This window comes from Heterocephalus glaber, unplaced genomic scaffold (assembly GCF_053883595.1).
Source record: "Heterocephalus glaber isolate CG9 unplaced genomic scaffold, H.glaber_assembly_v1.0 deba00000942, whole genome shotgun sequence".
Taxonomy (NCBI): Eukaryota; Metazoa; Chordata; class Mammalia; order Rodentia; family Bathyergidae; genus Heterocephalus; species Heterocephalus glaber.
In genome coordinates this window covers 930,257-1,451,739 of record NW_028258174.1, presented here as the reverse complement: position 1 = coordinate 1,451,739, position 521,483 = coordinate 930,257, and the positions used below count along the sequence as shown (strand labels likewise).

At 39.3% G+C, this 521,483-nt stretch overlaps 3 protein-coding genes, 1 long non-coding RNA gene, 2 other non-coding genes and 4 pseudogenes across 19 annotated transcripts; 6 read left to right on the top strand and 4 right to left on the bottom strand.

Moving 5' to 3' along the window:
* The first annotated feature begins 15,967 nt into the window (after positions 1-15,967).
* Positions 15,968-152,459, top strand: LOC101705318 (uncharacterized). Of its 2 annotated transcripts, XR_015450328.1 has the most exons (8): positions 15,968-17,041; positions 17,435-17,512; positions 41,052-41,210; positions 69,608-69,806; positions 71,527-71,645; positions 147,730-147,866; positions 149,240-149,309; positions 149,428-152,459. It is a non-coding gene; the product is annotated as an uncharacterized LOC101705318 (long non-coding RNA). The 2 variants fall into 2 exon arrangements; XR_015450329.1 differs by lacking the exons at positions 147,730-147,866; positions 149,240-149,309; positions 149,428-152,459 and adding an exon at positions 121,794-123,163 and having other exon boundaries at positions 15,972-17,041.
* LOC101699023 (RAD52 motif-containing protein 1 pseudogene) lies at positions 115,498-119,304 on the bottom strand (annotated as a pseudogene).
* Positions 152,460-169,425: 16,966 nt separating the features above from the next.
* Qrsl1 (glutaminyl-tRNA amidotransferase subunit QRSL1) lies at positions 169,426-205,104 on the bottom strand. 6 transcript variants are annotated; one of them, XM_021236884.2, is made up of 12 exons: positions 204,926-205,050; positions 201,319-201,431; positions 193,281-193,440; positions 192,880-192,978; positions 191,604-191,700; positions 187,190-187,366; positions 184,146-184,321; positions 183,951-184,063; positions 182,056-182,248; positions 181,409-181,526; positions 175,496-175,701; positions 169,426-169,690 (listed from the first exon to the last, which is right to left on the bottom strand). In XM_021236884.2, exons 4-12 carry the CDS (start codon positions 192,887-192,889, stop codon positions 169,470-169,472), a joined length of 1,311 nt encoding a protein of 436 aa, XP_021092543.1. In that variant the 5' UTR covers positions 192,890-192,978; positions 193,281-193,440; positions 201,319-201,431; positions 204,926-205,050; the 3' UTR covers positions 169,426-169,469. The 6 variants fall into 6 exon arrangements, 4 of the variants coding, with proteins under 4 accessions (XP_021092543.1, XP_004855496.1, XP_087064819.1 ...); XR_015450327.1 differs by lacking the exon at positions 201,319-201,431 and having other exon boundaries at positions 181,453-181,526; positions 204,926-205,104; XM_004855439.4 differs by lacking the exon at positions 201,319-201,431 and having other exon boundaries at positions 204,926-205,104.
* On the top strand, positions 197,465-197,571 carry LOC147828690 (U6 spliceosomal RNA). The gene has a single exon (XR_015450346.1). It is a non-coding gene; the product is annotated as a U6 spliceosomal RNA (small nuclear RNA).
* Positions 205,105-205,129: 25 nt separating the features above from the next.
* On the top strand, positions 205,130-245,630 carry Rtn4ip1 (reticulon 4 interacting protein 1). 4 transcript variants are annotated; one of them, XR_205694.4, is made up of 10 exons: positions 205,148-205,854; positions 211,003-211,154; positions 212,183-212,251; positions 213,302-213,426; positions 224,523-224,571; positions 228,889-229,025; positions 232,163-232,346; positions 236,307-236,399; positions 243,279-243,481; positions 245,503-245,630. XR_205694.4 is itself a non-coding variant. In XM_087208697.1 (9 exons), exons 2-9 carry the CDS (start codon positions 211,029-211,031, stop codon positions 245,608-245,610), a joined length of 891 nt encoding a protein of 296 aa, XP_087064823.1. In that variant the 5' UTR covers positions 205,130-205,242; positions 211,003-211,028; the 3' UTR covers positions 245,611-245,630. The 4 variants fall into 4 exon arrangements, 3 of the variants coding, with proteins under 3 accessions (XP_087064823.1, XP_087064822.1, XP_004855494.1); XM_087208697.1 differs by lacking the exon at positions 243,279-243,481 and having other exon boundaries at positions 205,130-205,242; XM_087208696.1 differs by lacking the exon at positions 243,279-243,481 and having other exon boundaries at positions 205,148-205,282.
* A 4,001-nt stretch (positions 245,631-249,631) lies between these two features.
* Positions 249,632-494,385, bottom strand: Crybg1 (crystallin beta-gamma domain containing 1). 4 transcript variants are annotated; one of them, XM_021236886.2, is made up of 22 exons: positions 494,000-494,385; positions 371,012-371,135; positions 302,344-303,914; positions 294,742-297,046; positions 289,917-289,964; positions 289,713-289,831; positions 287,622-287,787; positions 285,795-285,934; positions 276,474-276,600; positions 273,519-273,554; positions 272,556-272,713; positions 271,745-271,871; positions 271,506-271,651; positions 265,441-265,567; positions 265,216-265,248; positions 264,018-264,130; positions 262,782-262,911; positions 259,740-259,879; positions 257,399-257,522; positions 256,814-256,972; positions 254,673-254,835; positions 249,632-251,135 (listed from the first exon to the last, which is right to left on the bottom strand). In XM_021236886.2, exons 1-22 carry the CDS (start codon positions 494,299-494,301, stop codon positions 251,047-251,049), a joined length of 6,447 nt encoding a protein of 2,148 aa, XP_021092545.2. In that variant the 5' UTR covers positions 494,302-494,385; the 3' UTR covers positions 249,632-251,046. The 4 variants fall into 4 exon arrangements, with proteins under 4 accessions (XP_021092545.2, XP_004855497.2, XP_021092546.2 ...); XM_004855440.4 differs by lacking the exon at positions 494,000-494,385 and adding an exon at positions 493,886-493,904; XM_021236887.2 differs by lacking the exons at positions 371,012-371,135; positions 494,000-494,385 and adding an exon at positions 319,504-319,716.
* LOC147828689 (polyadenylate-binding protein 1 pseudogene) lies at positions 330,286-332,313 on the top strand (annotated as a pseudogene).
* On the bottom strand, positions 402,283-427,502 carry LOC147828688 (translation machinery-associated protein 16 pseudogene; annotated as a pseudogene). Its single transcript, XR_015450325.1, has one exon. The product of XR_015450325.1 is annotated as a translation machinery-associated protein 16 pseudogene (transcript).
* LOC101699378 (uncharacterized) lies at positions 445,927-446,582 on the top strand (annotated as a pseudogene).
* LOC147828687 (small nucleolar RNA U13) lies at positions 471,886-471,985 on the top strand. The gene has a single exon (XR_015450343.1). It is a non-coding gene; the product is annotated as a small nucleolar RNA U13 (small nucleolar RNA).
* Positions 494,386-521,483: the final 27,098 nt, after the last annotated feature.

Genomic DNA, 521,483 nt, shown 5'->3' with positions numbered 1-521,483 from the left:
CACCAAAAGTTTCTATTTTCCATGATGTGCCATCTCTTTTACATTTTTGCAGGTACTCATGCAAAACAGTCACAAAAGAGCAGGACTAATTATTATTACTGGCTAGCAAAAAGAAGGAGGGAGGGTTGGCTGATGGGGAGTGAAATAGGAATGTGGTCAGTTTCATTAGTGTTTTTGTGTTATAATGATTTTTGTGTTCTCTGTGCAGCATCATAACTGAAACATGGGTAGTGAGTGCTCATGTAACAAAGGGAAAGTACCCAGCCAAGAATTTAGACAAGGAAGAGCAGAAAGTTCTCACCATGTGTGGTAACTCTGATGGACTGATGGCAGCTGTCCGTAGTACTGTGTAGAGAAGGGTCCAGAGACTCTTACTAGGCAAGAGTACTAATAATAACTGATTAATAATACCTGATGGGATGTGAGAAAGGTAAATGGCTCTCTATGTACTATATTGCTGCCACAGTATACACAGATATGCAATTTAACAAAATGACGAATTTCTCTCTAAAAATAAGCAATGTTGGGAGGGATATACAATTTTTTTAAATTTTCATTACTCAGAAGGTACTTGTAATTGGAGACAAGATAAAAGGAAGTCACAGTTGGTTATCCTGGTGGCATATTATCCTGGTGGCCACTGCTTGTCTACTTGGCCCACCAGATGGTTAAAAAGAAGCTTAGTGGTTATTGGGAACATATGTAATATTCTTGTTCTGATGACTTTTGCTTCTCCCTGCTACACTGCATTGTGGCAAGGTAGACATGGAACAAGTGAGATAAGGAAATGTGATACCTCTTGTTATAGCTTTGGCTCTGGAGTTAGACATGTTTTGTTTCTTGGTACCAGGGATCGAACTCAGGCTTTGTGCCTTGTGCCTTGTGCAAGGCAGACAGCGGCGCCACTGAGCTAAATCCCCAGCCCTGGAGTCAGTCAGATATGCGGTTAATTACAGCACCAGTATTTAGTATTTATTGTGCTATTGAGACAATTACTCAATCTGTTCAGATTGAGTAAGGTGGGAAAAACAATGGTAGCTGCTGTATTGCATTGTTTGAGGATTCTCTGTGTGTAGCAAATCCCCCTTCCTGAAATTGGGGTAGCAAATGTCTCTCAGGAAAGGAGTGTGAAGCCTGGTTATGGGAAATGCATTCACAGTGTCAGGAGCTTCCATATCACATAGCCCTGGGGTGACCTAGATGTCAGTGGAGCCAGGGGATTCATGGATGGAAAAGAAGCTGGAGAGCCAGTGGGGTCAATGCTCAGGGTTCACAGTTCTGTCCTTCCTCCTCTCCAGGAATACAGTTGTTACTCAAGCAATGCCCCCCTCTCCATTAATTACCGTCATTATCTGCATGCTTAACCTTTGCTGAACTCTCTCTCTCTCGCTCTTTTTTTTGGTACTGGGGATGGAACTCCGGACATTTTGCTTGTGAGCCTGGCGGCAGAACCACTGAGCTAAATTCCCGGCCCTGCTGAATTCTCTTAAATGCTTCTGAGATGAAGTTGTATTAATTCAAATCTATTCAATCTTTCAGTTTCAGCCTTCTCTGTTTCACCTGAGCTAAGGGTATACTTAATTCTCCAGCCTGGCAAGAAGTCTGAGCCACTTAAAAGAAAGGAGGAGGAGGAGGAGAAGAAGAAGAGGAAGAGGAAGAGAGAGAAGAGAGGAAGGGTAACAGGAAAGTAGGGGGTGGGGGAGAAGAAGAAGCCTAGGTTTTTTTATAGTCTGAGAGTCAATGGGATGTTTGTTTTGTCATCTCATTTTGAGATTTTTTTATGTTGACATCACAGACTTTTCAGGCATCAAAAATGATTCAGAAGCAAAGGAGAGTAAAGACTGAAGGAGTCACAACTTAAAACATCAATAATGACTTTTGCAGTCAGAAGGGTGGTAAGATAAATAATGTCAACATTGATTAATCTCGTCACATAAATTGTAGACGACTATTGCCCTTTGTGAAATCAGGTTCACCTGTAATTCTCTCTTAACCGTAGGGAGCCTTGATTATGGGGCAGAGTGGAAGCCACTAGGAGGTGGAGAGTGCCTTGGGTGCATCAAGGTGATGGCGTCAGGTTTAGCGACCTTCTGGACTGTTGAAGAGGGATAGACCTGGCACTGACCAGTCTGGGCTCTGCCACTTTCTAGCTCTATGACCTTGGGCCATACTATTCGAAGATTTAGCTTCCTCACCTGAAGCACAGAGATAGCAATGGAGCTGTTATTATTAGTCAAGCCACGCTAAGCTATGCTGCTCTGCCTCTACCCAGTAATGCATAAGTAGTTATAATTAACCCTCAGCACTTTATGGTTTACTATCTCTGTTTCAGGAAATAAGGGAATTGCCCTGGGTCACATGGGAAGCAGAATAGCCAGGACTCAAACACAGCTTCGTCTACTCAAAATCCCTTTCATGATTTAGTACATCCCACTGTTCTTTCAGGTGGGAGCTATAGATACCATGAAAAGTTGCTGCTCAACCGGACTGAAAGCAAAGCAATTATCTTGGACAGTCTGGTGTAGCCTCTTTGGAAAAGTAAGCAAAAGGAAAATTACCTATGTGGCATATACAACTAACCCAAATTTTAAGAAAATATCCATTACCATTTGTTTATTTATTTTTATTTTTTTTTTGGTACTGGGGATCAAACTCGGGACCTTGCTCTTGCGAAACAGGTGGCGGCACCACTGAGCTAAATCCCTAGCCCTCCATTACCATTTTTAATTGGAAAAATAAATCTTTTCTTCTTTTAAATTTTTTTTTTTTTTGGTACCGGGGATCGAACTTGGGTCCTTGCACTTGCAGGGCAGGTGCCGGAACCACTGAGCTAAATCCCCAGCCCTTTTCTTCTTTTAAATTGTGTAGGCTTCCTTGGCATAGTCTATATTCATATGGGGTTGACCTTGTATGGATAAAGGCTGAGAATACTGAGAAGGAAGGCGCACTTGTCATGAAGCAGAAGCCCGGCTTTCTTCCTCTGCAACCTACATTACTGCCTAAACATCTCACTGTGGTCCAGGAACCATGGTTAGTTCTGCCCACTGAGTAGAAGAGAACACCTAGCTGGCTACAATACTTTTCAGCTCTCCCCTTTTTTTTTTTTTTTTTTTTTTTTTGCTTAACTTGCTCTAAAGAGTGCTTTTTAAACTTCAACGGGCAATGCAGAGCTTCCAGGGGTATTGTTCAGATGCAGATTCTTATTCAGTAGTACTGGGCTGGGGTCAGAGAATCTGTAATTCTCTACGGCCCCTAGGAGGTAGAACTGCAGCTGGCCCTCAGACCACACCTTGATACAAAGTAATGCTTATCAACCTTTCCTTTTGGGGGAAGATGGAGCATCTGGAAGCTATACATTTCTAAAAGAGATTTTTTTTTTTTTTTTGGCACCAGGGATCAAACTCGGGTCCTTGCGCTTGCGCAGCAGGCGGCGAAACCACTGAGCTAAATCCCCAACCCCTCTAAGAGAGATTTTAAAAATAATAAAACAATAAACTCTGCCTGCCATGCATAAATAATTTGCTAAACTGACCCATTCTTTAAAAATTCTCTTAACCCCAGTATCCAGATAATGTGTTTAGAGTCAGCTGACATGCCAGAATTTTTTACTGGACTCCCTCACCCTATATTTTGTTTCCGTATGTGCTTATGTAGGTCTCTCAGAGAGTAATGTCTCTAATCTGGTCTCCAAATTAACTATCCCCTGCCAGTAGATGAAAAATGGAAAATGAGCCTGGTGGGACGCTACAAGATAAAGGGCTGGTGTTCTGTTTACACCTCCTCATCAGGAGCTCTGGTCTTGGCAGCTGGCTGCAGATGTGAAGTTTAATTCATGGAACCCTAGTTTCCTGACCAGGGGCTGAGCGTCTCTCCTTTTTAACACTGGTGACATGTTCCATCTAGCATCTGCCAGTCCAGGACCTACTTACAGCCTTCTTTCTGGTTGTTTCTGCAAGTCAATGGGCTTTGGCTGCCAGCAGGCAATAAGGAACTTTACCTTTAGTGTTTCTTATGTTTTCACTTCCTTCCCAGCAGATCTAAGCCACTACTGGCCTGTTTCTGTCAGTCAGACACTGGCATCCCTTCAGGGGGAAGCAGTGGAAGTTCAGTTGCTTTGATGATAATTTCTTTTACATGCATCACCCCCCCTCTCACCCCAGCTGTGAACAGTTGAAAAGGCAACCAGAAGTTAGGAGACCCTCAGAGAGAAATCTGCAATATGGCTTTATTGACAGTACCCAGGTATGGCTTTCTTACTGAGTCTCAAAGCCACCATCAAGCGCCTTCCTGCTGGCATTCTGATGTACTCATCGGTGCAGACTTGGGAAGCTTTGTGGGTCTCAGCGGTGCACCCTGCGGGGATGGAGAAGGAAGACTATGAGAGGAACTTGCCATTTGGTCTGTATGCCCCTGGCACAAAGCTGGGAACCATGGCAACCACTTGACTATGGAGAGAGGTTTCCCAAGGGCTTTCCTGTAGGTCAGCAGCATCCCTGACAGACCGCTGCTGGGGGCAAGGTATTGAAAAGAGTTGTCCATCAATTACCAAGATCTGTCACTTTCTTCTTCAGAGTACTTTATCTGTGCAGCCTCTCCCCTACCTCTGCCTTGCCTGCTCCTACCTCGCCTCAGCCTTCCTCCCTGCACACCCTGTCCCCGTGTCATGAGGCCTGTGCTCCTTTAGCATGTGCTTGTTAGAAAAATCTACTTCAAGTATTGATCTCCTTGGGCCATTCCTCCAGTTAGGAACCCACAAGAGCTCGACATCGCTTTCGAGATCAAGCATGAATAACTTTTGCCAATTCAGTGCCCTCTGCAATCTGGTAAACCCAATTTGTCATCCTTATTTCCCACCACTTCGCAATGGCAGCTCAGAACAGCCTGTTTTCCTGCTCTCCTCTCCTCCAGGGCTGGTCCTCAGGTGTCAGGGGTGTTCCCTCTGCCCAATTTTGTTTTTCAAATACTCTCAAAGCAGCTGGTCCTTCCGAGTGCCCTGCACAGTTGTCATTAACATATCAACTATATAATTTTGTTTGTTTTAATCCTCAATCGACTCAAGCCTAGGTGAGCAGGGGCACTATATTAATGTGCTAAATCTGCCATACCAAAATACCATGGGCTGGAGGGCTTAAACAACAGAAATTAATTCTCTTGGATTTCTTAAGGCTAGAAATTTCTTTTCTCTGTGCATGTACATTCCTGGTGTGTGTCCAAATCTCCTCTTATAGGGACATCAGTTAGATAGGACTGGGGCCCACACTAACAGCCTCATTTTACCTTAATCCCCTCTTGAAAGGGCCTCTTCCCATACACAGCCACATGCTGAAGTATAGACGTTAGAGCTTCAGCATATGAATTTTGAGGAACCCAGTGCTGTCCATCCCAGACACTATACTTTTCTCTTACTAGTGAACCTGCAGTTCCGAGCCCCATGTCTGGCTCATGGAAGTAGGACTCAGCAGGGCCTTGCTCTGGAATGACTGTGGAGAAAGTCCCTTTTCCTGAGCTGTCCTGCCCCCCTAACCACCAGTCACTTAAGGGCTGGGCCTAGTTCCAGCTTAGAGGCCTTCCCAAGCCCTGGCCCACTTTCTTCTCTGAACTCCTCCAGTGCACTCATGTACAGCCTCACATCGCCAGTTCTTTCCCAGGTTTACCTAGGATAGACTAATGGGGCTCTGCCTCCCAAGATCAGGCAAAAAGAGGCTGCCCTAAAATAGCCCCTCCCCCAAAGAAATTGTGGGGTTTTTTTCCTTTAGGATCAATCTGGACCTGGAATGGATTAAAATATCCATGGATTGAAATATACATTAAGGAGGTCCTTGAGAGAGCTATAGTCAGGTCCAGGAAAAGGCCCCTCAAAGTACAGCCCTCCAAAGTAGAGCTGAAATAGAAAAGGCTGTGAGTTTGAGTACTCTAACTCATAAACCGTGTTTCCTTTGTCCTGAAAATAGTACTCAAGATGGGAAACTTCGACTTCTCAGCCTTTCCCTTATAATAAATTTAAAACATTTTACTCCCTCAGAGCATTTCAAACTCATGTGGAGATTTTGTTTTGTTGCGGACCTTCTCTTTCCTGGCTGGGGAGAATGTCTTCTGAGATTTAGAGTTAAGACTGGTAATGGATTGTACACATTCCCGGGCAACTTAATTATTGACCCAGCTTGTAAATCATTCATAGCTTTCCAGTGGTATCCATATACTTTGCTGGCAGCAAATGATATCCCAGGCTATTTGCAAAATGGAGGTCGGGGTCAGAGAGAGTGTGAAAAATTAAGAATAACACCACTTCCTTTTCTCCTTGAACTTTTATTGCCCCTTTAAATAAAGCCAAGGCTTTCTTCCTTTGCCACCTGCTCCAAGTGAGCACCTCTGTTAACTGCCAAGAGAGCTTTAGTTTCGCCTGACATTCTTCAAGCCATGCCATCTCAGGATACGAGGTGACTTTGATTTCGTCCAGGAGTGAAGTACCTGGGACCAACCATTTTTGCTGTAGTTTCTCTGGGTTAGAGCCAGAGCTGAAGGAATGTAACATCTTAACATTTTAAGTAACTCTTCTAATCACATCCCTGAGGGGCCAGATAAGAAGCAAGGCTTTCAACTGGCCTGCCAGTGAGGCGTTTAGGCGGGTTTGTGGTTAACCAAGGCCACACACCCAGTAAGTAGGAGGTGGGGTTTAATGGCAGTAGCTTGGGTGGGAGCTATTCCTCCGTGGTGTTTGGTATCAGCTGGGCCTGCCTACTTCTAAATGAGAGGAGAGGCCTGGTCAGGTCTCACTGACTATGGGGTTCAGGTTCAATGCCTGTGAAAACAGACACCAAAATAATCAAAGGGCTGCATTCCTGTCTCTAAATGGCAGCTAATCCCCACTCCTTTGAAGGAGCAGAAACCACAGGTGACAGTCAAGCCTAAACGAATCAACTGTCTGGTTTGTTTGTCCCTAAGTCCTGTAGATTTTGGAGCCCAAAAGAAAGTTAAAGATGTCTCAGTCCATTTTACAAGTGAGGAAATGGAGGCTTGAATATACTTTTGGATTGTTTCCAGTGATCACTACGTGACCTAGAAACAGTCTATACCATGAGTTTCTTTGTTTTTTTTTCAAATAGCTTAAGAAGACTTCTTTACTTGAGTTGAAATGAATACAAGCTGGAAATAAGATCTGTTATATTATTTTTATTTAATATAAAGAAGAAATTAATAGCAAGAGACTTTAAAAAGTAAACAACTGAGTATTTAAAATACCAAATGCTAATGTTGTAGTTTACCAAAGCTAGGGCAAATCTTTCTCAACTTGTTCAGTCAACACAGTCTAGTTCCAAATCAGTTCCAGTTGAGCATGTCTGGAAGCACATTTTCTCCCCTAGGGAAAACTACTGGAATAGCTGGGGCGCTCCTTTGTGGTTTAGAGCTGCCTGTCTTTCCTTTGGGTTTGTCACATTGGCCTAGGGTAGGAGGGATCCAGGAGAAGAGATCTGCAGGGAAGCTTTTTTTGGCAGTGCCAGGGATCGAACTTAGGACCTTGCACTTGTGAGGCAGGCGCCGTGCCACTGAGCTAAATTCGTGGCCCTGCAGGGATGTTTTTAATAAGCTTGTGTTTTACAAGACCATGCTACAAAATGTGGCATTGTGGCTACCTGTCCCTGAGGTTTCAGAGGCTGAGATTTCAAAATCAAACTTCATAGGTGGGCAGGCTCAAAGCCTTACATCCCCTAACCACACCTGTCTCACCAGGCTCACTTTTCACCTTTGGGCCCCTGTTAGAGTCAAGGACATCCTTTTTCCAAATTCTACTTCTGCTTGTTACCACTTCTGTCCACTTTTCAATATATGTGATAATTTCATTTAATATTCATGAAACCCTACCAGCTAGGTTTTACCATCTCCAGTTTTCAGGTGGGAAACCAAAGCTCTGAGCAGGTTGGTGACTCTTTCATGCTCATTTAATTAGTAATATCACTGGGCTGTTTTCATTCTATGGTGCCTTTTATTCTTGTATGTGTGTGTGTGTGTTCTGTGTGTTCTGTATATTGTGTGTGTGATACTGGGGATTGAACCCAGAGCCTTTACTCTGAGCTACATAGAGCTATATTCCCCAGCTTTTTAAATTTTTTATTTCCCAAGCTGGGCTTGAATTTATGATCCTCCTGCCTCAGCTTCCCAGAGTATTAGGATTGTAGGTAAGCACCACCACAGCTTCTGTGATGCCTCTTTTGGAAAGCACACTCTCCTATTTAAAAAAAAAAAAAAACTCTTGATCATAGTGTAGAACTCTGCTTAGAATAGCAGGTGACCAGAGAATGTTGCTTGTGTCAAGAGAATCCACACTGTATGATTTTAGAGTCTTTCACCTATAAACCCCCTCCTGATGCAACATTGTTATTGCTATTCTCCTTTTTGTTACTTTCCTGCTAGGATACAAGCCTTTCTGGCTCCAGGATGAAGTCTCTGACTGAAGGCTGCAGGGCTGTGTTCAGGTGTGTGCTGCGCAGAGCTGTGGTGAATTATTGTAGGAATAGATAAGTGGAAGAGTAGTGGGGTCTTCCCAGAGATGGTGCGTCTTGCCCTGGCTTTACCAGTTTACCGAGGACTGTGTGAGCTTTACATGAGGGAGGCCTTTACAGAAATAGGTTGCGAGAGCTGTCTGAATGCAGGTGAGAAATGCCATTTCAGGCTGTTCAGCTTCTGCTGTTCTCTCTTTCCATACCTTTTTGGCTTCTAGCAATCTGAGGGAGCTTCTACCCCCAGTTGCTTACCAAGCCTCCCTCCTGCAGCTGTTTCAGTGCTTCTGTGGAGCTGAATAGAAGATCCCAGCACCCCTTACTCCCCAGGGTCCCCCCCCACCAGACCTTACTTGGACTGGAAACTAAAAATCCACCCCAGAGTGGATAGTTAAGAACAAGATTTTACTTGATATTTTTGTGTAAACAACAAAAAGGATTATTAACCTGACTTCAAAAATACTGGAATACTGGCATGGTCCTTCCAGATGGCATAGTTCTGTTTTTTGTTGTTGTTGTTGTTGTTTTTCAGGCCAGGGTCTCGCTAATGTAGTTCAGGCTTCAAACTCACTATGTAGCCCAGGCTAGCCTTGAACTCACAGCTATCCTCCTGCTTCAGCCTCCCAAATGCTGGGATTACAGGCCTGCACCACCACACCTGCCTAGTTCTGGGGGTTATACAGGATGAATTATATGCTTTCTCATGAGATTAGGGTACAGCCTTTACGTGAAGGAGGAAATTCTTTTATGTGACCCTCTTGCAATTTATCTAATGTTAAGTCTATTATTCACTTATTTCACAGTGTAAAAATTAAAAAATATAATTGTATAGATGTCTCGTTTATTGTTTATTATTTTGTTATTTGTGTTTGTTACCTTTATGCAAGTTTTATTTCACCTCATCTTAATTTTAAAAGCATGTACTGTTTAATATCTTACGTTTACTCTCTTAGAGTAAAGAAATAATACATCAACCAACAAAAGATGATTGAAAGATGGGGTTTTTATGCCCATGTGGTCCTGAATTCACCTGCACCTCTGAATTGGGGTCAGTGTCAATTAAGTTCCCTAACCTGGCAGAGATAGTGCTCAGTGGAACACAGCGTGACCGTGACCTGGGGGAGGAATGCCTGCAGCCCATCTCCTCTTCCTAGATTACCAAATGAAATGCTCTGCTCCTCTTCCTTCCTCCTTTCCCCTCCTCAAAGGGAGTGTTTTATTTCTTCTTTGATCACTGGGAGAAGGGTTGAACCAATGTTCATAATCGAGGGATAGGAAGAAGAGAGAGGAAAAAAGGGATGAAAACACAAGTGTGGGGCTCAGCTTAGGGAAAGGCTTGGGAGGATTGTGGACAGAGATGCCGTAGAGCGATGTAGCAGATAGAAATGAAATGAGTAAAGAAGGAAGGAGAATTTATAAATGTTCCTGTGGCCATATATTTGTTTTCTGTTCTTTATGTCCAAGACCTCAAAAAATTATTTGGGCCTTTGAAATTCCATATATATATATATATATATATATATATATATATATATATATATATATATAAAACCTCAACCTGAGACCAAACTATGTAGATTCTGGCTTCACCTGAAAAATAGTCCTGTGTCCTCTCCATTTTGGCTGCTTTCTGCTCCATTCCCAGGTACAGTATTATGGTTACATAGCATCAGGATTTGCCTGTGCTAAGGTAGATCACAGCACTGTGACTGTGTCTACAATGAGTCCAGACCTAATTCACCTCATTTATTTAATCAATCTGATGAATCTGAGAGGAACTGTCCATTACCAGGAATAAGATACATTCCAGTTGGAGTTTGTTTAAATAGTGAGGACACAAGGAACTTACTCCAAGTATACAGACTAGAATGATACCTGTTGGGTAAGCTTCAAATGTTTTAGGTGGCTTCTGTCCTCATCCTAAGAACACTTTTGTCTTGTAAAAATGTCAGAAGTTGTTTTTTTTTTAAGAGGGAACAGTGATTTTTCTCAGGTCCTTTCAAATTGTATTTTTTATTAGAAAAATCTCCAAAGTCGTAAGCTGTCAGAAAGATGTGGTATTGTACTTATTTATAACAGAAATATCTTCAATAATTTTTCCCCTGTGTGTTTACTAGAGAAGTACTTTATATAACTTATCAACTTCAAAAATGCATTCTTAGACAAGGTTCACCAACTTAGTCTGTCGAGAGCACTCAGAGAGTCCAGGAGATGTGTTTGATTCCCTGAACTGTCAAAGTGAAGTTCTACTTCTCTTGTCCTTGTGGGAATGGTGTACTCTTAATTTGGGGGCAACATGACTAGCATTTTATGTTCACTCAGTTGTTCCTCTCATTCACTGTTCCAATGTCTGTCACCCCAGCCAGAAGTTTGGGAAAGACAAGTTTTAAATAATTAAGAAACGAGAGCCTTATTTGTGGTGGCCATAGCTTCCCTAGTTCTTTTTAGAGAGAAAATAAAAATGTGTCTGTATTTCCTAATGTTTCCTCTATACTATTTTAATCATTTAACTCACTTGTGTCCATCTCGGCCTTTGTGGTCCAGTTCTCTGGCTTTTTCTTTTATCAGAAGCATTTTCCACCTGCTACCTTTCCAAGTGTCTTAGTCTATTTTGTGTTGCTGTTACAGAATGAATACCTGGGACTGGGAAATTTATAAAGAAGAGAGATTTATTTCTTGTAGGTTTTTTTTTTGAGGCAAGGTCTTGCTATGTGGGCTTGAACTCACTGTATAGCACAGGCAAGCTGGGAACTCATGATCCTCTTGGCTCAGGCTCCTGAGTGCGAGGATTTTAGTTGTAGTTTTATTGTTCTGAAGATTGATAGCCTGCATCTGATAAGGGCCTTATTTCAGTATCATCCCATGGTGGAGGGCAGAAGGGGAAGAGAGCATAGGAGGGCCAAACACTGTTTTACAATAACTAACCCACTCTCTCGACAGCATTAACCTATCTGTGAGGGCTCTAACTCTTTATTAGCCCTGTGCCCCAGCACTGATACATTGGGGATGAAATTTCCAACACACTACCTTTGGAGGATACTTCCAAAACATAGCACCAGCTCATCTCCTGGATCTTGAAATACAGCTGGCATTATGCTGAATTTTTATCAGACACCTGAAGGTTATGTAATCCAGGAAAATTCTGATTACCTTGGATTGGGTGCAAGGTACATGTTTTCTTCAAAAGTCTTTAGAGGCTAATTTTGTTTTTCTGTGTGTAACTTATCTCCAGGTTGTTGGTTGCAGAGTGCAGTGTCTGGATATCAACTGGTCTCCTTCTCACTTGGAAACATCATCCCGGAAGTCCAAGGTAGAAACTGGGGCTACAAGCTCCATCTAGGATCAGGAAAGCTTTTAGGGCCTGAAGGACCAAGCTAAGCCAGGTTACACAGGAGGACTGAGGTCCATATGAAAACTAGGAGGTGTAAGGCAGGGATTCAAGTCTGGGCTCAGAATCTAGAGTTTGGAATTGGGGATATAAAGTGAAAGAATATTAGGATCAAGGTTCAGGTAGGAGGAAATAAAATGCTTTAGCAATTTTCTCAAACCATTCCTAGAGTATATTTGAATCTAGTTGGGCACAGTGTTGGGGCAGATATTTCTGAGAGGTAAAGAATCCTTAATTAGTTGAATAAGTAAATGATCAAGAGGGCCGGGGATTTAGCTCAGTGGTTCCAGCGCCTGCTTTACAAGTGCAAGGTCCCAAGTTCGATCCCCAGCACCAAAACAAAACAAAAAAAAGTAAACAATCAAGCATTTGTAAAGATGTTTCCTATTTGAAGAACAGGTAGGACATTTGAGGTCAGAGTTGAAGGGCCTAACATCACCAAGGATTTGTTTTTCAGAGCAGAAAAAATATATTTCCATACATTTCACAGGGCATTTTTATTTCTTGCTAACCTTCTACCACTTTGATCAATATACAGTTAAAATCTGATCTTCTGTTCAGTCAACAAGTCCCAAGTTCAGTTGGTTATAGCTTCTCTGAGAGGAAATCAATACATAATTCTGAATTAGGCAGGGTTTAGTCAAGGATGTGGACCCAGTATAAGAATACAGATTAAGGGATATAAACCACCTAGCTTTGCACATATGGGAGCTGAGGAGAGGTGATCTGTGGGTATCCTTGCCCCTGCAGTGTCAGATGTTGAGCCTGAAGTCTTTATGGGTCAGCCACATTGGCAATTGAGAAGGGAACCGGGTGTGGATCAGAACAGGGACAAACAAGACATTGTGTAGCCTACAAGGACACCTGGAACACATGAAGACTAACTAGGAACTGTCTGTCTCTCTTTCAACTCCAACTGCAATTTTGCTGTGACCTGCAGAAGCTGGCGTCCTCTTTCACAAGGTGCACTTGGATCTGGCCCAGGATTGAGAGAAATTGTTGGAGAAGTTATAGCAAGAGCTATAGGAGCTGTGGGTCTGAGTTCTATGCCATATGGACAGGCTGAGCCAGTAGGCACAGTTTCTGCCGGCTTGCCACTACCTTCAGGGTGTAGGGCTACTGCTTCGTTCCTGACTTCCAAATGTTATGTAAAAATATCTCTGTGGCCAGCCTAACCTAGAACCATGCAGGGAAGGGAATTCTTGTAAACAGCTACTGTTTAGCTCAGTTGTCATGGTACAAAGCCACCACAAGCTATCCCTTGTCAATTTGGTATTCATATACACTTCTTTTAACCATATTTAACATCCAAATAAAAACAAACAATAGCAGCATTATGCTTTTGTCTAACATGATGCAACTCTTCCTGTACTACTCAAAACATGCTACCTCCTGCAAAAAGTTGAGTCTCTTTATCTACCAAAGGGGAATTTTAGTTCCTCTTCTAGATAAGTCGCATTCTTCTTTGCAATTTTTAACTTCATTTTCTTCAACAAATGTACGAATATTCACACCAAGTTAATTACCATTAACTACATATGTACATTAATTACATATGCTAGATGGGAGGGGAATGAGAGAGGGTAACTTTTTTTAGACATCAAACTTTTTTTTTTTCCAGTATCAGGGATCAAACTCAGGACCTTGTGCTTGCCAGGCAAGTGCAGCACCACTGGGCTACATCCCTGGCCCAGACATCAAACTTTTTGACCACAGCTGGGCTCACTAAAATTTTTTTCGATGCACTAAACTGGTGGCTTACTCCTGGAACTTAAGTTGGCTGTTTCATCTTTCTTTGATACTATCAAATGTGTCCTGAGAGGACTGGGGATCCCAAGCTAAGCCTAAACTGTGATTCTGCAGTGTAGCCTGGTCACTACTGATGGTGAGTGTGGTGAGCCCCTCAGGCATCTACTTACCTAGAGCAAATGAAAACCATGAGGAAGAGCTTCCACGGGACAGAGGTGGAGAGATCAAGAGGAAGGACAGTACCTTAAGTCAGTTTTCAGGTGCTATAACAGAGTACCTGAGACTGGGTAACTTATGAAGAGCAGAAAGTTATTGGCTTAAGGCTCTAGAGGCTGGGAAGTTGAACATTGAGGAGCCACATCTGGTGAGGGCCTTTGTCCTGTGTGTCATAACATGATAGGATTACATGGGGAGAGGGTATGTGAGCGACAGCAAGAGAGGACCAATTTATACAAATCCACTCTCAAGGTAACTACTTCTATGATGACAGACCATTCATTGGGGCAGAGCTCTCATGACCTAATCACCTCTTACTAGACCTCTCCTCCCAACACTGTTGCACTGGGGATTAGGTTTTCAATATGTGAGTTTTGGGAGACATTCAAACAGTAGCATGCAGCACCTGTCCAGCCCAGGTCCAGATCTTAGACATAACCTCCAAAGACAAGGGAACAGCAGTCAGAGGGGGAGGGAACATAACATTTGGGCAGACATACATAATACTGCTTTGGGACCAATGTGACAAAATGTGACACTGAGCTGGAGAATGGACAGTTTCTTATGAAACATCCTGTTTTACTTGTCTGCATGGGGGTTGGAAGGATAGTAACAGAACTTAACCTCCAGGATTTCTAGTGACGATTCAGTCAACTTAAATCACTTAGTGTGGGGTCAGAGGTTTATGCCTGTTTGTCAGTGTTACTTCTCTGACTTCAGAGCTTCTGGGGACATTCAGCCTTGTTTCTCCTCCTGTCAGTGAGTCCCTTCTGCCTACCTCCTCCTGGTCAGAGGGAGGTGAAAACTGTCCCTCAACACCTCCTGAGGCACATTCAGAATACTTTGCTATGGCATGGGTAGCTATTTATTTATTTGTTTGTTTATTTGTTTATTTATTTATTTATTTATTTTACTATAGATAGCTGTAGAGAATTCAAATGCCCTGAAACCAGCCAGGCCCATCCTTACTAGCACAAGCAGGTACAGTGGAAGCCACCACTACTGTGGTCTATGGGTCAAGTATTTAGATTGTCATGGAGATCAGATCACAGGTGGCCACATGGCTCTCAAGATTAGAACAAGGATGGATGAGGGTGGCCCTAATGTGTAGTGCATCTGCATAGTTTCCTTTAGGAAAGACTGAGCATGAGTGGGAGGAAATAGGATATTGAAGAAAGAAGAATAATGAATTTTTAGCAGTGAGATTTAAAATGCCTGTAACTACTGATGTGTTGAGAATGAGATGTGGTGCAGATGAGTAAATACAAAGAGATGTTGGGCCAGGGATTTAGCTCAGTGGTTTCGGCGCCTGCTGTGCAAGCGCAAGGACCCGAGTTCAATCCCCGGTACCAAAACAAAAAAAAACAAAACAAAGAGATGTTGATGGAGAGAGAACGGTGTGTTATGCTCAGGCAGTTTCTGCCCTTTCCCTGCACCATGGAGACTATTCCGCAAACACAGGTTATCTGTGTCCAGCAAGGGGTTTACAGTGTTCCCGGCTGACCGCATCCTGGAGTTGAAGGACAGGGCTCTCTGTGGTTGAGGAGGACTTAGAGCTTGTTTTATCTCTAATTATTGGCCATCTTTTCCCTGGAGTAATGGGGAACCAAGTACAAGGCTCCCATGTGGAAATGGAGCTGCCCTATTAGGCAGGAGACTCTGAGAGGAGAGGGACAAGACCTCCTTTTTGTTGTAGTTGGAGAATTTGGGAGTCCCAGTGTTGCTAGTAGCCTATAGAAAGGAAATTACTGCAGAGAGAATAAAGCCTCCACAAGAGACCGGATATGACATCATTATGCCCTACCTATGTCGTTCAGGGAAGGGAAGAAGGATAAGAAAAGAATGAAGAGGGAAAGGAATTGACTACCTGCTCTAGGCCAGACACCTTGCTGGGCTTTAAGAAAATGTATAAAACACTGAATAGTACTTGCCATATAGAAGTCCTTGGGTTAGCATGACTATTAACGTTCTTATTGACATTATAGCTTAATTCTCATAACATAATGTAGGCAGTTTTAAATTTCTATTTTATGGATGACAAAATTGAGGTTCAGCAAAAAGAAGTACTTGGTTTAGGTGAGATCAAAATGTAATGCAGTGGGGCCTGGCAAGGCTACCCTGGTCCTGGTAAAGGGTCAGTGTGGGATGGAGAGATGGGGTGAGCGTCGGGTAGGGGAAGCAGGTGATGGGCACTGGGGAGAACAACAGCCACTCTGAGGGAGATGAGCAGCTGAGGGTTGTGCCTGGGATGGGCCAGTAGACAAGGCCCCTGGGCATCTCTGAGCATATGGGTACCCTTAGAGGGTGAGGGTGGGGCTTGCCTCCCAGCAGTTCTGCCAGAGCAGCCATTAGAGCATGAGGGATGAGTATATTGGATATAAGAAATGGAACAGGATTGTCAAAAGCAAGGTCAGAAATTTGATAGAAGGAGAGGTCAGAGCTAGGTTCTGGAAATGTTTGGGAAGTTGTTTTGTTCCCAGGAGCTAATACTTTCATGGTTGAGTATTTCTGAGCTAGTGGGTGCTCAGACAGTGACTGTATGCATACTTATTTGTCATTGTTGTTGTCAGTATTATGATTGTGTTCTATACCTAGAGGCTGAAGGAATCTAGAACACATGAATCAAAATAAAAATTGATTCGGGCCCGGGATTTGGCTCAGTGGTTCCTCTGCCTGCCTCATAAGAGCAAAGACCCGAGTTCGACCCTCGGTACCAAAAAATAAATAAATAAACAAACAAACAAAAATTGATTAATCTTTCCAGGTCAGAGTTACAAGTGTCAAAATTCTCACCCTTGATCCACCTTAGATCCACCTTAGATCCATCCTTGATCCACAATAGAGGCATGTTATGATCACATGCCTCTATTGAAATTCCTCTTTGCAAGGAAAGTGGTGTGAGTTGTTTTTTCCAGCAGTGGAAATACAAATGATTCACTCTGGAAATGTTGGCTGTTTCACTAACTAATTTGTTTGCTGGTAAATGATTACCCGAGAACTGAGGTAGAGACTCAGAAATCAAACTGCAAAAATTAAGATCCCTGTGCATGCAGGCCATTATGCCAAGTGGTTAGAAATGTGGAGGTGCAAACTTTGTCCAGTAGAATTTATAACCTCTGGGAAAGACAAGAAGAAACAACATGAACACATATAACTCACACAGACGGGATTTGTGCTACTCACACTAACCATGGTATGATCAGAATAGGATCAGAGACACAAGGAAGATTTATTGAAGGGGTTGCTCCAGCAAATATTTTGGAAAAAGGACCCCAGGCAGAGAGAAAGGAGCCAGGTAACCTGCAGGTGTCGAAGGGCAGTAAGCCAACGTTGAACTGCCCTCATTGTCATTTTTCAGGCTGTTCTTATTCTACTGGCTAGTTCAGAGCAGCCATTAGAGCAAGAGGGATGAAGATCTTGGATTTATGAAATGGAACAGAACTGTCTAAAACAAGGTCAGAAATTTGATTGGAGGAGAGGTCAGAGCTAGGTTCTGGAAATGTTTGGGATATTGTTTTATTCTCAGGACCTAATACTTTCATGGTTGAATATTTCATTTGAATGTTTTCTTCACCCATGCCAACAGCAAGGTTCCCAGACAACTGTCTCAGTGGTCTCAGCACTTACTTCTCTGATGGAGGAGCATCATTCTTGAACTGCTATTGTGAGTAATGTGGAATCATGGGAGGATTATAATCATATCTGCATTTTAGAAAGATAACCCTATTAACAGGCTATATGGAAATATATTTAAAACTCTTTTACTATTATGGTTGGGTATTAACTTTGAAGTAGTGGGCAGTTTTTATTCTATATTATTTTCTTAATCTTTTCATCCATCTCTCATCTTGTTCCTTTGAGCAAGGTTAGTCTTTGCTCCTTGCTTCGGAGAAGGGGAAGTCCACAGAGAACAGAGATACATTGACACATTTTCCCTGCTTTTGAGTTTCTAAAGCCTTGTTGCTGAAGGAAGGACTCTGACTTATACTGGAGATTTAGAAGAGAATCCATGATGCTCCACTTGGAGTTGCCTCTCCAGTCTCTGGAAGGAGGTGGGTCTGGGGAAAGTAAGAACTCTGTGGACAATTAGGTGATTCTTCAAAGTGGGATTGTATTTTCAGGTGAGTGCAATGGAACTTGGTGATAGAACCCACTGACTCTTGAGGGTTATGAGACTGGAGTTGGGATAGGACATCTCTTTCTTACTTGTCGGAGCCCCAGGAAGGTGGCAAACCCTTGAAGAAATGGGTTTGGGTTATATCTAGGCAGACGGGACTGTAGATTCAATTTAACAAAGTTCACCATGCCCCATTGTGGATTGAGAGCAACTAAATGGCTCCCGTGCTCCCCAGAGGGGAAGGGAAAAGTGGCTGGTTTTACTGGGCTTAGTGAGGGGAGTGAGGGACAGCTCAGCTGCTGTCCATACGGATGCATATCAAGGCAAGGAGCGAAGAGTCGTTTCACCAGATACCGATCCAATGGGGATAGATGACTGTGAACTAGAAGTGTGCGTTGAGGAATGCATGCATCCTGCCTCCCAAGTTTCCTGCACAAAGAAATAACCCTGAATTGATTGAGAAAAATTTTTACTCCTTTGGTAAGATGAAGGCTGAAGTAGAAATTAAGTGGAGTTACAGAAAAATTGAGGAAAACCGGTGTACATGTATCTGTAGACTTCAGAGTTATGCCTGCTCTTCCCTAGTGCTAAATGATAAAGATTTTCAGGCAGTTGATTTACCTTAGGTTCTAATACAGTGCAGAGGGTTTTGAATAGAGCTCTTGGATTTTTAATGTCACCACCCTTAGTTCTGTTACTGCCTTTTGGGCTTAGTATCACATTCCCTTATCTCCCAAAAGTGCTGAAAAACAATTAAAGTAACCCAAATTTATATGAAGAACATAGAGTTGGAAAGTTGTGGGTCATGGCCAGATCTGTGCATGGAAAGCCCCTGAATGGATGTCCATAGAAAGTTCTTAGGTCTTATAAGAACAGATAAAGGGAAGTTGTTTAATATGTAGAATTGGTACGAGAGAGAGAGAGAGAGAGAGAGAGAGAGAGAGAGAGATTGCTTGAATATTGTGTAATGAGTATCTTTGAGATACTAGACCTAGACCTATGTCTAGGGACATATGCCTGGAACATATGGCTTGCTGAGTAAAAGAATGATTGCTTGATAGAGTGACATAAATTATCTCTTGAGGCTGGCATTCCTCTTTGTTCTGGGTCGTGTGGGCAGCTGCCACAGCCACCACCCTGACTACATCCAGTTTAGGAAAGAGGGTACCCTGGAGGGCATCCGTGAGGCTGTGTTTATGGTCATTTCCTTTTTGATACTCCAGCAGGAGTAATGTGATATGTGTGAACAAATTAACCCTAATCTGCTTTTCTTTTTAGGGTGGTTTAATTAGTGGTGAAAACATACAAGTCAGTTCTAGTCTGTGTCAACAATTTAGGTTGCTGCATGTGCATACAAATGCATTAGAAGTAACTCTTGAGAGCTTGTTTGGAGGTTCTAGCAGGGGAGCACAGCTACTCCCTTGACCGAGGAACTGGTCCTTGAATGAGGAAATGGTACTCCTCTGCCTGTCGGGGGTGGTCGCCCTTGTGGACCAAGCGTGCAGCTTCAGGAGGGACGCACATGGAGCAGTGAGGGAGGACAGGGACACCTGCCTGGCCAGCCAGATCAGCCGAATTAACCCTGGCGATCAATGGGGTGACAGATGTTGCAGCCAGATCGCCCTCACATCCAAGTAACTGTTGATTTAATGGAACCAGAAGAGTTATTGTTTGGCTAGGAATCATCTTAAAGGATTAATTATTACCTAATGTGAATAAGGGATAAGAATTGGCAAGCCCAATAATGATGCCATCAGTATAGGACTGGGGGTCCTAGAGACCACTGATGTGATTGATGTCCCTCCCTTTCCCAAATCTAATTATAGGAACTCAGTCTTTGTTACTGCTGTTGTTGTTGTTGTTTCAGTACCAGGGTTCAAACTCAGGATGTTGAGCTAGGAAGGCAGGAGCAGCGCCACTGAGCTAAATCCCCAGGAACTCAGTCTTTGTGTTTACTCCAGAAAGCCTGCCTCAATATTTGAAGGCTGGGACAAGAGTACAAATAACAGTGCACATATTATATGTCTAAATATTTATAAGTATAAATCCAGCTAAGAAATTAACATAGAATTTGTTCTTTCCTCTTGCCTTGAGAAATATATCATCAGAGGGACCCAGAATAGCAAATTTGAATATAGAATTCTTGGAGCTTTTAGAACTTGGCCTGTTTCCCCTGCAGTGTTCCCCTTCTCTGCACACCACCTCACTATCCCACATGTTAAGGACACCCCAGTCTGCAGTCCCCATTCTGTATGAAAGCTGTCTACTAGTCATACCTTAGGCCTAGGAGTGAGCACAGCCATGGACAGTCCATCCTTAGGTCTCAGGTCCCGGCAAGAGGATTCAAATGGGCTCAGGTCCCTTTGGCAGGGAATTCTCAGTTCCTCAGTACCAAAGAGTGGTGTAGAATGTGGAATCTGGGCTTTGGGTGGACACCTTCTCTAGCCCCTGTGACTCACGACCCTTTGCGGAAAGGGTGCCCAAGAAGGGCTAAAGCAGTGGTGGCAAACACATGGCACACCTGCTGCAGCACGCATGCAGAGCCCTCTCTGTCACCACATGAGTCAAGTTGCCCAGCCAAGGTTTGACAAATTATCAGCATGCAGACAACAGCAAAGATCACATTAACTGAGCAAAAGCACACCAAATGTAAACTTGTACCTTTCAGTAAAAAGATGTTTGTATCACTGAGAGCTCTGTTATTGTGTTTTTCTTCTAAGACAGAAGATGTTAATGTATGAGTTGTTTTTCTAAACTAAAACCTCAGTATTCAGGTTTAATTGCAGTGTTGGCACTGTGTAGTAAATAAGTGGGTTTTGGGTTGCAGTTTGGGAACTTGGTCTCTAAAAGGTTTGTCATCACTGGGCTAGAGAAAGACCCTTTAAGAAACAAGGTCTACAATAACAACCCTTCTGTATTTTATTTGTTGTTGTTGTTGTTGTTGTTATTGTTGTTGTTTTGAGACAAGGTCTCACTTTGTAGCTCAGGCTGGCCTTGAACTCACTGTGTACTCCAGGCTGGCCTTGAACTCTCAGCGATCCTCCTGCCTCAGCCTACTGAGGGCTGGGACTACAAGCATATGCCACCACACCACACACCATGCCACAGCTAGCAACCCTTCTTTCCTAGATGTTTCCACTTGTTTTTGTTTAGGGTTTCAAATGATTACAGGAAGAAGAGAGAAAAAGAAATGTCTTCTGAACCATACAGTTGTCTTAAGATTAATTTTATCTGGTATCTAACAAGGCCCTTGCACTTGATGAAATTTGGTCTGAGTTGAAACTTGCTTTTATTGCAACAGCTCCACTTGGTGGCAAGTTTGTCAGGCTGGGGACAGATAGCCCCTAATTGTGTCCAACCACAGGAGGCTACTGATGCTTCCTGTGGTAAGATCATAATCTACTGATACGGAACAAATCGTAGCCTCAAAGTCCCATTTACATCTTCTCACCTCCATGCTGGGCCTGGCATGTGTTGCATGATGCGTTTGGTACAGCAAAAGCTTGTTGCTCCTTCCAGACTTGAAAATGAAGTTTTAGTGCAGTTGTTATAAATACAACAACTAGTTTGGTGAAGTCACACATGCCCATAATCCTAGCACTTTGGGAGGCTAAGGCAGGAGAATTGCAAGTTTAAGCCCATCCTGGGCAATTTAGTGAGACTCTGTGTCAAAATTTTAAAAATAAAAAGGGAATAGGGATGTAGCTCAGTGTAAAGACCATGGCTTCAATACCCTCTACCATCAAACAAAGAAACAACCAAGTGAACAAACACGAACCTAAGGTTCCTCTCTCAGCCCACCATAAAACCCTTCTCCAAGGACCCTCTTCCCACTGGTCTTTGAGCATCAGGGGCAGTGTGGGTGATAACCTCATCCAGCCCCAGCTGGTGGGCTGAGGAGCTAAGGTGAGGTGTATGTGAGCCCTGATAATGCAGAGGCTTTCAGAAAACTACAGAAAGTCAGAAAAACCAGCAGGTTCTCCACAGAGGGCAAGGAAAGAGAGTCTTCCTTTTCTAGAAGAGACAGCTGATTTCTAGACTCAGTTTTTGCTGATAACTTACCAGTGAGCTTGTACAAATCTCTTTCCTTTCTGGGCCTCAGCTTCCATATTTGTGAAATGGTGAGTTTGAATTAAATGATCTAAAACCCCTTTTAATGCCTAAATTCTTAGCTTACGGGATTCTCATGGGTTAAGTTGTCCTTTAAAAAAGTAACATGTAAAAAAAAGTAACATTCTCCTTTTCCTTTCAAGTACAAGTGAACTTCACTCTCTAGACTTTGACAGACAGCCTGTGTCCCAAGCTCATTTGCCCTGAGACAACAGGGACAAGAGTCCTTCCACCTGTCTCTAGGTGACTGGCCTGGGCTGGGCTGCTCAGCCAGGCAATGCTCCTGTAGGCTTCAGTGCAACGGAGCAATTTCCTTCCCCCCCCCCCACTAGTTTAATTGAGTGTTCACTTTTGTGCCTGCATGTCAGTTGGTCCTCAGTGAGTCACATACAGATGTGCAGCTAGAATTTCAATCTGGAAGTCCTTTCCCCTGGCCTCAGCAGCTCAGATTTGTATGCTTCTCCTCTGTCCCCTCCTTTTTCATGAAAAGTGATGAAGAGGTAAAGAAAACACAGCAAGAGGGAAGTTGCTGGTGTAAGCTTTCCCAGCCTTAGTGTCCTGTAGATGTTCAGTCTGCTCCTTACTCTTAGAGATTGTTCTGGGTCTTGGAAAGCTCACTGTATATAGAGGAAAATACAGCCTGGGCGGCAGGAGACTTAAAGCTGCTCCATCTGTCTGCTGGCTGCTCTGCTTGAAAGGGGTACAATGAGGCTCACAGGTTTGACAAGGAGCTGGAGTCTCTACACTGCTGGAAGAAAGATAAATTTCCTCAGCTTTGTTTACCTATCTCAAACTGGCAGTCTTGTCAACTTGGCAAGTTATGGGAGATGCTGAGGAAGCACTGCCAAGCTGAGCCTGAGCAGGCACACACCTGGCAGCCATGGTGGCCCCTTCTCTTTCAGGGTTCACCTTACCTTCCTCTTTTTCAAGTGTCCATATCAAATTTTCTTCATGACCATCTCTCCCTCCTCCAGACACCTTAGTCAGCTCAGGTCCCACGGTATTTCTCAGCACCACACATCTGTCCCTGGGGCACAGTCCCATACTCCAGGTTCCCCTGTGTGTGTATATTAAGGAGCTACTAGCATGTCTGTGGGGTGAAGACACCTGAGGGCCTTCTTACCTTTCAGTGAAAAGGTAAACAGAGTGTCTTAGTCCATTTGTGCTGTGATAACAAAATACCTGACACTGAGTAATTAAGAAATAATAGAAATTTCTCTCTCACAGTACCTAAGACTAAGAACCCCAAGATCAAGACACTGGCAGGTTTGATGTCTGCTAAGGGCTGCTTTCTGATTCAAGATGGTACCTTGAATACTATGTCACTGCATGGCAAGGGTAGAAGGGTAAAGAAGGCCAAACTCTATGTGAATTCAGCCTCTTTTGTAGGAGTCTTAATCCCTCTCGTGAGGAAGGAGCCCTCATGACTTAGCCACCTCCTAAAGGCTCCACTCCTTTTTTTTTTTGGTACTGAGGATCAAACTTGGGTCCTTGTGCTGCAAAGCAGGTGGCAGAACCACTGAGCTAAATCCCCAGCCCAAGGCTCCACTCCCTGCCCCACGCCCATTAAGTTTATTGGTACATTTTAGGTATACGATACAGTTACATTCATCATTGGGATCTTGTACCATTACATGAATCTCTTGGTTCTTATTTTTTTTCCCCCTTCCCTTGCCCTCCCTTCACCCCCTCCACCCTTCCCTATTTGCAAAGACCTTGTTTCCATTTTTTTCCTCTTCTCATATTTTTTTCTTTCCCTTTTTTCCCTTCCCCTACCCCTCCCAATTCCCCTGCTCTTTTAGACCTTTTCTTCTTGTTACACAATATCAGTTATACATTTTTAAAATTACAATATTAAGATCTAGGAGACATTACCACAGATTTTACAGAATTTAAAAGGATATAGAAAGCATATTACAAAAATCTTTTTTGAAATAAATTTGACAACTTCTAAGAAGTAACTTAGAAGACAAATTAATGAAACTAACTCTGAAGGAAATATAAAATTTGAATAGCACCTATTAAAGAAAGTATATTCCTAGCTTGAAAACCTACCTATATGACAACAGCAGGCATTTTAACTGATAAATTATATCAAACATTTAAAGCAGGAAAAAGAAGGAACACTTCTCCCCTCATTTTAGGAAATCAACATTGTGCTAATACTAAAACTGGATAAAGATAATAGAAGAAAAAAGTATGAACATAGATAGAAATTTGTTTAACAAAACAAACTATCAGAAGTCAGATCTGGCAGGATGTAGAAAGTGGTTTTGTTATAGGGATGGCAGTGTTGTTTCAGCATTGGAAGATCCACCCCCAAAAGTCATCATTTTAACAGAGGAAAGGAAAAAGCCATGTGATCCTGTCACTAGTTGGAGAAAGAGTATTGGACTAAATTCTACAGCTGTTCATGGTAAAAGCTATCAGGAGACTAGAAGTAGAACAGAACCTTCTCAACAGATTAAAGACATGTACTCAATACTTCCCAAGGCTCCATGTCTTAATGTTATTTTACTGGAGTTTAAGTTTCAACATGAATTTGGAGGGACACAAACATTCAAGCCATAGCAACCAGGAATAGGCAAGGAACCTGTTTTTCAGGAAGACAGTTCTAGTTCTGTAGAATTGTTTTGGTTAATCTTGGCAGCCTCCTTTGGATGAAGTTATGAAGAAGGTCAGTTGTACTTCAGTCCTGTCTTTTCTGAAACATCTTTCTTCTTGTTATGGTTTGTGTCTAGATGTCCCCCCAAACCCTCATGCAAATGAAGTGGGGCTTTTTCAGAGGTGGCCGGATCTAGAGTGTGTGACACTGGAATTGATTCATGGTGCAGTGCTAGGCCAGTGGGCACCAGGATTAAGAGTGTGTGTGCTACCACCCTAAATAGTCTGAATAAGATGAAAGGGGCAGAAAGACACTCTTAAATTCCCTTGTTGCTTTGCCACCTTTGGTCTGCCATAAACTCCTGCCCCTCTGGGGCTGGGGATTTAGCTCAGTGGTTTTGCTGCCTGCTGCGCAAGCACAAAGACCCGAGTTGGATCCCCGAGCTGGATCCCCGACCTGGATCCCCAAATTGGATCCCTGAGTTGGATCCCCGAGTTGGATCCCTGAGTTGAATCCCTGGTACCAAACAAACAAGCAAAAAACCCCCACCAAAAAACGGACAAAAACTCCTGCCCCTCTGCCATGTGCCACCCTGCCTTGGAGCCAGCTGATTATGAACTGAAGCCTCAACAAACTGTGAGCTAAATAAACCTTCCCCTTTTAACTTTTAACTTTAATATCCATTTTGTCTCAGCAACGAGAAAAGTAACTAAGACACCACTCCACTCTCCATCCCACACTTCTCACCTATGAAAACCTCTTTCTGTAAAAGTTGCCCCATCTCTGTTTATTCTAAGATATAAGCCAGCATTTTACTCTTTTCAGGGATATTTGTCACTAATTCTGAAGGAGTGAAAGGTTCTGTTGCCTGTTAGGGGATTTGAAACCTATACAAGCTGATGGGAAGGTTTGAGGATAGAGGGCATCTATTTTCACAATAAGATCACACCCAGCATTGAGTTTCTGTGCCAGTTGAGGGCATTTCAAACTTTGCTGGGTGGTCAAAAATTTTTCTAGTCTAAAGACTTTTGAAAACTTTTTTTCAACAGTGTAATTTGGAATGCTGAATTAAGGGAAATGAATCATAGGTTATTCTAAAATACTACTTAAAATTTATAAAAGGAGGAAATGATTCCATACTCTACCATGACAATTTAACTTAGCTCTGTTATCTTGTACTAAATGTAGACTATCTTTAATGGGTCATCTTGTACAATATGACTTGCTAGCAGTTGGAACTGGAGAATATTTAGCTGAAGGAGATGAAAAATCCATTATTCCTGCCTATTCAAGGTGTGCCTCATGGGTCAGCAGTACTGGCCTCACTTGGAAGCTATTAGAATTCAGACTCTCGGGTCCCACTTCATACCTGATGAATCAAAATCTGCATCTTACCTAAAGAGTAAGAGACAAACTTGAGTACTTTCCAGAATGACTTGATACATTAAAAAAATCTACAATACCTGGCTTCTATTCCCCAAACCCTTTCAACATGTTTGGAATAGAGTCCAGTGAACTATGTATTTTCAAAAAATTTCCCCATGAATAGCCAAGCTCAGGAACTATCCATCTTGTTCATCTTCTCTGTTCTACTAATAAGGAAAATGAGACCCAGAATGACCTGTCCAAACTATCAGCAGATTAAAACCCAGGTCTCCTACATGCACAGATCATACTATCATATGCAATTGAAAAGACTATATTTGTAGAATTTGTTCCAAGAAAGAGAAAGGATTTTGCTTGACATGAACTGAAGCTCGCCAGTAATAGAATTATAGAACTTTTTAAAAAATTTGGTTTTATTTTACTATTATTATTTTTTTGAGACAGGGTCTTACTATGTAGCCCAGGCTGGCCTCGAACTCATGGTGATCCTCCTGCCTCAGCCTCCTGAGGGCTGGTAGTACAGGAATGTGTCACCATGCCCAGCCAGAATTATGAGATTTGAGATTGGTTTTCAAGAAGCTTACAATGAATGGCAGGGGGGTGGGGGGAGATGGTGACATCCAATACATAAAAGTAAGGAAAGAAACTTCTGACTATGTTAGCAACTCTACATATATGGCTGTGCCAAAATGGTTTCTTCCTCTGTAATCCTTTAGCATTTTGTTTCCGTTCCCAAGTAGATTGCTTCCAGCCTCTACATTATGAGAATTCTTCACGTGTTGAGCTTTGTGCTTGGCCAATTAGCAAGAGACTGCCAACTCTTTTCTTTTTTCTTTTTTTTCTTGTACCGAGGATTGAACTCTGGACCTTGCGCTTACTAGACAGGCAGAAGCACCACTGAGCTAAATCCCCAGCCCTCCAACTCTTTTTTTAATGACCTTCATAGCCAGCTACCCAGTGCTCTACATATAGCAGACATTTATGAGCATGTGAAGATTGACCTACAAGGAGGGCAGTATTGAAGTAGTCATGTTATTAATTACTTTTTGCTTAATCTGTGTGCTGTGGATTGAATATTTGTGTCCTAAAATTCATTCGTTGAAATTCAAATCCCCAATGTAATGTATTTGGCCTTTGAGAGGCAGTTAGTTTTAATTAAGTCATGAAAGTAGAATCCCACAATGGGATCAGTGTCCTCATAAGAAAAAAACCAGAGCTGCCTTCTCCCCCTCCTCCTCCCCCATGTGAGGATATAGCAAGAAAACAGCTACCTGTGAATCAGCAAGAGGGACCTCACCAGATAACAAATCTGCTGGCACTTTCATCTTGGACTTCCCAGCCTCCAGAACCATGAGGAATGTTTTGTTGTTTAAACCACCCATTCTATAGTATTTTATTATAGCAGCCTAAATGTACCAAATCCATGTGTTACATTGAACTAAGAGGTAGAATACTGTTTATAAAACACAGTCCCACCCATAAGATATTTATAATCTAGTACAGAAGATGTATAGAAGATGATACATATATTGTCTCCTAAAAATAGAGTTGCCAAAAAATGTGTACATACTTCAAGAAAAGAAAAATAGAATCATGTTTTTTCAATGGACAGTGTCCTCACATGGGGACCCTAGAAGATGCTGTATATCTCAGAAAACCCACTACACTTCTGGCCCTTAGAGAAGAAACTGAAAATGCAGGTGCAGCAATTTCAATGACCATGGTTACATAAGCAGCAGTTTGTCATACTAATAAATGTCTGGAAGCTCATGGCCACCTCTTTGAGCTCCTCTTGTAATTGTAGAGGCCAATGGTAACTTGTGCTAATGTCGTGGTATCTCAATAAATTTAGTATTAAAATATTTATACAAGTTTTTCTTTTCTTGAAATGTGTATATATTTTTTGGTGGACTCTGTATATTCAAGATGACAAGACATATGTAATAAGGGCCAACTGAATTAATTGAGGTTCCCAACACTATCAGTAGTGTTTCCACTCAGCCTCCACCATCTGACAATCCACCAAAAACCCTATACAGTATTCATTTCCAGAACACCTATAGAGGGCAATGGGACTCCTGCTACTCATGGAGAAGGTAAGTGAGGGTACAGCAGAGCTCTCAAACGTCCATGTGGCTGCAAATCCCCTAGGGATCTTGCTGAAATGCTGATTCGGGAGGTCCTGTGTGGGCACTCATCTAGTATGGACAAGGCCTTGGATTCAAACTTCAGAACCTAAAGAAACAAACATCAAGAACAAAACAAAACAAAACAAAACAAAATCTACTTTAAAATCTAATTTAGAGGGGGTGAAGGGAGGGCTAGGAATGGGGAAAAAATAAGAACCAAGATGCATTATGTAAAGGTACAAGTTCCCAATGAGAAATGTAATTGTGTTATATACCTACAATGTACCAATAGAAGAATTTAATACAAAAATAAAATAAAATAAAATAGAAAACTAAAAAAAAAACTACTTTAGAGATCTTTAGAGGCCAAAGATAAACAAACAAACAAACAAACAAAAAAACACTCAGAAGGTCTGGGTTAGGGCCTGAGAGTCTCCATCATTGTCATCTCTCCACCTCTTCCCCGAGTGATTGCCCCTGCTGCCTGTCCCTAGATGGAGGCTGGAGAAATCAGAGGGAGAAAAATGATCTGGGGTTTAGGGAACAAAGACTTCACAGAAAAGAAGGGGCTAGAAACAGGGCCTTGAAAAAAAAATGGCCATGTTGCTGATGATGTCCCCTGAGGCCAGGCTGCTGGGTGGTGGTGGTGGGGGGGAGGCAGGCGCACTGGACCTGAGAGTGGGTAGGGGTGGGCACTGTGCCCACAGCTACTGGCTTAAGCCTTAAGCCAACAGTGGCAGTAAGCTGGACATGTGGGGTAAAAATAACAGCTCCCTGTTGGGGCTGAGTCTGCCAGACCCTGGTGAAGTTCATTTCTTTTTCTTTTCTTTTTTTTTTTTTTTTTGTACGGGGCATTGAACTCGGGACCTTGCGCTTCCAGAGCAGGTGCTGGAACCACTGAGCTAAATCCCCGGCCCTCATTTCTTTCAACGAATCCAGAAGCTTCCCCTTTGATGAATGCTGTCAAGGCTGGAACATGCCGTGCTAACAAAATATGGTTTTAATTTGGGGCCCACTGCACTCATGGTTAAATACTGTGTGTGTACACAAAGGCAGGCTTTACGGCCAGCCAAGTTAATATGCCTGGGCTGAAAAGGCTAAACCCATGAGGATTCAGTTATATGGATTTTGCAGCTCTGAAAGACAATCTAATCACTATCATCAATTTTAATGCTCCAAGACTTCTTGTGAACATAGAAGTTTTAGAGTTCAGCCATTTGTGCATTTGGATCCAGTGCAGAAGCAGCCACACATTATTTTCCTGATATTTTATATCCACTTTATTGTCATATTTTGTTTGACATTCAGAAAACAGCACACTGTTTTAATCAACGACTCAACACTGCATTAAAACTTGATGGTCCATAGCTTTGTAGCAAAGGGAGGTGGTGGCAGAGAGAGAAGGGGGCAGCAGTTGAGGGAGGAAACAAGAATCAGAATTTAGCAACAGACTGAGGGTTGTTCTGATGAGATTCAGTCCTGGGAACACAGAAACACTCAGTGTTTTCTTCAATCTGCATGTGTCAGTCTTGGAACAGCCCAGGGAAAGAAGGAAACCAGCTAAACAAGTTTCTATCTGGCCATAGTGGACACTGCTGGTAACTGGACCTCCAGGCCATCATGAATAATGAAGAACCCTGCTTCTTCCAGAGTGTGGGTCACAGCAACTGCATGAGGCAATTGCCCAGCAAACCAAAGATTACAGCACCTGCCAGTAAATCTATCGGGCAACAAAGCTGAGAATGAGGTCAGTAGCAGAAGGCAACAAAAAAGGGAAGAGGTTGAGTGGATAGTGGGAAGGAGAATCTCTCTAAATACCCTTAGTGCAGGATAAAGTCATTGACCTTCCAAAAGACAGCTCCTCAAGAAGGTGAGGGGAGTAAGCTAGATCATCGCCTAAAACAATTAAGAGTCAAATAATTTCCTGAAAGGACTAAGAATTTATTTCAGGGCCCAGGGATTTCGCTCAGTGGTTCCACTGCCTGGCTCGCAAGCGCAAGGTCCTGAGTTTGATCCCCAGTACCTGGCCCCCCCCAAAAGAATTTATTCCAAAGGGAATATGGATATGGAAGGGGCTGATAGGAATTTCTTTTTCCAGGAGGTATTTGCATGTTGCACTTTAAATTTTGTTGAAAATGTATTTTGGGGGCTGAGGGTATAGCTCAGTGGTAGAGTGCTTGTTTGGCATGCATAAAGCCTCAGGTTTGATCCCCAGAACCACAAAAAAAAATCAATCAATCAATCATGTATTTTTCTTCTTAGCTATTATATACTCATAGTGACAGAAAAAGCTTAACATCCTGTGAAAAATGACTTTTTTAGTCATTTGTCAGCAAGGGAACTTATAAGAAAATCTTTGTGGGAATCCCTAAACTTTGAATATACATACTTATTTTCTTTTTCTGTAGCAAAGTAAGGCATCTTTATTGTGGAAAAATGTAAGATATTAAAGAGTGCAGATTTTATTTAAAAACCAGGTACAGTTTTCTTACTTCTTAAGGAAAGACTTTCTCTGAGCTACTCAAAACCAGTAAGTTCAAGTTAGGTATTGAGGAGCAACCAGTGAGAACTGAGTAGATGGGGAGAATCCAGCGTATTTTCTAGAAACATAATTCTGTGTTTTCTCTGGTTTTCTGGAGGAGAAGAGAAAATGTCCCCCAACCCCAAATGCTTTTGTTTGTTTGTTTGCTTGTTTTTTGGTACCGGGGATCGAACTCAGGTCTTTTTGCTTACAGGGCAGGCAGCGGAACCACTGAGCTAAATCCCCGGCCCTGCTTTTGTTTGGTTTGGAGGCATGGGGAACAGTGATGAGGTGTTGTACAAGTCAGGTAAACATTTGGGGACATCCATTTTGTGCTGGCTCCTTTGTCCTTGGATGGCTTCCTGATTAATGGAAGGATTGAGGGGAGGGCCTGGCAATTTATCTGGAGAAAGAACTCAGAGGTCTACTAGTATAGAGATTGTGTGCCATTAGAAAGGGGAGGGGAGAGGAGGATTTGTTCCTGCACAGTCATCACAGTGAGGAAATCCTATAGGGACAAGAGGTCTGTGGGCATTTAACCCAAACCAAATTTAGCTTGTGGAACAAGTCTCTAATTGGAAGCCTGGATTCCACATTAAAAGCCCTTCTCCACCTGATACCTTTTAGAGATACCGCTGTATATCTAAATTTCATGGATTTCACTCGTTGCAGGTCCCCTAGAACACTAACCACGAAGTGATGATACAGCACAGTGCATGCTTCCAGCTAAGTTTCCATAGGGCTAAGTGGAAAAAGAGTCAAGCTCCTTGCCTCTCTGATTTGTGAGCATTTAATCTCCAGGCACCTTGGTCCATTCCCTTCCAATACTCATTATAGAGGGCTCCTGTGCTTTCTGCCCCAGTATGTCTTTTCCTTTCTAATAACTACAAACCAACATTTTCATCAGAGGAACTTCTCCCCACTCTCAGTTCTTGAGGGTCAGGTGAAACTGACGCCCTTGGAACATGTGAGTCCGGCCTAGGCCAATTGTTTCATCCCATTTCATGACCTCGTGATTAGTCCAGGCAGAACCCATCGGAGGCAGTAGTAGTTTCCCACATATTTTTGGGAAAGAGGCTCTCACTTGTTTCTCTGCATTAGACACCTGAAAGGTTACAGAGTGAAAGCATCTACCATCCCCTTGAGGCCACAGCAAGCTGGGATTAATTCTAACAATGTAATAAGCAGATCTGAAAGCTGGGAACAAAAATAGCAAATATATCCACTTTGATAACACTCTATGAGCCCTAAATCCAGCTATGTGTGGAGCTACCCCTATTATGGAATTTTAATGTAGACTAGTTAATATATCCTCTTTTTGCTTAAACAAAAATTGTGGCAGGTTTTCTAGTACTTGCAATCAGATGACAGACATATCCAAGAACCTCCTCTCATATTAGAAACTACTTTTAGGGAAAAATCATTCACTGTAAATTATTAACCATCAATAATGTTTCAAAGTATCCCTTCTTCAAGAAAATTTTCAATTTTCAGAATTTGTCCAGCAAACATTGAGCCCCTGCAATATTTTGGTGTAAAGAAATCTAGAGAGTATGCTAGGAAGAAAGGGTAGCCAAGCTTTCCCATTAAATTCAGTATTTTAGTGTATAATTTTGGCCATTCTGATCAGTTCCAACTTCTGATAATGGCAGAGGAAATTGCATCTGACTAATCCTCCTGCCAAACAAAATAATTACAACAAAACCTATTTGAAGGTCCTGGAAAACAACCAACATGGTTTGGTACTGCAGACAAAAACTGGAAAAGAAATGAGCCATGCAAAAAGAGAACAATGTGAGTGAGATACACATGTACCGGCTTTGCCTTGGATAGCACTATCTACTTCCCAGGGTGGATAGAGATGGAGCTGAAGCAAAAATTGGCAGCCCAAATGAGCCTGGGGATCACAGGTTGGAATTTGGTGCTTCCACAGCAGCAGGAAGTTAGGAAGCAGAGAATTCTATAAAGAAGGGAGCTTCAGAGGGGAGCCCCCAAATCTATGTACAAACAACTCTCATTCCTGAACTGTGCAACTTCAGAGTAGGTGCAGGGCACCCAGGGAAAAATAGCCAGCTGGAAAGCTGGAAAGAACTGTTGCCTTGTTTTGGGAAGATGGAACTTAGAGTTCAATTCCCACCGAGTTACAGAGGCCTGAAAAATGCCTAAGCCTTGCCACCGAGGTGACAGGAAGTAAGAATATTTCTCAGGACTGACTACTACGCCCTAGGAATAAAGGCAAAACCTAAACAGACCCATCTTAAAGCCTAAAACCAAGTCTCCATATCTGCAATATTCAATATAATAACCTTAATTAAAATTAAGTAAAATTTTAAGCCAGGCATATGGCATGCAACTATAGTCCCAGTTTCTTGAGAGACTGAGGCTGGAGTATCACTTGAGCCCAGGAGTTTGAGGCCAACCTGGCCAACATAGCAAGACCCCCATCTAAAACAAAAAACAAAACTTTAAACTTAAAATGTAGTTCCTACGTCACACCAGCCACATTTCAAATGCTTACAGCCATGTGTGCTTAATGTCTATTATATTGGACTACTCAAATTATAGAACATTTCTGATATCACGGAAGTTCTATTGAAGTTGCTCCATAGGATCAAGATGTACAGTACTATGCCAGTGACTTGATTGCTTGCTAAAACAAAGGTCAACCTTCTGAGGAAGACAGGAGAAGCTAGTCTCTTTAACTTATCAATCCAAAATCTCAGTGTACAATTTAAAAAATAGTTACTAATTGTGCAAATAAGCATAAAAATGTAACACAACGTGAAAAGAAAAAAATAGAAAACAAACACAGACCCACAGGTGATCCAAATGTTAGAATTAGCAAAGACTTAGTTACTATGATAAATATGTTAAAGAATCTGCAGGAAAATACACATAGAGTAGGTGAAGAGAAAGGAAATTTCAAGAAAGATATAAAATCTTAGGGAACTCAGTGGAAATCCTGGAACTGGAAAATACAATATCTGAAATTGACATGCTCATGATGTTAGGAACTAACAACATGAAAATTATGGAAATTATTAAGCAGACAGAGAAAGATTAAATGTAAAAGAATAAGCCTTCAATAATCTGTAGAACAGCATCAAGCGGTCTACATGTAAATAAACTTCATGGTTGAGCTGCTGACTGAGCCAGCTGTGTGTGGAGTCTACCCCACCTCTGGGATTTCAGTTTTGTGAAGTAAATTTCCCCTTATAGTTAAGTCAATTTAATACAATTGGTATTGCCTCAGAAAGCATTAAAAGTGCCACCCGAAATTAAGTGGGCTTGAAAAAGGAGAATGAAGTAGAAAAATTATTTGAAGAAATATCGGCTAGAAATTTTTCGAATTTGATCAAAATCAAATTTCAGCAAAACTGTGAACAAGGTAATTTCAGCCATTTAGGGTTCTCCAGTCGCGATTCCAGCATCACCCACTCAAGGACTGACAAGGTACAAGATCATACGTAGACTGAGAACTCCTGTTAGTACAAGAGAGCCTGAGATGAGAGTACACATATTTGGAGGCACTGCTGATATTGAGAATATTCCAGAGACCTCTTGGAATTTCACTGACTCCACAAGACAGCTCTAGTGTGTACCTTCCCTACTGAATGACTTTAGTCTCCTTCTGCCACCCTTACACAGGCTCTTCAAACAATTCAAAAGTATTAGATAGATTCGACTCCAGTTTAAATTCGACTTGAAGTAAATGTTACATTTCAATAGATAATAACAATGATTTCTGAGAACTAGAAAGAATGGGAGAAACAATAGAAATAGAAGAAACTTAATTCACAGTATAACCAGGAATCAAGTTGGGTGGAATGAAGAAAAGATCAGCAGGAATGACCCTCAAGAACTCATATTCCTACTGGGCGCTTATTTTCACAGACTGGGCCATTTATGAGTATGTGTGATACTTGTGATGATTTCTGATAACAATTTTATCAAACTGACTTAAATATTAGGAAATTTGTTAATTCACAAAACTGAAATTTCAGAAGTGAGGTAGACTCCAGAGCTGGCTCAGTCAGCAGCTCACTGTATCAAGAAGAAACACGTTCTTTTCTTCTCATTCTATTTTTTTCAACCAGCAAATTACCTTAAGGTTGCTTTCCTTCAAGTTTCAAGACAGCTGCTCAGGCTCAGGGCTCCATGTATGTACTTCCTCATATCTAGCAGGAAAGGAGAAACCAAGAAAACCATTCCCACTTTAATCTGATGTAGCTCATGTGAGTTATGCCTATAAGGAAAAAGATAATTGCCTTAGATGCTAGCAAAATTATTTTAGAACAGGTACAGGTAGGGTACCCTCAAGTCAGGGTATCTTCAAGTCAGGTTCCTAATCTGGGCTTCTGATTAGGGGGGTTTTGATATCACGTATCTTGGTAATTTAGAAAATCTTCTTTAGCAACAGTTAACTATACATTCATTTATTTTGTGTTACTAAACGGCAAATTGACAGGTCCATGGAGTTGCTCTTGAAACTTTGGTTGCCCACGTCATGGGAGCTTAATGAGACATTTTTCTAGCCCCTCGAGAAGGGCTGAGGTCTGGTAGGCCACAATTATGTGTTGAGGCAGTTTGTAAACATTTTCACTGCTAGATGGTATTAAACATAATGCTAATAATAAAATCAGTTCACCCACAGCACCATCCAGAAAATACCAAAGACTCTAAAAGCAACGAAATCCAACATGACAATAACAACACAAAATGGAAGAGAGGACACTGAATTTGATGGATTGAAAATTATGGGAAGAGTTTTGGTTGAAAAATCTCCAGATGGCAAGGACTTCTTCCATGACTACTGTAAGCTAACCTGTTTGCACAGTGAAACCAGTTTCCTGATCCTGGTTTTCACACTCAAGTGGATTTGTATTCTAAGTTGGCCTATCCACCTTCAGCATGATATACTTCTCTAGGAATGAGAAAAACAAAACAGTGCCCAAATAATTGTGATCTGTTCCTCAATGTGAAGTCAAAGTCTGTAGTATAAGAATTAGTAATTACATTACAGTGAAACAAAAGGAAAAAAGGCTTTCTGGGAAGGTGAAAGGAAAAATTGGTGACTTCAGTTTTACTATTTCATATTGAATTTTGTTTTTATTAATGATAACTGCAGAATTTATATATGATCCAAGGTGAAACTAAAAGAACTGAAAGTTTAGCCCTCTGTCATCTCTCTTGTTAATAAGAGGTATCTGTCATACTGCGATGCACCCGGTGACCTTGGAGGCATCCTGTCTGTCTATTAACCCCATTCGTTGTGTAGGATGTCTCAGAGTAGGTGAAAACAGAGGGTGGATATTGAGGTATGATAAAAGAAATAGAGCTAGGTAAAAAGGCACAAGGAAAACCATAATTATAAAAATAAAAACTGCAGGTTCAGGACACAAACCCAGTTTAAACATTTTTTTCTTCCTAAGACACAATAACCCTTTTTACTTGGCAATGGGCCTTTCCATATCACCTGGGATGGCTGTCACCTCCTTTCCCCTGCAGAAAGAGGTGTCTTTTTTCATCTGTAAATTGAATCCTCTCTTTTCATAGATTCATAAGTTCTACAGATTTCAAGTCCCCCATAAATGTACCCAGCTCAAGGCCATAAGTGTGTCTCTCCCTGCCACTCTATTTCTTTGAGTGTGTACTTTAAAAATTCTACAGTAAATCCCATTATGCCTCTATGGACACATCCTGAAAACTATTTTTCTGTGATGGAAGTCAGTGAACCTACAACCTGCCCCATGGGTAGAGTGAGTCAAAGTTCCCTATTTCTGTTTTGGAGGCCTCTGTGGACTCTGTCCAGTGACTATCACAGCAAAGAGGGGGTAGAACAATACAGAGAAAATCACTGAAGGACAGCATTTAAGTCCAAGGTCAAAGGATGTGGTGAGAAGCAGACAAAGGAAACCATCCAGGGATTGCTGGCCCGAAAGAGTCCTTAGTGGTACTGGTGGGGCAGGGTAGGGGTGAGGGGAGTATTCTTTTAAAACCATGATGTTTGGTAAACTAGGAAATATAGAGACAAAAGTAAATATGATGCCAAACTCAGCAAACTGCAACTGGAATGAAATGAGCCCAAGGACAGTCCTGACCATGGAGAAAATCCTGCTTGTTAGGCATTGTTCTCTAGAGCCAGACCAGCACAGAGTCACCACTGGAAATGGGAGGTGGAGTACACAGAGGCCTTTGGAAAGCAGGAATTATGCTTTCTGGACACAGACATCAATTTTTGAAATCATTCTAATAGCAATTCCTTTCATAGGCTGTGACCCAAACATGTTCCCGTTGACACCTCTCCTCTTTGTCCCTGGTCAGTTCTGCTGCCTCTGCTCACATCAGGGGGACTTGGTATTTCGACTCTGACACTCTTCTCTGGTGCTTCTCTTCCTTCCTTGGAGAGCCTCCATTGCCTTGCCTGAGTTGAAACTTCTCCTTACTCAGAGAACTCTGCTTCTCTTGCAGCGCTTAAGTGTTCCTCTACATCCCGCCTACTCACAGCCAGGGAGTAGGAATGGCCACCTCCTCAGTCCCTGATGCAGCCTCCAAATGCTTCTGTAACTGACTGTTCCTCTGAAGTTCAGCTATTGTTTTTCTGTATTGGCCTCCTGGGCACTCCCTTTCATCGCTAAGAGCTCTACCTCTTCACTTGCACTGTACCTCTCTCTCAAACTCGGTGCCTTCCTGGGGGAAAGCACTGCATCCATGGGTGAGCTAGTCAACACTCTGACTCTTCATCACCTTGGCACCCACTTCTCAGTCAGACCTCAGACATTGTCATCTCTCAGATCTCCCACTCTGACCACAACTCCCTGTCACTGCAGCCTGCTTGCCTACCTGTTCTGTTCCTCACCAGACAGAGGCCTTCAGTGTTCTGGCCATTCCACTTTTCCTTATCCATTAACCTGCTCTATCTTTGTTTCCCTTTGAAGCCATTGTGTCAGTCATTATCTTGCCAATGCCCTATTTATTAGCCTATTTTATCCTTTCTTGTTCTTTTCTCTTTTTTTGGTACTGGGGATCGAACTCAGGACCTTGCGCTTTCGAGGCAAGCAGTGGAACCACTGAGCTAAATCCCCGGCCCCTGTCTTTTCTTTAAGTCTCTTTCTAGGCAGGAAAGCTTCCTTGTAGGGAAGTCCCCCAGCCTTGCAGTCTTCCCTGGTCATCACCACCTCTGAGCCTTAAACCATGTCCACCCCAGGGAATCCTCCTGTCCTTCATCCTTCAGTCTCTCAAATGACCATTTCAAATTTTCTCCATTTCTCAACTTTTTGAGGCCTGATCTCATCTCTTGCTCTCAGTAGATGTCTTTTCTTTTACTTCACAGAGGAAATAGAAGCCTTCAGGTGGGAATTACCTTACTTCCTTCCACCTGCACCTATGAGCCACCCTATAGCTGTAGCCCTTCCTTTCCTTTTCCCTCCAGAAGAGATGGAAATGCTATCTGTATTTTTACAAAGTCAACCTGTTCCCTATCCTTTGGTTTCCAGCCTTCTCAGAAAATGTACGTTACCATTTATCCTCTTTTTATGTTTGACTATTTATCTCTCATGGGTTCTTTTCATCAGCATCTAAGCATTCTCTACTCTCTCCCATTTTTTGAGGGGGAGGAGGTGCCGGGGATTGAACTCAGGACCTTGCGCTTGCGAGGCAGGTGGCGGAACCACTGAGCTACATCCCTGGCTCCTCTCTCCCATTCTAAAATATTCCATTCCTGGACCCCACATTTTCTTTCCCATTCTCTTTTCTTCTCCTGTTCATCCTCAAACTGATTGGAAGAGTTGGGCATGGTCATTGTTTTTGCCCTTATTCAACACCTGTTTACTCTTCAGCCTCCTTCAGCTGGCTTCTTCCCCTGCTTCTTTTACTAAAACCATTTCTCTCAAACATGAAGTGACCTCCATGGTGCTAAATCTCATGGGCATACTTTGGCCTTCATATCCTGTGACATCTTGGCAGACTTCAACAAAGTTGACAATCTCTTCCTGTATTTTCTCCCTCCTCCCCCTTTTCTCTCTCCCTTTGTCATCTTTTCTTCTTCTACCTGATCTTTAAGTGGAACTTCTCAGACTCAAACTTTTCTCATTCTGTCTGCTTAAGTCATCTCACCCACTTTCATGGCCTCATTTCTATACTAAGAGCACTCAAATTTATACAACAGCCCAGTCTTTTCTCTAACCTCTGGAGCCATCCAAGTACCTGCTTTACAAGCACACTGTACAGTTGTTTAGAACTTTCTTATGGTGCTAAAGATTTTGCATTTCCCACCTCCAGGTCTACTCTCTACCCAGGAGGTTCACTCACTTATCGTATTCACCAGTGCCCTTGCCTTTGGCTTCCACTTGTGTGTTGCCACTAGAGATCCTTGGCAGGGTTGGAAATTGGAGAATTTATTCCCTTAGCTCCCTCTCTGCGAGGTTGCTGTAGGCCCGGTTACTAAACTGCTGGCCACTGCTTCTCTTTATATGGCCTTCTCCTCATAACCCCACTCTTGAAGTCTAGGGTAGTAGTGCACAGATGTTACTAGCTCCTGGCTATTTTCCCTCTATCTCTTGTGATGTCCCCATACCTCATCTACACCATGTAAATAATTCCCTCTTTAAATTATCCTAGTTGGGTGTATTAGCTGTTCCTTGCTGGTACCCTAGTCAGGCAATCAATTGTTTTTGGGTTGATGGTGTTTTCAGAGTTTAAGGACAACCTTGCGAGGAATAGAGAGGTTTGAAGGATGGAAATGAACACTGTCAATCTGCATGCAGTAGTATCACACTAACTCACATTATCAGTGGTCATAGCATGGGATCCGGAATAAGCAGAAGATAAGTCACTGGCAGATTAAGTGGCTGTGATACCTAGTGGCTCTGTCAAGGGCAGTGATTTTATTTTATTATTATTTTTTAAATTTTCATTACTACATATTTGCAGTACATAATGATTACATTTATCATGAGGGGTTGGTACATATACATAATACATCTTAATTCTTTTTACTTCCCCTTCCCCTATCCTATTCCCCCCCAATCTCTTGTGGAGTCACATGGCTTCTTCAAGCTCTAAAGAGCATAAATAGGCAAAAAGATATATTAAAAACATGCTTGGCATGGTGGCATATGCCTGTAATCCCAGAACTCAGGAGGATGAGGCAGGGAAATCACTGCAAGTTCAAGGTTAATATGGGCTACATAGTTTAAAGCCAGCTTGAACTACATAGTGAGACCATGTCTCAAAAAACAAAAACAAACAAACGCTATATTAAGACCTATGAATACATACTGAAGAACACCTGTGTAGAGTCCAGTATCCATGGCAACCTCGAGGGAGTCTTAACAACCTACAATTCTTACAATTAACAACCAAGACCTGGCCTCACTGCCGGAGTTGCAGAGTTGCAGGGCCAAAGAAAGATTTGACCTTGATGAAATGCACCTGTGGGACAAAGTGGAGGCTGGAAACTAATTCCTCCAAGGCCTCTTTCTGCAAAATAGCTTCATCAGTGACTATACCTGGAGTAGTTACTTTAAGAGCTGATGTCTGTTCTCCTCAGACCCCCTCCCTCTCTTTTCTTTGCCTCCAGCCTCATAACAAGAACTAGATTCCAATATAATCCAGAAAAGAAAATATATAAGACCTGCTCCAGGATAAAATAGCCTATCCACCACAAGACAAGAACTTGACAAGTGGAAGTCAGAGAAGTGCATGTAGGGGGGAAATACAAGAGTAAAAATAAGAGCAATACAGAAGCTACGAAAGGGTACATTAGGCTGAATTAATGGACATGGTACATCAACTAAGACTCAGGATTAGCGCAAACACCAGGGAGTTGTGTTTGTAGTCTGCTAGAATGGTTAATCAGTGATGGCCTGTGGTACTTGGGTTAAAATTCTGTAACTTCTCTGACATATGACGGAACAGTGTGGCTTCTGGATTATCAGCATCAGTGTCACCTTGGAACGTGTTAGAAATGTAAATTCTCAAGCCTCACCCCTTTACTAACTCCAAACCCTAGTGGTGAGGCCCAGGACTCTGTGCTTTTAAAATAAATATAATGTACATTAAAATTTTGGAACCACAGCTGTGAAGCAAACATTAATGTGTTTAAAATCACCTGGGGATCTTGTTAAGATGCAGAGTCTGATTTGGCGGTTCTCATTGGAGTGAGATTCTAATGTGCTCCCAGGTGACACCAAGATACTGCTAGTCTGTGAACTCCCACTTTGGGTAGGAAGGCTATAAGAGAGGAAGGAGCTTGGAGGCTCAGAGGAACAGAAATGCTGGCATGAAGCTATGACTCGTAGCCTGTTTAACATCACCTAACCATCTGCCCTGCAGGACTGGAGCATTTCACCAAGGCAGGAAAAATGCATTGATGAGAGGCGAACTGGGATCCTTGAAGAACTCTGAAATGACTCCTCTGAAGGTGGGAGATGGCAGTGATGCTGCTGCAGAGGAACTGGTTTCCCTAGTTTTAAGAGGAGTAGTAGAGACCAGGTAAATGCATTTTTCTTAATAAGACATGGAAGTGGTGAGAGAATCAGTGTTTTACTGCATGGATCTGTGGCAGTGACTGAACACTCGATTCCTGGAAATGAACTGAATGGGACAGCTTGCTAAGTTACTTCTTTTTATATACAGGGAGAAAAATTTTAGCTATGCCATCATATATCAAACTTGCATCTTCATAATGAGAATACATAGCCTCTTATCCAGTTGCCAGATCCAGAACTCTTTGAGAAGAGGACCTCTAACTTTCCCCAAGGCTGGAGGGAAAAGTGACCATTTATCAGAATGACTGGGTGCTGGGGAATGGGAAATAGTCAGCTTTTTTGAGGATTGTTAGATACTGAGATTATTATAATGATCCCTACAGACCAAAAATGCCATCTGGATCCACTTTCAGAGTAGGAGCTGTAGAGATTGAGAGAGTTGAATGCATCTAACCGGGGGGGTTTGTGAGACCTCAGATCCATGTGGTTGCCTGTCTCAATGTGTAGTTGTACAGTGTGAGGAAACATGCCTAGTAACTTGCAGAATCCCTATGCTGGTTCCCTGAGGACTCTTATGGTACAAGGACCCCAATGGAACCCCCTGCCCACACTCTAAATAGAACACTAAAACAGTATGTTATTCCTATCACTGGTCAACCTCAAAACATAGTTCTCCAGCTTCCCTCTTTCCACCCTCTTAATTTCTTCCTTAAAACTCTTCCCAGGAAACTCTTCTCATGCCTGTGCCATTGGAGATCCATCTCACTTCTACACCTTTCTCTCTGGGACTCCTTCTGTTTTTCTTTAGCCTTAGCTTCCTTGAGACACTGCTCATTATCCCAAACTCTAGAGCAGTGTGTTATCCTTCATTGTTGACATATTGAATCTCTCCTTAAAATAAAATAAAATACATAAATCACCAAAGTAAAACAATATAGGAGAATATAAGAATATAAGCTGAAATTCAAGTTTCCTTTTCCCTCTGTCTTAAGTCAACCAGCATTTTCTCTTTATCCACATGTGCACATCTATTGTTAATCACAAATAGAATATTCCATTCTTATTGCTTTGTGACATGTTTTCCTTGACAGTATATGGTAGGCTCTATGTTACATCTTTTGGGTCTGCCTTGTAATTTTGGGTCTGCCTTGTAATTTTTTTTTTTTTTTTGGTACTGGGGATCAAGTTTGGGTCCTTGTGCTTGCACAGCAGGTGGCAAAACTGCTGAGCTAAATCCCCAGCCCCTGCCTTGTAATTTTTAAAATTATAAACTTTTTATTGTGCGATGGTGGTACATATCACATATAGTTGCAAGAACCAATAAAGAGAGATCCCATGTACCTTTCTTCCAGGTTTCCTCAATGGTTCTATCTTGCAAAATTATAGCACAATATCATAACTAAGATATTGACATTGATAACAATCCATTAATCTTCTGCAGACTCCAGTTTTACTTGTACTCATTTGGGTGTGTGTATCTGTGTGTTTGGTTCCATGGAACTTTTCTCACATGTGGAGGTTCACATATCATCCACCACTGTCAAGATAAAAAGCAGTTCCATCACCATGAGGATCCTTCCTGTTGCCTTTCTATAGCCACACCTGCTTCCTTCTTTCCTTATCCTTGATACCACTCATCTGTCCTCCATTTGTGTATTTTGGTTATTTCAGAAATGTGATATAAAAGGAATTATATAGTTTGTAAACTTTTCTTTTGGCCTTTTCTCTTTTTCTTTTCTTTCTTTCTTTCTTTTGAGATAGAGTCTCACTTTGTAGCATAGCCTGGCCTCAAACTCACACTTGTCCTGCCTCAGCTTCCCAAATGCTGGGAATGCAAGTATGCACTACCATGCCCAGTGGAATTGGCTTTTTCATTCAGCATAACTCTATGGGGATTCATACAAATTGTACCAACTTTTCTTTATTGCTAAGTGGTATTCTGTGATATGCATTACCATAGTTTGTTAAACCACTCAATCATTCAAGAACAACGGGATTGTTTTCAATTTTTGTCTGTTACGAAAAAAATGCTATGAACATTTCTATATAGTTTTTCTGTGAACATAAGTTTTTGGTTTTTTCTGGGATAAATGCCCAAGTATACAATTGCTGGGTTGTATGTTAATTACATGTTTAGGGGGAAATGAGTATCTTAGTTTGTTTTCTGTTTCTAATAACACAGTACAGAACCACATGTGAGGAAAGATTTCTTTGGCTCACAGTGCTGGTCTCAGGTTAAGAGGCTGCATGTGGTATGATCTTGCTGGCAGAGTCCTGAGGTGTGCGTAAGAGACAGGGAGTGTACACACAGTATGTGTTTGTGTGTCTGGTCTCTCTCCTTCTTAGAAAGCCACTAAGATTCAGTCATGAGGGTTCCACCCTGATGACCTAGTCTACCACTAGACACTTCTCAAGGTCCCAGCTCTAAATGTTATCGTTGGGTTAAGTCTCACAACAGAGATTCAATTTCAACAAGAGTTTTCAGAGGGGACAAACTATATTCAAACCATGAGAGTGGACATGCTCATATTCCGCAGATGTAAGTGTAATGAGGTACAATATTTTAGGAGAGCTAATTGGCAGTACTTGGTCAATTTTTAAAATTCATATAAAATTTACCTCAATTTGCTTCTAGAAATCTAACAAAAATATTTGTGTATTTGCTAAGAACTATATGTACTAGAATGTTCATTACAGAATTATTTGTACTAGAAAAAAGTTTAAACAATCAAATGTTCAATTATATAATTCTTTTATTTGTTTTAATTTGAAACTCCTCCTGTAGAATCTTATATTTTTCCAAGATTTTTATATTTCTACTTCTTATTCTGGCCTAATCATTATCTTCTTTGTATAAAATGCACCTGTGAGTGGTCTTTCATGAATTTTGGGACAATTTTATACTGTTATGGTTATTAACCATCTGTTGGTCTGTTGCTTGACCTTTGAACTTAGAATTTCTATATTTCTGGGTAACCAAATCTGTTACATTTTCCTTTAAGACTTCTTGTCCTGTTTCCTTTCTTTCATCCTGGCTTTATTCCTATTTTATTAAAGTTATGCCATATAGGTTAGTTTGTAGGTTGCTTCATATTATTTTTCCTTTTTTTTTTTTTTTTTGGTACCGGGGATCGAACTTGGGTCCTTCCACTTGCGAGGCAGGCGGCAAAATCACTGAGCTAGATCCCCGGCCCCGTGCTTCATATTATTTTTGAAAGAGGTAAAGGATACATAAATCCTAAAAATAAATTAAAATGCTGTGTGAGAATGAGAAATAATTTTTGTTTATTCATAACTGTCATGTTTCCTGACAAATGTAATTCTTGCTGTGTTGCATATATTTTCAAGTGGTGCCAGAAGGAGTAATTATATCATAACTTTAAAGGATTATGAACACCAAAGGGAAAGAAGCTGTTTAAACACGTTGCTAATAATGTGTTTGCACATTTTCAAATTACATGCATGTGGATCAGTGGCATGATTTGTTCTGGCTTTGACTGAGAAGGAAAAAGGAAAGGCGGTCAGGTTATTATTGCCTGAGACATGGTTAGGCAAGAGCGTTGACACTTAGCTTGCATAGGCAGAACGAAGAGCTCACCTCCCAGGGGTTTGTAATTGATCACAGTTGAGTTGCCTAGTTTGGGGCATAAAATGAATAAAGTATTTGGTCCAAAGAGAAGCAAAATATCATTTAGTAAAATTCAAATTTTAAGCTACTTAACATTAACAACAAAAATGAAGTCATTTGGAAGAACCAAAAATGAAACACAGACATTAAAATGGAGATTTAATCCACATGTTGTGGGTTGATGTTTCCTTAGAAGGAATGATCACAAATTTTAGATCCTTAAAAGCAACAACATATTAAAGTAATTTAACTAATTTAGACATGTTTGCCACTTACCACAAAGAAAATAAATTATAGTGGGCTCTAGACTGATGGCTAGGAAGCCAGTTCACGTAAAATGGAAGGATATTGAAAGTGCTCACATTATGTAATCGGTACAGTATGTCACAACCTGTGGTCTGGTTAACCTAGAGAAGCTCTTATTTCAAATGAACGCACATTTAGTGAAATTTGGTATAATTTTTCCTAGTAATACCCTGCTCAATTATGGCAAAGTGGATTCTATCTAATCACAGGGTGCATAACTTGGAGTTTGAGAATGGTTTTTAAGTCTGAGATGCTTTTTATTACATGTATCTGGTCTCCGGTGGAGCAGTAGGGAAGAAAGAGACTAATGTAGTTCCCTTCTTTACTTCCTTTATTTAAGAATCTCCTTAATTTATGTGATCATGGAAGTGACCAAACTTCAGTGCTCATTTAGTCAACCCCCTTAATTTTACAAAGGAGGAAATAGAGGAGCAAAAGTTGTGACTGGCCTGAAGTCATGCAGTGAGTTCACGACAAACCGACCCCCGGATCAGTCTTCTTTCCATTGTACAAAAATGCATGCTACAAAAGTCCAGGCTGGCCCCTTTCAGGGAATTCAAACATTTTAATAACTTTTCCTAGATTTAAAACTTTATTGAGTAATCATTTGCCCCTACTCTTGTTTAATCTCTCACTCATACTTTTTTCTCAATTTTTGCTGGTGACTTGATAATTTGGAACAATGCATAATGTGCTGAAGCTCACGTACAGAAGTTCCACCAAGGAGTATGAAAGGGGTGCCTAAATACGGAATTGAGCATTGAAAAATCCTGAAGCCTCAGATATTTTCTTAGGCCTTTCAGAAATTCAGAGACCATAGGCACTGTGCTAACAGAGCCTAAGGGATAAAGGGTCTGAAAAGGAGTGCAATACTTATTCTGTGCTCTTCTCTTAGTTTCTGAAGTCCCCACCTTTCACCATTTCCACCCGTGACCCCTTCAGATGGGTTTGACTACACATTAAGGGGATCCTGGAGTGACTCCAGAATTTGCTAAAAATGGAAAATTATGAAACTTTGAGCCACATAACTTTTTTTCCCCCAGTTTTGGGACTCAAACGCAGGGCCTTACACCTGCTAAGTAAGTGCTTTACCACTGAGCTCCATCCCTAGCCCTCTGCAATCTCATCTTGCTCAAGTACACTTGAGGATAGGTTAACACATTGGCTAGGCTATATTGTCACATTAAATTCCTTTTCTTGCCCACCCTATAGGTTCTGGATAGTTTTCTTTTTCTTTTTTTTTTTTTGGTACCAGGAATTAAATTCAGGACCTTTTGCTTGCCAGGCACTGTGACACCACTGAACTAAATCCCTGGCCTGGCTAGTTTTCTTTTGTCTCTCCTATTGCTATTAACATGTTGGTGTGAAGTTAATGCTATTGAAAGCAGGGCTATAAGGAACATGTGGCAATTCTTTGGCTACTCTACATCTATTCCTCTTTCCTAATCGGATTTGATTCCTTTTGGGAAATCACCCTCTCCCACGTATGCCGTCTTAGTGGGGCATCATCCCAGGTGCCTGCTTCCCAGGACAGAAGCTCTGGAGGTGAGATCCTGCCTCTTCCAACTGTGAGGGTGGGCATATGGCCTAAGCTTAACCAAAACTAAGAAGCTCTTCTGGATCTTTGGGCCCTGACCAAGTGACACAAGGAACTCAGGAACAGTTATCAGGAAGGCAGGCTGAACATACTGACTTGGCTACTCCTGGGCTTCTAGACCCTCTTGGTTCCTGACTATTTCTAGGCCTGGCCCTGAACAATTCTATCAATTCTGAGTACCAAGATATCATTTATTTACTTATTGACAAAAATTTCACACTATTTTTTCAGTGTTTATTTTTTATTAGTACATGTTTGCAGTACATGATGATTATATTCCTAGTGGGGAGTTGATACATGTACACAGAACATCTTAATTCTTTTTTCAATCTCTTTTCCTATGTTCCTTCCTCTTCCCTCCTTTTCTTGATCCTTTCCCATGTGAAAAAAAGATCTATCTCCCTACTTTCTATTATCTTTTATTTTGCTCTTTATCTATATTTTGGGTTTTTCATATAAGAGAAATCATGTGATATTTAAGCTTGTGTATCTGATTTATGTCACTTAACTTTATGCTTTCAAGGTGCATCCATTTTCCTACAAATGACTCAAGTTTATCCTTTTCTTTATCCATTTCATCTGTTGATGGGCATATAGGTCACTTCCAAGATTTAGGTACTAGGAATTATGCTGCTATAAACATGGGCATACATGTATCACTGTAATATGATGTCTTTAACTCTTCTGGGAAGATACCTAGAAGGGGTATAGCTGGGTCAAATGGAATTTCTAGTTTTAGTTTTTTGAGGAATCTCCATACTGATTTCCATAGTGGTTGTACTAGTTTACATTCCCACCAACAATGTAGAAGCACTCCTTTTTTTCCCTTCCAGCCTTGCTAGAATTTGTTATTATTTGATATCTTGATGATAGTTATTCTTTCTGGAGTAAGATGGAATATCAGTGTTGTTTTAATTTTCATTTCTCTAATGGCCAGTAATGTTGAACTTTTTAAATGTATTTATTGGCTTTGTATTTCTTCTTAGAAATGTCTGTTCATTTCAGTTGCCTTTTATTTTTGGTACTGGGGATTGAATTCGGGACCTTGCACCTGCAAGGCAGGTGGCAGAACCACTGAGCTAAAGCCCTGGCCCTCAGCACCTTTTTTTTTTTTTGTATTAAATTCTTTTATTGGTACATTGTAGGTATACAACACAATTACATTTCTCATTGGGAATTGTACCTTTACATGATGCATCTTGGTTCTTATTTTTTCCCCATTCCTAGCCCTCCCTTCATGCCCTCTACCCTTCCCTATTTACAAAAAATTTATTTCCATTTTTTCCATTTCTCATCACTTTTCCTTTCCCTTCTTTCCTTTCCCCTGCCCCTCCCACTACCCCTACCCCTTTGGACCTTTTCTTCCTATTTTACATTATCGAATATTCATTCTAATCATTGGTACATTTTAGGTATACAATATAATGACATTCATCATTGGAAATTTGCACCTTTACATAGTCTCTCTTGGTTCTTATTTTTCACCCTTGCCCAGCCCTCTCTTCAACCCCTCCAGTCCTCCCTATTTACAAAGATTTTATTCCTATTTTTCCATTTTCTCATATTAATCCCATTCCCTTCTATCCTTTCCCTCAGCCCTCCCACTTCCTTCCCCTTTGCCCCTTTTCTTCCTATTTCACATGACCTATTATACATTTAGTCCTTATTTACACTTTCAGTTTCTCACACCAGAGAAACTATTCGGTATTTATTCATGTGTGTCCTATTTATTTCACTTAAGAGTATTGCCTCAATGTGCATCCACTTAGCTATAAATGTCTCTAATTTCTCATTTTTTATGGCTGAGTAGTACTCCATTTTATTAAAAAACCCACATTTTCTTTATCCAGTCTCCAGTTGATGGGCATTTGGGCTGTTTCCAAGTTTTAGCTATCACAAACTGTGCTGCTATGAACATGGGCGCACATATATCTCTGTGGTATGATGCTTTTACTTCTTTGGGGAAGATCCCCAGCAGTGGAATAGCGGGGTTAAATGGGACTTCCAGTCCTAGTTCTTTGAGGTATCTCCATACTGATTTCCCCAGTGGTTGCACCGGTCTACACTCCCACCATCAGTGGAGCAGGGTTCCTCTTTCCCAACAGCCCCTCCAGCATTGGTTATCGGTTGATTTCATGATAGCAGCCATTCTTTCTGGAGTGAAGTGGAATCTGAGCGTTGTTTTCATTTGCATCTCTCGAATGACCAGTGATGTTGAACATTTTTTCATGTATTTATTTGCTATTTCTACTTCTTTGTCTGAGAAATGTCTGTTCATTTCAGATGCCCATTTTTGGATTGGGTCTTTAAATTTGGGAGGTCTGATCTTTTTAAGTTCTTTATAGATTCGAGATAGTAGACTTTTGTCTGAGGAAGAGCAGGTGAAGATTTTTCCCCACATTGTGGGTTGTCTCTTCACACTGCTGGTGGTTTCTCTTGCTGTGCAGAAGCCTTTTAATAAGAAGAGATCCCACTTGTTGATTGTTTGTGCTAGTTCATGGGCAACTGAGGTTTTGTTCATAAAATCTTTTCCTACACCGATGTCTTCAAGGGTTCTACCTAACCTCTGTTCCAACTGGTTCAGAGTTTCTATTTTAATATTTAGATCTTTAATCCATTTTGATTTTAGTTTAGTTCAGCACCATTTTTTAACGAAGCTATCTTTCCTCCAGGATATGTTTGATCTTTGTTAAAGATCAAGTAGCTGAATTGCCTGAGATTGTTCCTGTATCCTCTATTCTGTTCTATTAGTCCACATGTCTGTTTTTGTGCCAATACCATGCTATTTTTTGTTTTTTTCTTATTGCTGTGGCTTTATAATATAACTTGAAATCTGGAATTGTGATGCCTCCTACTTTGCTCTTGTTACCCAGGATTGCTTTTGCTACTCTGGGTCTCTTCTGGTTCCATATGAACTTTACAATTGTTTTCTATAGTTCTGTGAGGAATCCTGTTGGTATTTTGATTGGGGTTGCATTAAATCTGTATGTCAGTTTTGGAAGTATAGCCATGTTGACAATATTGGTTCTCCCTATCCAACAATAGGGGATATTCTTCTATTTCCAGATGGCCTCTTCAATCTCCTTTTTCAGAGTATTGCAGTTTTTGTTGTAGTGTTCTTTCATTTCCTTGGTTAGGTTAACACTAAATATTTAATTTTTATTTATGCTCTTGTGAATATTTTTTCCCAATTTCTTTTTGGTGAGTTCATTAGTATAGGAGTGCTATTGACTTTTGTATACTGATTTTGTATCCTGCTACATTGCTGAATTTGTTTATTAATTCTAGGTGGTTTTGGGGGGGTTGTTTGTTTTGTTTTGGGTCTTCTAATTAGAGGATCTGCAAATAATGATACTTTGACTTCTGCCTTTCCTATAGATATCCTTTTTATTTCCTACTCTTGCCTGATTGCTCTGGCTAATGTTTTGAGTACTGTCTTGAACAAGAGTAGTGATAGCACATTTTCTTGTCTTGTTCAGATATCCTTTAATACATTCCCACTCAATTATATTAGCTCAGCCTAGTCTCTGTTACTAGTAACTAAGAATCCTAGTATGAGGACCATCTTTTCTGGCTGGACCATCAGACATAGGTATGCCGTGTTATCTTCAAATGTACCCCACCTAGAGTATCCTAGAATTAGCCCTTTCCTCCACTGGTGACATGTTCCCCAGGATTGGCTTTCTTTTGGTTGTTACTGATAACAAAATATTTCTCTTTCTGGCTCCCAGTTATTTATTGTTAAAATAAAACAAAATGTTCATCAGAATTCTACTCCCACAGCTGTCATCTTCTCTTGCCCACAACACCCAGTCCAGGAATCCACTTCTCTTAGGCAAACATATTACAAAATGTCTCCCTACCAGAATAGCTAAAATCGAAAAGCCTGACATTATGCAGTGTTTTCAAGGATATGGAGTGAATGCAACTATTACGCATTTGCTGGTGGGAATATAAAAAGGTGTAATGACTTTGGAAATATGTTTGACAGTTTTTAATAAAGTTAAATATTTCTACTCTATGACCTAATAATCTCACCTCTAGGCATATTATCTAAGAATAATTAATGTGTATGTTAATAAAAACTTGTACAAGTAGCAGCTTAATTAAACTGCTCAGAAACTAAAAACAACCTAAGTGTCTACCAGCAGAAAATTGATAAAGAAATGGTAGTATGCTCATACAATGAAGTCCTGTGTGATAATAGAAAAGACAAGTCACTGATAATATGCAACTTGTATGAATAGCAAAAGAATTTTATTGAGCCAAAGAAGCCAAGACTTCATTTATATGGAGCTCAAGAATGGAGAAACTATTATATGGTAGTAGAAGTCAGAAAAGTGAGGCTGGATGTGGTGGTGCATGGGAGACTAAAAGCTTGAGGCCAGCCTGGACAACACAGGGAGACCCTGTCTCAAATAAGAGGGCCAGAAGTATGGCTCAGTGGCAGAGCACTTGTTGCGCTTGTGTGAGGCCCTGGGTTTAATCCTCTAGCACTGAAAAAAAAAAGAAAGGTCAGAAAAGTAGTTACCTTTGGAGAAATATAGATTAGAAAGACAATGTAGACAGGAAGCTTTCTGAGGTACTGGAAATATATTTGATCTAGGTGGTTATAGGAGTTGCATACATAAAAACTCAGTAAGCTGTATACTTAGGACTATTTAAAAAATTTTTATTAGTACATATTTGCCATACATAATGATCATATTCATCATGGGGAATTTATACCTGTACATAATACGTCTTCATTCTTCTTTTTGTCCTATTTCCTTCCCCTCCCTTTAACCTTTCTTTCCTTCTCCATTTACAAAAGTTTTGTTTCCATTTTTTCCCTTCCATTTTCTCTCTTGTTTCAAATCCCTTTTCCCTTCCTTCCCCTTCTTCTCCCCTCTTCCTTGTATGGGATGTAGGGAGAACATATTCAAACGGGAAAGAGAATTTAAGACTTTTGTCTTAAATGTATGTTACAGTTCAATGAAAAAGATAAAATAAGGGACTGGGGATGTAGCTAAATGGTGGAATGTGCACTTGGCATATATAAAGCCCTGGGTTTGATCACCAAAACTGGAAAAAAAAAAAAGATAAAATAATTTCTTTTTTTTTTTTTAGATAAAATAATTTTTATAATTTAAATGTGTTTCATTAATTCTGCACCCAAAATTGGATTTTTACTCCAGTCTTATCAGGAGCTTTTTAAAATCTTTTGTCTCTTCCCTTTCCATTCTTCGTTTACAGTGAGGCATTAAGAAACCAATGTGTTTTCCCTTCCAGGAGTACTTTTATGTTCAAAGGAAGATCATTAGGAAAAAGTAATGATTAACACAAAGAAATGGCTAGCTCAGTGGGTGGGCTTTCAGCCACCAGTAGAAGAGGTGTTTTGGGTCAAGGGAGGGTCAAGAGAAGCTTTCAGAATATTTCACACTGAGTGGGTGGAATTAAGTAATAAAGGCTTTAGACATTTTTGCTTAATTACCGGTGTGGCCAATGGTCTTCTTCGGTGTTCTGTTCCTGGGATGAAAAAATTAGAGTATTTCCAAAAGAGAAGAGGAAAGATTTGTCTTCTGGGGCCAGTCCTTTTCCCCAAAACTGCTGGCGGAGGAGTTTCCTTAGCAAAACAGCAGCTTTCCTTCTGCATTGCAAAACAGAGAAGAAAGCAAGAAAAGAAAAGGCAAGGACAGTGATGTTGAAATGCGGATGAAGGTAGAAAAGCCCAGGAGAAAGGAAGCATGAAAGGGCTGGGGAGATAGCGCAGAGATAGAGGGCTTACCTAGCATGTGTGAGGACCCAGGTTCAATTCCTGTCACTGGAAGGAAGGAAGGATAGTATGAGGAAGACACAGCAGGGGGAAGGACAGGGAAAAGAACAGACAGAAGACACAGTAGGGGCAAGGACCGGAAGGGGAAGCTAGCAAAGTAAAATGAAAACAGATGGTGGAAGTGGAAGGGACCTAGAAGCTGGAGCCATTGCATACTTGATATCTGCAACCTGTGAGTCTCCTTGTCTTTTGTCTTTGTATTCTGTTGCTATAATACAACACCCAAGACTAGGTAAATTACACATAATAGAAGTGTATTTGGCTAGTGGTTATAGAGGCTAGGAAGTCCAAGAGCATAGTGCCCATGGCAGAAGGAAGAAGGGCTAGAGTGAAGAGCAGGGATGCTCAAGATAACTAACCCGCTTCCATGATGATGGCATTAACTTGTTCATGAGGATGGAGCCCTCATGATCTAATCACATCTTGTTAAGCCCCATCTCTCAACACTGTTGCTTTAGGATTACTTTTTCAACACATGAACACATTCACCACAGCACCTGTCGGGGAGCCACTGGGCAAGAGAAGCTGCCAGGCTCCTTTCAGTCTCCACGCCCTCCACTTCCTCTTCCGTGCCTGCAGCCTCAGAGTAGTTTTCTTAAAGCCTCATTTAATCACATTATCCCCCAGCTTAAAATTGTTTAATAGCTAGAAACCCAGAATAAAAGTAAAGAGCAAAATAAAAGATAGATAGTGGGAAGTAGGGAGACAGAGCTTTCTCAAAGGGGAAGGGGATTAAGAGAAGGAGGGAAGGGAGGAATAGGGGATGAAAAAAAGGAATTGGGATGTGTTATGTGCATGTACTGACTGCACACAAGGAATGTGAGCACTGTAAACTGCAAACATGTACCCCCCAAAAGGACAGGGATCAGGAGAGGGGTGGGGTGGAGGGAAAGCGGATTTAAAAAGGAATTAAGATGTGTTATGTACATGTGCCAGCTTCCCAAGGAATGTAAACATTATGTACTACACATGTACTAATAAACTAAAATAAAATAGAAAATAAGAGTCCTTAATGTGACCTATAAAAGCTTTTCATGACTAGTCTGTGCTTATTCCTCCGGCCTCATCTATTTTGCAAATAATGAGTGACTGTGTTTAGTAAATTTTAGCTTTAATCTTTCTCATTTTAAGAACTCTAGGAGGCTATTGATTGTATTTACACAACTGAACTCCAGGAGGATGCTGTGAGTGAATACCTGTCAACGCAACAGGTGGCCTAGTGGGAGTGCTTCTTTCAACCAGGACTACATGTACCTTCCTTCGCCTGCTGAGTGGAAACAGAGGGTTGGGATGATCTAAGTGAGATTTGAACAAAGAAATTACTGTGATTTTCATCGAGGGCTCTGGTTCTGACATGGAAAGTCCTCCCTTTTAGTCCCCAAATCTTGGCCACACTTCAGTACCATCTCAAATACGACCTTTCTTGCAGCCCACTCTGGAATGGGTTTTTGTTTGTTTGTTTTCTGCTTTGGCAGCATTCTTGCTTTATGGAGACCTTGACGGACCTTGATGTTCCCATGAAGGGTGCTGGTAGTCCAGTCTTCAGAAACCTGCACGAACTTAGGCTTCATTCTTGCAGCAGTGAGTAACTAGAGGATCCAGCCTCCTGCTGCAGCATGGAAGCAGACAGTTCGTGCAGGGGGCAACAGCTGAAATTCAGTGAGAAGTACGGTAGTGTCAGGCGGCCAGTTCCTCTAGAGCAGGAAGAAATTCACTTGGGGATATGGAACTGTGATTCGGGCCCCTGAGGGAAGTTGCAGGCAAGAGGAAGGCAGGTTGTCAGGGATCCAGCCTGGAGCAGGAAAGGGAATTGGATCCTAGTCATGCAGGCCAAGTGTACCCCTGTGGGGGGGCTCTGGGGAGGTGGAGGTTCTGTAGGTCTCAGGGTATGAAAGGCTCAGTAGATGGTGCATCAGTGAACTATCAACAAATTATCGATTCAGCCTGTCCAGCTGCTAAATTGGTCATGCTTATATCACCTACCCAGAGTTGACAACTATGTGAGACCAAACTTTGAGGCTATCAGGGAATGTGAGCCGCAGCTGCTCCCAGGTGGAGGAGCAGGGGCTCTTTTTCCTCTGGAAATCCTGCCATGCCCTCCTCCGGCCCTCACCATATCCATCAACACTCTTCTTTTTCTGTATTCTCCCACTTAAATAACCTCTGCAGCATGTCATCCAAGGCGAGGCGCCCACAGCAAATGAAAATGAAGTCAGATGCGATTGCACATAGCTCCTTGGCACTGCAGGCCTTGATGTATGCTATACCCCCTAGCCCAGCTCTTTCTTGTATTTCTTCTCCATGGTGCAAGGGATTGAATCCAAGGCCTTGAGCATTCTAGGCCAGTGCCCTACCACTAGCTGCATCCCAGCCCTGGTATGTCTTTTATCACTGATCAGGGCTCCCCTTCCTCTATATGTAAAAGATAGAAATAGCTCTTCTCCATTTATATGGGGAAGTAGCCGGGGGCCTATCAAGAAATGGAGAACTATACCTTGTCCCTGTAACTGCCTTCCTTTGCTACCTTAGGGTCTAGCCCCTCAGCAAAAACCTTCCATTCTTTCTTCCTTTCTGCCCAACATCAGTGGAAAAACTTGATCAGGTTGCCATAGAGACCAACCACTGACTTCAGAGAGCCTGTTTATTAAAGATGAAAGTAATCTATGCCTGGCTGATCTGAGCAGCTGTCAGAGAGACTGGCTGTTAGTAGAGGAAGTCACTAATTTCAAGGCATGATCACTCATTTGAAAGAGGGAGGGAGGAAGGAAGAGAGAGAGAGAGAGAGAGAGACCCCCATCTTCAAGGCAGAAGTGAGCAGTGTGGCTAAGGTCTGCCCTAGGCAAGGATTTCTTGTTCAGGTTTTTTGTTTATTTTATGACTAGTATGGTTACTGTACTTCTTTCTCCCTTTATTTCCTACTGAAAATACATAGCCTTTCAGTAGTGTGATAGATTAATTAGGCTTTGTGAGCAGGCCCAGGAAACTCAAAGCCTCTGATGACGTCGTTTCCTTTGGAAAATGTATTCTGGATTCCAAGCCACCTACTTACAAATGAGGTTGTCTGTTTATTCATTCAACAGTCCCTACCAGGTGTGTGAGAGGAAAAGCAGTAGTGTTGAGCAATACAGAGAAGGACTTGATATATTTTGTGTGCACTTAGACAGGTGGGAGAAAAGCAGTCACTTTACTAAGGGAGGTGATCAATTAGCTCAGGGGTTGTGTGATCTTCAGAAAACTGGCCCACTCAATTTTTGCTTTTGTTCTTTTCATTTGTTCAATAGAAAATCAGAGAAATTTTAAATTCTGGGTTTGTTATTCTGATTCAATAAATATTTTCTATAATCAGCTAGTCAAACTAGGCTAATCATCAGTGCGTTGTAAAGGAGGGTACAGTCCCCACACACCAGGGCTTTAACTTGAACAAACCAACCAGGTGGCTGAGTGGTACAGGGAAGGGGCTGATAGTCGCTGGCCCTCAGGTAGAGGAACCAAGTTCCGGCCCCAGCCAAGCCTCATCACAGTCCGGCCAAGGCTCTGTTTCTTCATTCAAAAAAGAAACAAGGAGTGAGTTGATCTTTACCAATTCAAAATATTATTTTGTCTTGGCAGAGACTGTCATTGCAGGTTGCCATAAACATAAGGAGCGCCTAAACTTAAACAGCTGAGCAAGAATTAACTTCGGTCTAGTTCAAAGTTAAGCAGGTTCAACCTGTGCCTCTGGTTCAGATGTCTTTCTCAGACCAGAGAGGGGCTTGTTCCTAGTTTGTGTCTCTGCATCACTGTCTAGGGAGCTCCTCTCCTGCCTTTTTTGAGGCGCCTCATATTTGGGAAGACAGATTGAGAATGCAGCTAAGGAACAGGAAGTGGAGATCCTCAGTGCCTTCAGAATATGCTGCATCCAGAGCCCAGGTGAGCCTGAGGCCCCAGCAAGGAACCTTTGGGGCAGGCATCCTCACAACTGCCAATAGCCATCCTCCTCGGGTGTTTATTGCGCCCCCTCTCCATGCTTAGGGCAAGGAGAACTGCTGGCTCACTTCAGCTTAGTGATTCTTATTCTGAGTTCATCCTGGAACATTTTCCCCATAAGGTCTTAGGCTTGCATGTTCACTGAAAAATTTGAATTCCATTGAGGGAATCCCATGGTAGGTCACAAGAACTTTTTAATATACATTTAAAAAATAATTTTATGCCACTTGTACAAAAAAATGAGGGAAGGGGACTAACATTCATTTAGCAATTACGTTAACTGCTTACTGTGAGCCAGTTGTTTTTCTAAGTATAAACCTGCCTTCAAAAAGAATACATTTTTCTTAAAACACTTTTATTGAGGTATGACTTCTGCACAAGAAAGTTCAACATTTTAAGTGATGTGTTTTGGCAAAAGCATAGGGTAGTACAATCATCACCACAATCAAGATACAGAACATTTCCATCACCCCAGAAGTTTGCTTGGGCCACTTTGCAGTCGGTTTCCTACCCCTGCCCCAGATACTGGCAAAAATGGAGCTGATTTCTGTTGCTGCACTTACACCTTTTCTAAAATGTTGGGTAAGGCACAAACATTTTTATATGGCTGTATAAATGCAGCCAAATAAGTAAGTCTTTGTATTCTCAAGAGAGGTAAGAGCTTTGAAAGGGGACACATGAGCTGGACTGTTGCAGGACAGAAGTTAAGAAAGGGCTTCTCAGCTGAAATCTGGAGGCCCAGCAACAAGCAGTCAGGCAAGTGAGGGGAGTGGGAGTAAGAAGCGCTCCAGGCCATGGGAGGAGTGTGCACAAAGGCTAGAGGGGAAACTGCAAGGCGGGTTCACCTGGGACGTCGAAGCTTTTATCCCTGGAGGATGGAGGAGCGGGTAGGGTTGGCAAGTCAAGAATCTGAAGAGAGAAACTGGTTTGAACAAAGAAGGTCTTATAAGCTTTGTTTGGCCTTTATTCCCCAGGCAGAACCATTGGAGAATCTGATTTGCATTTTGTGAGGATCATTCTTCCTGCACGGAAGAAACAGGGCAATGCAGGAGGTGGATCCCCAGGAGGAGGCTGTACGTGACCAGCTGGGAGGCACCCAGAGCCTTGCCCAGGGTAGCAGTAAGCAGTAGAGGTGAAGTGAGTAAGCATGGGAGAGATTTAGGAGGTAGAAGTACAGAATTTAATAACATATTAGACTATGGAAGATTCTGAGAGACAGGCCTCAAGCATTCCTTCAGTACAAATTAAAACAACTCTGAGATTCCATCTTACTTCAATAAGAATGACTATCTGATATCAAGGACTCAAAAAACAACTGCTGATGAAGTTGTAGGGAAAAAGGAAACTTCTACATTGTTGGTGGGAATGTAAACTAGTACAACCACATGGAAATCAGTATGAAGATTCCTCATAAAACTAAAAATAGAAATTTCACTGGATCCAGCTGTCCCTATTCTAGGCATCTTCCCCAAAGAGTTAAAGTCATCATACTATAATGATACATCCATACCCACGTTTATAGCAGCACAAGTTACAATAGCCAGATCTTGGAAATGGCCCGTATGTTCATCAACAGATTAATAGATAAAGAAAATGAAATATATATATATATATATACACATACACACACACATATAAATATGTGTGTATATATATATACACACACACACACATGGGCTTCTACTCAACCATAAAGATAGGTAAATTTGAGTCATTTGTAGTAAAATAGATGGATCTTGAAACCATAATGCTATGTGAAATAAATCAGACACAGAAAGATAAATGTCACATGGTTTCTCTATTTGAGAAACATAACACATAAAAAGCAAAAGAAAAGACATGGTGGGAAAGGAGGTAAACTTTGTGCAGATAGGAAGGGGATCCGGAGAAGAGAGGAGAGGGGATGGTGAGGGAAGGACAGTATGAATGATCCAAATGATATCTGTATATATACCAGTTATATACTAGTTCCCAAGATAGACAGATATATTCCTCAGTTTCCAGTTTAGAGGATGGGGCAAAGAACGTGGTGGCATCACTGAAGAGAACACTGCCACAGGTGGAGTTGTATTTGGTCACAGTTATAAAACCAGGCCCATAGAACATTTTGTATGTAGAGTCTCTAAAGTGGACTAAATGGTCAAAGGAAAATCTTTTCCTCTCAACTTCCTTTTCACCTTCAAACAAGATGTTAAGAAAGCTGTGTTAGTGTGGGTTTTCCAGAGAAACCGAACCAGTAGGACATACCAATATGTAGAGATATATTAGGGATCAGCTCACCTACTGTGGAGGCTGAGAAGTACACAAGGTAGAGAACCAGGAAAGCCAGTGGATTTAGTCCCAGACTGAGTCTGAAGGGCCTCTAATCTGGACTGATGTCCAGGGACAGGGAAAGCTGGATGCCTTGGATCAAATTCACCCTTCTTCCATCTTTTTTTTTTTTATTTTGGTACTGGGGATCGAACTCAGGTCCTTGTGCTTGCAGGGCAGGCGGCGGAACCACTGAGCTAAATCCCCGGGCCCTCTTCTTCCACCTTTTTATAACATTTCCTCCCTAAAAATATTAGGTAATGCTCACCCACATTGGTAATGGCCATATTCTTTACTCAGTCCATGAATTCAAACCCTAGTATCTTATAGAAACTCACAGACACACTGAAATAATGTTTCACTGGCTATCTGGGCATCCCTTATCCAAGTCACATTGACACATATAGAATCATCTCAAAACATTTCAGTTTTGTTTTGTTGGAGGAAGTCTGGAGAAGCCTAATCCTAGGTAGTGACATTGGTGCAAAGAAAAGCTGGGAAGTGGACACAGCACTGATTTGGTGCAGGGTAAAGCTACGTGCAAAGGCAACTGTGCTGTTGCACTCTTGAGTCCAGGGAAACTAGTCTTATAAGAAACCCACAGACATTCCACATTAAAGAAGATAAATATGGAATTCTATCAGCAACTTCATTTCCTTTCAGAATTAATCTAAAATCTAAAAGTCCATGCCTTCATCATTCCCGCAGATGTTTGGTGAGAGGGGGGTTTTAGTCACCTTTCCATCCCTATTCTAAAATACATGAGATACTCAGCTTATAAGGAGAAAGATTTTAGAGGTTCTAGTCCATGGAAGAGTGGACCTATCACTTTTAGGCCACTGGTGGGGGCATTTGATGGTAGTGGCAGGAAGCAGGTGGAGAAACAAACTGTTCACCTCATGGCCAGGAAGAAAAAGAGAGAAAGAAGAGCCTGGGATACCACAGTCATTTTTGAGGGCCCATTCCTGATGCCTAAGAATCTTCCATAAGGTCTTACCTCCCCAAACAACCCCCACCCTGAGGGCCATGCCTTCAACACCTGGACTGCTGAGGGACATTCAATATCCACACTATTGAAGGGGTCAGTAGATTCACAGGACACAGGCCAGGCTTTTCCTGGTCCCTTTCTCTGCCACAGACAGAAGTGAATCATGGGTCTTCTTTCCCAAAAGCAGGTATCCTTTTCTCTTATCTCAACAAGAATTCAAGTAATTGGAATTTCATCTAGCGTGTGCCATCAGTGTACCGAAGTCTCAGATGAGGCTACTCTTAGTGATTTGTGTTCAAAATGTGCTTCTCCCATACCCCTCCATAAGTAAGAGATGAAAAAGGACTCAACCAGTGATCTAAGAAGTATGAATTAGCTGGGTGTGGTGGTGCACATCTGATGGAAGTATCGTAAGTTCAAGCTCAGTTTGGGCAACTTCGGATTTAATGAGACCCTGTCTCAAAATAAAATAAATATAAAGGGTTGGGGATGTAGCTCATTGTGAAGGCTCTGAAGTCAGTCCCCATTACCAAATACACACACACACACACACACACACACACACACACACACACACACGGAAAGAGTCATCTTGCTTGCCTGAGAACTCTAGGATATTGCATGTTTGACTCTTCTTTTTCTCTACTGTCCTTTAGACTTCTTGTTTATTAGCCCTCTGAAACTATTTTAAAAATATTTTTGCTTTCATTATAACATAAGTTACATTCTTCCTGCATCTGTCGCTGCATTTTCTGAAGGGGTTATGTCAAGGGAAATTCAACACCTCTCTTCTCATCATTTGCCTGTCGGCTTGCTCACTCATCAAAAGACCAGAGCTATTTGATCCTTCAGAAGATTATTTTCTCCTTTAGGCAATGTGTCAAGGGAAGGAGTGCTGGTCCCAGAGTCAGGTGACAGGGTTCAGTTCCCATTTGTACTGTTGAGTTAATAAATGCCCTTGGTCAAGTCACTGAGCCTCTTCTTTGTGCACAAGTCTCTGGGGATGGAATCTGCCAACTGCATCATGTGGATTTGAACCTCATCGACTTCTGGGATAAAAATAGGAGGGACCAGGTGTCCAAGTAGCCTCTTACTGATGAGATGAGGATGACCAAGGGACCTCAAATATGTCCTTGAGCTGCAGATTCTTTCATAGGGTCAGGCCACACCAGTGGCCCTCGTGCACTTGTGCAGTGGCCTGTGTGATACATTCTAGCGCCTGTAGTTTTCCAGCCCAAACAAGGGACTGTATTGACCTTCTACTCCTGGATATTCTGCCTCTCCCTGTCCCCACCTCTCTCTGTTGCCCTTGCCATAAAAGTAACCACTGACTGTTAGTAGTTTGCTCACCTCCTGAAATGTAGGCTTCTTAAGGGAGGGGATCATGTCTGCTTTATACAGCATCATTGCTCAGCATTGAGCACACACTTATGCAAGAAATATTTGCCAAATGGACAAGTGAATGAATTCGACCTAGCTTCAATAGAACACCCTGTTTCAGCATCTTTGTGGTTATCTATTCATGGCTATGATGTGGGATCCGACTGATCCTATTTCCCTATACTCTGCCCTTAATCGTGTTACAGTGAGAACAAGCATCTGTCCAAATGCTGTCATGCACATGTATTTATTAGTGAGAAGATTCAAACGCATTTGTTCAGCTGGTTCTGTGAGAGCAGCAAAATTCTTGTTCTCTGAGCTTTTAGGTGTTCTGTCCATTCGTCACAAAAATGGTTCTCTTTAGACTGACAGAACAACATTCTAGAGGCTAGATATTAATTAGCGTAAGGTAACCAAAATCGTCTGGATTTATGGCTGAAACAGGACAAGCTTAGAATCTTCTGTCATTCTAAAAGGTGGTAACTAAAGGGCTGGCCTAAGTTTTATAACCAGCTTATGTAAAAGCACAGAATGTCTTAGAGTTTTAGCCAATCTACTTGTCTTGAACACTGCTAGGTTCAGCAGTAGAATCTCATTTTTAATATCCTATATGTTAACTAACAGATCACTAATTTTTATCAATGAGAATTCATTTCTAGTGTTCATTTTGCTGATTAGCCACACTTCTGCTATTAATTCTAAAGATAATTAAAGTAGTTGGGGCAACCACCTAAATACTTCATAGTAACTGATGGAAGCGACAGAAGTAGCTCAGACATTTCAAGAGCAATTAAAAGGCCTGTGAGGCCCTGTTCTTTGAATATGAAGAGAAGAGTGCTTTAGCCCTACAGGGCTTTCATCTTCACATGTTCTTACCAGCCCTGAGGGGAGATCTGGCCAATGAGCTGACTAGCTTTCCCAAGGACCTCAGGCTGAGGGCTATAACAGAGTAATCTGCCTTCTCAGTTTTCTCACAACCTCTTTGACTATGTAGGTAATTTCAGGTCCAAGGGGGAAGATATCAGAGGGGCCTATGATTTTTTGGTTTTGCTGATCAAGGCTCCTCATTTTTTCCTTTGTTCTAGTAAAAACTTACCTCAGGGCCAGCTTAAGAGTCATCTTTGATGATCTTCCAAAGTCATTTTCCCTCACCTCTCTATGCTTCCTACTTTCTCGGAATTTTCAGCTATAGACATAGATGCCCTGCCCTCGTGACCCACACTATAATGATCAGGAACACAGTCCTCATTGCAGGTTATGATCTCAAATTATTTGTATAACTATTGATCTACTGATCCTTTGGTTATTTTGGCAAATATGAGTCCCTAGAATTGTATCAGGGTTCTCCTACACACACACACACACACACACATACACACACACACACACACACACACACACAGTGCATTCTGTAAGACTGAGCTTCTATCTTCTATCTTGGATGTCCGCTTAGCTCTCCAGTTCTCAGTTCTCCAGTGGGATTAGTCGTTTTCTCTCAGCTTCAGACAACTTGGAGACCTTGCCTAAGTACTTGATCTTCTCTGAAGGACTGGAGCCTACTACCCCTAGCATGGTGCAACCATTTGCTGAGTCTCAGTGGACCCATCACCCAGAACCATGCCTTCCTGCCTGAAGGGCTGCCATGACATTCTTTGGATACCACACACACCCTAATGCTAACTCCTGTAAATATTGTCCTCTTGGTTACCCCTAGAAGAGTAAGCCTTACCAACAAGAGGTTCCCTTAACTCTAAGCCTACCTGGTTATGGGTTGTTTTTCCCCTCTCATCTGTGCTGTCTTACTTGCTCAGTGAATTTGCCTCATAGCATGGTGCTAATTTTATATGTCTCTTTCCGTGGTAAACAACTCACTCATATTACTTGTTATTCCCACTATCTCTGCCACATTAGCACAAAAGCAGTCACAGACAAGATATAAACAAATAAGTATGTATGTTTTGCAAAAAAGAACTTTATATATGGACACAGAAATTTGAATTTTGCATAATTTCAATGTGTCTCAAATATTATTGTTCTTTTGATTTCTTTTCAGCCACTTGTAAATATAAAAATGATTCTCTCCTTGTGGGCTGTTTCCAGTCAGAGGATGAGAACATGGCTATAGGTTTGGGGTTGCTGCTTCCTGTCCCACCTGAGTGCTGGGGAAACCAGGTGTAGAAGAGATGCCTTAGATCAAAGAGGGGGGCTCCCAGGATGGAAAAGACCTGGGTGTCGCTTCCCAGAGTGAGTCCTGGGTGAGTGTCAGTTCTCTGGAGCTTCATGTCCCCCTTGGCACCAGGGGTCAGAACAACAGTGGCCATGAGGTGTGAACAGAAGGGCCAGGAGCTGGCTGTGTGACAAGCAACTATAGGTGATAAGGACAAGGTCAAAGTTCCTGAGGCCCCAGCAGGGTCAGAGATGGGTGGGTTTGCAGGAGAGATCGGACTAGATGCAACTACCAGATGTCCTAACAGGGCAGGGTCCCCTCAAAGACTGCAGTGTGAGGCCCCCCTCAGAGGAGAAGCAGCCTGCCTCCAGGTTGCTACTGCTGTTGAAGGTAAGGGAGAAAGTTCTTTGTCTACTTGTACTCACCATCCCGGAAGGACTGTAAGTAAACACTGAGTGTCTCCAGGGCCAGAGCTAACATGGAGTGGGTCTTCTTGGCAGCAGAATCTGCTCCTTAAAAGGCTATCTTTTTGAGAAGGGGTCTCACTATGTTTCTCTGGCTGGCCTCAATCTCCTGGGCTCAGTGACCCTCCTGCCTCAGCCTCCCAAATACCTGGGACTATGGGCAAAAATCACATGCCCAGCTCAGGACATTTTTATACACAAAGAAAGACGAATATTTAAAAGCCATAGGTATCACCTCCTGAAGAACAAGGGGTCTTCCCAGACCAGCTGCAGGATGTCTGGCCACCCAAGGGGCTGTACCTTCTGTCTGAGACAGAGTGTCACAAAGCAGTGGCAGGAACCCATCCAGCCCTCAGTATCCTGGATGCTCTGTGTGTGGCATGACATCACCTGGGAGATGGAGGCCACTGAAATGCTCCACATTCTGCAATTCAGCTTCTAGAAGAGTTCTGTGACAGGGCTATGGCCTCAGGGGGCTTATTCCAGAAACCTCTCAAAGTGCTTGTTTACATTTAGAACCACAGCAAGGCTCAGAAATGAGACAGTGGTGCATAACTGTCTGCCATTAACTCACTTTCATGGGAAGCAATGCCTCTGCTTTCTTTATGCCTCAATTTCGTTACCTGCCTTACTGTAGTCATATCATTTTTTAATTTAGTTCCCTGAGCCCCTCCCTAACAGATTTTTTTCCTGATGCTGCTATCCAGTTTGGAGAAACTAAAAGTTGTAGTAGAAATGAAATTTATATAATCACCATAGTTCACTATCTAGGGGGTAAAATAAAATGCAACTACATACTTCCACAAAGCGGAATTTATCAGTCAGGTATGGTAGCACACGCCTGTCATCACTGTGCTCCATAGCAGAGGTGGGGTGGGGGGTGGGGTTGCAAGTTTGAGGTCAGTTTGGGATGCATAGTGAGTTCGAGGCTGGCCTGGACTATGTAGTGAAACCCTGTCTCAAAAAATGAAGAAAAGAGGAGATGGGGAAAGGAAAGAATGGAAAGGAAAAATTATGAGAAGAGAAAAAAAAATGGAAATGAAGTCTATGTAAATAGGGAAGGGTGGAAGGGTGAAGGGCACACAGGTAATGGGGAAAAAATAACCAAGAGACATCATGTACAGGTACAAGCACCCAATGATAAACGTAAACGTATTGTATACCTAAAATGTACCAATAAAAGAATTTAAGCAAAAAAAAAAAAAAGTGAACAAAAGAGACAAATTTTTTAAAATGAACTTATCAATTCACGACAGTGTCCAGACTTTTCTCCTTTTCCTGGGTCATCTTCTCCCTGGAGGCTATTGCATCCCCCATGCAGAGAAGGCAAGACACCACCCAGGCATTGGTGAGGAGTTTTGGCTTACCACTGTTCTCTGCCTCCAACTAGCATCAACTCAGCTGAAACTTGGCATGTTTTGTCCCCATCATCAGGTGCTGGCATCTACCCTTTGGGCCCCAAATCCCACCAGGGCCTCCAGTCACCAGACCTACATGTTTTCATGCTCAGATCCCAGTCTCAGGTCCTTTGGCTCTGCATACCTGCAGCCCTGGCACTTGGGCGTGCTTGGCTGCTTTCTCTCCCCGCTGCAGTCTCAGAGACACTGATATCCTTGGCACTTCATTCAGCCTTTGCTGCAGCCTTGCCAGATGAGGGCTTCTCTTAGAAGCTTGCAGAGCCATGACCTGCTCCCAGGGTAAGGAAGCATGGTTGCCTCAGTGTCTAGTCCCTACTTGACCCCACCTCTTCAGACTAAGGAAAGCCAATAGTAAGGACAAGGTTTTAGCCCTGTCAAATGCTGTGGGAGAGTGTGGCAGAGGCCAGTAATGTGAGTGAGGAAAGAATCCACCAAGATAAAGATAAAGTATAGAAAAGAAAGTAAAATGGGCATAATACCTGCAAATCCCAGAACTCTGGGAGGCCCAAGTAGGAGGATCACAAGTTCAATCCCAGCCTGGGCAACTTAATGACTTCAGTGAGAAATTTTATCTCAAAATTTTAAAAGGGCTGGGAATATAGATGAGATCGGCCACATTCAGGGTGGCATGGCCATAGACAAGGGCTGGGGATATAGGTCAGTGCAATTGCACTGGATTCAATCCCTAGTATCAAAAAAGAAGAAATTTAATGAGTACACTGCGCATGTGGGTAGAGGCAATGCCATTTGTAAAAGGGAAAGCATGGACTAGGAGTCTATAAAGTTGTCTGTAATATGGCAGTGGAGCAGAATACAGAATTCACAAGTGCTCTGTTTACCTATTGCTATAGTTTAGATCTTGAATGTGTCCCAGAGATCCATATGTTAAAGGCCAGCATATAATGGTATTAGGAGGCAGTGGAACCTTTAAGAGGTGGAGCCTAGTGAGAGAAAGTCAGGTCTGTGGGGGTGTGGCCTCAAGAGGGCTATTGGGACCCCACCTCCTTCCTCTCTGTTTCTGGCCACCATGAGGCGAAAAGGCCTTCTCTACTAAGTCTTTGTGCCATGATGTACATATATTGCACCACCACAGGATCGAAGCAATGGGGCCTAGTGACCACGGATACCTCTGCCACTGAGAGCTAAAATAAACTTTTCCTCTTCATAAGTTGATTATATTGTTTTTTATTACAGTAACAAAAAAAACATACTTGTAAACTTTATATCATGTAGAGTCAGCACCTTGGGTTATTTAGTGGATTGGTGGTGGAAAAACAGAGAAAAAAAGATGAAGAAAAATATAGTTGGATCCTACCTAACCCTACATGCAAAGGAGATCTCTACAAAAGTAAAGTCATAAAATTAATGAGATTGGTAAAAAAATTCTTAAGACTTTAAAACTTACAGACCTGATTGTACCAAAATTAAGGGTTTCTGTTAACAAGTGGCACCATCATTGAGTAGATTTATTATTTTTTTTTTGGTACTGGGGATCAAACTCAGGTCCTTGCACTTGCAAGGCAGGTGGCAGAACCACTGAGCTAAATCCCCAGCCCTATTGAGTAGAATTTAAGAGGTGAGCAACAGGTTGGGATGTCCAAAAGTGACAAAGGATTAATAACTAGAATGCATTGTGAACTTTTGATACCCAACAGATAAGGCAGTACACCAAAACAAAAATGAGTAAAATATATGGCAGACAGTTTACCAAACAGGAAACTCAAAAGCCCAGAAAGAATATGAAAGAAACTGCAAATTAGTAATCAAAGAAATGGAAATTAAAGCAATGATGAGAGATTACCTTCCTTGCTAAGGCAGTATAAAGCTGTAACACGGTTATAGCCTGGGAAAGACAAGAAAGTTGAGTAATACTAAGTGCTAGCTGAAGCATAGGGATAAGAGATTCCTCCTGCAGTGAGAGCACAAGTTGGGAAATAATCTAGCACTAGCTAGTCAGCTTAAGCACTGTATATGGATACCTTATGACATAGTAGTTCCACTTGGAGATATAGGTCCCTTAGAAGTTCTCACACAGAAGTTCTCACATGTTAAAGGGATATGCAGGAGCTGGGGTCAAGCCAGGTGCTAGGAGGCCTGAAGTTAATATAATTTGGGGAACCCTGTTGTGGTATTGCGATATAATAAGAAATATACATTTGGCCTCTGCCACTGGTTTCTGGTACAAAGCTCCTAAAACCCTTAGAGTTTCCAAAGTGATCATGACTTTTTTTTAAGTAAATGAGATGAGTAGTAGCTGGGCCCTTCAGGTACACCCAGGAAGAAGGCTGGTCACAGTAAAGACCCAGGCATTGTTAGAGGGCCACCCCCACCAAACCTCCAGGGAGGAGAGAGGGACAGACTGTGAACTGATCGCCAATGACCGGTGGTCAATTATGACTGCATAATAATCTTCCCTAAAACCCCAAAAGATGAGCTTCTGGGTCACGTGGAGGGAGACACGGAAGCTCCTGCCCCATCTCACAGACCTTCTTCTCAGCTACATCTCTTCCACCTGGTGTTCATCTGTGTCCTTTGTACTTTCTTTTGTTATAAATGGTCAATCATAAGTAAAATGTTGTTAATGAGTTCTGTGAGCCATGCTAGCATATTAATCAAACCTGAGGAAGGGGTCATGGAAACCCCAATTTATAGCCAGCTGGTCAATCTGGGCTTGTGATTGGCCAATGAAGTGGAACCAGTCTTGTGGGACTGAGCACTCAACCTGTGGAATTAGAAGTGAATTGAATTAGAGCTGGAATCTCCTGGAGAATTGCTTGGTACCTGGGGAAATCACCACATATCTGGTCAAAGAACCATTTTGTGTTTTGAGAGTATGGTAGGAGAGAAGGAGTTGTTGTCATTGGATCTGTTTAAGAAAAAGAACACAAATTATGAACACAAAATTAGATACAGAGCTTTGGAAGGAGCTTATTCGAGGACCCCCAAAGCTTCAGCTTTTATCAGCCTCTTGGTAAATTTGCCCTGCATGAGGGGAGATCACTGCAATGTTGTATGCAAAGTAGAGAGTTGAAAATGTCTAAGCCAAGTTGGTTATCAATATCTTGGGCTCTTCGGGGTAAATAACAAGAGATATTCTCAGGATTCTCTTTAATAGTAAAACATTCCCCTAAACTTAAAAAAAGAAAAGTGTGGGCTGGAGATACAGCTCAGAGGTAGAGTATATTCATAGCATGTGCAAGGCCCCAGTACCAAAAAAAGAGATAATCTTCCGTGAATGGGAATAAGTTGGTTGAAAAATCCCCTATCACTAAGGATAAAGGATACTGGTACTAACATGTAAACAGATCTGTGGAGATGTAGTTGGGAAGTCCCTATGCCTCTGGTGTGGCGGGAACTTGATAAAAGAGAACATTTTGCAATACTTCCCAGTTAGTTTGCTCTTAGACATGCCTGTTTACTATGGAGAGTGCCTGAGCTAAGGGGCTACATAGGATTTTCTGAGGTGTGCTGGGGCTCGCCCTGCTCTGGGCTGAAGGTCAGGATGTGCCCTTGGGCAGAGTGCCGAGTCCACCTGCTCCAGCCCCTTCTCTGACCTCCAAACTGTTTCTAAAGTGGGCAGTGGAAGATGAAAACACTGGGCTGCCCAAGAAGTAAGGCCCCCAGAGGAAAGGAAGAAGCTAGAGGAATACCAGTCTCTCCTAAGAGGAGCTTGCTTTAGCAATGGCTACTGCAGGGAATCAGAATGTCACCGCTAAATGTGCCACTTTAGCATGAAGGATATTGAGTGCTGGATAATAAAGAAATAGCACACACCAAAAAGCTCTCTGCTCTCCTTCCCCACCATTTAAATCAGGCTTCGACTCTTAATCATAGGCTCTTTGATAAGTCCAGAGACAAAGTGAGAGAAATCTATACAACAAAACTTAATAGAACAGGTGGATACAGTAATGTATACTTGGAATCCCAGCACTACAGGAGGCTAAGGTAGGAGGTTCTCAAGTTCAAACCAGCCTGGTTTTAGTGACACTTAGCAACTTAGTGAGACTCTGTCTCAAAATTTAAAAAAGAAAATTTAAAGGGGCTGTGAGTGTTGTTTGGTGCTAAGGCCTTGGGTTCAGTCACTAGTATAATGGCAAGAAGTAATTGAAACAACTCTTCTCTTCCATTAGTTTTCCCCATTTATTTACTTCCAAGGACACACTCTGCTGCTCTTGGAAGCCTAAAATCCCTTAGTTCTTTGCCTTGTCATTTCCCTACAAATTTATCATTCTTTGTTAAGATGCTATGTAAGCCCCAAGTTCTAGTCATCCTTTGGAATTACTCATGGCTGAATTTCTCCTGTGTGTGTGTACACTGTCCATGTTAATAAACTGTTTTTCTCTTGTTTTGTTTGATCTTTAGCCTATCTTTTTCAGTCTAACTTTCGTGGCCCTGGCTGAAGAACCTAGGATGCAGAGAGAAAAGGTGTTTTTTTCTTCTATACTATCCATACACCAAGAGCAAGGAGCTGACAGTGCAGATACATGAGTAATACAGCTACAGACAGTGACAGCCAAGAGAAATGGCCCCTCATGGGTCAACCTACGTTTCTGTGGCTGTGGTAGGTGTATACCTGGCTTACTTGACATCCAAAATGGATTCATCTTATCGATCTTCACCTATGAAACAAAATTATCTTCAGGAATAATCAATGGAATGGATAAGGAGGTCTAGAAAAGAAACAGTTAATATCCTAAATGTAATCAACATGTAGTGAATGTCTATGTTAAAAACAGATTGGGGCAGGGATTTAGCTCAGTGGTTCTGCTGCCTGCCTTGTAAGCGCAAGGACCCAAGTTCGATCCCCAGTACCACCAAAAAAAAAAAACCCAAAACAAAACAGATTATTACAGTAAAAGACATATTGGTATTCATTTTCCTCAAAATCCTCCCCCTCCGAAAAAATAAAAAATCCTCTCCCTCACTTTAAACACACTCATCCCCTCACTGTTGCCACTTTCTGAAGCAATTCTGGAAGTCCTCTTTTGTGTCTTTTATGAAGTATGTTTTTAAAAAAATACAGTGAATCCTGATGCTGAGCAACAGCCAATGGAAAGGCAGGCTTATAAGAACATTAGTGTGTCCTCAACCATCTTACTCACTGATCCAGTGCTATGTGACTACTGGCTCTTCCCAAAGTCAAAATGGCCATGAAAGGTCAACATTCTGAATCAGTTCATGACCTCAAGACAGTCACAACAGAGCAACTAAAGATATTCACAAAAGAAGACTTCCAGAACAGCTTCAGAAAGTGACAAGAAGAATGAGTAAGTGTGTTCAAACTGAAGGGGAATATGTCGAAGGGGATTAATGGCAATATTACTTTTGTAGTAATATTTTTAAATTAAACTTTCACCCTATTTTGAGAGCATGCCTCATCTATAATCATGCCAGCAGAAAGTAAAAATCAAATAAATATTACAATACAATAAAAGGAAATAGTTTCTTTTTTATAACATTAATGTAGTTTTTGAATAAAGGAAAAACAGGCCGGGGATTTAGCTCAGTGGTGCTGTGCCTGCCTTGCAAACACACAATCCTGGGTTTGTTCGATCCCTGGTACCAAAAAAAATAATAATAAAGGAAAAACAAATATATATATATGTATTTGTTTCAGTATAGAATGACAACAGTTTACAGCAATTAAAAATAATAATTAAGAAGAGTAAATGTCAGGGCCGGGTATTTAGCTCAGTGGTTCTACCGCCTGCCTCAAAAGCGAAAAGTCCTGAGTTCGATCCCTGGAACCAAAAAAAAAAAAAGAGTAAATGTCTATTTAAAATATATTACTTAAAAAGTAGTAAAATAAGGGCTGAGGATTTAGCTCAGTGGTTCAGCCACCTGCCTTGAAAGTGCAAGGTCCTGAGTTCAATCCCCAGTACCAAAAAAAAAAGGTAGTAAAATAATTCGTGTATGAGCTAAAATTTGTACTTACCAACTAAAATAGAGGGGAAATGGGAGTGATTTGATGGGTATGGATTCTCCTTTGGGGGGGATTAGAGTGTTGGAACTAGACAGAGATGATGGTTGTGCAACATTGTAAATGTATTAAATGCCTCTGTATGTCCACTTTAAAATGATAATTTTTTGTTATATAAATTTCACTTTAATTTTTAAAAGGGTAAAACAAAAACTACAGGTCACAGTTCATGCTGTTTCATTGCTATATTTCCGAGTACAAATGGAAATTATAAGTAGTTATATAGAATTAAAATACTTAAAGTAACTCAAGTTCTGTTTCTTAATCTTTATAATCGTAGTATTCTTGTTGTTTGTTTCAGCTCTGTTGTTTAAATACGGACATTTGTAGTACCCAGGATTGAGCACATAACTGCCTTGGTGGAAACTCGGAATGATTCTGACCTCTCTGGTTTTGCCCTATGCGGTGGGGACTATGCAGGTGAGTCTGTGTGTATCCAGGGATGGTACGATGGGAGTTCTCCAAAATTAACTTCCGAGTAGAGAACGATACATACCAACGAAGAAGAAATACAGCTTGTTACTTTAAAGCTTACACATGTATAATTAGTTCAAAAATAACAGAAACTGTTAAGAATGCATATCCCAAAACTATTTTGTGAAGGAAAGATACTTCATTACTACTGCCACTGTGTACAAGTGATCATTCATAGTGGAATTTAAAAGCAGATCACCTTCTATTTGGTTTTATTATTGCTTTTTGTTATGGTTTGGGTCTGGATGTCCCCTCAAAGCCTCATGCGGTCATATATGGCCTCTTCAGAGGTGGCTGAATATAGAGTATGATGCTGGGATTAAGGGTGTGTGATTACTAAATCAGTCCACTGATTGGTTTGGCACCACCCTAATCCTGGTAGTCTAGATATGATAAAAGGGGCAGAAAGACATTGTTAAGGCCCTCTGTTGCTTTTGCTACCTGTGAGAGGCATGAACTGTTTCTCCTCCTCGATGGCCCTCTGCCATGTGCCACTCTGCCTTGGAACCAGCTGATTATAGACTGAAACCTCTGCAGACTGAGCTAAATGAACCCTTTCCCCTTTAAGTATGGGTGTCTGGTTTTTTGTTTCAGCAATGAGAGAAAAGTAGCTAACACAGAATTTGGTACCAGAGAAGTGAGGTTGTTGCTGTGACATTACCTGGCCATGTGGCTCAAGAGCCTTTGGAACTGACTTTTGGGAAGGGGAAGAGTTAGAAAAAATTCAGAGATGCTGGCTGAAAAAGTAGAGCTTGAACATCTTAGGCTGTACTGTATGGGAGACTCTGGTCAGAGCTCAGAAGACCAGAAAGCAGTAAAGACCAGGTGCACTAGTTTTCTGCCGGGAAGAAGGACTGCACTGGCTGTTGGACTCCAGATGATGTGTCTTACACCTTGGCAGAAAGTTTGTTTACATTTTGTTTGTGTCCAGAGACTTTGCCTGAGACTGAGATTAGGGGTAGCAGACTAACTTATCTGGCAGAAGAAATTTTAAGGCAGTCTAATGTTGAGATAGTGGCATGGCTACTATTGGGGGATTTTAGCCTGATTTATGGTGAGCAAAGGGCCCAGCAGAATGATTTAAAATGTTTTGAGTTTGGCTAGAAAGGAAGCTCCAGTAAGGTTGCAGCCTGAAAAGATAGAGCAGAGGAGATCTTGATTGCTGAGAAGGAACAGAGTAGAAATGATGGCCTGAAGGCATTACAAGAAGCAGCAGGACTCCAGCCTTTGCAGCCTCAAAATTGTAATCGAAGACTTTTCTTTGAGAAGAGAGCAATTTGATTCATAGGCACCCTACAGCCAAGAGAGAAGGAAGCCTGAGTATTGCTCCAGCTGGCAGCAGACCTTGGTGTCATCCACATGGTGCTGGTTTTAGGTGCGTGAGGAATGGAAGAGTTGTGAGGTCAGGAAGGCTTCCCCCAGAATTCAGAAGAAGGCCTTGGAGGGCAGGCAGTGTGCCCCTAAGAAGGCAGTGCATGAAGCTGTGAGTGTGAAGCCAAAGGTGCAGTGGGAGACCCCAGAAGTTTGGAGAAGCCAAGAACTTGGATCCTCTGAGGAAAACTGCACTCAGGGAGCAGAGTCAGTCCAAGAGAGAAGCTGTGGGAGCTACAACCACCAGAAGTGCCATAGAGGTGGAGCCACCCAAGCCCTTTAGAGTTCACAACTTGCCACAGATTGCTGAGGATGCTGAAAGTGGAACTGTGGGATTTAATGTTTACCCTACCAGAGTTTGGCCTTATTTTGTTCCCATTCCTTGCTATCCCCCTGTTTGTTACCTTTGGAGTAGAAATGTCTATCTTGTGCCATTGACTGTTAGAAGTGTTTAGCTTTCTTTTCAGTTGTACAGGGGCTTGCAGCTAGGTTTGCCTTCAATCTCAGAAGAGACTGGACTTGGACTTTTCAGTAATGCTGAAATTGTTAGGACTTTGGCAACTCTTAGAGATGGACTAAATGCCTTTTGCATAAAGGAATGTACATGAGTCTCTGGGGAGGTGGGGAAGGAATGTTATGGTTTTCGTCTAGATATCCCCCAAAGCCTCATACGGTCTTAGGTGGCTTCTTCAGAGGTGGCTGAATCTACAGTATGTGATGCTGGGATTAAGGGTGTGTGATTACTAAATCAGTCCACTGATTGGTTTGGCACCACCCTAATCCTGGTAGTCTAGATATGATAAAAGGGGCAGAAAGATGCTATTAAGGCTCCTCTTGTTGCTTTTGCTGCCTTCTGCCATCATGAACTGTTGCCCCTCTGCCATGTTCCCCTCTGCCTTGGAGTCAGCCAATTATGGACTGAAGCCTCTACAAACTATGAGCTAAATAAACCCTTTCCCCTTCAATTTTGGGTGTTGGGTATTTTGGCTCAACAATGAGAAAAAAGTAAGATACTTTTCAATCTTCTCTGGACAATCCACTCCCTTACTGCCTGCACTCATGGCAAACCATGCCCCTGCTTCTCCCTGCTCAATCTTGAAACACTACCAGATATGGACATCTACCTATGGCAGGGAGCACTGAGTGGGTTGGACCACGTTGTCCTTCCAACCTCTCATGACTTGGGCCTTGGTAAGATGTGCCTAGTGAAGCTGTGTTGGAAGAGGTAAAATACAATAGATCCCTCCCCTCACTCTTATCTGTGGTTTTACTTTATGTTTTTTCAGTCACTTGTGGCCAACTGCATCCAAAAATATATGGAAAATTCTAGAGCTGAGCATTTCATCAATTTTAATTGTTCCATTCTGAATTGGATGATGCAATCTCGTGCCATCCCACTCGTCCTGCCTGGGATGTGAATCCTTACCTTGTCCAGTGTATCCACTGGTATATCACTCAGCAGCTATCTTAGTCTTCAGGTCGACTATAACGGTGTTATAATACTTGTGTTCAAGTAACCAATTAACTCTTATTTTACTTAATAATGGTCTCAAAGGGAAAGATTAGTGGTACTGGCTATTAAAATATGCCAAAAAGGAGCCATAAAATACTTCCTTTAAGTAAAAGGGGTAAAAGTTCCTGACTTAATAAGGAAATAAAAAAAAACTTTGTTCTGAGGTTGCTAAGATCTATGGTAATAACAAATCTGCTATTCATGAAATGGCAAAGAAGAAAAAAGAAGTTTGTGTTAGTCTTGTTGTTGTACTTCTTACTGAAAAGTTATGACCATAGATTGTGATGTGTTCTGTTAAAATGAAAAGCAGCTGGGCATGGTGGTGCATACCTGTAATCACACCTCTTCAGGAGGCTGAAGCAAGAGGATCACAAGTTCAAGGCCAGCTTGGACAACTTAGCAAGACCCTGAGGCAAAGGGGTGGGGCTGGAGATATAGCTCAGTTTGAAGGCCCTGGTTCAATCTCTAGTAAAACACACACACACACACACACACACACACACACACACACACACACAATGTTGAATTTGTGATTATAGAAGAAAAAAGCATAGTATACCTATATATCTGTGATTTCTAGCATCACTTGGGATCTTGGAATGTATTTCTTAATGTGAAAGTGGAATACCGTAATAAAACTTCCCACATTTACCCAATCTACAAAGGCTGAGAAAACCATGCCCCATATAGTGTCAACAGTTGGTGAGAGGGCAGGTGGCAGATTTTTAGTGCCCATTCTCTCCTTTTTCTACTGTAGAAATGAAAGTCTATGAAAGCTGCCTACATTGGCCAGTGGTCATCCACACCCTGGAGCTGGCAAGGGTTTAGGATAGATTGTATCCTAGGACACTAATGAGAAAGTCCTGGCCATAATAAGGGGGGGTTCAGGACAGTAGCTCAGTGACGAGGAGGAATGGAGTGCCTGGATAGTGCTCAAGACAGAAGCCCACCCTTGTTGAAGGAGTATCATAATGTATTGAGACTGTGTGTGTGTGCACAAGAGAGAGAGACAGAGACAGAGAGACAGACAGACACAGGGCAGGGGTGAGGGCGGCGGCCACTGCTTTGGCTCCCTTGGTGAGAGACGGAGAGCCTTTTAGAGCTTTCAATAACAAACAGCCTGCTGCAGCATGGGTGCCATAGGTCAGAGACAACTCAAAAAGTTCCAGCTACTATCTGCTAGAGTACCTAAGGCTTCTAGTTAAGAGCTTAACGTGTAGCAAAGAAACAGCTGAGCAAGACTGGACTGAGTTAAGTAGCTTCTGAAGAAGTAGAGGAGTTCTGTGGTATCTGGTGGGTATTGGTTCCAGAACTCCCCTAGGATAGCACAATCCACGATGCTCAAGTCTCTTGTATAACATAATGTGATTTGCATATATGCCAAACCATCTCTAGATTGTTTAGCATTTTTTTCTGAAATTTTTTTATGTGTGATTGATTGAAACCTTGGCTGTACCAACTGTAATTAATTCTGATTTAGGAGTTGAAGTCACTTACTGGTAACATTTTACCTAGTCTTACAATTAGAATTTACCTATCAGATATGGTGGAGGAGAAAACCTGTGAGCCAGTGTTGAGAAGAGGTATTTTGTGGCCCTTTGAGAAACTCTTGACTGTGGCATGGACACATGGTTTAAAACGATAAATAAAGAACTTGGAGGAAGTCAGATGTGGTGACACATCTGGAAACCCAGGTACTCGGGGGACTGAGCCAAGAGGATCACAAGTTTGGGGCCACCCCGGGCAACTTAGTGAAGTGAGATCTGTCTCAAAAAAAGAAAAAAAAATTGTAAAGGGCTAGGGTGTAGCTCAGCGGTGGAATGCTGGCATAATAAGTGTGAGGCCTTGGGTTTAATCCCCAGTAGCTCAAAAATAAAAACTCCACAAGAAAACATGAAGAAGAAATTTGGGGTCAGGTTACAGGTTGTCATGACCCTTAAATGCTTCAGGCAATGGGAGGAAATGGAAATTTTTTATTTATTTTTGTGCAGAGCTGAGGATTAAACCCACAGCCTCTTGCATAGCAGCCAAATGCTCTGTCACTGAGCGACATCTCTGGCCCTAATGATAGAAGATTTTTAAAAACAATGAAGGGACAATTAAATATTTCAGAGATGTAGCTCTGGAGAGAGTGAAAAGGGCTTTTTCCTCTGGCAGCCCCAACCCTGGGGTATGGGATGTGCTGTACCATCAGCCAAGGCTGGCGAAGGAAGTAGCTCCTGTGCTGCCCTCTGGAGACTTGGACTTAGTGGCTCTCTGGCTTGCTCAGAGAGGAAAGGGGCCAGCCAGGCCCGGACAGTGAAAATGCAGTTTAAAAAGTGAGAGGAAAGGGAGGGATGAGACTTATTTCCTACCAGTTGTGTAGTGATAGTTGCAGACTTTGGAGTTGAAAAATGATTTTTATAGCCCTTAAGAAACTCAAACTCACTGAAAGGGGAAAAAAAACTTGGCATAGCTTTAACAAAATTCAAGTTGACTCTACATTTTATTGGAACAATCTAGAATGCATGTACTACTTTCTTCTATATTGCAGGTCATCAACACTTGGCAAAAACATATTTAAAGAGAAACTTTCATCTCCAGGTTCTGTGCCCTATCCTTGCCATAAAAAATTATTAAAATTGCTGGCACAATTCAAACCACCCTTTCCTCAAATATTGCTCTCTTCTCATCAGTCCCTGCTGGGGAGACCATGATGGTGTCCAGCACCCTTTGGATTTTGTTAGAATGCCCCATGATCATGGCTCTCCACAAACTGACTCTTCAACTTAACCTCACATTCCTATGAACTTCAGTCATACATTCTAGCCCAGCTCATAATCTTCCTGCCCATCCTGGACACTAGGCATTGTGGTTGCTTCTGTTTTTGCATTCTGTTAGGTTGTATCCCTCACAGCATAATAAATGCAAACCACCAGAATGCATTTCTATTCTTACATCCTGTTTTGCATTCTTGTTTGTGAAGCTTCTGCTAACTGCCTCCCTCCTTCTCCACTTGCCCGGATATGTCAAGATTTAGATTTGGACCTACCCCTTGGTAGCTGATTATTCTGATGGCCTCCTTCTTGTCAAACAGGACCTCAGTGCTATTTAGAAGTCCAGAGCTTTTGTAGTCAGTATAGCCTGACCCCAACTCAAAGTAAGTTTCAAATGGCCAGCTCAGTCAGGCATTGTGGTCCCTTCTACATGATTAGTTAGGGTAAGCAGTTAGTTGGAGGAGAAGAGGGTCTGCTGAGAAACCCCTGGGAAGATTTCTTTATTCTTTTCTTTTTTGAGACTGAGTCTCAAAATGTAGTCCAGGCTGGCCTTGAACTCACTATGTAGCACTGGTTGGCCTCCGACTTGCAGTGATCCTCCTGCCTCAGCCTCCGGAGTGTCGGGATTACAGGCATGTGCCACCACACCCAGCTAAGGTTTCCTTATTTTCAAGAAGCTGTCTCCTTCCTTATAATGACATCTCGCAAGAAGGTAAGAAACTGGTAGACAGACTGATAGTGGCTAGATGGGAAGAAAGGAAGTACCTAGGTAGAGATTCTAACATATACCCTATTTCTAAACTTATGATTAAACAACACCATACATTTCCTTTTTCTTTAAGATTTGAGTTAGGGTTTTCTGACAATGACAGCTAATGGCTTCCTAAGTGATCCAGGAATTCTTAAGCTGAGGTACACAGACTGTCACAACATCTGGAATAGAATTCAGAGGTCCATGAAAACTGTATATTAACTATACTTTAGTATGTATTTCTCTCGATTACAAATGTAGGGAACCAGCCTTAGCAAATGAATGAAACCCATGGTCTATAGAAACTTATGGATAGGGAGAAAGAATATTTTCATATCATATTTTGGTTATTACTAGGATCTTGAACAGTATTTTCTCTCCCCATGAATGATGCTTCAAGTTTCATTAGTTGCCTAAAATCAGCTTTGTCCTTTAAGCTCTTTGATAGCTATCTGTGTCCATTTCCTTGTACCCAGTGGTACCAGCGCAGCTCTGGTGACTCAGTAAATGATCAATAAATGCTTGTTGACTTGACTTTGCCTCTGAATGTGACCCGCAGGGAAGTGGTATGGTAGGGGATGGTTGTCTTTTGTGATATCAATTGGCAAAGTTCAGAAACATTCTAGTTTTTCTTAATCTGATTCTTAGACTCAAGGACCATGTGAATTTCCCCCAGAGAAAGATGAGCTATATTTTAACAAAAGTTCAGTGTTTAGAATTATTAATATAGAAGCAGAGGGGTAAGGTAGGATTTAAAAATGAGAAATCTCACTTCAGGGGTGTAAGGAAGAAGAGGTCTTCCTGAGAGGTAAAGTCAGCCTTCCTGTTTCATACAGGTGTTGATAGGAATTCAGAGGCATCCAGGCCTAGGCCAGAGTCCAGTTGTACCTATTTCCAAATGCCAGCCTCCATCTAGAAAAGCGAGGGAGCCCTAGAAAAAGAGGCCAAGAAAAAATAAGAGGCTGGAAAGGAGGCTGTCTTTGCCTGTCCTCCATTCATGAACGATAAATGTCCCAGCGAAGGTGATGTATACCACCAACTGATGCATACAGTCCTAACATCTCATCCTCACCACAATCCTGTGAAGAAGGCGTCACCTTCCTGATTCACATATGAGGAAACAGAGGTTGGAGAACAAGTTATGTACCTCTTAAAACTAGTGGTCAGGGTTCTCCAGAGAAACAGGAACAGACTGATCCTCTCTCTACCTCTCCCCTATTAGGGTGCGTATGTGTGAATGTGCACACATTTGTGTGTGGAGAGAGAGACAGGGAGAGGGAGAGAGAGCAGGTGGCGGAGAGACACAGAATTGTTACAAAGCATGGGCTCACTTGGTTATGCGGGCAGAGAAGTCTCACAATATGCTGTCTGCAAGCTACAGCCCCAGAAAAGCTGATGTTGAAATTCAGTTGAGTTCAAAGGCTTGAGAACCAGGGGAGCTGATGATATAAACTCTGTCCAAAGGCAGGGGAAGTTAAGGCAGGAGATATCCCAGCTTCAGAAGTCAGGGAGCATTGCTTCTGTTCTCCTTGGGGAACCTCAATTTTGGGTGCCACCCTGGGATTTCTATTGTTGTTATGTGAATGATAGGATATAAATGACCCTTGTCATAAGGGCTCTTTAAAAAAATTAATTTTTTTTAACTTGAAGAGGGCTATTTTATACATTTTATAGTCTGGCTATTAGTTTGAAATATTGTTGTCAAGTATATTTCTCAATCTGTATTCTTTATCCTATCAATAAATGTTAATGATTAAAAGAAAAAGCAGGAAGGAAACAAATGGAGCAAACAAATCTCTCCTTCCTCTGCCTTTTGTTCAATTGTGACCTTGCATAGATTAGATGATTCCCACGCACACCAGGGACAGCCATCTACTTTCCTGAGTCCACAGATTCAAATGCTAATTTCATCTGGAAACACCTTCACAAATATATTCAGAAATAATGTTTAATCTGGACGTGGTATGGCAGGCAAATTGACACACAACATTAACTATATCACACCTATCAGTGATGGTCCGATCAGTACAATGTTAGAAAGGTTAGTATTGATAAGACGTTATCACCTCATTATACAGTTAAAGTTCAAATTTCCCCCATTGTCCTAATAATGTCCTATACACACATGATTTTTAAAAGTTTTGTTCCTGAGCAAAGTTCCAGTCAAGGATTACATGTGACGTTTAGTTGTCACATCTCCGCAGTTTTCTTTAATCTAAAACAGTTACCTAGCATCAGCATCATCATGATCATTTTGGCCTTTCATAACAATGATTGTTTTTCATAGTAGGGATTGAACCCAGGGCCTTTGCACTGAGCTGTATATCCAGACCTTTAAAATGTTTGTCTGTCTATCTGTCTATCTATCTATCTATCTGTCTGTCTATCTATCTATCTATCATCTATCTGTCTGTCTATCTATCTATCTATCTTCTATCTTTGAGACACAGTTTTGCCAAGTCACTAAGCTGTCCAGCATGGGCTTGAACTTGGGATCCTCTTGCCTCACCCTCCAAGAATGTGCACCACCATGTCTACCTGTCATTGATCTTTTTAAAGAGTTAAGGTCAACTATTTTATGGAACATCCTTCTCCATTTTGGATTGGCCTGATTATTTCTTTAGGATTAGATTCAGGTTAAGCAATTTGAGGCAGGAATATGGTTAATTCACTCTTAATAACAGTGAAGACACTGGTATTTGTCATTTCTGAATCCTTTACAGTGTAACAAGAACCACAGAATCCACATTCTTGGGGGCATCTTTTTTATGAGTAAGTCTCTCAAATATACACCAGTCTCAGAGAATCCTAGGATTTTTGTGCTTCTTGGCCAAATTAGCGAAGCCTCTTACATCTGGACAGGCCCTTGCTTTTGCAAGCTCTTCACGGTCCTGCCTTACCCAGACAGTGTCTGGACCTGAGGTCCAAGGCTGGACTGGAGCTGCCGCCTGGGGATCACTGTGGGTGGAGGCAGCAAGGGACTGACAAATGCCTGTGCTGTTGCCACAACACCCAGGCCAAGGATTTGGCAGATTCTTTGTTTACAACCTCAAGGCTCTCTGGCTCTACCTCCTTTCTGCCTGGTGGCTCCTGGCCTTGGCCCTGGAAAGGCTGACCAGGGATGGAAATGGGGCCAGGTACCTTACAGTACAACACGTGAGCACAAAATAAACAGTGAAGAGCTTTATTGAGAATTGACTGCCTGTTTTTTAGACCAATGCCATGAAATAATACAAGCAGTAAATATAATCTGGTGGTTTATACTTTATTATTTTGCTTTCCAACATTCTGGAGCTTTAGGAAACATTGTAAAAGAGCTATTGTTCCTGTTTGGTGCTTTCATGCTGCTCTTCTGATCCCAAGCATTTGTCCCTTAGAATTGTAGAGCTCAAAATTGCTCCTATCAAAACTGACAGTTTCTTTGTTCATGCTAAAGTATATATAAAGGGCTAATAACATTTTAAAGTGTTATTTCTATGAAGATACCTATATGGTATTTTGCTAGGCTCAACAGCCAATGCAAGAGATGCAGATTAAAATGGCTTGCATCTTCCAGATGGGGAAAATATGTGAGTTTCTGTGTGGATTTGTTCAATAAAGATTTATAGAGGCCCATTAGTACAGTTAGAGACAAAGGAGCTGAGTGAGTCACTGCCTTCTCTACATTCAACTATAAACACCACCTTAATGGTTACCCATGCTTCTATTTTCTTAAAAGAGGTACAAAATAAAATAACAGAAGCCTAAGAGATTGCCATGCCCTGGGCAGCTGAGCATATGAGAGATTCAGTAGGAAGCACCAAAAAGTCAGAGGTGTCTGGGCTTTAAATTCTAAAGGCCTGAGTTATCATGGCCCTTTTTGCCCTTTTCTCTTTCCCATTTTTGCTGCTACCTTCCCAGTGATCTTCAATAAACATAACTACTTACTACTTACTACAGAGTGTATGCTTGACAATTATTTCCTCACTGTACACAAGAACCTGGACTATTTTGGCCCAATCAGCTGTAACACTACCATAGCAAAACCTTAGGGAAATAAGGTATGCATATAAAAGTACACCCAGGAAAGAATGAACATGAATGGGGAAAATGTGGCATGGAATATTAAATCTCTTGCCTGAAATTGCCGAATTTATTTCTGCCAATCAGTCTATGAGCCATTCAGATGTTTATTGATCATTTCAAGATGTAACTTTCACAGTACAAAGAGCAATGGAAATACTGGAGAGATGTAATTTGGTCTGTGATCTGACCTGGCAGTCTAGTTTTAGTAGCAAGAAAAATATGCCTGAAGCAGTCAAACAATTGTGAATGTGAATAGGTTGAATGTTTGTGTTTCCTCCAGAGTCATACGCTGTAGCCCTAACCCCTGGTGTGCAGTATATGGACCTGGAGCCTTTAGGAGGTAATTAAGGTGATGAGGTCATGAGGGCTTGGCCTCATGCTGGAATTAGTGCCCGATAGGAAGACACCAGAGCTGGCCTCTCAAGGAGGTCACATGAGTGCACATTGTGATGGTGGCTGCACAACAAGAGAAGAAGCCTCAGAATGAAACCTTCCTCTGCTAGCACCTCAATCCTGGACTCCTCAGCCTCCAGAACTGTGAGATACAAATTTCTGTTGCTTAAGCCACCTAATTTATGATATTTTGTTATTGTAGCCTAAAATGACTAAAGCACTCAGCATAAAAAACAGGAGCTTGAGTAGAGAAGAAAATGGGCCTTAGTGTGGGCATCCTCACTGTCTTGGCTCACAGCCACACATTGGCTTGTTCTTGGTTTTGGAAGACAGTACATACTTCTTAACTACAAAAGATACAAAGATTAATGTTATAAGCCCCCGTGCTCTTATTATCCTGACTCTAAAAATGTCAGCAATTTTCACTTTTGTTTCCTACGTAAGTTTCATATAGGATGAGGACTGTATCTTAGATACAGCTGAGGTTTCTGGGTTCCACCCTGCACCCCCACTCCAAAGGCTCCCTTTGCTCCCAGTTGTCCTTTTGAGATTCATCAGTGTTGTGTGAAGCAATGTCTGTTCATTTTCAGTGCCCAGTATTTCCTTGAAAGAGCGGACCAACTTTTTTAACCTGTTCTGTGAGTGATGGACATGTGAGTTATTTTCCACTTTTTAACTATGGCAAATAATCCTGCTGAGACATTTTTCTATGCCTTTGGGTTGTCACATAGACGCATTTCTCTCAGACATACATCCTGGAGTGGAACTGGTGTATCACAGTGTGTGTGTATGTTCAGCCATAGTGGAAATTGCCTAACAGTTTTCTGAAGTTGTTCTATCAATTGCTCTACAACTTTGCTAACACTCAGCATTGTGGGTTTCATTTTCACTCTCTGATGACTGAAGCAGTTCAGCCCTGTTCACATATTATCATTCATTTAAAATTTCGTTTTCAAAGTGCCTGTTCAAGTCTTTTGTCCATTTTTATTGCATCAGTCTTTACTTACTGATGTTTATGTTATAGAACTTGAATACAAGATCTTTGTTATAAGTGTCACAAATAATTTCTCTCACTGTGGTTTGTTGTCTTAATGGTGTCTTTTATGAACTGGAATTTAGATTGTTGTCCAATTTGTCAGTCTTTTCTTTTACAGTTAAAACAGACTTTATTTTGGCTCATGGTTTCAGAGGTTTCAGTTCATGGTCAGCCAGGTTCTCTGAGATTTTGTTTCAGTGTAAATGAGAATATGGCACTTCTTATGTCAAAAATCCTTTGGTGGCTTGCCAAATTTCTCAGCATTCAAGTCAAAGACTTTTCCTGCCTACAAGCCTGACATGTCCCAAACCCCAACTCCTCCAGGCCTCTCCCCATTTTCCCTCTTGGCTGTACTCCAACTACACTGGCTGCCTTGGTGTTTTATAAGCATATTCCTACTTCAGGGGCCTTACACTGGCTGTTCCCTCCATGTAGATGTTCCTCACCCATTCCTCAGGTCCTTCTGCTCTCTGCTTAAATCCTCCATTATTAGTGAGATCTTTCCTTATCATTTGACATAAAACAGCACCCCATTGCCCTTCCCCTGCTTTATTTCTCTCTATAAATAATGTAACATATTATGTATGTATGTATGTATGTATGTATGTATGTATGTTCTCTTCCTCCACCAGCATGTAGGTTCCATGAAGTTAGGGGCTTTGTCTCTTAATTCATTATTGTATCTTCCAGATACAGCCTAGAACAGTGATGGTGAACCTTTAGAGCTTTCTGTGATAACAAACAGCCCATGTGCCATGAGTTCACCACCACTAACTAGAACAATGATTCACATGTAGGAGATATTCTATAAGTAATTGTTAGAGGAAAATCTGCTACATCCCAGAAGGGACCTTTGAGGTCATCTAGTATGATCTCAGTTCAGAAAAGAGGTCGGACCATCAAACACATTTAGTGAATGGTAAAGCTGGGATAGGAACTCGGGTCTCTTTTTTCTGATCCATTGTTCTTTCCACTCTACTACTTTCTGTGTAGATGAAAGTTTGCCACTGTCAACTGATAATTAGATAGAATAAAAGGAAATAGTGCTCAAGGTGTTTCTGAAGGTTTTGCCAAGTAAAACTACACTGCCTCTTTAATCTGTTAGTTTATCATCCAAGGCAAATGTCAAGAAAGAGTAGAAATAATTGAACCATTAGTTATTATAACTGATAAAAACAGAAGATTATTGATTAAGTGAGTCATTGTCTTGCCTCAGGGAACAGTGGTATGAATTTTCTGCAAAGGTAAATGATTCTGGTGTAAAAAAACACATACACAAAAACTCTGTGTGTGTACTCTTATAATTCCAGCACCTGGGAGGCTGAGGCAAGAGGATCATGAGTTCAAGGCCAGCCTGGGCTACATAGCAAGCCCCTGTCTTATACACCAAACAGAGAAAGAAACAAACAAAAAGAACTCTATTTGAGTATATATGTACAGACACAGTAAGAGATTAACAATGATAACTAGTAATAGAGCAATTATTGAAAGAAAAATAGTTTGTTCCTTTGATGAACAGGTGAGGGATGGATCTTGCTCTGCTGAACAATCCCTTTCATTTTTTTTGTTTATAATTTTTTATTGTATTAGTCCGTGTTTGCAGTTCATAATTACTACCTTCATTGCGGGGAGTTGGTTCATGTACGTAAGACATCTTATTTCTTGTATACCCCTGCCCCTACTATTTCTCCTCCTTCCCTGCATCTCTTGTCCCCTTTCCTTATGCAAAAGATTTCTCTCTCTGTTTCCTAGTACTTTTAATTTTGTTCTATAATTTATTTATATTTTAGGTTTCCCATATAAGAGAAATCATATTTTATTAAGCTCGTGCGTCTGTTTTATTTCTTTACATGAGTAGTGGCTTCATGAGCTACTTTTAATAATGAGTGTTTAACCTACAAAGCTAAGGCAGGGAATCCCTATGTGAAGCAGCTTTTTTTGGTATCAGAGATCAAACTCGGACCTTGCGCTTGGGAGGCAGGCAGCAGCACTACTGAGCTAAATCCCCGGCCCAGCTTGTCTTTTGTAGAGAGGATGCATATGGATGATAATGCCCCTCCCCAGTTTCTGTCCCATCCCTTCCCCTATCCCATTCCTCACCGTCCTGTTAAGCAAACTTTACTTTGCCACTATAATTTAATTAAGCTAAAATAATATCCTAGGTCCCTAGTTGTTTCTTTTCCCACCTTTTTTCATGTGTCTTCCTTTCTCTGTGCTCTAGTCATATATTTTCTGTAATGGTAGGATGCAAATACCAAAAAGTATTATATCATTTTATTTATATATTTCCATAATTTCTCTGGCAGTATTTTAGATAGTAGTGGTAGAAAGAGATGTCAAAAATTTAAAAACAATCAATTTACTTTTAATTGACAGATTGCCCATATGTATTTATCATATACAGCATGGTTGTCTTGAAATATGTTTATATACAATTGCTAAATTGAGCTAATTAACATATATATTACCTTACTTACATTTTTGTGGTGAGGGCACTAAAAATTTATTCTTAGTAATTTTTAAGAATACAACAACAAAAAAAATACAACACATTGTTGTTCACTATCATCACCATGTTGTAGGAAAATTTCAACTTTGCAGGAAGGATATGTCAGAAAGTTCTCTGCTAGTTTAAAATGATAAATACTGTAATACTATGTATACATGTACTCTAATATTCACTCCAAGGTAATATTCACTCTAAGAGTCATAGACAGCATTTGAAAGAACCTAATTAAGAAACCACAATCTAGAAGTGGTTATGTAAGCATTTTAAATGTTGTTTTAGCAGTTGTAACAGTGAAGCTGAATTGTGAATTTGATTGGCTTGAGAGACATCTTAGGAGATTAGTAAAGCACGCTTCTGGGGGTGTCTATGTGGGTCATGGAGGCATAACTTTGGTTATTATTCCTGGTCTCTAGCTCCTTCCTCTATGGCACTGTTCCGTTCTGCTTCCTGGCTTGTCATGTTTGAGCATCTTTCAGCTTTTCTCTGCCTTGCCCTTCCACCATGCTGTCTTGGAGCCACCTGACTGTAGACTGAACCCTCTTAAACCAAGAGCCCAAACAAACCTTTTTTCCCTAAGTTGTGGGTATCAAGTATTTTGTTCCACAGTGGGAATGCTGACTAACGCAGAAAAACGGTACTGAGAGTGGGGTCATTACTGTAACTTTGCAGTTTGACAAAAAAAAGTTATATTTAAAATTTTAAATATTTATTACAATAAAAAATATGGCTATTAATTTCTCTCAAAATACTCCCCCTTGCTTCAAACACATTTATTCCTTCATTCTTGTCACTTTCTGAAGTAATTTCTGCACTGTCATGCTTGCCTCAATGTCTTGAATTGATTCAAAATGTTTGCCTTTCATGGTCATTTTTATTTTGGGGGAGTTGATGATGCCAGATCCAGTGAGTAAGGTAGATAATGACATACTGTAATGTTTTTTGAGTCTGCCTTTCCACTGGATGGCATGTGGCAGCTGATTCACTATATGTTTTTATCACACCTTGTAAAGACAGGAAAGAGGACTTCTAGAACTTCTTCAAAAAGTGACTAGCACAATGGGATAAGTGTGTTTGAAGCAAGAGGGTGTATTTTGAGGATAATTAATGGCAATGTAATAATTTTTAAAAAATTAAAATTTCACCATATATTTTGATCATACCTTGTAAATGAAGATGTGGGGTCCACCACCCCTGCATTTCTAGTAATCATTCAATCCAGCCACCTCACTTTAAAAATGAAGAAACTGATGTTGAGAAAAATGGCACTGCTTATCCAAAGTTACACAGCTGGTTAGTACCAAAGATTTATTTAGAGCTCAGAATCTCATGAATATGCAATGCCCCAACTGCATATTTTACAAGTAAATGATATCTATGGATAATGGTTAGGCACTTTGGCAGAGAGAATTTTAAATCTTTTTAAAAAGAAAGACGAGGTCCTGAGTGGGATGCTTCTGCCAGGTATCCAGACTCCTGATGTAGAGTAGGACCACCAGGTATGGATGGATCAGAAAGACTGCTTCTTGTGCCCGCCTGCAGTGGGGTGGGTGACAGGGCTGCAGCTCAACAGGCTCAAAAGGGAAGCAAGAGTCCAGATCCAGAACCAGCCACTCTCATCCAAGAGTCACCAACATGCTAGATCAAGCCTGGTGGCCCCGGAACATGAGAATTGCTTTCTGCACGTCCGAAACACCGACACCTGGAGTCAGCTTCCTGAGTGACAGGATCTGTGCTGCTACTTCCTCAGGACCTGGAAGTTCACACCAGGCCACGTCAACCTGGTGGGAGTCTGATGGGTTGTGCTGCTGCCTTCTAAACATGGGGATATGAGTTAATGGCAAAATAGGATAAGATAGAATAAAATATAGTAAGAAGGGGTAAAAGGAAGAACAAGCAGACCTTCTGTTTAGGTAGCACTGAAATTTCCTGAGAATGAGCTTTAGTCCTCTACATAACATGTCTACTTTGAGACTGCATCAAGAAAATATGCTGGAAGAGGCCTATATGGAGAACAAGAACATTTATTTTACTGAGGAAAACAAAACAAAACAAAACCTGTGAGAATTATAGAACTGGGGCTATCAAACTGTTTAAAAATCTGGGGGTTGAGATTATCCTAATTCTGTGAAGGGCTCTTGAGGTTGGATTTTGTTTTCTTGGTTGGGGTTGCTGGTGGCCTGCTGACCGTCACTCTCCTTCCAAGACAAGAGAGAACCAACCCTCTTCCTGAGCCAGAGGAAAGTCTGCCTCATGTTCAGACAGATTGTGGTTTAGTATCAGAAAGTGTCCTCCTCCTCTTCTGACTGCACTGAGGAGACTGAAGAGGACTTCATTGTGCTTGCCTTTTGGCTGTCAGTCTCTTCACTTACTGTTGGCCAAATAATAGGAGAATGAGTTAGATAAATGTAATGTCAGCAATGGAGCCAGTATTTACTCATTAATGGGACTCAAATCCTTTTACAAGAAATAGCCCAATTGTAAATGCTCAGTTTAAAATTGATTAATACTGAAACACTGAGACTCTTAAAAAAAAAAAAAAAAAAAAAAAAAACCTTTGGCATAATGATTAACCCCTGCCTTTGTTCTTACCCTCCAGTTTCCTTGATGCTCCTTGCTATTTTCCCTGCATTTCCTCCCAGACTCCTTCCCTTGCTGTTATCCTTCTCCCCCTGCTGGTCATGTCAGACACCCAGGGTCCAGCCCTGCTTCACAGAAGGTGGTAATGCCACTCCATACTATTCAACCTAGCACCTCTACTGGGCCTGTCCCCACCTTCTCCTGAGAGGCAGCTCTCTGCTCACTTCACTTCCTTAAGCATCAGAGGCATCTCTAGGAGTTGGATGATGTCTTTGAGTTCCTGTGTTTTGTACTCAGGCACGTCTTGATGTGTATCGTGCTCTTCATGACTGACCTGAGCTGGATGTGGAGGGCAGCTGCTGCCCAACTGGAAATCTTCCTGAGTAGGGTTAGTGAAGACAAAGTCATTGTCTTTGTCGTATTTCTGAATTTGTTCATCAGGTTCCTGATTTTCTTGTTCATTTTTCTGATTTTTTTCCTTGTCCTTCTAATTTTCATTGTCCTCTTTTTTGTTTTCTTTGTGATTTTTCTGATTTCCTAGAAATAGCTCAAGCAGCATTTCTGGCCAGTCCACTGTGCAGTCAGTCTGCTGTCTTCTCTCTTCTGTCTTCTGGACTCTTGTCCACCTGCTGGTTGTCTCCAGTGACATTCTGACAAGTTACTGAGTCTTCATTTTCAGTCCTCACCATGATCCTGGCCAGGTTTGGGTCATCCTGAGTTTGAGCTTTCCTGTTGATACATCTTCTTATACTTTCTGTTCCCTGTCACTTTGACAGAAGGGAGGTTATGGGCTAAACAACCCATCATGCATCCTTCATAGCAACAGGTGTAACTTTTGAAGGAGGTTGTAGTCTCTTCAGGAAAGGTGTTGAAACAAAGGAGATCTTCCACAGAAAAGCTCTCCTTGGAACTGAGTTCTGAATAGGACTCCTCTGAGTCTGAGTGGCCACTGCTAGAGACTGAGGATGCCATGAAGTTACACATGTGAACTTTCAGTCTCCATTAGGTCCTGAGGCTTCAGAAGAAAAAATTAAAGAAATGATACTGGGGAGAAGACAGTCATGTACTTAAGCAATAATATGATCAATTTCCTTTTTCTATTCTGAATTATCTCATTCAGATAAAAGTATATCCTGTAAGGTCCTCTCCTAGGAGGAGCAGAAGAGGCAATTCTCTTTCTTTAAAAGCTTGCACTATTGTATAATAATCCTCTCTATCAAATATAACTGGATTCTTCTTATCCTTTGTCTTTTTACAGTTGAAAGAACTTGCACCATAAAAGAAAATGATACTTGCATGAAATTTGAAAAATACAGGAAAGTATAAAGATAAAAAACAGTTATGTCTGTGATCTCACCACCCAGGGAGAAGGATAATCATCACTAAAGCAGTTTGGTGGATTTTTAAATGATCTTTGTATTTACTTTAATATACATATATATGTATGTACATATATTGTACATGTATATACACATATCCATGTATGTGTGGATGTTGCATCAGTAGAAACTGAGATTAAATTTTATGGCACACCATATAATAATCATACATGGGTACCCAGTAATTGTTAGCTATTGGTTGTTAATGACCTTCACTGATCACCTATTAATGACCATTAGGTTAGGTGATTAATGACCATTAGAGTATTAAGACCATTAACAGTCATCTTATTCATGACCATGAGGTGTAAATGTGCAACAAACCCATTTGTCCATAAATGTCTGGCTATCTGTCATTATATTTTTATATGTGGGATCTATGGACATAAATTCACAAATATATTGGAGTCTGGTGATAGTCCATACCAAATTGCTTTTCAGAAAGCTTATATCCACTTACATTGCCATCATTCCACTAGTTAATGACATATTTAGTCCACCTTTTTTCTGTCATGCTGTAGACGTGCAAGAACACATGGACACACACACACACACACACACTCACACATTCCCAATCTGTAGTGGCGTACCCTTATGGCTGCTCATCTGAAATAGAAGCTCTCAACTTCTGAGGCATGATCAGGAGAGTCAAGAAATCCTTTAGATTTTACGTCTCTGTGGCTAAGAGAACACATAAGTCTGTTCTATGACTGTTGATTACAATAGCAATATCAGAACCAAGTTAGAAAAGAAAAGTGGAAAGAGAGGAAAAGGGGACAGAAGACCACAGGATCTATCTTTTGCTGGCAAAAGATTCTATACACACACCATGCAGGCTAAAGGATATTCCTCTTGTTGGCAAAAGTACGAATGCCATGGGGGTTAGTTCTCTCTTTTATTGCATAATCTAAGATGATCTATGTTCTTGGGGAATTTAGAAAATCTTTGAGGAGATACACATAAACAGACCAGTTTAGACAACGTGTAAGTACAGTAGAAGAACTTAAAAATAATTTCATGAGAGGACACAGAAGGGTATCTCATGTAACCAGGCTAGGAATAGGTAGGAGATAAGGAATAGTTGCCCTCTGATCTGAAAATTTATGGAAGAATAGAAGTTAGTGAGGTGACAAAGAAGTAGGGAGGCAGGCATGGTGGCATGTGCCTATAATCTTAGCACTTGGAGGATTGAGGAAGGAGGATTGTAAATTCCAGAGCAGCCTGGACTACATAGGGAGACCCAATCTCAAAACAAAATGAAAGAACACAAAAGACAAGGAGTAGTAGGCATGAGGGAAGAGGGCATAGTTTAAGAAGAATATTCAGGTGGGAAACCTGTTATATGGGGCTATCAAGTGCAGCAAAGTGCATGGGGTCGGTGAGGTCATGGAAGGGCTCTCTGCTCATGCTGCGGAATATGGGTTTTAGCCCCTAACGCAGGAAGGATGGTGGTATTCATTTATGAGGCATTCTTTCAGACAGTTCAAAATATATTGAAATATTTGACATGATTTAACACAACTTCCAATTGCCTGAAGTGCGTGAATATTACTGGCTGGCTTGAATGAGTGTGGAATCCATGGATTTGTAGACTGCAATGGGTGGAAGAAAGGATGTAATGGAGAGAAGGAACAGTGTTATAGGTTTTACCTGGGGACTTTGAGAGTGTAGAAAAGCAGAAAGGGCAAGCAGAGTCAAGGGCTTATTCCTGCACCTATCCTCCAAAGATTTTAGCCCTTTCCTAATGCTTCTTCTGCCCAGGGTCACCTCATAGCACATTCATTGTGGATGACCACACAAGTCAGGCATAAAGCTCAGTTTTGCCACAGAAAGGTCCACCAGCCCTTGGTTGCCCAAATGATTCTCATATCTATGGTTACCAGTGTCTTCCCTCCTCCCAGTGCTTCTGCCCTGTTTATAACCCAGCCTAAAATTACACTTCTAGGAACCCCTTCTATAACTTTCCTCTTAACAACCATGCCATCCATCTTTCAGCGTCCTAGGGGTGCAGGCCGCACTCCAGGTCCAGGCCAAATTAGTGCTATTGCAGAGATGTTTTCTTCTTGTTTACTTCTGGGTCCAACCCTTCTGATTTCTGCCAATAGCAAGGAATTATATTCCCCATCAATCCTTTCTCAGTATCTTCTCATGTGTGTGTCTAGAACCTGTCTCATACCCTCTACCTTCTTCCCTGTATCTTTCCCTGTTATTTCCCTGTAGACAGTAGAAGACACTTCTAAGGAGGAATCTTGAGTAAACAGATGCACTGAAAATTCTATATAAGGGTATTCATTATTGTATTATTTATACCAGTGAACAATCAAAAATGACCAAGTTGTCAATAATGGGAAAAGGCCAAAACAAATATCAAAATGGATGCACCTTGAGATCAAAATGTTAAGGCAAATTAATCAAACACACAAACTTAAAAATCAAATAGTTTCTCTTCTATGAGAAACCCAAAATATAAATAAAGAGCAAAATAAAATTAAAAAAAATAAAAGATAGATAATAGGAAAGAGAGAGAGAGGGAGAGAGAGAGATCTTTTGCAAATAGGAAGGGGACCAAGAGGTAAAAGGAGGGGAAGTGGGAGGGATTATGTACCTGTCCCAATTCCTCACAGAGAATGTAATCATTATGTACTGCAAGCATACTAATAAAAATTGAAAGTAAAGAATGAAAGACAGACTAAGGCGGGCATGATGGTGCAACTTGGGAGCCTGCTGCAGGAGGACTGCAAATTATAGCTGAGCCTGGACAACTTAGACCATATCTCAAAATTTAAAAAAAGAGCTGGGGATGTAGCTCAGTGCAAAGGCTCTGAGTTCAATTCTCAGTACCAAACAAACAAAACAAAAACTAAAAACTATAAAACCTATAGTATCAGCCACTTTTGTCTTTATTGCTCATTTATTCTTATCATTATTCATTCATCCTTATTAATCATGTTTTTTTACCTTCTTGTTTTTATATATTGACTATTCTGTGTCTAAATTTCTGATTAGGTATATTATTTTCATATTTCTGGATCATTTTATTTTAGGTACTAGGAAAGGCATCAAAGAACAGAGATAAAAGGTATCTTAGTAATCAATCCAATCTCTTCACTTTGAAGGAAAGGCCCAGTACTGTTCACCTGTAATCCCAGCCACTTGGGAGGCTGAGGCAGGAGGATTGTGTGTTTTCGAGGCCAAGCTGGGCAAATCTCAAAAGCAAACAAATAAATAAAAATTAAGAAATTTGGCTTTCCAAAGTTGCTCAGCTAGTTTGTAGCAAAGACGGATTTAGAACTCAAATCTTATGACCTCATGGGCCAGGGATTTAGCTCGGTGGTTCCGCCGCCTGCCTCACAAGGGCAAGGTCCTGAATTCAATCCCCAGTACCAAACAAACAAACAAATCTTGTGACCTCAGGCTAGGGATTCTTCCTCCACATTAAACTGTTTCCAATTTTCCAGTCTCCTTCATATTTTAAAATTCTGACTCTTTCTTTCCCTTTTGAGTAAAAATAGATTGCTCTAAGTTTTGTGTGTCAAGGTGGAGTTTTCTACATTCCTACCCCTTACCTTGTCTCTTCTTCTTTCACATTGTGAATTCCTTGGGAGGAATTAAACAGAGATTTTTGGAGAAGAGTACATCTAATGAAATTCAAGAAAGCCAATATAAGCAAGAGAAAAGTTTTTAGATTGTCTTGTAGATGTTGCAATCTGAGGAATCTGAAAGCTACAAAGGTTTTAAGATATGGCACACATTTCTGGGTGGGAAGCCAAGATATCTAGGTAGGGCTTTGAGGACAAGGCAGAGAATAGTAACAGATGAAGGAGTGGAGTCAAGAAAGAGAGACTGGAGAGAGATGGGGGGAGGGTAGGAGAAGGAAGAGAAGAAAGGAGAGGAAAGGAGAGGGGGAGAAACTGGCTACCCACCCAAGGAGGACCTTGTGTGAATTAAGACTTAGCATTGGCCTGTAGGCTCCATGAAGTTTGGGCGATTGGCCAAAGATAAGATTTTTTTTTTTGTAATAGACTCTACATGTATGGTTATGGGCTGAATTAAAGGGTGTTGAATAATAATTACAGAAGACCATTGTTCTGCACTAAGATCCTGAACAGACTAGGCTACATATCAAAATGGAGTCATTCATGCTAAAGTTCTAGTTGCCAAGTTGAACATAAACTGTTTATCTGACCTTTAAAGAAATCAGGATTAGAGACAACAGCCAAATTTCCTGAGTAGGTTAGTTTTAATTCATATAATAATGAATATCCCTCTGCTTTAATCCTTACACAAAAGAAATAACCTGAAATAACCTAATACTAACCAAGCAGTTATTTTCTTATTTTTCTGTCTCCCTGTTCCCACCTTACAAGGAAAGTAACTTTCAAATGACCAATTTACTTTTTGTTTTGGTTCGTTCACTCTTCAGCCCTTTTCTGTTTATAAAACCAACCTTTTCTCTGTAGCCCATTAGAACACTTATTCTGTTCTTTGGAACAAAGCGTTGCTCAACTCCAGAACTGAAAATAAGATTTTTTTAAAAAATTGAAAATTTGGGCATATTAGCAATCTTAGGGCTTAATGTTACTGCCCTGCTATTTGATCCCATCCGATCCTGGCTAATCTGAACAATCCTAAACCAGCTTCTATTATTGGTATGTCAAGCTGTCTCTTCTTAACAAGGGCCCAGGGAAGTGTCCAGGATCCCTAATGGAGGAAGCTTGTGGTGCTCCATTTGATTTGTTCAAGCCATTCTTACCAGCTGATTTCTAGACTGTTTCACCTTATATAAGCCTGATGTAGTATAAACATTGTAGATTTTGGCCTCAGATCCAAATTCTAATCTCATATTATACTTCTCTGTTGAGGACAAGATTTCTTTTCTTACCAAATCAAAGTTTGCTAAAATTACAGTGATAATACTATATAGGACTGTTGTGAGGATGAAGTAATATGACTAATGCACTTGCCACGATTAGCACACAATTGTCAGCAAATTGGTGACTTTCATTTTCTTAGTATCACAAAACTGAGGAGAGAATTAAGGGAGATAAGTGTCTGGAAGAACAAAGGGCAAGAGTTTCTTTATCCTTTGATGGTAAAGAGTTGGGGGAGAGTCTGGTAGGAATGATGAGTTGGATGAGAAAGAGGATAGATGGAGAGAGGAAAAGGATGGGGAAAAAGAAGAATGAGGTAGAAAAGACAACAGGCAACAGAAAGAAGAGCAAGTAGTGGCTGTAAACAGTAATGACGGTGGTTCTACAGCACTCAGTGTAGTTCATGAACTAGCAGTGTATACCTTGCCTATGAGCTTGTTAGAAATGCAGAATCTCAGGCCCATCTCCAGCATTTCTGAATCGTATTTTGCAGTTGATTCCTATATCCACTAAATCTGCAGATTTGGTGATGTTTTTCTGTTAGAGATTGAGTGGATTCAAATCAACAGGAAGACCTCTAGTGCTTTTTATTATCTTTGAATTTATGAGGAAGATTTCCTGAGTGGGCGGGGTCCAGGATGTGTTGCTTCCCTTGACAATCTCTTCTGGACAGAGCTTCTCCAAGTCAGAGTCAGGCTGAGTTCTGGAGGGATTCTTGGAATTTGTTGTCTGGATCCAAAGTCAAAGGTATGGATGAACTAGGAAGTGGAGAGGTTAACATTCTTTTTCTATCAAGGAAACAGGAACAGGGTTGTCCTTTAGACACATCTAATAATTGAGATAGGCACTCGACTCAGAACCCTGCTAGCTACCCCTTCAGTTCCTGGCCCTCCTTTACCTTTAAACAACAAATGCACTTTTGTCTGGGCACTGTATTTCAGTCTTCCATCATGGGGCATTGGAAAGAACAATGGAATAATGCCCTTGGGAAGCCCCTTTGCCTGCCTGCTTCTAGTTCCCTGACTATAAGAAAGGTTCAAAATTAAGATGTTATGTGTCCAGAGTTTCTCAGTGCAGGGGTCTAGAACTGTCACGTCTGGTGACTATTTCTACTGGATTGCTCTAGTAGCCACTTGGGTGATGAATGAAAGATGTTTCTGGGTATAAAGAAATTGTGAGGCCTGGAAGAGCTCTTGCCCATCTATCAAGAACAGTTGCGGTTGCTGCTGTTTCAGCTGCTTCTGCTGCTGCTTCATTACTTCCCTGATTTGCTGCCTTCTGTCTGCCTTGCCATGCTATGAACTGTTTCTCATCTGTGATGCCCCTCTACCATGCCACCCTGCCTTGGAGCTAGCTGACTATGGACTGAAACCTCTATGAACTGTGAGCAAAAATAAACCTTTCCTCCTTTAACTTTGAGTGTCAGGTACTTTGTCTCAGCAGCAAGAAAAGTAACTAAGACAGATTTTGGTCCCAGAAATGTGAGGCTGCTGCTGTGATGCTACCTGGCCATGTGGTTTGGGAGCCTTTGGACTAGCTTGTGGGAAGAGTTTGGAAAGGTTTGGAGATGCCAGCTGAAGAAGCAGTCTTGGAATGCTTTAAACTGTACTTGATGGGAAATTCCAGTCAGAGCTCAGAAGACAAGAATGCTGATAGAATTGCAGCATGTAGTCCAGGTTCAGAAGGCTTCCATTAGGAAAAAGAATTGCATCAGCTGTTGGACTCCAGATCATGTGTGTTATGCTCTGGCCAAAAATTTGTCTGCATTTTGCTCACGTCTAGAGACTTTGCCTGAAACTGAGATTAAGGGCAGCAGACTAATTAATCTGGCAGAAGAAATTTCAAGGCAGACTAATGTTGAGGCAGTGGCATGGCTACTGTTGAGGGCTTTTAGCCAGATTTATGTTGAAAATCAAGAGCAAAGATTCCAGCAGAATGATTTAAAACATTTTGAGTTTGGCCAGGAAGTAAGCTTGAGTAAAGCTGTGGACTGCAAAGATAGAGCAAAGGAGAACTTTGTTGCTGAGAAAGAACAGGAGAATAGAAAAGATGGCCTGAGGACATCACAAGAAATCTACCCTTTGCGACCTTAATATTGCAAAGATGAAAGACTTTGCTTTAGGAAGAGAGATCCAGAGCACCATGTTCCAGAATGGCTGCAGCCTAGAGAATTTGTTCCTCTGGGCTGGGTTCATAGTGCTCAGAGATCAAGGCACTCCACCCCTACAACCAAGAGAGAAGCAAGCCTGTCTTTTGCTCCACCTGACAGCAGGCCCTATTGTGAGGTTTATAAATAACAGAATTAAAAGTAAAACATGCCAAGAATGGTGGCACATGCCTGCAATCCTAGCACTCAGGAGGCTGACATGAAAGGATCACCATGAGTTCAAGGCCATCCTGGGCTACCTAGTGAGTTCAAGGCCAGCCTGAACTGTATAGTGAGACCCTGTCTCAAAAAAAAAAAAAAAAGTGATGCATGACAACACAAAAATCAGGAGGGGAAATGAAACTATACTATTTTAAAGTTCTAATAGTATTTGTGAGGTGGCACAATATCACTTAAAGGTAGATGGGATAAAGATATATATTATAAACTCTGAAACAACCAAATGACAAAACAAAGAGTTACAACTAATAAGATGGCAAGGGAGGTAAAATGGAATCATAAAAAGTGCTCAATCCAAATGAAGACAAGAAGGGGAATAAAAGCCTGGATGGGACAGATAGAAAGCAAATAACAAGATGAGAGATTTAAACCTAACTGTATCACTAATCACCTTATATAAATGGTCTAAATACTTCAGTTAGAAATCAGAAAATGTCATATTAGAGAAACAGCAAGACTTGACTGTGAAGAACCTTTTTAGGGCGTACTGGGGGATTGAACCCAAGGATGTTCTACCAGTGAGCTACATCCTCAACTTGTCCTTTTTTTGTTATTGCTATTTTAAATTTTGAGACAGTGTCTCACCAAGTTGCCCAGGCTGGACTCAATTTACAATCCTCCTCCTCAGCCTCCCTGAGTACTGGGATTACAGATGTGTACCATCACACCCGACATTCAATTGTGAAGATGTTTTTGATGTCCCAACATGGCTAGGCTACAGTCCTCAGTTATTCAGTCAAACACAACCCTAGGTATGACAATGAAGATATTTTCCAAGTGTAACAAAAGTCTCTGAGCAGTTGACTTTCAGGAGTTTTGTCCTGGATAAACCTTAGTAAATTAACTTTAAAGCTCTAAAGCAGAGCTGAGATTCCCCTGAGAGGGAGAAAAGATTCTACCTGTGGACAACTATTTTGGCCCCTATGTTCATAGACTTCCACCCTGCTCACAATCTTTCCTTCTTCAGTTTCACTGCCTGAACACAACAGTTTCAGACTGTCTCTGAATTTTAAACTGCCTGTAGCCCTTCTTCCTAACTGCCTGGCCTGTGGATTAGAGGCTGGCTTAGCTGGCCTTCCTCACACAATCTCAGTTGCACAGGCCAATTCTTTGTAAAATGCCCCCGCCCCATCTCTCTACACATTCCTGGTTCTGCTTTTTGATAATGAATAACCTCAGCACGGTTTTTGTTTGTCTATATCAGTCAGCTGAAGTTACCCTAAAACTCCCCAGTCACCCGGTGTCTCAGCTGGGTATATCCCTTCTATGCTTCTCACCAGCCTCTGAAATTCCTCCACTATGTGCCCTAGAATTTATGGTCGGTTAGCACCAAATTCTCCTGTATTTACAATAGCTTCTCTGTAATCCCTCCCCACCTTTTTTTTGTGGTACTGGGGATTGAAACTAGGCCCTTCACACTGAGCTACATCTCCAGCCCTTTTTTAAGATTTTATTTTGACACAGTCTTAATATGTCACTAAGTTTCCCTAGCTGGGTTTGAATTTTGATCCTCCTGCCTCAGCCTCCCAGAATGCTGGGATTATAGGTGTGTGCAACCTTGCCTGCCTCTTTCATTTTCAGTTTTCACTGAAATAGAGCTCTCATTAAAGGTTCTAACTCTCCACGAAGCCCTCCTAAATTGTTACTATCTGGCTGGTAGGTTCTTCTCTCAACCCAGAAAGAATTACAAGGTATACAGTCAAAGAAGGCTGAGCAAAAGTATTTATTATAGAGGGAAAGCAGAAAGCAGCCTTTATTGTAAAGCAAAAGCAAATAGCTCCCAGGCAAATGAACCTGGGAGGGGGCTCAAGAAGAGTTGCCAAAGGGACCCCCAGCATAGGGCTTTTAGGCTCTCAAAATGATTACACTGCTATAAACAATTTTAAATTGATTTATTTTTTATTAGTACATGTTTGCAATTCATGTAGTTTACAATCATATTGGGAGTGGTTACGTGTACATATTACAGATTGTTTCTTTTTTTAATCCCCTTTCCTTTCCTTCTCCCTTCCCTCTCCCAGACCACTTCCCCTATCCCCTTTTTCATACTTGTTTATCTTATTTGTCTTAGCTCATGTTAGGGCATAGGGTGTTCCTGTACATGGGACATCTCTATTCTTCTTATTTCCCCTCTTCTTCCTCCTCACCCCTCACCCTTGTCCCCTTGACCACTTCACTATCCATCCGTCCCCTTGTCCCTTTCTATCCATTCTGTATCATTTTCTTTGTTTGTACTTTGCCTCACTCAAAAGAGAGATATCATACAGGACTAAAAAAAAAAAAAAAAAAAAAAAAAAACCAGTTGCCTCTCAGTTGCTGTAGTTGTATGAGAGAATTTGAGCCTAGCATGGTCAGGCAATATTTTTTTCCAAGAAAAACTATAAGTTCAGACTTTTATGCTAAATTTTTAGATTTTTCAAGGCTGACAGAATGTATTTTAAAAAATGAAAAACCTGCTTTTCATATAAAACAAATTTGAGGGCTCATGCAGCCCACAGGCTGCTAGCGTATGACCTCTTTCCTAAGTCCTTTAGAGAGGAGAATTGACATCTTCATCAAATAGGAAAGACTCTTGAATCCACCACTTTCTTCAGTGTGACAATTCCTGGTGATATCTCCTCAAGGGAGATGAAAACACTGATTGATGATTTTCCATTCTCCCCCCCCCATTAACTTTATTGGTACATTTTCGGTATAAAATACAGTTACATTCATCATTGGGATCTTGTAGCATTGCATGAGTCTCTTGGTTCTTATTTTTTTCCCCCTTCCCTTGCCCTCCCTTCACCCCCTCCACCCTTCCTTATTTGCAAAGAGCTTGTTTCCATTTTTTTCCTCTTCTCATATTTTTTCCTTTCCGTTTTTTCCCTTCCCCTACCCCTCCCAATTCCCCTGCTCTTTTAGGCCTTTTCTTCCTGTTACACAATATCAATTACACATTTTTTAAATTACAATATTAAAATCTAGGAGACATTACCACAGATTTTACAGAATTTAAAAGGATATAGAAAGCATATTACAAAAATCTTTTTTGAAATAAATTCGACAACTTCTAAGAAGTACTTTGGAAGACAAATTAATGAAACTAACTCTGGAGGAAATATAAAATTTGAATAGCACCTATTAAAGAAAGTATATTCCTAGCTTGAAAACCTACCTATATGACAATAGCAGGCTCATCAACATTTTAACTGATAAATTATATCAAACAATTAAAGCAGAAAAAAGAAGGAACACTTCTCCCCTCATTTTAGGAACTCAACATTGTGCTAATACTAAAACTGGATAAAGATAATAGAAGAAAAAAGTATGAACATAGATAGAAATTTGTTTAACAAAACAAACTCTTAGAAGTCAGATGTGGCAGGATGTAGAAAGTGGTTTTGTTATAGGGATGGCAGTGTTGGTTCAGCATTGGAAGATCCACCCCCAAAAGTCATTATTTTAACAGAGGAAAGGAAAAAGCCATATGATCCTGTCACTAGTTGGAGAAAAAGCATTGGACTAAATTCTACAGCTGTTCATGGTAAAAGCTATCAGGAGACTAGAAGTAGAACAGAACCTTCTCAACAGATTAAAGACATGTACTCCATACTTCCAGTGAGAACGCCTTGCATGAATGGAGAAGATACAATGCTTTCTCCTTAAGGTGGGGAACAAGGGCAGATATGCTTACTCTTTATCTGTCCATTAAACTTTGAAACCTAGTCCCCACCAAAATAGTCTGGCAATAAAATGGCACAACTAGGATAGGATTGGCAAGGTAGAAGCAAAATCTTTCTATGTAGATGAAATGATCATCTACAGAGAAAATACCGAGAAATCTCTAGGAGCCCCTAGAACTTGTACTTGAATTTAGCAGGATTAGAAAACACAAGGTATATATAAAAATTCAGGTCTGTGTATACTTGCTATAAATGAAGAATTGGATATTGAAATTTAAAAGTGATGTAGGAGTACAAAGGACCTAGAAAAGTTAAAAACAAAAACAAAAACAGTGTTGGAAGACGTTTAGTACCTAATTTTAAGACTTCTTCGAAAGCTACAGTAATCAAGGCAGTGTTGGTGTAAGGAAAGACATATAGATCATTGGAATAAAACAGAGAATCTAGAAATAGAACCACACATATATGGTCCACTGAGTTTTGAAAGATTATTTAACATTAGCATTTTATAGAATATAAACTCAATTCAAGAGCCGAGGAAGAGATAGTGTTTTCAGCAAACGGCACTAGAACACCTGGTATCCGTATATAAAAAATTAACCTCAACCCTTTATTTCCATACATGAAAATAACTTGAAGGGATCTATGAACCTAAATATGAAAACCTGAAAGTATAAAACTTTAAGAAGAAATTATAAGGGAAAATATTTATGAATTCAGGGTAGGCAAGAACTACCTAGGATACAAAAAACATGATGTATAAAAGAAAAAAATTGAAAAATTTAGAACTTTAAATGACATCATTAAAATGAAAAGTAGTGCTTAAACAGACCATATTTACAATGCATATAGCCTATGACCAGAATATATAAAGAATTCTTAGAGCTCATTAATAGACAACCCAATTAAAATGTAGACATAAGAAGATGATAAATAGCCAGTATAGCACAAGGAATGGTGTGCAACTCTAGAATCAGAAAAATACTAATCAGTACAATAACAAGATTGAATTATACACTCATTAGGGAGATGAAGTTCAAAGTTTTAAAAGCCTTGTCATGACTTTTTCTTTTTGTTGGATTCTCCCGCTTTGTGTTTAATTTGTCACGCCCAATGGATTCATTCTGCTGGGTTTCCTGGGGTTGTGATCCTCATTGTCTTTTCCTAGGGTATTGTCTAAAATTTTTTGGAGTGCCGGTTTGGTATTCATGAAGTTCCTGAGGTGCTCTTTATCATGAAAGCATCTTATTTCTCCATCAATTTTGAAAGATAGTTTTGCAGGGTACATCAATCTGGGTTGGAGGCTGTTTTCCTTTAGGGCTTGAAATACATCACTCCAAGCTCTTCTTGCCTTGGGGGTTTGCACTGAGAGGTCTGCTGTGGTTCTGATGGGCTTTTCTTTGTATGTGATTTGTTTCTTTTCTCTCACTGCTTGTAGAATTTTGTTCTTCTGTTGGATTTCTGGAATCCTAACTATTATATGCCTATGTGTAGATTTTTTTTGATCAAGGCTATTTGGAGTCCTATATGCCTCACTTATCTGTATGTCAAGTTCTTTTCCCCTCCTTGGGAAGTTTTCTGCCATCACTTCTGTGAACAGTTTTTTTTATGTCATCTGTACTCTCTCCTCTTTCTTCATTGACTCCAATCAGTCTTATGTTACTCTTCTTTGCATTGTCTAGCAGCTGCTGGATTGATTTCTCGTGTTCCCTTACAACTTTAAAGAAATTTTTCTTTTCCTGGTCACTAATTGCAATCTTATCTTCTATATGTGAAATTCTCTCCTCACATTGGTTCATTCTGCTGTGCAGACTTTTGATGGAGCTTTTAATCTCTTGGAAATCTGTTTGTATCTGTTTTATGGATTCCATTTGTTTCCTATGTTGGGATTCCATCATGTTCCTCAGATCCTCTATTTTTTTATCTGTGTCCTCTTTAGATTTATTAATCATGTCTTGCACCATGAGCAAAATCTTTGCTGTTATCTGAGTAATGATTTCTGATTTCATTTTTCCCAGATTCTCTTTTGTTGCCAGTTCAGAGTCCAGGTGGTTGAGTATCAGAGTGTTGTTCTATCTAGTTTCCCTTTGGGGTTGCTGTAGGTGATCTGGAAGTCTGTTTTTGAGGCTTGTTTATGTGTCTTCTCATTTCCACAGAGTGGGGCTGCTTCTGGTGCCCACGCAGCTCGCCTTCTCTGCCCTAGGAGCTCGGGATGGCAGCGGGGGAGCTTCCTTCCAGGTGCTGGGACTGGCTGAGCTTCTCTGCCCTAGGACCCTGGGATGGAGGCCTGATTTTCCATTCTTGATGAACACAATTTAAAATATTACCATCATTCCTTTTCTATTGCAACTCAATATAAAAATACAAAAACGTAAGTTTCTGAGTTCGATCCCCAGTACCAAAAAAACAAAAACAGAAACATTCAGCAAGTCACATACTATGGGGTGAAAAGAGCCTATCATAATTAGTTGATTAATCACTGTCAGTCTCTTGTCGTGTGCTGATACATGAGTAATGTATGTTCAGAGTATTGATTACATCCAAGCTTGGATTCCTTTGCAGTCATCACCTGAAGGACACAGTGACACAGAGGTCCACCTCAAGTTACTGCCTTTTGCAAAGTGATAATGGGGTGCACAGCCAGGTGAAATTCAAGTAAATCTTTCTACAGGCAGTCAGTGGTTATACCTGCACTGCTGTAGCTGTATTGCTTTCAGCCTTAATGGGAATCTTTATTGAAACAGAAACCTAATTCCATTTGGGTTAATAATATGCCCATTCAATCTTCCTTTCCAGAACCAGCCTGATCTTTACGCTTTCTGAGGGAGGACTGGCAGTGATTCTTCTTTGCAGCTGGATATTTTATCAGATAAAGCAGAGTTAGGAAAGACTGAAATTTTTACCCTAAGCCATTTTGATTGCTTTTTTTCACAATGAAAATGCATCCATTCTGTTAGATCTCATTCAGTGGTGCAAAAAATATGGTGTAGGACCACAGAAGTTGTCTCCTCAGTGGACCAGCCTGAAACCAGGGAGCAGAAAAGAGCTGATATTCAGATCTTGAACCAGAGCTATAGATATTCATTCTAGCTCTTGCTTTGTCAATACAGGCTCTTCTGCATGATTAAGGGCTATGAAACTAATTTCTGGAGGCCAAAACTGCTTTTGAGGAAATGACAACCTAGATGAAGTTTTCATCTTTCCCATTACCAAGTATAAAAGTTTTTCTTCTCTTGAGTCAAACAGCTACTAATTCCTGTGGGTGGCTAGGTGAGAGTAAGTGCTTTGGTAGCATCCTAGTCAGCTTTCCTTTACCATAACAAAATACCTGAGACAATCAACTTAAAAGAAAAAAGGTTTCTTCTGGCTCACAGTTTTAGATGTTCTAGTCTATTGTCAGTCTGCCCATGGCTGTTTGGTCTATGGCAAGGCAGCATATCATGGCAGGAAGGAGTGCTTGGCAAAGGAAGCTACTTACCTCATGGTGGCCAAAAAGAAAAGGACAGAGAAAGAAGAGGTGTCAGGGTGCCAGTATCCCATTCAGGGGCATGCCCCATCTGAACTAGCTTCTTCCCAGTGGGCCCACCTCCTAGAGGTTCTACCACCTCACAGTAGCGCCAAGGCTGGAGACCAGGCCTCTAACACATGAACCTTTGGGGAATACTCCCTATGCAAACTCTAGCAGGTGCATTCACAGCAGACAAAGCTGTGAGCTTTTTTCTCCCAGTGGACTGGGCCAGTGACTAGAGCAACAGTGGTGAACCAATGGCACATGTACTGCAGCAGGCCTGCAAAGAGAGCCCTCTCTGTCAGAATGCAAGTCAAGTCACCCTGGCAGCCAAGCATCGGATAACAGTTGTATTTTCTAAACTAAAACCTCAGTGTTTAGGTTTAATTGCAGTATGTTGGCATTCTGTAATAAATAAATAGGTTTAAGGTTGGAGTTTGGGTACTCGGTCTCTAAAAGGCTTGCCATCACTGGACTAGAGAATAATGTCAAAGGTAAAGCATGAAAAGCTACAAATCCTGGAAAGAGCTGGGCTATCAGACCTAAAGTTAATACAGGCCCAAGGAGGAGCTGAATGTGGGAGTAGGGTCACTTCCTTGAAGCTGGGGCTGTGGAGAAGTCTGGGGAACACAGGCTTTCTGCAGGTGATGAGCAGGGGCTTCTATTTCATAATTCAGATTTCTTCACTTTCTGCTGTGAGGCTCCCCCCACTTAGAACACATAAGCACCATACCCTGAGACCCAGTGAGCCCACATGGAAAAATAACAGCCAATTTACCAAGGGCCTATAGTCAGAGAGAGGATAATTAATTAGAAAAACCAAAACACGTCTCAGCAAGATGGAGCAGTGAGAAGAGCGTGGGGGGGGGGGGTGTTAGAGAGTTGACTGAAAAAACTGGCAATACTTCTAATAGAGAGGGAGAAATAAGATTCCAGGAGTCTTAGGAGAGGAGGAGAAGAAGATAAAATGATTCTAAAGTACTTCTCTTATTTGAGTAAGATGAATCAGGAGGAAACAGAAGCATTTCAGATGAGAATGATACAAATTGAATATTCCTTATCTGAAATGTTTGGGACAAGAAGCATATGCTTTGGGATTTTGGAATATTTGTGTATACATAATGAGATATCTTGGGGATGGAACCCAAGTCTAAACACAAACTTTACTTATGTTTCATATATACCTTATACACAAAGCCTGAAAATAATTTGTTACAATATGTTTAGTGTGTTTGCATTTTGTGACCCGTCATATGAGGTCAGGTGTGGAATTTTCCACTATAGTGTCATATTGGCACTGAAAAAGTTTCAGACTTTAGAATATTTCAGATTTTCAGAACAGAACAAAAAAGGAATAATTCATTTAAACCAGCTAAAGTAAAGAAAAGAAAAAAACAATAAAAACAAATTATGGAGAAAAAGTTAGGAGAAATAAAATTAAATATATCAGGCATACAAAAAATGTGAAGATTGAAACTCTCTTTAAAAGACAAACTATTAGGTTGAATTTTAAAAAACTATAAGAACTGGCTGGGGATTTAGCTCAGTGTTTCCACTGCCTGCCTTGCAAGTGCAAGGTCCCGAGTTTGATCCCTGGTACCAAAAAAACAAAACAAAACTATAAGAACTAGACATGTATAACAAAGGAAGTTTGAAAAATCAAGGGATAGACAAATGCAAATAAACATAAAGTAGAAGTAGAAATATTACTATTATACATGGTGGAATATTAGCGGAAAAATGTTACAGAGAGGTTATTGTGTATTGATAATATAAAAGATAATGTTTATTTTTATTTTTTTGCCGGTACCAGGAATTGAACTCAGGATCTTGTGCTTGCAAGGCAGGTGCGGTGTCACTGAGCTAAATCCCCAGCCCCAGTAGTGTTTATTTTTAAAAGTCTGTAGGTACCAAACCCATATCAAAGCCAAATTTTAAGCAAAAATAATCAGAAATGCAATCTAACAAAAAAATAAAATAATGACAGGAGACTTTCATATATTCCCCCCTGATTGACTGAATCTAGTAGATAAAAATGAGAAAGAATTAATTAATATAATCAATAAAATTGGTTTAATAAGTATATGTAGATATAGGGAACATACCTATTTTGTTGTGTAAGTAAAATACTAAAAGCAAGCAAACAACAACAACAAAAGCAATCCTGCACTTGATCATGAAATGTTGGATTTTTAAAAAAATTTTAAATTAATTTTATCAGTACATTCTGGGTACACAATATAATGACATTCATCATTAGAGATTTGTGCCTTTACATGATCTATCTTGGTTCTTATTTTTTCCCCCTTCCCCTGCCCTCCCTTCAACCCCTCCACCCCTCTCTCTTTACAAAGACTTTGTTTCCATTTTTTCATTTTCTAATATTATTTCCATTTCCTTCTTTCCTTTCCCCTACCCCTTATACTTCCCCTTCCCCTTTGCACCTGAAAAAATTTTTTAAAGTGAGATCTAACAGATCACTTTATCATTATTCAATGAAATTAGTTATGAAAAATAAAATGATAAATATCTTAATGACATGGAAATTAAACATTCTACTAGATAGCAGATAGGTCAAAGAGGAAATGTGAAAGAAAATTAGAAGCTATAAAGACACAGTGAAAGCTTACTCAAAGGAAAAGTTATGATATTATATGAATTCATTTTAAGGAAGAAAGATAAGAAGGAACTAAATATTCATCTTAAGATATTAGAGAAAGAGCAATAACTAAAAAGAAAAAGAAATTAACAAAGATAAAAATTTACACAGAAAATAAACTATAAAAGTATATAAAGGATAAATCAAAATCCAGCTTTCCAAAAAGACTAATAAAATGATAAGTGCCAAAAGAGCCTAAGAAAAAAGAGTAAGAGGAGAAAATTACATAAGAATTAGGATGAGAAAGGAGATACAAAACATATAAAAGATTAACAGAATTTTAACAGAATACTGCAAAATCTCAGGGGTCAGTAAAGGTAAAACCTAATAAAAGTGGATGATTTTCTAGCAAAATATAAATTAGTGAAATGATTGGAAGAAATAGATAACTTGAACAGGTCCATTACTGCAGAAGAGATCGCAAATGCAAATCCGACTCATCAAAAGAAGAATCAACACTGGATGACTTCATAGTCATGTTTTATCTAAACATTAGCTCAGTTAATTCCTGTTACTTCAGCTACTCCAGGTTATGGAAAAAGATGAAAAGTCAACCATTTTGTGAGCCAGCAAAAGTATAATATAAAAACCTGATTAAAATATTACAAGAATAGAGAACTACAAAATAATCTTACTTATGGATAGATGCAAATTTCTAAATATAATGCCACCAATTTTGTCCAAGGATAAAAAGAACAAGAGAGCCCAGGCTGGCCATGTAGCCTGGTGGTAGAGTGCATGCTTAGCATGTGTGAGGTCCTGGGTTCAATCTCTGACACCCCTATGCCCTCCAAAAACCAAGAGAAGAAGCAACATTTTTGTAGTTTGAAACAGATTTGCAAGTGCTAACCAACTTGGTGTATCACAGAGAGGTGAAACCCAGGTCAGAAGTAAGTTCAGCACCACAAAAGTTCAATCCTGGAGGAAATCAAGTGCCTCTGATACAGAGAATGAATTAAAACCCTACATAAGGAGAAGTTTGGCTTTCAGGCTGTCGGCCTTGCCTTACAAAGGCTGAGGGGCCCTCTACTTCCGGTAGGAGACTCTCGAGCGGGGTTAAACTGGAGGCTGTCAGGATTCAAGGCCACCAGGTCCGCTGAGGCTAGGATGCTACACTGAAAATGGAGATTAGAAGGAATATTAGTTAGAGAAGGGTGGGAGCTCTGGGCCCTGGTTAACTTCCGTACTTTACCTCTCAGCATTATTAGCAGCCATGTTTATCCCTCCCGGGAAGGAAATTAAAGGATTCTTCTTTGGGGGCCTGGCCAGCCCAGAAGAGCTAAAAATTACTAACAGAGCCCTGAGTAAAACATAGCACGGTTTAGGGAGGGCCATCATCAACATGTGCTAAGCTCCTACTGAGCTACTGGTGCATCACTCTTTTTTTTTTTTTTTTTTTTATCACTCTTAAATATGAGCAGACAACCACGAATTGCCAGGCATGTGAGGAAATCTAACATGAAAGGCAGAGACAAGAAAGAAAGGAAGAAAGGAAGGAAGAAAGAAAGAAAGAAAGAAAGAAAGAAAGAAAGAAAGAAAGAAAGAAAGGAAGGAAGGAAGGAAGGAAGGAAGGAAAAGAAATTTGGGGAAAAGATGAAAATGTACATGCAGTAAAAAACTTTTTTAACAGGTCTTCAATACCTCACGAAAGAAAAGAGAAGATACTGTATTTAAGAAACAAAAGAAGAAGCTGAGGCAAAAGTCTCTCTTGAGCCTAGGAGTTGGGGGCTATTGCTTGCTGTGCTGGCTGGGTGTCCACACTATGTGGTGGTAGTGCAATTGTGCCTGTGAAGTGCTACTGCTCTCTAGCCTGGGCAACACAGCAAGACCTCTCTCTTAAAAAAAAAAAAAAAAAAAAAGCCAGGAGCCTGGGATGTAGCTCAGTGATTCCACCGCCTGCCTCACAAGTGCAAGTTCTATCCCTGGTACCAAAAAAAAGAAAAAAAAGAAAAAGAAACAAAGAACATTTAAGAGAGATCTTCAAAAACAGGTAGTGTGGTGCATGCCTGTAACCCCAGCTACTCAGGAGGCTGAAGCAGGAGGATGGCAAATTCAAGGCCAGCCTGGGCATTTTAGTGAAACCCCTCTCTCAAAATAAAAATAAAAAGGGTGGGGTTATAGCAGTGTGCTACAGTCACAGAGTTCAATCATTAGCAGTGGGGAGAGAGATATCTGGGATATTAAAAATAGCATAGCAGAACTGATTATTCAAGAAATGCAAATGAAAACAACGCTGAGATTCCATCTCACTCCACAAAGAATGGCTGTTATCAAGAAATCAACCAATAACAAATGCTGGTAAGGGTGTGGGTAAAAAGGAACCCTTCTCCACTATTGGTGGGAAGGTACATTGGTACAACCACTGTGAAAACAGTATGGAGATTCTTCAAAAAACTAAATCTAGAGGTTTCCATTTGGCCCAGCTGTGCCCTTCCTAGGAATCCTCCTGAAAGAATTAAAATCATCACAGTGATATATACATAACCATATTTATAGCAGCACAATTTATAATAGCTAAATCTTTGAAACAGTCCATATACCCATCAGCAGATGAATGGCTAAAGAAAATGTGATATTTATATACAATGGAATACTACTCTGCCATAAAGAAGGATAAATGAGTCATTTTTAGGTAAATGGATATACCTTGAGACCATAATGTTAAGTGAAATAAATCAGACAAACAATTTTAAATATTGCATTGTCTCTCTTGTGTGAGAAACCCAAAGAGTAAATGAGGAGCAAAACAGAGGACAGATATAGGGAAGTAGGAAGAACATGTTCAAATGGGAAGGGGAACAATGGAGGGTGGAAGAGGAAGGAAAGGAAGGGGAAAGGGATTTAAAAGAGAGAGAATGGAAGAGAAAAATGGAAACCAAGTTTTTGTAAATGGGGAGGGGAAGAGGGTTGAAGGGAGGGAAGGGAAATGGGGGAAAAAAGAAGAATGAAAACATGTTATGTACAGGTTCAAATTCCCTATGATGAATGTGATCATTACATATGGTAAATATATAATAATAAAAAACATTTAAAATAGGATAGCAGAAAAGAATAATCCCATAGAAGAGTTCAAATAAGTGTTAACAAATTTAACAAATAAAAGCTCAGGCTCCCAGTTTAATGTGACTCTCAAATAAGCAATGTAATTTTAGTATATGTCCGTGCAATACTTTGTATGAAAGTAAAATTTTTCAGAGTATGGTGGATTTTATCTGGGAATCCTAGTTGGAAGATGAAGTTGATGGTAAAGTCCATAAGAAGAGAGAGGGAGGGAGGGAGGGAGGGAGAGAGAGAGTATATTCAAGGATCAGTTGAGGAAGTCCAATATTTGAAAGATAAAGAGTTGCAGAAAGAGAGAAGAGAGGGAATAAATTACCAAAGAATTTTCCCAGAACAGAGCAAGGGAATGTTTCCACAGCCAAGCTCAAAGGATAAAAATCCCTGACACCAAAATACAGCATTGTGAAATTGCAAAGCACTGATGACAAAACAGGGAAAGATCAAGCCACACACAGGATCAGGAATGAGAATGGTAAAATCTCTCTGTAGAAAACAATACGACAATGCTTTCTGTGTTCTCAGAGATAGTTGTTTTCAGTCTGGAATTCCAGTTGTTTCCAGTGTGTGTTTAGCCTGGGTCTTGAGTCACCACTCAAACTCAAGTGATCCTGTCTCAGCCTCTTGATAGCTGTTGCCAGCACGCCCAAGACAAGAGGGAAATTTAATCATAACTTATTTCATGGCTTAGTTGAGAATATTATTTATATAGTTATAGTAACGTACACTGGATATTAACCAAACAAAATTATGACATAAGTACCTGGCACGGGGAAGAGTGTGTGAGGATGTATGAGTATGTTTGGGAGTGTGTATGTGTGTGGGGGGGGATTTGTGTAGGCTAAATAAACTAAATCCCATAATCCAAAAGTCTCTCTAGGATACTGAAAGTGGAAATATCAAGAAATAGTTGTAAGCTGGCTCGCTGGGCAGACACCTGGAGTCCTAGCTACTTGGGAGGCTTAGATGAGAGAATCACTTGAGCTCATGAGTTCAAGGGCTAGGGGCAATGTATTGAGAAACCATTTCTGGAAAACAAAACAACAAAACAAAAAGAAATAGCTGTATAAATGTGCCATTTAGAAACATAAAAGCAAATAGGTAGGGATAAAGCAGGGGCTACTATTTTCAATTACAATTGCATATTTTAAAAAATATTTGACTTTTAAAACCTATTTACCTTAACAGAAATAAAAATTTTAAAACAACAAATTTAATTTTACATAGAATTTAGCAATGTTTTCAAAGACTAGCAAATTTGACCATGTAGAATTTATTCTAGGACTTCCAGAATGAGCCAATATCAGGAAATCTGTCAGTGTAATCTGTGGTGTCAACAAACTAAATTTTGAAAAACAATCATATCAGTATTGAGAATATCTTATGTAATTTTTTCTTTTCTACGTAACCATTTTTTAATAGTACATATTTGCAGCACATGATTATATCATTGAAAGGGGTTGGTACATGTACATAACACATCTTTTTTTCACCTCCTTCCACTCCCCTTTCTCCCCCTCTCTCTTATCCATAATTCTATCACTTAATTCAAACCAATTTTTCTACAATCTCTTGTAGTCTTTCCCCACTATTGTAATTTTGACATGCTTATAATTATAATTGAATAATTTTACTCAATATTTCTAAAGATTTTATGTACATCTTGTAATATATTAATTTTACAAATATTTACTAGATACGCTAGGCACAGTGCCAAGTATTGAGGATAAAAGGATGAAAAAAACCAGGTCTCTCCTGGGCACAGTGTCACAAACATGTAATCCCAACTACTTGGGAGGCCAAGGGAGGAGCATTTCAAGTTTGAGCCCAGTCTGGACAACTTAGCTAGACCCTGTCTCAAAATAAAGTGGGCTGAATATAGCTTAATGCTCCTGATTTTCTGCATTGAACAAATTTTCCAAAAGATACAGCTTTTTCAATTTATTTTTTAAATCAAATGGTACGATGCAGGTTGAAAAGAGGGATTCCTTATACTGTTTTTTAAACTGAACTCTTTTCCTTCAAATTAGCTCTCCTTTGTCTGCTCTGTCCACCTGTCATTCTCTGTCCAGGACAGAAATGGTGGACTTGTGTTGGACTTTTCGCTCCTCTGTGTACCCCATCACCAGTTCCTTGCTCAGTTGCTCAATCGTGTATTCTTCCTCTGGAGCGCTCCCAGAATTTTCTCTCCACTCTCATCACACCCCTCTGCCCAGCCCCTTCTTACATTATTCCCAGATTTTGCTAGAGCTTCCAGGTGGTCTCCCTGAATTCAGCTTTCCCCTCTAGATTACTCTGTATATAGTTTCTAACATAATCCTCCTGTTTTAGTCACTTCGCTCACTTGCTTGAAAACTTTCACTGGCTCTCAATATTTAATTGTGTAACTGTAAGCCCTTGAAGCTGAAATTCAAGGTTAATAACTGAAGATAGTACTCTGGTTGCTTCCTCACCTGGTTCTTTGGAGGCAGACTGGCCTATTAAATCCTGATCATCCCCGCCCCCGTGCCTTTGCCTAGACTGTGTTTCCTCTGCTTGACAATCGCAGATTCTCTCTGTGTACCAGGTTAAGTTTGCTCTGACCCATGCAGCTTTCCCTAACTTCACACTTTGTGGTTCCAGATTCTGAAGAATGAGAGTACCTGTGGCCTGCATCCTCTTCTAGCCCTGAATTATACACCGGTTCCCTTTTAATGCCTTTCTCTTCCTCCTCACCTATCATTTTCATGTTCTGGAGAAAATGTTATCCTTCTGTGGCTCCCAGTGTACTTAGCCCTCATGGGTAGGGCACAAACTGGATGCAAGGGACAAAAATGAGTTCTGCACATAATTCAGGAAATAATAATAATAATAATAATAATAGCAGCAGCTGACACTCATATGAGCTAACACTCACAGGTTAGGTGCTGATATATGCGTCACAGGTATTCACTCTTCTGCATCGCACAACCCTAGGAAATGGTGACTATCATAATCCTCTTTTTACAGATGAGGAAACAGTCACAGAGCTAAACTACTTGCCCAAAGTTACAAAGTGAATAAGTGAAAAACTGTGTTCAAACTCAGTCAGTCTGGTTCCAGAATCTAGTCATCATTTTGTTTTGTTTCATTTTCGGGAGGATAAGGGTACTAGGGATGGAACCAGTGGCTCTGCACACACTAGGCAAGCACTCTACCACTGAGCTATACCCCCAGGCCCAGAATCTACTCCTAACCACTTGCCATTCAGTATTATCATGAATGAAATAAAATGTAAAAAGGGCGGAGCACAATGAGAGAGCAGAAGTTGAGCAAAGATGGGATGGAGCAAAATAAAAACGGGTAACAAGAAAGAGAAAGGACAATCACAAATAAAAGACTGGAAAAGGAACACATTAGTATAAAGGAGAATGGGATAGGAAAAGTGAACAAGATAAAGGTTAAAAGAGAAAGTCAGTGAATGTGAGCTGGGCAGATGAGGATGACCCGGAAGACCTGGAGGAAAAGGCAGAATACAGAGCGCAGGCAGAAAAAAGTGACCATTACAAGATGGCCAGCATGTTGTTCGGATGTTGGGTCCTACGTCAGGCACACAGCAGAGCCTCTGCACCAGTCTGAGACCAGCACAGGACCACAGAGCTCACGTATAGCGTCTGTGGTAGCATTCTATTCCTTTTAAACAGGTAATGCTTTTCCTGGGGTTTAACTTCCGGAGTACTGAGTTGCGGTTCCATTCCATTTCCAAATGGCAAACTGTGACTAGAGTGAGAATGGGATAAAGACTGTACCTGCTGTGGCTGTGCATGTGTCCCTGCAGGGAGCTTCGGAGGAGCTGCAGCTTCTGCAGGGCTACAGAATGTTCGTTCTGCCTCTAGTAGGTTCAAGACTTACTGTCAGCTCCACATGCAAAGCCAAACTGGAACACTGGGTGATGTTGGATGCTGAGCCGGACCTGATCTGGCACTGGAAGAGTCATCATGAACTGAGCTACAGCCTCTGTGGGCTTTCTGGATGCTGAATTGGAGTCTCCTGCATAGTTTGAGAAAGTTTAACCTCTTCCTGGACGGGAGATTTGACTTCATCAGAAGGCTTTGCAGGCTCCTCAGTAGCCTGGAGAAAGAGTCAGTCTCCACAGGATGACACTGAGGCTGAGCTAGGGGAGAAAGTTCCACCTCCTTGGGATTCTGTGGAGGCTGCCCTGGGGAATGCTGCTGACTTGGAACAGGTTGAGCCTCCTTCATTGCCTCTGCAGTTATCATAATCCCCATACTCACAAGTTTAAAATGTGACGTTTGGCAAATGTGAGTGATGAGTTCACTCCTGCTCAGGGATGGAACATTCACTCCTGATGCCCTGGTGGCTGACTTACATCCTCTCTAGTAGAACTTTCGTGCTGAGCTGGGGCCGAAGATTCAGCTTTCTCAGGGGACTGTGAAAGCCAACATGGGGCTTCTTGTTGAGGTCTAGAGGACTAGATTTGGGGATTCTCTGGATTTTGAGTTTGAGCCTCCTCCAGCTGGAATTGAGATGACTCAGTGTGTTCAGGGGCTCTGGGACCTCATCTCAGTTCTCCTGATATTCCAGATGTAGGTCGTCATGGTCAGCTGTAGCTATATGAGGATCTGTTACCGTCCTGCAAGGTTTGTTTCTGAAGCTTAGGTTTTGCCAATTGATATGGAGTTCCAGCAACCACTTTAGCAAGTTGCCAGTGCTGTGCTACATCTTTCTTCAGTTTCAGGGGTGATATCAACTGTGATACTTTTGAAGTCTGATTTATTAGAGGTAGAACAAGTATTTCAAGTAATTGGTGGTTTGCAGCAAGATCCAGAGCAGAAGCCTCCATCTTCCTTTTGAGTTGAGGAGGCAGAGCTAGAGTTTAATTCTATGTCCATCTAGAATTGAAACCTTCTCTGGGACCCTCTCTTGCCTAGGAAGCGTATCATATCAAACCTGGTGTGCAGCTGTGATCTAATCTGGTTCCTGCAGCAGCTGTCCAGTCAACTCCTGAGGCAGAAGCAACACCTTGGTGGGCACAGAGGACCCCAAGTAATCAAAGCCTCTGGCTCTGCCAGAGGAGTAGGAGCATAGAGCAATTCTAGTGGAGATTAGATGTGTGGGAAGAGATGATGCATTTGACCCCAGGGGCTCAGAGTTCAGCTGGACTGAGTATCAGGCCCACTCTGGAAGTGGGGCTGCTGAGACTAGTAGTCACCACTCTGGCCACATGAGGAGCCCTGGAGCCCAGAAGTTCACCAAAGTGGGATAAAGGCTGGGTCACAGAAACCTGGGCCAGTAGAATGCCAGCACTATTCCTGCCGGAATTTTTCTGATGGCCATTGTGGCAAGTGCCATGGGAACCTTATACATCCTGTCCCACCGCACCCTTTCTGACATCATTGTATAAGAAACCTTAATTGTGGTCTGGCCGAGATGGCCTTAGTGTGACCTCAGTGAGCCTTTTCCCACAGTGAACAGACCTAATTCCCTTGCCTCGGCAGAGGTGACAGCAGCCTGCAACAAGGCTGTGTCCCCCTACCAAGGCAGGATGTAGGACTCAGATTTAGGTGGTCCTGGGCCTCCAGCAGCCCCTTGGGTGGGGCATGACAGAGCCTCCCATGGAAGTCACAGTGCTGGTCCTCGGGGTACTCAGAAGTGCTAGCTCAGTCTAGCGGCCTGAGCTTTTCTTGCTCCAAGTTAATTTCTCAGAGATATTCTTCCTCCCCTTGGCTGTACAGCTTCTAAGAAAAGCAGCTGACTTGAATCAAATCCAGAAGGTCTTCATCCTGGCATCTGTGTCACCTTACTAGGTCTGTACTCCAAGGCTATTTTCTCACTTTCCAAAACCACAAGTGACAGTTTCTGGAGTACACCTGACAAAGCCATCTGAAGAAGAACAGCTTCTGGGCCATCTTCCTTTTCATGAGGAATGACAGCGGTCCTTCCTCCAGCTCATCCACAATCTCTTCTGCAGTCCCAGCTCCAGGACTACTGCACTCATTGGACTGCAACACTACCTCTAAAGCACAAAAGGGCTCCAGGCTTTGCTTCTTAAGGGGTGGGGCGAGATCTTCATTTTCCCTTCATTCAAGGACAGAAAGCTCCTGATGCTTGATGATCCTTTTTGACCATCCATTAAAACCAAAGTCAATAATTTGCCAGTGGTTGGCATCGTAAGCTGTTTAGGGCAAGGGCCTGATATCGAGCTGCCTTCTGTCTCTGGTCCCAAGACAAACTTTCACCGGAGATTTCTGGAAAAGGAGCCTCCCATCACATGCCTTTTGGGCTTCCGGGGGATCTTTGGCTGAATAAAATTTGCTAAGGGCATAGAAACCAGGACAGGTCTAGCAGTGTTTGGGAGAACCAAGACTGAATACAGACATCCAAATTTAGAGACCTTGAAGGATATGAGGCCTGGGCCAGGGGTCCAGAACTTTAGTTCTATACCAACAAGGCTCTGTCACTGGTGGTGGGAACCACCAAAGACACTAGCTTCTTGTATAATTTTTAATAGAACTTCCTAACAAAAGTTCTCAGGAAATTAGAATTAGAAGAAAACTTATAAAATATATGAACTACCAAAAAATAAAAACAAATATTATTCTTACTGGCCAAAGGAAAATGGTAAGAGATTATTCTTAAGATATCTACTCCTGAGCCAGGAATTTAGCTCAGTGGCACTGCACCTGCCTCGAAAGTGCAAGATCCTGAGTTCAACCTCGGTACCAAAAAGAAAAGAAAAAAAAAAAAGATATCTGCTCCTGCATCATGAGGAGACATTTTTCTCGGAGGTTCTGAAATTTAGGTTAGATCTTTCCTGTAATTCCAAAAATTGAAGGGCCACATATACTAGAAGCACTTATTTTAGAGTCCCCAGGAATCTAAACTTCAAACAAAAGTCCCAGGTAATTCTGTTTTGGATTAACTTTGAGAATAGTTGCTTAAATCAATGGAAGTTTCCAGAGGATTTGAACTGAGGAGAAACAAATCAGATTTCCAGTGACCTCCTCCTTCCTTTTATACAAGAGCACACCCTTCCCTCCATCATTCCAATGTAAGACCAATAGTTATTTTTATAACTCCTATGGAAAACCTGGGTCACCTGGCCTCTCCGTGCCAGGAAAGTTACTGGAAGTGGCCCTGTTTCCTGGAGCAGTACACATTATCTGATTCACAGGAAAGAGCAAGATAACATCTTCCTGGGGCAGGGAAAGGAATAAATTCTGGGTCTTGTCTGAACATCTGAACCTGCTCTATCTTGGCTTTCAAAGGTTTTTTTTTTCTTTTTAAATTCTATAATAACAAAACTTAAAATAGCTCTCAGGGGTAGTTGGTGCCAGTTTTGCTAATGCTGGACAAGGGTAGAGGAAGTCATGTGCGTGGGTCTCAGAGCCTAGCAGGAACTGTTTTAATTTGAACTTTGGTAACATCAGTGTAGGGAGGCAGATGGGCTGTCTTCAGAGATCCTGAGCAGGCACAGCCATAGAAAGCCACAGGGCATCTCAGGAAACTTAAAATAACAACAATAATAAACTGTCCTTCTCACAACATGGGTTTACAGACAACAAAGGCAGACACTGATGACCTAGTGAACCCTTTCCCAGCCTTGGGAAACTGAGAACAGAAACAGTAAGCAGTGGTTCTCAAAGCTTAGCACATATCAAAATCACCTAGAGGGCTTGTTAAAACAACAGTGCTGAGCCCCATACCAAAGTTTCCAATTCTGTTGACTTTGTGTAGCTTGATAATTTGCCTTTCTAACAAGTTCCCTGGAATTGCTGCTGCTCTGGGGACCGTACTTAGAGGACTACTGCACTATGGCAGGCAAATGAAGTCCTCTCATCATCTTCTTCCATGGGCAATGGCTTTATGACCTTCCTGAGGGGGAAAGAATCCCAGTGGGATGGGTGCCAGAGTCATACTTAGAGGTCTTCACAGCCATAATAAATTACTCCTTCTGGGCCAAGGGACACACTTGGGCCTAGTTGGCCCAATAACTATGCACCTGTTTCTATCACTCAAACCACAAACATCTAATGGGTGGCTATCATAATTATGGCCACCTGTTACAATCTGAATACAGTTCCCCCCAAAATTCATGCAATAATTTTATCCTCAAAGCTATATGTTAATGATGTTAAGGGAGTGGGAACTCAACCTGACTTTGGTATTTAGAGGTGAAAGGGCTTTGGGAAATATAGGATTAAATAAGATCACTAGGATGGAGCCCTCATGATCCAATCCTGCGGCTTTGTAAGAAGAGGGAGAGAACCCATACGCATAGTCACCATTCCTTGTCTCTTGCCATGTGATGTTGTAAGCCCCCTTGGGACTTTGCCAGCAAGAAGATCATCACCAGATGAGATCCCTAGATCTTGCACATCTAGGGCCATAAGCTAAAGTGGACTTTATAAACAACCTCCCTCCAGTATTTTATTATAGTAACAAAATCTGACTAATACACTACATCTATTAAGTGTTATCTGTGTGCCAGGCACTTCGTGCATATTTTTTCTTTATGGGAGACATATTTCCACCCAAGAGCTTTGGCATGTACTGCTCTCTTAGCCTACAAAGAGAGAAAGAAATGTCATTCTCATCTTAGGTTCATGGGTGTGGCCCATATAATGAAAGACAGATTAACAAGAGGACAGTATAAACATTTATTTAATATAAGTTTATAAGATATGGGAGGCTTCATTAGGAAATGAAGACCTGAAGAATGGGTAGTGTCTATGATGACGAGGTAGATAGTCATAGTGAACTATAATTGGCCAATGTGGGTGTGATCAAATGGGAACAGGCTGATGGTGACTTAGCAAGGCCTCTTTGTTATCTTTTTGTCTTCAGAGATAAGGATGTTCTTTTCCTCTAGGTACGGGGAGGAAACCTCCTGAATGAGGGTCTCACAACTTCTTCAGGGGAAGATAAAAAAATTCCTTCCCAGATTATAGGACCTGCTTCAGAAAATGGTGGGAAGAGCAAGTCACCTTCCTGCTTTTTTGCTGTTTCCCCAAATGCCACGGCGCTGTGCCTCAGCACCTGACATGCTTTTCCTACACAGCTCTCTTGTATTCTAAGAATTTTGCACAAACACCAACTTGTCAGAGAAGCCTCTGCTGGTCACCCCCATCTTGGCTCTCACCCCATGCCTGCCCTAATACTTTCTAGCACATCTTCACTGCTTTATTTTCTCTCTTGTGCATTGGTCACTCATAGCCTATATATGTTGCTTGTGTTATTTATTATCTGTCTCCCTCACTGTCATGTAAGCACAGGGCAAGGATTGTGCCATTGTTATGGTACAGTCAGGTATATAGAGCCCTAGATATTTCCTGCACATAGAGTGAATACTTACATGAAAAATGAACAAACGAAACCTTGAGAGAGCCACGCCTTATTTTGCATGGATGTGCAGAATTTGGTGTAATAATTAGAGCCCATCAGTTAAAAAGCAGTACACTGGGTATTATTTCATCAGTTGGAGCTATTTGAATGTATGGGAAGAAAATAAGTAGAAGTTAAAGGGAAGATGGGAATTGGGGGTTGCAGGGAGCAGGCTGGGCTAAGAAGCCTGGGTAATGGAATCACTTACTGGGGCTGAGGGAGTTCTCAAGTCTCCTGTGAGTGAGCAGGCGTGTCCTCTTGGCTCTTACTGGGGGACAATAGAGCTGCTGAAGTTAGCAAGAATGGAAAACCCTCCCCAGCCCAGGTGCTGGTTAGCAGGATTCATTTCTGAAATGACGAAGAAGAGATAGTTCTAAAAAGCAGCTTTCAAATAGCCAAAGCAGCTGACTTTGAAGGGACTAGAACTGGTTAGCCCAGTAGGGAGGTGATGTCAAAGATGCAGGGTCAAAGAGAGGAGGTTGTGTAGGAGCCAGTTGCCAACCAGCAACCAGACAGATCCTGAGGCAAAAAGGAAGACTCTTTTTAGACCTATGATTTAGTGGCGTAAACAAGCTTACTTTGGTTGGCAGCAGTGCTTGTCAGAGTCCTTGCCACGTGGAAAAATTAAACATTTTTTTCTCTTGGCACCTGTTTCTAACGGACAGACTGGAGTGTTGATTGTTTTACAACAATATATAAAAGCAGTTCATTAACAGACTCTAGGGAGTGGCTACATGCCCTGGCTGGTGTGGTTTATTTTTTATTTGAACAAGAAGAAAAGAAAGTGCTCAAATGGTAGAGTTCAGGGCACTGTGCACACACAGGCAGGTGCTCGGTCACACTTCATGGTACAGCACCCACGTGAGGAAAGAGGAAAAGGAATATAAAATAATTTAAAAACCAAAAATCAGACTTTACCCCCAGTGATCAACTGACCAGCTACTGGATTCAATTCAACAAAAATTGTAGAAATTGGCTTAGAATAGGAAATGTTTCTCTCTGAATAAAAGCTGGAGGGAGAGTCTAATGTTTGGGCCTTCCATATTGAAAGTCCTCCTGTTGTGGAGCAGGTAATTTGGTAAACCTTCCTTCCATCAGGAAGATCAGGGAGGACCTATTGTGTGCTGCTGAGGAAAAACTATACGTCAGGAGTGGTCACCATGCTAAGATGCAGAGAGCTAATGGGAAGAGGTAGCTAAGGGCTGGGCCAAACGGAGTGGGACTCTTAATAGAAACTGCTTTATTAAGGGCTTCATGGTCCAATGTGTTTGGGGCCTTTTGGGCTGAACAAAATTAAACTGTTCTCTTGACTATGTTCTTTCACAGGCTGAAGTGCACTGGGAGTCTACAAGAGAGAAATACAGAATAGAGTGTTTCTCAAATATTTGACTATAAAAGCCTTTCTTCAGAGCACCCACATGAGGGAAAACAAAACAAAATAAGACTGCTCCAAACTGTACACATTCTGGGGAAGAGGGCTGTAATCTAAGAATGATTGTTCATAAACAGATTCAGGTAGACTGCTAGGCAAAGGTTTGGTCACAACTAGATGAGTGAGCTCTTGAAATGGGAATTAAATTTAGAGGCCCTTCCAGATAGCCTTTCCTTATATACCTCACACCACCAGACCTGCTGTCAAATTCTAGTGTTTTGTTTGTTGGTGCTTGTTTTTAAAGTGCTATTTGTAACCTATCAAATTGATTTTATTAACCTCTACAGAGTTGCAGTGTGCAGTTTGAACAATACTAAACTTACTGTCTAACTAATCACATTATTATTCTTATACCCCTTTCCCAAAGAGTCCTGTGTTTTTACTTTATGAGGTAAAAGAAGAGCAAAGAGAGGCTGGATAGGGTTTTGGACTGTGTTTTTCTTTTAGGGAAAAGAGTAAATACCTAGTATTGTACCCTCTTCTTGATCCTGACTAGACCCTTGGCTTTAGAAGAGAAGAGGGGTCTTGTTTACATGCTGCTTTCACATTTTAGATGTGATTTCTTCATCTAATCTTATTCTTACGTAAACAAGTCCCTATGTTAGTTCTGACTGGGCTCATGGATAAGTTCCCAGAAAAATGGGATCAATATATCTTTGGTCTACAGCCCATGCCACAGCTGAAGGGGGACAAAATATCCTTCTTTTTTCCATCCTAGGTTATGGCAGAGACCCCTATGACAAAAGACAGATTAACAAGAGAAAAGCATATACACGTATGTAATAAAGTTTTATGTGATACAGGAGCCATCAGAAATGAAGACCCAAAGAGAGAAGGAACCTGTATATTTTTATGTTGGATTTTATGAAGAAGTGGATATAGTGGTGGAGAAGCATGATTGGACAAAGAGGCCATGATCTACTGGCGATGAACTGCGAGGGACTTAGCAAGGCCCATGTGTCCAGATTCTCTGTCCCCTTGTCTTTAGAGATAAGGTGCCCCCCTTTCTCTCTTCCTCTCTCTCTCTGTAGTTGCTGAAGAGGGCACCTCTTGAATGAGAGTTTTAGAGGAGAAGGGTAAGAGAAAAGTGAGAGTGACCTTCCTGCTGTTCTCTCAAGTGCCAGGGTGCCATATTCTGGGGGTAGTATTGAGGTAGGAGATTAGGGGAGGAAAAACTGGTCAAACAACTACGAAGAGCTTGGCAGTCCTGAAGACCCAGGGCACATTCACAGAACACAGAATTCAGGTTGACTATACAGTTCCCAACCCTGCAGGTGGGACCAATCAAAAAAGTGCCATTTTCAATTCTTCATTTATACCTGACACAAAACCAAGCAGGCCTTTGATAGGACAGCTTAATTCTGATGTCAGGCCAAGTGAGTTACTGATAGCACAACCTTCCCAAATGCCTTGTTTGCAAGGTGGGAAGCAACCTAGGAATTCATATACAAAAGAGCTCTGTCATTATCCTTGTGGCAACTGTGAGTTCATACACTAGCCAGCTCTCACTCTGCAGAGCATATTTCTTTTCCACCTTTAATAAATGTAAATTCTTACTACCTTTTTATCACATGTCTGTCCAGTTCTTTGTTCAGAACATCAAAAGCCTGGAAAGAATCTCTTTGGGACCCAAAAGCTGGTAACATTTTGTTCTGGCCCCACCAAAGCCAATCCCAGGGCATGTGGGCCAACCTACCGATGCTCTTTCCTCTGTCTCACAATTAGGGTTCTAATGTCAGCTCCTTGACTCTGAACCCAGGCTCAGGACCCCCAGACTCAGGACTCACTGTGGTCTCCTGCTGCATGAAGAAAGATGGGGAAAGTAATGGTAAAATCAAAACAAACAAAAATTTTATTCTCTGGATATCTTTCTACAACATTGGAAAGGACTAAGCCTAAAGGCCCTGGTCATGACATTGGGGTGTGGTTTTCAAGGCCAACCAGAGCCGTCTCTTTACCCACTGGTGGACCAAAGGCAATCCAATGATTCTTTTTTAAACTAGCAATCAAATGCGACATTTTGCAAAGCACTGTGAATTATCAAGCCTTTATTTCAAAGGGTCTAGAAAATATTTGTTTTTTCAGTTTTCCTTTTCCACTGCTTTTCTTCTTTTCTTGATTCCCTTGATTCCCTTCTGAGCATTTTGGCTGCAGAGTTCCTCATTATTGTTCCTTGGAGTAACATATGAAATACAAAATGTAATCTTGTTTGGGAAATTAAAAGGAAATATAAGAGTAGGTGAAGGGGTTTGTGCAGCAGCAGGGGGAAGTGGGGTGGCAGGGTGCTGGAAGGATTGTAGTCTGCTCAGAATGTCAAATGATTCAAAGTCATTTCAAGATGGAGAAAAAATGGATTTTACTGTCCTAAATCAATTTAACTGTTCAAGTGATTATCGCTCCCCTGATGTTTATAAAAACATGAAATGAAAGAAGGCAGACTCATACAAACTCAGAGTTTTCAGGAACTATTAAACCCAGGAAAGTCTGTTTGGGTTTTGCCTGATGTTATGAATCCTAACCTATTAATTTTACTGTCTACATAAAAGGAATAGTAGAATTTTGTTGTCACGGGGCGTCTCTGAATGTCACATATGCATTCCTGACTCTGCCACTGACTCTGGGTGACCACAAGCAAGTACCTCATCTTTCCAAGCCTCAGTTTCCTTCTATTTAAACAGATATCACTTGGAATTGTACTTACCACATAAGGTTATTGTCAGATTTAGTGCAATAATGTATGAAAGCACTTACTAAAAAGTCTGTCATGTATGAATAACTGCTATTTGTTAGGTAACTACATGAATAGGGTTACTGCAAGGATGCCAAGATTCAGTTCTTGGCAGAGAGTTCTATGAAAGCCATGCAAAGGAGGCCAATATGGTAGGCCTCTTCCTCTACCAGATTTGATTTCTGTCTGGAACAATTTGCCTCCCCTCCCCAGAGATATTTGCAATGTTCAGAGACATTTTTGTTTGTCATAGATTCTTCTTGACTTCATCATGATAGAGTATCATCCCAATAAACCCATTGCAAGTTGATAATAGCCTAAGTTTAAAAATGCATTTAATATCTATAACCTACCCAACACCATAGTACACTGCAGAGTACAGATTATTTCCCCTTGTAATTGAGTGAGTGACTGGGAACTGTAGTTTGCTACTGCTGCCCAGCATAACGGGAGGGTATTGTACCACATTTTTAGTATCCTAGGATATGATCCAAATTTCAAATCTGAAGTACGGTTTCTGTTGAATGCACATGGCTTTCATACCATCATAAAGTTCACAAATCCTATATCAAATCATCCTAAGTCAGGGACTGTTTGTAGAGTACATCTAATGGGGAGGGAGAGTGCTACTAGCATCAAGTACAGTGGTGGCCAACCTATGGCACATGCCCCAGTGGGCTGTTTGTATCATTGAAAGCTCTGAAAGGTTTGCCATCACTGATCATGTTGCAGGCCACAGGACAGTCCCCACGACAATTATCTGGCCCAAATGCCAATTGTGCAGATTGGAAAATAAAACAAAACCAATGATGCATAGTCCTTTTAACATCTTAGGTCCAGGGGTAATGCTTTCCTTTACAACTAAACAAGAGAAAAAGTTGTAAATGGAATCTTTTTTGGTACTGGGGATCAATCTCAGGACCTTGCGTTTGCAAGGCAGGCGCGGTGCCACTGAGCTAAATCCCTAGCCCATGTAAATGGAATCTTAAGAGAATAAAAAAGAAGTCTCAATTCTCTATGAGCCAAATTCCATTGAGTTGGGGAAGAAATAGAAAACATAGATACCAGCCTAGCAGTTAACATTAGCGTCAGGACCCTGGTATTTAACCACGTTCTGTTCTAGGCTTTGGTTGTTGAGATGAATGGTTGGAAGCCCAGAGGTCCACAGGAGAATTAGACCAGTGAGAACATGGGCTCATTCTGAAGGCCTTAGTTTTGTGGGGAGAGGAAAATTTGATGGTATTCTGGATTCTGAGATTAATGCACAAATAGGCTGACTCTAAGGGTATGTCTTGACTAACAATTATTTAGGCTCCTTTAAAACTGAGTGTAAATCAGGGTCAATCCTTAAGGAAAGGCTTGTGTTTTTTGTTTGTTTTTGTTGGTGATGGTGGTGATTTTTTTTTTTTTCTTTTGACTAGGAATTGAATCCAAGGCCTCACACATCCTGGGCACAGGCTCTACCCTGAGCTACATCCCTGGTCAACTTTTTTAAAATTTTGAGATAGGGTCTTGCTAAATTGCCCAGGCTAGCCCAAACTTCTTTTTTTTTTTTGTACAGGGGATCAAACTCAGGACCTTGCATTTGCAAGGTAGGCACAGTGCCATTGAGCTAAATCTCCAGCCCTGGCCCAAACTTTTAATCTTCTTGTCTCAATCTCTTGAGTAGCTGGGATTATGGGAGTACACCACCATCCCCATCTCAAAAAGACTTGTATTGATTCAAGCAGATATACTAAATTCTGCTGAGCTCCTCTTAGATTTGCACAAATCAGATCCAACGACTTTTTGGATTCCTGTTTATAAGAGCCCTAAAGAAGGAACTGCATCTTTAGGTCTAGACAATTTTCTGCCTTCAATTGCATAATAAGAAAACAGAGATGTGGGCTGAGAAATGTCATTGACTATCAGAGGGTGACCACCTTCCCTAATCATCCCACAAGAAGCATTTGTATGTCTCTCAATTAATGGATAAGTGACTGTTCTATTTATGAGATGGAGACCTATGCTCTTCAGAGCCATTCCTTGCTTTGTCTACCAAAGTCCTAGCCCAGACCAGGCAGCATTGAGCCTCTAGGATGTTGAGATGGCAGCATCTCCCTCCCTGAAGCCGCTCAGGTATTGGCCTGAATTACCAAAGAGCCAGTCTAAAGTTGTACTGAGGGAGGCCAGGATGGCTTGCCTAACCTGAAAAGCAGAGTAGAAAATCTTTGCAAAATGGAGCATGACCTTTCCTTGTCAAACCTGGGAATTCAGTGTGCCTGCCTCTTGAACTCTAATTAGTATTTACTCTTATTTTTCAACTCCTTTTGAGTTTTTTTCAAATTATAATTTTTTTCAAAATTTCAGATTTAAAAAAATATTCTGTTGGAGCTTAACCAAGTGTGTAACTTCTCCAGTGGCAATTTAAAGTTGAAAACATATCAAAAGGATATAAAAATTAAATAAATCTCTTGGTTTGGGGAGGGGATGGATGATAGCAGTATAAGGGATATATAGTACTGACCTTGCCATTTTATGAGCAGAAGGCAGATATGAGTTCATAAAATAATGTTTCAGAATATCCACAGGAAGTGAGTAAGGTTACATAATTGTCCTATTTAAATGCTATCCCACTGTTAAGAATGTCAAAAAGTTTGATTATGTGGTCACCTTGTTGCAAAAATGGAAGTTCTTCATAAGGTCAATAGAAGAGTGGGTTCAATAAAATACTTAAAGAATGTGCCTCAGGGCACAGAAACTCTTAGTCATCGAAGGAAACATCTGCAAGCAAATGACTTTATGATAAGCATTATATTTCAAGAGCTCTGTAACTGACCATGATATAGTAATGACAATTTTCTTCAAAACACTTAACCAGAGAGGCTCCAATGGAACCCAGAGATTTGTATGGCCAGAAAGAAATATCCTTGACACCTAGGCTGTAAGGAATAACACACAGTGGTAGAAAGAGCCCTGGCCCAGAAACCTAAAGACCTGGCCAGTTTCCTACTCCCCATGTGATCTCAGTTTCCAAAGCCTCTGAGTCTCATCAGGAAAATGAGGATGGATGAGGGCATCTGCTCCGTGTTCCCCACTGGGCTATGAACATTTCAGAGAGCTTCACAAATCGTTGACTAAACAACCAGTATCTTACTGTTCTTGTCAGAAGGTAATGAGAGTTAGAATCAAATTGTATCCTATTAAGGAAATATGTTTATAACCAAATTACTTCCTGAGAACTTCATGTTTCCTGGCATGATCTTTCATTTCTCTCCTAATAGAAAATCAGTCAGGAAACCTGTGTTTTCCTGAGTAGAAAATTGAATAACCAGTAAGTTTATTTTAAAACATTTGATTTTATGGCCATCTCCTTTGGACATCTTAAATGTGATCTTTTTGGAGGGAGTTCTAGACAGATTTTTTTTATTACAAAGGACAGCAACCCATCTAAGTTAGTACAAATAAGAGACAGCTTGTTATAAAAGCAAAAATAAAACAGCAGGTCATTTCACATGTATCTTAATCAAAGCAGAGACATTCTTTGTGCACATCCTACCACAAGTCCTTAAATCATAAACCCCAAGTCTGTCTGACCTTATCAGTCCAGTACTCACAGTTGATATGTCACCAGACAGAGTTCAAGAAGATCCCCAAACTGGAGATATGAAACCTTGACTCACTCCACCCAGATTTCAGGGTGGGGTGGGAACAGGTTTCAGGTTTGCTGACTTCTGTCACAGAGCAAGAATTTTCAAGACACATCAGTAAGTGACATAAAGGGTTTTATTAGGTAGAATTTTAAAAGTACACACTAAAATAAATAGTGTTGGCCCTAAAAATGGAGACAGGAACCTTGTAGCTTCAGCTGGGTATATTTATGACGGATTTGAAGTTATCCCTAAGATGGGTTATCTAGAATGTATATTTTACTGTCTGTCAGTTTTGTTCATTTGCCTATTTGGTGAGCTGTGTTAAAATGCAAACCATTTACAGATGTACTACAGTTTCTGTTTCTCCATTTAACCTCATTGCTTCTTCCTTCTTCTTGCATAGAGTGCAGATACAATACTTGTATACAATACAATACTACCTCAGCTTCCTTTTTAGCACTTAAAGCTAGGAGCACATAAGGAATAGAGTGATAAGCATATTAGGTAGAGTACTTATACAGCACCACCTGAACAAGTTGCTGAATCTCTCTGTGCCTCCATTCCTTTATCTGGAAAATGAGGGTATTATTCCCAATTGTATTAGTCACTTTCTTATCACTGGGACAAAACATCCAATAACCATAATAATTTAAATGAGAAGAGATTTAATTTGGATCATGGTTTCAGTCCGTGGTAAGCTGGCTCCAAGACAAAAATGACATGGTGGAAGGGCATGGCTGAGGAAAGCTGTTAAATCCAGGCAGCCAGGAAGGAGGGAGAGAGAGAGAGAGAGAGAGAGAGAGAGAGAGAGAGAGAGAGAGAGAGAGAGAGAGGCCAAGGTCAAGAATACACACCCTTCCAGGTCACACCCCCAATGAGCCATCTCCAACCAGGCCCCACCTCCTAATAGCACATTGAGACACTGAATTCATCAATTGATGGATTTACTGATGAGTAGACCACCCTATGTCCAATAAACTTCCAAACACATGAAAACTTTTGAGGAACATTTTAGATCTAAACATAACGTTCTGCCCCTGGCTCCCAAAAGGTTCATGTCCATTTCATTATGCAAAATGCATTTACTCCATCTCTGTAAAAGTTGCCAAAGTCTTAACAATCCAGCATTGCTAAAAAGTCCAAGTCCTAAGTCTTCTCTGAGACTAAAGGCAAACTCTTAGCTGTGAGTCCCTGTAAAAATCAAAAAGAAAGTTAAATATTTCCAGTATACAATGGCACAAGGTAAATATTCCCATTTCAAAGGGGCAGAACAGGGGGTAGAAAGAAATCACACCAAAGTAAAACAGAAATCTAAGAGAGCAAACATAGTAGCTTCATGTTTAGCATCTGGGGCAAATTGTGGTGGGATATGAATTCTAAAGGGCTTCGACAGCCCACATGGCCTTTCTGTTGATCAGAATGTGCTCCCTGCCTGTGACTTTCCTCAGCAGATGTTTCATGTTCCTGACTTCCCCAACTTCCTGAGGTCTTCACTTCACTTTTGGCTTCACTTTCACAGCTTCACACACTACTATCTCAGAGGCACACTTCCTGGTTTCAAAGGCTGTTTTCTGAAATGTGGGTGGAAATCATAATTCATGCATTCTACATGCCTATAAAATCAGCACCATGTAAATGATGCCAAGGTCTGCCACCAGTTTGAGCAGTAACTATTCCCCTTGGATCAGAACTGCAGGGGCCTTTGAGTTCCTGGATGACTAAGCACTGTGAAATGAATCCCAGGGAACCAATTGCTTAGGCATCCCTTCTTGAACAATGTGCTCTCTCTCTCTCTCTCTCTCTCTCTCTCGACAGGGTCTCACTATGTAATTCACGCTGGCCTATGTAGCCAAGGCTGGCCTCAAAATCAGTGCTTCTCCTGTCCATGACCCCAACTTTACAGGTACCTCTTTTTTTTTTTTTTTTTTAATGAAACTGCTGAGTTTCTGTATCTACTTTCTCCTACTGATTTTCACTGTAGATCTGGCTAAAAGTAGCCAGGAATACCAAGGCTACAAGCTGAATGTTGGGCTGCTTTGAAATTCCCTCCTCCAGATTAGACCACCACCCTTAAACTCAGTCTCCTTTAGTGTCTCTCAGGACATGAACAAAATGAAGGCATTCAATATGGCTGCTTATATGGGTCTTGCAATATATCCACCCAATTTCTCTCTCCTGTTCCAAAAATAGAAAGTTCAAGCCTTCCTTCTAATGTTACCTCTCTTCTCAAGAGGGTTGGCAAAGTTCCATTGTGTTAGTCAACTTTCTGTCACTGTAACAAATACCAGAAGTAATCAACTTACCAGAAGTAATCATTTATTTTGACTCACAATTTAGAGGTTCCAGTCTATTATCAATTGACTCTATGGCTATTGGGCTTATGGCAAGGCAGCAAGAGTATGTAGTGGAGCACAATTGTTCACCTTATGAACAGGAAGAAAAAGAGAAGAAGAAGAAGGGGCTGGAGCTAGCCCATTAGCCCCTTCAAGGTATGGCTCGAATGACTTGAAGACCTCCAAAAGGACCAAGCTTATAAATGTTCCACCACCTCTCATAGTGCTGCCTAGGACCAAGTATTTAACATATGCACCTTTGGTGAACAACTAATGTCCAAACTATGACACCCAGCAACAGAAGGTATGCCTGCCCACAAGGAAGGCATTCTTACAGTAATTCACTAAAAAAACAGTCCAATTTCACATCTCATTGTCAGAAACTACACTGCCAGAAAAAGAAATGCCAGGGATGCAGGATTAATGATGAGCTGAGTTTATGGCTAAAAGAAGTTCAAGGCCTTTTCCATTCACCAAGGCTGCCTCTTCTTTAGCCTTGTCTCCTGTTTGCCATGTCTCTATCTCCTAAGGGGACTACTTCCTCACTTGGCTCATACCACTTAACTCTTTGGAGATTCAATCCCCTTTCTCCTTTCTTCATTCTAATCTCCAGACTTCTCTGTGTTGCCTTTAGGATGTGAGATATTTGTTTTGAATGCATACCATTTCATTTTAAAGCAGGATTAATCTTAGGGTTCATTAATTAAGACATCACACTTAACCAGAATGTTAGCTAATTCATCCCTAAATCCTCAGTGTCTGGAACAGAGTAGGAGCTCAATTCATAGATGTTGAATGAGGCATGAATATCACCCTAAAGGAATCACACCCTTCTTGGTATTTTATACTTTCTTCCCAGAGTTTGTCCCTTTGGGACTCTTCTCCCATCACAGACTGTATCCAGGGAAAACAAGAGATGAGTTTCTTAGAAATGGCCCTGTTGACAGTTTCACCCCCACTCCACCTCCTCTGCCAGAAATGGTAAGGCTGTAAACAGCTTTTATCAGAACACTGGCACTTTGAAAATATAAAACCAATTAAGGAGCTGTGAAGTAACTCAGGAGAGCATTATCAGAGAGCCAGCAGGGAGAATATACACATATTGGACAAGACCTTTAAGATGTAACCTTTTGGAAGACAGCACTGATTGTAAACAGTCAAGCTCTAAGTATAATCATTTGGTAGTTACTGAACTTCAGACGCATCATTTTGTGCTCTGTAAGATTCTGGAGTGAGGGTACTTATCAAGGGGAAAGTCTAGGTATTTCTTCAGGGAAATATTTTACATGATACATATTCTTTTGCCTTGTGTATTAATCTGCTTGGGTTGCCATAAAATTCCACAGACTGGATGGCTAAAACTGCAGAGATTTTATTTTCTCTCAGTTCTGGAAGCTAGAAGTCTAAAATCAAGGTGTTGGAAGGCTTAGGTTCCTTTGAGGCCCTTAGCTTTCAATGGCCACTCTTTTGCTGCCTCTTCATGTGGTTGTCCTTTTTGTGCACACCTCTGGGTCTCTTCTTGTAAGGACATTAGTTGTATTGGATTAGGGTTCATTACTGACCTTACCTACCCTTTGAAGGCTCTTCAACATCTGCATTTCCATCCAGTCTGTTAATATTTTATTGCTTGTATTTGTTGAAAATCACATCTCTTTTCCCTCTGTATACATTCTTTCTGCCATTTTCTAGGATTGTTGGAACAGGAATGAGCTATAAACCAATGAAAAGATTGCACATGGAACTTCAGGAGGAAATCCATGATTACAGATGCTGTTCCAGGTGTCTTTGGCCCAACCTCACATTTGTCTCTGTCTCTTTTGAAATCATTCAATTCTTTCCTCTTCTTGTCAGAAGACAAGAAGTTAGATTTCATAATCACTTTATGGGGAGCAGGGGGACACTTAATTATGAATAGTTTTTTCAGAAGTCTTATAGATTTACCACTGTGGGAACACCGTGGGAGGCCATATGGTGTATTTTCATCTATGTGTAGAACAAAGAATTGGCTTGCAAGCTCTAGTTTCTCCCCAGTCCAGGGATGTGTAACATCTCTAGCCTTTGTCTTGAGTTCTTGTGTACCATTAAAAGCCAAAGCCATTGAGAAAGGAAATGCTAGAGCTAGTTGTCTTGTAATGCTGCCAGCTTCCTAGATGAGGACTTGCATGCTGCCATGGCCAGTTTTGTGACAAGTCCCTCCAGAATGACCTTCAGTGGAAAGCTTACCCTTTATTGGCCTACAGAAACCAGGCAACGGGCTTTGCTTTTCAAAGGAAGAGATCATGTCAGGACCTCTAGAATTAAAGTCCAGATTATGTTAAAAGGACAGAATTGGGCTAGGGATGTAGTTCAGTGGTAGAGTGCTTGCTTAGCATGCATGACACAGTGGGCACCACACACACATACACACAAAGGCAGTGGGGCAGACAAGGTATAATACTATTTTTGTAAAAGTTTTCCTCCTATATATTATATATACATATATATTTTTCAAAGTGTTTAAGATTATACTGTAGCCTGGAAAAATATACACCATAGAAACAGATTGTCCATGTTTTCTCTGGATGACAGGATTATAGATTTCTTCCTTTAATCCACTTGCATTCTAATTTTTTATCAATAGATTGATATACTAAATAATAATAAAATCTCTTTTTTTATCAAAGATTGGAGCATTTTCAATTTGCCATTTTAGTCTCTCATTTTCTCTCCTAGCACCTGACAGGATAGACATATTACCTTTATTCAGTGAGTTTGTTGCTCATTGCTACAGATCAGAAATTAATAAATGATCTAAGTCTGAGATGAGAGGTCCTGGAAGGGATGACATTGGTGTAACTGTGAGAGACAGTTTCTGTGTTAAGAGGATTATAAGAGCCCTGGATTTCCCTTCCACATCACAGCTAGACTTTGTAAATCTCTTAAAAGAAGGGACTTTCCCCATAGTTTGAAAACTTACTGAGTTTTAACCAACCAATATCCTTTATTTAAAATGCAACTGTTTTTACTTACTTTTTTATGAGAATGGGAAATGGCAACAGTGAGAAATTATATGGTATGTTTTTGCCTTTATTTTTACCTCAAGAACTACTTGCATAATTTAAATTCACAGTTACTTTAGCTATAATAAAGACTCCAATGATTGAGGCTTATATTTCCTTTTCAAGCTACCTAAATATTTTTCTCATCAAATAATAGCAAGTAAAATTATTTACACAACTGAATCAATTATTTAATATTGAACATACAAATGTATTACATTTTACTTATTAAAGTATTTCTCTTGGGTTCTTAAGAACCATGGAGGATTTTTACAGAAGAGGATACATCTGGACATCTGTATGATTTTCAACTAGACTTAACTTTTATATAAGGCACTTTTTTTTTTTGTATGGGGGATCGAACTCGGCTTCTTGCCCTTGCGCAGTCGGCGGCGAAACCACTGAGCTAAATCCCCAGCCCAAGACACGTTTGATTAAATATTAAAACCTGATTAACTAAAACTTTAAAAAAACTTGAAGTTAGAAAAAAATCATAGAAAACAAATTTACAAATGGCTTCTTAAAGCTGGATGTGGTGGCACACACCTGTAATCCCAGCACTCAGGAGGCAGAGGCAGGAGGATTGCCATGAGTTCAAGGCCTGCCAGGGCTACATAGCAAGACCTTAGCTCAAAAAACTAAAACTAAATTTTAAAAATGCTTCTTAATCTTATTTTAACCTATATTTCATACATTTGATTCCACAAAAACTTTTCCAAGCTTAGCTTACAGTGTTCCGCAAAAGTATTTCTTGTTACCATTGATTCTTTGACTTAACTTGATTTTTTTTCTTCATAGGAAATATATTGATTTCCCAAAGTCCATGAAAAATACTAATTATGAAACTCCATGAGGTTTTTTTTGTTTTTTGGTTTTTTTGGTACCTGGGATGGAACTCTGGTCCTTGCACTTGTGGGGCAGGTGGCGGAACCACTGAGGTAAATTCCTGGTCCCGAAACTCCATGTTTTTAAAGCTGTTTTCTTGTCCAGGACAATTTCCTTTTCTTCTGTTATAGTTTAGATGTGGGGTGGCCTCACGTGCTCAGAGGTGGGGCTTTTAGGAGGTGATTGAATCATGGGGATGCTATACTTAACAGATTAGTCCACTGATGAGTTCATGGCTGACTTGCTATTAGGAAGTAGAGACTGGTTGGAAGAGGTAAGCTACTAGGGCCATGATCTGGAAGGATATGTCTACTTTCCTGGCTCCTTCCTTCGCTCTTTACTTCCTGGCTTCCATGATGTGACCAGCTTTTCTCCATCTGACTCTCCCACCATGCCATTTTTGCCTTGGAGCCAGCTGACCGTGCATAGACTGAGACTTCTGAAACTGAGCTAAAATAAACCTTTCCTCCTTTAAATTGTGGGTGTCAGGTATTTATTTCCAGTGACAAGAAAGTGACCAAGACAGAATTTGGTATCAGAGAAGTAGGGTTGTTGTGACTATATCTGCCTATATAGTTTAGAAGCTTTTGTTTGTTTTGTTTTTTTTGGTACCAGCGATCGAACTTGGGCCCTTGCGCTTGCAAGGCAAGCGACGGAACCACTGAGCTAAATCCCCAGCCCTAGTTTAGAAGCTTTTGAAACTGGTTCACAGGAAGAGTTTGGAAATGTTTGGAGATGTTGACTAGAGAAGCCCTAGAATACTGTAAACTAAGCTTGATGAGTGCTGCTAGTTAGAGCTCAGAAGACCAAAATGCTGATAGAAATGCAAATGTTTGTAAAGGCCCAGGCTCAGGAGGTTTCAGTTGGAAACAAGGAATCCGTTGGCAGCTGGACTTAGATCTTGTATGTTACACTCTGGCAGAAAATTTGTCTGCATTTTGCCCAAGTCTTGAGATGTTTCAGGATATTGGGAGTAAGGGAGGTAAAGTAATTAATCTGGGGGGGTGGAATTTCAAGGTGCCAAGTATTCATGCTGTGGCATAGGTTATTCTGGCTACTTTCAGCAAGATTTACAGTGAGAATCAGGGGCAGAAAGCCTATTAGAAAAGTTTGGAATTTTGCTAGAAAGGAAGCACCTCCAAAGGTGGGGCCTTAAAGACTGTGATTGGTGAAAGGATTAACATTAAAATGAAGCCAAGTCCTTTGCATCAGGAAAATAGGAAACATGACTTGAGAGCATCTCAGGAATCAGCAAGGCTCCACCCTTCACTGGCTCAAGGATGTAAAAGAGTAAAGGTAAACTCTTTTGAAAGACTGTTTTGATAAAAGAGTCTCTGGATCCCCTGTTCAAGAAGGACCCACCTAGGAAATTGGTTCCCAGGGATTCAGTTCACAGTGCTAAGCCTTCCAGGCACTTAGAGGCCCTACAGCTATGATCCAAGGGGACTAGCTACTGCTCAAGCTGGTGGCAGACATTCACAACATTGACATGGTGCTGTTTCTACGGGCATGCACAAGGCAACAGTTGTGGGGTCAGGGAGGCTACGACCAGATTTTAGAAGATGGCCTGGGAGGCTGGGCAGTGTGCCTCTGAGAGGGCACTGTGTGAATATGTGAGAGTGAAGTCAAAACTTCAGTGGAGACCCCAGCAAGTTAGAGAAGCCAGGAATGTGGAAAGTCTGAGGAAAGCTGCAGGCAGTGAGTGAATCCAACCCATGAGGGCTGTGAGGCCATGAGGGCTGTAACTGGCAATATCACAGGGACAGGGCCACCCAAGCCCTTGGAGCTTATATCTCATCACAACTTGCCTTGGGTGCTGGAAACAGCTACAGAATTTAATGTTTTCCCTGTTGGGTTTTGGTCTTGCTTTGGTCCAATTTCTTTCTATCCCTATAATTCTCATGTTTGGAATGGGCATGGGAAGGCTTATCCTGGGTCAATGTGTGTTGGAAGTGTTTATGTTTTTTTTTTTTAAGCCCTCACAGCTAAGAGTTTGCCTTCAGTCTCAAAGGAGATTTTGAAATTGGACTTTTTAGTAATGCTAGAACTGTTAAAACTTTGGTAACTCTTAAAGATGGACTAAATGTATTTTGCATAAAGAGATGGACATGAGCCTTTTGGGGGCCAGGGGCAAAATGTTATGGTTTAGGTCTGGGGTGTCCTCCAAAAGCCACATGTGTTCAGAGGTGGGGTTTTTAGAAGGTAATTGGATCATGCGGGTGCTATAATCCAATGATGCTATAATCCATAGCCAAATGTGCTGATGGAAGGTGGGGCCTGTTTGGAAATGCAGTTCACTGAGGCTATGACCTGAAAGGGGTATATCTCCCTCCCTGGCTCCTCCTTTCTCTCTTCTTCCTGGCCAACATGGCCTGAGCAGCTTTCCTCTGCCCAGACGCATCCACCATTCTGTTTCTGTGTCTGCCAGCCATGGTCTGAAACTTGTGAAACTGTGAAGCAAAATAAAGCTTTTTTTCTTTAAGTTGTAGATGCTGGGTATTTTGTCTTAGCCAGAAGGAAAGTGACTATCTTATTGGGGGGTTTGCTGGAGATTGAACCCACAGCTTCACTCATGCTAAGCTCATGCTGTAACACTGAGCTCACCTCCAGCTGAAATACTTTCTAATTAGATTTTATAAAATAGTTTTGATTCCACTTAAATAAGTGAGTTTATTAATGTATCACACATCACAGAACTGTTATTCTTTTAAATGAGATGCCATAACAAAAGACCAAAACCCATTATATGCCCAGTGTAAACTTACTGTTGTCACATGGATCTTGTAGGTAGTGATGCATTCCTCCCCATGGAAGGAATGGAGTCTCTGAGTACAAACTAAAGAATATCCATGCTATGTTCTTAGACTTAGCTACTTAAAAGTTTCTTTATTAATGGCCTATTAGGCTCCTGTCTTAAGGTCAGAATAATATAGTAAGTCCTCTCTAATCCAGCTTTGATTTAAACAAACTCCACTCACCAGAACAACCAAGGATAAATGCCAATAACTCCTAGAAAAGTATAGTGAGTTTAAACAGTAATGGACAGAGGAACAGGGAGGATTGCACAAATCTGCTCAACTCCTATGAGGACTGAAAAGTATTTTCACATTTTGACTCTAGATACAGTGCCTGAAGCTTTTCTTAATGAATTTTTATTTTAAAAATAACTGCTTCTCTTTAGAACAATTGTATAAAATAATTGTATAAAAAAGAAGGTCCATTTCTAACTGGTTCCACATGTGCTGGTTAATACATTCTTCCTAACACTAAACATTTGTCCATGCCAGTATTTGAGACAGGAATTAACATACAACAAATATAAATCCAAATGCCACCATGTGAGTTCTGGTTAAATATGCAAATTAAATAATTATATTTACCATAACTTGCCCTATAAGTAACTCGTAAATGACAGTAGAGGATTTAAAAAGGCATGAAACTACAAGAACAAAGAAAATAGGAGAAAAAATTAAAGTAGCATCAAAAACTGGAGGCTAAAAGTGTTTACATTAAATAATTGAAGACAAAGTTTCTCAACTTTGGTACTATTGATATTTGGAGAAATACAGCTTTTTTTTTTTAATGTGCATGGCTATCTTGTGCATTATAGGATGTTTGGCAGCATCCTTTGCTTGTTGAATTAACTACCCCCTCCCCAGTTGTGACAACCAGAAATGTCTCTGGTTGTTGCCAAATGTTCCTAGGAGTAAAATTGTCTTTGTTTGAGAGGTGCTAATTTAGGAAATCAGAAAAATCTTGAAGCATTCCTAGGGAAAGTTCAGAAGCCAACTTATTCAAGACAAACAACCCATCCCAAACCAGGAGATACCAGGTAGAAAAAAGTATTGGCTGAAAACCTATGTAGGAGACAGGTTGGATACTCTGCCTTCCCTCTGCCAGAGAGTCATTCTGTGAAGAGGCTGAGTCTGGGGATCCCAGGCTTGGAGGCACAGGTTCTATACTGAATGTGTCATGTGAAAATTTAATATATAAGTGGGATCTCAGGCCCTTGCTCAACTCAGATCTGCAAACATTGGCTTTTAGGTGCATGTTTTCCAGGCTGGAGACTCAAAGATACTTTTTTTCTTGTTTTTAAGCAGTGGCAAAGTTTACTTGAAAAAGTAAAAGTGAAGAGTAAGGGAGAAACTGGCTCTGCAGAGCAAGGTTGGGTCAAGTAGAAGAGGGAAAAGCAAGATAAAAGTATACCCTGGAAGAAGCAGTGCAGGCTATCATGAGGAAAGCCATGATACTAAGCTCTCCTTGGAGTCTCTGTCCTTTTATACTGTCCAAATCTTGGGGAAACCCATGAAAATGTCTACATATGTGTCCTGAAAGGTGGTGCTGGGATCCCATGTCTCATACTGATGTCAGATCTAGACCATCCTATTGAAAACCTGCCCAAGTTCTTGTGAGAAATCCATGTACAGGGCTTTGGGAACTGTTCTGCACATGTGTTCCAGTATCTTGTAATTAACAGATCACTCCTACTTCCCCAGCCAGCTTTGCCACATCCTAATTTCCTGTGTCATTTCCCCTGAGAGACACAAATCCCCATAATTCTTTGTAGGGTGCTGAGGGAATAGATGTCTCTGTCTTCTATAGCTTTTTCAAGCTGAAAGGGGCTGCAGACCCTATCTACTGAGGATCATGTACTTTCCAACTATCTTGGGGTGCTGTGGTTTACTGGCTGGGTTGAAGAAAGAAAAACCTGCCAGAAAACAATGAGAAAAGAGTTAATGACCATCAAGCTTCACTATTAGCCCAAGTATGAGGAGCAGGTGAGATTTCCATGCTTCCTGTAGTAGCACTGGAGTCTTGCTTTTTGAAGAGAAATCTCAAATCTTCCAGAGGCTCACAGGAGTAGCTTTCTCCTTTTGGGTGGGTGATCTTGTTCTTCAGATAATTCATATGAGACTGGCTTTATTCTAGAATGACGAATCCAGTCATCTATCCCTGCCACCTTTACTGCAGTGGGTGTGGTAAGGATTACTGAGAAGGGGCTCTTCCATTTTGGATTTAATTGGTCAGAGGGTATCCTCTCTCTCCAAGTTTTCACAAGCACTTGGTCACCAGGATGGACAGTAGGTGGTCCTCCTGGGCCAGGAGCTGGTAGAACTCTGTTCCTATACATTTGGATAGCTTGTTGTACTTGGCCTAGATTAATGAGATATTAAAAGAGCCCTATGGTTTCTGGGTCTACTATCATATCAGAGAATAGAAAGACCCTCCCATATATAACATCTCAAATGGGCTCAAACTTAACCCAGTTTTGAGCATGTTACAAACCCTCATGAGCACTATTGGTGGCAATCAGAGCCAGAACTTAGACATCTCTTGGCAAAGTTTTTCCAGGGCTTGTTTTAAGGCCTGGTTGGCTCTCTCTACCTTTCCAGAAGATCGAGGACCACTTCCCATGTGGAATTTTTATAGCTTGTTACTATATCCCTTGAGGAAGGACCAGAATGGTTCCTCAGGAATTAGGAACAAGGCCAAGGCGTTGAGGAGCTATAGGTCTGTCCTTTTGCTTCCCTATCAGCCCTTTGATTTCCTAAGGAGACTTCAGACATGTCTCTTTGGTGCCCTTTACAGTACATGATTTCAACCTGTATGGGAAGATGAACTGCCTCTAGGAGTTGTAGAATTTAGTGTCTGTGCTTTATAAATGACCAACAAGGCTACTTCAATCAGTGAACCACACCTCCTCATGGTTTTGGCAGGTCCGGCCTGCTTAGATAGTGTTCTGTGAGATCACTTGTTCACAAGAGTGGCTAACTACTGGGCCTGTAGGCATCAAATAAGCAGGGTTAATAGTAGTAAAAGTTTGTATAATAACCTCAGGGATGTCTAAGAGCATGGCCTAATACTTGGTGAGCTGTTCCCCTGTTAACCACAAGTAGCCTTTTGTCTTCAGAATAACTCTAACCTGATGAACAGTCAGGACTTCTAGTCTATATCTCAAAGTTAAGTTTGCAGCTTCTTCTCTTACAATTGCTGCAAAGAATCTCTGATTAGGCATCCCCAACTATGATTATAGACCCAAAGGAGGATTTTCTAGAGAATGAAGTAATTCAATTGTCTTATCCATGATGTCTAAGAATACCCAGAATTCCTCGGAGGAGATGGTGATGTCTGTAGACAGGGGCATTGCAGGTCCCCCTGGGCCTCTTCAGTTGTCAGAGCAGGAAATGAGGGTTCTGGCTGGCCTAGCCCCTCTCTGGCAGTGGAGGCAGTCAAACTTCCAGTGCCACAAGACAAGTGCATTAGCTGTCTCAAATATCAAGCTGGGCCCAAGTGGTGGCTTGGTGACGTCATGTACCCAGTTTGGAGTCGTCTTGCACCTGAAGCATGAGCCTCAGTTGTCTCTGGGGTTTCCCTTAGATGATTTGGGTGAATTTAAAGCATTGCCATTTGTGACAGCTATAGTCTTAGTCTTTCTTTTTTGCCCCTCCTCTGGGTCCTGATTGTTGAACACAGAAATAACCATGTCCAGCATATTCCAAGTATATATTCAGAGGCTAGGAAACAACAGTGGATGGGTCTGCAGACCTAATGGACTCACTGTCACTGGGACCAGAACTCTACTCATTACCAGACCCTCATATATCCCCACCATGACCAACTGTATACAGGTTTTTTAACAAGGAGCTCAGCACAAACTGAAAATGTCTGGCCCCTTGTTTAAAAATCATTAAGAATTTCAGAATGGCAATAGCAGACCAAGAGACCACACTCAGGACCTTCTAAATGTGTCCACAAAGCTGGCCCCACCCCTGATTCTAACAGGGTTCCACAATGGTTCTTCAGGTCTCTGGACCTGAACTCTGCACTCGACAGTCCTCAGAGTGTTTAGATATTCTGTTTTCCCAATGTGGAGTTACCTAAGTAAATGGCTATGGACCCCTTTGGGAGAGAACTAGGAAACCATTGTTCTTCCTGGGCACCCAGGCTTTCTTTTAATTGATGGGGTCTCGGGCCCAAAACTAGCTCAGTTCTGGAAACTGGGCAGGGCAGGCTGACTTTTCATTGGAATGAATGCCCTCTTCCTTTATCCCTGACTTCTGTTCTTTTTTGCACAAATTAAATGGTGCTTCTTTTGGCCAAAGAATTTTTTCCAAAGAATTTCACATTCATTAACCAACTCCATAACTCTGTACAGGTCAGTCCTTTGGCTACCACAGCAGTCCTACTGCACATTACAATAATTGCATCCACCTGGCTTCTGATCACATTAAATACTAGCCTGGCCTCTATTGGGGTGGGGGGAGGGGAAGTGGGGTGGAACTGTTTTACAATCTTCATTGCTATCAATATGCCCAGTTCTGTAAAGACAGAGTTTCCTTCCTGCCCACAGAAGGAAGCTACCATTGAATTCTTAGATTTGGGTGCCCCTCTAACAGGCACAGCCCCTATTCCTTTGGCGAATCACATACACTTTGGACCGTCTCACAGAGCAGAGTCACCTATGTCTCCCATAGTATATCCCTTCTTGTATGCCCACTTCTCTGAGCCTTGCAATCCCTCTTCTGCCATCTACCAAGGTATTTCTGGCATTACACTCTCAGTGTAGCCTGTTGCTTTCCCTGGCTTTTTGAAACCATTCTGACAGCTTGTTTGGACCATCTCCTGGGTGACTTGCCAGAATGTTGATTCCTATATTCTAGGTTTCTTATTGAAATTAATACCTTGCCTACCTTCATCTAATACCCTCAGAAATCCTGTCCCATATTTTCTCCTGGCTTCTGCCAGTATCTACTGACTACGTGTTTTGGTTTACATCTATAATGTCCCTTAAATGTCTTATGTGTTTAGAAGGTGATAGGATCATAGAGGTGCTCTCCTCGTTGATAGATTGATTCATGGATGAGTCATAGCTAGAAGAGGTGTGTCACTGAGGGCATGCATTTAGAGGATATATCTCCCTCCCTGACTCATCCTTTCTACCTCTCCTTTCTGGTGGCCATGAGGTGAGCAGCTGTTCTCCACCATGCCATTACACTGTGTTGTTTCTGCATTGGAGCCAGCTGACAATGGACTGAATTCCCCAAAACTGTGAGCCAAATTAAACCGCTCCCTCTTAAAGTTGTGAGTGTCAAGTATTTTGTACTTGGGAAACTACAGTAATGAGAAAGTGACTAAAACACTAAGTCAGTGATGGTACACTTTTTAGAGCTTTCAGTGATACAAACAGCCAGCCTGCTGTGGCACGTGTGCCATAAGTTTGCCACCACTGTACTAAGTATTGCAATTCCTTTTATGTCTTGCTCCTTTCTTTGCCAGTTGAGTGATTGCCTAGTGGCCAGGATAGGATTTGGGGGCAAATCTGTTGTTTTGTAGCAGGATGGCCTCTGCACTGTCTTCAAGAAAAGGAGAATAGCTCAACATACTATTCCAAACATTAACCAGAGCAATCAGTCAAGAGAAAGAAATAAAAAGGATATGTGTCAGAAAAGAAGTAAAATTATCATTATTTGCAGATCCTCTACATAGAAAACCCCCAAAATTCCATTAGATGACTCCTAGAATTAATAACCAAAATCAGAAATGTAGCAAGGTACAAAATAAACACACAAAAATTAATAGCATTCCTGTACATCAATAATGAACTCACTGAGAAAGAAATGAGGAAAACACTACTATTTACAACAGCATCAAGAAATATTAAATACTTAGGAATTGATCTAACTAAGGAAGTGAAAGAGCTCCACAATGAAAACAACAGTATTCTAAAAAAAGAGATTGAGGGCTGGGGATTTAGCTCAGCGATTCTGCTGCCTGCCCCGCAAGTGCAAGAACCCGAGTTCGATCCCCGGTACCTAAACAAACAAATGAAAATAAATAAATAAATAAAAAAGAGAGATTGAAAATGACATCAGAAAATGGTATGACATCTCCTGTGCTGGGATAGGCAGAACCAATATTGTCGAAATGATCATACTTCCAAAACTGATATACAGATTTAATGTAATCTCAATCAAAATATTCACAGAACTAGAGAAGACAATCCTAAAATTCATATGGAACCAGAAGAGACCCAGAATTGTAAAAGCAATTCTAGGCAACAAGAGCAAAGCAGGAGGCATCATGATCCCAGATTTGAAGTTGTATTACAAAGCTACAGTTACAAAAACAGCATGGTATTGGTACAAAAACAGACATGTGTGTCAGTGGAACAGAACAGAGGATGCAGAAACAACCCCAGGCATGTTCAGTGCTCTGATCTTTGACAAAGGGGCCAAAAATATACATGGGAGGAAAGACACCCTCTTTAATACATGGTGCTGGGAAAACTTGTTATTCACCTGCAGAAAATGTGCTAAACTAAAATCAAAATGGATCAAAGATCTAAATGTTAAAACAGAAACACTTAATCTGCTGGAATATAAAATAGGTAAAATTCTTGAAGACAAAGGTGTAGGCAAGGACTGTCTGAACTGAACTCTAGTCACATAAGAAATAACATCAAAAATCAACAAATGGGATTTTATCAAATTAAAAAGCTTCTGCACAACAAAGAAAAACCAACACTGTGAAGAGACAGCCTACAGAGAGAGAAACATTTTTGCCAGCAATTCTTGGACAGAGGACTAATACGTAGACTATAAAAGAACTCAAAAAAATTATAACCCCCAAGGTAAAAGACCCAGTCAAAAAAATGGTCAAGTAAAATCAATAGACACTTCTCAGAAGTTCAAATGGCCAATAAATATATGAAAAAATGTTTAACATTGGTGGACATCAGAAAAATGCAAATGACATTCTATCTTACACCAGAAATCAAGTAATAAGAAATCAAATCATAACAAATGCTGGCAAGGCTGCAGGGGAAAATAGAACCTTTCTACATTGTTAGCAAGAATGTAAACCAGTACAAGCGCTACGGAGATTCCTCAAAAAACTAAAACCAGAAATTCCATTTGACCCACCTTTTCCACTTCTAAGTATCTTGCTCAAGGATTTAAAGACATCATATTATAGTGATACATGCATACCCATATTTATAGGAGTATAACTCATAAAAGCTATATCCTGGAAGCAGCATATGTCCATCAACACATGAGTAGATAAAGAAAATGTGGTATTTATACACAATGGAGTATTACCCTAGCGTAAAGAAGGATAAACTTTGAGTCATTTGTAGGAAAATGGATGTACTTTGAGACCATAATGTTAAGTGAATTAAATCAGACACACAAGCTTAAATATCACATGGTTTCTCTTATATGAAAAACCCAAAATATAAATAAAGAACAAATTAAAATATAGATAATAGGAAGTAGGGAGATAGATCTTTATCAAATGGAAAGGAGATTAACAGTTGGAGGGAAAGGAAGGGAAGGGAAGGAAAAGGGATGAAAAAAAATTGAGATGTATTATGTACATGTGCCAACTGTCCATAGGAGTGTAATCATTATGAACTGCACACATGTGCTAAAAAAATAAAAACTGAAAAAAAAAGAGGACTATTGGCCCATAGAGTGCTGTAGAGGTGAGGGGTGATGCTGGCTCAGTTTTGCAGGTGTCTCAACATAGATTCCTTATCCTACTATAGGCTCATACTCTTTGTCAACAAGGGCTCTGACCTTGTCATAGCAAACCTGTCTAGTTTGAGGAATTAACCTTTTTTTGGAGGACCTAATTTTTATAGTAAACTGATTTGTTTTTAAAACAGTTAATTTATATTAATGATACAAGGAATCATGATTGAAAATCAAATCTCCTTTTGTGATAATGTATTAAGGTATGCATTTTAAAATTTTTGACCATGGCATTCGAGAGATGCAAATGAAAACAACACTGAAATTCCACTTCACTCCAGAAAGAATGGCTGCTATCATGAAATCAACCAATAACAAATGCTGGCGGGGCTGTGGGGAAAGAGGAACCCTGCTCCACTGCTGGTGGGAGTGTGGACTGGTGCAACCACTGTGGAAAGCAGTATGGAGATACCTCAAAGAACTAGGACTGGAAGTCCCATTTGACCCCACTATTCCACTGCTGGGGATCTTCCCCAAAGAATTAAAAGAATCATACCACAATGATATATGTGCACCCATGTTCATAGCAGCACAGTTTGTAATAGCTAAAACTTGGAAACAGCCCAAATGCCCATCAACTGGAGACTGGATAAAGAAAATGTGGTTTTTTAATAAAATAGAGTACTACTCAGCCATAAAAAATGAGAAATTAGAGACATTTATAGTTAAGTGGATGCACATTGAGACGATACTCTTAAGTGAAGTAAATAGGACACACATGTATAAATACCAAATAGTTTCTCTGGTGTGAGAAACTGAAAGTATAAATAAGGACTAAAACATATAATAAGTAATGTGAAATAGGAAGAAAAGGGGCAAAGGGAAAGGAAGTGGGAGGGGCAGGGGAAAGGAAAGAAGGGAATGGAATTAATATGAGAAAATGGAAAAATAGGACCAAAATCTTTGTAAATAGGGAGGAATGGAGGGGTTGAAGGGAGGGCTGGGCAAGGGTGAAAAATAACCAAGAGAGATTATGTAAAGGTGCAAATTTCCAATGATGAATGTCATTATATTTTATACCTAAAATGTACCAATGATTAGAATGAATAATCGAAGATGCAAAATAAGAAGAAAAGGTCCAAAGGGTAGGGGTAGTGGGCAGGGCAGGGGAAAGGAAAGAAGGGAAAGGAAAAATGCTGAGAAATGGAAAAAATGGAAATAAAGTCTTTGTAACTAGGGAAGGGTGGAGGGGGTGAAGGGAGGGCTAGGAATGGGGAAAAAAAAAAAGAACCAAGATGCATCATGTAAAGGTACAAGTTCCCAAAGAGAAATGTAAATGTGTTGTATACCTAAAATATACCAATAAAAGAATTTAAGAAAAAAACAAAAATTTTTGACCATGGTTTCAGCTATACTTCCTCTTCAACTAGGGCTGTATAACAACTAGAATTTCTCTTCTCTAAGGTAGATCATAGAAACTTCAATCTTCCCCCAACTTACTGTGTTGAAATTAACCATAAAGAAATTTTCTGCCTATCCATGTTCCATAGTAAGTCATAAGAGAGGGCACAGTAAGCTGCTCCATGCCAGGGAGGAAGAAATGCTGCACAGAGAGGCAATGGCTGCATTTCCTCTTGCAGTCTACCAACAATCATGCCTACGCAATGCAGGCTCCAAGACAACTCAAAGACAGAGGTTCCAAAACCTTCCGACAGCCAAATACATGAAGAGTCTTGAAGGGAGGAGCACCTGTCCTTGTCCTATATGTCTCTTTAGCTGCATATTTTGTAATATCTTTTATAATAAATCAGTAAACATAATGAGTATTTCCCTGAGTTCTGTGAGCTGCCCAAGCAAATTAATCAAACCCAAGGAGAGCGTTTGGGAACTCCAACTTACAGCAAGCTGGTCAGAAGCACAAGTGAAAACAACCTGGGGCTTGCAACTGGGATCCGAAGTGTGTAAGGGAGGTGGTGTTGGGGACTCAGCACCCAGCCTGTGGGAATAGGACTGTATCTCTGGGCAGATCTTGTCAGAAGTGACTTGGATTAGTGGGTACTCAGCTAACATCCACTGTGGCAGAATTGCTTGCTTGCTTGGTGTGTGAGGAAAAACTCGCACACTTCTGAGGACAAAAGTCTTCGTATTGATTGTTGAGGTGTGAAAGTGAGGGGAAAAAAGAGACTTTTTCCCCAAATACATCTCATCTCTGTCCCTTATTTTTCTCTTCAGAGGAAAACATGCACAAGCCTGCTCGTGAATACTACCCAAATGGCAACTTACTGCATCTACTCTCCTTCAATCTATATCTGGTCTTTTTTTTTCTTTTTTTTTTTGTACCCGGGATCGAACTCGGGACCTTGCATTTGTGAGGCAGGAGCCAGAACTATTGAGTTAAATCCCGGCCCACCTTCAATCTATATCAAAACAACATACAGCCACAAATTTTCTTCCCCAATGGCTAAATTGTATTAAATGCAACAGAGATGTCATAAACATTTAAGTCATTAAAGGCCACTTAGGTTGTTTCCAGTGTTTTGCTACTACAAGCAATGCTATAGTGTCCACTCCTATACCCTATAATGATATTTAGATCAGCAAGACAGTGAATGTATGGTGGTGGTCACATAAGGTTATATTACCTAGTGATGTCATAGCTGTCTCAACGTAAGTACACTCTACAGTGTTTACAGAACAACATAACTGCCTAATATGCATTTCTCAGAACATACCTCTGTGATTAAATGACACGTGACTGTAATTTTCTCTTATGTTTAAATCTTTGTTACAATGGAATTTAGTTTGGAGTGAATATTAAAGTAGAGATACAAATATATTTTTTCTAGATAGCTACTATAATCTAATGTGATTTACGGAATAAATCATCTTTTACCACTGATTTGAAAGGCTTCCTTTACAAGCAAAAATTTTATGGTTAAGAGTAAACTTCTGAAATCTCTACTGTTTTTTGTTTTTGTTTGTTTGTTTGTTTTTTGAGACAGGGTCTTGTCTTGGCTATATAGTTCAGGCTGGCCTTGAACTCACTATGTAGTCCAGGCTAGTTTCAAATTTGTGATGATTCTCCTGCCTCCGCCTCCTGAGTGCTGAGATTACAGGCATGTACCACCATATCTGGCTCTACTGTTTTATTTGTATTTGGTTATGAAAATATTTTAATTATTATGGTCTTACAATGTGTTTTAATATTTGTGAGGACTATTTCCCCTAACTCTTTTTCAGAATGTTTCTGACTCTTATTTTTACCTATGACATATGGAAAAATAATTTCAGATTACTTCTTTTCCCCTAAATGTCAAATGACTATTGAGAACTTGAAACGTGGTAATGTAACTAATGAATAAAATTTAAAATTTTATTTAATTTTAATATGTTTTAATAGCCAGATGTGGCTAGTGGCTACTGTGTTGAACAGGGTAGTTCTAACAGACTCTTATTTACCTATATAAAAATATTAATGTCTGAACACTAATTTTGTACCTAGCCACCTTACTCAAGTCTTCTATTATTTGTAATTGTTTCTCAGTTGATTCTCTAGAGGTTTCCAGGCATGCAATTATATAAGAAGAAAATGACAGTTTTATCTTTTCCTTTGCAGTTAACAAAACTTCTATTTTTTGTGTCTTTTAGTATTATGGAAACAGTGGTGCATTGGCAACATTAGACTGATGAATTCATTCAACAAACATTAACAGTATTCTATGTGTTATGCTTTGGAAGATGCAAAATAATTGATATTTTCATTGCCTTCAAGAATCCGTAGTGTGGTAAGTAGGGCTATCTCATAGAGAAGTGTAATAATATGGTAACATAAAAACCCATGACTGAGAAATGCACCACTTTAAGTGGTGTGTGTCTGCGTGCTCATGCATGTGTGTGGTGAAAGTTGGAAGAGGAGAGCTAAATTTCAAACAGAAGAGAGTAACTGATCTATATATAAATATTTTAGTATTTTTTGTTTACTCTTTAGATATGGTACAGGCATTGATAAAATATTTATACAACATATTGATCAGACATGTGTTGATATTATATTTGTGTTTGGAAGTAATTTTCATAAAAATGGGACATGATAAAATTAAAAGTAATATATTCAGAATTATTCAACATTCTTAATATTTAAAACATTCTTGAGCTAGACATGGTAGCACACACCTGTAATCCTAGCACTCAGGAGGCTGAGGCTGGAGAATCGCTGTGAGTTCAAGGCCCAGCCCATGCTACAAAGTGAGTTCAAGGCCAGCCTGGGCTATATAGTGAGACCCTGTCTCACAAAACAAAAACAAAAACAAAACAACCACTCTTAATGTTTTAAGTCACCTGCTTATGATGATGGCAGTGCAATTTAGCTGGTAGGCTAATTTCAAAGGTTATTTTATAGTACTATAAATTTTCTTGCCAGTAATAATTTTGTACTGACAATTCATTGTGCCTCAAAACATATCATCTTTCCTAGTGGACGTTCTCTCACACCAGGATTAACCTACATTTCCTTTGAAACATTTAGGTAAGCTATTTCTTCTAGAAGTGCTGAAATTCTAATCATCTGGCAAAACAAAAACACCAGTATACATGGGAACTCTGATACATGATGTTAATCCTTTGTTTTTTTCTGATATATCTGGGTCATGATTGTGAAGGTTTTAGTATCATAAAAGCTCTAGGTCAACAGCTACTTGCCAAATGATCAGTTTGCCAAATTACATATATACCTACTTTTAAAATATTAATTGCTTATAAAATTTATACCAATTTGCTGAAGCCTTGTGTTTGGTATATTTTGGAGATGGGAACAATGTAATTGTCAGGGTTTTGTAGACTTTCACTAAATAGAAGTGTAAAAGGCTATGGAATCGACTGAAAAGGATAAATATCTATCAAATGTATTGAATCAACCTCACATTGTGTGTGTTTGTGTGTGTATGTGTGCACACTGAGGATCAACCCCAGGACCTCCTGTACCTGCTTGGCAAGCACTCTACCACTAAGATCCATCCCCAGCCCTCACATTTCTTGGGCTATGCTCAAGGTCTGGCTGGGATAAAGGTTTTGATTTATGCTGAAAACCATTTGTTTGGTTTTTCCACGTTCTGTAAACAGGTTCTTTTCTTTTCAATTTGTTTTATTTCTGGTGTTGAAGATGGTACCCTGGGCCTAGGCATCCTAGGCAAGTGCTCTGCCACTAAGCTACACCTCCAGCACCTTCTTCTGTAAGTTATAACTTACTCAATATAACCTATTTAATATAACTTATTCAAAAAATGATGACTTATTCCATATAACTAAATATGTATTCCTTTTACTTTTATATACATGTTAATTTCCCAGGCATTCCACTTTTTGGACAATGGAACACTTCAGGAACATGCAACTTCTGAGTGAAGGCACCAATATGCATTCACTTCCAGGCTGTTTCTTCATGCTCTACCTTAAACTCTTCCTTTCCTCCCCTTTCAAGAAAGCAGACCATTTGGCTAACGATGTACTTCATGGTAGAGCATTTGCTTAACATGCCCAAGGCCCTGGGTTCAATCTCCAGAACTGTCAAAAAACAAAACAAACAAACAGCAGACCAGACAGTAAATGGTATATTGGTCAGGACAGGTCATGCTGTGCTTCACAGTTCTTAAATTGTATTTCTTGCTCTTGCTAGAACAGAAGAGCTGTGTGAACCTTAGTCACTTAGGGATTTGGGCTGATGAGCAGCCACCACTTTGAACATTTCTGGAGGAAAAGAAAATTTGGGAGCAGTGATAGCGAAGATTTTAGACCTCTCAATGACAACAAACAGCCTGCTGAAGCTCGTGTGCCAGAGTTTCTCTACCACTGTTCTGTGGCACTGCCCCAGACATTTCACCTACAATTCGTGGGCTGGAACTAGGTTCAAGAGCCCACCTAACCACTGGAGGGTCTGAAAGAGAGAACTGGAAGTATTTGACAAAGAAAACTAATGATTATTATGATTGTTTGAGAATGTGTTGAAAAAGCAGTTTGTGCCAGAGTAGAGGTGACCTAAGCAGAAACAGAAACAATGTGAACAAGGCAGGATCACAGTGCTGGCCACCCTGACTCATCATGCTTCTCCCTACAGCTGTTTCCAATTCCATTCCAGTCTATAAACGTTTCCTAAAGGCATTACAATGGAAGGTGGGGCAAAAACAAAACTATAGGTATCGTTTATCTTTTCTTTTTCTTTTTTGAGGTGGTGGTGGTGGTAGTGGGTTGTTGGTTTTTTGAGACAAGATCTCACTATGTAGTCATGCTGGCCTTGAGCTCTCTGTGTTGCTTAGACTGGGCTTGAACTTGTGATCCTCCTGCCTCAACCTCCTGAGTGCTGGGATTACAGGCATGTGCTACTATTCACATCTCACTTTTCTTTTGAATGTTCACTCAGACTACTTTAGGGTCACCTTGAGAAAAACCAACAAAGTTTCAACAGTGGCCCTAAATCAAACCTAAGTATGTATATATGAGCATTTAGACTATAAAGGTATGTAGAAAGGCACTGAGTTAATTGGTATTTTTTTTAAAAGATCCTCTCATCATATCATTTTCTAACATGTATAAATTTACTAACATATACATAATACAGATACATTTGGCATATTACACCAAAGGCAAAACCAACAAAAGCAAAAATAGGTAAATTGGACTTCATTAAAATAAAAAGCTTTTATGCTTCTAAGAAAACCATCAAGAAAGTAAAAAGACAATCACAGAATGGGAGAAAATAATTACAAATCATATATCTGATAGGGGAATTGTATTTAAAATACATGTACTCACACACAGATGCTCTTTGACTAATGATGGAGTCACATCTGATAAACCCACTGTAAGTTTAATGTATCGAGTCTAACCTGCGTTCAATATACTTAAGCTACTGAACATCATAGCAACACAGTATACTGTATTGGTTGTTTACTCACATGATTGCACTGCTGACTGGGAGCTCTGGTCCACTGTCACTGTCCAGCATGGAGGGAGGGAGGGAAGGAGAGAGAGAGGGAGAGAGACAGACAGACAGAGACTATTGTAGTGCCTATTACTACCTCTAGGCAAGATAAAAATTCAGTATAAGTTCTACTGAATGTATATCACTTTCATACCACCATAATATTGAAAAGCATTAAGTCAGACCATCATCAGTTGGGAACTATCTGTATTTTAAAACCTTTAAAATTTATCAATAAAAATACAACCATACAACCCAATATAAAAATGAGCAAAGGAATCAAATAAATATTTCTCCAAAGAATATATAAATGGCTAGTACACACATAAAAAGTGCTCAACTGCATTAGTTTTTAGAAAAATGAAAATCAAAACCACAATGAGCTACTTCATACCCACTGGGATGGGCATAGTCACAAATACAGAGAAAAAAGTGTTGGTAAGGATGTTAAGAAACTGGAAACCTCATACATTATTGGTAGGAATAAATAACAATGCAATCAGTTTGAAAAATAATTTAGCAGTTCCTTAGAAAAGTTAAATACATGAGGATGGGAATGTAGTTCAGAAGTTAAGTACTTGCCTAGATGCATAAAGCCTGAGCCTAGTAGACCCAAAACAAAAGAGTTACCATATGATCTTGGAATCTCACACTTAAGTGAAAAATGAAAATATGTCCACAGAAACACCTGTACATGAATGTTCATAGTGCCATTATTCTTAATAGTACAAACTTGGGAAAAACTGGATGTGACGGCACATGCCTGTAATCCCAGCACTCTGGGAAACTGAGTCAGGAGGATTGCAAGTTTGAGGGCAGCCTGGGCAGTTTAGTGATTTAGTGTGACTCTATCTCAAAGTAAAAAAATTGAAAAAAAGACTGAGGATGTAGTTCAGTATAAATGCCCTAAGTTCAATCCCCAGTACCTCAAAACAAACAAACAAACTAGGAACAATCTATATGTCCATCAACTTATAATGAATAAACAAAATGTGATATCTCAGCCATAAACAGAAATGAGAAACTGATCCATGTCAACATGGATGGATCTTGAACACATTATGCTAAGTGGAAAAAGGCAGACATAGAAGGTTACACACTGAATGATTCCATTTGTATAAAATGGCCAGAATAGGCAACTCTACAAAGACAGAAAATAAATTAGCAGGTCCCAGGAGAGTGGTGTGAGGAGTGACTTCTAATGAATGTAGTTTCTTCGTGGGATCATGGAAACTTTCTGGAATCTCATGGTGATGGTTGCACAACTGTGTGAAGTCTGACACCAATTTCATGAATAAAACACATATGACAGGCACGGCCCCGGCCCCACCCATGCCTCCCAGCCAGGAATGGTCTAGTGAGGAGCAGAGCCACGCCTGCAGCACCACCCCAGCACCCCACCCCCCTCCCCGCCGCCGCCACCTCTGGCCTCCTGGCCTTGCCTGTACCTGGATCCACACTGCAGAGGCACAGGGGCTCATAAAGGCTATTGTCCTGAGCTCCAGAAGATAGAGCAGAAGTGAGCAACAGAAAGAGGGCCTCTCTCAGGCTCCTTGGTGAAAATTGAAGCCCACTGAAAAAGTGAAGAGAATCTGCAAACAAGGCACACCAGACCACTGTACTTGGTAAGTTGGAGGGATCACCACTTCCCATTGGAACGTGGACTATCTTCAGCGGAAAGGCAGCTGGAACCTGCAGTAGAGCCTTGCAGAGTTCAACGCTGCAGAAGGTCAGAGAGTTCAACTTGGGCCTTACAGCCAGAAATCAGCCTGAATCTCAAGGGTCTGCTACTGGCTTGCTGAGACTAATTGTCTTTGATCTACACACTGCAGTCCACATTGTCTATCGTGACAGCAGAGACATACCCTGAAGGAGGCCCTTCATTTTTATTTTTTTATTTTCAAAATTATTTTTCCCTTATTTTTAATTTTAATTTTTCATTTTTTCTCTACTCTTTTCAATGTTTTTCCTCTTTCTTCTTCTTCTTTTTTTACTTTTCTTTCTCTCTTCCTCTCACTCTTGCTCTCTTGCTCTCCCACATTGTTCTTCATCTCCCTTTTTGTTACAGTTTCTAGCTTTCCTATTGCTGTTAGGTTGTTCTATTCTTGTCTTTGTTCTTTCATTCTGTCTTTTCCTCTTGTCTTCAACCATTCCCTGGAGTTTGAGTGATCTTCCTGTGTCCTCTGGCCTCACTGATAACCTTTCCCTATCCTTCTACCTATCTAATCTCTTGCTCCCCAACTCCTTTTAAGTTCCCATCCAAAGGGTAAAGTTGCTATATTGGAGAGTTTATTCACTATAAAAATATTTTGGGCTGATCTTCAATTTTGATTTAATTCACATGGTTAACAGTAATAGATTAATACCTACCACAAATTGTCATTTTCTAAACTGTGCTTGATAGTATTGTTGTTGCTAAGTGTATCACTTGGGCTAAGCTGTTGTGATTGATCAAATCAGTTATCCTTCCTGATATAATGAAAATGAGATTGCCCCAGAGTCATTAGAGACTCAAAACCTAAAGACCAGCTATATCTGGAAGACACTTCTGAAAAGCAATCATTCCATAAGGGTTCTAAATACAAGCAACAAAGATACTTACAATAAGCATTATCAAAGTATCAACCCAGGAATTTAACCAAGGACAGTACCAACAACAAAAATAGAAATGAGAAGACATCTAAGCAAGGCACAATCCCAGACTTCCAGCTCACCAAAGGCAAATTCTGGGGGAAATGAGGTGGAAAAGTCTGATAATCAACCACCTGGACACCCTGAACTGATAGCATAAGAAGTAACAGAACAGATGAATGAGGCTCTAGAAAAATTCAAAACAGAAATAATTTCCCAGATAACTGTGGAGATGGTGAGCAGAATAAAAGACATGATTAGAGATTCTAGAACAGCAACAGATGAAAAAAAAATAGATGAGTTCAGGACCATGATGGAAGCCATGAATGCTGAGCATAGGAAAGAAATGGAATCCATGAAACAGATTCAAACAGATATCCAGGAGATTAAAAACTCTATTGAAAGTATACTCAGCAGACTGAGCCAATCTAAAGATAGGATATCAGATATAGAAGACAGGATGGCAGTCAGTGACCATGAAAAGAGAGATCTCTTAAAAATAGTAAGGGACCATGAGAAATCAATCCAACAGCTCCTAGAGGATGCAAAGAAGAATAATATGACTGATAGGTGTCCATGAAAAAGCAGGAGAAAGTACAAATGACATAAAAAAATCTGTTCACAGAATTAATGACAGAAAACTTCCCAAAAAGAGCAGAAGAATTTGGCATACAGATAAGTGAGGCATATAGGACTCCAACTAGCCATGATCAAAAAAAATCTACACCTAGACATATAATAATTAAGATTCTGGAAACCCAACAGAAGAACAAAATACTAAAGCAGTTAGAGAAAAGAAACAAATCACATGCAAAGGAAAGCCCATCAGAATCACAGCAGACTTTTCAACACAAACCCTCAAGTCAAGGAGCCTGGTGTGAGGTATTTCAACCCCTAAAAGAAAACAACCTCCAACCTAGACTGATGTATCTTGCAAAATTATCTTTCAAAATTGATGGGGAAAAAAGATACTTCCATGACAAAGAACACCTGAGAAACTTTATGAACACCAAACCAGCACTTCAAACAATTCTACAAAATATCCTAGAAAAAGACAATGAAGGTTGTAACTCCATGAGGCCAAACAGAGTAAATCAATCAGGCCAGGAAAGAAATTAAAGGAAGAGAGGGAAAAATAAAAAAGTGTCAAGAACAGAAAAATAACATGACAATGATTAGTTAATACATATCAGTTATAACCATCAATGTTAAGGCCTCAGTTCACCAATCAAAAGAAACAGACTGGCAGAATGGATTAAGAAGCAAAATGCAACAATATGCTGTATACAAGAAATGCACCTAGTTCAAAAATAAACTCATAGACTGAAAGTAAAAGGATGAAAAACAGTTCTCCATGTGACAGGAACCCAGAAAAAAGCAGGGGTAGATATTTTATTTGCAGACAAAGAAAATTTCAAGCCAAAACTAATTAAGAGAGACAAAGAAGGTCACTACATCCTTGTAAAGGGAACAATCCAAGAGGAAGAGATGACAATCATAAATATTTATGCACTAAATACTAATCCCCCCAACTATGCAAAACAAATATTAAGGGACATGAAAAACCAAATAAGCACTAATACAATTGTAATGGGGGACTTCAATACTCCACCGTCACAAATCAACAGATCATCTAGACAAAAAATCAACCATGAAATAATAGAACTGAACCAAGCTTTTGAACAAATGGACTTAATAGATGTCTACAGAATGTTCCACCCCACAAAATCAGAATATATATTCTTTTTGGCTGCACAGGGGTCATTCTCCAAAATAGACCACATATTAGTGCATAGAACATGTTTAAGTAAATGCAAGGGAATTGAAGTTATCCCCTGTATATTATCAGACCATAGTGTAATTAAACTGGAGATCAATAGCATAAGAAACTGCAAGAACTTCACAAACACATGGAAATTGAATAACACTCTCCTGAACAACCAATGGGTCACAGAGGAAATTAAATAAGAAATTAGACAGTTTTTACTATTAAATGATAATACCAGTACAACATATAGGAATCTATGGAACACAATGAAAGCAGTTCTACTAGGGAAATTCATAGCACTGAATGCCCACACTAGGAAAACAGAGTGAGTTCAAATAAATAACCTAATGCTGAATCTTAAACAGAAGAAACAGAAAGAAAAGAGAAGAAAAGAAGAAACAGAAGAGCAAGACAAACCCAGAGCTCATACAAGGGAGGAAATTATAAAGATCAGAGCAGAAATCAATGTAATGGAGACTAAGAGAACAATACAAAAAAATCAATGAATTGAAGAGTAGGTTTTTCAATAGAATAAATAAAATCAATAAACCCTTAGCCAACCTTGTCAAAAAAAGGAAAGAAAAGGCTCAAATCTATGCAATTAAGAATGAAAAAGGTGAAGTCACAACAGATCCAGCAGAAATCCAGAGGACCATCAATACCTACTTTGAGAAACTGTACTCTAATAAAATGGAAAACACAGAAGATATGGACATATTTCTAGATACGTATGAATTACCAAAGTTGAACAAAGAAGATATAAAAGTTCTAAACACCCCAATTACAATCAGTGAAATTGAAAATATAATTAAAATTTTACCAACAAAGAAAAGTCCAGGTCCTGATGACTTCACTGCTGAATTCTAGAAGACATTTAGAGAACTATTGCCATTACTCTTTAAACTTTTCAATGAAATTGAAAGGGAAGCAATACTTCTAAATTCATTGCTGGAAGCCAGTGTTACTTTGATTCCAAAACCAGGGAAAGACCCAACCAAAAAAGAGAACTACAGGCCAATCTCCCTAATGAACACAGATGCAAAAATCCTCAACAAGATACTGGCAAACAGACTACAGAGGGTGATCAAGAAGATCATAGAACCTGAACAAGTTGGATTTTCCAGGGATCCAAGGATGGTTCAACATATGTAAATCAATAAATGTAATACACTATATTAACAGAGTCAAGGACAAAAACCATATGATCATCTCAATAGATGCAGAAAAAGCATTTGACAAAATTCAACACCCATTCATGATAAAAGCCCTGCAGAAAATTGGAATAGATGGTCTTTATCTTAACTTTATAAAGGCTATCTATGAAAAACCAACAGCCAACATCATACTAAATGGTCAAAAGCTGAAAACCTTCATGCTAAAATCAGGAACAAGACAAGGATGTCCACTATCACCACTACTGTACAATATAGTCTTGGAAACATTAGCCACAACAATTAGACAAGAGAAAGAAATAAAAGGAATAAAGATAGGAAAAGAAGAAGTTAAACTGTCATTATTTGCTGATGATCTGATACTCTACATAGATGACCAAAAAAACTCTGCCAAAAGGCTTCTAGACTTAATTAACAAATTCAGTAGAGTAGCTAGATACAAGGTAAACACTCAAAACTCAATAGACTCATTGAAAGAGAAATTAGGGAAATAATCCCTTTCACCATAGCATCCCCAAAAATGAAATATCTAGGAATCCATCTAACGTAGGAAACAAAAGAATTCTACATTGAGAACTACAACACTCTGAAAAAAGAGATCAAAGAGGATACAAGAAAATGGAAAGACATCCCTTGTTCCTGGGTAGAAAGAACCAATATAGTGAAAATGGCCATACTTCCAAAACTGCTATACAGATTCAATTCAATCTTGATTGAAAACCCAACAGTATATTTCATAGAACTAGAGAAAACAATCCAAAAATTCATCCGGAACCAGAAGAGACCTAGAATAGCAAAAGCAATTCTAGGTAACAGAGACATGGCAGGAGGTATCACAATCCCCAACTTGAAACTATACCACAAAACCACAGTGATAAAAACAACATGGTACTGGCAAAGAAACAGACCTGAGGATCAGTGGAATAGATTAGAAGATGCAGAAATAACTCCAGACATACTTAGCTACCTCATATTTGACAAAGGACCCAACCATCATCCTGGAGGAAAGATAGCCTTTTTAATAAATGGTGTTGGAAAAACTGGATTCCAACTTGCCAAAGATTAAAACTAGACCCCTATCTTTCACCATGCATTAAACTAAAATCCAAGTGGATTGAAGATCTAAATATTAAAACAGAAACTCTAAACTTGCTGGAAGATATGTTAGGTAAAACTCTCAAAGACATTGGCATAGGAAAAGATGATGAACAAATCCTCAGTAGCACAGAAACTAGCACAACGAATCAACAACTGGGATCTCATCTTATTAAAAAGCTTCTGAACTGCAAGAGAAACCACCAACAGAGCTAAAAGACAATCTACAATGTGGGAAAAAAATTTTAGCAGCTGTTCTTCAGACAAAGGTCTACTATCTAGAATATATAAAAAATGAAAAAAATCAGACCCCCCCAAATATAAAGACCCAATTCAAATATGGGGATCTGAAATGAACAGACATTTCTCAGAAAAAGAAGTAAAAACAGCAAATAAAAATATGAAAAAATGTTCATCAGCACTGGTCATTCAAGAGACACAGATGAAAACAATTCTGAGATTCCACTTCACCCCAGAAAGAATGGCTGCTATCAAGAAATCAACCAATAACAAATGCTGGTGGAGTTGTGGGGAGAAAGGAATCCGTCTTCATTTTTGGTAGGAGTGCAGACTGGTGCGAACACTGTGGAAATTAGTATGGAGATACCTCAAACAACTAGGATTGGAAGTCCCATTTGACCCAGCTAGTCCTCTGCTGGAGATCTTCCCAAGAGAAATAAAAGAATCATACCACAATGACATATGCTCACCCATGTTTTAGTGGCACAGCTTGTAATAGCTAAAACTTGGAAACAGCCCAAGTGCCCATCAACTGGAAACTGGATAAAGAAGATGTGGTTTTTTAATAAAATGGAGTACTACTCAGCCATAATGAATGAGAAACTAGAGACATTTACAGCTAAATGGATGCATATTGAGGCCATACTCTTAAGTGAAATAAATAGGACACGTGTAAATACTGAATAGTTTCTCTGGTGTGAAAAATTAAAAGTATAAATAAGGATCAAAATGTACAATTGATATTGTGAAATAGGAAGAAAAGGTCTAAAGGAATAGGGGAAATGGGAGGGGTAGGGGAAAGGAAAGAAGGGAAAGGAAAGAAGGGAAAAAAAATTATGAGAAAAGGAAAAACATGGACATGAAATCTTTGTAAATAGGGAAAGGGGGGGTAAAGGGAGGGCCAGGGAATGGGGAAAAAATAAGAACCAAGATACATCACGTAAAGGTACAAGATCCCAATGATGAATGTAACTATATTGTATACCTAAAATGTACAAATAAATAAACTTAATAAAAAAACACATATGACATACATATGTACATATTGTTAAAGCAAAATAAGAAAGGTGTTGGCATAGGGTTGTTTCTGTACCCAGAGCTGTTAAGTAAACACATAAGAACTTAACCTGGAAACATTGCTTCAATGGACTTGATTTGAGGGGAGAACCTGCCTTACCCAATTATAGGCAGCCAGTCAAATGGTTAAATAATCAGGAGCCACCATCGGACCATACCCAGTAAGGCAAAAGCCTCATCACACCATCCCCAAATAAGGCAGATGCCTAGCTGTAAGCAATCAGGTGATTTCTCTAATTTGCTTCTGTGTTCAGCGTAGAAGTTTGTTGCTCATGCTGCTGAGTAAAGTACTCTGAACTGCTTTTAGTTACAAGCATTGCCTGGCTCATGAATAGTTCTTTTTTCAAACAAACCATTAAATTAATTTTGTCTTAAGTTTTAACAATATATATATATTTTTAAAATATTTTTTAACATTTTAGTACTACATGCTTGCAGTTCATGAAGGTTCCAATCATCTTGAGAGTGGTTACATGTACGTATTACAGTTTGTTTGTTTGTTTGTTTGTTTAATCCCCTTCCCCTCCTCCCCACCTTGGGTTCCCCTATCCCCTTTTTCATGATTATTGATATTATTTGTCTTAGCTCCTGTTCTGGCGTATAGTGTTTACATTAATATAGTGTTTACATTAATCCTGTTCTGGCATATAGTAGCTTCCTGTACATGGGACATCTTTATTCCTCTCATTTCTCCTTCCTTTCTTCCTCACACCTCCCCCTTGTTCCCTGGGACCGCTTCCCTATTGCACAAGATCCATCCCCTTGTCCCTTTCTATTCATCCTTTATCATTTTCTTTGTTTATACTTTGCCTCACTCAAATGAGAGATGCCATATGGTATTTATGCTTATGTGTCTGTTGTATTTCACTAAGTATTATATTTTCCAGGTGCATCCATTTTCCTACAGATGCCTCAAGTCTGTAGTTCTTTATAGCAGAGCAGTATTCCATTATATAGAGATACCATTTTTTTTTAGTCCAATCATCTGTTAATGGGTATACAGGCTACTTCTAGGATTTAGCTATCATCAATTGTGCTGCTATAAACACTGATGTATTGATGTAGTATGATGACTTAAGCTCTTTGGGGAAGATACCTAGCAGGGGGATAGCTGGGTCATATGGAATTTGTAATTTCAGTTCTTTGAGAAATCTCCATACTGATTTCCATAATGGCTATACTAGTATACATTCCCACCAACAATGCAGCAGGGCTCTTTTTCACCACAGCCACACCACCATTTGTTATTGTTTGATTTCCTAATGATTGCCATTTTTTCTGGAGTAAGATGGAATTTTAGCATTTTTAAAATTTGCATTTCTCTAATGCCCAGAGATGTTGAGCATTTTCTCATATATTTGCTGACCATTTGTATTTCTTCCTCTGTGAAGTGTCTGTTCATTTCTCTTGCCCATTTCTTGACTGGGTCTTTAGTTTTAGGTGGTTAATTATTTTGAGTTCTTTGTATATTCTAGATATTAGTCCTCTGTCTGAGGAGTAGCTGGCAGAATTTTTTCCCATTCTGTAAGTTGTCTCCACTCTACTGATTGATTCTTTTGCAGAAGCTTTTTAGTCTGATATAATCTCATTTGTTGATTTTTGCTGCTATTTCTTGTGCAATCGAGTTTCTGTTTAGAAAATCCTTTCGTACACCTATGCCTTCAATTGTTTGCCTATTTTATCTTCCAGACGGTTTAGTGTTTCTGTTTTAATGTTTAGATCTTTGGTCCATTTTTATTTTAACTTAGTATATGGTGAGAGATAAGGGTCCAGTTTCATTCTTCTACAAACAGATAACTAGTTTTCCCAGCACCGCTTGTTGAATAGGCTATCTTTCCTCCGACACATGCTTTTGAACATTTTGTCAAAGATCAAATGGTTGAATATGTTTGGGGAGGATTCTGTATCCTCTATTCTCTTCCACTAATCTTTGTACTTGCTTTTGTTCTAGTACCATGCCATTTTTATCATTATTGCTTTGTAGTATAGCTTGGAGTCTCATATTGCTATGCTGCCTGCTTTGCTCTTTTTTTTAAATTTTATTTTCTTGGTACATTTTAGGTACACAATATAATGACATTCATCATTGGAAATTTGCACCTTTACATAATCTCTCTTGGTTCTTATTTTTCCCCCTTCCCCTGCCCTCCCTTCAACCCTTCCATCCCTCCCTATTTACAAAGACCTTGTTTCGAATTTTTCATTTTCTCCTATTTTCATTTCTCATATTAATTCCATTCCATTCCTGATTTGCTCTTATTGCCCAAAATTACTTTTGCTATTTGAGTCTCTTCTGGTTCCATGTGAATTTTAGGATTTAGCAATATATTTTGCAAATGGGGAGGGGACCAAGAGATGGAAGCTGGGGGAAAAGAAGGGAGGGAAGGGAAGGAAAAAAATTAAGATATGTTAGGTACACGTATCAGCTCCCCATGATGAATGTAATCACTATAACTGCAAACATGTACTAATAAAAACTTTTTTAAAAAAAGGAATTTACTGACAGGGCCTGTGACCTACGGCATTGAATTCCACATATGTTTATATCCAAAAAGGTTCTCATCAACACCACATTCTGTGCCTTAGAATTTTCAACAGACTTCTCTAAACTGGCTCATTTTTCCCGCTTTAGTTTTCAGATTGATTATGAAGTCCACCTAGAGGGTTTTTTTTTAATACTCTTTCCTACCGAAAGTGAAATTTTCTAACCTTATTTCCCTAGTCTTGATACAAAATACATATTTAAAAGGCTTGTGTTACCTCAGTAGCAAGAGAACTAGAACAGAGAATCAACAACTAGGATTTCATCCTATTAAAAAGCTTCTTCACTGCAAGAGAAACCACCAACAGAGCTAAGAGACAGAGGACAATGTGGAAAAAAATTTTTACTAGCTGTTCCTCGGACAAAGGACTACTATCTAGAATATATATGAAGAAGTTAAAAAAATCAGACCATCCAAATTTAAAAACCAAATCCAAAAATGGGCATCTGAAATGAAGAGACATTTCTCAGACAAAGAAGTAAAAGCAGCAAATAAACATATGAAAAAATGCTCAATAACACTGGTCATTCGAGAAATATAGATGAAAACAACACTGAGATTCCACCTCACCCCAGAAAGAATGGCTGCTATCAAGAAATCATCCAATAACAAATGCTGGCGGGGGTGTGGGGAGAAAGGAACCCTTCTCCATTGTTGGTGGGAGTGCAGACTGGGGTAACCACTGTGGCAATCAATGTGGAGATACCTCAAACAACTAGGATTAGAGGTCCCATTTGACCCAGCTATTCCCCTGCTGGGTATCTTCCCCAAAGAATTAAAAGAATCATACCACAGTGATATATGTGCACCCATGTTCATAGCAGCACAATTTGTAATAGGTAAAACTTGGAAACAGCCCAATTGCCCATCAACTGGTTACTAAAGATGTAGGGTTTTTTTTTTTTTTAAATAAAATGGAGTACTACTCAGCCAGAAAGAATGAGAAACTGGAGTCATTTATAGCTAAATGGATGCACATTGAGGCCATACTCTTAAGTGAAATAAATAGGACAGATGTGTAAATAATGAATAGTTTCTCTGGTGTGAGAAATGAAAGTGTAAATAAGAATCAAAATGTATAATAGATAATGTAAAACAGGAAGAAAAGGTCTAAACGGGAGGAGGAAGTGGGAGGAGTAGGGGAAAGGAAAGAAGGGAAAGGAAAAAATGTGAGAAAAGGAAAAAATGGAAACAAAGTCTTTGTAAATAGGGAGGGCAGGGGTATGGGGAAAAAATAAGAACCAAGATATATCATGTAAAGTTACAAATTCCCAATGATGAATGCCATCATATTGTACACCTAAAATGTACCAATCAACTTAATGAAAAAAAAAAGGCTTGTGTTTTAAGTGGGTATTTCAGTAAATCTTCTACTGTTGTACACTGGTGAAACTTAGATTGTACATTGCTTATTAAATTCTTTATATCAAATTGTACGATTCTAGAATTACTGATTATAATTTGATTTTATGGGTGATTTTTTAACCTCTATACCTTTCAGTTTTATTATCTGCAAGATGAAAATTTTGTGGTGATGTAGCATTTGTAGTAACACCTACCACTTAGAGCTATTTTGTTAAATAAAATAATGTATGTTTTTAAAAAAAGTTTTAACAGTATACACAGTAGGACTGAGGATGTAGCTCAGCAGCCCTGTGCCTGCCTGGCAAGTGGAAGGTACTGAGTTCGATCCCTGGAACAGGTCTGGGGGATCGTTATACACACAATGTGGTGAGAAAACAAGAGATTTTTATTTTATTATAGTTTTTTTTTTTCCAGTACTGGGAACTGAACTCAGGCTATTGAGCTTGCCAGGCAGGTATAGCGCCACTGAGCTATATCACTGACCTATTATGGTTTTCTCTCCCCTCTTAAAACACACATTATTTTTGTATTTAGTGAAAGAAAACCCAAACAATTTGAATGAAATTCAGGAGCTGATTTAGCTCAGTGGTTCCGGCACCTGCCTGGCAAGCACAAGGTCCTGAGTTCGATCCCCAGTACCAAAATAAATAAATAAATAAAATAAAATTAAGTGACCCAACGTAGGTTACATTCATATGAAATTCTAGAATAAGCAAAACTAAATTTTTTTTTTTTTTGGAAAATACCAGAAGAGTGCTTTCCCCTGGAGGGTGGAGCAGAGGGGATGTGATAGAAAAGACCAGGAGAAAACGTGCTGAGGTGATTGAAATGGTCTACAGTTGTTAGGGTTTAGGTTACATGGGTAAGTGTGTCTGCCTACTCAGGGAATGTAGGCTTAAGATTTGTATGTCTGGCTTTATGTACATTTTACATAAAAATCATAAACAAATATTGAATTTAGGTTCTTGATAGGCATGTCCTCATATTAGTTAGGGGAAGTGTACTGAGATGGGTTAATGAATGAGTAGAGGCAACAGATACATGATACAGCAAATATAAAATATCAGTGGTAGAATACAAGTGGTGGGTATGTGGGTAGTCACTGACTTATATCTGAATTTTTGAATAAAACATGGGGAAAAAAGGAACTGATATAAAGGCTTTATTTTCTATTCTTTGGCTCCTAAAACTCCATCTTACTTGATTGCTTCTTTTCCCTGTTAGGAATTTCCATTAGTTATAGAATTCATCTTCTGCCCCACAAATTATTCTTGCTTTCCCTTTTTACTAATGGTAATGGAAATAATCTAGGTGTGAATATGTCCAAGGGTAAAAATTATTCTTCTTTTCCTTCTTCTCTATCCTCTAATCCAATTAAGCTCTGAATTCTTTTTCTTTTCATTTTATAGTCTTTTAAAAATATGTATTAGCACTGGTTTAATTCTGCACCAATTATCTGCATCCTAGTGGCCATTTCCATGGAGAAATACAGTAGTTTTCTAAGAAAATAGTTTATATGCAATTTAAAAAGATACAGATTTTCCTACATTCTTGTCAATAGAATGTTTCTGATAAGAGTATGAGAATTAGAATATCTTAGGTTATTGTAAGTCTTCAAACTCTGAATTCCAGCTTCACTTCCTTTTAGTTTGTATGCTAATTACTTAACCAGTTTTGGATGATTTATACGCAAACACTTGTAACACACACACACACACACACACACACACACACACACACACACACACACACACACACACACACACACACACACACACACACAGGTCTACAGACAATTGGTCCTGCTAAGTGATCTATGCCAAAATTGTCAGTTATCATTTTGGAAGATATGTGGCACCAAGTCTATCATATTATTCATTTATCTGCAGGCCTATTTTGCAACTAATTTATCTTGGGAAATCCACCAAGGAGTGAAATTGCTTACAATTAGATGCCCCATGGGTACTTCATTAACTTCTTTTCCCTAATGGATATACTGATGGGCTGTTGATAGCATCTACCTTAAAATTTTCCCTTGTTAAAGTAATTGCACCTGGGATATAGTATTTTGGAGCCTCAATTATCTGTCTGTATGTTGGAATGGAACTGATTTTTATGAGGAAGAATTTGGCTCTGTCAAAAACACTTTCTCTGATGAAATGTGGGGTAGCCATTTTTGCAGAACCTTCATTCTTAAAGGGGCCAGTCAGCCCCACTCTTCATTTGGTTGTCACAGCGCAAGGACCTTTGAAGACCTCTAGGTTTCTGAACAATGTGGTAGCTATGGAAATCACTTTTGAAATATACAATGCATCAGTTCTTCCAGATATTTTAAACCTTACCTTCAGAGAATGCCAGATCATCAGGGAGGTATATAACTGGTCTCTAGAATAAACTTCTACTAAATTATAATTTGGCCATATGCCATTAGTTTACTATAACTTTAATTCATGATTGCATGCATTTATTTATAGCTACAAATTATTGAGTGCCTATTCTGTCAGGCATTGTGTTCTCAATGAATCATTTAAGTCTAATCCTACCCCATGGAGGCCATATTATTCTTATTTTACAGATCAGGATACTGAAGCTTAGACAAATTACACAGCTTGTAAATGGCAGTAATAGGATTCAAACCTGGGTCTGCCTGGTTATTCAGTCTGACAGCCTTACCACACTGGGAAAGCTACTGGGGAATTTCCCACTGTATTGCACACTGCACAGCCTTAAGCATCTGTAAACATATCTGGATGAGCATTTTTGTCTTTTATCTCAGTCCTGGTTTTATCCTTCATCCTCACTTTTATTATCATTTTACCAATTTCCTCAACTGTTTGCTTTTAAACCTTTGTAATAATATATTTTTAATAAATGGTCTAAAATCCTTTTGGATTTAGTTTCACTGAAGTACAAAGAAAGAAAAAAAAACCCTCTGAAACCTTGTAGTAAATACTTTTACTTAATGTTGGCTGGGTCTTTCTTATGCTTTTATTAAATTTTTAGGTTTCTGTTCTAACGTACACACTGTTTAAGCTATGAAATAACTGAAGAAAGCTAAATGCAGTGAATAAATTTTACCTTAGGCTTCCACGTCAGGCTAACACATGTTTAGTCCTAGTAGAGGTAATCACGTGTCCAAAGAAAGGGGAAAGAGGTTTCAAATGAATAAATGTTCATCATAAAGGTAATTTAAAATTGCATTATTTTGCTCCCTTGCTTTAAATGGGAGAGGGTGTGGTAGACATCTTGCTGACATCTACTGATTGGTATCCTGGACGCTTCTTTCACTGTCCTTGGGATCCTCTAACATTCTGAAGTCCTTTTTTAACTTAGAAGGTACATTTCTTTCCTAAAAGAAATCACCACTTTTTGTCATTTTTGGAAGGTCCTCTTCTGAGTTAAGCAGTCTTTTTCTACACGTCTCAAGTTCATTGTCACTGGCAGAGGACCTGTGGTCAAAGAGCCATTCCAAAGGAACATTCTGCCTCCCTGGTTTCAAGTGATTGTCTCGTTAAAGCCAAATGTGGGCCAGCATGCGACAGTGGTTTCCCATTTGCTCCTCTGGCTTTAGGTGGTATCAGGGAGCCAAGTTTTGTGATGGTGAGACTTTTTTTCACCTGCCAGGCTTTTGTTGTTGACTCTAACTTTTCCTCTTTTGTTTGGCTGGGTCTTATGAAAAGACAGCTTACACTTGTAGCTACCTTTGCCTTTCAGAAGCACTGTGTTGCTGACAAGCTCAGGGGTGAATTAGCTGAGGCACAGAAAATATTTGTCACTTAAATTCCAAGACAGTCACTGGCAAAATGAGATCTACTAGGTTTAAGGTAAAAATGGAGGAGAAAGAAATACAAATTAGGTGTCATCTCACACTAGTTCTAGATAGTATTCTGAGAACAGTAAATGCTGTACTTGTTTTCAGTCATTAGTGCTGCCCAAGTTGAGATATGGGGAAAAAGAGTAAATATTTTTTGAAAAATTTTCATTTCAAATCATGCATACATATGGGCCGGGGATTTAGCTCAGTGGTTTCACCACCTGCTGCACAAGCACAAGGACCCAAGTTCGATCCCCGGTACCAAAAAAGAAAAAACATCATGCACACATTAAAAAAGATTGGGGCAAAGATCTATCTTCTTTTTACTTCATATTAGCTCCTTCAACTAGGATGGTTTCCTCTTGTTATATAGTCATGTCTTGGTATCCCAGACTTTGGTTTCGGGACCCTCACAGACACCTATCCCCACAGATGCTAAGTCTCTTACCTATTATGGTGCAGGTTTGCATATAACCTACACATATCTTCCTGTATACTTTAAATCACTTTTAGATTATAATATCTAATATAATACTTATTCATCACTTCATCTGCATGCATTCAGCTTAGTACTCAGCACAAGGCAAAGCTTTCAAGTTTCCCTTTTCGGAACTTTCCAGAATTAATTTTTTTTTTCTTTTCGGAGTACTTTTGGTCTGTGGTTGGTTGTATCTGCAGTTGTGGAAAGCCAACTGTAATGCAATTTTCTATGGACTTCTTTCAGGATTTGGACTCAATATTTCTAAGAGCCTAGCACATTCTTTTTAAAAATAAATTTTATTTTATCCCTTCCCCCCTCAAGCCACCTCCCTATGTACAAAAGCTTTGTTTCCATTTTTCCTTCTATTTTCACTTTTTTTCTTGTCCCTTCCTTCCTTTCTCCCTCCCTCACTTATTTCCCTTCCTATTTGAACACTTTCTTCCCATTTGGCACATTAAACTTTTATGTAATCAGACTGAGTATCTGAGAGTGGGAAGAGGGAGAACTATTGAGGGGCTGGGAGTGTTGCTCTGCAGTAGAGCACTTACCTTGCAAGCCCCTGGGTTCAAGCCTTAGTACCGTAGAAAGCTTTTTAAGGAACAAAACCACAGAATAAACCCGAAGAAAAATAGGAGATAGGTGCAATGGCACATGTCTGTAATCCCAGCTAACTGGGAGGTTGGAGCAGCAGCATTGCAAATTCAAGGCCAGCCTTGGCAACTTAGAGGCCATCTCACAAAATAGGACTGAGGATATAGCTCAGTGATGCACCAATGGCAACTTGCTAATGAACAGCAACAGGCAGGTTAAATCCTCCCACCAAAACTTTCCAGTGGTCCTGCCTCTATTTTTTCATGCTTTTATTTTGCGGTACTGAGAAGTGAACCCTAGGATTCTCTACCATTAAGCTACATCCCCAGCCCTTTTTTAATTTTTTAAATTTTGAGACAGTTTAAGTTGCCCTAGCTGGCCTCAAACTTGTGATTCTCCTGACTCAGCCTCCCAAGGGCTACAATTACAGGTGTGCATCAGCACACCTGACTCATGTACTTCATGTTTAGAAAAGATTTTTCTTACTAGAGTGATTTTTAATATGTAATCATTCCGCCTTCTACATTTACTTATCAATATAATATAAATGCCGAATTAGAATGCCAAGATACTATGAGAATGGTGTTCTAGCAAAGACAATGATGGTCTCGGAGAGTAAATGTAAGGTCTCCATTAGATTTGGTCAAATATTGAATGGATATCTCCATTAGGGTCTCTTTGGGCTCAAGAGGCCCAAATAAAGAACATTTACAGAGAGACAGGAGGGTAAGGAAACCATAGGGAAGAGAATCCGGTAAGGAAGATCTTTTTGGCTTCCTCACCAAATTGTCTGCAAGTTTCTCAGATTGTTACTTGTATATTTTCAACCTTTCTCACTAAAACCATGGTCTACCATCTTTCAAGTTTCCATCTAATACAGTGTGTTAGGTCACAACAAATGCTCCTAAAACATCGAAGAGCTTGTTTGTGGTTGGTTAACAGGAGAATGAACTCACTGTAATACAGTTGTTCTGGCTCCTGTGGGCCCCAAAGTAGTAAGGCAGAAAGGAAAAGTAAAAAGTCCTCAGTCATTTTGGCTCGTTTTAGAGAAAGAGGGCCTGCACTTGGGGTTTCCCCCAGAGAGGGGGACCTCCAGTCCTACATGAATCTGGGCCCTCTTGGGTTGTACTTCCTCTTATGCTCAGCCTCTCTCCCACCTGCTTTGCTCAGCTCTCACAGGACACATGCTATGTAACTGCTTTTGTGCGTTTGTAACGTCCCTTGTGGCAGGCTCCACCTCACGATGAGCTGCCAGCCTGTGCCACACACATTATCTCTGGAGGTACACCTCTTGTTTTTGTTAGTGCTTTAGTTATAAAGATGTGGAAGTTTTGAGAAGTTTATTCCCAAGCTTATATTTACTGTAAATTCTTTTCTTCTTAATGAACATTTTTGTACCTTATTGTTTTTTGGGAACATGTATTTTATAGTATAGTAGAAATCCTGTACTTTGTACTTGGCGGCTGTTTAATAAATGTTGACAGTTTATAATTAATTAACTGTACCACAAGAATCTTAAAAAGTGAATCCAAGGACTATTGACAATGAACCTAATTACAGAATTGAGCAATATAACTTGACACTCAAAAGTACAGAATCTTTAAAAATCATTTTAATTTGCACATGATACATTTATCACTAATGTTTTAGAGAAACAGAAGCTAACTTTTCATTTTCAAAGACTGATGAACAACCATCCATGAGTTCTGGAAGTTGAATAACAGGAAACTGTACTTGTTTTTCAAACCATTTGGCAACTGTGAGAAGCTTCTGGTCACAAAATGCACGTCCGATAAACTGTAGCCCTATTGGCAGCCCCTGGTGTGAGAGGGCGGCAGGCATGCTCACAGCTGGCAATCCTGAGGAAAAGAAAGAAACCCATTAGTTGATTAATTCTCCAGCTTAAGAAGCCCAGCTCTATGCTGCTTTTCAGTGCTAACAGGTAAAGGCAGAATAAGGTTTTCTTGTTTTGTTTTGAGAAAAGGTCTCACTTTGTAGTTCAGGCTGGCCTTCAACTCACTATGAGGGGCTGGGAGTGTTTTGTTTTGAGACGGTCTCACTCTGTAACCCACACTGGCCTCAAACTTTCAGCAATCCTCTTGCCTCCTGCCTCCTGCCTCAGCCTCCTGAGTGCTGGGATTACAGGCAGGCATCATCACACCCTGCTCCAGAATAAGGCTTTAAAAAAAACATACATGGCAGGGGGTAGGTACCACAACCCCAACTTGAAACTATACTACAAAGCTAAACAGCATGGTACTGGCAAAGAAAACAGACCTGAAGACCAGTGGAACAGATTACAAGATGCAGAAACAACCCCAGACACACTCAGCCACCTCATCTTCAACAAAGAAGCCAAACACCCTCACTGGAGGAAAGATAGCCTTTTTAATAAATGGTGCTGGAAAAACTGGGTTTCAACTTGCCAAAGATCAAAACTAGACCTATATTTCTCATCATGCACTAAACTAAAATTGAAATGGATTAAAGATCTAAATATTAAAACAGAAACCCTGAACTAGCTGGAACAGAGGTTAGGTAGAACTTTTTGGTTTTTTTTCGTACCGGCCATTGAACTCGGGTCCTTGTGCTTGCGCAGCAGGTGGCGAAACCACTGAGCTAAATCCCCAGCCCAGGTAGAACTCTTGAAGATATTAGTGTCGGAAAAGATTTTATGAACAAAACCTCAGTTGCCCATGAACTAGCACAAACAATGAACAAGTGGGATTAAACAGCTTCTGCACTGCAAGAGAAACCACCAACAGTGTGAGCAGACAACCCACAATGTGGGAAAAAATTTTCACCTGCAGTCCCTCAGACAAAGGTCTACTATCTAGACTATATTAAGAACTTAAAAAACATCAGACCTCCCAAATTTAAAGACCCAATCCAAAAATGGGCATCGGAAATGAACAGACATTTCTCACACAAAGAAGTAGAAATTGCAAATAAACATATGAAAAAATGTTCAACATCACTGGTCATTCATCATTGAGAGATGCAAATGAAAACAACGCTGAGATTCCACCTCCCCCCAGAAAGAATGGCTGCTATCATGAAATCAATCAATAACAAATGCTGGTGAGGGTGTCGGGAGAAAGGAACCCTTCTCCATTGTTGATGGGAGTGTAGACTGGTTGCAACCACTGTGGAAATCAGTATGGAGATACCTCAAAGAACTAGGACTGGAAGTCCTATTTGGCCCAGCTATTCCCCTGCTGGGTATCTTCCCCAATGAATTAAAAGAATCATACCACAGTGATATATGTGCACCCATGTTCATAGCAGCACAATATGTAATAGCTACAACTTGGAAGTAGCCCAATTGTCCATCAACTGGAGATTGGATAAAGAAAATGTGTTTTTTAAAAAAAATAAAATGGAGTGCTACTCAGCCATAAAAAATGAGAAACGAGACATAGCTAAATGGATGAATATTGAGGCAATACTCTTAAGTGAAATAAATAGGACACGCATGTAAATACCAAATAATTTCTCTAGTGTGAGAAACAAAGTGTAAATAAGGTCTAAAAGGTATAATAGATAATGCGAAATAGGAAGAAACAGGGCAAAGGGGAAAGGGAAGTGGAAGGGGCAGGGGAAAGGAAAGACGGGAATGGAATATGAGAAAATGCAAAAAAAGGAAACAAAGTCTTCGTAAATAGGGAGGGATGGAGGGGTTGAAGGGAGGGCAGAGGAATGGGGAAAAAATAAGAACCAAGAGAGATTATGTAAAGGTACAAATTTCCAATGATGAATGTCATTATATTGTATACCTAAAATGTACCAATAAAAATAAAAAACAACAGAAACATTACACTATACAGTATATATATTTTGGACCATGCTCTGTTGCCTTAACAATGTACCTCAGAAATCACTGTTTCATAGGCGTAAGATCTGAAGCTTTGATACTGCTAAAATAAAACAGGGCAACACTTGAAGCCATATGCATAAGCCAAAACTTTCTGAACAGGACTCCAATAGCACAGAAAATAACAGCAAGAGTCAAAAAATGGGACATCAAATTGAAAAGTTTCTACACAGAAAGGGAAACAACAGAACAAAGAGCCTACAGAATAAGAAAATCTTTGCCAGCTTCTCTTTAAACAGAGGACTAATACCTAGAATATATAAAGAACTCAAAAAACTTAACACCAAAAAATTAAATAGCCCAATCAATAAATGGGCCCATGAATTGAACAGACACTGCCCAAAAGAAGTGCAGACAGCCAATAACTCTATAAAAAATGTTCAACCTCCTTAGCCATTGGGGAAATGCAAATCAAAACCACACTGAGATTACATCTCACCCCAGTCAGAATGGCTATCTTTAAGAATACAAAAAATAGGGCCAGGAATTTACCTCAGTGGTTCCGCCGCCTGCCTTGCAATTGCAAGGTCCCGAGTTTGATCCCCAGTACCAAAAAAAAAAAAAGAGTAAGAATACAAAAAATAAATGCTACTGAGGATTTGGGGGAAAAGGAACTCTATACAGTGTTGGTGGGAATGTAAATGAGTATAGCCACTATGGATATCAGTATGGCGTATCCTCAAAAAACTAAAACTAGATTTGATCCAGCTTTATCATTCACTGGTATATACCTGAAGGAATTAAAGTTAGCATATTATAGGGACACCTGCACACTCATGTTTATTGTGGTACAATTCATAATAGCCAAGATATGAAATCAGCCAAGGTGCCTGGCAAGAGATGAATGGATAAGAAAATGTGGTATATATACACATGGAATAGTATTTAGCCATAACGAAGAACAAAATTTTGTCATCTGAAGGAAAATGGATGGATCTGGTGATCATCATATTAAGTGAAATAAGCCAAGACTGAGAAAGACAAATATATGTTCTTCCTAATACGTGGACTCTAAAAAAGATAACATGAAAGTAAAGGAATGTAAGGGAAATGGATGTTTATGATCAAAATATGTATGTTCAAATGCTTTTATAAAATTGATAAGCACTAATAATAAAAGGAAATCACCTTTCAGTTCATAGAAACCTTCACTCTCTTTTTCATAACTGTGTAGTACTCAATTACAGTTTTACCATAAGTTATTTAACCAGTTTTCTATGGTTAGACATTTAGGTTGTTTTCAATATTTAGCTATTTTATACAATGCCATAGTACACAATAGCTGCACATATATTTTTGCTACTCTTGAAAGTTTCTTAGATCTAAAAGGATTGCTTTCTCAAAGGATAAATGCATATATAATCAGAAATTTTCCAAAGAAGATGTACCATTTTGAAATCCCAACAGCAAAACAAGTGTTTCTTTTCCTATAGTCTTGCCGACAGTGTGCGTCTTGAGCTGCTGAATGTTTGTCAATCCAATAGTTAAGAAACTAGCTTAAGATTGTTTGAATTCTAGTTTTTAAACACATTGGCTGGGGTACTTTTAATTTCAGGTTTGGAACAGAGACAATACAAGATTCCAGGATATCTTGTTATGCCACAAAACAAGAAAGTTTTCAAAAATTAAAATGAGAACAGATCTAAGGGATACAAGCAACTTGAAGGGATTCCTACTGGCTATATTTGGGAAAATCTGAGCATCACAAACAATAATGACAGTAATTGCTTTTAATAGATCCAATTTTTAATCCAAGTACAGTGGTGCATGCCTATAATCCCTGCATTCAGGAGGCTGAGGCTGGGGATTGCTGTGAGTTCAAGGGCAGCCTAAACTACATAGTGAGACCTTGTCTCAAACTAAACAAACAAAATAGATCCAATTTTTTGAAAAATGAAAGCTCTTATTTAGAGAAGGTTACTAGTAACAGAAGGAATGTTGCTGCAGCTGTAGCTGTAGAGGGTATGTTGGAATTAGAGAAGCCCACATTTTATAATGCTCTAAGTAAAGATCATCAATGGATGCTAAAACTGACCTCCAGATTATAAGGGAATGAAATATTCACATGATCTCATAGCATCACTCCACAAGTTACTTAAAAATGATAAAAGGAAAATGTGTTTTTAAAAGAAAAAATTGAAAAAATAAATTGGCAGTTGCTTCTTTAACCAAGTGATTAATTTAACTTCCAGAAGAGGGATTAAATGCTATTAACTGTTTCCTGGCATGAAATGTATGTAGTATATCTGCCAAAAATGTTTAACTCAAGCCAATTATAAGGAAATAATTGGACAAAACCAGACTATGGGTGGGATATCCTACAGAACAACTAGATAGAACTCATCCCAATAAAGCATTAAGAGAAAAAATTTAAAAGGTAGGAAAATTCTCATTAGAAACTAATCAGGACAGAAGAAAGTGGCACAACTTTTTGAACTGCCAAAAATAAGAACTGTTAAACCAGAACTTGATATCTAGCAAAAACAAAACCAAAAACTTAAGAAGAAAAAAAAAACTGTTACAAAGGAAAGCGCAATCGAGACATTTTCAGAGGGTAAGAGAAGAGAATTTGCTGTCAGGTGGCTAACGTGAACAAATAACTAAAGGAAATTCTATATAGAGAAAAGAAAAAGAATGGATGTTGGTACTTCAGGAAGGAGGAATAAACAGAGAAAGAAAAAGTATGAGCAAATACAATAGACTTTTCTTGAATTTTTTATATTATGTTTGATGATTGAAGCAAAATTATACAGCCTGGTGTGACTCTAAAAAACAAAATCACCAGGGATGTGGGCGATTGTTTTAGATTTTTAAAAGATATAAACAAGTAGACTACACGTGGGGAAAATGCAACTTATAAAAGACATTTTTGGAACAGTTGAAAAAATTTGAATATGGTATATAGTCACATTATTTCTGAATATATATTAGTTTTCTTAGGTGTGATAATGGGATTGTTGTTATGTAGCAGCATGTCTTTAGAGATTAATATTAAATTATTTAGGTACAGAGCATCACAGCACCTGACACTTTCAAATGATTCAGCTAAAAACAAGGTGGTGTAGGCCGGGGATTTAGCTCAGTGGTTCTGCCGCCTGCCTTGGAAGCACAAGAACCCGAGTTCGATCCTCAGTACCAAAAAAAACCACAAAAAAAAAACAAGGTAGTGTATGTGTGTGTTTGGGGGGGCGGTGGTAGAAAATGTTAACAAGGACAAATCCAGGTGAAAGTCTATCAATATTCATTATACTGCTTTTTCAATGTTTCTTCTGGGTTAACCTTTTTATTTTTTGTGTTTTTTTTGGTACCAGGGATCGAACTCAGGTTCTCGTGCTTGCGAGGCAGGCAGCGGAACCACTGAGCTAAATCCCCGGCCCTATTTTTTGGTTTTTTGAGATGGGGTCTCACTATATAGTTTAGGCTGGGCTTGAACTCACTACGTAGTCCAGGCTGGCCTCGAACACACAGCAACCCTCCTGCCTCAGCCTCCCGAGTGCTGAGATTACAGGCATGAACCATCATGTTCAGCTAAACATTCTTGAAATAAAATTTGAAAATACTATTAAGTGTACTGGTTCAGAACATAGGTGAGAGGCAAGAGTACATGTATGTACATATACATATACATGCATGCACGCACACACACACGCGCGCGTGCACACACACACACACACACACACTCTCCTTACTATTCCAGAAAGGCTATTGTTTCTAGGGAACCATCTAGCTAGAGCCAGGGTAGCTGCCTAAGAATTTTAAGAAAGCCAGACAAACCTTCAGTGACCCTCACCTGCCATATTTACCGCCTGTGTAAAAATATCACCTTGAGCACTTCGTGTTCTGTTGTCTTCTTTGATAAATTCCAAGTAAGGTACCGCCTCACTTAAGGTGGTGGGAGTTAGCAAGATATCCACTCCAGAGTTAAAAATATTCACAAAGTCATTTGCAATGAGGCGCCTTACTTTCTGGGCTTTGACGAAATAATTTTCATAGTTTCTGTGGGAAAAAATAGAAGATATTTTGAGAACTTTTTCTATTTTGCTTCAAATCAATTCTCTTACGTTAGGTATATTAAAGAACCACTGGTTTCTCAGCTTTTATGACACGCACTACAAGGATTATTTCTTTTGGAGTGCTAGGGATTGAAGCCAGGGCCTTGTGCATACTAGGTAGGGAGTCAATCACTGAGCTATACCCCAGATCTTTTTATTTTGAGACAGGTTCTCAGTTAGTTGCCCAGCCTCCAGAGTAGTTGGGGTTACAAGCGTGTGCCACTATGCCCAGCACCCTTAAGATTCTTAATAACATATAAAGATGAATTGTATTCAACTGGGCTGTCATTCTGAAAGTCTGTATATCTGGCAATTAATCAATCAGAATTCACTCCTAGATACTGTTCTACACATACAATCACAAAATATTGGTACTTCCAGGCACATCACTAAACCAGAACATTAATTTTTGGGTGAGGAAAATCAGATATGTAGCAATTAAATAACTTTCTGAAAGTTATAAAAACAGGCAGAACAGACAAGAACACAGGCCTCTAGAGGCTCATCCAATCTTCTCTTCTTTCATCTACAGTATAATGATAACTAAATTACTATAAGGATTCTGAGGTCTCACAAAATTCTAACACATTGTCTGAATTAGACACTAAGAAATACTCCACTAACAGAAACTGGGAAAAGCATGCAGTGTTTGCAAGTTTGTATCTTATGGACAACACAGTCCAAGAATGGAGATATGAAATTAAAGATAGGATGCTTACTTTACCACAAGGTTAAGAGAAAAGACAGATATAAAAATGATCATAGGTCAGTGATGCAAAAAGGAAGAAAAAATCTTTTCAGACTTTCTGATACTGGTTAAAGAAGGTTGACAAAGAATTATTCTAAACCTCAGTTTCTTCAACTATAAAAATGTATATAATTAGGGGCCGGGGATTTAGCTCAGTGGTTTTGCCACCTGCTGTGCAAGCTCAAGGACCCAAGTTCGATCCCTGGTACCAAAAAAAAAAAAATGTATAGAATCACTCAAGTCCCACTGAGGACTAAATAAAATGAGATAAAACATCTGAAATCTTTTTTACCCTAGGCAGAGTGCTATATGGATATCAGATATCCTCGCTACCACTTGACTACAGAGTCTATACAGACATGGATGCAGGCTTCACATATACTTCACACAAGAAAAATGAGAGGTGACAGTTTATTATATTTGGGTTTGAGGGTTAGTTCAGGCTCTGGGTTTAAACCTCAGCAACACACACACACACACACAAATTGTATTAATAACATTCCCCAGACTTAAATTTTATAAAACTAATGCTATTGAATTTTTCCTACTTTAAATATGGTTTAAAAGTAGAACTTCTGCTTCCACACACAATGAAGCAATAGGGATAAGATTTATCCTGACTTCTTAACCAGAAAACCAGACAAGATATATGAAAGAATCATTTTCAGACATTAAACAAAGGCCTTCAGAAGAGAATTCTGAGAGAGGCAAACGAGCTAATCCTGTTGTCTCTCCAGTTTGATGCCCAGAGGACTTCATGGCTCAGTCCTAAAAGAGAACCTAAACAGAGCTGGGGGGGGGGGGGGCTCAGCAAATTAAAGCAACAAAAGTCTAAAGTGCGGGGAGACAAAAAGCTGGAATTTCTAAAGGTCTGAAAGGAGAGAGCAGCAAACAGAGTTGAAGACAAGTGCAGAGATCCCTCAAGTCTTTGGCTGAGTACTGACTGATCTATGCAAGGATGAAAAGAAAGCCCCAGGGTGGGGAAAGAATCTCCCAAAGAACAAGAGGTCAAACAATTCTTACAGCTCATACAGGGCTGGAAAGTGGAAAGACCTTGTAATAGATGTAGACTCTGGAAGCATCTTTGCAGTACTGCCTTAGACTTAAATTAGCCATAAACCACAGGCGTCTTTAGACTTCTGACAGAGCTTAAAAGAAAGCCCCAAAAGGATCCAATATATTCAAGTAACTTGTCTTAATTACTTTCTCATCACTGGGACACAATACATGATGCCCACAATGTAAAGGACAGCTTTATTTTGGTTCACATTTCAGTCCATGGTCTCCAAAAACGAAACACCATGGTAGAGGCACATGGCAGAGGAAGAAATTTCTTACCTCATGATGGCTAGGAGAGCAGAGAGTGAGGAAGGAGCCAGGAAAGGAGACAGAACCTTCCAGGTCAGGTCCCTGGTGAGCTGCCTCTTCTTACCAGGCCCACCTCCAAAGGGAAGCCAGCTACACTGCCTGCACATCCAGTCACCTTCCAAAAGCCCTGCCTGTGAGCACGGGAGGCTCCTGGGGGACATCTAGATACAGACCATCAACTCTGTGCCCTAGAACAAAGTTCAACATTGTTTACAAACAGATTCAAATGACAGCAATACTGGAACTAGCAGGTAAAAACATAAAAAGGCCACTAAATGTATTCTATATATTCAAGAATAAAGAAGAAAACATAATGAAGAAATGGAGGAGATAAGAAAACTTACTTGGACCATCTAGAGAGCCCAAAAAGCTCAAAGAACCCCTAAGCAGAAGAAATATGCAGAAAAGTACACTAAGGGACATCATAAATTTCTGAAAACCAACAATAGAGAGAAAATGTTAAAATCAGACAAGAATAAATATAAGAAACACAATATACTTCTAGAAACTATGCAGGCCAGAAGACAGTGAAATACAACCTTTAACGTACTGAAAGAAAATACCATTAACCTTCAATTTTATACACAAAGTACCTTTCTTTTTTTTTTTTTTTTGGTGCCGGGGATGGAACTTGGTGAGCTAAATCCCCGGCCCACAAAGTACCTTTCCAAATTAAAGGCAAAAAAAAAAAAAAAAAAAAAATTAGAGGCAAATTTTTTTTACATGGAAACAAAAGCGGAAAGAATTCATTAATATATATTCAAGATATAAGCTATATTAGAGGAGGTTCTTCACCCAGAAAGAAAATAATAATAATGCATGGAAATCTGGAGCTACACAACAAAGAACCAGAAATAGTGTATATGAATGCAAAATATAATGCCCCCCTTTTTTCTTTATTTTAAATCTCTTTAATATGGCCAATAAATACATGAAAACATGTTCAACATCTCATTAGAAGAGACTGGGTGTGTTCAGGGTGGTATGGCTGTAGACCATCTCGTCATTAGAGAAATGAAAATTAAAACAACAATGAGATTCTATCTTGCCCCAGAAGAAATGGCTATCATTAAAAAATCAAATAATAACAAATACTGGTCAGATTGCAGAACGAAAAGGAATCCTTCTACACTGTTGGTGGGAAGGTAAACTAGTACAACCACTATGGAAATTTCTTAAAAAACTAAAACTAGAAATTGCATTTGATGCAGCCATTCCCTTTTAGGTATCTTTCTGAAAAAGTTTAAGACATCATATTACAGTGATACATGCATACCCATGTTTATAGCAGCACAGCTCATAATACTATTCTGCCATAAAGAATGATAAACTTGAATCACTTGTACAAAAAATGGATGCATCTTGAGCCCATAATGCTAAATGAAATAAATCAGACACAAATATTGTATGGGATCTCTTAAATGAGAGACCCAAAGTATAAATAATTTAAAGAGCAAGATAAAAATGGATAATAGAAAGTAGGGAGATACATCTTTATCAAGTGGGAAGGGGACCAAGAGATGGAGGGAGTGGAAGGAAAAGTCAAAGGGATTAAGATGTGTTATGCACATGTACCAGCTGCCCTTGATGAATGTAATTGTTATGTTTTACAAACATGTACTAGTAAAATGTTTAAAAATTCAAGAAAAATATCTTCAGAGAAAAAATATTACTTATAGAAATAATGATAGAAGGTAGGAAAAAAGGTTAAAAGAGAGAAAGAACAGGTGCAACAAATAGACAAATAGCAAGAAATAGACAAATGTGGCTCAGAAATAAATATTTATGCTAATTAAAAATAAACTTGAGATTCCTAATTCAATAGATTTATGTTTACGGAATAAAAGGTAACAGAAGAATGTAAGATTCTAAGCTATCAGAGGAATAAAAATGTTAAGACTTTTTATAGTTCCGAGCACTTTTTTAGGTTAAAAAAAAAAAAAAAAAGGATTCCAATCCCATTTTTCCTATCATTCAAGTTCAACCACCACCATTCCTGCCACAAGACAAAAAACTATAAGAAGCAAACAAGTTGATCCCACTTACAACGGGGTCAGAAAGTAGGGATACCAGCAGTAATTCTATCTTTTCTTAGTCTCCTGCTTGGAAATCATATAAGATGCTTTCAAACTCCTCTCCTTCAATTTCTTTCTATGCTATTACAGTGACTGATATAATCCATCAACTTGTGCCTTAACATATCCAATTTGATTCTAACCAGTAAAATCTGACAAATATAACATCTTTTTATTTATTTTGGTTTTTGAGACAGGGCCTAACTATGTGATTCAAATTGGCCCTGAATTTGTGATCCTCCTGCCTCAGTCTCCCAAATGCTAGGATTATAAGTATGTACTACCATCCCCAGCTAAATGTAGTATCTTTGGCTTAATAAATAAAGTCTTGGCTTAGAAAATTTCTTAGCAATATTTCATCCTTCCTACTCCTAAGTGATTACAAGCATCTATTCAAATGCAGAAGTCTTTTATTATGGAATAACATCAAATCATATCTTTGGAAAAAGTAACCCTAACTGTTGGCCATGAGAGGATTATCAGACAAGTACATATGTTTTCTGGCCTTGAAGCACGGAGAAAAACTTTAGGAAGCGACTCGTCTAAATAACCACTTGCCTTTTTAAAATTAATTAATTATTATTTAGTTAGTTTTGTGGTACTGGAGATTGAACCCTGGGCTTTGCATTGAGCTATATCCCCACATCCCCAGCCCTTTTTAAATTTTGAGATAAAGTCTCAGACACTAAGTTCCCCAGGCTGAGCTTGAACTTGCCATTTTCCTGCCTCAGCCTCTCAAAAGTGCACTGGAATTACAGGCTTGCACCACCATGCCAGGCCACTGTTGGTTTTTTACACTTCCCATTGTCTTCTCAGACTGACTGGTAGGGAAAAGGGATCTTATTCACAAGATCTTGAATAAACTTGAAGACAATTTAAGTATGTAGAAGCATTAGTAATTGGGAATTATTTCCTGCGTATTTTTTTGAGAGGGTCTTGCCTTGCTATGTAGTTTTCCAGGCTGGCCTTGAACTCACTGTATAGCTCAGGTTGGCCTCAAACTCATGGTGATCCTCCTGCCTTGGCTTCCTGAGAAGTGGGATAACAGATGTATGCCACCACATCTGGGTAACTGGAATTCTTTCTTGAAGCAAAATATACATATACATAATGCAAGAAAAAACTAAGTTGATTCAGTAAATTTTTCAAGAAATAATATAACTCCCTTGCTTAAGGCTTCAACAGCAATAAGCCCAGCCACAGAACAGCTAATGAGGCTAAAATTTTTCAGGGCTTCTTACTTGGTTTATACTGATCATTTATACTGATGGTTTATACTGATCATTTTCTTTGAAAATTTTGAATAACTAGGAAGCAAAAGTGTCATAAAGGGGACTTTTCTAATTCAAATCATGAGGATTTTGCAGTAACTATCATGACTGGTAAGACTCGTTGAATGTGCTACTGCTTTGCACTTGAAATTTTGAGAACAGAGAAAAATTTTAGACTAATTGTCTTACTCTTTTAGTAAGAAAAAGTTTCCTGAAAGAATTCTCCCTCTCACCACATCATTGAACCCTTCCCTCCTGGTGGCAGCATACATGGCTTCAGTAGACACGTTAATGTCACATCTATGACCTGAAAACAAAAAAAGATACACATTACTTCAAAAGGAAGTAAAGTTTTGGCTGAAAACAGCCTAGATTTACACTTTTGTGACCAATACTGAAATTTAAGGAACTTGCCCTTACCAGTTTCCTTGTCTATCTGGCTTGTTACTATCTGATCATGGAGGCAAAAGAAAATAACCAAGAAAACTTCATTTACCACCCCCCATCCATCTATCCATCCATCTCTCCACCCATCCAAACATTTAGTGAGCTCTTACCATATCTCAGGCATGACACTGGATGGTAAATACACAGATAAGATATTATCCCTTCAAAATATTTACAGTCCAGAGAAATGAATGGAAAATTTAGAGATTTATGATGAATATCATAATACAAAGCTAAAATGATAAAGGTAAAAGGACTCACTTACTTTTCTCAATCATCAACATTATTTCAGGAAAAACTTTTTATATCACTATAAGAAATGAACCTTTCAAATGTCAGAGATACAATTACGTTAAAAACAAGACAGACAAAAAGCCCGGCCATCTTACCATATTCCAGCCCATCAAATCTTGCCATATTTGATGCCACTTCTGATGTACACAATACATGGTAGCAGACAATTGAGTAAGAGGTGTGAGGCAGGGATACTTCAATCACTTTGGCTCCTGCAGACTCAAACAGGCCAGCAGCTTTGGACCAGAGAGATCGTACTTCACTGGATAATTCAGGTACAAGATATTCCTTATAGGCAAAAGTCAAGGTACAGAAATTGGAACATCTATACAGTAGATAGTTTCACAATTTGTACACAACTTTGGCAGTATACTAGAAAAATGGATACTATTGCTGGTAGGTAGCTAAAAGAGCAAACTGAGAGTGTTTATGGCATGATAAGCACAGTATTAGGTATTATTTATTAGTGGGATATAACAATTTAAACATTAGAGATCTGCTTGGAGACTTTGTATTTTTTAAATGTTCCTTAAATATCAGGTACTTTGCTAGATGCTTTTCAAAGGTTCCCTTACTTAATGCCTTCGCTAACTCCATTATGTAGTTATCCATTATCATCCTTTATTTTATGAATGAATGAACTGTTGAGGCTAGAGAAGATTAGTAACTTTTCTACTGTAATACAGCAAATCAGTACAGGATGCAGGATTCTGAACTAGTTCTGTTTCTAAAGCTTGGGATCTCTCTCAGTGTTTAAAAGAAGGCACAGATAATTACCATAAAGAAAGACTCTGAAGAAAGCAGCATTTCTCTACAGTAGTGGTCTCATCTGGAAGCAATGTTGTCATATGCTTCCTGACCAAGGGAAATGTGGTAATGTTTGAAGGAATTATTGGTTGTAGTCAGTGGTAAGGGGTACTACCAGCATCTGGAGGTGGAGGCCAGGGATGTTGCTGAACTTCTTACAATATGTAGGACAGTCCCTCACAACAAAAAAATCACCGACCGCAAAACATCAATTGTGCCGAGGCTGAGAAACTTCTTATTCTGAAGTGTAAGTTATCTTTCAAAAAGTTTTGCAGAAAAAAAAAGATTTGCAGAAAGTTTTAAGCATTAATATGTTAGGTTTAAATTTTTTAATTTTTAAAAAGCCAACAATTTAACATTATCATGTCTATATATGGATTGTTACTGTAACACATTACAATTACATTAATGTAATACATTAGTAGTAATAGTAATAGCAGAAGCAGCAATGGTAGTGGTAGTGGTAGTAGCAGCAGCAGTAGTAGTAATAGTAAAGGTAACATTTAGTGAGGCCATACACCAGCAAGTGTGATAGGATTAGTATGTCTGAAAGGGGGAGAGTATCATGAGGGGGATTAATGGCAATGTATCTTTTGTTGTAATAAATTTTTTGTTTTTTGGTACCGGGAATCGAACTTGGGACCTTGCGCTTGCGAGGCAGGCGCTAGAACCACTGAGCTAAATCCTCAGCCCACTGTAATAAATTTTTTAAAACTTACACATTCACTGTATGTTTTGATCACACTATGTATTCCTTACATATTGTCTACGCCTGTTTTTATTCACTGAAGTGGCAGAGTCAACGAGACCATATGATCCACAAAGCCTAAAATATGTATTAACTAGCTCTTTACAGAAAAAAGTTTACAGATTCTTGTTTTACACAATAATCTAATGTTCATTATTCTATGATTGCAATACTTTTATTATTCCCAATTTGGAAATAGTGTTTAGAGATTGAATCATGTGCTTAATGACTAATAAAAATTAATTACTAATGTCAGTGGTTCCACCGCCTGCCTTGCAAGCGCAAGGTCCCGAGTTTGATCCCTGGTACCAAAAAAAATTAATTACTAATAAAAATGGCAGTATAGAGATTCAAGCTTAACCAGTCTGCCTCCCAAGTCTGTCTCTGTATTTGATTTTACAGTTTTCCTAAAAAGTTATGAAAGAAAGAAGTCACCTTTGGAATTCCTATACATAGTTTGTTCACATCTGTCAAACTGGGAAGCATAAATGGTTTAACAGGATCTTGCACAGTAGTAGAATCTTTGGGGTCATGTCCAGCCAGTACACCTGTAAGAAGAAATATTTATGTGCCACAGGCCTATTGTTTTACAGTGAAATTGTTTCAGATGATAAGGAGTCAAATAAATACCCAATACAATTGCTGTATCATCCACACATCTGGTTAAGATTCCTGGCACATCCATCGAATTCACCAGGGGAATGAGACCATGACGAGAAACTAAGCCATAGCTGGGTTTAAAACCAACAAGCCCACAGTGGGCAGCAGGATTTCGGGTTGATCCTCCAGTGTCTGATCCTAAAGCCCTGGAATTTAAGTGGAATTCTTCTTAGAAGAATGACATATCTAATTATTTTTGGAATCTAGCCTTTTAAATATCTATATTTTACAGTGTATTTCCCAATTATAAAAAGTATCACATACTCATCTCAGAGAATTCATACACAACAGTATAAAGAAGTAACTAAATATTCTATTATTCCAAAGCAGACACAGTTAACATTTTGGCATATTCAACTTTTTAAAAAATATATTTTTTCACAGTTGAGATCGTTCTGCAATCACAAGTTTCAATTCCTATTTTGCTTATCATGAGCTTTTTATATCACTAAAATTACTGCAAATTTAAGGTATGTATAATATAATATAAATATAAATCTCCATAAATCACCATAATATAAATCTCAGTAAAGTACAATCTCCTATTGATATACATATAAATCATATACCTTTCTTTGATGTTACTTGACATTTATAATAAATCAAATTAATGTTAATTTTACAAACTAAACATACCTCTCCCAGAATTCAGATACAACCCTTTTGTTACCTCAGTTAGAATGATGGGCAAAGGTGTACTATAATTTATATAAACATTTATGTTGTTTCTAGCTGGTAATAATAAGTATATAATAACCTTGTAATGAACACTTCTATTAAACATAAATGTTTGCCTATATATCTGTTTAGACTGACTTCTAAGAAGCAAAGTTAATGGATGAAAGGGTCTGCTTACTATTAAAAGTTCTTGATAGATATGATCAAATTACTTGTCAGGAGAATTATGCCAATTTGTATTCCCAACTGCAATGAATCCAATTGTGCTTTAATGTTTCAGTACCATCATCAAGTACTAGTAGTTTTAAAAATTTTTGTTAACCAAAAAAGTTTTGGTAATGTATATTTTTGAATACTTTTTCATACTTCTTTGTATTTGTATTACCCAACTACAAAGTGACTGTTCATTTCTTTGCCCAAAGAATGTGCTATTCTTATTTAAAAAACAAAAACTAACTTTGAAATAAGCCAGTGACAAAAATATTGTATTTTAGCACCCTTACATGAGGTACCTAGAGTATTCAAATTCATAGAGACAGTAAGTAGAAAAGCTGTTACCAGGGGCTGGGAGGAGGGCGACTAGTGGATTTCAGTTTTGCAAGATGAAAAGAGTTTTTTATGTTTATTTTGTCCCAATTAAAATGAAATGTTAAACAACTCCAGGAAAAAACAATTTTTTTGGTAGCAAAGTAGTATATGTCTACTACAAAAATTAAAGTATCATACTGTGTATGATAAAGCAAAATTTCTCTTATCACAGCTCCTGTAACGTATTTTGATATACTTTCATCTAGACACCCAGATGCTTCTGTGTAATGACTGCTAAGAGTAGTAAAAAAAAGTAAAGTAGTAAAAGTAATTACTACTTTTAATAAAAAGAGGGCCAAGTATACATACTGTTTTGCAACTTGTTTTTCCCTTAACAACTTACCTTAAATAACTTCCCGTGTCACTTACATAGTGCCCTAGCTCATTCATTTAGTGGCCATATAGTACTCCCAAGAACCTTCCTGTTTTAAAAACTATTACAAAAGAAACAAATCAAAAGGGAGGAAAAGCAGAATACTTTACAGTTTGGGATACATGCAATTTGAAGTTACTTTTGGCTTGTGCTTCTGTTGATTGGATTTAAAGTGCAGCTTTGGACTGAGCAACCGCTCCTAACAATAACATGGCATATGTGCTCTACAGAAAATGCAAATTATGTTTCCTTTCTCCCCAAGTTCATTTAAACTACAAAATCAGACTGTTGCTTTCACAATTTTAAAAGATACATTCTCTTATTAGCATTCACTGATGGCTGTGTAAAGGTAAAACCTACATTTCCATAGGAATTATGTGTCAAAATGCCATCTTCTCAAAGCACATTCAGAAAGATGAACACTAAGTGGGATGATGAGAGAAAAAAAGCATCTAGTCCTGCAGTTCTGACTTGTCAGAACTCTCATTAATATTAATGCCATGCTATAAAATTCCAAGGAGATAAAGTGAAATGGTTTTGTTAACAAGATTTCAGGAAAACTAAAAAAACTGAAAGAAACTAAAGCTCCATAACTCTAAAAAATATAAACAATTTATTGGTTCCAATACTTGTGAAAGAGCTTAGTTTTAGTAGATAATTAAGGAGAGATAAAATTAAAGAAATATATTCAATTTGGTCACACTGAGATTGATAAAATACATACAACAGACTACTCTTCCTTAGGTGGTTAAGAAATGCTTTAAAAATGGAACTCAACATATTAACCAATGAATTCTTACCAAATACAAAGTATGACAGATAAACAAAATCACCTCCTGACAAGGCTGAAAAAATTTTACTTAATGATACAGATATTTAGTTGCATAGTTATTGAAAACACTATTTTAAATACTCTATTGATAAATATTAGGAACATTTTTTTCTTTGTAAAGTCAGCTGAAAGATAAACCATTATTAATAGCTCAGCAGCAATGAACTACAGTCACAGGATTATAGTCTAAAAATATTTGTACAGAGAGCAGACATTTGAATAAATTATTTAAAAATGAAATTCAATAAAGTCCATTTATGTTTAATGCTTTATTCTGCAATATCTGTGAAATCATGTTTTCAAAATAACCATCTACTATAGAGTTAAAGTTTAAATGTTATTTCAAATTAAAGTTCACTGTATACAGTATACACATCACATGCTGTACAGGTGAGTATATTTATATTTTGATATATCTTTGAGGACAAAGAGCTTACTAAAAGGAAAAAAATCCCAGCACATGAATTACTCTATTGCTGGATTTGCACATGGTTTGTGACTCTATGTAATAGGATGGGTTATAAAGTACAGATAGCATCTTACGCAAAGCAAGTGAACGCTGACACGGCAGCCGCGCTGCCGCCGGAGCTTCCTCCCGCGATCAGGCAATCTGCAGCCTCGCTCTCGCCCTGGGCCTTCTGCCGCCTCTTTTCTCTGTATTGTTTTGAGTAACTCCAGGGGTTCTTAACTGGCCCAAATACACCATCTGTGCTTCCAGATCTGCGATGAAGGGGTAAAGCAAGATGCCTTAGTAATTTTATGTGAAATTCGAATCTCCTGGGTGTCTGTTATTTGCTTCTGACACTCGGAGCTTTTAATAACCCACTGTAGCTGGAACTGGAAAAGAAGCCTGTTCTGATGTAGCTTTTGGTGAGGTGGTGGTGGGTGAAGTGAAAGCAACTGAGATAGAAAATGGAGAAAAAGATTTTATCCCAGTTGATCATCCAGTTGAACTAAAAATGACTTCCCATAAGTTAAGGTCTTCTAGTCGGAAAGAGGCACAAACATTTAAATATAGTAGTTAAGAACATTTTGATGGAAATCTTCCCTTAATCAGAAGTTTTAAGAAAAGTATTATAAGTGGAATGCTAATAACTTGTTTTTAAATTTTAAAAATGTTATTCTGATAAACTGCAAAAATAAAAATAAATGAAGCACTTTTATATCCTTTGCCCACATGTACCTATTGTTAATATTCCATTCCATTTGCTTTATCATTTGTATGCTCTGTGTCTATACACACATTTTTTTCCTGAACATTAACAGTGATTTATATATATCATGGCCCTTTACCTCTAAATACTTTATTATGTATTTAGTATGAATTTCCAAAGGACATTTTTGCTTACGGTATAGTTATCGATCATAGTAAAATTCACAGTAGTACAATACTGTATGTAGACTGATATTTTGAGACAGGATCTTGCTAGATAGTTTAATCTGGTCTTGAACTCACTATACAGGCCAGGATGGCCTTGAACTCCCAGTGATCCTTCTGCCTCAGCTTCCTGAGTGCTGGGATCACAGGTGTGCACCATCAGGCCAACTGTAATCTGATTTTGTCAGCTGGTTCAATAATGTATTTCATAGCATTTTATCTCAGATCAAGTTTAGAGTCAGGTATTACATTTACTTATCGTTTCTTTAGCCTCTTTTTTCTTTTTCATTATTTTATCTTTATCAGTTAATGGACACTGGGCCATTTCCAGTTTGGAGCAATGATGAATAAAGATACTACATGTTTGTTTGGTTTTTTTTGGTACCAGGGATCGAACTCGGGACCTTGCACTTGCAAGACAGGTGCTGGAGCCAGTGAGCTAAATCCCCGGCCCTACTACAGGTTTTATACTGCAAACCAGTGCTTTTGTGTAAAAATAAATCTTAATCACTTAGGAAAATATCTAGGACTGGGACTATGAGGTTATACGGTAAATATGTTTAGCTTTGTAATAAATCATCAAATTATTTTCCAAAATGGCTATACATTTTGCATTCCCCACCAGCAATGTATATAAGAAATACAATTTTCTCTGCATACTTGTCTGTACCTGATATTACCTATTTTTCCTCTCTTTGGGGGGTGGTACTGGAGATTGAACCCAAGGCTTTTGCACTGAGCTAAATCCCCAGTCTGTTTTAATATTTTTATTTTGAGCCAGGGTCTCTTTAAGTCTTTAAATTCCCCAGGCTGGGCTCAAACTTACCCTCCTGCCCCGAGGGATTACAGAGTGTTGTGATTACAGGCATAACCACCACACCAAGCTGATACTGTCATTTTAATAAGTGTTATGGGTCTCAATGTGGTTTAAATTTGCATTTTACTAATGACTAATACTAAGAAGTTTTTCATGTGTTTGTCATTTCAATAAAATAATTGCTTGAAACTTCTGCCTATTTTGTAAAACACAGGGTTGATTTCTTATTGAGTTAGAAAAGGTTCTTACACATTTTGGATACTAGTTCTTGCAAATGTTTTACAAATACTTTCTCTAAGTCTTTTGCTGCTTTTTATTTTTATTAGTCTATTTCAAAGAACAAAAATTCTTAATTTTTCTTTTCTGTTGAGGTGCTGGGGAATTGAATCCAGAGACTTACACAGGCTAGGAAAGCACCTGACCACTGAAATACATCCCCAGGCCAGAAGTTCTTTCTTAACAAAGTTCAATATCTAAGAATCTTTACCTAACTTAAGGTCACAGCAATCTTCTCCTAAGTTTTTCCCCTATTTTATAATTTTAGGTTTTACTTTCTGTAGCCTCTTTTTAACTTGGAACATTTTCACAGCCTTTGTTTTTATATGACATTTTAATAGAACGTTTCTAAACATTTTGAATTTGTATATGTTTTTTTGTTATTAGGTTCAGGTTATACATTCTCAGCTGGAATATCACACAGGTGATGGTAGGTCCAAGTCCACTTTGCCTTCACTAGTGATTTTCATTTTCATCAGCTGATGAAGGCAATGGCTTAAAAACCTGTTTCCATTTACTTCTATAGATGAGTTCATTAAACATACACTGCTCAGTACCAAGAAATACCACTGTGAACCTGAACCAGCAAATATCACAAGTATTAATTTTTTTTTTTTTTTTTGGTACCAGGCATCGAACTTGGGACTTTGCACTTTCAAGGCAGGTGGCAGAACCACTGAGCTAAATCCCTGGCCCAAATATTACAAGTATTAAAAGGGGGGAAATCTAGAGTGCTTTTGATGAAAAACTAAATAAATGCTTTCTCCCACGATGAAAAACAAGGCAAAGATATTTGTCCCTACCACTTCATTCAACATTGCACGGAAGGTACTACTAACTGGTTCAGTAAGGCAAGACAAAGAAATGTGATAAAATTGTTTCTATTTCCAGACTACAAGATAATCTACATAAAATAGTTCAAGGAATACACAAAGATCAACTAAAACTAATAAATGAGCAGTAACTAGGTCACGGGATATGAGGTCAATAAAGTAAATTACATTCCTATCTACTAGCAATAAAGATTCAAAAATTGAAAAACATACCATTTTCTTTTTTTGGTGGTACTGAGGATTGAACCCAGGGGCTCAAACATACAAGGCCATTCTGTACCTAAACTACACTCCCAGCTCTTTTAAATTTTATTTTGAGACAGAGTCTTGCTAAGTTATCCAGGTTGGCCTCAAAGTTATAATCCTCCTGCCTCAGCCTCCAGAGTAGCTAGGATAATAGGCATGTACCACCATATCTGGCTATACCATTTTCTACAGCATTAAAAAACATTAGACACTTGGGAATACCTTAAACAAATTATACAATTTATATACAGAAAATGACAAAAATTAAATACTTAGAAAAATCACAATATTTCTGAGAAAATTTTCAGTTTCAATTAATGCAGAGACACAAGGTGTTGGGATGAGAGGACATTTATGAAGATGCTGATTATGAAGACACCAATTCTTCCCAAGTTGATTTAAAAAAAAAAAAAAATCCTATAAACTCCTTGGTAGAAGAAGAATTTGGCTCTGAAACTTACACAGAAACAAAAAAGACCCAGAATATCATAAAACAGTTTTGAAAAGGGACAAAGTTGGAAGACTCTCACTACCTAATTTTGAGGCTTAGTCAAGATGATGTGATACAGGAATAAACAAAGATAGAAAAGAGTCCAGAATAGACCGAGGATTTAGTTCAGTGGTTCCGCTGCCTGCCTCGCAAGTGCAAGGTCCCAAGTTTGATCTCCAGTACCAAAAAAAAAAAAAAAAAAGAGTCCAGAAATAGACATTCATGCATGTATTTGATTTTTGACAAAAGGAAGCTAAGGTAATTTAATGAGGAAAGGATTAGCTGTTATTACAAAGACTGCTGGAATGACTGGATATTCATATGCAATAAAATAAAAAACAAAAACCTTTACACCATATATAAAAACTTAAATTCGACGATAGCCGGTACCAAAAAAAAAACAACAAAAACTTAAGTTGAAATGGATTACATGTTCAAATGTAAGAGCTAAAATTATAAACATCTGGGAAGAAAGTTTCTGTGACCTTGAGTTTGGTAAAGATTTCTTAGGACATATAAAGCAGAGAATGAAAAGCCAAAGCCTGGAGGATATATTTGCAAATCACCTATCTGATAATGGGCCTGAATCCAGAATATATGGAAGAACTCTTACAATTCATTAATAAGATAAACAACATGATTTTAAAAACTGGAAAAAGATTTGAATAGATATGAATGGCAAAATAAATATGAAATGATGTTTAGCATCATTGTTCATGAAGGAAATGCAAACTAAAATCAAAATGAGATAAGATTATGTATCTATTAGATAACTGAGGATAATCTCACTGCAAAACTAAGAAACTGGCATTAGAATCCTCAAGAAATCACCTCAATGCTTTCAGATACTTCCACTTAATGAAATTAAAGGCACAGATGGAAGAAATACAAAAAAATAAAATTTTAATTTTACTTACCCCATAGCAAACTCATCTAAATTTGTTTTTCCCATTAGTAGAGCTCCCTGATCCAACAACTTCTGAACTACCGTAGCATTAAAAGGTGGTATATAGCCTAAAAAAAAATTTAGTTGTTTTTATTATAGGAAAGAAAATAGCAAACATGTAAATTATACACAAAAAATAAGATTTTAAAACTATAATTAAACCAATGAGATGTGTTAATTATTCGTAACTTAAACAGTAGATTGTACTTTTTCTAAGTTAATTTTTTCTCTAGCCAACGGTACTTTTCCAAAGACAGTCTATATTTACTACTTTTATAATCTAAAACACTGACTTTTAACAGCACTACAAAATATTGCATGATAGAGATATAACCAGTTCATTTGAAATTTGTAATTCCAAATTATTAATTTGTTCATTTTACTTGACTTTTTTCTTAGGTGATTTTTTTGTTTGTTTGTTTTTTGAGACAGGGTCTCACTTTGTAGTTCAGGCTGGCACTGAACTCACTATGTAGCCCAGGCTGGCCTTGAACTCGAAGCAATCCTCCTACCTCAGTCTTCCAAGTGCTGGGATTACAGGCATGCACTACCATGCCCAGCTTCTTAGGTAATATTATACAGTATTTTTTTATGTATTTCTAATTAGAATAGACCTTTATTCTCAAATAAAATTTCCTGTCTAGTGAAAAGCTTAGTGTATACTCCAAAGCAATTTACAATAGTCCACCCAGCAGAGCAACTTGGGACACAGTCCTCATAGAATATTACTTTCAGTGTGTAATACTCTGAACAGCCTTTTTTTTCCATTTCTTTTTTCTCTCGAGATCCAAATATCGTGATAAACATGCTAGCTGTTGACTTACTAGACTGTAAGAATAAAGCTAAGCATGGCTGTACTGTGTTACAAGAGAGAGTGCTGAGGAAGTAACAAATGATTGCTTTCATCCACAGGGAAGGATGACGACAGCCAGCTCATACTCATTCCCATACTTTCAATGTGCTGGACTTAGGGGTCACTTAAGTGTGTTTGTGGGGACCAGTTATTGAGTCTTCTTAAATAAGAATAATAATTTCTAAAACTTCTGAAAACAGAATTCTTTTATTATGGTGGCCTACTTCCAAACAATAATTCTGCATTCTGAAAGAGCAAACAGTAAAGATGTAACATTCTATTCTTCCTTCAAAGATGTAATCTACCTAAGATTACCTTGGTTCTTCAGTATTTTTAAACTAAAAAGTACCTGTTTTTATAGAGCCATTAATAGCTCCGATCAGTTACATTTTACCTTTTAGCATATTTGATGCGCATGTTGTCTCAATGCCAGATGTGCTAAAGTTGTCTTTTACTGCAACAGGAATTCCATCTAAATCCCCAAGTGACTGACCTGCATTAGGGGACAATGGTTCAAAATATAAAAATACACTAACATGGTACTAGTTTTTATAATAACCACTAATTTTTGGCAATTAAACTTTTTCAGAAATCAAATTTATATTGGAAATTATTATATTTGGACATTATAAAGCATCACATAACTATTAGCCTAAATTTTATTATACTTCATGCCATGTTCTTTAAATAGGGAGTTTTATGTTTAAACCTTCACTTGCCAAATGGACATAGCTACACCCAATTAAATTCCTTCTCTGGAGATACAAGAATTAAGTATAATTGAAAGTAATTTACCTTTCTTATATCGTTCTTCTGCTTCTTCAGCTTGCTTTAAGGCCAGCTCTTCTGATACAGTAATGTAAGCATTTAGAAATTTGGTCTTCTGGATAAGGGAGAGACATTTCCGACAGAGTTCTGTTGGTGTAATTTGGCCTTGTTTCAGTGCCACAGAAACCTACAACATATACCATTTAAAAACCTTTCAATTGAGTGTGCAGAGAGTTCCAATATTACACTGAGGGGGCAACAGTGTGGCTAAACAATTTCAAAGTAAGGGCTGAATTCACCCTCAAGAGACAGTACCAGCCCTACACTTAATGGTAAATGAAAAGCTGTGAGCTGATCAGCTTGAGGATGAGTTGGGGGACACGGCATTCCTCTTCCTAGTGGCTAATTTCCTAAGTTAGGCTTGAACAAATGATAGTCATAGTTTAGGACAATCATCCTGTCCAGGAGTTGAGGTTCAGCCTGGTAAAGAATGGGTTAGGAGAGATTATACGCAAAGAGTAGCTTGGCTGCAATGTAAGAAGTCAAGAGTGAAAAAAGAGAAGTGAACTGCATAAGGTACCATAGGAGCTTATGGCTCTTTAAGACCTTTATAATTATTGTGGAATTCAAGTATGAACCACTATGAAGTCAGAGGAATCCTTATATAGATTCAAAGCAACTAAAAAAAACTTTTCTGAAATTCTGTCTATTGTGCATTAGCAAGGCTAGTAGGGAAAGCATTAAAATAAACTATATGATGGGCTAAGAGTGACAGAGCACATGTTCAGCATGCATGAAGACCTGGATTCAATCCTCAGCACTAAAACACAGAAACACTATATGAAGCTGGATGTGCTGGCATGTACCTGTAATCCCAGCATTGGGGGTAGGGGTGGATGGGAGAGGATTGCAAGTTCTAGCCCAGCCTGAGCAAATTAATGAGACCCTGCCTCAGAACAAAAAATAAAAAAGGGACTGGGGATGTATCTCAATGTGAAGCCCTGAGTTCTGTTCCCAGTACTACAAACAAACAACTACATGAGAAGTGACCAGTGACCAAAACTCGTATATACGGACTGATATGAAGAGTTCAGATGAAGTGATGATTATTTAATATTTCCTATAAGAAGCAATAGGTACTTACTAATCAGATAAAAAGAATGAATAACAAGAAGTCAAAGCTTTGGAGACTATATAAAAAGAGAGTTGGGTTTTCCAAGGAGATTAGAGTTCAAAGACAAAGGGGATAGGGAAAACGAGTAATACCAAGTATTTACCAAACGCCAAGTATTGCTGTTACATATGTTTTATTAATTCATTTAACCCTTAAAACCACACAAATTAGGTATTATAATCTCATTTTAGAGATGAAGAAACTGAAGCTCAGAGACATCGAGACATCAAGTAGTACAGGACAGAGTAACTTCATAATATAATTTCCTCATCATTTCTTTCCTGGGGTAGCAGGTTATTGCTGGGGATCAAACCCATGGTGTCATGCATGCTGGGCAAGTGTTCTACCACTGAGCTACACCCTCAGCCCTTTTAATCATTTTTATCTCTAGCAGAATTTTTAGTTTGTCCTTCAAATTGATGGTATTTTAACATGTTCTACATGCACCAAGCAATAGGCATGAGCATTTAAGGGAGAAATGAGTTACTGAATGAATCACTGAACAGTGGCATTCTTAAGCCTGAGGGTTTTAAACAAAGCAAGAAGGGGGAAGAGGCCATTGGGAGGAGCCCTAACAGTCACTGACAGGAGGAAAAGGACTTCCGCAGGGAGGCTTCAGGAGTGACGGGGATGGGCAGCAGTAGATAGGCTTGGCTTCAGTGAGGTAATTTAGAAATAAGAAGAGATGTTAACTGGTTTGTTTGAAATGTAAACTCCTTAGAAGAAAGAAGCTAAAAAGAAACAGAAGATGGCTCTGTGTTCCAATATTATGAATGAAGAATGGGCAAAAGAAGACAGTGGTAGACTGGGTGCAAGAGTCAAGACAGAGCAGTACCCAGACAGGCCTATCTCACAGCAAAGCTGTAACAACAAGGAAATGTGTCTGCCACCTTCTCCTTGACCCCTCCTGTCTTCTACTGCCTACTGTCTGCAAATACTGACTGCTGGCTAGTCTATGAATAAAAGCTAAGGACTTATGGTGTGATTAGAAGGGCAAGAAATACAATCATTGGGGAACACTCATTTTAAATGGTGATCTACATTAGAATCATTTTCAGGAAATTTATATTGGAGAAAATCAGTAAGGGAATTGGAAAAGAGAAGTGAAAACAAAGATGCTTATTAGCTACAATGAACTGAGTGTAAAGAGTATGAAATGTAAATCATACAGCTCTCCTGGGACAAAACTGCAAGTGTCATATCTGAATACAAAGCAGTCAACTTTTAAAATTTGGGTTAAAAAAAAATTTGCTCTCCTGGCATTTTTTTTCTCTTGTGGAAACTGGGCCTTCCCCAGAGGCCACTGCTTCCTGTTTTCATTAACACTATGTACCACAGGGTCCACTGGTGGAGGGGAGTGCATGCAGTTGTCCTCCTGACTCCTCAATGCCTGTCTCTTCTCTCATCCCTCAGAAACCCCAGCTCAGCTGACCCAAATACCTTGGAGATTATATTACTCTCTCTCCTCTTCCTCCTGTCGTGTGTGTGTGTGTGTGTGTGTGTGTGTGTGTGTGTGTGTGTGTGTGTGTGTGTGTGTGTGTGTGTGTGTGTGTGTGTGTGTGTGTGTGTGTGTGTGTGTGTGTGTGTGTGTTAGTCTGGTACTCCCTTTTCATTAACTAATGATTTAGTACTGAGTTCACTATCATCTTTGTTACTATTTTCTTGTCGTGTTCACTTCAAATGTCAAGTCTTTGTTTACTGATACCTGGCAAGAGCTCAGACTAGGAAATCATTACTCATATCCATAAAGTCTTCTAAATCTCAATTTTAGACATCTCAGATTTTCTGTCCCCTCAACTCATTTACTTTTCTACTCACATAGCCACCAACGAAACGGTAACCTCAGTTCCACAACCGTAAGGAAACAGGTTCTGCCAACAATCACTAAGGTAGAAAGAGGACCTCACACTTCTGAAACCACAGCTCTGGCTAATGCCTTGATTTTAGCCTTGTGAAACTGAACAGAGAACTCAGCTGTTTCATGCCAGGACTAACCCACACAACTGATAAAGTAAGACTGCGTGGTTTTAAGCTGCTAAGTTTATACTAATTTGGTATCAGCAATAGAAAACAAAATAGAACCTTAGAAAAGGTAAGACATTTCCATCAAGAACCACTCTTAGAAAGCAGGGGAAGAGAAAACTGTTAATATGTATAATTTAGTAATTTTGTCCCATAATACAATTAACATTAGCTAACACTTAGTTCTAGTCATTGTCTGAGACACTTTTATTTCATTTAATCATCATATCCACACCAGGAGCTGATATTACTATTCATCTTTCAGATAAAGAATGAAGTTCCTGCTTGTGGTTACACAGCTAGAAAAAGGCAGAGCTAAATTCAATCAAAGCCTGCTCTCATTTTCAAAATCCATGCTCTGTACCACTCAACTATAACACTTCTCTTTATCCAAGGCATTACTGGCATCTACTTCCTTATAACAAAATGTAGAACGTTTTAATGAACTTTACAGGTAATATCAGAAGTTCACTTAGGAAAAGACAGTCTTTCAAACAAGAATTGCCTTGATAATGCTAAAGGTAAGAGAGCTCTTTAGGACTGAGTATCTAGCTGATGGGTACTCATTCTCTCTTTACCCTACTCATGTTGTGTGAAAGTGTGTTAAGATCACTAGCAACCTCCACACTGCTAAACCCACTGTCAATGCCCAGTCCTCATTTACAGTACTTCTCAGTAGCACCAACACAAGTGACTGCTCCCCTCTTGGAACACTTATTTTCAGGTACCATACCATCCTAGGTTTCCTCTTGCCTCACTATTCCTTCAAATCTCTTATTGGCTTTACTTCCTATGGCTGACCTGTAAATATGGGAAAGTTTTAGCTTCTACTCTTACACTTACCTTCCCAGGGGAACTCATCTGGCCATGTAGATTAATAACAGTGACTTCTATACTCTTTAATTTATAATTTTCCTATCTAGCTTCTTCCTTGAGCTCTATACTCTTACATCTACTTGCTTCACTGACATCTTCCTTTAGACATCTAGGAGGCATCTCAAAATTAACAGCTCTACTGCTCACCTGGGCAGCACATATACTAATGTTGCAGTGGTACATAGAAGAGGAGCATGGTCCCTGTGCAAGGATGACTCGCAAATTCATGAAGCATTCCATATCTTTACTCAAAACAATTAGATCACCTAAAATAAAAGACCCAATGAAGAAATGGGCTACAGAAATGAAGAGACACTTCACAGAAGGAGTACAAATAAATGGCTAACATCTCTGGCCATTAGTGAAATGCAATTTAAAACAATGCTAAGATTCCATCTTACTCCAGACAGAATGGCAATCATCAGGAAATAAAAAAATAACAAATGCTGGTGAAGCTCTGGTGAAAAATGAGCCCTCCTGCACTGCTGATAGGAATGTGTTATGGCGTATGTTTAGATGTCCTCCTAAAGCCTCATGTGGTTGTAGGCGGAGCTTTTTCAAAGCTGGCTGGATCTAGAGAATGTGATTGATTCATACTGCAATGCTAGGCCCAAGGGCACTAGGATTAAGGATGTGATGTGACAGCTACCTGCCCTGTGTAGTCTGGATAAGATAAAAGGGACAGAAAGACACTGCTAAGGTCTCTTGCTGCTTTTGCTATCTTCTATTGCTATGAACTGTTGTCCCTCTGCTACCCTGCCTTGGAGCCAGTCGATTACTAACTGAAACCTCTACTAACTATAAGCCAAATCAATCTTTCTCCCTTTAACTTTGGGTGTTGGGTATTTTGTCTCAGCAATGAAAGAAAAGTACTAACACAGAATGTAAACTAGTACAACCATTATGGAAATCAATGCAGATATTTCTAAGAAACTAAAATTAGAAATTCCATATGACCTAGCTATCCCTCTTTCCCAAAGAGCTAAAGATATCATATTACAGCAATACATGCATATAAATGTTTATAGCAGCACAATTCATAATATAAGTCCTAGAAGCAGCCTGTATACCCATCAACAAATGACTGAATAAAGAAAAGGTGGTATCTACACATAATGGAATACTACTCAGCTATAAAGAAAGACAAACTTGAGACATCTGTAGGAAAATGGATATACCTGGAAAACAGAATGCTGAGTGAAATAAACCGGACACACAAGCTCAGATACCATATGGTATGTCTCATTTGAGTAAGGTAAAGTACAAAGACATTAATAAAGGTTGGATAGAATGAGACAAGGGAATGGATCTCTTGCAAATGGGAAGAGGTCTAAGAGACTAAGGGTAAGAGGAGAGGGGGAAGGGAAGGGGAAATAAGTAGAATAAAGTTGTACCATGTACTGGAACCTAGCAACCTCAATAAATATAAACATTATATCCCATAAACATTAGCTAGGATTAATAATATCAACAAGAATGAAAATGGGGAAAGAGGAATTGGGGGGGGGAGGGAGGAAGAAAAGGGAAAAGGATTAAAAAAAGAACTAAGTTGTATTATGTACATGTACCCACTCCCCTAAATGACTGTAAAGTGCATGTATTGTAAACACGTACTAAAAAAAAGTTAACAGCTTTAAAACAGAACTCTTGATTCTTTAACTTTGGTGCTTGGGAAAACTGAGTTTTTGGACCCTGTTGCAAGAAAAACCATCGAAAAGGTCTTAATACCACAGCTCAGAAGAAAGGAACAGAGCTAAGTAATCAAGAAGATGCCTCCTCGTGAAACAGATGTACTGGTCTCCATAAATGAGCTACAAAGTGCTGCACATCATATTAGTGGTATGTGCTTAATTGTAAAGCAGGTAGTTAAGAGTACATGGATGATTTCTGGAACTTTAGAAAGTTAAAGGAAGCAGGTAGGCAGGGTCAGTCACAAAATAAAATTGCTGAAGTAAATGCAGAACAGAAGAAATTCTCACAGAATGCAGAAGAGAGGGCCAAACAAATTAATATATGAAAAGAAGAAAGAGACATGTAGAGAGCCTGTGTAGGAGGTACAATCTATAGGTAATAGGAATACCTGAAACAGAGACAAAGCAAATGAAGCTGAAACAATAATTAAGAAACTCATTTGAAGAAAGCTTTCAAGAGTTGAAGAATGAAGTAGGGCTGCAAATGAACAAGGCTCACAGGGTACCTTTAAAGTTTAATGAAAAGAAACAAACAGCTAGACAAATCCTGATGATTTTTTTAAATTTCAAGGATAAAGAAAAAATTTTGCAGGTATCCAGATGGAAAAAGTAGGTTACCTATAGAGGGGCAAAATTCAGACTGACCTCAGATTTTTCTCTTACAATTCTAAATGCCAGAAGACAATGGAACAATATCTACAGAGTTTTAAGGGAAAATAATTTTGAACCAAGAATTATATACCCTGGCAACTTAATATTTCTAAATAAGGCAACAGGAAGATATTCTCAGATACTAAGGGATTAAGCAAGTAAATTGACAAAGAATCTTCGCTGAAAAATTTGCTTAATGATTTATTGCAGCCAATAGAAAAATTAGAGTAGAGAGACAATTGTATGAAAGATTTGATAGTGATCATTAAAAGAAGCATGAAGTCAAAAATTGTTACATATGGGGTAATAAACCTAAATGCAAAATAGATTTGTAAGCTAGATTTAAAATTTTCAGCTTATGTAGTTTTAAACTGTTAAAGTGCATGCCAAATATTCAATGTACTGGGCAAATAAATAGTTTTATTTCTGCCTTGTTATATTATAAAAATGCATGTTGTTAAGCATGTATGTTAGATAAAAGTGCTTTGTCATTGTGGACAGGCCAAGTACAGTAAGGACATTCTAAATGTTAATCTGGAAAAACTGGAAAATGGTACGCTTTTATTTCCCTTAAAAAAACTAGCATGTTCCTAAAGTTAATATGGAAAATGTAAGGAGGAAATTTCCACAGCACTGGTTGGAGAGGGGTAGATATGTTTAAATACTGAATAGGGAAAACCAGTAATTACTACATCAGATGGTAGTTCATGTAAGTCAATTTGTCATTGAGTTGTTGACAAAACTAGAAGCCACACATTCCAAATCTCTGGGATTGAAAAGAGTGAAAAACCAAGAAAAAGTAGCAAAAGAAAAATACCAAGGAAGAGTTAAAATCTGCATAAAAAATACTGACAGAGATAGAGGTGAATTATAAACTGGTTAAATTCTCAATAAGACTTCAGTTGAGCCCGGGATGTAGCTCAGTGGCACCGTGTGTGCCTGGCAAGTGCAAGATCCCTAGTTTGATCCCCAGTTCTGGGAAAGAGAAAAAAGAAAAAAGACCTCAATTGAGTTAAAAAAAAAAAAAATCAATCTCTGATTTGAGATATTTACATTTTTATAAAACAAAGGTTAAATGGCGGGCCAGGGATTTAGCTCAGTGGTTTCGCCATCTGCTGCACTGGAGCAAGGACCGGAGTTTGATCCCCGGTACCAAAAAAAAAAAAAAAAAAAAAAGGTTAAATGGGTTTTAAAGTAACAGAAACTCTTTAGGTTATGGAAATGGAAAGCAATGTTTTTCTTAGGCAGAAATAAGGCTATTACAAGATATTTCACATTTAAGAGGTTTATGTGGCATTCCTACGTAAGATTTTTGTTCAGTATCTTGATGTGGGGGGTTTTACTGCTATACATTAATATAGATACATACATTTTACAACATTTAAAATTGGTGTGCTTTATATATTTAAATTCATTTAGTAATTCTTCAATTAAAGGAGAATATATGTAGCAAAAAAATGGAACGCTTGAGAACCTCATCCTTCTAAACATGTTCTCCTTATAGTCTTTCCAGTATTAACAAATGTTACCATTTTCCCAGTATCACTGGTCAGAAATCTAAATATTTACCTTGATTCTTCTCTTTCTCTCAAATCCCATATCCAATCCATCACCAAGCCCTAACTTAAAAAGCAATACTGTCTCACATTACCTCTGCTGCTGCCACCCTGTCCACGCTATCTCTTGTGAATGCAGCAGCTGTCTAACAAGTCTTCCGGCTTCCTCACTTTTGCTTCCCTACAGATCTTGTTCCTTAAAAGTCACCTGAAAGAATGTTAACAATTTTAAATTGGAATATGCCCAAAGACTCAAAACTTTTGAGAGGCTTCCTATTACACTTGAGATAAAATCTCCAACCCTGCAGTGGTCTCAGAGGTTCTCCAGGATCTGATACCCGCCTTTCTCTAATCTTCCACTGCCCTCCTCTTTCACTTCTCTCCCCGCATGCTAGGCTTGGTGCAGTCCTTAAACATGTCAAGCTGGCTAGTGCTTCTTGGTCTTTGTTACTGTTCCTTCTGCCTGGAACACTATTCTATAGCCTGCTTAATTTTTCTTCATGGTACTTATGCTACCTGAAATTATACCATTTATCTTTGTTCCTCCTTTAGCTTGTCTAATGCCTGCTTTCCTACCAAAAACAAACCAAAAAATAAGAGCAGGAGCATGTCTTCAGTGCTAATCCTCAGAGCCTACAATACAGAGTTGTTCAATGGATGTTAGCTGCCAAGTGTGGTGATGCACGTCTGTGTTCCCAGCATTCTTGAGGCTGAGGTGGGAGGATTGCTACAAGTTCAAGGCCAGTCTGGGCTACATAGTGAGTTCAAGGCCAGCCTGAACTACATAGCAAGACCCTGTCTCAAAAAAACAAACAAACAAAAAAACAAATCAATGAATGTTAACTGAATGAGTTGTTTATAATTTGGAATCTATTTCTCTATAAAATAATCATTAAAACTTCTTATAAAGCCAACTGAATATATTATTAAACTTTCAAATTAATATCATCCTAGAAACACTGGAATCATGCTACAAGAGAGAAAGGTAAAAATTAGACTCCTATCCCTTCCAGTTGTGGCTCAGCATGTTTCCCCAAAATAAGACCTAACTGGAGATCAAAAACACCAACCCTGATCAGCCTATCCTTGTGTTTTTGCCAGGAGAGCAGCCAACATGCAAGAGAACAGTGAGGTTCCGTATAATCTTCTGCATGACACCAAGGATCACCATGGTAATGATCAGCTATTAATTACAGCTGAAGTTTATTTTCCAGTAAGGTTATTTTCGGGGAAACACAGTGTATCTAGATGTCCCTTTAAAGCCTTAAGTGTTCATTGGTGGGACTTTTGAGAAGTGGCTGGATCATGGGTGTGCAATACTAGATTATGGGTTTGATACTGATTTCCCATAATTCTGGGTGTGGATAATGGGTGTGGGTGGCACCAACCAATAGGCTTGTATCCTGAACAGAATATAAAGGGAAATGGAGATTCCTGCTTGCTGCCTCCTTTCTGCATGCCATGAACTGTTTCTCCGCTGCCATGCCACCCTGCCTTGGAGCCAGCAGACTATCGACTAAAACCTCTACAAATTGAGCTAAAATAAGCTTTTCCCCCTTTAACTTGTGGATGTCCGGTATTTTGTCCTGGTTATGAGAAAGTAACTGAGATACTTCCTGAAAATTTGGCATTTTACCTCCTTTTAATGCTTCTACCTAGTGCTCCTCTGTTGTCCTGAGTTTCTATTTATGGCCCCCCTAAATTGGCTTAGATGTTCAGTTTCCAGCCCCTTTCCCTAATTTCCTTCTCTTCGATTATCTCAACCCTTCACGATTTGTACCTATTTTATTATTTTTGGTAACGGGGATTGAACTCGGAATCTTGCGCTTGTGAGGTAGCTGGTAGAACCACTGAGCTAAATCCCTGGCCCTCTGTACCTATTTTTAAAAGAGTGTGTACTGAATTAATATATAATTTATAATTGGTAGAATTGGGGGCATCAGTACAGTGATGTGGAAAAAATACAGAGTGAACACAAAATACCTGTTGGGCTGAGGATTTAACCACCACAATAATTTTTTGCACATATTAGGCATTAATAAATATTGGTTAAAGGATTGATTAAGTGAAGGCAATCATGCCAAACAAGCTCTCAGTTTTTCCTTGGGTCAGGTCCCCTGAATGGTTCTTTTCTTCCCCAGGAGGCAGAAGTTGTTTTTAACAATGGTTCACTTAACATCAGAAAGGGGTAGCATTAAAAAGAAGGTGCTCAATGGGGGAAAGGCAGAAAAGGGAAATATTTTTTATACATTATAGTTTATTTTAAAGTAAGTTTTGCACTTTTTTTTTTTTCTTTTCTTGGTACCGGGGATCGAACTCTGGTTCTTGCGCTTGCGCAGCAGGCATCGAAACCACTGAGCTAAATCCCCGGCCCTGGGCCTTTTTTAAAGAACAAATTTGATTCATCACTAACAGTACTAAAGCCAGGTGCAATTTAAGATAGTAAAAACAATATATTTTGGAGAAGAAATATTTGTTATCTAAAGCCAGTGGATTTAAAAGGTCTCATAATTTGTAGCTTTCTGAAAGGCAGCAGCTGAGAAATAAAAAAGAGACTTCCCAGGTGGAAATACAAAGGAAGATAGAAGGCAGAACAGGTTCTCAACCCCTACCTAGCACTAGAAAGCACCTGCAGACCCCATTAAACCATGTATCCTTGGCCTTACTGCACAGATCTGTCTGATTAAGTCTTGAGGGTGAAAGAGCTGTAGTTTAAACAAGTGCCTAAGGTGATTCTAATAGGAATGGGCTTGCAGACAGTTATAAAGGTTGAGCAAGCTGCGTGCAAAGCAAAAAGACCCAAATTTAAACCATAATAGCAGGAATAAAGTGAGAACAAATTCTAGCCAAATTTAAGGAATAAACAGAGCCTGGTGCTTTACTGGATATGAAAGATGAAAAAGAATCGCAAGTCCACTAGGATTATATCTGTGGTATAAAGAAGTCTGTAATAAGGACTGGGGATTTAGCTCAGTGGTATCATGCCTGCCTCGCAGGTGCAAAGCCTGGAGTTCGATACCCGGTACCAAAAAAAAAAAAAGTATTCAAATTCAGAAAGATTGGAGGTTTGTTTTGAAGATGAATGTTGAGAAGTAGGATCGTTCTTAAAATGCTAAATTCAACTTTGGCCAGATGGGGTGCTTACAGGACCTTCAAAAGAAATGTCCAGAAGGCACTCACAAATATAGCCTTAGTGTTATATGATGTCCAAGAAATGGAGACAGAGGTAGGGGAATTGTAGGCATCTTGGTGATAGCTGAAGCGTTAAAATTTTTTTTAATTTTTTTTAGAAATGCCAACAAGTATTTGTTTGAATTTTGCGACTAATTCACCGCGTCCATCAGCGAAAACTGCATCAGCTGGGACAAGAGTCTCAGGTGAACCAGGTAAATTCCCCTTCTATGGTAACCTTCAGGATCTCGACCCAAGCCCGAGCAAAACTCTACTACGGAGAAGGCGGATGGATGTGCACTTCAACCTCACAGGTCCGCAGTGCAGAGATCTCCCCTGCTAAGATCCTCACTCCGGAGTGGGTATGGAGATTACAGTCTAGAAACCAAAAGAGTTAGATTCCCATCCCGTCCCAGGAAAGAAGGCGGCTAGGCAGACCAAGGTGCGCGGTTAATCTCGCAAACTTCCGTGCACGGAGTCCGCGAATCCTTCCGCTCTCCCCAATCCCCCTATCAGGCTAGTTCCACTCACTTCTCGAAGGGTCCGGCCCAACATGGCTCTCAGGTTCAGACTGCTACCCCAGGCACCAGGTGGCAAGGAGGAAAAAGGTCAACAGCGACCGCTGGTACTACTGGGCGCAGCCATCTTTGATTGTCACTGGACCCTTCAACACCGAGCCCTTGGATTGGTCGAACTGCAGCCCGAGGACAAGATCTTTACACTCGATTGATTGGTGCCGCAAACCCTCAGTGGAGAAGGAGAACAGGCTAGCAAGGAGACTCCGGACTAGGGTCGCACCGGGAATTCGGAAGCGCTGGATTTTGCGTGGCCTCGGGCTCGGAAGCCAGGTCTATTGTCCTGCTAAGAGCTCCCTGGACAGGGATTGGGGTAGGGAGTGGGGGTTGTATAGCTGCATTTCCCTTTTATATTTTAAAGGGGGAAGTGGGGGTAAGGCAGGGAGGAGATTGGACAAAATACTTACTAAATGTAAATTTTTGATGCGAAGAACGGAATAACAATTCCATAATTTTCAGTTGCTCCATTAGGTTAACTTCACTTTTGAATGCTCAGTTTTGAAATTGGCTAGTGTGCTTAACAGAATTTGATCGCGTTCAGGGGTGAGCATTTGATACATCTAAGTGCATTTTATTGCACTTAGAAGAGCGCTATTCGGTCATTTTTCACAATGGAAGTTTTGAAGACTTGTGTACTTAGAAGAAATGCATGTACTGCGGCTTGTTTCTGGCGAAGCAAAGTTGTACAGAAGCCTTCAGTTAGGAAGATTAGTACTACTTCTCCAAGGCGCACTGTCATGCCTGCTTGGGTGATAGATAGATATGGGAAGAATGAAGTCCTTCGATTCACAAAGAACATGATGCTACCTATCATACATTATCCAAATGAAGTTATTATAAAAGTCCATGCTGCGAGCATAAATCCTATAGATGTTAATATCAGAAGTAAGTTTTCAAGACATTTTTTGTTACCTTTGAAAAATCTTTCATTAGTGCTTAGTTGCTTTTTTTTTAAGGTCAAATGTCTGACTACACTTTGGTTAACACAATGAAATCATTCAGGTTTTTGATAATACCTCTGTAAATGTTATCTGGGGTTTTTTTGTTTTGTTGTTTTTGGTGCCAGGGATCAAACTCGGGACCTTGCGCTTGTGAGGCAGGCGACGGAACCACTGAGCTAAATCCCTGGCCCCTGCAAATGTTATCTAAGAATTTTGAAATTCCAATAGCCATTATATACTTTAATCTTTTACCGAATATTTCTTTCTATGCTTTCGTAAAATGTAAGTTGGGACCTAATAGTTGTGTCTAACAGGTAACTTGGTGTGCTCCTCAGAACTTTGTAGTAATCTGAGGCCCAGCACAGTGGTATATTTTCACATCAGTCTAGAATTTGCATTTTTGCAGTAATTCCCATCCTTTTTGCTCTGTCATCACTAACAACTTTTTTTATTGGTCCAGAATACAAAGCAGCAGGACTCTAGGGTATGGGCACAACACTTTGCTCATTTGTTATTGCATTCTGCCCTTAAAATACTCTTTCTCATTATGCTCCTTTACACATTGGGATAATGTTGATCATCTTAATTCCTGCTGGGGTTACTGACAAAGCTTGGAGAGCAGTTTGTTCCTCAAATATATACTGTACAATAATTGTACTTATTATATTGGTGAAAAGATTGATATTTGAATTTAAGTTTGGAAAGTACTAACAAAGCATTGTCAGTCTTGTTTATGGGAACTCATTTATGTCTTCTTTTAGCATGATAAACCTCAGTGTTAATCACAAAGTAGTTTACCTTAGTGTTTTAAGTAAGCTGCCATATCCAGTTTAATTTAGCCCTTGGTTATTGATTTTCAGGGTTTGTGTGTAGAACTATAGTTACATTGAACAGATTGCCTTGGTAACAATTCTCATATGACTGATGTATGATGAATTTCTTTGTGTGTATCCAACTACAAAATTAAGATTAATGATAAAATCTTGGCCATTTTGTGGAATTTAGAAGATTATGAAAATGTTAAGACTTTGGTTTATTTTCCTTGTTTTCCAGAAGTAGTATTAAGTTACTAGCAATTTTCAAATTTTTTGGTCAAGACTTAAAAATGACTGGATTTTCATATGAGCTGTACCTATCAATATTTGAAATTAGAGTAATGTTAAAGTATGTATAAATTATTTATTTAAATATACAGTAGCATTATAATTTTATATTACGAAAGTATAAAATGACATAAAAAGGACAGTTACAGCCATGAAGGGCTGAAACCGGAAGTAGCTACGAGAGCATGGATCTGCCTTCAGAAAGTTACAGTGAAAAATAACTTCAAAAATAAGCAAAAGAAAAATTTAGTATGACTAGCATTGTTTCACACTTTTGTGTGTCTCTGCAGTCTGGTTTAACAAGACAGCTGGGTTTTCATATATACTTCTATATTCCATCTGTTCTAGTATGTTATTTGAAGTAATTGAAGAAAAGCCAGCCCCACTAAAAGATTGTTGCAAAGGAAAAACTGACTAGACTCCTTGAGAAGACTGGGACATACCACACATGGAGGGAAAGTTCTGGATTAGGGAAATAAAGTCAGATTCATTGGGTCGTTTACTCCAGTTTTGAATGATGCTGTACTTTGTGACTAGACCTGTGCTGTTGAGTATAGTAGCCCCTAGCTAGCCACACGTGGCCATGAGCGGTGAATGTGGCTAGTCCTAACTGAGAGGGCGATCATTGTAAAATACTACATTCCAAAGACTTAGTAAGATAAAAAGAGTAAAGTCTGTTCAGAACTTCATATCAGGACTAGGGGTATGTATGGCTCAGTGGCAGAGTGCTTCCCTACTGTGCATTATTAGGCCCTGGTCTTGATCCCCAGGACTCCAAAAAAGCCAATGAGAATTCTATATTAATTACATGTTAACCTGACAATACTTTGAATCTTGAATAAAATATTCCTAAAAATTAACTTAGCTTATTTCTTTTTACCTTTTCTAGAAAATTATGTGTTGTAGCTTGCATTATATTTCTACTGGACAGTGCCTATCCAGATAATATGATGGAATAACTATTACACATTTCTTTGAGGAAAGAGGTTTGGAAAAAGATTTTGGAGTTGTTTTTCTGTTTTGTTTTTTATTTGTGCCGGGGATCAAACTGGGGACCTTGCTCTTGTGAGGCAGGCATGGCACCACTGAGCTAAATCCCGGATCCCCAGCCCTTGGAGTATTTTTTTTTTTTTTTTTTTTTGAGACCAGGTCTGGCTATGTAGTCCAAGTTGGTCTTCAATTCACTGTGTAGTCCAGGCTGGCCTTGACCTCTTGATGATCTCCTGCCTCAGCCTCCAAGTGCTAAAATTACAGGTGTGCACCACCACGCCCAGCTAGATTTTGGAGTCTTAATGTGTTTGTGGTTAGAATGCTCTATTAAAAATGAATTGAAATGACTTTACTATGATTGTCTCATTAAGTCTGCTTTTGAATTTTTTGTTTTTGCAGTGCTGGGTGGCAGTCCCAGGGCCTTGTGCATCCTGACAGTCACTTTATCCCTGAACTGCATCCCCAGCCCTGTATTTTTGTTTTGGAGTAATAATTGCTTCTATTAGTTGGTCATACTGTTCTGCTTTATTTTTTAGTCTTCCTTTTACATCGAGCTTGCAGGTAATTTCATTTTATAAGATCCACATGTACAGTCTGTGTGGTATGCCTTTATATTTCAGTGGGGCGACTGCATCTGGACTTTTCTTAGCTGCTGTTTAATAATATAATACTATAACATATTTTGCTTCTGTATAGTATTCTTGAGACATCTTAGTGTTTTACGACTTGGCTGGGTAATATTATTTGCAAGTTATCCTCGTGCCCATGAATTCTTTTTGAGAAAGTGTTATTGTTGTTGCAGAATATATGCGAAATGATAATTTGGGGAAATAAAATAAGGAATAGAAGATTGTAAACTTACAGAAGCAGTTATTTCCCTTGACAAGAAAATAAGAGACATGTCTGTTTTGAAGGATGAAAGCTTGCTATTTTTCTGAGGATGGTCACTATTGTTAGACATAAGATAATAAATCATAGAAATGGTTAAAGCAATGAATAATTTTAAAAATAGAAAAATAATACAGCCAACAAACTTGGTTTCTTTGGATGGGATTAAAGTCTTTGAAACCGATGACAGATTTAGGATTTACCAGATCAGCTCAACTCTGAACAAATCAGGCCTCTGGGATGAAACTCTTAAGGGTCCCATTCATTTGTGCTACCAAGCAGGTTCTCAGTTACTAACTGCCAGCTAGCTGTATTCTGGGTTTGGGGTTAAGTTAGTTACCATTGTCTGCCAGGGATATATAGTTGATGCATTAGCATATTAGGGTTACTGAGAAAACTTTAAAAACAACCTTGAGCAGCCAGCCCTTACCTTAGAGAAGACTGAAACCTTTTCGCAGCTAAATTTTGCCATGGCTAAATGTCCACCTCTGTTGCTTGAACCACATAAAAGTTTGTGAGTAATTGTTTATATTTTATCACTGGAAAAGAAATATAAGACAGGAAAAGTGAGCATGCAATTTTTGTATCACATAATGAACTTTTTTTTTCCCCTAGAAAGTACGGTCCTAACTAGCCAGATGGCAGTGTGTGATGTTGGCATAACGACCATCAGCTTAGATTTTCTGGAACTGCTCCCACTTTCAAATACTTTCTCCCATGTGTCTTGATTTTTCATTGGAAAAACATCTTCTGAAAACTGCCCACCTGTGAGTGTCTCTCCCTGTCTCCACCTTCCCTCCTGCAGTATGGATTAGCTCTCATTGCTCCTATCTAAGCCCAACCCCCAATTTGTGTTTTTCCCCCATCCCTTCTCACCTACTTGGGGTAATGCTGCAGCAGTTCTCTCCTGCATTATCAGTTCTTTTCCTTTTTACTGGATTATTACCATTGACATACAAAGTTGCTATTGTTTTTCCCTCTTGGAAAAAAAGCCACTGAAAAATCCTCTTTTCATTTTATTTGCCCCCTCCTATCACTCCATTTTCTTGCTTTCCTTAATAACAGAAATATCTGAAAGAGCTGGCCCTTAGTCTGATTCCTTCCCATTGTCTCTCAAGCACACCACACCACAGCGGCTGCTCCTAGGGTGTTCCTCATCCTCCAGAGCTAGGGTCACATTGCCTCCCAGGAGTGGGCGAGGACTGAGGGAAGACCTCATAGCGATTCTGGGCATCCATTGTGGAATCAAGGGAGGTATATGACCCTGGAGAGGTAGGCAGGCTGCTTCTGGAGAGCCTCATGTGGAAGGACTGGTCTCAGAAACATGTCAGGCAGAAGAGAGAAAAACAGATTCTTTCATGTTTTAGAAAAGTCATTTTATATATTGAATCTGTGTGATAAGCTACTTTGGATTATTGTAGTAGACTAGCCAATTTACTTGAACAAAAACCCACTTATTATAAGAATGTTTTTAGATTTAGCTGATAGTTATGTAAATATTCTTTAAAAAGCTATGTATAATAGAGCAAGTGACCTGATTTACTGTATCAGAATAGATGCATTCCAGTGTATTTTATGCACTCAGGAATCTCTGTACTTACTCTAAAATCATTTTTCTAGAAAGATTTTGTTTTAGGAGGTGGGGACTATTTTTCAATGACCAGTGTCAGGATCAAGTACTTTATACCCACATTTTGTTTATTAACAGGTTTAATGTTTGTCTTCTTCACCAGACTTGGCACCAAATGCCTTTGTTGTTTAAAAAGTTCATAAATGAATAAATTATTAATGATGCCATCTTAAAAGAGCAAAATCTGTGAAATACTGAAAGGTCTGAGGACAGTTTCAAAAGCTGAGTTTCAGAGAGATTTTGAGCAGTGGTGTTGTTGGTATAAATGAGTGTCTGTGACTTTCCAAGTCATTTTCTTTGGAACAACACTCATTTTTTTGTTCTCCTGTGTGATGGTAAAAAATTACTAAGGTAATTATTTTGTAACCTATATTTTAAGATTCTAACATTATACCTGGTTTGTAGTCCTATAATTTTTAAACCATTCTGTTCTTACTTTTAGAATAAGATAAATTGTGTTTTGATGAATTGTATTTTGTAGGTGGTTATGGAGCAACAGCTTTAAATATGAAGCGTGATCCTTTACATGTGAAAACCAAAGGGGCAGAATTTCCTCTGACGCTAGGTCGGGATGTCTCCGGTGTGGTGATGGAGTGTGGGCTTGATGTGAAGTATTTCAAGCCTGGAGATGAGGTGAGCTAATACTTTTGTTTTTAATTCTTTATTCCATTTCTAAATGTACAAATATGGTTCTTTTGGAAGTATATTTTATATTGACCATTTGTCATCTTTTCCATAAATGTACTGACCTTTGGCTGGAACCTTCATGCTCTTGATTCTGTTACCTTTTTTTTCAAATAATTAAAAAATAACTTTGCCAGGTATGGTGGTTCATGCCTATAATCCTAGCTACTTGGAATGCTGATGTAGGAGGATCACAAGTTTAAAAGGCCAGCCTTGGCAACTAAACAAGACACTGTCTCAAAATGAAAACATAGAAAGGGCTGGGGATGTAACTTGCTGCTTCCTGGGTTTAATCCCTAGTACTACAAAAACAAAACCATAAAAAATCCACAAACTTGGACTATATTGACCTTTCAAACTATTTGATTTTTCTTGAAAGAGCCTTTAAATGACAATTTCTACCTTATGGATTAGATTGTTTTAAACTAGCTAAAGTTTGGTGTAATCTTCTGTCATTTGTCACTTTGAACACTTGTGCCAGGAGATTGTAGTGAGCTCATAATTACAGCCATTAATGTTCTGATTGCTTTTCTTACAAAATAACTAATCTCTATGAGATGGGTATAGTCAGGCCCAGTTTACAGATGAGGAAGCCAAGCTATAAAAAAAGGTCCTACAGCGAATAAGTGGTAGAGCCAGGCTTCAAACACCAGAGACTACAGTCTTTTTTTTTTTTTTTTAGGTACCAGGGATCGAACTTGGGACCTTGTGCTTGCGAGGCAGGCGGCAGAATCACTGAGCTAAATGCCCAGCCCCCAGTCTTTAAGTAATGAGTCAATCCAGCGGGCTGTACTGGCATCTGCTTCCATTGTGGTTTGGCTTGATACGTCCTGACTCATACTAAGAAATTTATATCATGTGAAAATGACTCTTTGTTGGTGTATCAGAGAGTGGATTTGTGTTAGGGAACATCTTCATATTTGCTGGGGTCAGAAAATCCCTGTCTGTCAAGAAATTGTGTGTCTGTATGGTTTCAGGTCTGGGCTGCAGTTCCTCCTTGGAAACAAGGCACTTTCTCGGAATTCGTTGTGGTCAGCGGGAATGAGGTAACTCATCATCTCTGCTGAAGGACCATGGGGACATAGAGGCGGACAGATGTCTCTGACATCATTGTTTGTTTTTCAGATGAGGTTCATGTTTTATAGGCAGTTTTTAAAAAGCTAAAATAAAGACTGGGAATTTTTGAAAGATGAAAAAAGGCATTTGGTATCACTTCAACAGCACTGCCCACCAGAGCAGTCGTCTTTGTCTCGTGGAACAGAGATTTGGAATGAGATCTAGAACTCTGCTGTGTGTTTTTTTTTTTGGTTCTTCTACCAAGTGTAAACAGCTTGAAAACAGATTTATCCAGTGGAGAATATGGATTAATCATAAGCAGAGACATGGAAGTGTCAAGCTGTTTTGAACAACTTTAAAGACAACAGTGTAGCTGGTGTGGTAGCGCGTGCCTGTAATCCCAGGACTCGGGAGGCTGAGACAGGAGGATCAATGTGAGGTCCAGGCCAGTCTGGGCTACATTGTGAGTTCAAGGCCAGCCTGAACTACATACACAGCAAGACCTTGTCTCAACCCAAAAAAAGAGGCAGTGTAATTAAGTATACATTTTGAATAGAAAGGGAGAGGTTAACATTGGGGAAATTGGTTAAGAAAGGGAAGCAGGAAAGAGGAAGGGAGGGGTATCACTAAGATTGGAGAAAACCTAGAAAAATTACTTCGTAGAAAAGGAGGGCAAAGGAAGTAGTTGTTCCCCAAAACAAATTAGAATGTGTTTGAGGATTTAAGGTTTAATGGTTTTATTTTTAGATATACTTACAACTAATGAGAATATTGCATGTGGGCTTTTTATTAATGATGAAATAGCTAAATTGAATAATGTATCATGCAAAACATTACTGAGCCTTTGTGAGGTGCTACTTGGAGAGAGCTACTTGGAGAATATTCCTTAGGGATAATCTTGGAATAGGGTGTCTAGTAAACACTGACCCTGGAAGATTTTTATAGATTTATCTCTGAAAATACTAGGATTGCTAAGAAGGTAGATGTGCTTACTTATGCTCATAGGCCTGTTTATTTGTGACTGTTGTCTTCAAATACAGGTCTCTCACAAGCCCAAATCACTCACTCATATTCAAGCTGCTTCTTTGCCATATGTGGCTCTCACAGCCTGGTCTGCCATAAACAAGGTTGGTGGCCTGAATAACAAGAACTGCACAGGAAAACGGTAAGTCTATTAATGGCAGCATCTAACCATCCCTTCTTTCCTTTGGTTAGTTCTTAGCAGTAGATTTATCAGAAGCATTGAAATTAGTATTATATACATGATCGAAGTTCTGCTGACATTTGGAACAAGTTCCAAAGAACTCTATTTGTGTTGATTATACTCTTTTGAACTGAAATGTGTAGATGGGCTTTAGGAGTCCAAACCTTCTAAAATAATGTAAAATTTTGAGTGGGAACATCCCTGAGATGAAGGTCCATAGCTTTTATCATATTCCTAAAAAGGTTACAAGTCATCCCACACACTTTAAGAATGACATCAAGGTGAAGGTGTTTTATTCATACACTTTCCAGGAGCTGCTCTCACATTTGTTTGTTTCCTTTCCTTTCCTTTCCCTCTCTCTCTCTCTCTCTTTCTTTCTTTCTTTCTTTTCTTTTCTTTTCTTTTCTTTTCTTTCTTTTCTTTCTTTCTTTCGAGTTTTTGAGACAGGGTTTCACCATGTAGTTCAGGCTGGCTTTGAACCAACTGTGTAGTCCAAGTTGGCCTCGAACTCGAGTCAATCCTCCTACCTCAGCCTCCCAAGTGCTGGGATTACAGGCGTGTGCCACCACACCCAGCTTTCTTTTGAGTATTTCTATGAAAAGCAAATATGAAGGGGCTGCAAACCGCTATTGAATATTCATGATGCTTTAGGCCCATTCTGATGCTCCGAAGACTTGAATGTATGCTTGTTTAAGTTGGTACCAATGCAGTGCCTATAAATGTCTCAGATGTATAGTCATTCTCTCATCTGCAGGTTCACCTTCATCACTTTCAGGTAACCTGTGGTCCATCCACTATGGTCTGAAAGGGTGAAGGTAGCACAGTAAGATGTTTCAGAGGAACTGAGAATGAGAGGGAGAGCCCCTATGTTGACATAAGTTTTATGACCTGTTGTTATGTGTTCCTAATTAATTATGTTTTTGTTAATTTCTTACTCTGTCTAGTTTACAAATTAAACTATCATAGGTATGGGGAAAAAAACAGAGTGAAAACGGGTCATTGCCATCTGTGGTTTCAGGTGTCTGCTGAGGTTTTACAACATACTCCCTGTGGATAGGGGGACTATTGTATTTGAGGTCCTGTCCAGATTCTCCTGCTTTCTACCTCAATGACTTACTCAATTGATTTTTTTTTCTATGAGTTTGTTTTGAAGATTAATAACATATAAAACTGGTGGCACAGGTTGTGGCACATAGGCATTCAGAAAATGGTGGCTATTAGCAAGGAGATTATAATATTTGCTTTAAAAAGTTGGTACCATAGAAAAAACTGATCTTGTTTTTTTTGTTGAGAAAACTGTACTGAGAACCATTAATGTAAGGGAGGAGAGAGCTGTAGATAAAATTATAATAAATTAAAGCAATATAGTTCTTTTTTATTAAGGAGTTTTGCAGGTAAAATAACGTCTACGTCATTGTATATTCCTATTATGAAATAGTACACTTTACATTTAAAGTACTGAGTGCACTTTACATTTAATGTACTGAGTGATAAAGTGCTAAATTTAATGAAAGTTTAAACTATTCTGAAAGCATTGTGAAGACTGTTCATCTAATGAGGTGCTATCATTTATCATAAAATTCAAAGCAAATCTTTCCTCTAAAGGTCAACCTTGTTTATTTTTAAAGCTTTTCTGGCCTATCTTTTGAAGTTGCCATTTTAGTCAAACTGTTTACATTAAATGTATTTGACCACAGATTTTTCTAACGGTCTATCTTAACAACCTTGCAAAAATCTCACTCCAGATTTTTTAGACCTTTATTGTTGTTGTAGGGTTTGCAATGAAATTGATGCTTTGTTTTGTTCTGTTTCTCCCTTAAAAGCATTAGGCTTTGTATGCCTGCATGACTGTATGCATACTATGGTAAGAGAACTTGCATTCCTTTGTTTTAAGGCCCTCGAGGAATACTTTTAATATATTGTAGAAAGCAATTTAAGACAAAAATCTGACTGGCTGTCCTTGGATGGAGGTATGAACTCCTGGCTTATTGTAGGCTTTGTGGATAATTCTTTGGTATGCTGTTATGGTCTATTTAGACAATACTGGCCTGAACTGGGAAATTGGAGCCCTGTATCCTACTCTCTGCCAGCAGCTAGGCAGGTGATCATATACAATGTGTGGTCTCTTTGGAGTGTCCTCTGAGTCACTGAGTGTAGGACACTATAGATTAGTGATGGCAAACCTGTGGCACATGTGTCGCAGTGGGCTGTTTGTATCATTGAAAATTCTAAAAGGTTTACCATCACTGGTATAGATAGTGAGGAGAACATTGAGAAGTAGATAATTTTATACCTTTTGAGACCATTGTCCTGTATTATACAGAGTTAGATCTGTTTATTGATTTAGCCACATTAGTTAACCTAAAGTAAAATTCATTGTAAAGCAACTTAATAATTTACATTGTGAACTTCTTTTGTATTCTCATATGTGTAGTGACCTGTGGGATGCATATGTTGTGAGTGATAGAGAGACCCTGCTGTCTGTCTCTTCAGGCTGCTGTAACAAAATACCATAAACTGATGGCTTTCTCACAGTTCTGGATGCTGGAAAGTCCAAGATCAAGATAATGGTAGATTCCATGTCTGATGAGGGCAGATTTCTTGTTCCTAGACAGTGTGTTCATGTTTTCCCTCTCATGCTGGAAGGGGCCAGATATTTTTTGGGTTGCTTTTAAGAGCATTGACCCCATTCATGAGGGTTCTACCTGCATGACCTAATCACTACCATACCATTACCTGGGGGTTATGATTTCAACACCTGAATTTTGGGCAGATTCAGACATTTGGATGATAGCACTTAACAGTTGTCACTCCCGGAAATGTCAGTTTACTGAAGTTGCTACTCATGGACTATAATAATGGCCCACTTCTTTGCTTATTAGTGAGAATTACAAGAGAGATGAGCACCTTAAAGAACTATAAAAATCTGTTTTTTGGGGTTTTTTTGCAGTGCTTGGCACATGTTAGGGAAGTGCTCTACCACTGAGCTACATCCCCAGCCCAAAAGTAGTTCTAATGAAGAAATTATATAGCAGCATTTTATTATACTTAAACTCAGAGGTTCGAGTACCCTAAGTGAATTTTTTTTTCATTCTATTCATTGTGATTGGTGGAACCTGTTTTAGCTTCTCTAAGCAGTAATTATTCTTTTTCTGTTACCTACAATATTAGCATAAAGGCATACTTTAGTTTGTACAAAACAGGCCAATATTTGTTATCAAGTATTTACAGTCTGTTTTTTAAACCATTTAAGGAATTAAAAGCAAAAACTGGTAATAATAAGATGAGCATAATGATGTACACCTATAATCTCAGCTACTTGGGAGACTGAGGCAGCAGAATCACAAGTTCAAGGGCAGCCAAGGCAATTTAGTGAGACCTTTTCTCAAAATAAAAATAAAAATAAAAAGAGTTGGAGATGAGTCAGTGGCAGAGTGCCCCTGGGTTCAATCTCCAATACTGCCACAAATTTAAAAAAAAATGAAAAAAATTCACTATCAACATCTTGAAAGATTTTTATAAGATTTTTTTTTTTTTTTTTTTGTGGTACTGGGGATCAAACTCAGGACCTTGCATTTGCAAGGCAGGTGTGGCTCCACTGAGCTAAATCCCCGGCCCTTTATAGGATTTTTTGTAACTAGCAACTTCCTGAAATTAAGACACTGCTTTCTAAGAGTCCAGTGGTGTTTACCCACCTGTTCTTTCTTAGTTATCTAATTATATTTCTGTAACAACTGAGCATTGGTGAACCAAGAGGAATTTAATGCTGATGTCATATAATGTCAATTTTTTCTGTATTTTGGTATCACTAAAAATATCAGATTGACTTATTCCCTTGTTATCAACCTATCTGTAGTTTCGTTGATTTATTTGTAGGTAATTTAGGGCTCTAAAGATGAATAGAAATATTTTTAAAAGTTGTCACAACTGATACTTTGTGAATGTGGTATAATCTGAAGGCTTTATTTAATGGTGGTATCTTCTGTGCCCTTGAATATTTCATGCTCTGCCTGAAATTCATCTCTTGCTGGGAAAATTGTACTTCACTCTGTTTGACAGAAGTATTAGAAAGTGTTAGAAATTGAATCATTCCTCTTCCACAAAATAAATTTCACTTTTAAATTCTGTATGCTGGAAACTCAATACAGTGAATTTAGCAATAATTTTCAGTTTCTTTTTTGAGATTAGTCTCTGACAGTGAAAGTTTGTCATGTAAGTGTAAATTAGGTGTCTGATTAATTCTGTTAATAAACAGGCTCAAACTTAAAAACACCAATCCTCCTCTCAATATGTTTATATTAAAATTAAAATGGCCATTTGGCAATCCTATGAGCTTTCTTCTTTCATATGTCTTCTACTGCCTGTCCTTTACCTCCCCACCCACGTAATTTCTTCCCACTTTGCTCCACCACCCCTGTGGGCTTTGGCTTTTCATCTGTACCTGGCCAAGTCATTTTGGGTAGGGGACAGGTTCAGTTAACAGAAGAGTAGAAACCCCACTCCTGGAAATTTTAGTTTTATAGGTACCCTCATGAAGTCAGAGGTAGGTTGCCAAACCCAGTGATACTTCTAAATTCTTTTTCTGGTGTGATCTCTCTGAAGTATCTGGGACTGTTTTAGGGACACCAAACTCCTTTACTTTTCTTCTTGCCTTTTGACCATTTGTCATTTTAAAAAAGACTTTGTCTTCTAGCCCTTTAAGTTCTAAGTCTAACCTCTGTACTGAGTTCCAATTAGATGTTTCCTTTGTATTTCAAACTCAATTTATAGAAAATGAAACTTAACCAAGTATCACCCCAGCTATCATCCTAATGTCAGTTAATTGTGATTTACCTTGAGCCAAAACTTGTTATTCCTAAACCCAGTTTCCTCCCTTTCTACCGCTCATATCATATAAAACTTAGGATTGTTGTCAACTTTTGAACAATGCCTTTCAAGTTTCTTTTATCAATGAACTAAGATTTCAAGGCATTTCAAGTTTTCTTGTTCAGTGAATAAGTCTCAAATACTATTGGATTTTAATTAACAAGTCTTATTAACTAGTTTGTTGTTAACATGTTCCCTATAGTGGTATATTTGAAGTTTTTACATGTTTTGATTGGAAGAATTTTCCACAGACTAGCTTTTTGCTCTGTACATACGAAACCTTGTTAATTTAACCTTGTTTGTTCTTTGCTACTCACATAATCCAGTACTGGATGTAGTCATACTCAGTCTTAATAAAATATCATGATGGTATTTTAGCTGAGTTGACTTAGTGAGAGATGGGAATATTCTTGGAAGGCATTCTTAGACCAGAACAGCTAGCAATAACTAAACTGTATGAAGAAGTGCCTCAAAAATTACTCACAAATCCACAGCAAATGTACCACAGTCCCCCTTTTCCATGTGGTATATGTTTCTGAGACCCACCCCCCCCATGGATGCCTGAAACAGATAATATCAAGCCTCATACATTCTGTGGTTTTTCCTATCCATACATAACTATGATAACATTTAATTTATAAAATAAGCACAGTAAGCAATTAATAATAACTAATAAAATAGAACAATTATATAATAATCTACTGCAATAGTTAAAACTTATAAATTATTTATTTCTATAATTTTGTTTGTGACATTTTTGGGTCACTATTGACTATAAGTAACTGAAACTGCAAAAAACAAAACCATAGATAGGAGACTACAGTACCTCTAAAACAACTTCCCTTTAGCCAAATCTAGTACCTGACAAGAGGGTGTTTATAGTTTAGCTATGGAATGTCCCCCCAAAGCTTGTGTTTTGAAGGCTTGATCCCCAGTGCTGAAGTATTCCAAGGTGGGACCACTAGAAGTTGATTGAATCATGAGGACTGATGTCATGAATAGGTCAATCCATTGGTGGGTTCATAGTTAATGGGTTCTAGGGTGGCAGTGGAAATCTTAGGAATGAAACCTAGTTAGAGGAAGTAGATGACTGGAAATGTGCCTTTGAAGGGTATATTTTGTCCCCAGCCCCTTTTTCTCTCCTTCCTGGCCACCATGAGGTGAATAGCTTTGTTCCTCCATGTGCTCCCTACTATGACGGTCTGTCTCATCAAAGGCCTAGAAACAACAGAGCCAAGTGATCATGGACTGAAACCTCTCAAACTGTGAGCCAAAAGAAATCTTTTGTCTTTTAAACTGATTTTCTCAAATATTTTGTCACAACAACAGAAAGCTATTACAAAGAAGTGTGTTGGGAGCAAGTATAGGAATGGAAAAAGCAATCTTACCTGATTGTGATGGGCATATCTTTCTTTTGTTGTTATTGTTTTGTTTTGTTTTTGAGATGGGGTCTCACTATGTAGTTCAGACCGGTCTTGAACTTTCTATATAATCCAAGCTGGTCTCAAGCTCTCAGCAATCCTCCTGCCTCAGCTTCCCGAGTGCTGGGATTACAGTTGTCTCCTACCACACCAGACAGACATATCTTACTTTTGTAAATTTTATAAAAATGCGTTCATGCAAATACATTGCTGGAGCTGTGTATAAGTGAGGGGTCCAAAGCTTCAACTTCATTGGCTGCGTGGTAAATCCTTCCTGGTCATTTTATTGTCACCTGTCATAAGCATTCCTTCCCTCTGCTTCTGTGCAAGATTGAAGGAAATAGTGATTTGAGATGGTTCCTACTGCCTATCCATTTGGGAAGAGGCATTCCAGTACCTTTGGTTGAAACTGTGAATACATCTCAGATAAGAGAAGCATTCTTATCCTATGTGTGAAGTTCTTACTCCATTATGGGTTAGCTAAAGTTTTATAAATAGTTACCCTGGGCACCTTGCCAAAACTTACAAATAGTAGTTTTGTTTTCATGGGAACGTGTATGTAAATTTCCAAACATCTACTTTATACATGAACTCTCCTACAAATGGGGAATGTCAGCATGAATTACAGAGGCATAGAAGAGGAGGACACTCAAATCCAGCCTATCATGGTCTTATTTGGTTGATTTGCTTTATAGCTCTATACTACTTAGTCCAGTTAAGTTTCTCACTCACTTTAGGGAATAAACTTAGCATATTTTGCTAAGATACTTTGCTATCTTTTACTCACCTTTTCCTCCGATTTAAAACTAGTACAGTCAGGGCCAGGGATTTAGCTCAGTGGTTCCGGCACCTGCCTCGCAAGCGCAAGGTTCCGAGTTTGATCCCTGGTACCAAAAAAACCCCAAAACAAAACAGTACAGTGGACCCTTGACTTAAAAACTCAATTTGTTGAGGGCTGATTGTAACTCAGGTTGGTCAATGAAGGCTCAAGCTCCTCTACACAGCCTTCAAAGTCTCTCTCCTGTATACAGGCTGATCTCAGTGTCCTTAGAGAGGCATTGGTCCAGGATTTCTCAATCAACCCCACACAGGAAAGGATGTTATAATGTTCCTTCCAGAACCCTTTAAAGGATAAAACTGTATCTCAGATCATCTGGAAGCACAAGAGGCCAGCATTCAGGTTATAATACAAGACTTTGTAAGTTAAAACTAAAATTCTGGTTATAACCCAAGTTGTTCATATGTCAGGCTGGTCATAACTCAAGGGTCCACTGTACGTGAAGAAAGATACATTTTCAGCATCATCCTTATTTCTTAAAGACCATTTGTTTCTGCTATGGAAGATTTAGCTGTGTTTGTTATTTTTCTAGGCCATCAGGAGTTAGTAGATGGTGCTTGCGTCTTTTTTCCCCTCTGTGTGTGGTGGTGGTGGTGGGGATCATGGAGGCCATGTACTTGCATGTTAGAAAGGTGGAGAAATGAAATATAAGCTTAGATTAAATTAGCAGTTTCTTTTCATTGGCTCCCAGAATGCACCTCTCTGATTATTGTTTCATAGATGAGGCATCTGAAGATTAGGGATTCCAGTGGTGAGAGAGCTGAGAATAGCGCCAAAGTCTCTGGATACTCAGCCTTGACATTCAAGGATTTCTGAGACCAAGCAGTAATACAGAAACTTGAAGGATGATTTCTTCCTTCTGGTTCTCTGGTTGTTTTGCAGTTAATTTTTTTTTTTTAATTTGTAAGGCAGTTTATAACCTACCTCATAAGATTATAATACTGAAAACTGTGATTGTAGAGGACTTAAGTACCCAAATGCTAAATAAAAAGTGTCTCAGTCACAGAAGAAAAAAAAGCCAACTTTGCTTTAGTACTTTAATTTTTGTTTAGGGAGACTTCAGAGATTAGACAGAAATGAAGAGCAACTTGGAATTTGGCTTAAGAATGCATAGCAGTATAATAATTATTCATGTTTCCCTGGAATTTTTTACTTTTGCCACTAGAGCAATCCTTACTAACTTCAGAGGAGCTCTCTTTATGGAGTAGGAAGCAAGAGAAGGCATATGATTAAAAATCTTGACAATTTTGAATTATAGTGCTTTTTTTTTTTTTTTTGGTACTGGGGATCGATCTCGGGTCCTTGCACTTGCAAAGCAGGCAGCAAAACCACTAAGCTAAATCCCCGGTCCAATTATAGTGCTTTTTGCAAGTAAAGTGTTTTCTTGACACCTTTTGTATATAAACCAACCAGCAAACAACATGGCATACCTTTCTTCACAGTAACAAATCATGTTTTGCACTTTGTGGGTGCCAGCAGGTGGCAGTATCCAGAACTGAAGCTGCTATTTCAGTACCACTTCCTTTTTTTGCCAACCCCTGGTGTGAAACGTAATTGTGCTTTTTTATTTGAGAAAATGAGGCTGGTTTGGTTAAGAATTATGAAGAGATGAACTGACAATAATGAGGTAGGAGGTGTGTCTGGCAGTTGAGTCCTTAAACAGCCATTGTATTTAGTATCTTTTTAATCCATCCTTTGTAGGGAGAGAACTAGAAATTAACTTAAGATTTTCTTTACTGGAAGAAGCTTTAGTGCAGTCTTTCAAGCTCCCAGGTGGGAGCAATTGTCCTGAGTGTGGGATCTAATGCTAATTGAATAATCTTTAAAGTCAAGGAACATTGATCATGCGTCTGCTACATCTAGGGTAGTATGGCCAGAGCAGGGCATAATGGGGGATCTCTGTCTCTGAGAGTTGGCAGAATACTTTGGGAAGCAGGATGTATGCATGAGTTAACAGTGTGACAGAGGCCAAATGTGTGGCTCTGGATTATGTCTAGGGTATTGTGGAGGAAACCTGGGACTTGGGCTTTCAAGGGAAGGGAGAGCTTAGCAGGTTGGGAAGATATTTTCCTGGAGAATGAGCCAAGGTGCGTGGAGCTTAGGAAGAATAAGGAGCCTGGGGTCTCAGAGCAGGACAGTTCTGCTTAGGAAATAGAGGAAAAGGAGAGAGTTGAGATCATCAGATTATGAAGACCTTGAAGGAGAGTTTAGCTACATTTCAATAAAGTAGGAGAGTAAAATAGTTCACTGGTGAATTAAATTTTAGCTGGGTCACTGAGGCACTTTTAGTGCTTTCTTCCCCACTTAGTATCACAACTATAAAGTCTATGAAGTGAAGAGTTTTGGAAGAGTGGGTCTTCAAAGTTTCTTCTGCTCTTCACAATTGATAACTCTGTAATATTAAAACTATTCTAGAAGGAACATAATTTACAAGGAGACTTTTAATTACATTTGATGGTATTAATTTGAAAGGAAACAGCTAGCTTAGAAATTTTAGTAGTAACTTTTTTTTTTTTTTTTTGGTACTGGGGATTGAACTCCGGCCCTTGCGCTTTTGAGGCAGGCGGCAGAACCACTGAGCTATATCCCCGGCCCAGTAGTAACTTTTAAGATAAAATAAAGGGTAACAACCAGCCTTCTATGATACAGGTAAGAAAGAAAAAAAATGAAAGTAGGGTTAAGTTTGTAGTCCTTAAACATGTTCTGAGATCCAGAGTACCTGCCAGAGCTAGGTAGCAAAATGCTCTACATTTTGTAGCAGCCAAGACGAAAGGGACCCACAGCTAGCATTTATGTAGTTTATATTGACCAATAAATAACAACAGCTACTCCCACCACTTAGTCTTCAGAAAAATGTTCTTCTGTGGGTACTGCTCGGAATTCTCTCCACAGTATCCCCTTAGCTAATGGAGTCTCAAATACCAAACAATTACTTTTTTGTAATGACCCTCAACCTCAATTGGTAGCATAATTACTAAAGTGCAATTCAGTACAAACAACTTTCTGAAATCGTGCAGTCCCGGTAGGCAATTCTCTGAAGTTCTAGCTTAATTCAAGAGTAAAGTGTAATAATATGTAAAATGAGCCAGGTGTGGTGGTGGGCTACTGAAATCCCAGCCTGGGGTACATAGTGAGTTCAGCCAGCCTGGAATACATAGAATATATAGCAAGACCCTAGCTCAAAAAAAAAAAAAAAAGGCATAAAGCAGTAATTCTTGACCATTTTCTTTTGGATCACAAACTTCTCTGAGAAAAGGATATTGGGTCTAGATCCCCCTACTTTCCAGTGCACACATGCATACTCATACCTATACCACATTTTACATGTTATTTTAGGAAATTCGGAATTTTAGAGGAGTCACGATTTCTTTGCCCCTGCCCCCAACTCACCTGTAAGCTAAGCACCGTCATCTTGAGTGGCAGGAGGCTCTAGTGAGTAGATAGCGCCTGCAGCACAGGAGGATTATGTTGATAGAATGCATTCATCTGTCTTAACAGGAAGTCATCTCGAGGATGAGATAATCTCTGTGATGGTTGATGAGCATGGCAGGAATGTGGTCAGGAATGTGATTTTTGTAGAGGATAACTAATACACTAAAAGGGCCCTAAATCTCTCACAAAGAAGCTGTGGTAATTTTAGTCTGGAGAAATTGTAAGACATGTTACAAAGTGTCCTGAGCTACTTAAAAAAGGAGAAATTATTATTGATTATATATTCTTGGTAAAGAGTTAAGAGTTAAAGAGTTCATTGAATGTCTAATTTTAAGTACTTACAGCTTCTTAATGAACTTAAAATCCTGTATAGGTTGATCTTGGGAAGCCAAATGACTGCTTTAGGGATTGTCACTGAGTCAGTTACATGTTGAAAACATTTATTTATCTATTTATATCTACTTCAGATTCTCATTATTCTCATTTCTTTTGCATTGCAGAGTTTTAATCTTGGGCGCTTCTGGCGGGGTTGGTACTTTTGCAATACAGGTAAAAACAAATTTTAACCTTGTAAATAGGAAGATTTTGTTTACATTGTTAAATTCACATTTATAAATTACTTTTCCTTAAAAGCCAAGAGAAAGATAGTTCTCATAAATCCATTGTAATTTCAAATTTCTTTTGCAAGAGGAACATGTTCTAATGTAGAAGGAAGTGTTCACCTTTCCAGTGGTTTAACATGTGAGTGTTTTGTGTAGTAAATGTCAGGGAGCTTTTAGGAAGGAAGACCATGGGCAGTACAAGTAGTTGGAAGTTTGCAGTATAATAGGAAACAATCAGTGCCAGTCAGAATTTCTGCAGGTCTTTTTGTAGACATTGATAAGGTTATTCTAAAGTATACATAGAAATGCAGTAGCCAAAATACTGTTAAGATAACCAATTCTGTCTGCTCAGTGCTATGATGCGTGGTGAGAAGAAAGACTTGGAGATAGAATTAAAGAGCCAGAGATGAGGAACTGGAATGACCAGTGCTTGAGTAAGCAAAGAGCCTGAACAGCCAGAACCATCGATGTTTATTGATGACACCATTATTGTTAGGTTAGGGTAAAGGGGCTGCACGAAGGGTTACACGTGGTTGCTAGGGATACATTGCTGATGCAAACAAGACTTACAAAAGAAGTGACAAAGCATTCTTGTGTTAGGCTAGGAACAGAATTTGATTAAGAGTCACTCTGACTTCAGCTATGTGTTATCTTATATGATTTGGTCAGACTCACTTAAAATAAGCCAATTGCAGGGTTAACTCTTTACAGCCTGCACTGCTTAAAGCCTGCTTGGGGCATGATCAGTGGGGCGGTACTCCACATACTAAATTTGAATATACATTGCCCTGTGACAACCCCATAATTCCACTCTTAGGCATATACCCTATAGATATATGCAGCATGTTTACCAAAAGATATGTACCAAGGGCTAGGTACATATCAGTGGTTCTGCCGCCTGCCTCTCAAGTGCAAGGCCCCGTGTTCAATCCCTGGTACCAAAAAAAAAAAGATATGTATCAGAATTTCAAAACTAGACTATTCTGGTAATATCCCCCACTGGAAACAACAACTATCAACAGTAAAATGAATAAATAAACGGTGATAGATTCCTACCTTGGGATATTATACAGTCATGAAAACAAACCATAATTATAAACAGTGGAGTTGTTGAATTTCACAGTCAGAATGTTGAGTGAATTCAGATACAAAAGAGGACTCTCATACGATTACATTCAGTTACATTCAAGAACAGGGAAACTAATAGTATTTAAGAATGCCTACCAAGTAAAACTTTTTAAAAAGGCAAAACTATAATAAAAATCATGATCGTTAGTATGCCAAGAATGAGGGGTTTTTTATTGGGAGGCCCAGGAGCATGAGTGGTATTCTAGTTCTTAATCTTGAGTGATATTTAGAGAGAGATTTGCATTGTAGTAATTTGTTAAGTCATACACTTATACTCTGTGGAGTTTTATGTCTATTTCACAACACAAATATTTTAATAAAATGAAAAGTGAGTAATTGAAAAGTGTCAAGGTTAAATCCCATAGAAAGCTATTATAGGGAAAATAAGGATAAAGAGTAGAATAACGTATCTGTAGATGGTGAAAGCAATCAGAAAACATGACCTTGAAATGGAAATGTAATCCACTTCAAAACTAAAAAATATTAAAAATGCAAAATATAAAAGTATAAAATAAATCAGGATTGGAATAACAGGAAAAAAGGTAAAAATAAATGAAAAAAATCATTTGGTAATAAAGATTATTCTAGAAAGAATTCAGTGGCAAATAAACACAACATGTAATGCTACCTTAGGAGAAATAGAATAGGGAAATTTTAAATTCCAGAGTAAGGTATAAGCATATTCAGGTGATAGTGTTAAGTATTGAAAACAGGCAAAGATTGGTGAATGGAAAACCAAAGCAAGGGAATAGAACAGATACTGAAAGTACTCCAGTTACTAAATGAAAGAGAATTAGAACATCACTGTTGTGCAACCACCAATAAACGGGTACAGATATTGAGCATTGATAACTGCCAAGATTATAAAATGCGTAACAACCAGATATGACATGTACCTTCTCTAGTTTCACCTGACCACCTTCCTGGCTTTCCTATAGGAATTGAAACACAGTTTGATCCCGTCTCCAGATCTGGCAAGTTGCAGAAAATACAGAAGACAGAGAAACATGCAAAACTATCCTGAGTGTGTAATCAAATTCTAGACTGGGGTGGCGAACCTGTGGCATATGTGCTGCAGCCAGCTGTTTGTTATCGTTGAAAGCTCTAAAAGGTTTGCCATCCTGGTTGGGAACTCTGTAGGTCAAATGACTTAAAATTTTCCACAGATAAATTATAATAAAGCAAAGGGCTAGAAGAGGAGCCTATAATTTCATTTAAAAGAGATCACATTTTAAAAATATGCAAGATTGACTATAGTGCCTAGGGAATGCACATTAGAGTGGAAAACCTTTTTTAAATGCAAGGAGGTGATTACTGTAAAAGTAAAGATGATAATGCCTTGTGAGGGAGGAACTTGTGTTGAATAAGGCACAAGATCTTTGGAATAGCTGCTGGCATTTTGTTTATCTCAGTGGTGTTTGCCTTATAGGTTTTTCTATGTGTGTGTTTTATTTTACAGAAAACCAAACTAAACCCTTTAGTAATGCTCAAAGGTACTGGATACTGTAGTTCCAAGTAAGGAAGGAAAAATTAGAATTTGGAAAAAAACTAATTGAACTGTTTAAATTTGTGACATTCTTCCTGAGCCTTTAAAGAAAAACACATTACATGTAGGTACTTAGCATATAATTTTCTTTTTACTCAACCATTTTTTATATTGATAGTAGAAAAAGAATGGTCACAATGAGCTGTTTGTCTTGGATTATGTTTGAATTTGATTTGGGAATTGTGCAGCATGATATTTTCCTCAAGTATCTGTTTGCAGCCTATAAGCAAAATAAATCCTACATGATGTCTCATAGATGTTTTAATTCTCCTTGGATTTGCAGGATATACAAACCCTTGGCCAATATTGCTTTTTAGAATAAAAAGTGAGAAATTAGGGAAGATTATGAATGGGTTTTAAACCCCATGTTTTTGTGCTTACCAGATGTTTATTTAGCAACTCTGTGTGCCCTGGAGTGGGGGTCACAGTGCGTGAAGCACAGACTCCTTGTAATCTAGTGAACCTTTGCAGTTTACCCACAGGGAGTTCAAGAAATTGAAATGCAGGATTGAGAAAACAGCTGATGTGTTATGACCTATAACTCTCAGTATAAAATTTCTTGGTGAACTTAATTTGCTATTTTCAAAATTAAGCTGAAAATGGTCCCCTTTAATTCTTGAAATTGGTGCCTGAAGGTGTGGCTTAGTGGGAGAGCGCTTGCTTCCCATGTGTGAAACTGGGCTCGGTCCACAGCACCACCTAAATAAATTAATAAAGTAACAGCTTATGTGTTCAGGAGTTTAGAGAACCTTAGTCCTTAACCTGGGCCTTCTCCAGTAATTAGTGCTTTGTAATTTTCATTTAAAAAAAAACATCTCATTAGAAACCCTATTAAATGGATATTATAGAAAAGAATTATAGCACTTTTGGAGCAGGATGCTTTCTGCATTCTTAATCCAGAATCATATTAGAATTTACCTTTCCTTTTAATTTAAATTTAGTTTTTCTTATTTTAAGATTAATTCATCTGCATTTTTAAAATCTGGTAATTGTTTATTTATGTCTTCCTACTTCAAAGGAGAGGACATGGTCCATGTTTTAAAAATAAAATGGCCATTTTTTTCTTGCCCCTCTTAAAGAGTGCCTTTTTTATGTTACCCAGCACTGAATAGCTGATTGCTTTACTACACTGCCCGACTCAATACTGCATTAACAATTTTTGGAGACACAAATGAAGGAGTGTTGCATTTTAATGTTCTGAACACAGTTGAGATAGTCATTTTTTGAGCGTGTGTGATTATGTCTTATTTTCCCACTTACCTTTGTCATCACTACAAGCACTAAATTTGAGGCTATTAACCCAGTGTTTTCTGGGCTCTGAGACACTGAGCTCTTCTGAGTGGATTGATTAAAGCTTCATTCCTAGAGGTACTGGCTGGCTTCCCTATAGAAACTGAGTCTATTTCTCGAGATTTTCTTCAGAATGAAAAAGTTTTATCATTTTTACTAGTCTGACAGATGGCTTCCTATACTTCTTGTTAAGATGAGGTAAAGTTCTCTACAGATTAGTCAGATAGATGTACATGCGGTGCCAATTTTATTTTTAATGCAGTTTTTCTATTTTCCACCCTCCTCTTTTTTTTCTGGCAGATAATGAAAGCGTGGGATGCTCATGTGACAGCAGTTTGCTCTAAAGATGCCAATGAGCTTGTAAGGAAGCTTGGGGCGGATGATGTAATTGATTACAAATCTGGAAGTGTAGAAGAGCAGCTGAAACCCTCAAAACCGTATGTATTAGAACAGTGTCCCATTGGGCAGTGGCCACAAGGACAGTTGCTAATGCAAGTGTGAGGTGGTCTGATGGCCTTAAGTCTTGTTGGGATCTGTATCATTAGAAGCCCTTTAGATCGGCTTCCATTCTAATCCCGGAGGTTAACACGGTGTAGTAACATAGTGTGATCTGCACTGAGGAAGTTACTTTATGTGGCCTTTTGCTAATTTTAAGTTAACATATTTTCATTGCTGGCTTGCAGAAGTCTGAAGGGAAATTGGAACTACATTCCCTTCAGTGGTATCTGTCACCATAGGAAGAATATAAAATAGTGCATGAAGATACCTGATTAGCAATAAGCACACTTTGAGTGTCGGCTCACTAAGTAGACACTGGGAACGGAGCTCTGTGGATGTCCTTGGTGTGTCTGAATTCAGCCTGTGGTTGGGCCCAACAGGGACAGATTAGGATTTCTCTCTCACTCTGTTGTTTTCACTGTTGCTCTTGTTTATTAACCTGATCTTCATTAGCCAAGGCAAAACTGAAGCTGAGAATACAACTGAACAGTATTTGGAAAACTGTTTGACTGCTACTCTTTCAAAGGTTTTTCCTTTTTTGATTAGTTTTCAGAAACCTAGTATTCTTGCTCATATTGAATAATGTATTTTCATAGATTAAATAAAAAGAGGGAATAACTGGGTGTGGTGGCACGTACCTCTAATCCCAGCACTCTGGAGGCTGAGGCAGGAGGATCGCTGTGAGTTTGAGGCCAGCTTGGACTACACAGTGAGACCCTGTCTCAAAAAAAGCCCCTATCTGACCCTGCCTAGCTTTCTCAACTGTCTTGGCTGGCACTGCCGGCTGCAGCAGCAGTGTGGCAGCACTCCCAAGGAAGCACTGTTCCACCCTGCCTGGAGCATCTTCCCTGCTGAGCATGGTTGAAAGCCTGGCTACAGTCGGAAGAGACACATCCCCCCATCACGGGTGTTACATTCTGGTTGGGGGGTTTTGGTGGTCAGGGTTCGTGGGGAAAATTTATACAGGGAAGGAGGACAGTGAATGGTTGAGGAGGAGGTTGTCTTGGCGAATGATTGAAGAGTGCCTCTCCGAGTAAGCAGTGTTGTGAATGAGCCTCTCGAATGGAATTGTTTTCCTTGTTCCCTGCTACACCCCTCTGCTTTTTACTGTACTGTATGGCACATAGTAGGTGCTCAATACTATTTAATTATTGAGGGTATCTAAAAAAAATTAACTGGACAAGAGTAACAGCAAATATAAAGCTCCTGTGTCAGGACATGGCTGGGAACATAACAGGTATCCAGGACCTGGCTTCTGCATAGCAAAGGCCGCCCATTCCCCTCTCTCTTCCTTCAGTATTGTATTTGTCTGAGTTTGTTTGCAGAGAATGGGAGACCCTGACTGGTTTCTGGAAGGTCAGAAGACCCTCAGTCTGGCTGTGCAGCCCAGTGCTACAGTTATCCTGGGCATTGTGGGGGATTTCACTGGCTAACAAATACACTATGGTCCATCACTACTGCCCCTCCTCCTCCTCCTCCTCCTCCTCCTCCTCCCCCTCCTCCTCCTCCTCCTCCTCCTCCTCCTCCCCCTCCCCCTCCCCCTCCCCCTCCCCCTCCTCCTCCTCCTCCTGACAGCTTTTGTTAAAATTGATTTTTATAATTTCTCTTGGAATTTGAATCTACCAACAGTAAATTTGTTTCTTCTTCCAAGTAGCAGCTTTTTCAATGTTTGAACTTTTATGGCAGGAAGGACTTTAAAATCATTCAGTCTGTCCCTGTCATGTTATAGTTGAGAAAATGAGAGGCAGAGGACATAGTAGCTTTTTGCATGCTCAGAGTCCTGCCAGTAATCATTGGTGGAAGAGGTGAGTCTATAACTTGATCTCTAGACTTCTCAGACAGTACCTGTTCCATAATACCAGGCTGCCCTTAAGTTTTAAGTATCCTCATATTTGTTTATTCAAAAATTGGGAAGGAAGTAGAAACTATTCTAATGAGAGGAATAATTGTCTAGTAAGGTCATTCTTCTGCATCTCATGTCCTTTGATTTTTATTTGTCTTTCTTTAGTTTAATCCCTTGGAAGACCCAAGATCTATGAAATTGGCCAAAGCTGGTTTTAGAAGCTTTGATGTTCGACTTCACCAGGATGAATTTGGGAAGGGAAAAAAGATTTACCCAAGAGAGATTCAATTGATTTGCTTAATTTACACAATGCATTCTATAAATAGATTCATTTTTTCCAAAGTATTTAAAAGCTTTAGTGGGTTTTATCTCTTCCAAGTGGAGCATAGTGATTATAGCAGCTTTTAGGTGAGATTTAAGGATTTGAGTATCTGTCATTTCCTGTGGATTCCATATGATGAATTTCTTTGCCATGTTAGAGCAGAACTGAAGACTGGGAGAATGATGTTGATCTCTCTTTATGCATCTTCCTGATACTGTCCGTGAAACCAAAAAGTAGAAAATTCTAGAAGGGGAAGAGGATATTCCTCCCAAGTATTTTTTGTTTGTTTTATTGTTGTTGTTGTTGTTGTTGTTGTTTTTGGTACCAGGGATTGAACTCAGGACCTTGCGCTTGCAAGGCAGGTATGGTGCCACTGAGCTAAATCCCCGGCCCCCTCCCAAGTATTTTTAACTATGGAGGAAATAAAAGTAATCATTCTTTTGAGTAAAAATCATATATGCTTTTTCTTTCCAAGTATTCGTATGCAGTACAGAATACTTTGATTTATATTGAATGGATCACTTTGCAGTTTTCTACAAAGCTCAAGTTGGGGCTCCTCAACCTTGGCAACCTAAGTTTTTCAATATTGATATTTTGGTGAGGATACTCTTTTGGTGTGTAAGTCTGTTCTGTGCATTGGAGGAGCCAAAGTCCCCTCTAATTCAGGACCACTTGGTTAGATCATGTTTAAAGTATTAAAAATATGATTTTTATGGCAAAGAAATCTAGTCACATTGAATTTTCCTTGGAGAGAAGCCATAGAGGATGAGGGTTGTATCCTTTGAGCCCCTGTCCCTCAGCAGGGTGGTGCTGCAAGATGGCTTCTGAGCTGTCACAGAAATAAACCCTGTGGTCACCTGGTGATGGGAGTGAAGGGACTGACAAGGATATTGTGTTGCTTCTTTCTCTAGGTTTGATTTTATCCTTGATAATGTTGGTGGATCCACTGAAACATGGGCTCTAAATTTTCTCAAGAAATGGTCAGGAGGCACCTATGTGACTTTGGTGACTCCTTTCCTCCTGAACATGGATCGCCTGGGCGTAGCAGACGGTATGCTGCAGACGGGATTCACAGTGGGCACAAAGGCATTAAAGGTAGGAAGGAGTGTCTCAGCGGGTAAGAGCAAGCATGTGGCCCCTGCTGCTTAGAAAGTGGTGTGAGCCCTGGCCACTTTGTCTTTCCTCTGGGGCAGCATAGCATATCGTGGCCAGCATGCACTCTGGGAATCACACTGGCTGGGTTCAGATCTGACTGAACTGAGTAGCTGTGTGATCCTACAAGTTACCTAACATCTCTAAGCCCAATGTCTGCACCTGTAAAATGAAGTTAATAATTCACCTACCTTATGCATTGTTGTTAGGATTAAATTAGATAATCAAAGTGAATGTGGCATAATGCTTCATACATAAAAAGCTCTTATTAAATGTTAGCTTCCTAATTAGTTGTTACATCTCTTGATTCTATCTGGTACCTTGTCTGCTTCCTTTCTGCCTATATTTAATGGCCTTCTCTCTGTCACTCCAGTCTTAACACATATAATCTCTCATATGTAAAGGTGGAAATTTCATTCAGACAGCGTACAGCTGCTGTTTTCCTGTGAGGCACAACAGTGATTCCCAGGCAGGAGCTTGCTGATCCTTGGTGGGCTTTGGCCATTTCATTGAATTTCAAAAACCTAAAGAAAAGTGTACTCTTACTTTGAGGCTACCAGGGCAAGTAGAGCCATCATGCTTTACCAGGATTATATCAGCTCATCCTAGCACTGTCTGCCCCCTACAGATTAGAAACCCTAGCTACTGATGAGCCACTGTGCCCAGGCCTCTGTGGAGCTGTCACCTCACTTGAACGAACCTAGTGAGTGGAGCTGAGTGCAGGTCAGCCTCAGTTTCGGCACTGACAGCAGAACTTGCGCATCTGCTGGCCACTGAAGCCACGGCCTGTCATCACCATAGTGGAGACAGAGGATTGTATAATTTCAGGTTATAAATTGTTGGTAATTATAGATCATTGAATTAGTGCTGAAATGGAATATGTGTTAGAAAAAGATAAAGATAAATTCTAGTTTTTTAATTAGATAAAATACTCAGCACTTAAGAAAAGAAGAAAAGCAGTAGGAAATTTCTTAGTGGTAAAAATCACTTAGCCCAACCAACTCTGATTCATGTTTGTGAGATGACAGACTTGATAGATTTTGCTAGCTGCTTTTTCTGTTTTTGTGGTGCTGGGATGGAACTCAGGGCCTTACACTGTAAGGTAAGTGCTCCACCACTGAGCTATACCACAGCTGAAGCTGCTGCTTTATGTTAGAAATTAATTTGGAAGGGCCAGGGATGTAGGTCAGTGACGCCGCACCTGCCTGGCAAGCACAAGGTCAAGTTTGATTCCCCGTACCGAAAAAAACAAATTAATTTGGGACCTTCTGGGGGAAGATGAAATTTAGGACTTTGGTCTCTTGAATTCTGTGCCTTAACTAAATCCTTAGAGTAGCAGTGAAGACCGTGACATAGTTCATATGAAACAGGTATGAGGACAAAAAAAGAAAACAACTAAAGCAATTGCAGATAGCACCCAGTCTATTTCTGCTTTTCTGGAATATTACCTCTTGGTCATGTCCAGGTTCTTTCCCACGGGGACACGGCATATGACTGTCTGGAAAGAGCATCTACAACTTGTTGCAGCCCTTAAATTTGTAAAATGTGCTGATTCTCCTCCTCATAAAACTGTATAAGAACCAGAAACAGGTATGAAGAATAACAGTGAACAAACTTAAGCTCTGCAGCCTGCTGTCCTTTATTTTCCTTTGATTCAGGTAGCAGCTGGAAAGGTGCTTTGTGGTAGAGATAGCTTAGCTGTCCTTTGTCTCTTCTTTCTCTTTTCACAGAACCTTTGACTTTCCAGTGCTTTACAATACACGTTTATGTTTCTTGTAAGATTTCACAGTCTATACTCCAGTGAGACCTCATACAGGTTAAACCTTCAGAGTTGCCCTCGGAGAGTAAAAAGGGCACAGTGCTCTTCCTCCTCTCCTTCCCCCTCCTTGAGAGAGGGTAATAGTAATCTCACGTGGAAACCTTCCAGGCAGTTTCCACGGTCTTTCTGAGGCTGTGCACAGTTAAAGCCTCATTGTTAGGCTTCTGACTCTCCTGCCTGCTTGGCTTTATTCTCTCTCCCGTGACACCCCAGGAAAAAAACAGACCCCTTGTAGCGAATATAAAAATTCTGCTGTTGTAGGTAAAGAGTTTTAGTTTGCAGAATAACATGCTGTAAAAAAAAAAATGCTATAAAGAATTGTACGTGTAGCAGTTGCGACCATTCATGTTCCTTCTTCAGTACAATTCCCAGAATATTTTAATTGTAGTCCCTGTGACCAAACCTTAGGGAGAAGTACTTCAACAGGTCTCCGATGATGTCATTGACCGGGCCCCCTGTAAGCTAGCGGCATTCTCAGTGCTCTTAGTACCCAGTCACAAAAGCATTCAGGCAGCACTATTTTTTTAAAGTTTAGACCAGTGCCTCCCAACCTCTTTCACACCGCGACACACAGGAAATGATAGTCTGAACAGTGCATTGAGGCTGCTTTGGGCGAAGAGCAACTTCTCTTAAGATTTCTGTCAGCGCAGGCTCTGCCATGCTACCCTGAGGGCCAAAGGGAGTGTATCTCATCACCTATGCCACAGTGGCTGTCTACCTCTTGTCCTCGGGCAGTTGTTAATGGTGACTCTCAACTCTCACAATTTTTCTCAGTTGGAAAATAAACTATGTGGCCACTCAATCAGTAAGCTATTCTCAACACACCTTGTTGGGAGGCTTTGCCTTGACAACAAGGTTAACATTTTTTCTTTCTATATTCTGAGACTCTGATTTAGCATCATTCCAGTCTTTCCTCAATAAACTTTACTTCTGGCACTGGCATTGATGTCCATTCTTGTCTAATCCTTCCTCCAAGCCTGCCAGTGAGGTAGTGGTACCGGCACTCTGGGCCAGGACATGGGTGGTAGAATGGCTGAAGTAACAGCCAGCTGGTGCTCGAGTGAAGGCAGTGAGGAGCTTGACTGCACTTAGCAGCTTCATGCTGTGCTGGTAACTTATGCCGTTGTGAGGTGTGGCAAGCCCAGAGCGAGCTCAGTGGGAAGGAAGCCTGAGCTCACCTAGTAACTGGCTCGATGCAGTGAGGCCAGCAGCCTGGGACTGGCTGAGCCCATGTGACTGCTGGGTAGCTTCCATCTGATGCACTGTGGTCTGGCAGGACATTGAGGTGTCACAGAGAACCTCAGCTCACATGCTGTGTTGATAATGGGTCACTTCCCTGCAACATGAAGAATAATATAGTTGCAAGTGAGTATGGTGTTTGAGTCAAGCTCTCCTGGTGTAAAATTTTTACTCATTCTCATCTGGAGAAGTTTTACCATATAGATTTGATGGCTTGGTATTTGCTGTAACTGTAGAGAAAGACCCAGTCATGATGTATAAGGAACTTCATGCCTTGTTTTGCCTTTAAAGCTGCCTATTCCTATCAGAGCCAGAAAAAAAATTTGTGATTGAGTTTCTAAGATCATATTTGGTACCTTTTTGTCTCTTGAAGCCTTTTTTTGTATATTCTTTTATTGGTACATTTTAGGTGTACAATATAATGACATTCATCATTGGAGATATGCACCTTTACATACTCTTGAAGCATTTTTTGAATATGGTAAAGATCCCTTTTCTAGTGTCTTTAGGCTTTTTTCAAACCTTAGTAGGGAGAGCCTAGAGGTCTCAGCCCTAATTCCTCCTTAGGGAAACAGTCCAGTGTGTGAGTCTGTCATTAAAGAGCACTTTGCTGTTGACTTGTTTGTTGGCTAAGCTGAAAGAAGTGGCCTGAGCTGACGTGGCTACATCTGTTTGTTCATTCATTCATTAAACATTACAGAGCATTTGCTGTCAGTCACTGAGCTAAGCTGTCAACATGAAATGGGAAATCATTTTGTCTGTCTTATCCAGAAAATGCCTTTCCTTGAATTTTCATTAAGTCAGATTTTATTATTCATATTTGACGTGTTTTGTTTTCTTTTCAGCATTTCTGGCAAGGAGTCCATTATCGCTGGGCCTTTTTCATGGCCAGTGGCGTACATCTAGATGAAATTGCGGAACTAGTAGATGCAGGAAAGGTAGGTGCATATGAAAACCTTTTATTTGGGAGCCTTTGTATTGCAGAGACATGTTTTGTAGACCTGCCCACCTGGCCTCAGCAGTGGGAACTCTCCAGAAGCAGGCTTTGCTGAGATACACACTGCCTTATGTGACCAAATTTAAGTGTCGTATTTTGGGTTCTGTCACCACCAGGATCAGACACAAACTGCTACATCTGAAGAAGAGCTTACCCGGTGTAGTCCCTACTTCTTGATGTATAGGTGAAGAGGTGGGACCAGAGAGTTACGTAATTTTCTTAAAGACTTTTGGATAGATTGTAGCAGAGCTGGGATCCACACTGGGCTACTAATATTTTGGTAGTAGTCCTGAAAAGCTGGCACCATAAAGGCCATGTCTGCACAGAGTGATACACTTGCAAGTTTTCAGAGTAACAACTATAGGAAATAACTCAGTCTGACGTTTAGTTTGCCCTGGTGGTAGGCTGCTTTCCACATAAGAAGGGAAGCAAACTCTATAGCATCTAAACCCCAACATAGCTGGGTTAGAAGTATTCCCCAAGCCTCTTGATTCCCAGGCTAGCTTGATAAAGTCCAGGACAAAGAGGTGGTGTATCAGGAGGTCAGTGGCTGGGTACGGCTGAGGATCAGTGAGGGTTTGGCTGGAGGCAGCTGGGTGGTGTTCTCTGACTACTGATGTCTGTCCTGCAAGGGAAGTTATGGGAAGGGACTGTTGCTTAGAGCCTCGCCATTCTTTTCTGGATGTCAGAGGGCCTTTGAAGGCTCCTGTGGCCACCAGGTGGCCTCCTCAGCCACCACCTGCTCATTTGGATTTTTATGTGTTCTCAACTACCCTGATCATTCCTCCTCTTGAGGAAGCCATAAGATGAGTTCGTATCCTGGTTTTTGGTACTGGTGATTTGATTGAGAGATCATATGGAATTATAGGATTAAGAATCGTATGTTACACCTTAAAGGGTTGCATAAGATTAGAGATACATTGACCTCCATTTTATGGATGAGAAAACGCTCAGAGAGAAAAAGGGACACATGATCTTGCATCAGGGCGACCAGGACTCACCCACCTGACACCTGGGCCTGTGCTTTTCCTCTGCCACCATGTGGTTAGCTGCCTTTTTCTTGGCTGGGTGATTTGGGGCTCCACATTGTCTTGTCCTTGTTATTTTGCAGTGTGCAGGGAAAGGGGTTCAAGCAGGGCCAGCAGAACCACCTCACAACTGCTCAGACACCTGGAATGAGCCCCAGAAAATGGGCTTTCTTCTCTTGCTACCTGCCCCTTGCTGGCCCATTTCATCTTTTCATTTTGATTTTGGGAAAGACTATTTTAAGAATTACTGACTGCTTTTTGTGCATTTCAGTTTTTTATTATAACTAAGGAACTGTATAATAAGACATGGCCTTCCCACATATTTTGGTTCCAAGTTTTCAAGTTTTTTCTTGGACTCCTAGGTCTTGCTGTGTCCTGGGTAAAGAAAGGCTCAATGTCACTGTGACCATGTCAGTACGTCTTTGTGTAGGGTTCTCCCACATCCAATAGGATGCTTATTTTGTTGGTAGGAAGAAGGAAATAAATCAGGGCTCCATGTGGTTAGACCACCATAATTAGTGGGATCTCTGTCCTCCAGCAGCCTGCCGCATGATTGTGCTTATCCTGATATCTGCTCCAGGCAGTCACATGCTTACCTGTGCTCTTTTGTATTCAAACAGTGTGGCCCTCTCTACCTGGAAATTACTGTTTATCGAACAGAGATGAGAGGTGACTTGTATATATTTACCTCTGGTATTTAGCAGATCACTGATAGAACAGAGGAAGCCCTCAAAGTATCCTTGAAGCAGGGTGAGCAAGGAAATACTCTTCGATTCTCTGCTTTCCTAGCCAGGGTATTGGGACTTGGAAATCATTTCTGACACTGAAGGGCTCTGGAACTGTACGAGTTGGTAGGCAACGCTGGATGCCATGGTAAGACCAACTGTCTCGTCCTGCTCCTGCTTCTCAGTGGATTGTAGAGGCCATTGCCTGTCTCTCTCCCAAAATTGGAAAGAGCCACATGACAGTCACATTACATATTATGCAGTTAGTAGAGATTTGCTCTACTAGATGAAGTCGCTTAGCTTCTTCAAGCTTTGGCTGAGGGCTAAAGGAATCTAATTAACAGGTATCTGATAGAGGAGCTGCAGTTCTTTTTTGATAGTGTAAAGTCACAACAGAACATTTTAATTTAAGTTTTTAGATAAATATATTCCCAAGGTTCAAAATCCAAAAAAGTAGGAAAAGGATTTTGAGCAATTGTCTTTGACTCCCTTCCCTTAGTCACCGAGATTCTGCTTGGAATAGCTGGTGTTACCAGTTTCCTGGGTATTCCAAAGCTGTCTGTCCATCCAGACAGCAGTTTCTTCTGCCTTCCAAACACAAATGGGTAATATATTGTTCTGAGCCTTGCTTTTTTTTCAGACAGGGTCTCACTATAGAGTCCAGGCCTTGAACTCACTATACTCCTGCCTCAGTGTCCCAAGTGTTGAGATTACAGGCACATACCACCACACCCAGCTTCCTCGCTTTCTTTAAAATAGGCTGCGTTGAACTTTGTTTCACTTTAGAATATAAAAACTTTCTTTATTCTTGGTTTTGTTAGCAACTGCATAATATTCCTTTGTACAAATATACCATCATTTATTTATTCATTCTAATCTTTTGTAGATAACTCAGTATTTGTGTTAAGTTCCTAATTGCGAGTATATCCATTTCTATTCATAGAAATGAAGTCACTGAGTCAAAAGATGTCTGTACTTATAGTTTAATAGGTATTAAAATAGCTTTTGAAAATCTAGTTTGTGTATATAGTGTCAGGAAATTCTCTTTTGGCCTACCTTCTAGGTCTCTCTTCTTTTTTTTTCTTTCATCAATTTTCTTGCCCTTTTGCCTGTTTTACTTCATGAGAGACTTGCTTTCAGAGACGTGAAGATCTAGCATTGGTCACTTTTAACTTAAACTGTCCTGGTTGAAAATAGTATCTGGATTAATGAGTGCTATTGGGGGAGTGTTATTTGTCCTTGTATGCTGCCCTGGTAGAAGATGGAGAAATCACAGATGAATATCCATAGGTATGAGTGTTCTCAGTCCATGATCGCACCACCTTCACACTCTCTTAATGAGCATCAGCCCTGCCTTTGCCTTCTTCAGAGTAGCACTTACTAAGTACTTTTGGAATTAGGGTCCACTGCCTTTAATGTGCCCACCATTGTCAAGCCCAAAAGCTGAAATTTCTTATGTGTGGGGACTTCACAATCCACACCTTCTAAAGATCTAGACTTAGGCACTGTTTTCATATAACTGTTGTCATGTGATCTTGCACTTGATGGGATTTTAATTTCATATTTATTCCAGCTGGGCACAATTTCAATCTAGATTTTAAGAACTATACAGTGTTTTCATTATTTCTTAGCCACAGGTTTCCAAACTATAGCCAGTGGGCCAAATCCAATCTAAGGCCTATCTTTGTTCATCCCCTGAGCTAAGTATGGTTTTTACATTTTCAGTGAACATAGACTATGTGTGGTCGCAAAACCTCAAATATTCACTATCTAGCCCTTCACTGAAAGAGTGCCGATCATAGATTGGTGGTTAAGTCTCTTAACCATGGAACCCAGTCGTGCCAAGCCCGCGTTCAGAGACAAGGCAGAGGAGGAGCTGCTGTGCTGGCGATGATTGAGTGGCCTCCCCTGCATGTGTCGCTCCCTCTCTGTGTCGCTCCCTCTCTGTGTCGCTGCACACAGCCAGGGGACTCTGGGTTCTCAGCAGTTAGGAAACCACTGTTCCGCTGCACAGTCTCAAAGGGAAGAATGTGTAATTAGCACCTTTTGTGTAATGGGCTACTATTGAAATTGTGCCTAGTACCTATGGTTCTTTGGCAGTTTTTCTGAAGCACAATAAACATTTCCTGCTTTTATATTATTTAGCAAACTGTTTTTTGGTGGGAAATGAGAGGTCCATAGCAAAAATTATATTCAGGTCATGCTTATGTCATTGATTAGCACAGTTAGAAGCAGAAAAACCTAGTATGTCTCGAGTTTACTGTCTCATCTCCTATCCCCACCCTGCTCTTATGTTATACTTGAAGAGATTAAAAATTTAAATGACATGTTTAAGGTTGCACGGGGAGGTCTCTGGTCACCTAGGACAGTTTCTTACACTACTTTTTGCTGCCTTTAAGATTCAGGCAGTAAAAGTTAAATAATGATCCCTCTACATTGAATTCCTCATTCACTGTTTGTTGCTAGTGTACATAATCAAGCATTACATAGGTGGAGTTTGAACTCTTGATATTTTATTATATTTTCTTGTGTCAAAATGGCAGGGCTGTGCTCTTATGGGAGGCTGGCTATAGGGAGAACTGTTTCTTTTCCTTCTCCAGCTTTTAGAGGCTGCTTGCATTCTGTGACTTGTGGCCATATCACTTTGGCCTCTGCTTCTCTCATCACACCTCCTCTGACTCTGGCCCTCCTGCCTCCCTCTTCTAAGAACACAGGGGTGGTTCCATTGGGCCCACTTGAATAATCCAGGATGACCTCCCCATCTCAGGACACTTCACCTAATGGCACCTACAGTTAGGTGCCTTTTGCCTAAGGTAACATGTTCACAGAGTTTTGGGATTAGAATATGAATATCTTTGGAGGCCGTTATTCTGTCTACCACAATGCATAAAATGTCTCAAAAAGTATATGAAAGGATTTTGAAATATTGTTTGCCCCTAAGGAGGGAAACTGATGATTGGAGATCAAGTATGAGAAGGTTTTTTCTTTTTTACTTCTTTTTTTTTTTTGATATGGGATCTTGCTTGTTGCCCTGGCTGATCTTGGAACTCCTGGGCTCAAGTGACCTTCCCAGCTCAGCCTCCCTAGTAGCTGGAACTACAAGTGTGCACCACACATCTGACTCCCTTTTTTCTTTTTGAGTATGTTTATTTGCACACATATATTCTTTGTACCATTATTAGAGCCTTTTGATAACATTGTTCACAGGTCTCTTCAAAATCCAACACAAGCAGCCAAGCTTCTTGGTTGAACAATAATACAGACTTCTTAAAGTTTTTATTTCTTTATGTTAGTTAGCCAGTATCAGAAGGGTTCCTATGTAACTTACTTGAGTTCAGTTTGAAACATTTACTGAGAGCCTCCTATCACTCTTACTTCACCCTGTAAGGGATGGAGAGATGTATTGTCCATACTGAATTGCCTTGTGAGCAATGCTGTCTTCTGGAACCTTCTGAAGATATGGAAATGTCCTCTGTGGTAGCCACTTAGCTTATGTGACTGGAGCAATTGAAATGTGGCTAGTGCAACTGGAAGACTGAAGCTTTCCTATTATTTGGTCATTTTTGATTAAATTTAAATAGCCGAATGTGTCTAGAAGCTCCCATATTGGACACTGCAGCTTTACTGGGAAATGTAGTGAGTTCTAAGATAGGCAATTTCCCACAGCCCTATTGGATAGCCAGGCCCTAATTTAGCAGTGGACTGCATTCTAAACATTTAAGTTCCGTATTGCACCTGGATTTTGCTCTGTAGAAAGAATGTAATGATTAGAGATCAAATCCCAAGGCTCACCAGAAAAGGGTTAGCTTACCAGATACAGCAAGTGTCTCTTGCATCTCCTAGCCTTTTTCTGATGCTACTTGAAATTGTTTCCCTGAGGAAATGCATACTGAGTTTTTCCGCTCACCACCTAGTGGGGAGGAGTGCTCTTTCTCAGGGGTGGGTACCTAGGGACCCTGGATGCTTTTCAAAACAAGACCTTTACTTCTTGGAGAGCACCCTCATCTGTGTCCATTCCTCTCACCACCTGCCTTTTCAGCTTTGGGTTTCCTGTCTGGGGGCAAAAAGTATCTACAAAATTGCAAACTGGAGCAATTGTCCTCTTGTTATCTCAGGGGACTAGAAGTCTCCTTCCCCTTTGCACCAATGAGTCCTGAAGATGCTGAGCCTGTCCAGGAGATCAGAGCGTCCCGCCTAAGAGGCAGTACTGGGACTTTGGTCCTGGTGCCATCCGTGGGTATGTGGAGCCCTGAGGTTTTGTTGGAGTCATCGTCTGTCAGTCTTCCTCACACACCCTGTGCTCTAAGGTTCTAGGGAAGAACTGGACAAACGGTGACTCCTAGACCACAGCCGTCCCATTTGGCAATCAGGTTGGGCATCCTGGGTCCTGATTTTGGATCTGCGTCTGACAGCTCTGACTTTGCATGTACCACTCAGCCACTTGGCATGCCAGCTTCCTGATCTACCAGAACAGGCCTGCTGAGATAGTGAGATCCCTTTTGGCACTGCTGTTCTATACTTCTTGTGAATATGGGAATTGGGGGAAACCTCTGCCTTCTTCCATGCCTGCTTACAATATGTCCTTTCTCTCCCAGAGTCCTGTGTTCCAGGTGGCGAGAAATGGGGCAGAGAGGGTTTCTGCCTTAGAGCCCAGGGAGCTTGCCCATGCCTGTTGAGCCACAGTGTTGTGAGGCCAGATTTAGGGAGGGTGAGGTTTCCTGGTTCCTGTTACAAAGCCTGAAGGAGCACTCCTGGGTCTCTCGTGGTCCGAGCTGAGTCTCGGGTCTGTAGCGAGAAGTGTGGTGCTGGGCCTGCCCACTATATAACAGCTCCCCTTGCCAGGTGGACTGTAGCAGTGTCATCACATAAATGTCCCCACTTCATTGTGAGTAACCTTTCTTTCCCCTGTGTGGATTTTAGCTCTGATCCCTTTGTCCTTAACAAATAAGCATTCTAGCTCTGATGTGAGGCTGTTACATTATCCAGTTAATCTCCATTTGCTGTCACATATTCAGCCAGTGGCATTTGCCTGCCTATAATTCAAAAGCCTTCTTTTCATTGTCACAGGAATTGCTGAATGACTCATTGTGCTGTGGTCAGCCCTCTCGGGTTATTTGCCACAATAGGCCTGCCCAGCCAGATGAAAGTGCAGTCACTGCTGGGTCATCAGCTCAGCCTGTGTGGCTCCCAGAAGAGCACTGAAGTGAACGCAGTTCGGTGGCTTAGGCGGCTCATTCTGGAGTGGAGCCTGTTCTGTGTACCTGCTCCGGGTTAGTGTCTCACCCTTAGAAGGCAGGCACTCAGTAGGTCTTAGTGGACTGGATGGGTGTGTGTTTGCTGCAAGCTGAGGAGCCACGAACAAGGCAGAAGGCTACAGCGACCCCCACTGCAGTGTACATACACATCTCGGGCAGCTTTTTTAAAAGGCATTGTCCTTTCCCTTCCCCTGCATTGGGAGTCTGATTGGGTTGTTCTAACAGAGGACCCAGGACAATGCATGTTAAGCCTGCATTCAGGTAATTTCTTCTCTAGGTAAATAGCATCCAAAAAAACATCCCAGTGGCTCTACAGAAAGCAGTGGGTTCAGAAGGTTTGCTGTGGGACACACAGGAAGCCACTTTAATGCCTTCCATTCTCTTATTGGAGAAGTAGATAAGACAAGGCACTCAAGTTGGATCTTAGTGGCTGTGGTGTTAAGGAAGGTTCTGAGACTGTGCTCAGTGTGCTAGGGTTTGTCAGCTCCTCCGAGGCCAGTAGGAGTGTTGGCACACATCTGTCACCTCGGCAGACTGGACACCAGGCCTATAGATCAGATCCTCCGCTGGTACAAGGAAGGTGGGCCAAGATGCAGGCTGTGATAAGTCATTGTGACCCTTGGCTGCCCGTCCCTTCCTTGAGAGGTGAAGATGGAAAGCAACATAATGGTGAAAGTTTCTGCACATAGAGGTGAGAGCAGAAACGGTGGCTTTCCCACACTGTTGCCACTTAGTGTGACACTCAGCAGTATATTTAACTCTGTGGCTCAATTTCTTCATTTGTAAAATGGGCATAAGGGTAATCCTACCTCAGAAGGTGGTTATGGGCTTTAAATGAGGTATAAATATAGAAAGACCTTGCTCCAGTCCTTGGCACATAGTGAGGACAGAATGTGGTAGTTTTTACTTTTATCATGAGCTTATTAGTTATAGATAGAAGAGTTTTGAGGTTTTTGCAGAAGGGCACATTCAGAGTCCGAGATGCTCTTCAGGTGGTTGGGCTGTGAAAGTCACACAAGAAGTTTTGGCAGATGCATCTGAATGTGGCAGGTATACAAGTTGGCTTGCACCTTCTGGTGACCCATCCTTGCCAGCAGAGTGGGGAGGCAGCCCACTGAGGTACCCAGTGGACAGTTAGATTTCTGCTGGAAGTTTTATGTAGGGGAGTTCGGTCAGATTTTGGCATGGGGAGAAGGGTGTGGCCTGGGACCTAGTATGAGAGGGAGGTTGCTGGCCACACCAATGGTGTGGTGAAAAGGACCACCGGCATTCAGACATTGATGAGCTGGTTGGAATGGCTTCCCTATAAACTCTAACCAGCTACACCACTGTGTAGCAGAGGTTCCCAGACCAGCCTGGGTCAAATTCTCCTCAAGCCCAGAGAGCTCACATAAGACTCCTGCTCCCACTTACTGGTTTTCACCTAAGTGATATCTGTAAGCTCGTCCTATGTGCCTGGCACTATTGTGGGTGTTCTACAGGAATACAGAAGAGGTGGCCTACACCATGAGTAGTACACTCCGGTTGAATAATCAAAACATTTAACACATTTTTGGGAAATTTCTTTGCTACTTTGTGAACCATCTGTAAGAGGACTACAGGGAAGCCTAACAGCAAGGACTTTGGGGCACTACCTTTGATATTCCCTTACACAACAGGGTGGTCGAGATATGTATTTGGTTATAACAAATGCAGTCTCTGACAAAACTGATGAACCCACCTTGGTGAAGTGTAGGATCTACAGGAGGGCTGAGGTTGGCATGGTAGTGGTCTTTGAATGCCAGCCTTGGGAGCTGTTGGAGGGTTCTGGGTAAGAGTGACGTGACAGTTTAGAGCAGAAGATGGAGAACAATGGAATTGGGCCTCCTCAGAAAGAGATGCAATGGGATAGGAGCAGAGTCATGGCCAGGCATGAGCTCCTGACTTAGGCCCAAGGCAGGCCTCGAAGGAGATCATGAGATTAATTGCAGACATCATCAGCCTTGAAAGATGTAGGATGGGTTTCTTATCAACTAATCTCATCTTGTATTTTACAGATTCAGCCAGTTATTGAACAAACCTTTCCTTTTTCTAAAGTTCCGGAAGCCTTCCTGAAGGTGGAAAGAGGACACGCACGAGGAAAGACTGTAATTAATGTAATTTAAATAAATGCTCTGTGCAGTTAGTAATTGTTGGCTCTCTTATTTGGTGAGTGCTTGTGGTCCAAACAAACTTTTTCATTAGTCAAATCCCTCAAACATTTTTCCAGATTAGAGTATAAATTTCATGATTAAAAAAAAATAAGCACACCTTTTTTAGTCAGTAATTTGTCAGTAATTGATACAAAAATATCAGCACTTGGACTTGTCTCTAGCCAGTGAGAAATGCACATTATTTTCTTTAGGCTGCTCTTTGCCACCAGCTTTGAAGATTGCTATGGTGCCTTCCTGCCAGCTCAACCATGTCTTATCATCTTAATGGATGTGAGATCCTAAAACTTTTGGTATGTGGATGGATACTGGCATAGAGAAGTTATTAAAAGTTAGTTTCTTTTTAAATTCATCACTGAGCACCCTTCTAACTGGTGGCATTGTTTGGATCTGAAATGTTGCCAACAGCTTGTGTGCTGAGGCTTGGTCACAGGCCTGTGACCGTATGGGCAGGGGTAAAGCCCTAAGAGGCAGGACCTGGTGGGAGGAAGTTAGTCATGGGGGCATCCCTTGGTGGGGATCCTGGGGTCCTGGCCCTTGCTTCTCTTTGCTTCCTGGCTGCAGTAAGGTAAGCCTCTTCCTCCATTCACTTCCACCATGATGTGTTGCCAAAAGCAGTGGAGCCACTGACCACAGACTGAAACTTTCAAAACCATGAGCCAAAATAAATTTTTTTCCTTATAACTTGATTATCTCAGGTGCTTCTTATAGTGACAGAAGGCTGGCTAACACAGAAAATTGCTGCCAGAAGTAGGGTCTTAGTTGTGACTGTACTGGCAGTGTCTCAGAAGTCTTCAGAATAGGTTTGCCAGGGGAATTTGGAAGTTGGAAGAAGCAGGATATGGTAAGCCTGGACTGGCTGCAAGTGGAGCTTATAGTGTGATTCTGTTGAGGGCTCAGGTGACCACAGTGCTGATAGAAATGCAGGAAGTAAAGGCTGTGCTAATGAGGCTTGAGATGGAAGAAGAGATTCTATTGGAAATTGAACTAGAGGCTACTTGTATTGCAGTCTGGCAAATAAGAACTTGGTTACATTTTGTCCCTGCCCTGATACTTTTGTGTGGGGCTGAGTTTAAAGGTGATGGATTTATCTGGTGGGAGAAATTTTGGGTTTTGGTGGTTTTGTTTTTTTGGTACCGGGGATTGAACTCAGGACCTTGACCTTTTGAGGCAGGGATGGAACCACTGAGCTAAATCCCTGGGCCATTTTGTTTTGTTTGACGGGGGGTCTCACTATGTAGCCCAGGCTGGCCTTGAACTTGCATTGATTCTCCTGTCTCAGCTTCCTGAGTGCTGGAATTACAGGGGTGTGCCACTGAGCGTGTGTTTTTTTTGTTTTTTTTTTGAAATTGGGTCTCGCTATGCAGTTCAGGCTGGCCTTGAACTCACTATGTAGCCCAGGCTGGCCTGGAACTCACACCAATCTTCCTGCCTCAGCTTCCTGAGTGCTGGGATTACAGGTGTGCGCCACCATGCCCAGCTGGAAGAAATTTCAAAGTAACACACCTTTCAGGCATCAGATCTTGCTATTTTTAGCCAAATTTACAAAGAAAATCAACAAAGACAATGGAAAATTGGGAAAACTTGCATTTTTCCAGAAAAGGAGTGTATGCCACCAAGGTGGGGGCAGTTGCTAATGAGATTGGCACTATTAAGAAGAAGCCAGAAAAAAAAAAAAAGAAAAAGAAGAAGCCAGGTACACTGGTACCTCAGTTCACAAACAGTTCTTTCCACAATTCTGGTCGCATGAATTGGATGAGAACTGAATCAAATTCAGTGGTTAGGTAGGTTCAATGCTGACCTTATGGGGAAATTTGATTCAGTTCCCATCCAATTCATTTCGTGACCAGAAGCATGGAAAGAATCGAGTTTGTGAACGGAGGCACCACTCATTGTACATTGTGCTGGAACAAGAGGAGACCCCACCCATCACAGGCTCAAAGATTGTTTCCTTGAGGTTTGTTTCCCAGTATTCAGTTGTCAGGCACTCAGGCCACTGTGGCAGTGACTCTAGTGGCAGCAGACCTTGGCATTGCCCACAGGATGCTGCCTTTGCATCCATGAAAAATGCAAGCGTCGAGGGGTCATGGAGGCTTCCAAGATTTCTAATGAAAGCCTGGGAGCCCAGGCAGTGTGTGGCAGGGTCAGAGTCCCTGCAAGCATCCTGACAGCATGATGCATGAAACCAGAGTTGCAGTGGAGATGCCAGGAACATGGAATCCCTGAGGGGGGGCTGCAGGTGGCAATCAGCCTAGGAGACTGGCCACATTGGATGCAGTCAGCAAGGCTACAAAAGTGGGGCTACCAAACCCTTCAGTGCTCATATCATTCATGGCACACCACTGGGTGCACTGATGCTGGATGCAGAGGTATTGGATTTAATGTTGATCATGTTGGGTTTGGTCTTGTTTTGCTCCATTCCTTTTTTAACCCCTATTCTTCCTTTTGGAATGGGAATGTTTACCCTATATCTTTATATCTTGTAACTTGATTTTTACAAAGGCTCACAACTAAGGGTTTGCCTTGACTCTCAGATGTCAACTTTTGAGCAATGCTGGAACTGTTAAGGTTTGGGAACTCTTGGAGACAGACTGAATGCATCTTGCATTGTGACACGCACATGAACCTTCAGGGGCTGGGGTGCAGTGCTGTAATCTGGATTGGGAATGTCTCCCAAAGGCCATGTGTTGAAGGCTTGGCCCCCAGCCTGTGCCCCTGTCAGGATATGATGAGACCTTGAGAGACAAGATGCAGTGGGAGAAAGTTAGGCCATCAAGGGCCTGTCCTTGGAGAGGATGTTGAGACCCCAGCTCCCTCCTGCCCTGCCTTGAAGTCAGCTTCTTCCTCCACCTCTTGCTTCCAGCATGATGTGCTGCCTTGCCCAGGGCCAAAAGCAACAGAGCCAACTATGGACCAAAACCTCAAACCGTGAGTCAAAACAAGCCTTTCCTACTTGTAAGTTGAATGTCTTGTTTTTTTGTCACAGTAATGGAAAGCTAACACATTGCCTTTTGTTCTCCCTTTTTTTTTTTGGTACTGGGGATCGAACTCAGATCCTTGTGCTTGTGAGGCAGGCGCTGGAACCACTGAGCTAAATCCCCAGCCCCTATTCTCCCTTTCTAATGTGGTTATCATAGTCCTCAAAGTTCCAAATCTCAGGGCTGGAGAATACACTCAGTGGTAGAGCACTTGCCTAGAATGTGCAATGCCCTGGCTTTGATATGCAGCAACACAGGAAGGAAAGAAAAAGTAGTTCTGAATTGCTGAGGGTCATACTTAAAAATCTGGCCTATGATTCATTTATTTGCTCTCTTTAATAGTTAAAGGTGAGGCTAAAGGCTCTAATTTTTTTTAACTTTTACCTTTTATGTAAGGGTTGGGCCTCTTTCAGTAGTTAAAGCATACTTTTCAGAGAGCTCTTCTGTGTCAATTACCACCATTTCAGTAGAGCCCAGTCCACCATTTTGTGTCTTTATATGCCTGCATTTAGGTGTCTCACCAATAAACCTGTCTGTGTGCACTTTTCAATCTACTCTCCATTAGTTTAAGGTATTTTTTATTTACTCTTATTCCATTATTGCACCTTAGATATTTGCTTCTAGCTTTTGACGTGGACCTATTTTGAGAAATACTCAGTTTACTGTTACTAGACACTCATGTGGAAGGATACTGAATGTGGGCTTTTCTCTAATTTGTTTTGAGTACAAATTTATTTCAAAAGGAAAAGAATGCCTTTTCATCGTAGATACCAGCTGCTCTTAATTTCATCTGGAACAGTCTCAGCTCTTGTCCCTGAGATTCCCATGCTGCATCCAGCAGTCAAATACTCAGAGGGCCCGTAAGCCAGGACTGCACTCACCCTCTCTGCTGTTACACTAGGACCCCTTGAACCTGCCTCGCCCTAAGCCACCAGACCCTGACTCTCTTGGTAGTGTTAGGTGGGTGGTTCTGAATGGATTTGGAGATGCTGTCAATATAGTTAGCCAGAAACAAGTTTATTCCAGAGAAACTCCACACAGGCTATTATAGAATATCTTAACCCACCATATTGTAATGATACAGACAAAAGGCCTAAAATGAGAGCTACACAAACATGTAAGAACAAGACAGGCATGTTGAATGCTGTCATGGATGTACCAATATCTTAGAACTGAAGGTAAACTATTCTCATGGCCACAGTTGCCTACTGTGGATATCAGGGAGGATCACATTTCAGAATTAGAAATGTGCTTCAACACATAAAATGGAAACAAGATTTGTTCTACTTGAGACAAGAGCACCAGTATTTAGTGTTAAGGACAAAGAGAAAGAATGTACTCGAGGAAATATTTACCAGTTTTGTTCAAAACTACAACTTGACAGAGCAACACATTATGGGCCAGTGTACTGCCAACAATTAAACGGTTTCATTGCATTTTTGAATCCCTTAGTGCATTTCAGGCACAGAGCCCTTAGGGTTTCCTCCTTTACTTTCTGGTGATGATTGCTGATCGTCCACTAAGCATCACACACCTCTTTCTGCTACTAGAAGGAAGTGAGCTCAGGGCTGCAGTGCCTTGGATACCTGCCTGTCCTACCAGCAGTAATGGCTGGAAATTAGGCTAGAAGTTCTGAGTTTAGCAAAAAACTGTAGAATATAGCTTCAGTACATGGTGTAGATGAGTAAACTGGGCTGTGATAATACTGTTCCAGTAGCAGCTGTAAGAAAGGCACTGAACATTCACTGTGACATCCTAGAACAGCCCCTATAATAATCCAAATCCTGCTAATAAATGTTAGCAGATACAGTCTGAACTTTCATAAGTTTACTAGTTTTTCAATATTAACTGAAAGAAAATAGTATTGTTGTATGAGTGCTTTATATTTTTGAACATATAAGGCTTTCCCACTTTGCCTTCCAGAATAATTAGTAATTCCAGAAAACATTAAGGCCAAGAACAAGTGTACAGGCCTAATAAAGCATTCCTCTAAAATGGTAAATGGTATCCTACCATACAATGGAGGCGTTTACCGTTCCCTTTAAAGTGTAAAAGATTTGTAGGTCCACAGAATTAGTAAATTTGGTCCTGTTCTCTTCTGTCACTATCTTTGGAAATAATTTAAAATGTACACAGTCTCGAAGTCTTAACACCTTTAAAAACACCTAAAGGCTGCTAATGAGGCAACCTGTTTAAGTAGTTACTGAGGCAATGAAAACAAGAAATGAGGGGAGGACTAATTATTGGTTTATCATTCTCCCAGTCAAGGCAGAATGACTTGGGACTGAGATAGGGAGTCGGCCCACTTTCTACTTGGCTCGTCCATCAGCACTGCCCTCCTGTGCTTCTTAATTAAGTGGCTGATGACTGCAGAGTCCTCCAGAAAGGCTGCTCTTCTGTTCTTTGTTCAGATTTATAGGACCATGGCTTCCCACACTTGTGTTAGCTTCTCTTCATTGACTGTGTTGAGGATGATGTGATTTTGATCATACTGTGAACCCCCTGAAAGAAAGGACAGTAAGAAATGTGCAAACTGCAGGGACAACAGCAGACAAGAGTTTATCCCAACAACTGCAGAGCAAAAGTGAACAGTGTAAAACAATGTGCTCCACGGAAACAGCAGGGAGGGATGCTCCACACGCCTGTGGGTCCATCTCAAAGTCACTCTGAGGCTCCTATTTCTACTCAGTTCTTTTTTTTTTTTTGGTACCGGGGATCAAACTCAGGACCTTGCACTGGTGAGGCAGGTGGCAAAACCACTGAGCTAAATCCCCAGCCCTCAGTTCTTATCAGTCACTCTTAAAATGCCTGAAATTGGAGCAACAGGGAAAAGGAAAAAGAGGCTATACAATGTATTCAGTAGTAAATCACGGATTTGAGATCCTAGCAAGTAGTAATCAGGCAAACCTGGCCGTAGTGGAAGAACAGTAGGAGTAGCTGTCGGAAGCAACAGGTTTTACCTGAGTAATGAAAACTGGCTTCATTAGGTCAAAAGGAGGGAGGGTTAAATGACATTGAGAAGTAAGCACAGGGACAAGAGGCACTCCCACTAGTGAGAATGGAATTGGTATATAGTGATTCTATCATTTAAGAAGCTAAAGAACACTGCACTGTAAAACCAGTATCACGAATCCTTAATTCTTTCACCAGAATATATGTAAGACTTTCCAAGGGTACTTACTAGAAACATCATATTAAAAACAGCCTCATGGCCTCTTTCAATGGAGAAGTCATTAACAAAGGAAAGGTTATCTGATTTTTTTTTTTGCCACTGTATGATAAATATACTTTCAGATAGTTTTTTTTAGCAAACCATCTGCACCAAGGCTCTACTCCCCAGAATACATCCTTAGGCCAACAAGAAATAAATATTCTTCTCTCCTTTAATGCATTAGAAGGTAGCAAAAGTCTGATAATTTATGAACCTAGGTAATTGGAGAAGGAAATACAGTATGGAATACAAGGGTAAGGTGCCTGGGGCCTTCTACATGTATATTTATGAGGGGAAGAGAAGTTTCCACTACCAGCAAATCCTACACTCTCCCCTACTGTAGCACAACGTACTCCACTGAGATTTCAGAAAGTACTAAGGGCACAATGCCTTCTTTTTACATTCTTTAGGATTATAGTATGTTAACAGACTTTTTTTGTATATAGTACATTAGTTCTAATTAGAATCCTAAAGACTAGAAAGGTCTTGAGAAAGAATTTGATTCATTCTTTTGCCTTTGGGAAAAACTTAAGTCATTTCAGACTTTTTTCCCTTTATTTGGTAACCCATGAGTTTGTACTAGACTACTTGATAGTACGGGGCAGCTAAAAAGTACAAGTGACTAAAGCTGAAGCACAAACATTCCTCTCCTGACGTCTACTGGAAGACTGGTAGGAAGACTCTGCGTACTTGGTTGAACAGTGTGAATTTATCCCCCAGTACTGCTTGTCCTACCTTATCTGTCACCTGTGTGTTCTGAGGTCCAACATCTACCTGCCAACAGAGCTGGTTACATTTGAATTCTTGGGAAGTGGGACTGAAGAAATTTTACAGTTTATATAAAAGAAATCACTAGTATTCCCTTTAACAGTTTATAATAGGAAGATAATACTTAGAAGTTATCTTTTCAGTATCTGATTTTACATAGTTTTCTGATTCATTTGCTTATAGTATAATCCTGCCAGACCTTTGATGTTTATTTTTAAAGTGGCCATGAATCAGCTTCCAATGTTGTCCTAACATACACAGTCTGGAATAATACACAAATGTCTACCCAAAAACTCCTTCCTCAAACCCGAGAAGAAAGACACTACATCTAATAATCACAGCAATTTCATTTCTTTTTTGGTTTTTTGAGACTGGGTCTTGTTATGTGATGTGGTTCAGGCTGGCCTTGAACTCATAGTAATCCTCCTGCCTCTCTCTCCTGAGTATTAGGGTGTGTGCCACCACACCTGGCTAATCTTCTGGCAATTTCAGAAAGTAACAAACTGTTTGGTTGTAGCTAATGAAAACTGCCAGGTGCTATGAAGTGCACCAACTGTGTTTGCCTTTCCTGACACACGACACAGGCTGTGTGGCCCTGTTCTCTCATGCCCAGAAGGTGGCATCCTTCTCCCACATTCTGATAAACTCAAATTCAGCGTAACAAGAAATGAAATGGCCACTGCAGCTGCTGTACTAAACTCTGAGTGTTTGTTAATGTACAGGACACCATCCTTGCTCAGGGGCCACAGGACTGATGTAGAGTACAGTTTAGGAAGGAGCTTTGAAGAGTTACAGTGAACACCCAGGTAGGAGTCACACAGCAGAGGCCCTGGTTGGGGAGTACCCCTCTTCACTTTGGCAGCCCAGTGTCTAAGGTGGAGCCTGCCACATGGTACCCAGTGAATACCACTGAAAGAAAAGAAATGTTCTGTCCCAAGATTTCAGTAGCCTTAACCCTGGACAGGGGAAGCTGGTTGCACCTGTACTTGTAAGAAACCCGAAGGTTTGCTCAGCCTTTTGGGGGGACTACACTAATCTTTCTAACTTTTCCTCAGAAATTCCGTTTTCCCAACTTTATCACATTTGTTTTCTCTGGGGATTCTGAAAACTATCTTACAGAGGCTGAGCAGGGCTCATGCCACAAAGTTAATAACAATGAAGGCCTGGGTCACTAGTTCTTACCCAGATTGAACTTTAGGTTGGTCATGTATAAAATGGGTATGTGTCTATCCACATTCTGAGAAAAGTTTGTACCAAACAATGTGATGGAGTTATACTGTATATTGCTATTCATTTTCTGAATGTTGCACTTATTTTCTCATATCCGGGAGTCCTACTTGCATTTTAAATTTTTTGGTTTCCATCCAGCCTATAATTACATTGCTTAATTCTACAATTACATTGCTTAATTTGTGTTCCCTAAATGTAGTATTCTGTGTATGTGTGTAAGTGTGTTAGCCACATGGAGATTACCAGAACTTACAGGTACACTTCTCCCAAATGTAGTTACCTAAAATTCCTGATGAAATGTTCAGGCATCATTTTCCATTAGTGAAGTGTTTTAAAAAACCAGACTACAGCTAGTTCTTTACCCTAATGTCTTAATTTTTAATGACAGCCTTAGCCTACAGCCCTGATTAAAGAACCAAATCAAATTTCTCCATAAGGTTAACGCCAAACCTAACCATTGAATTGATTTAGTTCTTGCTCAATTCAGTTTGTGGCTGGAATCATGGAAAGAATAAAGTGGTACCTCAGGTCACAAACTTAATTAATAGTACATTCAGTTTTCAAAAGTTAAGACAAGATTTTTCCTTAACTAAAGAAAGGCATGTGACAGCTGGTCATGGTGGTGGACACCTGTTATCTTAGCTACTCTGGGGACTAAGTCAGGAGGATCTCAAGTTTGAGGCCAGCCTGGTATCTTAACAAGATCTTGTCACAAAAAGGGCTAGAATGTAGCTCAGTGGTAGAGCACTTCCCATGAGTGAATGAGCCCCCAGGTTCCACCCCTAGCACCACAAAAAAAAGCATATTACAATAAAAGAAATGATCCTTACCTTTGATATCTAAAACTAAGTTTGGCTTCAACTTGCTGTAGATTCTGCCATCTGACTTCATGCACCAGAACTGACTGTCGACATTTTGGTCAAGCGCCAGGCCTAGTTTAGAGCCCGAGGTGACTAGGCTGCCCACGATGGTCAGGCAGCAGTCTTCTGCTATCTGCTTAATGGAAAAAGTAAAGTGTCTTAGAGAAGAATATGTACTTAAGTCTCATAGTAGTTAATGATTTTTAAGTTATCTTAGCTTCTTTTCAGGGCTTCTTTTATTCCATGAGGCATTTCAGCTTTTAGACAGAATCACTAGCACCACACAACTAATATTTTTGCTCTTTATTTCAGATAACATGAGTGATGGAAAGTTCTCAATTCTTGTCCATTATAAGACTTCTGCCCTTTGCAAGAGTCTCTGTATTACTATTAAGCCCAAGGACATGAAAACTGCCCACCATACACTTTTCCCTATCAGAAGTGACCGTGATCTGGGGCTGGGGGTGCAGCTTAACCTCCCCCCACATGGCCTGACCCCCTGGGCTATCACTGCAGTTTGGAGCCTAACAGACCATTTATCACTGTAAAACTTGAAATTGCATTTACTAGCTTCTTTTGTCTTTCCTTCTGATAAATGTCCCAAATTTTTTAAGAAGACATGCTATCCAGCAATGAAAAGAAAATACAAGCTCACTAGAGAGTCCTTTAGTGCAGAGGTTTTTAGAGTGCTTCTCTAAAATGAATCCACCCTTAATATACAGTCTGCCAAAAAAAGTATACATACTTCAGGGAAAGAAACATAGTATGTTTTTTTCAACAGACGGTATTACTATTGTGGGGGACCCTAGAGGATGTCGTATATTGGAAAAAACTCACTACACTGTTGGCCCTTAGAGAAGAAATTGAAAATGCATGTGCAGCAGTCTCAGTGACCAAAGTAACCCAAGCAGCCATTTGCCATTCTAATGACTGGAAGCTAATGGCCACCATTTTGAGGACCTTTTGTAACTACAGAGCCAAAGGTAACATATTAATCTCATTTCAATACATTTAGTATTAAAATATTTATACAAATTTTTCTTTTCCTGAAGTGTGTATACATTTTTTGGCAGACTCTGTATAAACAGTACATGGCAATCATATGCCAATAACACATAATGTTATTTTTTAAAAACTGTATTAAAACTATACTATTCTGCCAGGCATGGTAGTGCCTACTTCGAGCCCTGAACTCAGGAGGTTAAGGCAGGAGGATTACAAGTTTGAGGCTAGCATGGGCAACATTGTAAGTGCAAGTGAGACCTTATTTCAAAAAAGAAAACTATTCTGGGCTGGGGGTGCTTGCCTAGTCTGCTCAAGGCCCTGGGTTTTATGCCCAATACTGCAAAAAATTAAAAAGTGTACTGTTCTCTGAGATGAAACCATTGTGATCATTATAACATTCCATTTTTCCTCACTGGTCTACTGAATTCAAGTTGTCAAATAATATCACAGCAGTGTTGTAAGAAGCAGGCACTGAAGGCACCACTCTCTTGCCTTGCCTTCTCTTCACATTTCAGTATTACATCTGCCTCTCTTGTCATGCTCTTTCTTCCATGCACATCTGAACAGCCCTTTTGTTTACACAGGGGTGAATTCTCCCTCAAGCACACCAGCCCCAGGCCCAAGTGTGGTCTTTCTCATGAGGTTGTTGTAGCCTTCTGCTGATTCATGGCGCACCATGTTTTAAAAATAACAGGCACAAAAAGTGAAGCGCATAAAGTCTAAGAAAAAAGATACCTACAATAGAAGCATGAGCTTCTCTCATAAAATCTAACTACAGTGCACTTTTAAATGTCTGTTCTGGCAGGAGTGATGTGAGAGCGCAGTGGGTCATTTTCTACATACAGCATGAGCCCATAGGGAGTGGACTGTGGGGGGTTCCCTGGGACACCTCACCCTTCATTCTATGCTATTTCTATTACTATATAAAAATCAAGGATACAAATAGTCTATCTTGGTTCAATGCTGCATTCACACACCCTATTTTAAGTTCCTAAGACTGGTTCTGAACAGTGCTCCAGGAATTGTGAAAGAGCATCTATTTAAGGAAAGCTCAGAAGCATGGTAAAGTATTAAGAGACCCCATCTATCTAACCTTAAAAGCTCACCCTGCATTTGATGCATCCTTCTTGATAAATCCAAATCTGGTCATCAGCACCGACATCTTCCATGACCTGTATTCTAAGGAGCTTCAGATCCTCTAAGTTTCCATTGGTTGACATGAACAACCCTGTTGCTTTGTTTCGAAGTCTGAAATAAATTCGCTTCTAGAAGACAAAAGCCCCAGCAATAGTCACATACAAGGTGTGCTATTAGAAGCACTAAACAGCATTGATATTTGGAAGCCTCCAAAGTAAGGTATGGATCAGGAATATGCAATACCCACGAGTCTGCAAGGTTTTAAGATTTTCTCAATTATAAGAGTTTGACAAAATTTTAAAGTGCCTGGGACAGAGAACCTGCCTGTGGACAGCCCAGAGCTTGGGCCACTCAATGTTTGATGTTGGGTTTGACAGCATTTCTAGAACAGCTACTCTTGGTGCCACAGACTAAGCCCAAATATTGTACTGAAGGAAGGGAGCCAATTTCAAACTTTAAGTCAAGATTTAAAAGTTGTATTGCATTTACCAAAAAAAAAAAAAAAAAAAATTATTTCAGAAAAAAATCTATTTACAGCACAAAGAAAAACATACCTGAACAAAAGGTCGTAGAGAACCTATTTGTTTACAGCCAGTGAATTCATACCAGTTAGGTACTTCTGCTGGTGACAGTAGGAACTGCCGGCCTCTGTAATTTCCATATTCATAAGTAATCCATCTGAAAAAAAGTAAGATAACTATAGGAGGTGGTAATTTCCATTTGATAATGACCTTAACAATTACATTTTTAGGGTACTTTTAATTTCTGGACTGAACCTCATGCTTTAAATAATGGGGAGGAAATGGAACTTTCTAGAACACTGAACACAGCCATTTCTTGACAAGTAGCAAAATTACAGCACACAGGTATTTATGCTAAAAAGATCCATTCTTAAGGAGAAATGGTAAGTTTTTTCCTCCAGTAAAGCAATGAAAGAGTCTTTTAGTAGGACTCCCCAGTTCTTCCTGAGAACTGTTCATAAAACCACCTCAGCTTATGGGTCGATATGGATCAGATTTGCAAAGCTCTTATTGTATGACACTTGTATTTGCTGAGAATTAAAAACTAGTAAATTTTGGGGGCTGGGGATTTAGCTCAGTGGTTCCGGTGCCTGCCTCGCAAGCATAAGGTCCCAAGTTCGATCCCTGGTACCCAAAAAATAAAAGCTAGTAAATTTGTGTTTAAAAAAGTAATCTTCAATCCAGAAAAAACACTAAAGCTACTCAGGCTCCTTCCACCCTGCATGACGCTGCACCCCTGAGATGCACACACAGAAGATGCATAAGCCACCCACGGTCCTCCCCCACTGACACTTTACATCAAGAAAGAGCGTCCTCCACTTCTAATCCTGGAACTCTTAAGATGTTATCATTTTAGCCATCTTATCATAAAATTTCACTAAAATCTACTGAAAAGGATAATACACATTATCCTACTAGCTTAATATTTCTTAAATATATTTTAAGTTAACAATGGTCCCCTCCAACATTTGATGCAGTTCAGGAAGACCATACCTATTGTTTTATTTAAAAAAATAAAAATACTTTCATAAAAATACTTTTTACATTGATGGTACTTACTCATTTTTATATCCTATCAAAATTACTGGAAGTTTTCAATCTTTCCAAGTTGACTCTTAATTACTTGCACAGCATCTCTCAGTCACTCCCAGTCAGCTCCAAAATGAAAAGAGCTGGGGTCTCAAAGGGACCAGAAAAACCAGGTCGTCCTCTTTCTTACTTGCCAAAAGAGTGCTCAATAAATTTGCTGTGCTGGGCCAATGTGTACAGACCATTCCACTAGGAAGTCTGAGTGGTATTAACAGCAAAGCCCAACCTTAAGGAGATGAAAGATACTTCCCACATGGCTTTCCCCACTGAGGAAAGTACACTATGAAGGTGTCATCCTTAACCCTCACAGAGAATGAGGCATTACATATCAGTTTGCTTAAGATAACGTAGGACAGAAACACCTGATAGAACTTTACAGTCAGGCACAGAGAGACAAATATTGTATGATCTCACACATGAAATTTAACAAAAGTGAACTCCAAGAAGTAGAGTAACTGAAAGGTGGTTACCAGAGGTGGTAGGGAAGTAAACAGGGTGATGTTGGTTAGTGGCTATAAAGTTAGTCACATAGGAGGACTAAATTCTGTCCTCTTGCATAGTAAGGCCACTACAATGAATAATGTATATTTTAAAATAGCTAAAAGAAAGGATTTTAAATTGAGTTACCACAAAGAAATGATAAATATTTGAAACAATGGATGTTAATTACCCTGAATTGATCATTTCATATTATAAATATGTATCAAAACATTACATTGTACCCCATAAATATGTAATTATTATATGTCAAAACTTTTAAAAAGCTCAATTTTTAAGATTATCTGTTTTGCCTTGTGTGGTGGCAGGCAACTGGACTCCTAACTTTTTTTCTTTCTTTTTGTTTTTTTTGAGACAGGTTCTCACTATGCAGTTCAGGCTGACCTTGAACTCACTATGTACCCAAGGCTGGCCTGGAACTCACAGCGATTCTTCTGCCTCAGGCTCCCCAGGCTCCCAAATGCTGGGACTACAGGCGTGCACCATCACGCCCAACTACTCTCAGCTTTCTACACAGGCTGAGGCAAGAGGATGACTTGAGCCAAGAGTTCAGGGAAGCCTGAGCAACAGAGCAATACCTTGTCTCTTAAAATATTTTAGCCAGGCATGGTGGCATGTGCCTGTAATCCCAGCACTCGGGAGATTGAGCTCAGCAGGAGGAATGCCATGAGTTTGAGGCCAGCCTGGACTACATAGTGAGTTCAAGGTCAACTTGAACTACAAAGTGAGACCCTGTCTCAAAAAACACCCCCAAATTATTGGATTAACAATTTATTGGATCACTTACATGCCACCAATAACCCGAACAGAACGTATTTGTGTGTTGAATCCCAGGGATTGGAGATTAACTATTTCTGCATTAAGTTCAATCTTTTTTCCTTTTAAGTTTTCTCTCTCAAAAAGAATAATTGTTGGCTCGGAAAATTCCTGTATAGGAGCAAAAATAACGCATTATTCATCTGTTAAAAATTTAAAGCTTATGTGAAAATAATCTAGTTACATGGACCAAGCATAAGACCTGCAGATGTGACTTGCTTGTAATTCCCTTTCCCAAGCCTTTACATGCTCTGAAGCTGAAGAGTGGAAGAATGGAGGTGCAGGAAGTTTTTTCATTGCCTATAAAGGCAGGTTAAAGTCCATCATGTTATAAAGAAGGGGGAGGAATATCCCAGGCCAGAGGAATGGCTGTATGTGTGAAATTCAGCACTTTCAATGGAATTAATTTTTGGCTTAGACTTCTTTGGTGGGACAAGGAGGGGCTGGAAAGTCATGGATGTAAGTGGCGAGGTCCAAAGGCTGTGGCAGCCTGGTGTCTTAATGGTACAGTGGCACTGCCTGATCAAGGAGCCTGCAGTCTGCAGGTTTTTTTCTGTTTTAACTGGCAATAAGACAGAATTCTGTATATTCATGTTCCCACAACTTGGAGGAGTCATTGTCAAAGGAGAAAAAATAAACAAAAAACCGGGGTAGATGCTCCATGTTCAAACTGTCAGTCATTTTAAAGAGAACAGCACACAAGTCCACTGATTTTCAGAAAAATGAATTTCTGACCCTAGACTAAGCTCTAAAGATAATACTCCTAAAATCATAAATGAGGGCTGGGGATTTAGCTCAGTGGTTCCGGTGCCTGCCGCGCAAGCGCAAGGACCGGAGTTCGAGCCCCAGTACCAAAAAAAAAAAAAGAAAGAATAAAATCATAAATGATATAGCAAAAATGCATACGGGGGTTACAATTATTTCCCTACTGCCTAAAATATGTGGCAAAGGTGTGGCATTTTATGGCTTCATTTGTGGCTTGTGCCTTGACATGTAGGGAAGACTGTCCATTGGTAAACAGAGCACATTAGTGTGGGGCAGAGTGCATGGTCTAAGAATTTGGTTATATAAGCACACAAGGAGGTAGCAGACAAACTGCAGTAGTAGTACTACTTTGTATGTGTACTGCATTGTCCGCTGAGATGGCATGCCAAAAATGTGTTAAACACTCAAGTTGAGTATCAAAAAACTAAACAATTTTGAAGTATTAAATTACAATTAAAAATGTACAGGGCTGGGGATGTAACTTAGTGATAGACCATTTGCACAGTATGCACAAGGCTCTGGATTCGATCCCCAGCACCACACACACAGTCTCAATGTGGGTAAAATCTCCATTTCTTGATTAAGAATCAAAATTAAAAGGTAATTATCTCTAAGTATCTGAATAATGTGAGTATACATGTCAATTTCTGTTGAGGGGTGGCATTTGGAAATGTCAAATATATATTGTAGATAGCTAAAAGCTATCAAAATGTCTCATTACTTGTAAGCTAATGAATCTTACTACATTATTCCATATTTCACTGCCACTATTTTTTTTTTCTCAGTACTGGGGATTGAACTCAGGACCCTGTGCTCACCCGGCAGGCATGGCACCACTGAGCTACACCCCTGGCCCTTCTGCCACTATTTTCATGTCTCAATAGCATTTTATTATTTAAATAGGCAGGGATAAAATAAAGCCAACTCACTTGTTCCTCCTACCTTTAAGACTAAAATCAACTATGTTAAAAGCTTTTTTTGTTAGGCGTGGTAGTGCACACCTGTAAACCTAGCACTCTGGAGGCTGAGGCAGGAGGACTGCTACAAGTTCAAGGCCAGCCTGAACTAGAGAGCAAGATCATCTCAAAAAAACAAACAAAAAAAGCTTTTTATGAGGATCAGCTACCCAAGACGATTTAAAACTTCTAAAACAACAGACTTAAATATTTAAACATTATCTTCAATTTTATTATATTAAATATTGCTCTGACTGCATTAAAATGAAAGTTTTCTGTCCAAAAGGGGGTGCTATAACCTAGATTGGTACATAGGGGATAACCTGGGAAAAATCATCAGATTACAAATCTCTAAAACACTAACAAAAGACTAAAGAATTACAAAGAATTTCAGCAAATCTGTAACAAAAGATACAGGAAACTGACTTAAAAGTTGGGCAAAGAATATAAATTGCCACTTCACCAGAGAACCCAAATGGCAAGTGTACGAGATACCTATCTCCCTAAAGTGAGGTTACAAATTAGCCCAACAATGAGAGTATATACTTTCTACCCATACCCTCAAACTGATCAAACCTGGCCACAATATGAGAAGCAGGAATCCACCTGATTCTCGAGCAGCAGTCTAAAGTGGGGTCTGGCAGCCCAGAATGGAATCGTATCTGCACATGTGCAGTCCAACCCTCCAGCTCTGGATAGGTGAGACACTCCCACACAGCTCCACAGGGATATGCACATGAGGACTGAGTAAGTGGCAAAGGGTGGTGGAAGACTTGTACAGTTAGAACCAACAAACTACCTGCACATACAGCAAAATGGACACCTCTTCACATTTCTGAATGTTAAATACAGTATGTGTGTAGCATAATGTTTATATAAGTTAGCCTAAATATAGATTTTAAAAACATACATTTTGTAAGAATATTTAAGCTGTATCCCCAAAACACAGGTACCTGTGCAGGGGAGAAGAATGAAAGAAAATACTCTGCACATCAGGCAGGATTAGGAGAAAAAAAGGAAAGGGGCCTTTTGATCTAACCCTTCATGACTATGGGCCATGCCAAACCTAATGACAGGTGCCGAAAGTCTGAGAAGACAGCAAACAGAACAGTTCATATGTTATACACCTAAATAGAGACCAGAAGTTACAAGATGGAAAGCTCTACATCTGTCTTTTTCCCCCCTGCCTCCAACTTTAATCCTTAAGTTCTGGCTGCTGGTTTCCTTGCTCTAAACACCAGCTACGGGAACCTTATATTTCTTTAACACTATATGCACACTGGTATACTTACAACATCTATAAACCGAAGAGATTTGAAAGTCGCTCCAGGCAAGCATCCCATTGCAGAGAGACAAGGATAGTGACCTTCTTCCAACACATATTGGTTACCAGAAAAATTTTCTCCATCATATGCAACCCAGCTACAACAGGAAAAACCACATACACAATATGCAATTTGAGTATTCCTATTCAAGAAGTTTGACTTAAGTGAAATTCTTATTTTGAGGCAGTAAAATAAACACAAGCCTTGTGGCTGTTCATTCTTCTAAAATATCTGGATATATTTACTGCATTTTATCTTGTGACCAATATTCATAAATCATTTAATAAACTTTCCCACCTCTCAACCTGCCTTGTTCCTCTCATGGGTGCCATGATGCTCCCACCAATGTAGCTTCAGGCCCTCAAGTCCTTTGCTTGACAAAGAATCCTTCAGCCCCAACACTAGTCAGTCACCAAGGTCTATTTGTCCCCCACTCCTCTTTATCCTCGTTTCTAATACCTCTGCACTGGACCAGGAGGCAGAATACCAGAGTGACTCAGGCAGTCACTTGGCCTCTCAGGGCCTCAGCATTATTGATAAGACGGTGATTTGCCAGGCTTCCCTAGATGAAGTTTGTGGGTGATGGTCTTTTTTCCCTTAAATTTAATAAGTGCTCACTGAGGTCTAATTGCACGTGAGGTATTTTTCTGTTGTTAGAGATGCAACAGAGAACAAGTACAGTCTTCAAGTTTATACTCTAGTGAACCAAGACAATAAATGAGCAACAAAAAATGTACATGTCTGGCAGTAATAAATGAAGCAGACTGGGGGATAAAAGGGAACTGGGATGGAGTGGAGATACAGGCTAAGGAACTGTGAAACTCTGCTGTTAGTCTGTGCACGTGAACACAAAGCCAGCGCTCCATCACTCTGTAGTACTAGTACAGTTTAGACCGAAAGGAGCTATGTGTTTAAAGACACACTATTATTAGGCTATGTTCCTCATCACCTTTTGGACAGACTGCTCCGAGGGTTTCCTATGTTTCACTGACCCTGGCCTCTCCCCTTTCTAAGGAAGCTTTTGTAAAGCTGTTACTTTTCCCTGTCTTGTGTTTCCATCACAACTCACATATATGCTCAGGGAGTCTCACAGCCTGATCCCATCCCCCCAGCTCACACTGGCTTTGCTCCGTGAACTACTTGCTGATGGATGAATTCTATTTCACCCATGAGTTGGCTCTGCCACTGCACTGTTGTACCTACCTGCTTCCTAAAACTCTGCAAGACTTGGTAGAAAATGAATCATCAATTTGACTTGTTGTCTCTTCAAAACTTTGACTTTGACCTTGAAACTGTGGTTCCGAAAACAAGTGAATCTTTGCAAAAGTAAAAAGAAACATAAAATTATTTTCCTAAACACATCAACACATTCAGCTTTTGCAATGAGAAACCAAACATGACCTGCTAACTCTTGTTACAGTAAACTGTTATGGATTTTGTACATCTTATAATTTTCTACTTCTACACTAGGGAAAATTAGAAACATGTTGACTCCACCATTCATGACTATTTCATTCAGAGACATCAAAAGATGACCCCAAAACAGAAGCAACTTTCCAGAGAACATCCTGTTGTTAACAAGCTGTGAGGCATTTAAAGCTTTATTGTGCCCAAAAGTAATTGTTCATCAGTTCTAACATTAACACTATATTTTGGAAACATATAATATAGTTTCACTCCCTCTCAATGGAAGATACTTGCTGACTTACTAGAATCATGCATATACCAATAAAGGAGGCCACAGTGTTGTTTGTGTCTCTATAATTATGGCTGTCTGAACATTTCCATTAAAAAGCCTAAGTAACAGATGTAATACTGCAGTTGATTTGAGACTCAGCAATGAAAAGGCTTGAGTGAACCATATAAAATATCTAATGCAGACCCAGCAAACATGAAAATTCTTTTGTATTTATCACAATAACTATACGTTCGAAATATAATCTTATTGATATAAATTTATTCAGTGTAATGATAAAATTCAGCTTCACATAAGAAAGAATACTTCATAAGAAATATCTAGATATGGGTCAGTGCTATTAAACATTAAAGTTAATTTAAATCTTATTTCGGCCAGGTGTGGTGGTGCACACCTGTAATCCCAGAACTTGGGAGGGTGAGACAGGAGGATTGCCATGAGTTCAAGGCCAGCCTGAACTATGCAGGAAGACCCTACATCAAAATAACAACCCCCCCAATCTTATTTTAAATATATAATTATATGTGCAAAGTCCTGGGTTTAATCCCTAGTACCAAAAAAACCCAAACAACAAACAACTGTGTTTTCAGGTGTAAAAATGGGTACGACTAGCAAAATGTCTCAAATGTTTAACATTTTTTAATTAGGTTCACCTTTTGAATGATAATCCCTTAATTATAGAAAACAGAGTATTTTAAAAGTTACCTGATTTTGTCTCCTGGGGCCAGCAAAAGCATCCTATAAAATTTTAAAAGAGAAAAAAAAAAATACAGCAGACATGTTAAAAAAGGTTTTTCTTCCAGACTATTAGTAATTACTGCTTAAGTAACCTCAGAATATTTTCTGTACCAATTAATATTACATGAACCAGAAGCACAATTAAATCCAAAATTCAGTTAAGTATTCACATATAAAAGTATAACTCCTTACCAAACATATGGGTTGAACAGAAGAGATCTTACAATTTTTGCCTCCCCAGTCCTCAAAAGTGGTGTAAAAGCCTTTATCAAGAACATACTGTTCTCCTGTGAAGTCAGGATTTTCATAGGCTACCCATCTAAAGAAACAAAAGCACTGGTTACCATTCACATTGTACATATAGACTGTCACTCATCTGGGTAAATATGTATCATACAGAAACTTTCATTTGTTTTACTCATCAGTAATTTTAATATTTGTCTTTCCTTAAGCTTTTGGAAATGGATTTGTGTATATGACAAATCAAAATGGTAGGCAAATCCAGGTGCAGTGGGGCACACCTATAGTCCTAGCTACTTGGGAGGCTAAGGTGGGAGGACCGTGAGAGTCCAGGAGTGTAAGACCAGCTTGGGCAACATAGGGAGACCCCTGTTTCAAAAAAAAAAAGTGCAAAAAGTATCTTTATATGAATATTTTGGTATCTTCATTTATCAAAACCCTATTCCTTGAGGAAGCTCCAATGAAGATATTTCTCTGTATTTTTTTTCCAATTCTATTCCAAAGTAACAAACTGGACTTTCAAGAAGAACCTAGTTCTTTTAATAAGCAAGCAAGAATTCTTTTTATCAACTTTAAAATATATTTGCATAAAGATCTTAACAGGAAGCAGTTTCTGTTATACAACAATGCTGAAAAAAATGTTAAATGTGTATATATATAAATACATATATACATATATATATGTATGTGGCTAGGAGCAGTGGCACAGCCTGTAATCTCAGCTAATTCAGGAGCTGAGGCAGAAGGGTCCTAAGAGTGAGGCCAACGTGGGTAATTTAGTAAGGCCCTGTCTCAAAAATAAGGCTGGGGATATAGCTCAGTACCAATAACAAAACAACAAACAAGTATTTTGTTTCAAATAGTATTTTTAAAATAACACAAGTTTGTAATAAGCAAAAGTGAAGCAACTCACACAACCATTAAAAACCAATCTCTTTGGAATGTTTTCATTTGTCACCTTTTCAGTGATCTATACCAGCAAAGAAAATCAAAGTACTTTATTGACTTTATTTCCTCTCCAAATATAAAGTCTTTGAAGGGAAAAAAAGATTTTTGGTTCTATTATATTCAAGAGATACTCAAGAGCTCCTACTCAGTGAATTCCTTGCTCTAATGACTCCCATAGTTTAAAGGAATAATGTCTGTGTATGTATTGTATTCAGACCTTTCCAAATGCTAACATAAATCACTTACGTAAGGAGGTACTCACATGCATACTTTATAGATGGAGAAATCTAAAGCTACAGGAAAGTTAATTCATTTATCCATTCAGTAAACACAGACTGTCTATTTGCCATGTTCCAGGAACTAGATGGCACTAGGAACACTAAGTTGAAAAAGACAAAATTCCTGCTCTCTAAAGTTTGTAGATGGGTAAGAAGCACCACAAAGGGTTATGTGGTGTTGTGAATGAGAAGTGACTTGTCTGCAGTGACACCGTGGCCACATGATTAAATCTGTGTCCTCTAAGGCTCAACAGGCTCTCTACTTTGTGACCAGCCAGGCCTATGCCCTATAAAGTTTCTTTGCATTTACTGTTCTATTAAATCATACCTCAGTCTGCATACTTCACTATTAAAGCAGATTCACACTTTAAAAATGCTGATTTAATAAAAAATCCAGGTATAGTCATTACTAGGAAATGAACATCCACCCAGGAGAAAAGGAACAGTGCACAAACCTCAACAGTTAAGTAGCCAGTGGCCAACATCTGTACACTCACCCCTGGCCAAGTGAGCAGAGAAACTGCAATGAACACCAGTCTCCTTCAGAAAATATCCACCCTATTTCAGAGCCCTATTAGCAATTTAAAAACTTATTCTTTAGCATCACAAACCAGGGAGTTAGGAGGCCTTGTTCCATCTGTGGCCCTGACATTAACTTTTTTTTTTTTTGGTACCGGGGATGGAACTCTGGACCTTGCGCTTGTGAGGCAGGCGGTGGAACCACTTAGCTAAATCCTGGCCCGTGACATTAACTTTTTAACTGTGAAGAGGTCCCTTAACCATTGTGAACATTTGTATTTTCAATTGTAAGGTGGCCAAGGGAGTTGGCCACAGTTCCAGTGCCGACCTGGTGAGGTTTTAGGGGCACGTGGGCACCTGTGTTGCTGCCTCTGCACACACAGCCTTTGGCCAGTCACACCTTAGGAGGCTAAAGAACGGAGCATGGAGCAGAGTGGGGAGTACTGCTATGTGTGAAGGGACTGCAGAGCAAGACAATCTACTTTACAAAGACCAGGGCTTTAAAACAAAGGGTGAGTTCTATCACAAAAGTTAAGTGTCCTAGGCAGGGCTCTGTGTCTGTTAATAAATTAGAAAACAAAAGGTTGAAGGCTTTTTTTTAAAACCTCAATGTACTGGGGGAAAAAAGCCAGTGAGGATGGAGAGATCGCATACTGCACAGGAAAGGAGGCAGCAACTGGACAAGTCCCAGGGGAAGCTCTGTCCATCCACTTTTATTTTTTCTGATGGTGGGGACTGAACCCAAGGTCTACTCACTGAGCTACATCCCCAGCCTGCGCACCACACTCTTGGCTTTTTTTTTTCTTTTTTAACAGTAGTACTCCTCTATTTTCTGATAAAACTAAAACTACTTGTAGGTAAATACCTAATATAGATAAGCCTATACAGTTCACTGAAGCTGAAGAAAACAATAAAAGAAAGCTACTTGAAGTAGTAATGTTCTCTGTACGATGCAGCCCAAAACGAATCTCCATGAATTGCATATGTGCTGTAAGGGGGGTTCAGGTGACCCAAGCCCCAGATTACAGAGTCTGCTGTACCTGTGGATCTAGTGTCTACTATACTTGGGACTTGTAAGAGAATTCCTCACTGGCCTTGTTCAAATGTATTCTGGACATGTGAATCAATGATTCTCTGTTTAAAGACTGGCAAGAGGAGGAAAGTGAGTCAACTGTAAGCAGTAGCAGGTCCCAGCCTGTGGAATAACTGTTTAGAATTTGAGGGCAGCAGGGCAAACCCACCCTTCTGTGGAAGGCTGAAGGAGAAGAATTTAAAAGAATAGCACTTCTATTTTTTTATCCGAACCCTGAATATATTTCATTCTGCTCTTTATTTTAGAAAAATTACCCCCGTATCCATTATCTGAGCAAGAGCACAGTGCAGACTTAGAAACTGATGCACAGGGCTATGTGAAGGACTTCTTTTAACGTCCCAACAAGAAATGGAATCCGGTTGCTCCACACCTCAGTGGTGTCATGAGCATCCTTCCCGGAGGCTGTCTCCATGTCTGAGCTAATAATGAGTTTACTGCCTGAGGAATCTATTGCCAATGTGATAGACAATGTTGTCCTCGGAGACCTTTTCACAGAACAAGAATTTCAAAAACAGTTTTTTCTGACTGATTTCCATGCTAAGAAATGACTAAACTAAAATACTTACCATTCAATCTAAAGCCACTAATAAAACCATTTTCCTTTGAAACTATTAAAAAACAAATAAGTTAGTCTTCCCCTCTCATCTTGGAACACCTTCATATCTTATAAGCCCTAACTCAAGTTCTTATACCAAGTCTTGTCTGTCTTCAGACTGGAAATTAATTCCTCTGATGTGCCATTCCCAGAGCATTTAATCTCTACCTCTTCTGTAGCAGTAATTCCATTTTATATAAATACTATAACTTCTTTGAGGACATAATGGAATGCTCTGCACATACCAGACCTCAATAAAAATTTGCCAGATAACAAATAACAAGGAAGCAGCTGGCCCTGATAAGTACAGAAGCCCTTCCAGAGCCAAAGAATATAAAGAAAGTGGTCTGTACTTGTATGTCTGAATATGTACCACCTTTCCATTCTCTCCCCTACCAAAACTCAACTGCTACAAACAGAAAAAAACGAAAGCCTTAGCCAGGAAATGCAACCGGAAACAACTAAATACAGAAACATGTAAAAGCAACATTTTATAAAGGAAACTGATTACAAGTAAGCAGAGGCTGGGTAAAAAGGAAAGGAGACTGGCCCAGGGCACAACAATTCTACCTTTGCTAAAAGCATCAATATAGAAGTTCTGAAGGAATTCTACCCAGCACCCTTTGGCCTTCTCTGCTAAGGCAATGACTGGCCTACAACTAAAGGAACCAACATACCTGGTAAGTATCAAAATGCACAATTTCACCACACTGAAATATAGTGACTGTGGTCACTATATTTTTCTACTAAATAATTAGCTATTAAAGCAATCTAAAATAGCACAGAGCCACAGCCCCATTTCAAGGGACTTCTGCCTTTTGTAGACAGCCTGTTATTCTAAAATGACTGGACTCCAAAATAAGAACCAACAGAAGGCTGTTTCTGCTGAGATTAGAGGACCCGAAAGTTGCCGATGTCATTCTGCCAAGATGGCACCACAAGTAATAGCCTATACAAAATCTGAGCATGACTAACAGAAAAGTATATTACATTGTAGAGACATCTCAAATATCCAGGGTTACTTTGGGAGGAACCCCATGAAGTACAAATGGGTTGAGGTTAGACTAATTCAAATAGCTTGTGTTGCTCATGACATCAAAACACCTAACATAAAACACTTTCAACAGAACCAAGGTCAAATTATTTCATATAACCATTTAAGAACACTCTCATTCATAACAAATTAGAACACATGCCAGCCTGCATTATAAAAATAATTATGGGTATGGGTTGTAGCTCAGCGGTACAATATCTAGCCAAGCATGCTTAAGGGCCTGGGTTTGATCTCTAGCACCACAAAGAGAAGGGGAGGGTAAGGGAGGGAAGAGGAGGGAGGAGGGGAGAAAAAAAACCTCCCTGTAACAGGCATCTGCTGTTTCCACCCACCTGGCATCTGTCTTCACTATTTCTGACATCTCAGTCACATCTAAGTGGTCCTGTGGGATGGACGTTACAGATCAGCTCTAGGGATGGGCATATCACGCAGGCACAGCCACCTCCTTGCCTACATTAATGGGTTCAGACATGCACACGATCTGTGACTCAGGAATCAGAATCAAACTTGGGACCTCTGAGGGAAAGAAAAGCCCTTCCTACTGCAAGCAATGAGTTGGGACAACAAAAGCCAGATGTGGCCACAGGTCACCAAATGAAAAGAGCCCGCCTAAAATAGAACCAACATAGAAAAAACCCAGGCAAGAAATAGAGACCAAGTTCTGATGGTAGTGTTGATCCCATCTAACCTGCCATGCCTGCAGCCAAGTCTTTTCTAGGACTTTTCACTCATGTAAGCCAGTGAGTTCCATTTTTATGACTTAAGCCAATGAAGTCTGGCTTACCATCACTTGCCTCCCAGAGACAGAGTTTTAACTGGTCATCTTTTAATAAAAACTTGCTGTGCCATTAATAAAGCATTGAATTGCTAACTCTAGATACCCTGAAACAATTATTTTAACATTAAAGCAACAGTGAAGAAACACTGGAGCAGGTGTAGGACCACAAGAAAAATCTAATGGGACTTTGTTAGGTTAGCATTATTATTTGGGGTTTTTTTTTGGTACCAGGGATCGAACTCAGGACCTTGCACTTGCAAGGCAGGTGCTGGAACCACTAGCTAAATCCTCGGCCCAGCATTATTATTTGATTCCTAGCATAAGAAATTTATGACAAGCGAAGTGGATCTGTAGATTTCTATCATGATGCCCAAAAGCCCACTCCAACAATTTATCATGTGTAAACAAAAAATTATATGAGAAAAAAAATTTTTTTTGAAATAGTGTCTCACTGTGCAGTTCAAGCTGGCCTTGAACTCCCTGTGTAGCCCAGTCTGTCTTTGAACACCCACTGATCCTCCTGCCTCAGCCTCCCAAGTGCTGGGATTACAGGAAGAGAAATATTTTTAAAGCAGTTTTGAAAACAATAAGGTAGTAAATATTGTGTAACTGAATTGTTTACATATTTATTAATATTTGAATTAATATTGAGATAGTTACTGAATGACTACTCTGTGTCACAGACTCTACTAGTTTAGCACAAATCAAGGCAAAACCCATGTTTAAAATCCTGATTAGATTATTTTACTTACACTCCACTCAGTACATTAATAGACTGTGTCTTCATTCCATATCCGGTCTCCTTTAAATCAGCAACAATTCCTAATACATCAATAGTGGAACCTTTGGATCCAAAGTTTTTTTCACTGTACATTATCATGTGAGAATTTGAAAAATCCTATGAGAAAAAAAATTTCAAAATTCAAAGGCTGGCCATTGAATTAGCCAAAACGAAGACCAAGTACTGGCCATTAACTTTTCTTTAACTTACACCTAATATAGGTCGCAAAGACTGAAGTTCTCTATTGTAACCTCCCCAATCTTTCCAGTCCTTGTATTCGCCTTCTTCTAGCAAATACTGATGACCTGTAAATCCAGGCTTCTCGTAAGCAACCCAACTGCAAGAGAAAGAATATGAAGGCACAGTGATTTTCAGACATTTGAATTTTTCCCACATACATGGCAATTTCATGGATAAATGTATATAGTTATAAAGGTAAATATAAATTTATGTTATTATACCACTGGAATTCTCTAAAATTTAGAAGAACCTGTTCCAAAAAACCAACGTAAGACATACACATCAGAATTCTGTAAAGGGGTCTAAGGGTGGGTGGGGGTGGGGGTGTGTGTGTGTGTGTGTGTGTGTGTGTGTGTGTGTGTCAACTGACTCGAACCTCAGCAAATGAAACCGGATAAACTGTCCTCAAAGAGTTAAATCATTATGAATTTTTGGCCATTACAAGTGTGTATGTCTACAGAAAAATGTGTAAGATCTGTAAAATGCAAAAGGCTCAAAATAATTAAAAAGAAACTACCTAGCAGCTCAGTAGCTTGGAGCATAATCCTAATAAGACTGCAGGTTTAGTCAGGCCTCAGGGCCAGTTTATCAGCCTTGCTGTTGGACAAACCCCAGAACAGTCCCTTCAACTGCTTTCTGAACTCTGGGTCACAACAGGCTGAGAACTTGGACATAGCTGTCGAAATTCATCATGCCACAGAATCAGAAACGTTGTCTTTGGCAGAAAAGTAGGACACATTCATTAGTCCTTATCACCTTATCAGTTAACCTGTATACTTACATGCCTCTCAGTACTTTCATAGACCCCACGGACATAACGGGTACAGGACCACCTCCGGTTGCTTCCTCTGCCTTGCCTTCCTCTGTGATAACACTACACAGTTCTGTTTCTAGTTCCACACATTGTCCTTCAAAGAAAGGCTTTTCATAAATAACTATCTACAAGAGAAATGAGATATACCAATAATTTGTAACTATCTCAACAGCTAACTACTAAATAGATCATTCAATATCATTAAGTCCTAAAACTCAAAATTTCCTAATCATATTTCTAAAAATTAAATAACAACTACTGATAAAATAGAAAAAAAATTAGACTTTTTAAATTCTGATGTGGAACAGTTCAGAGCTAAAGTTTAAACAGACACTTTAGGGCCGGGGATTTAGCTCAGTGGTTCCGGAGCCTGCCTCGCAAGTGCAAGGTCCCAAGTTTGATCCCCGGTACCAAAAAGACACTTTATCTGATTTTTGTTCAATGTTGAGAACTGATATTTAGAATTTTGCTTAGGACAAACTAAGGAACCAAAGGATTCTGAAGTTGTTTTAAAAAATTAAAAATTATAACATTAAAGTAGGTGGGATAGATGTAGGAAATAGGAATAGCAGAAAAAACATTTTGGAGTAGGGAGAATTTGCCTTGAAAAACTTTTTCCCTGGCTAACTGGCAAGCAACACCAGGCCCTGCAATTAGTAAATATAACCACAAATTATAAACTTAATGCAACAATGAGACCCTGAGCCATGGATACACATACTGTTAGTGATGCTTAGTGCCATTAGCATCATCTTCCAGCGTAAAAGATGGCATATGTAAATTGGAACAATTTTCTTTGGCTGCAGTTATGTGTGATGGAGGTTTGTATGTGAAATCACACAAGCGTTATCTTTATAAAGATGGAATGGGATTGACATTTTACATACACTCATGTATATGTACTCATGTATATGTGGACATACACTTTACCTTTGGATCTGTGGGGAATTCAACTTTACGGCCACCCTGAAAAGAAAAGTAACACTGTAAGAACAATGGTTTTTCACTGCTATCTTACCATTTTATATACTCCACAGTACATTCCAGCTTAATTTACATGAGATACATGAGATGTACTGAAATTACCAGCCAACAAATGAAGACACAAGGAAGCCAGTTAAAGCAGACTCACCTGGGCAGTCTGGTCTGTAAGCTAACTATGCAGGTGAGGTGCAGTGTGCTTTTTTTTTTTAACTCAAAAAATTTCTCATTAATAAAAAAACCTGTATTTCTTTCTTTTCTTGAAAAAAAATCTAAGACCTGACCTCTCTGGGCCTAAATCCTCACAGGCAGCCCCACCTTCTACAATGATTAATCCTGAACAGGGCACAGGCTAGGGTTGGCTGTCCGTACCACTCCCTTTGGTTCAATGCCAGCCAACCTCACCCATTTTTATTTCCTGCCTGGACCCTGGAGGCATTTGATCTGGCAACACATGGCCTACAAAATTTTTGATGCTCACACATAATGATCTGAAGGATTCTTGAAATTGTAAAATAAACTATTAGATAAAATATAAAACATCCCAAATGACAGATTTGTGGGAGTGGTTACACTTTTATAATAAAAAGATTTTTAAAACTTAAACTTAATAAAAACAAGCCAAAGAAAAGATATTACATGAAAATATTAAACTGGTCAAGAGCTAAAAGCAGCAGTGGGAAAGTTACATAAAGGTGTATTTTTCACCAATATACCTTTAACAGCTTACACAAAACAGTAGCCAAAGATGTTCAAATACAGCAATGAACTGTAATTATGAAGGATTGTGGCTGATTTTATCAGCAAATCTAGGTTTATATAATACCAAGGAAGTGCTCTTTTCAAATCCTAAGGTAATCCTTTTCAGACTATAAGCTTCAGAGCTTATCATGGGTACAGCTGGGTGTGGTGGCATATAACTGTAATCCCACCTCTGGGAGGACAGGCAAGAGAATTCCAAATTCAAATCCAGGCTGGGCAACAGAGTGACTTAGTGAGACCTTATCTCAAAAAGAAAAGAAAAGGTGGGGATGTAGCTCAGTGGGAAGGCCCTGGGTTCAGTATATAGTACTATAAAAAATAAATACAGTAAGTCCCCAACCTATGGACTTAAGAACATTTGAGTTGGAAACTTCCACAGATACAAATAGACCTCACATTACAAACTGGTAGATGCAAACAAATCACAGAAGTAGCTCACGTGTCTGTTGGACATTGTCACAGTTGTGGTACTATGTGCTTACCATACAGTGCGATAGTGTACAGTAATGAGGTATTTGTTTGGTTTTTTATGCTTTACATTGTACATTGTATATTTACATTGTAAGAGTTACTCTGTCAGACTTATGAATGAATCTGACTTATGAACAGTCTCCCGGAATGGAACTTGTTCATAAATCAGAGACTTACTGTATATAAATAAAATCATCATTACAAACTGCCTTCAAAACCTGGGAAATTCTTTCGTATATTCATAAAACAAACAAAACTTTGTTCTTTGAAAGTAGATTTAATTTTAAGGGTAAAACAAGGAGAAAAATCTAATGTCATTTGCAAGTATACTGATAATTAAACCAAATGCATTGGCAAGAGGGGCAAGATTAGGATAGAACATCAACTAACTTTCTAATTTGTCTCAAACTGACTCTGAAGAGAACTGAAAAGTTTCAACCACATGTTTGTAATGGCTCTTACCCTCACAAGTGTGGCAGTGAGCACCCACGACAATGTGGCAGATGCTATGTCCCACTGCGGGACAAACAGATGCAGCCTGGTTCCTCCCAAATCTGCAGTCCAGCAGAAGAGACAAAGACCAAGGGAAAATACAGAGAAGGTAGAGGGAGGCAGTAGCAGGCTCCTTCTAAGGCAAATGCTTGGGAGGACAACAACACTCATTTGGACATCTAGCCCAGGTCACCACCCCCACCTAGAGGCCACCCTGTCACTATAACTGGGCTGGTCTTCGGCATGCCCTACCTCTTTCCCTGCTCTGCACTGTGGCTCATACCTGCTCTGTTTGTTTGTTTTGAGAGAGGGTCTAGCTATGTTGTCTAGACTGGCCTTGAACTCAGATCCTCCTGCCTTAGCCTCCCAAGTGGTGGGATTACAGGTACAGACCAACTACTATACCTGGAAATACCTGCTCATTCTTTAACACTGAATTTGATTTATCACAAAGTTTTCTGGAAGCCAGCACAGGAAGATCTTGAGTTTGAGGCCAGCCTGGGTTACTCAGCAAGTCTGATGCCAGCATGGACTTATACAGCAAGACGCTCTCTCAAAAAACCCAAAACAAACAATGCCTAAAATCATGATGCTTTCCTAATTATGCCCCTTCTCTGTCACATCACCCACAAGCTGGAATTTTATTGATCTTTCTTCCTGCTTTTCCACAGATCTTTAATTCTACACTGGGCTGAAGCTTTGTACACAGGTCTGCAGCTCTGCTAGACTGAAGGTGCCCTGAAGACAAAGGATACAGTCTTATCTACTTTTTTATCTGTAGTGGCTTGAAAGTTATTGTTGCTAGTATTTCTACCTAGTAATCTTTCTTTTAAAAGTCAGTTTTAGAGCCAGGGATTTAGCTCTGTGGCACCACACCTGCCTTGCAAGCACAAGGTCCTGAGTTTGATCCAGTACGGTACCGCAAAAAAAAAAAAAAAAAAAAAAAAAGTTTTATTGCTTCAACATCACATCCTCTGAATTATCAACATCAAACTGATAAAAAAAAAAAAAAATCACTGCCAGCCATATGCCTATAATCCCAGCACTCAGATCCCCATGAGCTCAAGGCTAGCCTGGGTTACATAGTGAGACCCTGTCTGAAAAACAAAAACCAAAAAAGAAAAAGAAAAAGAAAAAACAATCACTGCCTTGGAGAGCACTGTTTGATTTCATTTTTACCATTTTCATAGGCCGCATGGATCCAATGTATGCTGCGTCTGTATCCCAGAAGGATAAGTCAGGGTATTCACCAGGTTCCAGGATGAAAGGGATACCTTGAAATCCAGGCTCCTCGTATATCAGCCATCTAAATAAACACAGAGGAAGTAAAGAAACAGACAACTTGTCACTTATCTCTTTCAGTTTTTGCACCTCTCTGGTACCCAGGACCCACTGGCAAGAGAGGATGTGGCTGACAGGATGTATAGGATGTTGTTGACCCAAGGAGGACAAGCAAGTCATGCTGGGCTCCTCTTCTGACCTTTTTGCTTTTATCCTTTGCTGGCTTTGCTCACTCATTTTAATTCATATTATTAATTTCTTCTAAGTGTAAATATCTCTTATTTCCAATAAACAGAAATAGTTAATCTTTTGCACTGTATTTATTTGGAGAGGCCCCAGTTGGAAAACCTCAAGGATTGTTTGAAAAGATAACACCTCGGGCTGGGGATTTAGCTCAGTGGTTCTGCCTGGAAAGCTCAAGGACCCTAGTTGAGTACCAAAAAAACAAACAAACAAACAAAAAAAGAGATAACACCTCATTTATAAACAGAGATTAAGAATGTTCTACCTAATCATTTTCCATGATGTCAGGAATTATTGTGCCCCCCACCCACCCTTATGAGGAACTGAACTCATGATCTTGTGTTTGCCAGGCAGGCACAGCACCACTGAGTTACATCCCTGGCCCCCGTGTCAGGAATTATTAACAGTGCTCATCTACCTACAGCTGACAAGAAACATGGCCCAGAATTTCATCTAAGCCTCACAGCAATGCTATGAGGAAGCAATACTACTGTCTTCCTTTTACAGATGAGGTTAAATAAATTTCCCCAGGCCACACAGCTGTAAGGACCAAAGGCAGGGCTGACCCAAGATGACTCCAGAACCAGGCTCCTAATCATTTTTTTTATTATGGGGAGCTCACCAAACACAATTTCCTCTTTTCACATTTACTTAGGATCATCACTATGAGCATTATCACTTAATGCACACTGGTGCGGGGTTGGGGGTGGGGTGTTGAAGGTCTACAGAGCTGCTTGTTCCCAGGATGCAGAACTTTTTAATATTTGGTTCTGATTTTAATGGCTTTGCAATATCACAACCAAGCTTGTCAGCTGTCACTTCTGCTTTGGTGCAGGAACCAGCAGCCCCACCCTTCTATACTGTGTCACAACCAGGAAACCATAAAATCAGGCTTGTTAGAAGTGACTCTAAAGACTGCAAGGTCTTACAAATTTCTTCATTCCCTGGAGGGCTCTGGGAAGGTGGAGTCACTGGAGAAGTGACGATTATATAAGAGGTGTTAATGCATACCCTTCATAAACAAATATAGATTTCCTGATCAGTGCACAGTCCAATTCTTTCTCAGTCTGGCTAAAATGTCTAGTCCTGACACTACCATTTCACGTTCCCTAGATACAGTACCATGAGGAGGATGGCTCTTACAGAATTTTTTTTTAAGTGGTACCAGAGATTAAACGCAGGGCCTCTGCACTGAGCTACATGCCTAGCCCTTTTTATAAATTTTGAAACAGTCTCAAGTAGTTAAGTTGCCCAGGGTAGGCTTGAACTTGTAATCTTCCTGCCACAGACTCCCAGAAAGCTAGGATTACACAGGCATACACCATCATGCCTGGCTTCTAAATCAAATCTTTTACCAGTAAAATGGGTTTGATGCTCCCCTCTTTACTTTTCTCTTATTCCCAATTTTGGCCCAAGGCACTTTTATAGGCACTTTTGTTAGACATTGCCCAGGATAAATCAGTAACTTCTTACTGCTCACCACTTACACAGGGATTTACAACCACAATGTGCTCTAGAATTGTACACACACACCAAAGAATGTGGGAGGCTGACACGGTATGCAGGTGGAGGATCAAAGCTAATCTACAGGACAACAGTAACTTGGCAAAAGGAGGTGAGCAGACTTGGGAGGAGGCAGGAATGAAGAGGCTGCTGACAGGCTTCTATTTCTTAATTAGGTGATGGTTCCTCCTGTGTATTCACTCAGCTTATGCATTTAAGATTTGTTGTGTTCCTTTTTGCACAAGTGTTATACTTCAAAATTAATTGACAGAAAGGAGATTTGGATTTTAAATAACATTGTAATGCCCCTAAACCACAAGAAAACAGACTCAGAAGGGAGTACTTTATACTTCTTTATGTGTAAAGCATGACAGCTAAGGATACATTACACAATTTGGGGGCTCAAAACAGTCATCAGCACACTACATGTAGATTTTGTGCCCTAAGTAATGGCAGTTTTGGAATAAATTCTGTTATTAGGTTAAAAAGTGAAAAGCTTCAAAGTCTGACTCCTTCACAAGTAAATGGGCTTAATTTTTCATAAACAGGATGTATGGCTCATGAACAAGAGATTCTGAGATTTTGAAATGATGCTTCCTGAAATAACCTTTTCATTCGGTCTCTCCTTTTATAGTTTGAGTTCTGAAGGGATTTATTCATCTGATACTAAAGTTTCACTTTTCTTGAAGCGTGTAGGTTAGTCACATAACATTTACAGGAGGAAGGCAATGCAGGTAGAGGGCACATTGTTAAATTGAACACATAAACTGATTCATTTGAAAAGACTGTTCTGAGAGTATTTCCTATAGCAAGTGGGTGCTGGGAGTCTGCTGCATAACTTGGACAACCATTTATGAATGTTGGTTGTGCTCTGGTATCTGAAAACTCATACATAAAGCATGACTCATTTTTTCCTAAATTCTGTTCCAAAATGATACAGTATTCATGAGGTTATCAAGAGGGGGAAATTATCTTCAGGCAATGTAATTTCAATGTCTAAAGGTGCTCTTTCTTTTCCTTTGCACTTAGGTGATAAGCTTTTGCCAATATACATTAAAAAGTACCACTGAACTATAAAGTATGACTATAATAAACTATACAAATATAAAACATGAGCTTATTTTCTTAACAAAAAAAGTATACAAATGTATTCATGACAAATGCATATGAATATTGCTGAAGTAATAACAATGGCCATTTATATATACAGTAATACCTTGGCTCACGAATGCTTCTGTTGGCAAACGATTCATTTTGAACACAAAAGTGTTCAGCAAAATTTTCTTCCAGTCTCAAAGTCTACATCAGGTGACAAACATGACCATGGCCATCTTCCCCACACAAGCACAAATGCAGCCATCTTCCCCCAAATTGTAAAACACATTAAGTTTGTAAACCGAGATACCACTGTATTTAAAACATTTGTGTAATTATTCTTCTAGAAACAAACTTTGAATCACATAAGATAAATCAATTTTATCTTGTCCACTTTTTCTTATACAGGAGGCAACTCTCAGGAGGAAAAGCTAAAATTAATATTTCCAGCTGGATCCTAAGACATGGTTATTTGAAACATTAAATATGAATGTGCTAACTCTGAGTTATTCAAAGAAGGGTGGGCTGTGTATATCAAAGGGGAAAAGGAACTCTTACAATGGCAGATGTGGGAGGCACCACTTTTACCAAGGAAGCAAATGTGATGTCATGAAGGGGAAGCTGATTAGTGCTTGGTGGGATGCAACAGAAATACATGGTACTACCCTTGCCCATACCGTTCAGCCCAGATCTAACCATACCTTTAGATCTAGCACTTTCAGAAAATGCAGGTGGCAGAGGAACAAACGAAATGACATCATGAAGAAACAGACAAATCCAGAATGTGGGCCATATTCCAAGACAGCTAGCCTCAAGTTCCTAACAAGTCAGTGGCATAGGAAACAAAGAGATGGGGCTCCTTCAGAGATTAAAGAGACACAGGCAGAACAACCAAATGCATCCATACGAATCTTGACTGGATTCTGATTTTTTAAAAAGATTTATACAAGGTACTCCTGAGACAATTTGGAAAACATGGCTATGCACCACAGATTACATATCACATACACACCGTACTAGTTTTCTTAGGTAAGAGGTGTGATTAAGAAGTACAATGAATGTCTGAATTTTTAAAGAATTGCGACCATAAAAGGTATGCTGCCATTAATCTCCCTTAAAACACTCACCCTCATTTCAAACACAGTTATCCTATAGTTCTTGCCACTTCCTGAAGCAGTCCTGGAAGTCCTCTTTTGTGACAGTCTTTAGTGGATCTGTCATGGCTGCCTCAATGTCCTGAACTGATTCAAAATGTTTACCTTTCATGGTGATTTTTATTTTAGAGAAGAGCCAGGAGTTGCATGGTGCCAGACCCTGTAAACAAGGTGGATGATGACACCATAAAATTTTTTTGAGTCAGGGTCTCAAAAAAGGCAAGCCTTGAACTCATGGCATCCTCCTGCCTCTGCCTCCCGAGTTCTGGAATTACCTCCTGGAATTACCACACCTGGGAATTACCTTCTGGAATTACCATACCTGGGCTACCATAATGTTTTTATGAGCCTGCCTTTCAACTGGATGGCACTTGGCCCCTGCACTCACTGTATTTTTGATCACTCCTCGTAAAGACAGCCATAAAATAGGACTCCCAGGCATTGCTTCAAAAAGTAGCAAGAATGAAGCGAGGTGTGGTAGCACACACCTGTGATCCCAGCACTAAGGAGGCTGAGGCAGGAGGATCACTGTGAGTTTGAAGCCAGCCTGGGCTACATAGCAAGACCTTGTCTCCAAAAAAAAAGATGGTAAGAATGATAGGTGGTGGGCCCATGGGGGTTTGTTTTGTAATCAGGCTCTGTAACTCACATACATGTATTCTTCTGTATACACCAACCATTACACAATAAAAATGATCAATGTTGGCCAGTATGAAAACTGTCCCTTGGTCAAGTGTGGTGGCACACACCTGTAATCCCAGCACTCAGGAGGCTGAGGCAGGAGGATCGTCCTAAGTTGGAGGCCAGCATGGACTACACAGTGAATTCAAAGCCATCCTGAACTACAAAGTGAGACCCTGTCTCAACAAAACAAAACAAAACCTGTCGGTTCATTCACAATATCTGCATTCTGGTATATATATTTATGTACCTTCACCTCTGGAAGATAGGTGCTGAGATTAGCTATCTACTTAAAACAAAGGTTTATAAGCAAATTAAACTTAACAGAATCTGAAAGTTAAGTTCAGTTAGGAATCACTCATTTCCTCAAATAAGATCTGACAGAGAATATGCTTGTGTTGTGTATGTGCAGATGTGCCTAATGTATGGTGAATGGGCCCTGAAGCACACTTCCTAATAATGGAATCTAGAAAAGAGCTCCCATAGCAAAAACTTCTCTTATTCCAGCTCAGGGCACTGGTACACCTACAGCAAAATGAGCTCACATACTTATTATTAGTTAAATATTCTCAAACCACCCAGACTTCCTTTGGAGATCCGTAAAAGTACTAATGGTCCTAAGCTCAACAACCATGTTTAGTGACCACAAACTTTGAACTGACATCTAAGGCAGCTCTCATGATCCTAATGACAACAAAAATGAACAGCCAAAAAAAAGATGTCGATCACTGTGCAAGCCCCTCATGAACTGTAAGCTAAGACAGCCATGTAACTACCACCTAGGAGGCAAACCGACCTCCATACAAAGGTAAGAGATGCTGCCTAATGTGGTTCAATATGTTCCAGCATGGGCAAAAGCTGAGTCATGACACCTTCTAGACACTGAGATTAAAATCTATGGAATACATCTTTCTCATTCTTTCCAAAGCAAAGTGATATTTCTCTACACTAATGCTGTGGGGCAAAAGAAATGTGTAGATTCCTTGAATGTGAAAAACTTCAAGGCACAAAACATGCAAGCATTTTCTTTTGCTTAGATATGTACTTTTCCTCCCAATCTCTAAATATAAAAGTGCCTAGGCTCACACAGCTCTTTTCCCTGAACTACTCTTACTCCCAACTTTGGAATCTCACACTGCCCGATTTCAACATCTCTGTCCTGAGGACCCCATACATTCCATCTTTTTTCCCTTGTACTCTTTATGTGCAACCAGCAACTCAGACTTACAGTATCCAAAACTAACTCTTTCCACTCTCCCTCCTACCCAGCTCCTCCAAGTCTTCATCTCTGTACATGCTGCAGGTCCAAACCCTGGATATTTCTCAGCCACTCACACTCCACCTACAATCTATGAGTAGGGGCTGGGGATTTAGCTCAGTGGTTCTGCTGCCTGCCTCACAAGCACAAGGACCAGAGTTCACTCCCCAGTACCAAAAACAAAACAAAACAAAACAAAACAAAACTATGTCAGGACTACAATCTGTGAGCAAATCCTGTCAGTTCTACCTTCAAAATACATCCAAGTCTATTTCCCACCGCCATTATCACACTGTCCCAGCCACCAACATCTCTTGGTTGCTTGTATGATTGCAACTCTCTTAACTCATTTCTTGCTTCTACTCTTCCTTCTTTGCAGTCTATTTCTACACAGCAGTGAATGATCCTTCTAAAACACAAATTAGATCAAATTTCTTCAATGATTGCCCACACCACTTAAGAGTAAATCCAGTCCCCTGTTGCCAAAGCTTAAAAGCCTTCTCATGATGTGAGGCCTCTCTGCCATGCTGTCCTCCAAGCTCACTTTGCTCCAGCTGTTGTCCAAGCCCAGCCCACAGGGCTTTTTCGAACACTGCTTTCTATGCCTGGGAGACGCTTCCTCCCTGCTTCCCTCTGCTACCCCACTGCAAACTCCCTCATCCCTCCAGGTCTCTGCTTAAATGTCCCCAGAGACCCTAACTAAAATAGCACTCCCTTGTCCTTCTCTGTACTGTATGTTTCTTGTGGCCTTTTCCACCTAATACATTACATATGCACTTGTGTGTCTCTTCCTACTAGACAGGTACTTCCACAAGAGTAGACATCATGTTATGTGTTTGCTGCTTTGTTCCCAGTGCCTAGGAAAGCACACAGTAGATGGTTAATTCATTGCTAGATTTACTGAGAGAGATGTAGTCATCTTAGACACTGTATTCGGTTTACATTTTTTCAGAGTTCCCAGTTCCTTGATGTCTTTAGAGAGGCTATGGAGAGAAAAAATCTTTCCTGATTTCTCCTTCTAAATGTATCACCTTTAGGCATTTCATAGCTTTTCAAGATCTACAAGTACAGGGTACTAATTGATGTGATCAATGTATATACTGTCCTTGGAAAATATGCATCAAAAGGAAATATTTAAGTTAAAATTATTCTTTACACCCCAAGTTCTGCCTTAGTAAATGTTCCTTTAGTAGTTTCTTTTCTTTCCTCTTTGTATGTTGACAAACCATCACTACCATCTTTCATTGCTATTACCTCACTTTAGGAGGGGGTGTGCTATGGTGTATATATCCTTACCAAAATGCATGTGGAAATTCAGTGCCCACTGCAAGGCATTAAGAGGGGGGACCAGATGGGATCCTGATGAGGCAATAAGGTCATGAGGGTTCTACCTTTAGGAATGGAATAATCCACTCATAGAACAACAGTCATCTGGATAGTGGGTCTATCACAGAAGCTAGTTTGGCTCTATCTCTGGTATGTGCCCCTCTTGCCCCTTGATGGCCTGAAGAGGGTCCCCAGCAGCAAGAAGGCCTTTGCTACATGGTGGCCCTGACCTTGTGCCTTCCAGCCTCCCAAACTGTGAGCCAACAAACCTTTATTCTTTGTAAATTATCAGCTGGTGGTATTCAGTTATATCAACAGAAAATGAACTAAGATTGGGGACTGTATGTATAGGGAAGCACATACATAGCTTCTAGGACACTGGTAGGGTTAGGATTAGTATTCTAGTTTTTTATTTGAGTGGTATCTAATCACTTTATTACTTGCTTTAACTATACATTTATCTTCTATGCACCTTTCTCTAGGTGTGTTGTATTTCAAAAATTTTAAGGCAAATAAATAAAAGAATAGTCATAAAGGAGGTATCTAACTCATATTTTACTCCCCCTACAAAACCCTAGATAAATTGTCCTATCATTTACTTGAATACTTGTGATGAGAAACTGCCTGATAAGGCAGCCCACTTCCATTTCAACTATTTTAACCATTAAAAAGTTCTTCCCTGGGCCAAGTCAAAATTCACTGCTCTAATTTCCTATCTTGTTTTGTTTTATTTTATGTTGTGTTTTGAGGCAAGGTCTCACTATGTTGCCTAAACTGGCCTTAAATACCTGGGCTCAAGCAATCCTCCTGCCTCAACCTCCTGAGTAACTGGGACTACAGGTACATGTCAACATGCCCAGCTCAGCACTATAATTTCTATTGGTTTTTTCCTGGAATGTCCTATGAAATATCAGAGAGCAAGCATAATTTCTTTTCAAGATGTAAACCTTTTAGCTCTTTAAGGATGGCTGCTACTGTAAGCCCAAGTCTCAGTAGTCACATTTCCCATTAAATTACCAAAAAGATTTTAGTTCCTGATTTCTTAGGACCAAAAACCAAATTGTGTGATTTCTAATCTACCCAGTTCCTACATTCCATACAACCAAGTCATTTTTCCAACATAAGAAAATAAAAACCAAGATTCTAATCAGTAGACTGCAAAAGATATGACTAAGCACCACCATTCACTGCAGAGACACTGTATCACTTCACAGGACTGATGACAGACTTCTTATCTCAGCACTGAAGACTTCTGAGCATTCGATGAATATGTATTATTTATAAATGATATACACTACCACAGACAAATACACTGTGCATATTAGGAAACATATATAAAAGTAAATCATACAAGAAGGAGATTTTACATAAAATACATAGCATCTCTGGTGGGGTTTTCCCTGCATCTCAGTGGGCATCTTTCACATACCCTGGGCTGTGCACCCCATTCTAGAGACCACCGTCATTCTTACTGCTGGCTGCATTTTTCATCTTAATTTCTCTCTTATCTGAGATAGTCTCATTTCCTTCCAAATGTTGTTGTAGTTTCCTGTGACTTGTGAAACTGATATCTTAGGAACTGTATTGTGTAAAAACGTTAAAGGAAGTACCATGTGTGTTGGCTCCTGTCCCACCTGAAATGAGGGCACATGGTTTCAATTACCATGAAGGCATAATCTGTTACTCAGCCCAATGAGTCAGGTTCCTTTGTAGTAAGGGAAAAACCCTACATTAAAAATGCACTGGCCCCTCCTCCAATAAATCACTATTATTTATAAGAGAGGTGAATCACAGCGACAAGGGTACAAAAGAATCAGAATTTTATGTGCCATAAAAAAATATCTTTTAGTAAAAAACAACAGGACAACAAATCAGAAACAGAATACTGTTAAGTCCTTTCTCTTATACTATCCTCACAGAAATATTTCATTAAAACTCTCTTTAAAATGAAATACTTACATTCCCCAATGCACTTTAATGGAACACGTCTTCTGCATGACACCAAATCCCTGCATTTCCTCAGCATCATCATAGTAGGAATTTAGGAGTCCTAACCCTTCTGGCTCAGTAAATAAGTCAATCTGACTAACTCTGTAATCCTGAAAAAAAAAAAAACATACATAATACATGAATAACAAAAGTTACACCAAGTATTTAAAGTTCATTATTCTTTGTTCTTACAACTGATTTTTTGTTTTTTTCTGGTACCAGGGATCAAACTCAGGACCTTGTGTTTGCTAGGCAGGCAAAAGGCCGCTGAGACACCCAGCCCTACAAATGATTAAAATAAGCCTTCAATGTGCACACTTCACAGGGCACCTGCTATTTTGTCCCTTTCCTATTTGCACTTATAACTTCATATTATGATGATTTGGGGACAGACACACTGCTTCAGTCATACAGTCTTATATTCAAGCAGAGATCCATATCAGAAATGTATTTATTAGCACTTTAGAACATCTTTCTCTCTCCTGCCCTTGATGCTCCTGGATCACAGGAGTGGTGACTCGTGTGCTCTGAAGTAACTATCCGAACACAGAGAAGCTACAGAATGGCTGCCCTGGAGTCTCTTCAACTACTGTCAGGGTATGGCCAGCAAAGGCTAAAAAACTCACAAAGTGAAAGGATGGGCCGGGGATTCAGCTCAGTGGTTCCGTTGCCTGCCTCGCAAATGCAAGGACCCAAGTTCAATCCCCGGTACCAAAAAAAAAAAAAAAAAAACGTGAAGGGAGAAGACACTTCATGATGATGGGATTCAGGTATTTTTTAAACATTGTGTATTCTTAATATTATCTGAGCAATGAATAAAAATATAAGGAGAACATTCCACTAATGAGGACATTTTGAAATAGGGTTCTATTCATATCTCATTTATGGCATACAGTATTATCTACTTAGAATTATTAAAAGATTAATTATTTAGAATACCAATTATCACATCACTCAGAAATGTTGAGCTAGGACACAGTTTTCCTCTGCTAAAAATTGTTATTTATTCTTACTCATTCTAATTTAGAACCTTCCATTTCTCTCTTTTGCACTTCATAATCTTTTTTTTTTCTTTTTTTATAATCTCCATCTTTAATACACAAACTTGGAATTTTAATTTTCCCCTAGGAAGACACCTAATTTTACAAATTTCATGAGCAACAACAAAAGATGTCAATAGCACCTTTCTCACCAGTGAATAAGAAGCCAAGAGATCTTAATCCATAAGGTGGCTTCAAATATTCAAATAATATTTTTTAAATCCACATAGAACCACAGAGTCCAACTATCACCTGAATTATTTCTGGATTATCTTCCCAAAATAGAACATATGTAAATTACTCAAGGTAATCAGAAATCATGCAGCAACCAAAAAAACTAAAGGAAAAAAATCTGTCCATAAAGAACTCATCACAGGGTGGGGAGTGTAACAGCTCACTGGCAGAGCACTTGCCTAGCATGCATGATGTCTTGGGTTCAATTTCTAGTACTAAAAAACAAACAAACAAACAGACAGACAGACACCTCATTGCAATCAGGTTATTGAGTAAAGTACATTTGGAAGATGGGAACAGGGGCCCAGGAGAGAAAGACTTACCTTGAGGATTTATCTTGAAAAAATACCAAACCAATTAGAATGTGTCTTTTCTAATTCATTTAAGGTGTATAAATACTTGTTATAGAACATACATCTCTAAAACATCAAATATTTTCCCACTTTTTTCATAAAACAGAAAAGAAGAATCATTCTCAAAATAAGAATCATAATGAATGAAATCCAGATTTATTATCACCTACCTGGACCACATGTCTCATTGAACCAATCACTACAGGCTTGTCAGATTCTACTTCCTCATTTCTTTCCATATTATCTTCTATACTCCAGAGGCCAGAGAGTTCTAATTCGCCTTCTTCTAAGGGGATGGAGTACCCTTCAAAATTTGGTTTCTCGTATAAAATCCAACTAAGAATAAAACACAGCAAAACCATTAGTCAATCTCAATGAGAGAAGTTTTGATTACTCAAATATTCTGACTAATAAACCTATTAAGTTTAGTAACCAATTCTCTAGTAACTAAAATAGCAAAAATTCTCCCTAAAACAAACTTTACTGGGTATAATTAAGCCTCTGATAATTCAAGAACTGTATTAGAGTCTTAGAGAACTTTTGGGTTATTGCCTTAAGATGCCATAGAGCTACCAATGTTCTATGGACTTGCTAGTAGTAGAAGGTTACAAATGTTAATATGTAAATGGATGTTTAATGTAGTGGGATGTTTTTCCTTATATGCATAAACATTTCACTTAGAGAAATTTTAACTTATTAGAGTTGAATCAATGGATATATCGATACAAAGGACTACATATATGTTAATGGAAAGCATTTTGAAAATATTCTCCCCAACAAAGGCCAAACACTAAGAAAATCCTCATGTTAATATAGGTAATGTTGCTCGTAAGTGCTTATGCTTTCAAGAAAAGAAAAAAGCCAACAAAAGTTGCAAAAGAAAAAAAACACTTCTATTAAAGACAAAATTGTAGGGCCAGGATTTAGCTCAGTGGTTTCACTGCCTGCTGCGCAAGCACAAGGACCGGAGTTCGATCCCCAGTAGCAAAAAAACAAAACAAAACAAAAACAAAATTGTTATGCAAAAATTATAGTACAATTTTCAGTCTCCAAATTTAAGAATGAAAGCATATTTTATTTTACTAAAGATTATGTTAAAAATATATATTAAAGTATTTAAAAACCTAGTATGAAAGATGTTATATAGCCAGGCATGGTGACATACACCTGTAATGCCAGCTCTCAGGAGGCTGAGGCAGGAAGGTCACTGTGAGTTCGGGGCCAACCTGGGCTACATAGTTAGTTCAAGGCCATTCTGCACTACAAAGTGAGACCTTGTCTCAAAAAAAAAAAAAAAAAGAAAGAGGTGTATTTAATCAAATGGAGATGAAAAGAAAACTAATTTTTAGAACTATTAACGTCTAGAGCTCTACCCTCTTCAAAAGAGTTTGTAAATAAGTACCAAAGATAAGTACGTCAGATCAGAGGTTTTTTTAAACTTGCCTTTCTTACTTTCTGTACCTTTCCAAAAGGCAATTAAACTAGTAAACCAATTTTAGAAATTGCAAAAGTATACATATTTTCATCAGTTTCTTTACTTAAAATGATCTTTTGTCAAAACATTGGAAAGTAGGCCAGGGATTTAGCTCAGTGGTTTCAGCACCTGCCTCGAAAGTGCAAGGTCCCGAGTTCGATCCCCAGTAACAAAAAACATTGGAAAGTATACTTTAGGTTAGTTGTTCACTGAATTGTCATTAAAAAAAATCAGTAAAATGTCTTTCCTTACTTATTATTAAAGTCACATTAACATGACTACAGTGCAATTTAAAACTCATCAGCCAAAAGTATGTTATTGGCCCTACTGTCTGATTAATCCAAAGTAGTATTACATGGAAATACATGGGAAAAAGAAGCTTGGTCTACTGCACTTTTCTCGTTTTCCTACTGTGAACATGTATCAATCCTATAAACAGAAACATGATTAAAATCGTATTTCTTGCCAGCGATAGTAACACAGGTTTGGAGTCCCAGCACCTTGGGAGGCTAAGGCAGGAGGATCACAAGTTTGAACACAGCCAGGACAACTCACCAACTTAGTGAGTCCATCTCTCAAAAATAAAAAATGGATTGGAGATCTAGCTCAATGCAAAGGCCCTAATACCACAAATAAAAAATAAAACAAATAGGTATAAATCCCTTTCCACAAACAGTGTTTTCTGCATTTTACACTGATAAGGAGTAATTACAAGTAAAGAAAAAAGAGCAAAAAGGTAATTAAGGAAACACACACTGTAAGTTAGGAACCTAAGCATCATTCTTACCATCCTCTAACAACTTTTATAAGTACCACTGGAGACAGCTTCCAGGAACTGCAATCCTGAAAGTTGCTGAAAACTTCAATATTCTTCTCAGAAACATCGGGTTCAGTGAATATCACCACCTGTGAGAAAATGAAAGTAGCAGCACTCTGTCATACTCCAACAGACCAAGACAAAATCTAGACTAGAAATAGAAAATGATCTTACCTTTCCAGGTCTGGGATTGAGTTTATTTTGCACACTTCCTCTAAGTGTCTGTAATCAAATGGATAAAAACATAACAATTACAACTTTACATAATAGTCCTCTTCTCTATCTATGATCGTCTAAATAAAATCATATTTACCGCACAATTTCTCTTTTTGAAACATGGCCAACCTGCTTTATGCCAAAATTATATTAACGCTGTATTTAAGTTCATACTATTAAGAGTATTTTTCCCTCTCTAGCTGAATTTGCTGTTTCAATTCTCATTTAAAAACTATTTCTACTAATGCTAGAAAATTCAGGGCCCAAAAGTCAGACCTAGGTTTTATGTCAATTCACAGACTAAGAACCAAGAGATTGTAATTCAAATAATCTTAAGTGTAACCTCAAATACATAAAGGAAATTAGGAGGTATTAATCACTTATCTACGAAGAGCTGAGTCAACTTTATGTGCTCATATACACATCCTATCTGGATCTGTAAATATTGTTTTAGATTTTTTAAATTTTTATTAAAAATGTATAACTTTATTATTCACTAAACACACATATATACAAAAATTAAAATTATTCAAAGAAGAGCAATGCAAGGGAATAAACTATAATAATATTCAAATATAATAGAACTCAACCAAAGCAAAACTGAAAAGTACTTAAACATTTTACCATATAAGTTTTTAAAAACCTCAAGCATTAATCAAAGGATGTGATTTGTTTTAGAAAGATTTTCAAAACTAATAATGAACAAATAGTAGTCTGGAAAAAAAATTCTAATTAGCTAGTAGACTCCACATAGGGCAAATTTTTAAAATTTAAATTTCAATAGTCATGTGACACGTGATAGAAATATAATCTGAGAAATATGTTATTAGGCCATCTCATCCATGTGTATCGCAAAGTACCACACAGAGTGCCAACTTGTAAGTGCAAACTGAAAAGGTATACGTTAATCACCTGTGATGGCCTCTTGATATTATCCAAATATGCAGTTAAACCTGAGATACATGAGGCTACCACTGGCATAGCAGCACAGTTTTACAGTAAACTCTTTTATATAAGTAGGATTATGCTCTAAAGGATGAAAAGCACAGCATGTTATGATAAGTACATAAAACAGTAACAGTCATTTATCACTATTGAGTACTGCATACTGTACATAGTTGTATGTGCTTCTTCTGGAAACACTCTTCTCTCCTTTAGTCTCAATGACTCTTCCTTTCCAACCCATTGATGAGCTCCAGCCTAGTCTCTATCTACATCTCTTCCTACAGTTTTAAGCACAATCTTACATATGGATTCTTTCCAGATTCCAGCCTGTAACTCTGATCTCTCCCCTTCCCCTCCTTCCCACCCCTACCCCTTTGAACTTTTTCTTCCTATTTCAAATTATCAATTACTCCTTTTAATCATTTAAATCCTTAATTACACTTTCAGTTTCTCACACTAGAGAAACTATTCTGTATTTACATGTGTGTCCTATTTATTTCACTTAAGAGGATGGCCTCAATATGTATCCATTTATCTATAAATGTCTCTAGTTTCTCGTTCTTTATGGCTGAGTAGTACTCCATTTTATTTTTTGTATTTTTTATTTTTTTGGTACCGGGGATTGAACTCCGGGTCCTTGCGCTTGAGTGGCAGGAGGCAGAACCACTGAGTTAAATCCCCGGCCCAGTATTCCATTTTATTAAAAAAAACCCACATCTTCTTTATCCAGTTTCCAGTTGATGGGCACTTGGCTGCTTCCAAGCTTTAACTATTACAAACTGTGCCGCTATGAACATGGGTGCACGTATATTACTGTGGTATGATTCTTTTAATTCTTTTGGGAATATACCCAGTAGGGGAATAGCTGGGTCAAATGGGACCTCTAACCCTAGTTCTTTGAGGTATCTCCATACTGATTTCCCCAGTGGTTGCACCAGTCTGCACTCCCACCAACAATGGAGAAGGGTTCCTTTCTCTCCACACCCCCACCAGCATTTGTTATTGGATGATTTCTTGATAGCAGCCATTCTTTCTGGGGTGAGGTGGAATCTCAGTGTTGTTTTCATCTATATCTCTCGAATAACCAGTGATGTTGAACATTTTTTCATATATTTATTTGCTGCTTTTACTTGTCTGAGAAATGTCTGTTCATTTCAGATGCTCATTTTTGAATTGGTCTTTGAATTTGGGGGGTCTGATTTTTTTCATTCTTTATATATTCTAGATAGTAGTCCTTTGTCTAAGGTACAGCTGCTAATATTATGTTTTTATAGTAACATCTACCGTCATGTAAACTACTAGTCTAAAAGTGTGCTACATGTCACAATGTATATTGCACATGGTATATTTAGCGTCTCCTTTTTGATGGACAAAATATCTTTTTTTTGGTACCAGGGACTGAACTTGGGTCCTTGCTCTTGTGCAGCAGGCGGCGAAACCACTGAGCTAAATCCCCAGCCCCAAAATACCTTTTTGTATGGCTTCAAAACTAATCATTTTTCAAGACCATCTTGACAAGACCAGTAAAACCAGAAATGCATAAGATAATAAAAATAGTAATTATACACATAAAAATATTACAAAACATGGGCTACTTTCAATGCTGACCAGGATGCCTCTTCTAAGGCCTGCCTTTGATCTCACTTCTCTTGCATCATACCAGAGTGGGATATGCCCCAAGATGAGAGGAAGGCCCCACTGAGCACTATTAGAAATCAAAATGGCATATACTTACTTTATATATATATATATATATATATATATATATATATATATATATATATATATATATACCTACATCTGTATCTAAATGTATATATGAGTACATACACTGAAGGAAAAGACTAAAATTTTTAAGAAATTCAGGTAAAATATTAAAGACAGAACCATCATACAGTCAATAAAGGTAAGGACCTAAAGAAAGATCAATTAAAAAAAATCATAAAAAGGTCTGGAAAAAAAAATGAGGCATTGTTTCTCCTTTTTACTCCAGCTGACTTGATTTTCATAGGGAAACTGTATATTCTGTTGTCAGACTTGTCAGATTAATTAAAAAGTACAAAGCCACAATGAAGGGGAAGTGGACCAGCAGAAACTCTGTGTTTGAGAGAAAGTTAAAAATCGGGGGACGGGGATTTAGCTCAGTGTTTTCGCCACCTGCTGCACAAGAGCAAGGACCTGAGTTCGATCCCTGGTACACAAAAAAACACAAAAAAACGGATGGTTTCAAAGTGCTATAGGTTGGTTCAGCTTTCAATGTATGATCCAGATGCTCTTGGAGGTCCCCAGTATCCTTTCAGAGTGTCCAGAGGTCAAAGCTATTTTCATAACAAGGAGAGCTTATCTGCCCTTTGCAGCTCAGTGTCTCACAAGTACACAGAAGGGCTCCATGAAATGAGATGATGCCACAGTTCTGACGGCCAATGTTTTCTGCTATTTTAAATGCTATCAGTGTTCAGTTCTCACAGCAAATTCTGATGGGCAGAACCTGTACAAACAAAAGCTCTTTGAGGTTCTCAATAATTTTTAAATGTAAATGGGTCCTGAGACCAAAAGAGGAGAAAGGCATTGGTTTACATAATCACATGAAAAAGGGAATCTGCACAGCAGCTAGAAACCACTATACATTTTTTGGGGGGGCGGTTATCAGGGATTGAACTCAGGACTCTGTGCTTTCGAGGCAGGTGCCGGAACCACTGAGCTAAATCCCCAGCCCTCCACTATACATGTTTCAAGAGCTTCCAGAATCCCATTCTATGACAGGATTGCAGTAAAAACCAACACAACACACTGAGACATGCTGTGGGGCTCTATCCAGATGAGGACGGGAACAACGGATTCTCTGCTGGTCATAACCCTATGCTTGCCAGGTAGCTGGCTCGAAAGGTAGGCCACCGGAATTCAAGCTCCACTCGTGGTTTTTTGGGGTTTTTTTGGTACAGGGATTGAACTCAGGTCCTTGCAGTTGCAAGGCAGATGGAGTCCACTCGTGCTTCTAGGCAAAGAAAGCTGAGCTGTAACCCTGATACTCTGCCTTCCTCGTTCATTGTCTTCCCTTAAGTTCAGTATCAGGCTTGGGAGCAAAATGGCACAAATTCACATAAAAAACTGAGTAAGGAAAACAACTTCTTGGCTGGGTGTGTTGCTCAGTGGTACAAAGTACATTTAACATGCACAAAGCCCTGAACTCAATCACCAGTTCCAGAAAACAAACCAACCAAAAAATTAAACAACAGGGAAACCTCTGGCAAATAGAGAAAAGAAGATAGAGAAATCACTGTCTCTAAATACTGTATTTTGTGATCCTCACTGTAATATTAAAGGAAAGCTACAATGTAAATCAAAAGTTTTTATGCCTCAAACTTTTGCAGGAAAAAAAAATTTCACTGATGAAAATTAATTCCTATTAAACAGAAAATTCTTTCTTAGATGCATGGGATAAACATATTGCTAAAAATAATGGGAGAAATCTCATAGTCTGAGAGAAGAAAAAGAAAACGTTTTTCTGCCAGGAGGGACCTTTCCAAATAGAGGAAGCAGTTTCACAATCTTCAAAATTCGAAGTACATAAGAAAAGTGTCTTATCTGTCTCCAAACTCTCATCTATACTTTTCATATAAACTCATATATACTTTAAAATATGTAGCTCATTATCTCTAATGACCACGAATGTCTTGAGAAGTCTTAGCACATTTTTGTTTGATCCCTTGTAAACAGGTCTTCAAATTTGTGAATACAAAATTACTGTACACAACCATTTCTAAAGAATAACATGTGCTCCCATCCTCCTCTCCCCCATCCTTATAAATATCCCAAATGATACTATATTGGTACTTACCATTGTGTCAGATAATGACATTGCAGAAAAAGAAATGCCTGGATCATATCGGCTTGATTTAAAAAGATCTGTGAAATCAGCGTCACTGTTTCCAAGGTTTGGCAAATTTGACTTAAGAACACTTTCAATATGATTAGTCTTTTCCATATCATCACTGTTCTTCAGTTTGGAAAATTTAGTTTCTGGCATGTGCAGGTTGCTTCGTGAATTCAGATCTTCTTTGGTTTCCTCTTTTTGAAGGTACTTTTCCATGTGGCTTGGACTTTTCACACTTGAATGAGAAGTATTTGATGAGTTGAAATTAAAGACCTTTAAGGAGTTATGGGGCAGAAGATTTGGCTGTTCTTTGTTGGAGCCACTGGGCAGGGCACCCTGAGTTGTGGGCTGTCCCACTGAAGTCAGAGATGGGGAACTGTTCTGAGAAGTGCTGAAAGATGTGGTCATAGTTTTGACTGATGTCACAGAAGGAGAAAAGATTTTGTCTTGCGGTAAAGAAGATAATATGCTTGAGAAAAGTGCACTTTTTTCAAGCCTTGACCTTTTAACTCCACCATTGACAATATCCCTGTTCTCTTTGTCATTTATCTCTGGAGTCACCGGAGATTCACTTTTCCCATTAATGTTGCCGTGCAAGGACTTAAAGACGACACTGTTTTCAGCGGATGCACGTTTGGGTCTCAGTTTAGATTTGGGGTCCAGGCTCTGCATCAGATGTAAAGCGGGTAACATTTCTAGCTGGCTTTCCTTCTTTCCCAAACCAACAGTGAACACGTTGGGATCAAACACCTTTTCTAAATTGTCCTCATGAATTGGAGGCATGGCAAAATGAGGGGCAGGAGAGTTTGGCATTCTGACCTTCTTCTTCTTCTGAGGCACACAAACTGCACTGTCCATCTTTTTTATAATTTCAGTAAATTTTTCCATATCAGAAGAAGAATCAAATACACTGTCATCGCTACCAGCAGAGACATTCAAAAGACTAGCAGGGGTATCCTGGCTATTCACAACATTCTGATCTCGTCTTTGAGGAGTTTCTGAATAAACTCTGCTGCTTGGAGAGTTATTGGGGCTGGACTCAGCCACTGGAGGTAATCGGCTGCCCTCACTTTGAGCATGGGTAGGCAAAGCTTTCTCAGATTCAGCTGGTATGAGATATGAGTCAGACTTTGCTATTTCTTCTTCTTTGCAACAAGTGTGCTTGGGTGATGTGCTTGTATTGCCCACTACTTCCTCTTGCTGGGGAGTACAACTTGCAACAGAAACCACCTCAAGTTCATTATTGTGACAACTTGGCAACTGCACTTCTCTAACTTCAGAGCTCTCTGAGATGATGTGGGAGCTCACATCCTGGGGGTTCTCCACAGGAAGTACAAAGGACCTGACTTGGACAAGGACCTTGGATGGATACTCATTTCCCACAGCTTCTGAGCTGCTCTCTGGAGACAAAGGAGGGTTTGCTTCTCCCCCTTCCCCAACTTTGGAGAGTGGCATTTTCTTGCTGTGGTGAGACATAGGCAAAATACATCCATTATGGTTTTCTGACGCTTTTAGATCAGTGCATGGAAAACTGCTTATGGGACCTTGAGCACATACATCTTTGGAAACATCCACAGGAATTGGGGCAGGTAGTGGGAGAGAAGGCTCAGCTGGGGGCTGTGAGTCAGCAAATGTATCTTGTGGCTTTGGAGGTAAATGTTTGCTATCAAGAGCAGAGGGGACATCTTGTGCTGTATCCATCAGATGTTCGAGTGCAAGTCTTTTGCTGTCAGCAGCCTCAGAGTCATCTTCTAAGAGTTTCTGGTGCTGGATAGGAATCAGAGCAGTAGCCACTGGTTCTGAGGGGCAGCCAGCATCTGTTTGCACATTTTCTGTATCATCTTGGTTGGGCTGAGGACCAGAAGCTTGACCCTTTGTGGGCTCTCCTCCCCTTTGTCTGGGTGCTGGGAGAATCTCTTCTTCAGGGAGAGGAACTTTGGTTTCTGCAGACTGTTCTTTCACCAGGCCACCATTCTGGTGACTGTTTGGCACTACTTTCTTTTCGGGTTGCTCCATTTCCTTAGCTTTTTTGGCCAAATTCAACTTTGCCCTCCCAACAAATGTCTTATTAGAGGCAGAAGTGTTCCTTGTGGCTCGAACGTCAGTGAGTCTTGGGCTATTATTTACCCGTTTATTTTCAAATAGGGAGATTTTGGTGGCAGTGTTTCCCTTATGAACTGGCTGGCTAAATGGATTATGCTCGTTTCCCAAACTATTAGGATTCTTAGGGGTTTTAAGATTTAGTTCCACATGCTTGGGTTTGGCAGGTCTGCAAGAAAAAAGCAGGACAGTTATTGACCCAGTTTTAAAAAGTGAACACACAAATGTATAACACTATGAAAAGCCAACATTTTCCTTGTATATGAAACATTTTAAGACACCTAAATACATTGTCAAATATTTTAATAGATTTTTTGTTTGCATATGAGGAATGATTAAGTTTATATAGCTAAGAAACGGAGGCAAAGGGACAAACAAATTTATGGAGCACTAATATATATGTACAGTGCTTGGCCCTACAGGTGGAAGATATTACAGGATCTGAAGAATATTAGAATAAATTTAAATATTTAATTCATTCTCACATTTTAAATAGGTAAATGATTTCCCCAAACATCAATTACATGGTTTTACTTTACTGTAACTTTTAAAAGTTTGTTTATTTATTTATTTATAGTTTTTGAAACAGGGTCTCATACGCCCAGGCTGGCTTCAAACTCATGGTGATCCTCCTGCCTCAGCCTCCCTCAGTGCTAGGATTACAGGTGTATGCCCAGCTCTAAAAAAGTTATCTTAAAAGGCTAGATTACAAAAATTTAATGTATTATTGACCCCTTTAGATATTTTTTTCTCTCCTTTCCACATAAGATTTTCCTGATTATATGTGCATTTACTTTAAGAAGTATTCATTTTTCTTTTTCTTTTTTTAAACAATGAGACAGAGTCTTGCTAAATTTAAATTGCCCAGGCTGGCCTCAAACTTGAGATCCTCCTGCCTCAGCTCGTGGAATAGGTGGGACTACAGGTATGCACCACCATGCCAGGCAGGAAAATATTTTTTAAAATCACTCATAATCCTACTTCTTAGAGAATATTCCCATTAATATTTTAGCCAATGGGGCTGGGGATTTAGCTCAGTGGCACTGCACCTGCCTCACAAGCACAGGGTCCTGAGTTCGATCCCTGGTACAAAAAAAAAAATTTAGCTCATTTCCAGTCTTTTTTTTTTTTTGCGGGGGGGATTGAACTCAGGACCTTGCACTTACAAGGCAGGCAGCGGCACCACTGAGCTAAATCCTCGGCCCTTATTTCCAGTCTTTTTATATGCATAGTTAAATATTTTAATACAAGTGAGATTATCCTATTACTAGGGTTTGGTATCTTGCCTTTAAAAAAAAGCTTACTTAACCTTATATTTTAGGTTACTAAAAAATTCTGTTTGCAAAGTTTTCTTAGTGTTTGAATAAAAGTCCACCATATGTATGTATCACAATTTACTGATAAATTATTCAACTATTGGTTTTATAACCACTTGTTGGGTACAGAGAGGCTCCCCTCTCTGTCACATTTCTTGGGTACAACTGCTCCCCAATAGAAATAATGCCTTTAAATATACACAGTGCTTTCTTTCATAGGAACAAAATCTGCCCTGTTTGGCACTGGCTGGCCCTGGGCCCTGGCTCTCACACTAATTATCTGTGTGAATGCGGTCAAACTACTTTACCTCTCCGGACTCTACCTTCTCTCTATAAAAAGTAGATGGTTTAGTTGTTTTTATTTCCCTTCAACTTACCGTTGAGGGAATTTGGTGGTGGCTTGGAATAGTAGGGACTGCAGGATGAGACTGTCCACCTCCTTTCAACAATTAATCACTCCTACTTATCTGTTTTTATCACTTCTATACAAGCTTTCCTAGAAGGGTTCCAAAACTTTTTTTTAAAAAAAGGGTCTAGTAGTTTATAAAGTGGTAGAGATAAATAATAACCATTACTTAGTCAAGTGCCATCACTTAAATGCTTTATTTGAGGCCAGGGATTTAGCTCAGTGGTTTCGCTGCCTGCTGCGCAAGCACAAGGACCCAAGTTCAATTCATGGTACCAAAAGAAAAAAGATTGCTGGAAGAAATGCTTTATTTGGCTTACCTAATGTACAAATTTGTACATTCTGTTCTAAGGGGAGGAAGTTGAGGCTTGGAGAAAGTAACATTTCTGAGGTCACACAGTGACAGGGCCAAGGTCTGAAGCAGGTGCTGTGGTCTCAGATGCCATATTCCTGCCCACTATACTCTTCTGCTTCCCCATTCAGGGTGAAGAGAGGCTTGCCTAACTGAAGTCCTCTGGTTCTTTCCAGCTTTATCACTTTAGAGGTCAATGAGTTATCACAAGTTCTATTAGATAAGGCAATCAGACTTTAAAGCCACTTGATAGTGATACCACAAAGGTGGAGAAGCATAAAACTCTCACAGTCTCCCACATGGACTCCACTTTTTTAGAAGGCTAGGCCTGGAGCTTCTGGAAGGAGCAAGCAGGATAACTCCAGATAAGATCCTTTATCCTTCTGGGTAAAATGAGAAGCCTGGGCTAGATTTCATTAAGTTCTCCACAAATGAAAATTCAGATTTTCATCTTTTAAATTTTTATTTAAATACTGAGTTTAATATATGCTCATAAATTTTCCCAGCAGCTGTCCCCATTATATCCTTAAAATACCTAGTCTCCCTTACTGTAAAAGCAAAACCCCTTAAATTTAAAAGCAAAACTAACTCATAAGCCCTTCCTTAAAGATTATATTCTAAAACCAGTGAGATAATTAGAAATAGAGAGCTTACAAATGCTGTATCAATTACTGAAGGATGGTCACATACCAGGGAATACACCTTTAAAAATTGTCACCAATCAGCTCAAGGAGCAGTACTCAAGTCTGTTCATCAAACATCAAAGTAAATCTTACACGCAAATGGAAAATGCTATAGGTTAGCCAACAGCTACCTTGCGGATAGGAAACACATCTGCAGATTAAAGATCTGCACCAAGATCAAAACACCTTTTACAATCAAACTTTCTGTGCTATTAAGTGCTCCTACCAAGAGTCACTGCAATTAACCTAGTTGAGATTGATTAAAAGGAAGGCTCCTATAATTTCTGTCATAATGCCTGCATTATACTAATACGAGAGGGCAGAAAAGAATCCGGAATCTAGAAAGCCAAACGTATATAACAGGAAAATTCTATTTTAAATATACCATTTTAAGAATTTCAACATTCAGCACTTAGCAGAGAACATGAAGAAACAATTTTTCTAACAGCATAACGAAATATGTAGCTTCATATTCATTTTTCAGAGAATAAAGAATACAGTGGACCCTTGAGTTACGAACTCACCTCATTCCTAAGGGCTGGTTGTAACTCAAGTTGGTTAATTGCCTTCAAAGTCTCTCTACTGTATAACTGTAGGCCACACTTTTTCCAGGCAGATCTCAGTGTCCTTAGAGAGACACTGGCCCAAGATTTCACAATTAACCCACATAGGAAATGATATTGTAATGTTCCTTCCGGAATTCCTTAAGGGTTAAATCTGTATCTGAGGCTATCTGGAAGCACAAGCGGCCGGCATTCCGGTCATAACTCAAACTTTGGTCATAAGTTAAAACTAAAATTCCGGCCTTAGCCCAAGTTGTTCAAATGTCAGGCTGGTTGTAACTCAAGTGTCCACTATACCAGTAGTTTTTCAAACTCTTCAGTCTCAAATTGTTTTTAAAAATAATCTGTTAACATTTTTATTTGCAATACAACCATAGAAAAAATTAAAGTAAACTAAAAAAAAAAAAAATTAAAGGGTCTAAAAAACCCCATTGGTCAAACAGAAATAGATCAAAAGACTAGAATTAATTTTCATTTCAATTGTTTGCCAATTCACGTGTAAGGCATTGTGCAAAACAAAATTATATAAAATAAATAGTGAAGAAAAATTTTAGCTCAAAAATAATAAGTACCGAGAAAAAGACTTGGTTTAGTTTAGGAAGCAGCCCATGAAGGATTTCATTGTAAGATTGGCTTTTCTGTCCTTTGTTTACCCTGATTTTTAGCAGTAACAGTTCTGGTTTTTCCACTGCTGTCACCCCATTGGAAGACAACCGAAGTGTCCTCAATTAGGTACATAGCAACTCCCTCTAAGCCCACACTTAGGAAGGTTTCAGTGTATGCTCACCGTGGTCTTCTGCAAATAATGGGCATCATTCCCTCAGCTCACTTCTCCAGCGCTATGGTTACAGAATAAATAGCTGACTGTATCCAAGTCAGCTGCTGTAGGTTGGCAGCTGGTAAGACTGCTCACATTATTCATTAAGCACATTTTCCTCAAGTGTTTACCAGACTTCCTACTCCACAGCTTACTTCTCCAAGAAACCAAATAGAATGAAACCCATTCAGCTTGAGAAGGATAATGTGGGGCCAGGGATTTGGCTCAGTGGTTCAGGCACCTGCTCACAAGCGCAAGGTCCCAAGTTTGATTCCCAGTACCCCAAAAAAAGAAGGATAATGTTGCACAAATACCGGCTCTTTTAATAAATGTGCGAATGCAGGAATAACTTGAGCACTTACTCATTTTTCACCTGTGCTAAGTGGAGAGGGGTGAGGCAAGGAGAGCAGAAGCAGAGAAGGAAGTCTTCCGTTTTATAGCCCTATCCTATCCCCCTACAGAAATCACATTTATCAAGGCCCAAAGGCCCAGCTCCTTCAAAAGCCAACAATGATTTTTTTCCTCCCCAGAACTTCTGATTTGTCTGCTGAGTATCACCAAATGCCATGAACATTTCAAGAGCAACATCTGCAGGGCTCTTCCCCTATGCTACCTAGAACAATACCATGCATAGAAGGTACTCAATAAACATTTGTAAAATCAATAAAATTAACAGCACATACAGTGTTTTGTGCCTTTTCACTTAGCCAATAATTTCCCAGTAAGAACACATATCTTTTTTACAATAATTGAAAACTGATTTTCAGCCTGGGAGCAAAAACAGCAGGTTCCCTAACATTATAGAGTGAAGGAAGCGATGAAATATTTGTATTGGGGGCTTTAAAAAGAAAATTAGGACAATCATGCACTGAGTTCCATAAAAGGTTCTATGAATTCTGTTAAACTCACCCCCATCACAACTCCTGGGTCATACCGGATGTATCAGTGTTTTCTTCTAGTGTGTTTTAAGAATGTCTTACCTTAGACCACCTGTGAACATTTTTCTTTGATTAAACTCTATAATTAGCTAACGCCAAACCATTAAGTCTTGTCTGTTATTTATGTAAACATAGAGCCTTAAGGGTTTTCCTACTTTTACATTCATTTACCTAAGATCTTACATGAAAACAAGAACCCACGAGGCTGCCAAATGTGTCATCTTCTTAAACTTTAACTGGGTAATCTGGTCCTTCACTCTCAAGATCAACACAGAAAATTCAGCGCACAGACAATTCCACAAACGCGAAGACCCCGCACCTTTCCTAACGGCACCCTCTACACGTCCCGTGGACATGCAACTCTGGTTGGACCAATTCCACAGCTACTTACAGGGTCACTTTTGTGGTCACCGTCGACCTGCCCACACCGAAATGGTTCCTGGGCTTCAAGCCGTCAGCCTCAGAAGCTCCAGCCGACCTGCCCTGCTCTTTGCTTCGGCCTCCCTCCCCCCGGCCATCGAAGTGGTTGGGGACAGGGCCCCTCTTGTGCTCGGGTTTGATCTCCGGCAGCAGAGAGCTGCTCTTGACCGTAAGCTCACGAGGGATCACCCGGGCCACTTCCTCCCCGTAGATGGTCAAGGCGCCCTTAGTGTTCGGGCCGGGGTCGGGCGCGGGCGCTCTCTTGGGTGGCAACTCCTTGGCGGTAGCCCGGGGAGCGCTGGCTGGAGAGCTGGGCAAGGGCTCCGGGGCGCGGCTCCTGCCCTTCCTCTTGGTGGGGGACGAGGCCGAGGCCGAGGGAGGCTGTTTGCTGCGGTCCGACTCCCCGCGGAGCTGCCCTTTGGGGCCGGGCTTGGATTCTGGGCTAGCCGTGCAGGCAACGCCCCCGTCGAGGGCCGCCCGCGGAAATTTCACTTTCATTTCAGCGGAAACTGAGACGTTTGGCGCCACCTCATCGTCGAACACCGCGTCGTCCGGGGCTGGGCTCTCGGGCAGCGCGGCGTCGGCGCCGAGGGAGTCCGTGGATTTGTGCGACTTCCTTCGTCGACCGGACCTGCGGCCGCTTGACCTCTTCTCCATGTCGGAATCACCGCAATCTTCTGCCCCGGGTATAATTACGACCGGCTCGTCCACCTGCCCCGCCTCGGTCTTGCTCAAGTAGATATCCAAAGTTAACACTTTGGCGGGGTGGGCGCGCTCCGCGGGCCGGGCTGTGCCGCTAGGCTCCTCGGAGACGGCCCTATTCTCTGCGCCCTGGGCTGGAGGGTCGCTCGGCAGAGCGGAAGCGTCTTCCGGGGGCTGGCTGCCTGCGTCCAGGGGAAGCAAAGTACTTCCTTCAGGACCCACTTGGGGGGCTCCGTCGGGGGCCTCGCCTAGTCCTGCCCCGGTGGGCGACCCCGGCGCACCTCGCGCGGTCTCCTGTTCACGGCCAGCGCCGGGCACGGCGTCCTCCCCCGGAATGCGGGCAGGTGTCTCTGCGTTCTCTCGCCTGGAGGAATTCCCAGGTGAGGAATGCAGCTGCTTGGCAGCGGTGGTGGCATCTGGGAAGGTCTCTCCCTTTGCCTGAAGAGGTTCTAATTGGGGTGAATCATGGCACTGCTGCACTACTGCTGCACTGCTGCTCGACGCAGGTGACAGCTCCAGCTCGGCGTCGGCGGGGGTTGCCTGGATACGTCCCTCAACATCCTTGGCCTCAGCCTCCGGGGGCTGCTCCCGGGGGGAACCCGCCTCGCTCAGGTCTGGTTGCTTTAGTTGGCTGCACGGAATTTTGCTCTTCTCACTCTCTCTTTCAGGGAGTTTAGAAGAGTTTCCATTTTGGGGGGAGAGAGATTTGGCGTTTGAGCTGGTGGGACTGGGACTCTCTATCCCATTTCTGATGTTCCTTCTCCTTCCAGCTGTAAACAGAGTGCCAAGTTTCCCCAAAACTGGTTTCCTTCTGTTGTCTTCTGGTGGTTGTGCTCTGGACTGGAAAATAAAAGGGATGGAGAGAGAACATATGAGAATCCGGGTATTTCTCCTTTAGTAGCATATTCCAGTACTACTGCAAGCCAGGATGGTAATAGATCAGTGTTTCTGATTGAAAATGAGAAAGTTGTGTCTTTGTTATATTCTTTCCAACAAAAACTCTGGCTTTAAGATTTTGACACTACATAGCATAGTATTACCTATAATTATACTTAGGTTTTTAAAAGATCCAAATAGCTACACATATAAAACAATTCCTAGTTCTTGCTAGTATCTGCTTTTGACCTCAATAAAGATGCAATTTCAAAACAATCATACGTGACTACAGGGGACAGAATTATTTCCCTGAAACAATCGCCCTTTTATAGAACAGATGGGGAAGAGGAAAAAAACCCAAAAAAACCCAGGAGAAGCCTTCTGGAGAACTCTGGTTTCCACATGTTTGTAAAATTATAGTTAAGAAAACGTGGAGGAATCAGCACCTGGCCGGCCGAGCCACGCGGCGGGAGCCCTCCTCCAATGGGAGAGACGCGTGGGCATTCAAACTCCAGGCCGCCCTGCCCCTTCCGGCTCCCCGAGAAGCTTTGACCGGGGGAGGTGGGGGACGGCCGCCCAAGCTGCACTATCTGGCCTTGGTGAGGTCCGAAGCGAGGAGGTGTGTCCTCGTTGCCCTCGCGGGGTTCCAGGGGGGGCACTAGCCCGGCCCCGGGACCTACAGTTCCGTTGTGCACGCAGGTCCCGGAAGGGGAAAAAAACTGCGCTTCCTAGAGCGCCTAGAGCAAAACGGTCCGCACCAGGTGCTGGCCCCTGAAGCCAGCTCTGAGATCGGATATTGAAAACAAAGACGCTAAGGGGCGCGGCCTGGAGGAGCGGGCGGGGTCTTGGTTTAAACCTGATAAAAACCCGGGTGGACCCCAGACTGTTGGGTGTGGCCTAGTCATTTAAAACAGCGCTTACACTCCAAACCAGGTGCTAGCTAGAGTCCAGTAGAGACTGGAAAGCAAGGTCAGAGACGGAAGCAAAGTATGTTGGTAAGGGCTGTAAAGTCAGGATTCAAACCCAAATCTTCCAATTTGAGTTCGTGCTCCTTCGAAGCCCTCACTGGGGAGCCCCACACCAGCACCCCAGAGCCCCAGTGGGCCCAGAGTAGAAGTAGAAGCCAGGCCTCACAACCAGAGTCAGTGCCCGAGGAAGCCCTCTGTAATCAGATTTGCTCACAAACTGCAGGTGATGCTTCCAGCTTGAGAAGCTGTTGGTGGGAGCTCTGGAACTTGAAACGCTTCTCAGCAGACAGGCTAATGTCTGTGCAGCCACCTGAAACTTTTGCGGCTGAGGCTAGAGCCTTCTAAAAGCTAACCAGATTTTGGTCGAGCCAATTCTTCCTTCAGTGGTTCTATAACCAACAGGAAAGATTTGGTGTGCTTAAGAATACATTAAAATATTCTGACTTCCTAAGGAAACATTTGGTTGGATTCTTTCATGAGTCAAAGGTATTACAGGATTTGTTTTTTGGTTCTTTGGTGACTGTCTAGTCCAGGCTGGCCTTGACTTCTATATGCAACCCAGACTGGCCTGGAACTCAGGATCCTCCTGCCTCATCCTCTTGAGTGCTGAGATTACCTGCATGTGTCCACCACATCTGGCTTGTACACGATTTTTAAAAATAATATGTGCTTACTGTGCCCTCTTTACGACACTAAGAGACTTATGCAGATTTACATTACATCCTCCCAGCAGACCTTAAGGTAGATAACCTCTGTATGCCACTCTGCCAAAGTGACTTGTCCCTGACCAAGTTCCTGAGCCAGTAGAATCTTTCTGACTCTGAACACAGGATTCTGCCTCCATTGTCTCTACAAGCCATGAAACATGACCTGAAGAAGTAGCCAGGGAAAATAGGTTTGAGTGTATTGGCTCAGTTCCAGTCTTTGTCAAACTTAAACAACTATCATTCTGTCCTGCCAATGATGTTGCAATGTTTCCCATGCCCAATCAGCAGTCCTCTCCTTGCTATTAGGCATTTATTTTCCCATCTCACTTTTGGCAATAGTTTTTACAAAACTAGTTACTTGTTCTTCAGCTTAGCTATCAAGTACTTGACTACTTTACTCCCCAGATACTTCTAGACTGTTCTATTGAATCTCCTGGAATTTCAGTTCTGTTTATACACACATGTTCATAGCAACTTCATAATAGCCCAATACTGAAAACAAGTCAAATGTCCTTCTACTGATGAATACATAAATTATGGTACACCTGTATAACAAAATACTACTCAGCAAGGAAAAGAAACAAAATTTTGAAACATGAAGTGACAGGGATGACTACGCCAGACTCAAATGGTTATATACAGTAATGTGGATTTTTATGACATTTGAGACAATGTAGATCTAACAAAATACTGCTAGAGGGGCCGGGGATTTAGCTCAGTGGTTTTGCCACCTGCTGCGCTAGCGCAAGGACCCGAGTTTGATCCCTGGTACCAAAAGAACCCCACAAAATACTGCTAGAAAGTAGATCAGTGGTGCCTGAGGGCAGGGTGTGGAAGAAGGTGAGACTATGACTGAAAAAAGACCTAAAGGAACTCTGAGAGGTAATGGAAATTTCTACATCTTGATTGTGGCAATGGTTACACATGTGTGCCTGTTTTTAAAAATCTCATCAAACTATACACCTAAATGGATACCTAGCCAGATGCAGTGGCACTTGCCTGTACTTCCATCTACTCAGGAGGCTGAGGCAGGAGGATTACTTGAGCCCAAGAGTACAAGGCCAGCCTAGAGAGACCTCATCTCCTTTTAAAATTTTACTTAATTTTAATTTAAAATAAAAAGATCCCATCTCTTTGGGGAAAAAAGATAGCCATCTGGATAAACAAAGGTCATGCAATGAATGACAGCATGACAAGTTTGTAAATTATCTGACAACAGCTGAGAGCCACTGAAGCTCCTGAGCAACAGAGTAAAGACACCACCCAGTGCCTCGGTCTGCACTGGCCCATCAGAACTTTAAGGCCAGTGGATCCCACTGTGCCTTTCGCCATTGTAATCCTTCCTCATTGCACCAGGTAAAAACCTATTTAAAAATGTGTATATTATAATTTGTTATGTGTAAATTGTACCTTCATAAATTAAGCTTTCCCTCTGGAAATAGACAACAGTGTGTGGCACATCTGTCTGGTTTGGGTACACATACTTCATAGTTCTTAATGGAGAGGGTGGCCCTCATATTTCAGTTTCGACTCCTTTACAGGGGAATGCAGTCTTCTCCCAAAAGCCCAGTAGGCCAGGTTCCTGTGGGTCTCCAGGAGCACATATCTGAACAGGATCATCTGAGCAGGACAATGTACCACTGCTCCTCAGTAAAGTCCGAAGTCACATCTTTGTAGAACACCCCTTCCTAAACAGGATGCATGTTTCTTTTTAGCCAGGGATTCTTTTCCACTGTTCATGGAGGAAGTATGACAGATGAGAACAAGAAGCTAAAATGGTCTGAGAGTGCTGGTAAGCATTTTTTTAGTAGGAGTTTTGGGGACTGGAGTCTTAAATCTTAGATGAGAAGTCACAAACCCAACACCTTCTCTCGACCTTGATGATGATCTGTTAGGAAGGGGAGTGTTTTGCAAAGAGGACATCAGGGCCCATCAGACTGTTCTATGATCTCCCAGACCCCAACCTCCTCCACCCCCTACTCTCCTGGACTTGGGAAGGGTCTTGAGGGCTCTTAGGCTGGATGTTCTCAGAGCAACTGTAATCTCAAGACCTCTGTGATTATCTTCTTACCATGTACAGCTTCCGCTCTCCTCACCGAAAGCAGCCTGCATACCTCCCTGCACAGAGCCTTTACTTGACTTCCTCCCACCACCCACTGGGACGGGAGCAGTCTGCAGAACTATTTTAGAGATGGTCTTTGAGTTGTGTGCCAGGGCTGTTTTAGAGTGTTCTCGCTGGCTAACATTAAATGTGACTTGTTAGGGGACATTGCAAGCACCCATGGTGAGATCATACTCCAGCAGTATGTAGAGGCTAAGGCAGAGCTGGCGGCAATGCTGGTCTGTGAATTGCAACCTTTATAGTATGGTAGCATACAGGTGTCATTTAGTAAATATTACCTTGCACTTGTATAATTTCAGAAATCTATGTTATCTCATTTATGGGAGAGCTAAAGGCGAGGACATGCAGGATAAACTGTTAATGTATTGGAGGATGTCCTTTATCTAGACATACAGGCAAAAGAGTATTACGTTTTATTTTTGTTTGTTTTGATTTTGAAGATTACCAATTGGAATCATTGCTTTAAATTTAGAGGTACTTCACCTAAACGCATTTGGAGGTTGAAGAAAAATATACATAGAGCATATTATTTGAAAATATAACAAACTGTTTAAAAGAGTATTTGGGGGAGATTAATAGCAATTTGTGTTTCACTGAAATAATTTTACTTAAAGAAAAAAAGTCTTTCATATGTGTCCTATTTTTTCATTCCCTGGTAGAATGTAAGCCCTCAATAGGAAGAAAACTGCCCTGTCATCAATCTCAACAGTTTGCATGAAGACTTCTAGCTAAAGGCAGACATCAAATATTTGCTGCTACTAAAGAAAAGGAACAGTCCTCTTCCTTTTCAAGGAGTTATCAATGTTCTCAGAGATTACTAGAAGCACAGGTCTACACAAAACAGAATGAAAATTGTTTCTACCCAGGACTCGAATGCAGTCAAGAGTGTTCAGCTTCCTTCTGCCCACGTGAGGAATTCAGCTGTGGGCACATGAACTTCTATTTCTGAAGGTTTACTGCTGGCTCCCAGCCCAGCTCTGACTCCAGTGAGCAGATCCAGATCTTTTTACATGTCCTTGCCTGTGCGTCCTAGAACGTGGTCATCAAACTACAAAAGGAACTTTTTTTTACACACCTGTGATTCCCTAAGAGCTCACTTTGTTGTTTTCTGAAAGATACTATAGATCTCAACCATAGTGGGGAATGAGTCAAGTGGATATTATTATGAACAATGTGATTAGCCATGTTATTTTGACAATACTTTAGTCTCACAACATATGTATATGTACATGTATATGTATATGTTGGTGAGGTATTTCTTTTTTCTTAAGAGATTTTTGGGTTTTTTTAATTGTTGTTTTTCCTGCTGTGCTGGGAATCAAACCCAGGGCTTTGCAGATTAGTGCTCTATCTAGATTAGTGCTCTATCACTGAGCTGTATCTCCCAGACTTTCTGAATAAATTCTTTTTTAAAAATAGCTTTACTGGGCCGGGGATTTAGCTCAGTGGTTCCGGAGCCTGCCTCGCATGCGCAAGGTCCCGAGTTCGATCCCAGGTACCAAAAAAAAAATAGCTTTACTGGGCCAGGGATTTAGCTCAATGGTTCCGCTGCCTGCCTTGCAAATACAAGGTCCTGAGTTCGATCCCTGGTACCGGAAAAAAAAAAGAAGAAGAAGAAGTATGGCTTCAAAAATATAAGAATTTAAGCTATTTCCCCTTCCATGTTTAAAAATAAAAATAGGGATTAGAAAATCTTTTCAATAAAACAAGAACCACATGACAGCTAACTAAAGAATGAAAGATGGGGAGTAGGGAAGGGGGAGAAAGAAGTAGTTCAAAGTTGGATAGAAATCTGATGTAGAATTATGCTGGGAAAAATAAATAAGCAAAAAAGCAGAAATGACTAATGAGAGATTGTTCTTTTTATAACTTCCAAGAAGTTATAAAGACTTTTAGAAATTGCCTTTTCCCATGATAAGTATACAGCTGAATATCATCTCAGTATCTGCAGTGGCAGAGACATGAAGTTAAATTTAAGGTAGGATCCAGATGTGGAACCCTGGTATTACAGACCTGGATTTGGAAGAGGCATTCAAAATGAACTTACTAGGACTAGAGGCGCAGTGAGGTCCTGAGGTCAATCCTCAGCAACAAATAAAACAGAATAACTATCTTCCCTACCGATTTTGTGTTTTCCTTTTTGATATTGCTTGTGCTACTATATATGCCACACATAAATGTTCACATAAATAAACCTTGACTTATTAACCACTGAAACTTTTATTTTAACTTTTTAAATATTTTCTACCACGTTATCCAGTTCCTTCTCTCAGAATATACTAAAAAAGATTTAGCTACTTCTTAACAATTCTAGAAAGGGAATGATGAACTTCTGTTATTCCATTTGAGCTATACTAGCGGTTTCTTCCAAGGCTACTACGAGTGAAGACAGGCTTGTACTAAATGACCAGACTCTAACACTGTTCAAGAGTAAACAGGTTTCTTATGAAAAAGCATATGAAATGGCTACAGTCAGTCATTTTTGATCTATGGTCTAATTTCATATAGTACAACATGTTAGATCTTCAGAGCCTCTCCTGCCATCATCCCTCCTGTCAGTTTTCCAGGGAGAAATGCTTGCTCCTCCCTATGCTATTTCTACCACCTGTCACCCCTTCCAATGCCCACCCCATCTCTGCTATTTTTCCTTTTTTTTAAATGTCTGTCTCTCCTTTCAATGTATGTCAGACACAAAGCTTCGCTTACACCTCAATATGCTCCTTTTTTCTAATGCAGCCAATTTTTTATTTTTTTGGTACAACTTAAATATACATAATCACACTCATCAAAGGGAGTTTGTATAGCTTGATTCTTTTTCTCCTGTTCTCCTTCTCTCTTTTTATCCCCCCTCCCCATTTACAAAAGCTAATGCTGCCACTTTAAACCAAACAACAATCGCAGCTCATGGTATAAAATCAAAGATATATTATTGGGTGAAAGAATAGTAACAGACTATTTTTTTTAACTTTCAGGTTTATTGGTATCCTAAAAAAAGGAATTATTGAATATCATTATTGAAAGCCATTATGTATGACAGTTCAATTTTCATTATTCCAAAGAGTTTCTTTTAAAAAGCAGATTCACCAGGTATGGAAGCACATGCCTAAAATCTTAGCACTTGGGAGGCTGTGAGTTCAAGGCCAGCCTTGTCTGCATAGTGAGGTCAGGGCCAGTCTGATAATGATGATGATGATGATGATGATGATGATAATAGTAATCAGACTCCTAGTTTTGGAAAAGAATTATTAATTTTTTGACAAAATAGAGTGAAACCTAATTGTTTAAAGCTACTTATACTTGACCAAAGAAAGGAAGATAAAATTGTAGAATCTTTTATTCCTTCACTAATAATTATTGAGCATCTACTTTGTGCCAAAAATTTCTCCTTACCTAAAAGAGGCAAATTATGGCTCAAAGAGTCTAAATAATTTTCCTAAGACAAACATCAGGCTTTAGTTAGCTCCGAGCTGGGTGTGATGGCACCTGCCTATAATCCTAGCAACTTGGGAGACTGAGGCAAGAGGACTGAAATTTGGAGGCCAGCCTGGGCAATTTAGTAAGACACTGTATCAAAATTTTTAAAAATTAAAAAAGGGGCCGAGGATTTAGCTCAGTGGTTTCGCTGCCTGCTGTGCAAGCTCAAGGACCTGAGTTCGATCCTGGTACCAAAAAAAAAAATTAAAAAGGGCTGGGGGTATACAGTTCTGTGCTCCCTGGGTTCAACCCCTCCCAAAACAAAAAGCTCAGAAATTTTTCCCATTTGAAATTATAATATATCATCAGAAAAATAAGTAGAACAATAGTAGCTGTGATGAAGCAAACAGCAGGTGAGCCCTTTTGTGACTGAGGAAACATTGTGTGCTGGGTACTCTGCTGGCTCACCCCTCTTACCCATAATCTGTGTGCCTGGCCCTACACCATAATATTTATGCCTTTGGTTTTGGGTAGACTAGGCCAGTAGGGGCCACTAACCAGAGAAGGGCTGAAGTGAAGCCAAGGTAGTATTTCCCCTTCTCCCCACTCTAAGTGGGCTCTGAGTTGAGTGGGCTGGTGTAACCAGGGCTTCCAAATGGCTGACTCTCTAGGTTCCAGTCACTGCTTCCTCCTCTTGTTCCTTCAAGAGGCCTCGAGTGAGAAAGGGTCTCAACACGTGCCAGCTGGTATGTGTTTCACTAGTCTTTGCTTGAGGGTACAGCAAGATTTTGTAGGGCTGAAGTATATGTAACTTTGAGAGCTTTAAGGAAAATAATGCAAAATTCTGGATTATAAATTTAGTCACAGGGCCTTGGAAGAGGCCATAGTGAGTGAAGAACCCTGGAACTTAAGCTTCTTTTTGTCTGTTTTATTTTTATTTATTTATTTATTTATTTAGGTACCAGAGATCGAACTTGAGACCTTGTGCTTGCGAGACATGCGGTGGCACCACTGAGTTAAATCCCTGGCCCTTTGTTTTATTTTAAGACAGGGTCTCACTATGTAAACTCAGGCTGGCCCTGAATTTGCATTGCTTCTGCCTTAGGGATTACAGGTGTGCTCCACCATGCCTGGCTTGATCTTAAGCTTCTTTAACCACTCTTGGTTTCCTTAAAACCTGGCCCACACTTCTTAAAATATTTCTTCATTATTTTCCTCAGTTACTCCGTAATTATGCTCCCTATTTCCTGGTCTGGGATCCCAACCAACACTAACTGAGTGCCTTATAAGTAGCAAGTAACCCAGAATGCCTCTCGACATGTAAATTGAACAGTGTCCCTAACATTTTCTTTTTCTCACAAAGATAACTGTCAAGCTGAATTAATTTGCTTTACATTTGAGATGTATAATCCTAATCTGGTTGTATTTTTTCTTGTGCACAATGTATAACTAAAAGGAGATAAAGGAATTTGAAATTTATAGCAAAAGAATCTCTTATTCTACCTCCTGGATTGGGTGCACATACTGATTAACATCATCATTTGACTAATTAGTTTCTAATTAAAGTTTAGACAAACTGAAAAATGAAAATGTATTCATTGTGAAATTGTCAAATTAGTTCTTTTTTTTTACTAACTCAAAAAAGCATCTTAACTATGAAATTTAAAATGAGTGATTGCACAATAACTCATGTTAATGATCAAGAATAATTTCTTAAAAAAAAAGAATAATTACTTTAAAACACCATTAAACTGCCAGTGAGTCTCAGCATTAAAGTAATAATGGACCAAGGACTAATCCTCAATTGTGAAATCAATATATAGATACATACAGACCCACACCAAACATGAAGTAGGATCAAAATATACGGTGAATATTTAAATTAAAAAACTTTATAGTTTTAGAAGTCTTACTGAGTCTTTACAAGGAGTGAATTAAAAATATATATATACAGTGAAGGCTGCTGCCGAGCGCCATCCAATGGAAAGACAGGCTTGTAAAAATATTACAAAGAACCCTCATCCACCTTATTCACTGGATGTGGCACCAAGTGACTGGTTCCTCTCTAAAGTCAAAGTGGTCTTGAAAGTAAATGTTTGGGGTTAGGGATTTAGCTCAGTGGTGCTGCTGCCTGCCTCACAAGCGAAAAGACCCAAGTTCGAGCCCCAGTACCAAAAAAAAAAGAAAGTAAATGTTTGGAATTGATTCAGGACACGGAAGCAGCCACAACGGTCCAACTAAAGAAACTCATGAATGAGAACTTCCAGAACTGCTTCAGAAAGTTGTGAAAATGATGCATGGGATGTCTGTTTGAAGAAAGAGGAAATATTTTGAAGATTAATGGCTAAGTGTCTTTTACTAAGCTTTGGACACTCACCATATTTTTTGATCACACTAATGATATAAGGGGGCAGAAGAATATAAAGAGGTAGGGGGGACAGACAGCATCCTGCTCTCCCACCAGGCACGGGGGCGGGGCGGGGAGCAGTCAGGTCTGAAGCACTGACTGAAAACAGGCAGAAGACTGTGTAGGGGGCAGCTCTACAGAGGAATGGACAAGCCTTTCCAACACAACACCGCTGACTAGGCTGTCTCTGAGATGGCTAGTGGCCTTGAAACTTTGAGATTGTCAAGGCTAGTGCCCTTGAGACTTCCTAACTTGACAGTGTTTAACCACACTGAAATGTATAGCAGAAAATAGTGATATAGTTTTAGAAAATGGAATAATTTTTATCTTTACAACTAATGTATACTGCCCAGAAATTTTGTTATTCCTACTACAAATTACTGACTTCCTAGAAATTCTTTTCAAATTAATAAGTAGAATGCATGCTTTCATGAAGAAAACTCAGAAATACTACTAAATAGGAATCAAATAATTTATCCTCTCAAAAATTCCACAACTGTCATATAGGATATTGAGAAATTCACATGACATGGCACATGTGAACATGCTTTGCAAAGCACATAATGTCCTGTGTCAGTGACGGCTGGCATTACTCATGGTCTGATACTTTGCTGATGTTTTGCTGCCTGAGTTAGCGTTACAAAGACTAAGTAAATAATAAGATTCTGATCAATTGGTAGATGGAGACTAAAATGATAGCTACGTTTGATGCAGTTTCTAAGAGTTAACATGTCTTCGGAATGTGATACAGCATTTTTAATGAACACACACTTTTAACATGTCAAAGCCAGTATAAAGGAAACAAGTGGAAATCTACTCATTAACTTTTTAAAAAGTAGAGCATGATGTTAGACGACATGCAACTAAGACCTATTTCTAGCCTTACTATCCTCAAATGATTTTCACAAAATCTGGCTTCTGAAATACTTGTCCTCTGGATTGTTTTAAGGATCCAAAGAAAAGTTTGTAAGATACCTTACCCAGTCTCTGGGGAAGAAATGGGGAATGGAAAAGGGAACTGCTATAGTTTGGTCTGGAGTGCTCCTCAAAGGCCCTATGTTAAAGGCTGGGCTCCCAGGGGGCGTGATTGGGAGGTGGTGGAAGCTTTAAGAGGTAGGGCCCAGGGAGAGGGCTGTAGGTCTTTGGGGAAAGGACTGCAGAGGGAATGTGAGACCCAAGTGCCTTCCTCTCCCTTGTGTTCATGTTCCAGCAATGAGGTGATTGGTTTCACCCTGTTACACACTCCCTGCTGTGGTGTGCTGCCTCACTACAGACAGAAAAGCAAACTTCAAAATTATGAGCCAAAGAAACCTGTTCTCTTTACAAGTTGATTATCTCAGCTATTTGTCACTTAGCAGATACAAAGCTGACCAATACAAAAACCATAAAAGAAATACATATTCATATTTGAAAGTCAAAATTATGAATAAGTACAATGAAGAAAATATAATGTTTCTATCCCAAAACACCACTATTGCTATTTTTCTCCCTGACTTTCTTTTGGGTTTTACAAAATGTCATTTTGTACAGACAATTAGGTATATCATTCTTTCACTGTGTTCATATTATTAAATACACTTCTATACTAATATTTTTAAAGATTGTATTTAGTTCTAGCATGTCAACATACCACAATTCCTACAGTTGTTCCTTTATGTATTGCAGGCTCCTAAAAACATATTTATAGCTTATTTCTATACATATATACATACATTTCCATAAGATATGTTCCTAACTAGTAACCAAGGGAGTGAAAGAGAAAACCACAATGAAATACCTTTATATAACCACTATTTCTGAAAAATGATAACTACAAATAGTAGAGAGGCTGTGGAGAAATAACTCTAAAATATGTGATCAGAGTGAAACTTGGTACTACTATTTTGGAAAACAGTTTGGCATTATCTAACAGAATGGAAGAAATGCATATACCATATGAGTAATCCCACTCCTCCTAATATTCCCTAGAGTAGCAATTCTCAAAACCTTGATTTTAGAACCCCATAATATTCTTAAAAATTAAGCTAAAAGCCTTTGTTTATGCAGATTATATCTATCATACCTCTGATATACCTAGGCTAGAAATTAAAACTTAAGAGATTTTAAAAGTTAACAACACTCAGGACACATTCTTTAGCTACCAGAGCAAGACACCACCGCACATCATGTTGTCTCTGGATAGGCCTCCCCTGTATACTCTCAAGAACAGGAGAAGGAAAAAGGGCAAATAACATTTTATCATTATTAGGAAGACAGTTTTGATATTACAAACTCCCTCAAAAAATCTTGGGAATCTGTCTCCAGAACTCATTTTGAAAAGTGCTGCCCTGAAGAAGCTGATGCGCACTATTCTGGGACTTGTATATAGGATGTTCACAGAAGCTCTGCTAATTACAGTGAACCCAGGTCTCCTCACCAGGGGCATAATGACTTAATGCAGGTGCACCATGGAATACAGCAACGGGGACGAGTGACCTCCAACTGTCCACAATCCATGGATGAATTTCATAAACACAATCTTGATTGAAGGAATCCAGATATAAATGAAAAACTAGTACATGTATAATTCCACTTATATGAAATTCAAGAACAAGGTAAATATTTTGAATCAGTTCAGGACATCAAGGCATCCACAACAGCACAACTAAAGATATGAAAGACTTGCAGAACTGCTGCAGAAAGAGGCAAGAACAATGGGGTGTATTCGAAGTGAGGAAGATTAATGGCAATGTGTCTTTAATTGTGATAAATTTTTAATTTAAAAAAGATTCAAGAGCAGAAGCACTAAACCATATTGTCTTAAAATATATTCATAGGTAGTAACGCCATAAGAGAAAGCAGACATGATTATCACAGCAGTTAAAATGGACACTTCTTTGCGGAGTAGATCCCACTTTTATTTAAGTCTGTTATTTTGTTCACCATGGATTTTTTTTTGCCTTAACTTTTATTTTAAAAATGCATTAAAATTATATATCTTGATTACTGTGTTTTTTGGTGTCCCCTTAAACTTTGCTTCTAAGGCATGGTCCTCACTGCCCTCACCCTAGTTCTGGCCTTGGTGGTAAGCAAAGGGAGTGACCAGAGAGACCACAGAAAATTCAGCAGGAAACAGCAATATTCTATTGCTTGGCCCATGTCTAGTTATACTCCTCCTTGCTTTGTAACTAGTCATCATGTTCTACGTTTATATTTTATAACTTTGCTGATACAAGCTACACTTCATAATAACTAGACAACATAAATTTCTTTGGTTTCTAATAGCATTGGGCACATTTTATATACTTATTAACCATTCATTTTTCTTTTGTGATTTATTCAGGTAATTTTTCTTAAGAACCTACCACTTATCAGGTCAAGGTGGAGGGGCAGTGGGTAATTATCATCCTCATTTTACATTTGAGAAAACCAGTGTGGAAAGTGATTAGTCCAAGTTCGCATATTATAGCTTGACTTGAATCCCATTGAGTGGGACTCAAACATACATAAACAACATTTATGCTATTCTCTGCTTCCATTTCCTGTTCTATTCTTTTTGGCTGCAATTCTCTCTCTCTCTCTCTCTCTCTCTGTCTCTCTCTCTCTGCCCCTCCCTCCCTCCCTTCCTCCCCACTCTCCCTCCCTGTCATATGCACAGAGGCATGAGTGTCCATTTAAACCTAAACATGGAAGAAACAGGTACACTGGACACAGAAAGAGCTGAGAGGCCAAGCCAGTACGGAAGGAGGAAGGGCAGAAAGGAGATGAGCAGGTCCAAGGACTGGAATAGACCCTGGGCCATGAGGAGCACCTCCAGCAGAGTCCAAAGAACTGCACTGGAACTACGAAGCTGGGGGAAACTCACACTTGAGCTGACTGGGGCCTATAAAAGTTTCCCTGTGAAGCTCCAGCATGGTGGTGCACACCTGTAATCCCAGCACTCAGGCGGCTGAGGCAGGAGGATCACTTGGATGTGAGGCCAGCCTGGGCTACATAGTAAGACCCTGTCTTTAAAAAAACAAAAAAAGTTTCCCTGCAAGGGTTTTCATTCAAGGGTTTTTTCTACTCCCTCGATCTACTGCCCCTTCCACTCATTTCCTTTCTACCCTCAGGAAGACTGACCTACTTTCCCTTCCAATGGAATTTTGTTTTGATTCTTCACTCCCCCAATTAGACTGTTTTGGAACACATGGGATGGGGTGGAAGTGCCAGAGGGTGGGACTGTGTGTATGTTGGGAGGGGACTGTGAGAAATCTGCTGCTTCTCCAGTTTTGAAAATAAAATATTTCAACACCTCTCAAGGCTCTAGGCAGGCAGCATGAGCTCAGATGGCACCTCTCTCTGACTCAGCTTGTGCGCTTGGGTTGCATTTTGCAAACCCCAATCCTGTATGGGCTTGAGGCAGGCAAGTCTGCCTGCCCAGGCTTTTCTGCACTGCTCCAATCCTGATTTTGCCTAGAGACATAGGCAGCAGGCTCTGCCCATTTCAACATTTCCATTTAAAATTCAACTGTGGTTCTCACTAGCCACTACTCTACTAGTCCCTGCCACGTAAGTACTAATACCAGGTACCTTTCCATGTACCTTTACCTCAGACTGCAGACAAACTCAGAGGAGAAACAACCTTTGGAATGATCAGCCTGGCCACTATACCTCCTCCAGCAGCTCTCCCCAACCTATGCACCCCAAGCTTACCTATCAACATTCTTAGGCTATAGGTAAATCAATCTGCTTAGAACATTTTTAGACATTTACGATTAGGCACTAATAAGATGGTTGATCAAAATATCTGAAATTTCACTTATTAAAATACTTTTCAAAGTTCAAGGTCAGGATGCTTTTAAACCAAGATTTTTCATTTTAATTTGACAAATCATTCCAAAAGCCCCCCACCCCCAGGAAAATACAAGATATGAATTCTGCTAAGATTTCTAGGGAAAGAGTAAGACATCACACCTTAGTGTAAAGGCCATTTGTCAGTGTAGTTATTAAGCCATTGTGGCTGAAATGGCAAATGACGGGTAAAATGTTAAGTATTAATAAGTTTTAATAGAGAAAACTGAGGCAATAATGCCCAACACTTACTCGGGGTTTTATATTTACGCCTCTATGATCAAACCGATGAGGCAAAGTTTAATAGGTTTTATATAAACTTCTTTTTCTTAAAAGCTTACAAGATTGCTTTTTTCCCCCCTCTTAACATATTTTAATCTCTAGCACTTCTTGAACAACAGGGTATAAGAAGCCAAGTTGGTCTCATGAATTTCTTTGTCCTAATAAGTCGTTTGGGGAAAGTATGTGCAACACATAATAACTTGTTATGGGGCAGGCCAATGAGAGCACCACGTAGCCAACACCCACTGCAGAATATATCTGAAAAATAATCTACATTTTAAAAGAATGCATAATAGAGTTCTAAATTCTCCTACCGTGAAGGAAAATTAAAATCAATCCTTCTCAAAACAATGTTTCCCACTAGTTTTTTTCCCCAAGGGGCTGGGTATCAGTTTGCCTCTGACATTTAAAAAGGGAGTAGAGAAAGAAGCTGTTTTTAACTGACAGAAAAAAGGATTAACTAAGTTCTTTGCAGCACACTTGACAACAAGTTCTATGAAATAGAAATTGTTAGAACGGCTAATGGTACCAACTCCAATGCATTTAACAGGAGCAGCTTGCTAATGATCACCTAGTTTAAAGAACCTGGAACTATCAGACACCACAGATCACAATCCCGGGCATTTTCATTTCACCTTCAAGACAAAGTCTCTGAGGGTCCTCAGCCTCCCAACACTATTTCTTCTATGCAAAATTGTTTTTTTAAGATTTAAGAATTTGCCAGATCTAGACAATAAGTACACTGTGAAGTTACTTAATGTTCTTAATAGTAATACTACTATATAAGTTCAAAACAAGGTCTTAGGCCGAGGAAATAACAAAACTTCAGTTCATTTCTTACCATGTTGTTGCTTCCTTTTTGCTTTCTACATATATGCCAAGAGAATATAGGAAGAAAAATACAGCTCTCCCCACATTACTGGTATTGATCTTCTTACTTCTCAAAACAGCCTGGCTTCTATCTCCTACTGCCAGTCCACCTCCTTTAACTCAACAGCTCACCTTCGTAGGAGCTGCTCTCTCCCCAGCCAAGGAGGACAGATACTGATTGTTCATGTGAAATGCACATTTAATAAGGGTGTGTTTGATTCAAGAGTTGAAAGGGTTAAAGAGGTGCGCCCTTTTTGGGTGTGACACTAAACTAAAGTTGCTGAAAAGACAACAGAAGAAGTATTAAGTAGTTTGGGGAAAGGTGCCTAGCATATATATTAAATTATAAGAAAAACTTGATTACAGGTGGATAGACAGTAGGCAGAGTTAAAAGGATATACTAGCTTTGATTTTCTTTCTCTGATGAACAAGGTCAGTTGTCTCTATGCTAAGTTGTTCTGTTTTAATTTCAGCTTTTATTTACATTTGTTTTTTTCTTTAAAAAGGAGTAAATTACATCCCACACACATTCCGTGTAACATTTTAAAATGTAATGTAATAGAAAAAGTAAAAATTATATCTCTCATTATATGTTTCAAATAATTGACAGCTATATTTAACAATAAATCAAATTTAATAATTACACATTATTATAACATTGACTATTTTTCTAGGTTGTATGTCTTAGAAACTTTAAGTATTTGAAACTATTCTTTTGTTGGAGTCTCAACAGTGACACTACTATGGACCTCTTAATCACTTGTCATTATTTTCAGGTGACCTAAATCAGAAAAAAATGTTGTCCTGTTTCATCATGACCACCAGCATGTGAAATATTAATGAAGCATCTATTGGTTCATGTGAGTGGTCAGGCACATCCTGATAATGGTGAGAATGTGTGTGAGATGCTATTCTTGGTTATTATGATAGAAAGCACATAGCATAAAATCTACCACCTTAACCATTTTTAAGTGTATAGTGCCACAGTATTAATTATACTCACTGTTGTGCAAAAATCTCAAGAACTTTTTCATCTTGCAAAACAGAGACTCTCTATACCCATTAAACAATTTCCCATCCTCCTCTGCCCCCAGCACCTGGAAAACCACCACTCTACTTTCTGTCTCTATGAGTTTGACTATTACCTCATAAACATGGAATCATATAGTATTTTTCTTTTTGTGACTGGCTCATTTCACTTGGCACAATGTTCTCAAGATTCATCCATATTGTACCATGTGATATACTTCATTTCTTCAATAAGAATGTATTGGTTTCTAGCTCTGTGTCAGTCCCTGACATCAAGGAACTCACAGTTTGGGATAAGGGGGAAGGAATGGAGACAGATTTATGAAGACAGTACATGGGAATATTGTTATTTATAAGTATGTGGAGGATATCATGATCATATACTAGTAGCTACCTTTAATGGATGGGCCATGTAGAGAAAGTAGTGCTTTGTTGAGATGATGTCATTTGAATTAATACTTAAAACACACTTGAATTAATACTTAAAAGCCCTAGCTCTGGGAACTTTCTTTCTCTCCCTCTCTCTCTCTTTCATATTGTGGCTGATAGATAAAATCCTTATCTGATATTAATGTGATTGATAATTCTGTGGCAACCATTTTTGATACTATCACTATATAGTACTTTACAACACAATCTGAAAATAATTCTTTTCCTGACCCAACGTGGAAAAAAAGACATGAAATAATCAGTATCAAAAAAAAAAAGAAAGAAATAATCAGTATCTTTGACATAGAGCCTACTTTGTACTATGTGAGGGATAGAGAATATAAGGCTTATTTTGACTTCTACAGGCTTATAAACTTGTCTGTAAAACAATTACCAGTGTGCAGGAAGGCATATAATTAAGAGCTAAAGCATGTAGTAGAGACATTTGTAATGCTTTAAGAGTTCAAAGGGGAGGAGATCAGTGAGGGTGTGCCACCACAGAGACCAGAGGACAGACATAGAATGAGCCTTGAAGCACCGAGTTGACAAGGCAGGGGTTGAGGGAAGGGTAACCGAGTGACCAGGGGCTCAAGGGCCTCAGTGGAGTTATGGAGCAAAACAAATGCCAGTGGACTATGTAAGTGGAAGGTTAAATAAGTAAGATTAATCTCATTTGGGGGAAGCCTTACAAGGAAAGTCAAGAAGTCTGGGTGTGATGTCATGAGAAATATGAAATCTTCACAGGTTTCTAAGCAGGAAAGTGACATAATCTGAAGCTGTGTTGGAAGAAGTAAAGCATGGCTACCTCTGGTGAGACCCACTGGATGGGGACCTGGGTCAGAAGTTCAGATATAAAATGCTAAGGGGTTGGAATGACTGCCAGTTGTGGAAATACAAGGAAAGATTGCAGGAAGGAAGACCTGGAAGAGAGAGATGAACCCAAAGGAACTCACAATGTGAAGTCCAGGCCTGGAGAACACCGGAAGCTCCATTCAGGAGCCTGGTGTGGGCCACCTTGAAATTAGGGGAGTTAACATTTCCAAGTGGGAATGTCCACAAACCATGTAGGTTTCACTATCAAAACCATTGATTTTCCAGCATTCAGGAGGCAAAAGCCAGCCTGAACTACAAAGTGAGACCTTTGTCTCAAAAAAAAAAAAAGACTATGCATTTCAACTTAATCTGAACTCTAAATCAGTCACTTACTAGATCACAATTTGATTGGTAAAATATGTGTGATCATCTGAAATGGCATTATTACATCTATTATAGGGTAATAAGTGCTATTTATTCCCTGTAAAAAATGAAAGAAACATTTACTGACTTTAGCTGCCATCAGCGTCTGCTAGTTTTTGATCAGGAGTTGGTCCTGTGTTCGTAGCCAGCCAACCTTTGTAGTGAGAAGTTCACTAATAAGCATAAGTAATAACTACTCTGACACGATCGACTGGTATTTCATCATTTTGTTTATAAAGTGTGTGGGAAAAAAAGGCTACTCTTTGTGATTATCATAATGAATGAAATAAAAATAGCAAGGCTGTACTTTTTTTAAAAAAGCAAACCAATGAAATCCTCTCATAATAGACTTCCTTAAATTAACACCATATGCACCATATGGAGATGAGAGACGGACATGCCAGTCTTTACTTTCCAGTCTTAGTCAAGTTATTGTGCGATTTTATTAGTGCATGTTAAAAAAAATACAAACATAAAACTGATCCTGTTCATCACCAGCAACAGACCTTTTCACAGAATGTGAGGAGAGGAAGGAGAACTCTGCACATTTTCTGCTTCCTGTCCTATCAGCCAAATTCCCCAGGGGTCAGTTCTAGCTTGGGGACCTTCTACACAGGCTCACTCTTTCTGTGATTCTCTATTCCTGCCCTGGACTAAGACTGGGTGTTGGCACATAGAAGTAGAACTAGGTGCAAAAGAAAGCAGAATTCTCAGGGCCTGAATTTCCTGCCACATGTGTTATAATTGTTTCCTGTCTTTCCATATCACATGAGAAAAGAGTCACACAACATATTTCATCTCCAAGTCACAGAATATGCATATGAACAACTAGAGAGCACATGTTCACAGGGCCCCACACAGCTTTCCTGTGTAAAACTTCAATATTTAAGGTTTTAAAATTTCCTCCCCAAATGATCTTTAACTTGCCAGCCTCTGCTTTAATCTACTCAATCTATTACACTGTTTCAACATTTATTCTTTCTTAGTCTTTCTGGTGAAATGTTCCCTTATAACTGAACTATAAGATTTTTTTTTTCTGTCCTTAATCCTTTGGTTTCTGTCCTGGTAATCATTCAGTTTACCAGGCAAGCCTGGTGTAAAGATGGTTCTGTTATAATGGTTGCTCCCTAACAACATACACCTTTATAGAGTTCACCTGCATGTCTGCCAGGTGAATTATGGATTCAGGCATTATATCACCCCAACTTTGGGAATACAGTATACAGGAATAAAAAACAGGGTAGAATTCTGAATGGTAAATGACTACTGTAATGTAGGCTAATTTATTAAACCAAAGACTCCTCTAAGGTGGGCTTTTTGTGCCCTGCTAGAAATATCAGAGTTTCTCCATAGGAGACAAAATCATCTCAGAGTTGTTCTTCTTCTCCTCTTCCTCCTCCTTTCTTCTTCTCCTCTCCCTCCTCTTCAGTTTTTTTTTTTTTTCTTGAGACAGGCTCTTGCTATACTGCTGGTCTCAACCTCATGGGATCAAATGATTCTCTCACCTCAACCTCCCAAATAACTAGAATTCAGGTATATTGCTACCATTCCTGGTGCTCATAATTCTCAATACATTCTAAAATTTATGTACTTTTAAAACAGACATCTCATCTCTATTTCTTCAGCTATTAACAAATTCAACCCTGTTTCTTACAGTGAATAATTTTCTTATTGTTTCCAGATTAAATAAAATGAACTGAAAATGACCCTAAACCACATAAACTACAACCAAACTTAAATGATTTTTTTTTTAAGAGTAGGAAAAATTTTTTGAGGAAAAAGATAGTTTCTGTCTAAGAGAGACAGAAGGGGAACTGGCAAATGGTTTACCCACTCACCCAACTTCTCAAACTTAAATGATTTAAAGTAATTGTTTTCATTTTCAATCTACCAAAAAATATAATTGGGGAAGCATATCTTCTTTCATATATTATTTGAAGACATTTACATTGAAAATAATAATTTGATGTTTTTTCTACTATTTGGAAGCAATACAAGATCTTGTTGCACAATCAACATTTTATCAAGACCGATGACTAGAAAATATCTATCATGGGAAGAATTTTAAGATGACTCCTTGGTGTACTTGCTTTATGTGATCCCTTCTCTGAATGCGGGCAGGACCTGTGAATAAGACGAATATCACTCTCACGATTGGGTTACATTACTCAGTACATGTGAAAGCATTTTTGCAGATGTCATTATTCCCTAATGAGCTGACTTGGAGTTACTCAGAAAAGAGATGCTGCTTGGTAAGCCTGGCCTAATCAGGTGCGCCCTGTGATAGAGTATCTAGAAGTCAGCATATAAAGCATCAGGAGCTTCCTCTTGATGGCCTAAACGAAGCAGGCTATACCAGGTGCCAGGGCACAAATTTTGTCAAGAGAGCCTGGAAGGGGACCCCATGGCTCAAATGGGTTGCTGCCCCAGCTGACACCTTGACCATAGCCTGTGACAGCCTGAAAGAAGATTCAGCCGAGCCATGTCTGCTCTCCTGATCTGTACAAACTAAGATAATAACTTGGTATTGATTTCAGCTGCTACATTATGATAATTTGTCATGCAGGGTAGAAAACTAATTCAATATTTTGTAAGTATTGTCTTGGCCACTTTTCATGCACTAGGCACTATAGTACAGACATTCCTCACTTAACAATCAAGCTCTGTTCCCATGACTAGATGGTTAATAGAATTGATCACTAAATGAGGAACTGTATATAGTATGTACATTACAAAGAAACGGTCAAAGGAAACTCCAGCTTGATGACTTTGCTTTTATTTGCATAACTCTTACATGCAGTACTGTAATGTATAATGGAACATAAAACTATTGTACTGTTCAGTACAATCAGCAAAACTTACAGTGCTGTGTAAACAAGGCATACTGTACAAAAAGAGACACTGAGGCTCTATAAACAAGATGTACAGAGGGCCAGGGATTTAGCTCAGTGGTGCTGTGCCTGCCTTGCAAGTGCAAAGTCCTGAGTTTGATTCCCAGTACCAGAAAAAAAAAAAAAAAAACACCAAGATTTATAAAACTGTACCAAAAAAGAAAAGAAAAAAAGAGAAGAAAAGAAAGGTTGTAAGGCTGAAGGTCTAAGCAGCATGCTATAAGGCCAAACAGCGTACCTCAGTCAAAAGTCCTAAGAGTCATTTAACAAGTAGGTTGTTAAATAACAAATAATCTGTACACATTATATCAGATTTTTTATATAAGGATTAGTTTATGCATTTAATGAACTTTAACCCACCAGGGACCATAACATAGACACATGAGCAATGACAAAAATAGGGCAGCATGTATCTGCAGTAGTCATACCAACTAAGAGTTTCTGGAAGGGGAAGGAGGAGAAGAGTAAGGTCAGACTTTGGGAAGCTGGAGGCACAGGGTAGGATGTGAGTAGTTTTGTTTGGTGGAAGGAAGGGTCAGCATCCCAGGTGAAGGAAGAGCTGTGAGCCACATCGAGATGGACGATTGCACACAATGTCTATTCAGGGAGGTGCCTGAATGGAACACTGGAGACTGAGACACAACGTTCCCAAAGGGCTCGCTCAAGACTAAGTTGGTGGCCAGTGAAGGAACTAAGAGAAGCAAGTACATTTGTGCATTGACAAAGGTAGCTCGTGTTTGAATCTCCTTCTGAGTTGAAGGGCTGGCTGCTTTCTTTCTTCGTATGGAAGAGGATGGAAGAGATCTCTTGCTGCAAAAGAGGACAGTGGCGACTTCTTGCTCTTTCCAGCTTTCCTGATGTTGATACTGCTTCTCCCTGCTTCCTTGAAGCAGGAACTTATGTAGGGAGTCCTTAGTCCATGCAATAAACATTAGTGTTTTTTTTCTCCAGTGATATCTCAGGATACTTATTTACTCAAAGAAGGAAATTTTAATCTTTTCAACAAAATAGTAATTTTGTGCCCATTTTTGTAGGGGGTGAGGTGAGAATGCACAAAGTAACATTACTCATAAATGTACATGGCTCTTCTGCACTTAATATATCCATACCTAAGAAACTGACTATGGTAAAAAGAAAATACTTTCAAAATTTCATGTATTTTAGGGGATAAAGATCTAAAATAAGATGGCCCTTTTTTATGCACTTGTATATTTTAAAATAGGCCCCAAGTAGAAGTAGAGATCTTCAGGGGAAAAAAAAGAAGAATGTAAATTTGAAGAATTGAAGAATAGTCTCTAGAAATTGTGAGAGACTGGAATTAAAAGAGAAAAAGGTCAGAGAGAAATTGCTATTGTATAGCACAACTGAGGTAATCTTATTAACAGCAATAACCAATGAAATTTTCAGTTGTTTATCATGCTGCACCAAGCCCTCAATAAAAGTTCACTGTACATATATAACTGCATTGAGATAGTGGTGCTTTGGGGAAATCAAGAAGCAGACTAGCTTAGGGTGACTTGTGGCACAAGGAAGCTTGGGAGAAGTGAAAGGGAGTGGTCCTCAGACAGGCATCAGAGCCAGAGGTGAGGGATTGAGATAGGACTTTGCCTCACCCATGGAATGGGGGTTTCCATCTTTTTATTTAAATGTTACTCTCATATGGCTGGAAGTCTTACAGGGGGACACCAGATAGGAGATTATATTTATGAGCCATGAATTAATTGTATCCCATGCATTTTGCTAAGCACTTTATACACATAAGTTCATTGAATCTGAAAAGGTAATAACTAGGGCTCAACCCACAGTTGCTGGACTCCAAATCATATGCTCTTAACCACTCTTCTCTATCACCTGCTTCCACTACCTTGCTCTCCATAAACCACTCTGCCTCTCTGTGGTACCTTGTTGTGTCTTTTCTCAAAACTCTGCCTATCTTTCTCTTACCAATCTCTTTGTCATTGTTGTGGTTGTCCTTCTCCTCCTCCTCCTCTCCCCCCTCCTCCAACTCCTCCTCCATGCCCTCGCTTCCACTTTAACTTCTGTCTCTTGGGAGCATCCAGCCATCTTCTAGGGGCTTCTGTCAGTACACTTCCACACCAGTGATACCATGTCACATTCACTTCACAGATCAGTCACTCAGTTTCTCTGAGGCTGGAGGCTTTGTCTGAGGCCATACAGGAAGAGGCAAGGCCAAGTGTTACCTAGGGTCCTTTTCTCCCTGGTGACTCTGATGTTCTGTCTGAAGTTAGACAGTGGCCAGGATGGCTGCCAGTCCCCTAACCCATTGTCCTGCAATTCCTGGGCTGTTGTTTTAGCACTATCTCCTTCCTGCTTCAACCCTTGACCCCCTTGGGTCTGTTGTATATATGGCAGCCAGGACGACCCTTTTAAAATCATAAATCAACTGTTCTCCTTCTCTCCTGCTTAAAATCCCCCAACAGCTCCCATTATGTTCAGAATGAAACTCAAAGTCTTTACAGTGACCCTTAGCCTCTTCATGATCTGGCCTCTACTTAACTCTCTGTCTCCAATCCTCCTCTTTTTTGTCTCCTTCATTCCCTCCAGCCTCTATGGTTTCTTTACCTCTCCTCTGTCATACCAGGGGGCTCTTTCTACTCCTCTTTCATGCCAAGGGCCTTTGTACATGTTGCTTTTTTCTGGGTGCCCTTTCTTGATATCCATATGGTCATTCTTCATCTACATCAAGTCTCCTCAAAGATCTTTTGTGACCATATGTTCTATCTAGAATAGCACTCTCCTGTCCTTAGCCTCCTGCCCAGCCTGTGTTTCTCCTGGGGCCTGTCCTAGCCTACAGTGTAACACGCATCTCTGTCTCCTGCTAGAATGGAAGCCCCCAAGCACAGCCCAGGGATTTTATGCCTTCTCTACTCTAGGTCCTGAAACACCTGATAGAGCTGGCTTATGATGATCATTTCAAATACATAGTAGATATTTTAGAAATATGTACAGAATACATATTTACACAATTGTACCATGTCACTTGTTCAAAAGTACAAGGTTTCAAGTCTGGCCTCTTCAGCATTTAACTGCCTGACTGGGGGGTGAAGGTGCATGGTCAGGTCCTGAAAGAAAGAAGTACAGAAATGGAAAAATCTGATAAGGGTGTAATAAAGGGGCAAATGTGTGTACCAGGCAGAGGAAACGCCTAAGAACAATGTCCCATTCCAAGACTAATGACAGGCCTGAAGGGCAAGGAGGGAGCAGCTGCCAGCACAGGGACGCAGAGAGGGCTATGCTGACAGGACATTAACAGGGGCTGAGGAAAACAGCCAACCTGCATTGCCCAAAGGGAGGAATTCAGGAGAATAATGTCCTGGACTCCTTTCCCTCCCTCTCTCTGATCTCTTGCCAGGGTTCCTTTTTGACTCCAACAGGAAGCCAGACAACCAACTAGAGAGAGCTGGTTGATGTGGTCCACGCAGGACACAGAGTAGGATAGAGAAGCATGAGGTGGGACCTGGGAGTGGCAAGGGGGTTCTAAATGGAGAGTCTCCAAGAGAGAATGCAGAAGAATCTATGGGTAGGAGTCATCTGGGCTTCTGGCTTGTCCTCTGTCACAGAGAGGAGGTGTAAAGGAGATTAGGCAAAGAGAGAGTTGAGACCTAGGTCACTATTAAAACCTGAATATGGTATTACAAACATAGGGGAATTTTTAAGGATCTGCCAAGTGTGTCTTATCTCACCTCTCATGACTTAATCCTATGGCTGGTCAGGTTTTTAATTATTCTCTTTGTAAATTTAGTTTGTCAGAGTGACAGTAAGTTAAACTTCCGCCTCCACCGCAGCAGCCAAGTTTCTTTTAACACAAAACGCTCTTGGTAACTCCAGGCTACAACTTGGTAATTTCTGTGCTAACTTGGTCATGGGTCAGCCTGGCCCTCTGCCCTGTATCACACTGCTTGCCATACTGTGCCTAATCAGAACCACTTGGACTGGAGCTTATAAACATCACATGTCTAAATTCTAGACATTGGTTCTGCAATTATGTCATCCTTGGCATCATGCCATTGAGAAAAAAGACTGCATTTCTAACAAAAAAATATGATCACTCCTATCTTTCGTCAAATGCAAAAATTAACTCTAAGTGGATCTAAGACCTAAATACAAGAGCTAAAACTATAAAACAGGAAAATACAGATTTGGCTTCTTATAGCATGTAAAGCACAATCCACCAGAATAAATAAATTAGATTTCATCAAAATTAACAATGTTTGTGATGCCAAGATTGTTATAAAAAAACTGAAAAGAGGCTAGGTCTGGTGGTGTACATCTGTAATTCCCACACTCAGATGGCTGAGGCAGAAGGATCATCATGTGTGTGAGGCCAGCTTGAACCACTTAGTGAAACCTTGTCTCAAAAAGAAAAAAAAACAAAACTGAAAAGATAACCCATAGATGTGGGGAAAATATTTGAAAATCAGATGTCTGACAAAGGCCAAGTATAGAATGCTTAAAATTCAACAATTAAAATACAAAAACCTATTTTTAAAATGAATAAAGGACTTGAATAGCTATTTCTCCAAAAAGGATACGCAAACAGCTAACAGACATATGAAAAGAGATTTAATATCACTGATTATCAGAGAAATACAATCAAAGCCACAATGACATATCACTTCACACCAACAAGGATGGCTAAAATAAAACATACAGACAATAAATGTTGATGAGGATGTGGAGAAATGGAGTCCTACATTGCTGGTGGGATTGTAAAATGGTGTAGTCACTTTGCAAAACAGGTTGGTAGTTCCTCAAAATGTTAAACATAGAATTACCATATGGCCCAGCGTTATGGACGAATGTGTCACCTCAAAATTCATATGCTGTAGCCTTAACCTTCAATGTGATGGTATTTGGAGGTAGTGTCTTTGGGAGTTAATTAGACTCATATTAGGCCATTAGGTTATATCATATGGCCAAACAGGCGAATCCATAGACATGGAAAAAGGATTAGTGGTTGCCAGAAGGTATGAGGAAGAAGAAACCAGGAGTAATTACAAGGTTTCTCTTGGGCGTGATGAAAATGTTCTGGAATTAGACAGTAGTAATTATTGTATAATATTGTAAATATACTAAAACTCACTGTATTGTACACTTTAAGTGGTGAACTTTAAAGTATATGAATTATCTCTCAATTTTTAAAGTGAATGACGAACCATAATGAGGTAAGATCATTCTAGATTCCTTATTACACCACCCCAATAGAACTAATAAAGTAATTTTAAAACTCTGATTTTGAAAGAAAAAAAAAGTGGTGTCCTAGACCAAAGCCAAGACCAAACCTATTAAATTACACTGGAGTCCTTTTCACTACTATTTTAGTGCCAGCTGTAGAAAGGGTACAGAAGGGGGAGGTGAAATTAAGGTCCAGGAAATGGCTCCCATGAACTTTATCAAAGCTCAAGGTCTCCAATAAATGTCGTGAGAAGAGCATTGAGTCCAGACCTCACATTCTGGAATGGTGTCAGATACAAACTTGTATTTCTAAATGACATTAAAAATACTGTCTCAATTGATAAGGAACAAATAAAATCACACCTTGTATATCATAAACCAATGTTTTAATTATACTTAAATTATAAATTATACAATTATACTGCAGTATATTTTTGTGTTAAAAGCATTAATTTGTTAAAAGTAAAGCTTTAGAATATATTATTGTTTTAATAAATCTATTTTTGGTATTTGTTGTTCTTCTTATTCTAATAGATTCTATTTGCTGGTGCTCTCACTTGGAAAAATAGGAATCATAACTGTACCTACCTCACAGAGTTGTGGTAAGCATTAAACAAGTTATTATTTGTATTCAGTACAGTACTGGGCATACCAAAGGTGATGCTATGTAAGAATCTGTTATTAGTTTCTCCACTGTGGTTAGTTCTCAGAGTGAGGTGTGCTGTGGCCTCAAAACACACATTTATTATTTTAAAAGAATCTAAAAACATCTTTTTACCTCCCCTCAATTTATAAAAAAATTTGCATTTCCTGTCCCAGAGCCTTTTTTTTTTCTTCCCATTTTATAAAATAATCTGGTGATGCAGCTAAGACCAACCTGGCAGACATGCTCCCTGACCTTGACAGAAGATCCACCCTGTTGTATAGCCTTTGAGTAGTTTTCAGTTCTGGTTATTTTTGTCCCTCTGCACACGTTCTCCTCACCAAACTGCTCAACCAAGACCAAGTCCTCACTAGACTGCTCAGGGTGCCAGACCTCATCACTCCAAAATATGCCTTGTGCTATCTTCCCAGTCCCTCCTAGACCACTATTTGGTACTGTAAGACCAGCTCCTTCACAGATTCCATGAGGTGCGTTAACACAGTGTGCTGCAGTCACATCAACACAGACAATGGGTCCATGTCCTATAGCTGCTGCCACCCCTAGCTATTCCTGCTATTTACACTGTTCCACAGCATAAATGTGCTACAGGAGTCCTCAGCAACATCCAACGCACAGCCACAAGTTACCATATGACAGGCTGCTGTTCGTGTGCAAGGTCAGGAGCCTTTGCTTCCATGTTGGCATCTGTCCTCCTCCCCAAGAGTAAGAGCAAATGTTGGGTGCAGGGCTCTTTCCATTTATTCAAGCCATGCACCCTAGTCTTGTGGGCAAAATCACTGGCATGCTGGTGGAGATTGATAATTCAGAACTTCTTTATGTCCTTGAGTCTCCAGAGTCTCTCTGTTCTGAGGCTGATGAAGCTGCTGCTGTACTACAAGCCCGCCAAGCTAGAGAGGCTGCCCAGAGTAGTTAATAGTGCTACTGAGTTCCTACTGCTTAAAATTGATTGAGGACCACAAAAAGAAACTTGTGCCTCATTGAAGAAAAATATCTAAACATAAAAACTTTAAATGCTACAGAAAAAACACTGCAAAATATACAGTAAGTTTAAAAAAAAAAAAGGAAAGGAAACTTTGCATCTTATGAACCGAGTGAATGCCAGGTCTACTAAACAATGCTAATCCTAGCTTATTTGATTTAAAAGAAACCCCCAAAAGCACAAAAATAGTAAACTATAAAAACAAAGTATAAACAAATGTTTATAGACCTTGGGAAAAGAATTTTCAGCAAATTTAAAGCATTTATGTCTTTAATTTTGTAATTCTTTACTGTGGAATAGCTTACAATTTTAATTCTATTTTAAGTAACAGGATTGACCATGGAGCAAGGAAATGGAATTTGGACTATAAAATTCTTGCTTTAACTAAAATTTCTTGAACAGTGAAAGAAATTTGCTATTAATGTTCTATACAACTTCTCTAAATCAATACAGTCCAAAATAATGAGCAGGTGTTATGCAATCAATTTTTTTTTGAGACAGGGTCTTGCTATGTAGTCCAGGCTGACCTTGAACTCACTATGTAGCTCAGGCTGGGCTCGTACTCATAGTGATCCTCCTGCCTCAGCCTCCAGAGTGCTGGAATTACAAACATGCACCACAGTGCCCAGCTTAGACCGAATGTTTTTGTCTCTCTCAAGTCAGTTGAAACTCTGTTCTGAAATGTGATGGTAATAGGATGTGGGGCCTTTGGGATATGATTAGGTCACAAAGGTCCTCATTAATAGGATTAGTGCCCTTGTAAGAGTCACAGGATGTTTACTTCACCTCTCTCCTCTCTGCCAGGTGAAAATATAAGAAGTCAGCAGTCTACAACCTTGAAGAGACCCGCATCAGAACTCACCCAGGCTGATGTTCTGATCTCAGACTTTTAGCCTCCATAACTGTGAGAAATAAATTTCTATTACTTATAAGCTGCCCAGTCTGTGGTATTTCGTCACAGCAGGCTGAACAAAGTTAGAAAGGGTTATAAAAATATCACTGTATACATATGTAACAGAATGTTAAAATGGAATTTTCTCTATGTTTCAGCCATGCCTCCAAAGTGTTAGTGTAGGTACTGAGTTGGGGTCCACCCTGACGAGGTGACCTGGATGTGAGAAATATACAGGTGATAAAAGAAGCACTTCTAAATTGTGAGAAGAGTAAGTCTAAGATCCATAAAGAGCATGGTAAAATCTGTACAACATGTTAGAGCTATTGCTAGGCTGCTTCCTTCTTTCTGAAAATAAGAACAGCATAAACATGCAATCACAAAATGTATGTAAAGCACCTTGGAGATGCATGTTTAATTCTGAAAATAGTTTTAGTAAAGTATATGGTCTTAATATTAAAGCATTCATTCATACATTTTTTAAGCATCAACTATTATCCAGGCAAGGTTTCTCTTGTCACATGTGCATGTTTAGATAGAGGCACATATTGATTAGAATAAGGCCTCCTTAGCAGTGAGCTGGGAAAGACATGACTTTCTTAGGCACACAGGTTTAAAGTAAAGTAATGTAACTTAATTCATTCTGCTTGCTATATCAAAATGTCACAGACTAGGTGCCTTTTTTTTCCCCATTTTTTTTTCTGGTACCAGAGATGGAACCTTTCGCTTGCCAGGCAGGCATGGCACCATTGAGCTACATTTCTGCCCCTGATTGAATGGCTTTTAAATAACAGAAATTTTGATCCTTATTTACAATTTCACTTTCTCACCTTATCAAAAAGCTCTGCAAAGTAAGAGAGACCACCAACAGAGTGAAGAAACAACGCACAATGAGGGAAAAAATTTTTACTAGCTGTTCCTGAGAGAAAGGACTACCATCTAGAATATATAAAGAACTTAAAAATAAAAAAGACCTCCCAAATTTAAAGATCCAATCCAAAAATGGGCACCTGAAATGAACAGACATTTCTCAGACAAAGAAGTAGAAATAGCAAATAAACACATGAAAAAATGTTCAACATCAAGGGTCATTCGAGAGATGCAAATGAAAACAATGCTGAGATTCCACCTCACTCCAGAAAGAATGGCTGCTATCAAGAAATCAATCAATAAATGCTGGCAGGGGTGTGGGGAGAAAGGAACCCTTCTCCATTGCTGGTGGGAGTGCAGACTGGTGCAACCACTGTGGAGATCAGTATGGAGATACCTCAAAAAGCTAGGATTAGAGGTCCCATTTGACCCAGCTATTCTCCTGCTGGGTATCTTCCCAAAAGAATTAAAAGAATCATACCACAGCGATATATGCAGACCCATGTTTATAGCAGCACAGTTTGTAATAGCTAAAGCTTAGAAGCAGCCCAATTTCCCATCAACTGGAGACTGGATAAAGAAGATGTGGCTTTTTATAAAATGGAGTACTACTTACTCAGCCATAAAGAATGAGAAACTAGAGACATTTATAGCTAAATGGATGCACATTGAGGCTATACTCTTAAGTGAAATAAATAGGACACACGTGGGTAAATACTGGGGTCTTTTTCTATAAGCACAATAATCCCATTCATGAGGACTGCATCCTCATATTCCAATAACTTCCCAAAGGCCCCACTTTGTAATACCATCATTGTGGGGTAGATTTTCAACATGAATGGGGGAGGGGACAAACATTTCCTCTGTATCACTACAATCAATATTCAAAGTAGAAGGTATATAGAGTCACATGTGTTCTACAAAAATGGTACATTTGGGTCGAAAATACATTTGACTTTCCATTGATTTGTGCTGTGCCAAATATCACACTGTCCTTAGTTGATGCATGAGAGGCACAACCCAAACCTCAAGGCATTAACCTACATGGCAGTTACTTTCAGCACAAGATTTTATAACTCAGCACACACATCAGTTGCTAGATTGCACCTGTCATCAGTCTCAGTCTAAACCACAATTTAACTGCTTTAGTTGATTAGAAACATAATTGGAATTTAGGTGTAGAAGGAGAGATGAGAGATCTAATCTTAACACAAAAGAAAAACACATACACACTCATTATTTTGTGTTTAATTTTTGTGCACCCTCATTATGGAGGAGCTTTTACACAGTGCAGAACTAACCTAACAAGGAAACAGAGGAAGGATTATCTTATAATCTTCTAAGCCTATTAGGGCAGTGGTGAGGGTAATGTCCCTCCACAGCTGGTCTCATCTAGTGGATAGCTGCATTCCAGCTCAGAGGCACTCTGTACTCTGCCAAGGGGACCAGCAGCTGTGCCCTCCTCCTTTGTATGAGGTCAGGAGCTTCTGCTTGCTGTCCCCTTCCCTACAGGGAAGAAAATGGTGCTCAGGCACATCCCCTCCAAACAAATGTAGCTTCCTGGGAGGTGAAAAGTCCTTTTCAGGGGTTGAGATCCTTCAGACAGGAAGAAAATCTTCATACCACTTCTGAGGAACTGCACAAAAATGGTTCCTTCTCAGCCTAAGGCACAGAGAGAGAGACTCTGGGAGAACTTGGGCAGAAAGTCATTCCCCCACAGGGCAAGACTGAAGGAAGGGTGGAACCACACGAGAACCCATTTGTCCACACACACACACACCTACTGCCACCTTTCATTTTTTTGGCTCTTTGGTCACAGCTCAGCTCACCAGAGATAACTGAGGAAAAAAATGACTTGCTAGGGTTTTTTTTTTTTTTTTTTTTGGTACCAAGGATCGAACTCGGGACCTTGCACTTGCAAGGCAGGTGGAGGAACCACTAAACTAAATCCCCAGCCCCTTGCTAGGGTTTCTTAAAGCTTAAATAAATGAAACTTTCAAGGGGTGATTGAAAAATACAATTAATGTTTACATTTTTTTGAAAAACTTATTACAATAAAAGACACATTGCCAAGAATGATAGGATAAATGTGTCTGAAGCTACAGAGAGTATTTGAATATTTAAGGGGATTTCATGGCAATGTTTCTTTTACTGTAATTTTTAAAAAATTTAAACATTAGCTGTAATTTTCAATCACAACTCATAATTTGAGATAACCTGAGGTAACCCATTATGAGATGAAGATTAACCTCAATTTGTTCCCTGAAATGAAAGAGCTTGGAAAGGACTAGTCTTGGGAAGCCTCAGTTGACCCTGACATTTCCTGGAATTACGCACAACTTTCCCCAGGAAACACCTTTTCCATGAATATTCACTAACTACTGAAAGCACAAAGCAAACAAGATTCACTTCTGCCTCTAACTCTCTCTTCCTGCACTTCACTTTACTGTGGAACATCCCTCCTTAAAAATAAGTATGTACCCCAAACTGACAAAGTATCATCTTTAGTAAAATGCAAATAGGAAGAAACAATCATTAGAACAATGTCATTTTTGTGCCTTTGGAATTACAAGACGACCAATAAAAAAAAAATCACCAAAACAGCTGTTGACAAAGAAATGTTGGCCCCCAACATAATTATGCCTTTAGTTCTCCATGCCAAGGGACCTTTCTAAATAAATATCTTCTTCCTTGCCTTGTCTAGTAACAATAACACTTTACAAAGTGCTTATGGTAGGTGGTATTCTAAGTGTTTTGCAAGTAACAAACACACTTCATTCTCACAATGACCTCAGGCAGATGAGTAAACTGAAGCTCAGAAAGGTTTAGCAGCTAGCTCAAAGTCACACAAATATTGAGTGGCAGGGCTTGGATTTGAACCACAGCAGATATAACTCCAGAATCTATGCTTTCAACCAACTCACTATGCTTTTAGCTTTTTCGAAGGTGATTGTGATTTGGTGTATGAAACTGGCCTCACATGTGCCTTGTTGACTGTTCCTGAAAAATTCATTAAGTCCCCAGCAACCATCTCCTAAAAATTACAAAAAGAATATCATTCAATGCAAAATAGGAAGAAAAGGTCCAAAGGGGTAGGGGTAGTGGGAGGGGCAGGGGAAAGGAAAGAAGGGAAAGGAAATATGCTGAGAAATGGAAAAAATGGAAATAAAGTCTCTGTAACTAGGGAAGGGTGGAGGGGGTGAAGGGAGGGCTAGGAATGGGGAAAAAATAAGAACCAAGATGCATTATGTAAAGGTACAATTCCCAATGAGAAATGTAATTGTGTTGTATACCTACAATGTACCAATAAAAGAATTTAATAAAGTGCAAAAAAAAATTGGTTAAAAGTAGTAAATAGGAACAGTGAACTCTTTCTTTTTAAATCTACCCGAGTTTGCCCCTACCTTAACAACACGAAGGAAATAAGAATGTAAATGGAGGGTTAATACCATATGTTTAAATCTTTTAAATTTATGAAGCCTGGTACTGAGGGAGGCTGAAGCAGGAGGATTGCAAGTTCAAGTCCTGCTTAAACAACTTAGTGAGACCTTGTCTTAAAAAATATAAAAAGCACTGATGAGATAGCTCAGTGCAAAGGCCTTGTGTTCAATCTTTATTACAAAGAAAAAAAAATAAAAACACATTTTTTAGTTTAAAACATCAATTAAAAGCTTTCTTTTTTTAATGTAAAAGCACATAAAAAGAGAAACAGAGGTGCAAACACAGTGGAAATCAGTATGGAGATAACTCAAAGAACTAGGACTAGAGGTCCCATTTGACCCAGCTATTTCCCTGCTGGGTATCTTCCCAAAAGAATTAAAAGAATCATACCACAGCAATATATGTGCACCCATGTTTATAGCAGCACAGTTTGTAATAGCGCAAGCTTAGAAACAGCTCAAGTGCCCATCAACTGGAAACTGGATAAAGAAGATGTGGATTTTTTATAAAATGGAGTACTACCCAGCCATAAAGAACAAGAAACTAGAGACGTTTATAGCTAAATGGATGCGTATTGAGGCCATACTCTTAGGTGAAATAAATAGGACACACATGTGTAAATACCGAACAGTTTCTCTGGTGTGAGAAACTGAAAGTGTAAATAATGATTAAAATGTATAATTGATAATGTGAAATAGGAAGAAAAGGTCCAAAAGGGTAGGGGAAGTGGGAGGGCAAGGGGAAAGGAAAGAAGGGAAAGGAACAATTATGAGAAAAGGAAAAAACGGAAACAAAGTTTTTGTAAATAAGGAAGGGTGGCGGGGGTGAAGGAAGGACAGGAAATGGCAGAAAAATAAGAATCTAGATATATCATGTAAAGGTACAATTACCCAATGATAAATGTAAATGTACTGTATACCTAAAATGTACCAAGAAAAGAATTTAAGGAAAAAAAATCAAATCTATTTGCCCACAGTGAAGTTAGAAAACTGTGGCCCACAGCATGGCCACCTATGTAGGTAAATAAAGTTGTATTCACCACAATCAACCATTACTTATCAAGTGTACTTCCTTAGCACTATAGTGGCAGGGGTCATTAGTTGCAACAGTGTCTGTACGACTATCAAGCCTAAAATCTGCCCCTTTAAAAGTTTGCCAACTTTTCCTAGGAGTCTGAATCAAGGTGCCTCCTCTGCTGTGTAATTATAGTATGTGAAATGATAGCTGATTTTAGTTGTCATATAAAACTAATTAGAAATTCAAATATACATATGTATGTACCTACACGAAGCTTTACATCCCAAAGTGAAAGATCTGTATTATTTCTTAGAGGAGGTATTAGATTTCAGAAATAACTGACTTTAAAAATAAAACAGTGTTGTGACCAGTTATGTGCTAAGTGTTCATTTCTAAATAGAACTCTCCACTTGGCTTAGATTTTTAAAATAAAAATTTATGTTATAAAAAAGAAACACAATATAATACTAAAAATCTGTAAATCACTGTACATTATAATAACACATAGCAAGATGGTTATATTAAAAACATTGGCAAGGGTGTAACAGTCATAATTAACAATATCTGAATATATACTTTTTTAAAAAATGACCACATCTACATTGCAAGATACAGTTTCTTTTGTCTTTTTCAGTCCTACTCCAAGTTAGCTTCTGAGTCTAGTTTGGCAAATGTAATCATTCTTTACTCTAAGTGAGCAATGCTTGTCTTATAAAGATACTATCATATGTCAACTCTTCTTGTGTAGGATTCCTCAGAGAATAAGCTAAAACATGTTTATATCATAGTGTACCTAAGACAAGTCTATTTCATGGTTGGTGAAGAACATGACAACAGACCAGCCTGTGTTTAAACATTACACATCCAGAAAACTATTTTATATTCCACAGAAGTTAAAAGAAAAAAAGAGAGAAAGAAGACTCACTCTTCACCTGATAGTTTATAGTCAGCATTTGGATCAAAGAGGGAATCCAGGAAAAAAATGGCAAAACAAGTGATCAGTAATTAACATTACTGGAATGCAGAATATTGTGAGTGACTTTTTTTTTCTCCTGGTACCAGGGATCAAACTCAGGACCTTGAGCTTGCCAAGCAAGTGTGGTGCCACTGAGCTACATCCCTGGCCTTGTGAGTGACATTCTTGCTACAGTGTGTATGTCTCTTTTTTTCCTATTGTTCCTTCTTATTCATTGTTCTGTATCCACCACCTGGTTCTCTCTTTCCTGTCTCTTGTTGGTGCCTTTAATGTCCCAGTGACAGTGTCAGGGAACATTCACTCTTGTGGGAACATCATCCCCTTCCTGCTATTTCCTTCTTCTGGTGTGTCTTTCTTAATAATACTGCAAATGTTATTCATTCATTTATTCATTCAATCATTCATTTTTGATTCTGTGAGACAAGGTTTTGCTATGTAATCCAGGCTGGCTTTGAACTTTTGGCAACCCTCCTGCCTCAGCCTCCAAGGTGCTGGGATTATAAGCATGCACCACCACACCCATCGTAAATGTCCCTTTTTAAACACAGAAAGTCTACCAGCAACTCATAAGCCTAAGGAATCAGTGTTTTTCACCTTTTATTTTCCTTGAGAGTATATTAACATAACTTTTACATAGTTGCAAACAGCACAGATGACAACAATGAAACTCACTGGCCACATTTAGATAGATTGATTGATTGATTAATTGATTGATTTTGGTACCGGGGATCGAACTTGGGATCTTGCACTTGAAAGGGAGGTGACAGCACCACTGAGCTAAATCCCTGGCCCCACATTTAGATGTTTTGAAAGCAACCAATCTTTATTCTGAAAACCGGTAAGTGAAAAATGTACTACTTTTGATCCTACTTACATGAATACTTGCTTCCTATTGTAGGGGCAGATTAGAGGGACATAAAAAACCCAGGGCAAAACACAGATGGCAAACACTTTAAAGTCATCACATGCTTACCTGTAGGTGACAACTGTAAGATCTCACATGCTTATCTGGGTACAATGTGCTTTTAAAAAATGTACCCTACGGTATCCTTTATGGAAGTGTTACTCACATTTACTGTATGCTGACCTTGTCTCTTTCCCAGAAACAAAGGCTAAGTCCCTGATTGGCCCAGCCCGCACCAATCAATGAAAGAGTTTGCCTCTATAAGCATGGACATACCTCAAACTCACCAGGGCATCCCAAGCGAGATGCCCCCTATTCTGTAGCACCACTCTGTTGCCAAGATAGCTTCTTTTCTGCTTTCTCTGCATTTGCCACACTTTAAGTAAACTTTTGCTTTGCACTATATCAGTCTTGACTCCCTTATTTTCCACTAAGAGACTCACTTCTCCATTCTTCACTGGACTGAGGGCAAGGACCTGAAGAAAGGTGGAGAGATAGAGATCCCCTGCCAGACACAACATTATTATTTTATTATATTTCACCATCCAATATTTGCTCCCACTAGAAATCACTGGTGAGAAAAAAGGGAGAAAATCAAACATTTATCCTGCTTTTCTTTTGAACTGTTTTTCAGGATAACAAAATCACCAATGATGGGAATTTCTTCTATAAGAAAAATCCCAGTAGGGCCGGGAATTTAGCTCAGTGGCTACACTGCCTGCTTTGCAAGTGCAAGGACCCAAATTCGATCCCCAGTACCAAAAAGAAAAAAGAAAAATCCCAGTCAATACTGTGGCCAAAATTGAGCCAACATATCTAGGCATCAGGGATCAAGGGCTATTAATACTGTCTGGTAAAGGTTTTTAAAAGAACAGATTGAGAGGATGAGATCTACTGTCACATCATAAAATAGACTGGTAAATGCTTCGTGATATGATGTGTATACAAGGCACCATGTGAAAAATATTCTTGCCAAAAAAATCTAATCAAGAGCCAATGATCAGTTTACTGTTTACCAGTAAATACTGGAGATGGAGGAAAGCTAAAGGACACCATGAGGATAAAGTCATTCATATCCAGAATGTGAAAAATTCCAAATAAACAATGACCTAGGGTCCCCAATAAATAAGTTACAAGAAAAAAAGAGAGAGGAGGAGCTGTTATAAATTAATAAGAGGTTTACAACATATTAACCAAATGCAAGATGCGGAGTTGGTTTTAATCCTCATTGAAAGCAACTACAAAAGTACCTTTAAGACAATCAGAGAAATTACAGCAATGACTGGTTATTTATAATATTATTTATCAATAACTTCTTTAGAGCCAGGCATGGTGGTGCAAGCCTATAATCTTAGCACTGTGGGAGGCTGAAGCAGGAGGATCATAAGTTTGAGCCCAACCTGGGCAACCTAGCAGCTTAGAGCACCCCTGTCTCAATAAATAAATAAACAAACAAACAAAGGGGAAGGATGTAGCTCATTGCCAAGGCTCTGGGTTCCATACACAGTACTGCAAAATAAACAAAAAACTTCTTTGGTATGGTAACAGTCTTGCGGGTATGTTTTTTTAAAATATATATATACACATATATAGATATATTTCATTAAATATGGAAGAAATGATACATATAGGAATGTCTTTTTAGTTTAGTGGACTTTCTTTTTCTTTTTTTTTTTTGGTACTGGGGATCGAACTCGGGACCTTGCGCTTGTGAGGCAAGCACTGGAACCACTGAGCTAAATCCCCAGTCCTATTTTTCAATTATTTATTATTTTGTGCTGATCAGGATTGAACCTAGGGCCTTGTGTACTCTAAGCAAGCTCTCTCACTGAGCTGTGTCCCAGTCTTAGTCCTTATTTTGTAGACCAGTTTTAGATTTACAGAAAAATTGAGACAACAGCATAGTAATTTCCCATATACACCATACCCAGTTTCCTGTTTTTAACATCTTACCCGAGTACAGTACATTTGTTACAATGAATGAGTCAATATTGATGTACTACTATTTACTAAAGTGCATACTTTGGCAGTCTTCCTAATGTTCTTTTTCTGTTCCAGGATCTATCGATAACACCACATTACATATAGTTATCATGCCTTACGCTCCTGTTGGTTGTGATAGTTTCTCAGGCTTATGTTAATTTTGACCTTGACAGTTTTGTTTTGTTTTGTTGGTACTGGGGATCGAACTAAGGACCTTATGCTTGCGAAGCAGGCAGTGAAACCACTGAGCTAAATCCCAGGCCCCAACCTTAACAGTTTTGAAGAACACTGGTCACTTATTTTGTAGAATAAACCTCTTTGGAATTTGTATGGTTAGACTGAGATTATGAATTTTGGGGCAGAAGACCACAGAAGTCAACATGGATATCTATCACATTCTATCAAGGGTACCTACCATCCAAGTGACCTATCAATGTTGATGCTGATCTTGACCACTTCACTGAGATGGTATGTGTCAGCTTTCTCTACTATAAAATCACTTTTTTATCTTGCTTCCATACTGTACTCTTTGGAAGGAACTCATTAGTGAGGGGTTTTATGCTCCCCCTACTAAAGGGTGGAGTATTTATATAAATTATTTAGAATTCTTCTGCATAGATTTGTCTGTTCTTTCTCATTAATTCATTTATTTACTGATTTCTTATCAGTATGGATTCAAGGATATTTGTTTTACACTTTAAAATATAATGCTTATTTTTTTACTCAAATTCTTTTAGCTTTGGCCTTCAGGAATTTTTTCAGTTAGCTTCTATTTCTTTCTGCCATATCCTCATCATTATGCTTTGTGTGTGTTTAGTATTTTTTCCCCTGTGGTGCTGGGGATGGAACCAAGGCCCTTGTGCATGCTAGACAAGTGCTCTACCACTGAGCAACACCTCCTGCCTGGAACTTTTCTACTCCAGGCTGATCTTAAATATTTTGTGCCCCTGTTTTAAAATCAGTCATTTTCCCCAAGGAGCCCTAATTTGTTTTTATAGGAAGCTAGTATGAGAAACCAAGATCTAGGCTCTAGGTGTCCCCACCGTCACTGGGATGTCATTGGTTCTAGGCCTTCTCAGCTGAAAGAGCAAGAAAACATGTGTGTAGAATAACCACTATAAATACAAATGTGTCTATATATTTCTATACATAACTATTTGTATCTATAAGGTACAAGAGTTCATGCTGGTGTGGGGGTTGGCCTTTAATCTGAAGTACTGTGTGCGTCTACAAGTGTGTGACTGTGGGATGGGAGAGTTGGGAAGGTACAGAGGAAATACCATTGCCCAGAAGTGGATAATTGTTGAAACTGGATGATACATAAATAGAAGTGGGGAGATGGGATAGTTCATAATTCTGTTATCTCTACTTTTGTGTACAATTTGAGTTTCAATAGTAAAAAAATTTTTAATTATAATAGGTTTGAGGAGGTCATCTTTGGCCCTACTCCAAGTCAATTTTACTCTTTCCTTTTTTCTTCTTTTTCTTAAATTCTTTTATTGGTACATTGTAGGTATACAACACAATTACATTTCTCATTGGGAATTGTACCTTTACATAATGCATCTTTGTTCTTATTTTTTCCCCATTCCTAGCCCTCCCTTCACCCCCTCCACCCTTCCCTAGTTACAGAGACTTTATTTCCATTTTTTCCATTTCTCAGCATTTTTCCTTTCCCTTCTTTCCTTTCCCCTGCCCCTCCCACTACCCCTACCCCTTTGGACCTTTTCTTCCTATTTTGCATTATCGATTATTCATTCTAATCATTGGTACATTTTAGGTATACAATATAATGACATTCATCATTGGAAATTTGCACCTTTACATAGTCTCTCTTGGTTCTTATTTTTCACCCTTGCCCAGCCCTCCCTTCAACCCCTCCAGTCCTCCCTATTTACAAAGATTTTGGTCCTATTTTTCCATTTTCTCATATTAATCCCATTCCCTTCTATCCTTTCCCCTAGCCCTCCCACTTCCTACCCCTTTGCCCCTTTTCTTCCTATTTCACATGACCTATTTTACATTTTAGTCCTTATTTACACTTTCAGTTTCTCACACCAGAGAAACTATTCGGTATTTATACATGTGTGTCCTATTTATTTCACTTAAGAGTATCGCCTCAATGTGCATCCACTTAGCTATAAATGTCTCTAATTTCTCATTTTTTATGGCTGAGTAGTACTCCATTTTATTAAAAAACCACATTTTCTTTATCCAGTCTCCAGTTGATGGGCATTTGGGCTGTTTCCAAGTTTTAGCTATCACAAACTGTGCTGCTATGAACATGGGCGCACATATATCACTGTGGTATGATTCTTTTAATTCTTTGGGGAAGATCCCCAGCAGTGGAATAGCGGGGTCAAATGGGACTTCCAGTCCTAGTTCTTTGAGGTATCTCCATACTGATTTCCACAGTGGTTGCACCAGTCTACACTCCCACCAGCAGTGGAGCAGGGTTCCTCTTTCCCCACAGCCCCGCCAGCATTTGTTATTGGTTGATTTCATGATAGCAGCCATTCTTTCTGGAGTGAAGTGGAATCTGAGCATTGTTTTCATTTGCATCTCTCGAATGATCAGTGATGTTGAACATTTTTTCATGCATTTATTTGCTATTTCTACTTCTTTGTCTGAGAAATGTCTGTTCATGTCAGTTGCCCATTTTTGGACTGGGTCCTTAAATTTGGGAGGTCTGATCTTTTTAAGTTCTTTATAGATTCGAGATAGACCTTTGTCTGAGGAAGAGCAGGTGAAGATTTTTTCCCACATTGTGGGTTGTCTCTTCACACTGCTGGTGGTTTCTCTTGCTGTGCAGAAGCCTTTTAATAAGAAGAGATCCCACTTGTTGATTGTTTGTGCTAGTTCACGGGCAGCTGAGGTTTTGTTCATAAAATCTTTTCCTACACCGATGTCTTCAAGGGTTCTGCCTAACCTCTGTTCCAACTGCACTTGATCTTAGCCAAAAGGCCGAGAAGCAATACCTCTGTTCCAACTGGTTCAGAGTTTCTATTTTAATATTTAGATCTTTAATCCATTTTGATTTCAGTTTAGTGCATGGTGAGAGATACAGGTCTAGTTTTAATCTTTGGCAAGTTGAAGCCCAATTTTTCCAGCACCATTTATTAAAGAGGCTATCTTTCCTCCAGTGAGGGTGTTTGTCTCCTTTATCGAAGATGAGATGGCTGAGTGTGTCTGGTGTTGTTTCTGCATCTTCTAATCTGTTCCACTGGTCCTCAGGTCTGTTTCTTTGCCAGTACCATGCTGTTTTTATCACAGTAGCTTTGTAGTAGAGTTTCAGGTTGGGGATTGTGATACCCCCTGCCATGTCTCTGTTACCTAGAATTGCTTTCGCTATTCTGGGTCACTTCTTGTTCCAAATGAATTTTTGGATTGTTTTCTCAAGGTCCATGAAGTATGCTGCTGGGATCTCAATTGGAATTGCATTGAATCTATATAGCGGTTTTGGAAGTATGGCCATTTTCACTATATTAATCCTTCCTACCCAGGAGCAGGGGAAGTCTGTCCATTTTCTGATATCATCTTCAATCTCTCTTTTCAGAGTGCCATAGTTTTCAGAGAAGAGGTCTTTGATTTCTTTCATTAGGTTGATTCCTAGGTATTTCAGTTTTTTGGATGCTATTGTGAAAGGAATTATTTGCCCTATTTCTGTCTCAGTGAGTCTGTCATTGGTGTAGAGGAAAGCTATTGATTTTTGTGTGTTGACCTTGTAACCAGCTACTTGACTGAATTTGGTTATTAAGTCTAGAAGACTTTTGGTGGAGTTCTTGGGGTCTTCTATATAGAGTATCATGTCATCTGCAAATAATGACAATTTGACTTCTTCATTACCTATCTTTATTCCTTTTATTTCTTTCTCTTGTCTAATTGCCGTGGCTAATGTTTCCAGAACTATATTGAACAAGAGTGGTGATAGTGGACATCCTTGTCTTGTTCCTGATTTGAGTGTGAAGGGTTTCAGTTTTTGACCATTTAGTATGATATTGGCTGTGGGTTTTTCATAGTTGGCTTCTATCAGTTTGAGGTAGAGAGCATCTATTCCAATTTTTTGTAGGGTTTTTATCATAAATGCATGTTGGATTTTGTCAAATGCTTTTTCTGCGTCTATCGAGATAATCATATGGTTTTTGTCCTTGGCTCTATTGATATAGTGTATTACATTAATTGATTTTCATATATTGAACCATCCCTGCATCCCTGGGATGAATCCCACTTGATCAGGGTGTATGATCTTCTTGATGATCTTCTGCATTCTGTTTGCCAGTATCTTATTAAGGATTTTTGCATCTATGTTCGTTAGCGAGATTGGCCTATAGTTCTCTTTTTCAGTTGGGTCTTTCTGTGATTTGGGGATCAAGGTGATGCTTGTTTCCAGGAATGAATTTGGGAGTATTGCTTCTCTTTCAATTTCATTGAAGAGTTTAAACAGTAGGGGCAGCAGTTCCTCTCTAAATGTCTTGTAGAATTCAGCAGTGAAGCCATCAGGGCCCGGGCTTTTCTTAGTTGATAAGATTTTAATTACATTTTCAATTTCATTGGTTGATATTAGGTTGTTCAGAATTTTTAGGTCTTCTTCATTCAACTGTGGTAATCCATGTGTATCTAGGTATCTGTCCATTTCTTCTGTGTTGTCTATCTTATTGGCGTATAGGTTCTGGAAGTAGGTTTTGATGATCTTCTGGATTTCTGCTGGGTCTGTTGTAATTTCACCCTTTTCATTCCTAATTGGATGGATTTGGGCCTTTTCTTTCCTTTTTCTGACAAGGTTGGCTAAGGGTTTGTCAATTTTGTTGATTCTTTCAAGGAACCAATTCTTGGCTTCATTGATTTTTTGAATCGTTCTCTTAGTCTCCATTGCATTGATTTCTCCTCTGATCTTTATAATTTCCTCCCTTGTATGAGCTTTGGGGTTGTCCTGCTCTTCTTTTTCTAGAAGCTTGAGGTTCAGCATCAGGTTGTTTAATTGAGCTCATTCTGTTTTCCTAATATGCGTATTCACTGCTATGAATTTTCCTCATAAGACTGCTTTCATTGTGTCCCATAGATTCCGATATGTTGTACTGTCATTTCACTGAATTGAAGGAACAGTCTGATTTCTTCTTTAATTTCCTCTGTGATCCATTGGTTATTCAGAAGTGTGTTGTTCAATTTCCACGTGTTTATGAAATTTTTTGAGTTTCTTTTGCTACAGATCTCCAATTTCATCGCACTATGGTCTGATAATATACAGGGGATAACTTCAGTTCCTTTGCACTTACTTAAACCTGTTCTTGGGCTGGGGATTTAGCTCAGTGGTTTCACCACCTGCTGCGCAAGCGCAAGGACCCAAGTTTGATCCCCGGTACCAAAAAAAAAAAAAGTTCCAAAAACCTGTTCTATGCACGAGTATGTGGTCTATTTTTGAGAATGACCCATGTGTAGCTGAGAAGAATGTGTATTTTGATTTTGTGGGGTGGAAGACTCTGTAAACATCTGTTAAGTTCATTTGTTCAAGAGTTCAACTGAGTTCTAGTATTTCATTACTTATTTTTAGTCTAGTTGATCTATCTATTTGTGACAGTGGGGTGTTGATGTCCCCCACTACAATTGTATTAGTGCATATATGACTTTCCATGTCCGTTAGTATTTGTTTTATATAGTTGGGTGCCCTAGTGTTTAGTGCATAGATATTTATGATTGTCATCTCTTCCTCTTGGATTCTTCCCTTTACAAGGATGTAGTGTCCTTCTTCATCTCTCTTAATCAGTATTGGTTTGAAATCTACTTGATCTGTCAAGAGGATAGCTACTCCTGCTTTTTGGGGGGTTCCTGTCGCATGGAGTATTGTTTTCCACCCTTTAACTTTCAGTCTATGAGTTTCCTTTTGAATGAAGTGTGTTTCTTGTATGCAGCATATTGTTGGATTTTGCTTCTTGACCCATTCTACCGGTCTATTTCTTTTGATTGGTGAATTGAGACCATTAACATTGATGGTTATAACTGAAACGTACTGACTTATCATTGCCATGACTTTTTCTTTTTGTTGGGTTCTCCCCCTTTCCATTTAATTTCTTGTCATGCCAGATGGGTTCATTCTGCTTTGCTTCCTGGGGTTGTGATCCTCAATGTCTGTTCCTAGGATATTGTGTAAAATTCTTTGTGGAGTGCTGGTTTGGTATTCACGAAGTTCCTAAGGTGCTCTTTGTCATGGAAGTATCTTATTTCTCCATCAATTCTGAAAGATAGTTTTGCAGGATACATCAATCTGGGTTGGAGGCTGTTTTCTTTTAGGGCTTGGAATATGTCACTCCAAGATCTTCCTGCCTTGATGGTTTGTGTTGAGAAGTCTGCTGTGATTTTGATGGGCTTGCCTTTGTATGTGATTTGTTTCTTTTCTCTAACTGCTTGTAGAACTTTGTCCTTCTGTTGAGTTTCTGGAATCTTAACAATTATATGCCTATGTGTAGATTTTTTTTGATCAAGGCTATTTGGAGTACTACATGCCTCAGTTATCTGTACATCAAGTTCTTTTCCTCTGCTTGGGAAGTTTTCTGCCATTATTTCTGTGAAGAGATTTTTTATGTCATCTGCACTCTCTCCTGTTTCTTCATTGACTCCAATCAGTCTTATGTTATTCTTCTTTGCATCGTTTAGCAGCTGCTGGACTGATTTCTCATGTTCCCTTATAATTTTGAAGCAAGTTTTCTTTTCCTGGTCACTAATTGCAATGTTATCTTCTATATCTGAAATTCTGTCCTCACATTGGCTCATTCTGCTGTGTAGACTTTCAATGGAGTTTTTCATCTCCTGGAAATCTATTTGCATCTGTTTTATGGATTCCATTTGTTTCCTATGTTGGGATTCCATCATGTTCCTCAGCTCCTCTCTAGATTTATTAATCATGTCTTGCACTAGGAGTAAAATTTCTCCTGTTATCTGAGAAATTATTTCTGATTTCATTTTTTCCAGATCCTCTTTTGTTGCCAGTTCAGTGGGTCCAGGTGGTTGAGTATCCGAGTGTTCCATCTCATTTCCCTTTTGAGTTGCTGTAGGTGATCTGGAAGTCTGGTTTTGAGACTTATTTACGTGTTTTCTCATTTAGACTGGGGGGGGCAGGGTGGGTGCTGTTAGTGCCCACATGGCTCACCTCCTCTGAGCTGGGAGAGGTGGGACAGGGGTCGGGAGCGGTGGTACGGATGGTAGCCTGGAAGCCCCTTCTTCTGGGCTGAGAGCGGCAGGAGGGATGGTGGCCACGAAGCCCCTTCCTCTGGACCAGGAACATTGGGAAGGCGGCTCAGAAGCCCCTACCTCTGGGCCAGGTGTGACAGGATGGATGGTGGCCCAGAAGTCCTTTCCTCTGGGCTGGGGGCAGCAGGAGGGATGGTGGGTAGGAAGCCCCTTCCTCTGGACCAGGAGCAGTGGGACCCATTTTACTCTTTCTTTATTGAATATTCTAGTGAGCACTGTTAGCTGATTTTGAAATGATTAACTAATGAAAATATCAAAATTTTAAAAGGTGCACACTGACAAAATTTTTAAATGACAGAACAAAGAAAGCTTCTAGAAAAAAGAAAACTACTTAAAAGAATACAGGAATGATAATTTACCTCAATGGTAGATAGAACATACACTTCAGGGCTGGGACATAGCTGGGGTAGGGTGCATGCTTAACAAGCAGATAACCCTGGGTTCAATCTTGAGCACACATAGAAAGAATAGACACTTCAGTAAGCTCTGTGAACACTATTTTTATCAAAAAGTTCTTAACCATAATAATCATCTATCAAGAAAAATCTGAATAATGTTTAGTATATTGTTTTTTAAAAAATGAAAAATGTTACCAAACCTTAATTTTTATTCAAAAGAATAAAAAATTTAAAGTTTCTAACCTACAAAGATAAACAATGAGTAATCTATAAAAGTGTTATTTAGAACAACTCACTTCTTGTGATCCTAGATAGTCAAGTTCAAATTTATATCCCTATTCTCCAAAATATTTATGTAATTTTTATTTCTGTGAAAACATAATGTTCATAAAAGTCACAGATTTAATTTAAAAAGAAAAAATTAATGAAATCAGATCCTAGTCTAACAGCTCTGTGAAGAAAAAATACATTAAAGGGGTTTTTTTCAAATTCTACTTCTCATTAAAAATGCAAAGGAGATTTTATCTTTAAAAATTTTCACAAGCTGCTATGATGTTTTTCTTCCCCTACAAAAGAGAAGCTACAGCCATAATGATATACCTCATGCTTAGAGAAACATGTTTTGCTTAAAAATATATCTGAATCAGTGAACTTCTTACTGGTCAACTCAATCTGTTGAAAGAAATGTTTCAATAATTACTATTAAACTTCTCTCCCTAAATCAGACCAAATATAAGAGCTAAGGGGTGAAAGATTCTTTTTTGTCTATGGCAAGCAAATAAAAAAGACTCTTTTCTTAAGTATCTGGTACAAAGTGCTTAAGAGGGCTAACACACCTTCTGCTGAGAAGAGAGGAAAGAGGGAGGTTGAAGCTTGGAAAACTGAAACAGCCCAGTGGTTGTTGCTGCCTCCCTTCTAGGCTGACCTATATCCCACTTGTGACCTGATTGATAGTGTTACTGTAGCCAATCTAGGAGAGTAATTTGCATCCAAAAGATTGTACCTCTACATGTACTCTTCCTGCGGTGCAATGTTTCAGAAATTAACCCCTGCATACTACTTTACCCAGTTGGTGTAGGAAGGCTTCTGGGCTCATTTGAACAATTTGATAGAGAAGACTAAAACAGATATGATCCTGTGGAATCATGATTATCAGAAACCATGCCAGCATTACCTATCAGCAGACCAGACAGCTGTCTGTGAAATGTCTGTAAAGAAAACTGACATATTGGGGCGCATGTGTTCTATTTTCATGGACCTTTGTTCTTCCATCCCCACACTGGGGAATTTCCTTGGAACATTCTGGAAAGGAAGACTGAATTGTGTGTTCAGTCCTGCTCCCTGAAGACTATCATGTCTTTTCATATGTGAGTGACATTCCCAAGAAGCTTAGCTCTCTTGTAACGCACTTGTGCTCCATTCACCCATGCCACCTTCCTGCCCTCCCACCAGTCCTCTCCTCCAGCTCCCAACATGTCAAGTGGAGCACACTCTCCTGTCATGTCAGTGACCACAAGTGGGGCTCAAATACTGCAAGCACAACATATACTTGGGTTGTTTCCACTTGGTTGACTTCAATAATATAGACTGACTCCACAATGCAGGAAACCCAAGTTTAGGCAGACAGTCAAGAATTTCAGGATTCTTTTTTTTTTTTTCCTTTTGAGACAGGGTCTCACTATATAGTTCGAGCTGGTCTTGAACTCACTATGTAGCCCAGGCTGGCCTTTGAATTCACAGTAATCTTCCTGCCTCAGCCTCCCGAGTGCTGAGATTACAGGTGTGAGCCATCATGCTCTGAATTCTTTTATTGAGCATGGTGACACACTTAGAGTCTAAGCACTAACACCCTTGCTTTTCCTTGTTTGTAAAGCAGCAATAATGATACCCAACTTAGGTGCTCAAGGATGGATTAATTAATGATTGCACAGTACAAAGTATAAGGAGGCCTCATGGCACAGGCAGGTAACATGGACCTTTAGGAGTGCCATCTATTAATTACACTGTGTGATGGTTAGCACAGCTGTGCAAATCACCTGGAAGAAGGTGGTCCATACAGATGTGCTTAATTTCATTTTTATGATTATATACTTGCTTTTCAGCTCCTGCTGTAAACTCATCTTTATAATAGTGCAGGGGTATTTCATTTGTATTTCTTCACTGACTTCCCTGAAGGAAGGATAAGCTGAGAGTCATTCTGAATTCTTCTGGGTGTGTCACAGTGTTGTGTTTGCCAGGCTGGTGTTGGACAGACTGGAGAGAAGCAACTGCACCCTCCCCTGGGGGGCTGGGGGAAGAGGGAAGCTCGCTGTCCCCAGAAAAGGTCAACATTTGGCCTGGCAGCCTGAGTGCTCAGTGGAGTGCTGGATCTCTCTCCCCGACCCCACTCATTTCCACAGGCAGCTTTGTGGACCATGGGGTAGAGTTGACAGAGTTGTTGGTCACAAAAGTGCTTCCTAACAAAAAGTACTTTCTGCTATATAGGACATTTGTAAGAAAAGATTTTTTCCCCTTCTTTTAATGCCATTAATTGGGGAAGTGGATGAGATTATGACAGAAAAGAACAAAAACAGGTTTTAGACTTGGACTACCTAAAAATCCATGCAAGGATGGTTACAAAACTGTATAAAGAGAAGCGCTGTCCTCTACTTACTATGTCAAATTGAAATAAACCAAATTTAAAAACTGAACAAACTTCTACATACCAACTAAATATCAAATAGTCCTTGAGAAATAAAATAATTAAGGAAATTAAGTTTAAAATAAAAGATAGAGAAATATTCATTCATTCAAGAAATATTTACTGAGCACCTGGTATATGCTAGACATTGTGCTATGAGTGGAAACAGAGGTGAACAAAAAAGACAAAAAGTTTCTGTTTCATTAAGCTTATGTTGTAGGGGAGGAAACAGGCAATCAAACAAGCAGGAAATTATCTTACAGTAAAATGTACTCTGCAGATAATGCATGTAGGCTGAGCAGACTTGTGCAGAAGTGACCTTTAAGTTAAGGTGTGCAGGATAGGCATCAGTCAGCCCCTGGACGGGGGCAACTACACTCCACGCCAAGCTAAGAGGTAGTGATGCCACATTCATCAGGCAAGGAGTTCAGATAATTATTCCAGCATGCTGGGGGCAACATGAGCAGGTGAGCGGTGGGAGAAGGGTAGTCAGTTAGGCAGGTGCAAGTCATTTCAGGAAGGGTCTGTAAACTCAAAGACTGGAGATTTGAAAGCAGAAGAGTAGAATCTGATTTATATATAAAAGATGAATCTGGGTTCTCTGTAAGAAAAGAATTGTAGGGAATAAGAGGACAAACAAGAGGGCTCCTTGCTTGTGATACATACCTATAATCCTAGCTCTCTGGGAGGCTAAACCAGGAAGATGTTGAATTCAAGCCCAGCCTGGGCACCTTAGTGACTTAGCAAGACCTTATGTCAAAAAAAAGGAGGGGGATCTGGGGATTTGGCTCTGGGTTCAGTCCCCAATATTGTAAAACAAACAAGGGGCAGAGAAATCAATTAGGAGACTATTATAGTATAGTAGTTATGTTCTTGGTCCTGAGATAACTACTTGTTCATTCTTGGGAATATCAACAACAAAAGACCATTTCATGTACATCATTTAATGTGTCACATCTATCATCTGCTGGGAGAATAAAAACACATTACATTTTTGTGGACTGGGAAATTGTTAAAGCAAGTTGACTAAAAAGACTGTTGTGGCTGAACATTACTTTGCACACATCTGGATTGTGGATTTATGGCGTTTAACGACTCCTGGCCATTTTAGCAGCCATCATACTTTAGTCAGTGGTTTCTCCAAAATCACACTCTTCTGACACACATCAATTCTCCCCCACACCCATTTTTAGGTAGTAACTTTTTCTCTATAAAGAAAAATAACTTTTCAGTGTGAATTTCTTGTGCCAACTTCACATTCGGGTACTTCTTAGTTTGACTGTGGGACTGCAAAACCTTGTACTCTTAGAATTCTTGTAGCCCCAACTGCAATTAAATGTGAGTTAATGACTAAGAAGCTTGTTAGTTCTGGGAAGCTAGATAAAATCTGTAACAGACATGGAGTTTTAAAAGTAAATTACTCAACTCCTTGTTTGTCCGGAGAACAGACATTCCCAGACCCACTATCTGTAGGACAATCCATCCATGTGTCTGCCGACCATCAGTACATGACAGTCGTGACCATTAGTGTGTGTGTGTCTGCCGACCATCAGTACATGACAGTCATGACCATTAGTGTGTGTGTCTACCGACCATCAGTACGTGACAGTCGTGACCATTAGTGTGTGTGTCTGCCGACCATCAGTACGTGACAGTCGACCACTAACCTTTGTTCCTTTTCTCGTAAATCTACATGTTAACCTCCCCCACAACCCCCTATAAAAACAGCCTCGGACTCTGAGCCAGTGGCTTCTCTAAGCTACTTTGCTTTGGGAGTGCCGTCTGGCCAGACTAATAAAGGTCTGTTTTACTTTCCAACTTCTCCGGTGTGTTCCCTCCTGGGTGTTCTTCGCTGCAGTCAGCTCCTCGGAGCGTTTGGTAAGGCCCACGGTCTTATTTTGGAGGCACTGCTGGGATCCCCGGGTGTGCTTCACTGCAGTCAGCTCCTCAGAGTGTTTGGTAAGGCCCACGGTCTTACATTGACAAAGAATGTCTCTCCTCCTTTCCAAAATGATGGTCCATCTGTGCTCAATAGACTCCTCACAATCAGTGTGCACCTTCAAAATTATTCCCTCACTTTGAAGCACTGTCAGTATTTAGCCTTTTCATTTTTGTTCTTTTCTGATTCTAAAACTGTCTAGTTTGCCCCCATTTTAACCAGCAGCCCTTCTCTTAAATGTGCTACCCCTTTGACAACCTTCCCCTCCTAGGCTTTCCTCTCCTTCAACTGTTTTTTTTTAAATTTAATCATTCAAAGTCTCTCAGAATTTATCCAACACTTACAGATGACCTGATGACCTCTAGTTCTACATGATTCTATAAGACCCCTCACCATCATTCTTGCTCTAAACTTACTATAGATCCAAAAGTCCTTATGAAAAAAGTTCCTTGGGGCCAGAAATATTTTTAAAGAATCATCAGATTTTGAAAAGACAGCATCTTCAAATAACATAATGTATGTTAGTGTTTTAGTGGCAAAAATGTGCAGCTATTCACTCTGAGATAATAAATAAACTGCCTCAGGCCGGGGATTTAGCTCAGTGGTGCCGCTGCCTGCCTCGAAAGCACAAGGTCCTGAGTTCGATCCCCAGTACCAATAAATAAATAAATAAACAAACAAACTGCCTTATATCAGTTCAGGTCACATTCTGCTGCCAAATGAGTTTTGATGTTAATTTGTTCAACAAACTAAAAATACCCCAGGAAAAAAACAAAAATAAAACAAAAGCTTTAAAAGTCTTCAGCTTCTTATTTGTTCTAACGATATTTCAAATCCATTCCTTCTCATTCACTGGCTCCCTCCCTCCCTCTAAAACTTTTTAGCTAGTTTTCAAAATACTACTTCAAAGTCAACATTTTCTAAAAGAAAACAAATAGAATTCTCCTTGCAAGTAGGTTTTCTTTTTGCACTCTTCTCCCACCTCGACCCCTGGTGCTGCAGACCAAACTTTGCACATGCCAGGCAAGAGCTCTACCAGAGTCACACCCAAAACCCCCTTTCTGAAGAATTTCATCTGTTACCAAGAACATCATTTTTCTAGCTTCCTAAAATCTTAAACTCTTTTTGTTCCATCCACTTTTCCTTGCTTGATACATCTATCATCTAGTCTCTTGAATTCTTCCCATCAGCAGCCTCTGCCATGACTCAAGCCAATACGGTGTTAGCAGCCACCTGGGCCATTTCTGAGTTTCCATTCCCACCTGCTTGCACACTTTTTATTTCCCTATATCCAATTCTTTTATCACACATGGAAGAGAAATGTCACTGTCCCTGAAATATTTCATTTATCATGAAGTATCTATCTTTGCTCAAGATCTTACAACGATTTCTTTCCCTGAGTTGAAAAGATTGGACTCCACCTGACACTCCTAAAACAAAACAAAACAAACTCTACTTCCTAAGGTTCCTTTCCTTATCCCTCTCTCCACCCAAACACATTCTACTTTGGTTAACCCATCCTCTTGTATTCAACTGGCACCTGATTCTTAGGCTTTTCCTCATTGCAAGCTAGGGCAATGTAATAGTAAATGCAACTGATACATCTTATTTTTAAATCTGAAATAAAATTGCTTTGTCCTTTCTTACAGGCTAAGTTGGTAATTTATGTAACTGAATTAGTCAGTATAGTTCCCAGCAATTCCCTTCCATTTCTTTTGAAAGAAGAAACTCCCGAGGTATCTCATTAACAAGTGTGAGATTAATAAATAAATAGTATATGTACCAAATACAGAACAAAGGATAGACCACTGGCAGAATGTTGGCATTAAATTTGCAGAGGCACAAGGGACTTTTAGTGAGCTTTGAGTGAATGCTGAGCACATGGATATTTCAACACCTTTCTTTATTTCATGTACTTTGACTTTCTGGTGCTTCTTTCCTTTTCTCCTATAATCCACCCACTAATTCCTTCATTGCTATACCTGCTATCAAAATATATGTGGCTCCATCAAGAACTTTGAGTGATGGTCAATGAATATTTACTCTTAACCTTGAAAATACTTGCTATTTTATTTTATTATTTATTTATTGTTTTTTTTTTGAGACAGGGTCTCACTATGTAGTTCAGACTGACCTTGAACAACTATGTAGCCTCGGATCACCTCAAACTCACAGCAATCCTCCTGCCTCAGTCTACCAAGTGTTGGGACTACAGGCGTGTGCCACCATGCGTGGCCAGTATTTGCTATTTTAATATCTTTTTTAAAAAAATGAAGGTAGAAAAGAGCTAATTACAAGACCAGTTAGCAACATAGGAAGGTCAAGATATCAACTTACTCAATTATGTTCTCCCCTGGTAATTCCAAATTGAATGTCATTCTATTTAGTGACTTTACAAATGACTGGTTCTACAAATCTAGACATTTAAGGTTGTGCACAGATAAAAATAAAATGCAAGGACCAGGGATTTAGCTCAGTGGTTTCGCTGCCTGCCTCGCAAGCGCAAGGTCCCAAGTTCAATCCCCAGTACCAAAAAATAAATAAATAAATAAAAACAAAATGCAAAACAATTCATTAAATTTAGGAATAATTTCTACAAAATAAAAAGAAATCCATTAGAGACAGGTAGTTTATTCAAGCATAATGAGTATTCACAGGCTATAATAGATAAATTGGCTTGGTAAAAATTGAGCAAAAAACATCCATACTGGAGTGAAGTAAGATATTAACAGCAAGTTAATGACAGTAATGTGCTAAAATTTCTTTCAAAATGTAACAGGAAAACAAGATGAATTAACAAAACTATTCTATAAAATCACAGATAATGGAGGTAGAAGGATATATATATATAATCTAGCTACTTATTTTTTAGATTTTTTTTAGCAGTACAGTAATTTTATTCAAAGGAAATTACACAGATTCAGCCACATGTTGGAAATAGGTACAAAAGCATTTTCTAGCGCTTTGAAGGCATGATATGAAATTTACAAGCCTGAGTTCTCCTCATCCAGCTTTTGCTTCCCTGCTGTTCCAGTCTCTGAGGCACCTCAGGGAGGCCTAAGGCTCCCTACAGCATCATCTCCTCCATCTCCCATCTCTAATTTACAGATACAAAGGTCAATGCCAAGAAAAGATAAATGACTTAACCTAAGACTACACTGATGATCTAGAGAAGAGAAAAGACCAGAACTATGGTCCACAGAGCAGCCAAAATCAGAGCTCTGGTTGTTAGCTACTGTCAACACTTTCTAAGTCATTTTCTGTTCACTGCATTTGCCTGTATTGAGTGTCTTCTATATGCCATGTACTGCATTAGGTATGAATAAGACATGAGTTTCCCTGCTCTTAAGAAACCAACTGTCTAGTGGATAAGAAATATAATTTCTTTCTTTTTTTTTTTTTGGTATCGGGGATCGAACTTGAGTCTTTGTGCTTGTGCAGCAGGCAGCGAAACCACTGAGCTAAAAATCCCCGGTCCAGAGATATAATTTCTAAATAATAATATGGAGAAGTTCCTTGGGATATTACAAAATTCCATGAAACACAAGAAATGTCAGATAAGAGCAACTAGCAACTCAGGGAAACTTCACAAATAAGATGTTTAATTAGAATTTTAAAGATAAACAGATGTTTGGATTAGCATAGGTTTAAAGTAATATAGAAAAATCAAAGAAGATATTTTTAAAGTATTATTTTATTTTTATAATGTATTTTGTGGAATATCTGAAAAGGTTCAATATTTTGAATTAACATATATTAGAGTGAATCACCAAGTTTCCTAAACTCCTAGAAATTAACTCTTTTTTTTTTTTTTTTGGTACCGGGGATCGAACTCAGGTCCTTGCGCTTGTGCAGTAGAAATTAACTCTTGAAAGAAGTATTATTTTAGGAGTTAGGCAAAGGTGATAAGAATACAAGGGCACTGCTTTGAATGGCACCATTATTAACAGAGAGATGCTTTAAATTAGGATTTTCAAGCTGGACATGATGGTGCATGCCTATAATCTCACTCTAGGAGGCTGAGGCAGGAGGAGGACTGAAAGTTCTATCCTGACCTGGGCAAGTTAGTGACTTCGCAAGATCCTGTCTCAAAATTTAAAAATTTTAAGAGGGCTGGGAAATGTAGTTCAGTGCAAAGGCCCTGGGTTTGAAAAACAAAATTAGAAGTTTCAGTGTCAACGTCAAAAAAGCCTAAGTTGGGGCTGGGGATTTAGCTCAGTGGCACTGCGCCTGCCTTGCAAGCACAAGGTCCTGAGTTCGGTCCCTAGTGGGGGCGGGGGATAACTTTTCTCACTTTGTTAAATTAGGCAACCTTCATTATAAATTATAATACAGGAAAGAGGAAAATAGTCCCTCATGACTTACAGCTCTTACTCAGATCATCTTGGTGAATAGCATGTTAACTTTCAGCAAGGTCTTCCTTTAAAAACAAGCATGACATTAGGTTTCAGTGATGGCAAACCTAAGGCATGCATGTCATTTTTCCTTTAAGACAAAAGGTATTAATGTAGAGTTGTTTTTTCTAAACTAAAACCTCAGTATTTAGGTTTAATTGCAGTGTCGGCACTTTGCGATAAATAAGTGCATTTTGGGTTGCAGTTTGGGCACTCGTCTCTAAAAGGTTCCCCATCATTGGGTTAAATAATCTGATATGTACTGAGATGACCCAGATGCCCTTGGAGTAACTCATTTACTCTTGTCATAATCACAGAAAGCTCTCATAATCACAAATTGTCACAAAGCCTCTACAAATTTAGAGTTATCTGCTAGAGTTATCCAGGCACACATTTTAGCACCCACTCCCACAATGTTCTCCTGGACATTTTCTTCCATGTTTCTTATTGGAAATCATTAAAAATATCCTGGTTGCTGATAATTAACCTATGGTCAGCAAAGGACATGAACCTTTTACTTTTCTATAAATGGTATTTGACTAAAGCTTTCAAAACAGTCATTAGGCACAATGGCATAGAGAAATCAAAGCCCTACTAAGAAAAAATGATAGTAAAATCAGTGGTCATGGGAATAAAATGAATAATTAAAATACCAAATCCTTTGAATGCAAGAAACAACTAAAAGGGTCCATTTGACTGATGTGTTAAGTGAACTACCAACATCAAATATTTTATTCAGTCTTCAACTATCACTTCAGCACTTAGATGTTTTTCAAAAGTATGCTTATGTGTATATATATGTATATATGCACACACAAATACATGTATATATATACAAACATTTATATTTCTTAAAATCATTATCTATTTCATTAAATTAGTAGTTAAATTCTAATCCGTACCATGAGAGGAAAAAAAGAATACATCAGACGTTTAGAGTATGCTTTTTTCCTAAAGTACACTACAAATGAGGTCTATATACATTCTAGACTATCCATCCAATAGCTTAAAAGCCAGCATACACAGAACAAAGCAAATGTATACTATTACAGGTGTAGAAGAGAGAATGAGAGGTGAGTTCAGGCTGCTAGTGAGGGCCACCTTACATTTTATAGAGTAGCACAGAATATTTAATACTAAACAAAACTGGTTTTACAAAAAAAGGATTGGGAATAGTGAATAACCATCAGGGTAAAGATCCAGTTGCCTCTCAATTTTATAATCTGTCAAAGCTGGTATAAAAAAGACAATTCCAAGCTGCTGATTCAAAATCTGAAATGAATCATTCCACTTCTCAAATTATCTTTATGTGATTTATTACTTTATTATCTGATTCAAATAAGAACTTGGTATACTGCAAATAAGTCGAGCCCAAAGGAAAGTGGCTTTTGAGAAGATATAAAGTAGCTTTTTTCCCCCCTCCCAACACTGGAAACTCTGAAAAGCTTAATATAGAGAGGGCTTAGTTTTAGAGAACAATATCCAGCAGGAACTAGCTTCACTGGCATTTACTTGGCTAATTAAGTCCTAAGCAACCAAAAAAAAATTGTTTAATACAGAGAGACAGGGGAAGAAGGGGGGGAGGAGGATGGAGGAAAAGGAAGGGAAGCAGGGGAGACAGAGAGAGAGAGAATGGATATCAACGAATGAGTGAATGAGTGAATATAGCTAAATTAGTATATTAATAGTGGCCAGGATACTTTCAAATATATGAGACTGAAATATTTAGTTAACTATCCCTAATAATAATAATAGATACCAAGTCACAACCATGTACCTCACATTCAAACACTATTCAAAAGATACTGGGGGGAAAAAAATCAATGACTCAGAAGGATTTACTTAGTAAGAACTTACCTCAAGATCCCAATCACAGTACCTGTTTCTGGAATTTTCATATCTATTCCGAGAGTCACAGTGCCTATTCCGAGAGTCAACACTTCTGCTTCGATGGTTAGCACACCCATTAGACCTGCCGCAGCCACACCCACAGCAGGTTCGACCCCCCATGGAAGTGCTGGATTGGATCAGCCTTCAGATTTTCTCCAAAAGACAGCAGTAAGTATTACAGGATGAGAGTAGTGTCTGCAGCTACATATGCAGCAGGATATCCTCTCTGTAGTCCCCAAGGCAGTTGGGGGACAGCAGTGGTCTTTGTTCTTCACAAAAAAGGGAATCCCCAACAAGGGATTTCTAATAGAAATAAATAGTCTAATATGATTAGGAAAGACCCTTCATAGATTCAAAAGAAGACAAACCCTGAACTTTTCGTCTCTCCAGCCAAAATTATATGATCCTCTCTCAATGCCCTCAGGAAAACAAATGAGCATCACTGGCCAGTGACTCCTCTTTATTATGAGGACGATGTCACCAGAGCTTTAATTTTCTCCTCAGTGTTATTAGCTGGTAGGAATTCAGCTTGATATTTAAGGACATCAGAGAACAATAACAGTAATTACTACTTATACAGAACTTTGTATCTGCTACATGGTTTAAAATCATTAGTGATTCCTTAGAGCAAGATGGGCATGCTGGTCAGGAGAGTTGCCGTCCAGGTGTCCCTGGAGAAAGGGACTCATCTCCCCTGGAGCTGGACACAGAATCCCAAAGGACCAACTGCAATGTTTTCACTCTCTGATCCTTTAAGCCCAAGAAAGTGGTAAATATTTTGTGTCCAAGAAATTCATTTGAACAGGTGGAGTGAAACTGGGGTGAGTCAGAGGAGCAGTTCAGTTCCTCTTCTGAGATTCCACCGTGTTGAGTGACCAAAACATATTATTCCAAAAGTCCCACTCCTACTTCCCATCTCTGATATCCCCTCTTAGAGCAAGGGAGGAGAAAAATTCTAGGTCTTTCAATTACTTAGCTCCTTCCACACACAACTCCTCCACCTCCACAAACATAAAACAAAATTATATGGTGATTGCAAAGCAGAGAACTAACATATTTTCCAGAAAGGAGAAAGGAGGTGGGGTACAAAGAAGATAAAATGTTGCATATGTTAAAAAAACTTTTACCAATTCTAAATATCAAGGATTATCACTTTATCACAGCATCTTCAGCAAGATAAGCCAATGCAAAAACCCAAATAACAGGAAAGAAAAAAAAAAGCCCAAAACATGAAAGAGTTCAACTTTGTTCTTAATTGAAGAACTGCAAACATAAATAATGAGATACCAACAGATTGGCAAACTGAAAAAAAGTGATTACATACAACATTCATACAGTTGATAAAAATCATATGAGCAATTTGACAGCATCTGTAACATTTTAAAATACTCATGCTTTTATTCAGAAATTCCACTTCTAAAGAATGTAGCCAACAGAAATAACTAAAAAGAAAAAAAGCATAGATACAGCATTGTTTAAGGTAAAAAGTACAACTTAAATGTCTGTATGTAAAAAATAGAAAACTATGATAGTATATCCATCATATTACATATATGGAATACCAATTAGCAATTTAAAAGAGGCATATGTATAGGTAGCAATGTGGAAAGATGATCACAAAGATTTCTTTATTAAAAAGAAAAGTTGAAAACTGTATATAGTATATGAGCCTTTCTGGTTTATTTCCAATACCACAGATTGAACCCAGGGCCCCACATACTCTAGGTAAATGCTTTGTCACTAAGCTACAACCCCAGCCATTGATCCTTTCTGATTTAAAAAAATTAAAATTAAAAAAACCACAAATGGAATGACTGTATAAATGCATGGGAAAAAAATGCGAAAGGATACATACCAAACTAGTTACCTCTCAGTGTAAAGGAACTTTAAGTCTTTATTTTGTATGTTTCAATACTTCTGGGAATTTTCTGGCAGGGAGCAAATACAAATTTGGAAGAAAAATAATAATCATGCTCTTAAAAATAACAAAAAATCATACCTATAACAGACAAGGCCTAGTTTGAGTTAATGCAGGAAATGGACTGGCTGATATATATTTATATGTTTATTTATACATATGTAAATAAATAGCACCCATAATCACTACCTCAAAGGAAGACAACACATATACTTGGGAAAGAAAGAAAAACAAATTGTTTACTGAGCTTTCCTACTACATCCTGGTGACCATGATACTTTAAAATGGAAAATATCATAAGTAGATACAGATAACCTGGATTTTTCCAAAGCTGGCTATACTAGGCAATCAATCTTCTTTTTTTTTTTTCTTACAAGATTAGATATTTAGCTCTTATGAGTAAAACAATGGGGACACCAAATCTACTGTTTGTAATGACACATTTAGGTTACCAAAGCAACACCCTCCAGCATTTAGCACGCCCCACTTGTGAAACCTCATGTGCACGGAAAAACAGCTCTTGCTACACCCAATGATGATATCAGGCTCTTTTGGAGACAAAGTGCTTCCCTAGCCACAGTGCTGTTTTCAACTGGATCTTGATGACACTACAACACAAGTGCTAGAGGAGAAGGGTGCAGTCATGCTCTACAAACTGTCACACTGTCTTTCCAGGGCCCACACGGGGCTTATTTACACATGTATTTGGTGAGATTTCCTGCTCTACCACTGAAAGCCTAAATAAAAATAAAATTCATACTGGAGTTGAAAAGCTGCCTATTTGGACTAGTGTTGTTCTCTGCTTTTTTTTTTTAACTCTTGAGTAGATGCATTCATTACTGCAAAATTTATAAATAATGTTCTAGGCATATAAATGTAGTCTGACCCTAAGGGCCTCCTAGTCTAGTGAGAAAGGAGATATAAACAGCTATGTAAACGCTGAGTTCAAGGTATGCTCAAGGTAACTCACTGCACATACAGGAAAATGAACAACTTTGGCAGAGATCGCACAGAAGGAGCTACCTGTGCAGGATTTTAAAGGATGAATAGAAGTTGGAAAATACAAAAAAAAAAAAAAGACTTTTTAGGCATGAACACAATGAAGTTAGAATGGCCCCTTAAGTAAAAGAAAATGACAGCAGCCCTCCATGACAAAGCAATCAGAACTATTAGAGTTCAGAGTAAATCAATCAAAAATTATGCAGGTATTCCTAAACCATTTTAATTTAACTTTAATCATAATATAGCTTAAATTATCCCTTCATCTTCAAAAAATTAATAGGCAATGTTTTTATATGGTTCAAAACTTAAAGTATGAAAAGCACATAGTGAAAAGCTTGTGCCCCTATCTGTTCATTGTCCCCTACTGCTATCACAGGAAATTTTTACTAGTTTTTAATGTAAATGACCATATTCTCTTAATGGATCTACAAATATATGTACATTCTTTTCTCCTGCATATTTTTACAAAATTTAATATGCTATACACATTGTTCTCTGCCTTGTTTTTTCCCTCCTAACACTGCTTTTTAGATCAGTAATTATATAGCACAGGCATTCCTGCCACAAAGACACCTAGGGATGAGAGACTGAAGTTAGGTACTATACTAGACCTACCTATGTGGATAGGACAGGTCCCAGGCTGAGGTGGAGTGAAATGATGACAACATCTGACTGATGATGAAGCAGATACTTGGGACAAAGCAGATCTAAAAGTTCAGCTGTCCCTAATCTATCGAAGGCCACAGATAATTTTAAACAAAGTCCTAATAGGAAAGTGGAATATAAGCCGTGGTGGAACATGGCAGGTCTATAATCCCAGCATTTGGGAGGCTGAGGCAGGAGGATCGCTCCAAGTTCAAGGGCAGCCTAGGCTACACTGTGAGTTCAAGGGCAATATGAACTACATAGGGAGACCATGCCTCACCCTCCTCCTCCCAAAAAGGAAAGTTGGAATAGTGTTGGAGTGTCTAGCTCAGTGATGGTGGACCACATGTGCCAAAGTGGGCTGTTTATATCACTGACAGTTCTAAAAGGTTCACAATCACTAGTCTAGGTAGATGATGCTTCTAAGTTCCTTTAAGTAAGTTATGATGGGGAAGGTTGAACCTTAGTAAATGCCTCAGCTTCAGCTCTAGGGTTGGGGGATGGACTTTAGGATTTTTGGGTAGGATGATTTAAGCAGTCTTTGGTGAGGTTCAGAGCCTCAGGGACTTAAGACACAATGTGGAGACTTAGTGATCAATGGTCATGTAGTGAGTCCTGAGCCAGCCCACCAGTGGAGGAGACACAACACTAATGCCCATGGGTCAGGGCAGCACCGAGATAAGATGAATGAGTTTGAGGCCTTTTAAGTACTTTATATTTTAAATTTGGTCTAGTCTAAGAAATAAGGCAAGGCTAGGGATTGGGCATTCAATGAAAAGCCAGTGGACCTGTGTTTAGCAACTATGAAAAGAGAGAAAAATGAAAAATAACATAAGTGGGAAGGGAAATAGACAGAGGAATATATCTCCTCTCAAAGCAATCAACTATGGGATGAGTGTAGCTCAGTGAAGTATGTGCTTAGCCTGTTCAAGGCCTTGAGTTCAAACCACAGCACCAAAAAAAGTGGTTAGCTACAAGGCAAACATGGAAAAGAAAGTACTGGGAGATATTTTTTCCTCTCTGCTACCTCAACAAATGCTTACCAAGTTGAATTTTTATACTGTGTGACTAAACTAGAATAAGCAGGCTAAGAACTAGAAAATATTTCACCCTGACAACTAGAAAATTAAATAGACAGTGTTAAAGCTACCAAAGGTGACTGTGGTAGAGCCATCTCAGAAACAGCTGAGAATAATACAGCTAAGATGTCTGTCTGGGATGACTTGGGAGCATCCCAATCTTAAGCATGAGGTTAAAGTTTCACAGATTTCTCCTAAATCACAGGTCAGACACACATCACAGGGCACAGACCAAGATTTGTACAAGTGACTTGTGGAAGGAGTACTGTACCGACTCGGGAAGATTCCACTCCCCTGCAGACTGTAGTTACTTTGTTTCCAAAGGAAGAGGGGTTATGTTTTAAAATATATATACACACACACTTACACACAGGCACATGGACACACATGCACTTGTAGAAAATGGGAAATAGCAGTTTTATCCAGGTCCTTACAGAGATAAAATCTAAATGGTTAAGGCAAAAACAGTGCTTTTGCTTGAATTACATAGTTGCTGTTTATTCCATTTTATTTGTTTGAATGTGCCTTCAAAAAGATTGAAAATACGACAATTTCATTTTTAATCACTATAGTCACAATTTCTAGATCAAATTAGGTAACTAGAATTGAAGGGGGATTAAAAGACTTTTATGATAGAAACCACTGAAATTCTCATTAAGGTAGGATGCTCTATTTTACTTAAGAACTCACTGCTCAGTATTCTAGTTTATTTTAAAGAAATGCTTTAATTAATAAGGAAAGGATGAAGGAAAGGAAGGAAAGAAGAGAGGCAGAGAGGGAAAAAGGAAGAAGGAAGTGAGGGACGGATTCCCTTCACGCTCTGGAAATACTTCCATAGAATGGAATTAGGACATCTGCATTCTCAAAATGAGTTAAATAGTAAATATAACATAGCAAATATAAGTACATATATGAAAACAAACACAACAAAACACAAAATAATCCATAGTGTTAAATCTCTCTTATATGCAAAAAAAGTTGTTTGATTCATGTTTGCCATATGATGCATACATGTTGTCATTTAATGAAACCAGTTCCTTATGCTTTTCTTTTGTATGAAATAAGAGCCTGTTAGAAATATAAATATTTTAAATAAACATGTCATCTACTCTAAAACTGACTAAAGATTTAATGTAACCACTTAAACTAAGAAAAAATTGTTTTGTATAACTATATAGTCCCTGTAATTTTTCCCACCTAAGATTTAAATTCTAGCAATGTTTTAATTTGTAGGTATACTTTCTTCCCCAGTTGTATATGTATTTGAAAGTAATATTACCACCTTCGTAATTATACATCCATATTTCCGTTTACACAAGCAGGTAGAGTAAATGTCTTATTTTAATAGAAGGATTCGATACAGCATTGTCAGCTTTAAGGAATGTTGTTACAGCATGTTAAAATTAGCAACAAATAAACAAATACTGTAACACAACCCATGAAACAGATAGAGTAGAAAAATTCTGGTTGTTTGTGAAAATATAAATTCTTTAGCTTTAATGCAAATAAAAAATGTGAACACTGGTTTGAATACACAGATGTAACTCAGAGGGCTGGATCAACTGTGGGACCGTAAGAGGAATATATGCCTTCTCCTGGGAAAGAAGGCCCAGGGGTCTAGACAGCAAACCCACTGAACGTTGCAGGAAATGACCAGGCTCAGTGGGAAGAACAGACTGAGGGGAATTTGGAAGGAATGGAAAGTGCCTTGGCACTGTGGAACTCATCATAAGTATGAACCACACACAATTTAAGCAAAGTCAACTGTAGTTTCCCATAATATGAGCCAGGGTGGTGGCGTGGTGGAGGACTGGGCACTTTTGAGCTACTGGTCCAGTTGGCCCTCTCTGTCAAGATCTCAAGAGACACAAAGTTGAAATCGCATTAGTGGGGACAAGACAGACTGTTGCTTCACCTCCTCCCTTCACCGGCCTAGCAAGATGGCAGAGTAAAGAAGGTTGAGAAAGCCAGGCTTCAGAGAAACAGAGAAGGTGGAGGGGTATGAAAGAGGGGGCAGGACAAGAGAGGGAGAGAAGAAGAGGGAGACAACAGTCAAATTCAGAAGTAGACTTCAAAGCCAGTTCTTCCTGTTGCAGGTATTTTGCCCATCCCTGAGGGGGAAGGTGTGAAAATAGTGTAGAGAGTAAAGGCAGTACCTGGATGACCCCATTCCAGATGATTCGCGGAGACTGTAGTCTGAATTGTACTTAGCCTCTATTTGCTCCCTTCCTGAAGCCTTCAACTTCCTCTGTCTCCTTCCTGCACAGGATCTCAGTTCACCTATTGGTAGTTCAGGCCCCTGGCCTCCCAGGTACACTGACTGACCTTCTCCCTAGGCTTGGCCTCGGGCCTTTCCTGTGCGCTGCCCAGCACCCAGGGCTTCTTGCCTGCAGCCTGTGAACAAGGGCCAAGAAACTGTCTAGATGCAGATCAGTACTTTGAGGCACAGACCTGCTGGACTGCTGACAGAGGACCACAGAGCAAGAAAGGAGACACTGCAGACCCTTCACCATCACCCCTCAGGGAAATTTTTGGGGTCCCAATTCTGAATGTTGCCACAAATTGTTTCCTGGAACTTAAGTAAAAATCAAGAAAATTTAACTGCATTAAACTTACAGAATTGTTTTTTATCTCAAATGATAAAAGATAGTTATTAAAGGCCAAATAGAGAAAATGTCTTGAAACTAGTTAGGGCCAGTAACCAGATTTATCAATGTTGTTTTTTTAGTTATAATGAGGAAAAACAAAGTGAGAAATCAATTCTCAAATAAGTATAAAGTACAGTAAGCCAGGTTAATTTTTTCAATTAAAAATTGATTTTTTTATTTCAATGTTTTTTTAAAATTTAATTTTCTATTTTTCCTATTTATTGATCTGCTTTTTTTAAAATTACAAAGTATTCTGTATTTAATTTCTCTATCTACTTTTGTTATGGTCTAATAAAATATAAAATATGAGCTAATAATCTTATCATGTCCTTTTTCTTACTGATTTCCATCACTAAGTAATTTCTTTTGGGGGGCGTCAGGGTTTGAGACAAGGTCTATGTAGCACATGCTGGCCTCGAACTTGCAGTGATCTTCCTGCCTCAGCCTCCCAAGTGCTAGAATCACAGGCGTGTGCCACCATGTCCAATCTAATTTTTTAAAAAACTTTGTACCCCTGTGCCATGCCATGCTGCCCTGCAGCCAGCCAATCATGACCTCAACTAACTGTAAGCTAAATAAAACTTTCCTCCTTTACCTTTGTGTGTCAGGTATTTTGTCCCAGAAACAAGAAAAAAGTAATTAAGACATTACTAAAGCAATGTCTTGTGCGTTTGAGGAGAACTTCTTTTATAACAGAATATGTTTACTACTAACTCACTGATCTAATAAGTTAAAAAAAAAGGACGTATACAATCTTCAAGGCCTGGCAGTTAAACTAGCTCTCACTCTCACTGTAACTGAAGATATTATTCTGCTTTCCTATTCTGTAGTCACGTAAGTATAAGAGTCTTGTCCTTCTGTGAGTAAATGAATGCAGTTACAGGAATATCCTTCTTTACCTGCCCTCTGGGGGAAAACTATTCTTTTGACTCAATATAATTCAATCACAACTTTCTGAGCAAACATCTGGACTTTAGGAAGTAACTACTTATAAAATAATAAACTCTAACATGGCTGGGGGTATCACAATCCCCAACTTGAAACTATACTACAAAGCTACTGTGATAAAATCACCATGGTCCTGGCAAAGGAACAGACCTGAGGATCAGTGGGATAGATAAGAAGATCCAGAAACAACTCCAGATATGCTCAGCCACCTCATCTTTGACAAAGGAGCCAACCACCATCATTGGAGGAAAGATAGTCTATTTAATAAATGGTGTTGGAAAAACTGGATCTCAACCTGCCAAAGATTAAAACTAGACCCATACCTATCACCATGCACTAAACTAAGATCAAAGTGGATTAAAGATATAAATATTAAGACAGAAACACTAAACTTGCTGAAAGATAAGTTAGATAGAACTCTTGAAGACATTGGCATAGGAAAAGACTTCATGAACAAAACCTCAGCAGCACGGGAACTAGCAGAAAGAATCAACAACTGGGATCTCATCTTATTAAAAAGCTTCTGCACTGCAAGAGAAACCACCAACAGAGCTAAGAGACAACCTACAATAGGGGAAAAAATTTTTAGCAGCTGTACCTCAAAGGAGTACTATCTAGAATATATAAAGAATTGAAAAAAAATCAGACCCCCCAAATTCAAAGACTCAATTCAAAAATGGGCATCTGAAATGAACAGACATTTCTCAGACAAAGAAGTAAAAGCAACAAATAAATATATGAAAAAATCTTCAACATCACTGGTCATTTGAGAGATGCAGATGAAAACAACACTGAGATTCCACCTCACCCCAGAAAGAATGGCTGCTACCATGAAATCAACCAATAACAAATGCTGGCGGGGGTGTGGGAAGAAAGGAACCCTTCTCCATTGTTGGTGGGAGTGCAGACTGGTGCAACCACTGTGGAAATGAGTATGGAGATACCTCAAAGAACTAGGACTAGAGGTCCCATATGACCCAGCTATTCCCCTGCTGGGTATCTTCCCAAAAGAATTAAAAGAATCATACCACATTGATATATGTGCACCCATGTTCATAGTGGCACAGTTTGTAATAGCTAAAGCTTGGAAGCAGCCCAAGTGCCCATCAATTGGAAACTGGATAAAGAAGATGTGGCTTTTTTTATAAAATGGAGTACTACTTGGCCATAAAGAATGAAAAATGAGAGTTATTTATAGCTAAATGGATGCATATCGAGGCCATACTCATAAGCGAAATAAATAGGACACACGTGTAAATACCGAATAGTTTCACTAGTATGAGAAACTGATAGTGTAAACAAGGTTTAAAATGATTAAAATGAATAACTGATAATTTGAAACAGGAAAAAAGGTCCAAAGACAAAGGAGTGGAGAGGAAGAGAAAAGGAAAAGAGGGAAAGGAAAAACTATGAGAACAGAAAAAAAATGGAAATGAAATCTATGTAAATAGGTAAGGGTGGAGGGGGTGAAGGGTGCACAGATAATGGGGAAAAAAATAAGAACCAAGATATATCATGTACAGGTACAAACACCCAATGATAAATGTAAATGAACTGTATACCTAAAATGTACCAATAAAATGTACCAATAAAATTAATTTAAAAAAATAAAACTAAAATAATAAACTCGAAATGCCTTACAATAGGAAAAAGTATAAATGCTTTTTATAGGAAAGACCTATTGATTTCAAATATTGATGTCATATTACTTTGCGTACTTTCAATTCTAAGCACAGCTTGTTTAAAAGGGAAATGGCAGGTAAAAGGCCCTATACATAAGAAGAATGCCTGAAGGCAGAGAAGAGCAAAGATTGGACTCAGCTGTTGAAACTTATTATTATATATTTTGATATGTTATTATCAGGTATGATATATAATACATATCATATATAAATTCCTTTACAATTATATGTTAAACATAATTATCATGATAAATTATATAATAAACACTATATATTTCTTTAATATATGGTATGCAATATATAATGTTCCTTATAAGATATGTTTCTCAATTAGACAGGAATTATCTTATAGTGCTTTAATTCTTTTTTTTTTTGGACCAGGGATCGAACTCAGGACCTCGCACTTGCGAGGCAGGTGCAGTGCCACTGAGTTAAATCCCTGGCCATAGTGATTTAATTCTGTAAGTGTTTATTCCTGGGTGTCAAATCTTGAAAAGGAAGCATTACCTTTTTAAATGTTCTAGAGTCTGTAGATGAAGGACCAGGGAGCTCACGGGTGGTATGGGATTCCTCACAGTACATTGTAAATTCCTGTGATTCCTCTTGGGTTCCATCTGGTATATCCAAAGCTCTATGAAGAGAAGAAACACAGACTGTTGATAAGCTAGCAGGAACAGTGAAAACTCAAGAAACCCAAAGTCATAATTCTTCATGTATGTTTCCAATGAACCAAAGCAAATCATTCTTCAAAACTTATATATCATTATAGACAATCTGATACTCTTGTAACACAGTGCTAAGAAACTTTGACAACTTCACCAGAATTCTTCTAAACTCTACAAAGGAAACAAATCAGAGGTAGATAGGTAGACAGATAGGTGGATAAACAGATGTGGAAATGAAAGAAATAATATTTTATTATACTACAAAGCTACTGTGAGCATGGTACTGGCAAAAAAAAAAAAAAAAACAGACCCAAGGATCAATGGAACAAAATAGAAGATGCAGAAACAACTCCAAGCACATTCAGCTACCTTATCTTTGTTGATTTTTTATTTTTTGGTATGGGGGATTGAACTCGGGACCTTCCACTTTCCAGGCAGGCGGCAGAACCACTGAGCTAAATCCCCGGCTCTGTCTACCTTATCTTTGACAAAGGGGCCAAGCACCTTCACTGGAAGAAAGATATCCTCTCTAATAAATGGTGCTGGGAAAACTGGCTTTCCACCTGCTGGAGATTAAACCAAGACCTCTATCGCTCACCAAGAACTAAACTAAAAAATCTTTTTTTTTTTTCTCGGTACCAGAAATCAAACTCAGTACCCTATGCTTGCAACACAGGTGCAGCATTGCTGAGCTACATGCCCGGCACTAAACTATAATCAAAATGGATAGAAGTGCTAAATATAAAAACAGAAACACTAAATCTGCTGGAAGGTAGAACTCTTTTGAAGAATCCTTTGCCTGCAAGTAACACAAAGTCCAACTCGAGAAGTCTGAAAAAAACAAAACACATGTAAAACAAAAGGAGTGATTGAGTTGGCTTAATCAGTTAATTTAGTTGCTCCTGAATCATATATGGCCACAATTATACATGCCACATTAAGGTATGATGATACCAGAGGACAGCAGGACTCTTCCTGTGTTTTTCACTTAGAAGGAGAAAATCTTCCCTAGAAGCCAGTTATTTTTTTTTATTCTTTTATTTATTTTAGGTTTACAATACATTTACATTTATCATTGGGAGCTTGTACCTGTACATGATGTATCTTAGTTCTTATTTTTTTCCCCATTGTCTGTGCGCCCTTCACCCCCTCCACCCTTCCCTATTTACACAAATTTTGTTTCCATTTTTTTTTCTTTTCTCATAATTTTTCCTCTCCCTTCTTCCCTTTTCCCTTCCCCTCCTACCACCCCTACACCTTTGGACCTTTTCCTATGTCAAATTATGAATTATTCATTTTAATCCTCATTTACACTTTCAGTTTCTCACACTAGAGAACCTATTTGGTATTTACACATATGTGTCCTATTTATTTCACTGAAGAGTATGGCCTCAATATGCATCCATTTAGCTACAAATGTCTCTAGTTTCTTTTCTTTATGGCTGAGTAGCACTCCATTTTATAAAAAACCCCACATCTTCTTTATCCAGTTTCCAGCTGATGGGCACTTGGGCTGTTTCCAAGTTTTAGCTATTACAAACTGTGCCGCTATGAACATGGGTGCACATATATTGCTGTGGTATGATTCTTTTAATTCTTTGGGGAAGATACCCAGCAGGGGAATAGCTGGGTCAAATGGGACCTCCAGCCCTAGTTCTTTGAGGTATCTCCATACTCATTTCCACACTGGTTGCACCAGTCTGCACTCCCACCAACAATGGAGAAGGGTTCTTTTCTCCCCACACCCCTGCCAGCATTTGTCATTGGATGATTTCTTAACAGCAGCCATTCTTTCTGGGGTGAGGTGGAATCTCAGTGTTGTTTTCATCTGCATCTCTCAAATGACCAGTTATGATGAACATTTTTTCATATATTTATTTGTTGCTTTTACTTCTTTGTCTGAGAAATGTCTGTTCATTTCAGATGCCCATTTTTGAATTGGGTCTTTGGATTTGAGGGGTCTGATTTTTTTCAATTCCTTATATATTCTAGATAGTAGACCTTTGTCTGAGGTACAGATGCTAAAAATTTTTTTCCCACATTGTAGGTTGTCTCTTAGCTCTGTTGGTGGTTTCTCTTGCAGTGCAGAAGCTTTTTAATAAGATGAGATCCCAGTTGTTGATTCTCTGTGCTAGTTCCCGTGCTACTGAGGTTTTGTTCATAAAAGTCTTTTCCTACGCCAATGTCTTCAAGAGTTCTACCTAATTTATCTTCCAGCAAGTTTAGTCTTTCTGTCTTAACATTTAGATCTTTAATACACTTCGATCTTAGTTTAGTGCATGTTGAAAGATAGGGGTCCAGTTTTAATCTATGGCAGGTTGAAATCCAGTTTTTCCAACTCCATTTATTAAAGAGGCTATCTTTCCTCCAGTGAGGGTGGCTGGCTCCTTGGTCAAAGATGAGGTGGCTGAGTATGTCTGGAGTTGGTTCTGCATCTTCTAATCTGTTCCACTGGTTCTTGGGTCTATTTCTTTGCCAGTACCATGCTGTTTTTATCACAGTAGCTTTGTAGTATACTTTCAAGTTGGGGATTGTGATAACCCCTTCCATGTCTCTGTTGCTCAGAATTGCTTTTGCTATTCTAGGTCACTTGTGGTTCCAAATGAATTTTCTGATTGTTTTCCCTAGTTCTGTGAAGTATATTGTTGGAATTTCAATTGGCATTGCAGTAAATCTATATCGTAGTTTTGGAAGTATGGCCATTTTCACTATATTGGTTCTTCCTACCCAGGAAAAAGGGATGTCTTTCCATTTTCTTATATCCTCCTTGATCTCCTTTTTCAGAGTGCTGTAGTTTTCAGTGTAGAGGTCTTTTGGTTCCTTTGTTAGGCTGATTCCTAGATATTTCATTTTTTTTGATGCTATTGTAAAAGGAATTGTTTCCCTAATTTCTCTCTCCAAGTCTGCTATTTATGTATAAGAAGGCTATTGTTTTTTGAGCGTTTACCTTGTATCCAGGTACTCTACTGAATTTATCAATTAAGTCTAGAAGTCTTTTGGCAGAGTTTTTTTGGGTCTTTTATGTAAAGTATCATATCATCAGCAAATAATGACAGTTTAACTTCTTCCTTTCCTATCTTTATTCCTTTTATTTCTTTCTCATTTCTAATTCCTGTGGCTAATGTTTCCAGAACTATATTGAACAGGAGTGGTGACAGTGGGCATCCTTGTCTTGTTCCTGATTTTAGCGTGAAAGTTTTCAATTTTTGACCATTTAGTATGATGTTGGCTGTTGGTTTTTCATAAATAGCCTTAAATCAGGTTGAGATAAAGACCTTCTATTCCAATGTTCTGTAGCGTTTTTATCATGAATGGGTGTTGGATTTTGTCAAATGCCTTTTCTGCATCTATTGAGATGATCATATGGTTTTTGTCCTTGACTCTGTTAATATAGTGTATTACACTTATTGATTTATGAATGTTGAACCATCCTTGCATCCCTGGGATAAATCCGACTTGGTCAGGGTTTATGATCTTCTCGATGACACTCTGTATTCTGTTTGCCAGTATCTTGTTGAGGATTTTTGCATCTATGTTCATTAGGGAGATTGGTCTGTAGTTCTCTTTTTCAGTTGGGTCTTTCCCTAGTTTTGGTAGAAGCCAGTTATTGACATGTCTATACCAAACCAGTCATTGGACCTACTCCTTTGAGGCTGAGGCCTTAAAGACATTACTGTTCAGAGGGTGTGCACCTGGAAAAACTAGAGTCCTACTAAGAAAAACGAAAATAGGTAGAGGTGACAATGGATGTTGGATCACCTACCTAGGTTTGTTTTAAAGCATGGTCCCACACTCACTCACTACACTGTTGGTAAGAGGTGGACTCAATATATATTTGATTGAACTTGAGCTGTCAAAGCAGAAACTTCCATGGTTGGGGCCTCATAGCATGTTGAATCCAGGGAATCTGCTTGTCCTCTAGGCTTGGGGGATAAACTAATAAGACTTAGCATCTGTCCATGGGTTGACTGTGGGGTGTGTGTGTGTGTATGTGTGTGTGAGAGAGATACTGGGGATTGAACCCAGGGCCTTTGCACTGAGCTACATCCTATCTTTTTTTAATTTTGGAGACAGACTATTGTTAAATTGCTAACTTGCCCAGGATAGGCTTGAACTTGCTAGTCTCCTGCCTTAGCCTTCCAGAGTGCTAGGATTAGAAGGGTGTGCCCTCATACCCAGCTTAAGGGTTGATTCTGTTTGCTTGGGGTAGGATCCCTAGATGAATGAGTCTGTCATGGCAAGAAGAGGGGAGGACTAACGTACAGAGTTCCAGGTTAGGTCCTTGCTTCACCATGATTCTGAAACAAGAAAAGCTGAGTGTTTGTGGTATACCTAATAACCTCTGACCCGCCCTTTGAAGGGAGGTGGAGACTGAGGTATTGACTCACTTCCCTTTCCTCAGATCCAAGCAGGGCTTCTGAACACCTGGTCAAAGATGCCACCATTTAACAGTGTGCTCAAGGACTTAATTAGGAGATAAGGCAAAGCTATAGATCAAGGGCTTCAAAAGCAGAGCTCAGCTCCAGAACAACTTCTCAATCTAGATGCTCAGGCCATCCCAGAAGCATTTTCTGCTTCCTCTCTAGACTGTCAGTCCTGAACTTCTACTCATAGCTCCTGAAGTTTGCCTCTGGAAATACAACCTTCATAAAAGAGTAGGCTTGGAATCATGCTATGGTCTCTAGAGCCTAGACTGACTTTATAAATAAATAATTCATGTTGTCAGACAGAAAGTATACAAAGAAAAACAAATGCACATCCTGCACTCAAGGATATTACAGTCTAGTAAAAATAGGGGCTCAATGAGTGGGGAGCAATATTTTTAGTTCTGAATAATAGTTACAAATGGATCCAAAGAGAGTAAAACCAACATTGATAAATGTTTGCAGCAAGACAGGCCAATTGGAAAGTTTAACTTTTATTTTCCAAAAGGTAAATTTTAGTTCTGTTCCTGATGAGTAGGGTGTAGGTAGCTGTAAGAATGGTTGGGCATATAAGTTCAATCCCCAGGGCTGAAGAAAAAAAAAAAGAGAGAGAGAAGAAAAGAAAGAAACAGAAAGGCTGAATGTGGTTTCTTGCTGAGAAATTTAAGATTTGTAAATGTAAGCACAGTTCCTTTGAAAAAGTCACCAGGGAAAAATGAAATCAGAAATAATTACTCAGATAACAGCAAAGATTTTGCTCATGGTACAAGACATGATTAATAAATCTAGAGAGGACACAGATTAAAAAAAAATAGAGGATCTGAGGAACATGATGGAATCCCAACATAGGAAACAAATGGAATCCATAAAACAGATATAAACAGATTTCCAAGAGATGAAAAACTCCATCGAAAGTCTGCGCAGCAGAATGAACCAATGTGAGGACAGAATTTCACATATAGAAGATAAGATTGCAATTAGTGACCAGGAAAAGAAAAATTGCTTTAAAATTGTAAGAGAACACGAGAAATCAATCCAGTAGCTGCTAGACAATGCAAAGAAGAATAACATAAGACTGATCGGAGTCAATGAAGAAACAGGAGAGAGTGCAGATGACATAAAAAAACTCTTCACAGAAGTCATGGCAGAAAACTTCCCAAGCAGGGGAAAAGAACTTGACATACAGATAAGTGAGGCATATAGGACTCCAGCTAGCCTTAATCAAAAAAACATCTACACATAGGCATATAATAGTTAGGATTCCAGAAATCCAACAGAAGAACGAAATTCTACAAGCAGTGAGAGAAAAGAAACAAATCACATACAAAGGAAAGCCCATCAGAATCACGGCAGACGTCTCAATGCAAACCCTCAAGGCAAGAAGAGCCTGGAGTGATATATTTCAAGCCCTAAAGGAAAACAGCCTCCAACCCAGATTGATGTACCCTCCAAAATTATCTTTCAAAATTGATGGAGAAATAAGATGCTTTCATGATAAAGAGCACCTCAGGAACTTCATGAATACCAAATCGGCACTCCAAAAAATTTTAGACAATACCCTAGGAAAAGACAGCGAGGATCACAACCCCAGGAAACCCAGCAGAATGAATCCATTGGACATGACAAATTAAACGCAATGGGGGAGAATCCAACAAAAAGAAAAAGTCATGACAAGGCTTTTAAAACTTTGAACTTCATCTCCCTAATGAGTGTATAATTCAATCTTGTTATTGTACTGATCAGTATTTTTCTGATTCTAGAGTTGCACACCATTCCTTGTGCTATTTGGCTATTTATCATCTTCTTATGTCTACATTTTAATTGGGTTGTCTATTAATGAGCTCTAAGAATTCTTCATATGTTCTGCTCATAGGTAATATGCATTGTAAATATGGTCTGTTTAAGGACTACTTTTCATTTTAATGATGTCATTTAAAGTTCTAAATTTTGATGGAATCTCATTTATCAGTTTTTTTCTTTTATACATCATATTTTTTGTATCCTAGGTAGTTCTTGCCTACCCTGAATTCATAAATATTTTCCCTTATAATTTCTTCTCAGTTTTATACTTTTAGGCTTTCTTATTTAGGTTCATAGATCCCTTCAAGTTATTTTCATGTATGGAAAAAGAGGGTTGAGGTTAATTTTTTATATACAGATACGAGGTGTTCTAGTGCCGTTTGCTGAAAACACTATCTCTTCCTTGGCTCTTGAATTGAGTTTATATTCTATAAAATGTTAATGTTAAATAATCTTTCAAAACTCAGTGGACCATATATGTGTGGTTCTATTTCTAGATTCTCTGTTTTATTCCAATGATCTATATGTCTTTCCTTACACCAACACCGCCTTGATTACTGTAGCTTTAGAAGAAGTCTTAAAATTAGCTACTAAATGTCTTCCAACACTGTTTTTGTTTTTAACTTTTCTAGGTCCTTTGTACTCCTACATCACTTTTAAATTTCAATATCCAATTCTTCATTTATAGCAAGTATACATAGACCTGAATTTTTATATATACCTTGTGTTTTCTAATCCTGCTAAATTCAAGTACAAGTTCTAGGGGCTCCTAGAGATTTCTTAGTATTTTCTCTACAGATGATCATTTCATCTACATAGAAAGATTTTGCTTCTGTCATGCCAATCCTATCCTAGTTGTGTCATTTCATTGCCAGACTATTTTGGTGGGGACTAGGTTTCAAAGTTTAATGGACAGATAAAGAGTAAGCATATCTGCCCTTGTTCCCCACCTTAAGGAGAAAGCATTGTATCTTTTCCATTCATATAAGGCGTTCTCGCTGGAAGTATGGAGTACATGTCTTTAATCTGTTGAGAAGGTTCTGTTCTACTTCTAGTCTCCTGATAGCTTTTACCATGAACAGCTGTACAATTTAGTCCAACACTTTTTCTCCAACTAGTGACAGGATCATATGGCTTTTTCCTTTTCTCTGTTAAAATGATGACTTTTGGGGGAGGATCTTCCAATGCTGAACCAACACTGCCATCCCTATAACAAAACCACTTACTACATCCTGCCACATCTGACTTCCAATAGTTTGTTTTGTTAAACAAATTTCTATCTATGTTCATACTTTTTTCTTCTATTATCTTTATCCAGTTTTAGGATTAGTACAATGTTGAGTTCCTAAAATGAGGGGAGAAGTGTTCCTTTTTTCTGCTTTAATTGTTTGATATAACTTATCAGTTAAAATGTTTATGAGCCTGCTGTTGTCATATAGGTAGGTTTTCAAGCTAGGAATATACTTTCTTTAATAGGTGCTATTCAAATTTTATATTTCCTCCAGAGTTGGTTTCATTAATTTGTCTTCCAAGGTACTTCTTAGAAGCTGTCAAATTTATTTCAAAAAAATTTTTGTAATATGCTTTCTATATCCTTTTAAGTTCTGTAAAATCTGTGGTAATATCTCCTGGATCTTAATATTGTAATTTTTAAAATGTATAACTGATATTGTGTAACAGGAAGAAAAGCTCTAAAAGAGCAGGGCAATTGGGAGGGGCAGGGGAAGGGAAAAAAGGGAAAGGAAAAATATGAGAAGAGGAAAAAATGGAAACAAGGTCTTTGCAAATAGGGAAGGGTGGAGGGGGTGAAGGGAGGGCAAGGGAAGGGGAAAAAAAAATAAGAACCAAGAGACTCATGAAATGGTACAAGATCCCAATGATGAATGTAACTGTATTTTATAACTAAAATGTACCAATAAAGTTAATGGGGAAAAAAAAAAAGAAAGAAAAAGTCACCAGGGGTCATGAAGAACAACCTCTGTGGTTAAGAAAATAAAATCCTCAAATGCTGCCATATTGAGTATTAGCTGGCAATAATTTATTAATTTGCTAATTGTAATCTTTTGTGCTTCCCTTTTAAGTACAGATATTATACTGTCACTGATTTCAGTGTTAAATACTTGAATTTACTCAGACATTTAAGTACCAGTTCATTTAATTATTCTTTATCTTTTCCTTTTATTTGGCTTACATTTAAAAACCAAATTTCCCTCCTCCCTGGAGAGTTAAATAGTAGCAAAATTAATAAGACTGTTTTTCCTTTCCTAAGTTAAAAGAGTCACATGGCTATTCCCAGATAAATCCAAGCTTTCTGAAGCCTGAAGCTTGTAATAAATTGTGGTTGGCTCACTCTAAGACAAAGAAAACAAAATATTTTATTTTTTTTAAATGTACAGTACTAGGGCGGGGGGCCAGGGATTTAGCTCAGTGGTTCCGCTCCCTGCTTTGCAAGCACAAGGTCCCAAATTTAATCCCCAGTACCAAAACAACAACAACAACAAACAAAAAACAACAACAACAAAAAATGTACAGTACTGGAAAGGAAGGAAGGGGTGAAAATAGAAGGAAAAATTAAGAAGCTTTTGTATATAGGGAGGGGAGGGGACTCAGGGGGAATGGAATAAAATAAAATAAAATTTATTTTTAATAAGAAAAAATAAAAATGTACGGTACTAGTGCCTCTTTGAGGGCTCTGGAAGTGACCCTGCAGCTAAGCTTCATTTGCTTCCTATAAATCCACCTCCAATTTTCCTAATGCTGGTCTACCCTCATCAACTTGTTCCCCCAGCATTTTAATGTGGGAAGCTCAATATAAAGCAAGTTAAATGAGTTTCTTTATCTCACAATTCTTGCTTCAGAAAAAGTGTACATATAAAATGATTAAATGAGGCATAAATGGTGAAGGATCAGTTTTAACTGCAGAGTATAAACTGATGCCATCCTGCCATCTACTGTCTACTCAAAGAATTACTGTGTTCTACTGAGCTTCAAAACTGTGAATTAGGTTACCAGAGGGAGCCTCCCTGTACACTGAATTATTTCCTAAAGAGAGCTTAGAACACCACATACTAGAGCCAGTTTCCTGAATTAAGACATTGGTTACAAAGCTACATAAGTCTGATGGCCACAAAAGGAGAAAACTTAATTCACTTAACAAACTGTACTAATAGTATGCTTTTTTTTTTTATACCGAGGATCGAACTCAAGACCTTGAGCTCAAGAGGCAGGCGGTTGGGTATGCATATTTCTTCACTGCAACTGCTATATGGTAGAGTGATTGTTTACTGAGCAACCTCCATTCTGTTGATATTAGACTTTGTATCATATTACAAACACATACGATCAGATGATCCTAGACCTGAAAAGGCCTCAAGTGATTATCAGGTACAGGCAAATTATTGTAGATTTTTTTTTTTGAGACAGTCTCCCTATGTACCTCAGACTGGCCTTGAACTCACTATGTAGCCCAGGCTGGTCTCGAACTCTCAGTGATCCTCCTGCCTCAGCCAGGTGTAGACCACCACGCCCAGCAGATTATCATAGATTTCAGAAGACATTGTCCCTGGGCAACCATCTGACTGATAAGAACATTGAACCCACTCACTAGTAATGCTGGTATGTGGAACAGGAAGATAAGCATGTATGCCCAGACTCATAAAGAGGCATTTAATGACAATATAAGGCTAGAACCATGTAAACCTGCTCTGTTAAAAAAAAAATTTTTCTTTTAGCAAATCTAGGATTGTGGATCTTTAGAATAGGTTTTCTTCCAGAAGAAATGTTGTCTTCTAATTTATATTTTTCTCAGCTCATGAGACTAAAGGATGAAATACAGCATATTTGCACAGAAATTTCAGAGTCATACTAACGAGGCCATTATCTGGGAGATCTTGGGCTAGTTATTTTACTTCTCTAAGCCTCAGTTTTCTCATCTAGGGTTAAATCATAATGTCATTAGAATTAAATTAGGTAGACCACTATCACCACTCCCGTTTAATACAGTTCTGGAAACATCAGCCACAGCAATTAGAAATGAGAAAGAAATAAAAGGAATAAATATAGGAAAGAAGTTAAACTGTCATTATTTGCTGATGATATGATACTTTACATAAAAGACCCAAAAAAACTCTGCCAAAAGACTTCTAGACTTAATTGATAAATTCAGTAGAGTACCTGGATACAAGGTAAACGCTCAAAAAACAATAGCCTTCTTATACATAAATAGCAGACTTGGAGAAATTAGGGAAACAATTCCTTTTACAATAGCATCAAAAAAAATGAAATATCTAGGAATCAGCCTAACAAAGGAACCGAAAGACCTCTACACTGAAAACTACAGCACTCTGAAAAAGGAGATCAAGGAGGATATAAGAAAATGGAAAGACATCCCTTTTTCCTGGGTAGGAAGAACCAATATAGTGAAAATGGCCATACTTCCAAAACTACGATATAGATTTACTGCAATGCCAATTGAAATTCCAACAATATACTTCACAGAACTAGGGAAAACAATCAAAAAATTCATTTGGAACCACAAGCGACCTAGAATAGCAAAAGCAATTCTGAGCAACAGCAACATGGCAGGGGTTATCACAATCCCCAACTTGAAACTATACTACAAAGCTACTGAGATAAAAACAGCATGGTACTGGCAAAGAAACAGACCCAAGGACCAGTGGAACAGATTAGAAGATGCAGAAACAACTACAGACATACTCAGGGACCTCATCTTTGACCAAGGAGCCAACCACCCTCACTGGAGGAAAGATAGCCTCTTTAATAAATGGAGTTGGTTTCACTCCAGAAAGAATGGCTGCTATCATGAAAGCAACGAATAATAAATGCTGCCAGAGCTGTGGGGAAAGAGGAACCCTGCTCCACTGATGGTGGGAGTGTAGACTGGTCCAACCACTGTGGAAATCAGTATGGAGATACCTCAAAGAACTAGGACTGGAAGTCCCATTTGACCCCGCTATTCCACTGCTGGGCATCTTCCCCAGAGAATTAAAAGAATCATACCACAGTGACATATATGCGCCCATGTTCATAGCAGTGCAGTTTGTAATAGCTAAAACTTGGAAACAGCCCAAATGCCCATCAACTGGAGACTGGATAAAGAAAATGTGGGTTTTTTATAAAATGGAGTACTACTCAGCCATAAAAAATGAGAAATTAGAGACATTTATAGCTAAGTGGATGCACATTGAGGCGATACTCTTAAGTGAAATAAATAGGACACACATGTGTAAATACCAAATAGTTTCTCTGGTGTGTGAAACTGAAACTGTAAATAAGGACTAAAACGTATAATAGGTAATGTGAAATAGGAAGAAAAGGGGCAAAGGGGAAGGAAGTGGGAGGGCTAGAGGAAACGATAGAAGGGAATGGGATTAATATGAGAAAATGGAAAAATAGGAACAAAATCTTTGTAAATGGGGAGGACTGGAGGGGTTGAAGAGAGGGCTGGGCAAGGGTGAAAAATAAGAACCAAGAGAGACTATGTAAAGGTGCAAACTTCCAATGATGAATGTCATTATATTGTATACCTAAGATGTACCAATGATTAGAATGAATAATCAATAATGTAAAATAGGAAGAAAAGGTCCAAAGGGTAGAGGTAGTGGGAGGGGCAGGGAAAAGGAATGAAGGGAAAGGAAAAATTGCTGAGAAATGGAAAAAATGGAAATAAAGTCTTTGTAAATAGGGAAGGGTGGAGGGCGTGAAGGGAGGGCTAGGAATGGGGAAACAATAAGAACCAAGATGCATTATATAAAGGTACAATTCCCAATGAGAAATGTAATTGTGTTGTATACCTACGATGTACCAATAAAAGAATTTAATACAAAAATTAAAAAAAATGGAGTTGGAAAAACTGGATTTCAACCTGCCATAGATTAAAACTAGACCCCTATCTTTCAACATGCACTAAACTAAGATCGAAGTGGATTAAAGATATAAATGTTGAAACAGACCCCGCTGCAGACAGGCAGGTCTGCCCATGCACTACCGAGGTCCCGAGTCGCAAGGAAGATGCCAAACCACCCACTGCAGACAGGCAGGTCTGCCCATGCCCTATAGAGGTCCCTAGTCACACGGAAGACACCAAATCACCCCACTGCAGACAGGCAGCAACCTGGTTCCATACTACAAAGACAAAGAGGACACCAGACCACCAGATCACGGTACTGAGTCTCGCTGCTCCTGGCCCAGAGGTAGGGGCTTGTGAGCCGCCATCCCACTGCTCCTGGTCCAGAGGAAGGGGCTTCCCGGCCACCATCCCTCCCACTGCTCCCAGCCCACAGGAAAGGGCTTTTGGGCCACCATCCCTACCGCTGCTCCCAGCCCCTGTCCCACCTCACCCAGCTCAGAGGAGATAATCCATGCAGGCGCTAACAGCCCCCTGCCCCAGTCCAAATGAGAAAACACGTAAATAAGTCTCAAAACCAGACTTCCAGATCACCTACAGCAACCCCAAAGGGAAATGAGATTGAAAGCTCTGATACTCAACCACCTGGACCCACTCAACTGGCAACAAAAGGGGATCTGGAAAAAATAAAATCAGAAATAATTTCTCAGATAACAGGAGAAATTGTGCCCCTAGTGCAAGACATCATCAATAAATCTAGAGAGGAGCTGAGGAACATGATGGAATCCCAACATAGGAAACAAATGGAATCCATAAAACAGATGCAAATAGATTTCCAGGAGATGAAAAACTCCATTGAAAGTCTACACAGCAGAATGAGCCAATGTGAGGACAGAATTTCAGATACAGAAGATAACATTGCAATTAGTGACCAGGAAAAGAAAAATTGCTTCAAAGTTATAAGGGAACATGAGAAATCAATCCAGCAGCTGCTAGATGATGCAAGGAAGAATAACATAAGACTGACTGGGCTCAATGAAGAAACAGGAGACAGTGGAGATGACATAAAAAAATTTCTTCACAGAAATAACGGCAGAAAACTTCCCAAACAGGGGAAAAGAGTTTGACATACAGATAAGTGAGGCATATAGTACTCCAAATGGCCTTGATCAAAAAAATCTACACATAGGCATATAACTGTTAAGATTCAGAAACACAACAGAAGAACAAAGCTCTACAAGCAGTCAGAGAAAAGAAATAAATCACATACAAAGGAAAGCCCATCAGAATCACAGCAGACTTCTCAACACAAACCATCAAGGCAAGAAGAGCTTGGAGTGACATATTTCAAGTCCTAAAGGAAAACAGCCTCCAACACAGATTGATGTACCCTGCAAAACTATCTTTCAAAATGGATGGAGAAATAAGAGACTTTCATGACAAAGAGCACCTTAGGAACTTCATGAATACCAAACCAGCACTCCAAAGAATTTTACACAATATCCTAGGAACAGACATTGAGGATCACAACCCCAGGAAGCAAAGCAGAATGAACCCATCTGGCATGACAAGAAATTAAAGGTAAAGGGGGAGAACCCAACAAAAAGAAAAAGTCATGGCAATGACAAGTCAATACATTTCAGTTATAACCATCAATGTTAATGGTCTCAATTCACCAATCAAAAGAAATAGACTGGCAGAATGGGTCAAGAAGCAAAATCCAACAATATGCTGCATACAAGAAGCACACTTCATTCAAAAGGAAACTCATAGACTGAAAGTTAAAGGGTGGAAAACAATACTCCATGTGACAGGAACCCAAAAAAAAGCAGGAGTAGCTATCCTCTTGGCAGATCAAGTAGATTTCAAACCAACACTGATTAAGAGAGACAAAGAAGGACACTATATCCTTGTAAAGGGAAGAATCCAAGAGGAAGAGATGACAATCATAAATATCTATGCACCAAACACTAGTGCTCCCAACTATATAAAACAAATACTAATGGACATGAAAAGTCATATATGCACTAATACAATTGTAGAGGGGGACCTCAACACCCTACTGTCACAAATAGATAGATCAACTAGACTAAAATTAAGTAATGAAATACTAGAACTCAATCAAACTCTTGAACAAATGAATTTAACAGATGTTTACAGAGTCTTCCACCCCACAAAATCAGAATACACATTCTTCTCAGCTGCACATGGGTCATTCTCAAAAATAGACCACATACTCACACATAGAATATGTTTAAGTAAGTGCAAAGGAATTGAAGTTATCCCCTGTATATTATCAGACCATAGTGCGATGAAATTGGATAGCCATAGCAAAAGAAACTCAAAAAATTTCATAAACATGTGGAAATTGAACAACACACTTCTGAATAACCAATGGATCACAGAGGAAATTAAAGAAGAAATCAGGCTGTTCCTTCAATTAAATGACAATGACAATACAACATATCAGAATCTGAGGGACACAATGAAAGAAGTCTTACGAGAGAAATTCATAGCAGTGAATATGCATATTGGGAAAACAGAACGAGCCCAATTAAACAACCTCATGCTGAACCTCAAGCTTCTAGAAAAAGAAGAGCAGGATAACCCCAAAGCTCATACAAGGGAGGAAATTATAAAGATCAGAGGAGAAATCAATGCAATGGAGACTAAGAGAACAATACAAAAAAAATCAATGAAGCCAAGAGTTGGTTCCTCAAAAGAATCAACAAAATTGACAAACCCTTAGCCAACCTTGTCAGAAAAAGGAAAGAAAAGGCCCAAATCCATCCAATTAGGAATGAAAAGGGTGAAATTACAACAGACCCAGCAGAAATCCAGAGGATCATCAATACCTACTTCCAGAACCTATACGCCAATAAGATAGACAACACAGAAGAAATGGACAGATTCCTAGATACATATGAATTACCAAAGTTGAACGAAGAAGACCTAAAAATTCTGAACAACCCAATATCAACCAATGAAATTGAAAATGTAATTAAAAACTTATCAACTAAGAAAAGCCCGGGCCCTGATGGCTTTACTGCTGAATTCTACAAGACATTTAGAGAGGAACTGCTGCCACTACTGTTTAAACTCTTCAATGAAATTGAAAGGGAAGCAATACTCCCAAATTCATTCCTGGAAGCAAGCATCACCTTGATCCCCAAATCACAGAAAGACCCAACCGAAAAAGAGAACTATAGGCCAATCTCGCTAATGAACATAGATGCAAAAATCCTTAATAAGATACTGGCAAACAAAATGCAGAAGATCATCAAGAAGATCATACACCCTGATCAAGTGGGATTCATCCCAGGGATGCAGGGATGGTTCAATATATGAAAATCAATTAATGTAATACACTATATCAATAGAGCCAAGGACAAAAACCATATGATTATCTCCACAGATGCAGAAAAAGCATTTGACAAAATCCAACATGCATTTATGATAAAAACCCTACAAAAAATTGGAATAGATGCTCTCTACCTCAAACTGATAGAAGCCATCTATGAAAAACCAACAGCCAATATCATACTAAATGGTCAAAAACTGAAACCCTTCACACTCAAATCAGGAACAAGACAAGGATGTCCACTATCACCACTCTTGTTCAATATAGTTCAGGAAACATTAGCCACAGCAATTAGACAAGAGAAAGAAATAAAAGGAATAAAGATAGGTAATGAAGAAGTCAAATTGTCATTATTTGCGGATGACATGATACTCTATATAGAAGATCCCAAGAACTCCACCAAAAGTCTTCTAGACTTAATAACCAAATTCAGTCAAGTAGCTGGTTACAAGGTCAACACACAAAAATCAATAGCTTTCCTCTACACCAATGACAGACTCACTGAGACAGAAATAGGGCAAATAATTCCTTTCACAATAGCATCCAAAAAACCGAAATACCTAGGAATCATCCTAACGAAAGAAATCAAAGACCTCTTCTCTGAAAACTATGGCACTCTGAAAAGAGAGATTGAAGATGATATCAGAAAATGGACAGGCATCCCCTGCTCCTGGGTAGGAAGGATTAATATAGTGAAGATGGCCATACTTCCAAAACTGCTATATAGATTTAATGCAATTCCAATTGAAATCCCAGCAGCATACTTCATGGACCTTGAGAAAACAATCCAAAAATTCATTTGGAACAAGAAGTGACCCAGAATAGCGAAAGCAATTCTAGGTAACAGAGACATGGCAGGGGGTATCACAATCCCCAACCTGAAACTCTGCTACAAAGCTACTGTGATAAAAACAGCATAGTACTGGCAAAGAAACAGACCTGAGGACCAGTGGAACAGATTAGAAGATGCAGAAACAACGCTAGACACACTCAGCCATCTCATCTTCAATAAAGGAGACAAACACCCTCACTGGAGGAAAGACAGCCTCTTTAATAAATGGTGCTGGAAAAACTGGGCTTCAACTTGCCAAAGATTAAAACTAGACCTATATCTCTCACCATGCACTAAACTAAAATCAAAATGGATTAAAGATCTAAATATTAAAATAGAAACTCTGAACCAGTTGGATCAGAGGTTAGGTAGAACCCTTGAAGACATCGGTGTAGGAAAAGATTTTATGAACAAAACCTCAGTTGCCCGTGAACTAGCACAAACAATCAACAAGGGGGCTCTCTTCTTATTAAAAGGCTTCTGCACAGCAAGAGAAACCACTAGCAGTGTGAAGAAACAACCCAAAATGGGGGAAAAATCTTCACCTGCTCTTCCTCAGACAAAGGTCTACTATCTCGAATCTATAAAGAACTTAAAAAGATCAGACCTCCCAAATTTAAAGACCCAATCCGAAAATGGGCATCTGAAATGAACAGACATTTCTCAGACAAAGAAGTAGAAATAGCAAATAAATACATGAAAAAATGTTCAACATCACTGGTCATTCGAGAGATGCAAATGAAAACAATGCTCAGATTCCACTTCACTCCAGAAAGAATGGCTGCTATCATGAAATCAACCAATAACAAATGCTGGCGGGGCTGTGGGGAAAGAGGAACCCTGCTCCACTGCTGGTGGGAGTGTAGACTTGTGCAACCACTGTGGAAATCAGTATGGAGATACCTCAAAGAACTAGGACTGGAAAGTCCCATTTGACCCCGCTATTCCACTGCTGGGGATCTTCCCCAAAGAATTAAAAGAATCATACCACAGTGACATATATGCGCCCATGTTCATAGCAGCACAGTTTGTGATAGCTAAAACTTGGAAACAGCCCAAATGCCCATCAACTGGAGAATGGATAAAGAAAATGTGGTTTTTTAATAAAACGGAGTACTACTCAGCCATAAAAAATGAGAAATTAGAGACATTTATAGCTAAGTGGATGCACATTGAGGCGATACTCTTAAGTGAAATAAATAGGAGACAGATGTGTAAATACCAAATAGTTTCTCTGGTGTGAGAAACTGAAAGTGTAAATAAGGACTAAATGTATAATAGGTCATGTGAAATAGGAAGAAAAGGGGCAAAGGGGAAGGAAGTGGGAGGACTAGGGGAAAGGATAGAAGGGAATGGGATTAATATGAGAAAATGGAAAAATAGGACCAAAATCTTTGTAAATAGGGAGGAATGGAAGGGTTGAAGGGAGGGCTGGGCAAGGGTGAAAAATAAGAACCAAGAGAGACTATGTAAAGGTGCAAATTTCCAATGATGAATGTCATTATATTGCACACCTAAAATGTACCAATGATTAGAATGAATAATCGGTAATGTAAAATAGGAAGAAAAGGTCCAAAGGGGTAGGGGTAGTGGGAGGGGCAGGGGAAAGGAAAGAAGGGAAAGGAAAAATGCTGAGAAATGGAAAAAATGGAAATAAAGTCTTTGTAAATAGGGAAGGGTGGAGGGGGTGAAGGGAGGGCTAGGAATGGGGAAACAATAAGAACCAAGATGCATCATGTAAAGGTACAATTCCCAATGAGAAATGTAATTGTGTTGTATACCTACAATGTAGCAATAAAAGAATAAAAAAAATTGTTAAAACAGAAAGAGTAAACTTGCTGGAAGATAATTTAGGTAGAACTCTTGAAGACACTGTCATAGGAAAAGACTTTTATGAACAAAACCTCAGTAGCACGGGAACTAGCACAGAGAATCAACAACTGGGATCTCATCTTATTAAAAAGCTTCTGCACTGCAAGAGAAACCACCAACAGAGCTAAGAGACAACCTACAATGTGGGAAAAAAATTTTAGCATCTGTACCTCAAAGGACTACTATCTAGCATATATAAAGAATTGAAAACAATTAGACCCCCCAAATCCAAAGACCCAATTCAAAAATGGGCATCTGAAATGAACAGACAGTTCTCAGGCAAAGAAGTAAAAGCAACAAATAAATATATGAAAAAATGTTCGACATCACTGGTCATCTGAGAGATGCAGATGAAAACAACACTGAGATTCCACCTCACCCCACAAAGAATGGCTGCTATCAAGAAATCAACAAATAACAAATGCTAGCGGGGTTGTGGGGAGAAAGGAACCCTTCTCCATTGTTGGTGGGAGTGCAGACTGGTGCAAACACGGTGGAAATCCATATGGAGATACCTCAAAGAACTAGGACTAGAGGTTCCATTTGACCCAGCTACTCCCCTGCTGGATATCTTCCCCAAAGATTTAAAAGAATAATACCATAGCAATATATATGCACCCATGTTTATAGCAGCACAGTTTGTAATAGTGAAAGCTTGGAAACAGCCCAAGTGTCCATCAACTGGAATGTGGATAAAGAAAATGTGGTTTTTTTGTAAAATGGAGTACTACTCAGCCATAAAGAACAAGAAACTGACATTTATAGCTAAATGGATGCATATTGAGGCCATACTCTTTAAGTGAAATAAATAGGACACACATGCATAAATACCGAATAATTTCTCTAGTATGAGAAACTGAAAGTGTAAATCAGGTTTAAAATGATTAAAACAAATAATTGATAATTTGAAATAGGAAGGAAAGGTCCAAAGGGGTAGGGAAAGTGGGAGGGGAAGGGGAAGGGAAAGAAGGGAAAGGAAAAAGTATGAGAAAAGAAAAAAATGGAAACAAAGTCTATGTAAATAGGGAAGGGTAGAGGGGGTGAAGGGCACACAGGTAATGGGGAAAAAATAAGAAGCAAGATACATCATTTACAGGTACAAGCACCCAATGATAAACGTAAACATATTGTATACCTAAAATGTACCAATAAAAGAATTTAAGCAAAAAAAAAAAAAGAATTAAATTAGGTAATGCAAAAGGTGTGGCTTAGTACTAGCACACTGTAGGTACTCAGTAAGTATGAGCTGTTTTTATTATGTGTATGAATGTCAGTTGACATTATGTGAATAATTAATTTACAAGATATGCAGACAGACAGTACCTGGAGGTAGATTATTCACCAGGCTCAAATATGAAATGATATAAAAATGAGAATATCTACATCAGATCCAGTGGTACACTCCTGTAACCACGGTTACTGGAGAGGCTAAGGCAGGACATCATGAGTTTGAAGCCAGCCAGGGCAACATAGGGACTTTTTAAAATAAATAAATAAAATCTCTGAAGAAGCCTTAGAGACAACCTAGCAACCAAACCATCTCATTTTGCAGATCAGCTCATTGAGGCCTAGATACCCACTGCTCACTGCCACTGGCAAGAGACTGCAGACAATCCACTTGACTCCTACCTAGTTCAGAGGCTAATTTCAAATTTGCAGTAGATTAATTTCATGATCACAAAATCCCCAGCTGGATGGGAAAATGAAATCATTTTCATTTTCCATGCTCATTCAAGTCTTATTCAAAACATCCTCAAAGTTGTACCAATATAAAGAATATATTATACCTTTAAGCCAAGTGTTTAGCATTAACAAATGGCAACAGAATGGCAAAAGTCTCCCATCTAATGGTTGCACAAGAATATCAATCTACTCATCCTTAGTATTGTTTTTGGAAAAGGTTAACTCTCTTCCCTAGTTGCTTCTATTTTCCTAGGAATATTAACATTTTAAATGGTTGCCTCAAGGCTGGGAGCCATCCCTCAATGCACTGTGTGGGCAGAAGTGGCCAAGTACTCCTTATATCTGACCAATACAGTGCAGACCATCTTCCCAAACCAAGGCTAGGGACCTTTGCCCTAATACTTCTATTTAAAGAAATCTAGTTTTGGGTGCTATAGAGCCTGTAAAACTTAACCAAGATATCTTAGAACCAATAAGTTGTAAATTTTTGTCATTTGATTATATATGATTATATATGATTACATATATGATTAACAAACTATGAAACCCATCCCGAACCAGGCTGACCTCCACAAGATATGGTTCTATTAGCAGTAGTCACAGAGGAAGGAATGATCCCATCCTAGGCAAGAGCAAAGAGAAGCAGAGATTAAGGACCACACAACCCAGGAAGCTTTTCCTAAAGTCCCAAGAGAGCTGAGGAAGCCAGGTCTGTGCCTCAAGGAAGAGCTCAGGTTTATCAAGAGTCTTGTGTTTCATGCAAGATCACACATGCTCTCATTCAGAGAAGTTAAAGATTAGGACAATTTTTTCAGCTTCTCTTTATAACACTCATGTTCGACAAATTTAGTTTACAGTTATTAAAATACAAAAGAAGGATTCTGATTGCTGGTATTTTCCTTCTAAGGTGTCTCAAGTTCCTGTAATCTAATGACAAAGAAAAGGTAGCTTTCTTTTGATGGCATATTTATTTATAGAAGAAAGACTAATGACCTTACTAAGTTCATAAATGATAATGCAATGCAAAGTATTCTGAATCCTTTGTAACACAGTACAAAATTACTGAGGATTATATTACCCTCAGGCAGAACTCGGTCATAGGTACAAAGGTAGAGAGAACATCCTTAATCACCAGGAGCAACTCTGATAAGTCATCCCTGACCCCCTCCAGTTCCAATCAACCCATCTGTGGTCACTGTCAAGGTGCCCTTTGTCATCACAACTGAGCTTGCTTTTAGGAGTCCAACAAGATGCAGCCATGTAAGAACTCTGCTGGACATAATGCAGGGAAGCTGGAAAGGATATTAGCTACTGTCTTATCTAATTATCTGTGGAGATCGGAGGGAGAAAGATCTTTTCTTTTTCTTCATTTATTTATTAGTTGCACTGCTGGGGATTGAGCCCAGGGCCTTCTCACAGAACTACATCTCTTGCCCTTTTTAAAAAAAATTTTATTTTGAGACTGTATCTTACTAAGTCATTAAGTTGCCTGTGCTGAGCTTGAACTTGTGATCTTCCTGTCTCAGCCTCCCAGAGTGCTGGGATTACAGGCATGTGCAACCACACCAGGCTAGAAATATCTTTCATTCTTAGGTTATAAGAAACGTGTTTCTTTTCCTTATTCATTGACTTTCAAATAATGTAGACTGTGTACGTGATGGTGAATCCATTTTAGTAATTACAGAACTGGGGCAGGGGACTGAGCTCAGTGGCATTGTGCCTGCCTCGAAAGCACAAGGTCCTGAGTCTGATCCCCTGTACTGAAAAAAATAATTATAGAACTTTTGAATGTATGTTTCTACAAAATAATTGTTTCTCTGGCCTTATCACTCATTCCTTTAAATTTTTATCTTTACCTATTTGCATTGTTAACTGGATATTACCTACTATAAATGCTTTAGAGGATGAAGTGATAGTGACAATTATAAATACATGAAACACATTGCTACATCTATCTCATAAGTATGACATCTATCTCCCCTTATCCACAGTAACACCCCTAACCTATCCTAGTTCTTGGCGTTTTGGTTTTTTTTTTGGTACCAGGGATCAAACTTGGGACGTTGAGCTTGCAAGGCAGGCGGCGGAAGCACTGAGCTAAATCTTCTTGGGTTCTTAATGTCTTCAATTTAGCAAATTTCTGGATATTCTCTGCTATTAAGTCCATTCTGCAGCCTGTAACTAATTCTAATTTTACAAAAGATTGATCTTCCTACTATCCTCTCCTGTTTGAAAACTATTAGATGGTTCATCATTTTCTAAAAGTCCTAACTTCATAGTCTAGTATTCAAGTGCCTTGATCTTTTAGATTCTGTCTTTTTCAAACATACAAAGAGTGATCAAAAGATTCACTGAATATTTAAAAATTTAAGCTATTACAGTAAAAGACACACTGCTATTAACTCCCTGGCCCCAAATACTCCTCTTCAATTCAAACACACTTATCCTATCATTCTTGCCACTTTCTGAAGCACTTTTAAAGTCCTCTTTTGTGAGTTCATGAAGTATAGTAAATGCTGCTGATGTGAATGAATGCCAACTAATACAAAAGCAAGCCATATAAACATTAGGATGTATCTTCATCCACCCTTTTCACCGAATCTGTGACTTATGGCTCTTCCTCAAAATCAAAATGACCATGAAAAGTAAATGCCGTAAATTGATTCAAGACATTGAGGCAGACATGACTGCCTCAACTAGAGACACTCATGAAAGAGGTCTTCCAGAGCCATTTCAGAAAGAGGCAAGAATGATGGGATAAGTGTGGTTAAGCAAAGGAGAGTATTTTGGAGGGGGATTCATTCCAAGGTGTCTTTTACTGCAATACATTTTTAAAATTTAAACGCTCACTGCATTTTTTTGATCATGCTGCTTAGCTCCCTTACCTACTGTATGTTCCAGACAATTCTGCTATATGTATTATGTATTTGTTATTTGTATATGTGTATTTTAGCCTCATTATAATCACCGGTGGCTCTTATTCTCACCTCCAAAAATAAATTCCTTAAGAAGCTCCTGTGTAAGAATTCCTTTGTTTCTGCCATTTAACAACATCTTTCACGTTGCAAATGCTGAGCAAATGTTTCCTGGGCAAGTGAAAACAAAACCCCTTCTGTAAACATGATTTGATTCATGACTCCAGCAGCTGCCAACAAGGGCTGTTGCTGTTTAAGATTGTTTCAAATAATGTCAATATAAAGCTTTGGTTCAAAAGCACCTCCTCTTACACAATAGTTATATACTTAGGCTTCTCTGTTTGTTATTATTTTCCAAAAGTCTATGGTAATGTCACATGCTTTGAAGTTGACTTTATAGCATCTTTAATATGCATCATCTGCCTATCTTATTTACCTTTGCCACACCTTAGTTCACTAGTCCAAGACAACTCATGCCAGTGACAATTACTACAAGTCTCTGAAACTCTAGAGCCCCTAAAAATTCTGGCACCAAACTCATCTGCTTTAGTTAGTTCTCCCAGGTACTCAAAGAATTATTTTCACCAGTTCTGTGCTTTGATAATACTTACAGCTATATCTCAGAGGTTTAAAGGCTTTACTTCATATGTTCTTCCATATGATGGTTTGTAAATCTTAGAAAACTAGAAGGGAGAACTGAGTCTTTAAATGTTACTTACAAGACATACAAAACATTCCCACATATGATAGGGTGCTTATTGTAATTTTTATTATAGTGTGAAAATAAAGAAATTATTTTTAAATGAGCTGCTTCTTTAGCTTTTCAAGATAATTCTCATGGAGGTTAGCTTTTATATTAATTTTCTTAATATTTCAACATGTCCAATTTAATTTCTCACTATCTGCAAGTTGTCCAATGATTAGCATAAAATTAATAAAGCTGAGGGTGGTGGTAACATGCCTGTAATCCCAGCACTCTGGGAAGCTGAGGCAGGAGAACTGCAAATTCAAGTCCAACTTGGACAAGTTAGTGACTTAGTGAGACCCTGTCTCATTCATACATATATACATACATACATACAAACATACGTACATACATACATATATACATGAGCTGGAGCTGGAGCTCAGGATGAAGGCTCCAAGTTAATCCCCAATACTGAAAAACAATCAAAAATTAGTACACTGTTCATAATCACCTGAATCACATCTTTGGCTTCTCCCACCTGCACCAGGTAAGTAAACTCCAGAAGGGACTTGAGCTGCTTGAGGGCCTCCTGGATACATCCATTTGCAGTACCTAAAACTGTCATCATATTCCTAATGAATGAGTCCAATTAGTGTCCCTAACCAGTGCCAATGTTACAAATGAAAACTCTAATTAAAAATAATTTCTAATTAAAAATAACTTCTAATTAAAAGCCAATGTGCATTCAGGATACAGATTTGTTATGTGAAGATCATGGAAAGGCTACGAAGCTGAAATTGAAATAGATTTATCACCTCAGCTCTCATGAATAGAAATTCTTTCAGAGGTAAAGGCAAGACAAGATTACCAGTGTTCCTACTGCCCACCTAGCTTACTAAAGCTGTTCTTACAAAGATGTTGATAACATGCTCCAACATCAGCTTCAGATTCTCCACCCAAAGGGATCCTCCAATATTGTTCTAACCTTATCCTGCTCTTCCTCCAAACTCAGACGTTCATCTTTGGTCAGAGAGATTGGTTTGCACTTCCACTTCCCTTATATACAATTTGCTTCATTATTTATGTATTTTTTTCTTGGGTTTCCTATTAATATTTCCCCCTCTCCCTTTGCAATCTTTGGCTATCAAATTCCATCAAGTCAATTTCAACATTCATTTTTCCAAGACTTTGCTGATTATAAGGAGTTGTATTTCCTTGCCCCTTAACTATCCAGTTTGTAATACAGAAAATCCAAGCACATAGAAGAGTTGATTTCTTTCTTGAAGGTAACTGATTTATAATCCTGTAAATACAATGTTATAAAATGGTGGTTTGATTTACTAATAATGCCCTAAAAGTCAGTTAAGTGGAGCTGAAATATTACACCATAGCAAAAAAGAAAAGTCATTATGAATCATAAAGTTGTTTTAATATTGGCTTAAAAAAGAAGAAAGCAATAAAATAGACTGAGAAATGGTGTTTATTTTTCTCAAATGCAGATTTTATTTTTAAAGAAAAAGGATTACTGAAAAAAGTTGGGTTCAATCAGAGAAGGATGATGGTTGGAGAATTTTTCAGAGTATAACATGACCTTACAGGGCTTCTGCTGTTACCAGAAAGTGGTTATCATTATTCTTAATTTCACATAGAAACTCAAGGTTTAGCTGGGAATTTAGGTCAGTGGTTCTACCACCTGCCTCAGAAGCGCAAGGTCCCGAGTTCGATCCCCGGTACCAAAAAAACAAAAAGCTTTAGAGTTATCAACCAAGTGATGGTAATTTATAGTGAGACAAAAGGAGAAACACGGAAAAAATAAAGAGGAGAAGAAGGGAAAGGGAAAAAGAGAGATTTTCCCTGCCTCATCCTAGAAAGAAAAAGGAAAGAATCCCAAATAAGGGTATGTGTTCAGGATGGAAAATTTCCACCTAAGGAAATAATGTAGCTGAGGAAGGACAGTGGTAGGCAAAGAAAAGAGGCAGCACAGTAGAGGACAGCTCTCCCTGGGAAAAGCCTTGGCCCCATGTTTGCCACAGGGCACCAAGCTCAGCACAGCCACTGCACACACAGCTTTTTATACAGGGAGGACCAACGAACATGCCCAATGCAGAAGAGAGACAGCACCTAGTCTTGGACTCTGAGATTTAGCAGTATGAAGTACCATTTTTGTAGTTCAAAACCAATCAAATATGGCAATTCCTGTGGGTTAACCACACACTTTTTCGTAAGTCTTCATATCAGTTTTTTTGTGGAAAAAAATCAATTATAGGCTTTTAGGGAGCCAAGACCCATATCATCTTCTATCTCTATAATCTGTATTCAGTGTATTAAATAAAATAAATGCTTTTACTTATTTATTTTTGGACAGGGATGATATAAAACAAGTTTTTTCTTGTGCTATTGGCTGATTGAGAATCCAGGCTTTCAGCACTGGGAGAGAGTTGAGTCACTAAACCACAAAGCATGCAGTCCCAAGAAAATATTTATTTCGTTTAACAGCATTTTAAATGAGGAAGTGGTATCTCATTAGACAGAATGAGGACTAGTCAGCCAACTATCTCTGTGTGCAGAGAAGATTTTTATTTCTGTACTCAAGATGAAAGTAAGAACTTTCACAATGATTGTGAAAACGGGGCACAATATAACTGAAAGAATAGCTGTATTTACTTTCTTCGCTCAAAAATCTTTGTAGTGGCCGAGGATGTAGCTCAGTGGTGCAGCTCAAGGGCCTGGGTTCAATTCCTGATACCAAAAAAGAAAAAAGTAAAAAACAAAAACAAAAAAAAACTTTGCATTGATTTTGTAATAAAAATGTCTAAATACTGCCAGTAATTCAAAAAGAAGACAAACTTTTGTTTTATTTTGCTTTTTGAGACTGGGTCTTGGTCTGTAGCTAAGGATGGCCTTGAACTTGTGATCCTCCTGCCTCAGTTTCCCAAGTGCTAGGATTATAGGCATGTGCCACCATACCCAGGTTTGTTTTTCCATAAATAGGATAATGGTAGGACATATGATAATGTTTCTAGAAATGAGCAATTCATAAAGTCAAAAGAGATATATAAATTTCATTAAAATTTGTCATTATACATACTGCTTCCATTTTAATGCAAGAAAAAGGATATTGGCATTTCCCACACTTTGGCAATTACTTCCAAATCAAAATAATTTAATTAGCAAAATTAACCCCCTAACCTGTCATCCTTTCTTCTTTTTATTTATTTTTACTTTTCTTTTTTTCAGTACCAGAAATTGAACTCAGTACCTTATGCTTTCCAGGAGGGTACAGCACCACTGAGCTAAATTCCTGGCCCCTTTCTTCCTTTTAAAAAAGTTTTAAAAGGGTTTCCCTATGGGAAATGAAGTATATTTCTCTTGTTACCAAATCTAAGAGTTATATCACTAAACTCCAAAACTGAAAAATTCATATGATTATAATTACTATTAATTAATATGCATTTGAACAGAAATGACTCAACATCAAACTATTTCATGAATAATCCACTGGGATTATTCTTTTCTCTATCAAATGGTTTATCTGTTTTACTAATAGAAAAGGAAAATATCAACCAATCTAAGTAAACAACATGAAAAATTTGGATTCCCCACTTAACATGCAAGCAAGTTACTGAGAAAACAAAAACACACCTGGATTTATTTATATAAATATATCTGGTTATAGGACCAGCTGCATAATGGCACAAAAGGAACGAGGCCATGTGAAGACAGAGTCAGGGAGTGATACCACTGCAATCCTAAGAGAGCACCAAGAATGGCCAAGAATCCCAGGAGCTAGGAGTTGTCAAGACAGCCTTCTTCCCCAGAGCCTCCAGGAGCACGAGGTGGCTGATACCTTGATTTTGAACTTTTAACTTTTAGAACAACAAAAGAAACAAATTTATGTTGTTTTAAATCACAAAGTTTGTGGCAATTGTGGCTGCCCTAGGAAACTGATGTACTTTGCCACTCCACTGCAGTGCACCTGCATTTTTAAAAAATTTATTTATTTTGGTACCAGGGACGGAACTCAGGACCTTCCACTTGGGAGGCAGGCAGCATGCACCTGCATTTTAAAAAGACTTCAGGAGAGGGCAATGTTTACCACAAAGAAAGAAAATAATAGGTACTCCTGGCATCCATGATAACTCTGAGGAGGTATTTTTAGGCCAGTGGGCCTTCTGAGTACCTTTTAAATGATACTTGGCACATGCCAGCCTCCTGCATTAAGGTATAGGTGTTGTTTTGCCCAAGTGAAACACTTTTACTAAGCCCTATGGAAGGAAGAAGAGAAATGAAAATATGTGCACATACTTTGCTCTCAGGGTACTTCAAAGACACCAATATCCCAAGGAAAAAAATTCTGGCTTAGGAAATAAGAAACTGTGGAACAAAACTGAAAATAAGAAGATCTCTGAATTAAAACTACATACATTCCTTTAAATCCTAGTTACACCTTATATCAAAGTTAATACCTCATGGCTAAAACAATAAATGTAAATCATGAAGAAAATTAGGTTTATTATGGCATATTAGAAGATAATGCAGTATAGAAAACAATTTCCTAAGACTAAAAGCAATGGAAGAAATTTTTAATTGATAATTTTACCATGTAAAAATAAAGTTTCAAGGCTAGGGATTTAGCTCAGTGGTTCCACTGCCTGCCTTGAAAGCGCAAGGTCCGGAGTTTGATCCCCAGTACCCTCCCCCAAAGAAAAGTTTCCATGTTTGAAAAATAAAGGCAATAACAAGCCAAGAAAACATTTTTAACATAACTAACATTTAGTTAAAAGCCATACTAGATAAGGAGATCTACAAATACATAGGAAAAATATTAGCAAACTCAATAAAATGGCAGGGGAAATGGGTATTTTTCAAAGGAAGAAATAAAGAGCTAAAAAACATATTTTCCTAACATCATGAGTTATAAAAAATGTGAATGTTTTATATATTTATATATATATATATATATATTTATTTATATATATATATATTTATATATATATATATATATATATATTTCCAGTAAGTAAATGTATATAAAATATACTTCCAGCAATGGGGATCAAACTTTGGGCCTCATGCTTGCTAGGAATGACACAGTTTTAAAATTGATTGTGTTCAATGTTTTTACATATGCCCAAAGGTTACATTAACTGCTACACCTTGTTTTGTTTTTTTAAAAATTTTTTTTGTTCCAATACCAGGAATCAAACTCAATACCTTGTGTTTGCCAGGCAGACATGGCACCACTGAATTACATCCCCAGCCCTGTTACAGCTTTCTTTTTTTGTTTGTTTGTTTTGTTTTGTTTTTTTGTATAGCCTTTTATTGGTACATTTTAGGTGTACAACATAGTGACATTCATCATTGGAGATATGCACCTTTACATACTCTCTTGGTTATTATTTTTCCCCCTTCCCCTACCCTCCCTTCAACCCCTCCATCCCTGCCTTTTGACAAAGACTTTGTTTCCCTTTTTTCGTTTTCTCATATTAATTCCATTCCCTCTTTCCTTTCCCCTAGCCTTCCCACTTCCCCCTCCCCTTTGCCCCTTTTCTTCGTATTTCACCTTACCTATTATACCTTTTAGTCCTTATTTACACTTTCAGTTTCTCACACTAGAGAAACTATTCGGTATTTACACATGTGTGTCCAATTTATTTCGCTTAAAGAGTATCGCCTCAGTGTGCATCCATTTAGCAATAAATGCCCTACCAAGGTCCTGAGTCACGCGGAAGACGCCGAATCAGCCCGCTGCAGACAGGCAGGTCTGTGCACGCCCTACTATTACAGCTTTTTAGTAAGCACTTTGTTAGTACTTATCAAGAAATTTAAAAAATGCTAACATACCTATACCCTGTAATTCTCCCATCCAAGTACTAACCAGGCCCGGCCCTGCTTAGCTTCAAAGATCAGACAAGATTGGGCACGTTCAGGGTGGTATGGCCATAGACTATACCCTGTAATTCTACTTGTAGGAAATGATTCTAACAAAATAATTAAAAGAGCATCTCCAGATTTATTTACAATTATGCTTATGGCACTGTTATTTCTAATAGTAAAATCTGCAAACAACTCAACCCATTCAGGTAATGATTAAGTTACTGCATATCCATGTTATGGAATGCCATTTAAGTCACAGCAGTAAAGCTTCTGATATAACAATAAATAGAAAAGCAGAATAAGAAATCATACGTCAACCATGTCACATTTCTAAGAACATACTGAAAAGAAATACATGAAAATCTTAACAGCAGTCATCTCTGGCTAGTTGGATCATGAGGGATTTATATTCTCTCCTGTAATTTCCAATATTGACATCTTTTCTGTTATAATAAAAAAACTATCCAATAAAAAAGTTTTAAAACTCCTAGTAGGTTCCTCAGGCAAGTTTAAATAAGGATTTTGAGTGGCAGTAATAGAAAGTAAAACCCAGATGATGGAATAAACCTTTTCACATAATCTAATAAAATATTAATGCATAGATTTTGCCTGTCAGTTTCAATTTCTTTTTCCCAATTCCTTAGGCCAATAATTATCAACTTAGATCTTGGAATAAACCTGGTTATGGTCAATTATCTCAGGATAGTCACAAATTTTTTTTCTTGGATGGGTTTCAAGATACCATTTGTTTTTAAAATTTGCAAGGAAAACAAGACTTGCAGAGAACTACCCCCTGTTTAAGGCAATTGACATCTGTTTTGACATTTGCCAGAGAACTAAAAAGCCATCACTGAAATCTAGCAGTGGTGACAACTAGATCGAGGTGGGGAACAGAAAAGCACAGACACTGACAGAAGAATGACTTGTTTTGTTTCCAAATGTGCATAATTTCAGAATTATTTATTATACTTACAGAGGGAATGAGAGATACAGAGAGAGGGTACTCTCATTCCATTCACTGTTTCATATTTCAGTACTTTTCATTCCTCCTATTGCTCCCTTGTTATCCATACATTTTTATAGAACAAATTAATAAATCTATACAACAAAACTGATAGAGATTTACAAGTAAATCTTTTCTCTTTCACATGCTCCTAGATGAAATCTCCTGATTTTGTATTCTAGTCTTCTCTTAGAACAGGGGTTAGAAAATGGCCTGAAGGCCACTTCTGGCACATCCTTGTAGTTTACTAGGACATCCACACAGTAACTGTAATGCAGAAGTGTCTATGGCTGTTTTAGTGTTATAATGGCAGAGTTAAGCAATTCTAACAAAGGTCATGCAACTGATAATGTCTAAAATATTTACTACCTTACCCTTTACAGAAAAAGCTTGCTCCTCTTTATTTTAGATTATACAAGCTTGTTTGGTACACTGTCTTCTTTTTGCATGTGTACAACTTTCATTGAAGAAGAATAATCTCTCCTAAAACTCTAATAAATATAAGATAAATATAATGCAACATAAGCTCAAGTTTACCCGTGTCTAGATAAATTCAAAAATAGGAAAAACTTGCCTGCAGTCTTAGATACAAATCAGAATCTTAATAATTCTTATTTATTTAATTTTCTTAACTACTATTACAGCTGTAGTAATGCCCATATAAATCCTCACCTCATGGTGTTTACACTTTTGTATAGTCCCCTCTTATATGGAAGTGATAATAGCTCACGTCCAAAACTCGGTAATAACATGTATGCCCCTCTCTCCCTCCCTCCCTCCCCTCTTCTTCCTTCTCCCCCACATACATCCATCTATCTATCTATCTATCTATCAGCATCACTTGCTCTGAAGGAAGTCATCTTCCATGTCATCCTGTGGAGAGGCCCACATAGCAAGGAACTAAGGCCTCCTGATTACAGCCATTGAACAGCCACATGAGTGAATTTAGAAGTGGATCCTCCAGCCTCAGTCAAACCTTCAGATGATTACAGCTCTGGATGATGGCTTCATGGCAAGCTAAGCAAAAGTCTGGGCAAAAACCAACGAGCTCAGCTGCTCCTGAATTCTTGACCTGCTCAAACTGTAGGATGGCAAATATCTGTTGTTTTAAACAACTGAATTTTGAGATAATTTATTACACAGTAGTAAATAACTAATATCCTTACCTCTGCCACCACTTATACATCCCTGTTCCTAGTTTTTAAAAGCAATCTGCTGCTGCGCAAGAGCAAGGACCCAAGTTCGATCCCCGGTGCCAAAAAAAAAAAAGCAATCTGCACAGGGACTGTCAGACACAAGCCTTTCTTTGAGATCCACTATAAATTAGATCTAGCCCAGGACACAGTATAAGCACCATCGGCTTCAAGCAAATTGGAGACTTTATACTATTAAGACTCAAGGTTTATATCGCCCACTAAAGCAGGTCTTAATTATTCTACTTTGTTGCTACAATAACAATGATCAAAGATTTAACTAACTAAAGTAAATGTAGGCACTGGGAACACACCAGGCTCACCTCAGGAGGATTGGAAACCTCAAAACCCCCCAAAAGGCAGGGGCACTGGAGCTCCCACTGCTCAGACTAGTCAGCTCCTGGAGGGCTGTCAGGCTCCTTTCCCTTCCACTCTGCCAGAGGAACTGACCACATCAACAGTGTGTAACACTTTATAATTTGAAAGGTAGTGCTTTTACTATTCATTAGCTCTTTATTCACAGCAACTCTGACTTGCACGTTTAAAGAGTCGTTTTTTTTAAATCAAAAGGAGAAAAATAGAACAAAAATACCAAATCACATCTAATTATGTTTGTGAAGTACGAAGATATTTTTTAGAGAATGTGTAAAGAATGGAGAGGGGACTTCATAGGCCAAATCAGGGATCCAGTAGCTTGGGGATGGGAGGAATAGACTGAGGTGCACTTGGTGGGTCTATTTCCAGAATTCTATTAGACAAGTCCATTTTTACCCACATGTTTATAGTGTAGCCCAGTGTACACTCACTACAATAACTTCTGTATTTGGATCACTGTATTAATCCTTCACTCTCTAGCCCTCCAACAATCTATAGATTTCCCTGGAGGGTAGGTACTGGATAACCTGTACCCCTCATCTTTGTGCCCCAACAACTTCTCATACAATGAATTCACATAAAAGGCCCTTAATAAATGTACAAGAAGAGAAGAAGGGAGGAAAAGAGGACAGGAATAAAGAAGGAATTTCAAGTACAATATGGTTGTCTTATTTCCTTCAAACTACAAAACCTATTGTATAATGCAGCATACCAGCTTGAAACCATGCTGAGCAGGCTATAAAATATTATTGAATTAGCTTATGAGTTGGCTGTGAGTCTATCCTAGGCCTCTGTGACTTGCTAGATGAGCCTTTGGCTGGCATACACAAACAGAACTCCATCAGTCACAAGTGAGATCTCAATAATCAGTGATAACTGTGACATCTCTGATAACCAAGACGATACTACAGCTGAGGATTTAATGACTCTTACGGCCACTCTCCCAGAACAAACATTAGCTAAAGAAAACACAGGTTACTCATTAATTACAACCTATCTTTCACAGGAATGCATCATTCTTCCCCTTTTACAAGCCTGGCTCTCTTTAGCACCTCACCCCTTGCTGTTCCCTACATTTGCCTTTACAATCCCTGCTATGTTGTATAATCAATAAATACTGACAAGTCCGGAGACTCATGGTCTTAGCTTTGCAAAACTCAGGCCATCCCAGTCCCCCGTTAAAACAAAACTTCCTCAGGACTGGGGATTTAGCTCAGTGGTTTTGCCACCTGCTGCGCAAGCACAAGGACCCGAGTTCGATCCCCAGTACCAAAAAAAAAAAATCTTCCTCTATGTCTGACTCTGTCTTTTGTTTTTGGGTTTCTTTTTGGTACTGGGGATCAAACTTAGGACCTTGTGCTTGCGAGGCAGGTGGCAGAACCACTGAGCTAAATCCCCGGCCCTGTCTTTGTCTTTTATCCTTCGCTGTACACTCAGTCAGTTGGTCAGGCAGCCCCCATTAGTACTACAAAGTATTTTAAATGAAGTTGTGTAATTTTTTTTAAATTTTTTTTTTTTTTGTACCGGGGATCGAACTTGGGACCTTGCGCTAGCAAGGCAGGCTGCAGAACCAAAATTTTAAATGTATAACTTTATTATCAAACACACACATATACAAAAATTAAATTTATTCAGAGAAAAACAATGCAAGGGAAAAAAACTATAATAATATTTAAATATAGTAGAACTCAACCAAAGCAAAACTGAAAAGTACTTGAACATTTTTCCATATAATTTAAAAAAACATCTCAAGCATTAACAAGACATCAGAGGATGTGATTTGTTTTAGAAAGATTTTCAAAACTAATATTGAACAAATAGTGGTCCGGAAAAAAATTCTAATTAGCTAGTAGACTCCACATAGGTCAAATTTTTTTAAATTTAAATTTCAATAGTCATATGATATGTGATGGAAATATAATGAGAAATATATTAGGCAATTTCATCCGTGTGTATCACAAAGTACCACACAGAGTGCCAACTTCTAAGTGCAAACTGAAAAGGTATACGTCAATCATCTGTGATGGCCCCTTGATATTATCCAAATATGCAGTTAAACACGAGATACATGAGGCTACCACTGGCATAGCAGCACACTGTTTTACAGTAAACTCCTTTATATAAGTAGGATTATGCTCTAAAGGATAAAAAGCACAGCATATTATGATAAGTAAATAAAACAGTAACAGTCATTTATCATACTATCGAGTACTGTGTACTATACATAGTTGTATGTGATGTGTAATTTTTCTTAATGGACCTCTTTCCATTTAAAAATTTTGAAGTGGGCAAAATCATGCAGAAATTAATGAAAATAAAAGTAGAGTAGAAAGACTCTGCTTTGAATTAATGGTGAATCGCTGTTCAAAGAATTAGATTATGAGGTATAAGAGACGGATTATCTGAATATTTTATTTTCAAAAAGCTTTAAGAGGGGCCAGGGATTTAGCTCAGTGGTTCCGGCACCTGCCTCACAAGCACAAGGTCCTGAATTCGATCCCCAGCACCAAAAAAAAAAAGCTTTAAGAGAGGTATTTAGAAGACAGCTGTGATTTTTGCCATGCTAGAATAAATATTCCAGTCCATTAAGAATTTAATTAGTACAGTACTTCAAGCAATGCTTCCTATAAATTAGGGACTTCCCACAAGCACATATAATCTAATTGATCCTTAAGCCAACAATGTAGAGAGAAACTCCTCCATGTCAGTGCAGCCTTATGGGTGGGCAAATTCATCTGGTCATTTGCACCTGCTAACAACATCTGGTCCTATGAGGCCACAGGGGATTCACTCCAGCTCTTAGCCTCGATAGAATTCCTAGGAGCCAGCCAACCTGCTAAATGGTGGGTGCTCTAGGGCACAAAAATATGTCAAATGATCCTTTTTCACACTTTCATGGAAAAAGTCCCATGACAAAATAAAATGCTGCAAAACACTGTGGTCATTTCTGCATATAACTCTTCTGCTATGTTTTAGATCTAAAATGTCTCCCAAGTCTCATGTTCAGAGTATGGCTTTTAGAAGGTGATTTGATTCTGTTGGCACTGTACTCATCAGTGGATTAATTGACTGATGAGCCCACAGTAGAAGAGGTGGGTCATTGGTGGCATGACCTAGAGGGGTGTGTTCTTGTCACCAGCTCCTTCCTCCTCTCCCTGCTTCCTGGCCACAATGATGTGAACACCTTTCCTCTGTCAGACCCTTCTACCATGTGGTTTCTGCCATGGAGCCAGCCGATCATGGACTGAACCCACTGAAACTGTGAGCAGAAATAAAGCTGTCCACCTTTAAGATGGGTACTGTATTGGGTACTGTGTCTCAATGGTGGGAAAGTTGGTTAATATATCCCCCTATCTTAGTATAATCTGCCCACCAACCTACAGGTAGAATAATTAAGGTTAAAAAAAAAAAGAACCCTATGCCATTTTTCAGGCCAATGTATGTTATTTGCTGTTTGCCCATCTGGGTCTATATCATCTAGAGTTTACCACAGATATAATTCTCAAGATAGTTTTGAATCTGAATGTCTTTGTTTAGAAAGACTATGTGAAAAAAATATCTGAATTGAATTAGAGTATACCTAAGAATATCTTTATATAATATTTGGGCAGACTACTGATTCTCTTGAGAGAGGTTTATTCCAAAACTGGATTTAGGTAGGTGTGTTAGTACATACATGTAGTCTTAGCTACTTGGAGACTGAAGCAGGGAGATGGTTTGAGCCCATCCACTAATTTGAGACCAGCCTGGGCAGTATAGTGAGATCCTATTTCAAATAAAACAAACAAACAAACAACAACAAAAACCAAAGTGGGGTTTAGAAGACTATATGGTAGATGAGTAGGTGAACACACTGTTTGAAGGCTGTAGTAATGAGTCTCCAAAGACAGCCCTGACCATCCCCTATACCTGTGCTGGAGTTATCTCCCTCTCTTGAGCTGCCCTGTTGGAAGTGCAGATAACCTGCTAAACAGGCCACATGGAGAGGGAAAAGGCCATGAGACTATGTGAGGAGATGCTTAGAGCCTGTTGACAGCAAGAACTGAGGCTATCAGTTCTGCAATAACCCCTATAGAGGCAGGCCAGCCAGCTCCCAGCTGTTTCAAGCCACCCTCTCTGAGTGGCCTGGATATGACTGAAGGAGCCATCTTTGACATTCCTGCCTCAGCCAACATCACATGGAGGAGAAAGATGCTGATCCTACAATGCCCTATACAAGTCAGAGGCACGGACTCATAAGAAACAATAAAAGATTGTTATTTTAGGTCACCAAACTTCGGTCATGTTATACTGCAATAGATAACTGAAACAAGTTAAAGTCACATAGTCTTGTGTTAAAATCTATTTTTTATAAAAATATCATGTTTGGGGCCGGGGATTTAGCTCAGTGGTTCCACCGCCTGCCTCGCAAGCTAAGGACCCGAGTTCAATCCCCGGTACCAAAAATAATAATAATAATAATAAAATAAAAATAAAAATATCATGTTTGTTCATTTTTCAAGGACCAAAATCATCCACAGAAAACACAGTTGTTTTAAGAATTTATTAGGTGGGATCTGGAATCTAAATACACTTTAGAAAGATGAGATTGGTTCAGAGAGGATTTTAAAAATAATATGTAATATATTTCCTCATTGATGTGTTACTACTTTAAGTAAATAAAACAGTACAAGGGCAAATAGAAAATCAATACAGTAGTATTAAGCACCATGATAATTCTAGTTAAACAGTAAGAAATACCTTTATTGGGTGACTGCTGTATTCCAAACACTGTGCCAAGTACTTTATATCGATTACTTTATCTAATCCTCACAATTGAACCAATAAGATTCAGGTTATTACTGGCATTTTATGCAGATGAGGAAACTACAGCTCAGGAGATGAAGTAATTTTCTTATAGTCACACAATAAGTTGTGGGGCTGGGATCTCCACCTTTAATATAAAATAGTTTGTTGATTACTTTCATGTTTAGAGAAGAATGTGTTCCATAGTAAAAACAGCTAAAATTAAAGGTCATATTTGATCCCAGGTTATTCAAAGTATTTTGCATGCAATTTGGCATCTTTCTGCATTTAAACTACAGTATTTGGTCAGTTTCATGTTACATAACTCTAGGAGGACACAGGAAAAATTCCCATAGTTTGGACACCTGTCCTTTTATTAGTTTATCTTATGTTCTTCAACAAAGAATCTGTTATATAAAAGGGAGAACTGAGACACAGCCATCTTAGTACTATGATTCATTCAGATCAGCCCTGCTGAGAACTCTAGCATTTGATTTGCTACCTACCTTTGCTGGACCTGCTTATCCCACCTCATTTCCCTACTTCAGAAAACATTCTCATACATACACACACACACACACACACACACACACACACACACACACACACACGCACGCACACCATTCTTCCATTATTCAGAGTAGGCACAACCTAGATTAGCAAGGCTGTAAGTGGTGACATATTCCACACAGAGCTAGAAAATAAAAGGAACATAATTTTGCCAAAGGGTAAAGTTTCCAGGTCACCAACTCTGCCAGCCCTACAAATTAGTTTTTCCATTACATAGAGTCTGAAATAGTGTGTAAAGAGAAAATGTTCTAATACCAAGTATATGCCTATTTTAGGTTGTTTCTAGAACCCCAATAGGTAACTTGCATTTACAGAAGATCAAGGGAAAGGATACTCTTGTTCATCTGACAAAAAGTTGAAGCTGCCGTAACTTGAGAACACCTGGTAAGTTACTCTCACAAAGACTTGTCACAGCCTCTTAACTTTGTTAAATTGTTCTAGATTTTGGATGATGCTTTGATGCATGGAGAGGACAATGACTGTGTTAAACCAAACACTTCCCATGTGTCCTTAGAGTAAAAGGGGAATCTGATTTGGTATCAGAAGACTTCACATAAAATGCCATCCCTGCCATGTTCTAATAGTATCACTTTGGGCAAGACAATCTCTTTGATTTTATGATTTATCAGCTGTAAAATAAGAAGACACAACATCATGCTTATAAGATTTAAATGAGATAGTAGTGAGGCTGGGGAGTAGTTTATGGCAGAACACGTGCCTCAAATGTATGAGGTCCTAGGTTCCATCCTCAGCACTGCCAAAAAAAAAAGAGGTAATAAAATAACTAAGTAGTTGAGCCAGGTATGGAAGTGTACACTTGTAATCCCAGCACTCGACAGCCTGAGGCAGAAGGATCACCATGGGTTCAAGGCCAGACTGGACTACATAGTAGTCTGAGGCCAGCCTGAACTACATAGCAAACAAACAAAACAACAAAAACTAAGTAAATAATACTTGTGAAACACTTGTAAACTGCAAAACTCAGTGGTGGAGTGCTTGCCTGGCATATGTGAAGCACCATCAGCAGCACCAGCACTACCACCACCACCCCTACATGGTAAATGCATCCCTTCCATATACCATGAAGCAATTACATCAAGACAACAAATTATCAAGTGGTACCCTCTAAGTCTAGTTCATTTATCTAAAGGAACAACCTATTTCCGGAGTATTTTAATCGCCATCCATCTCTGAAAGCCTTAAAATATCCACTACTTTTAACATGTTATCATTTAGAAGGGACTACATCACTTCTAAAAGGAAGCTCAGTGGTTCTGTCACCTGCCTCTCAAGCACAGGGTCCCAAGTTTGATCCCGGGTACCAAAAAATAAAAAAAGTGTGATAATGTTTTGGCTTAGTCACTTAATCTCCATGTCAGGTGCCTTGTTGATAGCACTATCACATCCTTATCTAGCTGTTGATCCAGTCCCATTACTTGAAAAGAATCCCTTAAGGATAAGAACCATTTTTCATCATCCGAATACTAAACATTATGGAATAGATATATGAAGGCATGCTTGGATTGTCCTAAATTAGAGTGGCAGAAGAATGAAGGAAATTATGCAGTTTTTATTACTGAAAAACAAAACTCTACTAAAATTTTGACAATGCTGCCACCTAAAGAGTTTTATTTGCTAATGTTTCCCAAATAATATTTAACATACTCTTAACAAAAAAATTAGTGCTTCTAAGGAAAATCTAAACTTTTACACTGAGGTAGTAGAGTGAGATGGGGAAGAAATAGTAATAGGTCAAAATAGCAAGAAAAAAGCAGCATAATTATTAGGAAAAAGATACTGCTTTAAAAGGACCACTACACTGTTTTTTTTGGTACCAGGGCTTGAACTCGGGACCTTGCACTTGCAAGGCAGGCGGCAGCACCACTGAGCTACATCCCCAGCCCTAGGACCACTACACTTTTGAATTCTCAAAAATACAGTATGAGACACTAGTAAAAAGTTAGCTGGGCACAGTGATGCATGCCTAGGATCCTAGCTACTCAGGAGCCTCAGGCAGAAGGATCCTGAGTTAGAGGCCAGTCCGGGTAACATAGCCAGGCCCCATCTCAAAATAATAATAATAGCAGCAATAACAGTAACAATAATGTTGATAGACAGGTAATTAACCATTACACTATGAAGATATTTATACAAAATTTACCTACTTTCTTCAAAATATTGAGATATCAATTTTCTCAAGTCATGCAGTGACATCACGTTTGTAAACAAGTGAAACAGGAAAGCCAAAACATAAAATAAGAAAATCCTAGGTTTTTAATTTTAGATTTAGTTGATATTTCATAGTCTAAAGTACATACAATCTAGTAAGACAATTAGGGATAATCTTTAAAAGAGTCAACCAGTTAGACTTAAAATATCAGTCTTGCACATGAGATATTATGTAGCTATTGACTACTTTTTGAGAAATAATTAATTAAAGTTTTTCATAATGTAGTTTCAATGAAAGGTGATTTATATACTCCTGTGTGTGTGTGTATATACATATATATATTTATAAACACACATATATACATATATAGAATAATTCTAAATTTTTCAAACATATAAAACACATACATAGGAAATTTTAAAACTAGGCTAGAAAAACCCCACTAAATATTTAAAAAGGATTTAAGTTTATCTCTGAAGAATATTTTTTTCTTTTCACAATGGTACATTTACACAATATAAAAAGTATAAGTATATGTTATTTTTCACAGAAACAAACAAACAAAAACTCAGTGATAGAGCACTGCCTAGCATACATTAAGCCCTGGGTTCATTACCCACTACTGAAAAAAAAATGTTGCTAACAGAAAAAAAATAATTAAAAATAATGGAAATGGGGGCCAGGGATTTAGCTCAGTGGTTCTGCCATCTGCCCCACAAGTGCAAGGACCTGAGTTCAATCCCCAGTATCAAAAAAAATAATAATAATGGAAATGGTCTGAGTCACCAAGCTTCCTACATTTCTCTACCCCAAAAAAAGGAAACTCTGACTATAAAACTGCAAACTTCCTCTTGTGTTCCTCTCATTTCCTCAATTCACACCTTAACCACTTCCAGAGCAACTCTGCCTCTACTGTAGAAACTCGCAATCACAACTGCTTCCAACAACATCTTAATCATTAAATTCAATGGCCTTGTTCAGTCATCTTCTAGCATTCATTACAGTTTTTGCCTCTGCTGAATACTTTATGCTCAAAATTCTTTGCTCCATGGCCTCCACAACACTGCAGGTCCTGGTTCTCTGCTTCTACTGACACACTCTGATTTTCACCCTACTTCTACTTTCCACCTCCAAATTGGATTTCCCAGGTCTCTCTGGTCTTCTCTTCTTCATCTTCCTCAGTCTTGTCTCACCTCCAGGATCCCCCTTTACGATACTGGGTTTGGAGACATGAATTGAGAACATAAAAACAGGGCACATACTTAAGTCACACACCATTCAGCCATCTGTCATTCAACAAATATTAAATAGGATCCTCTGGTGCTGGGAAACATGTAGGTTTCAGAAATTCAAAACTATGGTCCCCTCACTCAAGAATTTACCAGTTGCTTACTCATATGAGGATGGAGTTCTAACACAGTTGTGGGGTCATAAAGGAAGAATGTGTGTACAGGCCGTAGTGAAGGGCCAGAGGAAGAAGGCAATTTTTTTTTTGGTACCAGGAATGGAACTCAGGGCCTCGTGCTTACCAGGCAGGTGCTGTGGCACTGAACTACATCCTCAGCCCCCTTTTTTCATTTGTTTTGTTTTGTTTTGTTTTGTTTGAGGCAGAGTCTCACTATGTAGTTCAGGCTGGCCTTGAACTCACTATGGAGGCAATTCTAATGAGAAATCAGAAAAATTGCAAGGGGACATTAAGGCCTACATCACTGAAAGAAAACTGAATCTAGGGTGCATGCTAAGTGTGGACAAGCATGAACATAAACCAAGAGAATTTTGAGAGCCTAGCTCATGGATTAACAGGCAAAGACACCAAGTCACATCTGAAGTATGGTCCAAATGACATTCTATGCATACTCATGTGACTAAAAACTACAGTGAATATGTAAATTTTAAGAAATTTATTACACATTGTCATTAATCCACCCAAAAAACTCCCCTTGCTTCAAACACACTTATCCCACTGTTCTTGCCACTTTCTGAAGCAATTCTAGAAGTTCTTCTTTGTGGGTGTCTTCAGTTGGGACTACTGTGGCTGTCAATGTCCTGATACTTTTACCTTTCATGGTCATTTTGACTTTGGAAAAGACCCAAAAGTCACACAATCCCAGATATGGTAAATAAGGTGGATGAGGACAAACCAAAATGTTTTTGACAGAAATTGACATAAACATTTCAAATCAATTCTGGACATCAAAGTAGTCATGAAAAGATACTCACTAAAGAGGACTTCCTTAACTGCTTCAGAAAGTGGTAAGGACAATGGGATAAGTGTGTTCAAAGCCAGGGGGATATTTTGAGGGAAATTAATGGTAATGTGTCTTTTATTTTAGTAATTTAAACTCTTGTATTTAAACATTCATTTTTTAAAATCATATGTCCTAAATCACTGCTTTTTTTCACAAGAAGTCTTCCTCTCTCAGGTCAGTGCTACTGGTCCCAAAAGCACTGTGGACCTAAACTCCTAAAGAACACATCCACAAGTAAAAGCCTCAACCATCTTGAATTCATGACATGTAAGAACACTAGGATTTCCACCACTCCATCTCCCCCACTGCCAAAAATGATCTTACACCAAGTTTTGTCAAGGGTATGGCAAGGTTCACCATCCAGATTTGAAATCACTTTCTACACTTCAACTGTCATTGAGCAATCAATTGCTAACTTGTCATGATTCTCCTTCCATTATTATGTTCATGTCTGACTCATGTTTTCCACTGCCACCACTGCCTCCTAAATCCAGGATTTTATATCCTGAGGCCCAATAAATGACAACCATCTTTTCTGCTCATCTTCTCTGGCCTCCTGTGTTCTGCACACTTCCTCTCTTGGGTGGTTTAACTGCCTCAGTTTGTCCAAGTGGGATGACTTCCTATCTCTATTGCAACACAGACTCACCCCTTAAGGAAGCATCTCCACAAAGTCAGGAAGCTTTCTCAGAGATCGCTCCTTCTGGACATGCCTATAGTTCTTATTCTCCTCACTGCATTGCAGGGTTGTTATACCCTTACCCTAACCTACATTATCAGCAGATGAGGACTTACCAAAAATGTAACTTTACCAAAAAACATAATCCACTTAGCAAAACTGTCAAAAATGGTTATGTGATTCTTTGCCCTGAGAGTACGCTGAATGTACTCCAGCTTTGCCTTCTGTATCTGGGAAGATATCAAGATGTTTAAAACTACTGCATGGAATAGTTAGAGCCAGTTCAGACTTCTGTATGGACTCATTCCTTGTAAGCTTATGTTAAACGTTCTCATCTGCTAGACTTAGGAAGGACTGCATACTGACACAAAAACAGACATGTGGATCAATCGAATAAAATAAGAGGATGTAGAAACAACCCCAAGCACATTCAGCTCTCTGATCTTTGACAAAGGGGTCAAAAACATATGCTGGAGGAAAGATAAGCCTTTTTTACAAATGGTGGTGAGAAAACTGGCTATCCACAGGCAGAAGATTGAAGCTGCCAGACAGGTATCCCCCTCCCCACTCCGGGCCCATAACACGTGGGGATTTCTATCCTGAAGCTTTTATCAGACATCTGGTTCTTACTTCAGGCCCATATTATTAAGATCGCCCACTCATTCCCTTTAAATAAGACATCTCGATGGTTCAATTCCTATCGTTCTATGACACTGACATAACAAACCTCCCCAGGCATTTGGTATCTTTTATTTTTTGGTATGCTGTGACTCACCATAGCCGTGAAGGCATGCACCCAGTCAAATCAATTGTAGCTGGACTTCTTAGTCAACACCTTTTTTCTCATAGCACCTCAGAGTGAATAATCAGTTAATGCTAGCAAAGCATAATCTCATAGGTTTCCTAACAGTGGTGATAAGTCATTTAACTTACACTCTTAATCCAATGGTTATGTTTTTGTTACAGTTACATTAATGCTCGTACTAGACTAAAATCAAAATTGATCAAAGACCTAAGTATTACAACAAAAACTATCTGCTGGAAGATAAAATAGACAAAACTCTTGAAGACACAGGCGTTAGCAAGAACTTTCTAAACAGAAGCCTAATTACACAAGAAATAACATTAAAATCAATAAGTGGGATCATATCAAATTAAAAAGCTTCTGCACAGCAAAAGAAACAACCATGGTGAAAAAACAACCTACAAAATGGGAAAAAAAATTTTTGCCAGCTATTCTTTCGACAGAGGACTAATATCTAGAACATATAAAGAACTCAAAAAAATTAGACCCCTCAAATAAAAGACTCAATAAAAAATGGGCAACTGAAATGAACAATTTCAGAAGTAGTACAAAATGGCCAATAAATACATGAAAATATGTTCCAACATCTCTGGCCACTAGAGAGATACAAATGAAAACAACACTAAGATTCTATCTTACTCCACAAAGAATGTCTATTACCAAGAAATCAAATAATAACAAATGCTGGTGAGGCTGCAAGAAAAAAGGAACCCTTCGGTATTGCTGGTGGGAATGTATACTACTACAACCACTATGGAAATTGGAATGGAGATTCCTCAAAAAACTAAGAGTAGAAATTCCATTCGACACAGCTATTCCTCTTCTAGGTATTTTCCTGAAAGAGTTAAAGACATCATATTACAGTAATGCATACATACCCATGTTTACAGTAGCAGAACTCATAATGGCCAAATCTTAGAAGTGGCCTATATGTCCATAGATGAATGGATAAAGAAAATGTGGTCTTTATATACAACAGTGCTACTTTGCCATAAAGAAAGATAAACTTGGGCCGGGGATTTAGCTCAGGGGTTTCACCGCCTGCTGCGCAAGCACAAGGACCCAAGTTCGATCCCTGGTACCAAAAAAAAAAGAAAATAAACTTGAGTTGTCTGTAGGAAAATGGATACATCCTGAGATTATAATGTTAAGTGAAATAAATCAGACACTTAAATACTACATGGTTTCTCTTATTTGAGAAATTCAAAGTATAAATAAAGAGCAAAATAAAAGATAAATGATAAGAAATAGGCAGGTACAGGCTGGGAATTTAGCTCAGTGGTACCATCGCCTGCCTCACAAGCACAAGGTCCTGAGTTCGATCCCTGGTACCAAAAAAAAAGAAATAGGCAGGTAGAACTTTTACAAAAGGGAAGGGGACCAAGAATGAAAGGAGGGAAGAGGGTGGGGAGAGCAGGTGAAAGGATGAAAAAAGAATTAAGATGTATTATGTACATGTACCAACTCCCCACAATGAATGTAATCATTATGCACTGCAAACATGTACTAATAAAAAAAAAAGGAGAGACTACAGCATAAATCCGAGAGTAGGATTATTAGATCCGTGATCTTATGGACACATGGACACAGTTCTATGGTCTAGCCTAGGGACAGCTTCTGCTTTCTGTATAGAATGGGATGAAGACTTCAAAACAGCTATATTTGCCGCTCAAAAGGTTTTTGTTTTTGTTTTCTCCTGCCTTGAGGGTTTTTTTGTTTTTGTTTTTGCAGTACTGGGGATTGAACTCAGGACCTCAGGACCTTGCACTTGCGAAGCAGGTGTGGTGCCACTGGGCTAAATCTCTGGCCCTGCCCTGAAGTTTTTTGTTCTAAGTCAGAGTTGAGGTTGCTAGGGGCTGTCTTTCAAGTTAGTGGTGAAATAAGACCTCTTGGTATATAGCTTTTTTAGTGTAATCAGCTTGTCACTTTAATATTTAGAAGGGCAAAAGTTAATCCTCATATTTCCTTTTGTCTTTTTTATGGTACAATGCTTCCTGGATACATGTAATAAATGTCTATTGAATCCACAATATTAAACCTAAGAAGTTGTCAAAACTCACCTGTCTTTATGGTAATTAATAGGTTGAAAAACAATTGTAAGTTGATGGTAAGGCTGTTCAAACTAAGAAAACAAAAAGCTCACACTATTCTGTTTGGCTGCCACATCTTCCTCACTCTTCAACACCTCAGATGCAGTCAGAAGCCCTGCTTTTTAACTATATTTTTAAATGCTTTTACTTTAAAAATGAATTTTTATCTATTTTTCAAAATGTAAATCTGATAATTTTTTCTCTGTTGATTAAAGTAAAACAAGTTCAATGAAAAGTAATTCAAGGAACCCATAAATAAATTAGAAGTCCCCATAATGTCATACCTACAGATAATCACTGTGGTTTTTAAGTGTTTGTATGTATGTACACACATGTACATTCTAAATGAAAATAAGAGGGTGGTACACTATTCTTTTAAAAACTTATTAAGCGTATCACAAGTATCTTCTGTGTTAATAAATATGTTTATGAATACCATAATTTATTAAATTAATAGAAAGATTTTTAGGATGGTTCCAGTTTTTTAGAAAACATTAATTCATTTAAATATTCATTTAAACGTCATTCCTTTCCTCAAACTTTCAGCTGAAACCTCACATGTGTGAACAGTATCTTATGAAGTAAAGTATCAGGGAAATCTGTGGCTGACAACTAAAATAAAATAGTCTGGCAACTATCAACTCCTGTCTTTTACCTCAGGTTTATATAAAATTAAACTTGAAATCTGAAAGGAAGTTGAGAAGCCCATCAGGTTAAAGTTTATGCTTGGGTGTCTTTTCCCTCCCCAAGTGCTTTTTTCTCTCTTGCCATAAAAGCCCCAAGAAAAGTAAAAGTAGAAATTAGAAGTGCTTCTTGGAAACAGCCCATCAACTGGAGACTGGATAAAGAAGATGAGTTTTTTTTAAAATAAAATGGAGTACTACTTGGCCATACAAAATGAGAAACTAGAGACATTTATAGCTAAGTGGATGCACATTGAGGCCATACTCTTTTTTTTTTTTGGTACCAGGGATCGAACTCAGGTCCTTGTGCTTGTGCAGCAGGCGGTGAAACCACTGAGCTAAATCCCCAGCCCGAGGCCATACTCTCAAGTGAAATAAATAGGACACATGTGTAAATACCAAATAGTTTCTCTGGTATGAAAAACTAAAAGTGTAAATAAAAATCAAAATGTATAATTAATATTGTGAAATAGGCAGAAAATGTCTAAAGGAATAGCAGAAGTGGGAGGGGAAGGGGAAAGGAAAGAAGGGAAAAGGAAAAACATGGAAATGAAGTCTTTGTAAATAGGGAAGGGTGGAGTGGGTAAAGGGATGGCAGGGGAATTGGGGAAAAAAATAAGAACCAAGATACATCATGTAAAGGTACAAGATCCCAATGATGAATGCAACTGTATTGTATTCCTAAAATGTACCAATAAACTAAAAGGAAAAAAAAAAGAAATTAGAACTGCATGCAGGAAAAAAAGACAATACTTCCTCACCTGGTGTGTGTATTTTGTGCTAGAAATTTAGGCCCTGGAGTTGCCCTGGGTTCATGGCAGGAGCATTCCTAGAAGAGTGTGCCTGGTATGCCATGGAGTTCGGGGACATTCATGGACACAGAAAGCACCACTAGCTTCCTGCCAGGAAAACTCTGAAAGTTGAGGGAACTAGAAAAGAGACAGCAGAAGAAACAATCTACAGATGAACAGATGAAGTAACTTCTGCAGGAGTTTTCCAGATGGGCACTACAAAGCTGTCAAGCTGTCTTAACTGGGGCCCTAAAGAGGCCTGTCTGCTCTAGGAAGGGCAGTTGGGCTTCAAGAAGCTATGGTATAGACTACCAGGGGGAGAGCTCAGGGAAGGGATCCTAGGAAGAGAGTTACATCGCTGCTCATATCAAGCAATGATGGGGGGCACCTCTAGCTGCCTTCAAAAAATCCACAAAAGCACCCCAAGAGAGACATCAGCATCAGCACCCCATAGGACATTTATCATACAGAGGCCAAGACAGGACAGTCAGATTGCACCAGCTAAGTAGAAAGACTTCCCCTTCTTCCTCCAACGCCTCCTCCTTCTGCCCAATTTTGAGGGTAAGAGTGGAAAAAGAGCCCTGGAGGTAATTTTTTGTTTGTTTGTTTGTTTTGGTACCAGGGATCAAACTCAGGTCCTTGAGCTTCTAAGGCAAGCAACAGAACCACTGAGCTAAATCCCTGGCCCTGGAGGTAATTTTTTATATAAACAGTCTTTTTAAAAAGGAGTTTTTACATAGAATTATGCCATTAACTATTTTTTATGTAAAAACAATAATAATGGCCACTTTCTGAAAACAAATACATCTAAGATGTATAAACATATACCTTGATGCTATTTAACATGAGTAAGAAGTTTATACCAAGAGACGGTCTGACATCCTGTCAGTTTTTACCTTGCACATTCACAGCAATATGACTGAAAATCTGAATGCAGAAAGATTATAGGAAGGCACAAGTAGTTTCAATTTCTCTGCCAGAATAAGGCCAGATTTATATGAAAGACCACCAAAATTTCTTCAAAATTCTGCCATTTGAATGTGTACAATACTTCTTTGTCCTAAATTAATGAGGTCATGTTCAGCAAAACCTGCATCCAGATGTTGCTTCCATCACAAAGGAAGGGATGGGCTGAGGAGGTAATGCAATGGTAGAGCACTTGCCTAGCATATGTGAGGCTGTGGGTTCCATCTCCAGCACCATAAAATAAATAAGTAAAAATATAATAATAATCCATTTTCAATTTTAAAGTCACATGGGTTGGAAAGTACCTGTCAAAAGAGTTTTACAGTGTTTCTAGGCACTTCTACCCGCAGAGAAAGGAATAAAAGTCTGCCTCAGTACCTCATCCATTACTGAAAAGTTCACACAACTGTGTGCCTCTAATTTCTTTTTTTGTGAGGGGCAGTTTGGAACAGAGTGCGCCTCTCCTCATTTTTCTCTGATCCAATGGTAGCATCCTTAACATTGCCTACACAGTAACAAGGTTTGCATCACTGGCAAAGCCAAAAGAACAGACAAAGTTAAGTCAAGGCAAACACTTGCTGCTCCCATCCACATGCTCTGATAGTGGACTTTATCTCTCTCTCAAGAGAAACAGAAAGTCCAGAAAGCACTTTAAAACTTGTCCTCCAGAACTACTGGCCTTCTTATAGAAGAGAAAGACTTGACATTCTGCTCTCAATTCTTGGCAAGGACTCCTAAAAGAAGAAAGTACTTCCAGATTTAGAGGAGCAGAGATCAGTAGAGAAGTCTTCCTTTGGTCAGGCTTATCTATGGTGGCAATCTGTGCCAATGGGCAGGTACCATCTTGGTTTGTGAAGTTTCTTCCCCACCAAAGCAGCAAACCAGATGACACAATGGAGATCTAACAGAGTACAGGTCAACATTCACTTTCATTTGAGTACTGTTTGGAAAAATAACTGTCTTACTTTTCTTGTTGCTGAGACAAAATACTGGACACACACAGTTAAAGAAGGAAAGGTTTATTTAGCTCACAGTCTGTAGAGTTTTGGTCCATAATTAGTTTGCTCCAAGGCAGAGTAGCACAGCAATGGAGAAACAGCTCACTGTGGACATAAGGCAGCAAAGCAGCAAAGTAGCAAAGCAGCAGTAAGCGACAAGTAATGGCAGCAGCCCTCTTTCTGTCCCTTATATTCTATCCAGGCTACACATCCTTAGGGCAGGCAGCACTCACACCTGGGCTGGGCTTTCCCATTATCCACATCCAGAACTATGCCAAACCAATCTGTGGAGTAATGTAGTAATCACACACCCTTAAGTCCAGCATCACACACTCTTAATCCAGCATCATACACTCTAGATCCAGCCACCTCTGAAAAGCCACCTATGACATGAGGCTTTGAGGGGACAGTTAGACACAACCCATAACATTTTTCATGATTTCTGAGATGATAGCAATCTCTGAAGTACCCAAAAGGGGCTCGCAAAACAGAAATACACTTTCTTTTTTTGTCTTTGTTTTTGTGGTAGTAAGGATTGACCTCAGGGCCTTCACATTGGGCCACATTCCCAGCATTTTAAAATTTTGATCCTGAGTCTCACTAAGTCTGTAAATTGCCTAAGCCAGACTCAAACATGGGATCCTCCTGCCTCAGCCTTCCAGAGTGCTGGGATTATAAGTCTGAACCACCACGGTTAGGTTTGCTTTGATTTTTTCCTTTTTTCTTTTCTTTTCCTTTCTTTCCCCCTTCTTTGAGTAACAAATATTTTGTTACTAAACATAAGCGGCAATGTTAGATTATCTACTTAATTTTCATGGATTTATTATTCTTTTCACAGATATTTTATTTCACTATTGTGATGGCTGACACTAAAATTTTCTGGGACTTTAAAATAGCACTTTATGAAGATGTACAAAATTATTACTGTTGTTGTTTGTTTTAGTTTGTGGAACTTGGGATTAAACCCAGGGCCTTTGCACTGAGTTATATCCCCAGGCCTTCATTATTTTGGTTGAGATGGGGTCTCATTAAGTCGCTAAAGGCTGGGCTCAAACTTGTAATTCTCCCAAGTCAGCTTCCCAGAGGGCTGAGATTAGGCATGCACCACCATACTTAGCTACAAAATTGTTGTTTTTGTCAAACTGTCACAAAGTCCAAAGCAGAAATTCTTATTAGGTGAAGGAGCATGCACAGGATTGAGAAAAATCAGGAGCTTGTTGTTCTGAGGGGTATCAGTAATATGACAGAAATTCTAGAATAATTTCTTTCACTGGCAACAAGCTTCAAAACATCCTGTAAAGTTTAGGATCACATAGTTTTATGAAGGTCTTTTCAACCATGGGTGGCTTCTTTTACTCAGCAGGGCAATAAGAACGTTCACAGTGCCTAAAGACAGAAATTTTACAATGCAGTAAATTCAAATTTTGATAAAGTTAAATTCTTTTAAAATCTACTTTCTTGATATGAAAGAAAATTCTGCTCTGTATATAGTGGACATCTGTTTACTTTTCCTGGCCCAGAATTTTATCCGTTTTTCTTCTAGCTATAGCATATTGGTTTCTCCTTGGGACATCACTCCTACGCCACTCTATGTGGTTCTGCTGGGACCAAATCAATGCCAATCCATGGATAGGCATAGTCACTATGCCCAGCAGGATGGAATATATTTATTTTGAAACCTTCGACTTGTGACCTAAACCTGACCAATAAGCCACAATCCCACATCTCTGGAGCAACTAGGAAAAAGAAAGTCTCTCTTTTTTTATTTTTTTGAAGTTATAAAAATAAACTTTATTTTTAATTTTCAGAAGTATAAAAGTTGTAACACTTTGTATAAATTGTTAACAATTTAGTTGCTACCTAGTTAATCTCACACAGCATTATTTTTTCCTTTTCTCGAAAACTTATACTTGCATCCTTTAAAAGACAGACTAACATATATTAGCATTTAGTAAATTATTTGAAGAGCAAAATTCTAGAATATCCATGTTTGTCATGGTACTTGAAATATGTTTATTAATTTAAGTAATGTATCTCAGAAGTAACAATTATAATCATTAGTTCTCTAACCTTTAGGTCTGAATAAAACCTATCACTTTTCACAATGAGAAAGCAGAAAATAATATAATAATCAAATGGAGCTAACCTGAAATCATTTAATTCTCTTGGGCCTTTAAGAGACAGGGCCTGGTGGGATGTCATTATGGGACCCTTCATTTTCTGGCTTCCTGTCTTGCCATGTGATCTTTCCCTCTCTTGTGCCCTCCCACCACTGTGATAACCACGCACCATGACATGTAGCAGCAAGAAGAGGCCTCACCAGAGCCAGCACTGTGCTGTCTAGACATTCAGCCTCCAAACCATGAGCTAAATAAACTTCTTTTATGTTATCCAGCCTCTGGTATTTTGTTACAGTAATGAAAAACAGAATATATCTTCTATTTTAGCAACTTAATATAAATGAAACACAATTTTCATTTTTAAATAAAAATTACAATACCATATTTGAAACTGCAAATGTGATTCACATTATGAGAGAGAATGAGTCAAACAGCAAATACTAGATAATTATTTCTCATGAGTAATGAGTGTGACTTAAAGTTCTCATATTACTTATTTTCAACTCAAGTAAGGACAATTAGGCCACAGGAGTCATTTCTTCATCCGAGTCACTTGATTTGCCTTTAGTTCCAATTGCCCTAAATCTCTGTCTATAGTTAAATTCTGAGTTTTCGTCTTGTGCTTCTTAGCAACTGCATCATTCACACAAAGTTTTCTCATTTTAATGTTTGGCAATTTCTTCAGATCCAATCCCATTCCCTAACGGTTTTCAGACTACTTGTATGTAAAATGTCTGGAATCTCAAGTCCGTAGCCTTGGTATTGCTGTCATTCATGCTCCATTGTCTGCTTGATGACTGTCTCCTGGGCTTGGTGGCGCCTTCCCTGCCTGTCCTTGATGCTGCTGTATAACTCAATCTGCTCCAGCTCACTGCTGAATCGATTTAAATACCTTTCAATTAATTCACAAGCATCTTTTTTTGAATATCTCATTTTTGGGGGATCCAGCTCATTTTGAAACCACTGCAGTTTTTCACCAATAAGGTTGAGACGTAGAGCCTTTTCATTCTTTAATTTTTCCTTCTTTTCTTGTTTGTGGGCCTCTCTTGTAATTTGAGCAGCTTTTGTACTATATGGGTGGATGATTTTTTTTTTTTCTGTGCTTTTTCCCTTTGGTGCTTTAGGCATGGTGACATCCTGGAGGCCACAGGGGACTTCCATACTCCAGACCGCACAGGCTCACAGCCCGGAGCAGCGGCTCTCATGCCCACTCTCCAGCCCAACACACATGGGGACACCAACGCCGGGCAGACCCAACCCAGAAATTCTCTTTCTGTAAGGGTAGCTAGCTCTGGAGGCAATGGAACCCCACAGTTGAAGGAGGCCATGTCAGGACAGAGAGTGGGACCATGCTTACCTGGGAATGCCCTCATGGCGTACAAGAGTTGAGATAGAGAAATGACTTGAACATCTGGGCCTAGTCACTCTTACAGGGAGGACCACCTTGAATTATTCAGATATATGAGCCAATAAAGTTTTCTGCTGTTTTTTTACTTAGAATGTGAGCTGGATTTCTGTACTTAAAACTGACAGAGTCATGAGTGACACAAAATGTCTAATTTATTTTGAGAGGAACAGATAGAAAGTACTGCATCAGCTTCATGGATTTCAGTTGTCCAATGGTAAGAAAGGGATCACATAAGAACCACTGAAATTTGGAGCCTCATCCAGGTCAGAGCTGAAGGTGAAATAAGGAAACATCATCTTTGTTTCCTTTTTTTGGTTTAACATTTACCAACTTAAGCCAAGGTAAATAAAAGACAGATGTCTCTAATCATAATAGGGCTTGTGTTTTCTAGTTCCAATCAGTAGCAAAGTACTCTAGACATCATAACCCAGCAACAACCACCACCACATCATTCTTGTAACAATTCTTGCCACCCTACATATATGTGGGGTAAAACAGTAACATAATAACATGCCTCTTTTCTAACAAGGTCAAATTTTAACATAATAGAAAGAAAGGATTTTGGATGAGATAATAAAATGAGGAAATTTAAGAAGGCTCTTTCCTCCTACTCCAAACGAGAAAAATCTGGATAAATCACAATACTCAAAAATTAAATAATTATATTCAAAAGCAAAAAGGAGAATTTTAAGGGGAAAAACTATCAGCATAAGCAAGTGAAGCTTCCTGGTATGATATTGGGTCTTTTTATTTTCAGTGCTGGGATCAAACCCAGGGTCTTGCACATGCTAGACAAGTGCTGTATCGGACCTAGAGCTTAGTCATTAAAGCCAGCACAATATAGGTGTGGAGGCCTCCAGCCCCACAGTGAGTAAGGTGATAGGCTAGACTTCCCATATAGGTAGGCGTGTTGAAAAAGCTACCCAATCTGTGAATAAGGACTAAAAGAACTCTGCCTAGAGCCTGGCAACAAGGCATAAAGAGAAGTATGGATTTAAGAATCATTTAACAACAATTTAAACCCCAAGACCCTAAGCCTACAAAGATACAAATATAATCACATATCACTTGACAGGGATACATTCTAAGAAATGCATTTCAGTCAATTCTGTCACCACAGGGACACCATAGAGTGTATTTACACAAACCTAAATGGCACAGGCTACACATCTAGGCTATATAGTGTGTACGTGTGTATGTCATTGCTCCTGGAGAACAATGGACATAAGAGCACAAGAGAATATAATGCAATCAAAAGATGTGGTAACATGAGATTCACAAGGCTGCTTCTGGGGCCACATGGCATACTGTTTTACAGTGCTATGGTTTAGATCTAAAATGTATCCCCAAAGTCTCATGTAGTAAGAGGTGGGGCTTTTGGAAGGTGGCTGGATCATGGGGGTATTAGCTGTAGGCAAAAGAGACATGGCAGGGGTATCACAACCCTGAACTTGAAACTACAATACAAAGCTACTGTGATAAAAACAGCATGGTACTGGCAAAGAAACAGACCAGGGGACCAGTAGAATAGATTAGAAGATGCAGAAACAACTTCAGACACACTCAGCGACCTCATCTGTGACAAAGGAGAGGATAGCCTATTTAATAAATGGTGCTGGAAAAACTGGGTTTCAACCTGCCAAAGATTAAAACTACACCTATATCTCTCACCATGCACTAAACTAAAATGGAAATGGATTAAAGATCTAAATATTAAAACAGAAACACTGAACCGGCTGGAAAACAGGTTAGGTAGCACTCTTGAAGACACTGGTGTAGGAAAAGATTCTATGAACAAAACATCATTTGCCTGCAAACTAGCACAAACAATCAACAAGTGAGATCTCTTCTTATTAAAAGCTTCTGCACAGCAAGAGAAACTACCAACAGTGTGAAGAGACAACAAACAATGTGGGAAAAAATTTTCACCTGTAGTTCCTCAGACAAAGGTCTACTTTCTAGAATCTATAAAGAACTTAAAAAAATCAGACCTTCCAAATTTAAAGACCCAATCCAAAAATGGTCATCTGAAATGAACAGACATTTCTCGGACAAAGAAGTAGAAACAGAAAATAAACATATGAAGAAATGTTCAACATCACTGGTCATTCAAGAGATACAAATGAAAACAATGCTGAGATTCCACCTCACCCCAGAAAGAATGGCTGTTATCGGGCCAGGGATTTAGCTCAGTGGTTTCATCACCTGCTACGCAAGTGCAAGGACCTGAGTTTGATTCCCAGTACAAAAAAAAAAAAAAAAAGAATGGCTGCTATCATGAAATCAACCAATAACAAATGCTGGAGGGGCTGTGGGGAAAGAGGAACCCTGCTCCACTACTGGTGGAAGTGTAGACTGGTGGAACCACTGTGGAACTCAGTATGGAGATACCTCAAAGAAATAGGACTGGAAGTCCCATTTGACCGAGCTATGCCCCTGTTGGGGATCTTCCCCAAAGAATTAAAAGAATCATACCACAGTGATATATGTGCACCTATGTTCACAGCAGCACAATTTGTAATAGCTAAAACTCGGAAGCAGCCCAAATGCCCATCAACTGGAGACTGGATACAGAAAATGTGGTTTTTTACAAAATGGAGTACTACTTAGACATAAAAAATGAAAAAACGTCTCTTCTGATCAGTTTTGGTTTGAAATCCACTTTGTCTGCAAATAGAATAGCTACTCCTGCTTTTTCCAGGTTCCTGTTGCATAGAGTACTGTTTTCCATGTTTTGACTTTCAGTTTATGAATTCCTCTTGGAGTTAAATGTGTTTCTTGTATGCAACATATTGTTGGATCTTGTTTCTTCATCCATTCTGCCAATCTGTTTCTATTCATTGTTAAGACCATTCACATTGATGATTATAACTGATACGTACTGAATTATCCTTGTCACCGTCTTATTTTCCTGTTTTTGTATCCCTTTCTTTCCCCTCTATTTGCTTGCCTTGCCTGGTGGATTCATTCTACTGGAATTATTGAAATTGGTGACTTGTCTCTGTCTATAATATCCTTCAGAACTTTTTGGAGTGCTGGTTTTGTGCTCATGAATTTCTTCAGATGTTCTTTATCATGGAAGTATCTTATTTCTCCACCAGTTTTGAAAGATAATTTTGTGAGGCACAACAATCTGGGTTGGAGGTTGTTTTCTTTTAGGGCTTAAAATACTTCATTCCAGCTGAGTTGTGCGGAGGACACCAAGTCGGCCCGCTGCGGACAGGCAGGTCTGCCCATGCCCTACCGAGGTCCTGAGTCACACGGGGCACGCTGGGTCAGCCCACTGCAGACAGGCAGGTCTGTGCACACCCTACCAAGGTCCTGAGTCACAGGGAACAGGCCAAGTCAGCCTGCTGCAGACAGGCAGGTCTGCCCACACCCTACCAGGGACCCCAGTCACACAGAGTGCGCCCAGTCCGCCCGCTGCACACAGGAAGGTCTGTGCATGCCCTACCGAGGTCCTGAGTCACGCAGAAGATGCCGAGTTACCCGGCTGCAGACAGACAGGTCTGCCCATGCCCTACCGAGGTCCTGAGTCGCACAGAACACGCCGAGTTGGCCTGCTACAGACAGGCAGGTCTGCCCATGCCCTACTGAGGTCCCCAGTCGCACAGAATGAGCCTAATCAGCCTGCTGCACACAGGAAGGTCTGTACACGCCCTCCCAAGGTCCTTAGTCGCACGAAAGACGGCCAGTCACCCCACTGCAGACAGGAAGTCACCTGGTTCCACACTACAAAGACGCAGAGACACCAGACCACCAGACCAAGGTACTGAGTCCTGCTGTACCCGGACCAGAGGTAGGAGCTTCTGAGCCGACGTCCCACTGCTCCTGGTCCAGAGGAAGGGGTTTCCCAGCCACCATCCCTCCGGCTACTCCCAGCCCACAGGAAAGGGCTTTTGGGTCACCATCCCTACTGCTGCTCCCAGCCCCTGTCCCACCTCACCCAGCTCAGAGGAGGTAATCTGTGCAGGTGCTAACGGTCCCCGCCCCAGTCAAAATGAGAAAACACATAAATAAGTCTCAAAACCAGACTTCCAGATCACCTACAGCAACCCCAAAGGGAAATGAGATCGAACACTCTGATACTCAACCACCTGGACCCACTCAACTGGCAATAAAAGGGGATCTGGAAAAAATGAAATCAGAAATAATTTCTCAGATAACAGGAGAAATTGTGCCCTAGTGCAAGACATGATCAATAAATCTAGAGAGGAGCTCAGGAACATGATGGAATCCCAACTTAAGAAACAAATGGAATCCATTATACAGATGCAAATAGATTTCCAGGAGATGAAAAACTCCACTGAAAGTCTACACAGCAGAATGAGCCAATGTGAGGACAGAATTTCACATATAGAAGATAAGATTGCAATTAGTGACCAGGAAAAGAAAACTTGCTTCAAAATTATAAGGGAACATGAGAAATCAATCCAGCAGCTGCTAGATGATGCAAAGAAGAATAACATAAGACTGATTGGGCTCAATGAAGAAACAGGAGACAGTGGAAATGACATAAAAAATCTCTTCACAGAAATAATGGCAGAAAACTTCCCAAGCAGGGGAAAAGAGCTTGACATACAGGTAAGTGAGGCATATAGGACTCCAAATAGCCTTAATCAAAAAAAACCTATGCATAGGCATATAATTGTTAAGATTCCAGAAACACAACAGAAGAATAAAGTTCTACAAGCAGTCAGAGAAAAGAAATAAATCACATACAAAGGCAAGCCCATCAGAATCACAGCAGACTTCTCAACACAAACCATCAGGCAAGAAGAGCTTGGAGTGACATATTCCAAGCCCTAAAAGAAAACAGCCTCCAACCCAGATTGATGTACCCTGCAAAACTATCTTTCAAAATGGATGGAGAAATAAGAGACTTTCATGACAAAGAGCACCTTAGGAACTTTGTGAATACCAAACCAGCACTCCAAAGAATTTTACACAATATCCTAGGAACAGACAATGAGGATCACAACCCCAGGAAGCAAAGCAGAATGAACCCATCTGGCATGACAAGAAATTAAAGGTAAAGGGGGAGAACCCAACAAAAAGAAAAAGTCATGGCAAAGACAAGTCAATACGTTTCAGTTATAACCATCAATGTTAATGGTCTCAATTCACCAATCAAAAGAAATAGACTGGCAGAATGGGTCAAGAAACAAAATCCAACAATATGCTGCGTACAAGAAACACACTTCATTCAAAGGGAAACTCATAGACTGAAAGTTAAAGGGTGGAAAACAATACTCCATGTGACAGGAACCCAAAAAAAAGCAGGAGTAGCTATCCTCTTGGCAGATCAAGTAGATTTCAAACCAACACTGATTAAGAGAGATGAAGAAGGACACTATATCCTTGTAAAGGGAAGAATCCAAGAGGAAGAGATGACAATCATAAATATCTATGCACCAAACACTACTGCACCCAACTATATAAAACAAATACTAATGGACATGGAAAGTCATATGTGCACTAATACAATTGTAGTGGGGGACCTCAACACCCCACTGTCACACATAGATAGATCAACTAGACTAAAAATAAGTAAAGAAATACTAGAACTCAATCGAACTCTTGAACAAATGAATTTAACAGATGTTTACAGAGTCTTCCACCCCACAAAATCAGAATACACATTCTTCTCAGCTGCACATGGGTCATTCTCAAAAATAGACCACATACTCACACACAGAACATGTTTAAGTAAGTGCAAAGGAATTGAAGTTATCCCCTGTATATTATCAGACCATAGTGCAATGAAATTGGAGATCCATAGCAAAAGAAACTCAAAAAATTTCATAAACATGTGGAAATTGAACAACACACTTCTGAATAACCAATGGGTCACACAGGAAATTAAAGAAGAAATCAGACAGTTCCTTCAATTAAATGACAATGACAATACAACATATCAGAATCTATGGGACACAATGAAAGCAGTCTTACGAGGGAAATTCATAGCAGTGAATACGCATATTAGGAAAACAGAACGAGCCCAATTAAACAACCTCATGCTGAACCTCAAGCTTCTAGAAAAAGAAGAGCAGGACAACCCCAAAGCTCACACAAGGGAGGAAATTATAAAGATCAGAGGAGAAATCAATGCAATGGAGACTAAGAGAATGATACAAAAAATCAAGGAGGCCAAGAGTTGGTTCTTTGAAAGAATCAACAAAATTGACAAACCCTTAGCCAACCTTGTCAGAAAAAGGAAAGAAAAGGCCCAAATCCATCCAATTAGGAATGAAAAGGGTGAAATTACAACAGACCCAGCAGAAATCCAGAGGATCATCAATACCTACTTCCAGAACCTACACGCCAATAAGATGGACAACACAGAAGAAATGGACAGATACCTAGATACATATGAATTACCAAAGTTGAACGAAGAAGACCTAAAAATTCTGAACAACCCAATATCAACCAATGAAATTGAAAATGTAATTAAAAACTTATCAACTAAGAAAAGCCCGGGCCCTGATGGCTTCACTGCTGAATTCTACAAGACATTTAGAGAGGAACTGCTGCCACTACTGTTTAAACTCTTCAATGAAATTGAAAGGGAAGCAATACTCCCAAATTCATTCCTGGAAGCAAGCATCACCTTGATCCCCAAAGCAGAGAAAGACCCAACCGAAAAAGAGAACTATAGGCCAATCTCACTAATGAACATAGATGCAAAAATCCTTAATAAGATACTGGCAAACAGAATGCAGAAGATCATCGAGAAGATCATACACCCTGATCAAGTGGGATTCATCCCAGGGATGCAGGGATGGTTCAATATACGAAAATCAATCAATGTAATACACTATATCAATATAGCCAAGGACAAAAACCATATGATTATCTCGATAGACGCAGAAAAAGCATTTGACAAAATCCAACATGCATTTATGATAAAAACCCTACAAAAAATTGGAATAGATGCTCTCTACCTCAAACTGATAGAAGCCATCTATGAAAAACCAACAGCCAATATCATACTAAATGGTCAAAAACTGAAATCCTTCACACTCAAATCAGGAACAAGACAAGGATGTCCACTATCACCACTCTTGTTCAATATAGTTCAGGAAACATTAGCCACAGCAATTAGACAAGGGAAAGAAATAAAAGGAATAAAGATAGGTAATGAAGAAGTCAAATTGTCATTATTTGCAGATGACATGATACTCTATATAGAAGATCCCAAGAACTCCACCAAAAGTCTTCTAGACTTAATAACCAAATTCAGTCAAGTAGCTGGTTACAAGGTCAACACACAAAAATCAATAGCTTTCCTCTACACCAATGACAGACTCACTGAGACAGAAATAGGGCAAATAATTCCTTTCACAATAGCATCCAAAAACTGAAATACCTAGGAATCATCCTAACGAAAGAAATCAAAGACCTCTCCTCTGAAAACTATGGCACTCTGAAAAGAGAGATTGAAGATGATATCAGAAAATGGACAGGCATCCCCTGCTCCTGGGTAGGAGGGATTAATATAGTGAAAATGGCCATACTTCCAAAACCGCTATATAGATTTAATGCAATTCCAATTGAGATCCCAGCAACATACTTCATAGACCTAGAGAAAACAATGCAAAAATTCATTTGGAACAAGAAGAGACCCAGAATAGCGAAAGCAATTCTAGGTAACAGAGACATGGCAGGGGGTATCACAATCCCCAACCTGAAACTCTACTACAAAGCTACTGTGATAAAAACAGCATGGTACTGGCAAAAAAACAGTCCTGAGGACCAGTGGAACAGATTAGAAGATGCAGAAACAACGCCAGACACACTCAGCTATCTTATCTTTGATAAAGGAGCCAAACACCCTCACTGGAGGAAAGATAGCCTCTTTAATAAATGGTGCTGGAAAAATTGGGCTTCAACTTGCCATAGATTAAAACTAGACCTGTTTCTCTCACCATGCACTAAACTGAAATCAAAATGGATTAAAGATCTAAATATTAAAATAGAAACTCTGAACCAGTTGGAACAGAGGTTAGGTAGAACCCTTGAAGACATCGGTGTAGGAAAAGATTTTATGAACAAAACCTCAGTTGCCCGTGAACTAGCACAAACAATCAACAAAGGGGATCTCTTCTTATTAAAAGGCTTCTGCACAGCAAGAGAAACCACCAGCAGTGTGAAGAGACAACCCACAATGTGGGAAAAAGTTTTCACCTGCTCTTCCTCAGACAAAGGTCTACTATCTCGAATCTATAAAGAACTTAAAAAGATCAGATCTCCCAAATTTAAAGACCCAATCCAAAACTGGGCATCTGAAATGAACAGACATTTCTCAGACGAAGAAGTAGAAAGAGCAAATAAATACATGAAAAAATGTTCAACATCACTGGTCATTCGAGAGATGCAAATGAAAACAACACTGAGATTTCACTTCACTCCAGAAAGAATGGCTGCTATCATGAAATCAACCAATAACAAATGCTGGAGGGGCTGTGGGGAAAGAAGAACCCTGCTCCACTGCTGGTGGGAGTGTAGACTGGTGCAACCACTGTGGAAATCAGTATGGAGATACCTCAAAGAACTAGGACTGGACGTCCCATTTGACCCCGCTATTCCATTGCTGGGGATCTTCCCCAAAGAATTAAAAGAATCATACCACAGTGATATATGTGCGCCCATGTCCATAGCAGCGCAGTTTGTAATAGCTAAAACTTGGAAACAGCCCAAATGCCCATCAACTGGAGACTGGATAAAGAAAATGTGTTTTTGTTATAAAATGGAGTACTACTCAGCCATAAAAAATGAGAAATTAGAGACATTTATGGCTAAGTGGATGCACACTGAGGCAATACTCTTAAGTGAAATAAATAGGACACACATGTGTAAATACCAAATAGTTTCTCTGGTGTGAGAAACTGAAAGTGTAAATAAGGACTAAATGTATAATAGGTCATGTGAAATAGGAAGAAAAGGGGCAAAGGGGAAGGAAGTGGGAGGGCTAGGGGAAAGGATAGAAGGGAATGGGATTAATATGAGAAAATGGAAAAATAGGACCAAAATCTTTGTAAATAGGGAGGAATGGAGGGGTTGAAGAGAGGGCTGGGCAAGGGTGAAAAATAAGAACCAAGAGAGACTATGTAAAGGTGCAAACTTCCAATGATGAATGTCATTATATTGTATACCTAAGATGTACCAATGATTAGAATGAATAATCAATAATGTAAAATAGGAAGAAAAGGTCCAAAGGGTAGAGGTAGTGGGAGGGGCAGGGGAAAGGAAAGAAGGGAAAGGAAAAATGCTGAGAAATGGAAAAAATGGAAATAAAGTCTTTGTAAATAGGGAAGGGTGGAGGGGGTGAAGGGAGGGCTAGGAATGGGGAAAAAATAAGAACCAAGATGCATTATGTAAAGGTACAATTCCCAATGAGAAAGGTAATTGTGCTGTATACCTACAATGTACCAATAAAAGAGTTTAATACAAAAAAAAACTTCATTCCAAGATTTCCTGACTTATTGGTTTGTGTTGAGAAGTCCGCTGTGATTCTGATTCCCCAGCCATTTTATGTGTTGAGATAGAGTCTCAATAAATTGCCCAGCTTGGCCTCAAACCCACAATCCTCCTGCCTCAGCCTCCTGAGCAGATTACAGGCACATAGCCACTGCATTGGCATAAGCATTATTTTATTGAATAAATCAGACATTATCTAGATTTCTAAAGAAGCAATTCATTAACCTCAATTTTCATTTTAATATCAAGTCAATTAAAACAATATTAGCACAGACCTCTTAGAAATGTATATCTGCTGAAATGCTATGATATCATTTTATGATTTTAATTCCTTTTTCATGTATATGTTTAACACAGTGCAGTACAACAGGAAGATCAGTCATAAGGAGGCACGGAATCTAGCACTCACCTATAGTCTTCCAAGGCATCTCATCTTGCAGGAGGTCATCTCCCTACTCCAGTTTTCAGATCACAGAATGGTGATATCATCACCATTCCTGCAACCCTCTTAGCTTATGAAAAGTGCCAGGTAGAGAGACTCGTTGAAATGTGAGTATGAGTCCTCTTCTGTTGGGACTTCTATATACCCTTGAACAAATTAAATTCTTGCATTTCAGCTGGATTCTGTAACTCTAAAGTCCTTCCCACAAATTCTTTCCACACTTGACATTCTATCCCGAGTTCCCATGGTCAAACTTCTACCATCTCTCTAAATTTCTGATTTACTTTTTTTGTATGTCTGGAGAGTGAACCCAAGGCCTTGGGCATGCTAGGCAAGTGCTCTGCCACTAAGCTACACATTATTTTTAGGCCAATATTTCTGACCCATCTTACATCACCTAAAGTTTCTGTTCTCTATAATTTTATGCACATAATCTTCTTCATTAGAATATCCATCACTCCATAAAAGTGTTTTTCAAGCAGTACTGAAGTCATGAGTTTTCATCATACTGGTTTGACCACTACTTAAAAAAAACTGAACAGAAAACAATGGAGCACATCATACTTGGTAAGGTTAAGAATTGTTCATTTAAAAAAAAACTATTTCAGGTTTGGGTGTGGATATGTATATCTTACTAGGCCATAATGTTAAGGTGAATTTATTACTCTTGGTAACAATGAAAAACTGGAAAGCAGTACTATATACTGCAGAGCAAATCCAATCATGTCAGCTCCTTGATTTGAATGGTTTGATGATGTCCCACTGCTAGGCACAAAATCCACTTTTACATGTGCTTAGAGACCTTGCAAAGTCCTACTCTCCTCTCAGAACTACTTTATTCCATGTGACCCCTTGCTTTCTATGTCCCAGCCACAATGGAAGCTTTTTAATTTCTCCATCAGTGAATGTACTTTGGATAAGAACTTACTGCATGACAGATAAGGTTCTAGGTGTGTGAAACAGCCTTGGGAATGAGACAGATCAGTTTTTTGCCTGCAGAGAGCTTGCATCCCAGACTTGAGTGCAGCATACTACCTTCAACTGGTGGGTGCACTCTTGCCACTGCCCAAACTCTTCACTACACTTTGCTCTCCTCCTGCAGCCCATGCACTGTTGAGGACGGTCACTCCTTTTTCAGGCCACACATCAAGGGCTCAGCTATCAGTTTCTCGGGGTCATCTTACCCAACATGTTCCCACCATTCACTGAATGATCCTGTGTGGGTTTCAAAGATCTGTTAAGACAACAATGATATCACTAATGATAGAAAATGTGACTGAAAAATGCTCAGAATCTAATTTTGTGTTAAAGGGAAATGAGAGGTTAACTCTCTCTAGAGTAGATTACATAACAAATACAAGGCACATATCAAATCCAAAAACATTCACCAGTTCTTACTTAACAGTCATTTGTTACTGTTATGGCTTGCATCTAAATATCCCCCCAAAGCCTCATGTGGTCACCAGTGGGGCTTTTCAGAGGAGGCTAGACCTAGGATGTGTGATGCTGATATTATTGGTGCAATGCTGGGATTCTTGGTGCAATGCTGGGATTATTGGTACAATGCTGGAATTAAAGATGCCCCATCCTGGGAGTGAGTACTACTCCCTTAAGGGTGGGTTATATTCCTGGATGGAATATAAGGGACAGAAAGAGAGCTGCTGCTGTTGCTTTGCTGCTTCATTGTTTTGCTGCCTTCTGCCTGCCCTGCCACTTCATGGACTGTTTTTCCTCTGTAACAACCCTCTGCCATACCACCCTGCCTTGGAGCCAGCCAACTATGGACTGAGACCTCTACAAACTGTGAGCCAAAATAACCTTTTTTTTTTTTTTTTTAAACTTTGTGTGTTGGGTACTTTGTCTCAGCAAAGAGAAAAGTAAGATAGTTACAAATTATTATTTACCCTGCAGATTGAAAAGAATAGGCTCATCATAATTTTAAATTTAACATCTTCTCTTGGCACCTCTTAATTTTAATTTTGTTGTTGTGGTAGTGGTGCACAGGATTAAACCTAGGGCTGTTAGCACACTGGACAACCACTCTACCACTGAGTTATATACCCAATCTGCACCTGTTTTTACCTGAAAATTTAATTCTGACCAATAAGCGATTAGAAGACCTAGGAGCTTAGAGGAGGAAAGGTAATATCTGCTGGACACTGTCTCATCAGAGCACAGTATAAGACCACTGACCAATATCTCAAGTAGCTAACAAGAAAGAGCATCCCCTCAGCCCCACACATTTCCATACAGATGACACTGCTTCCAGCTCTCTGCCTCTTACCCTCTACTTGGAAAATCCTTCTCCTACTTTGTGACTGAGCTCACATCTCCTTTGTGAAACTTTTGACTTTCCCCTAAAGAACTGGTCACCCTCCTCTGTCCTCATAAACATGGTGAGTTTATGGCATTAAAGACAGTATCCATCTGTTTTACAAGCAAGGTCATGTAGGCAAGAATTTTATCATATTCATTTTTCTATTTCTACTTCTGGTTCTTTGTATAATGTCTGGCACTAACTAGAATTTATTCTGTGCTTTATAAACACTTATTAACTATTTACAAAGCCTACTGGTAAAGGGCTCTGGTTAGTCATTCAGTTTCTTATACCACCAAGATAAATCTTTCCATGACTATCTAAAATATTGTACCCACTCTTGTAGCCAAGCTCCTTTTGTTGACTTATTTCTATTCCTATCCTTCTAGAATATTTTTTTCTATACATTGGTAGGAAACAGTAAGTAAAATGGATAAAATGCTAGCACAATTACACTAATATAGCAAATGAAGAAAAAACACATTGTGTCAAGTAAGATCTGACAGTTTCTGTTATTATATGTATAGGTGACATAGTTAATTAATATTGTACTTTTCCTGTAGTACTGAGAATTAAAACAGGGCCTTCACACCGTGCTACATCCCCAGCTAATTTTTAGCTTTTTTTTTTTTTTTAATTTTCAGACAAAGTCTCACTAAGTTGCTAAATTTCCTAGCCAGGGCTCAAACTTACAATTCTCCTGCCTCAGTCTCCCAGAGTGCTGGGATTACAGGTGTGCACCACCATGCCTGATTTTAATATTTTATCTTAAAGGACAGGTGTGGATAATCTAGACAGATTTATCACACAGCAAGTTTCTTTCCAAATCAAAAGAAAATACTGAAAGTTGACCTTTCTAGGTCCAGATGGTCCTTACATTTTTAAATATCATTAATCCAAAAAGCTGTTCAAATGGATGCTCTCACCAAGTTCAAAACTGCCTAAGAGAGTCATGAACTTAACTTTTCAAGTTTTGTTATTTAATGATGAGGTGCAACAAGGGCACCAAATAAATTATACAGTAATAGTGTTTTTGGCCTAGAAAGTTAGAAATAAAAAGTAAAGCATAAGACAAATGATAACATATATTGACACAGTGAAATTCCTCTTAAACCAGTGAAAAAAATGACTACAATGGTTGACCTATTGACTTATGCCAGGCTTCTCTGCATACAAAATTATCAAAGTGCTGACCAAAAGCTTTTTCTAGGTAAAGAAATTTTGACAGGAAGTGGTTAGGTGACTCATGAGGCTTCTTCAGTTATTTTTTAAATGCCAATATCAAAGGTGGAATTTTATTAGACATTTTCATTAGACATTTATATATATATATATATATATATATATATATATATATATATTTCAAAATTTTTACTCTGAAAACTAAACTGGTTCTCTGAGCAAAATTCTTCACTGAGCTTCAATGGAAAGGTAAACTATAATTCTTCTTTTTTTCCCCCCTTGTTCCAGAGATTGAACTCAGGATCTTGCATTTGCCAGGCAGGCGCGGTGCCTCTGAGCTACATCCCCAGCCTTTGTAATTCTTAATAGTACCAACCTCTTAAAAGCACTAACAGGGCAGGGATTTAGCTCAGTGGCACCGCACCTGCCTGACATGCGCAAGGTCCTGAGTTCAATCCCAGGTACCAAAATTAAATTAAATTAAAAAATAAAAAGCACTAACAGCACATATCACTAGAGGAATAACTCAACAAATCTTAATGAGAAACTTGCCATGTACCACATGTCCTACTAGATACTAAGGATAAAAAGGTAGTGATTGCCTCTAAGGAGCTTATTCTTCAAAATTTCCTAGAGAGGGCCAGGGATTTAGCTCAGTGGTGCCATGCCTGCCTCACAAGTGCAAGATCCTGAGTTTGATCCCCAGTAAGGGGGGGCGGTGGTAGGAAGACTAAATATCAAAATTTCCTAGAGAAAAAAATGGAAAAAAATTGTGTGTCATACTCAGTGAGACTAAGTATTCCATACATATTGGCAGACTACATATGCCTCTCATAAAGATACCAAGTGTTAGAGAATGAAAGGCCATACAAACTTGATAAGAGAAATAATCAACATCCAAAGGTTCCACTGACACAGAGACAGAGACACAACAGCTCAAATTACTACATTTATACTAACAAGGGTTAAAACAGGATTTCCGGTAATCATACAAGAGTAGCTGACAATTACACTTAATCTCTAGGTAATCCTTTGTTAGAAATATTCCAAATGCAGGATTACCACTCAATGTTCATGGAGTTAGTAGTGATATGCTCTGCTGATTTCACAGAGGCAGATACAGCAGTAGCCTTCCACTGACCTTGAATCTTCTCAGCCTGAGCATAATGCTGAACAGTGTTCCTGGACCCCACCTTCTCCTTTAATCAGAATCAAGAGGCTTAAAGCTGAGGACCATAGAAAGATTATGTTAAAGCACTGAACTGAATCAAGCTCATTAAAAGTGCCCAACCCTTAAATTCTTACTTTAGGTTTGTCTTATCTGAGGCAACTTCTGAAACAATGATTCTAAATTCTCTGTGTGTATAGTTACACTCCTATAAAAACAAAATGGTTTCATTGGGCAAGGTGGCACACACCTGTAATCACAGCTACTCAGGAGCCTGAGGCAGGAGGAGCACAAGTTTGAGATCCTGTCTTAAGGGTTAGGGATGTAGCTCAGCACTCTCTAAACTCAATCCTCAGTACTAGGCGTGGGGGGGGGGGGCAGGAGGAAGGAGGAGGAAGGAGGAGGAAGGAGGAGGAAGGAGGAGGAAGGAGGAGGAAGGAGGAGGAAGGAGGAGGAAGGAGGAGGAAGGAGAGGGAAGGAGAGGGAAGGAGAGGGGAGGGGAGGGGAGGGGAGGGGAGGGGAGGGGAGGGGAGGGGAGGGGAGGGGAGGGGAGGGGAGGGGAGGGAGATTTATTTCAATTATAGAGGATAAATTCCAGAGACTTAATGCATAGCATGGTGACTATAATTAGTCCTACTATATTGTATAGTTTTCTGAGTAGACCTTAAATGTCTCACAAGGAAAAAAAGTTAACCACACAAAGGGACAGATACATTAATCAGCTTGCTTGTGACAATCACTTCATGACGTATACATGTATCAAAACACCATGTTGCAAAAAACCCCACCATGTTGCACACTGTGGCAATTAGGGTGACATCTCAACCTGATTGGCTTTGGGATCTGCCCAGGGGATTGGTGGAGCACACTTCTAGGTATGTCTGGGCTGGCCCTAGAGGCATGGCCCAGGGGTTGTGTCCGGTTCTTGCCCTTTTTCTGTCTGGCGCTGTTCCCTGCTTTATTCTTGGCTACTATGAACTAAGCAGCTTTGCTCCATAGCGCCCTTCCACCACAATGATGTATCTTCCTTGGAGCTAGCTGATCATGGGCTGAATTCCCCCAAATTGTAACCTAAATTAAACCTTTCCAAGGGCCAGGGATGTAGCTCAGAGGTACTGCACCTTCCTCGCAAGTGCAAGGTCCTGAGTTCGATGCCTGGTACCAAAAAATATTTTTAACTAATTAAACCTTTCCTCCTTTACATTGTGAGTGTTGGGTCTCATGCCCACCAAAGGCAAAGCTGAGTAATACACCTAGCTTAACTATATACAATTTTCATTTGTCAATTATACTTCAACAAAACTAAAGGAAAGAAAAAAATCTGTTTAAAATATGGCTCTTAAATACTATTACCTCATATAATACCACAGTAACTTTAGTTTGGATGTTTTTACATACTATGATATAACCAATCAATAATGTCAATGTTCCAATAATAGGAGTTGCCTTGAGGTCTTGTTTTTCTTGTCAAACAGGCTGTCAGTAAGTCCACAGACTGCTCATTTGGTCAAGAGACAATACCATTAAACTTGACCTTTCTACCTACATATGCTAAGAGCAGCATGCCTAAGATTTCAGGTGGTGGTTTTTCTGTCTCTGGTGCTAAAGTTTTTAAAAAGGATAAATGGGTCCTTCCTGAAACGCTATAAATGAAATTACATTATTTCAGCAAAAGTTGCAGAATTCTCTGCTGGAAGCTGGTATACACATAGATGATAACATATACGTAGATGAAAATGCTACAATTATTTGATGTTTACATTTGAAAGGATTGTGATATGTTTGCTATCTGCTGAGTTTATGAGTTCATTCCGTACTCACATCGAAACAGGGGTCAAAATTCTGTTTGAAAGGATGCTGGGAGGTTGATGTATGAAACCCTTTCACTATAAGCACAAGAAACGTAAGATAAAATTTAGTAAATTAAATTCCATCTGAACTTTGTATGAAAGAAAAACAAAATGTTCCAGCATGAGAAATAAAGAACTCAAAGACAAAGCTTATACACTGTGCATACTTACACACAATAAGAGTATACGTTGGCACCTTGGTAGCCTAGCAGGGTAATAGATCCAGAAATCAAGTATCTAGGAACCAAATTTTAATGCCAATGAGGAGATCAGAGACATAGATTTGAGATCACACAGGACAGAGAGCTGGAAATAAAACCCTACCATAAGGCAAGGTCCATGGGAAGATAACCTTTTCCACAAAAGTAAGAGTAGAAATACTTCCCAAAGGCCCAATACAGCAGTGATAAGGAAAGCTTTCCATTTACTCATGGCTCAGGTTAGGGAGAAAGGTCTCCCATCACAAGCCAGCTTCAGATCCCAAATTCATACAGAAATGGTATCTAAATTTATAGTACCTTTGTAATGCACTGATCACAAGCTGAGAAATATAAAAACTGGTCTCAAATAGATGAGACTCTACAGGGATGGTAAAATCACCACTTAAAGGAAAAAATTCCCTTATCTTTGAAAATCTATCATCTTCTTTCTACATTATTCATGGGTCCAAGGAGAAACTGTAATTGAAATTGTAAAAGAGAAGTGAACAACAATGAAATACTATAAGACAAAATTAAAGGTATGCAGCTAAAATAGTAATTAAAAGACTTTAGAGCCTTACATACAAATATATATCTTATGTATATTTACACATACAAAAATGGAAGACTAAAAATTAATGAACTAACAAGTATTCACTCAGAAAGCTAGAAAAAGAGCTTACGCTCAAATGATAAGGAAGGAAATGCAAAATGAAGACCAGAAATTAATGAAACAGAAAATAAAGCCAGGGTTGGTGGCACATGCCTATAATCCCAGTTATTCGGGAGAGGGAGGCAAGAAGATTCCATGTTCAAGGCTAGCCCTGGCAACTTAGAGAGACCCTGTCTCAAAATAGAAAAAATTAAAAATTAAAATGGCTGGGGATGTAGCTCAGTGTTAGAGAGCCTGCCTGAGCTCAATGCTCAATAACACACACAGACACATAGACACACACACACACACACACACACACACAAGAAAACTAAAAACATTAGTAATAAAGATGTAACCCTAACTATAAAAATAGTTTCTAAACCATAAAAATATTATGCCAATACATCTGAAAATTTAAAGAGGATAGAAACTTCAAAAATATATAAATTACAAAAATCGACAAGACAGAACAGACACAAATCTGAATGACTTAAGGAAACTGAAACACTTCTAAAAACTGTTTGGTATGCTGTGAATAATAAATCACCTTTCTCTTATCCACGGAATCTTGTTATGTACTTTTGGTCTCTGGAGTTACCACAAGACAAATGCTTTGCTTTTGTCTATCTTGGAATCTTGTTACTTTTATAATTTTACATAAGGCTGGAGTCCTTCCATGATATAGGACAGTGGTGGCAAACCTATGGCACATGTGCCACAGCTGGCATACAGAGCCCTCTATGCTGGCACATGAGCCAAGTCACCCCAGCAGGTAGTGTTGGAAATTCAGGTTTCATTGCAGTGTTGGCAGTTTGCGACAAGTAAGTGGGCTTTGAGTTGCAATTTTGGCACTCAGTCTCTTAAAAGGTTTGCCATCACTGACATAGGGTATCTTCAAAAAGTATATGGGCCAGGGATTTAGCTCAGTGGTACAATGAAATGTTAGTAAATGAAATGTTAGTAAAATGTCAGTGAAATATTTGTAAAGGTCTCTTTTTCTGCCTCTGGTTTTTTTTAGGCGGGGGGGGGGGGAGCTGTTTTGTTTATTTTTTGCAACAGTGTCTCACTATGTAGCCCAGGCTGGCCTCGCATTCATGTGGTCCTCCTGCCTCAGCCTCTTGTGCTGGGGTTACAAGTGTGCACCATGACTGGCCCTAGTAATAGTCTCTTTAAAGCCAAAACTAAGCAATGAGGCCTTCTGTTAACACATCCATTTACTACTGAGATGGAGTTTATAGCCAGTCCAAAGAACAAATCAAATACAGTATAAGGATGAGAATAAAAGAAATAAAACTGCCATTATTCACAGTTTAAATGATTATGAAAATCCAAGATAATCTAAAAACTATGAAAAAAAATAAGAAAAACCAAGTGTAGTGGCACATACCTGTAATCCCAGCAGTAGGAAAGGTGAGGCAGGAGGATCTCAAGTTCAAGGCCAGCCTGGACTCATAGCAAGTTCAAGACTGACCTAAACTACACAGTGAGTTTGTCTCAAAATACCAGAAATTGTTTTAAAAGGAAAAAAGAAAGAATAAAAGAGGATGTTACATTTAAGATTAATATGTAAAGCCAGGCATGGTAGTATCCAAGCTACTTGGTCCAAGCTACTTGGGAAGGTAAGGCAAGAAGATCACTGAGCCTAGCAATTTGAGAGCAGACTGGGCAACATGGTGAGGTCCCATCTCAAAAAAAATCAGTAGTGTTTCTATACACCAAAAATTATAAAGATAATAAAAAATTTAATTATATTCACAAAAACAAACAAACCTGAAGGTAGCCAGACATGCGAACAACATGATCAAAGTCTTCAAGGCCAAGACCAGTGGAACAGATTAGAAGATGCAGAAACAACACCAGACACACTCAGCCATCTCATCTTTGACAAAGGAGCTAAACACCCTCACTGGAGGAAAGATAGCCTCTTTAATAAATGGTGCTGGAAAAATTGGGTTTCAACTAGCCCAAAATTAAAGCTAGACCTATATCTCTCACCATGCACTAAACTAAAATAGAAATGGATTAAAGATCTAAATATTAAAATAGAAATGCTGAACCGGCTGGAACAGAGGTTAGGTAGAACCCTTGAAGACACTGGGGTAGAAAAAGATTCTATGAACAAAACCTCAGTTGCCCATGAACTAGCACAAACAATCAACAAGTGGGATCTCTTCTTAGTAAAAAGCTTCTGCACAGCAAGAGAAACCACCAGCAGTGTGAAGAGACAACCCACAATGTGGGAAAAAATCTTCACCTGCTTTTCCTCAGACAAAGGTCTACTATCTCAAATCTATAAAGAACTTTAAAAAATCAGACCTCCCAAATTTAAAGACCCAATCCAGAAAGGGGCATCGGAAATGAACAGACATTTCTCACACAAAGTAGACATGGCAAATAAACATATGAAAAAATGTTCAACATCACTGGTCATTCGAGAGATGCAAATGAAAACAACACTGAGATTCCACCTCAATCCAGAAAGAATGGCTGCTATCATGAAATCAACCAATAACAAATGCTGGTGGGGCTATGGGGAAAGAGGAACCCTGCTCCACTGCTGGTGGGAGTATAGACTGGTGCAACCACTGTGGAAATCCATATGGAGATACCTCAAAGAACTAGGACTGGAAGTCCCATTTGACCCCGCTATTCCCCTGCTGGGGATCTTCCCCAAAGAATTAAAAGAATCATACCACAGTGATATATGTGCACCCATGTTCATAGTAGCACAATTTGTAATAGCCAAAACTTGGAAACAGCCCAAATGCCCATCAACTGGAGACTGGATAAAGAAAATGTGGTTTTTTTATAAAATGGAGTACTACTCAGCCATAAAAAATGAGAAATTAGAGACATTTATTGCTAAATGGATGCACATTGAGGTGATACTCTTAAGTGAAATAAATAGGACACACATCTGTAAATACCGAAGTTACTCTAGTGTGAGAAACTGAAAGTGTAAATAAGGACTAAAAGGTATAATAGATGTGAAATAGGAAGAAAAGGGGCAAAGGGGAGGGGAAAGTGGGAGGGGGAGGGGAAAGGAAAGAAGGGAATGGAATTAATATGAGAAAATGCAAAAAAAGAAACAAAGTTTTTGTAAATAGGGAGGGCAGGGGAATGGGGAAAATATAAGAACCAAGAGAGATTATGTAAAGGTGCAAATTTCCAATGATGAATGTCATTATATTGTATACCTAAAATGCACCAATAAAAGGATTCAAAAAAAAACATTGTAGAAAGGTATAAAAGAGGCAAGGATAATTCAAGGCCACTGTGTAGTGAACGCACAAGCCAAACATAGCACTAAAAATAGTCACTTAATTTTCTTATATATGTCCCAAACTTAGTAAGTATAAACAAACCAACTATATTCCTACTCAGCCCTTCATAGTGTATCAAAACTACCCTAATTTGCATCTCTACTGAGAGCCTGAACATTTTGTTTGAATGTTTCTTTTACATTTCAATTTCTAATAAACCCTTTCCATGCCTCTTAAAAAAAAAAAGTCTTCAAGGCCAAAACTATATCTTTCAGAAAAGACATAAATAAGGACTGAAATAAAGGGAGAGATATAATTATGAATAAGAATAATCTTCGGGAATTTAGCTCAGTGGTTTCGCCTCCTGCTGTGCAAGCGCAAGGACCCAAGTTCAATCCCCAGTACCAAAAAAAAAAAATCTGGATGGTAAAGATACCAATTCAATTTTTCTGCCCGATTTTTCCATAAATCTACAGCTTTTGTAATAAAAAAAAAAATGCTACTAGATGGCTCGGGGATTTAGCTCAGTGGTTCCACCGCCTGCCTTGCAAGCAGAAGGACCCAAGTTCAATCCCCAGTACCAAAAAAAACCCAAAACAAAACAAAACCAAAAATGCCACTAGAGATTTTCAGCAAGCATCAAGCTGATCCTAAAATTTATATGAACAAAAGACCAAAAATAATGAAGCAATTTTGAGGATGACTAAGAAGAAATCACATAGGAAGATATCAATAAATCTTATGCTAAAACATTTAAACTTCTATATTACAAAAGATAATTAAAAACAACCAAAATGCCACAGGCTGATGGGAACTATTTCTAATACATATAAAAAGCAAAAGGTTAGTATTCAAAATATATAAAGAACTCAATAAGTACAATTCAATAGACAAATGGGCACAGAATAGCCACAATTAATTCACAGAAGACAAAATTCAAATAACTATGCTGCAAATAAGATTTCAAGAGGCTGCAGATGCAGCTTGGTGGCATAGGGCTTGCTTGCCTAGCACGTAGGAGGCCTTGGGTTCAATCCCTAGCACAGACAAAGAAAGAAAGTGAGACAGTGAGAGAGAGAGAGAAAGATTTCAATATTATCGCTAATTAAGAAAATGTAGATCAGGGCCGGGGATTTAGCTCAGTGGTTTTGCCGCCTGCTGCGCAAGCACAAGGACCCGAGTTCGATCCCCAGTAACAACAACAACAACAAAAAATCTCAAAAAAGAAAATGTAGATCAAACTACATTAAAATGCAGACAGGAAAATGATCTATGGAAACATGAGGCATGGTGGCACATACCTGTGGTCTCAGCTAGTTGGAAGGCTGAAGTGGGATGATCACTTGATCCCAGGAAATTGGAGGTTCCTTGGATAACAAAGCAAAAACAAAACCCCAATACATAAGGGCACTAATTAAGGAACTGATATAGATTAAAGGAGATTTGTGACAATCAAATGCTCTACATTATCCTGGACTGGAAAGAAGAATGTTGTAAAAGACATTACTGGTCTATGAACAGAATTAAGGGTGCATGTTACTGCTAATTTCCCTAAATTATCACCGTGCTGAACTAATAGATATCTTTATTCTTACAATATACATGTTGAAATATTTAGAAGGGTGGCATAATATACTCAGTCTGAAGTGATTCAGAAAAATGTTCATACAGATAGAGAATAATAAAGAAAATGAGGCAAAATACTAACAATTACTGAGTCTGGGGAAAGAATATAGAAGAATTTTTTGTACCACTTTTCCAACTTTTCTGGAAGCTTAAAGATATTTACAAGCTCCCCACCCAAAAATAAAACCAAACCCTTTTTAACAACTACCCTCGGATATTATTCTACACCCATCAGATTAGCAAAAACTTAAAAGTTGGTGAGTCACAACAATGGCCACCTGTGGTGAGGAGGGATTGATTTTTCTGCTGGTGTCAGAAGGCCCCACAAGCCTCCTGCAGACTCAGTGGCAGGGGCAGGCACACAGGAAAGAATGCTGGCCCAATCTCCTAGGGAAATCTTGGGGCCTGGGAAAGGAGAGCTCACTCCACAGGTGACAAGTCCCTACCAGCCCTGCCTTCCTCCCGAGTGCGTGAAGCAGCATGAGGTGGGGCCAGCCCAGACCTTAGTCAAGTCACAGACCTCAACCAGTGGTGCTGTGCAGGTCACCCTGAACACCCTCCAGCAGCAGGTCTTCAAGGTCAACATCGACTTTAAGAAAAAGGTGGAAGTGCTACAGAAGACTGAATCTGAAAAAGGGGAAGATGTTTTTCCAATAGCAGGTGAAAAAATAATGTATGCAGACCAAATCCTCAATGACACTACTCTCAAAGAATATAAAATTGACGAGAAATATGGTGGTTACAGTGACCAAACTCAAAGTAGTGACAACACCAATGCCAGTCACCTTGCAGCAATCAAATCCTGATACCACTACCACAGTTAGTTCCTCTACTGGAAAGCTGTAGCTCCCATTTCCACACCTGAGTCTTTCACTGCAACACCAACTACAGCATCTTCTCAACCTGCACCTGCTAATACAACTCAACAAGAGAAACCTGCAGAAAAGCCAGCACAGACACATGTGGCCACCAGCCACTACTCACTGGCTCTACATCAGAAGAATCTTCTCTACTCAATTTTTTCTAATTTAATTTTACTTTTGGTTTTTTTAGAGATAGGGTCTTGCTATGTACTTCAGGCTGGCCTCAAACTTGTGATGATCCTCCTGCCTCAGCCTTCCAAGTACTGAGTACTGGGATTACAAGACTGTACCACCACCCCAGCCTCAGCTGAGCCTTTTTTGAAGATGCAAGAAGTGCACTTGTGACAGGTGAGCTTGTGACAGGTGAGCTTAGGAGAATATGTTAACTGACATCATGTCAATGGGCTATGAATACCAGCAAGTTTTCAACAACCTCAACAGAGCAATGGAGAATCTTTTAATGGGAGTTCCTGGAAATACAGTCTGGCTGTGGTTCACTTTGCTCAAGCAGACAGTACTACAGCTCCTCAGTCTTCAGTAGTGGGTGCAGTTGCAGCCACTAACAACAGCAACGACTACAAGAAAAAGCAAGGCCTGGAGGATAACAGAACCAGCTCAGTTTCAACAGATCAGACAAATTATTCAACAGAATTTTTCTCTGCTTTCTGCATTGCTACCAAAACAAAACAAACAAACAAAAATGTGAAGAGTAAAAAAAAAAAAATGTGAAGAGTAATTGAAGAATTACAGCAGCAAGTTGGCCAAGACCAGGAGCATTTTTAAGATGTTAAATGAAGCAGTTCAAGGAGTCGGTGGTCAGGAAGGGAGAGCTAGAAGTGGTCAAATAAACAGTATTCAAGTCATACCTCAGGAAAAGGAGGTACAGTAAAAAGCATCTGGATTTCCTTAAGGACTTGGGATACAAGTGTATTTTGTTCAATTTATGGGCTTATTATATCTTTAAGACACTTAGGATTTTTTTGAGTTTCCTGAAAGGCAAAAGGACAGTGTAACCTTGGGTAAGTTTGTGTCCTGAAGCTACAGTTTTTCTTAAAAGTACAATTTTAAAATTATAATTTTCCTTGTTTCTTTTCTACCTATCTTTACTTTTACTTCAGGAGCAACCTTAAAATGTATCTGTAATCATTTTCTTATTTATGAAAAGGACATAACAGTAATTGTAAATCTGTTAAATATTTTGGCACATAAATTGTATATTGAAAAATATTTTTTAAAGAAAAGACATGGATGTGTGCTAGCACTCTATGGGAATATTGAGGCGTTCCAAAACGTCAGAGCCTTTATTTAAAATACTCTTAAAACTATATCATAAGTAGTAACTGTGAATAGCTGGGGCAAGAACAATTCAAATCAGGTGCTGATACAGCCACATATTGAGCTATACTTTAGGTTCTAGGAGGATCTCAAGAACTTCTGCAATTTTCTCTTGAAGTCTAAATGTCTCAGGAAGAACATTTTAAAATGTTAAAATCACTTCCTGCTGTGTACATTTAGCACACTATAGTTATAACCTCCCTAAGGCAGTGTACCACTGAGATATTCTTTTTTTCCTTTGAAAGATTAAGCCTGTTAGATTTTTAAATACTTGTTTTTAAATTTATCATCCATACACAGAAATTACATGCTTCACTTAACCCTAAAGCACTATTATGAAACAAATGTAACTTGCTTGTTCAGAAACTACTTTACTTTCAAAAACAAGCTTATATTTTAGGAACAACTTTAAAAATCACTGTATTTCTCTTGTGCTACAGAAGGTCCTTAACAATACTAGGAATAAAAATTAAGGGATCTTTATGTCAAATTTTCCTAGAACTCAGCCTCTAAAATAATTTCTTAATAATAATTTTAAGATAACCTTATAAGAACAGAAGGCAATGTTAGAGACATGAAAGAAAAAAATGTTTTACAAGAAATTCTGAATTCTTTGTGATAAATGGACATGATAGAAAATATACATATTGAGGCGGGGGGGGTGCAGCTCAGTGGTAGAGCACTAGGTTTGATTTCCAGCACTATGTATAAATAAGAAAAAGAAAAGAAAGAAAATACAGATATTAAGTAAATATTTAACAAGTCACAGAATACCCATGAAAGTAAAACACTACTGTATATGTAAGAAAGGTAGAAAAAAATGAAAAACATGTTCCTTCAAAACCTTTGGGAAACGGTAAACAGGATAAAGAAGAATAAAGGATCCCAGAGAAGCTTATTAACAAGCTGTATTCAGAGATGCCAAGAATCTGGGGGTGGGGGGCCCCTGAACCAAATGTACCTAAGGCTTTGTCGCCTGGGTAAACTTTATGTGTATGGATTAGAAGTGTGGTGATTCTGGGAAGTTCTGAAACCCAAAATTGGCCATATACCCTTTCCTATTTTGGAGAACAGAGCTACTGAACTATATAGTCAAATATTCTAAAGGCAAGAAAAGATGAAAAGGAAGAGGAGAAGTAGAGTAAAGACATATTATATGGCTTTATGAACCCACAAATGAAATAGGCAACAAACAAGTAATCATAATCTTTAGAACAGAAAGCAATGATTTTCATCAAAACAGTTCACCCAGATAAGGACTGGGCACCATCCCATCCCTGCCCAAGCAGGGCTTCAGACACTGGAGGTGGCCTCTGTGCTGTCAGCTCAGGGAAGAGGGGAGCACTGTAGTACAGGAGGAATACTTAGGAGCTCAGGACAGCCTCAGTCTGCTCACCGGTATGTTAGTGTTAACAACCCTCTAAAAACAGTAAGGCTGCATAGGTCCATATTGGTCCATACAAGCTGCCCTGGTTCTGAGGGCTTCAGGGAGTGCTTTGGGGTTCTCCCCAGACCCCCTGAAGCACTGTTTCAGGTCTTCTGTGCTCCTTCGCCGACAGCTAAGGAGCGGACCTACTGTCTACAACTTAGAAATCATCAGCATATTCCAGGGCTAAAAACCTGTGAATAAACAAGATTCCAGTTGACATTCTGTTGTTTTGAAATCCAAAAATTATAGACTCAGTTTAAACAAAAATTCAACCATTAAATTATTAAAAACAATACAGAAGTACCAGGAGATAACATAATTAAACTAAATGATAAAGAAATGAGGGAAAATTCTACTGTCTGCTAACATTCAGACTGTAAAAGATTGGGCTGGGGATTTAGCTCAGTGGTTCCACTGCCTGCCTCGTAAGCGCAAGGTCCCGAGTTCGATCCCCAATACCAAAAAAAAGAGATTGTAAAATATTGACAATTGCAATACTTACTTATTTATATAAATACTATAAATTTAGGCTTTAGCTAGTCAGAATTTTCAGGGCTAGAATTATTCTGCATAACTTCTTTTTAAAATAGGTCTTTTAGGGGCCTAGGATTTAGCTCAGTGGTTTTGCCACCTGCTGCACAAACACAAGGACCTCAGTTCAATCCCCGGTACCGAAAAAAAAAAAAAAAATAGGTCTTTTAAAAACAGATTTTTGGGCCAGGGATTTAGCTCAGTGGTTCCATCGCCTGCCTCACAAGTGCAAGGTCCAGAGTTTGATCCCTGGTACCAAAAAATAAATAAATAAAATTAAGACAGTTTTTTTTTTTTGCTCTGTTAAGTACTGATATTTTACACTATATTTTAAAAGAAAACTTCAAGAGCTCTATAAAATTTACTTGCCTTCTCACAAAGGGTAACTTAGCCTTTTTTTCCAATAATTCAGGATAATTACGAATGTGAGACACAATTCTCTTCAGTTAAGATAATGAACAAAGGTGAAATTGTAGAAATAAAAACATGTTACAAATAGTTTGAAAATCCCAGGTCACGTATAATAGTACCAATAAGATCATACATAATACTGTCAAGATTTTCTTTCTTTTTCATATAAAGTACCACCACTGACTTTTCTAAGAATCCATGTAAGAATCCTAAGAGTGATGAAACTGTTTATTCTAGTATTCCACTCATTAAATGCACAATATAAATATCTATGTGTTACATTCATTTTGCATAGCCAGAGAGACTTAAGGTATCATTCAAATAAACCCTTTATGCTGAAAGGAAAAGAGACATTTCTGTTGAGCAAAAAACCCAAAACAAAAACTTCACATTGCTTCAGTTCTCTTATGCTAGATAGGGTGCTTAATATTGCTAGAAATAAAAATTAATAACCAAAACTTCTGACCTTTGCACTACAGTTTCATTGCCATAATCTTCTAACCCTTATCTTCCTATTTTATGGAGAAAATTAATCTTCCATGAATGAATTTTGCTTCACTCAATTTTCAAAATTCCATGACCAATGAAAAGGCTGGGAGTATACCTCAGTGACAGAGCACCTGCCTACCATGCACAAAGGTCTGGTTCAATCCACAGCCCCCCTAATCATGATCGTACTCCTTGCATGTGGTCTCCTGTGCTCTTTCTTTCCTATGTCCTACCCTCCCCTCTTACTACTCTCCTCTCCCCTCCTGATTCTCAGTTGCCTCCTCCCAGCCTCCCTACGTCCTTCCTCTTCACTCATTTGCCTTGTTTCAGTCCTGACGAAATGAGAAATTAGACAATGAAAGATATGAAAAGTGAGTGTGTATTCCCATTTTCATGGTGCTGCCTTTTTCAAAAGGGTAGGTAGTTTTTCTCTTTTGCTAATTAGTGTTCATGGGGCTGGGGCTGGGGCAAGAAGAAGGCCTGAGGTACAAGAGAAATACTGTACATCAAACAAACAAACAAATGGCTGGGGAGTTAATGCTGAGTTTATTCCAGTTCCTCAACCTTTCCCATTCCCCATCACAGCTCCTACAGCCAGCCAAACAGGTCTGCCTGGTCCAAATCTCATCCCATCAAAAGTCTTCCTGTGGGTAGTAAGGTGGTTACCAGCAACTAACATGAACTTACCTGTGCTTCACTGGAAGGTGAGCTCCCTTACTTCCCCCCAGGAAACACACATACCACTAACAATATGCTTCTGGAAGCAGCCTTTGTGGTCTAACAAACGGGAGTGCCTCGAATGCTAGGCATTTGGAATATAAGACTGGAGCCTGGTGTTCTGGCAAAGCTGAGGGAAACTCCACCCTTGGCTTCAGGATAGTTTATATCAGTCACCAAAGCCCTTGCGTGTATATATCTTCTGAGCTCAGGGATGGCCAGGCTACCCTTACTCTCCCTTCACTCCCTGTGGCCAAAAATCACTTGGCAAATGGCAGTCATTTTAAGATGATCATGATATGTAGTTCAAAAATGGAATATTGTGTGTATATAATACCTGTAAATCAATAATTTTTTTAAAAAGACAGATGGTCCATTTTCTGAAGTGGGCAAAATATTTGAACAAGGCACTTCACAAAAAATGATCTCAAATGGCCAATAAGCTATGAAAAGATGCCCCAAATCATTAATCATTAGAGAAATATAAATTAAAACCACTATGAGCCAGGCAAGGTGGCACATGCCTATACTTCCAGCACTCTGAGAGGCTGAAGCAGGAGAATTCCAAGTTCAAGTCCAGCCTGAGCAACTCAATGATTTAGAGAGACTTTGTCTCAAAATAAAAAAACTAAAAAAGGGTTGGTGATGTAGCTCAGTGTGGAGCCCCTAGGATCAATCCTCAGTACGCAACAAACAAAATCTCCACTATGAACCACGAGGGCACACCAGAATAAATAAATTAAAAGGACTGACAAGCAACAGGAACTTTTCATATTCCTGGTGAGAGTGTAAACTGAATCACTTTGGAAAACAGTTTGGAAGTATCTACTAAATTAAGCATATGTTTACCATGTGTTTCAACAGTTCAAATTCTGGGTATATTATGTTCACCAAAAGACATAAGACTATTCACAGGACCCTTATTTAATAGCGAACAACTGGAATCAACTCAAGCATTTAATAATGACAATGCATAAGATAAATTATAATACAATTGTACAATGGAATAGTACATAGCAATAACTATTGCTCTACAAAATGTGAATGACTCACAGACATCATATTGAGTGGAAAAAGCTAGACATGCTATATGATTCCAGTGATAGAAAAATTTTAAAAGTAAATTTAATATATGGCCAGTAGATGTCAAAATAATTATTTTCATGACTGAGGAGGTACAAAAGAAAACCTTCTGAGGTGATGGCAATGTTCTTTTATTGTAATATGATTTGTGGATATATAGACATATATGTCTCTCAAGCTGTATGCTTCTATTTTTGAATTTTTCTCTGTGTAAGTCACACCACGGAAAGTAATGAATGGGAAAGGAACAGAAAGAAAAGGAGGAGACAGGAAAAGGAGAGAAGGAAGGAAAAGATCAAATTTATTATACTGCATCACTGCCTTAGGTGATGTGGTTTAAGGAAGCACCAAAAACCTATGGCAACTTCCTTAATATTTTCTGGTTCACTGCCATGTCCTCAAAACCCAGTACTTTCAAACAATACAATATTTGTTCTTTGGTATGTCTGATCACTGTTTTCTTTAAAGGTCCATCTAACAAATGATTCATCTTAATGCTATTTGTCCTTGAGCAATAACAGGCTTTATGGGTAAAATCAAACTGTTTACCCCTATACCTAGAGATTATTTCTAATTAAAATCAGTTATAAGCATAAGAAAATAATAATTGCTCAACAAGTTTACTCAAAAATATATCACCTACCAAAAGAATAGACACTTAAATTATTTTGATAGCTATTATGAAATAAAGTCAGTATTTAATATGAAGAACTTAAATTATAGTAGCTTTAAAAGAGCCAAACATCAACCACCTGCCTGGAAAGTGCAAGGTCCTGAGTTTAATGCCCGATACCAAAAACTAAAAAAATTTTAAAAAGCCAAATCTCACAATCCAATAGAAACATAATTCTCATTACAGGAGTCAACTGGACTACAACAAATGTAAAACAAAAAAATTTTTTTTCATAAAAAGAACTACCCTAAAATAATCATCTCTCTCACACACAAACACATCCAGTTAATATATGCTATATAAATTACTTCAAATTCCTGTTCAAGAAGGAAAACACACTTCATGCGTGAGACAGAGGTAATTACCATTGCAAAGATTTTTTTTAAAAAAGAGAGGTCTTTGTTTTACAAGAATGCCTTGAACTTTGAAGCAACTTATTTGTTTATTTCACAGTGTATTTTTGAAAGAATAATCTTGACAAAATTTAAGATACTATTCTGGCTGGTACAAAATTTTAAATTGGACATAAAGAATTGAATTTTGCAAAAGAGAGTAGTTTCTTCACCATTTTAAGAAAAAAAAAATGTACTGAAATAATAATGACCTCCGAGTAAGACCAAATCATAGGTTCCCATTTTAATTTTACCCCCGAGGTCTTACAAACAAATAAGAAAACACAAACATATCAATCTTAAGATGGACAAAGGACATTTCATAAAAGAGGAAATACAAATAGCCAAAAAGCATACAAAACAATAGTGAATTCCCTATCAATCAAATAAATACAAATCACAAAAAGCAATTTTTAACCTAAAAAGTGGAAAAGTTACAGAGGACAGTAAGAAAAAAGATTTGGGAAGGGAATTTTAATTCCCAATGTTACTTTGATACAAAGCTGAGGATAAATGGGTGAGGAGAAACACAAATCTCAGTCTGGCAATCTAAGAAATGGTAAAAATGGTATTCACTTTACGCAGGGTTTAGTGTTGTGTTTAGGAACGTTTTTTAAGTTTGAAAGTACTAAATATTCCTACCTCTTGTAATAAAGAGTTCTGTTTTGATTTTAAAATAGACAATACTATACAAAGCACTGATGTTTCTCTTAGCCACCCCTCCAGTATAAATCTTGTGTTTTTACAAGATGAATATAACCAAAATACTGTTATATGATGGCATCTTACTTTGTCAATAAAGTAAATAAAAAGAACCTACTTAAGAAAAAAACTTGCCAACCTCAACCTATGAAGTGAAAAGTGTAATTCACAAGAGTGAATTTTTTTTTTGCAATTTAACAGTTGATGCCAGAAATCACTATACCTTTTTAAGAAGACTCTGCTTAAAATAAAACTTTATAAATATATGTAAAATTGGATATTCAAAACATATTTAAACAATTAGAGACTTTGCTCTTAAATTGCTACTAATAAAACTAGAAAGAGCCAATTCAATGAAACATTGCCAAATATTCATGCAGAATGCTTAAATTTTAGATTGGGGTGGAGGGAAGGTACTGGAAGGAGAGGATAACTAACATCTCTCTTCCATCCTCACACTTAAGTGCAGGTCCAAAGCATATAAGGGTCTTTCATTAGCCTTGGGATAGTACCAGACCCACAAACTTTTGGAGGTGCAAAGATAAAGATGGTGATCACATCCATTAAGTGTTGAGAATCATCCTATATAATTTTTTTGGAAAAATCATTTCATAATGAAATCATGGTTAGGGCTCATCTGAAGCCTAGTGTCTTGCCTGTGAGCCAGCTATGGCATGTGGAAACAACTCTGTGTGCCTCACGTCACAGCTGAGGCCTCAATGGTTCCATGATGCTATAATGCTCCAGGGCAAGATTACATCAGTTGAAGACATCTTGGTTCCTTGAGAACCAAGTAGTAATAAAAAAAGAAAGGTTGTGCCGGGGATTTAGCTCAGTGGTTCCACCGCCTTCCTCGCAAGCAGAAGGACCCAAGTTCAATCCCCGGTACCAAAAAAAAAAAGGTTTCACTTCGGAGGAGGAGACTGCTATCTCATCCCACCTACTATTGTAAGAATGCTTTACCCATCTCACCATCCTCATCACCATAATTAACCCCATCAACATAAGATCTTCACCAGCATAAGATCACTGCCACCCTCTGAGTCATTCAATATTCCCTCCAATTATTGTGTCCATCCAATAAATAGTGGCTAGCTCGGAGTGTCTTTGTCTCTGCTCACTCTGGCATTAACCTCCCAGCCCCCCATGTATTTTGAGAGCGTGTCTGTCTTTCTTTCTTTATTCTTTGCCATACTGCTCTCTAGGCAGATCGGGGACTGATCGGCCCCTGATTATAAAGTGATTTTTCAGACCTCTGGGAAAGGAACACACATAGAAAAGAAGTGCATATAACTTACCCCTCCACCAATGTGGTAGCAGGAGCTTGAGTTAAGCTTAGAAAAGCAATCATGGGTTCATGGAAGGGTGAGAAAACCTACAGTTCAAGCAAGGATCTTTTCAGAATAAAAGGGAGGGCCAGGGATTTAGCTCAGTGGTTTCGCTGCCTGCTGTGCAAGCGCAAGAACCCGAGTTCAATCCCTGGTACACACACACAAAAAAAATTCCGAGTGTGAAGCAGAATAAAAGGGAGTGCTAGTAATAATTATACTAAGACAATGGGCATAAACCACAGCATATGACCATCCTGGTCATGCCTTGTCCAGTGCCTGATGCACTGGTGGCTCAGTAAACATTTGAGGAGGGTCAGGCAGGCCTCTGAAGTAAATGGCCAGCAGAAGAATAAAAGATCAATGATGATCTGCAGAGCACCTGAGAATCCATCAGTACATTCATGGATGACAATGATTGGGGTGAAGGTATCTTGAGCTACTTTTTTTTTCTTGAGCTACTTTTACATGCTTTATGATGGTAACCCCATCATTTCATTTCAGGAGAAATGAAAAATCTCTGATTGTACTATACACTATCAAACACGGGATGCTAGAGGACTGTCCCCGAGCACCCCCCACCCCACCAAATTCCTATTCTAACTCAATCCAATTGCGTTAACCCAGCTTTTAACCCAACCTACCTGGGATTAAGGATGATATTTTAAGGCAAAATGCAAAATTTTGCATGGCTATCAAATATCCCATTGCCTATCTCAAATCCTTTCTAAAGTAGGGGTATGAAAGGAATAAAAGTAAAACAGTTGAACAAAGAGGGAGAGAGATAGAAAGACATGAGTAAGGAAGGGAGAGAGTTCCCATAGGGGTCAGTTGTGAGTATACAGTGTATAGCTGTCCTATGTCTAAGGCTAGTGTGGAAAGTGGAGCTGCCTCTATCTTTTCTGGGCACAAAAGGCAAATTACAAGACTTACCTTTTTCAGCCTCTTTTTTCTTCCTCACTTCTCCCTGTATTTATATCACAATGTTTATTTCCATTCAGAGCTCAAAGCACTTTGTAATTTCAATGGCAATCTTACTGAGGAAATTCTGACAATTCAACATGTTCTATAAGTCACTACAATTTTTAAAAGTCATTTAATTAAATTTGCACATCAGTTCCTAGATTATATTGTCTTGACCCCTTGCAGAATTGCTTTAACCAAATTAGACCAATATGAGGGTCTATGAGAAACCTCCCCAGGAAATCTGTTGTTTAGTTTATATTAAGGAAGTATCCAAAAAAAGAAATTATCAATAATATTGTTCCTTACATCATAAAATTCTCTTACTGAGGATGCTTCAGGGAGAATTCTGCTGTAATTCTCTTGATGGATCTGTATTTATCTGTGGCTGGTTTTTTGTTTTCTAGCACGGGGGACTGAACTCAGGGCCTTTGCACTGAGTTATATCCTTATCCCTTTTTATTTTTTATTTTGAGACAGGATCTTGTTAAGTTCCCCAAGCAAGACTCAGACTTGCCATCTTCTTGTCTCAGCTTCCCAGCATGCTGGGAAGGCATGTGCCACCAACTTCAGCTTGTACTGTAATTTAGATCATTTCCCATTTTGTTCATAGTGTGAGCAAATAGAGCCAAATTTGAGACTGAATCCTTCTAGTGAGAATACGCCATTATGATCAGCAGGTTTCACCTTATTCCTTATTCACTTGAGTTCCACCTTTATGTTTTCTTGTTTTACTACACATATAAATCATGCCACTCTGTTATTTCATGTTCTCTTTAGACCCCTAAAATTCTTAATTGATAAAGCAACTGTTACATAATAAGAAGGAAGCAAAAACAGGAGGTAAAATTGAGCAATTGTCTCTGAATTCAGATTTAAATCAATGTAAAAATCAATCCCAACTCATCTTTTGTCTCCTTTAAAGAGGATCCCTCCATCCTATGGGAGGCTTAGAGGGCCACTGGATTGCAGAGTGGTCTCTGCAGCCTTGTTTTAGGCCAGGGTTTAAACTCATACTATTTCTCACCCAAAGCAAAAGTAACACTGACCACCCACTATGTATAGTAACTACCTGTAAATCATTCCACAATAGAGGTGTGGAACTGTGCTGAGCTCACAGTTCCTTCACCTGGTGCCTGTAGGGCCAACCCTGCACATTTGCAGGACAACTCGCCTTGTTACAAATACAGTTTATGAAGAAGGAAGCAATTTTTAATTTGTGCAATGCTGACAAGCCACACACAGGAATGAGAACCACAATTACTGCTTCCCTAGGCCCATGTATTAATCACACAAATTTACCAGCCCAGACAGTCATCAACTATGTAGCTCTAAGTAGTGCATTCACTAGCTGGAACATAGAAGAATGACTGTGAAAAACTTGAGGAAGTTATTTGCAGCAAACTTTTCAAATGTAAACAACAGATGTGGAAATGTAGAAGTGATCAGCGTAAAAGCATGTATGACAAATCATATGATACCTTTGTAACTGAGTCTCCTTAGGAATCCACTCATACTAGTACTTTTTTTGTGTGTGTCTTATTTTGTTTTATCGTCTTTTAGGAGATGAAGCCCAGCCTTCCAAAATTACTCTTGCTCTAGTCTGTGTAAGGTTCATTTACATATTTATATGTAAAGAGTGAGTCTTTATACATCTTTTGCATTTGACTATACAGTAAATCATTATACAGGTTGGTCAAAAACTATGGATGTGTTTTAAAAAATTAAGAGTAAAAAGGGCCGGGGATGGGCCGGGGATTTAGCTCAGTGGTTTCGCCGCCTGCTGTGCAAGCGCAAGGACCCGAGTTCGATCCCCTGGTACCAAAAAAAAAAAACAAAAAAGGGCTGGGGATTTAGCTCAGCGGTTTCGATGCCTGCTGCGCAAGTGCAAGGACCTGAGTTTGATCCCCGGTACAAAAAAAAAAAAAATTAAGAGTAAAAGACACATTGCTAATAATGCCCCTCAAAATAATTCCCCTTACTTCAAACTCACTTAATTCCATCATTCTTGCCACTTTCTGAAACACTTCTGAAAGTCCTCCTTTGTGTCTTTAGGAGGTGTGATAGAAAACACAGGGAATACTGCTGCCAGGTGCAATCCAATGGAGTAAAAACATTACGGTTGTATCCTCATCCCACTTTATTCACCAGATTTGGCGCCCTGCAACTTCTGGCCCTTCTCCAAAGTCAGAATGATCATGAAAGATAAATGTTTTGAACAGATTCATAACATCAAGGCAGCCATTCACAAAAGAAGACTTCCAGAACTGCTTCAGAAAGTGGCAAGAATGATAGATGAGTGTGCTTGAGGAAAGTATTTTGAGGGGGATTGATAGCGATGTATCTTTAACTGTAATAATCTTTTAAAATTTAAACATTAACTGAATTTTTATCACACCTCATACTTATCATTACTTATACAATGATAAGTTTGAGATACGGCTTCAAATATTTATAAAAAGTACAAACATAATATAGAGAAACAGACACAAAATCCAAGAGACCTGAGTTCTAGTCCTAGTTCTGCCACCAGGTACCTTTGGGAAGTCCCTCTCGAGATTTCAGTTTCCCAACCCAAATTGGGCTAGATCTGTGTTTCTCAAACTGTAATGTCTACCTAGGGAAGCTGAGTAAGATACAGACCCTTGGAATTTACTGCATACCTACCAAATTCGAATTTCTGAATGTGTGATAGAAATCAGCTTTTTTTCCCTCAGGTGATCTTTATATGAATATTTAAACAACCCTTCATGAGAACTACTAGGCTAGATGTCCTTTTCTCATATTTTTTTAAAAATCCATAAAACTGTTGCCTAGGTTAAGTTGAACTGACAGCATCCTTTCCAAAACAAAATCTCTTCAAGAGTCTCCCCACTTGATTATTTGTATTCCTTTCATGGACACAGAAAGGCATAAAAAAATGATTGTAGGATTTCCCATTATCCCTACCTGGGCATCAATAATTTTGCAGTAAGCAGATTACTTAATAGTAATAAATTAATGATGCCTTATTTATAACTTTCTTTTGCAATATGGCTAACTCAAGGACAGTGATTCACCACATCATATTATTGTTAATATGTTTTAATAATCACAAATACATGGATTATCAAAGTGTTCTGCCAGTTTTTGCATACCAGCAGTATAGAAACCATCCCCAAACACTTAGCTTATAATTCTGACATAAATGCTAAAAATAAAATCTAAATTATAAAAACATGAAACATGAAATATTCTAACATAACACATATTTTTCCACTGTATAAAGAACAACTGGTAGAAAGATTGATTTTTGAAAAACCAACTCCACCTAGAAAACAAGTTTTCACAAATCTTTAGTGATGCCAAAAGAATAAAAATTTAATGCCCAACATTCTATATCAAAGCCTAGGTGTTTTGAAATCTATCAGAGATGCTGCTGATAACTGCTAGAACCTGATCAAAAGAAATTCGTATCTTCTAACATCACAACAACACAGAGAATCTGCTCCCTTTACAAAAAAAAGAGTTTAAACACAATAAAATCATTTGCCATGTAAATTCACCATTTGCAACATGCAGGCAGAGTCCTCATAGATGCTACTCCCTTTAAAGTGCTATGTCATTTAAAACCCAATTCAAAAATGGGCATCTAAACTGAACAGACATTTCTCAGGGAAAGAAGTAAAAGCAGCAAATAAACATACGAAAAAATGTTCAACATCACTGGTCATTCGAGAGATGCAGATGAAAACAACACCGAGATTCCACCTAACCCCAGAAAGAATGGCTGCTATCAAGAAATCAACCCAGTCTCGGGGAACACGCCCAATCAGTCCTCTGCAGACAGACAGGTCTGTGCACGCCCTACCTAGGTCCCGAGTCGCACAGAAGACATCGAATCACCCCGCTACAGACAGGCAGCCACCTGGTTCCACACTACAAAGACTCAGAGGACACCAGACCACCAGACCAAGATACTGAGTCCCACTGCTCCCGGCCAAGAGGTAGGGGCTTCTGAGCGGACATCCCACTGCTCCTGGTACAGAGGAAAGGGCTTCCTGGTCACCATCCCTCCCACCACTCCAGCCCAGAGGGAGGGGCATCTGAGCCACCATCCCACTGCTCCTGCTCCAGAGGAAGGGGCTTCCCGGCCACCATCCCTCCTACTGCTCCCAGCGCACAGGAAAGGACTTTTGGGTCACCATCCCTACTGCTGCTCCCAGCCCCTGTCCCACCTCACCCAGCTCAGAGGAGGTAATCCCTGCAGGCGCTAACAGCCCCCTGCCGCAGTCAAAATGAGAAAACATGTAAATAAGTCTCAAAACCAGACTTCCAGATCACCTACAGCAACCCCAAAGGGAAATGAGATCGAACACTCTGATACTCAACCACCTGGACCCACTCAACTGGCAATAAAAGGGGATCTGGAAAAAATGAAATCAGAAATAATTTCTCAGATAACAGGAGAAATTGTGCCCTAGTGCAAGACATGATCAATAAATCTAGAGAGGAGCTCAGGAACATGATGGAATCCCAACTTAAGAAACAAATGGAATCCATTATACAGATGCAAATAGATTTCCAGGAGATGAAAAACTCCACTGAAAGTCTACACAGCAGAATGAGCCAATGTGAGGACAGAATTTCACATATAGAAGATAAGATTGCAATTAGTGACCAGGAAAAGAAAACTTGCTTCAAAATTATAAGGGAACATGAGAAATCAATCCAGCAGCTGCTAGATGATGCAAAGAAGAATAACATAAGACTGATTGGGCTCAATGAAGAAACAGGAGACAGTGGAAATGACATAAAAAATCTCTTCACAGAAATAATGGCAGAAAACTTCCCAAGCAGGGGAAAAGAGCTTGACATACAGGTAAGTGAGGCATATAGGACTCCAAATAGCCTTAATCAAAAAAAACCTATGCATAGGCATATAATTGTTAAGATTCCAGAAACACAACAGAAGAATAAAGTTCTACAAGCAGTCAGAGAAAAGAAATAAATCACATACAAAGGCAAGCCCATCAGAATCACAGCAGACTTCTCAACACAAACCATCAGGCAAGAAGAGCTTGGAGTGACATATTCCAAGCCCTAAAAGAAAACAGCCTCCAACCCAGATTGATGTACCCTGCAAAACTATCTTTCAAAATGGATGGAGAAATAAGAGACTTTCATGACAAAGAGCACCTTAGGAACTTTGTGAATACCAAACCAGCACTCCAAAGAATTTTACACAATATCCTAGGAACAGACAATGAGGATCACAACCCCAGGAAGCAAAGCAGAATGAACCCATCTGGCATGACAAGAAATTAAAGGTAAAGGGGGAGAACCCAACAAAAAGAAAAAGTCATGGCAAAGACAAGTCAATACGTTTCAGTTATAACCATCAATGTTAATGGTCTCAATTCACCAATCAAAAGAAATAGACTGGCAGAATGGGTCAAGAAACAAAATCCAACAATATGCTGCGTACAAGAAACACACTTCATTCAAAGGGAAACTCATAGACTGAAAGTTAAAGGGTGGAAAACAATACTCCATGTGACAGGAACCCAAAAAAAAGCAGGAGTAGCTATCCTCTTGGCAGATCAAGTAGATTTCAAACCAACACTGATTAAGAGAGATGAAGAAGGACACTATATCCTTGTAAAGGGAAGAATCCAAGAGGAAGAGATGACAATCATAAATATCTATGCACCAAACACTACTGCACCCAACTATATAAAACAAATACTAATGGACATGGAAAGTCATATGTGCACTAATACAATTGTAGTGGGGGACCTCAACACCCCACTGTCACACATAGATAGATCAACTAGACTAAAAATAAGTAAAGAAATACTAGAACTCAATCGAACTCTTGAACAAATGAATTTAACAGATGTTTACAGAGTCTTCCACCCCACAAAATCAGAATACACATTCTTCTCAGCTGCACATGGGTCATTCTCAAAAATAGACCACATACTCACACACAGAACATGTTTAAGTAAGTGCAAAGGAATTGAAGTTATCCCCTGTATATTATCAGACCATAGTGCAATGAAATTGGAGATCCATAGCAAAAGAAACTCAAAAAATTTCATAAACATGTGGAAATTGAACAACACACTTCTGAATAACCAATGGGTCACACAGGAAATTAAAGAAGAAATCAGACAGTTCCTTCAATTAAATGACAATGACAATACAACATATCAGAATCTATGGGACACAATGAAAGCAGTCTTACGAGGGAAATTCATAGCAGTGAATACGCATATTAGGAAAACAGAACGAGCCCAATTAAACAACCTCATGCTGAACCTCAAGCTTCTAGAAAAAGAAGAGCAGGACAACCCCAAAGCTCACACAAGGGAGGAAATTATAAAGATCAGAGGAGAAATCAATGCAATGGAGACTAAGAGAATGATACAAAAAATCAAGGAGGCCAAGAGTTGGTTCTTTGAAAGAATCAACAAAATTGACAAACCCTTAGCCAACCTTGTCAGAAAAAGGAAAGAAAAGGCCCAAATCCATCCAATTAGGAATGAAAAGGGTGAAATTACAACAGACCCAGCAGAAATCCAGAGGATCATCAATACCTACTTCCAGAACCTACACGCCAATAAGATGGACAACACAGAAGAAATGGACAGATACCTAGATACATATGAATTACCAAAGTTGAACGAAGAAGACCTAAAAATTCTGAACAACCCAATATCAACCAATGAAATTGAAAATGTAATTAAAAACTTATCAACTAAGAAAAGCCCGGGCCCTGATGGCTTCACTGCTGAATTCTACAAGACATTTAGAGAGGAACTGCTGCCACTACTGTTTAAACTCTTCAATGAAATTGAAAGGGAAGCAATACTCCCAAATTCATTCCTGGAAGCAAGCATCACCTTGATCCCCAAAGCAGAGAAAGACCCAACCGAAAAAGAGAACTATAGGCCAATCTCACTAATGAACATAGATGCAAAAATCCTTAATAAGATACTGGCAAACAGAATGCAGAAGATCATCGAGAAGATCATACACCCTGATCAAGTGGGATTCATCCCAGGGATGCAGGGATGGTTCAATATACGAAAATCAATCAATGTAATACACTATATCAATATAGCCAAGGACAAAAACCATATGATTATCTCGATAGACGCAGAAAAAGCATTTGACAAAATCCAACATGCATTTATGATAAAAACCCTACAAAAAATTGGAATAGATGCTCTCTACCTCAAACTGATAGAAGCCATCTATGAAAAACCAACAGCCAATATCATACTAAATGGTCAAAAACTGAAATCCTTCACACTCAAATCAGGAACAAGACAAGGATGTCCACTATCACCACTCTTGTTCAATATAGTTCAGGAAACATTAGCCACAGCAATTAGACAAGGGAAAGAAATAAAAGGAATAAAGATAGGTAATGAAGAAGTCAAATTGTCATTATTTGCAGATGACATGATACTCTATATAGAAGATCCCAAGAACTCCACCAAAAGTCTTCTAGACTTAATAACCAAATTCAGTCAAGTAGCTGGTTACAAGGTCAACACACAAAAATCAATAGCTTTCCTCTACACCAATGACAGACTCACTGAGACAGAAATAGGGCAAATAATTCCTTTCACAATAGCATCCAAAAACTGAAATACCTAGGAATCATCCTAACGAAAGAAATCAAAGACCTCTCCTCTGAAAACTATGGCACTCTGAAAAGAGAGATTGAAGATGATATCAGAAAATGGACAGGCATCCCCTGCTCCTGGGTAGGAGGGATTAATATAGTGAAAATGGCCATACTTCCAAAACCGCTATATAGATTTAATGCAATTCCAATTGAGATCCCAGCAACATACTTCATAGACCTAGAGAAAACAATGCAAAAATTCATTTGGAACAAGAAGAGACCCAGAATAGCGAAAGCAATTCTAAGTAACAGAGACATGGCAGGGGGTATCACAATCCCCAACCTGAAACTCTACTACAAAGCTACTGTGATAAAAACAGCATGGTACTGGCAAAAAAACAGTCCTGAGGACCAGTGGAACAGATTAGAAGATGCAGAAACAACGCCAGACACACTCAGCTATCTTATCTTTGATAAAGGAGCCAAACACCCTCACTGGAGGAAAGATAGCCTCTTTAATAAATGGTGCTGGAAAAATTGGGCTTCAACTTGCCATAGATTAAAACTAGACCTGTTTCTCTCACCATGCACTAAACTGAAATCAAAATGGATTAAAGATCTAAATATTAAAATAGAAACTCTGAACCAGTTGGAACAGAGGTTAGGTAGAACCCTTGAAGACATCGGTGTAGGAAAAGATTTTATGAACAAAACCTCAGTTGCCCGTGAACTAGCACAAACAATCAACAAAGGGGATCTCTTCTTATTAAAAGGCTTCTGCACAGCAAGAGAAACCACCAGCAGTGTGAAGAGACAACCCACAATGTGGGAAAAAGTTTTCACCTGCTCTTCCTCAGACAAAGGTCTACTATCTCGAATCTATAAAGAACTTAAAAAGATCAGATCTCCCAAATTTAAAGACCCAATCCAAAACTGGGCATCTGAAATGAACAGACATTTCTCAGACGAAGAAGTAGAAAGAGCAAATAAATACATGAAAAAATGTTCAACATCACTGGTCATTCGAGAGATGCAAATGAAAACAACACTGAGATTCCACTTCACTCCAGAAAGAATGGCTGCTATCATGAAATCAACCAATAACAAATGCTGGAGGGGCTGTGGGGAAAGAGGAACCCTGCTCCACTGCTGGTGGGAGTGTAGACTGGTGCAAGCACTGTGGAAATCCGTATGGAGATACCTCAAAGAACTAGGACTGGAAGTCCCATTTAATCCCGCTATTCCACTGCTGGGGATCTTCCCCAAAGAATTAAAAGAATCATACCACAGTGATATATGTGCATCCATGTTCATAGCAGTGCAGTTTGTAATAGCTAAAACTTGGAAACAGCCCAAATGCCCATCAACTGGAGACTGGATAAAGAAAATGTGTTTTTTTTATAAAATGAAGTACTACTCAGCCATAAAAAATGAGAAATTAGAGACATTTATAGCTAAGTGGATGCACACTGAGGCGATACTCTTAAGTGAAATAGGACACACGTGAATAAATACCGAATAGTTTCTCTGGTGTGAGAAACTGAAAGTGTAAATAAGGATTAAATGTATAATAGTTAATGTGAATTAGGAAGAAAAGGGGCAAAGGGGAAGGAAGTGGGAGGACTAGGGGAAAGGATAGAAGGGAATGGGATTAATGTGAGCAAATGGAACAAAAGGAACAAAATCTTTGTAAATAGGGAGGACTGGAGGGGTTGAAGGGAGGGCTGGGCAAGGGTGAAAAATAAGAACCAAGAGAGACTATGTAAAGGTGCAAATTTCCAATGATGAATGTCATTATATTGTATACCTAAAATGTACCAATGATTAGAATGAATAATCGATAATGTAAAATAGGAAGAAAAGGTCCAAAGGGGTAGGGGTAGTGGGAGGGGCAGGGGAAAGGAAAGGAGGGAAAGGAAAAATGCTGAGAAATGGAAAAAATGGAAATAAAGTCTTTGTAAATAGGGAAGGGTGGAGGGCATGAAGGGAGGGCTAGGAATGGGGAAAAAATAAGAACCAAGATGCATCATGTAAAGGTACAATTCCCAATGAGAAATATAATTGTGTTGTATACCTACAATGTACCAATAAAAGAATTTAATAAAAAAACGAAATCAACCAATAACAAACGCTGGCTGGCGGTGGTGTGGAGAGAAAGGAATCCTTCTCCATTGTTGGTGGGAGTGCAGACTGGTGCAATCACTATGGAAATCAGTGTGGAGATACCTCAAAGAACTAGGGCTGGAGGTCCCATTTGACCCAGCTATTCCCCTGCTGGGTATTTTCCCAAAAGAATTAAAAGAATCATACCACAGAGATATATGTGCACCCATGTTCACAGCAGCACCGTTTGTAATAGCTAAAGCTTGAAAGCAGCCCAAGTGCCCATCAACTGGAAACTGGATAAAGAAGATGTGTTTTGTTTTACGAAATGGAGTACTATTCAGCCATAAAGAATGAGAAACTACAGTCATTTATAGCTAAATGGATGTATATTGAGGCCATACTCTTAGGTGAAATAAATAGGACACATGTGTAAATACCGAATAGTTTCTCTAGAGTGAGAAACTGAGAATGTAAATAAGGATTAACAGGATTAATAACAAACAATTGATACTCTGAAATAGGAAAACGTCCAAAGGGGTAGGGGTGGTGGGAGAAGATGGGGAAAGGGAACAATGGAAAGGAAAAATCATGAGAAAAGAAAAAAAATGGAAACAAAGTATGTGAATAGGGAAGGGTGGAGGGGTGAAGGGCGCATAGGTAATGGGGAAAAAATAAGAACCAAGATACATCATGTAGAGGTACAAGCACCCAATGATAAATGTAAACATAATGTATACCTAAAATGTACCAATAAAAGAATTTAAGCAAAAAAATAAAAATAAAATAAAAATAAAGTGCTATGTCATTTGTGTGGTCAGAAATTAGGCCCTGCAAGTTTGCCTACCTACTGATTGCACGTGAGCTATCAACATGCCTTTTTGCAATGTGTACAGCCAGCCTCCCAGATCTAAGGGTAACAGGCATACAGGAGCCTACTCCTCCCTGGCTATTACATGCCATTGTGTTTAGAGGTTGACAGGAAACACTTCTGAGGAGAACTGCTCTTTGCTTCTTGGAGTCTCTTTTGAGCAACTCTTAGTGGTGCTTCCTTCTAGAAGGTAATGCATACCTCCCTTTACTAGGTGCCTTGAAGTATATAGTAGCTTGAATGTACTGCTCCAGCTGTCCTGCTATAATTAGATTATGGCAGTTGTTGTTTATGCCATGCCCATATCCCCTCAGTACCTGGTAGACTCAGACAGACATCTAGACCTTAGCCACATGGGTGCTTCTGGATAGTAGAAGCCCACAATAACTAAGGTAAGAAATGTCAGCAAAATAGTGCCCTGCAGGAGCAGCCAATGACTGGCAGAATTTGGTGCTGTAATACCCTAGTTCCTCTCCCTTGGGATAATAGCATGGCTCTTCAGTTTCTACTGTGACATCCAAAAATTCCCAAGTGGATTAACAAACTATAAATCTTTATAGCTGGCTTCTTTTTCCTGCTTTACTTCCTCACTCCCAACAGGTATTTCCTAGGTTACTCTTGTAGTTGGATAGTGGAGTCTGCTGCTAGGAGAACACATCTAAGACTCCAATCTCTATCAACCTTCTCTTAGTAAGACTGCCTTTCACTGGAAAAGAATTTTAGTACTTAGGATTGGCTGGCATGGAAATGTTGGAGTTAACATTTGTCTTAGTTAATGTCTTTCAATCTCCCTCAACAAGTTGGAATCTCTACACAGAACATAAAATCTGAAAAAAGAATATAGTAGTAAGAAACTTTCACCCCCTCTACTGCCTCATTTTTCATAGTTGACAGAACTGAACTCCAAAGTGATGAAATGATTTACTTGAGGTAACAGAGCTGGGAAAAAGCTGAACCAGAAATAGATTTTAGATATTTGGGCACAAATGCAGAGCTGAATAAACTATATCTCAACCTTATAAAGAATTCAGTATACTATTTTATACAGTCCACTGACACATTATGACTAATAAAAGCCAGACAGAAATTTCAATTTTTTTTTTCTCTGAGACAATATCTCACCATAGTGCTTAGGCTGGCTCAAACTCCCAATCCTCTTGCCTTCACCTCCCACGTAGCTGGGATTACAGTCACATGCCAACATGGATGGCTCTAATTTTATTTTTTGTTTTTTGAGACAGGATCTTACTGTGTAGCCAAGGCTAGACACAAACTTGCCATCCTCCTGGTTTAGCTTCCTGAGTGTTAAAGATTACAAGCATGTGCTGCCATAGGTGGCCCAACTGTAATTTTTATTTCTGAATTTTTATCATTAGTAATATCATTTAGGCTGTACATGGGAGTGTGTGGACTATCTCAATTTATATTTTATGATCCTAGGCTGAATTAGTAAAATGGTGATCAAACATAATGATATAAGTGCACACATCTTAATAGATTTCTCAAAAGAACATTTATATGATCTATTCCTTAATTATAAATCTAAATCAAACGCATAACTTTTGGAGTTTTCTGCTTCTTCCTTTTGCAATCATCCAAGATTTATCCACTCAAGAGTTTAGAAACTCTAACCATGCCAGCTTACCTTATGATTTTGATGACTCTACTTTTTCCCAAGAAGCACCCTCACTGAAAAGGTAGAAATAACTTATCATTAGAACCAACTCTATTTATGTCTTAGACAATGCTGTTTATTGTACTTACACTGTGATAAACTTTCCTGTAGAAATTATAAACTCAAATATGTAATTCAGAGGATTTTAAGACTAGAACAAATCTTATAATGAAGACTGAGTTAACTTTTCTTATTGTGTGAATAATCTCAGCCCCAGGAAAGGCAAGTGATTTTACTACATTAACATACCAGTAACTAATAAGTGTAGATTCAAAGCTATTGATTACCAAATAGTCATTTGTCATTAACAAAAGCTCAATGTTTTCTACTACAGAATTTTCTTTAAATTATTACATTAAAATTTTAATCTGAGCCTGGTGGCACAACCCTGTAACCCCAGTGGTTGGGAGTCTGAGGAAGAAGTTTCCCAAGTTCTGGTCTAGTTTTTTCCTCAAATTTTTATTACTATTAATCTTATTTTCTGAATTCATCTACATTTTTGGTATATGAATAAAATCCAAAGCTGTGATAGAAACAACTGATATCACCAGACCACACGCTTCCCCCTACACTCCCATCAGACTCTCTGAGGTGGACAGTCAACGGCCCTCTGATCTAAACTCTGATGCCTCAGGCAACTAAGATTCCAGCTACTCTGGGTTTATTCCACCCTAAACCTGGCTTTTGAGCTCCCTAATCTCCTAGGAGTTCAAATAGAAAATTTTTCAAATCCCAAACTCCCAAAGGAAATTACTTTGGGGATATTTGAAATTGTTCAATTTCTGAATTTTTAAAATATGTGTTCAACACTATTGAAATTTCTACTTAAGAAAAAATGAAGGTACAAGTTATAATCTGAACATAAACAGCTCTGATCAGAAAGCTGTCTGGTGCAGTAACAATTTCTGGGGTTTTGTTCTGCTAAAGTTGTACAAGTCAGGGCAGTGTCTTTGATTATCAAACTCTAAACATGGAAATGCCTACAAACAAATGAGAATAAAGTAAGTGTTCAGCTGAGGATTCAATTTCCAGCCATTTGTTACTAACAAAAATCCATTGTTTCATGTACAATTTTATTTAAAGTGTTACAGCATTAAGAATTTAAGCTAGGTACCATGATACAAACCAAGCGCTTAGAAGGCTGAAGCAAGAGAATAGCAAGTTCCAAGCCACCCTGGGCAACTTAGCAAGGCCTTGTCTCTAAATAAATAAATAAATAAATAAATATTTAATTTTTTGAACAGTGTGATCTTTAATTAGATAATAAAGATCAATATGTTACTTTACTAATGAAATAAATGTTTTTCAATTTCACTTTCTATGGCAGCATTTTACTTCTTTAATTTTACCCATTAAGTTACAGAGCAGAAGGAGGAAAAAGAGGAAGGACATTGCAATAAAACATGAAAGCTATAAGATGTGCAGTTTTTTTGTCCTATATCTACTCCACTGAAACGTATGAAGCTACAGTGGAAGGAACACTAGCTAAAATTCTAGAGTCCTGGGATATAATCCTGACTCTAATTAAACAGCTTCATGCCTCAACTGCTTAATCTGTGAAATAGAGACAATGAAACCTAACTACCGTTCAGAATTATTTGGGAAGTCCATGAGCTTTCTCTGTGAAATATGCTGTGTCTGTAAAAGAAAACAACCTAGTAGTATTATAGACAGCTAAGTTTGGTAGAAATATTCTAGGCAGTCAGACAGGGCTAAGCCCTTGAGGGAGTCAGTGCAGAAGATGAGAGAACACATTAAAAATTGGCTGGGCAAGGGATGTAGCTCAGTGGCACAGCATGTGGCTGGCAAGCTCGAGGTCCTGAGTTTGAACCCCGGTACCAAAATAAACAAACAAACAAACAAAAAACTGGCTGGAGGCCCATCTGTTGAAAGCCAAGCCTCAAGATAAATACAGAATGACCAAGCCTACATGCCTTCCCAAGGGATAACCAATAAATTGAAGATTATACTCACCTGGTCCAATAAGTCTAGATAGACATCAGTCACCCCAGTGGATGACCAAAACCCCCTGGCTCATCTCTTCCTAAAACATCCTTGTTCTTTCCATGTACACTTGCTATGTAACCTTCTTCCCCACTGGATCAATATTACCTAAGCAGCTATACCTGTAATCATATTGGTTGGTACTCACGTTGTACCCACCTCGTGATTTTGTAACCACCTCATGATTTTGCTCTATAAAACTTCCTTTGAGAAGTGGATTCACTGGCAACCCATTTTCGGGTCCTCTCCTGTCTCTTAGGAGCTATCTCTCTTTCAATAAATATTTCCTACTCTTAAACTCTGTTGTTCCTTAGAATTTATTCTTCGATTTTGGGGAAAATGAATTTGGTGTATCTGACATCCAGCAGGTTGGGAGTTACATTTATTTCTCCTATATCATTAGCAGTGGCTGAGGAGGAAATATGGGCACATGTATCCAGGTGCCATGAAGTAGGAAAATGGAAAACTAAGGAAAGTGAGAAGATGGGGGAGTGAGCCGTGCAGAGTGATGGAAGACATGAAGGCATAATGCCCACACTTTCACCCCATCCCTTTCCACAGGGAAATGGACAGGAGTGCCTGTCCTAACTTTAGACCAAAACTCCAGAGAAGAATTGGGAAGGAATGGCCAGAGAGGAAAGAGGAAGTTAAGATGGAAAAAAGATAGGGAAACAGAATCCTGCCAGTCTATCCACTCCTTTCTACAAAGACCTCCAGAAAAGAAGAATAGAACCAAGTTCAATGGCATTCACTTAGATTTCCAACTACTTGGGAGGCTGAGGCAGGATGATCATTTGAACCTAGGAGTTCAAAATCATCTTGGACAACACAGTAAGACCCCATTGCAAATTTAAAAAAAAAAAAATTTAAGTAAAAGACAGAAGACTTTCTAAAAAGAAATGGTGATGAGAGCCCAGCTCAGCCATGTGCAGGGTGTGATGGGGTTTATCTAAGGCCTCCCACTTCTTACGGCCCATTCACACAGTTTCAAAAGAACATCTCACCTGCTGATTAGGGACCAGGCATGTTGGTTTATCCACATTTGACTGAATAGTACCCAGGGGTGCAAAGAGTTTAGGTGATTTGCCTTAAGTCATCTAATTTATAACTGGGAAATTTAGGATTAAAACCCAAGCCCTGATCCTTTTGTGGTCCACAGTATGATGCCTGGGTTTTCATGCCAATGTGAGAGATGTGCCCCTCAAAACATGTTACTATGTGAACATTTACCAGTCTGACTTCGAAAATAATAAAATAAAGCCCATGCTTTCTCATTAGCTGTAAGTTCTTGTCTCTTCCACCGACACTGGTTGTTAGTAAACTGTGGGAAATTTGTATAGTGACTCTTAAGTTAATTATCCTCCTTTAGACCCATGGTAGAATATACTTGGAGTAAACTGCATTTATAAGAGTATGAAGTATAATCTGAATAAAAATCAATGACATTTTCTAAATTAGATAAAATTTAACTTTTACAAAAAGCTAGAACCTTTGGGCAAACCAATTGTGTCCTGGAATAAACCTCAATATTATATATCAGGGCTGGGGACTTAGCTCAGTGGTTCCGCCGCCTGCCTTGCAAGCACAAGGACCAGAGTTCGATTCACGGTACCAAAAAAAAAAAAAAAAGATATATCAGCCAGGGATTCTATCAGTGATGATCTGGTAACCACAGAAAACATTATCATTCGATTTAAAAGTTCTGTGAACTATTTGCAGCCCCAGTAAGTTTGATGACTGCTTTGGCATTTGTTCTAAAAGATTACAGTCTGCCATTCTGATCTGAAGCAAAACAGAATGAAGCAAATTGCCATGTCCTTTGTGTCTCAAATTTAAGGACTTACTGAAGTTATTGCTCATAGGTGGGGGAATGCCAAAAACTTCTCACAAACTCCTGAGACTGCTTTCCACAAGTGACAGATCAGGAGCAAACACGCAGATGAAGAAGGAATATACAAGTGTATGCAGAGGACTTTATTCTGTATATGGTTATGCAAACTGCTCCCAAACAGGAGGGAAAGCATAAGGGATTAGCCACAAAAGCCTCGAAGGAAAACGGAAATGAAACAATTGAACCAATCAATAATGTCCAAATGAAACAAGAGAATTAGGAAAAAGGAAACGAAATGATTGAATCAGTACTATCCAAATAAAACTGAACTGAAAACATTCGGCAGGGAAGGTACTATCCTTGTCTTATAAGTCATGGGTCCTACAAAGTCCACGGAAGAATTCACTGCTCCTTTCTCCCTATTCCAATAGCAATTCACTTATACTCTATGGAAGCACTTTAATTCAATCTATGTCATTTTTTCACTAACACCGGCTCAGACTTAAGTTTACTTAACCACCCTACCCAATACTAAACTATCCTCAAAAAATAAATAAATAAATAAATAATACTAAACTATCTTTTATCCCTCCACAGTACAAAGCCTCACACCTAACATAAGATATAAAGACCATACCATTTAGATTTAGAAAGTGTCTGTCAGGATCTCAGCAGGGAACAGACAGCACACGCAAAAGAGACAATGGGACAGTGTTTGAAGAATTAACTGTTTATCAGATGTGTGTAGATAAGGGAAACCCAGTAAAGAACAGTAAGACAGCTGGAAGCAGAAGGAAGCCATTAGGATCCCTGACCAGAGAGGCCAGGAGGGGGAGTGAGTACCCAAACTGGCAAAGTACTGAGCTATAAGCAAGGTCCGTCACCAGGAGCTGTGGCCTTCAGCAAAGTAGCAAAACCATTACCAAAACCTCACCTGACCTCTTCTTGCTCCTGCCGTCCTCCAAGGCCTCCCAGTAGCTGAAACTAACTAGAAGCTTGGTCCACAAAGCCCTACTGACAGCTTTGGGAGCACAGGAGGGTGCAAAGTGGCTCTTTCGAGGACAAATTGAAATTAGGCAGAAATTGAGGCTTAAGATGTAAATAAAGTTTTACATCTGTTCACTGAGACATTAATTTTTTTTCCCATTAAGTTTATTGGTACATTTTAGGTATAAAATACAGTTACATTCATCATTGGGATCTTGTACCATTACATGAGTCTCTTGGTTCTTTTTTTTCTTCCCCTTCCCCTGCTCTCCCTTCACCCCCTCCACCCTTCCCTATTTACAAAGATTTTGTTTCCATTTTTTTCCTTTTCTCATATTTTTTCTTTTCGCTTCTTTCCTTTCCCCTACCCCGCCCACTTCCCCTGCTCCTTTAGACCTTCACTTCCTATTATACAATATCAATTATACATTTTTAAAATTACAATATCGAGATATAGGAGACATTACCACAGATTTCACAGAATTTAAAAGGATATAGAAAGCATATTACAAAAATCCTTTTTGAAATAAATTTGACAACTTCTAAGAAGCACCTTGGAAGACAAATTAATGAAACTAACTCTGGAGAAAATATAAAATTTGAATAGCACCTATTAAAGAAAGTATATTCCTAGCTTGAAAACCTGTCCATATGACAACAACAGCTCATATACATTTTAACTGATAAATTATATCAAACATTTAAAGCAGAAAAAAAAGAAACACTTCTCCCCTCGTTTTAGGAAATCAACATTGTGCTAATCCTAAAACTGGATTAAGATAATAGAAGAAAAAAGTATGAACATAGAAATTTGTTTAACAAAACAAATTAGAGGTCAGATCTGGCAGGATATAGAAAGTGGTTTTATTATAGGGATGGCAGTGTTAGTTCAGCATTGGAAGATCCACCCCCAAAAGTCATCATTTTAACAGAGGAAAGGAAAAAGCCATATGATCCTATCACTAGTTGGAGAAAAAGTATTGGACTAAATTGTACAGCTGTTCATGGTAAAAGCTATCAGGAGACTAGAAGTAGAACAGAACCTTCTCAACAGATCAAAGGCATGTACTCCATACTTCCAGCAAAAATGCCTTATATGAATGGAAACGATACAATGCTTTCTCCCTAAGGTGGGGAACAAGGGCAGATATGCCTACTCTTCATCTGTCCATTCAACTTTGAAACATAGGCCTAAACCAAAATAGTCTGGCAATATAATGACACAATTAGGATAGGATTGGCAAGGTAGAAGCAAAATCTTTCTATGTAGATGAAATGATCATCTACAGAGAAAACACTAAGAAATCTCTAGGAGCCCCTAGAACTTGCATCTGAATTTAGCAGGATTAGAAAATACAAGGTATATATAAAAATTCAGGTCTATGTATACTTGCTATAAATGAAGAATTGGATATTGAAATTTAAAAGTTATGTAGGAGTACAAAGGACCTAGAAAAGTAAAACGAAAGAGAAAAAAAAAACAGTGTTGGAAGACGTTTAGTACCTAATTTTAAGACTTCCTCTAAAGCTACAGAAATCCAGGCAGTGTTGGTATAAGAAAAGACATATAGATCATTGGAATAAAACAGAGAATCTAGAAATAGAACCACACATATATGGTCCACTGAGTTTTGAAAGATTATTTAACATTAACATTTTATAGAATATAAACTCAATTCAAGAGCAGAGGAAAAGATAGTGTTTTCAGCAAATGGCACTAGAATACCTGGTATCCGTATATAAAAAATTAACCTCAACCTTTTATTTCCATACATAAAAATAACTTGAAAGGATCTATGAACCTAAATATGAAAGACTAGAACTATGAAACTTTAAGAAATTAGAAGGGAAAATGTTTATGAATTTAGGGTAGGCAAGAACTTCCTAGGATACAAAAAACATGATGTATAAAAGAAAAAAATTGATAAATGAAATTCCATCAAAATTTAGAACTTTAAATGACATTGTTAAAATGAAAAGTAGTCCTTGAATAGACCATACTTACAATGCATATAACCTATGACCAGAATATATAAAGAACTCTTATAGCTCATTAATAGACAACCCAATTAAAAAGTAGACAGATGATGATAAATAGCCAGTACAGCATAAGGAAAGGTGTGAAACACTAGAATCAGAAAAATACTAATCAGTACAATAACAAGATTGAATTATACACTCATTAGGGAGATGAAGTTAAAAGTTTTAAAAGCCTTGTCATGACTTTTTCTTTTTGTTGGATTCTCCCCCTTTGCGTTTGTCACGCCCAACGGATTCATTCTCCTGGGCTTCCTGGGGTTGTGATCTTCATTGTCTTTTCCTAGGATATTGTCTAAAAGTTTTTGGAGTGCTGGTTTGGTATTCATGAAGTTCCTGAGGTGCTCTTTATCATGAAAGTATCTTATTTCTCCATCAATTTTGAAAGATAGTTTTGCAGGGTACATCAATCTGGGTTGGAGGCTGTTTTCCTTTAGGGCTTGAAGTACATCACTCCAAGCTCTTCTTGTCTTGAGAGTTTGCATTGAGAAGTCTGCTGTGATTCTGATGGACTTTTCTTTGTATGTGATTTGTTTCTTTTCTCTAACTGCTTGTAGAATTTTGTTCTTCTGTTGTGTTTCTGGAATCTTAACTATTATATGCCTATGTGTAGATTTTTTATGATCAAGGCTAGTTGGAGTCCTATATGCCTCACTTATCTGTATGTCAAGTTCTTTTCCCCTGCTTGGGAAGTTTTCTGCCATCACTTCTGTGAACAGTTTTTTTATGTCACCTGCATTCTCTCCTGTTTCTTCATTGACTTCAATCAGTCTTATGTTATTCTTCTTTGCATTGTCTAGCAGCTGCTGGATTGATTTCTCATGGTCCCTTACAATTTTAAAGCAATTTTTCTTTTCCTGGTCACTAATTGCAATCTTATCTTCTATATCTGAAATTCTGTCCTCATATTGGTTCATTCTGTTGCGTAGACTTTCAATGGAGTTTTTAATCTCCTGGAAATCTGTTTCCATCTGTTTTATGGATTCCATTTGTTTCCTATGTTGGGATTCCATCATGTTCCTCAGCTCCTCTATTTTTTTATCTGTGTCCTCTTTAGATTTATTAATCATGTCTTGCAGTATGGGCACAATCTTTGCTGTTATGTGAGAAATTATTTCTGATTTTATTTTTTCCAGATCCTCTTTTGTTACTAGGTCAGGGTGTCCAGGTGGTTGAGTTTCAGATTGTTCCATCTTATTTCCCTTTGGGGATGTTGTAGATGATCGGAAAGTCTGTTTTTGAGGCTTGTTTACGTTTCTTCTCATTTCCACGGGAGGAAGGGTTGCTGCTGGTGCCCACGTGGCTCACCTCCTCTGCCCTAGGAGCAGTGGAATGGCGGCCGGGGAGCCTCCTCCTGGGCACTGGGATTGGCTCACCTCCTCTGCCCTCGAAGCTGTGGAATGGCGGCCGGGAGCCTCCTCCTGGGCACTGGGATTGACTCACCTCCTCTGCCCTGGGAGCAGTGGAATGGCGGCCCACTGTGACATTAATTATAATAGGAAACTAGAAAGAATTTAATTGTCCAGCAATAGGGAAATGAGTAAGAAAACTCTTTTACATGTTGTAATGAAGTGCTAAGATGTTTATATGTAAAGTGAAAAACAAGATACAGAAGATATCCAAACTGCTACCTCTGTAATTTCACCTTTAGTCCATATGAAAATATGCACAGAAAAGGAACACATTCATGGACTGCAAGATTAGAGATTATTAAATTATAAGGTAAAGCTGCCAAAATAATCTAGACAAGTAGAGACTATGTCAATAATAAAATCTCAATTATAATAGACTACAGAATATTGCTGGGGATTTAGCTCAGTAGTTCCACTGCCTGCCTCGCAAGGTCTCAAGTTCGATCCCCAGTAAAAAAAAAAAATTTAAAAAGGAATCCAGAATATTCACTAATCTGACCATTTCATAGAACTGGCCAGGACACTGAAAAAATAATACCAACCAAACAAGCTCCTTCAAAGAAGATAAAGTGTTACTTTGGGGCCTGGATTCCAACTCATGAGAAGAACACACAAATAAATTGTGCACAAACCTGATGCTTCGGTTACCATTATCACTAGATCATTGTTTTAAAATTAGAGCAGGTCTATAATAAGAATGTATGGTTTAAGACAAAAAAGCAAATTTCCAATTGTGCTATGGAAATTGAACAGTATTATTACAATCATTCACACTTTAAAGTAACCACCATCAATCTAATTACCACAGAATATAAAAGAAAATTACTCTCAGCTGGGCATGGTAGCACACACCTGTAATCCCAGCACTTTGGGAAAGTGAGGTAGGAAGATCACAAGTTTGAGCCCAGCCTGTGCAACTTAGCAAGAGACTATCTTAAAATTTAAAAAATGTTTTGTTGTTGTTGGGTTTTTTTTTTTTTGGTACCAGGGATCGAACTCAGGACCTTGCGCTTGTGAGGAAGGTGGCAGAATGACTGAGCTAAATCCCCGGCTCCAAAAAATGTTTTTTACGTAAAAGGGGCTGAAGATGTAGCTCAGTGCAAAGGCACTGGGTTCAAGCCCCAGTACCAAATAAATAAACACATTACTCTCTCCTATGACCTGTGTATATAATGAGTGTTCTTCAATATAATTTTTTTTTTCTGGTACCAGAGATCGAACTCAGGACCTTGTGCTTGTGAGGCAGGTGGCGGCACCACTGAGCTACATCTCCAGCCCAATATAATTTTTTTTTTTTTTGGTACCAGGGATCAAACTCAGGACCTTGCACTTACAAGGGAGGGAGTGGAACCACCAAGCTAAATCCCCGGCCCCTCTTCAATGTAATTTTAAAAGTCTCTTAAAGTCATAAAAATCAAAATAAAATCCAATTTTGAGAAAGACACAGGCATTAAAGACAAATTTACCGGCTCCTACAAAGACAAAGAATATAAAAGGGTTTTCCTAATCCTTTTAGACCCTCTAGATCTACATCTTTCAAGCCAACAGTAGGTCTTATAAATTTGGAGTTTTAGTGGACAACAGTTTCTTTCAGAGGTGTGGTTAACTTTAAGCAGAATGATAAACCCTCAACATTTTCACCTGAGATTCCTTTACTCTGTGAATCATGTCAGCAGCAGGTACCATAGTAAGACTTTGTGGCTTTTAGGCCAGATTAGAAACCAGGTAAAACTAGTTAACATTTCAAGGCCTGAGTCACTGATTCTCAGAAGAATCATCTGTCAGGATTCCCAGGTAAATAAGGTACCCTGTGAACTTCCTAAGGCACATGAATTCTTTTCTCCTGGATATCCCCCTCTATACAATGGGATCACGTAAGATTCAGATAATCAAAACAGGAAAATCTTCCTTCTTAGTTTTTTTAAAAGGTGATAGCTCTGAGAGTAAATTGATACCCAGATTTCTTTTGGATGCTTCTGCTATTTAAGTGCTTGCCTCCCACACATACACACATACTCTCTATCAACTATTCATCAATGAACTACAGTTGTTCGTGGTATAGTGAAAATATTACAAGTTTGGTTTCAGGAAGAATTGGGTTCAAATATCACTTGGTCATTTACTAGCTGATTCACCTCTTCAGATGCAGTTTTCTCAATTGTAAATATGGGGATGAAATGAACTACTCTGCAGAGCTAGTATGAAAATTAAATGAGATACACTGAACATGAAAGCAACTGTTACATAATGGCCAATAATTATTCATGACCCTTGCTCTATTTATTTTACAAAAGTTCCTTAGGCTTATTTAATTTATAGGAAAGATAAGAATTATCTGCCTACAAACAATTCTCTGCCTCTATTACCCTACATTTTCCTCCATGTACATGCCCAAACCCAACTATCCCTTTTTCTCTCTGTTGATCAGTTCTAAATCACCACAACTGTAGCCAAGATATGTTTACACTCACAGAAAGGCAACCAGGAATCCTGTGTAAACAAGGAAGTTGATGTGTAAGTTCCAGGAAAATAATACACGATGAAGGAGACATATCCTGTCTGCACCTTCAACAGTTATCAGACACACATAAGACTGGTTGTCCCCATATGGGCATTAAAAGAAAAGTTAAATAAGTGGGAAGGACCCAATTAAGTGTCAACACTGCACTAAGTACTAAGACTCAAAGACTAGAAACTTTTTACAGGGTGAGATTAGGACAGTCACAAAAAACAAAATGCAAATCTTTGAGCAAATGCCAGACATTCCACTGTCCTTTATCTTGTTTTTATCTTGAAAAATATCCAAAATCTAGTTTTAAACTAGCTTGTTTCAACATGCTTACTGACACACATGGGAATACATTTGTTCTTGTTTCAATTCAACATATGGTCTCATGAAAATCAGTAATTGAGTCTACTCCAAAATAGTTGTTTTTAATAGCCAATATTAAAAGAGAATGTTTTCCCACCCTTATAGTAAGTAAGGTACCTTTCCTTGCTTTATAGATAACAACCACTGATTAGCTCATGGGAGCCAACCAGTGAGGACTTAAACCAACATTTACAAAACAGTGAAGCCAAGAATGGCTGGCAGGGCCTGGGCGAGCCTCCAGTGCACAAGTTTGAAAAGGGCTGAATCTTCATTTGTACATGACACACAAATAAAGGAGACGCTGTATTTCAATATGAATGTCAACAGTTGCTTCATCTACCCAATCTTTTTCTAATAACAGATGCAAAAATAATCAAGCTGTGCTTTTATGGGATATTTACAAAGCCATCAGTATTATGAAAATATTTAAATGACAAATCATAATATATCACATGCCACAGTACCAGCACCACTTCAAGACCCTCAAGGGGAATTCATAAGTACAAGAGGGTACACTATACACAGACTCAATAATTTTAAATTACATTTTATTGTTTTTAAATATGGCTTATGCAAGGTTTACATTTTTTGAAAACATGAAATAAATTATTTTAGTTTATTTAGGAACTAGTAAGGTACTAATTAAAGCAGAAACTCCAAGTGTTCAATATGTTAATAACCAGACTGACTATAGTATAGACACCAGCTGAAAAATTAGTAATTCAAACTAGGGCTCAGAGAATCAGATAGTAGCTTATTGAAGCATGAGAAGATTTTCAAGGCCACAGTCATCAGAAGTTTAGGTAAATGTGTCAGGGATTTAGCTCAGTGGTGACATGCCTGCCTTGCAAGCACGAGGTCCTGAGTTCCATCCCCAGTACCAAAAAAAAAAGTTTAGGTAAGTTGGGCTCCTGTCAAAAGTGCACATAAGTCAAGAGTGGAGATATAGTCTTTAATCCAAGAGAACCCAGATGAATAGGTGAGCAGAAATCAGGAACCTGATCTTTTAACCCTCTATAATGAATTACCTTCTATAAACTTCAATTTCCTCATGAACAAAATGACAGAAAGGGATTACTTCACAGAGCCCTTATGAGCAACAAATGAATAAAATATCAGCAGTGGTTTATAATCCTTCAAGGATAAGATCAACCTAAGAGGGAACTTGTATTCATTGCCAGGAACACTCAAGGATAAATAAGGAAACAAATCCAAAGGATTCCAGTAGCCAGGACTTCTAGGGACCTAAAGTTAAAGCAGCAAGAAGCCACTTTCTACATCAATTGTTAAAGCAACTTCTTGAGAAATTCTGACATCCCTTCCTAGTCTGTGCAGCAATGTAAATTTAAAGGGCCACTTATCTCTGATCTTGCATTCTACTCTACCGCCTGGGCCTGACTACCAGGGAGAAAGAAGGGGGCACAAGCTAGGCCCACTTCTTGGTTATACTGTTTCCTGACACAGCTGAGACAGAACCCCTGAGCTCAGGATCTTGACACAACACTGATTTATACCATATTTTTTTTTCTTAATTTTTATTTTTTATTAGTACATGTTTGCAATACATAACGATCACATTCCTTGTGGGGAGTTGGGTACAGATACATAACACATCTCAATTCTCTTTTTATCCCTTTCCCTTCCCCTCTCCATCCATCTCTTGTTCCCCTTCCCATTTATAAAAGATCTACCTATTTCCTATCTTTTATTTTGTTCTTTCTTTATATTTTGAGTTTCTCATATAAGAGAAATGGTGCAGTATTTAAACTTGAGTGTCTGACTGATTTCACTTAACATTATGGTCTAAAGGTGCATCCACTTTCCTACAAATGACTCACATTTATTCTTCTTTATGGCAGGGTAGTACTCCATCATGTACAAAATGCTACATTTTTGTATCCATTCATCTGTGACGGACATAATAGGCTGCTTCCAAGATTTAGCTATTGTCTGTTGTGTTGCTATAAACATGGGTGTGCATGTATCACTGTACTATGATGTCTTTAACTCTTTCAGGAAGATACATAGAGGGGAATAGCTGTGTTGAATAGAATTTCTACTGAGAATTACCCATCTTGATTTCCATAATAGTTGTACTAATTTACTTTCTCACCAACAATGTAGAAGGGTTCCTTTCTCCTCACATCCTCACTAGCATTTATTGATTTCTTGATAATAGACATTATTTCTGGAATAAAATCAAATCTCAGTGCTGTTTTCATTTGCATTTCTCTAATGGCCAAAGAAGTTGAACATTTTTTCATGTATTTACTGGCCATTTGTACTTCTTCAAAGAAGTGTCAATTCATTTCAACTGCCCATTTTTTGACTAGGTCTCTAATTTGGAGGGGGGGGAATCTAATTTTTTTGAGTCCTTTATATTTTCTAGATATTAGTCCACTGTCTGAGGAATAGCTGTCAAAAATGTTTTCCCATTCCACAGGTTGTCTCTTCACTGTGTTGCTTGTTTCTGTTGCTGTGCAGAAACTTTTTGATGTAATCCCACTTGTTGATCCTTGATGTTATTTCTTGTGCAATTGGAGTTCGGTTCAGAAAGTCCTTGCCTACTCCTTTGTCTTCAAGAATTTTACTTATTTTATCTTCTAGCAGATTAAGTGTTTCTGTTTTAACATTTAGATCTTTGATCCATTTTGATTTTGTTAGTACATGGTGAGAGATATGGGTCTAGATTCTATCTTCTGCATGTGGATGCCAGTTTTCCTAACACCATTTATTAAAGAGTCTATTCTTCCTCCAATTGTATGTTTTTGGTCCCTTTGTCAAAGGTCAGATATTGTAGCTGAATGTGCCTGGGGTTGTTTCTACATCCTCTATTCTGTTCTACTGATCCACATATCTGTTTTCATGGCAGCACTGTGCTGTTTTTCGTTTATCACTGTAGCTCTGTAATATAAATTGGTATCTGGGATTGTGGTGCCTCCTACTTTGCTCTTGTTACCCAGGATTGCTTTTGCTACTCTGAGTCTCTTCTGATTTCCACAGGAAGTTTAGGATTGTGGGGGGTTTTTTTGGTTCCAGGGATCAAGCTCAGGATCTTGTTTTCGAGGCAGGCGCAGGCGCCACTGAGCCAAATCCCCAGCCCTAGGATTGTTTTTTCTGGTTCTACAAAGAATGTTATTTTTGAGTGGGATCGCATTAAATTTGAGTATCAGTTTTAGAAGTATGGCCATTTTGAATTGGGCCTATCCAGGAACAGGAGATAATTTTCCATTCTCCGATGTTCTCTTTGATCTCATTTTTCAAAGAACTATTGTCTTCAATATAAAGATCTTTCACTTCCTCAGGTTAATTCCTAAGTATTTGATTTTTCTGGATGTTATTATTATTATTTTTTTTGGTACCGGGGATTGAACTCCAGTCCATGCGCGCAGCAGGTGGCAAAACCACTGAGCTAAATCCCCAGCCCCTGGATGTTATTTTGAATGGCATTGTTTTCCTAGTTTCTTTCTCACCAAGTTCATTATTATATACCATACACTTCTGAATTGCATTTTAAGGTCATTCTCATCCAAGATTTCATTGTATTCCTATTTCTAGGAATTTATATATTTTTCTCTTCACTACTTAACATAGAAATTGTTTAGCACCAAAAATTAACTTGATTCCACATATATATTTTAAATTTCTGCCTAGGAGATTCAGAACTTAAATACATTCATTATAGTAATATAAAAGCAGCATTAACCACAGTAATTGCAGGGATTAACCACAAGATTCCTTCTTGGTCAAATTACTATATGCCTCTGTGGCTCATTTTAATTCAAAATGGGGAAAATAGCAGTACCTATTGGTACTTCTCAGAGATGTTATCAATTTACTGTGGAGATTTAATATTTATAAAGCTTTTAAAATAATGTCTGATACACAAAGGTACATTAAATTTTATCTTTCAATGAAATCTTGATGGAAAACAATGTTTCCACAAATAAGATCTGAAGTTATTATAAATCAAATACTTCCTCTATTTTTTTATACATATTCATATTATTTTGTCCCTCTGCTCAACTGCAAAATAAAGAGCTATCCAACTAAAGAATTTCAAAGAATTACCAGGGGTTTATAATACTGCTTATTAACTAATTTGAAAAAATTTAGAGGAGTATTATGTATGGTGCTTTTATGCAACTGTTGACCAAATCTCTTACTTGGACTACTGATACTGACTTGGGGATATCTTCACTGTAACTTCTGATAACTGAAGCTCACTCAGTTAAGAGTCACTACTTTGAAATGGCACACAACAACAATAAATAGACCCAGCAGCTGACTTTCAGCAGCTACAGGATATTTTGCCAAGCTTAACACCAACTTGCTTTTACTCATTTAACTGCCATTGATGGGAAGGTAAAAAACAAATGGCACTTGTTAATTCTGCTTCATTTTTCTGTTAACTACAGGTATAACTTGGACTCAGCTATAACTCTCTGGTAAGAGAAGTTGGGGATACCACTAATAGACTTTGGATTCTATGCCTCACTTCACATGTCGTAATTTGTCAAAATGACCCCTTCGTATAAGGGGGGTTCTCTGTCACTGCTTCAGTTCCACTCAACAGGCCACTCTAGAAGATGGGGATCATTTTATTCACTCTCTATTTCTACCCTTTGGGTCATAATCTATTCAGTCCCTATATAAGGTGTGGTAAGTTTCATAAACCCTTTAGAGACCTTCAGATAATCTTTGGGGCTTGGGTTCACTTCCTTTCTTCTTTAGCCTACACGTGTGTGTGTGTGTGTGTGTGTGTGTGTGTACCCAGGACTAAAAGACAGCACTAAGGAGACGCTTACTCTCCAGGGTAATGACTTCTTTTAAACTCAAATCCATCGAAGTATTTTGATGAGGTATTTGGTTTAGCACAATGCAGTAGCTCTGTTTTAAGGAAGGTATAAATAAGTGGGTGAGATTCATAAACAATTGTTTTTCTTGCCAAACTGCCAAGTGTGACAATCATACGTACTTTACCTTAACAATTCACTTTAGGACAAGATATTGAATTCACATTTCAATGTCCTCTGACTAAAAGCCCAAAATTTACCTTTCTAAAGTGAATGGTATGACTATAAACACAGGTTTTGTGGGGGTTTTGTTGTTGATTAGTGCTAGGAAATGATCCATGAGCCTCACACATATTAAGGATGTGCACTGCTGCTGCACTACATCCCCAGCCCAAAAGGATTGTTTTTAAAGAAAAACACCTTGCTTTAAAAGCATAGGCAGTACTGGGCTCTCCTCGACAGTGACTCCAGAATCATTCTGACAAGAAATCAAGAGACATAGGCTGAGCTGTGTACACTAAAGAACCATCTTTTTTGAGTTCATAAATCCATCTGAAGAATGGCAAGAATCACTGATTTTTACCCTATAATTCTAATCCCAACATCATGTTTGTCATTTCAAAATCAATTTGCCACATTCCAAGCCTAATTTTTATTTCTACTTGTCAACATGTGAAAGATGGGCTGAAATAATACAATCTCAGACTCTAGATATTTTAAGTAGCTGGAGAAAATTATGTATGTTTAATCCTAAATATATAATTGTTTTAAATGCAGCTATAAACATAAAAGTTTCCATAGTTTTTCTTTTTCTCTGCGATTGGATAGAGCTTAGGATAATCAATTCCAGCACTCTGAGGCTGAGGCAAAAGGATCACAAGTTTGGGCCCAGCCTGGGCAACTGAGCAACATAGGGAGAGCCTGTCTCAAAAGTAAAAAGTAAAACAAGGCTGAGGATGTAGCTCAGTGTCAAGGTCCTGGGTTCAATCCACAGTATCAAGGGAGGCAGGGATGATCATAACCTCGAGCAGATTTGGTGCCTTTGATGATTTCTATATCAGGGAATAAAATTTGTAATCATTCATATGAATAAAACTTCTTCATGAGAGAAAAAAAATTCTGCTTCGAGATAATCCTTCTTTGACTTCCATGCATTTCAGTTCATTTAATTAAATCTTCTATTTCTGTACTTAATGCATCATATATTCCTTTATTCATTTTTCTCCATATGCCCCACCCTCCACCTGATTGTAAGATTCTTAGTAGCAGAGATCACTTCTAACTTCATTGTTCTATTTCCCAATGTCTGATATATAATAAGTGCTTAGTAATGGTTTGTTGTCTATAAAAAAATGTCTCTAGAAAGTTCAATTCATCATTTCAATAAGAAGATACAGGAGATGGGGTGTAGCTCAGTGGTTAAGTCCATGATTAGCATGTGTGAGGCCATTTTGTCTCCCCTCCGCTCCAAAAAGTAGAAGATACAAAATTGAATGTATTCCAAAGAAAAATCCATCATTAATCCTAGAAAAATGTCCTAAAGATAGGATTGCAACACTTGTCATAATAGGATCTCTAAGTCTTCCACAGAATAAGTACAATGTGAAATGAAGACTAAGCAATTCTTTGATAGTTTTTTTCAAAGTAAACAGAAAAGCACACAATTTAAGCCATCTCACTTTGACCAGACATAGCTTTCTGAATAAATAGGCCACATTTCTTCTGCATAGACATTTCTGAAACAGAACTGACTCCTCAGGTGAACTCAAGCTTTAACACAGATATGTGTTTTTAATGTTCACAGTAAGATTCTGAATATTAAGAGTCAGAAAACTAATATCAGTATCTAATACAGTCACTACATTGATTTACTCATGGTCAAATAATAAAGCAGCAAGAAAATGGGCAGAGGATGCATCTTAGAGGTCCAATGCCTGCTTAGCATGCACAAGGCCTTGGGTATGCACACGCGCGCGCACGCACACACACACACATGCACAAACTAAAGAAAATAAAAGAAGTGAACCCAAGCCCCCAAAGGTCCTCTAAGGGTATTGTGCCTCACATACGGACTGAGTAGATCATGACTTAAAGTGTAGAAATACAGGCTGAATAAAGTAATATGATGATAAAGGTAGATGACAAAGAATTATCCTATACTAAACTTAAATTCCAAAATTCATTTCACAAAAAACTCCTTTAAACTTTTCAAGTATAAAAGTTTATCTCTGGCTTCCTAAAAAGATATATTAAAACCTTTTATTTTTGGTGCTGAGGATTGAACACATATAATACAATTTTTAAAGGTCTGTAAATGTTTGAATGGTCTCCCTCATATAGACCTACATGGACATCCATATACTTAAAGGTACCTCAAAGTTGGACAGTTACGGTTAAAACTTGTTCCAGGCTTCTGAAGTTTGGTTTGTTTTTTGTGGTTTTTTTGGTACCGAGGATCAAACTTGGGACCTTGTGCTTGCAAGGCAGGCAGAGGCACCACTGAGCTAAAGCCCTGGCATGCTTCTGAAGTTGTTTGACTTCACTTACAAAGTGACAGTGTATTTATTAAAGCTACTTTCCTATTTAGAAGATGACAGTAATTATAATCATCACTACACTATCATTCCTGGTATCAACCACCACCTTTCCTCTATAGGGCAGCTGTTTTGGGCCAGGTGCTAGGTGCTTTATATATATGATATCCGATCCTCACAGAGCCTTGGAAGGGAAGAATGATTACTTCCACTCAATTTAATTTAATTTATTTATTTACCTTTTTTTTCCAGTACTGGGGATTGAACCCTGGGGCCCTCTACCACTGAGCTACATCCCCAGAGCTTTCTGTGTTTTATTTTCAGACAGGATCTCATTAAATTCCCCAGGCTGGCCTTGAACATGGGATCCTCTTGTCTCAGATTCTTGAGTAGCTGAGATTAAAGCATGCACCTCCACACCCAAATGATTACTGCCATTTTATAGGTAAAGAAACTGAGGCTCAGAGAGATTAAAAAATTATTCAAATGGAAGAGGCTGGGACTAAGAGTGTAACTCAGTGAAAGGGTGTTTGCCTAGCACGCATGAGGCCCTGGTTCAATCCTCAGCACTGAAACAACAAACAGAGGCAGAGGCAGATTTGAAATTGGGTCTGCCTAACACCAAAGTCTATGGTCCTTTCACTTTGGCATGCTCTTAGAGCTACTATTTATAAATCCTTGGTTACCTGCCAGACACTAGGCTGGTCATTTAAGGAATATATTTAAACCCTCAAAAGTAATGTTAAGAGGTAGGTCACAGATCATGACCTCCTGGAACTTCTCCAGTTCACTGCTACTCAGTGACAAAGCTAAAAACAAAACAAAACAAAACCTCCTGATTTATCAGTGGTAAAATAAAACAAACCTAAAATTATAATGATTACCTTATAGCATAAGGAAAATAACCCAGGATTAAGGAGCTTAAAACTAGCATCAAGTGAAACAAAAGCAGATTTATGTAGTTATGTCCTTTTGGGGGAGGATGAGGAGTAGTGCCAGGGACAGAACCCAGGGCCTCGCACATACAGGCACACACTCCACCACTGACCCACACCAAGCCTAGCTATGTCCTTTCATGATAGGAAATAAACTGTTGAGAGTTCTAAATACTAACTAGCCACAAGACTGAAAACTAGAGTCAATGTTAAGTTATAAGATTAACACTACACCCTAGCAGTTCCAGAATCCTTTCAAATAACATTTAAAATGACTGTTCTTTTTCCAAAGAAGGAAAAAAATATCTCCAAACAACAATAATTTATCCTCACAGCATTGTAGTGATATAGACAGTGAGCTGTTTCCCCTTTAAAAAAGGAAACTGTCTATTCTCATACAGAAAAACACACAACTAGAAAACTGAGAAAATGGAGCCCGCTTGCCCGGCCAGAAGGGAAGTCTGCCTGCTGGGAAGGAGGATTCTCTCTGGGGCACCTGATCCACTTTTCCTCTATCTGAAACAAAGTTGACTAATTTGCAGAGGATGATGAAGTCTGCCTGTCAGTTGAGTTCTGTTGCAGAGAACATTAATACTTGCTTCTACATTTGGGGTTCAATTCAGTTTGAGGATAATCACTTTTAATTTACTGCATTTGATTTTTAGCTAGGAGCCCATTTCTTGCTGGGCATGGTGATGCATGCCTGTAATCCCAGCACTTGGGAGGCTGAGACAGGAGGACTTCAGCAAGTTCAAGGCCAACCTGGGCTACATAGGGAGTTCAAGGCCAGCCTGAGCTACAGAGCAAGACCCTGTCTCAAAAACAAACAAACAAACACACACACAAAAAAGAGTTCACTCCCCCCCTCTTTATCTGCAGTGCTAGAGATCAAACCCAATGCTTTGCACATCTAGGCAAGCACTCTGTCACTGAGCTATACCCCAGAACCCATTCCAAATCGAAATAACACAGGGTGTCTTGAACAGGAAATATAAAAAGAAAATATTTCTATCATATAGCAGAAAATAAACACATAAAATTACTACCCAAAAGGAAGAACAGGCAAGACAGTCTTAAGAAAAAGAGAAAGAATTCCCATTTACTGAGCACTCCCTATGTGCCTGTCATTATCCTAAGCACTTCACATGCATCAATTTGTTTATACAGCTCTTATTCCCATTACATAGATGAGGAAATTGCAGTGCAATAAGATTAATAACCTTGGGCCGGGGATTTAGCTCAGTGGTTTCGCCACCTGTTGTGAAAGCGCAAGGACCCAAGTTTGATCCCCGGTGCCAAAAAAAAAAAAAGATTAATAACCTGGCCAGGATTAAAGGGCTAAGTGTCACTGTAAGTGGAAAAATAAGGATCTAAACTCATGTAAAAAGTCCATGCTAGGGCCAGGAATGTAGCTCAGCAGCACCATGCCTGCCTGGCAAACGCAAGGTCCTGAGTTCAATTCCTGATACTGCAGAAGAAAAAAAAAAAAAGTTCATTCTCTGAATAAATTTTTCACAAAATGGAGTATCATTAAAAACTGACAAAGGAGATGCCACTCACATCTGCTAAGGAGCATAAGGCCACTTCCTTCCATGAACTATGGACATACACTTTTGGACCCAGAAAATGAAGATGGGCTGAATCTACATTAACATGTTTACCAAAGCTAAAAAAAACTTTAAGAATGAATTTTAGTAAGAGAAGCAGCCATCTTCACTTTTTGGGGGGCAGTACTGCAGATTGAACCCAGGACCTTCGCACTGAGCTACATCCCCACAGCTTTTTTTTTTTTTTTTTGGTACCTGGGATTGAACTCCGGACCTTGCGCTTGCGAGGCAGGAACCAGAACCACTGAGCTAAATCCCCAGCCCCTTATTTTTTTATTTTGAGACAGGGTTTTACTAAGTAGCCCAGGCTGGGCTCAAACTTGTGATTCTCTTGCCTTAGCTTCCCAGAGTACTGGGTTTACAGGTGTTCATTACCACTCCTGGCTTCAGCATATTTTATGCAGAAAAAATATTGATTTTTAGACTGTCTACCCTAAAAGTCACAAATACCTGCTGCATATAAAAGTTTGACATAGGGCTGGGGATTTAGCTCAGTGGTTCCAGCACCTGGCTCGCAAGCACAAGGTCCTGAGTTCAATCCCTGGTGCCAAAAAACAAAACAAAACAAAAAAATAAAAGTTTGACATAATAAGCATTTAAAGCATCTTTGGAATGGTAAGCTTTTCTATGACAAGAAGCATTTTTCCCTATCTAACCCATTTTTTCATTCATTCCACTAGACCTTTGCTTTTATGATGATGGTGATGGTAGCTTTATATTTACATTTGAAACAAGATAGTGGTGGCCTCTTATTCTTGGGGGAGGAGGGGGATAAATTTCAAGACCACCAGTGGATGTCTGAAACTGTGGATAATAGAGAATCCTAAATATATTATGTATTTTCTGTATAGTTGGCTCTACACATCCATAGATGTAACCAATTGTAGATCAAAAATATTTGAGGGAAAACATGAGCTAAATAATTTCTTTTTCCTCATTAAAAAAAATTGCTTTTTTTTGGTTTTTTGAGACAGGGTCTCACTTTGTAGTGCAGGCTGGCCTTGAGCTCACTATGCAGCCCAAACTGGCCTTGAACTTGTGTCAATCTTCTTACTTCAGCCTCCCAAGTGCTGGGATTAGAGGCGTGTCCCACCACGCCAACTTGGGTTTTTGGGTTTTGTTTTGTTTTTTTGAGACAAGGTCTTGCTATGTAGTTCAAGCTGGCAATAAATTCACTCCACAGCCCAGATTACACCTGAACCCTCAGAGATCCTCTTGCCTCGGCTTCCTGAGTGCTGAAACTACAGGCATGCACCACTACACCAGGTTCACATCTGTACTGAACATGTACAGATTTTTTTGTCATTATTCTCTAAACAGAATATAACAATCATTTACATAGAATTACATTGGGTTAGGTATCATAAGTAATCTAGAAATGATTTAAAGTCATTTCATCAGAGGATATGTGTAGGTTATATGCAAAAATGCCATTTTCTATAAAGAACAAAAATATCCTTGAATTCTGGCATCCACTGGGGTCCTGGAACAAATCTCCCATGAAGAGCAAAGGACAACTGTACCAAGTTTTACTCTGTGCCCAGAAATATAAGGCTTTTTTCATATGTAACATAAAAACTTTCATTTAATATTCACAAGAGCCCTACACACAATCAGTGTTACTATTGCCTCCACTTTACAAATAAAGAAACTGAAACTCAGGTAAAATAATTTGCTTACAGTCACACAGTCAGGACATAAATTCATTTTTGTCAGACCTAAAAGCCTGTAATAGAAATAATATATTCCCAGTAAATAAGTTTGGTTACCTGACAGCCCCCTCCTTAAGTGGAGACAAAGGCCACAGTGACTGCTGCTTATTCTGGCCAAGTGCCACCATCTCCAAGTCCTGGACAGATGAATGGACATGGCTAGATGGCTCAAGATGGCTCAAGAAGGCTGCCCTGGCTATAGACTGACAGAAACCTATGTGAGATCTGTCACTCTCTTTAGAATACAAACAGATACACTCTCTCTGATATAAATGAAAATTTGGAGATAATCTAACTGGAAAAACATCCCAAAGACAGACCAGTATGTTTAGCTTTCAGAACATGTGCTAGTACAAAGTTCATCATAGTTCTGAAGGAAAGAATGAAGTGCTTCAAGACTGAACTCAAATACACAAAGCTCCAGAAAAGACACAACAGTGCCTATTTTCAATTTTCCTCTAAAATGTTTTTATGTTTGACTAAATTATCTAGTGCTGTGTATTGTTATGTTTTCACAAATAAGAAATGATGAGACTAGTTCAGGTAGGAAAAATCCCTATGAAAGTGTTTAAAATATTTACTGAGATAGTAGGAAAAGTGCTTTAATATTGGGTACTTCATTATTAGGTAACATTTTGTTAGAAACGTCCATCCATATTTAGGCAGTGTTTTGTTTTGTTTTTTGGTACCAGGGATCGAACTCAGGACCTTGTGCTTGCGAGGCAGGTGCTGGAACCACTGAGCTAAATCCCTGGCCCCTAGGCAATGTTTTAATAGATAAAAGTGTGTTCTATTACAATCAGTTAACAGTGTGGATGATAAAAAATGAGAGAGTTAAGTGTTTTCTCTCTTAGCCTTCCTTCCCTCACTCCTCACACACACTCACACCCCTGTGAACCAGTTGTGCTTCTCTGGAAATAGCTCACTCTTCTGAGCATTAGTGATGCTAATCTCTGCCTGGAACTCCTTGCTCCTCCCCTTCTCTAACTAAGCCACTTTTCATCTCCAGAAACCCTCCCTGAATCCCCTCCTCAGCACTGGCATCATTCACATCATTTGACCCACTATTTAATTTCTAGTCTCCACAAGAGATTAGGAATTCTTCAATGACAGAATTCTTATTGTCTTTCATTGTTTGCTTGTTAACAGATAGGATCTCCCTGTGTTTTCCAAGCTGGCCTTGAACTCCTTGGCTCAGGAGAGCCTCCTGCCTCAGCCTTTGGAACAGCTGGGACTTTAGGCTTGCCCTACTGTGCCCAGCTTCATTGTTTCTTATACAGTATCAAGGATATCGAGCACTTAGCTAAGTTCTTAATAAAGTTCATCAAATGAATGAAAATACATTTCAAAATTAAGACCTCTTTAGAAATAAAAGTAAATATGTAAGCCAGGCATGGTGGTACATGTCTGTAATCCTAGGCCTCTGGGAGGCTAAGGCAGGAGAATCACAAGTTCAAGTCCAGCCTGGACAACTTAGCAAGTCAGCAAGACCTAGTCAAAAAAAAAGAAGTCTAGGGATGTAGCTCAATGTGATGGTTCAATTCCCAGCACAGGGTTGGGGTGGAGGGGAGGACATGATCTATCTGAAATGCACATCTTGTGTAAACAGTTTCATTCTGGCCCTCACTGTTCACAGGGGTATACTTTTATTTAGTTGATGTGTTGCCAAAGCGAACACCATAAGGATGTCCTTTAAAAACACCCATGGAAGGATTCACCAGACACTACCAAATGTCCACCTCTAAAAATAGTCACACCTCCAGGGCTTCGGATGTAGCTTACTGTAGAGCACTTGCTTAGCATTTACGTGGCCACAGATTGGATTATTTCTGTAGTTTGGAGATATAAATCACCACACATACACATACACACACACACACACACACATTTTATATCTCCAAACTACAGAAATAATTGTTCAACCAATGCATCAATTCTGTAGGATAAACGACTAATTATACATATAGTAAAACCAACATAAAAATTTAAAAGCAATCACACTGAATAACTGGGTGCTCCCTAGGTTTGTCACTAACTCCACTGGGGTCCAGCCATTTACCCTTCCGTCTCAGTTTCTCCACCCATAAAGTGGGGATACCCGTCCCCGTAACTTCCTCTCTCCTTGGGATCTTGCGGGGATCGTGGAGGCATAATTCCTGTAAGAGTGGAGATCTTTACATGAAGGCACTATTATCCAAACTATTATCCCAACATGACCCGAAGTCGTTTCTAGCTAGCATCACTCATTGTGGGCACAGCCCCTCACCACCCTCAGGCCCCCCTCCCACGGGCTGCACCAAGTCTTCGCCAGTCCAACGACAGAGGCCACGTGGTGGGCACAAGCTCCCCGGGCCGGTGCCCAGCCTGAGCCCGGAGCTGTGCTGACCGTGGCCGTCCGCGACGGACTCGCTACATACCGGTGCGGGGTGGGCCCGGCCCGGGCGCCCCCTCCATGGACGTCCGGTGAGCAGGCTGGGAGAGAACGGGACGGTGGGGGAGCTGGGAGGCCGGCGGGCTGGGCGGGAGCTCACCTGGCCTCGCCGACTGGCGCGTGGGGCGGGTGCGGGACGAACACGCCACAGTCCGACGGCGCAGGCTGCGGCTTCTTTTTGCAGCGCCAGATGTGGAAAGTGCCGTGCTTCTTGGGGGCCTTGGACGGGCTGGACTCCCCGGGTTCGCCTTGCGAGGGCGGAGACAGTGGCATCTTCTCGTCCGCCTCCGCCGCCAACTGCGTGGACGCCGCGCTCGCCGCCGCCTGGGCCCTGAGGAGGAAGCTACCTGCGCGCCCGCCCGCTCGCTTTTCCCGGCGCGCGGCCCGACCCCGCCCCCTCATCTCTGGGCGGGCGAAGGCAGAGGGTTCCAAGACGGGGCTTGAGCCGGGTGTCACTCGCACAGCAGCTGGACTTCTCCCCAGCGACGCCTCGGCCCGGCGGCGGCACCGCCACCCGGCGTGGACTCTGCGGCCAAGCGCGCGAGCCCAGGTGAGGCGCTCGGGGGCCGCAGCAGGGGAGCACGCGCCCCCGGCCCGCGCCTGCGCGGCAGCGACACCTACTGGACACCCTGGGAACCTCACCCCCCCATCAACCCCCACCCCCAGGCGCCCCTTGGGTTCCCAAAGGCCTCAGGTGCACTTGCCCTGAGTCGCCCGCGTGTTGTTGGCCGCTTTTGGCCTGAGCCAGGAGAAGGGTGACAGAGGCGCATTCTGTGACTAGGCCGCCGGGCAATTAGGACTCTTCTACTCTGGCCTTTGGGTGGCGTGGGCCATGTCATGCACTGAGTGGCTTCTCGTGTTTGTAAATAAGATTGGTAACTCCTTTACTCTCCGCTCCAGAGTCTGAATAATTTGTACTCACATCTCATAAAGCACAAAAGTATATGAAACAGAAGCATTGGCCATGTACCCCAGTTCCCAAAGGACTCACTCAATACATCTCTCACAATGACCTTGCATGTCATCCCACAAGGTACTTGTCACCTGCTTTATTGTTACTTTCTTTTCTTAATTTTACAATTTCCAAGTTCTCCAAAATTGTAGCATTTTATACTCCTTCAGCAATGTTTGGAGTTTCCAGTCTTCATCAAGACTTGATATTTTCAATCGTTTTCATTTTGGCCTTTCCAGTGGAGATGGAGTTTTCATTTAAATTGCGATTTTAATTTAAATTTGCTCAAGAAACATTTATTGAATTCCTTTGTGCACTAATCATCTGCCAGCCCCTGGCTCGGAAGGGGAGCACTGATAGATACATGGATGATACATATCAAAGAGTAAAAGAATAGTAGATGCACGTACAAGACATAATGGGTATTTGGAAAGATTCCTTACTCAGCCTGGTGTTTTTGTTTTTTGTTTCTTTTTTTGGTACCGGGGATCGAACTTGGGTCCTTGCGCTTGCAAAGCAGGTGGCAGAATCACTGAGCTAAATCCCCGGCCCAGCCTGGTGTTTTAGAAGGGAAAAAAAGGAGTGGCCAGTAAAGATTTATTATAAAGGTAGCCCTTGAGTTGGACTTTAAAGGGCAAAGGAAATAGCAAGAAGGGCATAAGAGAAGGAAAGAATGAAGAAAAAATGGAGAAGAAAAGGGGAAAAGGGGAAGAAAAGAAATTCTATACATACTCACTCAAATATTACATGTTCAGTAGTTCATTTTCACTCTTGTCTTTTCCAGGCAGAGTTCCTCACTTCATCCTTCTTTGTGCCACTAGTGAATTAGGAATATGTTTTTGTTTTTACACTTTTCACATTGCATTAAAATTGATTGTTTACATGTCTGTTTCTCTCATTAGCCTAAAACAAACTTAAGGACATTTCTAATTTATCTATATGTTCTCCAGGCATAAATATCCAATAATTAAAATAATTCATTCAATGATTGGTGTACTAACTCAGCTGGACACCTAGAGTGTTTCTGGCACAGATCTTTTAGACTATACAGTTTATAGGAGTGACAGTCACATGTCTCTTTCCCACTATTCTCCCTAATCACTAGCACTGTGTACAGCACGGAGTAGGCCCTTTACATGTATTTGCGATAAAAATATTCAAGAAAGTAGAGACACAATTAATCTAATGGAGATTAATCTAATGGAGGAGTCAGACATTCAAGCAAATATGTATAATAAAATTCCATAAATGTTTCAACCAATGTATTTCTGTCACTGTTTCTCAGTCAATGCAAAAACAGATCCAGCTGGATGTGGTGGCATATATCTGTAATGCTAACTGCTTGGGAGACTGAGGCAGGAGGATTGAAAGTTCAAATCTAGGCTTGGAAGCTTAATGAGACCCTGTCTCAAAGTAAAAAATAAAAAGGGCCAGGGATGTAGCTCAGTGGCAGAATACTTCCTTAGCACACATGAGGCCCTGAGTTTAATCTCCAAACAGAAAAGAAAGATTCATTCACACTTGTGTAGGCAGTTAATTAATCATAAGATGTTAGGTGGTTCATAAAATATCTAAGAGAGTCAAAGAACCAGACTATGAAGCCCAAACATTCTCAGCCACCCCAGAAAGGTGATCTAGTAAATACCACTCTCATTATCGGTCAGCACTAGGGGCTACATACCGCAGCTCTGCCCTTGGTCACCCTGAGAATCAAAGGCCTGTTCAGACCAATCTTACTAAGTTAGTCTCTTGCCTGACCCCTCTGGCATAAATATTGCTCCCTTTAAAAAAAAAATTCTTGCAGGTACATAAGATTGCAAGAGCCTGAGTCATTTAACTGCTCCCTAGCTATAAGAAATTTTTTTTTCTGGGTTCTATCTCAGAGAAATAGAATTAATGAGGCTAAGATTTGCTAGCATATCATAGGTATTCAAAAGAGGTTAGGTGGCCCAAAATGTGAACAGTGGCCACTGCTAAAGGAAAGGGCAAAGGGCTATAGGAACCCAGAAGTGACTAACTCTATCTCAATGCCTTAGGGAAGTCATCAGCAGGGAGTTGACACATTTATGAGCGTAGCTGATGAATAAGAATTTACCAAATAGAGAAGAGAGGGCAGACAGTTTAGGAAGAGTAAACAACATGGGTCAAGGCCCAGGATTGTGAAAGGGCCCTTATTGTTGGTAGGACATAATCAGAGTTCAGTAAAGTTGAAGAAAAGGGGGCCAGGGTGGGGAAGAGTGGTGATGACATTGATCAAATCAAGTGGAGCCAGTTTGCTGAGCACTTGGCAAGTCATGCTTTTAAGGAATTTGGACTCAGGTCAGTAGACAATAGGGACTGCTACGGTTTGGATTTTCAGTATGCCCCAAAGGTTCATGTGGTACAGGCTAGGTCTTCAGTGTGGTGCTGTTGGGAAATGGTGAAATTGTTAAGAGGTGGGGCCTGGTGGGAGATCTTTAGGTCACTGCTGCAGTGCTTTTGAACAAAATAGAGGGACTCTGGTCCCTTCCTTCTCTCTCTTTTGCTTCCTGGCCATGAGGTGAATGGTTTTTCTCCGACATGTGCCCCCACCATGATGTGCTGCCTTGCCACAGCCACAGAGCAAAGAGGCTGAAACCTCCCAAACTATGAGCCGAACAAACTTTTTTTTTTTTTTTGGTACCAGGGATCAAACTTGGGACCTTGCACTTGTGAGGCAAGTGGCGGAACAACTGAGCTAAATGCCCAGCCTGACCTTTCCTCTTTATAAGTTGATTATCTCAGGGATATGTTATAGTAATGGAAAGCTAACCCAGGGACCCAGCATACATTTTAAATTACAGAGTGACAAGGACAAACTTGGGTTTTATAAAGAGTATCCAGGATAGAGTGGAGCTGGGAGAAACAAGGAGGGTGAAACTATTTGAGGAAGTCCAGTTAAGTTGCTCCAAGAGGTCAGATGACAGGTGATAAAATCAAAGCAACGGAGTGAGACTTGAAGAGGGGGTAATGGTACAAAATATATATAGGAGATGGAATCACCAAGACTTGCAATAAATGAAGGAGATGCAATCAAGAATCACTATGAAGGGCCAGGGATTTAGCTCAGTGGTTCTGGTGCCTGCCTCAAAAGCACAAGGTCCCGAGTTCGATCCCCAGTACAAAAAAAAAAAAGGATCACTATGAAGCTGATTATGGTAGTACACACCTGTAATCCCAGCATTTAGAAAACTGAGGCAGGAACATTGCAAGTTTAGGCAAGACTGGGCTACATTGTGCTTTCAAAACAAGCAAAGATTCTGTCTCAAAAAAAAAAAGAAGACTGGCTATGACTATCAGGTTAGATTTCTCACTTAGGTAAATGAATGGAAATGAAACCATGAACTACAAATAAAAGTACAGAAGATTAGGGTCTTTGCATTAAAAAAAAACCTTGATTATGAATATACTGAGATTTGGAGGCTAAATCAGTAGATATGTCTAAGAACTCCTTGAAAAATATGGCTGTGGAGGTAATGGGTCATAGCTACATATATAGATTTGGACATTTTCACTGAATAGTAGGGATTTGATTCCATGATATTGGATAAGATAACTCAGGGAAAATGTATAGAATGAGCATAAAGCAGCACAAAGAGCTAGTTGGGCATGGTGGCACATGCTTTTAATCCTACCACTGAGGGAGGCTGAGGCAAGAGGATTGCAAGTTTGAGCCCAACCTGAGCAACTTAGCAACTTAATGAAACCATGTCTCAAAAATAAACATAAAAAAAAAAAATAGACTGGGGGCCAGGGATTTAGCTCATTGGTTCCGCCGCCTGCCTCACAAGTGCAAGGTCCCGAGTTCAATCCCCAGTACAAAAAAAAAAAAAAAGACTGGGATATATCTTAGTGCAAAGTACTGCCAAAAAAAGAGGAACAAAAAGATAAAACCTTGAGTAATACATGCAACATTTAAGTGACTTTTGGGAAAGGGAGAACTGACAGACAACAAAGGCCAGACAAAGCAGTTGATGAGGTAGAAAAATATCTGAGGCAGGATACAACCCTTTGATCAAAGTTGTATAACTTCATCTTCAAGGTTTTACTCAGGCTGAGTTTTTGATCTTACTTACAATGTACATACCTTTCATTTCTTTTCTATGTCCAACAATCTGAGATCCATTTCAGATCTTCTCTTGTCCTCCAAGAGGCCAACCCCCTCCAACCTACACCGAATTTTTCTTTTCCTATCCTATTACATTTTTATCTGAATTTAAGCTGACATTTTGGTATATTTTTAAAATGTCTGTCAGTGGGGTACTGGAGTGCTGTGGGCTCCTTCTCAGGGCATCCCTTCCAGATTCTTCCTGTCCTGAACAAAGAATTAGACAGGTAACGAAGTAGTGGGGGTTTTACATTTATTAAAAATACTAAAGGTATTAAAGGGAAGTAAAGAAGGGAAAAGAAGTGCTCTGAAAAGAGCTACTCTACTGAATGAGTGCAGGCCAATTAAAATAGAAAAGGAGATATGCTCTGCATGCAGAGTGGTCCACTGAGAAAGAAAGAAGGCAGTGGCCACAAGGCCTGTGGCCGCCATCTTTTATAGCCCCATTCTGATGTCAGATCTAGACCATCCTACCAAAAACTAGCCTGATCTTGTCCCAGAAGAAGTGAAGATAGCATTTTCTGATTGGTACCAGATGCAGGGATCAGACACTGTTCTGCGTATGTCCTGAATCTCAGTGATTAACAGGTCACACCCACTTGCCCAGCCACTTCACCATGCCCTAATCTCCTGCCTGATGCCCACAATACTCCACTCTTCCCACAAAGAACCAAAGCTATTTTTGCACTACTAAAATCTGGGTTGGTCTTGAAACTGACTTTGATAAATGAAAGATTAGCAAATGTAATGCAGTAGAACTTGAAATGTGTCTGCACATTGGGGCTTACTTTTTTGCTTCTCTTGGAATCTTGCCATGTTCCTTGAGTAGCCTGCTGAAACCATTGCCAATTTACCCTCATGGTCTCCAGCCAATCTTTAGAAGTGAGAATGAAGCTGTTTGGGACAAGGTAGCCCCTTGCCAAACCACAAATTGGTCCAGACACATGAAAGAGCCCATTAGAAATCAGCTGAGGCTGTCCCAGGCCAGAACTATCCAAAAGAATTATGAGCTAATTAAATGATGTTATTTAAAGAAACTAGATTTTTTAGTTTAAAAATACTTGGAAAGAAAGAAAGAGAAAAGAAAAGAAAAAAGAAAAGTGAAGAAAGAAAGAAAGAAAGGAGAGAAAAGAAAAGAGAAAAGAAAAGAAAAGGAAAGAAAGGAAGGAAGAGAAGGCAACCAAGCAAGCATTGAGCTGGTAAGACTGAGGCAGGAGGATTGCAAGTTTAAGCCTAGACTGGGAAATTTGGTGATTTAACGAGACACTGTCACAAGAGCAAAACAAAAAACAAAACAAGCAAACAAACCAAAAGCAAAACACCAGGCCTGGGGATGTAGCTCAGTGCAAAGGCCCTGGTTCAATCTCAAATAGTTAAACAAACAAAGCAAAAACTCCCAGATCAACATCAATACAATACCATCATCTGATATAAAGCCTGTATTCAAATAACCCCCAACTGATCATCCATAGACCACATGCTTTGAGTCTCAAAACTGTCTTTCAGATGGAAGTTATTTACCTTTAAGATTACAGTGTATCTTTCATCTTTTTCTTTCTTCCTTTCTTCTCTTCTCTTCTTTCTTCTTCCTTCCTTTCTTCCTTTCTTTCTTCTTTCTTTCTTTCTTTCTTTCTTTCTTTGCACTGGGGATTGAATTCAAGGGCCTTTATGCTGAATTACATAACCATGCTCTTTTTATTTTTTATTTTGAAACAGGATTTTACTAAGCTTCCCAGGCTGGGCTCAAACTTGTGATCCTCCTGCCCCAGCTTTCCAGAGTGCTAGGGTTTCAAGCATACACCACCATACCTGGAAATTTCCACATTCTTATCTGATCAACAAAATAAAATTCTTGGCTTTTTCTCATCTCTGCAAAATTTCAGGTCAGTCATTCTTTTGTGTAAATGTTTCCAACTCAAGTGTTCATCTGTACTTATTTTTGTTACTTTTATACTTATTTGTGTAATTCTTCAATTAAAAAATCTCCCCTCACAACTGATAAAGATACAGATTGTTTTTCCCTTGGTCTTAAATGTACTTCCAGAACCTGGCAAGTGCGTGGCACCTAATAGATATTCAATAAATTCTTGTGGAATGAATAAAGTATTTAATTTGTGGGAATGCTTGCATTTCCTTTATATCTCCCTGCGTCTTATGGAATTGGACCCTTGATAAGAGTTTAATAAAGGCTTGTTAAGTAAAGGACTACTTAGCACTATAGCTGAAAGTAGGCTTTTGCTGTTCTTTTCACACTTTCTTTCAACATAAAGACAGCAGATGAAGAATGTAGGGAATATTGGATTTGATTCAATTCACTACTAGAATGTTGGTTTTTAATATTTATTTATTTATTTATTTATTTATTTCTGTGCTGGGTTTGAATCGAGGGCCTTTACACTGATCTATATCCCCATTCCTTATTTATCTTTTTTTTTTCTGGTACCAGGGGTCGAACTTGGGTTCTTGAGCTTGCAAGGCAGGTGGTAGAACCACTGAGCTAAATCCCTGGCCCCAATTTATCTATTTTTTTTTTAATTTATCAATTTTTAAGACAAAGTCTCACTAAACTGCCCAGGTTAGAGTTGAACTTGTAATCCTCCTGCCTCAGCCTCCCAGTATAGTTAGAGACTAGGGCATTGCAATATGTCTACAGCTGTCATACATGACCTCCCAGTTAAGGAGACTTATTAACCACAGGTGAAGAATAGCAGCACCTGAGCCTGACATGGGATCAAGGCCAGCCCTGCACCTGGTGCCAATCTTCTGATATGAGAACACATGGAACCTGGCACCTGATGTCAGTCTCTTAGCACAAACTCAAGTGGGACCACCTGGGTCAACTATCAAAGAAGCCATAAAAGGACACAACAATTGACTGGGGGCTACTGCCTGCTTGTCCTTGCAGCGGTCAGTTCTCCTTGTAGGATGTTGCTTCTCTTTTCCTTCAAAGCACCCTTTTCTCCCTGAGCACTTCTTTTGTGCTTTTTCTTATTTCTGCCCTAAAATAAACAGTAATCTTTCACATCCATAGTTTCCCGACCAGTTCACTAACCAGGACAAATAAGATCTTGAAAAAGACTGGTCCCTACCCCATCCAATAACATCAGGGTACTGGGATCACCAAGCCTGGCTTTGTATCCATTTTTAAATTTTATTATTTTAGTTTTTTCAAGTCAGGCTTATTGAGGTACTATATAACTTAATTTAGGCACACCTTCTATTGTTGATGTACATTCCCAGTCCTTTTTGTTTTATTTTATTTTATTTTATTGGTACCGGGGTTCAAACTCAGGACCTTGCACTTGCGAGGCAGGTGTGGTGCCACTGAGCTTAATCCTTGGACTTTATTTTTTTGAGACAAGTTCTCACTAAATTTCGCATCCTGGCTTCGAACTTTTGATCCTCTTGCCTCAGCCTCTTTCATAGCTGGGATTATAGGCTTGTGCCATCATGCCTGGCTAAATTTATAATTTGTATTGTACAGTTCTGTGTACTTTGACAAATGCATGTAGTTGTGTAGCTACCATCACAATCATAATACCATTACCCCCACAATGTCCCTTATGTCCCTTTAAATGCATTATTTAATCCTTTTCACTAACTTAGTAGGTATTCCTATTTATTATTCCTGGTTTATAACTAAGATTAAGAGCAACGTAGTGATTTATTGAGGGTTACATAGTTATTAAATGGCAGAGCTTGAACTCCAGCCAATCCCATGGTTTAAGTATTTCACCATGCCACTATTAATTTGTAATATTCAAGTTTTTCAACATTGAATTTCCCATTTTGTTACATAGTGAAATGACTGAGGAGCTGTGACAATAGAAAAAAATGAAAGATCAGCATGGTGGGTCATAGCTGTAATCCCAGCACTCTGGGAGGCACAGGGAGAAGGAGCGTAAGTTCCAGTTCAGTTTAGGGAACTTAGCAAGACCCTATCTCAAAACTAAGAAATAAAATAGGGTGGAAATATAGCTCAGTGAGTCATCCCTGGGTTCAGTCTCTAGTACCACAAAAAAAAAAAGAAAATTAAAAATAAACTTTTCAAAGATACTAAGAATAGAGTAAATGAATTACAAGATTAATTATATGACAGTATAGAGGAGTATACTCCAAAATTGGGTGCAGTGGCACACACCTATAATCCCAGCTACTTAGGAGGATCATGAGTTCAAGGCTAGCCTGGGCAACATAGTGAGACCCTGTCTCAAACAACAAACCTGAAGATGCACACCCTCTATAGTATATAAAATTAAAAGGAAGTAAAGTTTTAGGCCCCTGATGAAGTAAGAAATATTTTAGTAGCTTGTGAGTTTTACCTCATAACCAAGGAACCCATTCGTCACTTGAACCTAAAAATGTCCTAGGATAAAATTACGGAATTGGTGGCTGTCTGACATGTTGGACCCAGGTGATCCCCATCCTCAAGCATCTTATCATTGAGTTTTACAGAAAAAAATGATTATCCTCACTATCGTTGTGTTAGGCACCTTTCTCTTACTCTAACAAAATACCTGTTATATGTCCATATTCAAAACACTTCTTTTTACCTAGATGTTTGCTTACAGTTGCATAAGGGAGTTGTTCTCCTATCTACAGTCAAATCTCTGTGGCCCATGGTGATAGTCAACTTCAAAAGAGGAAAATTTTATTTTGGCTCACAGTTTTGGAGATTTCAGTCCATGGCTGGTTGGCCCTATTGCCCTTTGGCCGTTGATGAAAGAACCCATCATGGCAGGGAGTGCGCAGTAGAGGACACTGCTTACCTCATGGAAGCCAGGAAGCAGAGAAATAGGAAGGTACTGGATTCTCACTATTCCCTTCAAGAACATATCCCCATGACCTAAGACCTCTTACTAAGCCTCATCTCTTAAAGGTTCCACCATCTCCTAACAGTGCCACAAACTAAAGAACAAGCCTTTAACACATGGGCATTTGGTGAACACTTACCCAAACCATAGCAATGAGTTGTAGACTGTAGCATTTTGACATGATGGTAGTCTTATGGAACCTGAATCCTGGTATAATCTGGTCTTCCTGAGTGTCAGAAATCTCTCTACCAGGCCAGGGATTTAGCTCAGTGGAGCTGCACCTGCCTTGTAAGCTCAAGGTCCTGAGTTTGATCCCCAGTTCCAGGAAGAAAAAAAAAATCTCTCTACCAACTACTGCAGAACTAAAATGCAGCTTAAGCCAGTAAGTCAGACTTAACCTGTAGTTAACATACCTTTATCACTGTTAACTTTATACATCCTTATATGATTCAAGCTGCAGAAAACAACTATTCCAGTTAATGCCTAAAATCTACTGTTTTAGACATATATACAAAGGACCCTTCATGTTTTAGCAAAGAAGTTGTTAATGCTAAGAATGGAAAAACATTTCCATTGCACAATCCAAAGTTTAATATGTTGCTTTGAGCTAGTCAGATGTCTATATTTAACACACATGTTTTTACCTAGATGTTTGGTTATAGTCACATAATGTAGTTGTTCTCCTGTCTACATTCAGTCAGACCTTTTTGGCACCTGGCAATGCTGTTAGGAGCAAAATCAACATTGACTAACATGAATCCTAGGAAACACTAATTTTTTTTCCTTATTGGTTTATCACCAATATTAATATTTTAGCAAACTTAAGAATTTCTATGGTGATTCATGGGTTAATTATAGACAGTCTTCACTACAGAAAGGCTACATACATAATTTTGAAATTCTCAGTATAGAGGCAATGTACTGAAATGGTCATATATTATGTTTATTTTAGTATATTCAGTGGTTGTAAATTTATCCTTTGAGAGTATTTTAAAAAAAACATAGCCAAGATTTATCTAAAGCCAAATATAATGAGTAAAGTTGATGATTCAACATATACATTTTTTAGAGGGCTAATAAGTACCTATCTTTAATAAAGAAATGGCACTATTTCTCTAATTGGCTTTAAAGGCAGTTACAAAAGAGTTTTGTTGATGGATGAGTAACTACATTATTATTCAGTAAGTACAGTCTTCCAGAGTTCCAATTTTGAAAGACAACATATTTTATGTTCCATTATGTTTGTTTAAAAATAAGTCACTTGGGCTGGGGATTTAGCTCAGTGGTTCTGCTGCCTTCCTCGCAAGCGCAAGGACCAGAGTTCAATCCCCGGTACCAAAAAAAAAAAAAAAAGTCACTTTACAGTGACACTATTAACTGAATGATGTCACTATAAAGTTAATTCAAGGCTTAAATTTAAGAGATTCATCTTAAACCAGGCACTGAAATGCATATCCATAGTCCTAGCCATTTGGGAAGCTGAAGCAAGAAGATTGCTTGAGCCCGAGAGTTAGAAGCCAGCCTGGGCAACATAGCCTCCATCTCAACAACAACAGAAGGAGGGAGAGACATTCATTTTAGCTATAAATAAAATTTATTGGAAATTAGGAGTTAACTTTGGAATTTTTACACTTGATCTTAGACAAATCACTGAAAAGTGATATCGAATTTTTAAATAAATATATCATTTAGTCAATCAAGAAACATTACTAAAGGCACTGCTAAGTGCTATGTGAGACCCAAAACATCTTTTAGTTTAAAATATAGTCCAATACATAAGACTAACAAATATCAGTGATCAGAGAACAAAATGAAGTAGTTGCTTTAATGTGAATTTTTATTGTTAATGACTATCTTACTAATTTAATACATAAAACCACATAAATTTTATTTTTATCTTGTTTTTTGGCCATGCTTTAGTCCACAATTACTTCTCTTCTCTTCCTGGCTTGGCCTAAATAGCCAACTAGAACAACACCCATACCTGATTTACTGAGACATTCAGATTGCTTAAATGAGGTCCTATCATGAAACTAAGGTATGATACATCTACATACCACACAGGTTAAGCATTTCCTATCATAGTAAACATGATATAATTTGAGAACATTATATAATCCCTCCAAATTAATGAGAGTTTTGCAAGTAATTATTAAAGGAAGAAATTAAAATGACCTTTTTTCTCATTTGCAATGCTTATGAAGATGTATAAATTATGTATTACTGGATTATTTATTCATATTTGCCTTGTGAAAAATAGATTTGAGGTTGGTGAGTTAAATATAGATAACACATAAGCAGTGGGGTATGTGGGCTGATTTTCCTATCCAGAAATAAAGGATGTGATTTCATAAGTAGTAATAGCATAATAAAGTTCACTGAAGTGTTTAGCCAGCTTCAAACATGCTTAACTTACTAGTTATGAGTAATTTATCTGTGGGATAATTGCCCCATTAGTTCCTATATGTAGTATCCACAGCAATCCATATCAATATGGACTAGTTGTTCTGACTAAATGGATCAAGAATTTCAGTTCAAAAACTAGCATAAGTTTTCTCTTGTTGAGTTACAATTGGATATAATGAATCTATTACCTAAATTATGGAATTCTATATTGAAGTCATGGTACCAGATCTTGGACAGATTGCCACTTATAAAAGTAAAATTAAATGAGGTCATATACTAAACACGGCTTTTTGTCTACCCAATATCCATTTTCCCTTATTCAAAACACTACCACGATCATATTTTTGGTGAGAAAGGTATTCAACTAAAAATACTTGGTTTACCAGTCTCTTTTGCAGTAGACTTTTGGACAATTTTGATCAGTGAGATCTAGGTGGATGTCACTGGTGGATATAGGTTTGCCTTCTTAAATAAAGAGATAAACCTTTGAAAAGAAATGGTTCTTTGGGGCCGGGGATGTAGCTCAGTGGCACCATGCCTGCCTGGCAAGTACAAGGTCCTGAGTTTGAGCCCCGGTACCACACAAATTTTTTAAAAAAGAAATGTTTTTTTGGGCCTCCATATTTTTTTTCTCCTTTCTTCTTCCCTCCTGAAATATGGATATTATGTCAAGGAGGCAAACTTAGCTTATGGTTTAAATGACTGTGGCATTTAAAAGATAAAAGTATCTTTGTCCAATAATGCCATCATGGAACAATCACCTGTGCCCTAAACTTCATGTAGTATGAAACAATACATATGTATTTTGCTCGAATTTTCTGCGACCTTCAGTCAAATTATGCAGATTATCTTAAAGTCCTCCAAGTGGATGCCAAAAGTGGTAATCATTATTTTGAGATCTGGTAAGTGAAAAATACTTTAGGAAAGCTTTAATTATACATTAATGTGAAAACATATGATGAAGTCTAATAGGAAAGTAAACAATGTTTTTTTTGGTACCAGAGATCAAACTCGGGTCCTTGCGCTTGTGCAGCAGGCGGCGAAACCACTAAGCTAAATCCCCGGCCCAACAATGATATTATTGTAATCAACTCTGAGTGCTTAGCATATACCAGACACTGTGCTGTATATGTTTAATAAATTTATTACTATTACTACTACTACTACTATTATTATGTATGGTTCCGGGAATTGAACCCATGACCTTCATACTGAGCTACACTCCTAGCTAACCCCCCCTTCAAAAAAATTTTGAAACAGGATCTTGCCAAATTACCCAAGTTGATCTGAACTTGTCATCCTCTTGCCTTAGCTTCTCACACCCTTAATCTTTCATTCCTGCCTTTACCACTCAATGCCTAGCTGAGTTCTTCCTCAAATGTAAACAAAACCAGATAGCAATCTGACTTAGTCAAGGAATAAATAGGCATGAAGTAGTGGCAAACTACTGTGGTCCAAAGAGCTGTAGAGAGAGAGAAAGAGCTCATAAAACAATGTCCTGCTTTCTAAATGGAGTGTCAGATTGAGATATGTAGAAAAAAAAGCAATGCAGGAGCAATTCATGATGAATAGGTTTATCTATTCCTAAAGAGTTAATATGTTAGTTCCAGGAACTAAAAAGGAATCTAGAAGGAAAGAATGGTCTGAAACTATGGCCAGGAGACATCTCTGGCTATTGACAACCTTCAGAACTTCTTGATTGCAACGAACAGTTTATAATATTCCAGTTTTATTTACACCGATTTGTGTGTGTTAAATGACATTTTTATTCATTAAAGGGTGATGACAACCAGGAAAATAGGTCTCATGACCTATAAGTGCAAGCAAGACTAATTGACCAAGGGCTCAGTAGTCTGGCTCTGAAGTCCCACCTCCCATGGGCAGCTCCCAGGAGGTGGCTGAATGTGACAGGGACTGTATGGCTGTCTATTCCTGGGAGGACAAGGGCTCCTCTGACTGGTGACTTTGGCTCAAGTAGTCCTCAAAACTTCTTGCTGCATCTTGCTTAGGGTGCACTGGCTTCTCCCCACTGACCCCTATCCTTCTCCTTGCACCGAGGAATGGTGTTCGTAAAGCCCCACTGTCTCCCTCCCATTCTCTATCACAGAGATTTCTCTCATTAGCATCTCTGCAAATTTAATCCCATCTTGGCATCACTTCTGGGAAGGACCAGTTTAGCATATGTGATATCCCTTATTAAAATGCCTCCTTTTGGACTTCTTTTTCAAATTCTAGATCTCTTTAGATATTACCATAACATTCCACAAGGAGTCTTCCCAGGTAAACCCCCCACCTCCATTCCCTTTTAATAAACTTTATTTTTACAGCACTTTTAGGTTCACAACAAAATTGAACAGAAGAGCCAAGCATGGTGACACACACTTGTATTCCCAGCACTCTGAGAGCCCAAGGCAGAAAGATTACAAGTTTGAGCCTCACCTGAGCAATTTAGCAAGACCTGTCTCAAAATAAAAAATTTTTAAAAAGGGCTGGGATTGTAGCTCAGTGGAGAAGTCCTGGGTTCAATCCCCACCATCACAAACTAACACTGAATATATAAGTAAATGAATAAATTATTATTATTGTTATTATTTTGGCCCCAGGAATGAAACTCAGGGCCACGTGCTTGCCAAGCAGGTGCTACACCGCTGAGCTACATCCCTGGCCCAATGAACAAATTATTAAAATTATTTTAAGAATTTTTAAAAGGACTGTGAATGTAGTTCAGCGCAAAGGTACTGCAAAACAAAACAATTGAATAAAATGTCCAGAGATTTTCCTCATACCTCTCGCTCCACACATGCATTGCTTTCCTCATTGTCAACATCTCTCAACATTTGTTACAACTAATTAACACACTATCACCCAATATCCATATGTTATACAAGGACTCTTGGTATATGAATTTGGACACTTATGAAATGACCTTCACCATTCTAGTATGAGACAGAGTACTTTTGCTGCCCTAAAAGTCCTTTTGGCTGTATCTTTCCTTCTTTACAACCACTGGAAACCACTGATCTTTTTACTATCTTTACCATTTTCATAATGGCAAATATGTATATCACACAGTATGTAGCCTTTTCAGATCAGCTTCTTTCACTTAGTACTTTGCATTTAATTTCAACATCTTCATAGCTTGATAATCACTGCTTTTTAGTACCAAATAATATTCTATTATCTACATGTACCACAGTTTCTCCATTCACCTGCTGATGGACATCTTAGTTACTTCCAAGTTTTAGTCATTTTGTTTTTCAGCTTTCTGTCACTGTAACAAAATAACTAAGAAAGACAACTTAAAGAGGAAAGGTTTATTTTGGCCTGTGGTTTCAGAGGTTTCAATGGTTGTCTGGCTCCTTTGCTTTAGGCCTGTGGTGAGGCAGAACATCATGGTAGAAGAGTCCATTCACCTCATGCCAGCCGGGAAGCAGGAAAAGAGTGACACAGCATGTGCTGGCAGGCTTCCTCTTTCCATTTGTGTTGGATCTTGGCCTCACCCCTATTGGATGGAGTCACCCACACCCAAGGTGCATCTTCTCCCTCAGTTTGCTGGCCCACATGTCTGTCAGTCATCACTGGAAATACCCTCACAGACACACTCAGAAGGGTGCTTTACTAATTTCCTAGATGTCTCTTCATCCAGTCAATGTGACAGTCAAAATGCACCAGCATAACTATTATGAACAAAGCTGCTACATTCACCTGCACATTTTTGTGTGGATAAAAGTTTTCACTCCTTTGAGAAAATATTGAGGACTATGAGGTAGGTATGGTGGAGTACACCTATAATCCCAGCTACTTGGGAAGCTCAGACAGGAGGATCACAAGTTGAAAGCCAGCATGGATAGCTATTGAGAGCCTGTCTCAAAATAGAAAGGGTAGGGGATATAGTTCAGTAGTAGAGTACTTGGCTTGCATGTTTGGTCCTGTGTTTAAATCCTATTACGTGTAGGGGGGCGGGAGGAAGAAAAGCATGATTGCTGGGAGTCATATAAGGAGATTATGTTGAATTTTGAAAGAAAATGCCCAAATGAACTCTAAAGTGGCTGTTCCATGTCATATTCGCATCATCATGAATGGGAATTGTTCCATTTCCTCTCATGCATTTGGTGTTGTCAGCCACAATCTCTTTCCATGCCTTGGTCTTCATTAAAGGCATGAATACTAGCTAAACATTAATAGCCTCCCTTACAAACCCACTTCCAAATCTAATCAGTCAGTATAGTTCACTGACAACGCCTCTCAACAAAACTTGAAATGCATGGCAAATTTACACTTCTTATATGTCCATTTAAAAAAATAGCACCAGGTCAGTGGTGTAGCTCAGTGGTAGAATCCTTCCTTAGCATATAAAGGCCCTGGGTTCTATCCCCAGCACCAACAAAAATATAAACATAAATAAATACACTTTAATACATTAATTACAAAAATGCTGGCAAGCTGAATATGAAAAGTCCCATTTCATTTAAAAAGGAGGGGCGGGGGATTTAGCTCAGTGGTTCTGCCACCTGCCTCACAAGCATAAGGTCCCAAGTTAGATCCCAGGTACCAAAAAAAAAAAAAAAAAGGATAGATTTGCCAAGCTACCAAGCCTACTCATGCCTGTAATCCCAGCACTTGGGAGGCAGAGGCAGGAGTATCAGTGTGAGTTTGAGTCAAACCTGGGCTGCACAGTGAGTTCAAGGCCATCCCAAACTACACTGTGATACTCTTTATTTCAAAAAGTAAAAAAGATAGATTTAACTTTGCCTTTAGCTGTCATGGCAATCCAATTGAGATGAACTATTATTCTATGAAGAAGTTTAGATCATGGGCCGAGAAGCAGCCTTGGATACCTGAGAGAGGTAAAGAGTTAAGCTGCCTGCATGCTACTCTTCAACTTCAGTCTCTCAGTGATGAGAAACAGGTGATTTCACTGTAAAGCTAAGGCTTCAGGGCCTTCGCTTGTATGTTCACCCAATTTTGTATTTGCAAATTACAAATTATGAGTGCTTTTTAAAAGGACCTCCCAAATAATAGGAATATTAAGATTCTGGTTAGAATATTAGAAAAAAATGTTACCAGCACACAGTATGCTTTATGTGTTTATTAAATAAAGTATATACATGATGAAATTTTCTAACATCTTAACATAAAGAATCTTGCCTCTGTAGAAGAAAATACACTCATGGTACCCCAAGCATGAACTTATTAGATCATTCCTGCTCATTCTTCCTTCCTTTCCTGTAATATCTATATCGTTCTCTTCTCTCTCATTCACTTCATTCATGCCAGTCATTTGAAGCCCAAAGTAATAAATGGATCTGAGGCACACAAAGATGTGTACAGAGTGTACCCATTGTAGTGTTCAGAGCACATTGAGAGTTAACTATGAGCCTGGCCTGGTGCTCATGCCTACAATCCCAGCTATCCAAGAGGCTGAGGCAGAAGAATTGCAAGTCTGAGGGCAATTTACTGAGATCCTGCGTCAAAAGGGGTGAGCTGGGGGATGTGGCTCAGTGCTAGAGTGCTTGCCTACCATTCAGGAACCCCTGTCTTCAATCCCCAGTACTATTTTTTTTTAAAAGTAAACTATAACATGTATGTGGTAGCAATACCAGTAATGGTAAGTTAATGAGGTAAAGGCTAGCTATGGGATCAGGTCCTGGAAGAGAGCATGTGAAAAGATAATGATTATTAAAGAAGATTCAGAAGTTCAGCCATTATTCAATGATCCTATGGCGGCCTTTTTTTTCCCTTTTGATAGTAAATACCTTAATTGAAAAAGAAAATTAGGTGTTTTAAACTATACTGCTTATTTCTAAACTTCAGTCTGGAAACCATCTCTGCCAATACTGACAACTAATATGTGTAGGCAAATTGTTCTACAGAAAAGTCCTTAGCACAATACTTATTGAAAAGTACCCTAATTAAATTTTCTTAGTACATTTTAAAGTAAAAATTATCTAAATAATCTGCTTTATTCAATTAAAAGTAAATTATATTTTAAGTATTTTGTTTTATTTGAAGAACACATTGCCAGAGCAGGGTGTGATGGGGTACACCTGTAGTCCCAGCTACTTGGGAGGCTGAGGCATGAGGATCACTTGAGCCTAGGAGTTTGAGACAAGCCTGGGCAACATAGCAAGACCCTGTCTCAAAAAACAAAACACATAGCTGCTGGGTTATAGTTCAGTGGTAGAGTATTTGCTTAGTATTCACAAGGCTCAAGACCCTTCAATCCCTAGGACTGAAAACACAACAACAACAAAAGCAAAACAATAAAACCCTACATGGCCCTTCTATACCAGGAGGAAACAAATGAAAATTTCTAAGTGAAAGAAGCCAGTCTGCAAACTATGGACACTGGGTGATGATGATGTGTCAATGCAGGCCATTGATTATAAGTGTACCACAGCGGTACAGGATGTCCATAGCGGGGATGGTTATGTGGACATACAGAGGGGACATGGAAGCTCTCTGACTTTTCACTCAATTTTGCTGTGAATCTAAAACTATTCTAAAAGAAAAGTAAGCTTATTAATAAAAAAAAACTTTGTCTCTTATTGCTTACAAGATTAGGATATAAAATAGTATGAATTACATTTTTGAAAAGAATCCATGGAGCTAGGAGTTTTGATACATATCACATACAGTCCATATATGACATAGTCACCACTAACAAATTATGAAATAATTTTTTAAAATGCCATTTCAATCATGACTTTCATGACACTTTTCTCCTTGACCACTCTTGCCTTGTAGCGCTACTATATCTCTTGTGTAATGTTCTGTTTCCCAGTGTAGATTACAAGCAATTCTAAGGCAGAACTATGACTTGGATTGTGTGTTTCCTGTAGCCCCAGGAAGAAGATGTTTCTGACACAGTAGTCCAGAGAGAGACCAGGGAGTCCAACAGGTGAGGGGAGATGAAGCTGGAAAACTGCAAATCAAGAAGTTTGGATTTTGGGCTACTGGGTTTAGTCCTGCATGGTGGCCCACCCTCATGCTGTAGGCTATACTTTTTGTACTCTTACTTGGCCCAATCTTGTCTGCAGAGCTTGTTTCTTTTCCTACCTTTAATAAAATTTTGCTACCATTAGAAAAAAAAAAAAAGAAATTTGGGTTTTGTTCTGCAGGTAGTGAGGATTCAGTTTTTGTGAAAACACAACAAGGCCATGATGAGAGCTGTGCTGAAGATTGTCTTGGCAGCAGGTTGTAAAAACGGATTGCTGTGGGGGAGGAGAGGCACAGCGGCTAAGGAAGGGCATAAACCAGCTCCTGTTCACTGAGAGCACACTGTGTGCTTACTGGGATATGTGTTTCACGTCCATCATCCCACTTAATCTTTACAAATTCATGAGGCAGGTCCTATCATTATCCTCATTTTACCTGGAGGAAAATGGAAAAGTGGAGCTTGGAGTAGGCCAAGGGATCTCTGAAAGAAAAGAATTTATTGAGCCATTACAGATGCCAGCCAGAAAAAAGTGCAAGTTCTGTAAACTATCAGTGGCAAGGCTAAATAGTATTTGGAGAAATGTCCACTGGACCTAAAAAGCTGAAGGATGTTTTAATGAAAAATTGAGGAAGGCCTGGAGATTTAGCTCAGTGGCGCTGTATCTTCCTCGCAAGCACAAGTCCTGAGTTCAATACTCGGTACCCGCCCCCCCCCCAAAAAAAAGTCGGGGAAGGAAAACATAAGTTGTTTGCACTGAAGCTATATAGGCTACAGATAAGACAGGTGGGATTGCTCTAAAGCAAGATTTTTGGTTAGAAGTGTAGTCCATGAGAGGTTTTGATGGTGCCAGGTGTGGTGGCACACGCCTATAATCCCAGCACTGGTGAGGCAGAGGCAGGAGGATTGCTTTGAGTTCGAGGCTAGCCTGGGTTACATAGTGAGTTCAGGGCCGGCCTAAATTACAAAGCCAGCTCCTGTCTCAAAAAACAAACAAACAAACAAACAAACAAAAAGAAGTCTTGCTGCTTCTGGATTGGTTGGAGTTAACAGTGTGGAAAGTTTGTGTATAAGCAGGGTATGATGGCCTTAGTCGTGGTGGTCATAGGCTATAAATTTCCCATATGAAAGATCTTCTTTTTTTTTGGTTTCATCAGCAACCATTTTTTTAAATCAGAAACTGTTAACTTATTAATTTATCCATCTCTTTTCTTTTCTATCCTCCAGCCCTTTAATTAAGTTTAGGATACCTTAGAAATTTTCTTTTATCACAGGTTAACAGGGTTTGGAGTGTAGCTTAGTGTGACCATAGCACATTTGCCTTCCATGTGTGAGGTCCAGGATTCAATATCCAGCACTGGAAAAAAAAAAGTTTCATAGAAGTCACGTTCTTGGATAGGTGATCCATTCAGTTGTACAGGGCTTGGCACTCACTTGAAGTTTCTGTGTTGCCATTTTGAAATTCTTAACCTTTTAACAAAGAGCTCTCATTTTCATTTTGCACTGGGTATTGCAAAGGGTGTAGCAAGTCCTACTGAAATAATTTTCCCTGCAGCCACACAGGTAATAAATGTCAGAGCAGGGGTTTAGGAACCATGTTCTCAACTACGCTGCTATGCCATGCTAGCCTATGATCCAGAACAAACTAGTGAAACAATGTGGAGAAGAGATTTGGAAGAGAAGATCAGAGCACTGACAAGAGTTTTTCTTTTCCTTTTTCAAATTAAAATCATTTTGTTATGAGAGGTTTTTTTTTAGGATGTCACAAGATCTCTTACATTAACCAGAAGCTTCCTTCTGGGAACACCGTCTATTACATCGTTGAGGGTGCTGTCTGGCCTCATTGGCTGGGCAGACTGTGACACCTGGTGACAGCAGTATGTTATAGCAAGTGTTTATTTTGCTGCTTATTTTGCTCTCCCTCTTTCTCATTTTTCTTTCTATTTCATTTTCTAAAAACTGAAAAACTCCCTGAGTGGTTTATCCTAGCCTAACACCCCCCGCCCCGCCCCACGTCTTGGAAATTGCAGGGCCTCACACTATCACAGGGCAAGCACTCTATTCCCAGTCCTTTTTAAATTTTATTTTGAGACAGCTTCTTACTAACTTGCCCAAACTGGCCTTGAACTTATGATCCTTCTGCCTCAGTCTCCTGAGTAGCCAGGATTGCAGGTGTGTGCCACCACACCTGGCTTATCCTGATTTGTTTTTGTTTGTTGTTTGTGGAACTGGGAATTGAACTTAGGACCTTCACACTGAGTTACCTCCCCAGCCCCCTGCTTTTTTGAAGACAGGAGCTTACTAAGTCACTAAGTTGCCCAGGTTGGGTTTGAACTTGTAATCTTCCTCCCTCAGCCTCCCAGAGTGCTGGGATTACAGTACTACCATACCTAACTTGTCCTAGGTTTAAAAAAGCTTTTTATGGAAAAAAATCACATAGAAGAAGTTAAATAATAAGTAGTTACGAATATACTGTGGTCCCTCCTTATCTGGGGATACAGTCCAAGAATACCCGTGGATCTGAAACTTTGGATGGCATTGAACACTCTATATACTCTGTAATAGCCTTCCTGTCCCTGGGACAAAATACCAGAAACCTGCAAATTAAAGGAGGAACGGTTTATTTCCCTTATAATTTTGGAGGGTTCAGTCCATGGCTGGCTCCAAGTCATAAAAGGCAGAATAGAGGAAATTTATTCAACCTATGACAGCCAGGAAGCACAGAGAGAAGAGGAAGGCACCAGGGATAACAATGTGCCCTTCCAGGTCATACCCTCAGTAACCCACTTCCTCCAACCTGACCCTATTTCCTGACAGCACATTCAGATATGAATTTGTTAGTGGGTTAATTCACTGATGAATACAATGCCCCCATGATCCAATCACCTTCCAAAAGTCACACCTCTGAACACGTAAGACGTTTGGGGACATTTTGGATCTAAACCATAACATATGGTCTTCTCATTCACATACATACTTTTGATAAAGTTTAGTTTAAAAACAAGGCATTGAGATTGAGAGTAAATTATGAAATAGAATTATAACAATATATTCTAATAGGTTATATGAATGTTGTCTCTCTCAAATTATCTTATTGTACTTTCATCTTTTCACTTAGAGGAACCACTTTATGGCTTTTCTTTTGCACTTTATGGCTTTTTCTTTTGGCATGGCCTTTCTTTGGCCATTTATGGCCTTTCTTTTGCATATGGCATGGTAGTGTGCATCTGTAATCCCAACTAGTAGGGAGGCTCAGACAGAAAGATTATGAGCCACATATGCCTGTAACCCCAGAATGTGGGAGCCTGAGGCAGGAGGATGGCAAGTTCAAGCCTCACCTGGGCAACTTTAGCAAGACCCTGTGTCAAAATAAGAGGGGTTGGGTATGAGCTCAGGGGAAGAGTGCCTTAGCTTTGGATCTCCAGCATGTGTTTATATGTATACGGGGAACAAATGCTATATAGGGTTGTGGCTTGGCTCTAGTGTTCAGGTAGAATTCAAGTAAATGACAGCATGGAGTGACTGACACGTTGGAGAGGGGCTGCCAAGCCTAAAAGGAAACACCTGACACTCTGCCACAGCTCATGGTCACCATGTGTGCTCAATGTCATAAGATTCCAGCATAAGCCAGAAATCCATGGGGGGGGGGGTGCATGTGAAATATATGATTATTTACAATTTTTTTTTAAGATTTTTTTTCCAGTTCTGGAGAACAGACCCAAGGAATTGCTCTACCACTGAGTTATATCCCCAGCCCTTAAAAAATCTTTTTTTTCAGTTTTGAGACAGGATCTTGCTAAGTTATTAAGTGGCCCAGACGGGGCTCAAACTTCTGATCTTCCTGCTACAGGGAAGTGAATCCCAGCCTGTTATATGTCAAGTTTGTGTCTCTTGATAGCCAAAGAATGGATGTGAGGACAAAGGAGGATAAGAGTAGGAAAAGTTTATGGAGCGAAAGCTCCTGAGAAATAGGAAGGGGCCTGAAAGTGCAAAGGCTCCTTGCCTGGGGATTTTGTACATGAAAATGATCACATCTCAGACCACTCTGAGCCAATCTGAGGCCAACCTATGGGGTTATAAGAATAGTAGCTTATCTAATATTGAGTGAATAGGGAAGCGAGGCACATAGTGAGAGTATAGGTGAACATCACCAACTTTAGCTTATCTCTAACTTCTTTTTTTTTTTTGGTACCAGGGATTGAACTTGGGTCCTTGTGCTTTCGAGGCAAGTGGCAGAATCACTGAGCTAAATCCCTGGCCCCTTATGTCTAACTTCTAATGTAGAAAGATCAAAGGCATTTTGGGGAAGGGATGGTAGTCTGGGTCAGGGTGTTCTGGTCACCCACCTATGTATCTGATGCCTTACCCAGGTTCACTGGAGCAGTGAACCAGTGTTGGTTACAGTATAATCTCAAGCTGCTGTTTATCTCTAGGTAGGCTTGCAGACCTGGCTCCTTTCCAGTTTCTTTACAACCACAATTTTGATGCATTTCATCTTCTCCACTGACATCTTTGAGGGCCTGGTCCCTTTCTGACTATCTGTTGAGTTCTAACTAACTTAGAATACTCTATAATACTATAGAGAAATGTCTATACTACTCCACTTCAGCAGTTTGTAGCCTTTGATGTACAGGAATTTATTCCTGCTTTCTAGGAGTTTCCATTCCAGCAGGGGAAATACATCATTTGAATAAAGACATGTAAATAGATAGAGGAACCAAAGTATAACTGTGTTTTGGGAATGCATTCAGATGGAAGAAGCAGCGATATCTTCCCCCAAGCTGACCATAACACTGGCACTAAGTGAGTCAGGGTGTAGTAGTGGTAGAGGCCTTAAACTGTGAGGTGGGTGTTGGAGCGCCACTCCTTTAATGGCAGTGCATCTCCATTCCTTCCAAATTTCCTTGATGAGTTTGTCCCTTGGGAAGTATTATATATAAAGTATATATTGTATATTATAGTATTATATATATGAATATATATATTAATATGAAGTATTATAATAAAGGAAACAACTACTTTCCTTTTACCTAAACTCTATGAGGAACAGTTTTGTTTGTGAGGTGAAATTAATGGGAATTTTGGTAGAGAGCATATGCTTAGCTTAGTTTATGTCAACAAATAATATATTGCATTCCAGGCATCCTGCTTGATCTTGGGTATTCAAAAGACACAGAAAATTCTGAAGATCAGAGAAACTTTTCCAAAATATGAAATGATTCTTAAGAATGAATGGTGAACTGGGTGTGGTGGTGCATGATTGTAATTGCAGCACTCTGGGAGGCTGAGGCAGCATGGGAAACTTAGTAAGACTCTGTTTCAAAATAAAAAATTAAAAGGAAAAAAAGCTGGGGATGTAGCTCAGTACAAGGGCTGTGGGCCCAATTCTCACTACCACCAAAAACAAAAACAAAAACCCCAAGTGGTATATGTCAAATGAGGAAGAAGAACTGTGATGTTGGGCCTGGTATAAGACAGTATTCTATCAGCAGTGAGGCAGGAGGTAGAGAGGAGAAATTCCTGGAAGGAAGGAGCCTGAAGGGGAGAGGGAAAAAGAGGAAGCTGGCTCTTCAAAAACCACAGAGAGTGCCCAATTCTAACAGCTAGACAAATAAGGAAAGACCAGAAGATCATGCGCTATGGGATTCTGGGGCTGCCCAAGGTAAGCTCTCTAGAAACTACAAAGAGCACCTCTAATGACTGAGCTGTGCCTGGGAATGCATGAACTATAGAATATACTAAACAACTGAGAATGACCCCAATTCAATTATAGTTAATTATAATTTCATTTATATTGTGGTTTTTACACTCCACCCCCTGGGGGTTTGGGCACCATGACAATTCCTCAAGGGTCCATATTGGGACAAAAACTCTTCCCACCAATGGAAAGGAGGAGACTTGTCCCTAACTGGTGTGAATTGCCTTGTCAGTTCAAAGAGCTACGCCCTCCCTGTAGAAACCACATACAGGTTCTGATATCTGGCTTATTCCAGGTTGTGAGCCCTTTTCACTGACCTGGTCCCAGCCTGAGGAGTGTATCCTGGCTAATAAATCTGTTCTTTCATTTCTGACTTCTATGTGTCTTGCTCAATTCTTTGGGACACCAAGAACCTAGAATAGTTACAGCCCCTGACAACAGCAGGGACAGCAGGAACAAGGGCACCGATGACGACCTGGTCTTAGTGCACAAAATAACCACAGAACATTTGCTCCTATTGGATTTTGAAGTACAAGTCATGAGTACAAGAAATTGAACTTGTAAGGAAGATATCAGTCATAAAGGACCTTTATTCATCATGCTAAAAAATGTAGGAGACTAGATAATGAGGATAGAGGCCTAATTGACCTTATCTGCAAGCACAAAAGAGAAAAACAGCAAGCTGTGCCTCCTTTGGCAACGTGCAGATATGCTAGCACATTGCAAGTTCCAGAGAAGAGTCCATGCAGCTGAGATCTGGATGTTTACCCGAGTACATGCTATGGATAACAAAAGGCAGATGAAGCTTCCATTAATCTAACTGCTTGCTCCAATTTCTTTCTATTTTTTTTTGTATTAAATTCTTTTATTGGTACATTGTAGGTATACAACACAATTACATTTCTCATTGGGAATTGTACCTTTATATAATGCATCTTGGTTCTTATTTTTTCCCCATTCCTAGCCCTCCCTTCACCCCCTCCACCCTTCCCTATTTACAAAGACATTATTTCCATTTTTCCCATTTCTCATCATTTTTCCTTTCCCTTCTTTCCTTTCCCCTGCCCCTCCCACTACCCTTACCCCTTTGGACCTTTTCTTTCTATTTTACATTATCGATTATTCATTCTAATCATTGGTACATTTTAGGTATACAATATAATGACATTCATCATTGGAAATTTGCACCTTTACATAGTCACTCTTGGTTCTTATTTTTCACCCTTGCCCAGCCCTCCCTTCAACCCCTCCAGTCCTCCCTATTTACAAAGATTTTGTTCCTATTTTTCCATTTTCTCATATTAATCCCATTCCCTTCTATCCTTTCCCCTAGCCCTCCCACTTCCTACCCCTTTGCCCCTTTTCTTCCTATTTCACATGACCTATTATACATTTAGTCCTTATTTACACTTTCAGTTTCTCACACCAGAGAAACTATTTGGTATTTACACATGTGTGTCCTATTTATTTCACTTAGGAGTTTTGCCTCAATGTGCATCCACTTAGCTATAAATGTCTCTAATTTCTCATTTTTTATGGCTGAGTAGTACTTCATTTTATAAAAAAACCCTACATTTTCTTTATCCAGTCTTCAGTTGATGGGCATTTGGGCTGTTTCCAAGTTTTAGCTATTACAAACTGCACTGCTATGAACATGGGTGCACATATATCACTGTGGTATGATTCTTTTAATTCTTTGGGCAAGATCCCCAGCAGTGGAATAGCTGGGTCAAATGGGACTTCCAGTCCTAGTTCTTTGAGGTATCTCCATACTGCTTTCCACAGTGCTTGCACCAGTCTACACTCCCACCAGCAGTGGAGCAGGGTCCCTCTTCCCCACAGACCCTCCAGCATTTGTTATTGGTTGATTTCATGATAGCAGCCATTCTTTCTGGAGTGAAGTGGAATCTCAGCGTTGTTTTCATTTGCATCTCTCGAATGACCAGTGATGTTGAACATTTTTTCATGTATTTATTTGCTATTTCTACTTCTTTGTCTGAGAAATGTCTGTTCATTTCAGATGCTCATTTTCAGATTGGGTCTTTAAATTTGGGAGGTATGATCTTTTTAAGTTCTTTATAGATTCGAGATAGTAGACCTTTGTCTGAGGAAGAGCAGGTGAAAACTTTTTCCCACATTGTGGGTTGTCTCTTCACACTGCTGGTGGTTTCTCTTGCTGTGTAGAAGCCTTTTAATAAGAAGAGATCCCATTTGTTGATTGTTTGTGCTAGTTCATGGGCAACTGAGGTTTTGTTCATAAAATCTTTTCCTACACTGATGTCTTCAAGGGTTCTACCTAACCTCTGTTCCAACTGGTTCAGAGTTTCTATTTTAATATTTAGATCTTTAATCCATTTTGATTTTAGTTTAGTGCATGGTGAGAGATACGGGTCTAGTTTTAATCTATGGCAAATTGAAGCCCAGTTTTTCCAGCACCATTTATTAAAGAGGCTATCTTTCCTCCAGTGAGGATGTTTGGCTCCTTTGTCAAAGATGAGATGGCTGAGTGTGTCTGGCATTGTTTCTGCATCTTCTAATCTGTTCCACTGGTCCTCAGGTCTGTTTCTTTGCCAGTACCATGCTGTTTTTATCACAGTAGCTTTGTAGTAGAGTTTCAGGTTGGGGATTGTGATACCCCCTGCCATGTCTCT

Excerpts from the sequence above, each read along its gene's own strand:
- Qrsl1 (XM_004855439.4), bottom strand. The coding sequence starts at position 204,949 with ATGTTGGGCCGGACCCTTCGAGAA. Across the intron at positions 184,064-184,145 it reads TGATACAGCAATTGTATTGG|GTGTACTGGCTGGACATGAC; the intron begins GTATTTATTTGA and ends TTCTTCTTACAG. Across the intron at positions 181,527-182,055 it reads ATTTGATGGGCTGGAATATG|GTCATAGATGTGACATTAAC; the intron begins GTAAGATGGCCG and ends TTTTGTTTTCAG.
- Rtn4ip1 (XM_004855437.4), top strand. The coding sequence starts at position 205,581 with ATGGAAGTTTTGAAGACTTGTGTACTTAGAAGAAATGCATGTACTGCG. Across the intron at positions 213,427-224,522 it reads AAGAACTGCACAGGAAAACG|AGTTTTAATCTTGGGCGCTT; the intron begins GTAAGTCTATTA and ends TTTGCATTGCAG. Across the intron at positions 229,026-232,162 it reads CAGCTGAAACCCTCAAAACC|GTTTGATTTTATCCTTGATA; the intron begins GTATGTATTAGA and ends TTCTTTCTCTAG.
- Crybg1 (XM_021236886.2), bottom strand. The coding sequence starts at position 494,301 with ATGAGGGGGCGGGGTCGGGCCGCGCGCCGGGAAAAGCGAGCGGGCGGG. Across the intron at positions 273,555-276,473 it reads CCATGCGGCCTATGAAAATG|GGTGGCCGTAAAGTTGAATT; the intron begins GTAAAAATGAAA and ends TTTTCTTTTCAG. Across the intron at positions 265,568-271,505 it reads ATTAATGTACTGAGTGGAGT|ATGGGTAGCCTATGAAAATC; the intron begins GTAAGTAAAATA and ends TTGTTTCTTTAG.